The sequence below is a fragment of the Microchirus variegatus genome (assembly GCF_963457635.1).
Source record: "Microchirus variegatus genome assembly, chromosome: 13".
NCBI lineage: Eukaryota > Metazoa > Chordata > Actinopteri > Pleuronectiformes > Soleidae > Microchirus > Microchirus variegatus.
This window is the reverse complement of record NC_139814.1, coordinates 6,739,886-7,316,601: the sequence shown is the minus strand read 5'-3', so window position 1 is coordinate 7,316,601 and position 576,716 is coordinate 6,739,886. Positions and strand designations below refer to the sequence as shown.

The 576,716-nt window shown below is 38.9% G+C and overlaps 27 protein-coding genes, 1 long non-coding RNA gene and 27 gene segments (V, D, J or C); 28 read left to right on the top strand and 27 right to left on the bottom strand.

The window, feature by feature from the left end:
- Positions 1-19,525: 19,525 nt before the first annotated feature.
- LOC310936289 (TBC1 domain family member 20) lies at positions 19,526-43,802 on the bottom strand. Of its 3 annotated transcripts, XM_083900325.1 has the most exons (12): positions 43,605-43,802; positions 42,589-42,643; positions 41,191-41,321; positions 41,025-41,105; positions 40,133-40,319; positions 39,875-39,976; positions 37,428-37,569; positions 36,133-36,317; positions 34,632-34,741; positions 33,152-33,327; positions 32,998-33,030; positions 19,526-19,647 (listed from the first exon to the last, which is right to left on the bottom strand). In XM_083900325.1, the coding sequence occupies exons 1-10, from the start codon at positions 43,672-43,674 to the stop codon at positions 33,161-33,163; spliced, it is 1,230 nt and encodes a 409-aa protein (XP_083756451.1). In that variant the 5' UTR covers positions 43,675-43,802; the 3' UTR covers positions 19,526-19,647; positions 32,998-33,030; positions 33,152-33,160. The 3 variants fall into 3 exon arrangements, with proteins under 3 accessions (XP_083756451.1, XP_083756450.1, XP_083756449.1); XM_083900324.1 differs by lacking the exon at positions 19,526-19,647 and having other exon boundaries at positions 30,500-33,030; XM_083900323.1 differs by lacking the exon at positions 19,526-19,647 and having other exon boundaries at positions 30,500-33,327.
- Positions 43,803-45,190: 1,388 nt separating this feature from the next.
- On the top strand, positions 45,191-57,938 carry dgat1a (diacylglycerol O-acyltransferase 1a). Its single transcript, XM_083900302.1, has 17 exons — positions 45,191-45,572; positions 47,238-47,325; positions 50,670-50,710; positions 51,475-51,560; positions 51,875-51,927; positions 52,303-52,408; positions 53,068-53,196; positions 53,442-53,516; positions 53,605-53,708; positions 54,033-54,071; positions 54,163-54,204; positions 54,303-54,347; positions 54,601-54,713; positions 54,957-55,022; positions 55,424-55,511; positions 55,718-55,780; positions 55,927-57,938. Exons 1-17 carry the CDS (start codon positions 45,283-45,285, stop codon positions 56,071-56,073), a joined length of 1,575 nt encoding a protein of 524 aa, XP_083756428.1. The 5' UTR covers positions 45,191-45,282; the 3' UTR covers positions 56,074-57,938.
- Positions 57,939-58,084: 146 nt separating this feature from the next.
- Positions 58,085-60,658, bottom strand: cfap20 (cilia and flagella associated protein 20). Its single transcript, XM_083900227.1, has 6 exons — positions 60,529-60,658; positions 59,314-59,393; positions 59,115-59,226; positions 58,759-58,947; positions 58,353-58,466; positions 58,085-58,231 (listed from the first exon to the last, which is right to left on the bottom strand). Exons 1-6 carry the CDS (start codon positions 60,610-60,612, stop codon positions 58,226-58,228), a joined length of 585 nt encoding a protein of 194 aa, XP_083756353.1. The 5' UTR covers positions 60,613-60,658; the 3' UTR covers positions 58,085-58,225.
- Positions 60,659-66,884: 6,226 nt separating this feature from the next.
- Positions 66,885-69,953, top strand: LOC310936162 (G-protein coupled receptor 20-like; the record flags this gene model as incomplete). Its single annotated transcript, XM_083900177.1, has 4 exons — positions 66,885-67,061; positions 68,304-68,560; positions 68,670-68,802; positions 69,366-69,953. 4 exons carry the CDS (start codon positions 66,885-66,887, stop codon positions 69,951-69,953), a joined length of 1,155 nt encoding a protein of 384 aa, XP_083756303.1.
- Positions 69,954-78,332: 8,379 nt separating this feature from the next.
- LOC310935414 (solute carrier family 45 member 4-like) lies at positions 78,333-114,599 on the bottom strand. Its single transcript, XM_083899308.1, has 14 exons — positions 113,788-114,599; positions 89,731-89,919; positions 85,936-86,115; positions 85,543-85,733; positions 85,257-85,443; positions 83,910-84,365; positions 82,670-82,941; positions 81,916-82,077; positions 81,338-81,437; positions 81,147-81,227; positions 80,914-81,044; positions 80,374-80,442; positions 80,130-80,284; positions 78,333-78,915 (listed from the first exon to the last, which is right to left on the bottom strand). Exons 1-14 carry the CDS (start codon positions 114,116-114,118, stop codon positions 78,735-78,737), a joined length of 2,685 nt encoding a protein of 894 aa, XP_083755434.1. The 5' UTR covers positions 114,119-114,599; the 3' UTR covers positions 78,333-78,734.
- A 290-nt stretch (positions 114,600-114,889) lies between these two features.
- Positions 114,890-131,647, bottom strand: LOC310935993. Its single transcript, XR_014592994.1, has 3 exons — positions 131,540-131,647; positions 130,023-130,105; positions 114,890-115,029 (listed from the first exon to the last, which is right to left on the bottom strand). It is a non-coding gene; the product is annotated as an uncharacterized lncRNA (long non-coding RNA).
- A 2,899-nt stretch (positions 131,648-134,546) lies between these two features.
- On the bottom strand, positions 134,547-167,134 carry dennd3a (DENN/MADD domain containing 3a). Its single transcript, XM_083900210.1, has 30 exons — positions 167,003-167,134; positions 161,945-162,037; positions 161,130-161,285; positions 160,839-160,974; positions 159,457-159,572; positions 159,220-159,350; positions 159,010-159,121; positions 158,745-158,864; positions 158,201-158,299; positions 157,973-158,092; positions 157,388-157,503; positions 156,787-156,942; positions 156,608-156,704; positions 156,414-156,517; positions 155,051-155,256; positions 154,802-154,961; positions 154,545-154,701; positions 153,374-153,596; positions 149,651-149,730; positions 148,879-149,058; positions 148,539-148,709; positions 146,307-146,436; positions 145,997-146,104; positions 143,170-143,267; positions 139,375-139,529; positions 138,643-138,709; positions 137,904-137,976; positions 137,697-137,815; positions 137,442-137,579; positions 134,547-135,847 (listed from the first exon to the last, which is right to left on the bottom strand). Exons 2-30 carry the CDS (start codon positions 162,023-162,025, stop codon positions 135,653-135,655), a joined length of 3,804 nt encoding a protein of 1,267 aa, XP_083756336.1. The 5' UTR covers positions 162,026-162,037; positions 167,003-167,134; the 3' UTR covers positions 134,547-135,652.
- Positions 167,135-168,515: 1,381 nt separating this feature from the next.
- On the top strand, positions 168,516-170,587 carry mterf1 (mitochondrial transcription termination factor 1; the record flags this gene model as incomplete). Its single annotated transcript, XM_083899284.1, has 2 exons — positions 168,516-168,565; positions 169,397-170,587. The coding sequence occupies exon 2, from the start codon at positions 169,439-169,441 to the stop codon at positions 170,585-170,587; it is 1,149 nt and encodes a 382-aa protein (XP_083755410.1). The 5' UTR covers positions 168,516-168,565; positions 169,397-169,438.
- A 1,267-nt stretch (positions 170,588-171,854) lies between these two features.
- Positions 171,855-178,646, top strand: dus3l (dihydrouridine synthase 3-like). The gene is made up of 16 exons (XM_083900217.1): positions 171,855-171,889; positions 172,827-172,927; positions 173,037-173,307; positions 173,401-173,752; positions 173,848-173,915; positions 174,040-174,135; positions 174,623-174,664; positions 174,819-174,971; positions 175,344-175,460; positions 175,934-175,999; positions 176,152-176,262; positions 176,402-176,498; positions 177,291-177,366; positions 177,753-177,941; positions 178,227-178,355; positions 178,436-178,646. Exons 2-16 carry the CDS (start codon positions 172,851-172,853, stop codon positions 178,506-178,508), a joined length of 1,917 nt encoding a protein of 638 aa, XP_083756343.1. The 5' UTR covers positions 171,855-171,889; positions 172,827-172,850; the 3' UTR covers positions 178,509-178,646.
- Positions 178,647-184,575: 5,929 nt separating this feature from the next.
- Positions 184,576-192,359, top strand: cndp2 (carnosine dipeptidase 2). Of its 2 annotated transcripts, none has more exons than XM_083899359.1 (12): positions 184,576-184,676; positions 185,883-185,963; positions 186,068-186,211; positions 186,366-186,528; positions 188,137-188,225; positions 188,757-188,957; positions 189,100-189,184; positions 189,320-189,480; positions 189,733-189,897; positions 190,157-190,298; positions 191,833-191,980; positions 192,188-192,359. In XM_083899359.1, the coding sequence occupies exons 2-12, from the start codon at positions 185,904-185,906 to the stop codon at positions 192,252-192,254; spliced, it is 1,425 nt and encodes a 474-aa protein (XP_083755485.1). In that variant the 5' UTR covers positions 184,576-184,676; positions 185,883-185,903; the 3' UTR covers positions 192,255-192,359. The 2 variants fall into 2 exon arrangements, with proteins under 2 accessions (XP_083755485.1, XP_083755484.1); XM_083899358.1 differs by having other exon boundaries at positions 189,100-189,188; positions 189,324-189,480.
- A 2,593-nt stretch (positions 192,360-194,952) lies between these two features.
- ptpn2b (protein tyrosine phosphatase non-receptor type 2b) lies at positions 194,953-206,517 on the top strand. Its single transcript, XM_083899424.1, has 10 exons — positions 194,953-195,118; positions 195,905-195,995; positions 196,120-196,220; positions 197,925-198,023; positions 199,441-199,578; positions 200,231-200,440; positions 200,524-200,685; positions 201,656-201,864; positions 202,527-202,622; positions 205,866-206,517. Exons 1-10 carry the CDS (start codon positions 195,062-195,064, stop codon positions 205,885-205,887), a joined length of 1,185 nt encoding a protein of 394 aa, XP_083755550.1. The 5' UTR covers positions 194,953-195,061; the 3' UTR covers positions 205,888-206,517.
- A 2,357-nt stretch (positions 206,518-208,874) lies between these two features.
- psmg2 (proteasome (prosome, macropain) assembly chaperone 2) lies at positions 208,875-212,139 on the bottom strand. The gene is made up of 7 exons (XM_083899370.1): positions 211,966-212,139; positions 211,251-211,422; positions 210,603-210,661; positions 210,250-210,368; positions 209,980-210,159; positions 209,452-209,572; positions 208,875-209,267 (listed from the first exon to the last, which is right to left on the bottom strand). Exons 1-7 carry the CDS (start codon positions 212,020-212,022, stop codon positions 209,187-209,189), a joined length of 789 nt encoding a protein of 262 aa, XP_083755496.1. The 5' UTR covers positions 212,023-212,139; the 3' UTR covers positions 208,875-209,186.
- A 467-nt stretch (positions 212,140-212,606) lies between these two features.
- On the bottom strand, positions 212,607-217,420 carry LOC310936286 (putative 2-ketogluconate reductase). Of its 2 annotated transcripts, none has more exons than XM_083900320.1 (6): positions 217,125-217,420; positions 216,375-216,753; positions 215,073-215,244; positions 214,742-214,920; positions 214,550-214,646; positions 212,607-213,030 (listed from the first exon to the last, which is right to left on the bottom strand). In XM_083900320.1, the coding sequence occupies exons 2-6, from the start codon at positions 216,748-216,750 to the stop codon at positions 212,877-212,879; spliced, it is 978 nt and encodes a 325-aa protein (XP_083756446.1). In that variant the 5' UTR covers positions 216,751-216,753; positions 217,125-217,420; the 3' UTR covers positions 212,607-212,876. The 2 variants fall into 2 exon arrangements, with proteins under 2 accessions (XP_083756446.1, XP_083756445.1); XM_083900319.1 differs by having other exon boundaries at positions 217,220-217,420.
- Positions 217,421-224,882: 7,462 nt separating this feature from the next.
- LOC310936160 (immunoglobulin kappa variable 4-1-like) lies at positions 224,883-225,368 on the bottom strand. The segment is given in 2 exons: positions 225,317-225,368; positions 224,883-225,214 (listed from the first exon to the last, which is right to left on the bottom strand).
- Positions 225,369-226,207: 839 nt separating this feature from the next.
- Positions 226,208-227,962, bottom strand: LOC310936159 (Ig kappa chain V region GOM-like). The segment is given in 2 exons: positions 227,851-227,962; positions 226,208-226,515 (listed from the first exon to the last, which is right to left on the bottom strand).
- A 30-nt stretch (positions 227,963-227,992) lies between these two features.
- On the top strand, positions 227,993-229,967 carry LOC310936158 (Ig lambda-2 chain C region-like). The segment is given in 3 exons: positions 227,993-228,173; positions 228,585-228,662; positions 229,548-229,967.
- A 1,259-nt stretch (positions 229,968-231,226) lies between these two features.
- LOC310936157 (immunoglobulin kappa variable 4-1-like) lies at positions 231,227-231,595 on the bottom strand. The segment is given in 1 exon: positions 231,227-231,595.
- A 30-nt stretch (positions 231,596-231,625) lies between these two features.
- LOC310936156 (Ig lambda-2 chain C region-like) lies at positions 231,626-233,599 on the top strand. The segment is given in 3 exons: positions 231,626-231,806; positions 232,218-232,295; positions 233,180-233,599.
- Positions 233,600-234,851: 1,252 nt separating this feature from the next.
- LOC310936155 (Ig kappa chain V region K-25-like) lies at positions 234,852-235,217 on the bottom strand. The segment is given in 1 exon: positions 234,852-235,217.
- Positions 235,218-235,247: 30 nt separating this feature from the next.
- On the top strand, positions 235,248-237,085 carry LOC310936154 (Ig lambda-2 chain C region-like). The segment is given in 3 exons: positions 235,248-235,428; positions 235,840-235,917; positions 236,708-237,085.
- A 4,540-nt stretch (positions 237,086-241,625) lies between these two features.
- On the bottom strand, positions 241,626-241,994 carry LOC310936153 (immunoglobulin kappa variable 4-1-like). The segment is given in 1 exon: positions 241,626-241,994.
- Positions 241,995-242,024: 30 nt separating this feature from the next.
- Positions 242,025-243,927, top strand: LOC310936152 (Ig lambda-2 chain C region-like). The segment is given in 3 exons: positions 242,025-242,205; positions 242,617-242,694; positions 243,508-243,927.
- Positions 243,928-245,179: 1,252 nt separating this feature from the next.
- LOC310936151 (immunoglobulin kappa variable 4-1-like) lies at positions 245,180-245,548 on the bottom strand. The segment is given in 1 exon: positions 245,180-245,548.
- A 30-nt stretch (positions 245,549-245,578) lies between these two features.
- Positions 245,579-247,488, top strand: LOC310936150 (Ig lambda-2 chain C region-like). The segment is given in 3 exons: positions 245,579-245,759; positions 246,170-246,247; positions 247,069-247,488.
- Positions 247,489-257,100: 9,612 nt separating this feature from the next.
- LOC310936149 (Ig kappa chain V region K-25-like) lies at positions 257,101-257,577 on the bottom strand. The segment is given in 2 exons: positions 257,526-257,577; positions 257,101-257,423 (listed from the first exon to the last, which is right to left on the bottom strand).
- A 1,413-nt stretch (positions 257,578-258,990) lies between these two features.
- Positions 258,991-259,505, bottom strand: LOC310936148 (Ig kappa chain V region GOM-like). The segment is given in 2 exons: positions 259,451-259,505; positions 258,991-259,298 (listed from the first exon to the last, which is right to left on the bottom strand).
- A 1,562-nt stretch (positions 259,506-261,067) lies between these two features.
- Positions 261,068-263,011, top strand: LOC310936147 (Ig lambda-2 chain C region-like). The segment is given in 3 exons: positions 261,068-261,248; positions 261,660-261,737; positions 262,547-263,011.
- A 2,175-nt stretch (positions 263,012-265,186) lies between these two features.
- LOC310936146 (Ig kappa chain V region GOM-like) lies at positions 265,187-265,701 on the bottom strand. The segment is given in 2 exons: positions 265,647-265,701; positions 265,187-265,494 (listed from the first exon to the last, which is right to left on the bottom strand).
- A 1,566-nt stretch (positions 265,702-267,267) lies between these two features.
- On the top strand, positions 267,268-269,177 carry LOC310936145 (Ig lambda-2 chain C region-like). The segment is given in 3 exons: positions 267,268-267,448; positions 267,861-267,938; positions 268,807-269,177.
- Positions 269,178-270,489: 1,312 nt separating this feature from the next.
- Positions 270,490-270,849, bottom strand: LOC310936144 (Ig kappa chain V region 2717-like). The segment is given in 1 exon: positions 270,490-270,849.
- Positions 270,850-270,879: 30 nt separating this feature from the next.
- On the top strand, positions 270,880-272,781 carry LOC310936143 (Ig lambda-2 chain C region-like). The segment is given in 3 exons: positions 270,880-271,060; positions 271,472-271,549; positions 272,359-272,781.
- An 11,085-nt stretch (positions 272,782-283,866) lies between these two features.
- Positions 283,867-285,688, top strand: LOC310936142 (Ig lambda-2 chain C region-like). The segment is given in 3 exons: positions 283,867-284,047; positions 284,445-284,522; positions 285,269-285,688.
- A 1,171-nt stretch (positions 285,689-286,859) lies between these two features.
- LOC310936141 (Ig kappa chain V region K16-167-like) lies at positions 286,860-287,219 on the bottom strand. The segment is given in 1 exon: positions 286,860-287,219.
- Positions 287,220-287,249: 30 nt separating this feature from the next.
- LOC310936140 (Ig lambda-2 chain C region-like) lies at positions 287,250-289,147 on the top strand. The segment is given in 3 exons: positions 287,250-287,430; positions 287,841-287,918; positions 288,728-289,147.
- A 5,239-nt stretch (positions 289,148-294,386) lies between these two features.
- On the bottom strand, positions 294,387-294,755 carry LOC310936139 (Ig kappa chain V region K-25-like). The segment is given in 1 exon: positions 294,387-294,755.
- Positions 294,756-301,639: 6,884 nt separating this feature from the next.
- On the bottom strand, positions 301,640-301,999 carry LOC310936138 (Ig kappa chain V region K-25-like). The segment is given in 1 exon: positions 301,640-301,999.
- A 30-nt stretch (positions 302,000-302,029) lies between these two features.
- Positions 302,030-303,910, top strand: LOC310936137 (Ig lambda-2 chain C region-like). The segment is given in 3 exons: positions 302,030-302,210; positions 302,623-302,700; positions 303,491-303,910.
- Positions 303,911-306,322: 2,412 nt separating this feature from the next.
- Positions 306,323-306,837, bottom strand: LOC310936135 (Ig kappa chain V region GOM-like). The segment is given in 2 exons: positions 306,783-306,837; positions 306,323-306,630 (listed from the first exon to the last, which is right to left on the bottom strand).
- A 1,566-nt stretch (positions 306,838-308,403) lies between these two features.
- LOC310936134 (Ig lambda-2 chain C region-like) lies at positions 308,404-310,377 on the top strand. The segment is given in 3 exons: positions 308,404-308,584; positions 308,996-309,073; positions 309,958-310,377.
- Positions 310,378-311,625: 1,248 nt separating this feature from the next.
- LOC310936133 (Ig kappa chain V region K16-167-like) lies at positions 311,626-312,111 on the bottom strand. The segment is given in 2 exons: positions 312,060-312,111; positions 311,626-311,957 (listed from the first exon to the last, which is right to left on the bottom strand).
- A 7,586-nt stretch (positions 312,112-319,697) lies between these two features.
- Positions 319,698-337,448, top strand: LOC310935767 (neurocalcin-delta B). Of its 5 annotated transcripts, none has more exons than XM_083899715.1 (4): positions 319,698-319,893; positions 332,410-332,848; positions 334,083-334,188; positions 334,835-337,448. In XM_083899715.1, the coding sequence occupies exons 2-4, from the start codon at positions 332,471-332,473 to the stop codon at positions 334,927-334,929; spliced, it is 579 nt and encodes a 192-aa protein (XP_083755841.1). In that variant the 5' UTR covers positions 319,698-319,893; positions 332,410-332,470; the 3' UTR covers positions 334,930-337,448. The 5 variants fall into 5 exon arrangements, with proteins under 5 accessions (XP_083755841.1, XP_083755837.1, XP_083755839.1 ...); XM_083899711.1 differs by having other exon boundaries at positions 332,407-332,848; XM_083899713.1 differs by lacking the exon at positions 319,698-319,893 and adding an exon at positions 326,824-326,896 and having other exon boundaries at positions 332,407-332,848.
- A 1,770-nt stretch (positions 337,449-339,218) lies between these two features.
- grhl2b (grainyhead-like transcription factor 2b) lies at positions 339,219-363,310 on the bottom strand (the record flags this gene model as incomplete). The annotated part of the gene is made up of 16 exons (XM_083899848.1): positions 339,219-339,333; positions 341,224-341,288; positions 341,385-341,470; positions 341,631-341,725; positions 341,888-341,925; positions 343,126-343,265; positions 343,773-343,830; positions 344,878-345,036; positions 349,887-349,981; positions 355,014-355,125; positions 356,196-356,349; positions 356,474-356,532; positions 357,877-358,243; positions 359,504-359,571; positions 360,437-360,626; positions 363,291-363,310. The coding sequence occupies 16 exons, from the start codon at positions 363,308-363,310 to the stop codon at positions 339,219-339,221; spliced, it is 1,821 nt and encodes a 606-aa protein (XP_083755974.1).
- Positions 363,311-374,671: 11,361 nt separating this feature from the next.
- Positions 374,672-377,719, top strand: znf706 (zinc finger protein 706). Its single transcript, XM_083899325.1, has 3 exons — positions 374,672-374,767; positions 376,487-376,632; positions 376,788-377,719. Exons 2-3 carry the CDS (start codon positions 376,498-376,500, stop codon positions 376,881-376,883), a joined length of 231 nt encoding a protein of 76 aa, XP_083755451.1. The 5' UTR covers positions 374,672-374,767; positions 376,487-376,497; the 3' UTR covers positions 376,884-377,719.
- A 1,715-nt stretch (positions 377,720-379,434) lies between these two features.
- LOC310935461 (14-3-3 protein beta/alpha-B-like) lies at positions 379,435-386,260 on the top strand. Its single transcript, XM_083899363.1, has 6 exons — positions 379,435-379,471; positions 381,149-381,444; positions 382,372-382,492; positions 383,277-383,440; positions 383,909-384,013; positions 384,935-386,260. The coding sequence occupies exons 2-6, from the start codon at positions 381,154-381,156 to the stop codon at positions 384,992-384,994; spliced, it is 741 nt and encodes a 246-aa protein (XP_083755489.1). The 5' UTR covers positions 379,435-379,471; positions 381,149-381,153; the 3' UTR covers positions 384,995-386,260.
- A 4,247-nt stretch (positions 386,261-390,507) lies between these two features.
- On the top strand, positions 390,508-399,268 carry LOC310935487 (polyadenylate-binding protein 1-like). Of its 2 annotated transcripts, none has more exons than XM_083899399.1 (14): positions 390,508-391,124; positions 393,197-393,390; positions 394,600-394,715; positions 394,938-395,077; positions 395,184-395,278; positions 395,367-395,504; positions 395,835-395,930; positions 396,416-396,782; positions 396,890-396,997; positions 397,089-397,228; positions 397,310-397,394; positions 397,626-397,756; positions 398,576-398,675; positions 398,877-399,268. In XM_083899399.1, exons 1-13 carry the CDS (start codon positions 390,932-390,934, stop codon positions 398,666-398,668), a joined length of 1,896 nt encoding a protein of 631 aa, XP_083755525.1. In that variant the 5' UTR covers positions 390,508-390,931; the 3' UTR covers positions 398,669-398,675; positions 398,877-399,268. The 2 variants fall into 2 exon arrangements, with proteins under 2 accessions (XP_083755525.1, XP_083755524.1); XM_083899398.1 differs by having other exon boundaries at positions 397,086-397,228.
- Positions 399,269-400,391: 1,123 nt separating this feature from the next.
- On the bottom strand, positions 400,392-408,139 carry LOC310936132 (uncharacterized protein; the record flags this gene model as incomplete). The annotated part of the gene is made up of 4 exons (XM_083900171.1): positions 400,392-400,593; positions 400,775-400,895; positions 407,554-407,710; positions 408,125-408,139. 4 exons carry the CDS (start codon positions 408,137-408,139, stop codon positions 400,392-400,394), a joined length of 495 nt encoding a protein of 164 aa, XP_083756297.1.
- A 972-nt stretch (positions 408,140-409,111) lies between these two features.
- Positions 409,112-422,768, top strand: lix1l (limb and CNS expressed 1 like; the record flags this gene model as incomplete). The annotated part of the gene is made up of 6 exons (XM_083899660.1): positions 409,112-409,451; positions 412,623-412,786; positions 414,813-414,953; positions 418,507-418,602; positions 418,953-419,030; positions 421,625-422,768. 6 exons carry the CDS (start codon positions 409,112-409,114, stop codon positions 421,874-421,876), a joined length of 1,071 nt encoding a protein of 356 aa, XP_083755786.1. The 3' UTR covers positions 421,877-422,768.
- A 2,349-nt stretch (positions 422,769-425,117) lies between these two features.
- Positions 425,118-431,556, top strand: sf3b4 (splicing factor 3b, subunit 4; the record flags this gene model as incomplete). The annotated part of the gene is made up of 6 exons (XM_083899792.1): positions 425,118-425,156; positions 426,371-426,499; positions 426,587-427,138; positions 427,717-427,881; positions 428,414-428,572; positions 431,384-431,556. The coding sequence occupies exons 1-6, from the start codon at positions 425,123-425,125 to the stop codon at positions 431,554-431,556; spliced, it is 1,212 nt and encodes a 403-aa protein (XP_083755918.1). The 5' UTR covers positions 425,118-425,122.
- Positions 431,557-439,885: 8,329 nt separating this feature from the next.
- Positions 439,886-450,986, top strand: LOC310935829 (synaptic vesicle glycoprotein 2A-like; the record flags this gene model as incomplete). Its single annotated transcript, XM_083899789.1, has 12 exons — positions 439,886-440,495; positions 441,033-441,213; positions 441,858-442,009; positions 442,242-442,375; positions 442,463-442,552; positions 443,456-443,563; positions 444,206-444,294; positions 444,385-444,549; positions 444,627-444,760; positions 449,653-449,859; positions 449,978-450,137; positions 450,803-450,986. 12 exons carry the CDS (start codon positions 439,886-439,888, stop codon positions 450,984-450,986), a joined length of 2,214 nt encoding a protein of 737 aa, XP_083755915.1.
- Positions 450,987-457,066: 6,080 nt separating this feature from the next.
- Positions 457,067-458,651, bottom strand: LOC310935835 (cathepsin S-like; the record flags this gene model as incomplete). Its single annotated transcript, XM_083899796.1, has 7 exons — positions 457,067-457,166; positions 457,247-457,349; positions 457,436-457,601; positions 457,693-457,917; positions 458,002-458,151; positions 458,234-458,356; positions 458,532-458,651. The coding sequence occupies 7 exons, from the start codon at positions 458,649-458,651 to the stop codon at positions 457,067-457,069; spliced, it is 987 nt and encodes a 328-aa protein (XP_083755922.1).
- Positions 458,652-461,458: 2,807 nt separating this feature from the next.
- ctss1 (cathepsin S, ortholog 1) lies at positions 461,459-498,600 on the bottom strand (the record flags this gene model as incomplete). The annotated part of the gene is made up of 7 exons (XM_083899795.1): positions 461,459-461,558; positions 461,667-461,772; positions 462,546-462,711; positions 463,167-463,391; positions 463,472-463,624; positions 498,275-498,397; positions 498,481-498,600. The coding sequence occupies 7 exons, from the start codon at positions 498,598-498,600 to the stop codon at positions 461,459-461,461; spliced, it is 993 nt and encodes a 330-aa protein (XP_083755921.1).
- A 7,653-nt stretch (positions 498,601-506,253) lies between these two features.
- On the top strand, positions 506,254-508,083 carry LOC310935830 (leucine-rich repeat and immunoglobulin-like domain-containing nogo receptor-interacting protein 1; the record flags this gene model as incomplete). The annotated part of the gene is made up of 1 exon (XM_083899790.1): positions 506,254-508,083. The coding sequence occupies one exon, from the start codon at positions 506,254-506,256 to the stop codon at positions 508,081-508,083; it is 1,830 nt and encodes a 609-aa protein (XP_083755916.1).
- A 1,347-nt stretch (positions 508,084-509,430) lies between these two features.
- Positions 509,431-514,512, top strand: vps72a (vacuolar protein sorting 72 homolog a; the record flags this gene model as incomplete). Of its 2 annotated transcripts, XM_083899794.1 has the most annotated exons (6): positions 509,431-509,654; positions 512,596-512,748; positions 513,125-513,245; positions 513,327-513,503; positions 513,603-513,747; positions 514,128-514,512. In XM_083899794.1, the coding sequence occupies exons 1-6, from the start codon at positions 509,538-509,540 to the stop codon at positions 514,510-514,512; spliced, it is 1,098 nt and encodes a 365-aa protein (XP_083755920.1). In that variant the 5' UTR covers positions 509,431-509,537. The 2 variants fall into 2 exon arrangements, with proteins under 2 accessions (XP_083755920.1, XP_083755919.1); XM_083899793.1 differs by having other exon boundaries at positions 513,125-513,503.
- A 13,504-nt stretch (positions 514,513-528,016) lies between these two features.
- Positions 528,017-565,799, top strand: syngap1a (synaptic Ras GTPase activating protein 1a; the record flags this gene model as incomplete). The annotated part of the gene is made up of 19 exons (XM_083899788.1): positions 528,017-528,116; positions 537,996-538,084; positions 538,387-538,508; positions 544,237-544,390; positions 544,573-544,671; positions 544,778-545,038; positions 545,125-545,460; positions 545,575-545,719; positions 546,197-546,341; positions 546,617-546,853; positions 550,136-550,337; positions 551,395-551,585; positions 553,082-553,286; positions 553,817-554,395; positions 556,713-557,336; positions 557,475-557,636; positions 560,733-560,944; positions 563,590-563,662; positions 565,761-565,799. 19 exons carry the CDS (start codon positions 528,017-528,019, stop codon positions 565,797-565,799), a joined length of 3,975 nt encoding a protein of 1,324 aa, XP_083755914.1.
- A 7,340-nt stretch (positions 565,800-573,139) lies between these two features.
- Positions 573,140-574,339, bottom strand: LOC310935831 (relaxin-3 receptor 1-like; the record flags this gene model as incomplete). Its single annotated transcript, XM_083899791.1, has 1 exon — positions 573,140-574,339. One exon carries the CDS (start codon positions 574,337-574,339, stop codon positions 573,140-573,142), a length of 1,200 nt encoding a protein of 399 aa, XP_083755917.1.
- Positions 574,340-576,716: the final 2,377 nt, after the last annotated feature.

Below are 576,716 nucleotides of genomic sequence, written 5' to 3'. Positions count from 1 at the left end.
GTACCTCTAAAAAGCTAATTTATAATATCCTTCGTCTCATGGTTCCTCACTCTTGAACTAAAGGACCAACTTAACCATTAGTGCTCATGCAGCACAGATCTACACAACTCGTGTATATTATATGAACATCCTGGGAGTGTGTGTTTATAGGTCACATATTCAGGCTTTTTTTTAAAAAAGTGTGTGTTTTTTTGTTGTTGAGTCAAAGTTATGATTCATTTCATATCACACAGTAGTGATATAAAGTAGCAGTAATTGTGCAGAAGTCACAAATTACACCGTGTTTCTTTTGTTGTGTTCATAAAAACGGGCCAAGTGAACTTCGAACTGTGACGTATTTCCAAATTTGACAAATTCAATCCGATTTTTAACATTTCGAGTACTTTTTTATTTTTAAAATTATATAAGACACTATGTTGCACATTCGTATACCCTATGTATGTTTAAACATAGTAATGGAAAAAATCAGCCTGTGTTCTAAGGATTTTATTAATTGGCTTTTATTCTGCATGTTATGACGACTATGGATTGTATAATAAACTCAAATCCATACATTTCATTACTGACATATTTTTTTTTTATGATTCATTTTACTAAAACTGCACTAAAAACTGAGTTAACTGAGGGTTTCTGACATCCATGGAGATTGTTGATAGTGAACAAACAAAGCAAGTCATATAATAGTCTCCACCAACTCCTCTGGGAATTATCTGACGCTTTAGCGGTGATATGCTCTGCTGTGTTTATCCACTTTGTCTGTTATTTGGTGCCGGGCAGGTAGTGTTGACAGCATTTTTACAGTTCTTTCACACAAACTGCTGCCTGCTGTGGCATTTTGAGCCTCCATTTCCTACTCAACAGAAGGAAGATGACAGGGAATAAAGCGTGAAACAGGTGACTGTGAGATTAATACGAGCCACAGACGGTGCCAGATATGTGCTATATCTAAGAACTTAACATGACCGTGATGTGTCATCAGAGATTGAGGAAACATTTTGAAATGAAATATTGGCTTCACTGATAACAATGGTGCAGCAGTAATATTCAAAAATAAAACTTTCATTAATGTTACCCACCAACAACCAGCCATACTGTACAATCCTGAAGATAAAAAGCCACAGTACCCCTCTTACAAACATGTCAACCAGAGGCCCTGGAAAAAAAGGAAGGTCTGCATTAGAGACGTGTTAAAATATAGACGGCTGAAAGTGGAAGCTGATGATGGACTGTGAAATATGTGCTTGTGTGGATTTTTTTCTACCAGACAGGGAAGCAACACAGGGAACTTCAGACAACGTTAACTAACATTCTCTCTCCTCCTCTCGCGCTCATACAATTTATCAGAGGATATTTAACTTATAATCTTGTCTAATCTGGTGATAATTCTTCACAGCTACTTTCAGTGGTTGTCTAAAGCAGAGTTTCCAAATGCAGGGATCTTCAGGAGTTCAAATGAATGGGTTGTTATCAGGCTTTTCCAGAGTTCGATGACGAGCTGATCATTTAAAGCAGGTGTGTTTGAGCAGGGAAACATCTAAAACATGAGGACCAGGATTGGAAAAACTCTGGTCTGCAGTATATGCCGTATACCCGCTACAAAATTGCAAGGATCTCCCTATAACTGCTTAAAAATGCACCATGATACGCGCCAGCACAGTTCTTTGACAGAAGTAACACTCAGGCAATTTGTTCTCGCGTCTGTGTGTCTGTGTGTCTGTCTGTCTGTGACAGGCATATCTCGCTGACCGTTAGTCAGATCGCTCTAAGACTTTGGATATGGGTTGAGCATGGCCTGATGGTGTGCATCCTCGATTGTCACATTTTTTTGGAGCAATTTAAATTTTTGTTGATTTATCATGCTGCACTTTCGCTGATTGATCACGCTACATCAGGCAGGCAGCGACTCCTCAGCAGCAGCAAAAAAAGAAAGAAAGACACACAGTTGTAAGTGGCGCTACTGGCGCAGATAATGATATATATAGATGGATATATCATAACATTAACAGTAAATGACTGCTGTTACTGAACAGTTACTTTGTCTAACTAACGGGGACACAGACTTGAACAGCAGCTAACATTAGCGTCAGAATGCTAGCTGACGCTAATGCTAACTAGTAGAAGCAGTGCATCAAGGGTGCTGATGAGGAATTTCCTGCTGTGGGTTTAGTACTTCTATACTTTATGTTTTGTTTATCCATCCATCCATCCATTATCTACCGCTTTTTCCTCCACCAGAGGGTCACGGGGGGTGCTCAGCAGACATTGGGCGATAGGCGGGGTACGCCCTGGACAGTTCGCCAGTCCATCGCAGGGCCACATATAGAGACAAACAACCATTCACTCACACACTCACACCTACGGTCAATTTAGAGTGACCAATTCACCTAATCCCCATATCGCATGTTTTTGGACTCTGGGAGGAAGCTGGAGAACCCGGAGAAAACCCACGCACACACGGGGAGAACATGCAAACTCCTTGAAGAAAGGCCCTTGTTCCGAAGTTGTTCCAAACGGGGCTCGAAACCAGGAACCCGGGTCTTCTTGCTGCAAAGGCAAGAGTGCTAACCACTACACCAACCGTGGGCCCTGTTTTGTTTATAATGTGAGTTATTTACAGTGCAATGTATAATTTTCTTTTTAAGTTTTTTAAGAGTTATTTACAGTATTTTATTTGTTCTATATATTTATATTGTCTTATAATGTGGGTTCTTTACAACGTAATGTTTATTTTTTACTAAGTTTGTATAGGTTTTTTTTAAAGTTATTTACAGTATTTTATTGTTCTATCTCTCCGTTCCTACAACAATATAAAGAGAAAATGTAAATTTTTCTGGCATATTTATGAATGGTAATTAATTGTGATTAATCCACAGCTACCCTGTGATTAATCTGATTAAAAATGTTAATCTTTTGACAGCCCTAATAAATAAATAAATAATTCACGGACCGAGAAATGTTGGCAGTGAACGATCAGAACAGGTGAATTGGCGCTAATTGAGGTCCCTGAGTGGGTGATTTTTATGACCTTTGACATGACCATGTTGACTGATACGTTGTGTGTTTACATATTTAATTTGTAAAGGTTTACTTTAATTAAAGATCATATACCCTTTTTCTCCAAGTTACACTAGTTCCCTGGTGTCCTAATGAACATGTCTGTGACATGCTTTGGTCAAAATCCCATAAGGATAAAGCACCACAGCAGTTCAATCACCCTGCCAAAACAGCCCTGTTCAGAACGCTCTGTTTAGTCGTATCTTTAGGTCCACTTTAAAGGTCCACCTTAAAAAAAAAAGTAAAACGAAACTTAAGGGACAGGAAATGACATCAGCCACAGAGGCTACTGGGAGCTAACAGCAGTTAGCATTTGGAAAAGTGATCATTTACAGGCTCAAGCAGGCACATTGCTGTTATATAAATCCTCTGAGGCTGAAAGTGTGTGTAGAACTCTGTGCTGCACTGTGGAGCCAAGAATAGAACTTTTCACGGACTTTGCGGACTTCTGGTTTTCGGATACCGTTGCCCTCTCCAGAACTCTTGCGTGTTTTAGGCTACAGACAAAGCGGAGCTCCATGAGTGAGTCATCTTTTTTCACACTTTGGCGACTGGTAGGGCCTCCAGAGTCCCAAATATAAGTATTAAAATTATTAAAAAGTTGATTTTGCATAATATGGGACCTTTAAAAATGAATATATTTGTGTCCCCTTGTCCTTTGTGCACGACCCGATCTAAATTACTAAGAAACATTAAACTTTTTTTTTATTCTTTAAAATACATTGAGTACATTTTTAGACCAGTACTTTTATTTTTGAAAATAGTAGTACTTTTACTTGAGTAGAATATTTCAGTACTCTTTCCACCTCTGATAAATACAGCGTTTTATTTCTGTATTTTCAGAAAATAACATTGTTTAGCTTTATCATCATCTGACCCAAGTCTATACTTGTCTTGTCCTTGTTTTCCTGACCTCAATAAAGTGATGTTGAGCTCCTGCAAAACAAACAAAACTTTCTACACGTCTGCCTTTAATTGTTCCCGACTTTGTTTCGGGACGTCCTGACTGTTAGAAGACATGTTTGATATTTTCATCAGAGACCTCCTAATGCGAGTGGGTGAACAAGGTGAGCTATCACACCGATTATCTTCAACAGGGGAAATTAGGTGGGACAATCTGAAAAGAAATAATTTCTCTGGAGCAACTTGGACTTGTTGGCGAACTTAAGAAAAGAGGTACTGACCTGTGGTGATGAGTTTTATCTCCTCTGAGAAATCATTCTCTGACCACACAATCAATATATATATTAAAATTAAAGTGACAAAGTCGGACCACGGCTGCCAGCAGATTGTCTCCCTGTATCCTTTAATCCAACGCTCACTCTGTCATCCTCTCCGGCTCCTCCTGTGTCCAACGGCTCTTCTCACGCTGGAGTGAGGTGGGATCACAGGTAAATTACTGATTACAATCTCCACAACAGTTTGTCTCTCCCTCACACAAACATAAACACAAACACACAAACGTACACACACACACAGGCGCTTTTTTTTCTCCCCTCAATGATCTCAGAGCGATCTGAGATCATTGCTTCATTAGTGAAGCTCTAGTTATTCAGATTGATTTAATTATCAAATCATCTATGCCGTGTGTGTGTGTGTGTGTGTGTGTGTGTGTGTGTGTGTGTGTGTGTGTGTGTGTGTGTGTGTGTGTGTGTGTGTGTGTGTGTGTGTGTGTGTGTGTGTGTGTGTTATATAGAGTTTGAGAGATTATGCAGTGATCTTGGCTGACATTGATCAGCCTAGTCTAATTGGGAGCATCTAGCCGTGTAATTGATTCTGCTACACTTCACAACTGGATGAGTTTAGCAACATCAACAACACTGATTCACACTGATGAACAGATCCACGCTGAACCAAACCGAACTGAACCAAGCTAAACTGAGCAACTGAAATAAACAAAGCTACAATCAGATAATGGGTCCGTTTGTGTTTGTTTTATCTCTGAGACCATACCATGATATGGGGAAAATGTACGTACAGTGCTGTGCAAAGTAGCTTTATATAATTATAAAGTTATATTTTTTTGTGAGAGAGGTCTTGCTGAGGCTAAACTGTGATTTAATGCCTGGAAAATGTTGTGATGATTGGCATTTCGAATGGAATTATGTGAAGGAAAGATTACATACACAGGCAGAATTAGTCATTATTTTGGGCCATTTTTCAGAGAATATTAATTAAAAAAAATATATAGAATGAAGCCATTTATTATCAAATAAATATGCTTTCTCTTCTTCAATCATAATGACAACAGAAACTGCGCAAATGATGGGACTGAAAGTTAGTCATATATACTGTATTAGCAAGCGGTCAATGAGTTGAGCGCATACATCATTACATGGATGTATAATATGAAGTGGAAAGAGCACTGCCCTCTCTGACTTAAAGACAATGTTTACATGATGGCCACACTCGGTACTACAACAAAAAATCACATGGGGCCCAAAAAGCAATTTTACCATTGACCACAATAGTAAAAGAGACGCCTGTAAAAGTGTCCACAGGACACCTCGAGACATGGAAACAGGCTTTTAAAGCCCTCTGTGAAAGCTTTCAAAACTTCTTCACTGAAAAAACTGTTGTTGGAAGTGCCCAGGACCAGGCTTAGTTCCAGGGGGGACCGAGCCTTTGCAGTAGCAGCCCCCAGACTCTAGAACTGCCTCCCCCTACACATCCGAGAAGCCCAGTCCCTAAATAAAGTCCCAGTTAAAAACCCACCTTTTTTCACTAGCCTACAATTAGTGTCCCCTAGTTACCTTTTAAATGTTCTACATTATTTAATTCAGTGACTGTATTTTAACCCTTTTCTTTTTTGTGTGTGGGTACTTGCACTTAAGCACTTTTTGTGAAGCACTTTGGTTGCGGCTCAGCTGTTTGTAAATGTGCTATATAAATAAATTTGACTTGACTTGACATGAACACGCAAATTATAGTTTGGGAGTTATAAAACTACTACTACTACTTGCATTTATTTACAAATCCATGGTTCAAGTTAACATGACGTCGAAATCCACTAGCGCACGTCATTAACGTACTCCCATCATTGCCTTTCGACGACGGCTCGTTCACATTAGCCGAGAGGCATTATGGGAGTAACACTAGTATACATGATCTATGGGCCCCATAACCTGGAAATAAACGCATAAGTCAAAAACTTTTTTGGGTTGAGCAGCTTCATAGGAATGAACGAAGCCAAAGGGGCGGTGCTCTATCCAGTTCATATAATACATCCATGGTACGTTGTAGTAAAGCATGTGACCTTGAGTGTCTTGAAAGGCACCTTCAAATATAATGCATTATTATTATTATTATGTCTTGAAAAAAGCCAATAGACCTTTTTGACAGCAGCAGTCAAAAAGTGACCTTCCTTAGGGTCCCTCTCCATTTGGGTGTGTTTAAAGGTCATGCTATTGTTTAAGTGTAAGATGAGGTCACACCATATACTGACTCTTGTTTCAGTTTTTAATATTTCAACCATACACTATATGGACAAAAGTATTTGGCCACTCCGGTGCTTTAATCAGGCTTTGGGCTCTAGGCCCCTTACCTCGAATGAAGGACAATCTTAACACTTCAGCATACAGAGACATTTTGGACAATACTATGCTTCCAACTTTGTGGCAACAGTTTGAGGAAAACCCTTTTCTATTCCAACATGACTGTGCCCCAGTGCACAAAGCAAGGACTTGCACTATAAAGACATGGTTTGACAAGTTTGGTGTGGAACAACTTCACTGACCTAACCTTAATCCCATCCAACACCTTTGGGATGAACTGGAACAGAGATTGTGAGCCAGGTATTCTTGTCCAACATCAGTGCCTGACCTAATGCTCTACAGAATGAATGAAATTATTCTACCATGCATTGACATCCATATATATATACAGTATCTATGTACTATAATTGTCCTAAATGCAGCAGATTTCAAATTGGCCAATTGATAATGCCCTTATTGCTGTTCTGTGTTGTTACACATAACTGCAGGAGTAGCAGGAGACATCTTCTCCAAGCTGCTGTACTAAAAAGGAGATGATAGTATACGTTCTGCATGAATTCTCACAGTGAAAATTTCTGTACTGGACTTAAATTATGGGTGAAAAAACAATAACGCTGATTGCTGGCCAGAGGCCATGTGTGAGCAAAGTATTCTTTAAATCTGCGGTTATGAAAAAAAAATCAATGTACACCCCAGAGATAAACACTGGAGGTAAAAAAAAAAAAAAAACATCCTTCATGTACAGTTATTTCTGTTCATTGGAGGTTATTTAGGATTTCTGTTTTCCTGATTGTTAGTAAATCCCAGTGCACTGGTCCTTCTCTTGACTCTCAGGTTTCTCAGTTCCTGCTGCTGATAAACATATGTACTGAAGAGCTGCATACGGATCTGAAATGTACAAACGATTTCCCCGAATTAGTTGTTGCTCAAATAGGCGTAAATATCTGAGTAGTTGGAGATGATAATCAACCATGTATAACCACACAATTGTCGCTCCGGTGAGCATTTAGAACAGCGATGCATTGTATTATATAGGTCTTACTCGTCGTCAAGTTTACCTCTTTCAAATTAAAATAAAACATACGGATCAAATCCAGATGATTCCTCGATGTTACAGAAGTGATAAGACCAACAGAGGAGCTTCAATTTAAAGAGCATAACGATGCCAAACTATGAAAAAATAAATCATGTTGATTGCTTTCCAGAATCCACTCCACCCCCTGTGGTTATAAAAATAATCTACTCTGAGGGGGCAAACACTGAATATTCTCGAAACAGCATGTATCATGTTTTATAGCGGTCCATTCAGGATAAGTAAGCATTTAAATACTGCACATCTTATAATCACAAGCAACAGTTTGCAGGTTTCATGAAGAGTTAGAATGAACTATGTGTTCACACATCAATCATCATGAGTCTGTAGAGGAAAGCAATTCTCTTTTGTCTCTGTAACGTTTCAAAACTGTTGTTGTTGACAACAAATATCCTGCGAAAGGCAAAACAATGACGCACGGTGATTACTGGGAATTCGATAACGGTTAGCTCAGTATGTCTCAAAGTGCCAGCAGTTGGCCAAAAAAAAGTTGGAAATGCATCATGGGATTGGGCACGGAGAAAACGAAAACTGCCTTTTCAAGAATCTACCATCTTTATGCACCTGGTCAGTTTGAATGAAAAATTACCTGGGCAGCAGCTAAGCACACTGGCAGATCAGCACAAAGCCAGGAAAATGGTGTTTATGCCAGTGCCAAATTTAGTGTGAATGTGTGTGTGTGTGTGTGTGTGTGTGTGTGTGTGTGTGTGTGTGTGTGTGTGTGTGTGTGTGTGTGTGTGTGTGTGTGTGTGTGTGTGTGTGTGTGTGTGTGTGTGTGTGTGTGTGTGTGTGTGTAGTAGTAGGCTGTGAGGATAAATTTGGATTCAAACCTATTGTTGTGAGGACTTTTTAACCTTGTGAGGACATAATGGCTGGTCCTCACACATTTAAAGGGCATTTTCAAGGTTCAAAACTTGGTTTTAGGGTTAGAATTAAGTTTAGGTTTAGGCTAAGTTGAGGGTTTAGGTTAAGAGTAAGGGTGCAGCGTTCACTTGTAACGGTAAAGTTTAGAGTAAGGGGCTAGGGAATGCAGTAAATCTATGAGTGTCCTCACTAGGAGTGGTGCACAAGCATGTGTGTGTGTGTGTGTGTGTCTGTGGCAGGAAGTAGGCAGTGCTGCAGAGGCAGAAGAGCATGACTAATCCTTAGGACACACACACAAAGATTAAAACACAAACACACACACACACACACACACACACAGAGAGAGACACAACACACCTGCATCCATCTGGCCGGTCCCCTCTGATAGCAGAGGTGTGAAACAGAGAAAATCAGTCGACTGAGGGAAAGAGAGAGGAACATAGGGATCGTAGGGGAGAGAGAGGTGGAAGCGGGAGGAAAAAGAGGGGAACATTAAAGAAAGAGAGGAGGATTAATGGACAGGAGGAGAGAGAAAATGTGAAAGAGGGGGGAGAGAAAGAGTGGGAGACTGATATTAAACACCAGGGAGCTAACTGTGCAAATTCACCTGCCCACTCTGCCTTTTTCATTGTCTATCTCTCTTCCATTTCCCCCCAATTTTCCCCTCATCTGCTTTTCAGTCCTTTTCCCTTCCTTCCTTTCTTTCTCATTTGTTTCTTCTCTCGCCTCCTACTCCCCTAATTAGCTCCAAATCCTCTTACATCTCTCGCTCTGTTCGTCTTCCTCCTCCTCTTTCTCACCGCCTCTCCCAACTCTCGCCCCAAAAAAAAAATCAGGTTGACCTTAATGAACAGATGAAGAGAGGAGGGGCGTGACTGCGTCGAGGGAGCCCGGGAAAGGCTGGAATCAGCGTTTTCTGGATCTGCGTTTGTTTACTCAGGACTCCCCCATGTGAAGCTGTCAGTATTTTTTTTTTTTTTTTGTTTGTTTTTACTTTTGGGCTCCAGGATCATTTGGACGTTGCTAATCTTTCTCTACTTTGTAGGACAAGAGCGAGAGCGTTGTCGTTATTATTTACAGTATTTCCTCGGTGTTCGACAGTGAACAGTGAACAGGAAGTAGGCCGGAAAAAAAGCCGGTGTGGAGATGACACAGAAGATTACAGAAAACACTCGAATCCCGGGTACACCTTCAGAGCTGTAAATTAAACAGAACCAGCCTCGTGTGCGAAGGAGATAAAAACACATTACTACAGCAAAACACCTCAGGGTGAAGTCACCTTTACAGAAAACCTCACACACCTGTGCACCAAGCAGAAAGTGCACATTTAACATTTTAATTTTTAACATTTCCAAGCCACAGCATTTAAGTCCTCCTTCTTCCAAAGCCTTAATCCGGCATTAAATGATTCCATTTGTCATTTTGATGCAGCAGAAGCTTAAGCACAAAACAGCACTGACTCATTATCAGCTCGCATTCACGTTGATACGGCGACGTCATTAGCGAGCAGATGTGTGTCGACACATCTGGCACACATTCATATGAAGGTGTAATCTGACCACCTGATGAATGCACACTTGATATATATGATACTCTTTTGTTCTGGCCTTTGTTTTGTTATAGAGTTATATTAGTTATAAAGTTATATTTGCCTTTTGAGGGAGTCCTTCCTGCAAAACTGGTGATCTTTGGCATTTTGATCAGAAAAAACATGTATATAGGTTCCATCCTGTCATGACATGTTATGACATGTTATGCTTTTACTTTTACTAATTTTGTCCAATGTCACCCAACCTATGGTGACACAGTGGCCTGAGTGCCTGATTGTAAATGTAGCTTGGACCCAGGAAAGTATGGAGAGGAAATTAATCTTACAGCATATTAGAGATGGTAATAAACAGCTCATAGTTGGTGGTTTATTTTGTTCCCTATAGATATGTGATTTTCTGCTTTCTGTGGACACACACACACACACACACACACACACACACACACACACATACACAACATGCCGACACCTTCAGAACAACTACAAAGATTTTAATGGTTAGGATATTTTCCCTCCACATTGCCACTGTATAATCAGTAAACATCAGGTATTTGTTCCTGGGAGTCAAAGAACAAAGATTTCTCGCTGGAGGAAGAGACTGTTACCAACATCCTCCAATTACAGCGAGAAGTCTGTTGCAGAACCAGCAGAAATAACACCTTCACCAACGTCATTTCGCCTAAAACAGAGAAGAATGCAGCGCACTGACAGCTTGTGCTTTTGTGGATTTGTCATCTCTGCATGATGTGAGAGGGGGGGGAAAAAACACAGTGTTTTTGTAAAGTAATTTGGGCAAACAGGGATAGCATCACTGTCCCATCATTCTTATTTTTCTTAGTCAAAAAGACAGCATCTCTTGGCTGATTGGAGCCGTTTCAAGTCTTAAGTGACCGAAGTACACAGATTGACAGAGATTTGACTTCCAAAACAGGAGGATAAAATGCAAAATAAACCCTTCATAAACTACTGATACACTAATACCACAAGTATAAGGCAACTGAATTGGGGTTATTCTAGGATAAACAAATCTCTTTTCTGAAAAATGATTTGTTTAGGTGAAACTTTATTATAAAACTTTATAATGCAGGCAATCATTTACTTTATTAATTGGGTATCAATAACATAATGGCTCTTGTACTTAAAGGTGCAGATGAAGAAAACTATGGGGGAACAACTGTATTTTTTAGAGGAAGAGAGAAACAACAGGACTATTTTTGTAATTATCGGGTATCTGGGTGTTACCTTGAGTGTTGTAACTGTGCAATTAAAGCAACTGATCCACACATCATATTAATTACACCATTAACGTCTAACTGTGTGAAATATAAAATACAAATTGTGGTTTCCACCCTCAGGCATTATTATGGCGTGTGGGAGAAAATGATGTTTTAAAAGATGCCGTATATTATTTATTTTGTGTTTGGCAGCTGCACACGGTGTTATTTATATTCTGTTATGTCTCCTACACTTCATTGTATGATTTTTACAATGATGTAATATTAAATAATACTATATAATATGGACATGGATCATAGTAGTGAGTCTTAAATGTTTAATAAAGTTCCTGGTGTTATTATAGATTTATTTTCGTTAGAACAGGGTTGTTAACACCTTTAGTCTTCTTTCTCTTTTCCTATAAATTCCTATAAATACTCCCCTTTTCTTCATAGTCTTCTATTTACACTTCAACTATAAGCAGCAGGCATCCAATCAATTCCAATAAATTGTAAACTGTATCAAAAAGGTGTTACCAGAGACTGTTGAATAGCTTGCCTGTTGCACAAAGATTCTGATAGTGTCCTCCAGTGTCTTCATCTACAGTGTTGTCAGATTTGTTCACGACAGGCGGGAAAAAATACATCGGGCAGGTGAATAAAATTTGGGCTGCTTTTGTCCACATTTGGCGAGTTTCTGTAGTCCTCATACAGGTTGTTTGTGATTATTAAATGTATTAGGTCTACACAACCTAATAAAGTGCACCTTTTTACGTGCAGCTGGCATTATTACTAATCTGGGACTGGCACTAGGATGCCAGAGGATCATTTTGCAATTTGTGTAGCCTTTATTTACTCTTGTTGCAATTTGCAAAAACATATTTATCTATCATTTATGTGTGTTTAGTTGATGCAGCTCTGGATGTGTTTTTTTTTTCTATTGCATGTGTTATTATTTTACGGGTTTACATGGGTAAGTCTGGCAACTTTGTGGTTTGGGCTGTTTTTATTGGTCAAAAAAAGAAGAAGAAAATAGTAAATTCTGATACACTCCACAATCGGATCATTCAATTTTGTGTAAACAATGGGATTGTAAATTCTAACTAGAGTGACTCTTTGTGTGATGAAGACATTTTGCACATGTAGACGTAGATAATAAGGCAGTTAAAATAACTCATAAAATATTTGAGGTTACTATTCGAGAGAAATCCCCATAGCTCAAAGAATGTAGCTTTTTGTTAGCCTGGGCAAAACAGAATGAGTGACACCAGGCTCCAGCTCACACAACATTAGAAAAAAACTAAAACTGGACATTTAAAGGTGCCATATGTAAGAATGTGGCCAAAAACGGTTACTACACTCAAATTCAAAATACCGAGGTCTTTTAGGTTTCGTTTTCTCCGCCATTGTAGCTCAGACGTAACTGGCAACCCGCTCAGCAGATGAGACTCTACTGACTGCAATGATTGGTAGACGGCAGTAGGTGGCGCCACATGCCAAAACATGATTTCAAAACATAAACATGATTTGCAGTCTGCAAAAGATTTTTTTTTAATGCAAATATTTTGACTGTACTGTTGTTGGTGAGTTCAGTTTGTTATATGAACATTATTCCTGAGTCTCTGTGACATATTAGGAGGATTTTATGGCCAGTTGCTTTAGATTTATTACATAATGCACCTTTAAAATACACGTAAACATGTTCTTTCTTATAGTCGGACGAACACACCCAGTTAACTACAGTACTACTGCATGTACAGTATACTGTACCTTCAGTAGGACAAGATAGGGATTCAAGCTGGCTCTACACATGTGCAACAGTTCCCACCCCCGAGCTTTAACCCAGATTCCCCACTAGTGCATATATATATATATATATATATATATATATATATATATATATAGTGCGACAAGGGCAGAAGTCCAACGGAACAGCATAGTCCAGCTGAGACTGTAACTAGACTTGACTGTGCATTGTAATGTACTGACAGTTTGTCCAGCGATCGACTCTGACCTTCTGTCCCGAGTGATTTCTGCAGCAGTGAAACAATGTCACATTAATTCCATCTGTGCGTCTGACTGACAACAGCGATTATTCACACACCAGAACTCACTCATCAGGGATGACAAAAAAGGGTGATTTTCACAAACACCACCTTTCCTTCTTCTTATGTTCAATAGCACGTTTATATATTTTTGTCCTCTTTCTTTGTCTTTGATTTTTTTTTACCCTCTCCTCCGAGTCATTCTGCCAGGTGACTGTGCCTCCTCCTTCTGTACGTCCTCCATCCTGAGTCAGTCTGCAGTGACCTCCCTGAAACCTGGCCAGTGAGATAAGCTCGCACCTTTCTCTCGTGTCCATCTCCCCTGCTCTCCCCTTTCACTCCTTCGTTCTCACCTTCCCATCAACCTTCGAGATTTCTTTGCTTCTCAGCATTTTCTGATTCATTTTTCAGTCTTTCTGCCAATCCCTGCCTTTCTTCTGTTATCTTGTCTCTTTGCAAGCCTCTCTAACCAAGTTAAGATATCGGATCTACAAAGGCAAATACACCACCAGGAGTTGTTTTCGTGTGTAGCAGGTGTGTATGTGTGTTTGTGAAACAGGGGGGCTTTGTGCTGACTGGTAAAGGTAAAAGATTCATGACCTTAACAAAGCTTGTGAAGCTTGTCGGGGCTCCACACGCACATACAAGCACTACATTTTGAGTGTGCAGATTTTGCCCCTGGAGTGTGACGAATGGAGGGAGTGGATTTAAGAAAATTTAAGAAGGTGAAAAATGTAATACTTGTGAGGTGGAGAAAAAAGAAGGAGACCAACCAGGGTAAACAAAAATGAGGAGGAAATAGAGGCAGCTTGTGAAGCAGAAAGGTCTTTCATCCATTTAATACACGAGGGATTTCTTGGCTGTGATGACACATCGGGAGAAATAAGTGGAGGAGAAGAGGGACGGAGGAGGCACAACAGCAGAAAAGCCTGACTCACCTTTTTAGTCACAGCTGTGTGGCATGACTTCAGCTGGTCAACGCCAGGTAAACTTCCCAACAAATCAACTGAGACTGTTCAAGGTCAAAGTTTTAACTTTCAACAAACGACAGAGAGCATCATGAGGAGAGTTTCCTTTTTCTCCCTACCAGCACATATGCACAATTATCTTTAAATTAAGTTTCTGAAATGTGCTCATAAGAACACAGGAGAGTATAAAGGCCACATTAAACTTCTCCGACTGCGTCATGCGTTATCCGACTGCGTAACCACGGAGACCCCTCGAGCCTTCGTGCTTTTGGCTACAGTGAGCAATGGCGTCCGAGAGAGAAAGACTGTTGTTGTTGAAACAGTGGCCGTTTCTCACTTTTCTGTGTCACGGAACGCAAAATTGGCCATTAAGAGTCTAAACATGTGCTGTGTGTGTCAAGATATGACGTATTTATAGTTTGGCAGCGACGTTGTCGGCGGTGATCAGCTCTGCCTCTGTAGACGCTCGGTGCGCACTGTCAGCCGGCACAGAGCAGAGTTATCTCGGCCTGTCCTGAGGACCAATCGCAGCCTTTGTCGTCTCCGTTGTCCCTTGACGGAGTGACGGGCACTTAAAAAATATTTTGTGCAGTCGGAGAAGACGCGGAGGTTCTCTGACCGGCTCTGCGTAACCTATGCACAGCACTTTACACAGGAGTATAAATTGGGCTTAACACTGTTGCCTCACAACAAGAAGGTCGCCAGTTTGAACCTCTTTGGTTTGAATGAGGGTGTGTGTGTGTGTGTGTGGAGCTTGCTTGTTCTCCCTGTTTGTGTGTGTGTGGGTGTGTGGGTTTTCTCCTGGTACACCAGTTTCCTCCCACAGTCCAAAAACAGGCAGAGGTTAATTGGACACTTTAAATTGATTATAGGTGAGAATGTGAGACTGACTGGTTGTTAGTATCTGTGTGTTGACCCTGCGATGGACTGGTGACCTTTACATTTTCATCCCACGACCCTCATGTGGAGGACAAAGCGGGAGACAATGAGCGAGTGAGTGCTTGTATTATAATAACAAAGGGAAAAAAGGCAACATTACATTGTAATGTCCATGGTTTTCTGTACTGAGAAATGTGGTCATAATCTTATTCTGTCCCTGGTCACTTATCAGTGAAAACAAAAATGAAGTTTGTCTTCTGGCTAATGCATTTAAGAGTTCGAAAGTCTAGACATGCAAGCAATAGCGGGCTGCACTTAACAAAATGCAATTGTTAGCCTATATCCCACTCCTTCCTGTCCACCCTTTCATCAAAGCTTGCCAACTTCTAGTTGTAGTCTGTGCCTCAGCAGTCGTGTGCTGTAAGAGCCCAGAGTGCACACAGGTACAAAGCCTGTAAGAGGTCAGTTACTGACAGACAGCCACACACACAGTCCACACAGTCCAAATGAAAGGACCGATCATGTTTATTACACTATTGCAATGACTACTGACACAGCTATGTGTTCTTAGACAATTTCACTAAACTGCACAGTATGTCTCGCAAGTCACTGAACTAAAACAATAACACAAGACCTGGTTTGAAGACTCTGAGGAATCACTGTAAGATCATGAGAGTTGTTGTGATTCAAATACACACAGTTAAATGAAAAAAACAAAAGACAACACAAAGCAGAGACGGGTAAAGCAGACGCCATTAACCCTTCTGTTATCATCCGTACCGTCGTCATGCATACTTTTCATTACCGATAAAGAGGTAGAAGACCAGAAAGCAGAGAAATCGAGCTTTGTGTACTTCTCATTAAAGTAGCCCTCAGTACTTCCACGGAACAACAATATTCACCAGCGAGTCACACGTTGATGTCATGTCAGCTTCTCAGCACCGTACTTCCTAAAAGGTTGAATAACTGCCAGATATGGAACGTGAACGTTATCTTGGAAAAAATTTAGATGGATTTAGGGAAATGTTTAGGCTGCTGTAGGTTCTCTGCACAACAAAATATAAAACACTGGTCTGGTTATTTTTAGATATCTTAATGTAGAAATGTTACATATAGTATCTTTACTGATGTTGATGTTACTGTACTGATTAGGCTATGACGAGGATTAGAAATAGGAAAAAAAAAATGTGCCAGAAACACATTACAGACCCTTGTTTTTAGTATCGTTCAGTATAACTGTTTGGGGAAAGGGAAAAAAGGAATTCCATAAGGAATTTCAGCTTCAGCAAAATCATCACACTGAACGTTTGATTGTACAGAAAAGAGGAAAACGCCGGGGGAATTTAATATAAAAAAAAAAAAAAGAAAAGAAAGAAGAACAAATCTACAGAAACTGATTCAGCGGTTGCTTCCACACAGTTTCCCTCGTTTTGAGTGTAGTAAAGATGGAAGTAATTGCATAAAGAATGGAATGAGACACACAATTAGCTGAGCATGAGTATCTCTGTTTAATCACATTATTCCTTGTTGTTCTAAAATGAGTCTGGCATCTGTCTTTCGTTGCTTCTTTCATTGATACAGAATTTCAACTTCTGTGTGTTTCCTGTCATGGTAATAGATGTGAAACAAAGGGTTTGATGTGCTTACAAACGGCCACCTCACTTCCATTATTTCGTTTGGAGCCAGTTCACAGCTACACCTCACAGGTCCATGTTCAGCGTCATGTCTCAGATCTTTACGTGAAAACAGGTAGACGATACGTGTCTCGTATCTGAATAAACGCCTCTGTATGTGCAAGGAGTGGTCTCTTGTGCACCTGTATGCATGTAAAGTGTGACTGCACGTTTTCATGCATGTGTGTATTTGTGTATTTGAGATGCACGTCCAGCCCTCGTCTAGTGTGTCCTGACCCAGCGATGGCAGAGGAGAAGCTCAGTGTTAACATGAGAAAGAGAGAGAGAGAGAAAACCATTATTGTATCTGAATACATTCAAGTCCTCCTCTGTCTGTGCTCCTACAGAATCAATAGTCATTACACTCAGAGTGAATTGATCTCTCAGCTCTGTTTGATGATTCCTGGGACTAAACTAACACCAAGTGAATCCCGGCTCCTTTGTACAGGATGATAGTATCGGGAGAATGAATGCTGGATGCGAGGTGGCCGACGGGGGAAGTCGAAGAGCAGCGGAGTTCACGTGAAAGAGAATCTGATTCCCTTCATGCCGCAGCGTCAGTTTACTGGTTGTGTTTACCTGGTAAATGTTGGCTAAATGAATGTGTGGTGTGTTGCTGTTACGTGCTCTGTGGATGTGACGGAGGAGACACAGATGAAAGGGAACGAGACGGAGAGGAGGTGTGAGTGAGTGAGTGAGTGGGTATAAGCGAATATAGTATAATTGAGAAAAGACATCAAAAGAAATCCTACTTGAAAGTGATAAGACCTGGAAACCTCGCTTTTATGTCTAATCACTCATATCCTCTAATGTCGCTGTCTGTTAGCTTTGTTTAACTTGAATAAATAAACCTGTGTTGCCATGTTCAATCCAACACACGGAACTAAGCATGTGGTAATGAAACATCACTTCACAGCCTATGTTCTCCAATTAAACAAGCATATTTACTGAAATATGCTTTTAGACCTTACTCATCAATCATACTCATAAGATGAATGATATGTTGGAGCTGGACCATGGGTATGATTAGCTTTGCTTTGCATTTAGCCAGGAAGTGGGATTACCTGATACTTTACACATTTAAAAAATAAATACAAAAATTAATAAAGAAAAAGAAGTACACCTTCTAACTTTGATCTTATGAGAATAATGTCATAATTATTATTCGAGCAAAATCTCAGATGATCAGCTGCAACATGCGTCAAGATGAGGAACGCAGAGCATTGTGTGAAGTTACATTTTGTTTGGGCTTCACAAATAAGGAATGCTTAGGACACATCGGCAACACATTATCATTAGCATCAGGACTTTTCAGGAAAGATTTTGAGTCCGTTTCGACTCGAACTGCGTCATCAACGCAATGGATGAGCCGCTCGAACCAGACATGTCTGACAGGTGCTGCACATGGATGTATTATATGAACTGGATAGAGCACAGCCGCCTCTGCCTTGAAGACAATTTTTACATGGTGGCCACTGTGGGTACTGCAACAGAAAACCCCATAAAATCCCAAAAGCCCAAAAAGCAATTTTCCCATTGACCGCAATAGTAAAAGAGACTCCTGTAAAAGTGTCCACAGGACACCTCGAGACATGGACACGGACTTTTATAGATCTTTATATGGTAGCGACACTACTGCGCATGCTCTATGGGCCCCATAACCCGGAAATAAACGTGGAAGTCAATAAACTTTTTTGGCATATGCGCTGGGTGAACAGCTTCATAGGAATGAACAGAAGCGAAGGGGCGGTGCTCTATCCAGTTCATATACTACATCCATGGTGCTGTAGCATCGTTCTCTTCTTCTTTCGTAGGAATGCATCCTATTCCCTGCGTCCAGACTTGTACCGCCACCTGATGGTGAAGTGGGATACTACAGGACCCTGACAGGCGAGTTTACCAGGATCTGCGCACACCGAAGTGCGACTGCTGGTTACGTCAGCATTCTGTTGCTATTTAATAATACATGTAATAATAATAATTTATTCAATCAAATAATGATGAAATAATAGGACATATATGAAATAATAAGAAATAATAATAATAATAGGACTTTTAATGTTATGACTTTATTCTCATAATATTACAACTTTATTCTAGAAAGATTAACAACTGTTTTCTCCTCAGTTTGGCCCAAATGCGCCGTCGTACTAATCGACTGTACTGTATCTCAGTTGTTTCATCCATACACAACATGAAACCTGTGCAAGAAAGCGTTATGGTTTAAGGGTGCAAAGTGCATGTGCCAAAACTATTTTCTACACGTGATAAAAAACCCTTTCCTCTTCTTCTCTCACAGTATGTTCACCTCCTGAAGTATCTATCTCACATCTCTCGATCTACAGCATGTCTCTCCCAGCGAATCCATGTCTCCTTGTGGTTAAAGTGTTTCCAGTACTAGAATCAACACCAACAGAGCACTATTTGTTGGTCACATGCTGCTCATTGTCTGAACACATGTTGCATCAGATTGATGAATGAAGCAAGAAAATATTTTACTGGTGATTAATTATAGAATTTTTTGTGTGTGCGTTTATGTTGACAACATAAAAGCGAGAGGACATGAAGGAGAAGAGAAATCTAATTAAAGTAAATCGTCATAGATAGAACCCGCTCTTTCTATAGAAGGAGAAAGGACTAAGGAAATTAGCTCTCTCTCACTCACAGTGTGAGTCCATGAGTTTCTGCCTCCCGACACAATGCTATTTTTCCACTTTGCATTTTTCGTAAAAATCCGCAAACAGAAACACTTAAATTTATGGTGGACAGCCACTTAAGCTCGGTGGTCAATTCCAACTCAGAGAGGATGAGGATCTGCAGAGGAATGAGATTGAAACAGGATTTTTAAGTAATGTTATACCAGCAAAGTTGTGACAGCGTAATCAGGCATCGACATGCACATGCTCAGACACATTTATTTATAACATAATCTGTGGTCATGGATGTGGGCTTATGGCTTTGGATCACACACACTTAAAATCCTATTAGTACAATAATCAGAGTGATGTGTTTGCGGGTGAAGAAATAATTTGCATTTTTTGCTCCTGGTGACCGGCCTGCTGCTGGTAAAGAAACCAATCCTTGATAGATCCTTATCCCTTCCTCTTCCTCTCTCTCGAGGCACTTTAATGTCCTTTTATCCTCCACCATCTCCTGTCTGTTTCACTGACAGGGCTGACACCAAAAACTGGGGCTTTAAATTGCTCCTTGCAGCATTATTTCTGTTCTGCCAGCCCTGCTGGTGGAGACAGGAAGAAAGGACCAAACACGGCACATCCTAGTGTCATGCACTTGCTGTACACAGTTAGTGTAGCATAACTACTGAACCAAGAGGTTAGATCATTCTCCCTTTTGCAGTCATGCTGAATGTAGTTTGTAAATGTAACTGGAAGCACCCAAAGGCTTTTTGGGGCCATTTATAAATGACTACAATCCTTGGCTTGATATCCATGGGTGGTGAATAACTATGCAATCCCGGTCTTAACATTATGTCTTGTTAATGTGTCTCTAGATAGATTATTTTTTTGCCCATGGTCATCCATTTGATTTCTAATGGAGTGTGGGCCTAATTTAAATATTTTATTAACTGATTCCAACCATGTCTGCAATCGCACTTGTAATGCAATGCAGTGTCAGATATTTGTGTGTTTATTGGAGCCTATAAGTGGAGAAACAGTCAATACATATTTTAAAAACCTAAAGTACAGTGATTCCAGATACCATCTACAACACCGATTGAAGACTTTGTTAGCAGATCTTAAATCCAGAAACAGCTGACATCTCTGTCACCAAGCAACCAACATCTCTTTTGAGAAAACCCACCTAAATTTTATGGAAAGGCTAGTGGCCAACAAACACAAATCAACACCAAACCAGTACACAACACTCTAAAATGTTACATAACACTCCGCGAACTATAAAGAGTGGGAAGTGCCATGGAGAACCTGCCAAAGGAGAACGTCAAGTAACGTCAAGTGTGAATAGTTGGGTCATTGTATCAGTACGTCGCCACACGAAAGTGTGGATAACTACGTTGTTGTCAGTGTGTTGCCCTTTTTATTGTACTAAAACAGTCATGGCATATGTTCCATACAAAAGACCAGAAAAGGAGCAGTTGCAATAAAAACCACAGAAACAATCTTAAAAAGGCAATCAGAGATGGCAGACTTCAGTCAAGCAACAAGCCTCTGGCGGCCTCTGTTGGTCATAGTGGCAAGTGCAGAAGCACAAACAAACAGACAGACACACAGAGCCACCAAAAACAATACTTCACTCCCACAGAAGTAACAAAATACAGAATATTGTGTGTGTGTGTATATATATACACATATATTCAGGTATATTTACATATATAAAAAATAAATTAAAATTGATCGTGCTATTGCATTGCATTACTCGATTCCAGCAATAAAGTTGTGGACAAAATACAGACACTGGGTCGTCTTGTATTGTGTCTTCAGCGAATGGTACGATACGATTTAAGATTATTAGTTTGTGTTATTACTAAACTGTTAGGAGTTTATTAAAATGCAATACCAAATGCATACAAACTGGTGTGTTACAAACATGTAGGATTTGTTATAAGCTATAAGATGAATATATCTGCTGAGCTCATTCAAACTACTGTTGGCTATTTAAATTTACAGCAATGTACGTGAGAAACGAAAGACACACTGGCGATGTACGTAGACGCTCCTTTCAGGTAGTCGCTGTAAGTCTTTCGTCTGCTTTCCTATTTAATTCAATTCAAAAATACACACATTCTGGCGGCGAAGGAGGGTTAGATTGATAATCCTTGAATTGGCACGTTCCACTCTTCATATAAAACGTTGACAATCTGTTAGCGTTGTCACCCTATGATATCTCACTTAAGCATAATTATCGCTCATTTCATCACACTTGATTATGGGAGCTGATTTGTTCAACTTTGCATCTTTAATCAGTCATAACTCGCGTCAGATAATGAAGTGAATAGAACGGTGTTGTTTTGAAGAATAGAGAATGGGATTTCATTCAATCAGAAGCCATTGCTTCTTACCTCACACCAATCAGCTTAATATAAACTACACACTAAAACTCGCTGCTCCTTCACAAGGTCATATGAATATTATACAAGTCTAAGATACACATTCATCTGTGGGCTTATATTTTAGGAATTTTCCCATCTGTGTTTTTAGAACCTGAATCATGTAAACCTCTTAAACAAAGCATGATTATTAAAGATGGAAGCTGTAAAGGTTAAACTGGAGGACAAGCTTTTCACTGGTCCTGAAAATGTGCAGAAGTTTCTGTGATGAACTGAACAAACAAACAAAAAAAAAAGAATATTCAACAAGCAAGTCCATCGTGGATGCAGTTAAACTGCTACTGCACTGCTTTGCTCTGTTACACACACGCAGACACACACACTTCTTCACTATGACAGTTGCATTAGAATGAATGAGAATCTCCAAACCAATCACTTTATGGCTTCATGGCTCATCCGTCAGCGCGACCATTAGACTGCCAACTTCTTGACATTTACAAACAAATTCATATTTCTCACTCATACCCACTCTTGTATGCACACACACGCCAATACACAGAGGAAAAGATCCACACTCAGTCACCCTGTTGGTCCTTACTGTGGTGGAAGCACACCAACACCCACACGAACACACCAACACACACACACACACACTGAATGCTTGTTGACATTTTGCCAGCTCTACACATTTTTCTGGCAGGCATTTTCAAATGAAGGACATGAGATAGAGCCCTGTGACTTAAGACAGATTGATCCATTCCCACCATAAAACTTGTTTCACAGCCTCAGAGGATGTGCTTCTCTGCCGCATGCACACTCTTGACACAGACAGATCCAATTCAAGTGGAAAATTTACTCGCCGTCTCTTGTTAGTCTCTACTCTACAGAGTTAGTGTGTATAAATTAGATTATGTGAGGTTGGTGTAATGGATGCAGGCTGAGCAGGCCTGAAACGCTCAGAGCTCGTCTGAAAGATTAACAAGACATCACGTTTCAGTTATGACACATTTTAAATTGGTCCGTGGAGAAAGGGGGAGGAAACTTTTATCCAAATGTCAAACTGTGAAAACCAACTGCGAAGATCGGCTGCTGTGAAACATCATGAAACCACTCTGGAAATAACTTTTGCACAACAGTCATTTGAAACCCGAGGACACAGAAATACCCCTTACAGGAACGTACAGTGTTTCACTGACACCAGTGAAGGTCACATGTAAATGTTAATGTCGTTGAATTCAAGTCTCTTTGTGGGCAACTCCTGCACAATGGTACAATCATTTCAGCCCAAAGGTGAGGATACACTCTTTCCCGACAAGGTTAGACACCCGGGCAGCCATGACAGTGGAGAAGACAAGTTGTACAGATGGATTTATTGCATTTCCAACCAATAAACCATTCTATTCATTTGATATGTACATATCTGACAATAAACTCAACCTTGACATAATCCTTTTATTATTGAAACCATGGTGACTAGGGGCCAGCAATGTCAAAAAAGTACTTTTTTTCAACCTAAATAATAACAAATGCAGACCTCCGCCATGGCAGCTCAGCCCCCCACAAAATAGTGATAAAAATAGTGATAGCATCTATGGATTTACTCACTTGTTCCTGGTCTCATCGTGGACATTTCCTGAAAATTTCATCCAAATGTGTCTGCGACTTTTCGAGTTTTATGTTGTATGTTGTATACTGTATAGCTCCTTGGCAGGGGTCAATAATAACCGCTGCACTGAACCGTTCTTCAGACTGAAGGTCTTGTTGACGTGCTCCATTCAGTATTTCCTGAATGAGCGATCAATTCAACAGAATGCTGACCAGCCTTGAGACTGACGACAGACGGTGACATTAACTTGTTTTCTTACTCCTGCTCTCCACTGTCTGCTTGCTAACCTTTGTCAAGAACTGAGACAAAACTAATAAATCTTACCACAAACAACATTTGAAGCAACTCTGTGTGTAAAAGCATGAGTGTGTTTTTCTAATTTGTGCACCCAACACAACACATTGTTGGTTTTTGTTATTATATAAGAGAGGCTCTTTCACCAAATTCAGACACACGCCTAGATGAGAACGTAACAGAGAGCGATAAGACTTGTCGGGGCGCTTCCCGATTCCTCTGGTGTCCATAGAAACAGAGGTGAGGTCAGCAGAGGTTGGGCACAGTGGGGGGAAAAGGGGACCGGGAGGACAAGAGGTCATGTGTGAAAGGCGAAGGAGGTCATTCCCAAGTGTCCCTCGCAGGGACGTCACCAAACGCACACACTGGGTAATGAGTATCAGGTATTAATATGAAGCTGTACAGACCAGGCCTGGGTTAAGCTAATGAGGCCCAAGGGTTATTAGTGATTCAGAGTAATATGACAATGTCTTTGCAGTGTTAGGGTGTGAAAAGTTTCACTTCACAAAAATAACACTCACTAGATGCTTCTCCTGCTTATAATTCGTCTTAGTTTAGGCAACAAATGATTTAACCTTTATTTATACAGATTGTTTCACTGACATGCAGGGTCTCATTTTCATTTATTTTTAATTGAACTGCTTTATTTAAACTAAATATTCCTCGTGTTAAATTGATTTTCCATTAGGCACTTTTTGCTAAAATTGTGCTCATTCTCGCCAAGTGTGGCTCTGGGGATGATGGTGGGGATTGGCTTCCACTTTGGTCCAGACTAAAATATCTCCCCATCCATGGGATGGATTAACAAGAAATCATCACAAAATTCAAACCCACTGAGCTGCTAGTCCTGTTATTTCTTAACTCATTACAGTATTTTGATGTGTTGTTTACTTGTCTATCTTGTTTGTTAGTTTGATTTAGTAACAGTGCATGTGTTCTCTTTTAACAGTGTACTCGCCAATTAATGGCTGAAATCTTGATGTAATGGCAACACTTACAGGTGATATACAGTATGTTAAATATGTACAATAGTGGCCTTTAGCTTTTAAAACGGTTACTGCAATTCAAAATAATTAAGGGACATTAATATGTCCCTTAATTAATTATTATTACTTACACACAACTGTTCCAAAAACACTGAACCTATTTAGTTCATTTTTGCATTTCAGCTACGGTTGAGGCCACACGTTTGGTGTAGTGGTTAGCACTCTTGCTTTTTCAGTAAGAAGACCCATATTTGTGACTAGGTCAGAACAAGGACCTTTCTGCATGGAGTTTGCATGTTCTCCCTGTGTGTGCGTGGGTTTTCTCCGGGGTTTCCAGTTTCCTCCCACAGTCCCACAGCAATATGTGGGGATTAGGCAATTTGGACACTCTGAATTGACAGTATGAATGCTATGTTTGTCTCCATGTGGCACTGTGATAGACTGACGACCTATGCAGGGTGTACCCCGTCATTTGGCCTATGTCTGCCAGCGCCCCCCCCCCCCCCCCCTCGTGACCCTCATGTGGCCACAGATGGAAATGTATATGCTTTACCACAATAATGTAAACGAGATGACGAGGCGACAATAAGGGATTGTAAATACATTATATATAGTAAATATCAATTGAAAGTGAATGAGTGAGAGTGAGTGAGAGAGAGTTAGCCAAGTTTCCAGTTTTGTTTCCCTCTCTGGAAGAAAAGTCACCCAAAATTCCAGCCATCTATATTTTAACGCATCTCCATTGCAAACCCAAATAATTATTACTCCTCTGATCGAGACATTTTTCAGAGGGATGGTGAGGATTTTTAGGTATAATTCACTAATTGTGCATTACTGTGTAGGTGGTGGTAGGTGGCGCAACAGACAAAAAAACACCAAACTAAATTAGAAACACAGTTTGAGGTCTGCAAATTAACATCTACTTGTGAATATAGTGGCTGCACCATTGTCAGTGAAGCCAGTATTTCATTTCAATGTGTTCGCTTAATCTCTGATGACACATCATAGTCATTTTATGACTTAATATATTTCTTACATATAGCACCTTTATGATTATACCCTCAGAGGAACAGTTAACATGTGCAATAAAGACTGATGACATTTCAGATGTGTTCACTTTGTGATTCCACTTTCAAGGCATTGCTCTGGATTATCTTTTTTAACATTACTTTTTAACTTTTAGTTATTCATGAAGCTTTTTAAGGCTAAATGACATGTAATGTAAATAAAACATCAGACTTCTCCACAACAAACAGTTAAGTTTCTAATAGTTCACGCCATTGTAAAAGTGTCCCTGTTATCAGTGACATTCATGACAGGCTACCAATTCAGTGTCTGTGATTTTCGAAGTAATGCATGGCCTCATGCTTTTACTTACTGTTGGACTGATATTTGGAAACCATACACAGTATCAAGAGATAAAAGTTTGCTTCAGTGACAACTCTGCCGTTCTCAGGTATACTTTGGTGAGAGCGGTGTTATCGTAAATGCTTCAGATAAAGACCAAAACTATAAAAAGATTATGAGACCAAAACTGGTGAACTCTCACACAGAATCTGGGCAGTCTGCTGAATGTTCTCACACACACACACACACACAGATTAACTGTTAATGGTTGGAGTTGTAAAGTGAACCCGCAAGAATATGTGTTTTGCCTGTAAAAAAAAGCGACTTTGGGACTTTGATCCATGACAGAGTGATGGGCTGCGAGTGGGAGCTAAGGACCAAGGAAGTGTGTGCGTGCGCAGGGGAAATCCAGACTCAAAAGCCTTTGATTGACGCAGCTTCACAGTAAATTAAAAGTGCTATGGTCAAAATAACAACCCGAGCACTGACACTCTTTGATTTGTCGGCCAGTCTGAGAAAAGGAGACAAACAACTTTCTTGTGCACAAAGTTGTGTTTTTTAAGCTGCTATAATCAATAATTGATCAAATGACCTCTTGTAATGAGAAAGGCTTTGTTAGTAGTGACACGACTACAGGGGATTTATGTGCCAGCTCCAGTCTCCCTGCTCAATGTTTGCTTTAAGGGCCAAAAACCTAAGTATTTTGAGCTGCTTCCACAGTTCTTATCAGTAGTTTTCTGTGGAAAGTCTCAGATATCAGCAACCCTCCCAGCACCAAGCAGCACTCATGCACAGTTAGTGTCTAGTTAGGGAGCGTAGTGGAACACTTAGCAGCTCAGAGATAGTGATTGGTGTTTTTCTCTGGAGTTGGTAGAGCCCAAAAACAGAGCTAAAAGGTGGGATGAATATTAGACTTTCATTCACCAAGTGATACAATAATGATGCTCCATATCTGCTAGGTGTGTTAATAGGAAAAATACAAAAATCAGAGTTGATGCAACAGGGTGGGCAAAGCAGTCAGAGACCACAACAACTACCATTTTTTGATAAGCCCCATTTACCAGTTGTGTAAGAATCTACCATGGCTGGAAAAGAACTAATGAGGACCTAAGCCGATGGTAACAGCAGCTAGTCTGTCATTAATCACAACAATTCCTCCTACATGGTATGAGACTCACAGCTGCTGTAAACAGTCCCACTTTATCCAAACTAAATTACAGCTTAATTACAGACAGCATCGGAGGTTAAAGAACATAAAAAAACACATAAAGTGTTTATTTTCTTGATCAGGAAAACTTCATTAAAATATGTCAGGACTTCATCTGCCAGCTCCTCTGTTTTAAATATGCACCAGAGCATTTCTGATCATCGGTCTCCAGCTTTGGTAAACTGTGATCATGCCAAATTTCACTGATTTTGTAAAAAATTACCATGCCACTGATAAGTAAAAGGCTTGGCACAGTTCCAGGTTTACACTCCAGAGGGACAAGATCAACATTAATCAGTCTGTAAAACACAAACAAGACAAACAACATGGAGCTCATTTTGTCTTAGTCCAATACATGAATGCATTTTCGTTAAAAGCCAGCCTGTTATGGCTCAACAGGGTTTCACTGTAGTTTTTGAGTACAAGCATGTGTGTGTGTGTGTTGTGTCACCGGGGGTAAAGAGAGACATCAGACAGTCCCCTGGAGCAGCTGTTGTCCCCAGCATGCCCAATGTTTCTCTCCCTCTCTCGCTCACACACTCACACACACAGTGTTTGATTCAGCTCCCATTCATACATACGCTACCAACTTGTTTCCCCAACCTCCTCTCTGTTCCTTTATGCGTTATATTTGTGTGTTGAAAGCTAAAGTACACACACACACACACACACACAGTGAGATTGTTTCCAGGCTCATGCAACCTCCACTGAAAAAGCAAATTGTTGGAATAAGGGCCATCACACATCCAGACAGCTTCAAGTGTAAATCCACACCACCCCTCTCCACATCTGCTCTCCACTCTGATCCGACCCCACTCTCACTTCCACTCGAGCTCATTAGAAAGCCTCGAGGGACTGTTTTTAAATACACATTCTCAAAGACCTCAGCTACCTTGAACACATCCACCAGATGGTTTCCTATGGTTGTTCATCTGGCCTCCATCCCTTGTTCATCTTTAACCACTGCCTTTCTGCTTCGCCTCATGTCTCTGCTCTGATTTTTATCTCTCTAGTTGTGTCCCTGGGGGTCAGATGGACAGATGTACTGCCTTTGCCTTCATACACACACACACACACACACACACACACACAAACACCTACACCCATGGGGTAGTCATAGGTCACTTCTGGGGACATGACATGGCCTTGCATTAATTTCCCTTAGCCTGACCCTAACCATAAGCGATATTTGCCCATCTCTAACCCTTGAACTTACCCTGACCTTAACTGCTGACAAACTAAGCTCAGTTCTTATCATCCACTGGACAGCTGTCCCCAATTAACTGGTTATTCTGAGATTTTTTTCTCCCCCACAGGTAGCTTACGACAAACATACACACAATCTGACCTCATTTCTCAGAGAAGGCCAGTTACACAGAGTCTATGTAAAGACAACAGATGTACAGCACACACACACACACACACACTCAAGGTTGCAGCTATTCTTGCTAGGACACTCACTGACCTCCATTCATTTGGACAGCCTATAACCATAACTACTTAATGCCTAAATCTAGTAACCACAATTTAAAAACCAGTTCCTCAAAAAGGAGGTTCTCCCTCATAGGCCAGGTTTTGGTCTACATGACGACAACTGGTCCTGACAAGATCATAATAATAATAATAACAATTCATTTAATTTAAGGGTGCCTTTCAAAACACTCCAGGTCAACGTACAGTAACAGTACATGATTAAAAGAGCAGAAAAATACAAGAAAAATAAATAAAATACAGGCAGCAAAAATACAACATTCAAAGCTAAAATTTTAGCTTAGCTTCAGAGCGGCTGAAAGACCCGGACCCCATGCATGGTAGCCAGTGGGCCTGAGTGTATCGCGAGTTGGAGGACAGCTGGTGATCTGAGAGAACGAGAGGGAGAGTGAGGGTGAAAGGTCAGAAACGTAGGAGGGGGAATGATTGTGGAGAGTTTTGAAGGTGAGAAGAAGGATCTTGTATTGTATTCGGTGTGTGACAGGGGGCCAGTGAATTTGTTGGAGGACGGGTGTGATGTGCTCTATACAAGGGGTTCTACTGATGATGCGGGCTGCTGAGTTTTCGACCAGTTGGAGCCTTCGGATGGATTTAAGAGGTAATAAGTACACATACACACATGCACATAAAGGTGGGGCAGGACATCGTTACTTCATCCCCGTCTGTAAAAAAAAAAAAATGTGCAGACAACTGTTGGATTCCTCAGACTGTTCTATGAACTGAATTTTAAGACTTGTTAACCAGAGTACAAAGAAAGTGTCTAACTGTGTAACCATCATGAAAAACGTATTTAAAAACCCACAGAGATCAAATGTACATGTGTAGCTACAGGCTTGAATTTGCACTTTTAAAGTAACTGTAAAAGCTTTTGGAGCGACCAGGACGTCAAGTTTAAGGTCAACATCAGGATTTTGTATGTCTACATCTTTTTGCAATTAGTCATCTAAAGAAATTCAGTTTGTTTTATTTAATAGAATCACTGGTAGTTGGAGTGCAACAAAGCCTCAAAATTGTCACGGCACTAGTATAAAAAAATGTATTGTCTAATTTGTGTTTATTACTTCTATAATAAAGTGTAAATGTGAAGTTTTAAAGATTTTCCCGAACCTGAATTTGTAAGAATATTTTTGAGCATGCTCTGACAGCTGAAGCAAACTTTATATTCTGCACTTCACCCAAACCAAGAAACACTCTTCAGTCATTTTTCACCTTGCCAGACTGTGGCCAGTGCAGGTGTTGGTGTAGGTGTTTCAGAGTGAAAAAGTGTGTGTGAACGCGCCAAGAGCCAGTGGCTGGAATTAAATCCTCATTAGGATCTGGCAGCATCACCAATACACTGTGTGTGTGGGTGAGAGAGAGAGAGAGAGAGAGAGAGAGAGAAGATGGAACAGATACAACTACACAGCAGCATCTACACTTTTGTTTGAAGATCACAAACCCTGGTTTGTGTGATTCTTCCCTGCACTTTCGTGAACCAAGCAATCAATCAGTCTTCTATTGATTGTAACAAAGCGTCATCAATGTACAATTACATACTTTCAATTTTAAAGCTCAGTGAGTGGTGACAGAATTTACTTCACTTCAGAATGAGCTGTTTGTGTAATAGAGCAGAATGGAACAAATCAAGGCCAACCATGCACAGTGACAATAATGTTCCCTTAGCAAAGTCATTTGTTTATTAATTTTTATTTATAAAATTAACTGGCACTGGAAGGAACAGTTCAGAGTGGAAAATACGCCCCACTGAGCAAAACAAAAATCATTTCTGTAACTTCTAATCTGAATTTTAAAAATCCGACCAGGTACAAACATGCAAAATAAAAGCAACTAGGTTACTTTTAAACTTATAAGCCCTCAGATTTGTGAGGATTATACAATTAAACATGCATACCGTCCAATTATTATGTACCCATTCAATAAATAGCCCACTAACCTGCTGCTCTTAAAATAAATAATTTGTTGTTTGCTAAAGAGGCACAAAGAGCATCAAAATGTGAAATAAATAAAAACAGATGATGCCCAGAAAGCACAGGGGAGTGAGACCTGATTTTTTGTTGACCTATTAACTAGTTTCTTCTCTACCTTAAACACACACACACACGCACACACACAGTAATTCATCAACACATGATACCAATCATTAAAAATAATTTAAATGAAGTGTGAATTCCTCACATCTTCACCAGCCTTTTGATTTACACACCAGTCAACTACCTGAGGCACAGTCCATTGATTTATGATTACTGGTTGACTAATAAAACGCCTCGACTATGAGCAATCAAATTAACATAAATAAATATTATTGCATGTGGTCTTAGCTGTTTGACTGACTGATGGGCTTGTTAGCATCTGAGCTCGCCAATCCTCCACAGATGTTTCTAAAAACATGAACACATTAAATTCACACACTAACTTGAGACCCCTAAATGAATTTCCTTCAGGTAAATGTTCTTCTTTTGATCACCTGCTCTTCAGTATACTCTAGTACAAGTGATTAGCACAGTCTGTACACACAGCAGATTATTTACAGATGCTCTGCAGCGGCTAAAATCAACAGGGCACTCTGTGCATCCAGCTGTGCAAAAATCACACATTTATATCTGACAACACAGGAAGTGGAGGAAGGAGCGTTGCGATTCCAGTGAAGTTGCGCTAACAAATGCAGCAGCTTCCCTGCATGCAAGTAAAAGCTGTTAAATATTTCAAAACACAAGCCTGCAACCACAACATGCACTGCTGTTCGGAAAAAAATCCTGCACCTCTGTACATACTGTGCGTAGCTCAGGTGGAACCGGCCTCCATTATAAATATAGCATTGTCGATGAAACTCTGTGATTACATCTGTTCCAACAATAAATACAGCGTGAGTGGACTCTTTTGAAGAGGTGTACATGGCTAACTTCACTCAATAATAAAAACATACCAATAACAATAAGATAATCACGCTGTCCTCAAATTGTACCAGTTATTATTTTCCAGCACAGTTGTGAAATTTTGAAGAGAAATACGAAGCTGAAGAACTGATTCCATGTACTGTGGCTCTGTTGACGGCTGTTCAGGGTGGATGTTGGCACAAACCTGCTAAATATTTTAAGAATGTAAAAGTACTGGTGTCTTCCCCTTATTTTTTTCAGTAGTGGTGGGCCAGACATCAAGAGAACCACTACAGAAAATGTCATTAAGAAAATATGGATTTGGAATCCTTCAGCAAAATGCATCTGCAAAAAGCCCTTTGCTTGTATTTAGGGCTGCAGGCTAACAGTGACTGATGTTCTCGTTTTGGGGCAGCAACAGCTTTTTTGTGACTCAAACATTGCTGGAAATGTAATTTAGTGACAGCTACAGTTAGGCAATGAATAAAAAACTCACAGGGAACACATCCCTCGCTCTATCACGCCATCATTTGTCTCTCTCTCGCCTACTACTACCTAGTCTTTGTCCATAAGCATGCTAAAATACTTTCAACACAAGTGCAGAGAAACATGCATGCACACGCAGATGAGCTATCAGCAAAAATACTCCGCTAACAGGGAAATGCAGAGCGACACATGCAACGTTAGCATGTGAGCAACAGCCTATATGAGCAAGACCTGTGTCACACATGCATGGACAATGAGTTGTTTATGAGACAACTGACAAAAGTATAAAAAGTCCTCATCCCACAACCAACAGTCGGTCTCTCTCAGGTTGTTCCTCATGTCCATGGCCATTTTGTGTCAACAACAAAGAGGGAAAAAAAACATTTGTCGATGTTGTTTTTGATTTATTTTGTTTATTTTATTGCTGCTCTAAGTCTTTGGAGTTTTGGAGATTATGCTTCCATTTTTTCATAATTTTAATTTATTTGTACTTTTGTTTTAAGGGTCTTTGTAGTCACCTTACATCTAGTTGTTATTTGGCATCTTTGATATTTTAGATATATATAGTATGAGATAATGATATTTTTTCTCAAAACTTATTGACGAATAGCTTGAGTGACCTTACATAAGAAATGCTAGTGGAAAGGCCCTGGGGCTTTCTTACCACTTGAGCGCTTGTGTCCAAAAGCGTGTCCTTCATCCATGTTGACATGTGGTATTAGGCAACATAAAAACCATACACTCGCTCGCACACACACATGCACACGCAACCTAAAGGCTGACTAGTGGTTAGCATATGTTCATTGTGGTTGAGTGGCAACAACCTGTTCAACATCATGATAACCAACCTCCCCTCATGCTGGTTTTCCTGACCATCCTCTCTGCATGAGACAAACGTAAAGTGTTCACTGTCTGTGCTTTAGTATATTTGTATGTAAATTACTGATCCGTAATGAAAACAGGTGTCATCACGTTATTCGGTTTCTAACAGTCTATGCTTACACTGCCATGTCAGAAAAGCTGTAGTAACATATCAGGTCCCCAGTCCATGGCAGTTTGAGCCACAGCGAACACAGCCGCCCCGAGTGTAGCAGAGAGCCCCCACACTGCCATCTTCACCATCCTGTTCCCCTTCCCCCACAGCTGGCCTCGGCCCCCGGGTAAAGCTGCTTCCAGGCCTGAGTGTTGAGAGGAGGGTTCAGACAGTGAAGGGCAGAGACAAGACGGGAACAAGACGTTTCAGAATGCTCAAAGCTGAACTAAAGGGGGATTAAGCCACTTTTTGTTATCAGGGTTGGAAACAAAAAGGGGGTCAAAGAATGTCAAAACACTTGGAGTAGAGACGACGAGGAAGGGGCAAAATACCACAGTACATTACAACAACCAATCCTGCACCATGGCATGAACATAGTCTAATAACAGCATTGCTCTCAGTTTAATTAAGTTTCAGGATACAGGCCAGTTACACTTACTCGAGGTTAACGTGCAGTGTTGCAATATATTCCAACACACATACCAGTTTTTGTTGAAACTGTTGTAGAGGTGCTGATTAACATGTGTAGTGTGTGACTGTTTCTCTTATCCATCACTGTAACTTAAGATAAATCAACACCTCTCTGAAACAGTTTAAGCAAAAACTGAATATTTAAGTCTTCATGGATAAAGATCAATCGCTTAGCAGTTTAATTAGACTACATTAGTTTGAGCTAAGTGGAGCAAATACAATTTGGATAGACTTGAGCTTTGAGCCCTAAAGCAGGGCTGCTCTTTAATTAGGTGAAATGATGTTGTACTGAACTCATGATCAAATATTTGTCCTTAGCAATATTTGAAAGCTTTTGTTTTCTGCACAACAATACGACATGCACATAAATCAACACAAGCACTTGAATCCATCATATAAATGTGCTACTTTTAGCTCCTTGTGAGTATATGCTACTTAAATACTGATAAAATAAAAGGTAAATATAAGAGTTTAAGAATTTGTAAACAACTCTTCCCTCGTTAAAAACTAAGTTATATGGAGTTAATCTGTTTAGCATTTCGTCTCAGGTGCTGCGAATTGAATCTTCATGAAACTGCAGAGAATAATGTGCTTTTTCAGTTTTAAAATTACACTATTTTTCCTGAAGGGAATTCTACGATGTGTTTTTGATTGCTTGCACATCACAGACTATGTCAGACGCCGCTGATCAGATTTTCCACAAAAATTATCTTTGTTTTCTTTTCAAATAAATTTGAACTTGATTAGTCAGATGGATTGGTGGGTGGGGGGTGCTTCATATTTTGTGTATTTGTTACTGATTGGCCCAAAAGTAAGGCCTCATTTGTGGAGGATGACAAATGAATAGGTACCAGTTTTTGAGGACTAAATCTATCAAATTATTTTGGTTGGGTAGGAATGTTAATATGAATATTTTATTCAATCTGCATGTACCTCGATTTTCAAAGTGACTAATACGAGCAACGTTACAATATTTACCATGTCTAGAAGTGGTGGAGCCCTGTTCCTTGGTGAGGCGTTGGAGAACAGAGTCTGGCCTCTGGTGGAGAGTGGAGAGCTGAAACGCATGGAAGGTGCTGATGGACAGACTACAAAAAGGAAAAAAAAGAGGAAGAGTGCAGTCAGGTCTTTGGTGAAGCATTAACAGAGAGAATTAATTGAAGAGACGGATCGATGGTAAACTGACGGATCAAAACAGTTGAGGCAGAAAGTTGGAGACGACTTGATAAAACTGCTGAATCAGTGGCTTTTATGGATAGGAAGCTATGGATTATTGGACATCACTATATGTCAGTGTCAGTGATGTCACTTCCTGCCCTGAACGATGACTGTAAGTGATACTGAAGGACACTGACAGGGAGGAAAAGACAATTATAGACTATGTCTAGAGCGAGAGAGAGGAGGAGATATTAGAGACACAACTCCACTCTCTCTCTAAGTAATAAAGAATATGGGAACACACACGCACAGTATGGCATTCTTGTGTCAGCAGCAGTACTACTTTGGTGGATGTGTTTTTACAGCACCCCCTCTTGGTTACTGAGGAAATTTCATCACATAACCTGCAACCAGTGTACTGTTTAAGGTTTTTCATCAACTTATATTATTTCATTAAAAGATAACAAGTCTGTTCACTGATTCTTCACCGTTCCCACTTTCCCAAATGTCAATACTTTCTCATATTCTCTGCTACTTTAATCATGAATTCAAAATCAGACAAAACAAGTAAAATGAAGACATCACATCCCAGCATTTTCATACTCATCGATTAGTCACCTGGCAGAATAATAGTCATGCTGACAGCCCCAGAGGCAAATATTGATATCAGGTCATACAGGTGGAAACTACACTGTAATCAATGTGACTCCAGCAATAACAAGTAAAATGTATATACCAAAATATTTTTCCCCCTCAGTTTAGGGAGGAAATCAACCTGACATTCCAGGATCTTTGTTACACACACTCTCTATCTCTCTCTCCTTCCTGGAGAGTAAAGTACAGAGTAAAGAGGAGTATCTAGAGCATTTAAAAGCTTATTACTTGTGGCTGTTTTCAAAGGCAAACCCTTTATAAAACAGCAGTGGCTCCGCAAAGGCGATGACATCATTAAATGCTCCATTAATTTCAATAAAAAACAGTGCTGGAAGCATTTTGGCCAATTTAAGTACAATTCACAAGAAATATATTATAATAATAATAATAATAATAATAATAATGCATTATATTTAAGGCGCCTTTCAAGACACTCAAGGTCGCGGTACAACAACATATAACCTAATTAGATATTTTAATACAGAAATACTATATAATACATCTTTAAGAGCTGAACAACGGGTTGCATTCAGCTAAAAATTATAAATTAATTTGTTTTACTGTAATTTCACGGTTTTTGAAGTGTCATCACATGATGTCGACTGTGTTGATTTAGCTGTATCACCATTATTATTAGACCTTTTCATTACAGTGACTGTCTCCTCACCTCTTGCGAGACTGCAGTGCTGCCCGCTTGGCCAATAATGAAGGGGGATACTGGTTGAAAAGTTGCAGGGACTGAGCGATCAGAATGTCATAGGGGAGATCCTGAGGGATGCGTGAAAGGAGGTGATGGACCATGGCCATGTCACACTCGGTCTGCTTCACCTCTTTCTCTCTGTGCAACACGATCTGAGAAGGAGAGGAAGGGGTTAAAGGGCTTTGAACTTTAAGTACATAAATGTGGTTAAATATGAATTAGCTTCGACATACTGTACATTAGCCAATAAAATATTATGAAACGGAATTTTATAGACCATACAAGTAAATGTGATTTTGCTTATGTTTTCTCAATATTCATTACGATGATGTTCAGAATGTAGAAAACAAGTTTGTGTTTGCATATTGTGTAAATATGTGTTGTGGTGGCTTTTGTATTTGGTACCCTCTATTTACAGCTGATTCTAATACATTTTATGAGTAAACTGTAAAATATTAGGGCTCAATTACATTTATGTCATGCCAATACATTTTTTTAAATGTCAAATTAATCATTTCATTATATATACACATCTGTACTATCAGCCTCTACTGTTTTCAGTTGTATTTGTGAGGCAAAGCAACTGCACCGCAGTGAAATAGGCAGATGAAGAGTTAACCCTCCCCACCATCACCCCCACCCTCCCATGCTGTGCGCTGTACTCAGCCTTGGAGGAAACATGAACTACATTCTGCTTTGTTGTTTCACACACTTCAAACAGAGTTCTGCCTCTGACCAGCCTCTACACACACATATATAATTATATGCAATAATAAAACTGCATATAAAAAAAACCTTCATTAAAAAGGCCTTGTCACAAACAAATTAACACCTACCAAAACAAATTGATACATACACAGAATAAATCCCTTCCACAAGCTACTCCAGAGTGAAACTACTGAAAAGATCAAAAATATTTCCCTTTGTAATTCATTTCTCTACCTCCATCTCTATCAAACATTAGTCATGTCTCTTTGTCATTGTTTCATGGTGCAGTCTTTATCCTCTTCCTTCATCCCTCCTTCTAGCTCTCCCTCTCTCCCTCCTTTTCTCTTTGCCCTTCCTTTACTTTCCTTCATCTGTTCATTAGGAGGCATCTAATTAACTAGTCCAGTGACTTCACAGTGCTCAGTCTCACTGTGTGAACGTGTTAGAGTGTGTGCGTGCTTCGGCGCACATTCATGGTTGAGCATCCTGAATTTGTGACAAAACAAAGTCACTGCCTCTCGCCATTAATCCTGTTAGTGTTGATGTCGTCTTACCGTGGCAGCAAGGTAGATGGGCATCAGTGGGTGTGAAGCCAGGAAGAAGTCATAGAGTCTGAGGGTGTGTTTGAACTCTGATAGGACATGACCGTACCATGTGATGAGCCAGGACAGGGCGAAGATGGTTCCCACCTCCGATCTACAAGAATAGACAAAGTACACTTAGTCCTCTAACACAGTCTGACGCATTTTCAACATTCTGATACTTCCTACATGATTTCACATTCACCCCTGTTCCTTTTATATATTGTCTTAATGCCTTAGCAACATACATACAAATCCTTTTTGATTACGAAAAACATTTCTGGCATATTAGACTGGATGGTATACCTTCCAGGCAGTCAGTATTATTACATTTTCATGAAAATTAAATTACAAAAGCTATAAACTTTGATATGCAGCCTGTAACACCTCAGAGGAAGAATTTCCAAAGTAAAATGAGTAAAACCTCTAGTTTACTGGAAGCCAGGTGAACGTTCTCAAAATTAGTGATGCACTTTGCAGTGACGACAAAGCGGTGATCAATGATGTTCTCTCAGTTGTCTTCCATCTTCAATCTTCCTACGTCACCTCATGAATGTGTTTGAGAAGAGGGAGCATTTATTGACCAGTTAACAGCCTCAAGAGCAGAGAGAACCTCCTGTTTGTGGAGGCCTGGCTCCTGGATGGATAAAGTGTTGTGGGAAACTGGAAATGGTTCTTGTAGATTTACTGTCAGAGTCCTGAGACCAGGGTAGGAAATTAGCCTCCCCCAGGCTTCTGTAAATTGTCCCTGAAATATTCTGAATTGGCTCTTGAAATTTGAACATGGGCTTTTCATGCCCCTGTAAAATACACATTTTTTTTTCACTCCTACACTAGACGCTTGTTAACCTCAAGTTCATTTGTGTTTGAGACCCCTCATGTAAGAACTATTGCCATCTAATGGTGAGACTGCAGAATGCAACAAACAGGCATTTGCCTTAGCTCACCCCTTGCTCCGATTGCACGTCAGGGAGCTATGGTGGCCCTCACATACCAGAAATTATTTCACAATATACAGTATGATTATAAACTATATCTATGGGTTGCCTATTCAATTTTTGTCAGTAAACCATCAGAAATATTACATACACGTATATATACGTTTAGGAGTCAACCACAGGGCAGTTGCTTATCAGGACAGTTTAGAAAGGACATTGATTGACATACATCACAGTGCATCTTTGAACCGACAAACTGGAGTTACAATCTCTTTCCATATACAACCACCTGTTATTGTCATCATGTTGCCACGTTTTCACATTAGAACCACATTCATTAAAACTCCTGGGTCAGCTCCATAGACTGATGAGATACAGTTATAAAGTTAGACAAAAGGTACAAAGTAAACCTCTCTCTCCCCCCCTGGCACCCACACATGAAAGAGTTTAACATAATTAATGACAATGGTACAAGAAGGTTGTTTCATTATTCTACCAACTTCTCAGTACCAGACCTTGGATACTGTTTATAACCCTCCTTTCAGGGATGCTTACATAAAAAGGTACTTATTTTAGACACAGTCTTGAGTCTCTAGAGAGAGTCTCAAGTAAATTGGAGAGTTGATAAATATTAGATAGGAGCATTCAGGGATGAATAGGGGGAGGGAGTGACAAGACGAGAGATTTGTGGGAGTAATGGACAGGGGGAGGGGTACAGAGAAAGACCATGTGTAATGGGAGGGAGAGAGAGAGATAAAAAACAAAGGGGAGAGAAGAAAGAGGCAGAAATAAGGGGAAGAAGAACAGTGCACTATAGAGCCTTCCAAACTTTGAAGGAAGGAGCCGTTTATAAAACCATTTTCTGCAGGTGTGATGTTTTTTTTTGCGTATTTTGTGCTTGCGTGAGCTTGCATGCAGCTCGATGGATAGTTTGCAAATATGGAGATTGCCAGCACAGCAACATCAGTGAACAGACAGCAAAAGTACTGTAGAAGCAGAAATGTATACCACACACACACAGTGAAGTACACATTGTTTTAGCAACCCTGAAGACAATAATTCATTGACTTGCAACACTTATCTACGCTACACCTTAAAATGCTATTTTTATTTTGTTTCAATCACAAATATTTTTAAATGATAGTGAAAGATGACACAAAGATGGACACACACTGAAAGGACATTGAAGGTCCGTAAAAAACAACTGTTGTTTTGAGTGGACCTCGTCAATGAGACTGATATGAGTGCATTTTCAATGTGAAATATACACCCTTAAAATGCAGCCAATTGTCTTACTGTAAACATTCTGGTGAAAATCAACACTTTGATGCCCTCTAGTGGTTGTGACCTACATTACATTTCCTTCATTCGGTCCTTCAAGTTTTCAAACTCAATTAGTTGCCTCATAAAACAATCTCTGTCAATATCTCTGTCTATCCTGAGCAAAAACAACTACAATTGTATTTGCCTGACTTGACTTGCCTGATCATGAAGTCATGCAATTCTGGATCAACTTGTTCCAGTATCGGCATCAGGTAGTTTAAAATGTGTTTGGTGCTGTCCATGGTAGGATCCATGAAATCCCTGTAGCCAAAATGACAGACAGATGATATATTAGTCTATTACTGCTTAATAATTATTTTCCAATAATAGATTTATAACATAAGATTGATTAAGCTGAAAAGTGCAATAACATAACACAATTCTACAGCAGTGGATTTAAAAGGAAGATTACACAACCTGAGGTGATATTTGGAGAGTGTGTCCAACATGGCAATGGCCATTCGTTCTCCAGCCACCAGCAGCAGAGTGACGGCCACATCATGGTAGCCCTGATAATAATGGAGCTGAGGGTTGCGTTTTAAAACTTGCAGCATGATGTCAATTAGTTGGTCCTGAAGAACAGTTCTCTCTAAGGCTGGCATACCTGAGAGAGCGCAGAGGATCAGATCATTTAACCTCTCACAGTATTGGTGAACACAGAAAGAGGTCAGAGACCAATGAAAGCCTGGCCACTCACTGGTCACGAGATCCTTTAAAACACATTATGCAACTCTTTAGTTACAGTTTTTCCTAATAATTTCTATTTATTCCACATCCCTACTCCTTCACTGACTATGCATGCCGTGTTTTTTTTTTAATCTTACTTTGAAGTAAATACAGAAAACATATACTGTATTATTGTGGCTGCAACAGACCCAATACCATTAAAATATACCATTAAAAATGTGTTGTTTATAGAACATGTGCATACATATCCATCATCAATATATTAGTCATATTCACATTAGTTGAAGAGCTCAATAAACAGAAAGAGAATAAGACAAGTTAAGATCTAATGTGATGAATTCTTTCCAGACTTGTCATTTGTGGCTAAATACATTTTTGTTCATTGCTTTTTCTGGACAGACAGGTTTTTAAATAAACTCCAAAGCTAATGGGGAATAAATCAACTGTGTCAGATAAATAGCACACTTTCTAGCAGTGAAGGCTGGCTTGAGACAAAAAAGTCGTCCCAACTGCAGCTGCTACTTTATTATTTTTTGGCAGATATCTGCGTTATGCTGTAATGATTTATACAATGCAGTGTACATAACATTGCTATATTTAGAAATAAAAAACACCCACATACCTTTGGGGAACCTCTTCATCGACCTCCTGACATCCAGGACTACCTGGTTATAGTCCTTGTGGTCCTCCCTAACATTTCGACCTTAAACAGAAGAAAATGTGCTATAACAGCTTGTTACTTGTAATAGCATGCATGTAACAAATAAATATTAATATCAAGCACTGACCAGGTTTGTATGGGAGATCATAGACATTGATGTTCAGTAGTTTGGGCCACACTTTTCTTCTAAGTTCATCAGTGAGAAGTCCTCCTTTGCTGGCTGCTGTTCTCCTCAGGGTCTCAATGTCTACTGGATCACTGCACATCGAAAATGCATTCAGAATTGTAATGCCACTATCAAATTTATTACACTGTAAATAAGAAAAACAGATAATAGTTCTAAATAATTTCACAAAAAACAAATGTCATCGTTGATGAATTTTCTACAGCAATAAAGTGTTACTTCTTGATTCACCTTCTAATGCAATAATATTTAAATCTTACGCTCACGGGCCATCACATTCAGTTTTTGTGTTCCTCTAAATGTTCCTGACACTGTGGCATTTGTCCTGAACTGATTTTGTCCGGGAGTCTAAGATGAGTTGACAAAGAACCATTGTTGTGTTTTTGTGTAAAGTGCGTGCGAATGCACTTCTTCATAATCTCTACTGAGCCTTTTCTCATACATGGTCTCACGTGCCTCCTGCTCATGATTCTCAATACACTATTCCTCAAGGCCCATGTGAGCAATCAGCATCTATGAAATTAATTTAGCAATGAGCAATGCAGGTCACTGTGTGTGTGTGTGTGTGTGTGTGTGTGTGTGTGTGTGTGTGTGTGTGTGTGTGTGTGTGTGTGTGTGTGTGTGTGTGTGTGTGTGTGTGTGTGTGTGTGTGTGTGTGTGTGTGTGTGTGCTTGTATGTTATGTTACCTTTTCCTGGCATAAACACTGACCTTGTCAGGACCATAAGTCCTCATGGAGACCAAAAACTGATCCTAATGAGGCATTAACCTCGTTTCTGATGAACTGTTATGTTCCTCAGAAGGTTAGAAATAATGTTTTGTTTAGGCTGTCCAAATGAATGGAAGTCAGTGCAGGGTCCCGACAAGCAAGCAAACATGTGTGTGTATGTGTGCGTGTGTGCATGTGTGCGTGCGTGTGTGCGTGCGTGTGTGCGTGTGTGCGGGTAAATGCGTGCTGTGGAACAGAGTGTTGAATGAGCAAAAAGATAAGCAATCAGCAGCAAGAACACTGAATCACCTGGATAGGGCTTAACATCCAGTCTCTTATGTTGACTAAACATTTAGCTTAAAAGGAAACTATTACACATGTTGTATTACAGCACAATAACACCATACTGTTAGTGTTATGTATCAGTGCTTCAGTGCAACTAAATCACTCTTCATCAGTGTCAGAAGACACCAATTATCCTTATAAATAGCTCAATAGTTTGTCCCTAAATGAGAAAATAACAATTTGCTTTTGAACAGCTCAAATTGATTTTTCTGACAAGATGCCTTAAGGGGCTGAGTAAAGAAAAAGTGTGTTCAACAAGCAAACTGTATGTGATGATATAATTATAACCTGATCAAAGCCTGATGGATCTCAGCCAACTTCTGCTTCCTCCCATAGACTTGTTCTGTAAAGAAAGGACAGAGTTGAGAGCGTGACCAAAATGAAAAACAGAACAAGAGACAGGGAAGGATAAGAGACGAGAAAAACACAGCAAGAACCTGAATTAAAAACTGGCATACACATTTATTTGAAAGTAAACAAAAGTATTGTTATTTTTAGTCAGAAAGCTGTGAAAAATGTCAAAATAAGTATGACAAATTATTTTGGTGTGCCAATAGAAATATCCCAAATAATTCATTAATTTAGACTTATATAATATAAGCAAGGAATATGGAATAATTTAATGCGAGAAGATTAAACTAGCTAATGTTCTACCATTTTGACTAATCAACCATCAAAACCTGATGTTCAGTACCTTCATGTTGACTGGACAATCAAATATTCAACAAATGATATGATATTCCAATGCATAGCATACACAGCTGCAATAAACAGTGAAATGAATACCACTAAAAACATTGTGAACCATGAACAGATTCGGGTTAATAAAATGTGATTGTGTGTGTTTCAATCAGTTTATATTTGAACGATTCAACAAAAATCATGCGTTTAAGGATCTGACAGCATGGTTATCGTCTCTCCTCTGCCTGGCTGTCAGCTGAAGCTTTTCTAACTGTCCGTGTTGGCTGCCACGCAAGCACCAGTGCAGAGGATATGTGGCTAAAGTTTATTGTCACAACACTATTGAAAATTAAAAAGCTACAGGCAGATACGAGTTACATGTTAGAAAACGTCTGGTGATTAGCCAGTTAACGTCAGCAGGTTCAACTAACAGTATTAAGTTTACTCAGATTTCGTCACATCGTCACATAGTTTAGCTTCTTATGCGGACGTTTCAATCGGCATAAAGGCCAATACGAGCAGCTTTTTGACGACATAAACTGTTTTTACGTGACCAGCCTGTAATTATATTAAACGTACCTTTATTAAACCCTACGTAGCTACTCCCTTTGCGGTTGACTCACCTCTGGTGGAAGCTCCATTCTCATTCACCCCAAAACCGGCGTTTTGTTTCTTCCTCTTAAGCCTTTTCATCACCTTCAACAACCGCGTTCCGACGGACCAACTTTGTGTTGTGTCATACGCAAGTTAACAACTTAAAAAATGTGAAAATGCACAGGTTAAAAACACCGAAGACATTAGCAACAGCAAACAGCTGCCAGTTGGAGCAGGCACTCTACCACGACACCACTCTGGTGCGCTGCAATTGGTCAGAAAAACCACGTGACACAGCGCACGAATGTGATTGGCTTTTTTCCAGACTCGCTTTGCAAACTTGATTGTAGTTTTTGTAGTTCTGTGGGCAAAGTTGGTTTCTGTTGATTTTGTAAAACAAACTAATATTAAAATATCAAATGTGTCTTAGTGACATACAATTAAATTATGATTCATCGTTTTTGAAATACTATGTCTGGTTGACAGTGCCTGAATGAAATTAAAGCTATAACAACAAACCCAGTGGTGTGCAACACAGCAATATATAAGGTTGCATTGAATTGTACTGTTTTGTGTTGCTTCTGCAAAATGGTCTCAAATTTAAAACCCACATCCCTGACCCCCATAAAACTACTTTAATATTTCAATTTAGTAAAACATTATTTCCAAGAACACAACATAACCAACACTGAACTGTGTAGGACATGGAGGCAGAATATATATCACTAAACAGTAAACACACTATATATACCAAAATATTTCACATAGAACAGGATTGAGTTTGACATGCATGATTGGAATTAAAGTCTATCTTAACTGGTTAATAGATGTTGTTATATGAATGAAGCATGAATCATGAAAAATAAATTTACATTACAATAAAATTATTGGAAAAGTACATATACACACACCCATTTGAGCATGTTAAATGAGTATGGCCTAAATATGTGCATTGACGTTTAATAACATTTAATAACATAAATTAATGTTAAGTCTAGAGAATATAATGTCATTTTTTACTTTTATTTTTTAAATAGGGACAATACAGTTAACATAGATCCAATAGTATACAAAGAATGTCACTGATGTGCTGTATGTAGTTTATAGCTATTGCTAGTTTGCAACATGAACAGTATAACATATACATTATCAAACATGTTAAATCTACACTGAAACACAGAACTGCATGCTAAAATTACACAATACATTAACATGTAAATGCATATACATAACAATTATCAAATAACTATATTATAATGAGCTCGAACTGCAAGCTAAACTACACTACACACAATAACAATTATTGAATATAAAACATAATCAGTACATTAAAATATGATAAAACTTGATAGTACACTAAAAGTTACAGTTAATGGGTACAGCTCTGTTTTTCTTTTAGCCAGCACTTAACTTTTGGTGTGAACAGTTTTATATTTGAGATTATATTTGAAAGGTTAGGGTTAGGGTTAAATTAGCTTTGAAATCCGGAACCTTGCTCGATGGAGGGATGTCAGCTGAAAACACAAACCTGGCAACCCAGCGACAATTGCACCTTGAGCTGTGGCGTTGATGAAGCGCTTCCTTCCTCCGTGTCGCCGCTGACACGACTGCACCTCACACTCCATTTATCTCCTGTTGGAAGCGTAAAGAGAGGCCGACGCCGGTTCGGTGTGAAATGGCAGGAAGGTAAAGACAGCAGCCGCAGACATGAGCGACAGAGCCGACGTGAGAGGGCCCGCGACCCGCCGGAGGAGGACGACCCTCGCAGCCGGCGGCGGCGGCGGCGGTTCGGTTGCTGTGAAGCAAGCCAACGGCAGCAAGGTGAACGGCGATGGGGGTAAACCTGCTCAGTGTCCCGCAAAAATCAAAACAGATGACGAGGTGCAAAGATACTCGAATAACAACGGGAAGATAAGCAAAGAGATGCCGGAGCAGCAGCTCATGAACAGCCCGAGGAAACAGAGGAGCGCAGTGGAAGATCTCAGCGAGAGACTCAGGTAAAGTCAATTAGTGATTATTACTGATTTTAAAAATGTCATTACATCCAATTCTCAGGAATCATCCATCTCAAACAGGGCTTTTTTGGGTCTGAACAATTTAGGTATATTATAATTGCAAGTGTTATTTAATTTCTGATTTATTCAGGGATCAACCGATATGGATATTTTATGGTTGATACTGATTTAATTTGGACTAGAATATTTTATATTGGCAACTTATGGCAGTTTCCTCCATCTAGCAAAACATAACAATTAATAATAAAAACAACACTTGATTGTTCAAGAAAAAAATCACAGTTAATCAAATAACAAAACTTTTTCAAATAAATGTATCAAGTCTCTGAGATTGGCAGGGATAGGTCTAAAAAAATGATGGAGCATTACCACAATACCATAAACGTCTTAAATCAATATAGAATTCCAGTAAGAAAAAACACGTCGTCATACAACCTGGACAAGTCACCAGTCCAGGACCAACAGACAGAGACAATTTGTTGACTATCTGACATTAAATAAAAACCGTGGGTCAAATGTCAAGGTTTCCCAAACTGAAACCTTGCAAAAGTATTTAGCATCAATGGGCCATTGCAGTCCAGATTTCAAAGTTGGTGTTTTTAATCTATAGATCAGGTCAAATACAGACTGGATCTTGGATTGAAGCTGTAAAAATCACCCCCTGATGTGTTTTTGCAAATAGAACAAAGGTTTTAACTGATCTGAAACTGCCCTTATTGATAATCTATCTCCCCAGTTTGCAATACAGTGTATTGTTTCCTGTTTGCAAAGGGATGACACACTTGTCAATAATTACAAAAAAAAAACGGATCAACCAAGTGAATAAAGTCAACATAAAGAAAATCAATTGGCTGATTTATATCAATGTATATTGAATAAACGTTTGGAGTGTGTGATCCTCACATGTTTGGAAGTTAAACTCAAATGACACGACAACTACTATGTGGTTGTTCTACATTTACTGGAGTCTTGCCAGCGAGATGAGGCGTTCAGTATGTGCGAAATGTTACATTCCTGTTTTGACAGCCTCTATAAAATAATAGTGCAACATGTTTTTGCAGTTACTGTGTCTGTAAGGTGTATATCTGCTCGTTCTTATGCCGGTCTGGTCTTGCCAATGTTTTGTCATGGAACATATCACTATTCCTCTTCCTCTTACTTTCACTTTTGCTGACTTGCTGTTGGAAGTTTTGATTCCTTTTTTTTTTTATTTCTCCCTCCTTCTTTCCACCCAACCCTTGTATCTCTTTCATCTCGTATCTACGTCACAGCAGTTGTGCAAAAGTCATTTCACAACCTACAGTAACAGCCTAATGAATGAAATGTGATTCATTCAAAGGTGAATTGTAAAAAAATTGAAGTTGGAAATAATGCAAAATTATAAAGATTTGACAAGACGTTGGTTTGGGGTCAGGAATAGCAAAATATTTAACTAAATAATTTTGTGAAGGAGTGCTGGATCCTCCACAATATGACTAATGCTGTGTAGGACTTGAATTATGCAGCCTTCAGCCTCAAGATACAATCAGTCCTACTGATTTCCTCACAGTATTGGCATATCTATTTTTAGGACAAACACACTGTTTTTCAATGGATGAGAAATAATGTAGTCGTCATTAAAACGGTTGCCTCTGTGTTTCCTTCCAGCTGTCACGTCCTCCAGGAGTCTCTGTTGAGCTCGGCCAGTGGTTACAGTAACTACAGAGGAATCCTCAACTGGTGTGTTGTCATGCTGGTGAGTGAAGCCACATGTTGACTTTATTTAGTAGCAGAAATGTTCTGAAGTGTGAGTACTAACACTGACCACCATTCACAATGTGTTAACCTTAAACAGCTAAGTATATTTTTTTCCCCCTATTTTTGATTATAAGGCAACATATTCAACATCTAAACATATGCACAATCATTGTATGCTAACCCTCATGATAATCACGAGGTTTTGTCCCATGAAGAAGCTCAATTAACCACTTTGTTTATATTTAGCAGAGAAAAATAAGTCTTAACACATCTAATCTGAATAAGCCTGACCTTTTTATACACGTACACCTGTTGTTTCATATTTACACACAAATAACACTGCAAAGCAGTAAGTTATTCACGATTAGGGCACTCTTCAATTCAGTTGGGAAAACTGACCTGCAACTTGAGATTTGTCTCTTTGTGTTGTCTGCACTGAGTTTGATAACTTCATAATTTCTCAGTTATCTCTTATCCACATGCACAATAAGTAACTTAACAACAACAAAGTAGTTTCACTATCATACAAAGTCTGTACAGTATATGTTTTAGCTCTGTTATGCCTGTTTATTTGCAAACACTGTCAGAAGACCTATATACAGTACATATAGACAGTCATGTATTATTAGTCAATGTGTAGCTAATATTAGTGGCTTATCAACATGGTGAGATGAATAAATAACAAAGATTCTTATAAGTTTATACACGTGTGTATGTACGTATATATTGAATAGACGCACAAAACAAGCAGGAGCTTCTGATAGAACAGAACAGATGTGTGAACATATACACTTATACAGCCACGACACTGTCAAGGAAGCTGTAAATAATGTGTTGTGATTGGCATGAAGAGATTAATAAATACTTAAACTGACCCACATATGAACAGGATGAACAACCAGGAAACAGAAACACATTTAAAGCACATTTTCCTTCCATCTGTAACCTGTCCGACAAAACTCACATTCATTACTCGTGAACTGTCAAGGTTGCAATTCAAGTTGCAATAGAGATTGCACATGTGTCACAGGTAATTACTATACTGTATGTGCCACAGAGCAAAGTTCATCTCAGGGCATCAACAACATGGCTGTCTTCAAAGTAACGTTATGCCCCGCCACAATGGCTGTGTCTTCAGATACCCCACATCCCCTTTAAAGATAGCCTCCAATTAGTATTTGATAGGCACTGAGAGCACAAATATCCAGTTAGCTGTGATCCATCTGAAAGTGAAATGGACCTGGACTAAAAATAGAGCACTGAATTACGTGTGCAAGTGCATGTGCACATGTTTCTTCTGTCAAGATGAACACTAGGTTTTGCACTTGTGGGGGATATAATAATGCTGTTAATGTGAAGAGAGATTTGATTTTTACACAGTATTTGTATTTTAGTACACAGTATTTGTATTTTTGTATTTTAGTTTACGTTGCTGTGATGACCACATCCTTCATTATGTGGTCACCAGGGACAGCTGGAATTCCTATTTACTTTTTTCTTTTTTTTTTGACTGTTGTGAGGAAACCTTTGGGACTAGGCTGATAAAGCACGAGGCAGTCGGAGCGCTGTGGTGTGTTTGTGTGACAAAATTTGAGCTTGGTTTTGTACGGAAATGTCAGCAAGTGCTTGTCTCTAGAGACGTTTTCTATGAACTCCTTCATCTTTATACTGTGACTGTTGGCAGATATTATAATATCTAATGCATAACACAAGAAACTAAAAAGTCTTGCTGCTTGACGTCTCGTGCACTTGAAACAGGAAATGGCATGCATTAAAAGATCAATCTAACAATGTTATGAATCGATATCATAGATGCCAATATGCCAGATAACCCAGCCCTAAGCTTGACCTGTGCATTTAGCCAAGACGAGCAGGATGTTTGCAATAATAAAAAGTGTTGATACCAGTATGTGGTATTAACAGTGACGCTTCAAGCGAGTTCATATCATTGTTTTCTGTGGTGTTCAGCCAAATCAAGCATGTGAGTAACTGAAATGACCTTAGACTGACAAGGCCAGTGCAAAGCAAAGCAAAATATGTTCGACTGCCAGCTGCATGAAACATTTTTGTAAACAGACCATAAAAAAATGTATTAAGTTTATATTCCCAAACTCAAATGAACCTGTGTAAATGGAAGTTTGATAAATAAATGTATATTACTGACCACATGACAATGGATTGTACCATTCCACTGGACAGAAATGCTTCTTAATAACCAGGCAGCTTGAGTTCAACTCTGTCTCCCCACCACCCAACCCAGTAAAGTTGAACTCTGACCTCACTGAAGAGTAGGCACAGGCACACAATTGCAGTTGAAGTCTTGCAAAATCAAAATCAGAATTCCCTGTACTGCTGTAACACTGTAACTCTTGACCGTGCCAGAGGTCACTGGGGCAACTGTGAGTGGCTCGGACAACATTTCACAGTTGGATCGAAACCACATTGCTGCAGAGACCTGGCAGAACATCAGGCTCATGATGATCACGACAGCACGACCTTATCGTGTGACATATCTCGTCGTTATCTTTGCTGTGTCTTTATCTCGTCAAAACTACCATAAAAAAAAATGTATGTGTATATATTGTATGTGTTGCTTGTCTTGCGTGTTGAGATCAGTATTAGCTCAGGTAACTAAGACAAAGCTGGACCTTGAACTTTAATAGATAATAGAATAATAAAACAGAGTGAGCAACCATTATCAAGGTGATGCCTATACTGTCCACTCAGGGTGACTAAAAATGGAAATTTGACAGACATTGCAAATTGCAGTGGGCCGTATTTGTAATTTGATTAAATTTCGATTAACTGTTCAGCCCTAATTTCCAATAAAAATAACAAATAAACTAATACGTTACCCACGGCATCAAAAATGGAAGGTTTTCGTGACCTTAGCAACATTCTGATAACAAAAATGCTTAATTTGTAACAATTAATAAATAAATAATAATAACCGGCCAATGCTGATTATATAAAAATAACAAATAATCAGTACCTCTGGTTGTATCCCTGCTGCTTACTGGCCTTTTTTGAAAGGTCAAGTGCTTTGTAACTGCTGCATAAATAAAGGGTATTATTAACTTTGAAACACAGTCAGCCTGAACAAAGGCATTTAAATCTGCAGACTAATCAGGAGCAGGTCTGTGTGCAAAGAAAAAACAAATGATAAGCCAGATTCACAGCTAAGCATTTTAGTCCATAAACAAAGTCCAGATCCAGTGAATGGCCCGTTATTAGCCGATTTTAGACAAAAGGTGTTTTTCAATCATTCCTCTCTATGTTTGATGACACTTTGGACAATACTCATCGTTTCCTGTTGTCTTTTGTTTGTCCTCTCTCTCTCAGGTGTTAAGTAATGCACGTCTCTTTTTGGAGAACATCATAAAGTGAGTGTGCAACTACACATTTTAACAGTTTACAGCCTTGCTCTCACTCACTCGTTAACACTACTACATGTGCAGATGTTATTATGAAATGTCATACGATTCATCGTGAAGTATAAACTAGAGCTGAAACGATGAAAGAATTACTAAATTAATCGCCAACTATTTTGATAAGCGATAATCAGTTTGAAGCTTTTTTCATGATTAAAACAAGATTTCTGATTGTTTCAGCTTCTTAAATGTGAATATTTTCATAGTTTCTTTGCTCCACATAACAAAGAAATCATTCAAACTGAATCATTTTGGTTTGTGGACAAAACAAGACATTCAAGAACATCATCATTTCCAGGTTTGGCAAACAATGATCAACGTTTTTTTAAAACATTTTCTGACATTTTCTGGACCAACCGATTCATCGATTAATCGAGAAAGTAATCGACAGATTAAACGTATACGAAAATAATCGTTAGTTGCAGCTCTAGTATAAACGGAGTTCCCTTCCGAGCCGATAATCCTGGAGCTTAACTTTCCCCCCCCAAGTTGTCCCGTTGCTGTAGACAGAACTGCAATAACAGCACGAGTCAACATTCTTATCAAAACTATAACCTCACTAAACCTTTACCTCACCTCACCACACCCAGCTCTAATCTCCATTGAGACAAAACAATTTCAAGGCTTATGTTGCATATTGTGATAAACATTTGTTTTATATTACGCCCGCTGGGATCAATAATGTATCATTTAAAATGTTTTCTTTTGTCATCAAGGTATGGTATTTTGGTTGACCCGATCCAAGTGGTATCCCTCTTCTTAAAGGACCCCTATAGCTGGCCAGCTGCCTGCCTCATCATTGGTGCGGAGCTTTTATTTTTATTGAAATAATATCTTTACATAAACGTATGGAGAATGTAATGTTTTTCATCCCTGACCTGAGGAATATGGATGTCTATGTTCTAATGATTATTGATTGACTTTGACTTTGCACAAAGAGCTTTGACTTCTGTTATTGTCTCTTATCTGGCAACAAAAGTGTGCTATTCACAAATTATACTCAACTTTTACTTCTACTCTGAAACTTGCTTATCAAAGCTGAGCCATAAAAGTGATTATTAAACTGTGTGTCGAATAAATGACGGTAATAATCTTTGACTCTGTTCTGTGTTTCAGTGTCTAATGTGTTCATCCTAGCAGCTTTGTACATAGAAAGACGTCTGACTGTGGTGAGTCTGAAATCGCTTGGATTACATTTTGCATACTTGACAACGCAAATTGTCATTTTTCTTGTAAGAAGATTTTAAATTTGGTATATCTATCAGTGCAGGGACCAAAGAGATTAAGTACAAATTATGTGAGAACATAGAGAGTCTATGTTTGCTTTAAACATTCATGTATCACCCATCAGAGATGTTTGTTAGAGACATGATCTTGACATCTAGAGTCTACACAGTTAAGTCAACATGACATTATCTGATGTCATTACACCTGTGCCTCTTGACACTGATAAGAACATCACTACTCATCCAGATTATAGATTATAATGACTGTATTTATGAGTTCTGTGAATAAACATTGTTTTTTTCCCCCCATCTTTTCAGGGCACCATTTCCAAAACCACAGGGCTGCTCCTTCACATTTTTAACCTTACATCCGTGTTGATCTTTCCTACAGCCACAATACTCTCTGTGAACTCCATCACTCCAGGTACAGGTTAATAAGTAAATATGCAGTTGTCCTCATTTGACATACACAGTGTATGTCAAGCAATAGGAGTGGCCACATGTTTAAATGACACTAATAGGGCTGCACAACAACAATTGAATGTGAATATGTTCTGGTTTCTTTGCTCCATTTGACAAAAGAAATCATTTAAATGTAAAGATTTGGTTTGTGGATAAAACAAGACATCTGAGAACATCATCATTGCTACATTTTATGGACCAAACAAAGGCTCAATTAATTGAGAAAGTAATTGACAGATTAATCGAGCTCTACAGAAAATATTCCGGGTCAACTGCTTCAGAAATTACAATAAAGGTCATATCTGAAGGATTATTTTGTTTTAGGTCTCCTTTTACGGGAGAGCATTAGGGCCACATGTAGGAAAACAAATAAAAAGAGATCCCATTCTGGATTCTGAGATTCAAGTCTGAATTCTGAGATTAAATTAAAGTCTGAATTCTGAGAAAAAGTCAGAATTTGGATTTTAATCTCAGAATTCATGATGTTTTTGATTTTTTTTTCTTTCTTTCGATGTGTTTTTACGTGTAATACTCCTCCGTACTCCTTTTATCTGTCATTAATTGTTCTCAGCCTGTAACCGTGTGTGTCTCTGTGTGTGTGTTTGTGTGTTTGTGTGTCAGTGGGTGGTGTTCTATCCCTAGGTGTTTATACAGTGCTGTTTCTAAAGCTGTACTCCTACCAAGATACCAACAGGTGGTGTCGAGATATCAGACAAGCCAAAGCCAAAAAGTTGACAAGATCATACTCTTGTAAGTGTGTCAACACGCACACACACACACACACAGTAAATGTTGAGTCATCTCTACCAAGAAAAAGAAGCATATTTCACACATGACTCTGCACAATAAACGGCACTACATTTTTGACGATTGGCGTCAAGCTACCACCATCTAGTGGCTACAATTTCAATTACATTTTCGGGACAACTGTATAAAAGCATGTGTAGACTGAGGCTTCCATTTACACACGGTCTGCCTTTGTGTGTGTTTTTCAGGTCCATCTGTGGCACAGTCTAATGGTTCAGAGGTTCACAGTCATGTCTCCTATCCAGGCAACCTCACCCACAGAGGTAAAAAAAAAAAAATGAACTGCACAATTAAATAAAATACTGCAGCATTTAAATGATACATTCTAATAGAGAACTTCTTTGTTTTTAGACATGTACTACTTTGTATTTGCCCCGACTCTCTGCTACCAGCTCAACTTCCCACGGTCGCCTCGGATACGTAAACGCTTCCTGATTAGAAGACTCTTTGAAATGGTGAGAAGGAACACACACACACACACACAGGTTTGCACATCTAACCTTTTAAGGACTCTCACTGACATCCTTTCACTAACCAAAGCTGTATCCTAACCATCACCATAACCAGTTAATGTCTAACCCTAACTTAAACCTAACCACAATTCAAATCTTAGCCTTAAACTTAACCAGTTCTTCAGAAATTAGGTTCTGCCTCAGGACCAGATTTTTTTTTTGGTCTCCATGAGGACTACTGGTCCTAAAAAGGCCAGAAAATGTCCTGTAGAGGTAACAAATACAAGCATGTTTTGTTTTTTCCTCATATTTCGTCCTCTTTTGCAGTTTTTCCTCATGCAGCTGCTGGTGGGATTAATACAGCAGGTATGTCAGAGACGTCTTCAACGTTTAACACTGAACAAAACACACGCTTCAGCGGTTACTAACTAAAGTTATTCAAATGTGTGTCTTTCAGTGGATGGTTCCCACAATACAGAACTCGATGAAACCATTACAGGTGCATATACACTCACACCTTATATACAGTATATGTTATATTGTTTATAAACACCAAATATTGTATTTTATTTAACGTTTAATTAATTTATTTCACAGGAAATGAACTTCTCTAGAATGGTGGAGCGCCTGTTGAAATTAGCTGTGAGTATCATGACAGAACTGCACAGGTTTAGCGGTTTAGAGCAGGTCATCTCCTAATCTGAGGGTTGGTGGTTCCTCTATTTCTTAAGTGTTCTTAGGTAAGACACAGATATCGCCACATTTACTGGGTGAATGGCTGAAAGTCATAATAACATAGTGGTCTTACCCTCCCAGACATCTTTCCCTAACTTCTCCCTCGACTCTTTCTCCTTTTCCGTCCTCTCCTTTTTTCCTTTCCTCTCCTCTCCTCTAGGTTCCCAACCATCTGATATGGTTAATATTCTTTTATTGGTTTTTTCACTCCTCCATGAACTTTGTGGCAGAGCTGCTGCAGTTTGGAGACAGAGAGTTCTATAGGGACTGGTGGTGAGTAAAGATTATACAGTAGAAGTTAAAAAATAATGACATGAAAACATTTTCCTAGCTAATATATCTTGTTGGTAGACTGCTGTTTTTTTTAGAATCAAGTCTCTCAGGTGTTATCAACTCAGATTAATAAACTGGTCATATTGGTTTGTGTGTATGTATTACTAAACTGTATGCAGCTATCATTTTGAACTATACTCCAGAGTTCCAACTCTCAGTCTATGTCATGTTTGTTCTTCTTAGGAATTCTGAGACTGTCACCTATTTCTGGGCCAACTGGAATATCCCGGTTCACAAGTGGTGTCTTAGGTGAGCCCCAACGTTCGCTATTTCTCATTCTAAATTCACACCCGGTGTGACTATGAAGGACAATCTAGCAACAGTACAATATCAAAGCCATTTAAGATAAGGGCTGTAACTAATTATTATTTTCAGTATAGTTGAGTAATAGTTTAATCCCTAAAATGTTGATTAGCTTTTACAAAATCTGGAAATAATTATGTTCTCGAATGTTGTGTGTAATGATTTCTTTGTTATCTGGAGCAATGAAACTAGAAAATCTTAACATTTACGAAGCAGGAAAATCAGAAAATTCAAGCCAAATAATCAATTACCATAATAGTTGACGATTCATTGAGTAATCTATTAATCATTGCAGGCCTATTTGAGATATAATTATTAGTATGATTGAGCGTCTTTGTGTGTTGCAGACACTTCTACAAACCAATGTTGAAGAGAGGGACCAACAAGTTTCTGGCTCAAACTGCAGTTTTTCTGTTGTCTGCCTTCTTCCATGAGGTAAATCCACAGCATTCTTCAACCTTGAAGAGTTTTGCTTACACTTGAGGTCTGGTCCTTAAGTGGCCTGTATTACACATACAGTAACATTTGTATTATAATTAATTTATTATATGTATTTTAAAAATGTGTTATTTGGAACAGTACAAAAATAAATAAAAGTATAAGTATAAGATTAACTGTGTTCTCTGTCTTCTTTTCTTCAGTACCTGGTTAGTGTTCCTCTCAAGATGTTCAGACTCTGGGCTTTTATGGGAATGATGGCTCAGGTGAGACTCACTGAACTAATCTAATTCACTCTAGTCACAGATCATTTCTCCTCCTCATCCTTCTCCAGCTGCTGTTCTCTGTCCTTCCACCCCCTCTCAACGTTTACACAAACACACTTTAAGACTCTCAACCTTAAACTCCGCAGGTTCCTCTGGCTTGGTTTGTGGGCCGTTTCCTCAATGGCAACTATGGAAACGCCGCTGTGTGGATCTCGCTCATCATTGGCCAGCCTGTCGCTGTGTTGATGTATTTCCATGACTACTATGTCATTCATTATGGCAGCACCACATAACAGTGTTGAATAAATACACACGTCATGCTCCCAGTCACACACACACACACACACAGAGAGACACACTCCAGCCTGCAGTGAGTAAATAAAGCAAAAGTAAAATAAACTTGCCAGTAAACAGCAGGACGGTCTATGTCACATATATTAAACATGAGATTCTTTCTGAAGTGACATTCCACTTGCACACACCTTTGTGGTCAAACACCAGTGTCTGCAAAGCCACATCACAAGTTCTTCATATCTGCGTCCCGCACAGGATGTTTAAACACTTTCTGTCATTGGAAATCATCCTTCACTGTTAGGTTTAGTTTAATTTTATCATAAAAAATATGTGCATCTTCCCAAAGTGACTGATAAAGGTGGTTGATGATCCAGGTTAGGTTAACCTGTCTAAGCTGCCTAAGCTTTACTTGTTGATGACAGGGACAGGTTTTTTTTACGAGTTCTGTGTTTATAACACTGTCCATTAGTATTGCAGACATTCATATGGAATTATTTGTAAGAAAATATGAAGAAAGATGAACCCCCTCTTAAAGGATAAAAGGCTGGTTTTGTGACTAGGACAAACTGAACGTGTTATTTGCCTTTGGCATAGTTGGATTTTTTGCGTCCAACGTTTTGTTTTACACTTTATATTTCATTTGTTGGAATTATGTTGTGCCATCTTGAACCTATTATTTATGTTGGGGATTTCCTTGTCGTTTGATTTGAGGCAGTAGATGATTCACTGATCTGTACCAATGAATGTGTTTTGCACTTTAAAGAGATGCATGCTGGTAAAGCAATAGATTTCTATGAATGTATTTTTCACATTGTTGGTGTGAGGAAAATATGCCATTTAGAAGAATAATCATTGTTTTGTAATTTACTGGTTGAATTTGTGTTGTATATGTTTGACTCTGTTTCAGTTTTGCTTATAAGTAAAACAACTAATTCAGTAACATTGTCAAACTGCCTTTTACTGCCCAACATTTTTCTCAATCATTTTTGTTACCTTATATTTAATTAATTAGAGCCCAACAATAATGCCATATATGGAAATATGTTTAAGTATTAACCCACTTTCTAAATACACAATGAGAGCTGAATAGACACCCCAGTCTTCCCTCACTGATCATATTTCAGGGAAAATGCTGTTGAAACATATTTTCACACTGTGTGTTAACATTTCTTGTTGGAAAAAGTGCCTGCTGCAGAAATATGCTTGAAAAAATACATATACTATTAGTTTTATGTAGAAAATCAAAGAGGCCCAATCTAACAAAAGAAAATACACCTTTTTTTTACCTGAAAACAACATGGTGGGATGGATTTTACAGTAAAACTTCCAGTGTGACAACTGTAACCTTTAGCAAAATCAACCTTTTTCAAATGCTATTTCCATTTAGACACAGTATTATCTATGTTTTGAGCTTTGACGTTTGTGGCTAAATCACATTAATGCTGTTTCAACGCACACCTGGCAGCTAAGTATCTCTAAGTCTGACCCACCTTTAAGGTGTAATTCTGTGCATGGTCTGTGAGCAGCAGTGACTACATGACATTTAAAATGTACGTCCAAAGTTTAACGTTTAATTCTGCCTTGCACTTTGATTCCCATGACATTTTTAGAAAAAAAAAATATAGTGGTAAAGATGATGACTTGACTTTAAAATGTATTGAGAAAATGTTATTAGCATAATTTCTTTGTGTGTGGCTGTTATTTGCCCCCGATGTCCACCGCTTCCTTTTTTCTGAACATTTTGTAATTTGTTCTTTGCTGTAAACAAGATTCCAAAGTGGAACAAATACTTTATGTTTTGGAAATGAAAAACTTCATCGACGTTTATTTGAGATTATTTGTGTTGTTGTATAAAGATGGTTTATATTTGATGAATGGACATGTCTGACTTTGTATTTTATAAAACAAGCACTTAGGTCTTCAGTCTACTGTCAAATAACACTCATTTGCTTTCCCAATACCTGCAAGAAATGTGCTATAAATGAATGCAAGAATGTGCTATAATTGTTCGCTCATCATAAAAAAACTTTATTGTGCTGAAAGCAACACATGACAACATTCAAAACCTGGTCCAAAATTACAATATTTACGTTTTAAATTTCACATCTATACAGAAAAGAGGTGTGGCGGAATGGTACAGCCCGAGTAGCACTACTGCTGCAAGAAACAAACAAAAACAAACACTTTTTTAAATATCTATTACCTGCATATTATACCAGGTGTATTGCATGACCAAGTCAAGGTAGAATTAATCTGTGTGTGGAGGCGTGTGTCTCACCTTGGCCTTCTGATTCTGGACGGGCAGATAGAGTTTAAACTCTGCTGGGAGCTCGTCCTCAGAATACAGTCTGTCTGAGAAATAAACGCGTCTGATTCGACAGTTGGCGTGTATCTGAGAGAAAAACGGAGAATACGTGAGATACAGAGGGACAAAATAGTCATAAACCTTTAACATAAAGAGGTTACAGTCATTGAAGTAATAATAATAATAATAATAAATTTTATTTGTAAAGCACTTTTCATAAAGTTATCTCAAAGTGCTAAGCGAAGGAGCGAGGCGGACGGCTTGCCAACACGGGCGCCATCTTGGTGAGTCGAAAATCAAGTCAGGATGCTAACAATAGCATAGAGACACTGAGTAATTCTAGTTCCTGAAGTGTTACATAAAAACAGCCTGCACTAACCTGTACCCGCAGTGTCTCAATATAATTTGTGCCGTACGCCCTCCTGGTGAAGTCGGACAGGTTGAATTGGATCTGGTTCCAGCCATCGTCCAGCCTCATGGGCATAGTGCAGATGAACGGCTTCACTCTTGTCGTGCTCTGATAATTGCTCGCCCGGAAACGTCGGCGTACATTTTTATCATCTAAGACCTGAGAGATGCAAAGATGGGGAGGGATTGTGAGTCACCATGAAACCAAATAGAACAAGAAATATAACCCCAAAGTAAAATATTAAGTCCTGAGTTTAATTTTGGTTTTTGTGTATGTACCGTGTAAGCTACTAGTTTGAACCACTAAGACACAGCTGCTTTCCTCACCTGGACTTCAAATGTGAAATACTTCTTAAGATTCTTTATGATCATGACCAGAAATGGAAGCTTTATGCCCAACGTCTTCTTAGGGTCTGCTGGACACGTAATGTAGGTGGTACTGTAGAGGTCAGAGAAGAGAGGCAGTAAGAGTGAGTGTGTTTTACATACACACTGAAGGATGAGTTAAACACACACACATACTAACCTCACATTCGTCCCTTCAACTTCCAACACCGATGAGTGAATGTCATTATCTGTGATTCTCTTAATGTGGCCATTTCTCACCTGGGGACACAGAAATAGGTTAATTACGTCATGTTTTAAAAAAGAAAAAACACCAGTTAGTCTCATTAGTAAATTAGCAATTTTACTAATTTGTCACAGGTATATTTGTATTGATGTGGAAAAAAAGACTCAAAGCATAGTTTACCAACAAACTGCTTAGTTTTTGTCATAATCCATATAACAGTTTTAATGTTGAATGTTCTGGGTATAAAGGCCCAAGGAAGAATTGATTTTGTTTTTTTAACTTAAACTTAAATTATAGAGAATTTTTCACTGATATAAAATCACAAAGTGCTTTACAATAAAATGCATACAATACATTTTAAAAGAGACATTAAAACATAGACACTAAACACAGATTCAAAGCCATAAAAACCCTTGTCTAACTGCTTTTTTAAATGAATACACACAATTTAAGCAACGTAAGAACAGAGGCAGCACTTTCCACAATTTGAGAGCCACTGCCTGAAAGGCTGACCTGAAGACCTCAGGGTATTAGTGGGCGTAGTAGTATTATTTTATTTATACTTTATATTTTATTTCAAACCGGTACATCACCTTGTTAATTTGACATTTTAAAGCACTACAATGATTTTACTGGGGCAGAATTGTGCAATGCAGAAGCAATCAATCAATTAATAAATCAACAAGTAAAGGAATAAATTAAAACGATGTAGAAATGTTAGTAACTTCATAACCTTCTGTAGCACTCTGAACACCGGATTCAAAATATAGTATATTAAATGATATAACATGAATATTGATAAATAAAACATCAATATAACACAAAATATCTTACATTTGACAAATAAAGAATAACAGAGGTGAAATCTAATAGTTAGGACAAGTTGAGGATTTCTAACTATAAAGTTACACATTTAGAGTATAGTCAATGTTTGGTGTGTCCTTGACAACCACTAACATCATTGAATCCAAATGTTACGTTCCAGCGTGTGTTCTGAACTATACCGTTCTGGATTCTAAACACACACGTGGAACATTTAATTTGGAATAATTACCGAAAATACTCCAAAACGATTTTTGAGCATTATATAGACACGCGTCACAAGTTAGCTTTAGCACGACAGTGCTAACGAAACTAGATTGCCTTTACTCTGCCTCGGAGATTACTGACCTTTTTATCCCATATCTGCAGAGGTTTGCTGCCGATGCTGTATAAAATAGACAGAAAACCACTTTGGAAAGTGTTTTTAAACATAGTCTCTCTTCAGCCCGCTGTCGTGTCGGCTGTGTTTGGCTCCTCTGTTGCTAGCTGATGTTTACAGATTCGGTTTCCTGTTCCCAACGCTACCGCTTCCGTGGGAGCGCGGGATAATTCGTTCCGCTGCCGAGCATTAAAAAACACAAACTTCCTGTTCATCACAAAGCTGAGCTTTATGCCTGTCCCTGTTAAATGTCTGACGAATACTGCCACGTTCAAACATTTCTATTTACTGAGGGGTTACAATAACGAACACGAACCGTCACCCTTGTCATTATTTTGCTGTTGCTCAGGAAATAGAACATGTCCATGTTTAAACCGACTCTCTTACACAGTGACACATCTCGGTCACTGTGGCAACAGAATGCTCAGAGCGTGTGTGTGAGCGTGTGACTTCTTGTATCAGCGTCTTTCTGAGGACCAAAAACACTTATATGCTACTTAGGTTAGGGTTAAGGTTAGGTACTTAGTTGTGATGGTTAAGGTTAGACTAATTGATAGAGAATGTATTATTATTAATTATTTGGGATATATCTAGTGTCCTCACTACGAATGCTGTGCAAATGTGTGTGTGTTTCATAGGAGCTCCTCCACAATAATTATACAGGTTGTGTAGCACTATGTGTGGATAAGAACATTTTCTTTTCCATACAAAATTGTCATTTAAATTCCCATATTACATACATAATATGAGTGTGGGAAAATATGGTGTGACTCAAGCACAAGTATATGACTGCACTTTATCAACTGGAGTACATGTGAAGTGGGACATCCTTCCTCACTGTCTCCAGCACTTTATTAAACAAACTGGGCCAGGAAAAGGTCAGATCATATTTTCAAATATTTGAACACGCTGTCTGAGAAACATACGATTAAACATTATCCAGGCGTTTTGCACCACAGCATCACGGACAGGGCAAAATAAAACAACCACTATTACAATTCATGAGAAGTGATCCTGGATTGTTTGACATATTACAGGTAATGTACACAGACACACATGTACCAGGGCATACATTAAAACACACACACACACTCAAGTTGTCACAGCACACACAACCATTATACTAAAGTATAACCTTTACTCGCTCATGATGTTTTTCTAAATTGAAGACACATTTTCAGTTGATTGGTTTTTGATTTAAAATGTGTCCCTTAATGTCATCTGACAGACACAGAACGACACACACACACTGTCGAGTGGAGCATGGCCTCCTCTCTGACTGTTTACGTTACCGTGGTTTATGAGGTGCTGCTTCTCTCCAAATAAAACCTGTGTTCAAATGAGCGTCACAGACCCTCGACATGTGGTTCTAAGCCCCTGTAAATCTCATGAAACTGGTTCACAGACTGGCAGCTCAGTGAAAACATCTAAAGAGGTTTATACTTCTTTGTCTGTGTCTTACTATTATCCCCCCCTTCACTCGCCCTTCTCCAACTGAGTCAAGCATTTACACAGAAACAAACAGAGGTGGAACAGAACATATATAAAAATGTTTCCCACAGACTAATAAAGTGTCGGACCACCCCAGAGGCAGCTTTAAATAAACGCTCTTGAAAATCCACTTAAATAATATAGTCCATTCTGACCTCTCTTTTATTTTGTCTCACAAAGACAAGACAGTCTCTCTGCATCATAGCACTAATTTATTCATAATGTGTAACATGTATTGTCTTTAGTTTGTCTGTCAGTCACATTGTCAGGTTATCACAGTCTTGTATAAAGTATCCAAAAGCATCTTACCAGAAAATGACTTTAGTAGTTCGGTGAAGTCACCTTTTAAAACTACTTGAGTAAAAGTATTATATGACATTTACTGTACTTTAGTATCAAAAGAAGGTTACTGATATAAAATGTACTTAAGTTTTCGAAGTAGATGTATTTTTAAAAGGACTTAGAATTAAGAAAGTTGTCTTTCAAATTGAAGGTTGTGGATTCAATTCCCTGCTCTGCTATATGTGTCCCCTTGAGCAAGGCACTTGAGTCCACGTTGCTCCTGATGGCTGTGGCCCGCAGTGTGTGAAAGATGTGTGATAGAAAATGTGCTGTGAATGTGAGGGTGAATGGGTGTGAATGGCAAACCTGTAGTGTAAAGCAGCTTTGAGTGGTCATCAACCTTGAGTGGTCATTGGTGACCTTGAGTGTCATGAAAGGCACCTCCAAATATAATGCATTATTATTATTATTAGTAGTATTATTATCAAGACTAGAAAACAGCTGTATATATATAAAAAAACATACCATTTACCAACTCTTCTTCTTCTGATTTTATCTGGTAAGAATAATAATAAGACACTCAAGGTCGCAGAGACACTCAAGGGTCGCCGAGCAACAAAGATAGTTAGGGGAATTGTAGTGGAGTAAAAATTGCTAGTAATACAAATACATTAAAGTATAGATATGTGAATTTTATGCAATACATATTAAGTCAATTATCATCCAATGACATAATCCACATCTTTGAGTTATTATATCAGTCTTAGACTTGTGGGGAGCCAGTAACAAACATACTTTTTCTTACTCTACTTACTTATAATTACAGGTGAACCAAATAAGAATACTGAATAATGATGAGGAAGGAATACGAAATGGAAATATGGAGGCAGCGATGCAATAATATGGAGGCCAAGTGCTGCGTAAAGTAAACCTCGAAGAAGAACAAGAGTACGGTGACAAAGAAGGAATAAGGAGGTACTGTAGTCATGCAACACTGCAGATTCCAACTGCCATTAAACACCAAAGAAGACCATTGTTTACTGAGTCATATATCTGTCTGTTGTTGGTGACATCAAAATGCCCAAAGACTGTTTCCTGATTGTCCTGTTTGTCCCATTTTTACCTTCTACTTGGCTTTTCTGTATTTGTTTGGTATTAAGCCAAAAAAACAGAAAAGACGAGAACAGACCAATTATTATTATAATGAAAATGATGATACCAGAGTTAGAACTAGAAGCGAGAGGGACATAAGAGACAGGATTAAGATAGAAGGAAGCAAAAAGAGACAAAAATATATTTTTTCTTCAATGTGAGACATGCAAATGATGGGGAGGAGGTGCCAGAGCTGTACTTTCTGCTCCAGGAGTCGTCCCTCTCAACAGCTCGTTCATTTTCCAACTCTACCTTCTGTCTTCTGCCTTTCTACTCGTCAACTGTGCGAGGACAAAGCACAAGACGGACAAACTGACAAGAAAGACTCTGATCAGCTTTACAGCCTCAATATATGAATATTATGCATATATATAACCTTTAAGAAAGTGTCTCTCAGCGGAGTGAACAAGGTCTCTCACCCTTTCATCGTCTACATCAGGTATGTTTAAGAAACATTTTAACATGTCCATATTCCTTGTTTAACATTTATTTTTACGTTTATATCATAAAAGTATGATTTTTCTACTTCTTAACATGGAAACGTTGTTTTATTGCAGCGAGAACACGAGTTTTCATAAATCTTTATAAGATTACATGAAGAGAATTTCCCCCGTTTTTGTCTGTTCTTCTTCCATCTGATTTACTGACTCAAGGTTTATCTTTAACGTAAGTTAAGACACTTCATGGTTTATTAGTGCTCAAATGTATATCCAGGCCAACGTGTGCAGACACACTTACTGTATATATGTAAATTCTTTGTAGGTCTCTTGTTTATCTTACTGGAGCTCTTTAGCCTCGCCACACGTTAAACGTTGCCCAAATAAACGGGGACAAGAATCTGTACAAAAACAAAAGCACACAAACACATAATCTTATTTATAATACTTGAATATTAAATCAAGAATAAAACAGATTTAGTTTTGTGAAAGCAAGTGTTCTCCTGTTTTTTTGGGTTTTTTTTAAATCCAGACTTAAAGCTAAGTTTTTTTCCGTCTGTCAGCAACGTTTTAACAGATCAGGAACTCATCCGCCTCTGGATTCATTTTGACTGAAACCAGTGATTGTGTCCAGTCCTGTTTGATTATAAGCTGTGATTCAGGTGAAATCCATTTGCCTTTGGGGTTTTAAGTGAGAAACCACTTTCCTGGTTCCTCTCTTGAGAATTAAAAAAGAAAGAGGTTCACGGACGTGTCAAGCTCATAAAAATGTCATTGAAATCCTTCAGATGTCCCTTTATGTTGAAACAACTTTGAGTTATAGTGGTACGAATACTGTGGTACTACTACTGGGAAGAAAATTGTTTAAAGATTATCTTGAAAACATTTTTTTCAATTTAGTCAGTCACCTTTTTATTTGTTTAAATGAACTCAGTGACAGATGTCATGTGCATGGTTCTTATATCCAAGTTGCTAAATCACAATTGGTGCAATTAATCACATATAATCATGATATTAAATAATTTACTGAAATCAATAAAACTGATTGGGAAGTACAAAAAGTTGTCCAAAAGTCATCCGCTTCAATAACTGTATTTTGTAACTCCATCTATATAACTTCTGGAGCTGGAACTCCCTTCAAAGTTTTGTTTAGACTATTGTACAGTGACATTGTTCTGAAATGTCCTCTAAATGTACAGCATGTGCTCGTTGAAGCCTTCGTCGCCTCCATTCATTCAAACAGGATGTGACACGTTCATCAGATTTATGCGACACGTCCAAGTCAAACGTGAACCTCGTGTTCAACAGCAAATATCATACGTCAAATAACAGCTCACACCGATATGGTTCGTATTAATAAAAGAACCATGTGTTTAGAGTAAGACGTGAGGTTGCATGCTTCACTTTGTTGAGAGTGTCACATCCTCTTTAGAGAGCGGATGAAGATGGATTCAGTCTTCTGTGCAGTTTGAGAGAACACTGTTTATAAAAACGACACTCCCTGGATTAAATTCTGCAGACGTCGACCATTTTTCATCCAACATGTCTTTCGTCTGTTTTCAGTATCTGATAAAACACTTGCCGTCACTTCACATTTCAGCAGTTTGAGTCTATTTACAGTACAACATGACTATGACTGACTCTGTTGTTTGTCTCCGGCAAACTTTATGGGAGTCATTAGTTTTAAGTATATTTATGACAGTCTCATTGAAGAAAAAAAAATGCTTCAGTTCAGAAAACCATCCCAACATGCCTTATATTTACATTAAACACAAACACAGGTCTGAACGAAACAGCAAATATTTTCAGCGCAGCAACAATCTGATTTTAATGTGATTACAACTTCTATAACTTCCTGTAAATTAAAGGAATTCAGCAACAAAAAAAGTTACTCTTTATGCAGATGATGTGTTAGTTCCACTCAGTAACAGCAGATTCTGGAGAACAATGTCCAGGAATCAGTGACAAAGCTGAAGTTGTGCTGGGGCCCTAAACGACCCTAAACACTTCTCAAAATCTACTAAGGCATTCATGCAGAGGAACAAATACAACGTTCTAGAATGACCATCTCAGTCCCCAGACCTGAATATTATGGAAAATGTATGGTGTGATTTAAAGTGAACTGTCCATGCTCAGAAACCATCAAACCTGACTGAACTGGAGATGTTTTGTAAAGAAAAATGAAAAAAATAAAATACCTTCTGCTACAATCCAGACTCTAATTGGAAGCTATAGGAAGCGTTTAGAGGCTGTTATTTCTGCAAAAGGAGGATGCACAAAATGTTTCTTTTTTCTTCCTAAACGTATGCACATGGCTAATTTTGTTGAAATAATTCTTGCAGACTTTCTGTAAATCATATAAACTTCATTTCACTTCTCAAATATCACTGTGTTTATCTCCCATGTGATATATTTAACTTAAATTTCTTATCCCAACAACCAGTGATTTATAAAGGAAAATCATGAACATTTACAGGGGTGCCCAAACTTTTGCATTCCACTGTATAATGCATACAGACACATAGAACATTTTGTTTTAACCACCATCTGTAAATTGCTGTCCTAAATGACTTAACCTCTCTTTACAAAACCTCATATTTTCACAACCATGTCCATCTCTCTACCTCTCTTTCTGTTTCTCTCTGGTATAATACCAGATGTTGCCACACATTCACATTAGAGAAGTCATTTTTTATCAGCAAAACTCATAGATCACAATACTGACATATCACACATAATCATGTTGTGTTTGAATCAATACTTTATGCTTGGTCTTTTTCTGTCTTCAACTACATCTGCTATATGTACACTTATATAAAACCATCTTTCCGTTTGCTCTGACATAGATGACACTCTTTTACACTAAATAATATGAACTACTCTTGTGATGAATTGTTGTTTATCTCTCTATCAATCCTTATTTTCTCACAGAACCTTCATTTTCATTTCATCCTTCACAACCAATGGAGAGTTTTCCTGACAACGTCAGCTCTGCTCCCAACACTGAGCTGCTCCTGAGACCCAACCTGATTAACTGCAGTAACTGGAGCCAGCAGTGGGGGGCGCCACATTTACACAGGGTAGCACACCTGGATGTGCAGCTGTACCAAGACTTCTATGCTGTGTGGGTCTCTCTTATGGTTAGTTAATAATCATTATTATTATTATTATTATTATTATTATTAACAACTGAATATGTTTGTCCACAGCAACTTCCACTTTGAGACGACTCCTTTAAAGGTGCCATATGTAAGAATGTAGCCCAAAACAACTGTTACTACACTCAAATTCAAAATACTGCGGCGAGCCGTATCCGTCTCCCCCTCCACCCCCTCCCCTCCAGACTCGTGGTTGCCAGAGTGGTTCGTGTAATGATTTGTAGACGGCAGTAGGTGGCACCACATGGCAAAACATAATTTCAGAACACAAACATGATTTGGGGTCTGCAAAAAAAATATTTTAATGTGAATATTTTGGCTGCACTGTTGTTGTTGGTGAGTTTACTATGTTATATGAACATTATTCCTGAGTCTCTGTGACATATTAGGAGGATTTTACGGCCAGTTGCTTTAGATTTATTACATAATGCACCTTTAAATTTTATGATCAACTATGTGCAGGAGACACTGCCATATGAACCATAGCTGAAACCATTGCCTCAGGTAGTGTTGGGCAACTTTATCAGGAAGAGTATTGCATGTTCCATGTGGCTCATGGGGCCAGGTAGCTCAGTGATAAGGGTTCCATCCCACGTGTGGTTCTTTGCTTTGTGTCTTCTCCCTCCTCTCTCTCCCCCTTTTCACACTGCTCTGTTCTGTCCAATAAACACAAGGCCTAAAATTATAAAAAAAAAAGATATATATATATATATTAAAAGTAATGACAGTACCTGTCACTGGCTTTACTTATTACTTATCAGTCAATATAGTCCATAAAGACAATCTAAGTGCTAAGTTTCTTTTGGAAGTAAATCCCCTTTTTCGAAACTTAGGCCTCTTTTAAAATTATAAAAAAAAAATGTTTTCTGCATATTCCAGTTCTGATATAACCTGTCGTGACGATCATAACCATCATAATCCTCTAAAGGACAAGAAACTAATTGCAAGTACTAATACAGTGACTCGGTATTTCTTTCTTTTACAATTGGAATATTAGGACTGTTTTGTGAATTATAATCATTACAGTAATACGTGATAAGTACCATGCTGTTGCCCAACACTGGTTTAAGAGAGAGAAAAAAGAAGATGTAAAGGGCGGTTTGGTTTCAAAGACCCTTGAGATTCCTCGGGTTCTCCGGAAACTCAAAGAAATGTGTTCAGTACAAGGAACTGAAAACTGCCCTTGAGCTAGGCACTACATCAGTCCATTCCTCTCCTCTGCAGGTGTGTAACTGCCTGATGCTGGTGGTCGGTGTTATCCTCAACTGTCTGGCTCTCTATATCTTCTGCGGGGCCTCCACTCACTCCTCAGCCTCTGTTGTTTACACCATCAACTTGGCTGTCGCTGACCTGCTGGTGGCGCTGTCACTACCCGCTCGCATCGCTCTGTATCACAGTGGAGGGAGCTGTGTGGCCTGCTCCTACGTTCACACCTTCAGCTACTTTGTCAACATGTACTGCAGCATCCTGTTTCTGACCAGGTGCGTGGCTCGCTCTGTTCATCAACGTTTAAAATTAGTAAACTACTGTTTAGCGAGTGAAGAAAAACACCTTTTATCCTTTGACTCACTCTTCCACTCTTCCTCTCAGCATCTGTATAGATCGCTACCTCACTGTTGTCCATGTGTCCAGCACTCTTCATCGATGGAGAACCCCAGGAGCAGCCAAGTGTGTCAGTGGCACTGTGTGGTTCATTGCTGTTGTAGTCACCTATTCTTTCCAGGTGAGGATTTAAATACCTACAAACACAACACAATCAGGCTTTATGCTAGACCTCCTATCTCCATTGAAGGACAATCTTAAAACTTCAGCATAGAACAATGCTATGCTTCCACCTGTGGCAACAGTTTGAGGAAGGTCCTTTTCTTGACTGTGCCCAAGTGCACAAAGCAAGGACTATACAGACATTGGTTTTAAGAGTTCTTGTGGAAAGTCTTCCAAGAAACGTGGAAGCTGTTATAGCTGCAAAAGGGGGAACAACTCTATATCAATGTATATTTATACATCAATACAAACCCTGTTGGTGTAATGGTCAAATACTTTTTCACCAGTCATGAGAGCAGGCATGTCCAAAGTCCAGCTCACGGGCCAATCATGGCCCACGTCACATTTCTTTTCACTCATTAGCTCAGCTGGTAAGGAGTGGTGCCAGATCCCTGGGTTCAAAACCCACCTGTGATACAAAGACTGATTCTGTCTATTATGTAATTATGATATCTGAAAAAGTTTGGTATAGTGTATATGAATTAAAAGCTTGATGACCTCCTTCTCTCCTCTCCTTTCCAGACCACAGCACTGGAGTTCAGCGCCTCCTGCGTGCTCCTCCCTGCCCTCTTCTACCTCACCATCCTGGAGTTCCTCCTCCCCCTGCTGGTCGTGGTCATCTTCACGCTACGTGTCGCCTGTTTTCTTTCCTCAAGCCATGGCCTGATTCCTCAGCAGAGCAGGGCGAGGAGGACGAGGGCCATCAGGCTTCTGGCCACCGTCCTCGTGGTCTTCACCATTTGTTTCACGCCTTTCCACATCCGGCAGGTGCTGGTCTACTTCCGCGTCAAAGTCGGAGGGGAGGGGCAGAGTCAGGGGGCGGGGCACGTGCTTGCCTATCACATCACAGTATCTCTGAGCAGCCTCAACAGCTGCCTGGATCCAGTGGTGTACTGCTTTGTGACAGACAGCTTCAAGAGAGTGTGGAGGACAAGGAGGGGAGGCAGAACGGAGTGGGACAGGGAGGCCGGGCACTCGAGTGGAGGAGAAGCGGAGAAGATCTCAGTGAATAAATGTCCTGGCACGGCACTGGCAATAGCCCAAAGCATAGCCACGCTCACACTCACCAACACACCTCTGTCTGCAACCAACATGGACCAGTCCGCATAGGCAGGTGGCCCCCTCAACTTGTGATGGATTAAAAAATATAACAGAAATAAACATTGCAAATTTATCTTCAAGATGAACAAAACAACGGATCCATTGCTCATCGAGAGTCCAGTGAAAGTTGTTTTAATTAATTTTTAAGACTGCAATGAGTTTTCCTTTTATTTTCTCGCCAGCGTAAACAGATTGAAGTAGAAAACAGGAAAATCAGTAGAACCACCTCTTTATCGCTCTGACCGTGTGTGAATGTTGCTTTGGAACTGGTGAGAACACACCACAAATGAACAGTTTTTCTGTGGAATCCATGAGCTCTTACTAATGGAAGATGCTGCATGATGGAATTATGATGTTGATGACGCCCCTGTGGTTTGGGGGTTGGTAAATGGACTACATTTATTGATTTTGTCTTATCAACAAGCCAAAGTGCTTTACATTACAGCCTTCTCACACAAACAACTGTCCTCTTCTTATTAATTGAGGCATAAAATACTGAAAAACACTAAAAGAATAGAGATAATGTTAAATAATTAATCAAGACAGGGCCCACTCAGTGGCACACATGGCTAGAACTTTTTCCTGACAGCAAGAAGGTTGCTGGCTTGTTCCCTGGTCTGGGTCTTTCATGCTCTTCCCGTGTGTACAGGTTCTCCAGTTTCCTCCCACAGTCAGCAGTGTAATTGGGCACTCCAAACTGGTGAACATGTAAGATTGGAGGATTGTTAGTCTGTTTATGTTGGCCCTGCAATAGACTGGTGATCTGTCCAGTGTACCCTACCTTTCACCCTATGTCAGCTGGGTTTGATGATGGATGAATAATTAAGATACAGCTGGGAAAGAGGGTGTAGATGAAAACATGGTCGTCTTGAGTGATCTACAGAACACCAGCATCGAGACACACAATCATAATCATCTATGTTATTAAGGTTGATGAATCGCTTGCCAATAGAATGTGTTTAAAAAGTTTCAAACTGAACATAATGTTTGGCTGAACAGCTTTTACAGTAAATTACAAAGGTGAACCACACATGCACTGGACATGCAGTGCATTTACTGTAATGCTGAATAATATGTCGTTTCTTTTGTCACCATAAAAACAAATGTACAAGTAGGTTAAAAACAAGCAAGGATGATGTAAATGAAACAGTAATGGAGAATGATGAGAAGAAGAGAAAAGGGCAGAGTCTTGAGTCAACACACTATAAGCTGGAAGCAAAGCTCTCTTCATGAGTATAAACACTCACAACAGTCTCTCATCTACAAAAGTTGCTCCCTTTAATGCCTTTGTTTATCATTTTACAAACACCTACGTCACCTTCTTTCGTGGAAAACAAATCCATAACTTGAACCTCAACACATTGATTTTCTGACAGTTTAGTGGACATGATGATGTGGATGTTAGCCGTAAGATTGATTTGTCTTCTTTAATTTTTCTGTCAATCTGGGAAAAGACTGAAAAACAACACAGTGTCATAAACACCCTGTATGTGTCATAAAAGTTGGTACCAAAAATGTATATTTGTTTACCATATTATTTTATAAAATTTGAAGTTAAGTTTTAACCTTACACATAAATGATTTGTTAAGTGTTTTTATTAATCCACTTGCAGGCTGTGGTTTTTGTGGTACCTAAATGTCTATCTTTATAATCCATATTGTTTGTTTGTATAGCTTGACCTTACCGATTATTTTATATTTATTTAGTTTTTTGTTTGAGTACATGTTGTTTTTTAATGTAAAAAAAATCCTATAACTCTGAAATATTGTAAGTTGTTGTTGTTGTTGTTGTTGTTGTTGTTGTTGTTGTTGTTGTTGTTGTTGTTGTTGTTGTTGTTGTTGTTGTTGTAGGGCAGTGAGAACTGTTTGTGCAGCTTTTTTAATACCAAATGTATTTTGATTACATGGTCATTTATAAACAATTATTATGTGCATGAAGCGCTAAATAAATTCACTCATTCCTAAGAGTCGATTTATTTTTCTCCACTAGAGGGCAGTGTCTCACTACAGCGGTAGGCTGAAGGCTGATGTTCTGATTTACAGAAGCTACTGTGGCAAAAATAAGAAACCACATCATCATTATCATCGTCATCAGATAACTGGGATTACAATGATTGTTGCAATTGAAATAGATGCGATTTCCACCTTACAAATGTATCTTTCAGTGTTAATAGTGATAATAAAATAATAATAATAATAATATTAATAATTAGAGCTACAGTGTGATAAATCCCTGTGTCACTCATGGCAGTCATGTGATCATGTCACTCAGTTTGGTGGTACTTCCCTTTAATCAGATGGATGAGAGGTCAATACAGTTCATTATTAGCACACACACACACACACACACATACACACACACACACGGTCACAGAAAGCAGAGGAGGAACCTGAATTCTCTGGTTTCTGTGACCACGTTTACTGACCTCAACACCTCTTCTCTCTGCCGTCTGGCCTCAAGGCATCATGGGAAACCAGTCGTCTGCTGTGAAGATGCTGAGTTTGGATGTTGTAAGCAGAGGAAAATGGTTCTGAAACTGCAGCAGCAGCAGGTTATTTCAGCAGCGGTCACACACACACACACACACACACACACACACACACAAATGCCACCTTTTCGTAAGGCACGCAAACTTAAAACAAAGTCATCTTCTATTGTATTTTTCTTTCACTTCTCACTCTGCAGGGTTCATTAAATGCTTATTATCTAAATGTTGTCTTTTTTGTACTGATGTCACTCTGTTAGTGTCATCATTTCTCAAGTTAAAACACCTCAAGGCCCTAAAATACTTATTCAACAGTGATACAGATGTTTTTAAAATAATTTAAAAAAAAAAATATGTTCATTGAATAATTTACAAAGAAAGGAACAAGAAAAGGATCTTCATAACTCATCATAACATTACTTACAGGAGTCATTCTTTATGCAATAATTGACTGAATTAAACTGACAAACTGTAGTTATTATTGTTAATATTCCTTTTTTCATGGCGCAGAGCTGTAGTTAAATCAACTAAATTGAACGTATGAAAGTTGGGAAAGGAGTTACTGACCTTCACTTTCCTTTTTAACAATGTCTTAACGTCTGAAATCCTGAAAATGATAATATACAAGTATCTTGTTTTTAATACTGCAGTACTGCAAATATAAGATATTTTACGTCATATATCTGAATAAGAAAAAAAGAGGCGCAAAGTGAGATCAACTTTGGGTTAAATACAAACTTTTGACATGAATTAGTTGATTATTATTATATCTGAACTGGAGCTGCAACAATGAGTGGACAATCAGTTAATAGTTAAGTGTTTTCCATATACAAAATTGTTTGTTTTCAGTTTCTTTCTTGTTGCTGTTTTTAACCTGTGCTGCCCAGTAACTCGGCCATGTAATATGGTTGAATGCATGCAGTGCGGATTATTTATTTTATGATAATGTGTTGTGTGCGATCGGACAAAGACATTTGAGGATGTCATAATTTAAAGGTTTACAAAAACCATAATCGCCATTTTATGGACCAAAATAATGAAAATAATGTTTTTTTGCCCTAATCTGAATAATGTTCCTGTATATACATGTAAAGGGTACAAAGTAGTCCCACAACACAACAATATATGCATGTCATATTTTCTTCAGAGCGGGTAAATAATGCAAGGAGTCACACTCTGTTAATTTCTGAGTATATTTTTTTTTTTTTAGAGGTGAGTTTCATACAGTGTTCATCCAGAGTCCTACACATGGAGGCTCACGCATATTTACAGAACACAAGCTTTATATATATGTATATATGTACAGTCTTTATATAGAAAACAAAAACCTCCTAACAAAAATAATCATCTTTTTTATAGCAGCAAAAAAGAAGAAACAAAAGAGAAGTATGTATTATGTACATTGTTTTTTTCCAAATAACAAGGCATATATTATATATATGTATACGTATATATATACACATATACACACACATATATATACTTGTTTTTCCCAATCTTTAAATATATAGGCATCCCACTCCTCCATAATTAACATAGTTTACTCGAGGCAGAGCCACAGCCACACACACACACACACACACACACTAACTGACAGCTGCTGGCTGGAAATAATAAAACTGCGTCACCACAATGGCCACATTCATTCATTCAGTGATCAGGACAGTGGAGCCAAAATGGCTGCCAATAAAAACAGGGTAAAGGCCAATCTGCTGTGTGTGGCCCTGCCTGAAGGTACAAGAAAAGATGAAAAATAAGAACAGTAATAATAATCATCATAATAAAGACATTTACTAGTTGAGTTAAAACACCAGAGCAGACAGAGTGGAAAGAAACCTCTGGTATTGCAGCCATTGATTCCAGAGTGAAAGTTGTAAACCAGGTGATTTGCAAAGAGCAGAAAAACAAACACTGAGATGTCATTTTTTGAAAAACACCCTTGCTTTTTTTTTTTTTTTTACACGTGAAAAGCTGTGAGGTGACTGCTCACACAAAACACTGTTCCATCTGTAACAGCACACGGCATCATTTCTAAGTGTGAAAAGTGTCCTTTTAGATAAGAAAACTCAAAAATAAATATCCACACTTAGTTTGTTTTCTTTCACAGCAAAGCTCTACTGGTTACCTTTTGTCTTAACCTAAAAATGTGCAAGTTCTGTGCAATGTCAGACTCCCCCTGGCATGTCGAACATGAAAACAATAAATGACTTCCCCTGAAATCATCTCACATTCATTGACTTTTTGAAAAAAAAAATATATATATGTCTTAAGTATTTAAGTCACCAGATGGAATCAAAGGTAAGAACTCAAATCTCTCCCAGGCCAAAGCGAGTGTTCCGCGCTGACGGAACATTCCAGAGACACAGATGAGAAAAAAGGCTTGGGATATTAAGAACAACCCCCTGAAAAAAAAATGAAAAGAGAGAAAAAGAATAAAGATAAAAATTGAAGGTTCTCCACTGCATTGGAACAGAAACGCTCAAGTTGCACTTCAAGTATTCACGGCTTGGGATTTTCCAAAAAAAAACAAGAAGATGAGCGCGGCCTGGAACTTTATGACCCACAAATGTGCAAAGAAAAACGTCAGAAAAGTCACATGATGCTTGTTCAGAGTGCACTGACCCGGACCAAGCGTGATGCTTCAAGAGAATAAGTTGGTCTTTTTTTGTTTGTTTGTTTGTTTTACACACTTAAGTTCCAACAAAACAAAACCAAAACAAAAAAAGACATAAACATCCAGCCATGCATTAGAAAATACATCCCTGACCTATTAGGCCAATAAAGGAAAGAGCTTGAGTGATTATACTTTGGTGTTCCACACATGCATTATCGCTGTTCTTGCATGCAAACCATCCATAAACCAAAGGAAAAACTTCACGTTTGTGCATTCAAACTGAAGTTTGTGTGTCCATTTCTTTTTTTTTTTTCAATCCAGAATATTTTATTGCCCCAGTGATCGCAGAAGCCGTGCAAAACCACGGCACCTGTGCCTCCTCTCGTCTTTTGTCCCGTCCCGTTATTTTATTAGTTGTCCCAGAATCACGGTCAAACCCATGAAGCAAAATACGTCTTCTCTTCTCTTTACTCTGCTCTGGAACTAACTGAATGTACCTGAAATTATGGAAGGAATTTAATTTGTTTGAACAAAACAACCCCCCAAAAAATAAAACAGGGTTAAATTGTGCAGCAACACCTGCCCATGAGAGGGAAAAAAGCATAAGTGGGTAAATTGTATTAAAAAAAAGAAAAACCTGTCCTGCACTAAATTCTTTAACATACGCTGAAATAAAATGCTTTTTCTATAAATAAATGAACCCTTCACCTTTGACATGTCCATTCCTTTCAATTTCCATGGTTTAGCTGATTGAACTGAAAGGAAAACTGACCCCGAATCCACAAAATCCACAGCTTTTTATCCTGAAAGATGCAGGAAAAAACAAACAAAGAAACCCTGCTCGTCCCACAGCTCACCTGATTCACAGAGGCCGATATTGAAACAAACCATCGGCTTTGTCACAACACAAACAATCAAATCTCCCATTTCACTCAAATAACCTTAAGATTTTTTTCATTATACACATCCAGCATTGTCAGGTAAGAAACATTCTGAAGATTAAGATTATTTAACCTCAGGCTCAAGACCTAATATCCATTTTCTTGACCACTTCTCCTTCTGAGAGTCACAGGAGCCAAAGACGACACTTGAATGTAAAATTACAGGATAACTTTGATGACTATGTGTTTTAAAGTCAAAGTAAAGCCACACGCTGTAGTTTTACTTCCTCATCGTTGTCAATGCTGAAGCAGCCATTTTGTTGTTTTTGAGTTAGCGGTGCAAAAACGGCTCAGTAAAAGTAAAACTGTGAAAAAAAAGTGAAGCTGTAATTGTTCTGGGTCTGCATTGACTTTGTGACAACATCAGTGTCAAATGGTCTTGGGTTTGAACATTTAAAGCAACTCTTGTCATGTCTACGATAAATTTGCAGCTAAAACCAGATACCCATTAGCTTAGCTTAGCTTAGCTTAGCATTAAGACTAGAAAGAGGGCAACCAGAGAGGCGGTATCTGTCCAAAGATAACAAAACTCTGCCGAACCAGCACCTCAGAGTATTACTGGACACAGGATTAAATGTGTTTTTTTTTTTTTTAAACATGCATAAAGACAAAACATGTGTTGGTGGGAGGACATTGTTATTGTTGGACAGAACGAGCTCATGTGACTGACGATAGCTTCATATTTACCACGCAGACACGAGTGGTAACAAGTTTCTCCACTAACCACAAAGCAAATAAAGCACATTTTTTTTAATAAAGTGTCAAACTACGTTCTCTGTGAGTAAAATACCTTTCTCCACATCTACTCCCTCTTTCTGTTAAACTGTAAGTTCACCAAACCACACGCTGCAGTCACCGGCAGCTAAACCACTACTTTCCTCAATTCTTCTTTTAAAGTTCAACCAAAGCAGGACCACGATCCTCCACCGAGGCTGAAGCAACAAGGCCCTAAAACAGTGACGATCTCTTTCTTTTTCAAACAACCAGGATCCGCTTTAAATACGATGGTGTCCATTTGAGACACTGGTCATTTCTGGTTTATTTACTGGATCCCACTGGAACAGAGGAGTGTAGAGTCAGGAAACAACGTCCTGCTGCTCACGAAAGACAAACAAAACCAACACACTTAAAGTCTCAGCTGCTTTTCTGATTAAATGCTTTTCATCAATAATGGCTCAGCTAATGTGCTATTAGTAACAAACTTTGTGTCAACCGCTTTTTAAAAAGAGAAAGCGAGAGAAGAGACCTCCACATCTCTCTTCCCCTCAGCTGTTTGGTTTGTTTTTTCTCCGCTCCTCTAACATGCAGCAAGTAGGATGGTCTGATTTTTCTAAATAAACACAAGCATCATCGTCATTACTTTCTCTGACTGCTCCAAAAAAAAAAACCATGAAAATAGTATTTGGGATGTAATGCCCTGTATGCCGCAGATATTGCATCTTTGCTCTTTTCACTCGATAAACATCAAGCTAACACTCACTAACAGAGCTCATTTAACGTCGTCCTCGTCTTTTTTTTTTGTCCTGGAATCAAAACTAAAGGAAAGACGTCAGGTCTTCTGTTTTGTGACGGAAGGCATCTGTAGAATCTCCTCCAGGAACCAGACTCTGGGCTCTTAGTTTCACAATTGCCATTTCCAAAAGTCTTGAGAGTCTTAAAGCTACTGCCGCAGATGCTGTAAAAGTCCTGCAAAGTCGAGTGTGTTCGATTTATTTTGGTGAACGCTGTGACTCCACTTGAGATGTCAAAGTCAGTGATCAGACGCACACACACTCACTCTCTCTCTCTCTCGTCCAAAAGTGTCCGTGTCACGAGGCAAAGATTCGACTAAAGCCGATCCACAGCGAGGAAGAACCATTTTTGTTAAGCGATTGCAGCTTCAAAGAGTAATGTTCATCAAAAGCGTTCATTATTCAGGCGTTCATCCGATTCAGATGTAGAGGTGTGCGTGTGTGCATGCGTGTGTGTGTGTGTGAGTGAGAGAGTTTGTATAAGTGTGAATCCCCTGAAGTTTTGTGTCCAGGCGGCTGCTCAGTAGCACCTCCTAGAGGCCCTGAGAGACAGAGAAAACCTCACCTTAAAGCAACATTATGCAACTTTTTTAAAGTTAAAATAACAGCTTTAAAATAATTGTGATGATGCGCTGACTTGGGGAGAATAGTGTTTGTCCTCATTCTCAAACCAGAGGCCCTGAAAGCCTCTTTTCACTGCGCTGAGTAACCTCATCTCCAAGTACGTAACTTAATGATGTTATGAGGTTTGTTGATTAATTAAAAAGTCGTTTTCATCTTTGATATTAAATGAGGAAACCTAAAACTATTTGCCTTGTTTCAGTTGAGTGGGCAGAACGATTAATAGTCTTTGTTTTAAGGTAAATGAAAACCGCTGAGTCGCAGAGGGAAAGTTACATAGTGTTGCTTTAAAACAATGACCTGTGAGTGACTCACTTATAGTCGATGTGAGGTTTAAGTGGAAGGAATTTTCAGAGAAAGCTGAAACAGCAGCACTAGAATGATTGCAGAATGAAACCAGAAGGATTTTTCTTTTTTCCAGGGCATGTGGGTCTGGTATGACACTGGTCCCACTGGCCTGATTGAGTCGTTTACTGCAGCAAAATCTGAATTATAGAAAGCAAGAACAGACTTAAAGAGAGCTCCATCTCTTCGTTAAGTCTGTAAACGATGATTGCGAATCGTCCTTGTGTCTTTTTCCAACAGCACTGGTGATGATAATGAATTCAGCCGGCCAATCACAGAGCAGACTCGTTTTCAGTGTGACAGGAAGTGGTCGTGGTAGTGGCTTTGCCCTCCTTGTTAAGTTTCAGAAAGCTTGGTTTCTCTATCGCCACGGCGACAGCTGCTTCACCACTGGTGGGATTTTCCGCCTTCGTCAGGGCTCGCTTCTCGGACGCTTTGGCTGAGTTCCCCTCCCTGTCAATCACAACAAGAATCACAACTGTAACAAACAGAATAGTTCCACATTTGACTTGTTTATTCACTTTCTTACTAAGGTGATAATCACCTGTGCAGGTTCATCGGCTCATTTATGCTGTCGCTCAAGTCGCATGATGTAACACAAGTGTTTCCGTATGCAAGAAACAGACGGAGGTGGATCTCAGAGGCGGAATGGACCGATCCAATTAAACAAAACCGCACTGAGATGTCAGGCCCGAGGAAACACTGCTCTGTGCTGGACACTTCGAGCACTGAGCGTCCACATTAGCCAAGCCGACAACGTCACTGATGCATAAACCGCATTTTGAAATTCTAATTGACTAATTTCTTGCCTCAAATGATCTTTAAACTGCATTCTGCAACACAGGAAAAAGTTGCATTTACAGTTTTTACTTCAATTGTGTGTGTTTTTTTTCTCTAAGATCCACCTCCTTCTTGTAGACGGACCCTTCTGTCCATATATGCAGTGTTGTAATATAACGTATCTATACTTTACTTTGTTATTTATATTGCAAGGAACTTTTACTTTCACTCCGCTACATTTCCTCTATCTATCTTTGTTTCTACCAAATAAAATCAGAAGAAGAAGAGTTGGTATTATGGTCTGTATTTATATAGAGCTTTTCTAGTCTTGATGAGCTGCTTTACACTAGAGTTTTGCCATTCACTCATTCACATGCTTCAACATGGTTAAGTGTCTTGCTCAAGGACACATATAGACTAGCAGGGCCAGGAATTGAACCCACAACCTTCTAATTGAAAGACAACTCACCCTACCACTGACCAGCCATGGCTCAATTCTTACTCTTCTCTTTTTTAATACTTTTACTTCAAAAACTTAAGTACATTTTATATCAGAAAATGTCTTTATACATATTTAAGTACAGTAAATGTATATATATATATGTATACTTTAAGACTTTTACTTAAGTACTATTATAAAAAGTGACTTCAACTTCTACTTAAGTGATTTTCTTGTGTTTTTACTCAAGTATCCCTTAAAGGCAGTGTTTCCCAACCCTGGTCCTGGGGAACACTGCCTAAAAAAACGAAAATATTTTCACTGTTGAGCATAAAAAATTTGCATGTGGGTCAATAACTGTATAATAACTGTTAACCTTGGATATTGGCCTAAAGGTCAGCATACAGTTTCCACAAAGCAAATGACTAAGACCAGGTGGTGTTCTCACCCGCTGTTGGGAGACGGGTAAATGACCAAAAAGCATGCAGTGAAGAATCCAAGAAGGGAGCCCCCAGAGGCGACAAGGGGAATAACACGGACGCTGCCAACAGCTTCCACCACTGCACCCAGAGCTGAGGCCACCAAGATCTGACTGATGTACACCTGCAAAAACACATCAGGTTAAGTCAAGTCACTTCTTAGCTAGTACACAGTTGGTAAAGCATTTTTATAGAGATGATGTGAACACACACCTGACATGATAAGATGGCACAGTCGATACCAAAGCCTCGCCGGGAGTTACCAGGACTGTGATGGATGTACTGCAGGACACAGAGAAACTTTAATAAACCACTTACTAAAGATACAGGATCTGTATATTTTTAAAACAAAGAGGTTTACAAAGTGACTTTTTTTTTTAACATATCACCACCATATTATCATATGTGTAACTTTTAGGGAGGGTTTATTGACAGAAATTGAATGAACTACACAAAAGTATGTCTGTAGGTGAGCGTTTAATCCCTTAAAAATAGAAATAGTTTGAATAATAACTGAATGGGTGAACCAGGCAGAGTGCATTTTGCTTCTGAAGGGGAAGTTTACAACACAAACGAAGAAAAACAATATCCTTTCTCATGTGTGAAGGCCACCACAGTGCTCGAGAAAAGTCCTCCATTTGTTACAATCTACAGTCTCACCATTAGGGGTCACTAATACTTACACACTGGACCTTATATCCACATATTTGCACACACTAATTAACAAAAATGTGACACTAATTCTGCCTGTACCTCTTTCATTTCGTGATACTGTCCTAGCAGAGCGTACGGGCAGTAGGATATACTCATGGAGATGATGCCCATACTACTGATCATCACCATGGCCACATACACGTTAGGGAAGATTGCCATGACAGCGGTTCCTGTAATGGGGGAAAAAACACATAAATTCCAGAATTAATTATGAGCTGCTCATATTTAATATAGACATTTTTTTTCTTCCTGTACTGTGCAGTGGTTTGTACCAATAGAGAATGCAAGTGTTCCAAGGATGTAGATGATTTTGATGCTCAGGTCAAAGTTGTCAAGGTACTTCTGAAGGAGAGCTGGGGGAAAAAGCACAAGCTGTTATTTTCACAACTTAACGGCTTTTAAATATCCAGAGAAAGAACAAAAAGTGCATAATTGCAATTAAACATGACAAGTGAGCGGTTACCTGAGCACGTAGCAGCAGTCATGGCATATATAACCAATCCCCAGCATCCCATCTGGACTCCTCTGTGATAATTAACCAGCAAAGTAGAGTTTGTAGGAGCCTGAGAGAGAGAAACAGACGTCTATATATGAAATGTGGTGGAGCCAACGTCATCCTATTTACAAAAGAACCCATTGCCAAAAAAGTCATTCGATCATTCTGGATTTCCCACGAAACTGGTGTCAGCTTCCTGAAATAAATTAAGTTTATCCAGTATACAGTACAAGGTGACTCTTTGTTGTTTTCTCCTGAATGTGTAATGTGGTAAACACTGACATGGCAGATTTTCTTTTAAAATGTGCACTGAAGTACAGAGGAAATGAATGTCCTTGTTCTGTCGTACACCTTCACATAATGTCTACTGAATATTAGACATCTTTGATTGCGAAACATGATCTCTTGAATAATCAAACCAAACTCCCAATTCATTAAAATACAGAGAGTAATGTAATCTAGTAAAATCACACACAATTTATCACACACTTTTAACAAAATGACACAGATAAGCTTTATAAGTATAAGCTTTCAAATGCTCGTACGGTGGGATCTCCGTGGTAAATGACTTGTCCCATGAAGTCGGTGAAAAACACGGCCTCGGCGATGATGGAGAACCAGGTGAACAGGTGGCAGGCGCACAGTCGTAGAAGCTCTGGAGGCATCTTCAGCATGGAGAGCCATAGCAGCCGCACAGTGGTCTCAACCTAAAGTAGTAGAAAGAGAGCAGAGGTAGTGTGACATTAGGCAAAATCTGGGCAAAAATGGGGCCTTTAAAATGGTGAAAAGATGCCTCAGAGCTAAAAACAAATCCTTGAAATCAAATTTCATAACTTTGCTGCTTTAATCGATGGCACGTTCCACTTGTAATCGGAAATTGGAATTTCCGATTTGGGAAAGTCATGGCAACCTCTCACCTCAAAGTAAAAACACTGCTCCTTTCAGTGTTTATTGCGCTTCTGTGTTATTTGTTCCACATTAACTCAGTCATAAAAACATAGCACAGTTCAATTTCTATCCACGATCATGTTGCTCCACTGTTTGTGTGCACAAAATACCATGTGCTGTAGAGAGTTGTTATTGACTGTTACTGCCAACAACGTCTAACTAATGATGGCAATGTTTTCTTACGATTTCTCCAATTCTGACTTCTGACATAAATGGAAAGCACCATAAATGAGTCTAACCTCCACTATGAGGATCAATGCCTGATTACCAGCACATCACAAGTCGCAGCAGTAGTAGTAACAGCATCAAAGTCTGTCATTTGACTTGTAAATCCCTCTGTGGGCTCCTCACCTCGCCCTCTTCGCTCTCCGTGTCTCCGCTGGAGGAGTTGGTGTTTCCACTGCGGTGTCTGTTCCTCTGCCTGCTCCTCCTCCTGTGTCTGGCCTCCACTTCGTACAGGTCGTTCATGCTGCGAGACGGCTTGATGAGCAAAGCAGCGTTGGCGCGGCGGTAGCGGTAACGATGGCTCCCCACTCGGCCGTAGTAGGAGAAGGTGCACGACGGCTGCCGGTAGAAGGTGTGTCGGTGACGCGACTGCCTTGTCGGAGCTCCAGTGCTGGCAGCTGGAATAAAAGATAAGATTATTGAAATGAGAATAGAGACAGAGACCACACACTTACTCCAAGCCACAAAGACTTTTCTGAGGCCATCTATCTATAAAGCAAGTTGTGTCTGTGACGGCCATATCTCACTTGATTTTCATGTTTTTTGGAGTAATTAAAACTTTTGCTGATTTATCATGCTACACCAGACGGGGGCGCCATCACGATTGTCTTTCATAGTACTATTAAAACAATGCATCGGCAAACACTGTGTCACAAAAATATGTGTTTGTCGTACAGACATCGTGCACAAGCTCATAACTTTAAAGTACTGATGAGTATTTTATTGTGACAAAACATAGTTTTACCGTGAGTGAGTGTTCCGTGAGGATGATGGTACCTGACACGTCTGTAAAATCATTCTGACCTGAGAAAGATTCACATCAGATGGAAAGGTTGTGTCCTAAATAAAGTTTTTAATTTACTTCTACCTCCATTGTGCGCTTCAGAAAGAGGTGAAGTGCAGATAGTTTCAGTTATCAATTGTTACTTTTCAACCCTTAATGCTCACATGGTACAGACCTGTGCGAATAATACACAACTTCTTATGTGTGTGTTTATGTTGTTTATGTGTTTATCTCCAGGCTTTAAAATATATATTTTTTTGTCTATTTGTGTGTTGTTGAGTCAAAGTTGTAATTGTCATTGTACAGTTAATTGTAGTGAGTTGTACAAAAGTCACAAAATAGACTTTTTTTTTGTTCCCAAATAACAAGACTAAAACTTTGACATATTTCCAAATTTAAGAAATTCATCACTCAGGTGTGTTTTTGATAATTGGTGAAAATTAAAAACATTTTTTTCCATCAGATTGCCTATAGGATGTGCTGAAAAAAAGGATATAAGAATCGCTATATTGCACATTCTTATAGCCTCTGAATATAAGGGTTTTACATATTTTATCAAAAAAATAGTCAGAAGATACCAACCTTTGACCATCCCAGCCCGATGGGCCTGTCCTTTACAACTCAGACTGTTGGTGTTAACTCTATCTGTTTCGGTTCCACTGGCTAACAGCTGCCCGTTCATGGCACGCTGCTCATTGAGCTGGTTGTGAAGCAGAGCCTCTTGTCCATCTTCATGCTCCATTTCTTGTAAGAAAGCGGAGAGGCGGGAAACCCTGGGTGTGACGCCGTGTGTTTGGTGGTTGCCGATCTGAGAGCGGAGCAGGTCCTGGCTTCCTGCGCTGCTGCTGCGTCTGATGTTGGTATACCGTGAGGGAGTGTGATTGGGGTGGAACAAGTTGGACGTCGTCGGTGGCGAGCCCTGATAGGGTGAAAGGCGGTCGGCAAAGATGGACGGCTCAAGGTGGCACAGGAAAAACGGATCATGGTCCAAGTGGTCGAGAGTGCAGTCTGCCATGGCGAGAACGCTGTCACTTTTACCTGAAGACAGACGAGGAGAAGACAGTTTAGAAGAGAGCTTTAGAGATACGACTGTAAGAACATACTCATACTGAGAGATGCATGAGAAGCATTTTGTAAAACTGCAAATATTGTCCGTTTTTTTTTTTTTTTTTGTGCTCCATCAGAAAATTTGGCCTAAAAATTAAAGCTGCAGTGCCTAAGCTTTGGTGATTTTTATTTGTTATTCTGAACAGAAATGATCAAGCAATACTATCAGACCTGACCTGAGAGAGTGTTTGTGTGTATATAGCAGCAGTGCAGGGGAGGGCAGGCAGGGGCAAGAAGAATTTATCCCGTGTAAATGCTGAACAACTGGGTATTGTGAGCAACAGAATTCACTTCTAAAATTATTCATGAGCACTTCTTTGTGTTTTCAGCCATACCTTCTGTAGTTAGCTGTAGACGACTGGACTTGCTTGAGTTAAGTTGAGGGTCGGAGAGGTGACCGATCAACTTAACGACTATCTAGACGGGTTTCAGCCTCAGAGGTTAAACACCTGTTTTTTCAGTTCGTCAGAGCTGAAGAAGCCTCTTGGATAAGAGGTGAAACATCTTCACCTTAAACAGGTTCAGTCGCCTACAGCTATCTACAGAAGAACACTATGACCTTCACAGATATTCAGTCATACCTGTTTGCAGTCGTGTCACTTCACAAGCACAATATTCCAGTTGCCTTTGTCTGTTTTAACATAAAACACGTGGGCAACGCGGGAATGTCACCAGGCAACTCACCGGAAACGGAAATGTGTTTATGTTTACGACATTTTTAGTGTGAAGTGGCGACTGTGATGTACAACTCTAAAGATGCCTTGAAAACACAGGACCAGACGTTCCAAACTCATGAGTGATTTTTCCTTTTCTCAGACTTACTTCTTACGAGCTCCACCTCCAGAAAGTCCATGTCCATATCATCTCGCTCAGAAAGGTCATCGTCATAGGGGTCATAGAGGTTGTAGCTGTCCATCGTTTCATCTTCTCCAATCATTTCCAACTTGGGAGCGAGAAGTCCAGTCCTGCCGTTGGCCGATATTTGCTGGTTGGCGGAATCTGGCCTCTCCTGGAGAGAGAGGAGGGTCTTTTTGTGTGACGTTAGGGAAACCAGGAGGAGTTTTTTTTTTTTTTGTGATTTACATTACATTTTGACATCATGCATTACCTGGTCCAGCCTGTCATTTTGGGGAGAGTATTGCTGCTCTTCAATGCTTAAGAGATGCAACACCACAGACACAGAGAAGAGGATGGCAGCAAAGAAGAACAGGATCTGCTCCTGAGACTTGAAGGCTGCTCCGAGGAAGGTGTGAGTCCAATCTAAACCGCCAAGAGCGTAGCCAACTGCACCGCCAAGACCTGCACATAGGGTCCAACACACAGGTTGAGACGACATGAGCCCAACACACTCCGTACTCAGATTTACTTTGAATGTGTTTGTCAAGTTTGTTTCCATCCAGCTTCTTCTATCCCACGTTTTCTTTACATTCAGTTGCTGCATGATTGTGAATGTTTTAACAGAGTAAAAAAGTGAAAGATGTAGAGTACGTGTCAGCCATACCCGCTGAAGCAGCATGGATGTTGAGCGCCATGTCTTGCTCCTCTGTGTCTGCCACGTCTAGCAAATACGCTCGTATTGGTCCCTCTGTGGCGTCTGCACAAAAGTCCAACACCACGACTCCCAGCACGGTGAGGACAATTCCAATCTGTTGATTTCCTGGCTCGTCGCCAAAAGACAGACCTGATGGAGAACGATGGAACATTATTTAATCGCCTGTAGAGCGGTGAAATAGTCTGGGTACCAGGCAATACAGAAACTGACAGCATAGAGTATAACGCTCAGATCAGACACAGACAAAGGAGATAATGTGTGAGCATTTTATGATATTTCTACATTAGCTATATATTATTATTATTTCTTCTAACAAAATTAAATGTATATGTTCAACATATACATTTACATTCTATAAACAAAGTGATGTAAAGTGATGGTCAGACCTGTACATTTGATCAATAGATTATTCTTGAGGTCAGTGCACACATTTTCCACTTTACTGCTTCGTGTACTGTGTGTGTGTGTGTGTGTGTGTGTGTGTGTGTGTGTGTGTGTGGGGGGGGGGGGGGGGGGGGGTGTGTGTGTGTGTGCGAGAGAGAGAGGTAGAAATATTAGAAAAAGTGTGACACAACATGGCTTCAGAATCCCAAATCAATTAACATAAAGGAGACATGCATGTGTGCGTGTGTGTGTGTGTGCGTGTAGGTGGGACAATGGAGTCACACTACTCACTAGCCACTAGGCAGACAGACAGGAAGTGAATTGTGATTGGCTGAGCAGGAGAAGCAAACAGGAAGCATTTCCCTGTGAACTGCCTGCTCCTGTGTTCCCATGTCAACACACACACACAGACACACACACACACACTCACTCACTCACTCACTCACTCACTCACAAACATATGCAGGTTAGTCCTCGTTTTCCCATGTCAATCCATGTTGTTCACACACATTCACATTATACACAACCATGGAAATGTGCACGTCACGTCACTGAGTCATCTTATTCCTCATATCCAGGTCATAGATTCACCCATTCCCATCTCTCCCTCGCCCTCTCTTCCATGTGTGCGTGTGTGCCCTAAAGTGACCCGAGTACTAACCTCTGGGCAGAAGAATGAGGTGGAACATAAATGAATAGAGCTGAATTCTGAATTGCTGAGAAAAAAAAAACAGTTCACACAGTCTTATTGTTATTTATAGCTTTACTTTGTTCTATTAAAAGGCATTTAAAAGGTCTGGTCTGCTATTGTGCCACAGCAGACATTTGACCCATGTGGTTCACATTTGAAAATGGAGCATGTACAGTCATTTATGCCAAATAATAATGTGGGAAAACGCTCAAAATCAGTACAATACAATAACCAATTAGGCAACAACTGACCAATATCTTCATTATATTTCCATCTCAACTTGAAGCCGGTTTAATCTAATCCCAAAGAAGGGCTGCAACTAGAAGACATTTTTTTATCAGTTAATAAATTCAAAATGTTGGTTATTTTCTCAATTGATTGTTGTTAGATAGAAAAAACAAAGAAAGAACACAAAACATTTGCATTTAAGATGCTGAACTGAGGGATTTGCTTTTATTAAAAAACATTCAAACTGATTTCATGTTGTAGCTGAATATCCCTCACCTCACTCTTCCCTTCCGAGTGTGTTGGAGAATCTAAGCAGCCTTCAGTTAGTTAGTTTAGTTTGTCCATTGAGTGCTACCACCATAATATAAAAGGTTAATTCTGTGGTAATGGAAAACACCAAATTATACAATTAAATGATGGTAAACTTAAAAACTTTTAAATATTTTATTTATACTTTATTTTAATTATCTGTCTAATTAAGAAAACATCACCTACATTCTACACACTGGACCTTTAAATAGTAAAAAACGAAAAGATTATTCAATTAATAATTGATTAATCAACTCAGCGCCAATCTTCAAGATCAATTGGGACTTTTGCAGCTGTAATATAGGTCATTTTATTGTGTGAATAAAATAAATGGATGACATTCATACAGCATCACTCACTCACTCACACACTGGAAGGATCTGGGCTTGAGTGTCCTGCTCAAGGTCACTTTAGCAGGACAACCGGAGGAAAAGTGGGATCAAACCACCAAACTTCTGATGAATGGATGAACCTACTCTACCTCCACCACAGCCACGACGACAGGTGGCAACACAGAGACCAGTGAAGAAAACACACAGTATTTGATGGTTTAACTGTAGACTTTTACTGAAATGTCACAGCGAATGTGTGCGTACGTGTGTGCGTGCATGTGTGTGTGTGTGTACAGTTAAGCTCAAACGTCTGTTTAACATCATCATCTGCAAATGTGCTGATCCGCTGGTTACACAAACCTTCCCTAATGAGCGTGTCCGCGTGTTTTACATGTGAACAGCAGCAACACACGGCTAATGACAACGACCAACCGGAACTACGCTGATAAAGTTAGCGCTAGATCAATATCCGTGTTGGCAGCTGATCAATTTACTTTGATTAAATTAGATGAAAATGACCTTGGACTGACATTTGAGTGACATAATAAGCCGAGGGCTGGACTGAGGGTAACGTCCCCACAAGGATACGACACTCAGATTGTGATGTTCTATTTGGGTTTCGTCTTTTATGTTTTTGAAGTGTAGTTAATACCAATTTTAAGAGTTTTAAAACTGTGTTAACTGCAATGTCACAATGTCATTTTAACTTCTCCTGTTGTGTTAAATCATTTCTTGTAAAACACAGTGGATTGCGCCACTCCTTGAAATGTGCAAATCAACATTATTGTAACTGTTTTTCCACTGTGGTGCTGTCAAACGAGTAAAACAAGATAATCAGCAAATACGAGCAAGAATGTAAAAACAATATTTGTGGAATCAGTCAGAACGTCATTTCTTCTTATTCATTTGATTCCCGTGTTATAAGTGTGAGAGCTGTGTTACATTGTTAACATTTAAAACTGCTGTGAATTCCAAATCAAGGTGATACAAATGTGATTAAACATTATTAACTATTGAACTTCTGTGATTAAATGACATAAAAATGTACAACTGTAGTCTTAATTTTGAGACTCCTCATCTTTATGTGCACACATAGAGGATTTACATATTTAGAGCTACTGTTTGACATTTAAATGTGTCTCTGTTAGTCTCTTTGAAAACAACTGACGTCAGTAGCACTGCTCTCAGTAGACTGCATGTAACATGTTATTCATCCCATGTGCAATAATCTGTCATTTAACATAATGTATATTCTATTTTTTGTACTTTTTTGTAGTCTTATTGTCAATATTTCCCTAAATTTTACATTCATAGACGTGAAAATGCATGTTTATTATCTATTACCTTTATCTTTACTGTATTTGCTGCTGTGGGACTAATTAAGAACTATCTTATCTTATCATTTAATGAATTTTAAGAGTGTAGTGGTAAGCGCCTTTGCAGCAAGAACAAGGGCCTTTCTGCATGGAGTTTGCATGTTCTCCCTGTGTGTGTGTGTGGATTTTCTCCAGGTTCTCTGGCTTCTTCCCACAGTCCAAAAACTCGCAATATGGGGATTAGGTAAATTGAACACTCTACATTGACCTTAGCTGGTGTGAGAGTGAGTGGTTGATTCTCTCTATATGTGAGGCCCTGTGAGGGACTGGCGATCTGTCCAGGGTGGAAGATGGATGGACGGATTTTTAAGAGTGTGGATCATTAAACCCTGTGATTATTAAACAATTAAAGACAATTGAAAGGGAACTTAATCAGGACAGAGAAACGCACACTACATTCTCGCCGACACACATACACACTCACCTATCAGTGATCCATTGAGAAACAGAGCCACTCCTAACAGCGTGCCGATACAGAGAGCCAGGATGAACGGTCTCCTCCTGCCCCATCGCAGAGTGCAGCGGTCGCTGGCCGAGCCGATCAGAGGAGTGAACATGAGGCCGAGCACTGGGCTGAGGAACCATGTCAGGCTGTAGTACTGCTCCGGAAGACCTGGAGACACACATGTCAGAAAATAACCAATAAACATTTGAGATTTGACCATGAGTTTGTATGTTGTCCACTAGGGGGTGCAAGTTACATTCATTCATTGTACATGAGATATTTAGAATGGATTAAGGTTGAATGAACTACTGTAGAAACATGAGCCTTTAAGACACAAGAAACACTTAAATGCATTAACCAGGAAAACTATTAAAGCTATTTAGTAATATTACTTTATTCTGTAACACATAAAGGAAAAATATGGTGATGGTGATGAAGAGGACACAACTATGGTTTTAAGTGCAACGTTATTAATGTATTTATTCGATAAGATACTTTATTATCCCCTTGGGTGCTGTATCACTGCTTCAAAGAGCATTTACCTGCACACACACAGGATCCTAATACATCCACGTGTTTGTTTAGATGTTAACTATCAATATAGTTGAGATGGGTTGAGATCAGTCGATATTGATCATTATGGTTAAATCTGAGTTTTTCTCCTGAAGGAAGGTTGAAGAATCCAGTCAACACTTATCTTAAAACTTATATTTGGACATCAGTTTTATGCATGCGAGTTTAAACATTCATTTAATGTATGTGTTACATCTCAAAGTGTGTATGCACAATGTATAAACTTATATATAACGTGATGGAATTTCTTTTGACACCAACATAAAAAGTATTCAGTACACCAATATAATATTTATGCACTGTACAAACATACTTTGATACAGAATCGTTTATATACTCAACAAAAATATAAACGCACAAACTTGAAATGTTGAACAAAAATAGCTCAGATTTGTTCAGATTCTTGATGCATTTGTTTATGGAATGATTTGTTTTGCTCAAACCCAGTAGTCCAAGAGTCACTTGGCCACTCCTATTGACTACAATCTCAGATTGAGTATTTCAAATCACGAGAGTCATGGAGCATGGCAGAGTGGTGGTCAATATGCGTGACCAGTACACAGACACTGCTGATGGTCTGGTCAATAAAAGGGCACACCAAAATGTGGACTTTTGTCACTTGTCAATATGCCACAGATGTCACAAATCATGAGGGAGCGTGCCATTGGCATGCTGAGTGCTGGGTTGAGCGTTACAGCTGTGGCAACACAACTAAATGACGCCGTATTCACCAGACACGTCACCTATCGAACACCTTCGGGTTGTTCTGGATGGATAGGCGTGTCTGGCAGCGGGTTCCAGTTCCAGTTTCCCAGAACGGGCCGCTAACTTCAAGTGGCTCTGCAGGAGGAATGGGACAACATGCCCCAGGCCACGATCGACAACCTGGTGATGTCCATGCTCTGCGTGAGGCTAATGGTGGACACACACGTTATTGAAGTTTGTGAACTTGGATCATCGACCCCCATTGTGTTCTTCCTGTCATTACTCCAGGACTTTTTTATGAAATTGATCCTAATGCTTGCAAATTAAAGCCACTTTATTGATAAAGTTGTACTGTTATTTTTTGGATAGTTACTCTGTTTTGTCACATAACAATAACTACAAGTTTTTCTTTGCATGTTTATACATTTTTGTTGAGTGTAACTTTGTCCTCATTTTCTTTCGATTTATCCTCCACGTGAGGGTTTTGGAGGAAGTTGGTACCAATGCTTTATCTGACATCCATTATGAGAATTATTAATTTTGACTGATGTGATACTTTTTTATCGTGAAGTTTCCAGTCTTATCGTCCAGTCAAGTGTCACTGCAGGGGTCTATAAATACACAGCAACACACTATAGGTCATTGTGTTTGTGTTTGTGTTGTCACCTCAGTTACCTACATGTCGACCTGCGTCTGTCTAAGTCTGACTTCTGTTAAAACCCCCACACAAAGAGAGAGAAAGGGGGGAAAAGCCATGGCAACCATGCAACACACCAGGATTTAGCTCAGGTCTATTGAACGTAATTGTGTGAATGTTCAGCGTGGATTATCGCACAAAGGAGCGCAACATCAACTCCCGTGTAAAGGTTAATGAAGAGAAGGAGAGTAGACACTCTGCGATCATGTTTCTCAGAGGGTTTTTGTGAGTAACAGAGACCATTACAGGGAATTTGCCTTAAGAGCATGAAAGCAAAGCCTTAATCAACATCTTCAATTGTGGGACCAAACGCTTACAAAGAGAAAAAAGCTGAACTCGGATCAGGTATAATAAAGACAGACATAGAACCAGGAACTGAGCTGCTGAAAAGGAGGAGGAAGCAAAGTGAAGTCAGCTGAGTCACACCTTATTGAATCAGAACTTTATCATTGTCTCACTGTCAAACTGTCACTTAATGCAGCTTGATGAATTAGCTGTTATTTGGCTGCCGCACAATCCAGACAGGAGGAGACGCTTAAAACGCTTCTAATGGAGTCCTTTTAAACGTTTTATTCAATCTGCAGCAGAGTTGTGGAAATGTTGAAAAATCATTTGACAAACATGGCACTGGTGATTAATGTCTTAGTGAATAAAAGATGCAAAGAAAGGGATGGAAATTAAGAAGTCAGATTAGGATTTGGCCCTGTTAACGTTTGTCTCATGTGATCATAACAGGGCAGATGTGCGGACAGGTATAAACCCACTTAAAATGCAGTGAAGAGACATTTGAGACACGGAATACAAACAAAAACCTCCAGAGTAAAAGACTTTTAGCTTGCTCAACAGCACAAAAGACAAAAAAAAAGATGTTATTTGGTTGGTAAATGCGGGAAGATCTGTCCTTGAGTTGTTGCTGATGAAGCAAAACATACGGGGGATTTTCCCTGGAAGATTGAACGTTTGTCTGGACAGTTGTTTGTCTACAAAATGCCGCTGTCATGTGAAATCCTAACTGCTGCAATCACGGTATTCCTCATGTTTTTACTGCAGTTGATGAATCACATGTTTGTCTCAGTCAACAACTTGATTTCTGGAGGATGATCCGAGCTGACTTGTGCCAAGAGAGTCTAAATGACGCTGTGAGTGTGCAGTGGAGGGTAATGCGGGGCGAGTGGAACATGTCCGGGGCAAACACACCTATAAAAACATACACAACAAAAGACATGTACCTGCCCCGAGTGCAATGTGGGTGAAGTACAGTATTTCCATTGTCATGCATGTGCGTGTGGCACAGGTGTTAGGCAAACAGATCAATGGTTTTGACAAGCACTGTTTTCAGGGAGGCAGAACAGTTCCCAGCATTAACTCAACTGGTGGTTATGCAGAGGTGTCAGCCGACTATGACGTCACTCACTGGTTTACAAACGGACAGTTTTACTGTTTGGAACCAGAAAAAAACATTTTTGGGTGGAGCTGGAGAATCACAGAGAGGATTTTATATGTTGTCAATTAGACCGTCACCACAGGCAAGATCACTAGGGCTGCAACTGTTTTGATAATAAATTAATCCTCCTATGGCCATGACGATATTCAGGCCGCCTGGATTTTTTTTTTAATTTCATGGCTGTAGAACTTCATAAAAATGTTCGATGAGTGAGTTCTTCTGCCCCTTTTTCCAAGATAACTTTCGCGCTTAATATCTGGCAATTATTAAACCGTTTAGGAATTACGGTGCCGAGAAGCACAGCAAGTCTGTGATTGGACGATCGTTCAAAACAAGTTTTCTGATTTTTCAGCTTCTTAAAAGTGAATATTTTCTGGTGTCTTTGCTCCATAGAACAAAGAAATCATTCAAATGTAATCCTTTTGTTGTGGACAAAACAAGACATTCGGTATGATCAACATTTTTCAACAGTTTCTGACATTTTACGGACCAAACAAATATTCGATTAATAAAGAAATTAATCGAGAGATTAATCGATTATGAAAATAATGGTTAGTTGCAGCCCTATAGACCATAACATCATTAATTATCTTTTTTAAAAGATAACCTGAAACTGTCTGCTCATATGTGCTGTGTTTCATCATATATTTGCCTCTAAATGGGAACAAAATTTACAAAACTGTCATCATGTTCTATTGAAAAAGACATGGAACACGCGATTGAGATCTTCAGGAATCTGTTTTTACCAAAGTTATACATTTTTCCAATGGACTTCGATTCAAACCAACAAGTGGAATCACCCCCTTTTTTTATCTGGCATGGAACAAAGAATAGTTAAAAACTGATCAATTAAACTGCACCCTTCTTATTGTGTCATTTTCAATTCAGTTTTCATCTGCTCAGCCTTAACTGAGGCGATAAACACTTCAAGACAATGTTTACTAAAATCCTGTGAGAAGCAGAGTCATTTTCTCAAAGATGAAATACAAACACTTTCCCAACCAATGGAATTGGCCCCCTGGTGGCCATTTAAGACAATACAGGTTTTAGGTACTTGCGCATGTGCCTTTTTTCACGACACGGTCTATAATTGTGCATCTAACAAGACGAGACAACGAGGACACACAAAGCTTTGTGGTTTATTTTACAACATGCCTTTGTTTCATTGACCCTCAGCTGAAGAAAAAAAGTGCTCAGCAGGGACAGATTTCTTAAGAAGCATGAGATTGAGTATAAGAGGGGTGTGTTGGGATTGTTAGTGTTGTTGTGAGAGCCAAGTATAAACCTTCATGCAAAACAAATGGATTGTAAACCCTCTCACTGTGACGTATATAGCTGCAGGCTGCAGCGAGTTCGCTTAAAAACTTCCAATTCAGATTTTGTCAACAGACTGAGAAAAGCGCAGGTGTTTTTCATAAACCAGCGTCCACACACAGGACAGCGACGCCGAGCTTTCGCGGGAGCGCCGCAGACCTGAGGAGCTGCAGGTGAGAATAAAGAATGGATCAGACTTCACAGCAGCAGCTCACACTGCACAGTCTGCTCTGCACATTGACCGATTGTGAATAAAGAGCGTCATTGTCCGGAGCATTCGCAGAGAGTGACTGAGTACGTTGATCTATCATGTGTGTGATTTATGCTGTAAACACAACACAGTGTTGGTAAAAAAAAAGCCTGTTCGTCATTGCAGAGTCAGACTAAATATGAAGCGACTCAGCAACTTCTTCAACAAGACGTCAGCAGGTCGTCTTCGTTTTGGCACAGGTTTGATGGAGAGGTTTTCTTGGATAGTGTTTGTATTTCGATTTAAACAACAAGAACAGATTGTGTTTGTGTTATTAGATTTAAAAGGTCATAGATGGTCTAATTTTAGTCTTTTTTTGAGAGCAAAATGTGACACTGTAATTGTCAACATGTGGATAAAGTGGGTTACGGTGAAATTTCTGTTTCTATCCACTCACGGCATGAATAAATACAGTACATCAAACATTTAAACAGTGTGTCTGTCACAACCAGTGATCCCAGAACAACACTCTGACTAGTGCTGTATGAGGACGTTTAACTCTTTAAATGTGAATTTTGGTGCCACCTAGGTGTGTTTTTACAGTGGTATAGAGCAGCGGTCCCCAACCACCGGGCCGTGGACCGGTACTGGTCTCTGGGTCGTTTGGTACCGGGCCGCACAGAAAGAATAAATAACTTGGATAAAATGACATTATTTCCGTTTTATTTATTATCGGGGTCTGAACAATGTTTTATTTTGAAAAATGACCGGATTCCCACCGTTACATCCGTCTATGACTCACTCTTGACGCATCCCGAGGGAGATCGGGATGCAGAGTGTTTGCAGCGAGAGCCGCTGCAGCGATTTCTCTCAGAAAAAGTCACCGCTGGCAGCACATTTCAGTGACAAGGAGTGAGTCGCAAAACTCACTTACTTGTGCGACGTATTCAGCCTACACACCCTACACAAAAATAAGCAAATGAACTAATGGCCAAGACTGCAGACCTCACTCACTCGCACTCGTTACTCTCTCTCTCTCAGCTGAGTGCTGATCAATAGTTTTGTGCAAGCAATTTAATGTCCCGACTCTTGTTCCAAATATGACAGGCTTCATTCAGCGATTGAAACAAATATATCAACATTAATGAAACGTTTACAGCTGTTTTGTGTATCTTATTTTGAAGGCACGTTTAAGCGTTACCATAGCGACCAGAGAGCGTTAGGGGGCCGGTCCGTGAAAATATTTCCTGACATTAAACCGGTCCGTGGAGCAAAAAAGGTTGGGGACTGCTGGTATAGAGCATTTGTTTAGCATTGGAACAATGGAAAAAAATCCAGGACTGATAAAATAACAACAAAAGCGGGGGGAAAATGACAGTGAATGTCATTACGGGGCGGCAAAGTTGGCGAAAATTCAGGTTTTTCACCGCAGAGAACGAAACTCTAATAACTTTGTGATGGAAGTTCCGATCCGAACCAAACTTGTGATGAGTGATGATGGGTAGTTTCTGAAGAAGACCATGAAGAAATGGTCAATTTTGCAAAATGCAATGTGTGGCTTACACTAAATAAAATGTTATTTCTTTTATATCTCAGGCCGGTTGCACTGACTCAGAGAGATACACCACAATTGGACGCAGCCTTTCAGATTTAAAAGTGAAGCCTTGGAAGTAGGACAATAAATCAGGACACATGAGTGGACACCAGTAGGTAAACTGACATAGTGCTGGACACAACAGCAGTTTGTTTCTCCCGTATATAGTGTCTATGCTCTGACTCTACACTCAATGCAGAATCGCACAGTTGTGCCACATCAACAGTGCGTCCTCTCTTTAAACATCGCAGGCCACGTTTCTTTTGACCTCGCCGTTCAGACAGCCATAAACAGGGCTTGACCCTTTGTCGCCATGGCGACCAGGTCTTGGGAACCGTGTCCCCACAGAGACTCCATCACCTTTGCTTCCTTGTTCCTAATATGGCTGTGTCAGTCACACACAGCTTCCTGTTGTGGGGTTTGTTTGACGAAGGAAAACTTTGTTTCTCTGTGTTTTTTTTTCTCTTCCCACCCTTTCAATCTTTTCTTTCTGCCACACGCACACACACACACACACACATGTAGGGCCGCGCATAAAACCCAGGCATTTGTTCATGGATGAAAAACAAGGCACAGAGTAAACACACATGCACTTTCAATTTGTACATACACAATAACCTGTCAAACCAGTGACACAGCCGTAAAGCTGGAGACAAAGAAACAGATAGAAATCTGTCTGTCTGTAGGTTTGTCAACATCAAAACAGGAAAACAGTTGGTAGTAAACAGTTCCCACACACGCACAAAACACAGAAAGAAGCAAGTAAATTAAGATACGTCTACGTTTCCACACACACACACACACACCTACAAAAAATTTAAAAAAAAAAACCCACACAAAGCTGAGTTCCCACACTTTCCTTGTACTGTCTGCAAACACACACACACACACACAGAGGGAACAATACTGAGAGAATTGAGATGCAGGAAGTATTTTAGAAAAAGAGAAAGAGAAATGAACACAACCAGAGACATGGGAGGGAGAAAACAGGGAATGAAGGAGTGTGAGAAAGCATTAGCATCAAAAAAAAAAAAAAAAAAAAAGGAGGCAGAGAGACGGTGGAGAAGGAGGAAGAAATGTGAAGGACAGATAGAGGAGAGGAGAAAGAGCTGATAAGAGAGGGGAGGAGAAAGCTGATAGGATGAAGAGGCGGACAGAAAAAGTAATATTCAGGCTGGAAGGTGGTGGAGAGTGGAGATGACTCAGTGTGGAAATAAACATACACACACATACTTATATCATATATATTGAATCTGTCCACAATCCTAAAACTAAGTGTAGCATAGTTACACAAACACACATATGCACACACACACGCACACACACTAAAAATGGATCTCCAGACAGACAGACTGTCCATTCATCACCACGACCTTGTGCGTTTCCTCCACACAGCAGCGACAATTCAAAACTTTGAGCGTCTACAGTAGCAGTCAGTCCGACCGCCTCAAACCACATGACCCAAAACGACGCCCATTTACCTGAAGAATAAATACTTAATTTAGAACGAATGACACGCATCATTTCCTTCTTCAAAGGGACGTTTTGAGATCAGCCGATATGAATACTATGAGTCCTTCCATCCGAGCTGCATATTTTCACAACAGTCCTCTCCTTGTTTCCGCACAGAACCTGAACAAGGATTACTGTATGTCTGTTTTTGCTCTTGTACAATTAGTTTTGAAATTGTTTCCCACAGCTTGACGAAGTTTGGGAGCGAGGGAGGGAGGAAAAAAAGAAAAAAGGAAATGGAAGTTGCAGAAAGCGAATCTTCTGCAAATGTTTTTGCTCCCGAAATAACACAGACTGTAGACCTATATTACTGTTGGGAACGTGATGGATCCCATTACAATAAGGTCCATCAGCTGACCTCACAAGAGAACCACTGAAAACAGTATTGCCAGCTGCATGTGCCACAGCAACAGAGTGAAATATGCAAGCATAGAAACATGGGATATACAAACTTAATCCAGATGATGTCCAATTAATAATTAATGTCTGCTGTGTGTGTGGAGCTGATGATGACATCAGCGTTTAATCTTAGTAACAAGTCAGAACCTGATGCACCAGATGAAGTAAAGCCTCTTTTACACTGGTCTGGTCCACCTGAGATCTTTAAAGCAGAGTGAAGCCGCTAACAAAGGGCAAAAAGGTGTTTTTTTTCCAGCCCAGCATCAGCATGAACTGTGACATCACAGATGCTCAAGACACAAAACGAGTCAGAGAAAGAAAATAAACTAAGCTACAACTGATAACATTATGGTTACTATGCCAAAGGCAGATAAAGACTTTTCACAGGAGGCAGATTTATTCCCAAAAGATCATTTGCTCTCTCATCATCCTCCTCTTCCTCACATATACTTCACACACTGGTATTGTAAAATTAGATAAGATGGAGCGAGAGATACCGCTCCCCTTGGTTCACGGGCACGCGATCGGTGCTTTGTCGCTAAATACACCAGATTCCTGTTAAATATTGAGTTTTTAGAAATGACCCTGCCAAATGTTGGAGATTAACACTTGTTTTCAGGATTTTAAGTTTTTTTTAACTCATCTACATTTCGGCATTGTCCAGTTTGCTTCTTGTGTCGGACTTTTGACTCGCTCCTCTGACCAATCAGTGGCCGGCACTCTGGCGACATCATGTATAGTATCGGCTAAGCTCACTTGGAACCTCACCAGGAGCAGGTACTGAAAAAATACCAGGTACTATCACTAATGGAAAAGCGGGATTTGACAACCATGGGTTTGAATGATGCAATAAAAGACACCAAGCTAAGTTTCAAAAAAGCAAGGATCAAACAGAGCAGACGAAGAATAAATTAGCATGTTCGCCCAAGTCTTGCCTTCTATCTGATGCTGATCAGAGCTGAGGCTGATAAAAAAAACTGTGTGCACTGCAGAGTCTTTTGACCTGAGAGCTACTGCAGATTAAACACATTCCCACTGGTGAAACTGGATTGAACCGTTTTTTTGACCAGTGGGAATTGGGTGTAATTTAAAAGGGACACTGTGTAGTATTTATATAACCCAAAATCCACTGTTTTATACATATTATGTGCTCCTGCATTGTTTAGTCACTGTATAATAGTTTTTGTTTCATGTTCGTAGTGTTTCAAGAAGTGAAGGAGCGACGAGGCTGAGAGCGGATCTTTTTACGCGTTTAGAATGGAGGACCACACGTATTTTACATCGATATATAAAAAAACACTTGTACATCTGAATAAATACTAGAACCTCATCTGGAGAAAGACGACGAGGACGACATTTGACCGGCTGAGGATACCGTAGCGCTCAGGGAAGGGAGGGGGTGAGCAGAGGAGCAGTTTGTTGTTGTAAATTTCAGCCTCTCCTCTAGATGTCACTATAAACTACTTACTTCACCTTTAAGGATTATCCGTTTTATATTATTCTTATTTAAATGTCTTCCTGACAAGTATTATGCTCATGTATCTTATTCCTCTTTGCCAAACAGCTCCATTGTTATCCAAAAGCGATTAAAATAACATTAATGAGTCACACCGATGCACTGAATGCATGTTAAATTTTCTAAACCACAAATATGGATGCTACTGCCTGTGCCTTGTGCTAATCACGTTTGCACTCCGTGCTTGTGTTTTTCCACTGCTTTGGTTTAAAATTAAACTCACTCCCACTTTGCATCAACTTTGCATCGATTAGCATCAGGCCAAGGGCTGTGGATACAGACAAATACTGTGTTTGTTTAGGATTTGCAAAAGAACATGTAAATCTGATTAATATATAATATATTATCATACATTTTCCCTTTACTTTTCATAGATATCACAAACCCACATTGGTCTGTCAGGTGTCAGTGTGGACACATCCTTTCAGACCTGACAAGAAAACAAATAGGATCATAATTACAGAGCAAATACAAATGTCACGAGGGAAACTCGTCACCTACAATGTACATTTACACACGACTAAACTGCAAACAGGTTGCTCTGAGATATGCAGGTAAAAGAGATGGCGACTGCTCTCACTTTCGTTTCTTTCCCTCTGCAGCAGCTGACCTCATCAACAAGGTCAGAGACTCCCACTCCCACACTCACCTCGCACATTATGTCTTTACACATTCTGTCACTCCTGTTTCTCCTTCAGCAGCTGTGGAAGTCTTCAGCTGTATTTTTATTTTCTCCCCCCCATCTCTCAACAAATATTGCACTGTTTTTTTTTTGTTTGTTTTTTTAAAATTATGCCTCAGAAAAAGGATTCAGTTGTGTCCACAACATCCTCACATTATCCTCCAGTGGGTTTGATCACACGGTGTCAAACTTCATCAGAAAATAATTGAAATCACAATAAAGTGCAATATCCAAAACTAAAAAAAATAGGAAACATTTTGTTTTGTTTTTATGAAAGTTAATAATGAATTATATCAATACATAAATATTGCAGCAGTAATGTCATTTATTTCACGATTTGAAATGTTTTAATTATCCAAAATACATCATTTCCACACTATAAAATAGTCATGTGTGACATATTTTGTATATTTTTGTACTTTTTATTACATATTTTTTCTTTCATTTTTTATTGTATAATGTATAATTATTTCCAGATGTGAGTGTTATTAATTTCTTTCTGCCTTCATGGTATTCATTATTCTTGTCCTTTATTGATTTTTTACTTCTAAAGTCTAAAAAGTAATGAATTGCCAATTAAGTTGTGGTTCTGATTCATTCTGAATCATGCCTGTTTTTTTTTTAATGAAGTGTTTTTAATTTATTTTCATCCTTCTCTAAAACTTTCCTCATGCAATGAACTAAAATCAGCCTCTCCTCCTCAGTAAACAACAAATCTCCTTCTATCTCCCAACAATTTGGCCTTTTCCTGAAGAACGAAACAAACGCCACCTTAACTCTCTCCTCCTTCCCCTTCACATCCTTCTCTCCCTCTTTCCCACATCTGTCCCGTTCCCATTCTCCCATAAACACAAAACAATCCTTTCATATCCTGCGCTGGCGTGAGAAAACCAAGAGAAAAATGATAAGCGTCCCCGAAAAAGAGCCGGAGAAATGGTGTGAAAGTGAGAGTGGGGCAGAGGTCGTGACGGGAGAAAGTGGGCAGGAAGGAGAGAGGGTGAGAACGAGCAAATGAAAGACAGACGACGAGGAAAGGAAAGGAGGAAGCAGGTGTTTTTGAATCAACAATCACATGAAATGAGTCAGGTGTATCATTCAGAGAGAAGGACAAAAAGGGGAAAAAAATTAAATTAAAATAATATATATATATATATATATAATTAAAAAATAATATAAAATATTTACTTATTATATTATTTTATTATTGATAAGCATCTGGTGTTACGCTACATCACCTGAAATGAATAATTAATATATATTTTGTAAACTATGGAATCAAGAATCATAATTTTGTAATACACTCACAGTGATCTTTTTGTGTCCGATACCGTTATCACAACCTCGAGTATCTACAGTTTACACCCATTTAAACAACAAATCTGTTTCCATCACATCCGTGCTGATGCATTTACCACCTACAGCCATTTCAGGCTATTTCAAAGACTTGCTGCTTTAACTGTGTAACAAATATTCTTCTCCCATAAAGAAGAAATAAGCAGTCTACATCATGACACCAGTTATACCCATAAGGAATGCATGATCATACGATGCCGAAAATAACCATTAGTTGCAGGTCAAATGTATTCTGAGTAAATGATATGTTCCAAAAAAAAGATTACAGTGTATATTGTTCACATTGAAAAACATCCATTAAACATTTATTTTTATCACTTTAACAGCATATCACAGATGACACAAGCGCACTTCGCATTACCGTAATAAGGCTGAGAAGTTGCACGTCAAGGCCCATGTGTGGTTATTACGGTAATTTCAGTTTAAAAAGTTATTCTGGAAAAATGGATAAAAGCACTTACTCACAGGACATTTTGGGTGAATTCCAATTCCTTGCTTAACCCTCAATCTTAACCCTCAATCTCAAAAATGCGCGCTCCCTCTAGTGCAAGTGCTGTCCCGATTCTCAGAAAAATTAAGTTGAGGGACAAGTTTAAGGGCTGTATCGCCCTCAATATTGAGATTTTCCAAGACCACCCTTGGGAGCAAGGGCTACCCAGAATGCATTGCGTATTTTCACATAACAAAGATGGCGCCAAAAGCAGCAAAATGAGTACACTACAAATTAAGTATTTTCTTTGTTAATAGAGATATAAAAATTATGAAAACCATTGTATTATCTTAGTTTAGACCCATATTATGGATTACTGACGTCATTGTTGCGTAACATTCATTTTTATTTCACGATCTTTTGTCAATAGCCGGCCGGTGCGGACAAGCGATGCCTGCTATCGTTTACTTTTCAATAAGCCGTGGTGTGTGGTAACTGTCAGCTGAATATGTCCGTGGTTGTGGTATTTGTATGAGTATCATCTTATAACTAACTGACAACCTAATAACTTAATAACTGAAATAAAATAATAAATAAATAATCGTGACATAAATGTGTTCTTCTTCTTCTTTTTTGGAGTTGACAGACTGGACGCAGCTTTCACGTTATTCTGCCCCCCACAGTCTGAAGACGTATCTGCATTTAAGGGGTGTCCCATTTCTAAGTGACAAAATAACCAGTTAAGATTAAGGGTTGAACTTGAGGGTTAAGATTGAGGGTTAAGATAGGAATTGGAATTGGCCCTTTCTGGCCTTTTTATGATTAAAATAAGCAACAACAAAAAAAACATTTTGAGGCTCAGGTGTTAAAGGGTTATTTAAACATCATCTATTTGTTCAAAACAAATAGATGATCAAAAACACCCTACAGATATTTGTGAAGCCCGTTGACTGCAGAGAGGAGAACATACAAGAAAGGTAGCAGCTTGTGCGACACGCTATAACTGTAACTTCAGCCAGTAATTATGTTCTCAAGGATAATAGAGTGAGAGAAGAAATGGGCAGAGACAGACAGTATAGGGGAGAACTGAATGACTCATAGTACAGTACAGTACTTCCCAGCAGCAAGAGGTAGTGTGAGCATCAATCACAGAAAGAACGCACACACAGCCACACAAAGGCAAAAACAAGCTGCAACGCCAAGGTCGTCATTAACAAAGTGCCTTCTCAAGTCAAATACTGAGTGATGTGCATGAGTGTGTGTGTGGGGGGGGGGGGGGGCATGTAATGATGAATGGAGGTAGAACAATAGTGCAAGAGCACTGTAAAAGAAGATATAGATTTTTTTTTTTTTGTTAAATATTGGAGAATAATGCACAAAATACAACCTGCATACACACACACACACACACACACACAGGTCCAAAGTGGTTTTGCATTCATCCATTAAGCTCATGTAACGTGTGACAGCCATTGAATGTGTGTATGTTGTGTACGATGGTAATGAAAATAAAATACAAAGCACTCCTCACTATGTAAATGGTCGCATTAAAATTGCATGAAGCCTGCATGCACACACACACACAGCTGCTCCTAGTCAGGAGAGTTATGTAACACCACTGCAGTAAACTGACCTCATACAGGCAGAGTAAGAGAAAGAGGGGCAGACAGACGGAGATACATGTGAAAAAAATCTGGCAAATGCCTCCATATATGTATTATTTGTGCACTGATTTAATGCCTCCACCATCTGCTGGTTACTTTAAAGTACAGCCATATGTGACTGACAGCAGGGAGGCGGGGCTCAGTCTATCGCTGACCTATCACGCACAGGAAGCGCACAACAGCATAACTTATTGCCCTTTCACTAATAAAGTGGGGATCAATAAAGCCGCCAATCAGTCACTAATCCTATTCAGCCTCAGGCGCAGTAGAGAGGAATTAAGAGTCAATTCAAAATGTCAGCACGAATGAGAAACGTGAAAGGTGATACACAAGTTCATTTGCCGACGACAACAACAACAACTCTCTCTTCTCAATAATTAGGATTTCCCATGAGATGAATTATCCTCAGTTATCAACTCCTTCAACTGATCACTAACGTCTTCTAATCAAGGAAAACAAGAAGGAAACACTGGCTTTTCTACTTCTATATTCAAACCAAACTAAAATGTCACACTAAGATATTCAGGTAAATACTCTGCAAAGTAGTCAAACATTTGCATTTACTGTATATTCCTATGTGTCCCTTAAATAAAGTTACTGACTGACATCAAAAGGCCTCCATCAGTCAGTCAGTCAGTCTGCAGAAAATCAAACATTATCTTACAAGTAACAGGGAAGCTTAACTTTGCGATTTTGGAAATAAAATGTCCTCATTATACCACGTCTACGTCAGCTGGGATTGGCACCAGCGATCCTCATGTGGAGGATAAAGCAGTAGAAGATGAGTGAGAGTGAGTGAGTTCTTTACTAAACTTGGCTTTCAACCCTAAAATGCTTATTGCAGGTTTACCTGGAACTGTGTTTCTGTCTGAAACAACACATGCACAATAGAAACTGCGTTTCACATCAAGCCCCATCACCTTCATCATCAGAATACGCAGTATCATATAGTAAAGTGGTGATAATAAACACAGAAAAACTGTATTACAAGGTTCCCACACCTTGGTTGAGTCATATAAAGGGAGTTTTCAAGGACTTTCCAGGACCAATTGCGTCAAAAGGACAGAATGTGCTGACACAGCTTAAGATGGGAGGGCAACTTGTAAGAGTCGTCCACTTTTATTGATTTGCAGCACGCTCTGCATCTGGACAAGTGATTGACCCTGGGATCTTGAGTCAAAGTCAGTCTTAGTAGTTTTCTCTGGTGAGACAGAGATCTTCATTCATTGATCTTTTCATTTCCCGAGCATCACGTCATCATTTGCTCTCTCTTGCGCAGCGTTACTCGCTCGTTGTTCAGCACGGAATCTCACGCCAACGGGCGGAGAGAGACAGTGGACAGTGTCCACAACACCACTGGTAGTTATGTGTAGGTCTGTGTAGGATCTCGTCTACGTACATCAAGCAATGCACTGCATGAAACAGTGAAGTTGACATTTATGTAAATGTCTAATCTTGTTTGTTACAACTTCACTTCTTTCTTGCACAAAATCCAAGCACTTTCAATGACCCATGTCTATTTAGGGTGATTTTCAAAAAAACATTCAAAGGCCTTGACATTTTTTTTTTTTCAAATTCACAAACTTTCAAGGATTTCAAGGGCCTGTGGGAACCCTGTTATTAGTACTTAATCATTATCGCTGAAAATGTGACTGAACAGGATAAATCTGTCAGTGTTCATCCATCTGTCTTCTCAATTATATTCTGTCAAAGTCATCAAGTGTCAACACATCTTTTTATCTTCTCCCTTTAAAAATAGGCACACACACACACACACACACACACACACACACACACACACACACACACACAATAACCTGGCACTGGCGCTGGCTGGCTTCTATTTGTTTTCTATTCACTATAGACTGACTATAGGAAAATGAAACACATTTAGAAATTAAAAATAAATAAAGCAAAGTGGAAAACTATACAAAAAACATTGTATTGTGATGAAAGTACAACAGAAAGTTTCTCAATCTAAAGATCTTAAAATATCACTACATCTATTTCTTTTAAGTATACTCATTTCACTACCAACTTTGTATTTATTTGTCACTGCTGCTCGAATTTGCTTCCCCTGATATTTCCATGTTCCTCATAATCACCTGAGATCACTGGTGGTGGTTTGTTTTTGATGACTTCAGCTCCCTGGGGGGTGGGGTGGGGGTGGGGGGAGGTAGGGAGCAATGTGCTGACAAACCAATGCACACGCACACACATTCACTTGCGCATGCCTCACATATCTTAGCATCCACATACCTTGCTTATTGCCTGTTGCGTTGAAACAACACATACACACAACCGTAACGTATCGACACACAAAGCGCGGCTTTGTCTCACAGACTTAGGCATTTCGCTGACTCTGAATATTACAAGCACCAACAAAAACACCTGAATGTAACCTAACTGCATGCAGAATGGCCCCACTCATAACCACATTTTGGTAAGTGGAAGAGCGATAAATGAAAACATGTTACTGCAGAGATTATATCAACCGTTATAAATAGAAAGGCTTTAAATAAGTGACTTGACTGGTATCACTGCCTCGCTCTCTGCACTGACATACCGCATGGTGAAGAACCGTGTCTCACATTTCACATGTAAATTGTTTTTTTACATGTGTTTAATCAGCATTAACTCCTGGGACAAATAACTCTGCAATGTACACAGGTTTTAGTGGCTTTGGCTGCAATCTGCATCAGTGGGAACATAAGACTAACCTGGGTGAACACACTCATTTCTTCTCTGTTTAGATTTTAAACAGTTTACTTAAAAAGAGACTGAGGTAAAAGATGCCAAAACATTCATTCATTCATCTTCTACCTCTTTATCCTACACAGGAGGGTCACGGGGGGCGCTGATGCCAATCCCAGTTGACATGGGGAAAAAGGCGGGGTACACCCTGGACAGGTCGCCAGTCCATCACATGACCACATAGAGACAAACAACCATTCACTCTCACACTCACACCTTGGTCTATATAGTTTCCAATTTGCTTAATCCCCACATCTGCATGATTTGGGGACGATCACTGAGACCATAGAGCTGCTGCCTTTCTCTTTTTCTTCCGCCAAATCATTTCGCTTCCAGTGCATCACAATTCATGCAAAGATGATTCAGGGGTGAGATATAACAGCACATGGCAGACCAAACAAGCAAAAAACAGTTATATCCACTTATTCCATTGTGAAAGAGGCTGTGTTTCCATCATGGTATGGTTCAGTTTGGTACAGTATGGTATGGTTTGGAATGGTGAAGCCCTGGGTCAGGCTTGCGTTTAGACTGAGAACAGTGCCTTTACTTGGTAGACAGGGTGTGCACTGTGCCCAATGGCCGTGCCAGTGAGATGGGTAGTGTGATATCGCACTGAGTGACAACATCGACCGCTATGCAATACATACTACAATGTTTGGGAAGAGGAGGAAAAAACGCGAAATTCTGTTGCCCAATCAGCTGACTGGAGCCGTCTAGCTCCATTTCACTCTGGTATCTCCAAGGGCAGGGTGCCAAAGTATGGAATCGTAAGGGATAGTACTAATCCTACTGGAAACGCAAAATAAATAAATAAAAATAAATGTACCATGATATACCAAATTGAAATGCTCCATTCAGTGGAAACATGTCATAAAATGATAACTGAGGTTAAAGAGAAGGCCTCAGTCTAGCAATAAAAAAAACAATTCCCACTGTCCCATTCTCACTTGTCACCTTGTCTCTACATGGGGGAATTCCAATATATTTTAAATGTGCCTTTATATAAAGACTGTTACTTCCACCTCTTCAAATAACACATTTCATCTGTCCTCTGTCCTTCTACCTCTATCCTGCCCCATGAATGACTGGGTCAGATTATGGTGATTAGCCTCTGTGTGACACTCATTTATACAACCCTGTATTACACTCGCTGCAAGGTCATCTGCTCGATTAGACCATCCACCATGATGGGATCACCCAGTAGATTAGGTTACCTGGCACGCTGATGCAGACTACACAAGATCAACTGGATTTTTGCACAGTCAATAGCACAAATTCTTCATTATGTAGTGTAAACAAAAAGAATACCAAGTAGCTGTCATTTGAAAACAACAAGCTCACAAAAGCAAAAACTGACTGGGATATGTGAAGATGTTTTAAAGCTACGAAGCTCATATTAGCTGTTACATTCTCAAGCATAAGTCAAAATACTATTTCGCTCTAAGAGTGAGTGATTTATCAAAGGAGATCGAAAGAACTAAAGGTAGTAATACGAAAATCCGAGGCTTTCAGCCATCGAACCTGAGTAAATAGGGGGCAGTTGCTGTTGGATTGCAGTAATCTCCTTTAGTTAAGCCAAGGAGGCCTCCACAGTTGAAGGGCTGCCAGGTCTGGACTGTACCACCTTGGTGGCTTAGCTGCTGCTTCTGTAAGTGAGTGAAGTATAAATACTGTATGTTCGCTCCTGAAACTCTACTGCATTAATGAGGTTAAAAGTGAAACGACAGCAGAGAAAGACCATCTTCACCTTCTCCAGCATTTTTGGAGAAAATCACACTTTTCGTACTGTTAGTGATTGCAATTTTAGTGGCCAATGAAAAGTATCTCAATGGTGATGCATTTCAAATGCTATTCAAACTGTATATTGTAATATCTATCTATAAAGCAAGTTGAGACTGTGTGTCTGTCTGTCTGTCTGTGATAGGCATATCTCGCTGACCGTTAGTCCTAAGACTTATGATATGGGTTGAGCATGGCCCGATGGTGTGCATCCTTGATTTTCACATTTTTTGGAGGAATTTAAATTTTTCGCTGATTTATCACGCTGCACCAGGCAGGCAGCGGCTCATCAGCAGCAGCTGCGCTGTCTGTAGCAGGGAGGTGAGAGTGAAGAGGCTGTCCTTTCACCAACACGCGAGCACATATATAAATATTAGGGTTAGCATGCTACTACTTTGCGGCTTACTTGGCGAACCTCTTTCCAAAGGTAAGCTAGCAAGGCTATGATTAGCATTAGCATAGGGCTAACATAATACAAACACTGTGCAACCTCATTAGGCACAACACAATTTTTTTTTATTTTCAATTAGCATCAAAAATGCTTATGCTAACCCTAACCCTAACCTCTTCTCCAGCTCCCACTATAGGAATACATACTACCTACCGGCACAGCACTAGTGATAATGAATGACTGATTCATCTAAAAAAAAAATATGATGTTTTTGGTTCCAAAAGTTAGTTTTGTGACATCATTATCCTATCACAGGCTATAATTTTACTCTATGTACAGACGCTTTAGGTCAGGCCAATAGTCCCATCGGATAAAGAGATGCCTCTAAAATGCAATTTTCAATTATGCACAACATATTTTCAATCATCATTGTCGAGCATTGTTTTGGCTTTTTCATGATGATATCATATGCCATCATAGGTTTGGTTGAACACAAACCAGAGATTGTCTCTCTCAGCTGAATATTTGCAGAAATATTTCCAAAAAAAAAGTGTTTTGCAAATAACAAAACACTTTCGGTCAACACCATTGACCACTGAAGACCCAGATGTTGACCTACCTTCCCAAGTAATAATCGCACGTTTGGTGAAACCCCATTAATAGAATGTTGTGTAATTTTGTTCACACAAATACAGTTTTTATGGTTTGTTGACCTTTTTTTTTTCTTTCCGATTGCACTTAGATCACGACGATGACACTTGAACATCTTTTTTCAGTCACAGTCTCAGTTCCGAGAAAGCTCATTATGTAATGTACTATGTTCCAGACAAAGAACCACACACCACGCCATCTGCACTCAAAACCCTCCCTCCTTGTTCCACTCTCTCTTTTCAGAGGCTCTCCTCTCCCTCCCACTCTTCCACTTCTTTTCTCTCCTCTTTTCCTCCCCATCACCTCTCTTAATCCCTTTTCCTACCACTAACTCCATCTCTCTCACTTTCATCTTACTCAGGTGCATTAGCTGCATTAAGTTGTTAGGTGACGTGAAGGCAAATATAAAAGGACAGGTAAAATCACTGTAAATCTCTACATAATGCATTTGAGCTGTCATCGTGATGTCTTAATGTGAGAACAGAAAACTTAATACTGCAATCATCTTCTTAATTACACCATTATCTTACAAAGATAATGGATAACATTTTGATTAAATACATGACATCACATTTACCATTAGCTGAGCAGCAGACAAGAGTCTCTTACAACAAATGAGTCAGAGGTTTCATTTGAGCACTCGACTTTTTTTGTGGCTCTCAGTCCCAACTATACTGTTAGAGGTGATTTTAAAATAGGCTTGTGGTAATTGGATCTGTTGCCGGGACACATCTGTGGCATAGGTTAGAAAATTAAAGGTACAGTAAGGCTCATGAATGCTGAAAGACAGATATGGAAAAGTGTTTGATCCATATCGGTGCATGTCATCCAAAAGATAATGGGCCTAATCCCATTTCATCCCCTCTATTTGGTCCAGTGTTTTTGTGACCGGATTCTTACTGATGAAGAGTTGTGAAGTCCTTCAACTTTTATTGTGGCACGCTTCAAATGGAGTGTTATGGAATATTTCCAGGTATATAAGAATCCAATGAAACTTGCAATATTACTACACTACACTAACCACAACATAACATGTTCATGCAGAAAGTCTATGGCACATGCAAGTGATATAAAAGCTGATGATGGCACATTTTGTTTTGAGGGTTTTTAGACAATCATATGATGATTCATTGGCAAATGGGGTCGGGGCCATGGACGAAACAGTACCCCAGGAAATCTTATTTTTTTTAAAGACAATGTAATCAATAGTTTTAGAGAAACTACCATAGTACACAAGATTTAAAAAACCTTGAAACTTTCAGCTGAGAAACTTCACTGATCTCTTTCTTAAAAAGGTACGACAACTTGTCCCCATGTTTGTTGACAGATGGAGAGACAAACCCTTGACCTTCCCATTCAAAGACAACTCCCTCTACTGTGCCACCATCGCCCTATCATCATCATCTATCAACTATCATCAGTCTAATTATTGTAATGAGAGTCCCTCCATTCAGAGAAAACACCAGCATCCTTGTGTGAGTGACTGCTGCAGACACAGAAATTAGCTCCACGCAGACGTCCTGCCTTGTATGGTAGACGTTGCTTCAAAGCTGGGTCAATGCCGATTCCTTGACCAGAACAGTCTGCTGAACACACACACACACACACACACTCACACAGAAACACACACTCCTCTTACTTTGACCCCAGTGTTGTGGGGGTTTACACACACACAATGGTTTCACTGAGGCTGAGCCAGCACAGCCAGCTTATCAGCTATCCAGCAAATTCAAGTAGCTGGAGTGGGTTTCTGGCATGCATTGCCACATTGAAGGTTGATACAAGACCTACCTTTGTGGCAAAGCAGGTCACAGTGAGGTTAAAGTAGGACAAATGCAGACAAGTTGGATTTACGTTTAAAAAGGAAAACATTGTTGACTTTTCTCACCCAGTGATTTGTTTCTGCATTGCTTCCTCCTCGTTTGTTCTTTCAACAGATTTTCAGATGTGTTACAATGGTGCTGAAAACACTTTTACAATGGTGTTTTTGGACCACGCAAGAGTCCTTTGTTGCCCGTACTACAGTTGGTCACTGAGACATTTTGGCAACAACGCTTCTGCCGTTCCAAATCTGGTTATCATAATGCATCCATGGTGCTGATCGGAACACACAGTCATTATAGGTCAAACAATCATAAATGTAGTCCATCTCATACTGAGCGACTGTAGCAGCCTCAGCTCTCTCACTGCATTATTTGGATATTATAAACCTACTGTACATTTTGCTTATTTATCCTTTCTGTTTCAGGTCACACAACAGATAATATTTTTACCTCAAGTTTTACCTCATGTCCTGTGCCAAAGTGTATAGAGACAAAGTTAAGGACTAACTGGAGTACAGTTCCTTACATAGTTAAGTCAAGCTACGCCATTTATCCAATTCTTTACAATGATAGAGCATAAAATTGGTCGTTAGTCGAAAAATCTACTGGCCAAAATTTCACCATAATTTTGGTAATGTCTTATTGTTCTGGGTACCAGCTTCTTCTATTATTTCTGAGTATTAGCTAGGGGTGGGAACTGTAGTACATGCAAAACACCTACACAAACTTGAATCTAACACTGATCTGACTGAAGATACATGCAGTAGTACCTTGATTCCCAATAAGATTATCTGAACTTTATTATCTACGTTAGTAAAACTTTTCAGTCCATTTCAGTCTGACTAAAATGCTCACATGAATTTTAAAAGTCCTGTTTTACCACAACATTTTGTAAATGTCAATGTACAGAATGAAAGATTCAGGTGCTGGGGAGCCAGATATTTGTTGGTCAGGAGCAAGAAGGAGAGCTTTAATTTGATGAAGATTGTTCAGGTGTCCTGAAACTAATTTTGATGAAGGATAAAATGTTTTGTTATTCTCAGCCTTTAGTCTGGTCCCACAGTGAACTTGGTGCACTGTGATTTTTCAACAAAGCCTAACAACAAAAGCTGCAATCTGAACAGATCTACTGAATCTTATCTGATCTGAGGTACAGTGATCCTGATTGTGGTCTAGGCACTGCAGAGTGCAAGCTACTGCATCATTCATTTGGATGAAAAGCAATCCTCTACACCCACGATCAGGATAAAGGGTCAGAATGAAAGTCAATTAGCCTGACCCAAAAAAAGAGACTGACATGACTGACGGGATTAACTCTCCATAGGACAAATCGCATCTAGACACCAAATTCACCTCTGTCTAGTTTTTTATTTCAGCTGACTCAGTCTGTAGCAGTTATATGACCCAGCATTTCCAAAATTATACTAAGGGCTCAGAGATGTTAAGTGAAATAGGTTAGGGCAGTTAAAGCAGGTGTAAAATTGAAATAAAAATAGCACAGGATGCTTTTAGGAGGGAATATCATTTTGTAACTGGTGTAGCGTTTGCGCTATTTAGATTCTTAATGAGGCTTAAATCTTTTCAGTATCCAACACTTGGCAGATCTTAGACATATCCTTTGGAAGTACAGCTCAGAACGCCTGGTTCTCTGCAGAGGGAGAGTGACGGTGACCACAGAGCGACCTGCCACTCAGTTATGTAAGCGAGGAGATCACTTGACATCTCAGAGGGGGGAGGAGAGATTTGGAGAGGAAAGACAGCCAGTGGGGATTCCACGGATTGTGACTTTAAATTATAAATCAGGTAACCCCTCTTTCTTTAGCCTTGCCATTTCTCACTCTCCCTCCTTCCCCTTCCTCTCTTTTCACTCTTCAAACCCTCTGTGCATTGGGGCTGCAGTGTACTCTAGACAAAATTGGACTTGGCATATTCTCAAAGGCAACGCTGGGTGCAAATGACATTACACTCTGTGTGCAACCGGAGGTGTGCGTGTGTGTGCGTGTGTGTGCATGTGTGTGCGCGTGTGTCTTGTTAATCCCTTGGCAGATCCAGTGGAACTCCATCAAAACAAGTTGAACAGGAGGTGGTGTCTTTGTGCCCAGTGTGTCTTTTTAAATGTCAGAACAACATTGGTACAAACACAACTCCCTGTTTCCCACAAACCATTTTATGTTCACGGCTTCTTTTTAAACCTTCTGACTTTGACTTTGACTTTGAAGTCGATCAGTACGGCCAGTTCTTGAGCTTAAAGCGTGTCGTCTGACCTCAGCAAGGAAGGGATTTGGTGCTGTTCTGTTTTCAAACATAAATAACTGTATACCGTGTATACATTATTTTAAAATACATCCTATCTTTGACTTTAAAGTTGTAATGGACATTCTGAACTTGAACAGCTTTAAACTGATACAAAATATTTCTCCATTTAATCAGTAAAAAGTAAATGTTTTTACCGGGTTGGTTGTGTCATGCTCTTCTTCGCTAAAATTAATTTCACAAATCGACAGATGGCGTTTCCACATTTGTCATGGAACGTGTGATGCAGATTTGTGCGGGTGACGCACTCACCTATCTGCAGCAGCACAGGTGTCACCAGCGCCGTCTCCATGGCGTAGCAGAACTCACGGCCAAACATCACAGCCCCGTGCATCACCCATCGCTTCAGAGTAATGCCTTCCATCGATCCTTCGCTCGCCGACTCCTCCCCGCCACGACCACCGCCTCCTCCCGATCCATCCGCCTTGCCGCCCCCACCTCCTCCTCCTCCTCCTCCTCCTCCTCCTCCTTTCTCCTCATCCGTTCCTGATGCCGTGGAGTTTTTGTTGTGAATTCCATCCACTAGAGATCCGACCTGCATAGCGTCAGCCTCTGTGTTCTGGGGAGGCATGGTGGAGGGCATGCACGCAACAAGAAAACAAGCGCACCACAAGAAAACAGGCGCACCCTTTCTTACACAAATCTGACAATAATTACTGCAAGTTACTTGAACTGACTTTAAAACTAGTGGTGACGTCCAAAAGGTCACTAAATTACAATCTTCAGGAACTATCAGTGTTTGTAACTTTCTTATATAACTTGCTTAAGAGGTGGTGGAGTGCAGGAACTGTAACAGAGCTTTTCCAAAAACACAAATTTAAAACTGAAACAGATTTCTGTTCAAATTAAAAAGGCAGTGGACAGTGAACAAATACAAAATGTATATATATATATTATCTGATCCTCAAGCCTGAATCTCTATTTTCCAGATCAGCATACATAAGGAAACCAAAAGAGTTTATCAGCGACCATTTGTTCACTAAACAAATTGTCCAAAAAAACTTCAAATTCAAAACTATTCTTTTTTTTTTTTTCTTTTTTTAAATCCTCTTCTTGTCGTGTAGTTTTCCTCACAGTGGAAAGGACAAACTCAAATTTTCTTTAGAAATTCTCCAAAATGAAGGAAGCAGTTGACTTTTCACAGGTAGAGCGTGCGGTACATTCCAAGATAGTGTGCATTTGCTTATTGGAGTGTGCGTGTGTGTCATGTGTGTGTGTGTGTGCATGTGTGTGTGGGGGTGTGTGTATGTGTGTGTGTGTGTGCGTTTATGGCTTTTTTGTCTTTTTTGTCATTGAGGTTTCTCCCTCTTTCCTTACTGTCTATTAGAGGCAGTAAAAATCCATATAGAAGACCATTCAGTGAGTTCCAGAGTCATTTTGTGTATGGAGGGCTGGACAACAGAGCGGGCAGGGGTGCGGGGAGCGCGGGGAGGAGAGCAGGCAGCGGCGGTGGGCGGAGCTCCTCTGAAAATCCCCATCGATTGGCTGATTAATCTGCCAACGCCGACGTCCCGGGAGGAGAGGAGAGTTGGAAGGAGAAAAAAGAAGAATAGTTGTGAGTCACAGGAATTTAACTTTAAAAACACATGCTGATCCATTTTAGCAGTACTTCAGGTAAAGCGTATGTCAATATGGTGGTGTATTAACAGTTGTTTTAAATTGTGAACACCTCAATTACTGAACTGAAGCTTCAAAATAGTATCTCGCAACTGATACTCGCATTTGCAGTACTTCAACAAAAAAAAAAAATCAAAGCATGCAATGTGAAACATTCTCACATTCAGCGACAAACAGAGGGCTTGTGTGTGATGAGAGGAAATGAGAGACATGATGACTGAAAAGAGAGAAAAAAAGAGGAGTCCTGTGTGTAAGCACTGAAGGCCTTTGGCCACTTTCGGAAAGGAAAGAGAGTGAGAGAAAAACAGACTGCGTGGATGTTTGATACGATTTCCCACAGAGTTAAAATGTCAAAGTGTGTGATTTTGAGCGGAGCCACTCGCTGGATTATAAGCCGTGGAGTGGCCACATTTCGTCACACACGAATGCTTGGCACGTTAAAGACACACACTTTAGAACAGAATTGTTACCCCTCATCAAGCCTCTAAGGAAGAAAGTGAGGAGGAAAACAAAATGAGAGAGGAGGGGAGGAGGGAGAGAGGTGAGAAAGAAGGGAAGGATGTAAGGGTTGAACCTGTGGAAGGGGCTGAGAATGAGAACGATTCCTCTTTCATTTCTCCTCCACATGTTCTTATGTTTCTGTGTTAACATGCAAGATAAGCACATGAAGGGCCCCCTGCACCTGTCTGTACCTGACACACACACACACACACACACACACTGCAGAAGATTACATAACAGCAGCCTGTTTTCTTTGCAGAGACGCAACCAACTCCTCATCCTCTAAATTGTGAAAGTCAGAGAACAACCACAGATGGGTGTGTCACAACATACACTACAGCAACAACAACAACAACATGTTTGGATCTGTTTGTTTGGCAATCATGGGGACGTCCAAGCAGGGTGGAGATGCTGAAAGCATGGTCTTAGTTACAGTGATGCATTTTCATATCGTTCACATGTTCCCATTTTCATTTTAATGGTTAACAAACAATATTATGGAGGATAGTATGCCAAATCACAAAAATAATGAAATGTTTACTATAAATCGTATAAATCCCACGACTGGGCTTCCCTCAGGAAATACTCAGGAGGTGGTGCTATTAAACGAATGCAGTATTTAAAACCCAACAAACTGAACTTAAACTTGGTATGTATGAATATATTTGTTTTTGAACATCCTGAAAAAGACACCTTTTATCACACTGTTTTTAATTTGCTTTAATAACATTTTTAATGTATTCTTAATGCCATTTGATGGAAATTGCTCTGTAAAATAACAATTTCTGTCAAACATAAGCATGTTCATCCGTCTCTGGAGCTATTTAACAAAGAAGCTTTTCACCTTGACTCGTTAAATATTTGGATTCTGCTGTGTCGTGTGAAACCTTTCCATGTTCAAAGATGTAGTCTTTATGTTAGGTGAGGCAGGGCGGTGCTAAAGTAACTTTGCATGACAGTATGTACACCTACCTAAGGCTTTTGTTTCTTGCATTAAAGAGTCCCTCCACTTTGAAAACAAACAGACTTAAGAAACAGCACATGATGGCTGCACCTTGCCTCACCCAAATCTTTAAAATCTTGCAAATGTAATCAAATGTCCTGGTGCATGAACCTTACTGAGCTATAGTCAAGGAAGTTAGTTTCCCATCTCCACTTTCCCATCTAACAGTATTTAATATTTGTATTTAATATTCAATATGACATTCTTTATGGATCGACCTGTTGATTATTTTACTTTTTTTTTTATTGTCTGGTCAATTCTTTTCCCTTCAACTCAAAAACAATGTCTCACATGTTTCCAGAACTGCAGGTTACTGTAAGAGAGAACCAAAGAAACCAGGAAATATTTAAGAAGCTGAAATCAGATGAACTTGCCATTGGTTGGCGATTAATTTAGATCATTTTAATTCAACATTAAGTATTTTGAGCTTTAGAAGTCATTGACCCCTCTACATGGCTCATTTGTGTGACAATTAAAAGACAAAAGACAATAAATCAATAAAACAGAGATGGAAAAACTCTTTGTCTTATTGAAAACAGCTAAAAAAAAAAAAAGCTAAATACATTTGAAACCCTTTGTAACCATAAAGATTTATTGATTCTCCACTGAAATTAGTTTGAGGCTGTTAAGCATCGATTTTAGTAGTTTGTGTTCTGGTGGAACAGTTTGTGAGTCACGCAAATGGATCTGGGATAAGTGTTGTTGCTAATAATGTACAGCGATTATAAATATGTCGGTTTTTCAGGGGGGGAAAAACAGGTCAACATGAACAAACAATGTTTTTTCTTAAAAAAGAAAAGAAAGAGAGGGTGCTGCCACCCGTCTGCAGCCCTTATTCTCTCAGCCGAGTGTACTGTCTGTCCTACATAACACACACACACATAGTGTTGAATGCTATCTGATGTTTGCTCTGTGCATATGCAGCACCAGTCAGCTGTGCCATTGTTTCTGTGTGTTCGTGCAAGTGTGTGCATCTGTAACGCGAGCTCCGTTTGCTTGTACAGAGTTACACCTCGGCTGTTTCTGGGTGACAACATAAACAAGACGCACACACTCTCACACGAGAGAGGACAGACGGAGAGGACGGAGAGGACGGAGCTGAAGCGGAGAAGATAGTGGAGTGGACAAAAATAATGGAATTAGAATGCAGGAAGGTTAAGAGGAGTGTGAAACACTATGATGTTTTTTCTTTATTCTTTTTCGTTTTTTCTTTTTTTTCTGTATTATTTCTTTAAATACATAATAAGTAAAATTTCTGCATTACAATATCTAAGAATGACAAGACTAATGTTACTTATCAATCATGTCCAACACTCTTTAAAGCTCACATAGAGTGGTCCTGTTGCACATATATGTTAGTTATGGAGGTCTACTTACATACATTAACTTGTTTTTATGGTCAAAAACCTCCTAGTTGCTGTAAACGAACCGATAGAAATCCTCTTTTCTGACGCCGTTTCCCAGCAGCGAGATTTGAGACTCAACTCTCTCACCCAGAAGACAGAGTCTTGTGATTGGCCAGTATATTCAGCACACCCGCTCTCAGAAGCACAGCTCCCCCCTCTGGAAGGGTGGATGCACTGCTACTTATTATCAAAACATTGTTTTAACAACATCACGACTCCCCGCCGCAGTCCCTTCTATGACTTTGACCCGGAGTCAGACCCAGAGTCAGAAGACACTGTCGTTCGTGAAACACCTCCACAACGGACGTTATTCTTCTTCTGCGGTTCAATGTACGCAACCGGATGTTCCCGGACTAGTGCCTGGACCAGGAGGCTCTGCTGCTCCGGAGAACCGGTGTTTATGTAACCGGACCGGGTTTTTTCAGAGATCTCGCTGAGCCCGAGATTACAATAAAACACAGCATTCTCAAAAGTGGCTGAACTGTTTGTTTTGAACCTTCAGGGCTTCAAAAACAAGGTAATGACGCAGATACACACTAAAAAACAGAAACATCAGACTGAGGAAAGAAACAACAATTCCCATGATCCCACGCTGCTTACCTACCTATCATCAAACTATTTCTTTTGTTACTGCCTGACGGCGGAAATGATACACTTTGCTTTTAGAAATTCACAAAAAAAATGTCTTGCAAAAGACAAAATCTTGCAACATTGCAGACAAATGGAAAAACAGTTCCTGTATTCACTACAAGTTAATGAGTTTTTCCTCAGGCCATACACTCACAATGAGTTTCAAGAACAAGTTTTGGCATAACTTGACCAACAAACACAGAGAGGGAAAGACTAACAAACAGCACTGAAAACTTGGACCTCTTAGACAGAGAAACACAGAAGATGAGAGAAGATTGAGGAGATGCTTATAAAAGTTCAAGGTAAGAAATCACAAGTCGGTCGTCTCCTGAGCTTTGCAAAACACCACACACTCGCAAACACACTTCCTGCTAACGCACATCACCCAGGTCTATTTTAGTGAGCGTTTATTCTTGTGCCACAGACCAGATTATCAGTAACACCACCTCAGTCTCTCTCACTCCATGTTCTTTCACATGTTCACGCAGGTGGGGACACAGACGGTCTAGCTCCTGCTGCGAGTCTGATCGCGTACACAACATGCCATCAATGTGCAAATAAGCAGGCAGAGACACACAACTTGTCCTGGATGCGCTTATGCGACCCAGAGAGAGGCGACATGACTCATCTCTGCAGAGCAAAGTATAGATAATCAGGAGGGTGGTTTTAGTTCACCGCCATCTTGTCAGTTCTTCAAAGCCAAGACATCTCAGCTTGGCCTCAGGCGGTCGAGCCAAAAGATTGATGAGCCTGCGGCAACCACAAGGCATAAAGTAAAGTCTGCTGTCACATATCTGTCAATCAAAGGGAATGCCTCCTCCAAATGGAAACCAAAGATAAAGCAGATATATTCACTTCAGGAGCAGAAAATCAGATGTTACAACCTCCTGCTGGGAGCAATTAGTTTTTTTTCCCTTCTGGGCACTCTTCTATCAACAGTCAAGGCCACTTTTCAGACACTTTATATACATATACATACATACATACATTTGTGGAGATCAGCTGCATTTATAATGAGCAGTACAATGCAGTACAGCTCACCATGGTGCACTGTGGAACAGTAAACCTTGATCTGGCTTTGCATTTCCACCACTAGGGGTGTGTGTGCAATAATTGCATGACTCAGTGTAGCAAACCAATAAATTCACCAAAAAAAGAACTTGACACCGTGACCGCTGCTGCGTGCTGCGTGTGCTTGTTAAAAACAGAAACACAAACAGCCTCGAATCCTCTCTCTAATATATCATTTTGTGGTGTTTGGTTGGTGTTTGGTCCCATTCCCTTCCCGTTATTGCCTGGAAGTGACTATTCACTGCGGACCAATCAACTTACTTCAGTGCGTCTAGTTTCAACCTTTAGGTTACGCAAGACATGGGGTGAACGGCGGGTACCTACGGTAAATTTAGAGTGTCCAACTAACCTCTACGTGTTTTACGAACATGTGGGTAGAACCATACAAACTCCACCCAGGAAGACCCACACTGGGATGCGAACCGGCAAACTTCTACGTGCTCCACCGTGTGGCCATAACTGTTATTGTCAAACTTGGTGGAAATGCGGCATTTCTGAATTTTCTTTGCATGATATCCGTTATGGAAAATATATCCCATAACCAAAGACTCCATCACTTTTAGACAAATGTATACAGAGCGAGAGAGTGTGCAAGACTTTTTCTTTTTTTTTCAGCACTGCTAACGTGACACTCAACATAGCAATGACCCATATAGCAGAGGATATGAATTACAAGGCTGAAGACCTTAGGATCAAGTTCACATTCTGATGGGATCTATACCTTTGTGACCTATATGTTTATGTTGTGTCTGTGGATAAGAAAGACAGAAGTTAAAACCGTTTTCAGGATCTGATTGGGCGCTCTATTTGGTTTAGTTTAGGCAGATATGAACTTGACCACCTCTTTCCTTCAGGTAGAGCAGATACTAATTAACGCTAGGAGCAGAAATGAAGGAGAATCTAATGTGATCTGACTTAATTGAAGGCCACTGGAAGAGAGAGGAGGATCATTTCAGTTCAGTCTGATCCAAATGTAACATGATTTACACATGATTCGAGTATTTATGTTCAAAGTGTGTAACACTGTGACTAATTCTGTCTTTACAATGTCTGGTATTGTGTGTATATACAGTATACATTGTATGTGAGCTTATACAGCATTATGTTCAATGAATGCTGTACTTGTAATGCTTTTGCATGCGGTTGCTACTGCTGTAACCACTTCTTTTCTTCTTAATCATTAAAAAATGATGCGCTAAATGTCACCGACAGATGGACAGAGTTTTTTATGTCTTTCTGGGACGTGATCTGTCTTAGACGGAGATGCCGACTACAGTGTCTTACAGTCTTTTCTCACTTTTTAAACACAAACAATCACACACAGGCTTGCCTGATATTCCCACACAGTGGATAAAATTCCCATGGAAAACAAGTATTCCCAGCTGCTTGGAAGCATACGACAGACATAAGAATCAGAGAGAGAGGGAGGGGTGTGTGTGTGTGTGGGGGGGGGGGGGGGGGTTAAAGGGACTGGACATGTGCATTATGGTGCATTTCTGCTGCAGTGCAGAGAGTCCAGGGGAGCACATGTGTATCAACGTGCACCAGTGTCAATGACAAATCCCTTACGCATAACGCCAGGCTTTATCACTATCTGGGCCGGGTATGAATATGACATAATATACCTCCTATTCACATCTGTGCACTCTCTCAGATACATAATGTACATACTCTACTACATTATTGATCAACAACTCACTCTGATGTGTTTCATTACGCTGAAAATGCCCCAAACTGTATGTTTTTTTGTAGGACATAATATTTGGATTCCAACAGAAAGTCAACATTATAAATAAATAAAATAGTTCCAACCGGTCAAACAACACAGTAAGTATGTTGTCCACATAACACTGTTTCCCTTCACTCACTGGCCACTTTATTAGATACACAGGACACATATTTGTCTGCATACACTGGTTGTCATGGGTGGTTATTTGACTTACTGCTGCCTTTCATTTCAAACCAGTCTGGTCATGTGACATTAACAAGGCGTTTTCCTCCAGGGGACTGTCGCTCACTGGATATTTTCCAGTAAATTGTGTAGGAAAATCCTAGTAGCTGAACAGTTTCTGCAATAATATCTGGTAACAACAACCCTGTCACGTTTAGAGTCACTTACATCACCTTTGTGGATGCTCAGTTTGAATTTCACCTTAACCATGTCTTCACGCCTACATTCAGAGTTGTTTCCATATAATCTTTACTTTCATTTATAAATAAATAAAAATTCCTCAATTACAAATATTAAGACTTTGCCAGCCAGTACCATCATTTATTACAATAATAAGTATCAGGTACCATTAGCAGTTGACTAGTATACAGTTATTAAACTTTAATATTTATCCTTCTTCTACTTACAATAACAGAATCTTCCTTCATTAAATCCAATAACAAATAAGGGACACTCCCTTGTGCCTATACTTGAATGAACAACAGTTATAAATTGCAGGATTTTATATGTGATACATGTTTGTATTTTATATATGTGTTTTATAAGTCTTTTCGTAATTTCAAGAGAGTTTCTAGAATATTGCACAAAACAGAGCATTTTATGCAACAATATGGTTTCAAATCAATGATCAGTCAAAACATGTCAGTCTATCTATTTGAAAACAGGGTCAATCAATTAAACTAATTCAAAAAAGCACTTATCTGATCAAAACAATTTCCAGGAATTCTGCAGTTTCTCTGTGTTTTGAAGGAGTTTCAGTTCACGAAAGTATGTGCAGTCCCTGCGGCTAACAACAGTTAGCATTTGGAAAAGTAGAACTCTGTGCTGCACTGTGGAGCCAAGAATAGAACTTTTCACGGACTTCGTGAACTTCCGGTTTTCGGATACCTTTGCCCTCGCCAGCTCACTCATGTGTTTTACGGTCAAAGCGCAGCGCCGTGAGACAACAAATTCAGGAATTTAGCACATTGTGATGTCCCAGTGAGCGCGGAAGTCAACATCGTGTGTTTTATCTCCTGTACTTAGACTGAGGAGAACCACAAAAACGTGAGTGAGTCATCTTTTTTCGCCACTTTGCCGACTGATAGGACCTCCAGATTCCCAAATATAAGGATATAATGATTAAAAAGTTGTCATAATATGATCATAATCATAATATGTCTCCTTCAAGACCAGGTTGTTGTCAGTTAATGGAGCAGTGGCTTTCCGTTGCCTCAAGATACCTGTGTGCCAACAATGCACCTGACCACACCTCATTTTAAGACCAACACACCCACAGATGCACTGATGGGTGCAGGTGCCAGAGCTTTATCAAAACCCTGCAAAGTGTACAATTCAAAAGACACTGTTATTGTTTTGTTATTTTAATAAGGGCAGCCGATCTCGCCCTGTCTAGACAGTCTATGTCAATGAAGCGTATATAGAATAATTTTTCTGTACAGCAATGACTCAGGCGAATGTTGTTGTTTTTTTTTTTTCATAAATGATGTTAACTGTGTTAACGTCTGCAGGTCCGACTGTCTACAGCCAGATACTGTGAGGTTTTGACAAGCTGCTGACAGCAGCCTTGGCCTACTTCTACACTGGAGTCACGTTGCTGGACGTGTGCATCTCTGTCCACACACACACACACACACACACAGAACTGAAACTTGCCACCTCAGAGCCCATATGTGCCCCCCTCTGACTACAGTACCCCCCTACCCAACATCACATTACTGCACTCCCCACTTGCATCCTGTCTTTCTGACCTCATGGGGCCCAACATCGGGGCTGTGTATGTTTTGTGTGTGTGTGTGTGTGTGTGTGTGTGTGTTTGAGTATGTGTGGGTAACCAACCCCGACACTGAGGCCTTAAACCAAAAGGGAGCTGCACGGCAAACCAGAAGATGCAGCAACCACAAAAAGGAAGAGCGTGTGAAGACAGTTGTGTTATGGATCTATATTATGCCTCTCACCATCTGTCTACTTGGATGGAATATTCCACCGCACAGCCAACACACACATGCACCAGTCTCCACATACAAACACACATGATAAAAGTCCGAAATACACAACAAAGAAATCTGCCCTACAACACTGTGCAAATGCATGTTATAATTGAATATAACTCGTCCTGTTGCTGCACAACCTGATTTTTTTTCCATTTCCTGTTGGACAGCTAATAAATAAAAAACAGCCATAACATTTTACAAACTCATTTAAGTCAGGTTTTCTTCCTTCTCTCATCTCTTCACATCATCATCGTCATTTCTCACAGAAACCAGGGTGAGAGTGAAGACTGGAGTAAATTTATTTTGGCTTGTTTCGTAATCACATGCGTCAAAATCTCTCATCAAACCAGAAACTTTGAAATAACATGTGCTGCTATCACTGTTGTTGTTGTGTCTGAAGTGCAATGTTCTATAATGACTGATCCGTGTGCAATGTAAAGAAGAACTGCACTAGCTACATTCATGCGCTTCATTCATTCATTCACAATTTTCCTAATATGATTTCCACGTCCACAAACAAACAGCGTGTACTGTGTTGTGAACCTGAAGCAGGGTGAGACACCTCGTGACCTCAGTGAAACAAAACATGACAGGATGAGCAACAAATGCCTGGAGCTGGAACTGACAGAAACGCCTCCAGTGACGCGAAGCTACAACCTCAGAGTCTGCAATCAAAACACACACTCACAGGCACATGGAGCAGAAAAACAAAACAATTACAAATTACAAATCAATGACTGGGACGCACAAGCACGCAGAGCTGATCCATCTATTCGGCGGAATGTTTTTATGTCCATGAGTGGGCACATTTTTTATATATATATATATTTGTTACTCGACAATAAAAAAAAAAAAAACCTGTAGCTCTGGCTGGGCCTGACCAAACATGAGCTCCATAAAAACAGAACAAGACAAACACAGAGACAGAACGTGAAAGGCAGACAAACATCGTGAGTGTGAGCAAATGAGACACTAACACTAATCTGTTTATATAAGATTTTTGTGTGATACGGCACATGTCGCACAATTGAGTGAGTAATGTCAAAGGTCGACCTGCTGCTGCTGCTGCTGCTGTGATGAGCTGGCTTTTATTTTGAAAAATGCCTCGCTAAGTTAAATCCTCTTTATTCTATAGCTGCTGGAAAACCAGCTCAAAACTGAACGTGTGTGTATGTGTGTATGTGTGCGCGTGTGTGTGTCCATTACTTTGAGTGCAGCGTTTCTAACAGTGTTAATGACGTTACTGGCTCACAGCCAGAAATTCTCTCTGCATGTACCTCACTGTTGGCATGAACACTGATCTTGCCAGGACCAGTAGTCCACGTGGAGACCAAAACCTGGCAGAAGAAGAACCGGTTTAGTTTAGTGCTTGGATCTTAATTGCGGTTAGGTTAAGGTTAGGGTTAAGCATTAACTGGTTATGGTTAATGTTAGGGGTAAGGCTTTATTTAGGCTGTAAAAAGAGTGTGTGCGGCTCATTTCAGCCCCTGTGACAATTAAATGTTCCCGTTTAAGATTTTAAAGAATAAAGAAATTAGTCAGTAAAAATGACCCAGCAACTACTTTGATGAACAGTGAATCGTCAAGTCATTCTTAGGCCTCATTTACGGTTTCTCAAATGTGAAAATTAGATGGTTTTGTTGTGAAATTAAAAAGGGCAGATTTGGAAAATAAAAGTCTACTGCAAAACACTGAGAGAGATTCAGGTGTGTCCGAGCATACTGTGCATGCTGTGTGTATTTGTGAGAACCAGTTTGACGACCAGACTGTATGTAAGGAGGATATTTTGATTAGGTCGTACCCTCTGACACTGTTTGTTGGTTCAGAAGTCAGATCAGGCTGATTATGCTTTGAGTCGATTAATGTCCTCACAAAAATAGAAATACAAATCAGATCCTCACAAGTAAAGAGCAACCTTTTAGGGACAAAACATACAGGTGACAGGGTTTGGGTATGAATTTGGTTTACTTTAAAGTTAAGGTGAAAACACAGGCGGGGGAAGGGCAAGCAGGGACCTCGAGTCCCTTAAAATGTATCAACTGGTGAAAGTGCCTCCATCAAATAGACAAATAGACATGGAAATTGTCAGTGTTTGAAGTGTTAAGGTAAAGGCTTTTGCGGACCAGGGTTGTTTTTACAATTCTTCGGTCTTATGAACTTCAAATTCTGTCCATTCTGATCTCTTAAAACATTAAGTGCAGTAATGGGTACAATTTATATCTATTTCTCAATGAGGTAAGTTTGGTTTATGCACCAAATGTTTGTTGAAGGTTTAATTTGTGTGTTGTTGTTGATGATGATGAAACATAAGATGGAATTGAAGAGAGAAACAGGTGTGACCTGCGTGTGTTGTCACACATAACACACACACACACACCTAAACAAAGTGATTGTCTGTCATTACTGGCATCAACTCATCCGCTCTCTGCAAGATTATTGTCAGGGCAGGGCATTTTCTCTTCAGTGTGAGTCAGTAACGATCGGAACAGCGATTGGTTCGAAAGCCAAAAAGATGCCGTAGACTAGAAGCGAAGTTGGATCTGATTTAAAACTGTGGCATGCAATGACTTTGAAACAAACTTTGGCAAAGTAAATGAGGTGCTGAGCTGTGTCTGATCAAAGTTTGGCCCAAAGTGCATTTGCTTCATCAGGACACAGCTCACTCATGGGGACATTAAAATTAACCACAAGCGCATTTTAGAGTTATTAGCTCAAGCTTGTCATGCTGTCCAAGTCCGAGCCGAAGAGAAAAATTAAACCTTCCCCAAACATTTGGTGCATAAATCAAACTGCACAGGGAAAGATTTCAGCAGCTGTGCAGAAACATCATTGAGAAATATCTATAAATTTACTGCACTAAATGTTTTAAGAGATCAAGAATGAACAAAACAGACTGGAAAATTCACCACTGAGCAAGATTATAGGCTTTAATATTGTTCTGAAGAAGTGTTTACATTGTGTTTTGTGGATCTGACTCATGCTGGCTTTGCACTTTGGACCAGCCAGAACATTCTTCACATTTTCTTTGAGCAGATTTTAGCACAGGATTTAACACCAGCAACTCCTTCTTAAAAACACCAGGTGAAAAATCAGCTGTTCTCTTCTAGCAGCTACAGGTAGAGGAAGGTAAAAGCCTGATTTAGCCGTAGTTGATTTCTATTTATAGAACTGTGACCACAGGTGACCTCTGAGAGTAAAAAATAGCAGCAAAACACAGGGAAACTGAAAGGATTATAACAACAACAACAACCTCTCTTGTTTTAGTATTCACACATTTTGAAATGACCTGCTTTGTGTCACAGGACAATCCTGAGTTTACCCAGCTGTTTTTAAACAGCACAGACTCCTTCATACGGAGGTTCAACAGTTATTAATTTCCCATGTGGTGCACGATAATAGCACCAATTAATCACCCATGGGTTTGTTGATCTTAAGGTGCGGTCAGGTGCATTTTGAGGTGTGCTGTGTCAAAAACAATCACACTAATCTTCTCAATCACTTTGCACAACCATTTAAAACCAGTAAAAGAGGATTTGGGCACGCCCTAAATGGACTTGCAATATTTGTGTTGGCTCAAACTCTCAGATTGTCAGGGAATTTTTTGGGGGAAATTTGGTATTTTCTGAACAATTTCAAGGGCTTCTCAGCCATTTCATTTGAATTCACACTTCATGATAACTCTGTCTGATGAAGAAGCTCATCTGACAGGACTGAAAGCTCCATAGCAGCTAATAAAGGTCACATAGAGTGGTCCTGTTGCACATTATGTTAGTTATGGAGGTCTACTTACATACATTGACTTGTTTTTATGGTCAAAAACCTCCTAGTTGCTGTAAACTAGCCGAAATCCTCTTTTCTGACGGTGTTTCCCAGCCGCGAGATTTGAGACTCAACTCTCTCACCCAGAAGACAGAGTCTTGTGATTGGCCAGTACCCGGAAGTGACAAATTCAGCACACCCGCTCTCAGAAGCGCAGCTCCCCCCTCTGGAACAGTGGATGCACTGCTACTCATTATCAAAACATTGTTTTAACAATGTTTAAAAATAGCTTCTTCATGACTCCCAGCCACAGTCCCTTTTATGACTTCAGTCTGAACCGCTTATCATTGAAAATATTGCAAAACTCTGTGCAAAAATGTAATTGCTTTAACTGTGGCTGTTGAGTTTAACCACCTGGCAAACAATTCATATTCAAGAGGAGTAAACATGAAAACTATAAAAAGACAGATGAGGACCGATCTCAAGCAAACAAAAGGGGAAAGTTTCCATTCTTAGAAAATGTATTGTGTGTGTGTCATTCCCTCTTGTTGTCGAGTGCATTTGTATGTGTCTGTTTGTGCCCTCTAACTGAAAGACAGGGCTAAATACAGTCCAGCCATCTGATATTGACTTTGATAACAGTCCTCCACCCCTAGAAAACAACCAGCCATGCATGCAGTGTTAGTGATAGTCTCCACACACAACGTTGAAACACAGACACTGGCCTGCAGATACATGTCAGCATAAATCTATTAGACTGCACTTTTCCACTATGTGAAGAAGAAACTCAACACAACCACCAGCCAAATGCGAAAAGCCGTGCCACACTTTTACACCAATCACATTTCAATAATTCAATAATTATAATAAAAGAAAAGTCTCTCAGTATTTGATTTCTTTCTGAGAGTAAGATAAGATTGACAACACTTGCAGGTCTTTACATTTAATATGAAGCAGCAACTGGCAAGTGTTTAGCATAGCTTAGCACACACAGGCTAGCATGTTTATTAGCTTAGCTTATGTGTAGTTTCATGTAGGTTAGACTAACAAACTCGTGTTTATGACATGTAAAGTTATGAACACAACATGCTTTGCATTCAGATGATTGAGAACCATTGAGAAAAAAAATGTTGCTTGGCAACAGAGATTATTTCTGGGTAACGTTAACATGATGCAAGGAATTGGGGGGACAACAGTCTGGAAAATGTTAGACTTTATCTTTATCAAACTTTATCTAAGTAAAATTAGATTAGCTTAGCATGATAGCATTGACTGAGAGAAAAATGCCCTGTGGTAGGCTTGACGGCTGCAAAAAATGTCACAATGACAGAAAACGTCCACAAATTGTGTCATAATACGATTCAGGTGGACTTATTTCACAAACACGGCTATCACAATCCCATTTCAAGGCACCGTTTGTGCAATTATTAGCATGAAAGCATGTTTGTCCGACTCCAGAAAGAGAAATGTATTCCTCAAATTGACAGAATTTACGTTTTTTTCTCGTTTTCACTTTACTTTGATGGACTGGGTTTACTTCAGTAGACAGTAAGAAAACATCAACAACAGAGGATTTATACTGAGCATCTAAACCTCTTGTCTTGCAGGAGGACAACTTGTTATTTTGAGGAACCTACAATGTTTTTTCTGCGCTAAGACTTTTCAGGCTTTGTGGTCTGATATGGAAACTGTTAACTACACAGATCTGGATTCACAGAGAGGAGTGTTGGCTTACATTGCAGTATACAACAGCAGTACGATCAATCTGGAACTTTAAATTGGCCTTGGGTGGGTGACTGAATATGTGTGTTTTCCCAGTATTTGGCCACTGTCCAACCTTTAAAACACCTTCTTTGATATCGCTGACAAAATTGTTTCATTTCAGTCAGTTCAAAACCTCCACACTCATCCCTTATGCATGTTTATGTATGGGGTGTTTGCCAAGTTGACACAATATATGTGCAAATGTATGTCTACGTGCATGACTGTGTGTGTGTGTGTGCGTGCATGTGACCGACTGCATGTGATTCTTGTGTGTGGGTAATAACGCACTGCTGACTCAGCAGCGGTGGATAGTCAGCTAACATTTCATCAAGAGGAAGTCAGTTTCTTTCACTTCAGCTGAGCCAGCCGCTCTCCCGTGAGCTGTGAGCAATGAATTGTATCACCGTCTGTAAAAGACACACGCTGTGATGCAAGACAGAACATTTTTGAGGAAGACGAGCTTGCGCTTGTGCATGAGTGTGACTGCTGATGCCGTCACGGCAAAGACCATGATCAGTTGACGCTGAAGCCACATACTGCACATCAATTTACTGTTGTTTTTCCAGTAAAGGTGGTGGTTTACAGCACTTTAGCGTGTGAACATCTGCTGTTCATTCGCATCTCTGTGGAATATTTGTTATGTTTTTTCTGCAGATTTACTAGACCACGCAGCATAATAACACACACATGAAAGACTTTAAAATGCAGGGATGAGCATGAGTAACACAAAACAAGTGCAACCCTGTTGGTGTGTGCATGTACGTGTGTGTGTGTGCATATTTTAGACTCACCAAAAGGCCTTAAAAGCGTCATAAATGTCACTGAGACGTTGTTTTTTTGGGTCCAGGCTGCAATTTCAGCCCCAAAGTTGTACCTAAACACACAGACACACAGGGTCCAGCAAATTAGGGCAGTGCACACAGACACTCATGCAGTAAATCTTTTCATACATGTACAATCAATACAGCACATGCGCTCTAATGCGCTTGTGATGCACTAAACACGAGAATACATCAGCAGACGCCAAGCTACCGGAGCACACTTAAAGCTACAGTGCGTAACCTTTGGTGTTTGTTGTTGTTATTGTTGTTGTAACAGAAATGATACAGCATTATCTGAAAACAGGTTCTGTCAATGTCAACACCGGCAGCATATGAGCAGGTTGGAGACAAGACGTCTTCAGCCGATCAAACTGCTCAGCGGCCGGGTTGCCTCGGTCTGTCTTGACATTAAACAAATCAATTACGGTGTATGGGGTGTGAATGTCACCGGGCGACGTGAGATCTAAACGCTGCTATTCTGAAAAATGTCTTATTCAGCATTGTGTGAACTCATCTGTCAATGGCGTGAATCTAATGGACAATAACATTAATAGGTTTTCAACATTTTAACATAATATCATGGTCTTGACAACAACAAATGTATGAGTGTTTTCTGACAGCAAACAGGTGGATAAACTGTTCCCAGAGTCAAAACACTGTCTTAATTGCCTGTTATTTATGTGTTTAATTGCTTTAATTGTCTAAAATGCCAAAGATAAGTATTATAAGAGACTTCTTGAAACTAGACTATTATGATAAGATGATTATAACTGACCTATTTATTTGTTTATGTTCAAGTCAAACTGAAAACAATGACATTCAAAGCCCCTAAATAAAGCACATTCTATTGCAAACATAGTTAAAAAGTTAAAACAGACAGTGACACTGCCCATGTATTCTTCGTTTCTCACAATTATTGTCAAACCCTGCTGACAAGAAAAACAACCCTGCACCTGTTTTTGTTTGTTTCACATGTATTGTTTAAATTGTCTCCACATTCACAGGTGAGTTATTTACTGCATAAAAACACACACATTTTAATAAAAAAAGCATCAAGCAAATGAGCATAAATGATTATTCTATAGCACTGACGTCCTCAACTGCGACCCCGTTCTGTTTATATCTAAGCTTTTGACAGCTTGTCACAGGTTACGACACCTTTCAGAACAGCTAATTATAAACACTGTATGATCAGAGCAGCCTAATTATAACCGTGCCTTGTCCCGGGCTGCCTGCAGCAGCAGCCTCTGTCTTCTTTTTGTTTTTGTTTTTGTCACGGGCCTACTCAAACTAGTGTAAACGCTTCCTCCTCCTCCTCCTCCTCCTCCTCCCCCTCATCTCTCTGCAGAAGCAGCAACCTGAGATGCTGCTGCTGCTGCTGCTGCTGCCGCTGCTGCTCTGTTATAATTCCGCAACAACAGCGGCCACAAAATGTTCCGTATCCCCGCCCAGTGCGGACCGGTGTATCAGCCGCACACGGAGCTCACCTCACCGGGTCGTGACAGTCGCCGTCTCCGTGTGTTTTTTCCGCTGAGTCGCTGGGCTCCGCGGCAGCTTCAGCTGCATCGGTTCTCCGCTGCTTCTGCGACTGAAGCCAGGGCTTTAAATATGCCTTTAAAGGAATATGTGTCGGAAGAGGAGACGGAGCGCTGCCTTCCGCCGACGACACGGCTCATTTGCATAACGGGGCGGGGTCGTGGCGGTGGTATACAAAACAAGCGGAGAGGCTTCTTTTTTTTTCTTTTTTCTTTTTTTTTTTTAAAGGGGACGTTCACTCATGTACAATTTTGTGATCAGGGGCGTTTTAAGGGAGTTTGGGGGACACGGGTAAAATGGCCCTGGGGGCCCAACGTCAAATTAAAGGTACATTTTCACTGCAGGAACTACATCCACTGGCCACTTTAGTATGTATGTAGTGCTTATTATTGCAATTAGTGCTTATTATTGCAATTAGTGCTTATTATTGCAATTAGTGCTAATTATTGCAATTAGTGCTTATTATTGCAATTAGTTATTAATCAGTTGCTCTACGACTATCACGTCAGTCAGTATTTTCAGAGGTGGAAAGTAATGAACTACATTTACTTATGTAATTTGACTATGTTTTTTTGTGTACCATAACTGAGTAAAAGGATGATGGCCTGAATTATCATTCTTATTCTTATTCTTATTCTTATTCTTATTCTTATTATAAATCATAATATTAATAATATTAATAATTCATGCCCCGGCAGCTTTGACAGGTGAAAGATGAGGACAGGTGAATAAACTGATATGCTCTTTCACTACTCACAGAGACTTTCATCTTGGGAGAGATAGCCACAGTGTCATAATTCCCATCTTGAAGTGAAAGTGGTTGTCAAAGAAACACTGCTAAGCTGCAATACCTGCAAAATACAACTTCATGGCAAGCTAAAATAACACTTTTATGTTGGGCACCAAGTCACATAATTTCCTCTGTTGAGCAATTTGCACACTTTTAGCCTACAATTTCCCCAGATACTATTTAGTGAAGATGTACACACATCCCAAAACATTTTCATCACTATCATCATTTCTGTCATTCCAGTGTCTTTCTGACTGCGTGCATGTGTAGCCTACGTGTGTACTTCCTGCCTGTCCGCGCAAAGAAATTGGATAGGTTTGCTTGTTATACTGCGTCAAGATCATGACCGACTTCAGATCTCAAAGTTGAGGGCGCTCTGAAACAGACCACTCGTTGATTTGTTGTGGAAAACTTATTGAGGTTGCAGGTTGTTGACAAACTCTCAAATGCATGCCAAACAAGAGTGGCTTCTCTGTGCCCCCCCTTATGCTTTGGTGGTTTATTATCCATTTCCACAGATGGACACTCGCTTCTCTCCAACTCCGGTCAAACTCAAATGGCAAAATTTGATAAGCTTGGTCGAGGGGAAGGGGCGGGCCGGGGAGTGAGGGGAGGGATGATTTCATTGGACTAGCTAAAAAAGAGCCGCGTCTCGTGTCTCAAATACAGTTGTGGGCATTAATGAAGGTCCCTGAGTGAGTGATACAGTTAAAGCATTTGTGACCTTTGACCCATGTTGACTGATATTTTACCTCGTCAGTGACCAGTACTTTTACTTGCAAAATGTTATCAAAATAGTGGTACTTTTACTTGAGGAGAATATTTCAATACTCTTTTGACCTCTGATTATTTTATACACAGCTATTCTTTTTAGGACACTGCATTGACTTCCATTCATTTATACAGCCTACACAAAGTATTATCCCTAACCATAACCAGGTAATGCCTAACCCTAACCTGACCACAATTAAATATGGGTCCTAAACCTAACCAGTTCTTTTGAAATGAGGTTCTTCCCCATTAGGACCAGGTTTAGACTACTGGTCCTGGCTCCAGATTAGGTCCTAAAGAGGTAACAAATACAACTGTTCAACTGCTCATTAACCAGCGATTGTTAGTCGATAGCTGACAATCAACCACTGCTGAGTCATCAGGGCATTATTACACACACATATACACAGTTTTGCAAATACTGTATATCCTTGTTCTGACTCTGCTCAACTTACATTAATTTGTGCAGCCTCATTTATTTAATTTAAACATTTAATCAGCCAATCACATGGCATTTAGGCACATGGACATGGTCGACCTGCTGAAGTTCACACTGAGCATCAAAATTTGGGAGAAAAAAGGTGATTGAATTGATTTTAAACATGGCATGGTGTATGATACCAGAAACAGACAGAGGGACATTTTTATTATTTGTAAAAATTAAGTATAAATGAAGTGTATGTGCATTTCTACTGTCAATGTGTGAAAATCATTCTCAAAAAAATGTCCTGCTAACCCAAACCCAATGAATACAATATGTTCCAAGACAAAACCATGTCAGGGAAAAGGAGAGGTCAAAAATATTGAGGAAAATACCTCAATTGTTGGTTTTGTTTTGTTTTTCAGAGCAACTGTATATGACACTATAAGCAGCAGCATAAACAAAACAATTTTTTTCACCCCTTAAATCTATCACTCCTTTCCAGAAATGAAAAATGTGTGTATTAGAGGAAACTAATGAAGACAGAATACATCATCCACTGCTTTATTTAAATTATTTTCTTTATGAATATAACTGCAGTTGTCTGTCTTCTACTAACACCAACTAACTAATTTATCAAATGATGCCCCCTTTTGGTGAACTCAAAGAAGTGCACAACAATCTTTATAGTCAGACAGTATTAATACTGTGATTCAAAAGATGGATTTTGTAAATGAATTTAAAACACTCCTGTGAGATGAATCAGTTTGAATCACCTCATTAGAAAGTCATTTGAAACATAACCTGGCAGAAAAAAAAGACAAACCCAAGATTTACTTTAAATAATGTATTGAATTTGTTCACTGTTGGTTTAAACTGGTTCTTAAAAGACATTAAAACAATATATATTGTTCATGTTTACAAAATGCATAGAGAAAAAACAACAAAAATGGAACAAAAATTGAGTGATTGCACATAAATCAGTTTAGTTTACAAAAGAAATACACACTCATGTTCCCCAGACACTGTAAAGATGTGAGTATTGTTTTACATCCCACTGGCAATGGTGTGATCTAAGGTAAATAATACATATTTACACATTCTTCCTAACTCTATAATGTTGTAACATGTGCAGAATCTTTTAAAACCAGTCTTTGATAATATACAAAACACTAACACTGTAATTACAGATTATAAATAGATACAAAACATTATGTCGGGGCATTTTATGGCTTGTGTGATATTTACATTCACTATTACTGACTTGGACTTTCCCTGTTCAGAATGTTCAGATCATCACATCCTGTCAGTTTAATGGCAATAATAATAATTAAAAAAAACCTTCCTTTGCACAAGCAACTGGTTCAAAACACTATAAAGAAATACTAAATGGAGAACAAAAAATGGAAACATCGTTGAAAGGTAATGTCAGGTTAGTCTGTGTTTTCAACTGCTGAAAAATTCCAGATGCTGCAGGACTTTGTGGCGTTTTCTCTGAAACACGCTTCATGTCAGCGATACACCACGAGTCCAGCTCCAAACACAGTGTTTCCCATCACACTCCCTCTGTATGTTTTCAATTAAAAGGCTAACTTCCATCAAAATAAGCTCTTGAGGGGGGAACCTCCCTCTGCGACTGTAGACTCTCCACTGACGCAAGTTTTATTTTCTAGGTATTTTGAGCTGAAGAATTCACCTCGGATACACAGTGGGAGGCGAGGCTCAGTCACACAGTGTTCCCACAGCACACTGGTGTGATCATAACAAGGTGCACAGTAACATGATGTATGCTATAACCGTGATATAAATAAGAAACGTGTACAAAAGCCTTCAGTAAAGTGAGTAACTTTTCTTTTTCAGTCTTCATTCATCCTTCATAGTCCTCAAAAACAACATGTTGGTACTAAATGCACATGACTGACATGTGATTCCTTCATATCTCTGTGACGCAGCTGCAGTTCAAGGTTGTGAATTTGATTTTCTCCACCTTTCTCAGTGTTTCCCACACACGTTAAACCCACATGACGACGAGGAAAAGTTTCACGAGGGTTAGTTTCTGTCCTCCTCCTGTCAAAATGGTGCCTACTCCACCTTCCAGATGGCGATTTTTCCGTCATGTTTGCCAGCTCCGCTGAGGACATAGCGATCCTCCGCGGAGCAAAGCGCCGTCACCTTGTCGCCGTGGCCGTGAAGCTCCTTCATCACTTGGTGGCGCTCTGTGTCCAGGATGTAAATCTTTCCTTTGGTAGAGCTGCGGCCAACACCGCCAACCCACACCTGGAGAGCAACGTTCAAAAAGTCAATACCAGTATTTCAATGCATCATAGGTGATATGTGTGTTTAAAGCTGTAGTGTGTAAAACAGGGGTGTCAGACTTTTCCATTATACAAGGTTGTCTTTGCACTCCTCTCTTAAATATTAAGATTTTAGAACTATCTACTCTACTTTTTGCTTTTCCATTAGTGATAGTACCTGGTACCTGGTGCTTTTTTTAGTACCTGCTCTGGTTAGTTTCCAAGCGAGCTGAGCCAATACGAATATGTGATGTCAACAGACTGCTGGCCACTGATTGGTCAGAGAGTGTCGTCACTGTAAGAGTCATGAATCGAAGCGAACAATGCCGAACTGTAGATCAGTTAATACGACTCAAAACTCCTGAAAACAGCATGCTTTAATCTTAGGGCTGTCAAAGTTAACGCGTTAATCGATGCGATTAATACAGCCGAGATTAATGCAATAAAATAATTTAACACAGTTATTAACGCAAGTTTGTTTACTTCAGGTGTGACCTCCGACATGAAAGCCGGGAATGATCCGCGTGAAACAGTCGCTTGCCTGCAGTCAGTCAGAGAGGAGAGGCTGAGATAGAGATAGTCACTGAAGATGGAGAGAGGCGAGGGATTGTTGGCCCGGAGGTTTTTCGTTGTGATGTTAACACATGTTCTTGTTGCATACAGGATGGCAGTCATCCATGTTGGCCTCTATTTTAAGATGACCTGGTTGGCACTTAGCACTCTTGCCTTTGCAGCAAGAAGACCCGGGTTCCTGGGTTTCGAGCCCCGGTTGGAACAACTTCGGAACAGAGGCCTTTTTGCAAGGAGTTTGCATACGTGTGCGTGGGTTTTCTCCGGGTTCTCCGGCTTCCTCCCACAGTCCAAAAACATAGGGATTAGGTGAATTGGTCACTCTGACACAGGTGTGAGTGTGTGAGTGAATGGTTGTTTTTCTCTATATGTGGCCCTGCGATGGACTGGCAAGCTGTCCAGGGTGTACCCCGCCTATCGCACAATGTCAGCTGAGATGGGTACTGCACCCCCCGCGACCCTCTGGTGGAGGATGAAGCGGTAGATAATGGATGGATGGATGGTTGGCACTTGATATGCCTGAGTCTCTTTGAAATTACATTGTTCTACGTGTAGTTCTGTGTTTTAAAAGAAAGATAGAATTAAACAACAATGTCTGATTACTCATTAATTTAGTCATTAGAGGAAAAGCAAAGCTTGCTTGTGTTTGCGATTAATTTATATGAATGCATTTCAAAATGTGATATTAATTAGTTCATGTTTTCTACAGCCCTAGTTAATCTCCAACATTTAGCAAAGGAAATGTCTAAAATCTCAACATTGTGTCACAAAGTGACAATTAAAATTACATTTTTATAAAACAGTGCATTTGTTTGTAAATGTTGCTGTTTATAAAAAGGAAAAAAAGGACCATTGGCCCCTGGAAATCATCCCATCATCAAATCTGGCCCTGGACTTCCCTGGTATAATATAAAGAGAAGGGTTGGCAGTGTTTTGGTCCCAGAAGTTTCACACTGGAGCTTTAAATGTACGTTCTGTGTCTGTGTGCACGAGTACTGTGTAATAACCTGATTTTTCACTTTAATCATGCAGTAACATCCAGTGCAGTCCTGCAGCGCCACACGGTGGAACGGTTTGGTGTGGTCTTTCATGTGCCAAATACACACTTCTCCTGAGTCTACGCACACACTCCACATCTCCTCCCTCTGAAACACACACACACACACACACACACACACACAAACACACAAAAATACAGTAAGTCACGTGAATAACTGAATCATTGAGTAAAAACACAGTGACAGAGAAGTAGAAACAATCACCTCAGGTAACAGCAGTATGGAGCTGAATGTAGCTGTGGATCCTTTCTGCTGCTCTGGCAGATTGAGACGATGTTTCAGAGAACCGTTCCTCCAAACCTCCATGACACTGTCCCTGGAACCTGGACACACACGTTATTATTATTTAGTTATTGCTACTCAACTCATGGCTTTCCACACGAGTCGTTCATGTGAATGTGTGAAACTCACTGCACCACAGCGTGCTGCTCCAGCTGTGGACAGACAGCAGACGATCACAGGACAGACGGAAGTGCCTCTTCACCTGAGTGGTTTAAAGGAGAAATGACAACGTTTATGCAAAACTCATCTAAGAATGTCAGTAGTCAGTGAGGGTTTATCTCAGATTCAAGATTCTTTTATTGTCATGTATTCTGTAACAATGCAATACTTTTAGCAGTAATTCATTTCTCTGTGCTCAGTGTTGTGCTCAACTTTAGAGAGTAGTATAAGAGGTAGAAATGTAGAGAAAACAGTTATATAGAGAAGGTATGTACAAAAGAGTATGAAGTAGGTTCCAAAAATACAAAACAAAAATAATAAATATAAACATAGGATTGTAAATTATAAATCAAGTCAAAGTATCGTTATTAAGATATACAAATATACTCTCATTTTATTTATATTTAGATATAAAGATACACTCCCATGTTATGTCCTGTGTTTTATTTCATGTCCTTTATGGTTAAAAAATGGTAAAAGAATAGATTTGAATATTTAACGTTGATTCGAACTAAAGTAAATCACTACAAACTATAAAACAATACTATACAATACTATTTTAATTGATTAAATTACTATTATTACTATTACTCTTATTACAATTGCTCGCATTATTGTAGGAGACTATTCCTATTGTTTTATAGCATTTTCTTAGCTGAAAATAATGAGCACAGTTTTCAGTTTGACCAACTGCGGGTTCAAAACTGACCTGAAGTGTCGACACGTCCCACACCATCACAGTTCCCTCGACGCTGCAGGAGTACGCCACCTTCTGGCTAAAGAGCAAAGTACACTGGTAAGATTTTATGAATACTTCAGAAACAAATAGACTGTGATATAATTTTTAAGAATTCCCCAAGTAGAACACTGGATGTGATCTCCCTCTAATTAATAATGGGGGAATAGGTTCCTTTTTCAGGGGTTCCACAGACCATGACCTGGCAGGGACTCAAACCAGAAACCCACAAGTCCCAAGCCATAATTCCCTTTGCACTTGGCTATGGGTGGGCCCAAACTGCCAAACTACTAGAAACCATATGCAAACTACCAGATACATAAACTACCAAATCAACACATGTAAACTGCCATACATATTTTTAATGTTTTAATATTTTTGTTTATATACCTGACTGTCTGTATCTATGTAGTCTGTTTCCAGGATAACTACCCATTTCCATTGTTTCTACACAGCAGCAGTGTCAGTTCAACCAAAAGTAAGGTCTTTTTAGACTGTATATGGTTTAATAGATGATGGTGACATACAGTTTGTAACATGTTTCCTCTCTCTATTATTCAGGTTGCTTCTTCTTACACTGAACATGTAAGCAGATGTGCATGTGTGTGTGTGTGTGTGTGTGTGTGTGTGTGTGTGTGTGTGTGTGTGTGTGTGTGTGTGTGTGTGTGTGTGTGTGTGTGTGTGTGTGTGTGTGTGTTTTGTTACCTGTATTTGTCTGTGTCGAGCGCCAGTCCCGTGACCTCTGCCCTGTGCTCGGTCAGCTGTCTGTTACACACCATGGCCACCATGCTGATGATGTAGATAACCGAGTCCTCGGAGCCCATCCACACCTGATCCTTGTCAACTCCCAGCATGCAGTTCTGAAACAGAAAAGACACGTGACTTATCAGGAGACGCGTGGATGCAGAGAAGAGAAAAGTGTCAACAGATGTGGGAAAACTCCTGGTAATACCACATATTAGTGATATGCATGAAATTAACATTTTTCAAGGACATTTTTAAGACCAATCCCCTCAAATTCAAGGACAGATTGTGCTGACAGAGCTTAAGGTGGGAGGGCAACTTGTAAGAGCGGCTTCTCCCATGGCATCCACTTTTACTGATTTGCAGCACGCTCTGCATCTGGACAAGGGATTGTCCTTGGGATCTTGGTCAAAGTCAGTCTTAGTAATTTTCTTTGGTGACAGTGGGCAGTGTCCACAACACAACACCTCAAGTAATTACAACTCCATGTTTGCTCTTCTTAGGCCTAGTCTATGTACACCAAGCAATGCAGGATGCATGAAACAGTAGGCGGCGTCGTAACAAACAAGGGCATCGGGGGATGGGAGACATTTACTTTAATGACCCATGTCTCGCTCCAACGGGTCCTGGAAAAAGGATTTTCCAGGACCCGTGGGAGCCCTGATCACAGTACTTTCAGTTTAATTTAACATTTGTGACAGTCATTTCAGACAGAGTAAGGGATTGGCTGCTGTAAAAGCACTTATCACTTTCTATTTCAACAGGAATTCATAGAACTTCTGCTTAAATGTCAATAGAAAAGTTGAATTTATTCATTTGGAGGAAATCCATTTTTGCAATACCAGACTTCTCCACAAGGAGGCAGCATTGTACCGCATTGTATAAACAGTGGCACTGAGCTACAAAACCCTGTTACATCTGGGGTAACGAAATGCTCATAAACAATCTGGTGTATAAACAAATATGAATGTGTAGAAAAATGTTTTGCTTGTGCACAAAATGTATTTAGATGTTCAGCATCAAATGTTACTTTTCTGACGTGGTAGTGACGACTGTGCAAATATTATGGTTGACTCCAGGGAAAGCACACGCTCTATCTTTCTCACACGCAGATAAGTTAACGTACAGTACTTCATGTGACTGTGACCTGCATGCTTGTAGTGCAGGTCAGTGATTAGCACAGTCCTGAGAAGTTAACACTCAGCCTTAACCTCATTTACAACCTCCTCCTCAAAGACTTTCAAGGCAACTTTAACTCGTGAATGTTTTCTTGGCATAAAAGGTAGAGGGGAGTGAAAAGTATTCAAAACACAGATAACACTGCCACTGTTGGACATCAAGCAACAGGAGCAAAAATGTAAACAACTTCAACATAAAGGCAGAACAACAGTGTCCACCATTCTGTGTTAGTTTCCACAGGAGGTTGACCATCCAGATGCAACATTGCTGTCTTTCACAGATTCTTTGAAGGAGCTCAAACATTTAATGTTTCCCTGTATTAGGGTATAGTTCCCCATTTTAGAATCTTAATGCATGGAGGTAAAAAAAGGAAGAAGAAGCTATACCAAATGGGAATCCCCCTAGTAAACCTCTTCATAGACGCTATCCGCTGTCAAAACTCCAGTCTAGCAGAGCAAGACACAGAGGTACAGGGCTGAAAAACACTGAAAACTGAAATATTCCACTCCAAATTTTCCCCTCCAGCTTTCTTTTTGGTGTCCATTAACTCCTAAAAGTACAGTGTGTAAACTTCAGCAACATTTATTGGGGAAGTTGAATATTCCTCACCTCACACTTCCTTTCCAAATGTGTTGGAAAACCTACAGTGTGTAGGCTTCAGTTAGCATCAAAACTCAAAAGATGTTAAGTTTGTCCATAGTGGCCTCCATAGAGACAGACAGGCTCTGGGTTTCATGAAAATCAACAATTCATAAAATCCATTACAATTATTTTATCCTCAATTTCTAACAAATGACAATAGTTTTACCCAAAGTGTACACCTTTACATAAATACATCACCCTGCACTGTGTCACTGTGTTCACTGGATCACTACCAATTTTGCTGTTGTGATTTAGAGCAGTTTCATTGCCTGTCTTGGAACTTCCTCTGTGGAGTTTGCACGTTCTCCCTGTGACTGCATGGGTTTCCCCCGGGCTCTGTATGAATGTTAGACACATTTGGTCACAGTGGCTCTGATCATCTTTTTGTCATTTTGTTTTGCAATTCCAGCAAAAAAGATCCTTTCCTTTAATATAGATACTTTATAAATTGGATGAGTATGACCTTCACACAGTACAAACTCTTGATAAATATATATATACATACATACACACACATATATATATATACATACATATACACACACATATATATATATATATACATACATATACACATATATATATATATACATACATATACACATATATATATATATATATATATATATATATATATACATACATATACACATATATATATATATACATACATATACACATATATATATATATACACATACAATCATATATATACATAGATACACATACATACATATACACATACACATACACATACACATACACATACATACATACATACATATATATATATATATACATATACACATACATACATACATACATACATAACCCATAATGTAAACGCACATGTTTGAAAAATGAATTTGTACCATATCTTCCACCAAACTTCTTAACAAGGCGCCATGGGGACTGTGCAGTGAATCTGTGTTTTATCACGGCGTGAGCACCATCAACTATACGCATATTTTTCCCTATGGGGACAATAAAGTACGACACATTGTAGACTTGGTGTAGTGGTGTAGTGAGTGCTGTTGCCCATGCAGCTTAAAGACCGGGGTTCACAACCTAGTCAGAACAAAGGTCTTTCTGCATGTTGAGTGTGCATGTTATCCCTGTGTGTGTGTGTGTGTGTGTGTGTGTGTGTGTGTGTGTGTGTGTGTGTGTGGGGTTTCTCCCTGGATTTTTCTAGTTTCTTCCCACATAAAAAACATGCAGATGTTAAAACGACACTAAATCAGGGATGTCTAAAACTTGTGCCAGATTTGATAATGTGAAGAGCTTCTGGGGGCCAATGGTCTTTTAATGGTTTTTTAAAACTTACATACAAATGCATTGTTTTATAATTTTATTTTATTTTATTCATTTAATTTTCATTGTCACAGTTATCAGTTGTAACCAAATCTAAGCCACGCAGTAGTGAACCAATGAAAAGATTCTGCCTTTTTTTCACATCTGGAGTCATATATGATAATAACATAACAGGAGGTGAATGCATCTGTCTGTCACGGCTGGGTTTGCGAATCCAGGACTCTGATTTCAAAGCACGACTCCTTACCAGCTGAGCTAATGAGGACGACCTGCGACTGAGGCCGATTTTCTGTCCCACACCGAGGGCCGGTTTTGGATTTGCCTGCTCTAAATTGACCGTAGGTGTGAATGTGAGAGTGAATGGTTGTTTGTCTCTATGTGTGTGTCCAGGGTATACCGCGCCTTTCACCCTATGTCAGCTGGGATTGGCACCAGCGACCCCGTGACCCTCATGTGGAGAATAAAAGCAGTAGATGACGAATGAACATTGCGTGACTGACTTCATGCAGCAACGGACACATGACTTGTAACTTGTGAACAACACCACATCTGCCAACATCTGGTTATTTGTGTTTAATTTCCACCTTTTGCAAATGTATTTCGTGTGTGTGTGTGTTTTCTTACCAGCCTTGCATTCCCAACATGACAGGTGTGTGTGAGGGACCAGCTGGAAGCGTCGAATACCATCACCTTCCCTCCGCTCACAGACACCCACAACTGACCTGTGAGAAACACAAGGAAAGAGATCACTGCCAGCTTAAAACCTCGGTCATTTATTAACAAACACTGTTTATGAGACGTTCATAAAGTTTATATAGGCGATACAGACTTTTATTTTGTAATGTGCATGACAGCAAGCGGGAACATACTCCTATACAAGGAGTTTTCCCTATGCTACGATTCAACAGTTTGAATGAAAACACCCTGTGTTCTAAAGTGACTCCACCCAGGCTTCACCTAACGGTCAGATTTCCTCCAGCACACATGTCGCTATTTTCAAGCACCACTGATGGAAACAAAAGAAAGTAACATCCTGTTCTTTTATGTGAGAAACACAGCGGGTCGGTGTGATGTATAATAAAACCGAAAGACCTTGGGTGAGTGTGTTTGTTGTAGAAAGTGAGAAAACTACAGAGAAGGGCAGGGAATGGAGAGAAAAGAGGGAGTGTGGTGGCCATGTGCCAGGAAATCAATTCAGTGACCTATATTCAAACTAAAGAGAGCCGGAGAGGGGCAGGGCAGGAGGATCTGAAAGGACAGATTTGTTCTTTCCAAAAAAAAAAAAAAGGGGACGGTCACTGCTGTGGAAGAACTGAGCAGCGTCTGTGTGCATGTGTGGACGACAGAGAACGAGGGAGCATGAGTGAGTTGGTTAGTGCTGGGCGTCAGTTTGACACCAGCCAGGCACTTCAGTGGCTCCGGATCTGTCCGTCTGTCGCCTGAAGCACACAGCTGTGTCGTCTGTCTGAAGATGGTTCTTATCAATCATCTCGCCAAATAATGCACCAGCCTGTCTGTCCATCATCAAAGCATGAGTGTAGACATCAAATTATGTGACTGCAATGCTGATAAACAATCAGAACTGAGCTTAACTAGCTTTTGGAATGATCATAAACTTTATTTACAGAGCACTTTTCTTAACACTGTAACTGTAAGTGCTGAACGATCAAATCAAACCAATTTTAAAACATCAGGGGGCTATATGATTTGGTCAGTTTTGTATTTTTTTATTTAATTTCCATGTGTGTATTTGACATGGACACGTCACATGCCTGTAACTTCAGATTTTTGCATCCATTCATCGTTTACCCCTTTATCGTGCATATGATGGCTGCAGGGCTGACATTGGGCAAAATGTGGGGTACAACCCTGGACACGTCACCAGTGAATCAAAGGGACAGCCCATATAGACAAACAACTGTTCCTTCTCAGGCTCTCACACTGATGAGTGTTTAATTAACCTCTGCCTGTTTTTGGACTGCGGGAGGAAACCAGAGAACCTGGAGGAAACCCACACACACACACGGGGGAGCAAACATGCAAACCACGTCTTTTTCAAGGAAACAGCACTAACCACCATTTGTCCTGTAGGTATAATGTCTTCAAATCATGAGCTTTGTACTCTGCTGTGACTGGTCTATTTTCTTTTTTAGTTATTTATTGATTCTTCTCTTATTATTTGTCCTGCTTATTTCTATCCACTGAGTTTTTAGTCATTATTGAGATTAATGATGACATTGCGTGGGCCACACGGTTGGTGTAGTGGTTAGCACTCAGCAAGAAGACCAGGGTTCGAGCCCAGGTTGGAACAAGGGTGTTTCTGCATGGAGTTTGCATGTTCTCCCCCGTGTGTGGGGGTGTTTTTTCTCCAGGTTCTCCAGCTTCCTCCGACAGTCCAAAAACACGCAATATGGTGATTACCGGTAGGTAAATTGGTCACTCTAAATTGACCTTAGGTGTTAGAGTGAATGGTTGTTTGTCTCTATATGTGGCCCTGCGATGGACTGGCAAACAGTTTGGACAGGGTTTCTTTTTTTGTTTGATTTAAAAAATAAGTAGAGCTCTGTGTTTTACAGCTTAACAAACAACATACATAACAAAAAATCTAATCCAAATCTATTAGACATTTTCAAACAATTGCTGTAAGGTAAAAACAATTACTGAAAGTATTTAAAGTTCACTAATTCACGTTATCAAAACCACTCACAGATGACACACTACATTTACTCTGTACTCTGTTCTACTGTTAGTTTCTCTAGTTTTGAAAACACTTGCAGGTTATTCATTAACAACTTAATCAAGAAAGTGAACGATTCAGATATTCAGGGAGGTTTTGCAGCTCCACTATTATTTTTTATCTTCCAGATTAATTATGTTGGTTTAAACTCAACACTTTATCAAGATTTAGAAGATCAAGCAAAAACATGTTCACATGTTAAGTGTATGTTACTGTTTTGTCAAGAGAGAGATACTGACACTTTTCACTCATTTAGACTATCTCTATTATTACAAAGCTCTGATTCGAAAGGTTATGCGTTTAGCAAACTTACATATTTCTACATTTACCATTTCACTTCCTTTTTTAGTTGTCCAATAAAGGAGAGCAGCAGAGGAAGTGTTGAGAAACTTGACATGCAGCCTTATGTGAGTTCAAACCACAGTCTGAACTCCAGATAGCGAAAAAGAAAAAAAAAAAAGTTTTGCTACACCAGAAAACAGCCAATCAAATCACAGACGTTCACACGGACCAAACAGAGAAGAACCAGGGATTAGTGAGGGCTGACACTTAGTTATGAGTGAATGACATGCAAACACAGAGAGCCACTAAAAATTCAAAGGACTATTTTTAAAGGTCCCGAGGCCAAGCAGAATTCGTCCTACTTTGCCCGAGGGTCAATTCAAGTCTGTTATAGCACATACTCATGTGGAATGTGTGTGTGTGTGTGTGTACCTGGTGTGTATAAGAGCACATCCACAGGCTGAGGGGCAGCCAGCTCCAGCGAAGGGTTAATCTTGTGCTTTAGGGTTTCTGCCGTCGTCTTGGGAACCATCATCGGGACTGCAGGAACACAAAAGATAAGTCCGTGACCTTTACCAGGTGGTAAATGCACAAACGTGACACTGGAGCCCCACAGAGCAATAAAACACACACACATCCACACATAACCTCCAAGTGAATGAGTCTTTAGGGACATAAAGTTTCCAAATTAGTGCACACAAGAAAAACAACATTATCTATAATGAGCGGCATGATCCTTTACCTTCCATCTTAATGCGGTCGAAGTGAGCCAGCTTCGAGGCAGCGTAGATGGCTTTACTGTTCTGAAGGCTGCCCACGACTGCGTCCATTAACAAGGCATTGGTCAGAGCCTGCTGCATGTACTGGGGGTCCTGGAGGGAAATGGATTTATTTGCAGTCACAACAAACATAATTAAAATGCATAATTGGACAAAAAGGTCAAATCGAAGCCAAGTGGGGATTAAAATGTGCAAACCCTAAGCCCAGCAAATAACGTTAAATGTCAATTATGGAACATTATGCTGGTTATTTTCATTATTAATTAATCAACTAAATGTTCGATGATCAAAATATCAGCATATAGTGAAAAACATATATTGACTTTTCTAGAAGAAGCAACTCATTCACGTGTTGTGATGTAGAAGAATAAAAGTATCTCATTTGCTGACTATTTATTTGGCATAAAATATTTACTGATTAATATGATTTATAAAATGAACATACTATATATATATACTATATATACTATATATATATATATATATATATATATATATATATATATATATATATATATATATATATATATATATACATATACATATATACATATATATATAATTGAGAAATGGAAGACGAACATAAAAAGAATTGGGTGAAACAAGAGGGACAATGAGAGGGGGGGAAAAGAAGAGACGTGAGACACAGATTATTACATGATTTACATCATCTGGTTTCACAAAGGAAACCTTCCGTCTTTGTTCGGACTGTGTATTTATGGTAATGTCTGCCTCATGGAATGTCAACCACACCCACAAAGGTCACTGTGGTTCACTGACACACACACGCGCACACACAGTAACTGATACCCAGATAAAGCCATAGTGTGTGTAAGAGAGATAAAAAAGTCAACTCACCAGTTTACTTTCTTATGCATTCATCCGTTTTTAAATGCAACAAACATCTTGCCTGTCTGTTACTCGCATAACTGTCAGAACAGGTCACATGACAGGATTCATACTTGGTGGGTGACTTATGGCGCTTTTCCATTGTACATTTCTAGCACTACTGGACTCCCCTCAACTCAGTTTGGTATCAGTCACGTTTGTTTTCCATGACTTCATAGTACCTCCTCGATGTGGGTAGTCGTCATAGCACGGCTGCACGGAACTGCTGTGACCACTTTTTTATACGCGACACAAAAACACAAACTAGTGATGAGCAGAGCAGTTGCTTTCGGTGTAACTGAATCATTAGAATTAGTTCATTATAAAGATTAGTTCAGTACTTCCTGCGTGACCTGAGCACAGACTCCATCTGACACAGTCACTGAACTGAAATACGACCGAATGGGTTGTGATTCGGCTCACGATCGCTGGCTTCCAGCAGTGCTGTCGCTAAATACAACAGACTCCTCTGTTAAATATTGAGATTTTATACATTTCCTTTGCTAAATGTTGGCGATTAACGCATGTTTTCAGGATTTTTAAAGGGGACATATTATACCCTATTTCTCCATGTTAACCTAGTTCCCTGGTGTCCTAATGAACATGTCTGTGACATGCTTTGGATGAACGATGAAGCACCACAGCAGTTCAATCACCCTGCCAAGACAGCCCTGTTCAGAACCCTCGGTTTAGTAGTATCTCTTTAGTAAAATGAAACTTTACAGGAAGGGACAGGAAATGACATCAGCCACAGAGGCTACTGGGAGCTAACAGCAGTTAGCATTTGAAAAAGTGTTTTTGCAGGCTCTAGCAGGCACATTGCCGTCACATATAACGTGTATCTACTGGACAGATAAATCCTCTGAGTCTGGAAGTTTGTGTAGAACTCTGTGCTGCACTGTGGAGCCAAGAATAGAACTTTTTGCGAATTTGGCGGACTTCTGCAAAGTGCAGCTCCGCGAGACAACAATTCCAGGAATTTAGCCCATTCTGACGTCCAAATGAGCAAAGAAGTCAACAATGCGTGTTTTATCTCCTGTACTTAGACTGAGGAGGACCACAAAAACATGACAACCCGACTGATAGGGCCTCCAGAGTCCCAAATATAAGGATTTAAATGATTAAAAAGTTGATTTTGCATAATATGTGCCCTTTAAATCTTTTTAACTGATCTTGAGCCGAGTAGTGCCAGAATTGTATAATGGAAAAGCGCCATTCTAAGGGCTATCGATTCTAGTTTCCCCACCTTCTCCCTCACACAGTCAAACCCTTATACTCTCACTCACACCCATCAAATACAGCTGTACCTTGTGTTGGTCAGCCATGTTGCGACCGGCCCACATCTCTTTGACCATCAGGTTCCAGAGGTCGGTCTCTGTTTTCAGATTGGCCTCAAACGCCTCCTTCCTGCCCCGAACACGTAGCTTCAGGCTCGGTATCCGCAGGAGCAGGAACGGAGCTGAGGACACCTTCACCTCCTGAAGGGAGACAGATAAAGACGGAGATGCTGATCACCATTACACAATCAATATACTCATCTGATTCTGGCTGTGCGTTGTCCTGATAAAAGCTGTTTTATTTCACTCGATTTAATCATTTTGGTAAATATCAACAGCAAAAGATCAGTGTCCGACTCAGTTATCTCACCTCTAAATCGCGGTACTGTGCCACCTCCACGTATCCCGGTCGTCCATCGGTCAGCAGGAAGAGCCGCCGCTGGGTCATGGCGATCTTCCCGACACCGCGGCTCGTTTTGACCGACGTGGAAAGCTTAAAGACACATTCGCTGGGTTCAATGTGCTCCAACACGGACGCGGGCAAGCTCACCTAATAAACCAAATGACATTAATATGAGCATAAAGAAAAAAAATTCCCACTTATTCATCCTGTGATAAGACTGTACATTCATGCTGGCTGGGATTTCTGGACTGAAAATCTCCATCATCCCTGTGTTTTGGCTAAATTCAATGCTTTCTGCTGCCAAATTGGAACAGATTTGGTGAATCTGAGAAGGTGTGGAACACGTTTGAGGCTTCTTGATGTCGCTGCTACACTGTGCTTGTCAAGATCTTGTACTAACCTACTCCACTGTACTTATCGAAAATCAGAATACTGAGTATGCTTTGTGTAGTATTTGCATTACACTGCTAAAAACAATGTTATTTGCCTAAAAATCACCAGAAATTACAATAACAAGAGTCCACTGTTTGTTAAAAAACATTTTTTTTTTTTTTTAAATGGTTGAAGCAATAAAACCTTATTGTTATAATTCAAGTTTGCTTTCAAATAATGAACTTAATCGTGACGACACCAGTGTTTTCATTTCCACACAATATGACCCATATTTGATAGAAAGTAAATGGTAAGTTTGAGTGACTACGCTGTGATTACACTGTAAAAACATACAGTACATACAGACCTCCTGTGCTTCAGCCTCAGTTTCCTTCCAAATGGTGTAAAATACTCGGAACAAATCTGGACCGACCTGCTTCTGATGACCTGCATCAAACACAAGCAAATTTAGAATAAATACATTACATTAGGGCTGCACCTAAAAATTATTTTTGACAAATGATTCTTCTGTGACAGGTTATTACTTTGTAGATGAATCAATTAAATGTACATTGGTCAGTGATGAAATTGATTACGTTCTCATTACGTCTTGTTTTGTCCACAAACCAATTTTAGGAAGCAAAGAAACTGGAAAATATTCACATTGAAGAAGCTGAAAATTCAGGGAGTTAAAGTAATCAGTTAATCATTGTAGCACTATGTTACATTACAAATTAGTATAAAATATAGACATGACTGAGCTGCACCAAAACACCAAAAGAAGCAGAAGAAGAGGGAAGATGAACGAGATATAAATTGCACCGATTAATAAAATGAGTATGAAGGTTAAGGAGACGGAAAAGGAGGCAGTCATGCAACATTACTGATGCCAACCACATAAAACGCCAAAGAAGAACAATATCAAAAATGCCCTGCGCACACTCTCACACACATACACTCAAACATATTAGTTCTGACGTAACCAACGTCACCTCATTCCAAGCAGTGAACAGTGTCGGTGTGTCTGCAGTGAGAGAGGCTGGGGGTTGACATATTTACTGTATGTGTACAACAATGACTGCATACAGTACAGTATGAGTGTGTACTGCTGTGCCGCGCACACACACACACACACACACACACACACACACACACACACACACCCCTACACAACATCCCATACTCACACACACACACCATCTTTCAATGGCCACGCTGAGAAACGACGAGTTCAAAATTCACATAGAAACAAAGTCACGGGGCAAGTTAGAGCATTGTATTAAAACTAACCTAATTAAATACATGATTTTTTTAAAGGTCACAGTGACCTTCAACAATCAAAGTCTAATTCAGTGGTTCCATCTGTAACAGTATTGAGCTCTCAAAGTAACATCACTATCACTAATAATGTTAGTCCTGTTTTCCCAGGAGGCAGATTTATGCCCAACATCATCATCCTCCTCCTCCTCTTCCTCACATACACACACGGGTATAGTGAAATTAGATTAAGATGGAGCGAGAGATAAGATGTCTCTAATCATTATTATTTAATTAAATATTATTATTTTCTACGCACTCTGGTCATTCCCTCAGCTCCACTCGAATCACATACCCTGGCATATACAGTAGAACAGTGTTTCCGATTTACCACCAGAGGAAGCTCGCGTAGCACTGGTGATACACGTACCACAGTTTGAGAACCATGGGTCCAACTGAATGCTTGCATCAAATTTGAAGATGTTCCCTCAATGCTTCCTTGAAATATCAAGATAATAACTTAAAGGACTTCATGTTGACCCACAGCTACTTCTGTTACTACTGTATATACAAGCATTGTACAAGCCTTCTTGCTCTATTGCGCCACCTGTTTCCTTAACCATTTAACACAGAGTGTATCGCATTACAGTAATTACACGACGGTTCGGAAACATTGCGACGGTTTCTGAAAGATGAGAAGTTGTATGTCAAAAGCCAACATATGGGTATTTTGGTCATTTCACTTGTTGCAGGAAGCCAGCGAATCAGCGTCTTGGCCACCAGAGAGGGAAAAAGAGGGAAGAATGGCTGTGCATAGTTTCAGTTTTTTGGCCTGTTTTAGGACATAATAATTTAAAAATATTGATTTTTATTTCTTTTATTTCTTTTAAATATGTTTTATACTATTCAAATTTCAAATTTAACACGCACAACTACAGTGGTTTTTCTTCATTTTAAATTGTTAATACACTATTTCAGCATGCAATGAATTGTAAATAACTGCCAGATATTGAATGTTATTCTGAAAAAATGGGCAATTTACTGACCCTTTTATGATTAAAATAAGCAACAAAAAAAGTCCAGACGGACATTTTGAAGCTCAAGTGTTAAAGGTGCCATATGTAAGAGTGTGGCCAAAAACAGTTACTACATTCAAATTCTAAATACCAAGGTCTTTTTGGATTTCGTTTTCTGACGTATCTGGCAACCCGTGGTTGCTCGGCAGCAGAGACTCTACTGACTGCAATGATTGGTAGACGGCGGTAGGTGGCGCCACATGCCAAAACATGATTTCAAAACATAAACATGATTTTCAGTCTGCAAAATATCTTTTTTAATGCAGATATTTTGTCTGTACTGTTGTTGTTGGTGAGTTCAGTTTGTTATATGAACATTATTCATGAGTCTCTGTGACATATTAGGAGGATTTTATGGCCAGTTGCTTTAGATTTATTACATAATGCACCTTTAACATTCGGATCACCAACACTGCCACAAAAATAATTGGTCTACAAACTCCAAACCAACAAGAACAAAACAGCAAGGCCATCACACATGCAATATCACAGGACGCTACGCACACACACACACAATTAATCATTTCCAGCTCCTATCATCACAAAGGAGATTCAAAGGTATAAAATGCAATAAAGCCCTCTTCAGCAGAAGCCTAACACCTTCAGCCATCTACACTTTAAGCAAAACAAAGCCATATATCTAATGTATATGATATGTTTTTTCTTTTGTGTCTGACCTTTTCATGATCTGCATGTTTTTTGTGAAACATGCAAATGTACAGAAACTGTGAAAACGAAGTTCCCCAAGGGGACAATAAATAAATAAGCTTACTAACTCATCATGTTCACAAGAACGGAACAGATACAGACAACCTTTTATTAATATTAATGCCAGGAAAGGACACATAAAAAAGTATTTTTTTATATTATCTAGGTAGGTTTACATCAGAAAATGTTAATTATTTACAGTCATGTGCATCAGAATCTACCAACCATGTCATCACCAACATCCTGGTTCAACAGGAAATAATGAAGACCATAAATTTCACAAGACCTCAATAAACTGCTTCATTATAGCTTCAGAAGTACAGTGATGGAGAAATATATTTTCCCCTCTGCCTCACTCTTGACCTCACTGTACAATATTCCAAAAAAGAGAGAGAAATAACACCAGTGGAGGAAAGAAAAGCTTAGTCAAGATACCAAACAGGACATAATGTGGAGGACATGATAAGCTCTCACTCCAACGTTAAATTCTTGCTTTTCCAGCTAAAAACTTCCACTTCTGGAAACATTTTTTAAGCTTCTCACAGTTTCCTTCCTCTCCTAAGTTCTTATCTTGAACACAAATAGGTCACATCACACATGTATCAAATATATTTTCTTTGACTCCTATGCTCACAGTCAGTTGGCAGGAATGTTGTCAGGTCACGCTCAGGCCTCACAGCTCGGCTCAGACCGAGGCGAGACGTGTTTGAATTCATATAAATAAAAAATACTGAAAGCAAAGACAGAAAGGGGTGGCAAAAGAAAAGGTATTTTCAGGAAACTCAAAATGACTAATCATCAGCTAATTGCTTTTAAATGATCAGCGGAGCCCTGTTTGCACTTACAACAGGACAAACTCTCCTTCTTCGAGAGCCAGTGACGTTAATGATTAACCTCAGGGATAAATATTTGCCCGGAAAAAAGAGAGAAGAAGGAAAAAAAAGAAGGGTACAGCTGCCTGGTACAGCATTTAAATGAACAGGGTAGTAAGTACAGCACACACAAAGATAAATATACATGTATATGTAGTATGATAGTGAAGTACTGACCAACAGTTAGAGCATCGAAGAGTCTGTGTATCGTCCCTTGGTCTTTTACAATCCCAGACTCCTGGACACATTTCACAAACTCCTCCAGCTGCATGTATGTTTTCGGCAGCTTGAATCGCTTCACGGCATCTTCCTCGTGGCCGTTTCCGTGGCGCGCTCGCTCCCGCTCCTGGTCCCGCTTTACTCGGCTGATGAGACGCTTGAGCTCCGGACGTCTGTCTGCCTGTAGAGAGATTTGTAACAAGTGTTATTTCTGCAGCCGTAAGCACTGAGTATTTGGACTTGTTTTGTCTAATAAACGCTCCACGAATCATTTATTATCAAAACTGCAGATGTGACAACATCACTATGGCGGAGACGCTCAGAGACTGTGAACTGTGACATTGATAACCATTATATAAACAATTATTCATTCAATTTATCTGTTGATTATTTTCTCAATTAATCAAGTATTTGTTTGGCCCCCCAAAAAATTAAAATATTATAAACGTATAGTTTGCCAGACCTCAAAATCATGATGTCCTTAAATGTCTTATTTTGTCCATAATGTAAAATGTATTCATTTTACTGGAGCAAAGAAACCAGAAAATATTCACTTTTAAGAAGCTAAAAATTAATTTAGCAATTGATTAATAATTGATTGATCATTGCAGCCCTAACCCAATTTCATTAGACCAGTTACTGTTGATGGAGTGAATTGTTTGGCAGATGATATTAACTCTACATGCAGAGTTTTAGCCGAAAAGAAGAGAAAACTAAACTTCAACGTTTTGTGGCTGCTGATGTTAACCCTTTAAGGTACTACTCAAGCTGAACTCACCAAAACTAAATTAATGTGACTTGTTCTGAATGTTATGAATTATGCAAACCAGGTTTATTATGAACAGACATCTCAACCGTTTGGTAGAGGCCTGTATGTATAATACAGTAGGGTCTAATTAAAAAAAAATATATGTATATATATATATATATATATATATATATATATATATATATATATATATATATATATTGTTTGTTGTTATTGTTATCATAAGTAAATAAAATAATAAAAAATGCAAAGAAATCATTTTTCCTTTGCTTTTTTCTTGGTGCGTACCTTAAAGGGTTAATTTAATGAAGTGAATCCTGGAAAGATTGACAGATATGACTTCATTCAGTCTGGACCAACCTGTAAGCGTTCACTTTCTGGCATAGAGTCAACCAGTGACTTAACCATCTGAGAGGGAAAGATATCCGAGTCTGTTTTATAAAGACTCTGGAAATCCTCCAATGCATCCAGACGCTTGTTGGACACAGTGTTCACCAAACCACGCAGGTAGTGATACCTGAAAAGAAAAGACAGAGGGATTTGATTGGATGTCTAACAAATTAAAAGACTCTTTTTATTATTATATAGCAGCAACATTTTTGCTCTGGATCAAGTACCTTGCCAGGAGAGCAGACTCCTCAGGTGGTGTAGCACTAATAGCCTTCCCCAGTGAAGCCACCATGTCAGAATAGTAGTTCTGTACATAATGATAAGCCAGAGGAGGGGGGAACTCTGGGAGACGGAAAACCTTCACTGCCTTCTGGAGGAACTTCAACCCTGGAATAAAAGAAATTCAATTAAAACATGAATTAACAAACCCATGAATTAACTCTCCATCTACCCCCTACTCCTCCACTGGTACTGACCAATATCAGGAGTCATCTTTCTGAGGGAGGCTGGCCGACTGCAGCTGACGGCGGTCACGGTGTCATTAGCAGACTGCTCCAGGTTAGGCAGACTGGCTCCCAGCCTCTTACTCAGTCTGTCACTGGGGTTGGTGTAGCTGTTGTAGCCACTTCTGGACAGTTCAGACATGGGAGGACGACGTGGAGACTCGGTCAGTGCTCGATTCCTGCAGAGAAACAAGAATATTGAGGGACAGATGAAGAGGTTGAATTATTGTGGTAGTCGATGTTTACACTGGAACCTATACGTAATATAGTTGTAAAAGTCCAGTGTGCCACACCTAAAGTAGATTAGGGAACACATATTCACCATTAACTAGGTGAAGTAGCATACTAGCCCTTTATTAATAAATATAAAGCACATATTAACACCTTATTTAGGAAAAATCTTAATTCATGTCATAAAAGAGGTAGCATAACGTTATGGAATAGGGTGTTAATATGTGCTTAATTATTACTAATAAAGGGCTAGTATGCTACTTATATAATAGTAAGCACCTAGTTAATGGTGAATATGAGTTCCCTAATCTAAAATGTTACCTACTCCAAAGCAAAAAAAAATCTGAAATGTTATTTTAAAGTGATAAATAAACCTGCCTAAATGTTAAAGAATTTACCTTTAATCAATTGGACGTATGCTGTGTAAAGCAAGATGACTTATCGTTGTTGTTTTTACATGTTCTCAGTTGTGAGGTCAACAGTTGTACACCTGTTTCAGCTCCTGTCCGTTTGTTTACTTTTCAATGGAACTAGACAAATAACTAAATCTAAATAAATAAAACTAAGATAAATCATTTTGGGCACTTTCTTTCAGTGTCTTTGCAATTTTCGGGGGATTAAATTTAAAGGTACTATATGTGAGAACTGACCGGAACGCCTCCTCATGGAGGTGTCCAGGAGGCATCCTAACCAGATGCTTGAACTACACTCTAAGAAATAAGGGTTCCAAAAGGGTTCTTCTATAAAGGCTGAGGTTCTACCTGGAACCATTCGCTTATGAAAACCCCTTTTTCAAGCCTTCTTGGTAACACTAATGGTTCCAGTAAGAACCATTTTGATGCAGAGAACCCTTTAAAACCCCCTTCCTGAATAAAGGGTTCTAACCCTTTAATAATTTGTCATGGATACAAATTAAGAGTTCCATTCTGACGAAAATAAGAAACGCATGCTAGAAAAAAAGCAATGGTTGCAAACATCAATTATTGTGACTTAATCAGTCTAAAATATTTAAGAAATGCTTATCTAGAGTTGGCAGAAACAGAGTTGACACGTTTTGTCTCGGGAGTGTTACCTCAGTCCCTGAGTTATGTCACCAGCCTCATACCTGGGTACATTGTTACGCGTTTTCTGCTCCATGCGACTGAAGGTGTCCTGTTTCCTGTTCAGCCTGTCTCGCAGGAATGAGTGGAAGATATGAGTGTCTAATACCTGCAGCGACGAACCAAGAAAATGTGCAGTACACATAGTTAGCATCTGTTTGTGTGTGAACATGACTGTGCGCGTGCTGTGCGTGTTTACCTTCTTGTAAAAGCACTGGTCTGCTGGATCCCTGGTCCTCAGAAACTCCTCACTGTTAAAAACTCTGTGCTCATGGTTCAAAAAGTCCTGAACGCCTCTTATGGAGATAACAGACAGTGTGATTTAGAAAAAAAAGGAACAATAAACTCATGAACATGGCGATTGCGGCAGAGCCCGACCTGAAAATGTTGACCACCAGCTCCAGGGCGATGTTTTGTATCTGTGTGTTCAGTCGTCTCTGCCAGTCCCGGCGTTGACACCGCAGGGTGTTGGCATCAGTGCCCGCTCCGAGGTGACACAGTTCCAGGTCATAATGAAGCTGAAGAGCCTCGGCTCTGAACACACACACACACACACACAACAGTTACATGAACGGTATGTAAAAAGATGTAACCTGAGAAAAGCAGCTGAAAATGCACAAGATCTCAACTAATATGAGATTAATCTCAGGTGTAGTGAATTTCCCGGTGCTTTTTCAATTCTGCCGTCCTCTGTGTCTTTGGTGATTCCTGACTTTTTCATCATCCTATTGCAAAACATCTATCCACCGTCTCCACTTTTTATGAAAACAGCCAGTGAAGAAACCTGGTATACATGTTGTACGTTATATATGTCCATAGATAACACAACACACAGCTCTATAGGAAGCCTAACCATGAGCTCAGACCATAATAAACAGATATGCAGAAATACTGTACATACAAAAAGAGCAAAGTTTTGCAACAAGAAAGAAAGTATAATAAAGGATTTTTACATTGTACCGCAGTGTTAATGTGTTACCTTGACATAAAGCACTCAGCTGCAGCCACAGGAATATACGGTAGGTCAATGGATTCAGACCAGGATGACTGAATGCTGCCGTCATCAACATTCACCAGGATAAGATCTTCTGTCTCCTACAGTAAAACAAACACACACACACACAGCCACGGTTGTTGTAGGTACAATGGGCACAATTCATTTCTACACAATCTACACTGAGTCCAGCTCTGTTAAGATGAACAGGCTGCTACTGTTGAATGTACCGTTTGTGTAAAAGACTCAGAATAAAGATGAATGCAGCGGAGAATAAAGCGGTTATTGTTAAATACCTCATATGCAATACATTATATTGGACATTTGATTACACTTTCCATTTTGTTTGCAAATTAAAAGGGCAGAGTTACAAAAAAGTTATCTTATTTGAGCGTTGTCCAAAGTTGTCAATATACTGTATCCAGATCCGGTTCCTAATGACCACAAAAAACTAATGATGTTTTCTTTGTGCAGCTCCCAAGCACACAAATAAAATAATCCAAAAAAATGAACTCCTTGGTGAAGGTAATAAAAGAAGACTTGAGACTTTAGTGATATTTGAATACCCACGGCAGCAACTTCTTCAAAGTGACTGATGTGGCAGCCCATCAGGAAGGCAGTGGGAGCCATGAGGAAGTCCAACATTCCTCTGGCTAAGACGGGGACGTACGGGTGCTGCCAGGACAGAGGCTGAAAGGAATGTCAGAGCATTAATTCAGTCGTACAACGTTGAAGTTCATTCTACAGCCATTGTAACTCAGTAGGTGAAGGGTGTGACGCTGTTAGTTTCACGCTGACCTGCAGGTACAACAGAACACACTCTGCAACCAGAGTGAGTCGAGCCCAGTCAGACGAGAAGAAGACCAGTCTCTGTTCTTGGAGAAGGCAGGAGAGCACCTGGAGAGGAGACAGCACCAGAAGAGACACTAAACAACACGACATCCACACCAAACTGGACATATGAAACTGTTTCACCCATTTTGTTCACTTGGTCAAATAACGAATAAACATTTGGATTAAATTTGACCAGTTCCTTTAATTTTTTTTCACATCTTTTACTCATAAAACTTGGTATAATTGACAGAAACACAGTGAAGATCAGTCCAGGACTTTTAACCTTGGTAAATTTGATTTCTCTGAGTGGCATCTGCTTTATATTTCATTAATTTAATTGAAATCTCTATTAATGACAAAAAATGTCAAATCTTGCACTTCTAAAATCAAAATGACTGCAATTTCCATTAGAGCCAGTGTTCATTCCTCCACTCATGTTTTGTGCCATTCTAGATTGTATTCTTTCTACCATAATACATTACTGAGTGTACCAGGCTGTCTATTTTACCTGGAGGAGTGCTGTGTGTGTGAAACAGAGGAAAGGCAGATGCAGGTCGATGTCGATCACCGGACTGTCCCGATCGTCTCTGGACGGAAGAACCACGTGCAGAGGACGAAGACTGAAGGACTAACGCACACACACAAACACACAAACGTAAATCACAGTCGGGTTCTAGCAAAAGTCAAAGACAAAGGCAGGAAAAGGTACGTTTGGCTGGAAGGAGGAAAAGGAAGCAATGAAAGAGAAAGAAAGACTTGAGTTTCTTTCTGACCACATGTAGCTGTCCAGGAGGTGGTAAAGGGACCAGTGAGAGTTTGGCGGAAAACTCCTTGATAGTTTCCTCAAAGTCTGTTTGTCTTGCAGGCCGTAACTGGACCAGGAGACTAAGAGAGAGAGAGAGGCGTGAGACAAACATGCAGATACATTTCTGCGTATTACTTAACCAAGGTCAGGTTATTAATCCTTGAACAGAGATAATTACCATGACAAACAGTCTCTTAGAGCATTGTAATAGGGGAACTTGGAGATGACGCAGACAGCAAAGGGTGCATAGAGACGTGCTTTTGATGAATTCCATCTGTGGCCGTTATGGACAACACCTTCATGACAGGACTGACAAAAACAAACTGTCGTCATTCGCTGGACTCAACATGTTGTTCCTCAAAGTTTTAGACATGGTGTGTGTGTGTATGTGTGTGTGTGTGTGTGTGTGTTGTACCTGCACAGCTCTGTAATACTGCACGACAACTCCATGGGTTCGGTTCCCAAACAAGTCGGTAAAAACCAGGAAGTGATAACTGTCTTCCCTCTGCTCCGTGGCTAACTGAAGACCACCTATGAAAATCAAGCAGAGGATACTGTATGTGACTGAAAGAGCAGAGCCATACACATTCATGTGATGTTGGAGTTACTGTAAATACCAGTTTTTACACATAAATACCCTGAACTACAAACATTTCAAGCTGAAATTAAGGACTAGTCATTTTGCAGAAGCTCTGTGTCATTCCACTTTGTTCTATGAAAGAGTTAGAGGAGTGAGACAAAAGTGTCTGCCTCTGGAAATGGCACCTCTGCTTAAGTAGATAATAATAGGTTAGTCCTCCTAGACGCACAAGAAATACACTCACTGGCCACTTTGTTAGGTACACCTGTTCAACTGCTTGTTAACGCAAATATCTGATCCGCCAATCATGTAGCGGCAACTCAGACATGCTTCAAGACGACCTGCTGAAGCTCAAACTGAGCATCGGAATGAGGGAGAAAGATGTTTTAAGTGACTTAAACAGAAATAACTGATTTACTGAGATGTGCAATCATCTCTAGGGTTTACAGAGAATGATCCAATTAAAGAGAAAACATCCAGTGAACAGCAGTTTCTCTGGGTAAAAATGCCTCATGCCTCAGCCAAGATTTGCAGACCATCTCTGAACTAGGGCTTGTCCATATGGGAAAAACATGTCAAGATATACTTTTTTACATCATTTGATATTGATATATCGCAATATAAATTAATTCATTATGTCTGTAAGGCTGAGCAATATGACTTATAAACAATATCTGGATATTTTTAGGCTATATACCCCAACATACTAAGTATATGGGGATATAATGCTGCTCGCAGGTACTGTATTACATGCTTGAAATGTAAGTTATTACAATTAATTTCACATAATAACTGCTTTATTTCTTTGGCTTTCTTTTTTTAAATCAATAATAAACATGGTCAAATTCTGCAATGACACAAATAATAAGCTATAATTAGCCTAAAGAAGTGTTATTGGGTGACCTTTAAAAAATATAATGTTTTTATCTATGTACACTATGTTCATTATTTCATGCATTCATAGTTTCATTAATATACTCAATATAATAAATATCATGATTACCAATGTCTTTAAAACCAGGAAAAATCATCACAAATATCCTCACAAATACCACGATATGAGAAGCAGATGGGCTGCAGCAACAGAAGACAACACCAGGGACCACCTATGTTACTTAATTAGGTGTCCTATGTACCTAATAAAGTGGCCAGTAGGTTTGATAAGTCCATCCATGTTATTTAAATATAAAATGTCACATAATAAAAAGACATTATACCAGGGAAACATAGCTGGGGCAGAGCAATGAGGTCCAGGTCCTTTGGAACACTGATGTCCTCTGTCGCTGACGACACTTCTGTGCGACTGGCTGCGTCTCCATTTAATAAAGGCTCTGGAGCGCGATCTCGCCTCTTCTGCAGAAAGCAAAACAAAGAAAAACAGAATTTATTTTAATCCTGGGATCAGACTCACGCACATTATTACTGCTGACATTTATCCTGAACACTGGACGAAAATAATTGGACAAAACTTCACCTTTCCAAATACAAACAACAGAAAGTGAGGATACCTTCTTAATGAAGCTCTTCCTCCTCTGGACACGGCTGAAAGCCGGACCAATCGCCTGGCTGGAGTTGGTCTCTTTGGTAACAAAGGGGGGTGCATGGACGTGCAGCACCTCCGCTTCTAGCACGTTGTGTTCGTTTATCTTCGTCTGCTGATGAAGCTGCGAGACGGTTTGGAAATTTAACAAGATTTTATTGGAACATGGTTGTGACAGTATACGTTTATGCCTCCAAAGAGATATTCCAACACATACACACTACCGTTCAAAAGTTTGGGCTCACCTTTAGAATTTTTTTGTGTTTTCCATTAAAACGCACACTTTTATTCATCAAAAGAGTTGCAGAATGAATAGTAAATACAGTTAAGACATTGACAAGATAGAAAATAATGATTTTTATACTAATCCTTTTGCGTTCCTCAAAGAATCAGCAAAACAGCTGTGCTAACATAATTGCACAAGGGTTTTCTCATCATCCAATAGCCTTGTAACGCGATTAGCAAACACAATGTACCATTAGAACACTGGAGAGATGGTTGCTGGAAATGGGCCTCTATACACCTATGTACATACTCCATTAAAAACCAGATGTTTGCAGCTAGATTAGCCGTTTACCACATTAACAATGTATAGAGTGTATTTCTGGTTCATTTAATGTTATATTCATTGAATAAAAGTGCTTTTCCTTCAAAAATAAGGACGTTTCTAAGTGACCCCAAACTTTTGCACGGTAGTGTATAATGTCTGAATTAGCAAAGGTGCCACATTATGGAGAAGTCAGGATTAGTGAAAACGGCTAACATCATGATGGGAATTCATACCACATGAAGGTCTCGAAGTTTATCAATGGGGGCCCCAATCACAACACATGCCTCCAGCAGTCCAGACGGGAGGTCAGCCATCACAGATGTGCACTGTGAGAGAAAAAACAAAACACACTTTTTGTATTTGGATCAAATTTAATGAGTTAATCATTGATTAAACCCTTTATTCCTCTATTACAGCAGCAATCGGCGCGATGGCCCTACTGTATCCACTCAGAACTGAGAGCTTTGTCGAGCATAAAAAATCTGATGTGATCTGACTGAGTTTTAGGGCCATTTGATGAATTCTGCAGGAATTCTAGCCAAAAAAAATAAATTCTGCTACCACTAGCCAACGGATACCAGCGATCTTCTGCCGAGACAGACTCTACTGACCTCACCTTCTTTTGATCTGTATGTGGGTTACCACGGCAACCATAGTAGTGGCCACAAGGAACATCATGCAGCAAGTTTCCGTCCCACCCAAAATCCCTTTTTTAGGGCCAATCAATCCATGATGATTAGCTGCAAAGCCAGTTATTGCGCTGCCTACTGGCAACAGGATGTACGTCTTAATAACAAACACTGTTTGATCAAATGTAGTCTACATTTGCTATACTCTGACATAACGAATGGTTGGTGCCCTCTCTATAAGGACACACAATAGCCACTGTGGTTGCTCAACACCCCGACATTCAGCCCTGGTTTTAGTTTCTAAACACAGCAAGACATTTGGTCTTGCTTGGTCTTGACACCAGGTTCTCCGGTTTCCTCCCACAGTCCAGAAAACATACAGAGGTTAATCGGACACTCTCTGTCCAGGGTGTAACCCGCCTTTCACCCTATGTCAGCAGCTGGTTCTGGCTGCAGCGCCCTCACTGACCCTCATGTTGAGGATAAAGCAGTAGACAGTGAACGTCTCTGCTGGTGTTTGACCAGCGGAGGAAATAGTGCAACGCAGCTGTTTTCAGGCAGAGTTGAACCAGTGAGAGTGTGGTCGACTGAGGAATCTCGAACAAAATGTCCTGTTTCTCTGAATTTCTAATTAGAGGGCCATTTAAATTGGTATATAATCAAATATAATGTGATCATTCATCACCCTTGTTATAGTTACAGAGCACCACTTGTGAAGTAATACAACGCGGATGACGTCAAAGGCGAGAGGCCACAATGGAGTTTACATTTAGTTTAAATTTAAACTATGAATCACAAGAGATTCGCTGAGTTAAGTTTATCAAATGACTAAACTAGGACTTGAGCAACACTGTAGTTTTTATTTATGCACTCATTTTAACCACCATTTCCCCCCCAATGAGGGTCAATAAAATGTTAAACTATAACATTAACAAGATAAAAATGAAGCAAAACCTCAGTTCTTTCTTACTGTCAGGAATTACACACACCAAGACTTCTCCTTTCCAGCAAACTCCTCCAGATGCGTGTCTACACACACACACAATCTCACAATCATGAGGGCACACACATACACAAAGCAGATGTGAGGTTTGGTTACCGGTGCAGTAAACATGTTTGTCAGCAGCATCGACTGCACTAAACAGTACAGCAGCACTGTTAGTGGTTTTTACATTTCATAAAAATGACTCACACTGGATTTGTTTACTATTTTCAGTATTGACAGTGGAGTTCTGTGTTCCATCAATGAAACCAAATGTTGGCTGTTTGTCAGGTCTGTTCTTGTTAGACCTCTGACCAAAAATCCATTAGCAAATATTGTGATTTTCGATCTGTCTCAGTGGCCTCACCTTATTCATCCAAGCTGTTGCAGCCTCAGACTCGAGGCAAAATATGTGGCTCAAAAACAGAGACAACAGAGCATTTTAGGTGATTTCAGTGTGAGAAAACCAGAGCAGGTCTGGGATATAACAATTCTGTGATAATCAATACATAGCAAGACAATCATATAGTGATACATCATGATATCTCGTCAATTATCCCACTGTAAACATCTTCTTCAGTCAGGTAACTTCATCCCAAGTTTCACTCATTCACTTGAGCAGCGCCACCGTGAGGAGTCATGAAGTAGGAACTGTTTACTATAGCGCACCTTAATTTGTCAATTAAAATAACATCGATATTTGCCCTGGGGTATTGATTATTGTATTGCACGAGGAAGGACATTGTTATATCTACAAATTTCTCTTTGTTCTTCTTTTACAGGTATCGTTGTTTTGTGTGTACAGTACTTTGGTCAAGTGAGGTTGTTTTTAAATGTGCTATATAAATAAAAAGAATGAATAGTACTATAAAAATGCATTAAAACGAAAAAAAAAACGTCTACTTTTGACTGTCAGTGTTAATAAAAAGGGCCATAATATCATGGGCTGTCTTCACACTGCAGGTAAATCAAATGTCTTTCTCTTTTCAAGCAGACTGTGTGCAAAACCCGATATTTGAACTCCAGTTCTATGTTTATATTGTGTCTATTTTCTGTCCAGGTAGATTTAGTCACATTAAACATGTAGTGCAGTGCACATACCCATGTGTGAGTATCATCACGTCCACACAGAGCACTGCTTTAAGTCTTTATTCATCTACATACTTGCACAGTGAATCCGTCTATCCGGGTGAACACATCCATGAATAAACATCTGACTTGCATTAGTTGCAGCTACAGGACAAACCCAAGGAACATGTTTTGGTTTGTCATCTCTTGTTTTTTTTCCTCTCATACATTCCTTCTCTTTTCTCTCTTTTCCTCTCTCATCACACCACACTGACTAATATATGAACTTTTACCTCCTCTTTCATTAGTTCCCTCCTTGTGTCCCTTTCATAGCCATTTTCACTCCTTTTCTTCACCTTCAACACACTTCTTTCTCTCCCTCTCTCAGTCTTCAGGCCATTCCGGGCCTCTGACTAACTACCCTGCTGTGTCACAGAAACACACACATGCACACTTAGGTCATCTACTCCCTGAAAACCCCTAATTTTGTAAAAACCTGTGCGCTATTTATGTGCATCAAGCAGTTTTACAGCTATTTTAGACAATACAGACCAAACCGACTCTTGTGCACAGACACGTACACACATATTTGATCAAATCAAGATGTGATGAAACATGAATGTTGATAGTTAGATAGAAAGAAAGAGTAAAATGAGTTCTACATTCCATATCATTTAAAAAACAGCAGTGGCAGGGCTGGGGGAGGGCAACACTAGCCCTTCCATCATTATACCTAATAAAAATAATAATAATAATGAAGCTGGGACTTGAGCAGCAGGAGCAGCAGCTTTGAGGAGGTAACCCCATGCTGAGACATCCACAGGCCACATGTGCAGGACCTTAAACAAACACGTTTGGCCTCATATCTCGGAGAGGAAGCGACTTTGATGTAAGTTCACGCAGCAATAACTGGCACATGGCTGAAGTGACGAGGGAGGAAGGATGCTTCCAAAATAGATGTGGTTAGAAGATGAGCAGAGCGATCGATCATGATAAAAAAAAAAAAGTTAATTAAACGGAGTCCATCTCCCTGTGGAGGATAAAAGTAATAGACAATGAATGAATGACTTCATCAATATACTGTTTATTTCCCATTAACACACTTTGAGATATCAGTGTGAATATATATCATATTTGTCCATTTTCTCTTCATAAAAAAGTTTAAAACCACACTTCCAATTTAAATTTAAGAGCAAAAACCACTCATAAATTGCAAATAAATGCTGTTCAGTGACCAAAACACGACATTTCCAACTCTAATATGCCTTATTTTGTATGATGCTGCTCTACATTAGTGGTTGTCTTTTCATTATAAACAGGGGCATCCTCTTTTGAAACAACAACAACAAACGAAATCACAGACACTGACACGTTTTAACTGAGCAGTTCATAGAGGAAGCAGGTAACCTCTTAAACGAGTGAAATGCCCCTTTAATAGACACCAGACTGTCATTTACAAGGTTCAATCTTTCAGGACCCAAAGCAGCTGATAAAATAAGGGCATGCGTGCACAGAGATAGAGCTAGTTTCATTAACACAATTCAGATTTTCTTGCCTCAGTTTGAAAAACCGTGAACTAAAACTACATTTTATAAAAACTCAGCCACAAACTGCACATAATCTAATACATTTTTTTTTCTTTTTCTTTTTTTTTTTAATCATTCTGTGTTGGTTTGGTCCAGAAAAGCAATAAAACAAGACAAGTCCCTGTGATTCATCAGTGTACAGCCCAAATACACCCCGCTGACTCATCATTATTTCAACTAGCAACTTTAAATTCCAATGGATAACAACGATGCAACTGTATCTAACGATTATTTTCATAATCGATCAATCTGTCCATTATTATTGTCAATTCATCCAGTGTTTGGTCAACAAAATGTTGGTCAGTGTTTCCCAAATGATGATGTTCTCATGCATCTTATTTTATATAAGAAGCTAAACAATCAGAGAGGTTGTTTTAATTATTTAAAATAAAAAATAATAAAAACACTCAAACTGGAAAGTAATCAAGCCCTGTTATCGATTGGATTGACTATGGGTCAAAACCTTTTTACAATGACCAAACTTTTGGGAACCAAAGTCCTGTGGTTGGTTCAAACTAATACAAGAATTGCAGTGAATCCTATTCATGAAGGTTATGATGTTCATTTTAAGATCTGGCAAAGAGTGGACACAAACTGCCAACTTGCCTAAATTGTTTTGATATTATGTTATGTATTCAACAGAAATACAAACTACAACAATACACCAGCACCAGTGGTTCTCACATTCCAGATTTTCTTGGCAGAGAAACAAGAGTGGAGCATTAAGACCATGATGCAGGTCGAATTATGATTTTACTACAAGGTTTGTGTGAGTCACGTTTCCCCGCAGTGTGCAGCTGTTTCACTGACACTGCAGATGTGAGCAGGCTGTCTGTCACCAACACAGATCACACTGATCAATGTCAAATCGCTTCTATTGACAACGAGCATCAACACAATACATCCATGATCAACACACGGACACGGGATTTTCACACGCGCGCGAGACTGAAACTCGCAGGGACCAGTCGAACAAGATTCTTCTTTTTAGCCACAGCGAAGTAAAAAAAAAAAAACAACACTTACCTGAAATTACTGTATCATCTCCACAGGTGAACAGCGACATCCAACGTTACTGTCGTTAAACCGTGAAACTTCGTCTAGACTCTTCTGTAACAAAGTCCTCGCCTTTGCTCCCACTGACTTCTCAGAGTGCACTGATTCAAATGTTACACACACACATACACACACACACTGCTGCGGTCTGACAAACTGCTCTAACTGTCACACTGCTCACACTTCCTGTTTTTGCAAATTTCAAAATAAAACTGTTTCCTTTTGTAGCGCCAGAGGCTGCATCAAGAGTTCCAAAGACGCCATCTAGTGGAGGCTTTGTGTCGCTCAGTGCTAACTTCATTTCCTTCAGTTTTGACTGATAATGTGATGTGTTTTACTTATTAAAGACATTTTGTTTTATTTATTTATTTATTTATTTATTTATTTATTTATTTATTTATTTATTTATTTATTTATTTATTTATTTATTTATTTTGTTTTACTCTGTAGTTATACTCAGTAAAGTAACAAAGTACACTTACTTAGTTAATGTACTTAAGTACAAAATTCACATATCTATACTTTACTTTGTTATTTCCAGCACTTTTACTGTTACTTCACTACATTTGGGTTACTATCTTTGCTGCTTGTTATCACCAAATAAAATCAGAAGAATTGGATTTTTGAGTTGGTATAATGATCTGTATTTATATAGCTCTTTTCTAGTCTTGATGACCTTTCATACCCATTCATACACAAATAGACCAGCAGAACCAGGAATTTAACCCAAAACCTTCCAAATGAAACACAGCTCAACCTACCACTGAGCCACCATGTCTCAACCCTAACTTCTCACTTTTTCAATTCTTTTACTTTTACTTCTAAAACTACAGTACATTTTATATCAGAAAATTGTTTTTGATACTTCAGTTCAGTAAATGTCATATACCTTAAAACCTTTACTTAAGTAATATTATAAAAATACCAAAGTCATTTGCTGGTGACCGACTGACAGACTGGCTATAATCTTTCAGACTTTGTTACACAAAGCAACCACATTCAGTTCCATAATCACTAATAGTATTTGCATATACAGTAAATATTTCATTACAAAATTGAAGAAAAAAATGTAATCAACAACAGCTAACATGCAGAACCACTGTAAATCACATTCTAACAGTTTTTTATTATTAGAAATAATAATAATAATAATAATAATAATAATAATATTAATAAAAACATATTGATTATTATTAATTGTTAGAATTCCCAGAATATACTTATTTTGTTTCTGAAAGGATCGCATTTTTGAGGCACTAAACGGTAAGAACGGTTGACAATTGCATTATTCGTTAATTTATTAAAAACAATACTATATACAGTAGACATAATCGTTTTTTTTAATAAATATTCAAAAAGACATGCCTTTGCTTCGATCTGCCGTACCTCCAAAACACTAGATGGCGATAATTACTGAAAGTGTTCACATTGGGCTTGTCCGACAAACAACGAGGTTTCGCTTTTCCTTCCGGTGTGTGTGTGTGTGCCGTTCAGAGCTGTGAATATGGAAACTGTGAAATGTTGATAATAATGGTATGTTTTTTTGCTTCATTTCTTTTACAGGACTGAGGGTTTAGTTATAGAATCTATGATTAATTATTCGTGGTGTAATAGAAACGGCTGTTCCTGTCCCGTCCTGTAGGATTTTATGTTCAGTTAGTTTGAGTTTCTCAATATTTGCAGGTGATGTGTTTACTGTGCTTTTAAAGTCTCCAGTGAGATTTCATATTAATGTCGGTGATATTGTTTCACAAATTGTGTCCACAAGTGCATGAATATGAACTCTCAAACCAACTGCGGCCACGTGAATGTTTCATTGGTGGCAAACTTTCAAATTTTACTTTACTTCACGTTGTTTTAAACGCAATTATATTAATATGACAGCTGAATTCATAGTCCCTTTACATAATAAAGAGTTCACTTTTGTTAAGCTCTTTAGACGCATTTATTTTGATATATTGAAATATACGAGCAGTACAAAACATAACCTATCATCGACAGACTCACAGCTGTACATTCAAACAAGTCTGTTAAAACAAAAAACATTTTCATATACATGGATTTTTTTTTTTAATCCATAACAATGAGAAATCACTTTCTGCTCATCATTTATTTCCTGTATTAGACGTTTTATTTAGTGATGTATTTTTATTTTAAATAATTTGTTCAGGTTAATTATCTGTGTACTACCCATGCAACATGGTCATAAATGATATCATAAAGATTTGAGCTTGTTCTTCATTTTATTTATTTTTTAAAGTAAGCATTGATTTGTTGGTGGGTAAAGGTTAGTTTTCTGATAAAAAAAATCATATCAAAGTGTTATGATTACATGAGTTAATTTGTCTACTTCTTTTTTTTAAGCTCAACAGACACTAGAGACAGTGTCGCCCTCCTCATTATAAAATGGCAGCAGTACCTGGAGTGAGGGCGTTCCTCAGCCTCCACAGGTCAGTGAGCTTTGGGCTCATTCAAGTCCAGCTGAGATCAACTTGCCATCCTGTGAAGCCTTGTAGCACTCTTACAGAAAGTGATATCCCGAAGCCACCGGTGAATCCAGAGAATGAATCTCTGCTGGATAATCTGAATCTCATGGGAGTGGACGTGAAAAAGGCTCACCAGCGTCAGCCCGGCGTGTTCCGTAAATCCTTCACTAATGAGCAAGGCGTTGCTCATTTCCTGCAAGGCAAAGGTGCCTGCCGCAATGTAATCGCCAGTATCATATCCCGTTATCCCCGTGCCATCACCCGCTCGATTGATCACTTGGAAAAGCGGTGGCAGCTGTGGAGAAACATTTTTACGACAGATGCAGAAATTGTGTCCATCATGGATCGTTCACCCGAGTCTTTCTTCCGTACCAGTGATAATGAGAACCTGGAGAAAAATATTGCTTTTTTGATCTCACTGGGAATGAGCACCAAAGACCTTCACCGTCTGCTGACCACAGCCCCACGCACGTTCTCCAACAGTGTGGAACTCAACAAGCAGATGGTGGAGTTTCTTGGAGAGATCTGTGCAGAGCTTGGTGGGAAGAATCCAGAGCAGTTTGCCAAAGCGGTCATATCCAGAAACCTTTACATTCTCATCCGAAGCATAAAGAGAGTCAGGACAAATATTGATATGCTGAGATCATCTCTTAAACTGAGAGATTCAGATCTGCTGGCTCTTCTGCAAGGTTCTGGAGCAGAGATTCTGGACCTGTCAAATGAGTATGTGAAGAAGAATTTTAACAGCCTTAACCAGAAGATGACCTTACTCGGCTGTCGGAAAGCTGACATCAAAAAACTAATCATGAGCTATCCAATGGTTCTGTATATTGGGACAAGCACACTGAACTCTAAACTGGACTGTCTCGTGAATGGAGGAATAACAATGGATCAGATAGTGGAGAAGCCCAAAGTGTTGGACTACAGCATACAGAACATCACAGGAAAACTACAGGAGCTGCAGAAAGTTGGATACAACTTCCAGAAGAATGGCATCAACATCCTGGACTCTAGCCGAAAGCGATTTGACGCAAAAATACAAAAACTTTCTGCCCCACCAGAGGAATAAATGTAGTTGCTTGTAATATGAGACGATATAAAAGCTTGTCTTTACTTTGATTTGACTTGACTAAGTAATGGGTCACTAAAATATTATTTTTGGTTATTCTGGTGTCTCTATCTCATTTCATAGGGCTGCAACACACATAATTATCTGTTCTTTTTTTCATCTATTTCAGCCTCTCTAGGGGTCGCCACAGTGGATCGGTGATCCACACATTTCATTTGGCAGAATTCTTTTTAGATGCCCTTCCTGACATGCATATGCCTGAATAGTAACATGGATTAGTTTTCAGTGGCCAAAAAGTGATTTGCGCTCCTACCTTGTGGCTGAGGGAATATTTTTGCTTCAAAATCACTTGGTTTCATTGGGGGGTGTCATATTTAACACATCATAGCTTACTCACTAGAAGGACAAGGACTAGTGCACATAGTATCCAAAAAAAACCTGAAAGGATATTTTAGCTCAAAATCACTTATATAGCCCTCTTAGTAAAATAGTATAGTAAAATGCAGTATTTTTTATTGCAAAATAATAGTAAATGGTATTAAAAGAATAAATATAGTAAATGGTAAAATAAACAAAATACTCACATGACAGACCATTCAAATTTGACACGTCTGAATTGTACAGATTTGTATTCATACAATTAATATATTTATTTATATATACATATACTGTATATTTTTTTACTTTTTGGTTATCCAGTACCCCTCCGGTAGATGGCGCCCAAGGTGACTGCCTATGCCCTGTGCCAAGAGTCGGCGCTGTGAAAATACAGTATTCCAGTTGCTGAAAAAAAAAGTGACCTGTGCGCCTAACTTGTGGCCGAGGGGATATATTTGTGTCAAAATCACTTGGTTGCATTGGAATGTGACATAAATTTAAACACTACAGCCCTCTCAACCCTTTTACCTGTTGAAGTATCTGCAAAGAGATAGTGCAGTTAGTAAAATGCAGTATTTCAGTTGCCAAAAAGTGATTTGGGCATTTGCATAGGCATGGGAAAAAAATGTATATATTTTAAAATAAAATACCAAAAACCCAACAAATAAATGTATCAAAATAAACTACAAAATACAGAAGCCACACCATGTAGCAAAATAAACGACTGTATTTTAGTATTTTCAAAATGATAAAAAAAAACCTCAATAGATTAAAGGAACTCTTCATCAGGAATAGTTGTTAGTTGGTTTGAGAACATGCACTGTATGCCGCGGAACCAAAGTGTGCTGAGAGTCCTCCACGGGGACCACTTGTTATTGCTGCACAACAGTTCACTGTCACGCAGCTCAACTACCTAAACTCGGGGTGAGATATTTTTGGTTAAATGTATGTTTTATTAATCCATTATTGTTATTTTTGACTAGATTTTAAACCACAGAAAAGAATAACGTCAGCCTCTGAGGTGTTGCACGTGTCAACAGTGCTCTGTTAGCCGTTAGCTTGCTAGCATGGTCGGAATGAAGAGCTTTTATTGCAGCAGCAACATGTCACTATTTAAACGTGACAGCGGAAGGAGTAACACAACAGCAACTCAGCTAATTTATGTGGAAGTTAAATTACGTTTTATAAATATTACTGACTGCATTGTAGTGCTGGATACGTGTTTATTATTATTTTATTTCTGGGTTAGCCGTTTTGTTTGTCTCAAGGTTCTATAGATTACAGACAGACAGACAGACAGACAGATACTAGCTCTTGACAATTATAAAAGTATAAGTATAAAAACAGACAAGTATAAATCAAACATGTAATAATAAAATAATAAAAACAATGATTGCACCAGTATTACAACCAGCTCATAGTTTGGGTATAGGGGACAGAGCAACAGTCACTGTTAAAAAGCCTGATGGCTGTGGGGACAAAGGATTTCCTGAACCTTTCTGTCCTACAGTGCAGTGAGATGAGCCTCTCACTGTGGCTGCTTCTTTGTCCAGTCAGGATGTTGTGGAGGGGGTGTATGTTATTGTCCATGATGGCATTCAGCTTCCTCCTCATCTGCTACTCCACCACTTTTCCGAGAGCCCCCTGCCTAGCACAGAATTGGGCTTTTTCACCAGTTCGTCTGGGTGTCTAAAATGTTTCTTTGCAATCCAGCTCACCCAGCTAACAACAGCATAGAACAGTGCACCTGCCGCAGCTGACTGATAGAACATCTGCAGCATGCCGCTGCCGACATTGGAGTTTGATTGATGAATACTGTTGCTTTGCTGTATTTTGATCAAAAATGATCACCCACACACAGAGAGAGGCTCAGGGTGAAGGTGTGATGGAAAAAGCAGCAGATGGCTCAACCAGGAAGGCAGCAGACGTGGTTATAAAGGGTGAAGCTGCTCTGAAATCTGAGTAAGTGAAACAAACATGAAACCACAAGCATGAAAGTCAAGGAGGCAGCACTTGACAAACTATGTGAAGCGTCAGAATGATTTGATTTTCTGTGCTCCTCTTGTTGCAGATTCATAACCACAAAGGAAAAATTTCACAAGTTTGTCGACGCCGAATGGCAGCGCTCAAATGAAAAAAAGGCCAGTGATGAAGACACATCTGTGGACAAGAATGAGAACTGCACAGCAGAACCTGAAGCTAAAAAATTTAAAGCTGATCCTGAGGAAAAGACTCCGGTGGAGAAGCCAGATGGAAAACGATACAGAGGACAAAATAAGTCAAGGCCACACATAAAGCCTACCACTTATGAGGAAAAACGACTGTGCCTTTCAATCATTCAGGTATGAAGCTTTAATTTACCTTTCACAAAGCCACCATACACTAATGTTCTCTGGCTATGGCTGCTAATGTCATGACTTCTCACATCCATTTAGGACAACAGGGAATGCCCCTTTGGCGACAAATGCTGCTTTTACCATGATGTTGCTGAGTACATGGCCTCAAAGCCGGTAGATATTGGGGAAAGCTGCTACCTCTATGACACGTTTGGAAAGTGTGCTTACGGTCTCATGTGTCGCTATGCCAAGGCGCACACTACACCAGACTTCAAAACCATGGAGAACAAAGATCTAGTTCAGGCTCATGAAGGCAGGAACCCAGTGAAGAACAGCCTGAGTAAAGACCTTCAGATTCGTTTGAGGAAGCATTCAGTGACCTTCAAAAAGTCGGCAGAGTACCTGAAAACGCTTTCAAACAGCAAGGACAAAAACGAACAGCAAAAGAACGGTAAGGCGACTCGTTTGGTTTTAGATTTTTTTTTTATGGATTTACATGAGCATATACATTATATAATTTACACAATCAACACAAAAAACCCACAGGTGAAGCTTGTTCTGCTGAATTATCAACCAATCTAAAAGAAGTGGAGCACAATGAAGCAGAAACACAGGTACATCCTTCTACCCAGAACTCCACCTCTTCTAAACAGCCCATCAGGCAGCTGAGGGAGGCAGATCATTGTGGAGAGTGGCATACATGTTTTACAATTGCCTTTACATTTTCTTTGTGTCAAGCTGCCGTCTGTCCCAGATAAAGAGCCCCCAGTGAAGACTGTTGGCCCCCTGACTGATACAGATGTCATCAAGTTGCGCCCGTGTGAGAAGAAACAGGTACACCTCAGTCATTTATCTCTCCTCCAAAATTATATTTTCATTCACTGTAAATTACAAAAGGAATATGATCCAAGGGCGTAGGTTTACACATGGACCGTAGAGAAAGCCAGATTTGCCTGACCAATATTAGAGACAGGTCAATGTGTACGTGTACGTGAATGCTGTGGGAGGAGAGTGAGTGAGCAGATTGTACGAGCATCAATGAACACAACACATCACAGCCGAGCAGAAATATTGCTGGGAGTCACAGAAGAGACGAGAGAGAGAGAAAGAGCAGAGGTGACGTGCTGTGTCAGTGTCCCCCACCAGTCTTGTTACCATACCTATGCCCTTGGAACAATCTAATCATCTACTTGATGAACAAATGTGCCTACACCGGATTAAAAGCAACATTTTAATGATAAATATTAAAGAAAAACAAAGTATGTTTATTAGTAGTGTGGGTTCATGGATAAGGAGTGGTTTTTGTGCTTCTATATTGTAGGTGGACTTCCAAGACAAGCTCTACCTTGCTCCTCTAACAACTGTAAGTACTACCAGACTGAAATTAATGTTGAATCCTGTGATACTAACTAAAATCCAACAGGTTACATAGACTGATGAGTGAAGAAGTAGTATTACATGAATGCCTGTAATTGTGCTTTTGGATTGACTACTGGCATTCTTTGTGCTTTCCTCAGTGTGGAAATCTGCCTTTCCGTCGCGTGTGCAAGCGCCTTGGTGTCGACATCACCTGTGGAGAAATGGCAATGTGCACAAACCTGCTGCAAGGGCAGCAGTCGGAGTGGGCCCTCCTCAAGAGGCATGAAAGTGAAGATCTTTTTGGCGTCCAGGTGAGTTCAACGTAGAAAATGGTGAAATGCTCATGATAGCTGTCAAAACAATGTTACAATGTAGCAAACAGACGTGTGTACGGTTTGCTTGCACATATGCATAGTTCTAAATGAACCAAAATAGACCGCGAAGACCATTGGCACCGGAACCGGACTAACCCCCAAATTCCACCAGCTGGTCACCACTGCGGAACGGAAATCGGGGTGCCAATGGTCTTCGCGGTCTATTTTGGTTAGTTTTGCGCTCCGCATATGTGAAAGCAAACCGTACACACGTCTGTTTGCTACATTGTAACATTTTTCCTACTGGTGTCGACCAAAGCAATTGAACTATAGGTGTGAAAGCGCCCTAAGTCCAGAATGTGTTTCCAGGTGGAGGGCTGCTTCCCTGACACCATGACAAGGGTCGCAGAGCTCATCAACAACAACACTGATGTTGACTTTGTGGACATTAACTCTGGATGCCCCATAGATCTCGTCTACAAGAAGGTAAAACCTTTATCAAGTCTTTTATACATGGAAAAAGTGGACTACACAAAACAATCACATAAATGTAAATCAAAGGGATCAAAAGAACAAAATAAAAAGCAATAAATAAATCCAGATGTTTTTCTATGTATATTTTCTGACATAATGGTAGTAATAATGAAAATAATGTTTGAAGTGAAAATAAATTTGTAGCTCCTGCTTATGTGGAGATGATAAAAGAACACAGTAATGCAACTTTACAGATGCCATCTGCCATAAAACACAAAAAAGAAGAAGACTTGAGGAATAAGCTCTCTTCAAATGTTAACGCACTGTCACTTTTCATGGGTAATTGCAGGATGCCGGTCCATGTGAGCAAACATGTTGCCATGATGCAGTTTCATGTTTTATTGGATAAAAAGCACAGACCGGAAATGTTACACAGAATGATGATACTCTTTGACAGATGGACTTTGTTTGCTCTATCTCATCAGGGCGGAGGCTGTGGCTTGATGACACGCACCAGAAAGTTTGAACAGATCATCAAGGGAATGAATTATGTGAGTTTTTTTCACTGTTGTGTGTTGTGAGTCTTTACCATACAACAAGTATTATACAAAACAAACATGTGCATAACAAATATGACTTTTGCTTGTCTCACAAGCACAGTTGTTCTCCAATAATTATACATTTAAGGTTTTTCTTCCTGAAGGTCCTCGATGTTCCATTAACAGTCAAAATCCGAACTGGTGTTCAGGAGAAGAACAACATCGCACACAAACTTATCCCAGAGATGAAAAACTGGGGTGTCTCTATGATCACAGTAAGTAGCTGAAGCTTTAATGTTATTAAAAGTATCTTTAAAATATGCCTTTCAAGTTCTCCAAACATGTTATATCTGCAAATGGATGGTGTTTGGTGTGAAATTGTGCTAATACGTAGCTGATGCTGTTTTCTTACAGTTACATGGCCGATCCAGAGAGCAGCGCTACACTAAGTTAGCTGACTGGGACTACATCAAGACCTGCTCTGAGCTGGCCAGTCCTATCCCTCTGTTTGGTATGTGGATTTGTTAACATGGCTGCTCATTTACGTACAGAGCTCTGATGAGAGCCAAATGTTAATACTTGAAAATCAACTGGAGAAAAAAACAGATACTTTTTTTTTGGTTGTTATATTCTCTATTTATTAAGGTGCAGTGTTCTAAAAGAAAAATACAACAACAAAGTACTGTTGTTAATATGCTAATTTCTAATCCTGGTCACCCCCAATGAAAATGTGAGCATCTTCAGATCCACCTCCTGTCTGTTAGATACACATGCCATAATTACAGAGATACAGAGTTGGAAAAAGTGTCACAATTTTGTTAGTAGCATAGCTGCCATTGAAAATAATAATCAGAACAATAATCATGAGGTCACAAGGCTGGCACAGGAAGGTTTTGGGACGTGGGACAGAAGCAGCACAGAGCCCAAACACACTGATGGTCTGCCACCACAGCCTTCCACAGCAGAACGTTTACTATAAGTTATATTCCCATAAAGTTACAAGTCTTCCCATCAATTTAGAAATGTTATATTTTGTAGTTGCGTTTTAGATGTCAATCTCTCTAATTTCCAGCTGTGTCTGATAATACATTATATTCAAACAGTATCACTTATATACAGTTTGAATGCTTCATCGAACAGTATTATAATGTTACTATTATCTTGTTTAATACCGTCTATATCTGCTAAAAGAACAGTTTGTGTATTGATTATTTCTTTCTTTTTGTAATTCCTAAACTCTTACAAAGTGAAAATAATTGCCAGTGAAGAGGTGAACTCCTGTGACATGATTTTGCTTTTCCAGGAAATGGAGACATTCTGTCGTATGAAGATGCCGTGAGAGCGAGAGAGACTGGAGTTTCTGGCATTATGATTGCAAGGTACATTATAACGGCACAATTTTCAAACTAAATGTAATGTAAATTACTCATTTTTTACTATGAACAATTACTTTCCATCTAGCTGCCATTTTAATTTATTATTAATAACTTTTTACGTTTTGTTTCTGTAGTTTTGTGAAAGTCTTACTGTAGTTGCCGTTTGTAATGCATTATCTTCTTCAGTATTTACCTGTAGGTAATTGGGCTTGCTTGAGTTGCCTACATCAATACTTGGATTATTTACAGACATATACCATGAGCAGTTTCTTGACCTTGAACAGGAGAGAGGATCTACATTGTCAATTGGAGGACTTACTCCTTATTACAGACCCAAATCATGGAACATTCAATCAGTTTTGCATGTTTGGCTTGTTTTGACTCTTCAGGGGAGCTCTCATCAAGCCCTGGATCTTCACTGAGATAAAGGAGAGCAGACACTGGGACATCTCGTCCACTGAGCGGCTGGACATCCTCAGGGATTTCACCAATTTCGGTCTGGAGCACTGGGGCTCGGACACTCGAGGGGTGGAGAAGACCCGCGCCTTCATGCTGGAGTGGCTCTCCTTCATGTGCAGGTGGGCACCATCATGTACCTCACCTATACAGATTTAGCTCCATATGAACAATGTAAAGTGACTCAGTGTATCTTAATTGGGAATCAAATGAATGCAAAGAAATGTATTTTATGAACTTGAATTGAGATTTAATTGATTATTTCTCATTAAATTAACTGCAATAAGCCTGAGGTGGTGGACAGTTGAATGAATCCGACTACAGTCTTAACAGAATTAAACAGTCTGACAGAGTGATTCTGTGACAAAAAATTATTTTCTTTTTCCTCATCCGTTGCCCACTTCCAGGTATATTCCAGTGGGCTTGTTGGAGCGAGTGCCTCAGAAAATCAACGAGCGTCCTCCGTACTACCTGGGCAGAAACTACCTGGAGTCGCTGATGGCCAGCCAACATGTTGGGGACTGGGTGAGGATTAGGTGAGTCGAAAACCTGTGCAAAGCTCATGAAGGTTAAAGAGTTGAATTACTAAATTGTTCTCACCTTTTCCCTTCTCCAGTGAAATGCTGCTCGGACCGGTACCCAAGAATTTCAACTTTTTGCCCAAACATAAAGCCAATGCCTACAAGTGATGGGTCTTTTTCTCCCACCACTAAAAAACATCCAGTTTTGTGTGTGTTTTTTTGTTTAGTTTTAATGTGTTTTGTTTTAAATGATAAAGACATTTTTTTCTTGACCTGTGTATGGTTGTACACATAAATGCAATGAAGTATTTGGTCACACTAAGATATTTACATTTTATACACGATATTACTTTATAACAGAGAGGTTGTGATTGATTGATTGTCTGTCATTATGGAATAACTGCATAACTGACACAAAACCAAGTCAAGTTACAATAAGGTATTTCTGTATTTTATTTTAATTTCCAGATTCTTCATCATGCAACATGAATAAAACATTTCTGATTGTGAGCTATGTGTCGTTCCATTTAAACACCTTTATTTTGAAATTATGCGAAATATTGCCACAAATTACCTCTAAATTGTTGAGTCAAGTTGGACAATTTTGTTGTGATGTGAAATTGAGTCACTAATAATAATTCAATTCTGAGAAACTTCTACTTTATAATGTTCTATTTTGAGGTAATGATTTAAAGATATGTTTATTATGAAAGTTATAGTTTGCAGTGGTGATGAACTTCATCATGTGCTTTAACCACCTCATTAAAGAAGAAAAAATCTGTTAATCTGTTAATCTGCAAGAATATGGTAACATGGTGAGGCAGTGATGATTAACAGTGCCAGGAAGAACGTAATTGGTTTGAATCCAGTGTAGACCAAACTGCAAAAAGGTTTTAATCTCAATCTGATAAAAAACAAAGGTTAAAAATAAAATATAACTTGGCCATAATAGAAAGCTTTGTGAAGGTAAAATATCTGAATGTTTTTCGATCGGGTTGGTCAGAGGTCAGGTTGATACTTGTTTTCTACAGATTTATAGGTATATATGTAAACAGAACCAAAAAAAACAGCAACAACATGTTATTGACAATGTGTCAAACTATTTTGGTTTTATTATGAGCAGGACTAAATTTAATTTTAAAAGGATCTCATTTTTGGTGGGAAATGCAGCAGTTCAAGACATTTTTGCCACTTATGGTGCTGAGAGATGTGAGAGTGTTACTGCACACAAAATCAGTGTTGCTGGTAATCAGTGACATAATATTGTCAGATAAACTACATCCTATTATCATGAATAATCAAAAATTAGATTGTGTTTAATGTTGAAAATTCACTTATTATGTTGACATTGGTTTGAATGCTAAAAAAAAAAAAAGTAGTTTCATGTTGCTTGAAAATCAATACAAGACAATGAAAATATATGTACAATATTTAATTGCACTTTATAGAGAGTGTACATTTTTACACTAATGGTGATAAACTATATTTTATTTTAAGTGGTTTGCAGTGAGGTGTTATACCACCATTTTAGCCCTTCCTTCCACAGACATTTGGCGATTCTAATTTTAAACACCTGGCAGCTTTAATTGGCTCTGCACGTGCCAAACACAGGTGCAACTAATTGAGTCCACACTGCTACTTGTAGCGAGGCCTGAGGCGACTTGTTTATCCGCTGTCCAGCAGCTACGACAGACCTTTCACTCGGATCCATGGCTGGGCTCAGACTGGAGCTTCTGCCGCTGTTGGTGGTTGTGGTGTTGACTGGGCCTCTGCCTCCGCTCACGGCTTCAGCTGGCGGCTGGGAGTGGATCGACAGCACTCAGCTTTCCACTCTGCTGGAGTCAGGGGAGTTGGCCTCTCCCGGTGTTTCGTCGTCTTCGTCGTGGACAGGTGAACTGCGAGCTCTTAAACACTCACCTGCCGTTTTTTACTCTGTGTGTTTAGACCCAGGCTTATTTCAACCGTGGTAGAAATGGCAGCTCAATGACAGAAATGGCAAATTCGTCCGGTTTGAAAGGAAAACCTCTTGAAGGTCACTTTAGAAATGCTTTCTAATTATTAATTGTATTATATAATAAATATGAATTAACTAATTAATTATCCTTTTAGGTTAATTCAAAAATGATATCTCCATGTCCAAAACTGTATTTCAATCTAATTGGTATACACGGTTAATCAATCTTCACCTGAACTTAATCAAAATGATTCTCTAATGTCCCATTATTTGAAGAATAATGGCATTGGGACCTTATCAGTTATGGTTCCAGTCTTTTAAAACTTGTATTAATTATATCTTCTGTTTGTTTCATGTATTTTTACACTAAAATGGCAACAAGCAACTAATGGTTCCCCTCCAATATCTGTTATGTATTGCATCCTCACATATTGGTGAATTTGTCATAATTAATGGATAAAATATTAAGTGGGTAGGGAATTTTGACTGGCTTGCCAATGTACGTTTGTAGTGATTTATTTTTACTTCAACAAGTCATCCATCTTTGTCATGACTGCACCAAGTTGAGCGAACGGGTCAAAATACTCTGAATCTAAAACTATTTCTATATTGGTAAGATGTTGTCTCGTCCAGTCTATAATAATTTGTTTCGTCACAATTTCCCCTCCAGATGATGACGGAGGTGAGGAAGAGGAAGAAGAGTCAAATCCTGAAGATGAACTTCCAGAACTCGAGGAGGAAGAAGGTCCTGCCACCAGCAGTTTGGACAGTGAAGACTCTGATTCCACATACTGGTCCAACATTGTAGATGGTGGATTCCAGGCAAGTTTTGTGGACTCGGAGGACATGACCGACGATGGTTTCGATGCCACTGAGACCGACTCTGACGGCACAGAGTTTGACTCCAGTCCATTCCCTCGCTCCATTGATCAACCCAAAGTCAAGGAAAAGTGCGCCAAGCCAACGCCGGAACCATCACCTGCTCAGAGTGAGTGCAAACTGGGTGTTGTCCAGATTAAAACATTGCTGTTGGGCATTTGGCTTTTTCCATATTGATCACCGTCACATTTGTGGGTTTCAGATTGTGTTGTACCTGCGGGAGAGCAAGTGACTTGTGGCTATTCAGGAATAACCCCTGCAGACTGTGAGAAGATGGGATGCTGTGTGTGTCCAGTTTCATCTGCTTGCTACTATCCAATGGATGGTAGGGTTTCTCTTGTGGTGCTTTATCGTTTATAATATCCTGAAATTGTTTAATGCTTTCGCTGTCTCTTATTTTAGAGTGCACTGGGGATCAACACTTTATTTTTGCCATTCGCTACGACTCTGCTAACATCCCTGTGGACCCCACCAAGCTCGTTATTCCTGGATATCCAAACTGTAAACCAGTCCTTGTTAATGATAAGGTCGCCATCTTTAAGTTCAAAGTTACTGAATGTGGAGTTCGTGCTTATGTAAGTGATACTTTAAAAAATAATAATAATAATTTTGACTTGTTGAATTGTACTGTCTCATAGCTTGACCATTGCTACATGGCACAAAGCATTCTGGGTGGACTGTGGCTTGTAGACGTATATCTATACAAATATATTGCATTGACTGTTTGCCTGTTGCAGCAATGCATCAGCACTGTCATTTTTGTATGGGCAATTCCACCCCATATGTGGAAACCTATCTTTTCTAAATGAAAGTCAGGTTGACCTGTATCTACTTTAGAATTGACGGTATGCAATATTCTGTGGTTGCAATGCAGCTGGCGCAGCATCTATACATGCAAGCTTAACCTATGTGAACTAATGCCCACAAATTATTTCTCTGCAGGAAATTGGTGAGACAAAGATCTACCTGGCTGAAGTACAGACTATTGTCTTTGCTCTCAACCTCAAGTATGGTATAATTACTAGAAGCGATCCGCTCAGGTTAGTGGCTTGTGCAGTGCACTTAAGTGCTGGTACAATTCTAGTAGTTCTGACACTGATCGTCTGTAGTGCAAGTCTTAATCCCATGGTCTTCACAGATTCTTGGTTGAATGCCGCTACGGCAAAGATGGCTCTGCTCAGCAGGGACTGGCCAGTGCAGGCATCATGGTCAAAATCCCGTCTTCCACCTTGCCATCGTCTTTAACCAAGGGTGGTTTATATGTTGTTCTGCTAAGGATTGCCAAAGGTCAGGTGTTTTCTAAAACGACTGCAATAATTGTCAATCCAGAGTGAGATTGTACAAAAACGGCTCTCAACTGGTTACTTTAAATGAACTTTTTTTCTTTGTCCCAACAGATAAGACTTACACGAGTTTCTTGCCCACTTACCATCAACCATTAAGATTGCTCCTTGGCAAACCAGTCTATCTTGAGCTGTACCTGTATTCTCCCGTACCATATGCAACAGTACTTGTCAACTACTGCCTCGCTTACCCTCGCTCTGCAAAGAATGCTTTGTTGCTTGTTTATGAAGGGTAAGTATGAGTTTTGGAACCCACAGCATTTGCATTGAAATATCCTGACCCCTCTACTCCATGTTTTCTCCTGTAGCTGTGCCAATCCTTTGGACAAAAGTGTGTCCATCCTTAAAGTCAGTGACCTTCCACAAAATCGCAACAAGAGGCGCTTCTTAGTCACTGCCTTCATGTTCATGACTCAAGTGACAAACAAGTACCTTGATGAAGAAGTGAGTAAATGCACTAATCCAACAAACTTGCCTATGACCAAATGAGAATTGTAATCTTGTTCTCCTTTCCCAGAAATGTGGTTTTAATGCAAATGTATTTTGCTTGCAGATTTATTTCATGTGCTCTACAGAGGTTTGTTTGTCAAATGAGAGGCAATGTGAAGAGCGCTGCTTTGATGGAAAGGTGAGTCTCTGAACTTGGAAAGTGTGACAACAGCTTTATCTGAAAGTCTAATTCTTTCTTTTTTCACTTCCAGATCAACAAATAAGGATGTGCTGGGAGACTTTATGAATTGAAAATAAACATTTTATAATACAGAAATGGTGTGCTCTTGTGACTGTGAAACACTGAGGGGGTTTACATAAAACAAGTGAATGAGCTGAAATAGTCATTGGTGCTATAATGGTATCACTCCTGCTTTTTATTATTAAACTGATCAATTGTGTGAATATCTTGAGTCAATTTGCCTTCCACACTTTCAAGGTGCGTTTCTCACTATTGTTAAATTAAGTTTTTTAATGGTTTCATCGTAATTTTTGCAGAGAACTTGCATACAATTTTAAGTAATTGTGCAGGAACTACCCGGTGGCTTAAATATTACCTGATGCAGTTCATGATTACTGTAACACTGGAAGGAGGGACAGGATGCCTCTTTAAACCTCCATGTAAGGAAACTATCAAAACTGAATGCTTTCTGACATGTAGGCCGGCCCTAATGTCAGAAATTATGAAAGTAAAGTGACGCAGAAACGCAAACCTAGTTTCCAACATCACTTTCAAAAATCAAGTGTCATCAATGGCATTGAAATTCATCCCATGTATCGCTCTAGAGCAGGTGTCTCACCCCAGTGCCAGTCACGTGAAACATGACTTGTCACAATGATGCAGTTCACAGAATTAAACGCAACACAAAATTAAAGTGTCAGGCCACATGAAACTGAGTGGAGGGCTGTGCGTTTGAGTCCTGCTTTAGAAAATAGGGGTGAGACTGCAATAATGGCTAACATTTTTTTTTTTCACATGCAAAAAATTAAGTTGTCAAACGACTCTGGTTTACCTTTTCATACTCTTTGGTGTTTTGGGGCGAAATAATGGTAAAGATAGAGAATCTTCAGAAACGCTAAGAAATAACTAGATGAACACCTTTCTCTGTCCCACAATGGTTCCTACACACATTCCTACAGTAGTCTGACGAGCTTCATTGATGGTTTTCGTATTCTGCTAAAGGCACCAAGATGTTTGTGTGGTTTCTGACATGTTTACCAAATTTCAAAGAGAAACGAATGCTTATATTATTGTGCACCTTTTTTGGATTTCATGCACTTTGGGATTGCACCTGAGACAACAAAAGCGTTTATTTTTTATTGAAAATAGTTACAAGTAATACTTGGAACTTTTGTGCGCACTTTGAGGTGTACAAAGGACAGGTATGACCTTATTGCCAGTTCTTTTATTATATTTTTAATATAATTAAAACGTATTGGGAGAGGGGACTAAAAACTAAACTAAACTTATATTAGAAAATAATGAATGAATATAAAAAAGAAGGCTGTTTACTCCGACTCCAGATGACAACGCATTCACAGATCACCCACAATCCCTTGCGCCCGGGGTATTTAAACCAATGACTTGGCAGCAGCTTGTTTTGAACACATTCACTTTTGACAGAAGTCGGTGTTCGTAACACAGCAGCCGACTTTTACAGCTTCGAGGAGGTAAGTCGCATGTAATCACTCGCTGATTAGGAATGAATACAAAGTAAGTCCTTTCCATCTTCGTACAGGTTTTTCTTTGTATCTCTTTATACGTGTCACAGGGGTTAGCAGGGAAGGCTAGTAGGCTAGCTGTGTGTGTCACAGGAGTTACATAAAGCAGAGACAAACCAATGTATTATTGAAGCAGACAACACACACTATCTTATGTTTGCGCCTCCACTTTGTTCGAAGCCATATGTTTACATGCTCCATGTTTACATGCTCCAGGCTTACGTGGACACTTGGGTGTTGACAGTTAAACGTATTTAGTTTGATGCACAGCCCAATTATACATTCAGTATCTTCGACTTATAATTTATCTGAAAGTTTATTTTGTGTGTTTTTCCATTTCTAAATGAATGAGTATGGTCTTGGTCCACGTAAATTGAATGTTTTGTATGTATTAGTTTGTGTGTATGTGAATCACTTTTCATGTGAAGTTAATGAATAGAATAGAACAGAATAGAATGCCTGCAATATAGATAATTTTTGATTTAAATTCATGAATATCATTGTCTCAAGATAATACCCCAAACCTCTCTGTATTAACTATATCAACGAATATCTTCTTAAAGATGCAGTGTGTCGTTTTTTAAATAAAAATTCCATCCAAATCATGCTGATGAAGTCTGTCAGCTCCACATAACGTTCTGGTGTTCTGCACTTTGATAGAATAGATGCTTCTTACCCCTACTTGCTGAACACACACATTATCTCCAAGTTAGGTTTGATAGAATTGCCAGACAAAGCTTTATTTTAGATAAAAGAGGAGACATGCACATAAATGATAGTTATGTGTATGCATTTTTGTATTTATTAGGGCTGCAGCCAAAGATTGATTTCATAATCGTTTCATAATGGTGATAAATATGGATCAATTTTTCCAAACCTCAAAATGACAATGTCCTAAAATGTCATGTTTTTAACCTCAAACCAAAGACATATAGTTTTTCTGGTGTCTTTGTCATATGGAGCAAAGAAATCATCAAATATTTAGCTCCACTTCCTGCTGTGAAGTGCATGTCTGTCCCTCACCAATAGCACCATGTGCACGTTAGCGGAAATGAAAGCAGCAGTCGGAAGGAGGGCGGGTTCTCTGTCTCAGTCTATAAAATAGTACAGGCTTTGAGGTGGGTGCTCACACCATTCTGCCTGTTGTAACCTCAGCTCATCCTGTGGCTGGCAAAAATGGCTCACCTCGAAGCACTTTTCAAGTATGTGGACGACAACCAGGATCTGTATGTACAGGTGAGCTCCAGCTCTTACAGTTCTCTCTACTTATCATGTCAAACACCAGTCATGATTTACGTAGACAATATTAAAATGGCTGTGAACTTCTTCGTATTTCCTAGCGCCTTGCTGAATGGGTTGAAGTCCAGAGTGTGTCTGCTTGGCCAGGGAAACGTGGAGAGATCAAGAAGATGATGGAAATGGCAGCCAAGGACATTGAGAGACTGGGGGGCACAGTGGAGATGGTGGACATTGGCAAACAGAAAGTAAGTGTGCTGTTCCTGTTTGAACTACTGTCTGACTAATGTCTGAATAATAATAATAACAATAATTATATGTGTCTAAATGTACTTAAATACATCTGAAATCTTCACGGCTGTTTTATTATGATACATTTGAATTAACATTTTGTTAATGCAGCTTCCCTCTGGTGAGGAAATCCCTCTGCCTCCTATTGTCCTGGGGCATTTGGGGTCAGACCCTGGTAAGAAGACTGTGTGCATCTATGGCCACCTCGATGTCCAGCCAGCCAGTATTGATGACGGTTGGGATACAGAGCCTTTCACTCTGGTGGAGAAAGATGGTAAGAGTATAACTTTATCAGCTATGTTGAACACCGATCTGCCCTGGAGCTGTTTTTGCACGGTCTGTAAAGATAGTAAAATGAGTCGATTTTTCTCGATGAAGGAGTATTGAATTCTGTTTTGGAGTGTAAGAAGAGATGCAAAGTGACACACCTGGAGTTTTCCATTCACAATCTTTCGTCTTGACTATATTTGATTTGATTTCCATGCTTCCATGTTTGGTTTTGCAAACTTGCAGAAATGAAAGATCAGTATGTCCGACTGATGTGCATGTTTATATGACGCATTAACTGTAATCTTCTCTGTAATGTTCTTGTCTCCATCACTGTTATTTAGTTTAGTTTAAATGTTCCCTAAGCTTTCATCAGCTTTGTACTCATACAAAGTAGTGAGTAATTTCAAAGTCCAGCTTAGGAGAGACACATTCTTGGTCGTGTCTTATCTGTGGAGTCACAGGTCAAGTTAAACCAATGCTGTTGTTTTTAAGAAGAGTCAGTAATAGGCACAAAAGTGAAACATTAAACCAAGTGTCTTTACCACTCAATAAAAGGTGTGTTCACTGTTTTTGTTTAAATTGCTTCTACTTCAAAAACATTTTACAGCAAAAATAATAGTATTGTTTTGTTTTGCATAACAGCATTCTTGCATTGGCTCCTGTCCCTTATTATACTCTGCACAACAATTCAGATGCTGCGCTGTAACTTTTAACTCGGAGGGTGTGTTAGTCATGTCTTGCACAACACAGAATGTCCCGACTCAACAGTGAGTGAACTCCTATGAACTCCATAACTACAGAACTATCCACCCAAACTGCCTTTTCCACTGATGTTGTTAATAGAAAAAGCTGCTAAGATTATTGTCCTTCTCTCCTGTTTTGTTATAAAGCCACATACTCTGTATTGATAGTTTATTCTCGAAACACATATTTTTCTCTCTGAATGTTGGATTTATTTCCATACTTATACCAGTACCTAAAAATTGTCTGGTGCATTTTGTGGTGACAATCAGCTGACAAAAGTCCCAAATCCTCTTCCTGCTGTCTCCATCCTGTCTGTTCAGTTCTATTCTTGCTTATGTCAGGTATAATTCTGTTTCTTTCTATTTGTTCACACACTAATAAGATAAGTGCTGACACACCATAGCTCTGCCTTCCACTCTTATCATGAATACATGGCCTATAGCTTTGGATGTGTTACTAGCGACTTACTCCCTCAGAGCCACAACATGTATTTATAATAATAACAAGAATGAAGAAATGAATGGAGAAATTAAACCAAAACGGGTGGAAAAATGATACCAAGATTAAACCACGTGAGCATAGGAAATACATGAGATCAAATACATTTTTTTGAGTAAGTATAAAAAAAAAGTCTGTGTCAGTACCATTTTAAAATGTTTTTTACAAAAGATTTTACAAATGGAATTAAAAAGAAGCTACAGACTGTCGAAGTGCAATTTTGCTGCAGAAATTGATGACGATCTTACATGTCACTGGAAAAATAGAATGCGCTTACATGGCCAGACATTTTAGTTAGTTAGGACGGAAAGAAACATTGCATCAATCATGACTTTAAACTAAAAAATGTTGTTTGTTTTTTTCTTTGCAGGTAAGCTCTATGGAAGAGGGTCTACTGATGACAAGGGTCCAGTGTTGGCCTGGTTTAACTGCATTGAGGCCTACCAGAAGATCCAGCAGGTAAAGCATTTTGGCTTTTCCCAGTGATATGAAGGACGTGCAGAAAAATGCATCGCCTCAGTGTTTGGAGGACAGAGTTGATCACTTGTTGTCAGCAGCAAAGTGATCAAAGGTCTGTGGATGAAATTGCTGATGGTGTTGCATATCTTATACAGCCATCACTTAATGATTAAACCAAGTTACGTCACCCTTTACTTTTCCCACTGTGATCTGTACCTGAAACAGCCATGGATGAGAATATTTACATTTACATCTAAACTGTAAACATTTACAGTTTATGCTTAACTGTGACTTTACTGGAGGTTTCCAGGTAACAAGGCCATTTTCTATTGTATCATTGAGAATGAAGTGCTGTCCCCATATTAGAAGATGTGATGGTCTTTGTGAGAATTTAAGCTTTTTTTATTCTTATATTATATATATTTTTATTTTTTATTATCAGTTGAACTTTGAATCCAGTCTTGCAAATAATGCCTGATGAGATGGTTTATCCCTCTCTCTCCCTGCCCCCTTTCTCTCTTAATATTCTAGGAGCTTCCCATCAACATCAAATTTTGCTTTGAGGGAATGGAGGAATCTGGATCTGAGGGCCTGGATGAACTGGTGATGTCTCGTAAAGACACCTTCCTGAAAGACGTGGACTATGTCTGCATCTCTGACAACTACTGGCTGGGCAAGACCAAACCCTGCATCACGTATGGTCTGAGAGGAATCTGCTACTTCTTTGCTGAGGTCCATATGAGCAATCTAAAAAAAACAAAGCAGCTTCTTTTGTCATGCAGTGTTTCAGCATGACATTAGTGTACTGCAGCATTTTGTGAAAACTGCATTTTGATGCAGCACATCAAGATAAGAGTTGCTCTTAACTTTTAAGGTGGCGTGCTGTGAAAAGGACCTGCACTCTGGTGTGTTTGGTGGCTCCGTTCATGAGGCTATGACCGACCTCATCGCACTCATGGGCAAGTGACGACTCTTTATCAAATCTTTGACTTTGCTAAATCCATTTAAGTGCAAGTTTACAATCAGGGTTTTCTTACACAAATGTGTTTCCATGCCTTAGTTTTAATTTCCTGTTTGTCACTTTTTTTTAACAGGTAGCCTGGTAGATGTGAAGGGAAACATTTTGATTCCTGGCATTAACGACAGTGTGGCTCCTCTGACGGATGAGGAGAAAAAGCTGTATGAGAAAATTGATTTTGACTTGGATGAGTACTCCAAAGATGTTGGAGTTGGACAGCTTCTGCATGACACCAAGGCAAGGAAATGATGATCAGTTTAAGTACAAAAAAATATTCTTACATTTAGCATTAATGTTTTATGTTATTTATGACATTGCACTTCTGTCCATCCTGGGAGAGAGAACCCTCACTGGTGAATCTTTCTGTGATTCAGCACATTTTAACCCTGTTTTGAAACACTTTGGTAGTTTCTTCTGAAACTTGTCGAGATTTGAGGACCGATAAGTTGATTTGAAAAATTTGAAAATTGATTATTTTCATTTCTGTAGGAGAAAATTCTAATGCACCGCTGGAGGTACCCATCTCTTTCTCTCCATGGTATTGAGGGAGCTTTCTCTGAAGCAGGAGCCAAGACGGTCATTCCCCGAAAGGTCATTGGAAAGTTTTCCATCCGTCTTGTCCCCGATATGGACCCCATAGTGGTGGAAAAGCAGGTAGACACTGAGAGACGCTTTGTGTCTCAAACAAACTCTGATTTATTTGATCTGGTTGTTTTTATGTGACTACAAAATGGTGTGTGAAATATTCAAGTCTCAGCCAGTAAAATTTACGTGAAGTTCACATAAATTTCAACGTCTGGTTATATTTCACACTGACTGTTTTAGAACTTGATTTTGTCTGTTGGTTCGTCATGATTTACAGCCATTGGTAATATATGCAACATTAGTCCTCAGGGATATTCTTATTTTAAAGGTTATCGGCTATCTGGAGAAGACGTTTGCTGATCGGAAATCCCCCAACAAACTGAAGGTGTACATGGGTCATGGCGCAAAGGCCTGGGTCTCAGACTTCAACCACCCACACTACATGGCTGGTCGAAAGGCCATGAAGACAGGTAAAAAGGAACAACAGAAATGTAGTATATCAATCACTTGATTTATAGTACCCCCCAGCTTTGTTGTTTTTATGTCTGTCAAATTCTGTGATCATTGGCATTTGGACTGGAATGATGCGACAGAAGGTTGGTCTTTATATATTAGCAAGCTGTCAATGAGTTTAACTCGTACAACATGTGTATGACGTCACTGTCAGCACTTTCAAAGGTAGAAATGCGAAATGAGACAGACCAGTGTATGGTAGCACCAGTGAATAAATGGGACATAAGAATGTGTATTGTAGCTACATTTGGCAATGATTGTTAATGGTAGATTTAGGTTTCCCTCGGGTCTTAATGAGTTGTAGCATTTCTGAATTGCACAGAGTCAAGCTAGTTAACAGCTATACTGCCAACTTCTCACATGCTGCTGCAGTCACAAGTCTCACTTTTGCTCCCACACATTCGCTCCTGCTGTCATCTGCTGGTGATGCACACCAGCTCAGCTGCACTACTTATGCTGATAGCACACAAAATATGCTGGTAACTTGCTTCACTTCTTACACAGAGGTGATTAATCAGCATGAAATACTGCTGCCTCCTTAAAATGTGACTTTTTAACCAGCCGAATGCTCCTGTTTCCCCTTTTACAAAAGGGCTCTCCTATTGATTAAATCTACTATATCTTGAGAATATATTTGTTGTTGGACTGTTGGACAACCTTTTGGGATTAGGTGAAGAAATATGTAAAGCTCACTCTCCCTCATGAAATTCCTTAGAGAAAATCTGCATTTTAGCTCATGAGAACACAGTGCAGTGCTGTGCATCTGCTTTTGCCTCAAGTCGTAAGTTTGCATCACTTAGATAAATCTGCACCGAATATTTAAAAAGTCACAAAACAACATAACACATCTTAAACAACTTAATAATACAGTGGAAGCAACTTCTGTGATGTTGAATTACAGATTTTCTCAATGGACTTTGGTGCAGGGAATGAGTGGTGTACAAAGCAGTACAAACGTCAGTCATAAAAAGCTTTCTAATGCAACTGATATACTCTTAAGATGTCATAAGCTTAAAGCAGGTGTACAGTTTTTAGTTATTGCCTGTCCTTTGCTGGTTCTGACCAGCAGATGCACAATACAGTTTCAACTCTGAGGTGGGGTATAATAATGTGCACAAGATATCTCATCTCAGCACAGTGCAAGCTGAGTCGCAATCAGCTGAACGAGTGCTCTTGTCTATGGCATTCATCAGAGATCCCAGGTTTGATCCTCCGTGTGCTGAACAAGTATCTGCACTGCATGGCCACTTCCACAAAAATTACAGAAACAATATAGTAGATGCCACAGCTGAACAACAGGAGGGCAGTAATGTGAAAAGAATGCAAATAGGCAGCATCAGCTCTTTTATGGGACATGTTGCTGTTCTGAGGTCAAATGTCAGGAAATAAATTGCCTTGACACTTTGTTGTTTAATTGCTTCACATGAAAACTGTAAAAACTTTTCAACAGTCCAGTGATAGATTTTTTATGTTTTTACCTGTTTGTTCAAGTGTTTGGTGTGGAGCCTGACCTGACTCGTGAGGGTGGAAGTATCCCAGTCACCCTGACCTTCCAGGAGGCTACAGGCCGTAACGTCATGCTGCTTCCTGTTGGATCATCTGATGACGGCGCTCACTCCCAGAATGAGAAACTCAACAGGTACAATTACAGTGCACAGATGAATTTACTTTGCCACCAAATCAGATTTGCCAATCATGATAGAGATAATGTGTTTTTAATTTTAATAATTGTTGAACTACCAGCGTAGATTCTTGTTGAGGTGCTCCGCACAACTCGAGATGAAAAAACAATCTCAATTTGATTGGATTACAAATCAAACAGGCTCATTGTTTGTTTTTCTTTCAGATCCAACTACATTCAAGGAATCAAAGTGCTGAGTGCTTATTTCCATGAGGTTTCCCAGCTGGAATGAATGCAATGTCTTGAAACAATGTCCATCCACACCATCTTAGACCATGCAAAATAAATACAGTATTTTATCCGCACTGCCTTCTTGCAATAAAGTGTTTTTCTTTGTCATGTTGTCCTGTTTCATTAACGCCATAACAGTGGGAGGAATTGAGTTGGCTGTCAATTTTTCTACAGTTTATATACCTCAAGTGATCTTTACACACAGTCAATATCACTCATCCAAGTGTGGCACATGCATTAAAACATCTATCTTTTAAGTACAAAAATTATCATTGATCTGAAAGTATTTAAATGTTTATTTCCTCTGGGTCATGTACTAAATTCAAATTACAATAAAGTTTATATTTTTCCAAGTGTATACAGTATTTGCAGTACAGTGTTTAACCCAGTGCTCACGATTGTATTGTTAGTGAGTACATTTTATTTGTGCACCATATACCAGGGTGTCTGCAGAGCCCACATGGGCTTACAGTACACTATAAAAACATTCCTGACAACAGGATGGAGCAGCAAACACACATCCAAACATAAAGCACTCCCATGTTTTTATGGGCATTTCACACAAAGGGAGCTGTATCTAAGATTTAAATGTGACCAGGGTGTGAAGTTTTCATTCATCAGACCTAGAAAAGAAGTTGAGACCTGTGTTATTTTTCATCTTCTTTTGGCTTCTCCCTTTTTGGGTTCGGTGGCGCCTCAGTGGGTCGTCTGCCTCCATCTTTCTCTTACTCAAGACCCTGGCTCGAGCAAAGTAGATGATTCAAACAATAAAACAAAAGATAAATTTCTGTTGCAATGTATAGTTTTGTTAATAGCAGTGTTTTCTGAAGCTCTTTTCCTTTTCTTTTTCATGTTCAGATCAAACACTTCCTAATTACAACTGGAGAGGGTTAGGGTTCTCACATCACTATTAACATTTGTACAACAGTTAGTGCATTTCTCAAAACAATTAGAGCAAACTAGTGGATAACCTGCAAAAGCATGTCACTTGCTCAAAATGGTTAGTCCATTCCTCCAAGTATGCATGCAGAGGCGCAGCTTGTGAACAGGCAAGGCAGGCAACTGCTTGGGGCCCCGAACTGATAGGGGGCCCCCCCACACTCGGAGCCTGAGGGCTGTTTTCACTGAAATGTGCAGTGACCGGCTGCATCCCAGTCCCCCTTAAAAAACAATGGCCGATTTGCAATGACATCTCAGTAGGAAATCTCCCTAAAGGGGCCCCCCCTCACGTTAACCTGTGTGAAGTTATCGTTCTGCAAGTTGGAAAATGAAGAGGATTATTTGCAGTGTACTGGGTTTTTTTACCAGTTATTTACAGTATTTTATTGTTGTATATAATATATATTTAATTTTGTTTAATTTATATTGTTTTATAATGTGGGTTCTTTACAGTGTAATGTATTTTTTAAATACGTTTATATAGTTTTTAAAAAAAAGCTATTTACAGTATTTTATTGTTCTTTACATTTATATTTTCACATACTTTTTAATTACAAGGTGTTTCCATGTTATTTCATTCATTTCTAAAAAAAAAAAAAATTGAATTCATACATTTTTCTTTGTCAGATTATTTATAACATAATGGTGATGAACACTTTGGAAGGGCCCCCGGGGGATTTTTGCTTAGGGCCCCTACAGACTCTAGAATAGCCTCTGTATGCATGTCAATGAAACTGCCAGTGTCATCAAAATGAGAAGTCTTGACACCATCGTTTATGAACAAGATAGTCAAATGGCTTTTTCATGTTTTCATTATGACTGCTCGGTTCATATATGTTTGCCAAGTGAGGGTTCATGGGATTCATCCCTGAGTGACTGTGAACAAGTGTCTTGTCATTGGTTACAACTAATACTTCACACACCTCCTCGTGAGTGAAAGCTGAAGTTCACCTGAGAGCAATTGTTCAATTTAGGAGACATTTCCAGGAAAAAATGATAAAGAAAGGTCTAAAATTTGCTTGACAGAATTTGATAAGTAGTTCAACAGTTTTGTATGTAATGACTCAAGCAACGAAATGAAGACTATTAGTTTTATTGGGAACGACTGTTCAGTATCCATAAGTATAGTTCATTTTGACTGACATGACAGAAGCAAATGATAATGTTATAAAACAGCAGACAATTGTATTAAAGCAACTGATGCATATATGTCCAAAAGTATTTGCAGTTTGTTCAGAGGAAGGAGAACATGCTACTATAATGTGCACAAATGACTAAATGTTGTGGAGGTTGAACCAATAGTTATGAGAAATTTCATTCTGATCTGAGAAAAGCACCAAAGCGAATGAGAAAAACTGTAAAAGGAAAAAAAAGCAGAAGTCAAGCAGCCTGATTTCTTCAGAATTCTGAGAATACTGACCGTTTTCTGTGGCTGTATTTATTTATTTTAATTTAATAATGTGCATTTAATAATAAATCTAAATCTTTGGTGTCATTATCTGTGTTAATCCCTAGTTAGGATTGAGTGCAGTGATTGTGAAAGTGAAAGTAGTGACTTGGTTTTTGTCTCTTGTGGATTCGTCTATCTCGGCTGTTGATTGGAAATCTTTGCAGCGTTTGCTTTGACAGCCGCTTACTCGGGATCTGTTGGCGCATGCGCACACGTCACCCGCTGCTCAGGCAAATAGTGCACCAGACCAGAGCAACGAAGCGAACAAACACTTTAGCAGAGGTCGCTAGCGCACGGAAGCGGTGTCAACTCTCAGACCAAAAAAAGCTTCTCTAGTTTGAATAAAGTAATGAGGTAGGACGTCGGACAGCTAACCACATTCACCTTGTTCGAAACAGACTGGCGTCGCCACAGTGAAAATGGACCAGGAGTTTGAAGACATAGACTCGGAGGGCCGGTGGCAGAAAATGTACTTAGTAAGTGTGTTAGCATAGTTAGCATGAAGCTAACACCGAGTATCATTTATGTTGAAGCGCGCATTTAATTTAGCAAGCTAACAGCTAGGATAGCTTATACTATAGCATTTTAGTCACCGTTCGTGCTATTTATACTCTGTTTCATGGCTCTTGTGAATGTTTCCAAGTTTGTTAGTGGACACTGCAACACTTAGTTTTTATTGTCAACGTAAGTGTTAGTGTAAGCCCCGTCTAATATAAAGCATGAGGTGAAATGGCTTAATTAAGTTAATTGTGCACGTTTATTCTCCACAGCAGGATGTCAACGTGGAAAGTTGTGTGTTCAGAGCTGAGACAGCTGCGTTTACACTTACACTCTTTAGATAGCGTCATAGAGGTGATGGAACTGTTTTTCCTGCCTGCTCAGTGTCATCAATCCCTGAGGGAAATTTGATTGCAGACAGGCAAATGACACGTCTTACATACTACTGTAGCATTATAAATAAATAAAATAATAAATACAATGTATACATATGTGAAATCACAAATAATTTTACACAAACCAGGTAAATGTTGAGTGGAGGTAGACATATTTTTGCCATTTGTTTATAATCAGCATTGGCAGATTATTAATTCATAATAAATTATTCCTTATTAATGCAAGTTCACACATAAATGGCTCAAAATGTAAAAAAAAAAAAAGGATTACACAAATATCAAGACACCTGCTGTAGGGCCCTACCACAGACTACTGGTGAAATGTATTTTGTGTGTGTGACAGGAAATTTACTGCATTCAATCTTCCAGGAAATCAGGAGTCAGTCCCAGGAGTGCTCCTACAAGGTGGCAAAGTATCCAGAGAATCGTAACCGAAACAGATACAGAGATGTCAGTCCATGTGAGTAAACATTTTACGGAAGTTCAACGTGTTTGCACATGTGACATTTCTGCACGCCTCTGACTGTGTTTGTCACTTAGTTACGGATCCATGCATAATTTTAAAATCCTCTTGCTGCCTGCAGTTGACCACAGTCGGGTAAAGTTGAAGAACACAGAAAATGACTACATCAACGCAAGTCTGGTAGTGATGGAGGAAGCCCAGAGAAGTTACATATTGACTCAGGCAAGTCCAATGCTTTTTTATTCAACTAATATTCATCATACATACACCTCTATAGAGTGGTTACTGTGCAATCAGTTGTTTATCAAAAATACATCACCTTTGTGACAAAAAAGCAAAGCTGTAAAATTAGTACTAAACAAACTACTATAACCTAAAATATTAATTGTACATATTAACTGTAAAATAACACATTAACCCTGCACCTTGAGTTATCCTAATGTAAAGTTGGTTGGTTTGTCAGATGTTAGTTAGATAAATTATGCCTCAACAATGTATTTGTTGAGCATGATCCATGTGAAGGACTGACTTTGCTGTTGAGATCAATCACTACGTGATGATTTTAGTCTCGTTATTGCCTCTGCCAAGGAGTTTAGTTTTTGTTGCTCTCTGTCTATCATTTAGCAGATTTACTTAAATACTACTGACCCTATTTTTATTTTATTTATATATTTTTTACTGTGGTAATGTGTGTGGTTTTGGCAAGTTGTATGAACATGCATGGTTGTGTAGCTGAATGTGTGGTGTTTTATGCTATGCTATATACTTGAAGCAATCACTACTAGTACCTTAGCACTTTTTTTTCAGCCTTGAAGTATGTCATATGACTTGTTTTCCCACTCTTGCCTACAGACAGTCTGTTGTTTACAGAGATGCATAACAAACCAAACAGTAGCCTTATTCAGCATGCTTTTGAGAGAGAGTTTGAACCTGCATTTTTTTTCAGTAGACACAAAGCTGATGTCTTTAGGAGACTCGCTGTCTCAGAATCATCCTTATTTGACTAGACTATTTGACTAAATGATGATACTGGCTTGTAGAATCAGAAATGCCTCGCAGGTGTCTTCCTTTATTTTAAAAATAACTACTAGCAAAAAATAGTATTGGCATTATTTAGAACCACTATTCAGAACAGCAGTTGAACTTAAAATGTTTCTTTGTTTAACCAAATAGAAGTCTTAGATGATGGTGAAATGATTCAGTCTTTACTTTTTAGATGGCTATTCTTTATTTAGTCTGTGATCTATAATTTGCCACAAAGTTTTCTGAGCTCGAGCTGAGATCGATCAATATGGGATTTTCTATGGCCAATGTCAATCTTTAGACATTAGACCAGCTGATGGCAGATGGATGATGATGATTATTTTGGCTCATATTTTTTGGTGATTTTCTTTTTTTCCTCCATCAGATAAAATAAAACCATTGAATGATGAGCATGTTTTTTTTTTTACGAAAGTAACCATTGAGAGCAACACTGATTGTTTCTCCAAACTACATTTTCTATCTGCACAGCAGTGCCATTACATGCATTATTTTCAATATAAAGTAAACATCAAATACATGATAAAAACAGGTCACCAGAAAAACAAAGACTTCAGCCATTCTGAAATTCAGTAATCATAGATTTCCTCAGAACCAATTTTCTTCTGCATTTGTTTCATAGTAATGTGCATCAGCAATACATGATGTTTCCCATAATCTTTGTACTGATTAACTTTATTAGTCAAGTTAAGACTTGGAAACAATACTTTAGTATTTTCTGTCCATGCCTCTGTTTTTCTGGCAGACATTTGAAATGCAAAGTGCCATTTTGTTCTACTTAACCACATCGTAACCTTTGGCATTGACGCGTAGTTCGTCAGTTCATACTGCCTTCATGTGACTTACCAAAGTATGTTTGTTTTTGTTTTGTTTTCCTGTTCACAGGGCCCCCTCAGAAACACTTGTGGTCACTTCTGGCTCATGATATGGGAGCAGAAGACCAAGGCGATCATCATGCTCAACAGGGTCATAGAGAAAGGTTCAGTAAGTACACATTGTAAACATCTAATTGTGTGGTTTGACATTTGTGTGGCATGTATACACACCCACACCAGACTGCAGAGATGCAAATGTATAGACGTATAGACTAAATCATCCACACACCTCTTTCACAAAGTTTGCACTATGCTCAGTGTGAAATAAGTTATGCATCTTATTATTTAAATGTTCCATTGTGAATCGTTCCTGTAATGCTGGCTGGATAGTAAGGATTGTATGAAGAATAGAGATGGTCACTTGGTACTTTTAAATGTATGGATGTAATGGTTGAAGTTGAATCCTCTGATGTGTTGCTCAAACACACACTAAAGCACCAGCTCTGTCTAGATGTGGTGTCAACATCCATCTTGGGTAATCTGATCATAAGTGGACAGACAGGAAGTCCTTCAGTTCACACCTGCTATTAGAGTGTGTGTACACCTGTGTCTCTAGTGACAACAGGAGATCGGATTTCACTTCTCCTGCTCTTATGTTCTCAGCCATTTCCTCTGTTGTTGTCATGTGTATTTGTGTGTGTGAGAGGAAAAGAAACAGACAGACAGACAAAGTATATCTAAGAAGGATTGGGTGAATTACTGTTTTGCTGTTGTCAGCAGCTGAAATCTCTTTCTCAGTAAAGCAGCTGGAGTGGATCTTCCTCCGTAATAAGATTTGCTGTCTGTTTTCTTGGAAATAAAAGATGAACAACATTTACTGCACAGATATTAACCTCACAAGGATCGTTTATGTAGGTCAGCTCTCCAATCCTCCAGAAGGAATGTTCATAATAGACTTAACCTTAATCAACTTATCCACCGTCATTGTCTGTTTACTAAGAAAAACTTGTTGCTGGAATAACTCAAGTATTTGTCACAGTTTTTAAGGGAATCGAGGAATAGTACAGAGCTGCAATGATGAATCTATTAATGATTGCTAGGTTTTGGTAATTGATTAATCGGAGTGTTTTTTCAATAATAAAAAGAAACCGAGTTTTCAGCTTCTTAAATGTGAATATTTTCTGGTTTCTTTACTCCATATAACAAAGAAATCATTAGTTAGTTGCAGTTTTAGCTGTAGCGAATAATAATCAATTAATAGTTTTTTATATTATATATAATTAAAACAAACCACATTTACTGGATGTATTTGCTTTATAAAACAAAGAAATCATTAAAACAAATGTTTTACGAAGACATTTAAGAACACTGTCATTTGTAAACCAAGTTTGTTAATTTGTTTTGTTTACTTTTAATATCAATGGTAGTAGTGATAATGGCAAATTAATTTATCTCAGCTCTTTAACATGTAGGCATTCTTTCAGTGCATCTGTACCTTTCAGACAACCTGGCCTCTCAGCCAACATCTGCTTCTCATCAGGTGAATTTCTTTCATCTGATGCTATTTTCTTCTTCCTCCATCACAGGAAAAGTGTGCCCAGTACTGGCCTACATCTGAGGAGAAAGAGATGACCTTTCGAGACACACGCTTCTTGGTTACGCTATTGTCAGAAGACACCAAGTCTTACTACACCACCCGAGTGTTGGAGCTGCAGAATGTCAATGTAGGCCAGAGGATTATTTGGTATAAGGGGAATTTCCAGTAAAAAGTTGGCAAAGGAGAACTGAAATGTTTTCTGGTGTCACGCCAAGATGCTTTATATTTAACTGTGTTCATTTTTTTAGGCTTCTTATAGCTGAAAAAAAATGTATTACCAAGGCTTTTATTTATCTAGAATTTAACATTGATTTATTTTAAAGTATATAATTACTTAAATTTCACCAGGATGGTGAAAATCAGATGCATGTCATCTGTCATGTTACTGATTACTCTAGTTTTTGAAATCAGATTTAAATCCATACTTGACCACACTGATTTTTTTTCATTATCCTTGTTTGCTTTTATATATATTTTTTTTTTCATTTTTTTTTTCAAAATAACTCAAAAGTTGTACTTTTTATGAAAAATACAGAAAGGAAAATATTTAAGTTTGAAAATGAAATGTATAATTAGCACAAGAACAACAAGAATCAAGTTGTAGCTGAGGTTTTCAGAGTTCAGAGTGGTGTATTGCATGAATTAAAATTGAAGCTGAATGTAAGTGTTCAGTTTAACTGTTGAAAGTTTCATTAAGCTCAACCAGTACAGACACAAAGCTGGCCCCAAAGACTCATCTCAAATGTAAATTTAAATACTTTTTGTGCCTACTTTCACAGACAGGGGAGAAGAGGGAGATCTGCCACTTTCATTACACCACATGGCCTGATTTTGGTGTCCCAGAATCCCCAGCCTCCTTCCTAAACTTCCTTTATAAGGTGAGGGAGTCAAAAGCTTTGGGTGTTGACCATGGGCCGGCGGTGGTTCACTGTAGTGCTGGAATTGGACGCTCTGGGACGTTTTCATTAGTTGACACATGTTTACTCCTGGTAAGACTTGTCACATTGTTACACGTACAGTAATTTGATTTATTTATTTTAGTGGAGCTTAACTTCACTGCTGTTCTCTGTAGATGGACAAGAGGAAAGGCCCGTCATCCGTGGACATTAAAAGCATCCTGCTGGACATGAGGAAGTACCGTATGGGTCTGATTCAAACCCCTGACCAGCTACGCTTCTCCTACATGGCTGTTCTTGAAGGAGCCAAGTATATAATGGGAGACCCGTCCATACAGGTAATGGAACTACACACAACATAACCAAATATCTCCACATAGTTTTTTCTGTTTAACACCTGAAGACACTATAGATGTAAAGAGCCTGTGTTTGAACATCATAGAGCAGCTGATGCGCAGTTTGTGGCTAGAGTATTTTTTTAAATGCCCAATTACAGTAGAAGGCCAATGTGACAGATGGCATCACACAGTCTCCTCTAAACCTGTTTGCTTGAAAACTTGAACGCAATGGTAATTAACTGTGGCATGGCATTTAAAACGCTTGGTCATTCATTGTATTCATTATCACAGTAGGTAAACACCACAGGCTTTTTGTACACATTTCTACCAGTGACTAGATCATGCACGACTTCATTATCCATGTGATGAAGTGGCTGTCTGTATTGTATACACAAACAACTGAACAGATGTCAGTGGTTTGAAGGATTGGAAGGAAAATGTTTTCATAAGCGTTTTGTCCATAGCCTCATGTTCACAACATGTCAGTTATTTTTCAACTCCCTTTTATCTAGAATTTGTTTTTTACTCAGCTCTGATTGAAAATGTTTATATTTTAATGGGTTGCAACCTTTTAAAATTCCCTTATCTCTGTGATGTTGTATCCCTTTTCTCCCAGAATATCTTTTTTTTGGCTTTGTAACATTTGTCAAGAATATGAGAAGTCAACAAGTCAACAAGTCAAATTCCAGTATTATGTGCGACTGTCCTGAATACTTGACAGAGCAGCAATGTTTTTCGGTGGGACTGGCATTGTCTTGCATGGTAAAGTTAATAATAATAATGATTGTTGGTGGCTACATTTTCATCACACAGAAAGTTGGTTATATTATTTAACAAAATGCTCTTTACACATTTAGAAAACTGTTTTTTCCCCAAAGCAAATATTCAATCAATCCCTCTGATGTTCTTTTGTATTTATTACATCATTAAAAACTGTCTCCCCTGTTCACCATCCTTATCCCTCCTGTAGAACCGGTGGAAGGAGTTGTCCAAGGAGGACCAGGAGCCATCGTCGGCGTCTCGCCCCTCGACTCAGCCTCAGGTTAGGTGTCCAGGGGAGCGATGCAACGGCAGCCAACGGGCTGGTCAGTTGGAGGAAGGGGTCGACTACAGGCAGGACGGCAAAGCACCGGCACAGTCTCCCTGCAAGGAACAGGAGCTGGACAGCAGCACATCACAGTCAGTACATCACAATCAATGTTGAAGTGCTTTAATCATTTATATGTAGCTTTAAACACACCTGTATACACCCTGATGATATCAAAAGAGCTGTTTTGTAATATTCTTCTGGATTTTAGAGGTTCCTATGCCTCATCTTATACTCAGGGGAGTAAAATAATTTGCATCCAATCAAGTGCTGTATGGTTCTTTTGATGCCACACCCCAACATGACTCAGATATGTCAGTTCCATTGTGGAGATGAGCCCGTGTATCAGCTCAAACATATATTCTAGAAATGTCCTCCTCCTCTTCCTCAGAAACATCGTCCTCTGCTTCCTCTTCGGTTAAAACTGCAGATGTAGGCAACAGTGTCCTCCACAACAGAGCCTAGGCTGTCTTGCATGTTTAGCTACGCTTTGTCATAGCTGTAGCACACATTCAGAGCTATTGTCTAATCTAAACATCAATCAATATGACGACAAGACCCTCCCTAGCAGCTCATTTTGACTTGAAATATGTAAATAAGAGCCATGTCTTGAGGACTTTAACAATTTTAATGAGATGAAATTTGAAACCTTTAATTCTGTGAGATTCATGTTTCAAGCTTAATTTAGCTGTAGCAGAGTGAAACATACTGTGTCGTGCTGTTGCTTGACCCAATTTCCTTGTGTTTCTTGCAGCAAGCGACGCAGAGAAGACAGTATCTCTAAATCAGGGACAGCCAAAACATCCCAAAGCAAGCCCAGGACAAGTGACTCGGACAAGAAGAGAAAAAGGTGATTATATCTTTTGGCTTAAACAACCACCTCTTCATGTTTTTCATATACCAAGCATCAGGTTACTATTGCATTCCAGGATGATAGGTCATTCACCAGTACACTACTTCTTTTGTATTCAGTGCACACTGTAATTAATACTGACAAATCGTCTACAGCTCTCCCATTGTACAAAAAAGAAACAAAGAAGGAAGGAATTAATAGAAAAAATATCGGCCAGTTGTCAGCTTCATTTTTTTAACCACACAGTAGGAACCCAGGCTTTCCCAGAGCATGACTCAACATCCTTAGCAGAAGTAAGGCTTCACTTTTTCTTTCAATTTCTTCTATTCGACGCTCTCACTTGGTTTGAAGCCACTAGTTTAGAAATTTAACATTTATTTCATTTTCTCATAAAGGCGGACCTGCAGGGAAGCACTTATTTCTGATGATGAGTGTGCACCCCCCCCCCCCCACACACACAAAAAAAGAAAGAAAAAAACAGCTCACAAAGTCATTTCTGAGAAGTCTTCCCTTTGTTGTGTGACATGTCAGTGTTGTTCCAGTAATACGGACGGAGCTACATCCTTTCTGACGAGGTCTTACTCTGCTGTTGTGGTTTTCCTCGGACAGTTTGGGCTGCATTTGCTGCACATGACAAGAGCTGGCCTGTCCAGTGGGGGGCAGTATATCTTTAACCCCTTCTGAGACAGCAACAACTGCCACCGTGAAGAGCACATTTAGAGGAGGAGGTTTATCCACAGCTTTTAAAAAGAACACCTACTCTTGTACGTTGAGGTGTGTGTGTGTGCGCCTGTGTGTATTCAGTGTCTGTTGTGTTTTTCTCTTGGGGTTTTGCTCGTCTCTCTTCGTGATTCACTTGGCTCCTGCGGTTTGGAGGTGTGTTCACTTTGGCTGCACTCTAGCATGGTGTGTGTGTGGTGTGTGTATGTGTGTATTCTTGTGGTTAATGGTTGTTGAAGCTATGAAATGTCAGGTTGACTTGGAACAATGCAAGATGCAAATTGATCCTGTGCATCATACAGTATATTCAGATTTGGAGGCAGCTCTCAAACCGTCAGTTTAGTCCCGTCAAATGTTAAAGGAATAATTAAGTTTTTTTTTTTGTATGAGGTGCAAACGCATACATGGCACCGACTTCGCTGTTCATGCCCCATGGTACAGCTGGTACCAGGAGCCCTGAGACACAAACACTCACCCTCACTAGCAACATGGCTGCCAGTAGGGACCTGGGAGCAGAGGCGATTCTAGAGTCTGTAGGGGCCCTAAGCAAAAATATCCAGGGGGCCCTTCCAACCAGCGTTCATCACCATTATGTTATAAATAATCTGACACCAACGAAAAATGTATGAGTTCAAAATATTTTTTTCCCGAAATGAATGAAATAACCTTGTTATTAAAAAGTATGTGAAAATATAAATGTAAAGAACAATAAAATACTGTAAATAGCTTTTAAAAAACTATATAAACTTAGTAAAAAAAATACATTGCACTGTAAAGAACCCACATTATGAAACAATATAAATATAGAACAATATGTAAATAACTGAAAAAAACATAAACTGAGTAAAAAATATATGCATTACACTGTAAATAATCCTCTTCATTGTCCAACTTGCAGAACGATAACTTCACACAGGTTAACGTGAGGTGGGGCCCCTTTAGGGAGGTTTCCTACTGAGATGTCATTGCAAATCAGCATTGTTTTTTAAGGGGGACGGGGAGGCGGCTGGTCACTGCACATTTCAGTAAAAACAGCCCTCAGGCTCCGAGTGTCGGGCTCCCCCTATCAGCTCGGGGCCCCAAGCAGTTGCCTGCTTTGCCTGTTCACAAGCTGCGCCTCTGCCTGGGAGGGAGGTAAAACTCTTTTCTTACCACAGACCAAAGTCCATAGAGAAAATCACCAGTTTTACATCAGGGTCCTTAAGAAAAGTTGATCCACTGCTGTGTTTGGCTTTGGTTCTTTTAAATCATTTATTTGGGTTAAACTAAGGTACACAAACTAATCAAGGAGGATATTCTCCTGTTTTCCTGTCAGGTAAAAAAGACAGATTTATTCTATGGACTTTGGTGCAAGAGTGAACAGTTTACACATTTTGGTTTCCAGTTGGAAAAGGCTGTCCAATGGCAAGCTGCAAAACATTGCTGGAGATCATAGATTTAAGTGCGTGTAGATTTTTGTCAAGTGTCTAAAATCTGCTTTTCCATGTGTTCCTTTTGTCAGCCATGTTTTCAGTGAGGGCCTGCATTCATAGCTCAGTACAGTACGTCAGGATTTCATACAACTACACCTTAAAATTACTTTTATGACTTAGTCCAAGGTACAATGACATTAAACTCTTACTATTACGTTGGGAACTCAGGTGGTCAGGAACAAGAATCTCAAAACTCACCGGTTTTAAAGCTGTGGCTCATTCAAACATATAAAACAAACTTCTAAAGGTTTGTTGCATGTTTCTGTGTTTTTTTCTGGTTCCTCTAACCTTCAGAGATGTGTTGTCGTGAGGTTTATACATTTCTTCAGAAATGTGTCGCATGGCAGTGTTGAAGTTTGAATTGAAGTCTGAGTGATTTCTGGGTTTTTTATTAGGAGATTTATAGTCAGGTGTAGCGGTCAAACGGTCAAAACCTTCTCTTGTTACATTTTTCACCAGGCTACATATTTAAGGTTGCAGCAAAGGGTTTTTTTCTCGTGATAAGCTGATTCAAACACGGATGCCACAGTGCTTATCTCATGCTCCCACAGTTACTGTTTGCCAGACTAAAAGACCTTAAACCAGAGATGGTGAAGTGATGAAAAACGGCAAAGGAACAAGATGATACTTGACATTTTTGCCTAAATTATAGATATATATTTTTTTACCATATCATCCTTAGACGAGTCTTAGCTCAGCTTACTGATAACCACATCTAACCTTCTGCTCTAACTAAATGGAACTCTTGTTGAAACGGTTACATTTACCGCTGAAAACATCTGACATGTTGTGACATGTTGCTTTTCAAACACCATGGCTGCTTTCGCTGCATTGATAATCAACCCCATGTTGATTTGATCAAAGTGATTAAGGACATCTTGTCACCACTAGCTGTGGAGATTTCCACTCATTTAAAGTTGTATCTTGTAAACCTGACCAAACCGATGTTGGCACAAGTTCCTTTGATCAATCTTGAGCTTCACTGACACTTGTTGAGAAAAACATGTGTAGTTCAACCTCTTTTTTAATATTCTGTGTCTCGTGACAGGATGAAAACCAGCGACTGCTAACCACCTCCACGCAACTACAGCTTTTGGCGACAAAGCTACCATCGGCAGGGATTTCCAGCTCTCTCCTCTGAGCTCTGTCCTCCACAAGTCCAAACCACCTCCATCTCACCCCTCTTTTATTTTCTATCACTTATTTTATTACACCCCCCCATGTCTCAACCCAATTAGTTAGCCACAGTTCGCCTCTTATTACATGTCACTCCTGCTTCCTCCTTAGTATCTTAGCATATCACAGCTGTTCCCTATCACCTCTTCCTCTTTCAACTGTTTACAGAAGATACTTTGACATTCTTTGAAGCCCCCCCACCTCGGCCTGAACCTCATCCACCACCTGTGCTGCTGCTGGAGTCAGAGGACAATGTTTTTTGCTTTCATAATAATATTATTATTATTTTCACTTTCTATTAAAAGCGTCTTTGTATTGATGAAGTTAGGACAGAAAATAGGGGGTGGCTCTCCACTGCCAGTTTGTAATGGTGTTCATATTTGTATTTTTAGAAAAGCTTTTTCAGAGACAAAACAAAATTGAAAAAAATGAGTTATATTTTTTTATAAGAGATTACTTGAAGTTTTTCACAGTGATGTGGGGAGTTGGTTCAGTGAGAAGTTCTGCTGCCTCCCACATGAGAAATTCAGTGGCATGTAATGTTTTCATGATGTACATAGTGTTCTTTTTAAAATGTGTGTAAAAAGACATATTTTGTTGCTTGTAAAAAAAAAAAAGAAGTGATGTTACAGATTTGAATACAGTAGAAAGCTGATTTGATGACTTGTTCTTTTTTTAAATGAATTTGTCTTAAGCTCTCTCTCTTGAGTGTATCTACAAATAAAACTGGTATTATCTAGTTTACTTAACAACCTGCATTTTACTCTTATTTTAACACAAACACAACTTAAATTGTCTTAAGAGGAAACTCGGAATTTTGTCAAGTAAACTCAATTAATTGGAGATTTGGGAAAGTACAATTTCTGGTCTGTAGTTACATGAGAGAACTGATTCCGCTGAGTCAGGATTGGAGTTATTTTGTGAAGATGAAAAGTTGCCAAGCTGTCAGTTATGTTGTCTTTTGACTTGGCTGTAGGCATCTAGACTTGCTTGTAGGACGTTTCCTATTCATCTCTTCAGTTCAGACTTAACTGGTGGAAAAAACACCAGGTATTTAGCATCTGGTGGCTGGACACCTGTCATCCCCTGACCCAGTTTCAGGTTGTTGGTTTCACCTGAGTCGAGGTGTCAATGAGGATCGTTCGGATCACCTGAGAGACAGAGCCTGAGTGTTGGAGTTCACCTTTATTGTGAAGTGTTGAGCTCAGGACGTGGAGGTGGCTGATAGTTGGTGCTTTATTCCTCAGGGAGGTGGACAGCTGAGTCCTGTCCAGTTGAGCTGGCTCTTCTCTGCTGTGCCAGGTGTTAATGCTGTGGTTGTTTGGTTTCACCTGTGCTAAGTTCAGGACAATCCTCATTACAGTGCACGTTTATTCCTTGGAGTTTTGGCCGTAGCGTTGCAGGGTTTGAAGTGGACAGGTATGTGTTTGTTCCGGAGAGTCCAGCAATACACTGAATAACAAACGTTGTTTTCTTCCTTGGTTTTGATGAAGGCCCAGTTTGGGTAGCCACGTTTCACATGCTTCCCTGATGTGTTTCTGTTCCCTCTGCTTTCCGGCCGTTGTTGTTGTTGTGGGTATGTTAGTGGTGCAAAGTACTGATGACACCGAGTTAGGTTTCTTGTATGCTTTAATGTCGAGGTTTTCATCTTCTCCTGTGAAAGAGGACAAGGCTCTGCTTTCTACCTCTTCCATGTAGAGAGGTTAGCCACAATGGGAGACACTGGTGACCCCAGTCACACCCATGTTTCTGCCTGGAGAAACATTCATTGTGTTGAAAGTAGGTAGGTGGTCAGGTCAGAGGTCAAGCAGGGGGCAAATCTGATCAGCACTGAGGCTGGTTCTGTTTGAGAGAATGGTGTCCGTCGAAAATATACAAAAATATTTTGCTGGCTGTAATTTTAACGTTTTGCTGGGGTAAGTGTTCGGCTTACATTCTGCGAGTGATGATAGTGGACAGTTATAATTACATTGAAATAGGTTTGATGTTACTTTCAGTTCCCAAAGGTGTCCCAAAGAGAATCCACACAACCAAGATTAAATCAAGTTATATAGGGCAAAAACAAATGTATTTATATTGCACATAAGGTCATGCAGTGTGTGCGTTACATTAATACATTAATTACACATTTAAACCATAAAACAGGAAGTGACATCACTTCAATGTGCTGCAGACGCATTTAAAAATGTTTTTTTCTTTTTTGTTCAAACCTACTCAAAAACAAGTTAATTCTAATAAATATCAAATGATTCCTCTGTATAGGCTTAAAAAAGCCTTTACTTTAAAGCAGGGTTTCTCACTCCTGGTCCCGGGGAGCCACTGTCCTGCACCAACACACCTGATTCAAATAAATGGGTCGTTATCAGGCTTCAGCAGAGCTTAATGACGAGCTGACCATTTGAATCAGGTGTGTTTGAGAAGGGAAGCAGGACAGTGGCTCCCCAGGACCAGGAATGAGAAACCCTGCTTTAAAGTATTATTAGTGTTTTGAATATTATTATTTTTTTGGAATAAAAACAGCTGTGAGTGACTCCTCCTTTTTCAGAGCCAAACTTTTCATTTTATGGTTTCCCTTTTAACGCCGTCGGGACATTCCTTTCCTACGAGCAGCCAACACAGAAAACACCCCAAAAGGGAAAAAAACCACAGACTCTGTGAAACGGCTCGATCTACGAGGTCAAAGCATGAATCAGACGGTTGTCTTCTTGTCAACACCAACGTAAAATGTTGGTAAAATGTAACGTGCTGCAGAGAGAAATCAAATTACAGAGAGGTGGGACTGCCGGGAATGAAACATGGCGCCTGGCCAGCCACTTTCAGTTAAGCAGGAGGAGGTTCAGTGAGAGTAATACAAACAAAGTCTTTATTTTTAGATACATTCAAACTGGTTTCTTGTATAAAAAAAAAACTTTATTGGCAATAACATTCAAGTGCTGGAGTACAAGGAAACGGTTTTTAGTCAATGATGTAATATTTGTACACATTTATTATCCAAACAAAGGAAACTCTGAGAGCTTAATGAGGTCCCTGATCCAGAGCAGGTAAACTCTAAATAAGTAATTGTTTTATCGCAGAAAGCCGACAGCCTTTCAGACATAAAACTAGATGTGAACTTATTGATTTACTAATGTCTGAAAAACACTAAGTTTGTTGTTGCAAAATGAGAAAAACTAAATGTGTGTGTGTGTGTGTATCAGAAGATTGCAGGAGGGATGCCACTGCCAAAGAGAAGACTCCAGGATGTCGGGATCTTCCATTTGTTTGCCTCTTGGCTCTGAAACATGAAAGACATAAACTCATGATTACATATTTGTAATCTCAAAATCACAGACTGGAGACGATAAATATTTTTTCTAAGCTGTTTCCGTTTTACAAAACCTTCCAGTCTCTCCATGTTAATTTACATTCTGTAGGAGCAACAACACAACTGCAGTATTGGGCATCTTTTTGTCACTTACAGGATTGTCCAGCAGGTGGAGCCAGTCATTCAGGTGGTTGACGAGGGTGAAGGCGTCTGGGATGTTGTCGCCCTCTGAGCAGAAGAGCAGCAGAACAGCCAGCGGAAGATCCTCAGAGCAACTAAACACACAAATGTAAAATATCAACCCACAGTCAAACATTCAACCCTCTTTAAACCTGTTGTTCATTTTCAGTAATTTAATAAATGTTTTTATTTGAAAGTGTCTTTTATTGTAAAACATGACAAAAGTAAATGGTACATAAATAAATTGGTGTCAGCTTTTATGTTTTAAACTTTCCACACTGTATATATTATGCACTTTAAGTGAACTATATGCACATAATGTGGCCATTCATACGTGCAACTGCCACTTTACATACGTTTTGGATCTGTATTTTTTACTTGAACATGGATACATATACATGGATAGACATAAAATGAAAAGTTTTGTACAAACAGACGAGATCAAACTTTTCTCCATGTTTTTTCATGTTTTTCAGGGTCATTTACCAGTGTTTTTCTCTACCTGTCTGTATAGAGTCCTTTGGTGATTCCTCCTCCGGGGATGCAGAGACGTGGCTCTGCGTTGGTGTCAGTCATTCCCGGGAATGCCGGCACTCGCTCCATTTCCCTCCAGCCCAATGTCTTCAGAGCGTCCTCACTCACCTTCAGTAGGGACGGAGTGACCAGGTACCTCAACGGCATGCTATGACGCACAAGGACACATTAGACTTGAGCTCTGATTGGTGGAGGGAAAGAAATGCGGAGATAATAATATGAAATACAATATTGTTACCCTTTCAGCTGTTGGTCATCCCTCTGGTAGGCGTGGCTGCTGGACAGAATTACAGTCCTGGAGAACCCGCTGGACTTGATCCAAGACACGATCAGTTGACGAAACTTTTTGAATTTTGTCTGCAGTTTAAATGAATGTTATTAATATACAATAATGACGGTTCCAGTCTGGTTTCATTGAAACACAAAATACAACATCCTGGACAAAACAGATGTAGTATATGTTCTCTTTAATCACATATCAGCTAAATAAAATTCAACCAAAAAACAACAATCGATGACAAAAAAATCGAAAAACAAAAAAATATTTAATTCAAAATGTTCATCAAATCAACAAACACTGACTGCTTTTACCTGAATTATTGGTGCTCTGATCTGAAGAACTGCCAACTTCAGCTCTGGTGCGGTATAAACTGTGGAAGAGAGAGGGTTGACAGACTGATGATTAGATTGTGGGAATATTTCGTCATTTTCTTTTCACTGCTAATGATCTGTGTTATCACTCAGTTTTCCCTTTTAAGTTGCTGCAAAAAACTACTGAGTAAACGTGAGTCATCACACACAAATTAAACCAAAGCAACTGACAAGAAGCAGAACCTGTTTATCAGACGTAAGAATACATTTAACTATTTACTACATTTACAGCTCCAGCGTGGAACTCCTATCACCCCCCGGTGGATTTCGGATTAATTACCAAAACAATGTTGTCTTGATGCCCCTACGGTCTATGCTATGACCTAGTTTCTCCTTCCTGCCCCCTGACTGTATCCAGGAAACGTAATTGGAGCTGCAGAGTGAAGGAAATGGCAATAGCTGTGACTGGAACATGCAGGCAGGTAGTCAGTCAGTCATCTGTCCAGGGAGCACTTAATCGATGTTGTCCGAGCATGCATTTACAGTATCGGACAATCACGAGTAGCCAAAATTGTGATTGTGACTTAAACACGGCTGTTTGTTTCACTCCTCAGTAGCAGTCAAATAATCCGTAGCCACAGACGTTACCTTCTGCAGGAGTGTGCAGTTCCTCAGCATCGTCCCTGCAGGTGGTGTAGGGGTTATTTCCAGCCATCGGGATGAGACAGTCAGTGTGGATGTAGCCAACTCGCTTCATGTTGAGAGTGGACACAATGAGGTCCACTGCCAACTGACCCACATTACCGACAGCCACAGCTGGCTGAAAGATCAATAAAACAGTTAAAGCAAATGTGACAGGATGTGTTCTGGAGTTGCAACAATTATTATTATTATAACAATTATTAAAGATTAAAGAGGCTGAAAAATCAGAAAGCGTGTTTTAATAATTGAAGACACACTCAAACCAACGAATCAATTATCAAAATAGCTGAAGATTTATTTAGTAACAGATTGATCAATTGTTTTCTTCGCTCTTAATTTCAATGAACTGTATAATTGTGTAGGTTGTGGAACATTGGTCACTATAAGTGAAATCTGCAGTAACATTTACAGCAGCAGAGGAACAAACAAGAAAGCACGCATTATAAATACCAGGAAACATAAAATAAAACATAAGTCGAAAACAAAATGCTGCAGAGATCTTACTAAACACATAAATAAATAGAAGAAAAAGTCACAAACACGTCTCTTAAAACATACAATGAGGTAATACAAACAATAATATATTCACTGGAAAGGTGAGAATATTATATCCTTAGATAAATAAATGACTTAAAATTTGAAAACGAAAGCTAAAACTCACCATGACGAGGGTGAAATCTTTGAAAGAGGACGGCGAGTTTTCTGAAGGGATAAACATGACGCTGTTCTCAGAGTCAAGCTGAGCCTGAAACTAAACTGAGTAAAGGGTTTTTTAAAGAAATTTAGATTTAAATAAAACTATATTCTGAAGAGGTTTTATTTTGCAGTTATGTTTTCATGCCTGTGGCTGTTGAGGACCTCTCACTTACCGTCGATTGTTGATGATCGTTCAGATTATTAGTAGCTTCTTGAGATGCCTGAATATAATATATACTTTGTTTCGAAAACAAAAAACGACATTGTAAATGAATTAAAAGAACAAACAGACAAAACACCCAGTGACAATTAGTTTCTGTTTTATCGTTCTGTATGTTTTTTGTTTTGCATTACAAACAGTGATTTAGACATTTTTTTGTAGTCAGGCATGTTAAGGGCTACACTCGGCCTCGCAAAGATGTACTACGCAGTAGAGATGTGCTACTCAACAAAACTCTTGATTAACACGTTTCTTATATCTTGTACTTTACTAAAAAAGAGTGATGCTATTATTTATACCATCCATTAATTCAAAACTCACCTATTGAAACTATTTTAAAAACAGCATTGAGATTTGAATTGAACGAAAATGTAAGATGAGGGATATTGGCTCATTAATAAGGCAGTCATTTGAGAAGATTTACAATTTTGTGGATTAAACCAAATACAAAAGGTATTATAGCAAACATTGTGCTGTTAAAGTAACAGTTATATAATCAAAGTGACATGAGGCTACCTTTATTTGAGCATTATCAACCAACAGAGCAACATACAGACAAAAAGGTAAAACTTATTCCTATGGATATTAACGCATTATAATATGCTCTCTGTTGAGACGTTTCAGCTCTTGTACGATCCGAAAACAATGTAATGTCATTATGGCTTGATTTCATCTGGAATAGGTTGACCTTTCAGCACAGCCACAGCATTTTCCATCATCCTCTTCACCATCCTCCTGCTTGTTGTGTAGGTGTTGGTGCCGACGTGGGGGGTGATCACCACATTAGAAAGACCAAGGAGAGGATGATCCCTGCAGAAGATCAAGAAGAGAAGTTAACAGAAGTCAGAAAATGTTTTTTTCTTTGTTTATCTGTGTTTTTTTTTTTAAATATCAGTGTCCGTATTTTAATATTAGTATGGTCAACAAAAATTTGATTTAATGTTTTTGTGGGATTGACACCAGCAACCCCCCGGCTCATGGAGGAGGATAAAGCGGTAGATGAGTGAGTGAGCTGTGAGACAATATGAAACCACAACTATTACACATCGTCATCTTAAAACACAGGTCTAGACCAGGGGTCACCAACGTGGTGCCCGCGGGCACCTGGTAGCCCGCGGGCAGCCAATACAGTGCCCGCGGGCTCACTTCACTTCACCTCACTTGCATGTATCCATATGATGGCTCAGTAAAATATCTTTGATATTGTTTATAAAAACTGATAATCGTTAGGAGTAAGCACTGGAATGAATGTGTATGCAGTTGAATGCATAATATTAATCATTTAAATGGTAAACAAAAAAAAAATGTTAATGTGGTAGCCCTCCATATTATTTTTTACCCTTAAGGTAGCTCTCATCTCAAAAAGGTTGGTGACCCCTGGTCTAGACATTTTCTCGACTGTCACATGATGACCAAGAAAAAGAGAGATGTTCAAAAACAGGAGAATGGTAGTGGTTTCCACTGCGCTCAATGTAAATGATTCAGAGCTTTTCAAGCTGTGTACTCTCATGGTCTAACTCAGACATAAATATGACAACCCGGAGCTGACAGGAGAATTTCTGGAAGACGTCCACAGAGACTTGTGCGTCATTTGTCTTCAAACATGCAGAGCCTCTGGGCAATTTCAAGAAAACGTCTGGACATCAGTGCATGTTTAAAAGAAGTGCTGTAGTGAGTCAAAACCGATTCCTGTTTCTGACTGTGAGCCAATGCAGACTGTATTATTTCTATACAAATACTGCCCTGTAACTTAGGCCTGGCCACTTTATGAGGTACACAGGACAGCTACTAACGTGTCAGGAGCAGCACCCAGAGTGATCTTCACCTGATTTAGCTCATCAGGTTCAAAGTGTTGCGCTTTCAGTGATCGTCCTCTACATACTTTGGTTGTGACGAGTGGTCATTTGAGCTACTGTTGTGAATTATTGTTCCTCTGGTCACTCTCCTCTGACCTCTGGCATCAATGAGGCATGTATTGCCCAGAGAACAGCAAGAGAATATTTATGAATATTAATATTTTCTCTTTTTTGGACCATTTTGGTCAATTCTAGAGATGGTTGTGAATGAAAATCCCAGCAGATCATCATCATTATCTCAGTCACCAACAACCATGCCACATTAGAAGTCACTTAAATCACCTTTCTTCCCCATTGGAACACATGGATGTTCAGTTTGAACATCAGCAGGTGTACCTAATAAATTGGCTGTTGAGTGTATAATGTGTGTAAAGACAATGAGTTTCACCACAAATGGTATAATGTTTGTACTGTTCATGTAAATGTCCTGTGATTGTGGTTGAAGAGTGTGTGTTCTCTCTGTCAGGTGAGACCTTGGTAAAGGCTCAGGGTGAGTCACGTCTAACCCCGCCCCTCGAATCGTCCCACACCGCAGAGCTTTGACCAAGGCATCCTGGTCCACCACCAGACCTGAGACGCACAACAAAGAGAACAAAATGAGACAAAAAAAAGACAACTGCTTCAGTATAGTATCTAATGCTTTAGTCTCTTTCCACACTCCTCACCTCTGCTGACGTTGACCAGCGTTGCTGTGGGTCTCATGAGGGACAGCTCTCTGTGGCCAATCAGACCCGTGGTTTCAGGGGTGAGGTTTACGACCAGGACCACAAAGTCAGACTCTTTTAGCAGGTCATCCATGTTCTGACAGTAACTCGCTCCCATTGCCTGCTCATCCTCTGCACTCCTGAACAGCAGAAGGCGAAGAAGACGGTGATTGTTCAAATTATCTTTGGTTCTCCAGGAATTTCTTTTGGGCCATTTCAAATCTTTCTGCCTACTGATAATAAACATTTCACATTATTAATGATCTGCTTTTCTTGTATTTTAAACCTTTACCTCCTGTTCCTGTTGTGATACAGGATCTTCATGTCAAATCCCCTGCTTCTTTGTGCAATTTTGTATCCAATGCGTCCCATTCCAATGATCCCCAGAGTGGCCCCTGTGACTTCATCTCCCATAAAGCATTGCGGTATATAAGTGGTCTTGGGGTCAACAGCTATTTGGTGACCTATGAAGAGAAGGACCCAAACAAATTGTTTGTGGAATTGAGCTACTAAACTTTCAGCCGAGTGTATGGTTGTACAGATATCACATTTTTGTCATTTTAAAGGTCCAGTGTGTCACATTTATGAGGATTTCCTGGCAGAAATTCAATATAATAAGTAGGAATCTTTTGTGGTATCTGGTATCAAACTTGCTCTGTATCAACTTGTTTTGTCATTTTATATAAAATGTTGTTCCCTATGGAGTTACTCACAATATAACTTTTAAAGCGGACCTAGACCGGAAGTTCCAATTAACGTTGTTTTTTAGTGTGCATCTGCGTCATTACCTTGTTTAAGAAGCCCTGAAGGTTCAAAACAAACAGTTCAGCCACTGCTGAGAACGCTGTGTTTTATTGTAATCTCGGGCTCAGTGAGATCTCTGAAAAATCCCGGTCCGGTTACGTAAACACCGGTTCTCCTGAACGGCAGCTCCTCCTGCTCCGGGCACTAGTCCGGGCACATCCGGTTGCGTACATTGAACCGCAGAAGATGAATAACGTCCGTTGTGGAGGTGTTTCACGAGCGACAGTGTCTTCTGACTCTGGGTCTGACTCCGGGTCAAAGTCATAAAAGGGACTGAGGCGGGGAGTCGTGAAGAAGCTATTTTTAAACATTGTTAAAACAATGTTTTGATAATGAGGAGCAGTGCATCCACCGTTCCAGAGGGGGGAGCTGTGCTTCTGAGAGCGGGTGTGGGGAACATGTCACTTCCGGGTACTGGCCAATCACAAGACACTCTGTCTTCTGGGTGAGAGAGTTTTCTGAAATATCGCGGCTGGGCAACAGCGTCAGAAAAGAGGATTTCTATCGGCTCGTTTACAGCAACTAGGGGGTTTTTGACCATAAAAACAAGTTAATGTATGCAAGTAGACCTCCATAACTAACATATAATTATGTGCAACAGGACCACTCTATGTGAGCTTTAAGAAAAAAATAGATTTAATAAAATTGGTATTGAAAAAGGTATAGTTCAATGTCCAGATATTGATACTGCTTAGTAGATACTCAGGCCAATTCCCTACACTACACACAACGCGTGTAAAATTTGATTTTGGAATCGTACTGTAACTACTTCAGACTATTTCAGGCTCACCCTCAACAACCCTCCGCGCTGAGGCCAGAAGCAGAGCCATGGCTATATCTGCTGTGGCCTCGTTCACCACACCGGGCGTGTAGGTCACCTTCACCCCGAGGCTTGAGAGGTACGGCACATCCAGGTGGTTGATGCCCACTCCTCCGTTGGCGACCACCTTCAGCGACGGAAGTGAAGTGAGCAGTGACGGCTCAACTGCGGGACAGCCGTTCCACACCAACAAAGCCTGGACTTTGTGGCTGTACAACGGAGGGTTGATCAGGAAGTCTCTGAGGCAGACGATCTGGAAGTGTGGTTTTATTATATCAATGAGTTCTTCAGTGTATCCCTGCTCGCCCACTTCTGAGATCAGAGCCCATGGTCTTTCCTCTTCCATCCCCTGCAACAAGAAAACTCATTAAACACATGGAGTCACAGACGATCAGGAGTTACAGACAGCTTTACAGGCTAAAGAAAAAAGAAAGAGGGAGATGAAGAGCAGAAAAATCACTCCCTAATTATAATAAACTTTAATTTTCTTCATATTTCCAGGGTGAAATAGCTTCAAACAGAATCAAGTGATAGTTTTTCATGACTTAGAATTTTAGATACATTTTTTACAGTAGGGTGTTGCAGATATTAGCATTGAACTTTGAGCTGAATTAACCATTAGTTTGAATCTTATCATTAATAGTCTGCGGGGATAAGAATCCATTAAAAGTTGTTTGATTTGTCACCATTACAGGAGGTAAAAAAAATAAAATGAATTACCTTTAAAAGAAAAATATTCAACTGACATTAAATATCATATTCATTGAGAAACTAGAAATGTGTTGAAATGTAAGCATCCGTTCCGTTATGTTTACTTCTGTATGTTGTTGTTTTGATTTGTTCGTCCTTCTTGTTCCTCTTCATTCAAGCATTCACCGTAATACACTGATATTTCCTCACTGTTAAAACACTCACTTAAAAACCCAAACCCCCAAAACACTCTTTAAACAGCTTCTTCAAACAGTTGCATGCGATATTATGGTCGGACTTCCCTGCCCTGTCCGCAAACACGGCTGTCCCTGCTCTTCACCCAGGAAGGACTGCTTGTGGGAGAATTTCAAAATAAAAGTTTTCCGCCTGAAAAATTATTATTTTTGTATTTTATTATTTATTGCATATTTTGATTTTATCTATATTCTAAATAATTGTATACCATACTAATTTTAAAACAAAGTCTGTAGCACAAGTAAGCAGGTTTTGTGATGATCAGAGTGGGCTTTCAAAACTCAAATGACCTTGGAGTCACTGAGCATCTAGTCGGGCCTCATATCAGCTTAAAAGCACATCATGATATTCCATCATGCAGTTTTGTATAATGTACCTAAAATGGATATTTGATCCATAAGTATTTGACCAGTATATGATATATCCTGTACTTAAAGGAATACTTCACTGATTAGCATGTGGCTTTGTATTCTAGAATAGCATTATTATATATTAGAAATTTTGCTTCCCTCTCTCATTTCTCCCGATTTCTAAAAAAAAGTATTTTTGCTCACCGAGGTGACGCACAACGTCAAGATTAGAACTACAACACTAGTTCTGCAATTTTTGGACTCACCCACAGGGGGACGAGACTTCCCAGAATGGACGAGACTTCATTCCCAGAATGTAAACACAGTGTCCGCCGTCTTTGCTAAAAGCTACCACCGGCTCTCGCTCTCTTTAATTTGGCCTTGTAAACTGAGAAGACAATCACAGAATGTGGTTTTCAAACTGAGGGAACTGCGAGAGAAAGGACCGGCTTTTTGGCTTTGCCCGCGGCCGGAACCGGGTACCTGGAGAACTTTTTGTGGGCACTTGAATGTGCCGCCGCACGCTCTGGCTGCCGCAGCGGAGCGGAGCTGCACACACTTCGGCCTGGCACTGGCCGGACCTGGAGCAGATCGCTCCAACTCGGCCGGGCGGGCAACGGGGGTAGCGGGCGCCGGTCTGGTGGATGAAGGAAACGGAATAAACGGCCGCCTCAATATAAAGTGAGTATTTTGTTTTATATTTATTTTTACCACCGTATTTATCCATGTTCATATGAAACGCCAGCTGAGCTAACGTTAGCATATTTACAGTTCATTTACATCTATGCTAATGTAAGAACAGATACTTCGATTCGCTAACGCTATAATCGTTGTTTTACGGACAGTCATATCACCTTATATATATATATATATATATATACTTTAGGGACTTTAGGCACAGGAATATATATATATATATATATTCCTGTGCCTAAAGTCCACCTCTTCTTCTTCCAGCCTCCAGTCTGATCATTACCTCTAATCTTCCAGTCAGTTAGTCCAGCCTTTCCTCCGATGACCTCATCCACCAGTGCACTAAACTCAGGGAGCTTTTTTTTTCTTTCTTTCAAATGTTTCCATTCAAGTTCATTTTAACTGTGAACTCAGACTCTCTGCCCCTGGGTCCTTACTTTGGACTTTACATGCCTATATTGCTTATGAAAAATTATCTAAATAAACTTTCTCTTTGCTGTTTTTGTTCATTTTACGTTAAACTTTTAAACAATGTTTTAGGTAAAATAAGAGTTTGGACCAGCAGGCTCCTGACAGGTCAACCATGGCACCTGTAGAACATTATACAGCCACAACATTACATTATATAAATATTAAAGAGTAAATAGTTGTCACAAGTCATTCTAATTCAGCACGTCTATGCACACAGATTAACCTGACATTGTGTAAATATGATAAATACGATGATATTGGCACAATAATACAGCAGCTGAGCTATGATACAAAGATGTAAAGTATTTGTTTAAACACTGAGTTATAAAATACCTTTGTATGTTTCAGGTGACAAGCAGATCTTTGCAGCGTTGTTGAAAACCTGAACGCTGGTCCTGAAACACACAGTTTCCTCACACATCGGGCATAGAAGAGACTTCTCATGCTGTCTGAAAAAGAATTATTGTTTACAAAAGAATCAAATACAGGATAGAAATGATTCCAAAGTGAATCGACACCGTGAATCTCATCCAATGCGTATGACGTCTAAATGAATGATTCATGTGCGACACATATTACATCTCATTAAGCTATGAAATTATTCAGGCAGAGAGAGAGAGAGAGTGAGTCATTCTCACCTTTTCAACTCTGCTACTGACTCGAGAAGAAAGAGAGGCTGCAGAGGGAGGACGGAGAGGAAGACACTTATCAAATGTCACCTCCCATTTGATGTTGTGGATGTTTAGACAGATTTAATTTGAGATGGTCGGCAGTCTGCACCCTGTGGCATGGACTGAGGGCATGTATTCATTAAACACACAGTGAAGGAGGCAGGTAGAAGCTCCAGCGTGGTGATTGGAGCAGTAAACTGCAGCTCAAGGGTCAACAAACGGCACTGTTCATAAAGAGACAGTGCAGCAAAGTGGTCAGGTTTAGTTCACTATACTTTTACCTTTCCCTGTCATATCTCATACTTATATTGAGTGGAGCTCTGGAGTTCAGTGTACATTCAGAATGATAAAATATGAGCCATATGTTTATTTTACCACTCATGGTTTAAACAGGACGCACTTACTATTGAATAAATTAAACATCTTACATACTTTTTTAACAATATAGGCTTTAAAACAAATGTAAACACCTGCAAATATATACATTTATGTACTGACATCTTTTCATTTGCCTTTTATCTAGACATTGGCTGGTTGAGATGGAGCCATTTCTATTGCATTTTAATACTCCAGACATTTTTAATTAATGTTTTCATGTACATTTTTAGCTTAATGGCTTCCAGGTCATGTGACCTAATGACTGACAATCAGGGCAGTGGCTGGTTAAGGCACATTTTATTCCATTTTAATACATTTTAATGGGGAAAAAAATGCATTTATCTCCTATTAGACCATATTGACACATCGATTTTTATTGCCTTTCGATTACCCACGTTTTATTTTGAAAATCAGAAGTTTGTCCACACTGTAGTATCCTCACGCTAACTTTCTCAACCGATAAAGAACAACGTCATTTTAACCCGTTATTTTGTTTCCTTGCATATTTGATTATTTGATATTGAAAAAATTCATTACACACACAGAAAAACATATAAACAAAATAATGTACCCCTTTTTTTTTTATTCTTTAGTTTGCCGGGCTGAAATAAATGATTGCATGAACGGACGGTTGTGGCATCTGTCAGTCGTATTTTTCGGGAATTTGCAGTGACTCTAATCGTCCACTGGATGGCGACAAATACCCATCACTGATTTTACACACACATAATAATGCCTTTGGTTCCGAGTACAAATATATTGATGGCCCAGAAAGAAACATGCAACATGCCCAAAGTAATAATAATAATAGTAATAATAATAATAATGATAATAATAATAATAATAATAATAATAATAACATCAAATCAGTCAGTGCTTCATTTTCTGTTGAAAAGTGAGAAAACAATGTCACGTTTTTTGTAATAGCTATTTCTTGTTTTATTTTGTACTCATTGCTGTCTTCCATTTCAGGTCACTTCACTTCCTGTCCTCTTCACCTGTGCTGATTATCTGTCCTGTCCTAATTAGCCACACTTGTCTTGTCCTTCCCTTGTGTATTTAAGCTGCGTGTTTCAGTGAGCGTTGTTTTGCATGTGTATGACCAAGTTTAAGTGTTATTCGCTTATTGAACTGCTGTTTCATGTACTGACCTCTGTTAGTATTAAACCAACTTCTGACGTGAACCTTTCTTTTGTGCAGTCGTGCGCTTGAGTCTGTTAAAACAGATTCACTTGAGCTGTCGACCATTGTACAGTGATCAGTGAGCAGAGTGGAAAAAGATGGTAAAAGATACCAGAAAATGTTTGTGAAGATTTAAATATTTAGTCTGTATTAAATAGAGCTAAAAATTGGACCTTGGTTTCACATTTTGCCAGCTTTAGATTTCCTTTAGCATAGCCAACAATGATTTAAACTTCAATAGATATTGTACTTGTTTAGCAAAAATGCAAAATAAAAGCTCTTGACACGAGAAACAAACACAAGACTCTCACAAGAACGGGTTAACATCACATAGTTCACCCTGAGAAATGATTATTCTGGGCCATAATAATGAATATGACGGAAAACCAGAGAACTGGCATCTCGTGAAAAAAAAAGGTAAATGTATAAGCAAAACCTACCAGGGCCGGCCCAAGCATTTGTGGGGCCTTAAGCTGAATTTGTTTGTCCCCCCTCCCACCACCTCAGATTAGCCAGTGTTTGAGTATTATTGATGCATATAACACTTTAAATTTCATTAATTATACTAATTTAAAATTTAACCTTAGTGACCTAGTATTAATTTATACTTATGTATTGTGTATTATGTAATACACTTGTGTATTTAGCGACAGCACTGACACAAGCCGGTGATTATGAGCCGAATCACAACCGTCTCAGTCGTATTTCAGTTCGGTGAATGTGTCAGACTCCGTCTGTGCTACGGTCAAGCAGGAAGTATTGAACTAATAATGAACTGATTCTAATGATTCAGTTACACCAATAAACAACTGATTTGCCCGTCACTAGTATGTGTGTTTGTGTCACATAGAAAACCATGTCACAACAGTTTCGTACAACCGTGCTACGATGACCCAGCCCACATTCAGGACATACTATAGTAAAAACGACGTGTCTGATAGTGCTAGAACTGTATAATTGAAAAAAGTGCGAAGAAAAGGGTGGTGATACTGAACTTGAATTACACCAGTAAAGTAAACCAGTAAACCATATACCATATCTAGTACTATACCATAACGCTCCAGTGTATAGCTTCTCTGCACTGGCTCCCCATACAGTTTATTATTAAATGTTAAATCCTTGTCCTCACATACAAAGCACTTAATGATCAGGCCCCTTCATGCCTGAAAGAACTAGTTTTACCTTATCATCCTAAGTGTTTACTTACAAAATACAGGCTTACTTATGGTTCCTAGAGTCTGTACGAGCAGAATGAGAAGCAGTTACCAGGCTCCTCTCCTCTGGAACCAGCTCCCAGTGACAGTTCGGGAGGCGTACACTCTCTCTGTATTTAATCTGCCTAAAAACCCTTGTACCTTTAGCTCTAATGTATATATTTTCTCCTCACTGTCCAGTCCCCTGTACTGGTGACTTCAGGATGGTCTTCTTTCTCTTGGAGTCGTTGATACATCTTGGCCTGTGACAGTTTAGATAATGTAGAAATGTGACTGCTTTGGCTCTTCTAAAGTTCTTCTTCTTCTTCTTCTCCCTTTTTGTGCTCATTTTCTCATAGACCTCTCTTGGTTGTTCAGTAGAACATCTATATGGTTTTCTCTAAACATAAACATTTCACTGACAGTATAACAAAATAAGAAGGGATAAAATGACCACAAATGATCAAAGGCGATTTCCTAAACAATCTTCAACAAAAGAATCAAAAGTCTAAACATAATTTTTGAATATAGCTAAAAAATAAAACAAAAATATCCACAGTAATGGAGATAACATAAAGGCAAATTTTACATCTAAATCATTAATATTTTCCAAATTTACTTTTCAAATATGTTGAAGGGCTGTGTCCAATTTATATATCTATTATTTGGTTTGGGTCATTGGTTTGAGTGATTAGTCACATGAAATGTGAGGTATGTATTTAAAATATTAGAATTAAAAGTCTGGTGAAGAAATATGTGACCCGCCACGAACCAAGCGGGAACAAGTCGGCAAAGTGCAAAACGAGAAAAAACAGGAAAATGTTTTTTTTTTTCCAAAATTAGGGATTTCCGTTTTTTTTCAAAATTACACAAGTTGAAGTTTTGAAGAAGCCACTACATGCTTCAAATCACAGTATTGTGAGTCTTAAATCCATAAACTTTGTGTTTGAATTAAGGTTGTTTTATCACTGTGAATCGCTCCTAGTTTGGGTGTGGGGATCTCACATTCCAGAGCTTTTGTTGCTTTTTCAGCCAATCAGCTGACATCACGGAGAATACACATGGCCAATTAATATGCACGCAGAGAGAGGGGAGGGGGAGAGAGAATCTGGAACTTTCCAGCGCTTATGTGTGTGAGTGTGTGTGCAGTGCGAAATTAAAGTGTGATTATCATCAAAGCAGTCATTATCAAAGCTTTGTTTGACAAAGGAAGGCAAAGAAATCGGAGAATAAGTCAGCTGTGGCTGAGCTTCTTCACAAGGACGGAGAAAGTACAGAGACATCTGTTGTGTGTGGACTGTTAGCATTTCAAGCTAGCGATCTTTATGCTAACGTGTTAGCAGACTTCATCGTCACAAAAACAACAAACAGATGGATTATTCAGCGGCTGAAAGAGAGCAGGACACACACGGTAGTTGTCTGAGATGATGACGTAACGCCAGCGCCGCTCTATCTCCTTTCGAATTGGACATTTGGAGGCGAACAGACGTAAAACTGCGACGAAAAGGAAGCACGCACGGACCTCTTATCTGATCGGAGGCACTGAAGTCTGCCGGAATACCTTTCAGTTTCTTATGGTCTGAGTTTTCATTAATGTTGTTAATCTATGTTATGTTAGTGTTCATTCAAAGTCACATACAGACGCACATAGGGACGCTGTCTTAATAATCCACTGTGCGTTTCATAACGCCGTTTGGCTACATTGTTATTAGCTATGCTTGCTAGCTCGCTAGCTCGGCACTGTATTATTACAATGTGAATGATGCGAAACTTGTGTTCGGTCAGATGATCGTATTATAAGCTACGATCATCTGATGATATGTACGGGAGCATATGACCTCTGCTGTGCAAGAATAACGTGTGGATAACACACTTCTGGTGCGTTTCAGAACGTTATGTTGCCATAACGGTTATTAGCTATACTGGAGATTGGCTAGTTCACTATTGGCATGTTAAAAATAATACGCACTTCGAAACTTTTCGGTCAGATGAGCGTAGGTTCAGTTTGATGATTCAAATGCTTTGAGACGAAACTCCCGTGTTCGAAACCTAACATTGCATTGAATGATGTGTGAATGCCACACCTTTGCATGGATGAATCACACATGTGATTAACAGACATATGCACATAAAGGTGTGGCATTCACACATAATTCAAGCAATACTACTGATCAATCTATACTGATTCATGTGCAAGCAAAAATATTTAGTCTTCTCTAAAATAATATAAGAAAATAACATTTTCATAAGAATATTTCCCTGAACTGTGAACAGATTTAAAAGAGGAAGAATTGGATTATTGTGTATTACAGGACGTCATCAGCATATAGGCTGATTTGTGAATGAAAATATCTGAGCTGCTGATGGAGTTAAACTGAGTTTCAATAAACATGTCAAGGGTATTAGGCAAAGGACTCAAATATATGCATGTACTTGTATTTGTAATAACGTGTATTCTTTTTTCTGCTTCAGTGAAGTGAGTGTAATAAAGTGTATTAAATCACTGGTGTGTGTCCTCAGTGAACTGTATCAGTCTCTGCAGTCACTTCAGTTTCTGTTCTCTTTCACTGAAGGAGGTTTTTGTATGAGGCTTTTTCACTGTGTGAACACATCTTTACTGTTGATCTCGTGATAACTCTGACAGTAGTAAACTGCAGCATCTTCAGCCTGGACTCCACTGATGGTCAGAGTGAAGGAAGAATGTGATCCACTGCCTGTAAAACGACCTGGAATCCCTGATTCTCGAGTGGAAGCATAGTAAATAAGGAGTTTAGGAGTTTCTCCATCTCTCTGTTGGTACCAGGATAGAAGGTGGTAGCTGCCACTAACATAAACATTCTGACTGGTTGTACATGTGATGGTGGCAGATCCTCCCACAGCAGATGTCACTGCTCCAGACTGAGTCACTGTGACCTGTCCTCTGGACTCTGAGGACACAGAGACAGAGACATAAAGCAGAGTCATGGTTTTGTCGGCTTCATTTCAGAGGGACAGATGTTGACAGAGGAGTTTGACTCTCTGGACTTTACCTGTGAAGCAGCAGCAGAGGAGAGTCCAGATGAGGACGGAGGTCAAAGTCATGATTTCTGTGTCTTGTGTTGTCATGAAGGACAGCTGTCAGTCCTCCAGTCTTCAACTGTCAGGACTATAAAGTGTCCCAGAGCACTGGAGCATGGTGCTGCTGATGCAAAGTCACTCTCTATGGAAATGCTCTGACTGACTCCAACTGGTTTTACTCTATTCTCTACATTTCTGTGTCGTCTAAAAATAAAAAATAAAACAATATTTACTTGCTTAAAATAATATTATCTGTACCTTTTTTGGATGTTTTACATGTATCATAGGACGTCATCAGCATAGGATGATTCATTAATGATGTGAACTAAAGAATCTCTGAGCTGCTGATGGATTTTTTTAAAAAATATAAATATATTTACAAACTTGAAGAATATTAAAAAGAACAACTTGACCATGTCTGCTGGACATTTGAATTTATATTAACGTACAAAATAGTATAATAAACTTTATTAAATCACTGATGTAATAAGAAAATAATAAACCAGTGTAGTTTCTATATAAATAAAGTTCATATAATTGAGTAAATGTTTAGTGAAGTAGTTCAACACTGTTAATGTTTGTTGGAAATAAAATCATTGGACAAATTCCTCTAATATTGTCTTCTTCACTCACATGTCAACTCAAAGACTTGACCTCAAACTCGGCACGTAAACATTCTCTGTAGAAACATGTGGTCAAACATAGAAGTGATTTTATGATTAAAGGTGTTATTGTCATGTTTAAATGTTCAGTGTAACTGTGAGAAAGATGTTCATCGTCTGCTGTGATATTTTAGTGTGTGTGCAGCTGTTGAGTCACATCAGTTCCTCTGCAGCTGAGGGAGGTTTTTGTACCACGTTTTATCACTGTGTGAACGGGTAGCTGTTATGCTGCTGACAGTAATAAACTCCTCCATCTTCAGTCTGAACATCTCTGATGGTCAGAGTGAAGTCAGTCTGATGATAAGTTGCACTGAAGCGATCTGGAACTCCAGACTGACGAGCAGTTGTATCATAAATCAGGAGTTTAGGAGGTTGTGCAGGTTTCTGCAGGTACCAGTTAACATCATCACCTATAAGTTGACTGGATTTACATTTGATAGAGACAGTCTGTCCTGGAGAAGGAGACAGAGATCCAGGAGACTGAGTCATGGTGATGTCTCCTGATGAACCTGAAAACATATCAAACAGGAGAAACGTTACTGAGACAAATCAAAGCTGGAGGACGAAGATCAACGTCCAAACAGAAGATGATTGTTTCTTTAACGTGGAAAAGAGACAGAAGATCAGGTTTCTCCATCAGGTTTTCACCAGAGAGTCTCACCCTGAACAAGGAGCTCCAGAGTGAGCAGCAGTAGAGTCACACACATCATCATCATTGTGCTGCTGGTGAGTCAGTGTCTCTGAAAGACCTGGACACTCACTGATCAACACTGGACTCTTAACGGCCAAGAACAAAGAGGGAGGACACATATGCAAACACACAGAGTCAGTCAAGTGCAGCTGTCCTCAACATGTCCTGCTGTGTCCATCACCACTGACACATGTGACTGTGGACATTCTCTGCAACATGAGCAGGAATAAATGTTAGAAACTATAGAGTAGAAAACATTTGATGACCAGAAAACAACTGAAAGTCTGGAGTAAATTCTTTATCTTTTATCAGAGCTAAGAATGTGCAATGACTGATGAGAAAAACATCTAATTATCAAAGTGAGAGTTCATAAATTCAGATGTTTTCAATTAAAATCAATTAATAAAGTTAAAACGGCTGCTCTGATTGAAAAACTACAAACCTATCAATTTATTTTCTCTCTTTTCGTCAAATATAATAGGGAACAAAATCCATACTTTCTAGATTAGCTCTAAATTATGAGTTGTTTTTTATGTATAATATGTATATATAAAACAAGGGTGATTGGGTTAAAACAAAGAAAATATTAAAAACATTTGTATGTATCATAGAACATCATCAGCATAGAGGCTGATATATTAATAATGTGAGTTAAAGAAGCTGCTGATGGTTTTTCTATTGAATAAAAAATGTTTTGAAAACATGAGAAGCATTAAAACAAAATTACTTAACCATGTCAATTGGACATTTTAAATTACTGTATTAATGTACAAAACAGTTGAAATTTTTTTTATTAAATCACTGGTGTGTGTCCTCAGTGAACTGTATCAGTCTCTGCAGTCACTTCAGTTTCTGTTCTCTTTCACTGAAGGAGGTTTTTGTACGAGGCTTTTTCACTGTGTGAACACATCTTTGCTGTTGATGTAGTGAAAACTCTGACAGTAGTAAACTGCAGCATCTTCAGCCTGGACTCCACTGATGGTCAGAGTGAAGGAAGAATGTGATCCACTGCCTGTAAAACGACCTGGAATCCCTGATTCTCGAGTGGAAGCATAGGAAATAAGGAGTTTAGGAGTTTCTCCATCTCTCTGTTGGTACCAGTGTAGGCAGTGACCGTAGCTACTATGATAATAAACATTCTGACTGGTTGTACATGTGATGGTGGCAGATCCTCCCACAGCAGATGTCACTGCTCCAGACTGAGTCACTGTGACCTGTCCTCTGGACTCTGAGGACACAGAGACAGAGACATAAAGCAGAGTCATGGTTTTGTCGGCTTCATTTCAGAGGGACAGATGTTGACAGAGGAGTTTGACTCTCTGGACTTTACCTGTGAAGCAGCAGCAGAGGAGAGTCCAGATGAGGACGGAGGTCAAAGTCATGATTTCTGTGTCTTGTGTTGTCATGAAGGACAGCTGTCAGTCCTCCAGTCTTCAACTGTCAGGACTATAAAGTGTCCCAGAGCACTGGAGCATGGTGCTGCTGATGCAAAGTCACTCTCTATGGAAATGCTCTGACTGACTCCAGCAGGGACTTTCATCAATTTCATCATCCTGTCGATCAATTTATCAATCACTTTATCAGAGGATTGATCAGGATGTGATGACACTTTTGGGTTTTATTTTTATCTGAGATTTTATTTTCTCATATTTTTTAAGATAAGATGGTCCTTTATTAGTCCTGCAGTGAGGACATGTACAATGTCATCTTTTAATATCAGCTTCTTAAATTGAATATATCACTTTTAAAAAATGACCTTATTAAGTAAAACCTGTGATTGTTCTTCATCTTCAGATTTTAAAATCAGCTGATAAATCTTTACAAACAGACTCATTCTGGTGAGTTTGTTTGTTTCACAGTCACAGACACGTGTGTCTCTACACTCAGAGGTTTTTGTACGACGCCTCAGAGACTTTGAATCACTGTGGTACACGTTTGGTGGAGGAACCAGACTGGAAGTTGGAAGTAAGTTTTTCTCTAATATGATCATAACAATATTTGTGTAATTATCCAATTTTGCCAAGATTGTTGTAGGTCAAATCTCACTTTATTTTCTTTTTAAAATATTGATTTTTTTATTTTGTCTCCTTCATTCTGGAGCTGAACTCTGAGCAATTTTACTCGACACAGTCCTGTCAAGATTATGTTTGTATCATAAAACTTCAATTCAGTTTTAAATTTGTTTTGTCTTGAAGTTATTTAAAAAGTTTTATCAATACTGTCTGAATTCTAAACGAACAAGATTTGATATGTTTTTACAATATTTTATATTTTTGTTCATGTTTTCCATGAACTCTAAAGTATATTTAATATTTTTGATGAGAAATATTTTGCAATCTTACTTTACATATTCATGTTAGGCTGGAGTTTAAAACTGGAAATTTCACTTATAATTTGTTTAATTCCATCAACACTTTATTTGTTTAACATGACTTGAGATTCAGAAGCAACTTAACACAGTGAAGATAAAGATGAGATTTGAACATGTTGAAAATCTGTAATCTATTGTGTTACATGTTGTTTGAAGTCATTTCTTTATTGACTTGTATTTAAAACTCAAGAGTTTCAGTCTCCAGATGTTTGATGATTTGGATTAGAAATGTTACAAATGTTGTAAAAGTCAGTTTCCAGTGTAGTTTTTCTACATTTCTTCAGGTCAAAGTGTTTGATGATTGTCTCTGTGCTGATGTGCATGAGAGGCTTCTTAAAGCGAAGTGAAACCATGTGACTGGTGGAGCAGAAAAACCATGTGGCACAAAATCAGCTCTCACACAGAAACATGTCCGAGTGTGTGGCGTTCAACCGACAGCTGTGTCCTCTCTGTGCTCTAAACTGACTGTTGTCTCCTAGGTGACGTCCGTCCCACCCTGACGGTGCTGCCGCCCTCCAGTGAGGAGCTGCAGCAGGGGAAGGCCACGCTCATGTGTCTGGCCAACAAGGGCTTCCCCTCAGACTGGACTCTGTCCTGGAAGTTGGACGGCAGCAGCAGCAGCAGCAGCAGCTGGGAGCAGAGCATGAGTCGTGGGCTGCTGGAGAAGGACGGTCTCTACAGCTGGAGCAGCATCCTGAGGCTTTCTGCTGACCAGTGGAGGAAGGTGGGCTCTGTGACCTGTGAGGCCACCCAGGGCTCCCAGATTCTCTCAGAGACACTGAGGACAGACCAGTGTTCCTAGTCCTGACCTGACTCACTGACTCTCTGCTACTGCTTTTACTCTGCATTTCTGTCTCTTTTCACAATTTAAAGTTTGAAAACTTCTCGCTCATGATGATCCTGACTCTTTACACTTTTTCACATAATAAACTTGTTTGTTTTCATTAAAAAAACATGTTTCCATGGACTTGTTATTATGAAGTGACATTTTAATGACACCAGGGTGAAATAGGATGAACAAACATGATCAGTGAATGTCATTTTAAACAACTTTATAGAAATAAATCATCAACAATTAACAAATGACTTTTTAAAATGTCAGGAGAAAAGACATTTGATATCATCAACACAAATGAAGATGAAAAAAGTCAATCATAAGTCTTGGATTGGACTGATTAAATCACATAACATGAAAAGTGTTTTTAATGTTTGTGTACATTCATAAAATAACACATGCATACACATTAAATTAACATTTTATCCACTTGTCAAATTAATAATAATCAAAATTATTAGATGATGTTTTACTTTATTTTGCTATTATTCTTTTTAAAAAAGTGTTAAAACTGTGGAAGGTTTATTTGGGCACATTTTATTCCTTCCTGTTCTTTGATGTAAATGCCTTTTATACATATTATTTTGGCAAATATACACATTTGTTTTTCTAGAAAAAACTATTGAAATGCACTCAAATCCAATACATCTACACTACATTTAGGCCTAAGATTGGAGAGATTGAGTCACATGACATGAAAGTAATTTTTAAAAAACTATATAAAATATAGAAAGTCTTAATAGTGAATAAAAAAATACTGTTTGCGAAGTATAATTATGATTATTTGTAGTAAATATAAAAGTTGTAAATGAAATTGTATGTGAGCTGAGTTTAATGTGACATGAAGAATATTAGACAAAAATGTAACTTGAACATGTCTAATGGACATTTGTTATTATGTGTTGATTCCAACATATATATAAATGTTTTTTATGCACATTTACAACAATACTACTAAATAAATAAATAAATGAATAAACAAGAGTGATCATATAAAACTTGGATGTTTTCCATGTATCATAGAACATCATCAGCATAGAGGCTGATTTATTAATGATGTGAGTTAAATAATCTCTGAGCTGCTGATGGATTTTCTTTGTGAATCAAACTGAGTTTGAATGAAAATGTAAATACTATGAAACAAATAACTTATTATTAACTAATAATAATGTATAATCACTAATAAACAAGTGAGCTTCACTGAAACAGTGTAATAAAGTGTATTAAATCACTGGTGTGTGTCCTCAGTGAACTGTATCAGTCTCTGCAGTCACTTCAGTTTCTGTTCTCTTTCACTGAAGGAGGTTTTTGTACGAGGCTTTTTCACTGTGTGAACACAGCTTTACTGTTGATGGAGTGATAACTCTGACAGTAGTAAACTGCAGCATCTTCAGCCTGGACTCCACTGATGGTCAGAGTGAAGGAAGAATGTGATCCACTGCCTGTAAAACGACCTGGAATCCCTGATGCTCGATTGGAAGCCCAATAAATAAGGAGTTTAGGAGTTTCTCCATCTCTCTGTTGGTACCAGTATAGGAAGTGGCCGTTGCTATTATAATAAACATTCTGACTGGTTGTACATGTGATGGTGGCAGATCCTCCCACAGCAGATGTCACTGCTCCAGACTGAGTCACTGTGACCTGTCCTCTGGACTCTGAGGACACAGAGACAGAGACATAAAGCAGAGTCATGGTTTTGTCGGCTTCATTTCAGAGGGACAGATGTTGACAGAGGAGTTTGACTCTCTGGACTTTACCTGTGAAGCAGCAGCAGAGGAGAGTCCAGATGAGGACGGAGGTCAAAGTCATGATTTCTGTGTCTTGTGTTGTCATGAAGGACAGCTGTCAGTCCTCCAGTCTTCAACTGTCAGGACTATAAAGTGTCCCAGAGCACTGGAGCATGGTGCTGCTGATGCAAAGTCACTCTCTATGGAAATGCTCTGACTGACTCCAGCAGGGACTTTCATCAATTTCATCATCCTGTCGATCAATTTATCAATCACTTTATCAGAGGATTGATCAGGATGTGATGACACTTTTGGGTTTTATTTTTATCTGAGATTTTATTTTCTTATATTTTTTAAGATAAGATGGTCCTTTATTAGTCCTGCAGTGAGGACATTTACAATGTCATCTTTTAATATCAGCTTCTTAAATTGAATATATCACTTTTAAAAAATGACTTAATTAAGTAAAACCTGTGATTGTTCTTCATCTTCAGATTTTAAAATCAGCTGATAGATCTTAACAAACAGACTCATTCTGGTGAGTTTGTTTGTTTCACAGTCACAGACACGTGTGTCTCTACACTCAGAGGTTTTTGTACGACGCCTCAGAGACTTTGAATCACTGTGGTACACGTTTGGTGGAGGAACCAGACTGGAATTTGGAAGTAAGTTTTTCTCTAATACGATCATAACAATATTTGTGTAATTATCCAATTTTAAATGGTTTGCTGTAGGTCAAATCTCACTTTAATGTAATTTTATATTTTTTAAATATTGATGTTTTTATTTCATTCTGGAGCTGAACTCTGAGCAATTTTACTCGACACAGTCCTGTCAAGATTATGTTTGTATCTTAAAACTTCAATTCAGTTTTAGTTCAGTTTTGTTTAGCAGTGATTTAAAAAGTTTTATCAATACTGTCTGAATTCTAAACGAACAAGATTTGATATGTTTTTACAATATTTTATGTTTTTGTTCATGTTTTCCATGAACTCTAAAGTATATTTAATATTTTTGATGAGAAATATTTTGCAATCTTACTTTACATATTCAAGTTAGGCTGGAGTTTAAAACTGGAAATTTCACTTAAAATTTTTTTAATTCCATCAACACTTTATTTGTTTAACATGACTTGAGATTCAGAAGCAACTTAACACAGTGAAGATAAAGATGAGATTTGAACATGTTGAAAATCTGTAATATATTGTGTTACATGTTGTTTGAAGTCATTTCTTTATTGACTTGTATTTAAAACTCAAGAGTTTCAGTCTCCAGATGTTTGATGATTTGGATTAGAAATGTTACAAATGTTGTCAAAGTCAGTTTCCAGTGTAGTTTTTCTACATTTCTTCAGGTCAAAGTGTTTGATGATTGTCTCTGTGCTGATGTGCATGAGAGGCTTCTTAAAGCGAAGTGAAACCATGTGACTGGTGGAGCAGAAAAACCATGTGGCACAAAATCAGCTCTCACACAGAAACATGTCCGAGTGTGTGGCGTTCAACCGACAGCTGTGTCCTCTCTGTGCTCTAAACTGACTGTTGTCTCCTAGGTGACGTCCGTCCCACCCTGACGGTGCTGCCGCCCTCCAGTGAGGAGCTGCAGCAGGGGAAGGCCACGCTCATGTGTCTGGCCAACAAGGGCTTCCCCTCAGACTGGACTCTGTCCTGGAAGTTGGACGGCAGCAGCAGCAGCAGCAGCAGCTGGGAGCAGAGCATGAGTCGTGGGCTGCTGGAGAAGGACGGTCTCTACAGCTGGAGCAGCATCCTGAGGCTTTCTGCTGACCAGTGGAGGAAGGTGGGCTCTGTGACCTGTGAGGCCACCCAGGGCTCCCAGATTCTCTCAGAGACACTGAGGACAGACCAGTGTTCCTAGTCCTGACCTGACTCACTGACTCTCTGCTACTGCTTTTACTCTGCATTTCTGTCTCTTTTCACAATTTAAAGTTTGAAAACTTCTCGCTCATGATGATCCTGACTCTTTACACTTTTTCACATAATAAACTTGTTCGTTTTCATTAAAAAAACATGTTTCCATGGACTTGTTATTATGAAGTGACATTTTAATGACACCAGGGTGAAATAGGATGAACAAACATGATCAGTGAATGTCATTTAAACAACTTTATAGAAATAAATCATCAACAATTTACAAAGTACTCTTTAAAATGCCAGGAAAAAATAAATGTTATATCACCAACACAAATGAAGATGAAAAAAGTCAATCATAAGTCTTGGATTGGACTGATTAAATCACATAACATAGATAGCTATTGATTTATGTTCATGTTTGTATAGATTAATAAAATAACGTGACTACACATTCAATATATATTTTATCAACTTGTCAAATAATAGATAAAATTATCCCAATTTTACAAATCATTTTTCAATTATTAGAGAATCAAATCACTTTTCAGTTTGTTGAAATCTTTATTTCAAAGTTTGGAAAAGAAAAAAGTCTTTGAGTTTATTTGTTATTTAGAAGAAAAATACAATTTGCTTCAACATGATCTCCTTTTATATCTATGATGTTTTGATTTATTTTACTATTATTCTTTTTAAAAATTTAAATTGTGGAAGGTTTAATTGGGCTCATTTTATTCCTTCCTATTCTTTTATAAATGTAAATGCCTTTCATGAGTATTATTTGTTTTTCCAAGAAAAACTCTAAAAATGCACTCAAATCCAATTCATTTATTATACATGTTGGTGTTAGATTGGAGTGATTTGTTCCAATCTGTTTGCAAAGTATAATTATTATAAGTTGTATTTAGTGAAAAAGTCTTTGAGCTGAGTTTCATGTGACAAAAATGTAACTTGAACGTATTTGCTGAATCCATAATATATGAAATTGTTTGTTGCACTTTAACAACAACACCAATAAATAAATAAATAAGCAAGAATGATCATAGAAAAGTTGGATGTTTTCCATGTATCATAGGACGTGATCAGCATTAGAGGCTGATTTATTCATGATGTGAGTTAAAGAAGCTGCTGATGGTTTTTCTATTGAATAAAAATGTTTTTCAACAAATGAGAAGCATTAAAACAACATACTTAACCATGTTTACTGGACAATTTAAATTATTGTATTAATGTACAAAATAGTGTAATAAAGTGTATTAAATCACTGGTGTGTGTCCTCAGTGAACTGTATCAGTCTCTGCAGTCACTTCAGTTTCTGTTCTCTTTCACTGAAGGAGGTTTTTGTACGAGGCTTTTTCACTGTGTGAACACATAGATGCTGTTGATGACATGAAAACTCTGACAGTAGTAAACTGCAGCATCTTCAGCCTGGACTCCACTGATGGTCAGAGTGAAGGAAGAATGTGATCCACTGCCTGTAAAACGACCTGGAATCCCTGATGCTCGATTGGAAGCATGGTAAATAAGGAGTTTAGGAGTTTCTCCATCTCTCTGTTGGTACCAGTGTAGGTAGTGGCCGTAGCTACCATGATAATAAACATTCTGACTGGTTGTACATGTGATGGTGGCAGATCCTCCCACAGCAGATGTCACTGCTCCAGACTGAGTCACTGTGACCTGTCCTCTGGACTCTGAGGACACAGAGACATAAAGCAGAGTCATGGTTTTGTCGGCTTCATTTCAGAGGGACAGATGTTGACAGAGGAGTTTGACTCTCTGGACTTTACCTGTGAAGCAGCAGCAGAGGAGAGTCCAGATGAGGACGGAGGTCAAAGTCATGATTTCTGTGTCTTGTGTTGTCATGAAGGACAGCTGTCAGTCCTCCAGTCTTCAACTGTCAGGACTATAAAGTGTCCCAGAGCACTGGAGCATGGTGCTGCTGATGCAAAGTCACTCTCTATGGAAATGCTCTGACTGACTCCAGCAGGGACTTTCATCAATTTCATCATCCTGTCGATCAATTTATCAATCACTTTATCAGAGGATTGATCAGGATGTGATGACACTTTTCAACTTTATTTTTATCTGAGATTTTATTTTCTCATATTTTTTAAGATAAGATGGTCCTTTATTAGTCCTGCAGTGAGGACATTTACAATGTCATCTTTTAATATCAGCTTCTTAAATGTAATATATCACTTTAAAAAAATGACCTAATTAAGTAAAACCTGTGATTGTTCTTCATCTTCAGATTTTAAAATCAGCTGATAAATCTTTACAAACAGACTCATTCTGGTGAGTTTGTTTGTTTCACAGTCACAGACACGTGTGTCTCTACACTCAGAGGTTTTTGTACGACACCTCAGAGACTTTGAATCACTGTGGTGGACGTTTGGTGGAGGAACCAGACTGGAAGTTGGAAGTAAGTTTTTCTCTAATACGATCATAACAATATTTGTGTAATTATCCAATTTTAAAAAGATTGTTGTAGGTCAAATCTCACTTTATTTTCTTTTTAAAATATTGATTTTTTTATTTTGTCTCCTTCATTCTGGAGCTGAACTCTGAGCAATTTTACTCGACACAGTCCTGTCAAGATTATGTTTGTATCATAAAACTTCAATTCAGTTTTAAATTTGTTTTGTTTTGAAGTTATTTAAAAAGTTTTATCAATACTGTCTGAATTCTACACAAAGATTTGATATGTTTTTACAATATTGAATATTTTTGTTCACGTTTTCCATGAACACTAAAGTATATTTACACTTTACATACATTAATTTATTTAACATGACTTGAGATTCAGAAGCAACTTAACACAGTGAAGATAAAGATGAGATTTGAACATGTTGAAAATCTGTAATCTATTGTGTTACATGTTGTTTGAAGTCATTTCTTTATTGACTTGTATTTAAAACTCAAGAGTTTCCGTCTCCAGATGTTTGATGATTTGGATTAGAAATGTTACAAATGTTGTAAAAGTCAGTTTCCAGTGTAGTTTTTCTACATTTCTTCAGGTCAAAGTGTTTGATGATTGTTTCTGTGCTGATGTGCATGAGAGGCTTCTTAAAGCGAAGTGAAACCATGTGACTGGTGGAGCAGAAAAACCATGTGGCACAAAATCAGCTCTCACACAGAAACATGTCCGAGTGTGTGGCGTTCAACCGACAGCTGTGTCCTCTCTGTGCTCTAAACTGACTGTTGTCTCCTAGGTGACGTCCGTCCCACCCTGACGGTGCTGCCGCCCTCCAGTGAGGAGCTGCAGCAGGGGAAGGCCACGCTCATGTGTCTGGCCAACAAGGGCTTCCCCTCAGACTGGACTCTGTCCTGGAAGTTGGACGGCAGCAGCAGCAGCAGCAGCAGCTGGGAGCAGAGCATGAGTCGTGGGCTGCTGGAGAAGGACGGTCTCTACAGCTGGAGCAGCATCCTGAGGCTTTCTGCTGACCAGTGGAGGAAGGTGGGCTCTGTGACCTGTGAGGCCACCCAGGGCTCCCAGATTCTCTCAGAGACACTGAGGACAGACCAGTGTTCCTAGTCCTGACCTGACTCACTGACTCTCTGCTACTGCTTTTACTCTGCATTTCTGTCTCTTTTCACAATTTAAAGTTTGAAAACTTCTTGCTCATGATGATCCTGACTCTTTCAACTTTTTCACATAATAAACTTGTTTGTTTTCATTAAAAAAACATGTTTCTATGGACTTGTTATTATGAAGTGACATTTTAATGACACCAGGGTGAAATAGGATGAACAAACATGATCAGTGAATGTCATTTTAAACAACTTTAGAGAAATAAATCATCAACAATTTACAAATGACTTTTTAAAATGTCAGGAAAAAATAAATGTTATATCACCAACACAAATTAAGATGAAAAAAGTAAATCATAAATCTTGGATTGGACTGATTAAATCACATAACATAGATAGCTATTGATTTATGTTCATGTTTGTATAGATTAATAAAATAACGTGACTACACATTCAATATATATTTTATCAACTTGTCAAATAATAGATAAAATTATCCCAATTTTACAAATCATTTTTCAATTATTAGAGAATCAAATCACTTTTCAGTTTGTTGAAATCTTTATTTCAAAGTTTGGAAAAGAAAAAAGTCTTTGAGTTTATTTGTTATTTAGAAGAAAAATACAATTTGCTTCAACATGATCTCCTTTTATATCTATGATGTTTTGATTTATTTTACTATTATTCTTTTTAAAAATTAAAATTGTGGAAGGTTTAATTGGGCTCATTTTATTACTTCCTATTCTTTTATAAAAGTAAATTCCTTTCATGAGTATTATTCTGGCAAATATACACATTTGTTTTTCCAAGAAAAACTCTAAAAAATGCACTCAAATCCAATTAATTTATTTTACATGTTGGTGTTAGATTGGAGTGATTTGTTCCAATCTGTTTGCAAAGTATAATTATTATAAGTTGTATTTTAAATAGGGCTGTGAAAAGATTAACATTTTTAATCAGATTAATCACAGGGTAGCTGTGGATTAATCACGATTAATCACGATTAATTACCATTCGTAAATATGCCAGAACAATTCTAATTTTCTCTTTATATTGTTGTAGGAACGGATAGATAAATAAAGTATGTGAAAATATAAATGTAAAGAACAATAAAATACTGTAAATAACTTGTAAAAACCTATACAAACAGTAAAATATAAACATTACATTGTAAAGAACCCACATTATAAGACAATATAAATAAATAGAAAAAATAAAATGCTGTAAATAACTTTGAAAAAACTTTTTAAAAAAACTACACATTGCACTGTTGCGGCTTTCCAATCCCTTGAAGTCGCTTGAGAGGTAGAGAATAGGTCCTGTGTATTTGTATGACGCGCTGCTGCCGACACATAGAAGCACACTGAGTCCAGGTACGTTTTCACAGGTATTTAATGAAGGAAAAGATGTCACGATCTCACCTGCACCTTCCTCTCAATTTTATTGTTAGTGTTTTTGTTTTGCTGCTGCTGCTCTTTTCCTCCCTCACTCTGACTCAGCAGGGGGCGTGGCTGACCCACTTCCTCCAAGACGCCGGTGATTGACTACACCTGCGCGGCTCCGCCTCACCTGCTCCAGATGAGTAATCAGCGGGGCTTAAAGACGGAGCCGTTCCTCTTCACCGGCGTCAGATCGTTTTCTCACGTACATGGGTAAAGACATGCTTCTCGTTTGCTCGCTGAACTTACCTTCTCCAGATACTTACCTGCCTGTCCTCGCTCCAGGTTGCCACGTCTCCTGCCGTTCCACGAACTCACTGGTTGTTCCTGTTTCCCTACGCTCCTGGGATCTTCATTTCCAAACCCGTGAGTTTGTTCCACGCTGGAACTCTGCCACCCTGCCGAGCCACCCTCGCAGTAGCTGCAAGGACATTCTTTCCACCTGTCTCTCTAACTATCCCCTACCGCTTCCCCTCGTTTTGGAAGTCGCTTTTTGTTTGTATTTTATAATAAATATCTTTTGTTTTGAAATATGCTCCCGTCTCCGTCTGCTTCCGGGTCCAGGCTAAACGAATCCTGACAAAAGAGCTACAGCGGTCTTCCAATTACACTCGCATATTAGATAGAAAACGTGTACCCTGTTGGCATGTGTATTTAGACAATCATATTTGAAACGACGGTCAACTAAAATTACGGCTACCTCTCTCCTCTCCTGCTGCAGGTGAATCAGCCCTTCTAACTTACTTCCCGTGACCATGTGACCCAAACCCCACATATAGGGTTGCCACCTTTCAGAAATGAAAATAAGGGACACCCCACCGCGGCTCCTCTGGGCCATGACCACCACGGAGCCGACTAATGTAGGACATGTAGGCGCGTGTGTTGTAAGGGTGTCAGGGGTTTTTCTATTAAAATTTCACTATGGAGAGTACATGGCGAGGGAGCGGAGGCGGGTTGGTGTGGAGCATTTGAAAATTTGAGGTAAAAATGGGGCATTCTGAGGCTTTTGAAGGACCATTATGATGACTCATGGAGTAAGGCCAAGTAACTCAAAAAATTACAGAACTCTGTATTACAGAAAACATCTACTTTGGGAAGCAGCCGGGGGAACACATGAACATGAAATGTCTTTATTGGCAAGAGCAATGTAACTAGGGATGCACCGAAAATCAGGAAACAGTTGGCCGAAACGGAAAAACCGAAATAAGTTATTGTGCTAATTCTGTACCTTTTTTTTTTTTTCTAATTTTGTTATGGCAGGGACTGTGTGTGCTTATCTCACTAAAGTCAAGGCATTGCAATTATAGTATATTATATTATAGAGTGTCCCCCCTCATTTGGTGCAGACGGGCCTTTTTTTCTGCGCACCGCACCTGCACTGTGGCTTCTCTCTCTCTCTCTGCTGCGTTGTGCGTTGCTGCTTCGCTTTGAGCTTTTCCTCCAAGCGATCTTTCCGTATCAGCACAGCCTGGACTATTTCTCTACATGCAGTTTTGTCTTTACATCCAATAATAATCTTTATGACGAGGATCAGTACAGTCGCGATGACGTGCAGGGGATCCGAGTAGATCTTAGTGTTAACAATTCTTAACGGCGCACTTTTAATTGTTTTCACTCCGTGGTCTCAATCTTTTTGTAGAAGAGCTTTAGTTTAGTTGTAATTAAGGGAATAACAGATTAATCAGATGAGCTGATGTCTTTAGTTAACTGTGAGCAGCACCGATGTGTGGCGTCTGTTGCTAGGCAACCGTGACAGCAGCACGCGCACAGAGGACCCGAGCCGGGGCGGCCGAGATCCTGCATAGATCCCGCCACGACAAGTTTGCTGGCCTTAGTATTCCCTGTGTTTTATTTTCATCTTTATCTTTAGTGTTGTTGTGTGTGTGTGTGTGTGACAGACATGTGGATTGGATATTTAAGGAAATACGGAACAAACCGCGTCCCGTATTGAACCAATACGGGACGCAACATTTAATTGCCAAATAAAGGACGATTCTGTATTTTACGGGACGGGTGGCAACCCTACCCACATATCACTGTGGCAACCAGACCAAACAAATCGAAACCCGAATAATCCTCAGCAAAGAAATGTGGCTCCTACATTGCACTGTAAATAACTCACATTATAAACAAAATATAAAGTATAGAAGTTATATAGTTTTCTTGGGGTTACTAAACCCACAGCAGGAGAAGCACTGCTTCTACTAGTTAGCGTTAGTGTCAGCTAGCATACTGACGCTAATGTTAGCCTCTGTCTGTGTCCCCGTTAGTTAGACAGTGACTGTTAATGTTATGATTATATCATTATCTGTGCCAGCAGCGCCACTTACAACTGTGTCTTTATTTCTTTTTTCTTCCTCTTCTAACTTCCTGATTGATAACTCCTCTTCATTTTCCTTCAGCTTCACACAGGTTAACGTGAGGTGACGTGGGGCCCCTTTAGGGAGGTTTCCTACTGAGGTGTCAATGCAAATCAACCCTTGTTGTTTAAGGGGGACGGGGATGCAGCTGCTCACTGATGCATTAAGGTCCGAGCCCCTATCGGCTCGGGGCCCCAAGCAGTTGCCTGTCCATAAACTGGACGTCAACTCGTAGAGCGATGAAAGTGCGTTAATGCGTTAAAAAAAATGTACGCGTTAATTCCACAAATTAATCATCCTGCGTTAACGCGTTAATTTTGACAGCCCTAATTTTAAATGAAAAAGTCTTTGAGCTGAGTTTCATGTGACGTGAAGAATATTAGACAAAAATGTAACTTGAACATGTTTGCTGAATCCATAATATATGAAAGTGTTTGTTGCACTTTAACAACAACACCAATAAATAAATAAATAAGCAAGAATGATCACAGAAAAGTTGGATGTTTTCCATATATCATAGGACGTGATCAGCATAGAGGCTGATTTATTCATGATGTGAGTTAAAGAAGCTGCTGATGGTTTTTCTATTGAATAAAAATGTTTTTCAACAAATGAGAAGCATTAAAACAAAATACTTAACCATGTTTACTGGACAATTTAAATTATTGTATTAATGTACAAAATAGTGTAATAAAGTGTATTAAATCACTGGTGTGTGTCCTCAGTGAACTGTATCAGTCTCTGCAGTCACTTCAGTTTCTGTTCTCTTTCACTGAAGGAGGTTTTTGTACGAGGCTTTTTCACTGTGTGAACACATAGATGCTGTTGATGTAGTGAACACTCTGACAGTAGTAAACTGCAGCATCTTCAGCCTGGACTCCACTGATGGTCAGAGTGAAGGAAGAATGTGATCCACTGCCTGTAAAACGACCTGGAATCCCTGATGCTCGAGTGGAAGCCCAATATATAAGGAGTTTAGGAGTTTCTCCATCTCTCTGTTGGTACCAGTGTAGGTAGTGGCCGTTGCTATTATAAAGAACATTCTGACTGGTTGTACATGTGATGGTGGCAGATCCTCCCACAGCAGATGTCACTGCTCCAGACTGAGTCACTGTGACCTGTCCTCTGGACTCTGAGGACACAGAGACAGAGACATAAAGCAGAGTCATGGTTTTGTCGGCTTCATTTCAGAGGGACAGATGTTGACAGAGGAGTTTGACTCTCTGGACTTTACCTGTGAAGCAGCAGCAGAGGAGAGTCCAGATGAGGACGGAGGTCAAAGTCATGATTTCTGTGTCTTGTGTTGTCATGAAGGACAGCTGTCAGTCCTCCAGTCTTCAACTGTCAGGACTATAAAGTGTCCCAGAGCACTGGAGCATGGTGCTGCTGATGCAAAGTCACTCTCTATGGAAATGCTCTGACTGACTCCAGCAGGGACTTTCATCAATTTCATCATCCTGTCGATCAATTTATCAATCACTTTATCAGAGGATTGATCAGGATGTGATGACACTTTTAGATTTTAATTTTATCTGAGATTTTATTTTCTCATATTTTTTTTAGATAAGATGGTCCTTTATTAGTCCTGCAGTGAGGACATTTACAATGTCATCTTTTAATATCAGCTTCTTAAATTGAATATATCACTTTTAAAAATGACTTAATTTAGTAAAACCTGTGATTATTCTTCATCATCAGATTTTAAAATCAGCTGATAAATCTTTACAAACAGACTCATTCTGGTGAGTTTGTTTGTTTCACAGTCACAGACACGTGTGTCTCTACACTCAGAGGTTTTTGTACGACGCCTCAGAGACTTTGAATCACTGTGGTACACGTTTGGTGGAGGAACCAGACTGGAAGTTGGAAGTAAGTTTTTCTCTAATACGATCATAACAATATTTGTGTAATTATCCAATTTTAAATGGTTTGCTGTAGGTCAAATCTCACTTTATTTTCTTTTTTAAATATTGATGTTTTTATTTTGTCTCCTTCATTCTGGAGCTGAACTCTGAGCAATTTTACTCGACACAGTCCTGTCAAGATTATGTTTGTATCATAAAAGTTCAATTCAGTTTTGAATTTGCTTAGTTTTGAGGTGATTTAAAACGTTTTGTCTTTACTGTCTGAATTCTACATGAAGATTAGATTTTTTTTCACGTTTTCCATGAAGAGTAAAGTATATTTAATATTTTTGAATGTTTTGATGAGAAGTATTTGCAAATTTGCTTTACATATTCATCTTAGACTGGAGTTTAACATGACTTGAGATTCAGAAGCAACTTAACACAGTGAAGATAAAGATGAGATTTGAACATGTTGAAAATCTGTAATCTATTGTGTTACATGTTGTTTGAAGTCATTTCTTTATTCACTTGTATTTAAAACTAAAGAGTTTCAGTCTCCAGATGTTTGATGATTTGGATTAGAAATGTTACAAATGTTGTAAAAGTCAGTTTCCAGTGTAGTTTTTCTACATTTCTTCAGGTCAAAGTGTTTGATGATTGTCTCTGTGCTGATGTGCATGAGAGGCTTCTTAAAGCGAAGTGAAACCATGTGACTGGTGGAGCAGAAAAACCATGTGGCACAAAATCAGCTCTCACACAGAAACATGTCCGAGTGTGTGGCGTTCAACCGACAGCTGTGTCCTCTCTGTGCTCTAAACTGACTGTTGTCTCCTAGGTGACGTCCGTCCCACCCTGACGGTGCTGCCGCCCTCCAGTGAGGAGCTGCAGCAGGGGAAGGCCACGCTCATGTGTCTGGCCAACAAGGGCTTCCCCTCAGACTGGACTCTGTCCTGGAAGTTGGACGGCAGCAGCAGCAGCAGCAGCAGCTGGGAGCAGAGCATGAGTCGTGGGCTGCTGGAGAAGGACGGTCTCTACAGCTGGAGCAGCATCCTGAGGCTTTCTGCTGACCAGTGGAGGAAGGTGGGCTCTGTGACCTGTGAGGCCACCCAGGGCTCCCAGATTCTCTCAGAGACACTGAGGACAGACCAGTGTTCCTAGTCCTGACCTGACTCACTGACTCTCTGCTACTGCTTTTACTCTGCATTTCTGTCTCTTTTCACAATTTAAAGTTTGAAAACTTCTCGCTCATGATGATCCTGACTCTTTACACTTTTTCACTTAATAAAGTTGTTTGTTTTCATTAAAACATGTTTCCATGGACTTGTTATTATGAAGTGACATTTTAATGACACCAGGGTGAAATAGGATGAACAAACATGATCAGTGAATGTCATTTTAAACAACTTTATAGAAATAAATCATCAACAATTAACAAATGATTTTTTAAAATGTCAGGAGAAAAGACATTTGATATCATCAACACAAATGAAGATGAAAAAAGTCAATCATAAGTCTTGGATTGGACTGATTAAATCACATAACATGAAAAGTGTTTTTAATGTTTGTGTACATTCATAAAATAACACATGCATACACATTAAATTAACATTTTATCCACTTGTCAAATTAATAATAATCAAAATTATTAGATGATGTTTTACTTTATTTTGCTATTATTCTTTTTAAAAAAGTTTTAAAACTGTGGAAGGTTTATTTGGGCACATTTTATTCCTTCCTGTTCTTTGATGTAAATGCCTTTTATACATATTATTTTGGCAAATAGACACATTTGTTTTTCTAGAAAAACTATTGAAATGCACTCAAATCCAATACATCTACACTACATTTTGGCCTAAGATTGGAGAGATTGAGTCACATGACATGAAAGTAATTTTTAAATATCTATATAAAATATAGAAAGTCGTAATAGTGAATAAAAAAATACTTGTTGTGAAGTATAATTATGATTATTTGTAGTAAATATAAAAGTTGTAAATGAAAATGTATGTGAGCTGAGTTTAATGTGACATGAAGAATATTAGACAAAAATGTAACTTGAACATGTCTAATGGACATTTGTAATTTGTTGATTCCAACATTTATATAAATTTTTTTTATGCACATTTACAACAATACTACTAAATAAATAAATAAATAAATAAACAAGAGTGATCATATAAAACTTGGATGTTTTCCATGTATCATAGAACATCATCAGCATAGAGGCTGATTTATTAATGATGTGAGTTAAATAATCTCTGAGCTGCTGATGGATTTTCTTTGTGAATCAAACTGAGTTTGAATGAAAATGTAAAGACTATGAGACAAATAACTTATTCTTAACTAATAATAATGTATAATCACTTATAAACAAGTGAGCTTCACTGAAATAGTGTAATAAAGTGTATTAAATCACTGGTGTGTGTCCTCAGTGAACTGTATCAGTCTCTGCAGTCACTTCAGTTTCTGTTCTCTTTCACTGAAGGAGGTTTTTGTACGAGGCTTTTTCACTGTGTGAACACATCTTTACTGTTGATGTAGTGATAACTCTGACAGTAGTAAACTGCAGCATCTTCAGCCTGGACTCCACTGATGGTCAGAGTGAAGGAAGAATGTGATCCACTGCCTGTAAAACGACCTGGAATCCCTGATGCTCGAGTGGAAGCCCAATATATAAGGAGTTTAGGAGTTTCTCCATCTCTCTGTTGGTACCAGTGTAGGTAGTGGCCGTTGCTATTATAAAGAACATTCTGACTGGTTGTACATGTGATGGTGGCAGATCCTCCCACAGCAGATGTCACTGCTCCAGACTGAGTCACTGTGACCTGTCCTCTGGACTCTGAGGACACAGAGACAGAGACATAAAGCAGAGTCATGGTTTTGTCGGCTTCATTTCAGAGGGACAGATGTTGACAGAGGAGTTTGACTCTCTGGACTTTACCTGTGAAGCAGCAGCAGAGGAGAGTCCAGATGAGGACGGAGGTCAAAGTCATGATTTCTGTGTCTTGTGTTGTCATGAAGGACAGCTGTCAGTCCTCCAGTCTTCAACTGTCAGGACTATAAAGTGTCCCAGAGCACTGGAGCATGGTGCTGCTGATGCAAAGTCACTCTCTATGGAAATGCTCTGACTGACTCCAGCAGGGACTTTCATCAATTTCATCATCCTGTCGATCAATTTATCAATCACTTTATCAGAGGATTGATCAGGATGTGATGACACTTTTTGATTTTGATTTTTATCTGAGATTTTTTTTCTCATATTTTTTAAGATAAGATGGTCCTTTATTAGTTCTGCAGTGAGAACATTTACAATGTCATCTTTTAATATCAGCTTCTTAAATGGAATATATCACTTTTAAAAAATGACTTAATTAAGTAAAATCTGTGATTGTTCTTCATCAATAGATTTTAAAATCAGCTGATAAATCTTTACAAACAGACTCATTCTGTGAGTTTGTTTGTTTCACAGTCACAGACACGTGTGTCTCTACACTCAGAGGTTTTTGTACGACGCCTCAGAGACTTTGAATCACTGTGGCTCACGTTTGGTGGAGGAACCAGACTGGAAGTTGGAAGTAAGTTTTTCTCTAATATGATCATGACAATATTTGTGTAATTATCCAATTTTAAATGGTTTGCTGTAGGTCAAATCTCACTTTAATGTAATTTTTTATTTTTTAAATATTGATGTTTTGATTTTGTCTCCTTCATTCTGGAGCTGAACTCTGAGCAATTATAGTTGTTTTGTTTTGAAGTGATTTAAAAAGTTTGATCAATACTGTCTGAATTCTACACGAAGAAGATTTGATAGGTCTTTACAATATTTAATTTTTTGTTCATGTTTCCCATGAACACTAAAGTATATTTTAATATTTTTGATGAGAAATATTTGCAATTTTACTTTACATATTCAAGTCAGGCTGGAAATTTCACTTATAATTATTTTTTATTCCCTCGAAAATGATTTGTTTAACATGACTTGAGATTTAGAAGCAACTTAACACAGTGAAGATAAAGATGAGATTTGAACATGTTGAAAATCTGTAATCTATTGTGTTACATGTTGTTTGAAGTCATTTCTTTATTCACTTGTATTTAAAACTCAAGAGTTTCAGTCTCCAGATGTTTGATGATTTGGATTAGAAATGTTACAAATGTTGTCAAAGTCAGTTTCCAGTGTAGTTTTTCTACATTTCTTCAGGTCAAAGTGTTTGATGATTGTCTCTGTGCTGATGTGCATGAGAGGCTTCTTAAAGCGAAGTGAAACCATGTGACTGGTGGAGCAGAAAAACCATGTGGCACAAAATCAGCTCTCACACAGAAACATGTCCGAGTGTGTGGCGTTCAACCGACAGCTGTGTCCTCTCTGTGCTCTAAACTGACTGTTGTCTCCTAGGTGACGTCCGTCCCACCCTGACGGTGCTGCCGCCCTCCAGTGAGGAGCTGCAGCAGGGGAAGGCCACGCTCATGTGTCTGGCCAACAAGGGCTTCCCCTCAGACTGGACTCTGTCCTGGAAGTTGGACGGCAGCAGCAGCAGCAGCAGCAGCTGGGAGCAGAGCATGAGTCGTGGGCTGCTGGAGAAGGACGGTCTCTACAGCTGGAGCAGCATCCTGAGGCTTTCTGCTGACCAGTGGAGGAAGGTGGGCTCTGTGACCTGTGAGGCCACCCAGGGCTCCCAGATTCTCTCAGAGACACTGAGGACAGACCAGTGTTCCTAGTCCTGACCTGACTCACTGACTCTCTGCTACTGCTTTTACTCTGCATTTCTGTCTCTTTTCACAATTTAAAGTTTGAAAACTTCTCGCTCATGATGATCCTGACTCTTTCAACTTTTCACTTAATAAAGTTGTTTGTTTTCATTAAAAAAACATGTTTCTATGGACTTGTTATTATGAAGTGACATTTTAATGACACCAGGGTGAAATAGGATGAACAAACATGATCAGTGAATGTCATTTTAAACAACTTTATAGAAATAAATCATCAACAATTTACAAATGACTTTTTAAAATGTCAGGAGAAAAGACATTTGATATCATCAACACAAATGAAGATGAAAAAAGTAAATCATAACTATTGGTTCAGACTGATTAAATCACATAACATGATAGCTATTGAAAAAAAAGTTTATTTATGTTTGCATACATTAATAAAATAATGTGCATACACATTAAATATATGTTGCATCAACTTGTCAAATATAGATACAAAATATCCATATTTTCAAAATCACATCTGAATTATTGGAGAATCAAATCACTTTGAACATTTTCAGTTTGGAGAAATGTTGATTTCGAATTTTGGAAAAGAGAGTGTCCATTTCCACTTGCCGACCAGCAAGTTTCTGAATATATCTGAATATATACTTCAGAGGGTTTTTTTGGTCCTTTTAACTGGGTTAAAGGATCGTACAGCACAGAGACGTCTGTGGGTGTGAATAAGGAGGTAAAAGTGTACACTGCCTAGCTCAGGAAAATGGGAAACAGATCAAGTTCTTAGCCTGAGGGGCCGATAGTAGAGTTGATGAGGAAGAAATGGGGACAGAGAAGCGTTAATCCATTGCGCTGCTGGAGCACGAAATATGGGTTCCCAGAGAAAGGTTCATTGAATTTAACAAAAATTAAAGTACTACAGAAGGAGTTGAAAGAAAAACGGGAAGATCTCCTAAAAAAGAGATGGTTAAGAGGTAATAAAGTGTTGAAAATAAGTGACCAGCTAGAGGAATTGGCAAAGTGGAAATTTGAAGCTGCACTTAGAGAGCAGACAGAGGAGGAGAAAAGAGGAAAATGGATGGAGAAAAAATTAGAGGAAAAATTGACTGAGAGAATGGAGTCTGTGATTAAGAAAATGCCTGATATGTTACATGAAAACACGCACTCGCAGCCTGTCTCTTCTGCACTTTATCCACAGCTCACACTGCTGGCCCATCACCCCCATCACGACGCCTGTCCACCCCGACAACCACAAGTGGCTCTACCGATGGAGCATTTGATTCAACCACCACCACCACAACCACAGGGCGAGCACGTGATTCCTCATTTCGTGATTCCCCGACATCCACCAGCGTCTGAAGCGGCACTGGGCGGCGCACATGGAGGATCCTTTCCTTTCTCGCCACAATCACAACAACAACAACAACCCATTCCCCCTCAAATTGCCAAAAAAGAGGAACCATCGGTCACGAGAGGAGGCTGTACCTACAAAACCATGTTAATGCCTCAGCAAAGCCAGCCTGCGGCACATATGTCCCACGAAGGGGGGGCAGCAGCACCTCAGTTCCCGATGGTAGAAGTGGCAGGACAGGACGACAGATATCCTGTGCTGGTTTATCGACCATGGGGGCAGAAAGAAATTGCAGCAGCAGCTGAGCACCTGCCTAATCCAGCTGAAGGAGGAGGTGCTGCCTTCAACACTGAGTTCTTGGCTTTCTGTGCTGAGTTCAGGCCTGCAATGCCTGAAATCAGACGCATGTTGGAGGCACGGCTAAGCACTCCGTTGTTTCACAAAGTGTTGCCACATTTAGTGGGCAGAGAAAGATGTGGGCACAGTGTCTGGGACAATAACGCCAACGAACCATATGTCAATAAAATAACGGAAATCGGCAAGATTGTTATGGACGCATGTCCGCATGTGATTGACATGAAGAAATTGATGACATGTGTACAAGGAAAGAACGAAGATGTTGAGACGTATCTTACTCGTCTCATACAGGCATTCAAGATTTACAGTAATATGACCTGTCCCGTCAATTATTATCATGTGTGCAATTCAGAATAGCACGCCCGAAAGAACTGTTGCTTCACGCGAAACACGCAGAGGAGCTGGCCGAGGAGAAAAAGGCAAAGATGCTGGAACAGAAGGGAGAAAAGAAAGAAGAAAAGAGAGACAAAAAGATGCATGAGATGTTCACATCTTTGTTTCAAGCTGAACCACCCAACCATCAGAACAGACAAGGGGGGTATCAGAACCACCAAAAAAGACCTTACAGCAATTATAAAAGAGACAGAGAAAATCAGCGTCAGTCATTTCAACCTGACATTGGCCGCGACATCTGTTTTGTCTGTGGAGGAAAAGGCCATTGGGCCAAAGACTGTGGTAACCGGAGACGCAGAGGAGCGACAGAGGATCAAAGGAGAGGTGACCACCGTCACAGCCGGGGCTCGTTTCCTGCATTGCCACAATCACAATGACTAGAGGGAGTGGACAGCGGAGAGGGAGGCCCAGTGGATGATGAGGCTGCAGACACACCGGAGACAGGTCATGCACCCACACACACACTTGCACGCTCATGCAGTGAAGAAAAGCTTGCTACAGATACTGATGATGATACACATACACTGATGACACACGTAGCTGCTAAACCTCTGACTGATCCTGACATAGGTGTTTATGCTCTGTACGCTAAAAGTAACGCACAAAAATTTCCTGCGTGCACTCTGAATGTCGATGGTAAAGATATTGAGTTTTTGGTTGATTCTGGTGCAACACACTCGTGTTTGAAGATAACTGACTTTGAAAATGACACCCCTAGACTAAGCGGCAAACACACTTTTATTCAGTCAGCGAGTGGGACATGTGTGAAAGAAGATTTCACCATTCCACTTGAATGCATCAGTGACAAAAATTCGTGTTTTCATCCATTTTTGTTGTCAGCTCATTGCCCTGTAAATTTATTGGCCAGAGATTTGATGTGCGATTTGGGCATCTCACTCCTCTCAATGCCGGCTGGTGTTGAAGTCCACTCTACCTTAGAATTAAGTAACAACTTAAGTCTAAACGCTGTTAGTCTACAAGCTTGTGAACCATGGTTCGAGTATGAATGGAAACTCACAGACGAATCTGCATGCAAAGCTGTGATTAAAGATGCATGTGCATGTGTTTCACCCACACAAACAGTGTTTGTAAATCCTCAGGATTTACGTTGCATTGTTTGTGTCACAGAGACTAATGACATAAACCTTGAAGAGAGTGTAAATCAGGGGTCACCAACGTGGTGCCCGCGGGCACCTGGTAGCCCGCAGGCAGCCAATACGGTGCCCGCGGGCTCACTTCACTTCACCTCACTTGCATGTATCCGTATGATCGCTCAGTAAAATATCTTTGATATTGTTTATAAAAACTGGTTATCGTTAGGAGTAAGCACTGGAATGAATGTGTATGCAGTTGAATGCATAATATTAATCATTTAAATGGTAAACAAAAAAAAAATGTTAATGTGGTAGCCCTCCATATTATTCTTTACCCTTAAGGTAGCTCTCTGTCTCAAAAAGGCTGGTGACCCCTGGTGTAAATGAACACACTGCTGATGTCATTGGAACACACACATTGTGCTGGGACTCTCATAACAGCTTCCTGCTTGTTGATCCTACGTCATCACAAATGGCGTTGTTTTGTGACCCCGATGTAACACCACACATTTCACTCTCTCGACATGAGAACAGTGATTGGAAAGATGTGGATATCAAAGCTTCCACATGTAAACATGCATGTGACTGGCAGCCTGTGAATGAACATGGTGTACAGTATTCTGCGTCATGTGACGTTTTCAGAGCTGCATACACATTACGACTGAGGCAAAACGCAGACTGAATCTCGTTCCAAGAGAAATGACGTCAACTTCTCGTTCATTTCTCTCAATGGAAGAGGCCAGTGCAATTCCTGAATTGGCAAAAGTCCCACAATCACTGTGTGCAAAACACAAATATGATGTTGGCTTAATCAAAAATTGTGACCGTGTCACTATCATTCCTAAATCACACTACAGACCATGCCAACAGCAATAGCCTCTAAAACAAGAGGCTATTGAAGGAATAAAACCAGTGTTTGAATCTTTACTGGAGGCAGGAATAATAATTCCATGTGACAACTCTCCTGTACGGACACCCATTTTTCCTGTAAAAAACATCAGAGATGAAGGACAACCCACAGAATGGCGTTTTGTGCAGGATTTGCAGGCCGTAAATGCTGCAGTGCAACCACGGGCTCCATATGTCCCAAATCCTTTCACAATTTTGTCACAGATTCCTCAGAATTCATCAGTGTTTTCTGTTGTTGATCTTTCAAACGCATTCTTCAGTGTCCCTGTTCACAAAGACAGTCAATTTTGGTTTGCCTTTAACTTTGAGGGTCAAAGTTACACTTTTACACGGTTGTGTCAGGGTTATTGTGAGAGTCCAAACATCTATAACAGCAGTCTGAAGAGAAGTCTTGATTCACTCACTCTCAATCCTGGCTCTGCTTTACTGCAGTATGTTGATGATTTGCTTATCTGCAGCCCCACACACAAACAGTGTCTGACAGATACCATCGCTCTGCTACAGCACTTAGCAGCAGAAGGCCACAAAGCAAGCCTGTCTAAACTTCAGTTCTGTCAACCGGAAGTTTCATTCTTAGGTCATGTGATCAATGCCCAAGGAAAAACATTGTCTAAAAAACGCATTGAGGCAATTCAGAAAATTCCAAAACCACAAACAAAGAAACAAATGATGTCATTTTTAGGGATGAGCTCATATTGCAGAACTTTTATTCCTAATTATGCTGTTTTGGACAAACCACTGCGTGACCTCACAACAGTCACCAAAATGCATGCGCATGCCAGATTGACATGGAACCCTGAAGCTGAGGAGGCATTTCTTAAAATGAAATTAGCTCTCCAAACTTCTCCCACTTTGGGATTGCCTGATCCTATCAAGCCATTCACGCAAACTGTGGATGTGAAGGATAGCTGTATGACTTCTGTCCCTTTACAAGCTCATGGAGGAAAACTAAGACCTGTAGCATATTTCTCATCGAAACTTGGTCCTGTTGCTGCTGCACTTCCCAGATGTCTCAAAGCAGTAGCTGCAGCGGAGAAAGCTGTACTGGCTTCAAGGGACATTGTGGGTTATTCTGATTTAACACTTCTTGTTCCCCATGCTGTGTCTCTCCTGCTTTTGGAGCAGAAAACCTCACATCTCTCCACAGCTCGCTGGCTCAGATATTCAACTGTGTTGCTTGATCTGCCTAACATTACAGTCAAAAGATGTACTGTGCTTAATCCTGCGACACAGGTGTGCACTCCTCGACCAGATTTAAAGGACGTGCCTTTGACTAACCCTGACATGACTCTTTTTGTAGATGGTTCAGCATCACGTGATGATGTTGGACAGAACAGAGTTGGATTCTCTGTCTGTTCACAGTCCGAAGTGTTGAGATCTGCAGCTTTGCCTTCTCATCTGTCTGCTCAAGCAGCAGAATTGATTGCTTTAACTGAAGCATGTAAAATAGCTGAGGGAAGTACTGTCACTATTTACACTGATTCACGTTATGCTTTTGGTGTTGTACATGACTTTGGTGCTCTTTGGAAAGAAAGACATTTTTTAACCTCCTCAGGGTCACCTATTCGTAACCATGTGCTTGTTTCCGACCTACTGGCAGCCATTTTGTTGCCCTTGCTCATTGCTGTCTTGGGAATGTGGCTGCAGACGCCACTCCAGCTGAAAAGACTTTGTGGGAATCTAACAATGCTTCCTTTCACAGCGACGGAGGGTGGAAGGGGCCCCGTAATAAGCCTTGTCTCCCAAAACATTTCTTCCCATATTTTGCAAAATTGACACATGGGTTGCATCATGTGTCAAAGGGAGGGATGATATCAATGCTAAATGAACATTGGTTTTCAAAAGGTTTTTTTTCCAGGCAAAGTCCCAACACAACAACAGGTCGCACACCCACCACCAGATCAACTCCACTGCACAAAACAATCGAACCTGGAAACAAAGACGATGGCAAGGACCATTTCAGGTACTACTCACTACTCACACAGCAGTGAAAATAGCTGAAAGAGCTACCTGGATCCACGCCACGCAGTGCAAGAAGATTGATCCACGCCCTTTCAGTGCCAACACCACACCGCACTGCGACGCCCCTCTCACCGAAACCCCAAAAGACAAGGGTACTGTCAGCGCCGTTGAATAACACAGAGTGAGTGTACGCCGAACGCTGCTCACACTGACATAAGTACGAGAGAATACACAACACTGACGAGTTACACCTACACACACACGGTGTAACCAACGTTGCTTCATCGATGGAACCACAACAGCATCCCTGGCAGCGCAGACAGTCGCCATGGCGTCGCTTCAAGCAATTTTGCGGCATGATAGAGATTTTGGGTTGTGTAGCAATTCTGTTTTTGATGTGTGTACTTCCTATAATGTGGATGGAAAACCATCATGTTGTTGAAAATTCAAATTCTGTTGACGTTGATGTTGATGCACCTGACCATGTGACGACTTCTGACACTCACCCCCGACGTGTTAATCGCACCAAAAGAGATTATACCCTTCTAGGTTCTCCTACTGAGCAGCGTAAACGCGACAGTACACAGAAATTGGAGAGAGAACCTGATCATCATCATGATGAGTATCATCATTATCGCACACCTGTCGAATCGATCAAAGGACCAATTATTGAACAACCGACTGACCTTCTATTTAGCTCACTTTCATCTGACGGACTGACAGATGAGTTTTTACCTTATGATCCACCTCATGTTGAAGCTAGAGTGGCCTTAGCTCAATGTCATGATAACACTGCATGTGCCCTATCTCTCCTGCAAGCTAAGACTTAGACATAACAAATTGCTGGATCTGTCAACATGTGGGTACAAGAATGCACATGACCCCCGCTCACACATAGCATGTATGAGTCAAGTCTGCTAAATGTTCCATATTCTGGAGAGTGTTCTATCCCTACAACCATGGCGTCACTACTCTATATAGGACATGTTATGATCGACGTAACTGATCACAAGTTGCCAGCCTTTTTTTCCACGCACCCTAATTGGACATGCACTGACCCTAAATAAACTACTTCATTCTTGTCATTGTCTGTTCCCCGCAAACGGGGCGCCACATGCCTCTGCTCAAAAGTGGGCTCAGTTTCTCTTGGTTGGAGTGCATGTAACACTTCTGTTTTGATAAGCACTACTGATAATATTGGTATTGTTTGTGCCCTGGAAAACAGCTCTTCTGTCTTTCCCTGTCCTTTCTCTCCACCATTTGGTTCATTTGGAGCGATGATGTGGATTTGTGGCAGGAAAGCGTATCATACTCTGCCCAACTCTTGGACAGGATGTTGTTATCCTGCTATGGTTACTTCTGGAGTCACTATACACCCACATCCACACCCAGCGGAAGAGAAACCTACCAATGGTCTCCAGAAACGCTTTCTCACTTCTGTATGGTATGGTGGTTACAAAACAACTGACCCTTGGTCAACCCCTGGGGAAGCTGCAGGTTTATCTTTCATAGCTCCTTTCGGTGTAGCAGTTGCCCTGACGAAGATTAATGGTGTAGCACATCAAGTAGTGGCGTTGGCTAACGAAACTGAAGATGCAGTTACTATGCTTAATGAGGAACAGTCACACATTCGTGAAGCTGTCGTCCAACACAGGCTTGTGTTGGATATTCTCACAGCAGATAGAGGTGGGGTTTGTAAGATGTTAGACTCGCAGTGTTGTTTCTACATCCCTGACAACTATCATAATCTGACGTCTGTTGTTACCCACATGCGCGACTTCGTTAAACCTCCTCCGCCTGTCACCAACTCATTCCTGGCCTGGGTTACCTCATGGGGTAATTCATGGTTGACAGGACTTGCTAGCCTCGTTTTTCCTATCTTAATTCCTCTATGCGTCATCTTTTGTTGCCTTCTCCCATGCCTAAAGTCTCTAGTAAGTAATTGGATAACCCATTCCTTTTACATGAATGCCTCCGACAGACCCACTGTACCCGCCAATAACATCGTCAATAACGTCACCATTGAAATTCCATCACCTCCAGCCAGTCCTCTGAACCGCGGACGACTGTATGACGTTGACTATGACTGGAACGACTATGACTATGAAAATGACAGTAATTACTAATTCTTGACCTCCTTTCAGTTAATAAGTCTGAAATGGTACCACACCGGACGGTGTGGTAATGTGTTTTTTTTTTTTAATAATCTGCTTTAATCCTGATCAACTAATTTTTGCTTTTACTTTAGGTTGAGAGGTTCATATAATGGAATACATAGATACTTTTTATATACACATGTATAATTTGCAACTATATTAAGGATGTGTACCTTCATAGATTCTCCCTGCCTGTTTTAATCATGTATGGTATGGATGTTTATGGAGTTTGAGTTGATGATGATTTTTATTATTGTGTTTATTTGATTTGTTTGTGTAATCATGGTAAGTTTATAATTGTAGTGTTTTCTTGTTAGGTTGATTATAAAATGTTATTTTCCATTAGCTTAGTGATAAATATATAATCAAAAGGGAGGAATTGTCCTGGAAAAATAACATTTTCTCTTTAGCACACACACACACGCACATTCATCATACATTCCTTCACACAGGTACCCCACTTACATATGCACACTTCCCTTACACTTAAACTTAATACACATAATACCATAATGAATCCTCTTGACACCTTTTACTACACCTAGACAGCTTTCACACAGAACAGACCAACCTGGGGTCCAAGGTCAAAGCAGCTGCTCGCACGCAGCCTAGAGTCACAACAATATATCTGCAGAATTCTCTTATCTTCCTCAGAGTCATCTTAGACCTGCCTCAGAGCAGTTGTCTTCTGTTGTCTCTCTCTCTGCACAAAGAATAAACCGATGCTTCAGCCAGTTGCTTTTCCATCCAACTTTATTTCCACATCAGACATCTCAGACCAACAATTGCCACAACAGAGAGTGTTTGAGTTTATTTGTTATTTAGAATAAGGATTAACATTTTATATCGATGATGTTTTCATTTATTAAACTATTATTCTTTTTAAAAACTACATTTTGGGCTTAGATTGGAGCGATTGGGTCACATGGCATGAAAGCAATTTTGAAATATCTATAGAAAATATAGGAACTAGTGCTAGTGAATACAAATAACTGTTTGCAACATATAATTATTATAAGTTCTATTGTAGCTGAAATAGTCTTTGAGCTGAGTTTCATGTGACGTGAAGAATATTAGACAAAAATGTAACTTGAACATATTTGTTGATTCCAAAATATATGAAAATGTTTGTTGCACTTTAACAACAACACCAATAAAGAAATAAATAAATACATAAACATGAGTGGTTATAGAAAATGTGGATGTTTTACATGTATCATAGGACGTCATCAGCATAGAGGCTGATTTATTAATGTGCGTTAAAGAAGCTGCTAATGGTTTTTCTGTTGAATAAAAATGTTTTTCAACAAATAAAGGAGAATTTGAACAAAATACTTAACCATTTTACATTTTAAATTATTGTATAATGTACATAATAATGGAATAAAGTGTATTAAATCACTGGTGTGTGTCCTCAGTGAACTGTATCAGTCTCTGCAGTCACTTCAGTTTCTGTTCTCTTTCACTGAAGGAGGTTTTTGTACGAGGCTTTTTCACTGTGTGAACACATAGATGCTGTTGATGTAGTGATAACTCTGACAGTAGTAAACTGCAGCATCTTCAGCCTGGACTCCACTGATGGTCAGAGTGAAGGAAGAATGTGATCCACTGCCTGTAAAACGACCTGGAATCCCTGATTCTCGAGTGGAAGCATAGTAAATAAGGAGTTTAGGAGTTTCTCCATCTCTCTGTTGGTACCAGTTTAGGTAGTTGTTGCTATAAACATTCTGACTGGTTGTACATGTGATGGTGGCAGATCCTCCCACAGCAGATGTCACTGCTCCAGACTGAGTCACTGTGACCTGTCCTCTGGACTCTGAGGACACAGAGACAGAGACATAAAGCAGAGTCATGGTTTTGTCGGCTTCATTTCAGAGGGACAGATGTTGACAGAGGAGTTTGACTCTCTGGACTTTACCTGTGAAGCAGCAGCAGAGGAGAGTCCAGATGAGGACGGAGGTCAAAGTCATGATTTCTGTGTCTTGTGTTGTCATGAAGGACAGCTGTCAGTCCTCCAGTCTTCAACTGTCAGGACTATAAAGTGTCCCAGAGCACTGGAGCATGGTGCTGCTGATGCAAAGTCACTCTCTATGGAAATGCTCTGACTGACTCCAACTGGTTTTTCTCTATTCTCTACATTTCTGTGTCGTCTAAAAATAAAAAATCAATCACTATTTTCTTGCTTAATAATTTTGATTAATTTGAACCTTTTTGAGAATAAACATGTCTTTGAGTCAGTTTTTCTTTTCACAAATTTTCTGATTTAAACTGACCTTTATCAGTGATAGAATAATATTAGATCAGCCAAAATATTAAGATAAGACCATGTTAAACAACCTTTAGTGACATTTTCAATATTTTACTTATACCACTCTTTTCAAATACTACTAAATAACATTATCATATCATCAGCATTAATGGAAATGACATGGAAGCAAGTCATACATTTTCATTTTGTATACTTTACTATGATAGCAAATAATATTTAAATGGAAAGTGAGGTAATTTCATTCATAAAGCACTTTCCATCCACAAGGTAGATTTAATGTTCTGTGATTTTAATATGCATACACTTTTAACAGCAACACACATGTCAACTTGAAAGAAAGCAATACAAAGTTCAAATAAAGAGTACAATCCATGTTTTGAAATCATCAAGAGAACAAACATTTAGTTGTTATGACATTTTCTCAACTTGGTTTAATGTGGATTCCAAAATATATTAAAATGTCTGTTGCACATTTAAAACAAGAGGAACCTCCCCCAAAAAAGTGAAGAGAATAAAACATAAAAGAACATTTGGATGTTTTACAAGTATCATAGGACGTCATCAGCACAGAGGCTGATTTAGTAATCATGTGAATTAAAGAATTTCTGAGCTGCTGGTGGATTTTCATTTGAATTAAAAGTATTTATGTATGTATATGTAACAAACTTGAAGAATATTAAAAGGAATAACTTGACCCTGTCTAGTGGACATTTAAAATTATATTAACATACAAAATAGTTGAATAAACCTTTTTAAATCACTAGTGTGTGTAATAAGAAAATATTAAATCCATGTACCAGTGTAGTTTCTATATAAATAAAGTTCATATAATTGAGTAAATGTTTAGTGAAGTAGTTCAACACTGTTGATGTTTGTTGGAAATAAAATCATTGGACAAATTCCTCTAATATTCTCTTCTTCACTCACATGTCAACTCAAAGACTTGACCTCAAACTCAGAACTTTTATGATTAAAGGTGTTATTGTCATGTTTAAATGTTCAGTGTAACTGTGAGAAAGATGTTCATCGTCTGCTGTGATATTTTAGTGTGTGTGCAGCTGTTGAGTCACATCAGTTCCTCTGCAGCTGAGGGAGGTTTTTGTACCACGTTTTATCACTGTGTGAACGGGTAGCTGTTATGCTGCTGACAGTAATAAACTCCTCCATCTTCAGTCTGAACATCTCTGATGGTCAGAGTGAAGTCAGTCTGATGATAAGTTGCACTGAAGCGATCTGGAACTCCAGACTGACGAAGAGTTGTATCAGCAATCAGGAGTTTAGGAGGTTGTGCAGGTTTCTGCAGGTACCAGTTAACATCATCACCTATAAGTTGACTGGATTTACATTTGATAGAGACAGTCTGTCCTGGAGAAGGAGACAGAGATCCAGGAAACTGAGTCATGGTGATGTCTCCTGATGAACCTGAAAACATATCAAACAGGAGAAACGTTACTGAGACAAATCAAAGCTGGAGGACGAAGATCAACGTCCAAACAGAAGATGATTGTTTCTTTAACGTGGAAAAGAGACAGAAGATCAGGTTTCTCCATCAGGTTTTCACCAGAGAGTCTCACCCTGAACAAGGAGCTCCAGAGTGAGCAGCAGTAGAGTCACACACATCATCATCATTGTGCTGCTGGTGAGTCAGTGTCTCTGAAAGACCTGGACACTCACTGATCAACACTGGACTCTTAACGGCCAAGAACAAAGAGGGAGGACACATATGCAAACACACAGAGTCAGTCAAGTGCAGCTGTCCTCAACATGTCCTGCTGTGTCCATCACCACTGACACATGTGACTGTGGACATTCTCTGCAACATGAGCAGGAATAAATGTTAGAAACTATAGAGTAGAAAACATTTGATTACCAGAAAACAACTGAAAGTCTGGAGTAAATTCTGTCATGGAAGAATGTTCATGTTAAATACACAATACAATTATTTGAAGCATCTCATCAGTGATGTTATTTTTTTTCTCTTTGATCAGAGATAAGAATGTGGAATGACTGATGTGAAAAACCTCAAATTAACAAATTGTTAGATCATAAATTCAGATGTTTTCTATTAAAACAAAATGAATAAAGTTAAAACAGCTGCTCTGATTGAGAAACAAGTGAAATCATTTATTTTCTCTGTTTACGTCAAATATATTAGGGAATAATCCAAACTTTCCAAATGATCTCTAAATTAAGAGTAAAAATCTTTTTAGGTTTAATGTTGATTCCAAAATAAATGAAAATGTTTCTTGCACATTTAAAACAAGAGGACAACCCCCCACCCAACAAAAATAAATAAAGTGATCAGATTAAGAATAAATGTTTTCATGTGACGTGAAGAATATTAGACAAAAATGTAACTTGAACATATTTGTTGATTCCAAAATATATGAAAATGTTCTTGTACATTAACAACAACACCAATAAATAAATAAATAATAAATAAATAAATAAACAAGAGTGATCATAGAAAATGTGGATGTTTTACATCCAACTACTACCAAATACTATATGATACATAGTATCATAGGACGTCATCAGCATAGAGGCTGATTTATTAATTATGTGAGTTAAAGAAACTGCTGATGGTTTTTCTGTTGAATAAAAATGTTTTTCAACAAAAAAAGGAGAATTAGAACAAAATACTTAACCATTTTACATTTTAAATTATTGTATAATGTACATAATAATGGAATAAAGTGTATTAAATCACTGGTGTGTGTCCTCAGTGAACTGTATCAGTCTCTGCAGTCACTTCAGTTTCTGTTCTCTTTCACTGAAGGAGGTTTTTGTACGAGGCTTTTTCACTGTGTGAACACATAGATGCTGTTGATGTAGTGAAGACTCTGACAGTAGTAAACTGCAGCATCTTCAGCCTGGACTCCACTGATGGTCAGAGTGAAGGAAGAATGTGATCCACTGCCTGTAAAACGACCTGGAATCCCTGATGCTCGAGTGGAAGCTTGGTAAATAAGGAGTTTAGGAGTTTCTCCATCTCTCTGTTGGTACCAGGATAGGTAGTTGTTGTTATAAACATTCTGACTGGTTGTACATGTGATGGTGGCAGATCCTCCCACAGCAGATGTCACTGCTCCAGACTGAGTCACTGTGACCTGTCCTCTGGACTCTGAGGACACAGAGACAGAGACATAAAGCAGAGTCATGGTTTTGTCGGCTTCATTTCAGAGGGACAGATGTTGACAGAGGAGTTTGACTCTCTGGACTTTACCTGTGAAGCAGCAGCAGAGGAGAGTCCAGATGAGGACGGAGGTCAAAGTCATGATTTCTGTGTCTTGTGTTGTCATGAAGGACAGCTGTCAGTCCTCCAGTCTTCAACTGTCAGGACTATAAAGTGTCCCAGAGCACTGGAGCATGGTGCTGCTGATGCAAAGTCACTCTCTATGGAAATGCTCTGACTGACTCCAGCAGGGACTTTCATCAATTTCATCATCCTGTCGATCAATTTATCAATCACTTTATCAGAGGATTGATCAGGATGTGATGACACTTTTGGGTTTTATTTTTATCTGAGATTTTATTTTCTCATATTTTTTAAGATAAGATGGTCCTTTATTAGTCCTGCAGTGAGGACATTTACAATGTCATCTTTTAATATCAGCTTCTTAAATTGAATATATCACTTTTAAAAAATGACTTAATTTAGTAAAACCTGTGATTGTTCTTCATCTTCAGATTTTAAAATCAGCTGATAAATCTTTACAAACAGACTCATTCTGGTGAGTTTGTTTGTTTCACAGTCACAGACACGTGTGTCTCTACACTCAGAGGTTTTTGTACGACGCCTCAGAGACTTTGAATCACTGTGGTACACGTTTGGTGGAGGAACCAGACTGGAAGTTGGAAGTAAGTTTTTCTCTATGACGATCACAACAATATTTGTGTGATTATCCAATTTTAAATGGTTTGCTGTAGGTCAAATCTCACTTTAATGTAATTTTTTATTTTTTAAATATTGATTTTTTTGATTTTGTCTCCTTCATTCTGGAGCTGAACTCTGAGCAATTATAGTTCTTTTGTTTTGAAGTGATTTGAAAAGTTTGATCAATACTGTCTGAATTCTACACGAAGAAGATTTGATAGGTCTTTACAATATTTAATTTTTTGTTCATGTTTCCCATGAACACTAAAGTATATTTTAATATTTTTCATGAGAAATTTTTGCAATTTAATTTTACATATTCAAGTCAGGCTGGATTTTAAAACTGGAAATTTCACTTATAATTCTTTTTTATTCCCTCGAAAATGATTTGTTTAACATGACTTGAGATTCAGAAGCAACTTAACACAGTGAAGATAAAGATGAGATTTGAACATGTTGAAAATCAGTAATCTATTGTGTTACATGTTGTTTGAAGTCATTTCTTTATTCACTTGTATTTAAAACTCAAGAGTTTCAGTCTCCAGATGTTTGATGATTTGGATTAGAAATGTTACAAATGTTGTAAAAGTTTCTTCAGGTCAAAGTGTTTGATGATTGTCTCTGTGCTGATGTGCATGAGAGGCTTCTTAAAGCGAAGTGAAACCATGTGACTGGTGGAGCAGAAAAACCATGTGGCACAAAATCAGCTCTCACACAGAAACATGTCCGAGTGTGTGGCGTTCAACCGACAGCTGTGTCCTCTCTGTGCTCTAAACTGACTGTTGTCTCCTAGGTGACGTCCGTCCCACCCTGACGGTGCTGCCGCCCTCCAGTGAGGAGCTGCAGCAGGGGAAGGCCACGCTCATGTGTCTGGCCAACAAGGGCTTCCCCTCAGACTGGACTCTGTCCTGGAAGTTGGACGGCAGCAGCAGCAGCAGCAGCAGCTGGGAGCAGAGCATGAGTCGTGGGCTGCTGGAGAAGGACGGTCTCTACAGCTGGAGCAGCATCCTGAGGCTTTCTGCTGACCAGTGGAGGAAGGTGGGCTCTGTGACCTGTGAGGCCACCCAGGGCTCCCAGATTCTCTCAGAGACACTGAGGACAGACCAGTGTTCCTAGTCCTGACCTGACTCACTGACTCTCTGCTACTGCTTTTACTCTGCATTTCTGTCTCTTTTCACAATTTAAAGTTTGAAAACTTCTCGCTCATGATGATCCTGACTCTTTAAACTTTTTCACATAATAAAGTTGTTTGTTTTCATTAAAACATGTTTCTATGGACTTGTTATTATGAAGTGACCTTTTAATGACACCAGGGTGAAATAGGATGAACAAACATGATCATTTGAACAACTTTATAGAAATAAACCATCAACAATTTACAAATTACATTTTAAAATGTCAGGAAGAAAGACATTTGATATAATTCACAAAAATTAAGATGAAAACAAAATCACAAGTCTTTGATTGAACTGACTAAATCATATAACATGAAAGCTATTGATAACTTAGTGTTTTTTTTAATGTTTGTATACATTAATAAAATACTTGAATACACATTGAATATATATTTTATAACCTTGTCAAATATAGATAAAATTATTGCAATTTTCCAAATCATATCTAAATTATTAGAGAATCAAATCAATTTGAAAATAGTTTTTCAATTTGGTGAAATGTTGATTTCAAAGTTTGGAAAAGTGAGTGTTTGAGTTTAAATGTTATTTAGAAGAACTATTTAAATTACCGTCAACATTATCTCCTTTTAGATCGATGATGTTTTAATTTATTTTACTATTATTCTTATTCTTTTTAAAAAAGTGTTAAAACTATGGAAGGTTTCTTTTATTCCTTCCTGTTTTTTGGGCTAACATTGGAGTGATTGGGTCACATGGCATGAAAGCAAATTTGGAATATCTATATAAAATATAGGAACTAGTACTTGTGAATAAAACAACTGTTTGCAATGTATAATTATAAGTATAATTATATAAGTTGCATTGTAAATGAAATTGTCTGAGCTGAGTTTCATGTGATGTGAAGAATATTACACAAAAAAGTAACTTGAACATGTCTCATGGACATACTATCTGTTGTGGCCTCTATGGAAATGCTCTGACTGACTCCGACTGGTTTTACTCTATTCTCTACATTTCTGTGTCGTCTAAAAATAAAAAAATCAATCAGTATTTTCTTGCTTAATAATTTTGATTAATTTGAACCTTTTTGAGAATAAACATGTCTTTGAGTCAATTTTCCCCCACAAATGTTCTGATTTAAACTGACTTTTATCAGTGATAGAATAATATTAGATCAGCCAAAATATTAAGATAAGACCATGTTAAACAACCTTTAGTGACATTTTCAATATTTTATTTATACCACTCTTTTCAAATACTACTAAATAACATTATCATATCATCAGCATTAATGGAAATGACATGGAAGCAAGTCATACATTTTCATTTTGTATACTTTACTATGAAAGCAAATAATATTTAAATGGAAAGTAATGTAATTTCATTCATAAAGCACTTTCCATCCACAAGGTAGATTTAATGTTCTGTGATTTTAATATGCATACACTTTTAACAGCAACACACATGTCAACTTGAAAGAAAGCAATACAAAGTTCAAATAAAGAGTACAATCCATGTTTTGAAATCATCAAGAGAACAAAAATGTAGTTGTTATGACATTTTCTCAACTTGGTTTAATGTGGATTCCAAAATATATTAAAATGTCTGTTGCACATTTAAAACAAGAGGAACCTCCCCCCAAAAAAGTGAAGAGAATAAAACATAAAAGAACATTTGGATGTTTTACAAGTATCATAGGACGTCATCAGCACAGAGGCTGATTTAGTAATCATGTGAATTAAAGAATTTCTGAGCTGCTGGTGGATTTTCATTTGAATTAAAAGTATTTATGTATGTATATGTAACAAACTTGAAGAATATTAAAAGGAATAACTTGACCCTGTCTTGTGGACATTTAAAATTATATTAACATACAAAATAGTTGAATAAACCTTTTTAAATCACTAGTGTGTGTAATAAGAAAATATTAAATCCATGTACCAGTGTAGTTTCTAAATAAAGTTCATATAATTGAGTAAATGTTTAGTGAAGTAGTTCAACACTGTTGATGTTTGTTGGAAATAAAATCATTGGACAAATTCCTCTAATATTGTCTTCTTCACTCACATGTCAACTCAAAGACTTGACCTCAAACTCAGCACGTAAACATTCTCTGTAGAAACATGTGGTCAAACATAGAAGTGATTTTATGATTAAAGGTGTTATTGTCATGTTTAAATGTTCAGTGTAACTGTGAGAAAGATGTTCATCGTCTGCTGTGATATTTTAGTGTGTGTGCAGCTGTTGAGTCACATCAGTTCCTCTGCAGCTGAGGGAGGTTTTTGTACCACGTTTTATCACTGTGTGAACGGGTAGCTGTTCTGCTGCTGACAGTAATAAACTCCTCCATCTTCAGTCTGAACATCTCTGATGGTCAGAGTGAAGTCAGTCTGATGATAAGTTGCACTGAAGCGATCTGGAACTCCAGACTGACGATTTGTTGTATCTTCAATCAGGAGTTTAGGAGGTTGTGCAGGTTTCTGCAGGTACCAGTTAACATCATCACCTATAAGTTGACTGGATTTACATTTGATAGAGACAGTCTGTCCTGGAGAAGGAGACAGAGATCCAGGAGACTGAGTCATGGTGATGTCTCCTGATGAACCTGAAAACATATCAAACAGGAGAAACGTTACTGAGACAAATCAAAGCTGGAGGACGAAGATCAACGTCCAAACAGAAGATGATTGTTTCTTTAACGTGGAAAAGAGACAGAAGATCAGGTTTCTCCATCAGGTTTTCACCAGAGAGTCTCACCCTGAACAAGGAGCTCCAGAGTGAGCAGCAGTAGAGTCACACACATCATCATCATTGTGCTGCTGGTGAGTCAGTGTCTCTGAAAGACCTGGACACTCACTGATCAACACTGGACTCTTAACGGCCAAGAACAAAGAGGGAGGACACATATGCAAACACACAGAGTCAGTCAAGTGCAGCTGTCCTCAACATGTCCTGCTGTGTCCATCACCACTGACACATGTGACTGTGGACATTCTCTGCAACATGAGCAGGAATAAATGTTAGAAACTATAGAGTAGAAAACATTTGATTACCAGAAAACAACTGAAAGTCTGGAGTAAATTCTGTCATGGAAGAATGTTCATGTTAAATACACAATACAATTATTTGAAGCATCTCATCAGTGATGTTATTTTTTTTCTCTTTGATCAGAGATAAGAATGTGGAATGACTGATGTGAAAAACCTCAAATTAACAAAGTGTTAGATCATAAATTCAGATGTTTTCTATTTAAACAAAAATAATAAAGTTAAAACAGCTGCTCTGATTGAGAAACAAGTGAAAACATTTATTTTCTCTGTTTACGTCAAATATAATATGGAATAATCCAAACTTTCCAAATGATCTCTAAATTAAGAGTAAAAATCTTTTTAGCTTTAATGTTGATTCCAAAATAAATGAAAATGTTTCTTGCACATTTAAAACAAGAGGACAACCCCCCACCCAACAAAAATAAATAAATAAATAAAGTGATCAGATTAAGAATAAATGTTTTCATGTGACGTGAAGAATATTAGACAAAAATGTAACTTGAACATATTTGTTGATTCCAAAATATATGAAAATGTTCTTGTACATTAACAACAACACCAATAAATAAATAATAAATAAATAAATAAACAAGAGTGATCATAGAAAATGTGGATGTTTTACATCCAACTACTACCAAATACTATATGATACATAGTATCATAGGACGTCATCAGCATAGAGGCTGATTTATTAATTATGTGAGGTAAAGAAACTGCTGATGGTTTTTCTGTTGAATAAAAATGTTTTTCAACAAAAAAAGGAGAATTAGAACAAAATACTTAACCATTTTACATTTTAAATTATTGTATAATGTACATAATAATGGAATAAAGTGTATTAAATCACTGGTGTGTGTCCTCAGTGAACTGTGTCAGTCTCTGCAGTCACTTCAGTTTCTGTTCTCTTTCACTGAAGGAGGTTTTTGTACGAGGCTTTTTCACTGTGTGAACACATAGATGCTGTTGATGTAGTGAAGACTCTGACAGTAGTAAACTGCAGCATCTTCAGCCTGGACTCCACTGATGGTCAGAGTGAAGGAAGAATGTGATCCACTGCCTGTAAAACGACCTGGAATCCCTGATGCTCGAGTGGAAGCAAGGTAAATAAGGAGTTTAGGAGTTTCTCCATCTCTCTGTTGGTACCAGTGTAGGTAGTTGTTGCCATTAACATTCTGACTGGTTGTACATGTGATGGTGGCAGATCCTCCCACAGCAGATGTCACTGCTCCAGACTGAGTCACTGTGACCTGTCCTCTGGACTCTGAGGACACAGAGACAGAGACATAAAGCAGAGTCATGGTTTTGTCGGCTTCATTTCAGAGGGACAGATGTTGACAGAGGAGTTTGACTCTCTGGACTTTACCTGTGAAGCAGCAGCAGAGGAGAGTCCAGATGAGGACGGAGGTCAAAGTCATGATTTCTGTGTCTTGTGTTGTCATGAAGGACAGCTGTCAGTCCTCCAGTCTTCAACTGTCAGGACTATAAAGTGTCCCAGAGCACTGGAGCATGGTGCTGCTGATGCAAAGTCACTCTCTATGGAAATGCTCTGACTGACTCCAGCAGGGACTTTCATCAATTTCATCATCCTGTCGATCAATTTATCAATCACTTTATCAGAGGATTGATCAGGATGTGATGACACTTTTGGGTTTTATTTTTATGTGAGATTTTATTTTCTCATATTTTTTTTAGATAAGATGGTCCTTTATTAGTCCTGCAGTGAGGACATTTACAATGTCATCTTTTAATATCAGCTTCTTAAATTGAATATATCACTTTTAAAAAATGACTTAATTTAGTAAAACCTGTGATTGTTCTTCATCTTCAGATTTTAAAATCAGCTGATAAATCTTTACAAACAGACTCATTCTGGTGAGTTTGTTTGTTTCACAGTCACAGACACGCGTGTCTCTACACTCAGAGGTTTTTGTACGACGCCTCAAAGACTTTGAATCACTGTGGTGGACGTTTGGTGGAGGAACCAGACTGGAAGTTGGAAGTAAGTTTTTCTCTAATACGATCATAACAATATTTGTGTAATTATCCAATTTTAAATGGTTTGCTGTAGGTCAAATCTCACAATTTTTTAAATATTGATGTTTTTATTTCATTCTGGAGCTGAACTCTGAGCAATTTTACTCGACACAGTCCTGTCAAGATTATGTTTGTATCTTAAAACTTCAATTCAGTTTTAATTCAGTTTTGTTTAGCAGTGATTTAAAAAGTTTTATCAATACTGTCTGAATTCTAAATGAACAAGATTTGATATGTTTTTACAATATTTTATATTTTTGTTCATGTTTTCCATGAACTCTAAAGTATATTTAATGTTTTTCATGAGAAATATTTGCAATTTTACTTAACATATTCATGTTAGGCTGGATTTTAAAACTGGAAATTTCACTTATAATTTTTTTAATTCCATCAAAACTTTATTTGTTTAACATGACTTGAGATTCAGAAGCAACTTAACACAGTGAAGATAAAGATGAGATTTGAACATGTTGAAAATCTGTAATCTATTGTGTTACATGTTGTTTGAAGTCATTTCTTTATTGACTTGTATTTAAAACACAAGAGTTTTAGTCTCCATATGTTTGATGATTTGGATTAGAAATGTTACAAATGTTGTAAAAGTCAGTTTCCAGTGTAGTTTTTCTACATTTCTTCAGGTCAAAGTGTTTGATGATTGTCTCTGTGCTGATGTGCATGAGAGGCTTCTTAAAGCGAAGTGAAACCATGTGACTGGTGGAGCAGAAAAACCATGTGGCACAAAATCAGCTCTCACACAGAAACATGTCCGAGTGTGTGGCGTTCAACCGACAGCTGTGTCCTCTCTGTGCTCTAAACTGACTGTTGTCTCCTAGGTGACGTCCGTCCCACCCTGACGGTGCTGCCGCCCTCCAGTGAGGAGCTGCAGCAGGGGAAGGCCACGCTCATGTGTCTGGCCAACAAGGGCTTCCCCTCAGACTGGACTCTGTCCTGGAAGTTGGACGGCAGCAGCAGCAGCAGCAGCAGCAGCTGGGAGCAGAGCATGAGTCGTGGGCTGCTGGAGAAGGACGGTCTCTACAGCTGGAGCAGCATCCTGAGGCTTTCTGCTGACCAGTGGAGGAAGGTGGGCTCTGTGACCTGTGAGGCCACCCAGGGCTCCCAGATTCTCTCAGAGACACTGAGGACAGACCAGTGTTCCTAGTCCTGACCTGACTCACTGACTCTCTGCTACTGCTTTTACTCTGCATTTCTGTCTCTTTTCACAATTTAAAGGTTGAAAACTTCTCGCTCATGATGATCCTGACTCTTTCAACTTTTCACTTAATAAAGTTTGTTTTCATTAAAAAATGTTTCCATGGACTTGTTATTATGAAGTGACATTTTAATGACACCAGGGTGAAATAGGATGAACAAACATGATCAGTGAATGTCATTTTAAACAACTTTATAGAAATAAATCATCAACAATTTACAAATGACTTTTTAAAATGTCAGGAGAAAAGACATTTGATATCATCCACACAAATGAAGATGAAAAAAGTCAATCATAAGTCTTGGATTGGACTGATTAAATCACATAACATGAAAAGTGTTTTTAATGTTTGTGTACATTCATAAAATAACACATGCATACACATTAAATTAACATTTTATCCACTTGTCAAATTAATAATAATCAAAATTATTAGATAACGTTTTACTTTATTTTTCTATTATTCTTTTTAAAAAAGTGTTAAAACTGTGGAAGGTTTATTTGGGCTCATTTTATTCCTTCCTGTTCTTTGATGTAAATGCCTTTTATACATATTATTTTGGCAAATAGACACATTTGTTTTTCTAGAAAAAACTATTGAAATACACTCAAATCCAATACATCTACACTACATTTTGGCCTAAGACTGGAGAGATTGAGTCACATGACATGAAAGTATTTTTTAAATATCTATATAAAATATTGAAAGTCGTACTAGTGAATTAAAAATAACTGTTTGCGATGTATAATTATGATTATTTGTAGTAAATATAAAAGTTGTAAATGAAAATGTATGTGAGCTGAGTTTAATGTGACATGAAGAATATTAGACAAAAATGTAACTTGAACATGTCTAATGGACATTTGTTATTATGTGTTGATTCCAACATATAAATATTTTTTATGCACATTTACAACGATACTACTAAATACATAAATAAATAAATAAATAAATAAATAAACAAGAGTGATCATATAAAACTTGGATGTTTTCCATGTATCATAGAACATCATCAGCATAGAGGCTGATTTATTAATGATGTGAGTTAAATAATCTTTGAGCTGCTGATGGATTTTATTTGTGAATCAAACGTAGTTTGAATGAAAATGTAAAGACTATGAGAAAAATAACTTATTCTTAACTAATAATAATGTATAATCACTTATAAACAAGTGAGCTTCACTGAAATAGTGTAATAAAATGTATTAAATCACTGGTGTGTGTCCTCAGTGAACTGTATCAGTCTCTGCAGTCACTTCAGTTTCTGTTCTCTTTCACTGAAGGAGGTTTTTGTACGAGGCTTTTTCACTGTGTGAACACATCTTTACTGTTGATCTCATGATAACTCTGACAGTAGTAAACTGCAGCATCTTCAGCCTGGACTCCACTGATGGTCAGAGTGAAGGAAGAATGTGATCCACTGCCTGTAAAACGACCTGGAATCCCTGATTGTCGATTGGAAGCCCAATAAATAAGGAGTTTAGGAGTTTCTCCATCTCTCTGTTGGTACCAGTGTAGGTGGTCGTCGTTATAAACATTCTGACTGGTTGTACATGTGATGGTGGCAGATCCTCCCACAGCAGATGTCACTGCTCCAGACTGAGTCACTGTGACCTGTCCTCTGGACTCTGAGGACACAGAGACAGAGACATAAAGCAGAGTCATGGTTTTGTCGGCTTCATTTCAGAGGGACAGATGTTGACAGAGGAGTTTGACTCTCTGGACTTTACCTGTGAAGCAGCAGCAGAGGAGAGTCCAGATGAGGACGGAGGTCAAAGTCATGATTTCTGTGTCTTGTGTTGTCATGAAGGACAGCTGTCAGTCCTCCAGTCTTCAACTGTCAGGACTATAAAGTGTCCCAGAGCACTGGAGCATGGTGCTGCTGATGCAAAGTCACTCTCTATGGAAATGCTCTGACTGACTCCAGCAGGGACTTTCATCAATTTCATCATCCTGTCGATCAATTTATCAATCACTTTATCAGAGGATTGATCAGGATGTGATGACACTTTTGGGTTTTATTTTTGTCTGAGATTTTATTCTCTCATATTTTTTAAGATAAGATGGTCCTTTATTAGTCCTGCAGTGAGGACATTTACAATGTCATCTTTTAATATCAGCTTCTTAAATTGAATATATCACTTTTAAAAAATGACTTAATTTAGTAAAACCTGTGATTGTTCTTCATCTTCAGATTTTAAAATCAGCTGATAAATCTTTACAAACAGACTCATTCTGGTGAGTTTGTTTGTTTCACAATCACAGACACGTGTGTCTCTACACTCAGAGGTTTTTGTACGACGCCTCAGAGACTTTGAATCACTGTGGCTCACGTTTGGTGGAGGAACCAGACTGGAAGTTAACGGTAAGTACTTTTCACTCTTTTAAGAACAAAATATCTGTGTTTATTCTATTTTATTTTATAACTAGAAACAATCGTGATGTTTCTGTGAATATTTGATGTCATTTAACATATACAGTGATGATTGAGTTGAACCCAATGTCTCCATATAATTCTCCTTTGAGTAAATGGTCCAGACTTTTTTAGATAGAAACAGATTGTGAATGAATGTTTTCTCTGTGCAGAAACTATTTCTACAGTTTTTAAGTGTCGATCACAGGATTTCTGTTTTTATATTGGACCACTTTCAAACACGGAACCTTTTCACAGACTTTACTAAACGTCTTAAAACATTAGTTGTATTGAAATGTGTACATGCAAAAACACTGTTCAAGAACTCCTCAACCACGTAAACCTGGTATGTACAACTGTGATACAAGTAAAGTCACTAAATGTATTTATTGTGACCGTTAAACTCTGCAGAAAGTAATACAATAAAGTGATTAGATAGAGTGATATTGTTGTGTGTAAAGTAATTCATGTATTTAACAACTGTTCATTCCTGGTAATAATTGTAGTATTATTATACATATTTATTGAAGTGAACAGCCTCCACGTCAGTTATTCTGGTTTTTGTTCAACATCTTTTTTTTCAGATTGTATGTGAGCATTTTTAACGTTTCATGTTTAGCACTGAAACCTGTCTGTTGTCACGGTTCAGCAGCGATGCCTGTCTGTTGCCACGGTTACAGAGCTCTGACAGGGAAGTGAAACAGTGAGGAGCAGTTTGATCCAAACTCTCAGTTTCTCTATGTCTGCTTGTCTCTCTGCAGTGGGTCGTGTTGAACCCACCCTGACGGTGCTGCCGCCCTCCAGTGAGGAGCTGCAGCAGGGGAAGGCCACGCTCATGTGTCTGGCCAACAAGGGCTTCCCCTCAGACTGGACTCTGTCCTGGAAGTTGGACGGCAGCAGCAGCAGCAGCAGCAGCTGGGAGCAGAGCATGAGTCGTGGGCTGCTGGAGAAGGACGGTCTCTACAGCTGGAGCAGCATCCTGAGGCTTTCTGCTGACCAGTGGAGGAAGGTGGGCTCTGTGACCTGTGAGGCCACCCAGGGCTCCCAGATTCTCTCAGAGACACTGAGGACAGACCAGTGTTCCTAGTCCTGACCTGACTCACTGACTCTCTGCTACTGCTTTTACTCTGCATTTCTGTCTCTTTTCACAATTTAAAGTTTGAAAACTTCTCGCTCATGATGATCCTGACTCTTTCAACTTTTTCACATAATAAACTTGTTTGTTTTCATTAAAAAAACATGTTTCCATGGACTTGTTATTATGAAGTGACATTTTAATGTCACACCAGGGTGAAATAGGATGAACAAACATGATCAGTGAATGTCATTTTAAACAACTTTAGAGAAATAAATCATCAACAATTAAGATAAGATAAGATAAGATAAGAAGTCCTTTATTCGTCCCGCAGTGGGGAAATTTACAGTGTTACAGCAGCAAGACAGTAAGGATAAGGATAATAAATAATAAACATGCATTACCAAAAAGAAATAGAATCTATAAAGTACAATATATAAAGATATTAACACTGACTATAAAAATAGGTTTAAAAATATAATGTACATTACAACCGGTCTGCAGAATATACACAGTATGCACATGGTATTTATAGTGTAAGGAAACAAGGCTGAGCTATTAAATAAGGATATTAAATAAGGATAAGGATATTGCACTGATGAGAAAACTACAGTATAAAAAAATTGACAGTATGAAAAATGACAATATATTGCACTTAAAAAAAATTTACACTATGAAAAAATATATGCAGTATATTACACCAATGAGAATTAACAGTATATTGCACATAGAGAGTGGAGTGTGTGTGTGTGTGTGTGTGTGTGTGTGTGGGGTCTACTTAGAGCAGTACTTGTTGTACAGTCTAACAGCTGCAGGGAGGAACGACCTGCGATAACGCTCCTTCAGACATTTTGGATGTTTTAGTCTGTGACTGAAGGAGCTGCCCAGTGCTGCGATGGTGTTCTGCAGGGGGTGGGAGAGGTTGTCCATCAGAGATGATAGCTTGGTAGCCATTCTCCTCTCTCCCACCACCTCCACTGGTTCCAGGGGACATCCAAGGACAGAGCTGGCTTTCTTAATCAGCCTGTCCAGCCTCTTCCTGTCTGCGGCTGTGATGCCACTGCCCCAGCAGACCACTGCGTAAAAAATGGCTGATGCCACTACTGAGTCGTAGAAGGTCTTCAGGAGTTCTCCCTGCACTCCAAAAGACCTTAGTTTCCTCAACAGGTAGAGTCTGCTCTGACCCTTCCTGTAGAGCGCAGCAGCATGATCAGACCAGTCCAGTTTATTGTTAAGGTGAACACCCAGGTATTTGTAAGATGTCACCATCTCTATGTCCTTTTCCTGGATGCACACCGGCGATGGAGGAGAGTGTCGTCTTCTGCGGAAATCCACCACCAGCTCCTTAGTTTTCCCCGCGTTGAGCTGGAGGCGGTTCCGCAGGGACCAGTCCACAAAATCCTGAACAAGTTCTCTGTACTCTCTGTCATCATCGTCTGTGATGAGGCCGACAATGGCAGAGTCGTCAGAGAACTTCTGCAGGTGACAGGAGGGGGAGTTGTAGGAGAAGTCTGCAGTGTACAGGGTGAAGAGGAACGGAGCCAGAACTGTTCCCTGTGGGGCCCCTGTACTGCAGACAGCCATGTCCGACACACAATCCCGAGTCCTCACATACTGGGGTCGATCAAATTAACAAATGATTTTTTAAAATGTCAGGATAAAAGACATTTGATATCATCCACACAAATGAAGATGAAAAAAGTCAATCATAAGTCTTGGATTGGACTGATTATATCACATAACATGAAAAGTGTTTTTAATGTTTGTGTACATTCATAAAATAACACATGCATACACATTAAATTAACATTTTATCCACTTGTCAAATTAATAATAATCAAAATTATTAGATGATGTTTTACTTTATTTTACTATTATTCTTTTTAAAAAAGTGTTAAAACTGTGGAAGGTTTATTTGGGCTCATTTTATTCCTTCCTGTTCTTTGATGTAAATGCCTTTTATAAATATTATTTTGGCAAATAGACACATTTGTTTTTCTAGAAAAAACTATTGAAATGCACTCAAATCCAATAAATTTACACTACATTTTGGCCTAAGATTGGAGAGATTGAGTCACATGACATGAAAGTAATTTGTAAATATCTATATAAAATATAGAAAGTCTTAATAGTGAATAAAAAAATACTGTTTGCGAAGTATAATTATGATTATTTGTAGTAAATATAAAAGTTGTAAATGAAAATGTATGTGAGCTGAGTTTAATGTGACATGAAGAATATTAGACAAAAATGTAACTTGAACATGTCTAATGGACATTTGTTATTATGTGTTGATTCCAACATATATATAAATGTTTTTTATGCACATTAACAACAATACTACTAAATAAATAAACAAGAGTGATCATATAAAACTTGGATGTTTTCCATGTATCATAGAACATCATCAGCATAGAGGCTGATTTATTAATGATGTGAGTTAAATAATCTCTGAACTGCTGATGGATTTTCTTTGTGAATCAAACTGAGTTTGAATGAAAATGTAAAGACTATGAAACAAATAACTTATTATTAACTAATAATAATGTATAATCACTTATAAACAAGTGAGCTTCATTGAAACAGTGTAATAAAGTGTATTAAATCACTGGTGTGTGTCCTCAGTGAACTGTATCAGTCTCTGCAGTCACTTCAGTTTCTGTTCACTCTGACTGAAGGAGGTTTTTGTACGAGGCTTTTTCACTGTGTGAACACACGTTTACTGTTGATGTTGTGATAACTCTGACAGTAGTAAACTGCAGCATCTTCAGCCTGGACTCCACTGATGGTCAGAGTGAAGGAAGAATGTGATCCACTGCCTGTAAAACGACCTGGAATCCCTGATTCTCGAGTGGAAGCAAGGTAAATAAGGAGTTTAGGAGTTTCTCCATCTCTCTGTTGGTACCAGTGTAGGCAGTGACCGTAGCTACTATGATAATAAACATTCTGACTGGTTGTACATGTGATGGTGGCAGATCCTCCCACAGCAGATGTCACTGCTCCAGACTGAGTCACTGTGACCTGTCCTCTGGACTCTGAGGACACAGAGACAGAGACATAAAGCAGAGTCATGGTTTTGTCGGCTTCATTTCAGAGGGACAGATGTTGACAGAGGAGTTTGACTCTCTGGACTTTACCTGTGAAGCAGCAGCAGAGGAGAGTCCAGATGAGGACGGAGGTCAAAGTCATGATTTCTGTGTCTTGTGTTGTCATGAAGGACAGCTGTCAGTCCTCCAGTCTTCAACTGTCAGGACTATAAAGTGTCCCAGAGCACTGGAGCATGGTGCTGCTGATGCAAAGTCACTCTCTATGGAAATGCTCTGACTGACTCCAACTGGTTTTTCTCTATTCTCTACATTTCTGTGTCGTCTAAAAATAAAAAATCAATCACTATTTTCTTGCTTAATAATTTTGATTAATTTGACCCTTTTTGAGAATAAACATGTCTTTGAGTCAGTTTTTCTTTTCACAAATTTTCTGATTTAAACTGACTTTTATCAGTGATAGAATAATATTAGATCAGCCAAAATATTAAGATAAGACCATGTTAAACAACCTTTAGTGACATTTTCAATATTTTACTTATACCATTCTTTTCAAATACTACTAAAGAACATTATCATATCATCAGCATTAATGGAAATGACATGGAAGCAAGTCATACATTTTCATTTTGTATACTTTACTATGAAAGCAAATAATATTTAAATGGAAAGTGAGGTAATTTCATTCATAAAGCACTTTCCATCCACAAGGTAGATTTAATGTTCTGTGATTTTAATATGCATACACTTTTAACAGCAACACACATGTCAACTTGAAAGAAAGCAATACAAAGTTCAAATAAAGAGTACAATCCATGTTTTGAAATCTTTAAGAGAACAAAAATTTAGTTGTTATGACATTTTCTCAACTTGGTTTAATGTGGATTCCAAAATATATTTAAATGTCTGTTGCACATTTAAAACAAGAGGAACCTCCCCCCAAAAAAGTGAAGAGAATAAAACATAAAAGAACATTTGGATGTTTTACAAGTATCATAGGACGTCATCAGCACAGAGGCTGATTTAGTAATCATGTGAATTAAAGAATTTCTGAGCTGCTGGTGGATTTTCATTTGAATTAAAAGTATTTATGTATGTATATGTAACAAACTTGAAGAATATTAAAAGGAATAACTTGACCCTGTCTAGTGGACATTTAAAATTATATTAACATACAAAATAGTTGAATAAACCTTTTTAAATCACTAGTGTGTGTAATAAGAAAATATTAAATCCATGTACCAGTGTAGTTTCTATATAAATAGAGTTCATATAATTGAGTAAATGTTTAGTGAAGTAGTTCAACACTGTTGATGTTTGTTGGAAATAAAATCATTGGACAAATTCCTCTAATATTCTCTTCTTCACTCACATGTCAACTCAAAGACTTGACCTCAAACTCAGCACGTAAACATTCTCTGTAGAAACATGTGGTCAAACATAGAAGTGATTTTATGATTAAAGGTGTTATTGTCATGTTTAAATGTTCAGTGTAACTGTGAGAAAGATGTTCATCGTCTGCTGTGATATTTTAGTGTGTGTGCAGCTGTTGAGTCACATCAGTTCCTCTGCAGCTGAGGGAGGTTTTTGTACCACGTTTTATCACTGTGTGAACGGGTAGCTGTTCTGCTGCTGACAGTAATAAACTCCTCCATCTTCAGTCTGAACATCTCTGATGGTCAGAGTGAAGTCAGTCTGATGATAAGTTGCACTGAAGCGATCTGGAACTCCAGACTGACGAGCAGTTGTATCATAAATCAGGAGTTTAGGAGGTTGTGCAGGTTTCTGCAGGTACCAGTTAACATCATCACCTATAAGTTGACTGGATTTACATTTGATAGAGACAGTCTGTCCTGGAGAAGGAGACAGAGATCCAGGAGACTGAGTCATGGTGATGTCTCCTGATGAACCTGAAAACATATCAAACAGGAGAAACGTTACTGAGACAAATCAAAGCTGGAGGACGAAGATCAACGTCCAAACAGAAGATGATTGTTTCTTTAACGTGGAAAAGAGACAGAAGATCAGGTTTCTCCATCAGGTTTTCACCAGAGAGTCTCACCCTGAACAAGGAGCTCCAGAGTGAGCAGCAGTAGAGTCACACACATCATCATCATTGTGCTGCTGGTGAGTCAGTGTCTCTGAAAGACCTGGACACTCACTGATCAACACTGGACTCTTAACGGCCAAGAACAAAGAGGGAGGACACATATGCAAACACACAGAGTCAGTCAAGTGCAGCTGTCCTCAACATGTCCTGCTGTGTCCATCACCACTGACACATGTGACTGTGGACATTCTCTGCAACATGAGCAGGAATAAATGTTAGAAACTATAGAGTAGAAAACATTTGATTACCAGAAAACAACTGAAAGTCTGGAGTCAATTCTGTCATGGAAGAATGTTCATGTTAAATACACAATACAATTATTTGAAGCATCTCATCAGTGATGTTATTTTTTTTCTCTTTGATCAGAGATAAGAATGTGGAATGACTGATGTGAAAAACCTCAAATTAACAAATTGTTAGATCATAAATTAGGATGTTTTATATTAAAACAAAATGAATAAGTTAAAACAGCTGCTCTGATTGAGAAACAAGTGAAAACATTTATTTTCTCTGTTTACGTCAAATATAATATGGAATAATCCAAACTTTTCAAATGGTCTCTAAATTAAGAGTAAAAATCTTTTTAGGTTTAATGTTGATTCCAAAATAAATGAAAATGTTTCTTGCACATTTAAAACAAGAGGACAACCCCCCACCCAACAAAAATAAATAAATAAATAAACAAGAGTGATCAGATTAATAATAAAAGAAAATTCAAAATGTGGATGTTTTCCATGTATCATAGAACATCATCAGCATAGAGGCTGATTTATTAATGATGTGAGTTAAATAATCTCTGAGCTGCTGATGGATTTTCTTTGTGAATCAAACTGAGTTTGAATGAAAATGTAAAAACTATGAGACAAATAACTTATTATTAACCAATAAAAATGTATAATCACTTATAAACAAGTGAGCTTCACTGAAACAGTGTAATAAAGTGTATTAAATCACTGGTGTGTGTCCTCAGTGAACTGTATCAGTCTCTGCAGTCACTTCAGTTTCTGTTCTCTTTCACTGAAGGAGGTTTTTGTACGAGGCTTTTTCACTGTGTGAACACATGTTTGCTGTTGATGTAGTGAAAACTCTGACAGTAGTAAACTGCAGCATCTTCAGCCTGGACTCCACTGATGGTCAGAGTGAAGGAAGAATGTGATCCACTGCCTGTAAAACGACCTGGAATCCCTGATTGTCGAGTGGAAGCAACGTAAATAAGGAGTTTAGGAGTTTCTCCATCTCTCTGTTGGTACCAGGATAGGTAGTGGCTGCTGCCACTAACATAAACATTCTGACTGGTTGTACATGTGATGGTGGCAGATCCTCCCACAGCAGATGTCACTGCTCCAGACTGAGTCACTGTGAACTGTCCTCTGGACTCTGAGGACACAGAGACAGAGACATAAAGCAGAGTCATGGTTTTGTCGGCTTCATTTCAGAGGGACAGATGTTGACAGAGGAGTTTGACTCTCTGGACTTTACCTGTGAAGCAGCAGCAGAGGAGAGTCCAGATGAGGACGGAGGTCAAAGTCATGATTTCTGTGTCTTGTGTTGTCATGAAGGACAGCTGTCAGTCCTCCAGTCTTCAACTGTCAGGACTATAAAGTGTCCCAGAGCACTGGAGCATGGTGCTGCTGATGCAAAGTCACTCTCTATGGAAATGCTCTGACTGACTCCAACTGGTTTTTCTCTATTCTCTACATTTCTTTCATCTAAAAATAAAAAATCAATCACTATTTTCTTGCTTAATAATTTTGATTAATTTGACCCTTTTTGAGAATAAACATGTCTTTGAGTCAGTTTTTCTTTTCACACATTTTCTGATTTAAACTGACTTTTATCAGTGATAGAATAATATAAGATCAGCCAAAATATTAAGATAAGACCATGTTAAACAACCTTTAGTGACATTTTCAATATTTGACTTTTCTTTTCAAATACTACTAAAGAACATTATCATATCATCAGCATTAATGGAAATGACATGGAAGCAAGTCATACATTTTCATTTTGTATACTTTACTATGAAAGCAAATAATATTTAAATGGAAAGTAATGTAATTTCATTCATAAAGCACTTTCCATCCACAAGGTAGATTTAATGTTCTGTGATTTTAATATGCTTACACTTCTAACAGCAACACACATGTCAACTTGAAAGAAAGCAATACAAAGTTCAAATAAAGAGTACAATCCATGTTTTGAAATCATCAAGAGAACAAAAATTGAGTTGTTATGACATTTTCTCAACTTGGTTTAATGTGGATTCCAAAATATATTAAAATGTCTGTTGCACATTTAAAACAAGAGGAACCTCCCCCCAAAAAAGTGAAGAGAATAAAACATAAAAGAACATTTGGATGTTTTACAAGTATCATAGGACGTCATCAGCACAGAGGCTGATTTAGTAATCATGTGAATTAAAGAATTTCTGAGCTGCTGGTGGATTTTTATTTGAATTAAAAGTATTTATGTATGTGTGGCACTGTGTGTGTTTTAAGACAGATAATTATTTGCCCCCCCCCTTTAAATTTTGAACTGAGTGAAGCTAAAGCCTGAAAACATGAGTAAACTACTGTCTTGATTGTCTATAATATAAGGTATCCTGATTAATGTGTTTTTAATGAGTGAGATAAGTCCTGCTTAACTCAGCTTCGTCAGCAGAGGGCGCTCTAAGCGTTGCACTTGACTGCGTATCAGTAGCTGACGCTATAGTAGAAGTAGAAGCCAGTACGTGATGAACGAGTTACGTGTACATGCTACAGCTCCTGACCTGAACTGTTTTCATATTTTCTACAGGTAAGCTGTTTGTAATCAGCACCTGGGTAATAGACATCAGTCATTTATTTCATCAGAGCTTTAGTTAACAACTGTGACATTAAGCAATATTGAATTTGGCCATGTTATGAGTGTGTATGTGTGCCGCCTCTGATGTTTTAGAAGGCAGAAGTAGATAGTAATGACTCTGGTCGCTAATCACAAGCTACTACATTTATGTGTGAGCTGTAATGAGTGAAAGACATGTTGAGCGATATATGTGATTAAGACACTAGTGAGAATAAGCAATGTGAAACTGGATGAACCAAGTGAATGTGATAGGAAACAGTATTAACCGTGTTTATTGTTTAACAGGCTAGGCTAATGCTAATCGCCGGTAAATGCTAACGCCACATTCTGAGTGTATGTCGCCCCAGTCATGTTGGTTAAAGGACCATTCCACAAAGTTATGATAAATAGCCAGTGTTTAAAACGTTAATTGGAATCTGAAATTAACACAGTAACTGACTGTGGGTTAAAAGCTAGTTCTGTTAAATGGGTAAGTTCATAGATTATTCAGCCTGGAGTAATGTGGAATTAGTAATTTGTTATTGTCATGTGTTTCATTCATGTAATTTGAATTTATGCATTACTTACCTGTGTGTATATGTTAAAAGTGTAATTTGACATTGAAAAAGCTAAGGTCACTTGCTAAGTACTTCCTTGTTGTAGTAAGCAAACATATGTGAGTATTTAACAGTGGTATTAACTCAAAGCAGTGGTGAGAGCAATAGTGAGTAAAGTACAGTACGAAGAGTTGCCTTCTGTGTAGTTTATTCGTGTACTGTTATCAACAATAATTGTTTAAGAGGTATAAGAAAATATGAGTAGCTGACGCTATAGTAGAAGTAGAAGCCAGTACGTGATGAACGAGTTACGTGTACATGCTACAGCTCCTGACCTGAACTGTTTTCATATTTTCTACAGGAAATAAATGTGCTATACCAAGAGTGAGCCTCCTCTCATTCTTAAAGGTGTAACATATGTATATGTAACAAACTTGAAGAATATTAAAAGGAATAACTTGACCCTGTCTAGTGGACATTTAAAATTATATTAACATACAAAATAGTTAAATAAACCTTTTTAAATCACTAGTGTGTGTAATAAGAAAATATCAAATCCATGTACCAGTGTAGTTTCTAAATAAAGTTCATATAATTGAGTAAATGTTTAGTGAAGTAGTTCAACACTGTTGATGTTTGTTGGAAATAAAATCATTGGACAAATTCCTCTAATATTCTCTTCTTCACTCACATGTCAACTCAAAGACTTGACCTCAAACTCAGCACTTTTATGATTAAAGGTGTTATTGTCATGTTTAAATGTTCAGTGTAACTGTGAGAAAGATGTTCATCGTCTGCTGTGATATTTTAGTGTGTGTGCAGCTGTTGAGTCACATCAGTTCCTCTGCAGCTGAGGGAGGTTTTTGTACCACGTTTTATCACTGTGTGAACGGGAAGCTGTTATGCTGCTGACAGTAATAAACTCCTCCATCTTCAGTCTGAACATCTCTGATGGTCAGAGTGAAGTCAGTCTGATGATAAGTTGCACTGAAGCGATCTGGAACTCCAGACTGACGATTTGTTGTATCTTCAATCAGGAGTTTAGGAGGTTGTGCAGGTTTCTGCAGGTACCAGTTAACATCATCACCTATAAGTTGACTGGATTTACATTTGATAGAGACAGTCTGTCCTGGAGAAGGAGACAGAGATCCAGGAGACTGAGTCATGGTGATGTCTCCTGATGAACCTGAAAACATATCAAACAGGAGAAACGTTACTGAGACAAATCAAAGCTGGAGGACGAAGATCGACGTCCAAACAGAAGATGATTGTTTCTTTAACGTGGAAAAGAGACAGAAGATCAGGTTTCTCCATCAGGTTTTCACCAGAGAGTCTCACCCTGAACAAGGAGCTCCAGAGTGAGCAGCAGTAGAGTCACACACATCATCATCATTGTGCTGCTGGTGAGTCAGTGTCTCTGAAAGACCTGGACACTCACTGATCAACACTGGACTCTTAACGGCCAAGAACAAAGAGGGAGGACACATATGCAAACACACAGAGTCAGTCAAGTGCAGCTGTCCTCAACATGTCCTGCTGTGTCCATCACCACTGACACATGTGACTGTGGACATTCTCTGCAACATGAGCAGGAATAAATGTTAGAAACTATAGAGTAGAAAACATTTGATTACCAGAAAACAACTGAAAGTCTGGAGTAAATTCTTTATCTTTTATCAGAGCTAAGAATGTGCAATGACTGATGAGAAAAACATCTAATTATCAAAGTGAGAGTTCATAAATTCAGATGTTTTCAATTAAAATCAATTAATAAAGTTAAAACGGCTGCTCTGATTGAAAAACTACAAACCTATCAATTTATTTTCTCTCTTTTCGTCAAATATAATAGGGAACAAAATCCATACTTTCCAGATTAGCTCTAAATTATGAGTTGTTTTTTATGTATAATATGTATATATAAAACAAGGGTGATTGGGTTAAAACAAAGAAAATATTAAAAACATTTGTATGTATCATAGAACATCATCAGCATAGAGGCTGATATATTAATAATGTGAGTTAAAGAAGCTGCTGATGGTTTTTCTATTGAATAAAAAATGTTTTGAAAACATGAGAAGCATTAAAACAAAATTACTTAACCATGTCAATTGGACATTTTAAATTACTGTATTAATGTACAAAACAGTTGAAAAAAACTTTATTAAATCACTGGTGTGTGTCCTCAGTGAACTGTATCAGTCTCTGCAGTCACTTCAGTTTCTGTTCTCTTTCACTGAAGGAGGTTTTTGTACGAGGCTTTTTCACTGTGTGAACACATAGATGCTGTTGATGTAGTGAACACTCTGACAGTGGTAAACTGCAGCATCTTCAGCCTGGACTCCACTGATGGTCAGAGTGAAGGAAGAATGTGATCCACTGCCTGTAAAACGACCTGGAATCCCTGATTCTCGAGTGGAAGCATAGTAAATAAGGAGTTTAGGAGTTTCTCCATCTCTCTGTTGGTACCAGGATAGGAAGTGGCTGCTGCCACTAACATAAACATTTTGACTGGTTGTACATGTGATGGTGGCAGATCCTCCCACAGCAGATGTCACTGCTCCAGACTGAGTCACTGTGACCTGTCCTCTGGACTCTGAGGACACAGAGACAGAGACATAAAGCAGAGTCATGGTTTTGTCGGCTTCATTTCAGAGGGACAGATGTTGACAGAGGAGTTTGACTCTCTGGACTTTACCTGTGAAGCAGCAGCAGAGGAGAGTCCAGATGAGGACGGAGGTCAAAGTCATGATTTCTGTGTCTTGTGTTGTCATGAAGGACAGCTGTCAGTCCTCCAGTCTTCAACTGTCAGGACTATAAAGTGTCCCAGAGCACTGGAGCATGGTGCTGCTGATGCAAAGTCACTCTCTATGGAAATGCTCTGACTGACTCCAGCAGGGACTTTCATCAATTTCATCATCCTGTCGATCAATTTATCAATCACTTTATCAGAGGATTGATCAGGATGTGATGACACTTTTTGATTTTATTTTTATCTGAGATTTTATTTTCTCATATTTTTTAAGATAAGATGGTCCTTTATTAGTCCTGCAGTGAGGACATTTACAATGTCATCTTTTAATATCAGCTTCTTAAATGTAATATATCACTTTTAAAAAAATTACTTCATTTAGTAAAACCTGTGACTGTTGTAAAATCAGCTGATAAATCTTTACAAACAGACTCATTCTGGTGAGTTTGTTTGTTTCACAGTCACAGACACGTGTGTCTCTACACTCAGAGGTTTTTGTACGACGCCTCAGAGACTTTGAATCACTGTGGTGGACGTTTGGTGGAGGAACCAGACTGGAAGTTGGAAGTAAGTTTTTCTCTAATACGATCATAACAATATTTGTGTAATTATCCAATTTTAAATGGTTTGTTGTAGGTCAAATCTCACTTTATTATCTTTTTAAAATATTGATTTTTTTATTTTGTCTCCTTCATTCTGGAGCTGAACTCTGAGCAATTTTACTCGACACAGTCCTGTCAAGATTATGTTTGTATCATAAAACTTCAATTTAGTTTTAACTTTGTGACACGAACAAGATTTGATATGCTTTTACAATATTTAATATTTTTGTTCACGTTTTCCATGAACACTAAAGTATTACATACATTTATTTGTTATGTGTTTGTTATCATGATTTGAGATTCAGAAGCAACTTAACACAGTGAAGATAAAGATGAGATTTGAACATGTTGAAAATCTGTAATCTATTGTGTTACATGTTGTTTGAAGTCATTTCTTTATTCACTTGTATTTAAAACTAAAGAGTTTCAGTCTCCAGATGTTTGATGATTTGGATTAGAAATGTTACAAATGTTGTCAAAGTCAGTTTCCAGTGTAGTTTTTCTACATTTCTTCAGGTCAAAGTGTTTGATGATTGTCTCTGTGCTGATGTGCATGAGAGGCTTCTTAAAGCGAAGTGAAACCATGTGACTGGTGGAGCAGAAAAACCATGTGGCACAAAATCAGCTCTCACACAGAAACATGTCCGAGTGTGTGGCGTTCAACCGACAGCTGTGTCCTCTCTGTGCTCTAAACTGACTGTTGTCTCCTAGGTGACGTCCGTCCCACCCTGACGGTGCTGCCGCCCTCCAGTGAGGAGCTGCAGCAGGGGAAGGCCACGCTCATGTGTCTGGCCAACAAGGGCTTCCCCTCAGACTGGACTCTGTCCTGGAAGTTGGACGGCAGCAGCAGCAGCAGCAGCAGCTGGGAGCAGAGCATGAGTCGTGGGCTGCTGGAGAAGGACGGTCTCTACAGCTGGAGCAGCATCCTGAGGCTTTCTGCTGACCAGTGGAGGAAGGTGGGCTCTGTGACCTGTGAGGCCACCCAGGGCTCCCAGATTCTCTCAGAGACACTGAGGACAGACCAGTGTTCCTAGTCCTGACCTGACTCACTGACTCTCTGCTACTGCTTTTACTCTGCATTTCTGTCTCTTTTCACAATTTAAAGTTTGAAAACTTCTCGCTCATGATGATCCTGACTCTTTACACTTTTTCACATAATAAACTTGTTCGTTTTCATTAAAAAAACATGTTTCCATGGACTTGTTATTATGAAGTGACATTTTAATGACACCAGGGTGAAATAGGATGAACAAACATGATCAGTGAATGTCATTTAAACAACTTTATAGATATAAATCATCAACAATTTACAAATGACTTTTTAAAATGTCAGGAGAAAAGAAATGTTATATCATCCACACAAATGAAGATGAAAAAAGTAAATCAAAACTATTGGATTAGACTGATTAAATCACATAACATGATAGCTATTGAAAAAAAAAAAAAAGTTTATTTGTTTGCACACATTAATAAAATAATGTGCATACACATTAAATATATGTTGTATCAACTTGTCAAATATAGATAAAAAAAATCCCTATTTTCAAATCACATCTGAATTATTGGAGAATCAAATCACTTTGAACATTTTCAGAAATGTTGATTTCTAATTTTGGAAAAGAGAGTGTTTGAGTTTATTTGTTATTTAGAATAAAGATTACAATTTTATATCGATGATGTTTTCATTTATTAAACTATTATTCTTTTAAAAAAGTGTTAAAGTGTTTTGGGCTTAGATTGGAGCGATTGGGTCACATGGCATGAAAGCAATTTGAAATATCTATAGAAAATAAAGAAACTAGTGCTAGTGAATACAAATAACTGTTTGCAACATATAATTATGAGTATAATTATCATAAGTTCTATTGTAACTGAAATAGTCTTTGAGCTCAGTTTCATGTGACGTAAAGAATATTATAAAATATCTTAAATGTTTGTTGCACATTAACAACAACACAAACAAATAAATAAATAAATACATAAACATGAGTGGTTATAGAAAATGTGGATGTTTTCCATGTATCATAGGACGTCATCAGCATAGAGGCTGATTTATTAATGATGTGAGTTAAAGAAGCTGCTGATGGTTTTTCTGTTGAATTAAAATGTTTTTCAACAAATAAAGGAGAATTAGAACAAAATACTTAACCATTTTACATTTTAAATTATTGTATAATGTACATAATAATGGAATAAAGTGTATTAAATCACTGGTGTGTGTCCTCAGTGAACTGTATCAGTCTCTGCAGTCACTTCAGTTTCTGTTCTCTTTCACTGAAGGAGGTTTTTGTACGAGGCTTTTTCACTGTGTGAACACATAGATGCTGTTGATGGAGTGAAGACTCTGACAGTAGTAAACTGCAGCATCTTCAGCCTGGACTCCACTGATGGTCAGAGTGAAGGAAGAATGTGATCCACTGCCTGTAAAACGACCTGGAATCCCTGATGCTCGAGTGGAAGCTTGGTAAATAAGGAGTTTAGGAGTTTCTCCATCTCTCTGTTGGTACCAGTGTAGGTAGTTGTTGTTATAAACATTCTGACTGGTTGTACATGTGATGGTGGCAGATCCTCCCACAGCAGATGTCACTGCTCCAGACTGAGTCACTGTGACCTGTCCTCTGGACTCTGAGGACACAGAGACAGAGACATAAAGCAGAGTCATGGTTTTGTCGGCTTCATTTCAGAGGGACAGATGTTGACAGAGGAGTTTGACTCTCTGGACTTTACCTGTGAAGCAGCAGCAGAGGAGAGTCCAGATGAGGACGGAGGTCAAAGTCATGATTTCTGTGTCTTGTGTTGTCATGAAGGACAGCTGTCAGTCCTCCAGTCTTCAACTGTCAGGACTATAAAGTGTCCCAGAGCACTGGAGCATGGTGCTGCTGATGCAAAGTCACTCTCTATGGAAATGCTCTGACTGACTCCAGCAGGGACTTTCATCAATTTCATCATCCTGTCGATCAATTTATCAATCACTTTATCAGAGGATTGATCAGGATGTGATGACACTTTTCAACTTTATTTTTATCTGAGATTTTATTTTCTCATATTTTTTAAGATAAGATGGTCCTTTATTAGTCCTGCAGTGAGGACATTTACAATGTCATCTTTTAATATCAGCTTCTTAAATTGAATATATCACTTTTAAAAATGACTTCATTTAGTAAAACCTGTGATTGTTCTTCATCATCAGATTTTAAAATCAGCTGATAAATCTTTACAAACAGACTCATTCTGGTGAGTTTGTTTGTTTCACAGTCACAGACACGTGTGTCTCTACACTCAGAGGTTTTTGTACGACGCCTCAGAGACTTTGAATCACTGTGGCTCACGTTTGGTGGAGGAACCAGACTGGAAGTTGGAAGTAAGTTTTTCTCTAATACGATCATAACAATATTTGTGTAATTATCCAATTTTAAATGGTTTGCTGTAGGTCAAATCTCACTTTATTTTCTTTTTTAAATATTGATGTTTTTATTTTGTCTCCTTCATTCTGGAGCTGAACTCTGAGCAATTTTACTCGACACAGTCCTGTCAAGATTATGTTTGTATCATAAAACTTCAATTCAGTTTTGAATTTGCTTAGTTTTGAGGTGATTTAAAAAGTTTTGTCTTTACTGTCTGAACTCTACATGAAGATTAGATTTTTTTTCACGTTTTCCATGAAGAGTAAAGTATATTTAATATTTTTGAATGATTTGATGAGAAGTATTTTCAAATTTGCTTTACATATTCATCTTAGACTGGAGTTTAACATGACTTGAGATTCAGAAGCAACTTAACACAGTGAAGATAAAGATGAGATTTGAACATGTTGAAAATCTGTAATCTATTGTGTTACATGTTGTTTGAAGTCATTTCTTTATTCACTTGTATTTAAAACTAAAGAGTTTCAGTCTCCAGATGTTTGATGATTTGGATTAGAAATGTTACAAATGTTGTAAAAGTTTCCAGTGTAGTTTTTCTACATTTCTTCAGGTCAAAGTGTTTGATGATTGTCTCTGTGCTGATGTGCATGAGAGGCTTCTTAAAGCGAAGTGAAACCATGTGACTGGTGGAGCAGAAAAACCATGTGGCACAAAATCAGCTCTCACACAGAAACATGTCCGAGTGTGTGGCGTTCAACCGACAGCTGTGTCCTCTCTGTGCTCTAAACTGACTGTTGTCTCCTAGGTGACGTCCGTCCCACCCTGACGGTGCTGCCGCCCTCCAGTGAGGAGCTGCAGCAGGGGAAGGCCACGCTCATGTGTCTGGCCAACAAGGGCTTCCCCTCAGACTGGACTCTGTCCTGGAAGTTGGACGGCAGCAGCAGCAGCAGCAGCAGCTGGGAGCAGAGCATGAGTCGTGGGCTGCTGGAGAAGGACGGTCTCTACAGCTGGAGCAGCATCCTGAGGCTTTCTGCTGACCAGTGGAGGAAGGTGGGCTCTGTGACCTGTGAGGCCACCCAGGGCTCCCAGATTCTCTCAGAGACACTGAGGACAGACCAGTGTTCCTAGTCCTGACCTGACTCACTGACTCTCTGCTACTGCTTTTACTCTGCATTTCTGTCTCTTTTCACAATTTAAAGTTTGAAAACTTCTCGCTCATGATGATCCTGACTCTTTACACTTTTTCACTTAATAAAGTTTGTTTTCATTAAAAGGTTTCCATGGACTTGTTATTATGAAGTGACATTTTAATGACACCAGGGTGAAATAGGATGAACAAACATGATCAGTGAATGTCATTTTAAACAACTTTAGAGAAATAAATAATCAACAATTTACAAATGACTTTTTAAAATGTCAGGAAAAAATAAATGTTATATCATCAACACAAATTAAGATGAAAAAAGTAAATCATAAGTCTTGGGTTGGACTGATTAAATCACATAACATAGATAGCTATTGATTTATGTTCATGTTTGTATAGATTAATAAAATAACGTGACTACACATTCAATATATATTTCATCAACTTGTCAAATAATAGATAAAATTATCCCAATTTTACAAATCATTTTTCAATTATTAGAGAATCAAATCACTTTTCAGTTTGTTGAAATCTTTATTTCAAAGTTTGGAAAAGAAAAAAGTCTTTGAGTTTATTTGTTATTTAGAGGAAAAATACAATTTGCTTCAACATGATGTCCTTTTATATCTATGATGTTTTGATTTATTTTACTATTATTCTTTTTAAAAATTAAAATTGTGGAAGGTTTAATTGGGCTCATTTTATTCCTTCCTATTCTTTTATAAATGTAAATTCCTTTCATGAGTATTATTTTGGCAAATATACACATTTGTTTTTCCAAGAAAAACTCTAAAAAATGCACTGAAATCCAATTAATTTATTTTACATGTTGGTGTTAGATTGGAGTGATTTGTTCCAATCTGTTTGCAAAGTATAATTATTATAAGTTGTATTTTAAATAGGGCTGTGAAAAGATTAAAATTTTTAATCAGATTAATCACAGGGTAGCTGTGGATTAATCACGATTAATTACCATTCGTAAATATGCCAGAACAATTCTAATTTTCTCTTTATATTGTTGTAGGAACGGAGAGATAAATAAAGTATGTGAAAATATAAATGTAAAGAACAATAAAATACTGTAAATAACTTGTAAAAACCTATACAAACAGTAAAATATAAACATTACATTGTAAAGAACCCACATTATAAGACAATATAAATAAATAGAAAAAATAAAATGCTGTAAATAACTTTGAAAAAACTTTTTAAAAAAACTACACATTGCACTGTTGCGGCTTTCCAATCCCTTGAAGTCGCTTGAGAGGTAGAGAATAGGTCCTGTGTATTTGTATGACGCGCTGCTGCCGACACATAGAAGCACACTGAGTCCAGGTACGTTTTCACAGGTATTTAATGAAGGAAAAGATGTCACGATCTCACCTGCACCTTCCTCTCAATTTTATTGTTAGTGTTTTTGTTTTGCTGCTGCTGCTCTTTTCCTCCCACACTCTGACTCAGCAGGGGGCGTGGCTGACCCACTTCCTCCAAGACGCCGGTGATTGACTACACCTGCGCGGCTCCGCCTCACCTGCTCCAGATGAGTAATCAGCGGGGCTTAAAGACGGAGCCGTTCCTCTTCACCGGCGTCAGATCGCTTTCTCACGTACATGGGTAAAGACATGCTTCTCGTTTGCTCGCTGAACTTACCTTCTCCAGATACTTACCTGCCTGTCCTCGCTCCAGGTTGCCACGTCTCCTGCCGTTCCACGAACTCACTGGTTGTTCCTGTTTCCCTACGCTCCTGGGATCTTCATTTCCAAACCCGTGAGTTTGTTCCACGCTGGAACTCTGCCACCCTGCCGAGCCACCCTCGCAGTAGCTGCAAGGACATTCTTTCCACCTGTCTCGCTAACTATCCCCTACCGCTTCCCCTCGTTTTGGAAGTCGCTTTTTGTTTGTATTTTATAATAAATATCTTTTGTTTTGAAATATGCTCCCGTCTCCGTCTGCTTCCGGGTCCAGGCTAAACGAATCCTGACAAAAGAGCTACAGCGGTCTTCCAATTACACTCGCATATTAGATAGAAAACGTGTACCCTGTTGGCATGTGTATTTAGACAATCATATTTGAAAGATAAGATAAGATAAGAAGTCCTTTATTCGTCCCGCAGTGGGGAAATTTACAGTGTTACAGCAGCAAGACAGTAAGGATAAGGATAATAAATAATAAACATGCATTACCAAAAAGAAATAGAATCTATAAAGTACAATATATAAAGATATTAACACTGACTATAAAAATAGGTTTAAAAATAGAATGTACATTACAACCGGTCTGCAGAATATACACAGTATGCACATGGTATTTATAGTGTACGGAAACAAGGCTGAGCTATTAAATAAGGATAATAAATAAGGATAAGGATATTGCACTGATGAGAACACTACAGTATAAAAAAATTTGACAGTATGAAAAATGACAATATATTGCACTTCAAAAAAAGTTTACATTATGAAAAAATATATACAGTATATTACACCAATGAGAATTAACAGTATATTGCACATGGAGAGAGGAGTGTGTGTGTGTGTGTGTGTGTGTGTGGGGTCTACTTAGAGCAGTACTTGTTGTACAGTCTAACAGCTGCAGGGAGGAACGACCTGCGATAACGCTCCTTCAGACATTTTGGATGTTTTAGTCTGTGACTGAAGGAGCTGCCCAGTGCTGCGATGGTGTTCTGCAGGGGGTGGGAGAGGTTGTCCATCAGAGATGATAGCTTGGTAGCCATTCTCCTCTCTCCCACCACCTCCACTGGTTCCAGGGGACATCCAAGGACAGAGCTGGCTTTCTTAACGACGGTCAACTAAAATTACGGCTACCTCTCTCCTCTCCTGCTGCAGGTGAATCAGCCCTTCTAACTTACTTCCCGTGACCATGTGACCCAAACCCCACATATAGGGTTGCCACCTTTCAGAAATGAAAATAAGGGACACCCCACCGCGGCTCCTCTGGGCCATGACCACCACGGAGCCGACTAATGTAGGACATGTAGGCGCGTGTGTTGTAAGGGTGTCAGGGGTTTTTCTATTAAAATTTCAGGTAACGCTTTCTTTTACAGTCCCCTAATTACCTGGTATTTAGCTGGTAAATTCATGGTAACACTTAAGTGTTGCTAGGTAATTACCAAGGGTAATAAGATCAGTAAATACAGTGAAACCGTTGCCAAAATACTGGGTAATGCACGGTAATGTACTTGGTAAGTAAAGTAAAACTGTACTGTAAAAGAAAGCCAAGCTTGTTTCCATGTAATTACACACATTTTTAGGGTAAGGTTTGTTAGATTACCCCTTGGGTAAATAGCTAGTAATTAGGGGACTGTAGGTACCTGCTTATTACCAGTTTATAACCCAATAATACACTTACATTTACCACAGTTTTGCCATAGTTTAGCTGTACATACCTTCTTATTAACAGCAGTAATAACACGCTATAATTAACTATATAGTTACCAGGTAAATGCCCAGTATTTTGGCAACAGTTCAACTGTATTTACTTTCTTATTACCATTGGTAATTACCTAGTAACACTTTGGTGTTACCATGAATTTACCAGGTAAATACCTGGTAATTAGGGGACTGTAAAAGAAAGCGTTACCAAATTTCACTATGGAGAGTACATGGCGAGGGAGCGGAGGCGGGTTGGTGTGGAGCATTTGAAAATTTGAGGTAAAAATGGGGCATTCTGAGGCTTTTTGAAGGACCATTATGATGACTCATGGAGTAAGGCCAAGTAACTCAAAAAATTACAGAACTCTGTATTACAGAAAACATCTACTTTGGGAAGCAGCCGGGGGAACACATGAACATGAAATGTCTTTATTGGCAAGAGCAATGTAACTAGGGATGCACCGAAAATCAGGAAACAGTTGGCCGAAACGGAAAAACCGAAATAAGTTATTGTGCTAATTCTGTACCGTTGTTTTTTTTTTTTTTTTTCTAATTTTGTTATGGCAGGGACTGTGTGTGCTTACCTCACTAAAGTCAAGGCATTGCAATTATAGTATATTATATTATAGAGTGCGCCCCCTCATCTGGTGCAGACGGGCCTTTTTTTCTGCGCACCGCACCTGCACTGTGGCTTCTCTCTCTCTCTCTGCTGCGTTGTGCGTTGCTGCTTCGCTTTGAGCTTTTCCTCCAAGCGATCTTTCCGTATCAGCACAGCCTGGACTATTTCTCTACACGCAGTTTTGTCTTAACTTCCAATAATAATCTTTATGACGAGGATCGAGTACAGTCACGATGACGTGCAGGGGATCCGAGTAGATCTTAGTGTTAACAACTCTTAACGGCGCACTTTTAATTGTTTTCACTCCGTGGTCTCAATCTTTTTGTAGAAGAGCTTTAGTTTAGTTGTAATTAAGGGAATAACAGATTAATCAGATGAGCTGATGTCTTTAGTTAACTGTGAGCAGCACCGATGTGCTGTGTCCATCACCACTGACACATGTGACTGTGGACATTCTCTGCAACATGAGCAGGAATAAATGTTAGAAACTATAGAGTAGAAAACATTTGATCACCAGAAAACAACTGAAAGTCTGGAGTAAATTCTGTCATGGAAGAATGTTCATGTTAAATACACAATACAATTATTTGAAGCATCTCATCAGTAATGTTATTTTTTTTCTCTTTGATCAGAGATAAGAATGTGGAATGACTGATGTGAAAAACCTCAAATCAACAAAGTGTTAGATCATAAATTCAGATGTTTTCTATTTAAACAAAAATAATAAAGTTAAAACAGCTGCTCTGATTGAGAAACAAGTGAAAACATTTATTTTCTCTGTTTACGTCAAATATAATAGGGAATAATCCAAACTTTCCAAATGATCTCTAAATTAAGAGTAAAAATCTTTTTAGCTTTAATGTTGATTCCAAAATAAATGAAAATGTTTCTTGCACATTTAAAACAAGAGGAAAACCCCCCACCCAACAAAAATAAATAAATAAATAAACAAGAGTGATCAGATTAATAATAAAAGAAAATTCAAAATGTGGATGTTTTCCATGTATCATAGAACATCATCAGCATAAAGACTGATTTATTAATGATGCGAGTTAAATAATCTCTGAGCTGCTGATGGATTTTCTTTGTGAATCAAACTGAGTTTGAATGAAAATGTAAAGATAATGAGGCAAATAACTTATTATTAACCAATAATAATGTATAATCACTTATAAACAAGTGAGCTTCACTGAAACAGTGTAATAAAGTGTATTAAATCACTGGTGTGTGTCCTCAGTGAACTGTATCAGTCTCTGCAGTCATTTCAGTTTCTGTTCTCTTTCACTGAAGGAGGTTTTTGTACGAGGCTTTTTCACTGTGTGAACACATCTTTGCTGTTGATGTAGTGATAACTCTGACAGTAGTAAACTGCAGCATCTTCAGCCTGGACTCCACTGATGGTCAGAGTGAAGGAAGAATGTGATCCACTGCCTGTAAAACGACCTGGAATCCCTGATGCTCGAGTGGAAGCATAGTAAATAAGGAGTTTAGGAGTTTCTCCATCTCTCTGTTGGTACCAGTGTAGGTAGTGGCTGCTGCCACTAACATAAACATTCTGACTGGTTGTACATGTGATGGTGGCAGATCCTCCCACAGCAGATGTCACTGCTCCAGACTGAGTCACTGTGACCTGTCCTCTGGACTCTGAGGACACAGAGACAGAGACATAAAGCAGAGTCATGGTTTTGTCGGCTTCATTTCAGAGGGACAGATGTTGACAGAGGAGTTTGACTCTCTGGACTTTACCTGTGAAGCAGCAGCAGAGGAGAGTCCAGATGAGGACGGAGGTCAAAGTCATGATTTCTGTGTCTTGTGTTGTCATGAAGGACAGCTGTCAGTCCTCCAGTCTTCAACTGTCAGGACTATAAAGTGTCCCAGAGCACTGGAGCATGGTGCTGCTGATGCAAAGTCACTCTCTATGGAAATGCTCTGACTGACTCCAGCAGGGACTTTCATCGATTTCATCATCCTGTCGATCAATTTATCAATCACTTTATCAGAGGATTGATCAGGATGTGATGACACTTTTAGATTTTAATTTTATCTGAGATTTTATTTTCTCATATTTTTTAAGATAAGATGGTCCTTTATTAGTCCTGCAGTGAGAACATTTACAATGTCATCTTTTAATATCAGCTTCTTAAATTGAATATATCACTTTTAAAAAATGACTTAATTTAGTAAAATCTGTGATTGTTCTTCATCTTCAGATTTTAAAATCAGCTGATAAATCTTTACAAACAGACTCATTCTGGTGAGTTTGTTTGTTTCACAGTCACAGACACGTGTGTCTCTACGCTCAGAGGTTTTTGTACGACGCCTCAGAGACTTTGAATCACTGTGGTGGACGTTTGGTGGAGGAACCAGACTGGAAGTTGGAAGTAAGTTTTTCTCTAATACGATCATAACAATATTTGTGTAATTATCCAATTTTAAATGGTTTGCTGTAGGTCAAATCTCACTTTAATGTAATTTTATATTTTTTAAATATTGATGTTTTTATTTCATTCTGTAGCTGAACTTTGAGCAATTTTACTCGACACAGTCCTGTCAAGATTATGTTTGTATCTTAAAACTTCAATTCAGTTTTAATTCAGTTTTGTTTAGCAGTGATTTAAAAAGTTTTATCAATACTGTCTGAATTCTAAACGAACAAGATTTGATATGTTTTTACAATATTTTATATTTTTGTTCATGTTTTCCATGAACTCTAAAGTATATTTAATATTTTTGATGAGAAATATTTTGCAATCTTACTTTACATATTCATGTTAGGCTGGAGTTTAAAACTGGAAATTTCACTTATAATTTTTTTAATTCCATCAACACTTTATTTGTTTAACATGACTTGAGATTCAGAAGCAACTTAACACAGTGAAGATAAAGATGAGATTTGAACATGTTGAAAATCTGTAATATATTGTGTTACATGTTGTTTGAAGTCATTTCTGTATTTACTTGTATTTAAAACTCAAGAGTTTCAGTCTCCAGATGTTTGATGATTTGGATTAGAAATGTTACAAATGTTGTCAAAGTCAGTTTCCAGTGTAGTTTTTCTACATTTCTTCAGGTCAAAGTGTTTGATGATTGTCTCTGTGCTGATGTGCATGAGAGGCTTCTTAAAGCGAAGTGAAACCATGTGACTGGTGGAGCAGAAAAACCATGTGGCACAAAATCAGCTCTCACACAGAAACATGTCCGAGTGTGTGGCGTTCAACCGACAGCTGTGTCCTCTCTGTGCTCTAAACTGACTGTTGTCTCCTAGGTGACGTCCGTCCCACCCTGACGGTGCTGCCGCCCTCCAGTGAGGAGCTGCAGCAGGGGAAGGCCACGCTCATGTGTCTGGCCAACAAGGGCTTCCCCTCAGACTGGACTCTGTCCTGGAAGTTGGACGGCAGCAGCAGCAGCAGCAGCAGCTGGGAGCAGAGCATGAGTCGTGGGCTGCTGGAGAAGGACGGTCTCTACAGCTGGAGCAGCATCCTGAGGCTTTCTGCTGACCAGTGGAGGAAGGTGGGCTCTGTGACCTGTGAGGCCACCCAGGGCTCCCAGATTCTCTCAGAGACACTGAGGACAGACCAGTGTTCCTAGTCCTGACCTGACTCACTGACTCTCTGCTACTGCTTTTACTCTGCATTTCTGTCTCTTTTCACAATTTAAAGTTTGAAAACTTCTCGCTCATGATGATCCTGACTCTTTACACTTTTTCACATAATAAACTTGATTGTTTTCATTAAAAAAACATGTTTCTATGGACTTGTTATTATGAAGTGACATTTTAATGACACCAGGGTGAAATAGGATGAACAAACATGATCAGTGAATGACATTTTAAACAACTTTATAGAAATAAATCATCAACAATTTACAAAGTACTCTTTAAAATGCCAGGAAAAAATAAATGTTATATCACCAACACAAATTAAGATGAAAAAAGTAAATCATAAATCTTGGATTGGACTGATTAAATCACATAACATAGATAGCTATTGATTTATGTTCATGTTTGTATAGATTAATAAAATAACGTGACTACACATTCAATATATATTTTATCAACTTGTCAAATAATAGATAAAATTTTCCCAATTTTACAAATAATTTTTCAATTATTAGAGAATCAAATCACTTTTCAGTTTGTTGAAATCTTTATTTCAAAGTTTGGAAAAGAAAAAAGTCTTTGAGTTTATTTGTTATTTAGAAGAAAAATACAATTTGCTTCAACATGATCTCCTTTTATATCTATGATGTTTTGATTTATTTTACTATTATTCTTTTTAAAAATTAAAATTGTGGAAGGTTTAATTGGGCTCATTTTATTCCTTCCTATTCTTTTATAAATGTAAATGCCTTTCATGAGTATTATTTGTTTTTCCAAGAAAAACTCTAAAAATGCACTCAAATCCAATTAATTTATTATACATGTTGGTGTTAGATTGGAGTGATTTGTTCCAAACTGTTTGCAAAGTATAATTATTATAAGTTGTATTTAGTGAAAAAGTCTTTGAGCTGAGTTTCATGTGACAAAAATGTAACTTGAACATATTTGCTGAATCCATAATATATGAAAGTGTTTGTTGCACTTTAACAACAACACCAATAAATAAATAAATAAATAAGCAAGAATGATCATAGAAAAGTTGGATGTTTTCCATGTATCATAGGTCGTCATCAGCATAGAGGCTGATTTATTCATGATGTGAGTTAAAGAAGCTGCTGATGGTTTTTCTATTGAATAAAAATGTTTTTCAACAAATGAGAAGCATTAAAACAACATACTTAACCATGTTTACTGGACAATTTAAATTATTGTATTAATGTACAAAATAGTGTAATAAAGTGTATTAAATCAGTGGTGTGTGTCCTCAGTGAACTGTATCAGTCTATGCAGTCACTTCAGTTTCTGTTCTCTTTCACTGAAGGAGGTTTTTGTACGAGGCTTTTTCACTGTGTGAACACATAGATGCTGTTGATGACATGAAAACTCTGACAGTAGTAAACTGCAGCATCTTCAGCCTGGACTCCACTGATGGTCAGAGTGAAGGAAGAATGTGATCCACTGCCTGTAAAACGACCTGGAATCCCTGATGCTCGAGTGGAAGCATAGTAAACAAGGGGTTTAGGAGTTTCTCCATCTCTCTGTTGGTACCAGTGTAGGTAGTGACCGTAGCTACTATGATAATAAACATTCTGACTGGTTGTACATGTGATGGTGGCAGATCCTCCCACAGCAGATGTCACTGCTCCAGACTGAGTCACTGTGAACTGTCCTCTGGACTCTGAGGACACAGAGACAGAGACATAAAGCAGAGTCATGGTTTTGTCGGCTTCATTTCAGAGGGACAGATGTTGACAGAGGAGTTTGACTCTCTGGACTTTACCTGTGAAGCAGCAGCAGAGGAGAGTCCAGATGAGGACGGAGGTCAAAGTCATGATTTCTGTGTCTTGTGTTGTCATGAAGGACAGCTGTCAGTCCTCCAGTCTTCAACTGTCAGGACTATAAAGTGTCCCAGAGCACTGGAGCATGGTGCTGCTGATGCAAAGTCACTCTCTATGGAAATGCTCTGACTGACTCCAGCAGGGACTTTCATCAATTTCATCATCCTGTCGATCAATTTATCAATCACTTTATCAGAGGATTGATCAGGATGTGATGACACTTTTGGGTTTTATTTTTATCTGAGATTTTATTTTCTCATATTTTTTAAGATAAGATGGTCCTTTATTAGTCCTGCAGTGAGGACATTTACAATGTCATCTTTTAATATCAGCTTCTTAAATTGAATATATCACTTTTAAAAAATGACTTAATTAAGTAAAATCTGTGACTGTTCTTCATCTTCAGATTTTAAAATCAGCTGATAAATCTTTACAAACAGACTCATTCTGGTGAGTTTGTTTGTTTCACAGTCACAGACACGTGTGTCTCTACGCTCAGAGGTTTTTGTACGACGCCTCAGAGACTTTGAATCACTGTGGTGGACGTTTGGTGGAGGAACCAGACTGGAAGTTGGAAGTAAGTTTTTCTCTAATACGATCATAACAATATTTGTGTAATTATCCAATTTTAAATGGTTTGCTGTAGGTCAAATCTCACTTAAATGTAATTTTATATTTTTTAAATATTGATGTTTTTATTTCATTCTGGAGCTGAACTCTGAGCAATTTTACTCGACACAGTCCTGTCAAGATTATGTTTGTATCTTAAAACTTCAATTCAGTTTTAATTCAGTTTTGTTTAGCAGTGATTTAAAAAGTTTTATCAATACTGTCTGAATTCTAAACGAACAAGATTTGATGTTTTTACAATATTTTATATTTTTGTTCATGTTTTCCATGAACTCTAAAGTATATTTGATATTTTTGATGAGAAATATTTTGCAATCTTACTTTACATATTCATGTTAGGCTGGAGTTTAAAACTGGAAATTTCACTTATAATTTTTTTCATTCCATCAACACTTTATTTGTTTAACATGACTTGAGATTCAGAAGCAACTTAACACAGTGAAGATAAAGATGAGATTTGAACATGTTGAAAAATCTGTAATCTATTGTGTTACATGCTGTTTGAAGTCATTTCTTTATTGACTTGTATTTAAAACTAAAGAGTTTCAGTCTCCAGATGTTTGATGATTTGGATTAGAAATGTTACAAATGTTGTAAAAGTCAGTTTCCAGTGTAGTTTTTCTACATTTCTTCAGGTCAAAGTGTTTGATGATTGTCTCTGTGCTGATGTGCATGAGAGGCTTCTTAAAGCGAAGTGAAACCATGTGACTGGTGGAGCAGAAAAACCATGTGGCACAAAATCAGCTCTCACACAGAAACATGTCCGAGTGTGTGGCGTTCAACCGACAGCTGTGTCCTCTCTGTGCTCTAAACTGACTGTTGTCTCCTAGGTGACGTCCGTCCCACCCTGACGGTGCTGCCGCCCTCCAGTGAGGAGCTGCAGCAGGGGAAGGCCACGCTCATGTGTCTGGCCAACAAGGGCTTCCCCTCAGACTGGACTCTGTCCTGGAAGTTGGACGGCAGCAGCAGCAGCAGCAGCAGCAGCAGCTGGGAGCAGAGCATGAGTCGTGGGCTGCTGGAGAAGGACGGTCTCTACAGCTGGAGCAGCATCCTGAGGCTTTCTGCTGACCAGTGGAGGAAGGTGGGCTCTGTGACCTGTGAGGCCACCCAGGGCTCCCAGATTCTCTCAGAGACACTGAGGACAGACCAGTGTTCCTAGTCCTGACCTGACTCACTGACTCTCTGCTACTGCTTTTACTCTGCATTTCTGTCTCTTTTCACAATTTAAAGTTTGAAAACTTCTTGCTCATGATGATCCTGACTCTTTAAACTTTTTCACTTAATAAAGTTTGTTTTCATTAAAAAATGTTTCCATGGACTTGTTATTATGAAGTGACATTTTAATGACATCAGGGTGAAATAGGATGAACAAACATGATCAGTGAATGTCTGAACTTTATAGAAATAAATCATCTACAATATACAAATGACTTTTTTAAATGCCAGGAAAAAAAAGAAATGTTATATCATCAACACAAATGAAGATGAAAAAAGTCAATCATAAGTCTTGGATTGGACTGATTAAATCACATAACATGAAAAGTGTTTTTAATGTTTGTGTACATTCATAAAATAACACATGCATACACATTAAATTAACATTTTATCCACTTGTCAAATTAATAAAAATCCAAATTATTAGATGATGTTTTACTTTATTTTACTATTATTCTTTTTAAAAAAGTGTTAAAACTGTGGAAGGTTTATTTGGGCTCATTTTATTCCTTCCTGTTCTTTGATGTAAATGCCTTTTATACATATTATTTTGGCAAATATACACATTTGTTTTTCTAGAAAAAACTATTGAAATGCACTCAAATCCAATAAATCTACACTACATTTAGGCCTAAGATTGGAGAGATTGAGTCACATGACATGAAAGTAATTTTTAAAAAACTATATAAAATATAGAAAGTCTTAATAGTGAATAAAAAAAATTCTGTTTGCGAAGTATAATTATGATTATTTGTAATAAATATAAAAGTTGTTAATGAAAATGTATGTGAGCTGAGTTTAATGTGACATGAAGAATATTAGACAAAAATGTAACTTGAACATGTCTAATGGACATTTGTTATTATGTGTTGATTTCAACATATATATAAATGTTTTTTATGCACATTTACGACAATACTACTAAATAAATAAATAAATAAACGAGTGATCATATAAAACTTGGATGTTTTCCATGTATCATAGAACATCATCAGCATAGAGGCTGATTTATTAATGATGTGAGTTAAATAATCTCTGAGCTGCTGATGGATTTTCTTTGTGAATCAAACTGAGTTTGAATGAAAATGTAAAGACTATGAGACAAATAACTTATTCTTAACTAATAATAATGTATAATCACTTATAAACAAGTGAGCTTCACTGAAACAGTGTAATAAAGTGTATTAAATCACTGGTGTGTGTCCTCAGTGAACTGTATCAGTCTCTGCAGTCACTTCAGTTTCTGTTCTCTTTCACTGAAGGAGGTTTTTGTACGAGGCTTTTTCACTGTGTGAACACAGCTTTACTGTTGATCTCGTGATAACTCTGACAGTAGTAAACTGCAGCATCTTCAGCCTGGACTCCACTGATGGTCAGAGTGAAGGAAGAATGTGATCCACTGCCTGTAAAACGACCTGGAATCCCTGATGCTCGAGTGGAAGCATAGGAAATAAGGAGTTTAGGAGTTTCTCCATCTCTCTGTTGGTACCAGTTTAGGTAGATGTTGTTATAAACATTCTGACTGGTTGCACATGTGATGGTGGCAGATCCTCCCACAGCAGATGTCACTGCTCCAGACTGAGTCACTGTGACCTGTCCTCTGGACTCTGAGGACACAGAGACAGAGACATAAAGCAGAGTCATGGTTTTGTCGGCTTCATTTCAGAGGGACAGATGTTGACAGAGGAGTTTGACTCTCTGGACTTTACCTGTGAAGCAGCAGCAGAGGAGAGTCCAGATGAGGACGGAGGTCAAAGTCATGATTTCTGTGTCTTGTGTTGTCATGAAGGACAGCTGTCAGTCCTCCAGTCTTCAACTGTCAGGACTATAAAGTGTCCCAGAGCACTGGAGCATGGTGCTGCTGATGCAAAGTCACTCTCTATGGAAATGCTCTGACTGACTCCAGCAGGGACTTTCATCAATTTCATCATCCTGTCGATCAATTTATCAATCACTTTATCAGAGGATTGATCAGGATGTGATGACACTTTTTGATTTTAATTTTATCTGAGATTTTATTTTCTCATATTTTTTTTAGATAAGATGGTCCTTTATTAGTCCTGCAGTGAGGACATTTACAATGTCATCTTTTAATATCAGCTTCTTAAATGTAATATATCACTTTAAAAAAATGACCTAATTAAGTAAAACCTGTGATTGTTCTTCATCTTCAGATTTTAAAATCAGCTGATAAATCTTTACAAACAGACTCATTCTGGTGAGTTTGTTTGTTTCACAGTCACAGACACGTGTGTCTCTACACTCAGAGGTTTTTGTACGACGCCTCAGAGACTTTGAATCACTGTGGTGGACGTTTGGTGGAGGAACCAGACTGGAAGTTGGAAGTACGTTTTTCTCTAATACGATCATAACAATATTTGTGTAATTATCCAATTTTAAAAAGATTGTTGTAGGTCAAATCTCACTTTATTTTCTTTTTAAAATATTGATTTTTTTATTTTGTCTCCTTCATTCTGGAGCTGAACTCTGAGCAATTTTACTCGACACAGTCCTGTCAAGATTATGTTTGTATCATAAAACTTCAATTCAGTTTTAAATTTGTTTTGTTTTGAAGTTATTTAAAAAGTTTTATCAATACTGTCTGAATTCTACACAAAGATTTGATATGTTTTTACAATATTGAATATTTTTGTTCACGTTTTCCATGAACACTAAAGTATATTTACACTTTACATACATTAATTTATTTAACATGACTTGAGATTCAGAAGCAACTTAACACAGTGAAGATAAAGATGAGATTTGAACATGTTGAAAATCTGTAATATATTGTGTTACATGTTGTTTGAAGTCATTTCTGTATTTACTTGTATTTAAAACTCAAGAGTTTCAGTCTCCAGATGTTTGATGATTTGGATTAGAAATGTTACAAATGTTGTCAAAGTCAGTTTCCAGTGTAGTTTTTCTACATTTCTTCAGGTCAAAGTGTTTGATGATTGTCTCTGTGCTGATGTGCATGAGAGGCTTCTTAAAGCGAAGTGAAACCATGTGACTGGTGGAGCAGAAAAACCATGTGGCACAAAATCAGCTCTCACACAGAAACATGTCCGAGTGTGTGGCGTTCAACCGACAGCTGTGTCCTCTCTGTGCTCTAAACTGACTGTTGTCTCCTAGGTGACGTCCGTCCCACCCTGACGGTGCTGCCGCCCTCCAGTGAGGAGCTGCAGCAGGGGAAGGCCACGCTCATGTGTCTGGCCAACAAGGGCTTCCCCTCAGACTGGACTCTGTCCTGGAAGTTGGACGGCAGCAGCAGCAGCAGCAGCAGCTGGGAGCAGAGCATGAGTCGTGGGCTGCTGGAGAAGGACGGTCTCTACAGCTGGAGCAGCATCCTGAGGCTTTCTGCTGACCAGTGGAGGAAGGTGGGCTCTGTGACCTGTGAGGCCACCCAGGGCTCCCAGATTCTCTCAGAGACACTGAGGACAGACCAGTGTTCCTAGTCCTGACCTGACTCACTGACTCTCTGCTACTGCTTTTACTCTGCATTTCTGTCTCTTTTCACAATTTAAAGTTTGAAAACTTCTCGCTCATGATGATCCTGACTCTTTCAACTTTTCACTTAATAAAGTTGTTTGTGTTTCATTAAAAAAACATGTTTCTATGGACTTGTTATTATGAAGTGACATTTTAATGACACCAGGGTGAAATAGGATGAACAAACATGATCATTTGAACAACTTTATAGAAATAAACCATCAACAATTTACAAATTACTTTTTAAAATGTCAGGAAGAAAGACATTTTATATAATTCACTAATAATACAATATATAAATAATAATAATATAATTTATTTTACTATTATTCTTATTCTTTTTAAAAAAGTGTTAAAACTATGGAAGGTTCCTTTTATTCCTTCCTGTTTTTTGGGCTAACATTGGCGTGATTGGGTCACATGGCATGAAAGCAAATTTGGAATATCTATATAAAATATAGGAACTAGTACTTGTGAATAAAAAAACTGTTTGCAATGTATAATTATAAGTATAATTATATAAGTTGCATTGTAAATGAAATTGTCTGAGCTGAGTTTCATGTGATGTGAAGAATATTACACAAAAAAGTAACTTGAACATGTCTCATGGACATACTATCTGTTGTGGCCTCTATGGAAATGCTCTGACTGACTCCGACTGGTTTTACTCTATTCTCTACATTTCTGTGTTGTCTAAAAATAAAAAAATCAATCAGTATTTTCTTGCTTAATAATTTTGATTAATTTGAACCTTTTTGAGAATAAACATGTCTTTGAGTCAATTTTCCCCCACAAATGTTCTGATTTAAACTGACTTTTATCAGTGATAGAATAATATTAGATCAGCCAAAATATTAAGATAAGACCATGTTAAACGACCTTTAGTGACATTTTCAATATTTTATTTATACCACTCTTTTCAAATACTACTAAAGAACATTATCATATCATCAGCATTAATGGAAATGACATGGAAGCAAGTCATACATTTTCATTTTGTATACTTTACTATGAAAGCAAATAATATTTAAATGGAAAGTGAGGTAATTTCATTCATAAAGCACTTTCCATCCACAAGGTAGATTTAATGTTCTGTGATTTTAATATGCATACACTTTTAACAACAACACACATGTCAACTTGAAAGAAAGCAATACAAAGTTCAAATAAAGAGTACAATCCATGTTTTGAAATCATCAAGAGAACAAAAATGTAGTTGTTATGACATTTTCTCAACTTGATTTAATGTGGATTCCAAAATATATTAAAATGTCTGTTGCACATTTAAAACAAGAAGAACATCCCCCCAAAAAAGTGAAGAGAATAAAACATAAAAGAACATTTGGATGTTTTACAAGTATCATAGGACGTCATCAGCACAGAGGCTGATTTAGTAATCATGTGAATTAAAGAATTTCTGAGCTGCTGGTGGATTTTCACTTGAATTAAAAGTATTTATGTATGTATATGTAATGTCGTTTTTGTCAGGCTTCCTTCTTGTTCAGAACACCAGGTGATGAGATGATGACGTAGAATGAGACTCCGTGACACAAGACATTTACCAAACAAAGAGATCTTTATTCTGTAACAAGTCAAGTGTCAATTCCAAGCTCTGCAGTTGCTCGGGAGTGCCTCAGCCAAAATCCTAAGAAGCACTAACTTCTTCTGAGCAAAGCCACACTTAATAAAGGTTACCTGCTCCTCCTACATCTTCCTATGCCCTTGGTTAGCCATTCGACCTCCAGTCTCCTCTAGGGAGCACATCAAAGGACAAATGCCAGGACCAATGCCTAACCTACACCTCCACTTTATGGTCAACCGATGATTCATCTGAGCAGTACCTGCTCAGACAAAATCTACAGACATCTGTCGTAAAACTTAATTGTAGGGTATTGTAAACCCCAGTTCACAGACCATGTGAACCCACAGAATTATAGTAACATATTTGCTGTGTTAAAGTGTCTAATACACTTCAGTAACAAACTTGAAGAATATTAAAAGGAATAACTTGACCCTGTCTAGTGGACAATTAAAATTATAATAACATACAAAATAGTTGAATAAACCTTTTTAAATCACTAGTGTGTGTAATAAGAAAATATCAAATCCATGTACCAGTGTAGTTTCTAAATAAATAAAGTTCATATAATTGAGTAAATGTTTAGTGAAGTAGTTCAACACTGTTGATGTTTGTTGGAAATAAAATCAGTGGACAAATTCCTCTAATATTCTCTTCTTCACTCACATGTCAACTCAAAGACTTGACCTCAAACTCAGCACGTAAACATTCTCTGTAGAAACATGTGGTCAAACATAGAAGTGATTTTATGATTAAAGGTGTTATTGTCATGTTTAAATGTTCAGTGTAACTGTGAGAAAGATGTTCATCGTCTGCTGTGATATTTTAGTGTGTGTGCAGCTGTTGAGTCACATCAGTTCCTCTGCAGCTGAGGGAGGTTTTTGTACCACGTTTTATCACTGTGTGAACGGGTAGCTGTTATGCTGCTGACAGTAATAAACTCCTCCATCTTCAGTCTGAACATCTCTGATGGTCAGAGTGAAGTCAGTCTGATGATAAGTTGCACTGAAGCGATCTGGAACTCCAGACTGACGACGAGTTGTATCTTCAATCAGGAGTTTAGGAGGTTGTGCAGGTTTCTGCAGGTACCAGTTAACATCATCACCTATAAGTTGACTGGATTTACATTTGATAGAGACAGTCTGTCCTGGAGAAGGAGACAGAGATCCAGGAGACTGAGTCATGGTGATGTCTCCTGATGAACCTGAAAACATATCAAACAGGAGAAACGTTACTGAGACAAATCAAAGCTGGAGGACGAAGATCAACGTCCAAACAGAAGATGATTGTTTCTTTAACGTGGAAAAGAGACAGAAGATCAGGTTTCTCCATCAGGTTTTCACCAGAGAGTCTCACCCTGAACAAGGAGCTCCAGAGTGAGCAGCAGTAGAGTCACACACATCATCATCATTGTGCTGCTGGTGAGTCAGTGTCTCTGAAAGACCTGGACACTCACTGATCAACACTGGACTCTTAACGGCCAAGAACAAAGAGGGAGGACACATATGCAAACACACAGAGTCAGTCAAGTGCAGCTGTCCTCAACATGTCCTGCTGTGTCCATCACCACTGACACATGTGACTGTGGACATTCTCTGCAACATGAGCAGGAATAAATGTTAGAAACTATAGAGTAGAAAACATTTGATTACCAGAAAACAACTGAAAGTCTGGAGTAAATTCTGTCATGGAAGAATGTTCATGTTAAATACACAATACAATTATTTGAAGCATCTCATCAGTGATGTTATTTTTTTTCTCTTTGATCAGAGATAAGAATGTGGAATGACTGATGTGAAAAACCTCAAATCAACAAAGTGTTAGATCATAAATTCAGATGTTTTCTATTTAAACAAAAATAATAAAGTTAAAACAGCTGCTCTGATTGAGAAACAAGTGAAATCATTTATTTTCTCTGTTTACGTCAAATATATTAGGGAATAATCCAAACTTTCCAAATGATCTCTAAATTAAGAGTAAAAATCTTTTTAGGTTTAATGTTGATTCCAAAATAAATGAAAATGTTTCTTGCACATTTAAAACAAGAGGAAAACCCCCCACCCAACAAAAATAAATAAATAAATAAAGTGATCAGATTAAGAATAAATGTTTTCATGTGACGTGAAGAATATTAGACAAAAATGTAACTTGAACATATTTGTTGATTCCAAAATATATGAAAATGTTCTTGTACATTAACAACAACACCAATAAATAAATAATAAATAAATAAATAAACAAGAGTGATCATAGAAAATGTGGATGTTTTACATCCAACTACTACCAAATACTATATGATACATAGTATCATAGGACGTCATCAGCATAGAGGCTGATTTATTAATTATGTGAGTTAAAGAAACTGCTGATGGTTTTTCTGTTGAATAAAAATGTTTTTCAACAAAAAAAGGAGAATTAGAACAAAATACTTAACCATTTTACATTTTAAATTATTGTATAATGTACATAATAATGGAATAAAGTGTATTAAATCACTGGTGTGTGTCCTCAGTGAACTGTATCAGTCTCTGCAGTCACTTCAGTTTCTGTTCTCTTTCACTGAAGGAGGTTTTTGTACGAGGCTTTTTCACTGTGTGAACACATAGATGCTGTTGATGTAGTGAAGACTCTGACAGTAGTAAACTGCAGCATCTTCAGCCTGGACTCCACTGATGGTCAGAGTGAAGGAAGAATGTGATCCACTGCCTGTAAAACGACCTGGAATCCCTGATTGTCGAGTGGAAGCATAGTAAATAAGGAGTTTAGGAGTTTCTCCATCTCTCTGTTGGTACCAGGATAGGTAGTTGTTGCCATGAACATTCTGACTGGTTGTACATGTGATGGTGGCAGATCCTCCCACAGCAGATGTCACTGCTCCAGACTGAGTCACTGTGACCTGTCCTCTGGACTCTGAGGACACAGAGACAGAGACATAAAGCAGAGTCATGGTTTTGTCGGCTTCATTTCAGAGGGACAGATGTTGACAGAGGAGTTTGACTCTCTGGACTTTACCTGTGAAGCAGCAGCAGAGGAGAGTCCAGATGAGGACGGAGGTCAAAGTCATGATTTCTGTGTCTTGTGTTGTCATGAAGGACAGCTGTCAGTCCTCCAGTCTTCAACTGTCAGGACTATAAAGTGTCCCAGAGCACTGGAGCATGGTGCTGCTGATGCAAAGTCACTCTCTATGGAAATGCTCTGACTGACTCCAGCAGGGACTTTCATCAATTTCATCATCCTGTCGATCAATTTATCAATCACTTTATCAGAGGATTGATCAGGATGTGATGACACTTTTAGATTTTAATTTTATCTGAGATTTTATTTTCTCATATTTTTTAAGATAAGATGGTCCTTTATTAGTCCTGCAGTGAGGACATTTACAATGTCATCTTTTAATATCAGCTTCTTAAATTGAATATATCACTTTTAAAAAATGACTTAATTTAGTAAAACCTGTGATTGTTCTTCATCTTCAGATTTTAAAATCAGCTGATAAATCTTTACAAACAGACTCATTCTGGTGAGTTTGTTTGTTTCACAGTCACAGACACGTGTGTCTCTACACTCAGAGGTTTTTGTACGACGCCTCAGAGACTTTGAATCACTGTGGCTCACGTTTGGTGGAGGAACCAGACTGGAAGCTGGAAGTAAGTTTTTCTCTAATACGATCATAACAATATTTGTGTAATTATCCAATTTTAAATGGTTTGCTGTAGGTCAAATCTCACTTTAATGTAATTTTATATTTTTTAAATATTGATGTTTTTATTTCATTCTGGAGCTGAACTCTGAGCAATTTTACTCGACACAGTCCTGTCAAGATTATGTTTGTATCTTAAAACTTCAATTCAGTTTTAATTCAGTTTTGTTTAGCAGTGATTTAAAAAGTTTTATCAATACTGTCTGAATTCTAAACGAACAAGATTTGATATGTTTTTACAATATTTTATATTTTTGTTCATGTTTTCCATGAACTCTAAAGTATATTTAATATTTTTGATGAGAAATATTTTGCAATCTTACTTTACATATTCATGTTAGGCTGGAGTTTAAAACTGGAAATTTCACTTATAATTTTTTTAATTCCATCAACACTTTATTTGTTTAACATGACTTGAGATTCAGAAGCAACTTAACACAGTGAAGATAAAGATGAGATTTGAACATGTTGAAAATCTGTAATCTATTGTGTTACATGTTGTTTGAAGTCATTTCTTTATTCACTTGTATTTAAAACTCAAGAGTTTCCGTCTCCAGATGTTTGATGATTTGGATTAGAAATGTTACAAATGTTGTCAAAGTCAGTTTCCAGTCTAGTTTTTCTACATTTCTTCAGGTCAAAGTGTTTGATGATTGTCTCTGTGCTGATGTGCATGAGAGGCTTCTTAAAGCGAAGTGAAACCATGTGACTGGTGGAGCAGAAAAACCATGTGGCACAAAATCAGCTCTCACACAGAAACATGTCCGAGTGTGTGGCGTTCAACCGACAGCTGTGTCCTCTCTGTGCTCTAAACTGACTGTTGTCTCCTAGGTGACGTCCGTCCCACCCTGACGGTGCTGCCGCCCTCCAGTGAGGAGCTGCAGCAGGGGAAGGCCACGCTCATGTGTCTGGCCAACAAGGGCTTCCCCTCAGACTGGACTCTGTCCTGGAAGTTGGACGGCAGCAGCAGCAGCAGCAGCAGCTGGGAGCAGAGCATGAGTCGTGGGCTGCTGGAGAAGGACGGTCTCTACAGCTGGAGCAGCATCCTGAGGCTTTCTGCTGACCAGTGGAGGAAGGTGGGCTCTGTGACCTGTGAGGCCACCCAGGGCTCCCAGATTCTCTCAGAGACACTGAGGACAGACCAGTGTTCCTAGTCCTGACCTGACTCACTGACTCTCTGCTACTGCTTTTACTCTGCATTTCTGTCTCTTTTCACAATTTAAAGTTTGAAAACTTCTCGCTCATGATGATCCTGACTCTTTACACTTTTTCACATAATAAACTTGTTTGTGTTTCATTTAAAAAAACATGTTTCTATGCACTTGTTATTATGAAGTGACATTTTAATGACACCAGGGTGAAATAGGATGAACAAACATGATCAGTGAATGTCATTTTAAACAACTTTATAGAAATAAATCATCAACAATTTACAAATGACTTTTTATGTCAGGAGAAAAGACATTTGATATCATCAACACAAATGAAGATGAAAAAAGTCAATCATAAGTCTTGGATTGGACTGATTAAATCACATAACATGAAAAGTGTTTTTAATGTTTGTGTACATTCATAAAATAACACATGCATACACATTAAATTAACATTTTATCCACTCGTCAAATTAATAAAAATCCAAATTATTAGATGATGTTTTACTTTATTTTTCTATTATTCTTTTTAAAAAAGTGTTAAAACTGTGGAAGGTTTATTTGGGCACATTTTATTCCTTCCTGTTCTTTGATGTAAATGCCTTTTATACATATTATTTTGGCAAATATACACATTTGTTTTTCTAGAAAAAACTATTGAAATGCACTCAAATCCAATACATCTACACTACATTTAGGCCTAAGATTGGAGAGATTGAGTCACATGACATGAAAGTAATTTTTAAAAAACTATATAAAATATAGAAAGTCTTAATAGTGAATAAAAAAATACTGTTTGCGAAGTATAATTATGATTATTTGTAATAAATATAAAAGTTGTTAATGAAAATGTATGTGAGCTGAGTTTAATGTGACATGAAGAATATTAGACAAAAATGTAACTTGAACATGTCTAATGGACATTTGTTATTATGTGTTGATTTCAACATATATATAAATGTTTTTTATGCACATTTACGACAATACTACAAAATAAATAAATAAATAAACAAGAGTGATCATATAAAACGTGGATGTTTTCCATGTATCATAGAACATCATCAGCATAGAGGCTGATTTATTAATGATGTGAGTTAAATAATCTCTGAGCTGCTGATGGATTTTCTTTGTGAATCAAACTGAGTGAAAATGTAAAGACTATGAGACAAATAACTTATTCTTAACTAATAATAATGTATAATCACTTATAAACAAGTGAGCTTCACTGAAATAGTGGAATAAAGTGTATTAAATCACTGGTGTGTGTCCTCAGTGAACTGTATCAGTCTCTGCAGTCACTTCAGTTTCTGTTCTCTTTCACTGAAGGAGGTTTTTGTACGAGGCTTTTTCACTGTGTGAACACATCTTTACTGTTGATGGAGTGAAAACTCTGACAGTAGTAAACTGCAGCATCTTCAGCCTGGACTCCACTGATGGTCAGAGTGAAAGAAGAATGTGATCCACTGCCTGTAAAACGACCTGGAATCCCTGATGCTCGAGTGGAAGCACGGTAAATAAGGAGTTTAGGAGTTTCTCCATCTCTCTGTTGGTACCAGTGTAGGCAGTGGCTGCTGCCACTAACATAAACATTCTGACTGGTTGTACATGTGATGGTGGCAGATCCTCCCACAGCAGATGTCACTGCTCCAGACTGAGTCACTGTGACCTGTCCTCTGGACTCTGAGGACACAGAGACAGAGACATAAAGCAGAGTCATGGTTTTGTCGGCTTCATTTCAGAGGGACAGATGTTGACAGAGGAGTTTGACTCTCTGGACTTTACCTGTGAAGCAGCAGCAGAGGAGAGTCCAGATGAGGACGGAGGTCAAAGTCATGATTTCTGTGTCTTGTGTTGTCATGAAGGACAGCTGTCAGTCCTCCAGTCTTCAACTGTCAGGACTATAAAGTGTCCCAGAGCACTGGAGCATGGTGCTGCTGATGCAAAGTCACTCTCTATGGAAATGCTGTGACTGACTCCAGCAGGGACTTTCATTTTTTCTAAACATTCTATTTTCTCATATTTTAAATGTCATCTTCTCAAAGTCAGAGTTTCCTTTAAATGTCATATATTAATGTTAAAAATGACTTAATTTACTTCATTTTCATGACTCCAACTCATGACACATTTTTTTTGTTCTTATAATTTTCATTTGTGTTATTGTGTTATTATTAATTAATAACATTTATTAATAATGGGAAATAAATACATAAATGATGTATTAAACATATAATGAATTTAATTAAAATATAATTTGAAAAAAATATGATGCACAAGCACTGGAAATACCATCATTAAATAAATAAAAAATTGTGAAATAATTCTACATATATACATTTAATTCATGTTTTAATCAATGACACATTTACTTAATAAATAATTTTTATTTCCCATTTTCTTTAATCAGTGACAGATTGAATTAATTTCTGAATGACGTGTTTATTTATTTAATTGTGGCACTTCTGGCCCTCCATAGGTTTCTGTGATTGTGACTGTTATAAAGCATGATTTTGTTTGTTTATAGCAAAATGATATGTCTTTTTTAATGCGATAGGAACAGTGAAATTTTTTTTGAGTGTGTGCCTACAGTACATTCATATGAATCTACCTCAGTTACAAGGTGCTGGAAATGCAACAATAACCTTAAAATGCTTGAAACATGAGAATATGTTTGTGTTCGGGGACACGTTTGTTTGTGAGGAGGACATGTTTGGTATAGGACATCGTCGATGGATATGTGGTCATATCTTGGGACTTAGTCTGACCCGAAGTGTTTAAATAATGGGAAATGCAATAACATTCATGTGCTAATGAAGATGAAATGTGAAACTTCTCAACTGTTGATGCATGACAATCAGCACAGATGCAGGTGAAGAAACCGAGACATGGACAGGAAATAACCTTCACATTTAAATAACTGGTAGTTTCACTTACTCTTGTTCCTGGAATCTCTCATAAATACCAGGACTGGTTAAAAAAAAAAAAAAAAAAAAAAAAAGTCCCAGTTTATCAACATCTTTATTATCATTATTACTATTGTTTAATAATATATTACATTAGATTTTCACATCAATCCAAGCAGATGCATTTAAATCTGAATTTCTAATGTTGTTCAGCAAAGATTCATATCGACACGCAGAGGAGCACCCCTCATCTCCTTTGTGTCATGCTTCTCCAACCCATCTTCTTGTTCTTGGTCTTCTATGGGGTTAAACAGCAGCTTCCATCCATGATATTGCTTTACTGCCATCTTCTGGAGTTTGAAAACTCCTACAATAACGTGACTCCTCCTCTCATCCCCTCATTTCCTCCGTCTTGTGCTTGTCCTTCCCATCTACTTGTTCTTGTTCTTGTTCTATGGGGTTTAACAGCAGCTTGCATTCATGATGTTGCGTTACTGCCATCTTCTGGAGTTAGAAAACTCCTACAACACCTGGATTGCTATTGTTTCCTGTCTGTTGTGTGACTGCCATCTTTTCGAAGTAGGACATGAGTATCAAAGTGAACAATGCCGAACTGTGGATCAGTCAAAAAGACTTAAAAATCCTGAAAACATGCGTTAATCTCCAACATTGACAAAACATTGAGGAGGAACTATAGTAATGGAAACAACGTGAATGATACCAAACCCAGTAGGTTTAGAACTCTATAATGAAAAAGTAAACCAGTTTAATGACTTTGGTTTTTAAAACTTAGAACACATGTGAGAATGAATGTGCACTAAATGAGCAACCGACAACTACGTAATAAAAACAAATAACTTAAGCTCAACATTATTTAGATAGTTAAATATATCAAAAGATATCTAGATTTCTTTAATATGCTCTCCATATACTGCCAGCAGCCACTTTGCTTTGGGCCGACTCTGACGATTCAATGGAACATTAATTTCACAGAAAGCAGGAATCAAAAGGAAAAACTGCACTCAAAATGGTTCGAAAATCTTACACCTGACAATGGTCATGTTATTAAACATTTTGTACACTGAGCTGCTGAGAGCTGATGTGTATCAGCTCTGTTAGTTCTACGGATGATGGACCAGGTAAAATAGATGAAGTAGAGAACAACACTCAGCAGGTTGCCTTTCAGCAAAGTGCTGACTCACGTGGAATTACATCTCTGCTTCGTGACACAGCAATGTGCTTTCCCCTAATCAATGCATCAAAACAAAAATGTGACTAGAGCAATGAGGGGGCAATTAAATACTGCACCCCTTCATCACTGTTTTCACTCAAACTACCTACTATTTTCATATCTTTCCCACTGATACATCATGACTCAGTTCTGTTGTCTGTTGCACATCACAGTCACGTGGTTGCAGACAGGTAAGTCCATCAGTGAACTGCAGCTCTGACTCTAATAGACTGCTCACGTGAGTGTGCAGACTCATCCTGACTCGGCTTATTGACAACACAGAGCTCACAGAAAGATGAGGTGTAGCTGCTTCTCACTCTAATAAAAAAAAAAAAAAAACAAGACACCGATGCGCTTTGCTGTGCTGTCTCATCTTCTTTGTTTGGAGTAAACTGCAGTGAAAACATGCAGCTGAATACAAGTGATGTGCAGAGGATTTAGAAATAATACAGGACTGCAATGTTGCGCAGCAACATGAAAGGTTCATTACTCTGAACCATTAGAAGTTGTGGTAAAACTACTCAGCATTACTCAGCAGTACTCTGTGTTATTATATCACCTGCAAATACTTTTATGTTGTGTTAATTCAATCAATTTGGTTGTTAAATTTGTATGAATGCAATGTATAATTAACTAGTAACCAATGGGGTAAGTAAAGTAAAAAAGGATAATAGTCTTCTCCAAAATGTTGTAGTAGAAATATCAGTGTATGCAGTGTGCTAAATACCCATTAATAATCGGATCCCATCTCCCATGTGTTGCGCAATATTGTGTGACCACCCCAGGTGCCACCCTGCAGTATTGGCTATATTCCCTGTCAGATGTGGGCTTGTGTGGGCGTTTTCAACAGCGCCATTTGGAAAGCAATGAATTAATACATTGAAAATACACAATTAGAAATAAAATAATTGACATTTTGTGTGGTTAAAAAGGATAAGAAAGCAGGCAAAGTGTATCAAGTATGTAGATCATGTAAGTTAAACTGAAATTACAAAAATCTTTAGGAAAAAGACTTTCCAATTACACTGTAACATGTTTAGAGCCCCCTCAAATTTTGCATTTGAGGCTTTCAGGGGGTCTTGAGTGTTAATCAGGGGGGTCTAACCCCCCCAGACCCCCCTTTATTTCGCACAGTGAGTGTATGACACCATGGGGGGAAGAGCAGTTCAGTAAAAGTACAGATATTACTGTACTTTCTAAACCCAAAGGTTTCATCCAAACTAAATAAATACATATTTTAAACATCGTTTTACTGACATTTACAGAATGTTAAAATAAGAGGAACAAGGAATGCACACAGTCATGAAAGGGCCTAAAGGAATAATAATAATACTGTTATACTTGTTGAAGTTTCGTGGTCAATGTATGCCAAAGATATAGGTCTGTTTCTGCCCCTGGCATTCGTGCTTGTGTTCTTTTTTATTACAATTGTTTTTTTTTGCTAACACCTTTATGTCACCTGTTAGATCTTATACCATAACTCAGTTGTATAAACTCTGAAAACACAGTCTGGACAAGATAGAAAGTGTGATATAACAACCCAAGACCTCAGTGACTCAGGCTTCCAGGTTTGTTTTCGTATTTTCCTCATACAGTATGTTGTTCCCTGGCAGGTTCAGAGGATGTTCCCCTTCAGCAGGTGCTGAAACACCAAACAACACAACAGAGGCCACATGTACAGGACAGTTGACACCTGTGTCTCTAATGGTTCTGAAGCAGCTCAGCACGCAACTGTCAGCATGTTCTGGTTGAGAATAAATTCACCTGCTGGGTAATCCAGTCAACCTGAGCATTAGCCGGTGACTCATGACGCACACGGCCCAGTGCAGTTAAGCCACAGGTCGACTCAGTGGAGCTGGACTCTGATTGTTGGAAGATCAGCTGCCTGCATTGTGTCATCACACAGGAAAGACCCCAACTTCTATCACCGCTCACACACCACACAGGCTCTGTCGCCTAAAATGAGATAAGATGTACCTTATTGATCTCCTGCAGACGGATTCAAAGTGAACCAGCAGAACGAAGGGCAGAAGCAAAAAGAGATAAAGCAGAATATAGAAGAATAGACACAACATGCAGACAAAAATGTAGAAAAAATAAGACAAATATAGAATAGAATTAATGTATACAGTAAAAAACAACATTGTAACTCATGTTCAACTGCTTTGTATTTATACTTTCATTAAGGCATTCAGTTGAAGACACAGTGTGTGATAATTTGTGACTTCTGTTCGTAAATAGTGTAGAGTGTGACACCTCATTTTCTCATTACCCTGTGTCAGGGAACTTTGTTTGGGTAGTACAAACTGGACCTTTAAGAGAATCCGCTGAAGTTTGACCAGTGCATGGTCTGCTGAACTACTGGGAATTTCACACACAATCATCTCCAGGGTTTCGCAGAAAACGGTTTGAAGGGGAGGTTAAATATCCAGTGAGTGACAGTATTCTCTCAAAGATTAAAGCCTGAGTGATGACGCACGGCACCTTGAAGAAGATGAGTTGCAGCAGCGGAGGCCACTTAATACCTAATAAAGTGGCCAATGAGTGCATAACAACATACAAAAGTGACCATGGTGCATGTTTTTGAATGTAGTGTGTGCAAAACACAGTCCTTCGATAAATGGTTTCATTTGTGTTTGCAGAGAATATGCATGCTTACACATTGTGGATATCAGACTTCACATTCAGAATCTGTTGACCACACTCTTCAGCAGGTTCAGAGCAGCACAAGGTTAGGTCTGTCTGGTTAGGTAACAGATTATCAGTGAGAGGATGGTGATGGCCCTTGACTGCGAGGCTCTGTGGCGTCTCCTTCCAGCACTGGCTACTTAGCTTTGCCTCTAATGCCGCTGTTACCTAATGGCAGAGCTCGTGTAGAGCCATGGGCCAGCTGATTTAGAGGATGGCTCTGCAGTTCAAAGCCTCTTGGCATTAGAGCTGGCCTCAGTGGTGTGTGTGTGTGTGTGTGTGTGTGTGTGTGTGTGTGTGTGTGTGTGTGTGTGTGTGTGTGTGTGTGTGTGTGTGTGTGTGTGTGTGTGTGTGTGTGTGTGTGTGTGTGTGTGTGTGTGTGCGTGTGTGTGTGTGTGTGTGTGTGTGTCTGTGCAAAGTTGGTGATTGCTCTTCAGCGGACAGCCAGTCACATCAATGTTATGCAAAGCTATTAGTCAGGGGTTGCAGAGGTGGCTCCACACAGTACTTAGGGACTATCCCTCAGGGTCAAACTCAGTGATGAGCTATCACGTCTGTAAAGAGTGAATAACAACGTTTGTCTGCTGGTTAAAGGGCAACAACAGTGAAATACTCACCCTGACACTGCACTGGTGCAGATGCTATGGCCTTTTCTCACTATTTCTCATTGTTTCCTTACATTTACACCTATTAAATATTGAAATAAGTCACTGACTTCAATTTCAGTCACATGCTGCACAATATAATTTGTAGTGTTGTGTTGGAAAAATGTTTAATCAAAGTAATTGATGTGCATTTAATTCATGTTTTCAATTATTCTGTTTTCAACATATGCTTTAAACATGGAATACAATGATTTCATGGTGCGGGTTTCTTGTTGTAACCTTAGATTTGCACCAAACCAGGCCCCATTATTTTCTCACTTTTTGTAAATGTGTTGTTTTATATGTTTTTCACTTAGGTTGTGATCACAGGTTTACTGATGTACTATTGTGTTGGGAAATATATATATATTGTTTTAGATTTTCCTCAGAGTGACACATTTGCAACAAGGAATTCATTTCATTCACATTTCAGTGTTTTTACATTTCAACATTATGAGCCATTTATTTGGACAAGTTACAGAGAGAAGTGCAGTATGAAATTTAATCTCACAGAAGGTAAGATGGTGTATGCACGTGTCATTAATGCTTATCAAACATTTAAATCATATCTTTGATGTTTGCTTTTTGAATGTAATGAATGATTGGGCATTGTCTCCACCGGTGTGACAGGGAGTTTGCTGACTCAACAGCAGGAGAGACCTCTCTCTCCGTGTACTTGATTAGGCCATTAAGAAAAAGCTCCCAGAAGCACTGGCTGAATTAGCTCTGTGGCTTTGACTGCCACTAATCATCTTAGGCAAAGCATGGCTCTCAGTGTGCCTGTATGGGAACACCTGTACCCTGCCACAGCAAAGACATGCCGATTGTTATCATCATAATCTATCTCATCATCATTATGCAATACTGAGAATTAAATACGCTTATTATTTTGTCAGTGCAGCAAAAACATTTTAACTGGGGGTTGTGCAAAGCAAGTGCAGTTTTAAAGAAGAGCTCAAAAGACAGGTTTTACCAGTCTTTATTATTAAATCAATGCAAATAATTAGATTGCTAATACACTTCATTAGCATGGTGGTCATGATGATCTATCTCATTTTGTATCAAAATACTTTAAGATCATACATATATATATATATATGTATACTGTAAAATAATAATATACAATAGAATTTCTTTGAAACAACACGATGACATCGTAAAAATACAATACGAGAGGATCTGCTGCAGACTGGACATCGTCCCGGTGCTTGGTGTCCACTTTAATTTGCCTGGACTTGTGAAAGTCACACACAGCAACACATTGACTAAGTCACAAGCTTGCAGGGCCACACTTCAGTTACCGTTTTTTTATTTTTTTTATTTAGTGATTGTAGTTATTGATTTCTTTGAGACTTTGAATGTATGTTCCCAATCCGTCCGTGCTATGCTTTGTGTACAACTTGACAGGGTCACTTCGTCATGTCATGATTATTGGCTTCTCAATGATCATTGTATTGGATGGTAATAGGAATGATACATTTAAATATGACTACCTGATTGTTGTTGTTGTTGTTGTTGTTGTTGTACAGCTATAGACTTAATTATGCAATTGTACTGTGTTGAATGTTTGCTGCTTCATTGTGGGCTTCATCTGTTACCGAACACTAAGAAAGTAAATCAAGACTTCCTTGAATCAGAGTATTTTTTTTATTATTTTGAAAATACAAGAATACAGTATTTTATTTTGATATATGGTGTGGCTGCTGTATTTTGCTCTTTATTTTTGATACATTTATTATTTGGGTGTTTGTTATTTTATTTTAAAATACAATATATATCTATTTATATAGAGCGATATATATAGATATATATGTTATGTATTTTTGCCTGATTCCAGCACATAGAACGCGAACACATTCATGGAATAAAATGTTTACTGACAACGCGGCTTCTCATTGGCCCGCCGCTCTACCACGTGACGAGCAGCCTTGACGTCACCGCCTGTGAGAGGCTGGTGGTGGAGCAGAGTGGAGCGAAGCTGCTTGGGAACAAACCTGCTGGAGTTTGAAGTGAGAGCAACCGGCGAACTCTTGCTCCTGTGCGGCTCCTGCTTACCTGCTCAACCCGCTCCCTTCAAACTGTCCACCCGTCTGCCCCAGTGACGCGAGCCCATGGACTACTAAGGACACTTTTAACAACAACTTCACAGCGAGGTAAGTTGTCGCGACGGTGCCTGTTCTCTGCTCCCTGTTCTCTGCTCCCTCCCTCGTAGTTTGTCCGCTTCCTGTTAGTTTTTTTTAGGTTTTTTTTTGTCTCGCAGGTGAGTTTAGTTCACAGGTTGAAGCTGCTGACATGTAATATGTCCGGGTTAAACTACGGGAAAACCTGTGTTTAACCAACATTCTCCTCCGTGACTCTGCCGTATGGCGACTCTAAGTAGATGATGCTAGTAGCGGATAAAGCTTTACCCACGTTTGTTATCCCGTTCTTCTGGTTGAACCTCCAGAGCAGCTGTGTTCGGTAAAAGCCGTTTTAACCCTACATAGCTAGACTGGTTCATGTAGAGATACATGTAATAAAATTCGTACTAGCCAAAATGAAAGTTTTTACTATTCACATTAATGTTATTCTTCTCAGGACAAATAACATGACACTTTTCCATTCATGTGTTAACACCGGCGGTATTAATTCATTTGTACTTTCGTCACAGTGTGAATTGTGAATATCTCCCTAAAATTCCAGTTTGTCATATTTACTATTTAATCCTGTCTACTCACCGTTCCAGTTCAAGATAACTACAATTCCCCTGGAATTATAACTGGTCACACATATCCTTATTTTCACATTCTCAAACTACCAAATCCAGATAAACCAAACTAGTTTGGAGAATTTAAAAATAACTCAAACTGTCCTTAATTCCACGTTCAGATGTGTACGTTTTTATCCAGATTGGTCAAACCACTTCAACATAAATTCAATTGCCCTGGAATTATAACTGGTCAAAATGAAAGTGTAGATATTTCTACACTACAATATGACTATCCATAAAGTGGTAGTGTTGTATATTCATAGTGTAGTGACAGATTTTGTTTCCCTTTGTCATTAGCCGCAACTGAAGTGAAGGTATTTGAAATGACAAAGCTCATGGAATAAGAAAATCTCACTCTAAATTATGATTATCCATAATTCCATTGTGAGGTATGAACCGTTTAATCAAGACCGGTCAACATTTTAGATAAACATATCCTAAATTCCCCCTGAAATTACAACTAGTCAGAATTAAGTTGTAGATATACATGGATACATGTGTTATGATTTATCATTTGTAATCATGGATGTCTGACAGATAAAATTAATTGTGAATATCTGTAATATGTATCTAGACTAGCTATTAAATGTTATAACATTGTGTTTACTTGATGACAGGAAACAAAAAGGCAGTCTTGAGGCCGAGTATTTCAGTGAATTTGAGCAGGAGAGCAGAGATGTGTAGACTTATTGAACTGATGATTATATACTACAATAACAAGTGTTTTCCTGTGAACATATGTCTCGTCGACTGTACACAGATGTGTGAAGTTACAGTGCATAAAGAGTGTACAAACATAAAGGGTTTAAGAGGGAATTAATGTGCAATTAATGTGTTTGTTCATTTGTTATTGTGTAGTGTATGCACTGTTTACATGCTGCAGACACTGTTTATTCCAAGGCAAGTTTCCCACTGAGACAATGGATGCTGTCTTATCTAAAGTTTTATTGAGGGGAAGTCATTTATCAAGCCAGACTGCATTCTTATTCTCAGGTGTCATCTTCCAAACTGAATTGTTTTTGTGGCTGAAACTATGAATCAACAATATTAATCTTGCCTTACACATATTACAGTTTGATTTGCAATATAATTCTTCTAAGTCAACCTTCAGTTTATCATACACGGTGTAATTATAATGTGATGCTTCCTTAACACATTACGCAATCACAAATGCTAACCACTGCACTCTAATGCAAGGATGAGAATGTAGATATAGGAATTATATTGCATTTTTAATTAGCATAGAAATAGAATCATTAAATTGAAGACTTGGGCTAAGTTGTCTCTTTGTAAAAATAATATGTGAATTTAAGATGGATTGTGATTTACATGAACTTTACATGAAATGCTTATTTAGTGCGACATTTGGTATTGTTTTGCTCTAATGACTAAATTGTCATTTATTAAGGAAAATCATCAGTTTTTCTAAGCCTATGTTGCTTTGACCATGCTGGTTTTGGGTTTCCACCAGGCAAGCAGCTTAAGTAGAGCTGAGGATTAAAGAGACTGAAGATGAGATCGCTGCTTTTCAAAGTTGCCTGCACGAAATAGGACTTGTCCCTGTGCATATGTACTCCTTTTGGCTGGTGGCTTGTGGTAATTGAAGGCCGTTGTGGTTTGATGTGGGAAGTAAACAAGTGTAGAAGAGGTGATGAGAGAGGGTGATGGTGTTGAAAAGGCACAAGTGGACACAGATGGAGAAAATAAATAAATGTAAATAGTGGTGAGGTTCACAGGCCCCTGACGGAAATCTCGTATCAAAGCTGTTCAGTCACAGAGGAAACAGAAGTAGTAATGACACACAGATGCTGTAAAAACATGGTGTTTTATTGTCTGTGAATCTCTGTGGCATTCAAATATGTTTTTAGCAACTTTCTAAATAAAACACACCATGTTGGTCAGCCAATAGAACACAGAAAGGAAAGACCTGTGTAGGTGCGGACACAAGGGTGGAGTCAGGATAATAGCCGCCTTGGTGTCAAAACCCTCCCTGCAAACATTTCAAGATGCTAAACGCTTACAAATGTTTGCTAAATTTGAACAGATGATCTATTTTTGATGATGTGGGTGTCTTGTGGTTTTAGTCTGGGCCACACTGGCTATACTGGCTGCATCCTCTGTAGTTAGGCTTGTCTGGGTTGCAGTCAACGCTCTTCTGCATTGAGTTAGACTTCTCTTCATTCTCACTGGTCAAAAAACATCTTTTAACCTGGCTTGAAATGGTTTTTTCATCAGTGGCAATGTGTTTAATCAGCATTTACTCCCAGTTCAAATGACACATGCAAGTTTTTATCTGATTTGGCTCCGATCAGCATCATTGGGTGAACAAGCTAATTAAAGCTGTGCAATTAATTGATTAATTACTTAACTTCCACCTCCATAACTCCTCTTGGGCTTCCTTAGTTTATATTGATACAGCACTGCATCTTCCTGATTTTCCCTCAGAGAGACTTAACATGATGGCAGCAGCAAACAGTGAAGAGTTTGTTCCCACAAAAGGCTCGGTCTTGTCATTAGCATGGGACTGGTTTGGTTTTGCAGAGTCAGACAGTGTCTAAACTTTGTTTAAATGCAATTGCAGCGAAAGGGAGCAGACAGTGCTTTGTGCTTGGTTGCAGTTTAAGCCCAAGGTTCATGTTTAAAATGTTATTGTTGAAACAAATGCAGACATCTGTATGAATTTTGTAAAATTTAAAATTGTATATCAAGTGTGTCACATCTTTATTTTTAGGTCATAATTCCCAGTCCTAACACTTAACAGAACAGGGGCTGACCAACCACTGGTGTTTATCATCTCGTTTTAGCAACATTTTAGTGTGAATGAGGCTTAAGAGGAAGCAGCCAGGGGACATGCTTCTTATGTATTTATTAAATATTGATTTGTTTACAAATGAGAGCAAAACTGACCACCAGATTCAACTGAAGGAGGAAGGGGGAGATTCAGATTGAGGCGGAAATACAAACAGTTTCTCTCCAGTCACACTTTCGGACATTTCGGACTGAAAACCACATTTCAGTGGTAGATGAGTGAGAGTTGTTCAGTCACAGGACAGATTGACATTTCCATCACTGCTGCATGTGCCTGGCTGTTTCAGGGAAATACACATTTCCAGAGTAAAGCAAACAGAATTCTCTTTGTGTAATCTTTGACAATGTGCTGCATGTGTGTGTCCAGAGTAGACCCGAGTGTGTTGTGCAGCTCTGCCTGCCGTCGTGCAGTTGATGACACGTTTCTTTGACAGTTTTTATCTTGTTCTCATTCACTGCCTCATAATGGCCTCTCTGTCATGAGCTTGTGGTTTTCTGCAGTGCTTTGATGCATGCAGCACTCTTGGCTGACAATGTCAGCTCATGTGTGCTGCATTATGATTAACTCGCTGCCTCAGGTCTGTCAAAGAAATGATAGATGGGATTTTTAGTCGTCACTTTTACCAAAAATCATGCTTGGACAAATTTCGAATGACCCGTAATTCGCTCAAACTAAATTTGAATCCCCTGCTACATATCTCCTGATTTGATTCCAATTCACAATGTACAATAACATTATTTGATATCAGTTAATCAAACTAAAACCTTTAAAACACGTTTGAATTCAAAATAGACGGTCTATAAGTGCATCAGACAGAAGTAAGTAGCAAGCCATCCAGCAGAGGGCACTGTGAATGATCTGTGGACTCAGCTCACAGTCATGTGAGACTTGACCATGCAAATTTTGCAACAAATGGTTATTTTAGATATTTTAGCCATCTGGCTCTTTTCTTAATTAATCGCCCAATTGTCAGCTGTTATATGAATTATGACACAAACCCTCAAGAATGAGATGCTTTTTCTATGTTACAGTCAGATCAGCAACAGTTGTTGAGCAGCAGTTGGTTTGGTAAGAGCGTGTGAACAAACTTGTGTTGGTAACTGTTGGTTAAGAATAGAATGGTTTGTTTACACTTTTAGCTGCAGTATGCGAGGCAGCAGAGTACTGGAAACTAGCAGAGATATACTTGTATTTGGCATTTAGCTGATGAGCTACATTTGATTACTGTTGTGGATCCTGCCATGTCAAAGGTAGCAAATCTGATGTCATGACCTCTGCCTGAATTTAAACATTTTATTGAAACTGTCACAAGTTTGCATTACTGTTGGTCTGAATTGTGCTTTAAGTATTCAAAGGCTAGTATTTTTCAATAATTATCCAAATGATCCTGCTACTGATCTCCTGATTTAATTTTGATTCATAATGTCTGTTTACATTATTTGATATCAATTAATTAAAAAATAATGTCTGCATTAGACATTGACCACAAATTTGTTACATAAATGCTCTTTTTATTAATATGACTGCACACTGCAACTTTACAGTGCATGCACAGCCTAGAAGTGCATCAGATAGAAGAGTAATCCAGCAGAGGACACTGTGAATGCAGCTTGGATGATATTTTGTGACTGAACACTGAATTTAAAGTGTCTTCTGATGTTCATCTTTTCATTCAATTGAAAGTAGATGTCATTTAATTTTTGAAATTGGCTAAATGACATCTTTTTCTTTTATGATGAATGTTTTCTTTTACTTAAATAATTGAAAATTATTATAACCTTCTTTTACCCACTGCCAAGTGATGGTGTTTGAAAGCAACAGAGTAAAGCCTGCAGCTGACGATGTTCATTTTCTCAGAGCAAGAGTTGTCCAGCAGCTTTGACCTTACACTGAATAAAACAGAAGATAGAGTTTCAGCCAGATATTCAAGGAGCCGCATAAGCACGCTACACTGAACAGCGCTGATAATGATACTTGTAATGTGAGCTCTGCTGCTCCCACAGCTATGCTGCTCAGCCGCAGCGTTTGACGGTGGTCGTCACGTGTTGGCTGATCAGACATGTGATCACAAATGGGCTGTAGCTGCAAGACGAACAGAAGGGGGGAACAGAAGTAATGTTGTGTGACTGGATAATGATGAGAGCTGCAGGTCATTAGTTTTTTAGAAATCGTAAAACATCTGAGCCAAAATGGCACAGATGAGAAACGAAGTATTGTCAGTCACTTTGTCGACCAGATTTGATGTGACTCATTGTGCGTCACACTGTGATATTTACCACTTCTTTGCCTGCCTTGTCCCTCTGTTACCTTGTCTTTACAGGCATGTTTTGTTGCGAAGTTACTCGAACAGTTTAACTTGGTTGATACAGAAATGTAACTCCTCTGAAGGGACTGTGTGAGGTGAAAACAAAGCAGATACCTTTAGCCACATATTGCATTTGCGGCTGGAACAAATGTTGTGATTTGTGTTGTTTTTGTGATTAATTATGCTGCTCGGAAATTTACTTCTAAATTAAGTGCCAACTATTTTGATAATAAACATAAAAAATCAAATTTTAATAATTTAAATGTTGTACTTTTCTACCCTGTGACAGTAAACTGAATATCTTTTGTGGAGAAAACAAGATATTTTAGGACGTCATCATTTTGAACCTGATTAAAGACATTAAATACATTTATAGCAGTGTTGCAGAACTCCCAGCTGCTTGAATGCAGCCTGGTGTTCCCCTCTCGTTTTGAAATATGAGCTGCCCCATCCCTGCGATCCCTCTGACATTCACAAGACCTGTGTCACAAAACCTAAAATAGATGTTTTCAAAGTATACCTTTCATTAGTAACAGTGTGGTTTATAGCAAAGTCATATGCAGTCTCAACTTGTTAATTATTGTTGAGAGGTTTTAATTACTGCAAACATTCACCAAGAGTCTTGTTGCCACCTGATGTGTTTACACCTACTGGCCACTTAAATAGGTACACATGACACCTAATGAAGTGGTCAGAGCAGCACCCTGTTTGGTCTTCTGTAGGTATAGCCGGTCTGTCTTGAGGTTTACTAACTTGTGGTTATTTGGGTTACTATTGCCTTTTTGTATAATTTCCTATTTTGTCCTTTGGCATCAGTGAGAGGCTATATGTTATTAACCTGCCAATTGACATGAATTCAGATGCTCAATATAACTCTATAATAAATATAAATAACTCTCATATAAATAAAAACAGGTTGTGGTTAATTACATTTATGTAATAGTGAAACGAGAGGTGTTCCTTAAAGATGACCCAAGAACAACATATAAATAAATTAAATAATGTACAAAAAAGGAATGTTGTAACTTGGACTGTAGTAATAATGTATACAGAGCACAGAGAGATGCAAACATTCTCGGTACAGAGAAGGAAGTTACTGATTTATTTCTTAGATAGTAAAGAGAAGAAGGAGGGTGATGATGACATACATTGACATCCTCAACATCATGCCTGTGTGGTGTTGCTTCAAATCAAAACCACGTTTTATTTTGACTTGAGCTGCAGTCTCTTGGTGGTTGCAGTTGTCATTTTTAATATCGCAGCTTAAAAGAAACATCATTATTTTACCTGCAGGTAAAATATCATATTGCAAATGCGTGTTAGTGTGAGGATGAGTGACCCCAGCTCTGCAGACTGTTGACAGATGGATTATATTGCATTATGAATGTTTCATTCATAACATCACTGTCTTTGATAGAGGCTCGTTTTCAGCCAGTGCGGCTCTCTGTGGACCTCAGGCTAGCTCTCTGTTACTCTCTGCTCTGGGATTACTGTGGGATTCCAGGGTTAAGATTTACCTGCAGGATATAAATGGAGACTCCTGTCTGTTACATAAGCCGGCAACAAGATGTACTGGGATGAACGGCGTGTGAAGGGCTTTTGATTCACGAGCAAGCATGGACAGACTGTTGCACTGCAGACTTTTGTTAGTGTAGATGTATACCGACTGCAACGGGACCATGTCTGCTGCTCTTCTTCCATTTTCCATAGTTGTAAGTTGAAAATTCAAGAGGACAAGACATCTTCTTATCAGGTTTTTCTTTGATTATACCAAATTATTAATCCAGAACGAGTCAGATTCAGGCTAACAAGAGGAGCTCTTCCTCAGGCTGGTTAAAGCTTCTATATTTTCAAATAAAACTAGTGAGCATTTATGAATTCCTGTTTCTGAGTTGCCGATAGTTTTGCAGATTGAATAAATTTGGGTTTGGGGCCATTGGTTGTACTAAAACAAGACATTCTACCAGTGAAAACCATGACATTTAAGTAAATGTTATAGGAAATAAATAACTAAGAGTTGGTTGTGTCACCTGCATCAGACTCCAGTGTGTCAATCATACTGGTGTCTAATCATAGGTGCTTTTGCATTACCTATTTCCCTCTAAATGGAGACATAATTTACTGAAGAAGACAAAACATTAAAAAGGCAAATTTTCCCATTCAAAACAGTATATTTTCACTTGTTGGTTTCTGGAAGACTCTGGAAGCCCATGTGTATTTTCTTAATGCAGTTTGTGCTCTAAATACTTGCAATTGTGCATCTGTCTTTGACTGCGTACAACAATTTGACTAAAATAGAAAGATTTTTCATGAAATGCTGTCAGTTTTTGCATGAGGATTTGCCTCCAGGAGCTTTTCTCTTGGTGGCTTTAGGGTTTAAGCCTGTCGCACAGCCTAACAGGTTGAATACATGATGATTATGTGTGTACTGTCATTAGTGTCATTAGAAGCTGAAAGTGACCGTGTGTTCTTGTTAATACCCGGCCATCAGGCTGAGGTCACCGCCATTATATCAAGCCTGCTGTGTTCTCAGGCGCACTCAGGAGGTTTAACCAGTGTTCACTTGCTTGTCCTGACCTCATGAGATGGTCGTGGCAGAAACTTGACCACGTGAGCTGTGCACTTGTCAAAGCCGTGATTATGTAACAATGTCATGGCAGGTCTGCCCGCAGCAGCAGGTAAGAGTCTTAGTGGTTAATTGTGGACTGTGATCTCAGGAGAGACAGAAATAGCCAGGTTCTTAGGGTGACTGTTGAGAAGGGATGTTCAGTCGAGGTCTGTCTATGATTCTTTTAAAACATACACTGACTTTTACCCTGAATTGTTTGTGGTGTTTGATATCGTTAGGGCCGAACTGATTGTTAAAATCGCAATTTGAAACGATGCTAATAGCAATTAGCAAATCATCATAGCAAAGCATGTGATTGAATCATTACATTTCTGATTGTTGTGTTCTGTGCCAGTTAAAGAAAATGCAGTATACATATCAGGATCATGAAGTTATCATCCTTGCATTAGAGTATTGAAGTAAATATGTAGATGTTGTGTCATAAGGAAATGTTACATGTGGTTTTAATCACAGCAAATATTGGAATTATTTAAAAAGTTACATTGCAATTCAAATTGCAATCAAAATATTTGTTAAAAAAAACTCACAATTAGATATTTTTTCCAAGTTGTTCAGCCATTGACATCAGAGCACTGAATAATAAAACTGCTATAAATAGGATAATTTAGTTGTAAACATTGGTCTTGTTGTGATTACCTTATTCTTAATCCATTTAAGTAAAAGGTAATAAATGTAATATTTAATGATTGCATAAGAAACTCATTCCCCAGATTTTAAAATTTGCAAATGTTTATGAATGTTTTGCATTATTTTCTTGAACAAAACTAAGAATCTCGCTCAGCTTTTCTACTGATTTTGATTAATATTGATCGATTGAAACTGAACTTTTTTTAAGATTTTATGAATGATTTATTTATCTGTTATTTAGCCAGGAAGGTCCCTTTGAGATACAAGATATCTTCTTCCAGGGAGTCCCGTTTAAAATCCACTATCAGTAATAGCTGACCAGTGTTGACCTTTGGTTTGTTTTCTTTGGTTTGACGTGACAGTAAACGTGACTTTAATCAGTGTATGTCAGATCACTGAAACATTTAGAACAATTCATTAATCTTTTTTGGGTTAATTCCATCAGTGTAGCATTTTAAGACATTATCTGTCACAGGACAACATGTTGATGATAAACATTACACTGTTTTCTTTGCAGTTACTTGTTAAAGCCTACTTTATATGCTAAATATGACTATGGCAATGATTGGTTATTTATCAACAGAAATGCCAAACAGTCCTGGTTGATAGTGTTTTAAATATTAAACTCTTGCCTAAATACAGCCTGTAAATCGCGCTGCGTTACACATTCTGTGTGTGATTTAGAGCTGCAGCTAAAAGCAATTAAACAAGATGACACTGTGTTCACAGCAAGTATTTTTACACTCCACTGTGACACCAGTGCAATATGTAAAGTGACGTTCTCTTTCTGACGAGTTGTGACAAAGAGGTATATGTACGGTCAGTTGTCATGACAACATAGCCTCAACAATCATGGAAGTGCTCCGCGATCCATTAAGCACTTCAACGTCTGATTGCAGAGTATGTGACAGACAAAGAATGAATTTAGGAATTAAATGAATGGCGGTGGCCAGGATGACGTCGGCTGGTTGATTAGATTTGTGTGTGAATGCTCACACAGTGGTAAAATGATGATGATGATGGTGGTGTTTCATAGATCCCCCGCTGCATTTATGAAGGCAAGACATGCAAAAGCTTATGGTGAATAAAGCCTGGTGTAGTGGAGAAGAGATGTTGAGTGCAGCCAGTGTTTTAATGTGTTCATGCAGCAACTTTAGGGCACAGAACAAAAGCAGACCATAAAACAAGGATTTTTCAATGCTATGTGACTCAAGTGGGCTATTTTTTATTGGTAACTTTTAACAGGTTTGGTTTTTCCTGATGTAAAATCTGAAAGGACTCGTATTATACCATATTTCTCCAAGGTCCCTGGAGTCCCAATGAACATGCCTGTGATATTCTTTGGTCAAAATTAGTGCTGTCAAACGATTAAAATATTTAATCGCGATGAATCGCGTTAATGTCATAGTTAACTCGCGATTAATCACAATTTATCGCACATTTTTGTCTATTCTTAATGTCCCTTGATTTCTTTTTGTGCCATTATTTTTCCTCATTTTAATACTCTTATCAACAGAGAAAAGTGGATTGGCTTGCTTTGTGTAAATGTTATTTGCATATTTTGGCATATACTGTAGTGTAGGGTGGAACAATTAATGGAAATTTATCTAAATTGCAATACAGCTTACTGCAATGTCAATATAATATAATATTTGTTCAAGCCAAAATCTAATTTTAGGCTAAACCGGGTGTGTGTAACTTGTGTGTGTGAGGAGCTGAGGACCCTAACCCAGCTGAAATGTAGGCCTCTGTTAGCTTAAGGAAGTGAATATTTTACAGTTCATGGACGTTGTTATTGTTGGTTGTTTATGCGTGTATGAGTGTATGCGACGTAAATACAGAAGAGGATGGAGTCTGCAAATGGCAGTTGGAAAAAAAAGTAATGAAAATGCATGTATAATGGTCTTGTTTCTATCACCATTTCCTCATTGAGTGCCTGTAAATGTTTTCCTGAACTTGTCAGTGTAGCAGCACTTATTATAAATGTTTCATTAATTTTTTATTGCCAGAAAAAGCACATTTAAAGTGAAGCACCCACTTACCAGGGAAGTGCAGTGCTTATGATGCCTTTTTTCTCAGTAAGCCTTGATCAAACAGATCAGCTGAATGACTGGATGAATGGGATGGATTGCTGTTTTAGCAAGTGTTTTGTTTAAAGGAGGAAAAAAAAGTGTGTTCCTGTATGTTCTTTTTTAACTCTTCAAATATTGGCAGGAAATTCAGATCTTTACGTCCCTTCCTGCCTGGAAGGTGCTTCTGTAATTTGCTTTGGCCTAACCTGACATTGCTGATTTTATCTGTCGTTATCCACGGGTAAGCTTGGAACAGTTTGCCTGTTCTCTTCGGGCTGGAGAGCTCGGCAGCAGCTAGCAGCGTGACAAGAGAAAGTGTTAAGCACATTAGCTGCAGGGTGAGACGATGAACTGTGTCCTCTGTTGAGGATAAAACTCCCCGTTGTCCCTCTTGTTTTTTAGAGGTTTGTGAATTTTCTGGAACACACCATGTCTGATCATCCCGACTTTTGTTATGAAACATTACATTTTTTACATTGAAGCTGAAACTGCCTCCACTGTTAAAATGAAGGATGTGGATCATGTGTGTCGAGGCGTGCCGTGTTCCTGCAGCTGCAGCAGAGATGCACGCACAGCTGAACATGGCATGTGCTGGTGTTATCTGCAGTATGTTTTGCGAGTGTAGGTGTGGTTGTTCCTTTGTGGTAGCACCCTGAGAACATTTGATGGTCTCGTGCTGCATTTGCATGGTGACGTTTTTCGACCTGCTTTTTATTCATCTTGCATACTGTGATTGTTTTTCTGATAACTGTGATTTGCATTTTTTTCTATTTAAAACAATAAATAAACATAATTAAACAATATAATAGAGAAAATGGTGGACAAAACAACAACAAGATATATATTCAGGCTAGTTAGGTTTTACCCCAAACTTTTTATATGTGGAGCCACTTTTTAAAGATAACACAGTGTTGTGACCTAATAGGAAATGTGTGCATGAACATTTCTGACTATTTACTGCCATTTCTGTAACACTCAATATTTTTTTTGAATAGGTAAACTAGCTATTTCCAAGAGATATGTTTATGATAAACCACTGTATTCATATGTAAATATGAAGTTAGACAGAAAAAATATAAATCCCTCACAACCCAGTCTCTGTGAATGACTAATTCCCTTAAGTCTTGAGGATGCACCAATTTAGCAACAGCACCAAATGAACAAATAGCTTTTACTGTGCAGGTCTTTGTTTTGTTTCACAAATACATCTTTTTTATTATGTTAATCCTACAGAAATCCTTAAGAACCCATAATTTCTGTCAACAAAATAGCTCAATGGTGGCATCTTATGGACAGTAAAAACATCATAAGAAAAGTTGTTTTTGTGAACAACAGTACCTGTTACTAATTTAATTACATGGACATGTGTCTGGACTTTTAATTGTCATTGTTACAGCTTTGTGCTTCCTCCCTCTAAAAGATCTCTTAACAACCTTTTTCATTCTCTCCTCTTTTCTTTTATTTGTCCGCCACAGCAGTCGAAAGCACCGCCGCACCTTCGCCCTTACATCAGCCACAGCCTCAACAGAAGCAGCGACCATGGGCAAACAGAACAGCAAGCTCCGTCCTGACGTCATGCAGGACCTGGTGGAGAACACGGACTTCACCGAGCCCGAGATCACCGAGTGGTACAAGGGCTTCTTGAGGGACTGCCCCAGTGGTGCACTGTCCATGGAAGAGTTCAAGAAAATCTATGCCAACTTTTTCCCTTACGGAGACGCCTCCAAGTTCGCAGAACACGTCTTCCGCACGTTTGACGCCAACGGAGACGGGACTATAGACTTCAGGGAGTTCATTATTGCTCTGAGCGTGACCTCACGTGGTCGACTGGACCAGAAGCTGAAGTGGGCGTTCAGCATGTATGACCTGGATGGCAACGGATACATAAGCAGAGCAGAGATGCTGGAGATTGTAACGGTGGGTGTGCTGTGTTGCCCTCTCTTCTTTTCAGTCTTTCTGGTGTTCTGGTTTCATGTAGCCCTTGGGTTCTCAGTGGTCATTGCACGCCATCAGTATAACGCCATTCGGTTCCCTGGTCTTTTGCTCAACCATCCACACCAGCTGCTGTGACATATATCCATATGCCTCTATCTCTCCAAACCATTTGACTGCCCACAGCAGGAAAACCAGCTGCTGTGTAATTATAGACAGCAGCAGCAGCAGTGAAGACCTCTCATATCCAGCAATGTCCACAAATAAGACACAGCTCTGTATTTCTTTAGGGAAGGGGCCCTGTCTAATCCTCACTCTGAGTCAGAAAATAACATGCATCATCTCCTCAGCACCTCTAGTGTCTCACACATTTCCCTTAAATTGTTAAATATTACCATCAAATGAAAAAAAAAAACAAGTATATGCCCTCTCAAAAACATGCTGCTTCTACCATATAAGTATTGACCACCAGATTAAAATGATTAGAAATGTAAATAGTGATTCATTTTATAGTTAAACGCTGTTTAGTGAAGTGCTTTTTTTTGATTTTCGTTCATGCTACAGATTAAATGATTGATCCAGCTTTAAAGAAATCAATACAATAATTAACTATGTGAATATATGTTATCGTTTAAGTTTTTTTTTCCCTGTCAGTGAAATTATGAGCTGCTAGATTGACTACTTAAGATGTCCCCGTTTGCTAATCGGTCCTTTGTCATCTTCAATCAACAATGCAGTAACTACTGTAACTAACTAGTTAATGAGTGTTGATGGAGTGTCTGGTTCATGTTTACTGTGTTGACTCTTGAGTGTGAAAAGTGTCATCAGGCTCTGTGCTCGCAGTGTTTGTCACATAGATCACAGGAGTGAGAGGAGTGATTGTGTATCAGTGACAGGACTGGAAATGAGAAACAAGTTTGCTTCACTGAGTTTGTTGTCACTGCCAGACGTGCGTTTGAAATAATTCTTCACAGCAGCAACAATGTTTGTAAATGAAGACATGTCTACTCCACTGACGTACACCCGTAATATGAACAGCAAATATTTGAAGTACTGCGCTAGAGTTTCACATTTCCTCATCGATACTGTGCAGTGTCGTCAGGCAGAAGAGACAAACATGAGAGTGATAATCAATCTCACTTCCTCCTCACTTGATATAAAGATTGTGTATAAATAAAATTTTTTCTCATTACTCTGCCTCTGTTCCTGTTGATTTCAGGCCATTTACAAGATGGTTTCCTCTGTGATGAAGATGCCCGAGGACGAGGCCACACCTGAGAAGCGCACAGATAAGATTTTCAGGCAGATGGACACAAATCGAGACGGTAAGACTTTCCTTGATGATTTTACAAGTGAAAGAATTAGTGACACGTAATATTTATTATGTAAAAAACAAATGAAGGACCCTCCATTCACCTGTCACTATGGTGGCCTTTGCATACCAAAAAGGATTATATTCTTACTTTGCATAAGAAGCTTCATAACGTGAATACACTTTTACCTGGTTTGTCCATTCAGGCTACTGTAGAAACATCATGGTGGCACAAGATGACGTCCTTCATAAAACAAGGCCCTTGCCTAAAATACATATTAAATGCTTTTTCTAAGGCTACGCTAAGCTGTTCTGCCCTTTCTTAAATCAGTGCTTATAGCAGTGAAGACAAAGAAAAATTGAATGAAGTGGGACATCACCTGCATAACATATCTCCTGTCATTTTTAAATGTAAACAAATGTCTGTCGCATTCAAACATTGTCAAACGAGTTCACACAATGCTGGCTAAGTTTATCAGCTTCACGGCTTCTACTGCGGAAAAAGCCCAGATGTTCAGAAGTTTGATGGGATAAATGTTTCTTACTCATGCTGGGATAAATGCTGTGTGCTGCTGCTGCTGTATGAACACAACTGAAACTCACTTTAAACTATGTTCGATCATGTTAATCATGTTCCTCTCTCTCTTCCTCCCTCTCAGGTAAACTGTCACTGGAGGAGTTTGTTGAAGGAGCAAAGAGTGACCCCTCCATTGTGCGACTGCTTCAGTGTGACCCCAGCAGTGCTGGGCAGTAAGAAACTGGACTTCTCTCTTTTACACTTTAATTTCACAAAGTTCAAAATCTCTCCCAGTCGACCCACCTGAGATTATTGACCCATGAGCCATAGAGGCACATGCACAGACACAAAAACACACATACAAATGCACAAAATGCAGCAGTACAACTACCATGCACTTGTAACGCACACATTGTACATGCGCCGCTATGCCAGGTCAAAAGCAGCAGAAAAACGTGGGTCACCTATGGTACAAACATAACTCAAGGGACTGAAATCCCACCACGGACTTGTTAGACGCTGAATCAGGGCTGTGTTGTCTCTGTTGGAGAAGACAAACAGCGAGGATAATCCCACAGATTCACGAGGAACGCTGAGCCGAATCCAACTTTTTTATTCTTGTCATTTCTTTTTATTTGTTGTTTTTGGAAGCATTCTTCCTGATTTTAAATGCTTTTTTTTCTCTCCCCTCTCTGTATCCTCTCTTGAGTTGTTGTGTAACAACTGGACAGAAAGTATTAAGATCTAACTCCATGTTAACACTGAATGAAATGAAGAACATGAGATGCGTTTGCAGCTCACATTATGACTAAGACCTGGAAAAGTGTAGGTTTTAATCAAAAGAATTTAGAAGGGATGACTTCTTTTTAAATGTATATTTTTGGAGAAATGTTACTTCAAACCAAAACTCGCGCAAATTTCTAAATGAAGGGGAAAATTCTGACCACAGATGATGTCATCTGTTCTTTGAAAGTGACTTTTTATGCCAAGTTTTATGTCCACAGACGACATTTTCACACACACTTCACTGATCAAAACTTGACATTTGCATAAAAACACGAGCTGTGATTCTGTCTTTTTTCTCCCCTCAAAATATGGTTAAACAAGTATATAAACGAAATCAAAGAAGTTAGATGTTCTAAGAATACATAGTATGTATTTATATATTCTTCTACTGTGTGGTTACACTGTGGCTGTTCGCCGCGGTGGAAGAGATTCACGTATAAAAGAAACGACGTATAAATTATTGGAATATGACGATTAACATTTTCTTTGACTTGACGAATATGATATGAAAAAAGTTGTACAGTATATTCACTCATATTTATGCTAGAAATGTTTGATTTGTTTTTTTAATGAGAGGACCACACATTGTGCTATGCATTCAACTATGAACATCTTCTCTCTCACTGTGGACTTACCATTTCCCAGGAAACTGCTAAAGATTTGCTGTCATTCTATTTTTCATATCCTAGCGAAGTAACTCTGTCTCACCAGATTTTAACTCACAGATTATATAACCATAACTGTTTTCAACTCTTCAGGTTTGCAATGTCTCATTTTCACATTTATATTGCAATTTTTTTTAATATAGAATATTCTTTAAAGTCAGCATGCTCAAATCCAACAAACCAAACTTACATTTTGAATAATTTGTGGTAAAAAAAAAAAACTATCAAATATATGATCTAGGATATGAAGGATAATCCACTTTACGTATCCTTTGTCTATCTGGATGTTTAATCTGTAGAATTTTAGGATTTGGAATTGTTTTTTCAAATTTTACCACATTGGATATTTAATATTTTTAAACCCAGAGATCTGAAAACACTAGAAAATAAAAGTGAAAGTGAGATATTAAAAATTCAATTCAGAGAGGGTGACACGGTGCTGCAGCGGCTGGCATTGTCGCCTCACAGCGAGGTCACCGGTTCAACCGAGAACCTTTTCTGAGTTTGCATGTTTTTCATTAGCCCAGAATGAGCCTTTTACATGAGGAGCCGCATCAAGTCTGTGGAGTTTTTACAGTATCCCACAATGGACTTAACTAAACATGTCTTGAGTTTTGATGCCAAGTGAAGGCTACATAGTTTCTCTACAACATGAAAAGTCCACCAATAAATGTGGCAAAATTTCACAAACTACCTTTCTCAATTGGCTTTTACACTTTATGTCATATCTAATCAAGTCATTTGGATCGGTAACGGCTCATCCCGCAGTGTGTAAACTGTCTAATGATGATTAAAGAGCAGTGGAAATCCCGTTTTTGTGCACACATCATCTTCTAAATGTGTACTTTCACAACTCGAGGACAAATCGTGTGCTACTGTGGTGATGATGAGTTATTAAATGACACAACTGTCAGAACTAAGAAGCTTTGGTGTTAGTGGGAAGAAAACGTCCACATCCACCAAACGCCTGTTCTCAGATGTACTGATCAGATTTGTACAGTCACATATTCACAGGTGGATAATAAACACATACATAAAGATACTGTGTGGTTTCTGCACATTTCATGTAGGTGATGAGGGACTTCAGTCCCACCTTTCACTTCCCTAGCATCTTGTGGTCAAGTGCCAAATACAGATGAATCAATGAAAGGAGAAAAAGAAAGCGCAGTATTATTATCCCTTCACACTGTAAAGTTGTTACTACCTGCTGAACAAAAACAAGAACGGTATCAGTTTTGTAGATTTTGTATTGTTACATTGCATCATGTGTTCTGTGTAGGACGTCCATTTTGTTATTCAAATAAAGGCAAAGTGGGAAAATGGCTGATTGTCTTTTAATGTATAAGCGCAACGTTTCATCTCGTAGATATGAGTCAACTTTTACCACATTTGTCTTATAACACCAGACACAGGTATAGAGCATAGTCCACAGATCATTAAATCTACATTTAGTTTTGGGAGAGGAAAAAGTGTCAGACTAGAACCTTTTAGACATCATTTTACAAATACGCCTTAGACCAGGGTCAAAGTTGTGATACCTGAGGGCCAATTTAGGAACCCAACATTGGACTGAGGACCGCCAAAGGAAAAAAAACAGAAAGAAATCCCATTTGTAATAATTTTTATGACTAGATTGCAGTTCTACAGTTTAGCTTTAAGTAATATAAGCGTTAATATAATGTAATTTAAGCATTAATATAATAACGCTTTATAATTTACTGGGTAATTACCCTGTCTGTCTGCAGCTCTGAACAACCCAGTGTTCTCGCCCTCATCTGTTTCTATGGTAACTGCTGTTTGTGGAGACATTACACCTGCTTTACATTAAAGCTCCCATAGAACGGAAGAACCAATTAACGCTGTTTTGTTGTGTTGTGCATCTGCGCCATTGCCTCGTTTATGAAGCCCTGAAGGTTCCAATCACACAGTTCAGCCACTGCTGAGTGAGAACGCTGGGTTTTGTTGTAATCTCGGGCTCAGCGAGATCTCTTCAGTCTGAAACAGAGCGGCTGACGAGAGCTTCAGCGAGGAGAGATTTCTATCGGCTCATTTACAGCAACTAGGCGGGTTTTGACCATAAAAACAAGTTAATACATGTACGTAGACCTCCATAACTCACATATATGTGCGATAGGACCGCTCTATGGGAGCTTTAATAAGTTCACATATTCTAAAACATGCAATCTATGCCTCACTTTACCAAAAACATCTTTATTCCTTTTTTTTTTTTTTTTTAAACTCATGGACGTACACAAGTGCCATTGATCAACCTTCAGAATTTACCAACTCGGTTCATTTTTTATTGACTCGTTACAACGTCATTTAATTAAAGCCCTACAAATAAAAACTTTGGCTATTTGTTAGCATGTAAATAATACAACATGGCTGTGAATTAGAGATAAACCTCTTACTGCGAGGGAAGTCACTGAAATGCGAAGGGTTTGAAATTCCTGTGGAAAGGGATTGAAATTGAAATGCAACATATTTCACCAAATGCATTAATAATAAATAATAATAACACATTTAACAAAAGCAAAAGTGTGGCATGCAAAGAATCTGCGAATGACTCGGGACCTTAACTAACTCAAGCCGTGACTACACACACACACACAGCACATCAGGCACTGTTCTACCTCAATGTGGCTACTCCTGATGTGTTATTTGGCAAATAAACACAAAAACACACACACACACTGTACAGAACGAAAATAAACATACAAATTCTTTTATACAATAAAAAATATTCCGAAGAAGTGGACATCTATTATTTCACCTTATAACACAGAGGAGGAGGAGAACGGGGAAGTAAATATCACCAGTTCGTATAAATTCTACGGAATAATGTCCTCTTTTTTTGTTGTTGATTATTTATATCATTGTCCTGCACAGAAAATACGACTTGCTTCATAGTGTAACAGTGTTGAGTTGGAGAGAGGGAGCAGGTGGGTCACTGTTGCCAGTGTCAGTCAGCTTATCAGACAGTCAATAGCAGCCTCGGGAGTAGATTTCAGCCGACCAGTCACAGTCTCAGCGTCTCTTTGGGCTCTTTCGTCCTGCAGCCGCGCCGACGAGCCGTCAGATCTCCGTCAGCGTGACCTTGTAGGCGTCCGTGTGGCTCTCGATGTTGAGGATGAAGGTGTCTTCGTTGGAGTAGTGCTCGATGATGTTGTCGTCCATGTTCACGAGGATCCTGACGCAAAAGGAAAACACAGATGAAGCCTCGCGTTGAGTTGCCGCCAGGACACGGTAGCGCCACTCTCTCACCGGCTAAGGTCGTGTTTTACACTGCAGCCCACGTCCAACTGTTCACAGTATACACTGCAAATGTTCAGAGAATGTTGACATAGTCTAGTCTAGTCGTCCACATGGGTTTCTGTAGTTACAGAAAACCAAACAGTCTAAACATAATAAAACAAACTGGACGATAGAAATCTGTGCTTGTTTCTGTCTCAAAAAGGTTATGTGGAGCTGCGGCACAAACGTTCTTCTGATTGCAATGAAGTGACTAGGGGTCATTGCACGATACGATGCACGATACATGCGCCTTGATACCGCTAATATCGCGATACAGCGATTTTGCATGACAATCCTATAGCGATACAAACATCCATGAAAAGTTACAAGTGCAGGATTTCTCTATTTATTCACAACGCGGAGAACAAAGTGCATAAAGTCTGTGTATCAAACATGGATGGAGCATCCCTTAAGGTAGCTTTCTCCACCATTATCCCGCTATTAACTCTCTCTTCTTCAGCCTGGTCATTTCCGCCCACAAGTTTCCCTGAAACTGACAGGGACTGTTTACTTTGGAATTTGTTGATGATCTGGTGTATCGATCATCGTACTGCACAAGGAAGGGCGATGATATATCACCAATTTGATATGTTGGCCCACGCCTAGAAACCACAGAAATGGAGGAGACTGAGTTTTCGTGCTGCCATCACCACTGGAATGACAGTGGAGTGGGGGTGGGGGGGGGGGGTGATTCAGGCAGACCCACGGTGCCTGGCGCAATGTAGCACTCGAATTTACAAATGCATAGAGAAGACATTCCATTCCATTCAATTAACTTCTGTCTCTCCAGATCTACGTCTTTGTTGTGCGAGGCGCGCTGTGAGCGACACAGAAGACACTTGTAAATCACGACGTGGTGTCGACTGTGTATCTGTAAAAAAATCCAATCACAATCACCGGATCTCGTGTGTTTTTTTGTTTTTTTTTAGCTGTTCAGAGTGACATATAACATCGAGCTATAGATACACTCTGTATGTGCTTAAAAAGTCTAAACAAGGCCTTCACGACTCTCTTCCCTCCACACAATGCTGCTGGCAAAGCACCAGCATCTTGCCAGGGCTGAATAACGACATTCACATGTGTAGTAAAATGACTGTCATGTATTTAATTACATGTCATGTCAAATTTTATAACCTTTTTTACATCTGAACTCTACAGATTTGAACTAAGGACACATAAAATCATCTTTGTGGGTGATTTCAACATCCTTGTCCATGTTAAAGGTGCCATATGTAAGAATGTGGCCAAAAAAAACGGTTACTACATTCAAATTCAAAATGCGGAGGTCTTTTAGGTTTTCGTTTTTTGACGTAACTGGCAACCCGTGGTTGCTCGGCAGCTGAGACTCTACTGGCTGCAATGATTGGTAGACGGCGGTAGGTGGCGCCACATGCCAAAACGACGATGATTTCAAAACATAAACATGATTTGCAGTCTGCAAAAGATTTTTTTTAATGCAAATATTTTGTCTGTACTGTTGTTGTTGGTGAGTTCAGTTTGTTATGTGAACATTATTCCTGAGTCTCTGTGACACATTAGGAGGATTTGACGGCCAGTTGCTTTAGATTTATTACATAATGCACCTAATCTGTTTTTCTTTCTAAAAGCAGCTACTCTGCTTTGTCCAGGTGAGATGAGTTCAGGTGAGAGGGAGGAGTCCGTGGATCCTCCAGAGATTCTCCTGCTCATTTGTTTGGCAGGAGAATCTCCTGAGCCACTTTGCATTCACACCAACGCACGATCGTCCTCGCGATCTCTGAAGAATCAGCTGATTTAAGTCACTCACCCTTTTTTACTTTTCTTGTAGACTTTGGTTATTCTCTCCGTGGGCACGGCGTACTTCTCTGATATCTGCGAGCGACGAGTGAAAACATTTTTTTGTAAGTTCTTCTGAAAACAAACAAACGCTCTCACGCGTAAAAAAAGAGAAAAAAAACGTTGACTCACAGCATCGATCAGGCCTCTGAGTGTGGGAGACTTCAGCATCAGAGCGTCAAATACCTCGTCTGACTCCTTTCTTACGTACAACAGCACTGCGGAGAAAACGGCCATCTATATTAGTTTTCTTAATGTATTATGTGTACATCTGTGTGTGGGGCATATAGAGAATATTACAGTGTCATATGGTCTTTCGTATGTTTTCATTATTTTATATTCTAAAGTGTATGAAGGAAGGAGACGGCCATCTTGTACCTCTCTTGTGCGTCTCCTCTTTGATCTGTTTGTGAGGTGACGGACACAGGTCTTCATCCGACGGCCTGAACATCCTCTTCACCAGCACGCCAGCTCTAAAAAAAAAACCAAACACGTCGACATCACACGCATTCTCTTTGCATGTGTGGTAAAGAGCGCGGTATCTGTACCTGCTGCTCATTTGCATACTTGTGTGTGAGACCCTGCTGTAAATGGAAATGCTTTTCCTGTTCCTGCCGATGCACACACACACTCACCCTTCTCTCTCTATTTCCTCTGTGTTGAAGGTAAACACCTGGAAATAAACATAAGAGAACAGAAATAAATTAAAAAAATGATGTTGTAGATCAGGAGGTGTGGGAAAAACAGCAGATAAGGAGCCATATGAGCTGTTATAACAGTATTCCATCATAATATCACAATAAAGATATTTATAATGCTATTTCACAGACTTTTCAAAGTAAAAGTGCTTGGTGTGTGCTGTACTTCACAATAAAAAACACAATTATGAATCCAAAATAAGTAAATAATAATATTGCTGACAGCTGTAACAGCTTATACACTCTTAGAAATATAAAGTGCTAAGTGGATCCAGGTAAAACCCTTTCTTCAGGAAAGGGTTTTTCAGAAGCAAATGGTTCCAGGTAGAATCTCAGCCCTTGTAGAAGAACACTTGTGGAACCCTTATTTCTAAGAGTGTAGTAGTTTAAAGTTTATTATTATTATTATTATTATAATGTGTGGAAAAACAATGCTGGCAAATACAGTGCTGAACACATTTATTAGACCACCTGTCATAAAAACTAGAAAATAATCAAACAATATATATATATATATATATATATATATGTATATATACATATAATAATTCTATAATTATTTGCCAAATAGCAAACTGAATTCACCTTTTCATATCAAAATTTGAGTCACTAAAACCAATTGTTCAGTTTGGGAATGCAAGCAAATCACTATAATTTACATATTTATTAAGAAATAATAACATGCTTGAATATTTTCTCAGTTTCTTTGTAGAAAAAAAAAATCTGAACATTTATGGATAACGTTTTTGGCTGCATTCTTACATATGGCGCCTTTAAAGATCTAATCTAAGTTAAAGAGCTTCTACATACTGATGAATAAACACTTACAGAAACATAACAAATGATTTTTGATCATGCTGTTAATTTAGAGCAGCTGAGGCTTTGGATGGTGGTCAAATACATTTGTTAAACACTGTATATGTAATATTATATTCTGTCTATATCCTATATAGAGTCACCATCGGCTGTGCCACTATAACATGTTTTTAAATGCTGGGCTGCATGTAATCGATGAGGAGTTTGACACGACTAAACTACATCATGTCATTAAGTATGTGTGTGTGTGTGTGTGTGTGTGTGTGTGTGTGTGTGTGTGTGTGTGTGTGTGTGTGTGTGTGTGTGTGTGTGTGTGTGTGTGTGTGTGTGTGTGTGTGTGTGTGGAGGAGGTGACGCACCTGTCCGGCCCTCTGCAGGTTACCGAAGTGAACATCAGGAATGAAGAGGACGGGCTGAGCCTCCAGGTCCGTCAAGGTCTTGAAATGAGTGGAGTCGGCCTTTTTGGGAACAGTTATCACACCAACACCTCCGTCCTTCCCTGGAGACCAGAGAAGAAGACGTACAGACATATTTTTTTAAACAACAAATAGAGGTTAAACAAACTTTTTAGAGAGGAATGATATAAACTCGCTAGTCAATTTATTAGGGACACCTGTTCAACACAAATATCTAGTCAGCTAAATACACGGCAGCAACTCTACGCATCAGAATGGAGAAGGAAGGTGATTTGAGTGCATTATTCGATTAATAGATTACTAAATTCATTTTGATTATTTTTAATAATTAAAACAGCTTCTTAAATTTGAATATTTCCTGGTTTCTTTGTTCCATTTGACAATTTTTATATTATTTTTTTCAAATGTCCAGGTTTTGGAAACACTGATGAACATTTTTCATCATTTTCCGGACATTTAAAGGACCAAAGTCCAAATGTCATTAACCAAAGCATGTAATCAGGTGTACCCGATAAAATGGTTGGTGTATTCATATCTAACATAAAAAAGAAAGTTTTTAATATGACACAACATTTTTCTGCAGCTCAGACCTTTTGACTTCTTGCGGAACAGTTTTCTCTCCTCGTCCCTGATTTTCCTCTCGGCTCCCTGCAGCAAGAAACAACAACAACACAATATGTGAATAAAAAAAAAGATAAATAGATCATATAGAACTTGAATGATTGTTTACAGGTGTCACTGTGCAGAAGAGACCACTAGAGGGCGCACTGGTGTCAATGTTGAACACATTTACTGTTGTTTATGTCAGACTTTTGTAATCCATTCCAGTATCATATGGATTGTGATGATAGTTAGTTTTAATGCATATACATGTTAATACTTTAGCATTAAAACACATTTTTACCTTTTAAAGATTCAGTAAATCACAGAAACATTCAAACTCTTCACCTGTTTTGATGATAAGTTGAGAGTTTTGTTTCTCTACATACACAGATGTTTACGGAATCAATAATTGTAGCATTTTACACAGTGTTAACACAAAACTAAAACCATTTGTAATTTATGTTTATTTGTTTACACTGAATGATTTACAGCTGCAAACAAGTTTACAAACTAAACATGAAACTGAGCAGATAATCTGGCATTCACACAAATCATTTAAAAACTTCTGTTTATCAAATAGTTTTCCTCAAAGAAACACCTTGGTCTGTATAGTTGATAATTGTTTAATTTTTTATTCATTTCATACTATTATGTGATAAATGTATATGTGTTATTAAACTGAAGTTATTGTGGTTTGGTTTAGTTAGTTCAATAAAACACAAACAAGCGATTTTTAATTCATGGTTTTTGGTTTTGATGTGCAGTTACAGTTTTCTAGACATTTTATAGTATATATAGAGTATAATCTTCAAATTGATTGAAATAAATAGTCTACATATTGTTAAAAAAAACAAAGAGGAAACATGAGTCACAGCTAATATAGAATAATAGAAAATAAATCTATGAAATTTGTCACGGACACTTAATCTGCAACTGGATATGTAATAAGTTATTAGATTTATTAGATTACATCTTTTTGAATGTGAGGTGTGTCGTGTGTTAATGTACTGAATAATTTGGACCTCAATCATCAAATAAATAATTTTGTGTTACACCATCCTACAGGTGACGCAGCGGACGTGTTTTTCTCACCTTGTCACAGAAGACCTTGATCTGTGAATACGCTCTGTGCAGCGGTTTGTTGCTGCGGTTGTTGTAGCTGTACGTGTCGATCTGGATCATCAGAGGAAGACCCTTCACGCCTTTCTGCGACGAGAAGTCCGTGCTCAGACAGTTGACTGTGATGAAAATCTGCACATCAACACACAGAAGCAGAGAGGACGAGGGTTAAACCTTTCTCACAAAATAACTCGCACAAAACAATCTGTGAGAGAAAAAATACAATCACAAACATGTTCTTACAAAAACATAATATTCTTTAGTGAACATTTAAAGTGAAAAACATGGATAATATTTAATAGTCTTATTGTTTCGACCTGAAGCAAACCAGGAAATAGCCATATATTGAAGCACCAGCAGGGGGCGTCTCATCAGCTTCTACTCGACAGTCTTGTATAAAGTACCTTAAAGTGATACTTGAGTAAAAGTACAAATATGTTACTAGAAAATGACTTTGGTCGAAGTTGGTCACTTTTTAAGTAAAGGTCTTTAAGTACATTACATTTACTGTACTTGTCTTTCAAGTGAAAGGTTGTCGGTTCAATTCCTGGCCCTGCAAGTCTATATGTGTCCTTGAGCAAGACACTTAACCCCATGTTGCAGTATATGAAAGATCAAGACTAGAAAAGCTCTATATAACTACAGACCATAATACCAACTCTTCTTCTTCTGATTTTATTTGGTAGTAACGAAGATAAATAAATTACAAAGTACAGATACATGATTTTTTTCGTGCAGTACTTTGTTACAACATTGTTTATAACATCAGTAAACACTTTCCTGAGGAGGTTATGGTCTCAATCACTAGTTTCACCTCTTCTTTAATAGAACACAGTGTTAATTTTGTCAATGATATTCACATTTAGAGGAAAATAGAGAATAAATCACAACACACGTGAGTGGACACCAGTGTGACTGACAGCTGTGACCGCATTAACAAATCACCCACATGAAATATTAACGATTTTCCCAACTGCAAATTCACCACAGACGACTTAGTGTGAGTGTTTTAAATCATGGGTTGGGATAATATGGAACGAGTCAAAACGTGTCACATTTGTTGAGTCGACAAAACATCAACCTCTATCCTCCAGACAAGCCTGGACTATCTCTCTTTATTAGGGCCAAACACTTTCTGTAATATTGTGATAAAATATCATCAGTTTTGCTTCGAAGTGATTTTTAGGCACAGAAAACAAAACGGAAACAACTCACAAATCTGAGCCAAAATAATATATATCAATATAGGTGCTATATGCTATAGTGACATTAAAATAAATGTATGTAACTGAGCCCTGCTCTTTGTTCTGAGGCTGCGCCTTTAATGAAAATCAAGTTACGTTCGCGTCTATTCGAGTGGCACAATGGGATCAGCGTGAGCTCTGAGCGACCTGGTCGTCGCACCTGTTCCCGCTCTGCAACAGGTACATTCAAGCTTCATCGTCACACGCATTTAAAACAAAAAGAGGGGGATGAACAGAAGAGAGAAGGAAAGAAACGGAGAGAACGAGTCAATATTGGCCCAGAGAGAAGTGCGTTTGGACGTCCTCCAGCAATGTCTTTGTCCCTGGGCTGCTATTAGAATGAAAGACACACACACACACACACACACACACACACACACACACACACACACACACACAGAGTCACTCGCATTCACACAGAAATGAGGGCAAAACAAACAACAGAGGGTGGGGACAGGGATCGGTGTGTGTCGGCCCCTCGGGGGCCTATGGAGTTCAAACAGCGACAAGGCTCCATTTAAGGAGCGGCCACAAAGGAGTGGGCGACATAAAGACAAAGCAGACAAACAGGGCAAAAGTACACAACGCTGCTGCCCACAAGTTAAGACAGTCAGCAACAGGAGATTTGTGTCAAATTCGCCATTAAACTCATTCAGACTGGTCAAACAAACCCGTTTATCCCGGGTTAAAACAGCAGTGGGAATGTGTTTAATCGGAATTCACTCTGAATTGCCTCTGATTTATGGCTGCAACGAATGATTATTGTCATTCATTCATATTCAGTTGAGGATTTTCCATGATTAATTGAGTATACTGATTGGTGTTTAACTAACGTGGATATGATGATAATTTCTTTGTTAAATGGAGCAAAGAAACCCGGAAAAATGTTAATATTTAAGAAGCCTACAACTGTGTGTAATTACTGAAAAACACTCAAAAGTGATTAATTGATTATACAAAATAGTCGTTGCAGGCCTTCTCTGATCACTGGGAATTAAAGACTTCACAGGGCATTCGCTGTGCAGCTGTTAATATAGTCATGAGCATCAATGTATAGGATCAACGAAGCAATATATTTATGGACAGATCACAGTGAAAGATGTGAAATAGTGAGAGCTAAAACACTGTAACTCCAACCCATTCTGTTTTTGGGATGTTTGACACGACAGAAGCCCTGGTCTTTGCCCCCTGATGGTAAAGTCCGATCCCTCCGGCCGGAAATCAGAAATCCTGGTGTTCAGAAATGTACATAAAGCTCACACAGAGTGGTCCTGTTGCACATATATGTTAGTTATAGAGGTCAAATTACATACATTAACTTGCTTTTATGCGCATACCTCTGCGTCGTGGTGACGGATACGCACTGCAATTTCCCGCCCGAACAGTAGGGGTCGCTATGCAAGGTTGTTGTGCTTTTGGCTACAGTGAGCGATGGCGTCCGAGAGAGAAAGAGTGTTGTTGTTGTTGTTGTTGTTGCACTTGAATGACATTGAAACAGTGGCCGTTTCTCACCTGAAATAAATATTTTTCTGTCACGGAACGCAGTTTTAACATCATTTGAGGCGAGAAATTTGCCATTTAGAGTCTAAACATGTGCTGTGTGTGTATTAAGATATGACGCATTTACAGTTTGGCAGCGACGTTGTCGGCGGTGATCGGCTCCGCCTCTGTGGACGCTCGGTGCACACTGTGAGCCGGCACAGAGCAGCGTTAGCTCGGCCTGTCCTGAGGACCAATCGCAGCCTTTGCCGTCTCCGTTGTCCCTTGACGGAGTGACAGACACTTAAAAAACATTTCGTGCAGCCGGAGACGACGCAGAGGCTCTGCGTCAACGGAGAGGGCTCTGCGTAACCTACGTAGAGCACTTTACGCAGGAGTATAAATGGGGCTTTAGTCTCAGGTCAGCAGATCAGAGGCTACGAAAAACAAAGTATAAAACTAGAAGAGACTGTTCTTTTCAAGTAGTAGCACCTAGATTTTAGAATGATTTACTTCACTTGTGCCCACTTTTTTTTAAAAAAGCAGCTGAAGACCTGGCAGGCTTTTAGTCGAACAAGGGTTTTAAATGATTGTCTGTTAAAGGTGAAGTAAGTAGTTTATAGTGCCATCTAGATGAGAGGCTGAAATTTACAACAAAGACCTGCTGCTCTGCTCACCCCCTCCCTTCCCTGAGCGCTACGGTATCCTCAGCTGGTCAAATGTCGTCCTCGTCGTCTTTCTCCGTGTCAGCAGAAGAGGTTCGTGAGGCGAGGGAGAGGGCGAGCTACCGCGGCCGTAGCAGACGAAGCGGAGAGAGAGGAGGCGGGACTTCAGCTACTAGTAAAGAGACGCTTGTTTTGTTCTCTCGCATTTGTCCTTACAGGCTCCGGTAGAAACATGGCGTCTCGCTGCTAACAGTGGCTCTGCAACCGCGGCCCGCGACCGTGTTATTTTACATGACTTTTTGAAACACTACGAAAATGAAACAAAAACTATTATACAGCGACTAGACAATGCAGGAGCACATAATATGTATACAAAAGTGGATTTTGGGTTATATAAACCCATAAATACTACACAGTGTCCCTTTAATGTGTATTGTGATTATATACTTTGGTTGTTCTTCTTCTTTTATTGTGGCGTTTCATTGTCGAGAATCCAGAGGTCTTTTATTTTGAAAGGGAGTTTCCGCCCGTTCGCTGCACGGCAGTTATGACATCACGCTTTACTACGGACAGTTGAGCGCATACCGCTTCCACGCTGGAGAGTTACGTGCCATTAAACGCTGTTTACTACTACGTCGTGCCTTCGGAAAGCATCGTCTGTAAGTTCCATGCCTGTGTAATGTGTGTAATGAAGACATACGTGGGTGTGTGATTATGATAATAGTGTTGTACAATGTTAGCTTGCGCTCTCTGTTAGCTAACCGGCAGTTAGCTTACCGGAAGTTAGCCCGTATCGCCGGTGCTCATTAGTCGGCTCGTTTAAGGAGGAATGTGTTTATTTTTATATACTGCTTTCCTTCTGATCTGATATACTGACATGTGTTGTGTTTGCACTGTGTACAGTTGGAGGTTGAGTTTATGGTAATATGTAATTCTCAGTATTTACATATGCTTATCTGTTTGTTTACATGCTGTCATGTGGGTCAGCTTGTGTGTGTGTGTGAAGTGATGACATGCAGCATTATGTGACTTAACAATTTATTCACAAGTTTTATATGTGAATGTTTATTTGAACAATTCTATTTTGTGTTATTTCATACAGTTTTAAAAAAAGGAAAAGAAAGGAAGAGAAAAGACAAGAAAGTGTAAAGTGGATTATCTTTGAACATCACTAAAGATCCTGAAACACTGGACTCTGTCGTTCTTTGGATTGTTAGCTATCTGTCAGCTTGTCTACGTCACAACACGGACTCGTGAGACAGAATATTTATTATATTTGTATTGCATGCAACTCAAAACAAAACACCACAAGGAAGAAAAGAACATGAATGGTGTTAATTATCCTTTTAATTATCCTGCTTATTTGAGTGTAAGACAGTCTAAAGAGAGCATGTAATAAGTGCAATGTAATGTGCAGCGTCTGTAGCTTACATCACAGTCAAAAGTCGGCTCATTTGTAGTGCGTTTGTTTGCCAACAACTGAATCAGCACAAAAAAAACCCAGTCCCACTGCTTTTTCCCCAACATCCACAACACGCCTCCAGTGTCAACCACTTTCTGGGAAAATGACGAGCGTCATATTTGAGTTATGTACCTTTGCCTCTTCGTTGACGTCCCAGGTGAAGGAGATGGCGTTGTAGGCGATTTCCTCGATGTTCCCGATGGTGTTGAAGCTCTCCTTGTAATCAGCTGTGAGGACAAAAGGGGACAATGTTTGTGATTAATGTTTGCACAAAAAGATTCATTCAACATTTTCTAAAAATCTGCAAAAGCAAAAACACTGTCATAAGACACGGATTGGTCATTAAATGACACAAGCAGGTAGCTATTGTTTGTTTGGATAAGCAATCGAATGGCACGCTTCAATTTCATAAGATAAAACCTTATCTGCTTGAGCAAACACACTCTCGGGCTTCAAAGGCAGCAGCAGTAAAGACAGGAGGTTATTTGGCTGAGCAGGTTGTTAGAGAGACACTCAGACACACAGAGAGCGAGAGAGAGAGAGACCTGGCTGGGTTTTTGTTGACCTGAGCGAAACCAGCGGAGCCTTTAAAAATGAGTAGTTCACTGGAATGCTGTGGAAACATGTGGACTTTTTTTCTGAATGAAAAGAATTCCAGGGACTGTGATGCAAGAAAATGAATTTATCCACCAAAAAATATGTATAGTAAAGTCAAAGTAAAGGTGAATTAACACATATATTTCATTTAAGATAAGGATTTCATACGTATATTGTGGGGGGAAAACAATGAATGCAGTTGTCATCAGGACATATGTGATTTGTTTTAGTTTATAAGACTGTCTCAATTATTAAAGGGCAGTTTCACCCATTATTTCCTCTCTTTTCAGATCTTTTACTCATAAACGGGCTTTTATTTTCTTTGAAGGAAGTGAATTTGACATGGACTTTTTGTCTTCTTCTTTTTTCAATTCCAACTTCCTCTGTTGTTGTGGGAATGAGACACATGTGACAACAAGATTTTCCCTCATCTTTCATTTTGTTTGTCTCCTTCCTCTCTAGAGGTCACAACAGTGGATGATCCACGTAGTTGATTTGGCAGAGATTTGAACACAGGTAACACACCTCCTGACACAATCCTTCCATCTATCTGGGTTTGGGAGCAGCACAAGCAGAACACTGGATGTGGCCGGGGGTTAAATTTAGAACACAGGTTCTAAACTTAATATCAAGTTATAATATATTTTGAAATTCTATGAAATATCAATGTAAATAGTCAATTGAGTTTGAGACCCCTAATTTAATTTACAGTGTCATAATACCAATGGGGATTGGGTACCTTGCTCAGGGGAGCCCCAGTCCTTAACCTGGCAGGGACTTGAACTGGCAACCTTTCAGTTACAGGCCACTGAATACAAATAAGAGAGTATAAAGTTCTTTTTAAGCCATTTTAAAAAATAAGATCCACAGCAATTGCATATTTTAATCCTTGGTTATAGTTTCCTACTCTATAGTCTCCCTATAGTAGGGGAACATGCTCTTTTATTTATTTATTTATTTATTTATTTATTTATTTTTATTAATGTATGTATGTCTTAAGTTCATGTGTCCACCCACAACTGATAATAATAGAAACACATTTTCACACTGAGCTCGAGTGAAGTGATTCATGAAATCAGCTCCTGATCTGAACTGAACATCCGTAAGACAGAGATAAGAGAGGATAGAAGATTACACTGCTACTAAACACCACCGACAGTCGCCCAGCGTGCCTGTGTCCACCTGTGACATCAGAGCATCGTCATCCACCAACACCATGACCTCCGCCATCATCCCAACTGCCGTCACACGGACACTTCCTGGTTTGTCAGCAGGTGCACGGAGCAGAAGGACAGGCAGCAACATAATGCTAAATAACCCCCATTCAAATCAGATCCATTCAGGAGTCCCCTCCCCCCTAAACCCCCCGTATGATAAACCCTCCACCGCTATTCAAATCAGCTCTCTGGTTCAGGTTACAGCTACAGGCAGGGTGGAGGGTCTGTCATCTGACCCCAAACCCCCGACATGAATTAACCCAAACCCTCTGTTCACAAGTTTCCTCGGACATTTTCTTTCCCTCAAAATCTCAAGCATCACAGTCGACTTCAGTTTAAATATCCCTCTATCAAAACAGACTGGAAATTCACTGCTTATCCAACAATAATTCCTGTTCATGGAACATCTTCAGCACAAACCATGTCCCTTTAAATGATTCTAAACCTAGAACAGAGAACAGAGCAACCTGCAACTATTTTAATTAAAGTCCCTGTAAAGTAATAAAGAATATCTCTTCTGACTTTGTCACCCCACAGGAAAATGCTTTAAAGTATTTGCTTTAACTGATTGATTGAACACAATTTGCGTCTTCTACACAAAGATTGAGAACATGGAGTGAAAACAATGAAAAGTGCGCTCTGCTTTTAAGAGTCTGTCACCACGTTTTACTCACATCATCGCGACTGTACTCGATCCTCATCATAAAGATGTAATGTTATGTGAGGTGTTTTTGATGGGGTTAGGGTTAGGTTTAACTGATGTCTAAAACACTTTCATGTTAATTTCATGTCATAACTAATGTTGTCAGGTGGTGCAACCAATTTAAACCAATAAATGATAAGTTAAAGTAACCAAATGGTTTATAAATGTAATGTGTGTAGTTATAATACTGAATATATGAATTTGTGTGATTATTTTCCTGTCTTTAAATGTAAAATTGGATGCTAAGGATGCTTAAAACCTGACCTACAGAGAGCAAAAATCTTAAATTGTAGAATTATATTGAAAAAACAAATTTAAAAAAAACCACAATGATAAAAATAATAATGTTTATCTAATGTAGACACCGTAGCTTAAGGGATAGTTGCCAAATAATTAATTTTAAAATAAATATTAGGAATGTATATATATTATTTATAAATATTTGGTTGTGCCACCTGACATTTTTTTGTTGTGAAGTTAAAAAATACTGTTAAAAAATGAGTTAAAACAGTTAGAATAGTTATTCAATAGATGAGACATGTTCAAACTATGCATTACATCCATATTGAAAATACTTTTTAAAAATACCATTTTAGAAGCTTTATTTGTCATTGACCCTTATACATTAATTTGACATCATACATGTGTTTTTTAATTGTGAGCTATATAGCGTATGTCGTTCCATGTTGTTCCACTTCTAGTCCTGATAATCTAGTCCTGACCAGACTAGATGCTCATTGACCACTGGGTCATTTGAGTTTGAGATGTATTATTGTATATTGGTAAACACGCCAATATGACTAATGATTAAAACAGTAGCCTGAATAAGCTGCTCCCTCCTTATCCTCTACAGCTATAACTACTTATGTTTATTTATTTTACACAGTGAAGAAAATTAATATCTCCATCTGCTGTGACATGAGTATTCAAAAATGTGTTCATTTCCGTACAGAAGATACTACATGACGTCTAATACTTATCAGCATTGTGTCTTGAAAACTGCCTATACGTGTACTGTATAATAATACAAATGTATTATTATTATTAGCAATATTATTACTATTATTAAACGAACACATAAATGCTCCCCAAAATGAATGTGAAAACCGACTGCGGTGACAACACGCTATGTGCATGTAGCATTTTAAGAACTGGGTTATATTTTCAAATAAAACTGATCCTATCATATTTTGATAGTTGTTTATAGCTCAGTGCAATGATATAGAATGTTGCTATGATTGCAATATTTAAAGTGAAGTTTGAAGTCTTATGTGGGACTGGATTACATGTCAAACTGGTTCCTGTTAGAATGTTCAACATCCTTGTTTGCGTTTAATTTGCTGTTTGGCTCAATTATTAAGTTTCATGTGTCCTATTTATAACTTTTTGGCTTTGTAGCTTCATGCTAAGCTAAGCGAACAGCCTTCATGAGACACATTAATGCGATTTAAAAAAGAAATCTCAAATTACTCCTTTAGTAAATAGCAATAAAATAAAGTTTAGGAACAAGGATGTGCAAAATACTTCCACATGCATACAGCAGTTTTAAAAGAAACAGAAGATTTAACATAAGTACAATTTAAAAAGCAAAAGACTAACATCAGATATGATGCTGGTAAAGACACGGTGCTTTTCCTATCATCTATTTACTAGGTCAACACAATCATCTTAATCATTTTTAGTATGAAATAATGCAGTTCCTTTGGGCTGTGAGTTAAATATATTTTTATATGTGTCACTAAAAGTAAATCATAGTCCAAGAAAAGCTCATAGAAAATCAATATAAATACTAATGCCGTTGTTTTTATATCACCATTATACTGTATGATCAGTTATTTACATCGTAATGTTTAAGACACAATGTGGTCTATTTCCGCTTTAGAGTAATCTTTTGATGACCTCGTTGACAACATGTAAAGATGTGTGTGAACTCTCTGGTTCACTTAATATAGATATGAAATCCAGATCTAAACTGGGCAAGAATCCATTTCGACAGACCAGGATGAGCCAAGGAAACACAGGGGCCAGCATTCCTCTCCCTGTCCCAACAAGCTGTGTGCAAGTCTATGTGCATATGTGTGTGTGTTTGTGTGTCTCTGCCTGTAAACAGGCCCGAGCTTGTCAAACGCAAACTGCCGACCAGCTTCTCACACACGCACACACACACACACACACTGATTCATTCCACAAGCTGTAGAAAAGATTGGTTCACATTCAAATCCATCAACCGAAAAAACACAGCGACATAAAGGTCAAATGTGTTGTGATATGATTATGAAGCAGCAGCAGATCCACACACACACACACACACACACACACGCACATGCACATGCACACACCCACACCTTGTTGGAGTGCAGTGTTTTCCACAAATAAGTGTTTTACTCAGTGATTCAAGCATTGTAGAGGAGATTACAGGATTTACGCTGTGTGTTGCAGCAACATCTTGACTTTTAAAGATTAAGGTGTGTGTGTGTGTGTGTGTGTGTGTGAGGACGATGGTGGGTGACTGAGCAGCCCGAGGCAGACAGCTGGGTGGGGGCTTGTTTGCACTCACTTTGGTCATGCCTTGTTTAATAGCTGAGGACATTCCGGCATTCGCACCAGCATCAATCTGTCACCAGCTTCTTATTGCGTGTGTTTTCATTCATTCATTTCAACTGTTACTGTCTTAACTGTTGTATGTAAACATGTAAACACGGACACTCTGGAGGGAGGAGGGAGGCGGCGGAGAGGTCTTACCTATGTCCAGGACTCTCTGTTTGGCTGTGTGCTGCCGCGAGTGCCAGTACTTCCAGTATTTAAGCTGCTCATCCCGGTTCTTGTCCTCACTGAACACCACCATTATCACACTCTGAAAACAGCAGATAGAACACATTCAAATCCTGTCTATTGTGTCCATTTTCCACTATTTGTAATGTGTCGTTTTCAGACATGAACTCTGGAAACTGGGTTCGGTCATTCACCTGAGTTAAATGTTCACATATGATGAATGTGACAGCACATCACCTAGATCAGGAGGTGACGCCTGACACGAGCATTCAGGAGGATACACATTTGCTATGTGGTGTGTTTTTTTGTTTTTTTTTGCAGGCTGAAGATTTGATAGGGATCTGGCAGGAGAAGTTACAAAAAATGTTCTAGGTGACCTTTAAGAACATTTGCATTCTTGCATTCAGCCCCTTCAGCCAGCTTTGGTGCTTTAGTGCATGTCTGGAAGCAGTTATCCATCCATGTTACCTGTAGAAACTAAGCTTATGGAAGTCTTATTCTTAAGCAGAAAGCTGGAGAAAGTTAAATTGGTCCTGAATTATCATCAAAAACGAACTTTCATACTCATGTTGTCATCAAATCTATGGTTTTACTCATAGATTCCATATAAAAAGTGGACATAATCTTCTTGGTTGCTGGCTGAAGCTCACCAGGAAGTAAGGATATACTGAATAGCCACCAGGAGGCAACGCGCTGGTTGTAACATGAGCTCAGTTTGAAGTCTATGAGTACATGAACCAACTTATCACTTGATCAGTCAACATTTTAGTGAATAGTTAATGATCTCAATCACTAGTTTTGAGTCTCCTTCAAGAAAACATGACATCAATTTTTTAAATTATGCTCCCGTTTAGAGGAAAATAGGTGGTAAAATAAGGAGTGGACAGACAAAAATGTGATTGACAGGTGGTATTGTCAAGTAGCAGCCTGGACAGGTGACTTTTGAGGCTTCAAAAATTAAAATTCTGAATTTCATGGATCTCTTGGTTTTACTGGATAAACGCACACTCTAGTCTACGGGTTTGGTTAAATTACATTGCAAAATGATGTGTTGTGTTGTAAATCGTCCTCAGCACTTGAGTGAGTGACTCATGGAAAAGTAGAGAAATAATAAAAACTGGTGGTGTGTTGAGACAGAAACGGCCGACTCACCCGCACTTTGCTGATAGGGTGACGGAGGCGGTTGTTGGTGCTGAGCTCGTTGAGCGTCACGGCGTAGAACTGGCCTTTGTTCAGGTACGTCATCGGTCCCTCGCCCTGTTTCTGACGAAGTGAACGAGTGGCGTCCAGCGTGTAACGGAAGTCACTGCGTACACACACACACACACACACACACACACACAGACAGGGGTGACGTTAAATTGGCGTTTAAACGTTTACATGCCGATTCATTTGATTTGCGCCGAGTCATTGTGCTGTCAGTGACTTACACTCTCTCCTGATGAAATAAGAAGTCATCTGCAGCGAGAGAGGCAGGAGTGTGGTACTTCTGTAGAGAATGCAAAACAGCAGGTTACACAACACACCGTGAATGAGAACAAAAACACGCTGTATGTTCAGCATTTAGATTCCCATAAATTAAGGGTCAGAATAACAGTGTTGGAGTTGTTGAAGTGACAAGCTCAACAAGGGACCTTTGGACTCAGTGAATCATATTTAAACGTACCATGACGGCTCCACCCAGCATTTCTCCTCTATGAGTTCCTTTTTACTCTGACTACATTATATACTGTATATTCAGATGTGCTTTGAATACAAGAATGATAAAACTAGAGACAGCAGTTTGACAGTGAACACCTCTACCAAGGTCGCTCAGTTTTTCTTATTCAGATCACCAGCAAAATATAATCATTTATTCCTTGGATCATAACATAAATCCCCCAGAATGTAATTAAAATACGTTCTTTAGAACAATCAAATTTAGCAAAATGACTGGTTTTTCCTACGGCACTCTGACCAATCAGTGGACGGCAGTCTGACGTCACGCATAGTATCAGCTCAGCTCGCTTGGAACCTTGCCAGAGCAGGTACTACAAAAAGTAGCAGGTACTTTCACTAATGGAGAAGAAAATAACTGCATTGTGCCGTGATGAGTGGAGTCGCGCTAGTGGAGAAACGCCATTGATTGGAATGAAGGAAACAGCAACAGGGAGCTTTTGATTGCTGTTGGTGGAGCAGACACTTACAATATCGGACAATCACATTCACGAGAAGCCAAACTCATGATTGTGATTCAAATCTGATTGTAAAATCCTACTGTTTATTTTCTTTCGGACATAGTGCTGCTGCTGCGTGAAGCTGTCTCGCTTTATTTGCACGGTGTGCTTCTTCCACCTCACCTGCTTCTCCCTCAGTCACGATGCATCACTGAGTGCAGCGCAGGAATGTCGGCAAATACTATTATACTGATAATCAGAGAGAGACTTGTGTGCAGCTGATAAGCTTTATCAACATCACTTGATCTAATTCAAACGAGAATTAAAACCACCATTTTTGAGTGTATTATTCATTTAGATCATTGGTTCTCAAAGTGCGGCCCGGGGGCAAATGGTGGCCTGCAGAAACATTTCTGGCGGCCCGCAATGAATTACAGTTGATAGTTTTAATCCAGTAGGTACTTAGCTTGTTAAATGTTTATTGGACATTACTGGATACAGACCAATAAGTGTAAACTGTACAATCTGGTCATTAAAATTATTACAAATGGGATTTCAATCTGTTTTTTTCCTTTGGCGGCCCTCAGTCCAACATTGGGTTCTTAAATTGGCCCCCAGGTATCATAACTTTGAGAACCCCTGGTTTAGATGAATAACAGAGTGTCTTCCTCTCTCACCCCGTCTCTCTCCTCTTCATACGGACTGTCAGGTGGACTCTGCTGGTCTTCTTTGACGTAGGAGCTGTGACTGACCGTGGTCACCTCATACGGACTCTGTTCGTAGATCACTCTGGACTGCTCTTCTCCCTCCGCCCTGTAGTGAACGGCGGGAGCCGTCGTGAAGACGGACGTGTACACCTCGGCCTTCACCACGGCCCCCGACACCGCGCCCGTCCCCGTCGAGCCGCTGAACTGCTCCCGCTTGGCCTCCTGGTGCTCGGTGTTCAGAGACAGGTTGACGGGGACAGATTTGAGGACCTGTACTCGATTGTCCACCGTCTCCACCACCTCACCTTGGCCGGTGGGGTTGCTCTGCAATGTCGTCCTGGAGAAAAAGGAACCGATCAAAACCTTTTTGAAATCAACTTTCAACCTTTGCTAAACGACTGCACTGAAGCTACCATTGGTTCTTGGGCTGTAAAAGTTACTGAAAGAGATGACTCACTGTGTGACAAACTGTGGAGATCAGTTTAATATGTGCACCAGGAAGTTTCCCTACGCTCATGAAAACATATCTCGCACTAGACAGAAAATGTCCTGTGCTCAAAAGAAAGTTTCTCATGCTCATGCATGAAAGGAGCACAAGAAAAAGAAACTCTGTTGTTTTTTTGATCTGTTAGGAGACTCCATAAAATACAGTTATTAGGAGACAAATTTAAAAAAAACATTACTAGCATAAGGAAAATAATATTTGACAACCATCAAGCCAAGCCCGAATTAGTCAGAAATTACCACAGCAAATACTATTTATTATTTTTTTATAAAGTTTTCAGAGGGAAAATTTGAAAAGGTTGAATTGGTTTAAGTCTTTTCATGGGATTTGTTAAATTCCATTGGAATGGTATTTCTGAAACTTTAAGTCAAGTTTAACCTCATCTAAAATAACCAGGAGAAAATGCATCAATTAGTCCTGTTTTAATAATGTTAAAAAAATACAGTGTTGTGATTTTGTTTAAAGAAGCATCGCAGCTCATACTATTTACATTTTATTCAAATCTTCATGAGGAAAATGAGAAATACTTTGTGTCTTTTTGTTTTATTTGTTAACAATAAACAGTATATAAAATATCCTCCGCCTGCTTCAATATGGTGTCGCTTTCCAGTGAAATCACGTCTGAAATTCTACACCAATGTTAAAGAAAATGGACAACTGTTTCAGCAGAACAAGGAAATGAAGTCGTGTTTCACACACTGCAGATCAGTTTCGTGTTTTTTCCTCCACCAGCAGCAGAGAGAGAGAGAGAGAGACAGATTAATATCATGACATATTTGTCCATATCTGGAGAGATTTTCAGCTGCATCAGTCCTGTGCTTCTTTTGTTACGTATCAGTGATTCAGGAAAAACAGGAATCACTCGCCTGTGAATATTACCCACATACTCTCTAGCACTGTTGTCCTCAGCACACACTTCTGTGTTGTGTAAACTGTTTTGTTATCAGGAAAAGCTCAACATCATTCATGTTAAATTGTATTTAATCCTTTTTTTTTTTTTTTTTGCCACAAGTGAAACCTTGTCAGCTTGTGCAGTTTAGTAGGATTCAGCTGCTCGGTGGTTCTCTGTGTGCATGTGTGACCTTCACTGACCTCTTCTCCTGTTCCTCTGTAATTTCAACAACTTTGGGAACTGGCAGGAGCCTCTTTTCTTTCGGCACCTGAAAGGTGAAAAGGGGCAACATCAGCGGGCGTCATGCAAAACTGGACTCTGTCTCCAGGTTTAAACTTAAACTTGAGATTATTAAGACTATTCTCATCATCGATTAATCTGTCGAGTACTTTCTCGATGAATTGAGTACTTTTAGAAAAAAGAAAATCTGTGTTTCTCAGACCCCGAAATAATGACGTTCTCAAATATTTTTGCTTTGTTTTGCTTAGTAACTCACTTAACTATTATCAAAATAGTTGGTGATTCATTTAATAATGGATTAATAACCAATTCATCCAATAATCGCTGTAGCCCTAAATAGATGTTCTACTAATCTCATGTCCCTCCATGTTCCTGTAGACCACTGAAGACCTTTTTCTATAGCTAAAAAAACCCTAAAAACTAAAGCCTTAAAGCGAGTCGAACAATAAACACAAATTGAAAGCATGTCAGTCTGGGCAGAGCCTTTCAGAGATGGAAAGATTTGCCTCAGGCTATGTATGAAATAAGTGCATCTGTCCACGCTCATTTGGTGGGAGGAGCTTAAGACAAAGAGCCCCTCCGTCCCAAAATGTAAGGATTTGAATAGCGGTGGCACTGGATCAGTACTGGTCTACATGTGCTTATTTTGCTGGGCAACACATATAACCCCAAATATCTCCTCACTCCTCATTTTTCGAGTGATCCTGCCAAATGCAGCTTCAAATGAGCGATTCTGAAATGCTCTGCTGCATAATTATAAGTAGTTTAGCAAAAGTGACCTCTTCACATTGTAATCCACTAAATAATATTATATTATCACACGTCCTCGCTCACAGAGGCGTCTCCAGCTCTAAGTGAGTCGCAGTGACCAGAGGCGATCGGCGGATGTGAACCTTGTAGTAGTCGTAGAGGAGGCCCAGAGCGTTGGCGCTGTCCTCGTCCCCGTTGATGCTCATCATGGCCTTGGTGGCTGCAGTCAGTGGGTTCTCCAGGTACGACCTCCATGCCTCGTCCTCGCTGGTGTACGCCCGACGCACGGCGGGGAAGGAGCTCTCGTTGGGGACAACCACCACCAGACGTTTACTGCCACACAAAGATTATCGTTATTATTATTATTAGCTTGTCTTCAGGCTTTAATCCATATCCTTTCTCTCATGCTTCTTTTTTTTTTTTTAATGTTTTTATAGGGGTTTCTTTTGTATATGTTCATGAACTGTGTCCTATATTATGTTTCTATTAACATTGATTTATGTTCAGCATTGGTCCACCTACATTACAACTGTAAAGATTTCAACGTTTTTAGGCCTCTCAGCTGTGGCTGTCCCTGTTTAACTTAACCAACAAAGAAATAAAGCTAAATGTCACTGCCTGAATCTTTGCTTCAGCTTTTTTTTCACCTCCTGGTGATTTTAACATAACATTCTTACGTCAGAATGTTAAAAATCTACTCATGTGTCAACATTTCTTTATTAATTATCCAAAAATCTTCAGCACAAACAGCTGCAGCGTTCACGCCTGAATGGGTTGTTGTTGGCCCACTTAAGTCGAGATCACAGACCAGCTAAACACACAGTGTTGTCACAACTCTGAGTGTGTCAACCCAGGACTTAGAGGAGGTTGTAGAACAAATGACATCAGCATCGCGTCACACCTTTATGGAAACAGTCATAAAAGACGTCGGCGATTACGTCGCAGCCACAAACAAGTTTTCATTTTCCCTTTTGCTTGTGATCGCGCTCTGAAAAGAAACAAAACCGCATTAACTTTGCAAAAAGTTAGCAGGAAGTAGACATAATAGAGTTTCCCCAGACAAATAAAACACCGCCCCAGTCTCTGATGTCATCGTGATGTAAACCTCCTGAGCGAAAGATGTCAGGATAGAAAAGAGGAAGCACAGGCAAACAGCAGGGAGGCTCTGTCCCACCACGTCTGCGTCTATTTTTAATCTGATGTGCTGTGGTTGAGGACTGTCTTCACTCAGACTTAAGTTGCACACATGCAGATACTCTTGAAGAAGAGGATCAGAATGAAAAGAAAACAATTTTTTTTAAAAATAAAATACAAACACGGCATCGTCATTGACCTTGAAGGTCAGCGAATCAAACTTGTTCTCACATGGTCTGATCGACCACGCGGCACAGCAGGTGCGGCGTATAACAAGGACAGTGAAGTGATATGCGTGTGTTTAAAGAGCCACAGGCAATGGAAGACATTCAAGTGATTGTGTTTGTATATGAAAAAAAAAAAACAACACCGACCGAACTCTGGTGGATGTGTCACTGTGTGCAGACACCTGCTGTTTCACAGCACTATCACTGAGAAATTAGCTTTTATTTATTCATTATTTGACTAATGTATATATATATATATATATATATATATATATATATATATATATGTATGATACAGGTAATGGGGGGATAAAAATATGTATATATATATATATATATATACGTATTATATGCGTTAGGAATCACTGCCTTGCACCAATCTACATGTATCTGCCATTATTAAAATAAAATATCTTAAAAACTACCTTACTACTTTTCGGTCAGTCTCTCTCTGTGAAAACACACACTGCTATTTCTGATATTTAATACAATTAAAAATGAGTTGAACTGATAATTCACAACCGACTAACCCATTCCATCATAAAAATAAGAGGACAATAGAAAAAGAAAATTGTTTATGGACATGACTGATTGTCTACAGGACCGCAACAACGATCATTCGATTAACCGATTACTGAATTAATCGTCAACTCGTTTGAAAATGCATTCACCGCTTTGAGGGTTGTTGTTTTTTAACAATTACAACAATCTTTCTGATTTTCCAGCTTCTTAAATGTGATTATTTTTGCACCATATAACAAAGAAATCATTGAAGATTATTCATTATTTCATTTTGAGAACATCATCATTTCCAGGTTTGGGAAACACAGATCAAACTTTTTAAAAAATTTCTGAACCAAACAAGAACTCAATGAATCGAGAAAATAATCCTTACTTGCAGCTCTAATTGTCTCAGTTGCTGTAACTATCTATAATATATAAAAGGAACTTAATATAGATTATATTCTAATCCAGAATCATATTATAGCATAGAATAGAAATTAAATGTCGTTTTGGACATTTAAGAAAGCAATGATAGTCTCTGTTGCTGTAACTATGTTACTATGATGTAATGTTCAATAGCATATAAAGCCTATAGAAACACTAGAGTGTTTCAAACCAGCAGTTTTCACACAGCACAAGCAGAAAATCAAACCCTGAAGGCCTAAAATATGAAAAAAGGTGCAGTGCAATGCAAAGATCGGGCCTCGGACTCTTTTACTTTGCACAGAGTGGATGAATCATAATAAATGCAGTCCATGCACCTTGCATGTTTTCACAGTCCCATCAGTCAAAAATGGCGAATTCAGCTCTAACGACGGCGCCAAGTCATCTCTGTATGTGTGTGTGTGTTGCTGCAGGCCTGCAGGAATGATCCAGTCTGAGACATGAATGTAAAGAATCCTGCAGCATCACACACACACACACACGCACACACAAAAACACCCCAAACTCTCTCTTTTATACAAAACAAACGGATTGACATGTCCAAGGCAGACGCTGTGTCGATTAAATAATTAAAACAAAAGAGTTGTTAGAATAAGAAGAAGCAGGAGGGGAGAGAAAAAAAAGGGTAGTTTCCTCCTGTGAAGTTGAAATGATCAAAGATCCTCTCTCCGCTGCCTCGATCACTTACTTGTCTGTCTCCTGTGACATATTCTGCTTCCTCTCCGAGCCTTTCCTTGTGAAACTGGACTTTCAGGTCGGAGCAGGTAACAGAGTGGATGAGTTGCCAGAAGTTGGTCTACAGGTAAGTCGACTTTTCTCGCCCCGCTGCTTCTCCCTCTCTCTCTCTCTCTCTACCTCTCTCTCTCTACCACACCTGGCAGGTAAAGTCTCTCACTCACTCCTCTCCTCCTTTATGGTCAATTAAAAAAAAAGAAATAATAATAATAATAAGTTTAAAAAACACACAGTAGTATTCACACAAACATGCTGCCGTTAATTATATGTGCCTTGGCTCGCTTTAATGGCAGCGCGTCAACTTTGCGCGGAAATTCTTTCACTGGGAAAAAAGAAGAATAATGTCGAAGGCGAGCGCAGGCTGACGAGAGGGGGGGACGCTGATTGGCTGCCGCCGCGCGAGCGCGAGCTCTGATTGGTCCGCCGAGTCCCAGAGAGGCGGGACAGGGTTTATACGTGAGGCCCTCCTCACCTGCGAGAGAACAAGGCACAAGACAGCAGTGACTCAGTCAGAAAACAGGAAAACACACCGCAGGAGCAGCAGCAGCGCAGGGCCGCTCCTACACTGTATATGGACCCTCTTATGATGCAATAATATGGTATCAGTGTCATTTTTCATCAGCAGTCTCTGATGCTGCGTATAAATGATATTGTATTACTATAAACGCGTTATCACTGACTCAGAACTGTCTTATAACCAGAGGTGGAAAAAGTACTAAAATATTGTACTCAAGTTAAAGTACCAATACTTTGATGAAATGTTACTCAAGTAGAAGTAAAAGTAGTCATCTGAAAATGTGCTCAACTAGAAGTAAAAAGTAGTTCATTTGAAATGTACTTTAAAGGGACACTGCGTAGTATTTATGGGTTTATATAACCCAAAATCCACTTTTTTTATACAGCGCTCAGGGAAGGGAGGGGGTGAGCAGAGGAGCAGTTCTTTGTTGTAAATTCCAGCCTCTCCTCTAGATGGCACTATAAACTACTTACTTCACCTTTAAGTAAAAGTTACTTAGTTACTTTGCGTGGGGTGTGAGGGTAGTAGAAATATGACAAGGGCTCAGAAATCCAAAACTATTTTTGAGGTCACTCGTCCGGCGCGACACAGGATATTACGTCACTTTTGGCGCTCGCCCTCTATGTTCACGCACCAGTGCTGGTGATAATCACATCATCATTGGTCTGGTTCTGCTGTATATTTTCCCACCTGTAGGTCTACATTGTGCTGAATTTTTATCTTTACTCAGTAATGGATAGGATTTATAAAGTAACTAAGTACAATACTTGAGTCAATACGTACTCATGTAAAATACAAAATCCTGATTTTAAATTGTACTTAAAAAATACAAAATACACAAAAAAAAGTATTCAATACAGTAACTTGAGTACACTCTGCTTATAACTCCCTCTTGTCCTTTCTCGCTCCTCTCCTTTCCTCTGTCCTCCATTTGTCCTTTCACCCCAACCTGTCGAGGCAGATGGCCACACATCCTTGAGTCTGGTTCTGTTAGAGGGAGGTTTTTTCTCTCTCCACTGATGTCTAGTGTTTGCTCATGGTGTGAATTGTTGAGTTTCTCCACTCTCTATTATATCTATATTATAAAGGTTGTTACCTTACTATATACACAGTGCCTTGGTGCTATACAAATAAGATTGAATTGAGACCACACACATAACCCTTAAGAGTTCCTGGGGACATTTCCAGCCACTCCGTTTTTATTTTTTATTTTTTTAATCATTGTCAAGCCATTTGGGCCATTATCAATATAGCTCAAATTTTCCAGAAGATATCAATTTTTGGTAAACTTTCTTAAATTAGACTAAAATGGCTAAGCTACGCAAGAACTTACTTTTTTGTTCCTAGCGGCAGAAAACACAAGCACTGTACCTTTCTCAGTGTTTACAGGTACATTTTTGTCACTAGGGGTGCAGAAATGTTTCTTTAGAGGTACAAACAAGCAGGTACACATTTTAAAGGTACAGTGCTTGTACCCTGATAGGGTACAACAGGAGCGACAAAGCATTTGTACCTTTTTAGGTACAGTGTTGTACTTTGATAACTTAGTGTGTAGGAACAATTTAGTAAGTTTATTAGGGTTTTTTTTAATCTGACCCTGCAAAAAAAAAATAACAATTCATCAAAATCGAAACAGTGGAGTTGTGTACACATAATGGCATTGACTGACTAATTTAAAGTGGATAACATATTAATATATCATGTTGTTTTACAGCAGTTTTTGGGAAAGGGGCATTTTCTGACGCTAGGAACAAATTAATATGTTTTTTTAAGGAACTCTTAAGGGTTAAATATACTATATGTAACATTTCTGAATCAACATATCTAAAAACACCAACACTAATGTTCCCTGTCTTTCACCTCATGTCTGCTGGGATTCACTGCAGCTTATTTATATTGTTTAACACTGATACATAGCTGAAATGCTCATCCGGAATAGACTGTGTGTCAAAATGGACGCAGTCTTCTGGTCATGGAGGACATCCTAATAACAGAACACAAAATAAACTGTTCTGTGTGCTTGATGTTTAAACAGATGTTGTAACTGTTAAAGATAATCTGAATATATATAGTCGTAAAAAATATGAAACATAAGTCCAGTTTTTAGTTATTTTAGTATAAATATTTACATAAATAGATGTTGTAACACCATAAACATATTCTGGTATCTTTTATTTACTGCGGATTGTCATAATTTAGTGTTTAATGATTTGGTGATACAGACAGACACACACACCTCATATGGATAAGGGGAATATTGGCACTTCACACACTGATGCTTATTTCAGGCTTTTCTTCTCTTGTAGAGGAAACAGCAACAAGACCCCGTACTGCAACCTGGTCGAAAAAGACTCTTTCTGCGTGGAGTTTCCCCTGTTTGTGTGAGTTTTCTCCAAGTTCTCTGGGTTTTCCTCCAAAAACAAAAAACAGATTTGGTGATTAGGCAAATTTGACACTCTAAATTGACCGTAGGTGTGAGTGTGTGAGTGGATGATTGTTTGTCTTTATGTGGCCCTGTGATGGACTAGAGGATAAAGCGGTAGAACATGGATGGATGTTGAGCAAAAGAGACAATAAAGCTCGGCACATAAGAGTAGATATATATGTACTGTAACTTATCCAGGTATTGTGTGGCAGCTGATATTGTCCAGTAGATGCCTATAGTTGCAGGTGATGTCTGTGAATTTCTAGTTTCAAACACTGACATACTGTTAAAATGCCAAGGGTTTGACAACAAGAGTGGACTACAAACTATTCTGTTCATCCAGGCTAAACTTCTGCAAACACAAATATGGAGTCGGGGCCTTCACAATTCTCAATTTTTGAGGTGCTAAGACAACGGGATAATGTGGACGACAGGCGTGTTCATAGCTAAATGTATGTGTCTTTGAATGACAATGGAGTAGTATGGACGTTTTTTCCCATCTGTAGTGTTACAGTAAGAGCAGGACTTTAGCTACAAAATGTTCTCTTGTAAGACACCTCAATTGCTTTTAAGCAGACGCTCGGCTCTGAATGCATGTAACAAACCATGAATTACACTATTCTAAAAAAAAAAAAATCCAAAAACTTGGACGATGAATGCTTTTGGTGGATGGACAGATGGTACAATGATGAGATGAGATGACCTCAGTCACACACACATACAGTGATTTAGCCTCCCCCCCTTTGTGTGTGTGTGTGTGTGTGTGTGTGTGTGTGTGTGTGTGTGTGTGTGTGTGTGTGTGTGTGTGTGTGTGTGTGTGTGTCAGGTAATCACAGAGGGGACAGAAGACAGGGAGGAGTCCTGTCATTAGCTGACTATGTGCCATTGTCCCCTTAATGAAGCTATTGTGCGGGTATCTCTTACAATTGTAAGGGCACACTGTGTGTGTGTGTGTGCGTGTGTGTGTGTGTGTGTGTGTGTGTGTGTGTGTGTGTGTGTGTGTGTGTGTGTGTGTGTGTGTGTGTGTGTGTGTGTGTCCTGAGGTTGGAAACTTTAGATAATACTTATTTCTTTATTTCACTGGAAGTCGCATCAGAATTAAATTTCAATTTACAACAAGAACAAGAACAAGAAACACCAGGAAACAATAGGTGCAAATAGGATAGAGGAAGAACAAAGCAATACTTATATTTATATTAAAGCAAGTGCAGCTTGAAATAACCTCTACTTTATTCTAGATTTAAAATAATTAATTGCAATAAGGATTACAAATTTGAGTTTGGACAGAAGATCGATCAGGGATTATAGTAGGAAACGCTTAAATGTGATTATTAGTCAGTTATTATAATACGATGCATGGTTATAATCTGAATTAAAGGACCTCTCTCTTTCACTTTAGCTGCTTTTACATATAGATAAATACACTCAATGCAGAAAAACAGTCATTTCTGCTCCGTTGGAGTTTGTTTTTATCAGATGCCGTTTCCAAACAGGTTTGATGTCTTCTGAATGTATTTTGCATAACAAAAGTCTGCCCCTTTGCTTAAAACTGCCTTCAGGCAGCCAAATATGGAAATATGAAAATGATGTTTCAGATTCAGTTTAACCGTCACCGTCGTGTGTTTGTGTGGCGAGCAAGTGTGCGTGTGTGTGTTTGCGCACCGCGTGGATGATACCATCCTCCCTTGTCTAATTTGTTTTACAGAACACCTGGGCCTCCTCTCTCTGTCTCCGTCTGTGTGAGTGTGCTTAAATGGATCGGCTAGATAAATACAGGTGAGGTCCTTTTCTTCTCACAACACACAGATAAAGAGTAACGAAAACAGAGACAGCGGACGGGACAATATAGAAGTTTTATCTAAGAAGGACAAGGAAAAAGTGTAAAGAGACTGATAAAACAATATGTATATAGACACGTATCATCGTTTTTCCCCCTTGGATGTGGCTGTGATTTAAAAGATTCAATGTTCCTTAACAATGTTACCATAAGGATGAAAAAACCAACAACAATTCTGAGATTAAAGGGGGAAAAAATCTGATTAAAGTCAGAATTCTAAGGGAAAAAATCAGATAAATCAGATTAAAGTCATAAAAAGTCAGATTAATGTCAGAATTCTCTGGGGAAAAAAGTCAGATTGAAGTCAGAATTCCGAGAAAAAAAGTCACATAAAATCAGAATTCTCTGACAAAAATCAGATTAAATTGAGGATTATCAAAAAAAAAAGTCAAATTCTGAGATTAAACTCAGATTAAAGTCAGAATTCTGAGGGGAAAAAGTGATTAAAATCAGAATTCTAAGGAAAAAATCAGATTAAAGGCAGAAAACAATCAGATTAAATTTAGGATTCTTGGGAAAAAGTCAGATTAAAGTCAGAATTCTGAGAAGAAAGTCAGATTAAAGTTGGAATTCTAAGGGAAAAAGTGTAAATCAGAATTCTATGGATAAAAATAGATTAAAGTCAGACAAAAGTCAGATTAAAGTGAGGATTCTCAGAAAAAAAAAAGTCAAATTCTGAGATTAAACTCAGATTAAAGTCAGAATTCCCAGAAAAAAATCAGATTAAGGTCAGAATTCTCAGGAAAAAAAAGTCAGAATTCTGACTTTTGATTTATTGGCCCTAATACTCTTCTGTTGGATGCAGTGCGAGCACAAAAAGAGACACCAACAACATTTACCAGATGTTTGGGGCTTTACAATATGTGCCAAGAAGCCCGTTGTGTCATAATGATGACACAATTTGCATTAACTCCACTCAAACATAATGAGAAGTGTGTGGTGTTTTTTAAGCTTAATCAAAAATCATGGTTGCGTCCATGATTTTTCTCTTATCTCTTTGACTTTTTTGTGTGTGTGTGTGGTATAGCTTTTTTCCTTTAAGGATTACTGACCGCTGGAATGTCTGCCATGTGATGCTCTGACAGCTGAGACAGAGCGAGGGCTACTGTACATGCTGCCACAAGCACACTGCAAAGTCAAGGGCCAAGAGCCACAGAATACCTTCCTCTACGTGCGTGCATGTGTGTGTGTGTGTGTGTGTGTGTGTGTGTGTGTGTGTGTGTGTGTGTGTGTGTGTGTGTGTGTGTGTGTGTGTGTGTGTGTGTGTGTGTGTGTGTGTGTGTGTGTGTGTGTGTGTGTGTGTGTGTGTGTCAAAGAGAAAGAGTCCCACTCAGTGCAAGGGGTGAAAGGTGTATTCTACATACCTGGAGTTTTTTCACGGGGAGAAGCAGCTTGTCTGGACTTGGCCAGGATTGGGTGTCTGAGTCCTTCTCTTTGAGCAGTTTCCTTTAATTTGTCATCCAGCTGCATGCATTCACATTAAATGATGCAGCACATGAACATCTTATAGTGGTTGTTTCCATACTGGAGCTCTAGATGTACCCGATATAAGAGAACAATATATCTCTGGCATCTGAACGTGGCTTTTTGTTTGACATTTTGACAGAAGTGTAGGACGAAAAATAAATGTCAGTTTGTCATGTGGCAAATACCACATACGTGTTCCCGCCACACTCTTAAAGAAGTGTATCTTCTTCTTCTTCCAGCTTCTCCCATTAGAGGTCACCACAGCAGATCATGTCATGCCTCCATCTTGTCCTCTCCCTTGAGTCCTCTTCTGTTCCACCAACTGTCCTCATGTCGTCCTTCACAACATCCTCTTTTCCTCCATCTTCAACAGCTTTTCCCTCACTGTATAAAACTGTGACATACATCTGTACAATAATCTGTACATTATCCTTCCTCTTTCATATTATATTGTATATTGCACTATTTGTAATATTATACTTTTATCTTTTTTATTGCTCATGCTATTCACATTTTGTATACCTCTGACACGTAATACAGCTGTAACAAGTGATTGAGCTTTGGATAAAAGCGTTTGCTAAATCACATGCAATGTGATTCCCTAAAGTATTGGATCTAATATAATCTAATCTAATCTTACGTGGTTTATGGTACGAGCCACTGACGTGACACAATATCTCTTCACCCTAACCCTGCAATCTAAATATTTACATATTTACATATGGTTATGTATAAATATTTATGTGACTATTGCAACCACAGTTGTTGTTTTAAATCTGACATGTAAACCAATGGCATTGATAAGTAAAGTCACTGCTGGCCCACATATGAAAAACCTGATGTTGTTAGAGACCAGTGATCTGACCCCAGACCTGTGTTTTTCTAGCATAAACACTGACCTTGTCAGGACCAGTTGTCCTCATGAAGACTGGTTAAGGTCAGGGTTAGGCATTAACTGGTTATGGTTGTTAGTGGTATTGTTTTGTCTGTGTTATCCATATGAATGGAAGTCAAAGCAGTGTCCTAACAGGAATAGCTGTGCAAACTTCTGTGTGTGTGTGTGTGTGTGTGTGTGTGTGTGTGTGTGTGTGTGTGTGTGTGTGTGTGTGTGTGTGTGTGTGTGTGTGTGTGTGTGTGTGTGTGTGTGTGTGTTTAAGTAAGAAATTAACCCCTCTCTGCCTGCAGGCATACTGTAGTTTCCCCCCTTTTGATGTGATTTCCTAGAGCTCCACAAGGTCAGTTTTAATGAAAAAATTAATTAACACATTGTGCATTGCATAACCGAAAAAGAGAGAGAAAAAAAAAAATTCTCCCGTTCCCTCAGAGGAAAGGTCAGGTCAGCCGGCAACACCAGACCAATTAACATTTTTTTTCAAAAAGGCTGAACAAACATGAGCGCACTGATTTTAGTCTGGTGTCCAGGTCAGAGGTCAAGTGCTGGGGTTTGTGTGATAGTGGTGGTTTAATTTGAAAGGATTATTTAATTTAAAAAAAAAAACACACACCCACAGCCATTGCATCCTGCATCACCTCTCTCTGTGTGTGCTTGTGTGTGAATAAAATCACGTGGCGTTTAAAGGCAGCAGGGAAAGTTACCGCCAGCATGTGGCTGTGTTGTGACTGCGTTGTGTCTTGTGGACAGCCCAACTGGTCTGGCAACATAGTGGCATGTCATAGTGTTGTAGCAGCAGTGAACTGTGGCAAAACCTGTTGGTTTGGACGGTGTGAGGGAGAAAAAAAGGGAAAGTGTGAGGTGGTGTAGTGCTGAGGGAGAGAGTGAGAGTGAGGAAGTAGCTGATGGGGAAGATGAAATCCATCTTCCTCTTCCCTCAACAGCTTCCAGAGAACGGAGGAGGACACACTAACCTCCGACAACTGTTTCTGCCTCACTGTGTGAACATTTGATGCCAGACATAGGGGAATAACTGTCCTCACCTGCAAACATACACACTTTATTTTGCAGTAGATAATAATTCAACACTAATTCCACGTAGGACCAAATACACTGTGGATTAGTGTTCATTTGAACTCTTTTGTGTTAATGTAACACTAAAACGGTTAATTTTAAAACTATTTTAAACTATGTTTACCACTTTTTGTGTTACTTTTAAAACTAAAATAATCAAATTTGTAGTGATAAAATAGAACGTGTAGTGTGACAGGTAAATAAAAAAGCAGCCTGGCTGAGCTGAAAGTGAACCTGAAAGCCCCTGTGGTGGGAGGAAAAGAGCAAAATAGAGGCCAAAAAAAAAGAAAAAGAAATCTCAGGCTGACTGTGGCAAACCCCTGCTTATTCATATGCACAATGGACAACCAGATAATATTCTCCTCTCCTATTGAATAGCTGACACCTGGAAGATTTGTTTTCACACAGGCCCTAAGGCTGGACAACCCCACCCAAACTTAAGCTAGCAAGTCCCTGCACAACAACCTCTAGGGTGGGGGAACTTGAGCAATGCATAGCTTTTGTCTCACCAAACCCCCCCACCCCCCCCATTTTTTTTTCTTTTACTTTTCCCCTCTTCTGAAAGCATAATCACATCCTTCTCTCTCGAGATATTTCCCCCCTCTGACAAAAGACAGAAGGGATTGTCTGTCTTTTCATATGATGAGAAAATAGAGGTGTGTGTGTGTGTGTGTGTGTGTGTGTGTGTGTGTGTGTGTGTGTGTGTGTGTGTGTGTGTGTGTGTGTGTGTGTTGGGGGGGCACAATGGCAGACTTTTCTCACAATGATAAGATTTCCTTTAAGAAAGTCAAGACACCTGCATGTAATGAGGGAAACGCTCTACATTACAACACACAGTAACCATATGATAATAGTTTGGTAATTATTGTGTAATAGGCAAATAATAGTATGGTAACACCATGTTTTTCTGTTTGTAATAATGTTTATGTATTTATTCATGTACTTTTTTGTTTGTGCATACAATTATACCTCTTACACGTTTGTGCACACTTTAATTTTGTGAACTGATTGTTGTTGTTGATGTTTTTCATGACTGCTTTATGAACCCTCAAATTGCAGGGGGAGAAATGTTTTTTTTTTTTTTTTTATTAACTTAACATCATATGGTAATTATTTGATTCACAAACATGTTTAATGAGAAGTTACTACACTGGTGGAAAATTACAGAAATTCCATGCTATTACCAGGGAATTGCATTGGAAATAACATAGTATTATCTCCTTATTACCACAGAATCACTACTGTTAGAGATGTTCCTCTACTGTAGGGTGCAACAATATGTCCAAAAACATCACCACCACAACAACAAAAAGTCTCAGTCAATATTGATAATCACAACAAGCATCAGTTGATTAAAAATGTTGTATTGCTCTTAAGTGACATGATGTCAATTCTGGTTTTCACCCCTTCATGAGTCTCTGCAGAAAATAACAAAACAATTCACAAATCTGAAGCAAAAATATTCAGTTCATTTACACTTTGCAAATAAAGAAATTTTTCTAATGAAGGCGTCTCACAATTAAATGACGCTGTTTATTTCTGACAGCAGGTCTATTTGTGCACGACTTTGCAGTATTGAACGTGCAGCACATTTACATATTAGCTGAATTTAGTCAAATACTGAGCAGAGGAGAACAGCGCCACTGTTCCCACCCTTCCCACAGACACAGATAGAAGAGATAAGTGTCTGATGTTGTCCCAGGAATCACATCACAGTCTGCACCACAGGCCACAGCCTACTGCTTCTGCAGTGTTTGAGTAGATGTGATAAATTTAAAAAAAAACTGTTAATGTTTAATGGTGAAAACGGGTGTTTCTAAGGCAGAGGCTCATGAGCAAGTCTTTAGATTGTGGTCATTGTTCATTTTAATTGTTATCAGTATCAGGTTATTATTCGTTTTGAGCTTGTCCTTGTATATATTATGTGACACTTTGAAGTTTGACAGTGGACTTAGTGGTGATTTAATCTATAGACAGTGTGTATACAGTCATGTATACAGTAGAGTAGTCTTCCTTCATACCTGCCCCCTAGTGTTACTAGGGCACAACAGCACAGCAGTGCACAGGAATGCACAGTTAGCTACAATAATTTGGGCAGATGCGAGGATTGTGTTCACTTACACAAATAAGTTTGTGTATCACAGAGCAGCAGTGAGAGAGAGAAAAGTGAGAACATGAAATAATATCAGTTGCTCTTTCATTAAAAGGAAATGTATATATTTTTGCACACAATCTCTTTCTCAAATGATCTATTAAATCAAAGGACATATGATATGTTTTGTGGTAAATGGTGAATGAAACAGTGGACAAAGCAGACTAGTGTACTTGTGTTCATTATAATACATATAATCTATAGTCATCTCATAATGTGTAGTGATTCATCAGAGGATTGTTTCACAACGGCAGAATAAACAAAACCAGGATTACAGAAAAAGCCATTCACCTCATTGGATTAGTGCATCCTAGCTTTATCGGTTTCAGATTGCAGGCCAGGTGCAGCTGGGTCAAATCATTTTTGAGTAATTCATGTACATGTGTGTTCATGACTTTCTATATCAGAACATAAGGTATATTTCTTGATGATCACTGAGTTACTGTCATTTTACAGATTGACATAGAGCAACTCCCTCTTTTCACTTGTTACAGTGGGCCTTGTTTTATTTATTTATCTATTTATTTACATTTTAATAATTTAATAGGTGGTAACTAAATTGCGCAGTATTACAATTCCTATTCCAATTATTACTGAGAAGAAACTGAGGCTTAACATGCAGTAATGCTGTTTGTGTGTATGTATATAGATGTATTAACCAACCACTGCCGGTTGGGGGCAGCCTTGTCAGCATCTTATATCTGCAGCCCGGCAGTTAATTCGGTACATTCACTGACCCCTCCTATAATCGTAAAAATATTCATTATTACAATGAGAGATACAATCGTTTTTTCACCAGTTAATTCGCCAACATGTGGGTTGATACAGTACGACTTGAATGAATCTTTTATTTTTCGTTGATGTGATTAATCCAAGAAACAATGTCTTATTTTGCTTAAACGCGTAAAACCGCACGTTTTTAAATGGAGTTGGAATCTTACGAGTGTCCGTGGATGCATCATTAGCAATAGATTGTGTGTGAACTAAGCAGCTGTCACGCTTCTGTATGTGTGTGTGGGGGGACTCCTGGTGAACGCTAAGCTAACGACGTGTACTCTTTCGAGAGGTAAGAGTGTGTTGCTTCTTTAAAACGAATACACGAAAAATACGAGTTTAAGATGAACACTGTTGGTTTTCGAAGGGAGATAAATGTTTATCAGGCTACTTAGCCGGTTAGCTAAGGAGCCAGCCAGGGGGTTAGCATGTGAGCTAACCATGTTTCAGTTGATAATCAGATACATATATACATGCCGGATTAAGTGTGACCTCAGTGACAATGAGCCAACTGTGTTGTGCTAACATGTTTGTCAATGGAACGCTACATGGAATCTAAGTAGTAGGTGGAAATAAGTATTTTAACCTGGTTTGTATACAGTTATTGCTAAATGCTAATAAGTCTGTTTTCCCTCCTCCTCTATTTATCTCTATTTCTCGAGCAACGCGTCTATTTTGTAAACTAGCTACCCAACCCACGTGGCTGATAATATAGTACATGTTAACAGCTCTAGTTAACATTAAACCCACTCCTGATTATTTATATCTGTAGTTAACAAGCAAGGCTGACTTATCATCATGGTAAAAAATGGGTAACTCTGGATACCAGCAGTGGCCCTTAATGCCCCAGATGCAACCACCAGAGTGGTAAATACAGTGAGTAACGTATGTTATGGAATATACTGTATTATTAACACATTGAAATGATGAGGGTCATAATGTAGATGTTGCACTGTTGTTTGATGTTTGACTTCTGCTTTAAGCTTCAAGAGTCCCAGAGCTCAACTTAATACAGTCATGATTAAAAAACATAAATACTCCCACCTTAACCTCCACCCATCTGACCCTTTATTGAGATATTATGTAAAAGGAAGTAGTGTAGTAGTGTAGAAGTAGTTTTGAACAGGAGGGCGATTAAAACAGAGCTTCTTAATGTGAATATTTTCCAGTTTATTTGATCCATGTTACAGTAATTTTGATTTGTAGAGGAAAACAAGACATTTTATAACATCACCATTTCGTAGTTTATTAGACACTGACCAATTTCTTTCAACATGATCTGACATTGACCAAACAACTGATCAATTAATCGAGGAAATAATCAACATATTAATCAGTCTTAAAATATAATTGTCGGTTTGTTTTTTAACTGAAACCTAAACTCAATCTATAGTAATCTATGTTGTATCTAAAAGCAGACCATGTGTCAGTTTTTAGGTGGTCTCGTTCAAAATGATAATCCAGATAACCCATTAAAATTTCTTATAGGAATATGCACATGTCCAACCACTAAACATGTCTAATGCCTTGGTTCCTTCGTCCTCTGTGTTTTTCATACGTTGCGTAATCCCCACTCTCATGAAGGTGAGGTTTATAAACCTGCTTGCAGTTTTTCCACCCTCAACACCTGTTTCGAAGTTGAAGTCAAACTGGAGCTTTATCTTGTTTGCTCTGCCTGACCTTCGCTGTTTGCATTTGTTGCTTTTAAGAGACTCCCTTCCATTAAAATGAAAAATGCATTGTAGCTATTTAAAGGCCTCACTTTGGTCCAGTAAAAGAGTGATTCAACAACATACTGTAACCACAGACCCTTCATTATTTGTTGTAGTCCATTATTACCAATACTTTACTTTTAAATGTCACTGTTCTGTGAAAACATATATACAACCCGATAAATGGGCTTTTACCAACTGATATATATATCAACAATCACTAAAAGTTAGAAACATCCACAACACTGATGTTTATCAGTAAACATACAGTCTTTGTTCTTTGTCGTTATCCTTTTAAGACTTTGCAAGCATGGCACGAGGGCATCAGAAGCTTCAGTCTCAGCAGAAAAATGCCAAGAAACAGGCAGAAATGAAAAAGGCCAAGGGTCACGATCAGAAGACGGCAGCGAAGGCGGCATTAGTGTTTACCTGCGCTGTGTGCAGGGTGGGTATGAAGCCTCAGATCTTTACAGTCCACAGCATGGATTTACTGCCAATACCACTAGATTTCCTCATTTTCAACTCTTAGAATTCGTATTTTATCCTCGTGTAAATTGCCAAAATGATAGCTTTTTATTGTATGTATTCTTCATTCTGCAGTCCCAGATGCCTGATCCAAAAACCTTCAAGCAACACTTTGAGAGCAAGCACCCAAAATCTCCTCTGCCGCCTGAGTTGGAGGGAGTGGAGGCATAGACGATCACCCTGGATACCTAACTGAATTTGTTTATCGGCCCTGCACCAATTCTGCACTTGTCTCAGTCTGACAGCAATGGATGATTTCATGTAACTAAGTGAAGCAGTTTCCATCATGTGGGTTTTTACAGGCCGGGTTGCCTTTGATGCAGTCCGTCCTCCCTTCCAGTCCTGTTTTTTGCTTGTGTTTAATTACACATGGTATGAAACCCAAAATACTGGTTTTGATCAGGGTCACTGACAGTTTTTTATCATTCAAGTGATGAATTAAAATGTCTGCTTTCAGTCTCAGCCTCTGGAAAACAAAACAAACATAATAACAATAATAATAATAAAAAAATACTCACTGCCCTTGCTGTGTTGCACGCACAGGTTTTTTTTCTTGCTGCTAGCTCATGTAACTCCTAAAATAAAGATTTAATTGAGTGTCTGATTAAATCATTATAGCCAGCATGCCACATAAAGTAATTAATGAAGAGCAAAGCACAGATTTGAATCTGATGGAGTGAAGATATAATGACTTTAATGTCAGTTTTAGATAGTTGCTAATCTGTTTTTATTATTTGGCCTAATCCAGTTTAATTTGGCTTTGGATGCTGATTATTAAAATGAAGTGGAGGCAGTGAGATGTTTTTCTAACACCAGTCCACCCACAGCGCCGTTTGCCTATTGTACTGCAGTGTTTAATCAAGTCCATCACAATTTTATGTCGGGTCATAAAAATGTGAAATGTTAATTTCTAAGCTGCTACATAAACTGCAAGCTAAAGAAATTTTACTGGAGCTTGTCAACAGCATTTGTACACTTGGAAAATGAATATGTGCTCTGATGTATTATAGCATTTTATTAAAATTTACTTTGTTGTATAAATGCTTGTTTTCTTGGAAGTGTTTTTCACAGTTTCCTATGATGTTAGGATTGATTGGATATCAATTATGAAGAGTCAAGCTGCACATGGACCTTGTGTCTTTCAGGTGATGTAATTCTGTTGGTATGTGTGACTAAAACACACTATTATATATATATATTCAAATCTTCCATCTAAATTCACAGTTTCTCAGCTGCTGTGCCCACATAGCTCACTAAATGTTTTCCATCATCTATAAAAACCTTGCACTCACCATTTCCTTACAGGCTCTGACTTGTATCTGCATGTCTCATGTTGAGAATCTCAGCTGAATGATTCACCCACCTTCCTTGAATTTGCAAATGGAAAAAAACATAATATTAATTCATAAAGATACAGAAATCTTCTAAACAGTTTTTTAATGTTTAAGGTTTTTATAGTGACAAGAAAAGGAAGGAGGACTATACATGCTTAGGTTGTCTCAGAAGTAAAATCTTTAATTAGATGTCATTGTAAGTTATTAATTAGGTGAAATAATTAAATTCCCACTGGCTTCAGTTAATCTATGTCCAGGAATATAGTAATTTGCTCTTATTGTACTGTGACAATTAAAATCAAACACTGGACTCAACCAAAAGATAATAGTTTTCACTGGACTACAGTATATTGAGCATGTGACTCTGCCTAACAAGCCAGTGGCTTTGCACACAAAAAGAAAGGACACTGCTGTTTAACCAACAAATTCAACCTAGACATTTTACACTTACTTGGTTTATTTAAAGCTACAATGTGTAATTTTGTTGTGGTTATTGTTGTTGCTGTTATTACTCTGCCTGAGTCAATTTGATCTTCATCAACAGAAACAATTAGACATTACTTGTCCTCAATTTAAAAATGGGCTCTGTCAAGCAAAACTATCAGTCCTGACTGAGGGAGTGTTTGTGTGTATACACAGTAGAATTGCTGTTTACTTGGTGGCACATGTACCTCAGTTTGAGAACCATGGCAAAATATTTAATGTCTTGACTTGTGAAACACACAACAATGACATTTACCAACTACCTCTGCCATGAGTCATAATGGGCGTTGAAGGGCAAAAGCTTAAGGGATATGTACTGCAGGCCATGTAAGCTGTTATTTTTCTTAAGAAAAGTGACTCCCACTTACTTGTCTGAAACATTAAAAAGAAAATTAAACATAATAATAGTTGTACTGAGCCTATAAAAGGAGACACAACAACAACAAAGAGAAAAGTAATTCCCAGAAAGATAAAATCAATTGAAAACTATTGAGGAAAAACTGACGAAAAAGATGATTTTAACTAAAACTGTCAGATTTAGGTAGATGTAGGTAGATAGCCAATTTAGACATTTAATTTTAGAGCTCGGGTGACCAAGCCTTTCAAGCTAGTCTGTGGTTAAATCAAATAATTTTATTGTATGGAAAAAAAGTGATTAATATGGCCCTTTCAGTCCAAAACCTGACACACGTTTTGTTATCTTGTCCAACGCTCATTACAAAGCATTCAGAAAGAAATGTTTAAAACTTCCCCACGCTTATTTACTTACGTGTTTAATTTGCTGGACTTCTGGTTGCCATAACAACAAGTCGTGACGTCATCGGTTCCGGGTGCGACTGTGCCGCTGTGTCTTTAATTTGAAGGAAACCCCGTCGATGAGTCGGAGAGATCGTCAGCTGAGTGCTCGGGAAGTCGGAACAGCGTCGTGAGGAAACTCTTCAGGTCAGTTCACGCTTTATCTGCTGCGCACAGTCGAGTTAATGTTTGACCCAGAGTGTTTATTTCACCGTGAATCACTCATATAGAGCGAGTGTTGTGGTAGAGAGTCAGTAAAGGTCGCTGCACAGTCATTGTTCGCCGCTGACAGAATGGGACGCGTCCATGCACTTGAAAGCATCTCGAGTTTTATTATGCTTTTCGTGCCCAGTAGACAGTTTTATGCTATGCTATTAAGCAAATTAGTTTATGTGAAACAAGCGAGCTGGGAGGGGAAAAAAATGACAAATAATGCTCGGAAAGTGTCAGTGATTTTGTTTCCGGGAAGCAAAAAAAAGGGCGTTTACTGTGGACTGAAGTGTGCGAGGCTCTTTTCTTTTCACTTCAAACAGTGTTCGTGATGTCCTGTCTGCCGTTCACCGGCGCTAAAGTCAGAATATTTGTCGTTATAGTTTGAAGATGATAGTTCGGTAAGATGAGGACTGAATTTCTATGTGTGTGTGTGTGAGAGAGTGACACGAAACTGGGTGACCGACATTCCTCAGAAGGGCGCAGGTGTCTGCTAATTCTATAGTGTGGCCACGCACACACACACACACACATTCACTGCTGTAAAAAAATATATTGTTGCTGGAAAGCATTGATATGCAAATATGTTTATATAAGACAGGTCCAATGTGTAACATTTAGGAGGTTTTACTGGCAAAAATGTAAATATACTATATGGAAGTATGTATGTATAACTACATAATCATTCATTCATTCATCTTCTACCACTTTATCCTCCACATGAGGGTTGCGGGGGTTGCTGGTGCCAATCACAGTTGGCGAAAGACTGGGTACACCCTGGACAGGTTGCCAGTCCATCACAGGGACAAAAAACACACACATACAGTCAATTTAGACTCTAAATAGGGTTTTCAAGCAAACTCCATGCAGAAAGGCCCTTGTTCTGATCAGTTCTGGAACCCTGGGTCTTCTGCTCTAAAGGCAGCAGTGCTAACTACTCTATAGCCACTTTAAAATAAATATTGTTTGTTTTTTGTAGCATTAGAATAAGACTTATTGACAAGGGATATAAGCAAACTACACAAACAATGAATAACATTCTTTCTGACGTTCTCACCACTAAATGTCACAAACAACACACAGGACCTTTTTAAATATAATGCTTATCTGAGCAATAATTTGATTGACGGAAACAGCAAAGCAAAAACAGGAAATAAGTATCCAATGAGGTTTTTCTATCAGGTAGTCCTTCTCTGTCTCAAATGGAAGATGGAAGTAAATTATTTAGGTGTGGTTTGAAGTTGTCGTCTTTTCTTGAAAGTGTGATGACATTATACCAGAGTTAGATCAATTAATTGGTAAGTGAGTTCATAAGATTGATTATTGCCATTTCTAATAATTGGCATTAGTACACTATTTAAACAGCCAGTTATTACTTATTAATGTTTATAACTATGAGACTGATCATAAGTGTCATTTAATGAGTTTTGTCATTTACAAAAGAACCGGACAAATTTGACCAAAACAAACTGCATAATACAGTTGATCAGCAATTGGCTGCAGTGATCTCTACAGATCAGCATTGGCCATAGAAAAAAAACATTATCTACCTCTATCCTCTAGCCATTGTTTTTTTCTCTCCTAACACTCTCCTCTCTTCTTCCCTCTACACAGGAGCCATGGCAGACAGGTCCGATAATGTACAGCTGGCCAAAATGGCCGAACAGGCTGAGCGATATGATGACATGGTTGCAGAAATGAAGCAGGTCGCAATGAGTGCGATGGACAGTCCGCTCAGCTATGATGAGCGCAACCTACTCTCAGTTGCTTACAAGAATGTGGTGGGGGCAAAGAGGTCCTCCTGGAGGATGCTTTACAATCACGAGCAGAACGTCAGCAACCAACCGTTGGTAACGGAGTACAAAGAGGAAATTGAGAAGGAGCTGAAAGAAGTCTGCGATGATGTTGTGGTAAGAACCAAAGGCAATTATTGGTGTGGGTAAATAATTGGAAGGAAGTCGGGTGAGGAGAGGGGGTGGGTAGATCAACACAAAGAGGTGTAACATGGTAAAAAGCCAGGTGTTGTCAAGGAAATGGATGCGAGTCCACCAGAATGTGAAGAATCTGACCTAAAATTATTTGTCTGGGAGATGCAAAATGCAACACGAGTTAATCGAATTAATAAAATGTAAAATATTTCTCTGAAGATAACCTAATAGAAAACTTCTAGGCCCGAGCCAGCTGTATGTATCTCACGTAGTATACCCAGCCCAGTAAGGAATTCTACCACTTGAAACCACTCAAATACATCTTTTTCACACCTCAGTAATTTTATTAATTAATCAATTACTAGTTTTGCAGGTTTTTTTTTTTTTTTTTACACCAAATTTAATTGCACATTTTCTAAGAACGTTGTTGACCTTTCTCTGTAAAGCAATTGACCAAACAGCAAATTGCAAAACAGTTTATTCATTATTCTATATAATCAAGAGCTGTTTTTTTCAATGCGACATCCTGCTTAAGAGTAAAAGGTCTTTATGGATGACTTAATAGTCGAAACAGTAAATAAAATCAGGCAAATTGCAACCCACCAATAGACTTAAATGAGTTCACATTTTTACCATGATGTTCTCTTTTACATATAACTACAACTGCTCTTACTTTTAAAAAGTCACACAAGGACAGACAAGCAAGCAGCCCCGCTGCCCTGCCAACTTTTTTCATTTCAGCTTTCTTCACAGTTTTTAAATCTGTCCTCATTTGGTGAATGATGAACAGAAGGTTAAAACAGTTGTGGCAGTGATAAGGTCAGAGCGATTACAGAGATGATGACAATTCAAGGTCACTTGGTATTTCTATAATGGTGATGTCCCCTCAAGAGCTGCCTTCACTTGCAGAAACTGCTTGATGACTATCTGATCCCGTCCTGTGAGGCAGACAATGAAAGCAAAGTCTTCTTCCTGAAGATGAAGGGAGACTACTACCGTTACCTGGCTGAAGTAAACCAGAGTGATGACGGTAAGTGCAAATACCTCCACTTTATCACTCTTTTGAACATTTTAAGTTGGATAAACGGCAGTGGTGGGGATGGTTATACTCAAAAAGATGTAGCTGCGTTTAAGATGCTAAAATGGTAACAGTCTGTTATACATATTTTGGAAGCTGACTGCTGATCAGTAGCGGTCTTCCTTAAGGTTAGCAGACCAGGCTGCCTCTGGTCACCAAGTCACTGATACCCTCCCCATCTTTGACCTAGAACTGTCAGCTAAAATACAGTTGAGAGCCGCTCCTGGGTTACCATAGCAACAAGGGCAACACTGGGGTTGCTTGTTGCTGGGAAGCATTTTTTGAGCAATTTCTGTTGTAACTGTGGCAACCTGGACTGTCTGTTTTTTTTTGGGGGGGGGTTTTTTTCTTCTTCTTTTTTTAAATCTCTGTAATTACAGATTGTCTTAAGTCATTGTTTTTAAAGCACTCATCTGCACAGAAAACATTTGTATTATTGCAGCTCAATGGAAAATACTCTGTAATACCTTTTTAGGGTTGGTCAGTCACCTTTGTGTTTTCAGTCTTGGATCCATAATTGTCACACAGTGGCTGCAGTTGAGGAAGATTATTTCCATTTTATCCTAATAGTTTTATTCACTTTTTAATGATATATTGGCCCATGTCCATTGTTTGGACAAACAGTTTCAGTCAGTAGAGCTAAAATGGTTCATGGTTGGACAAAACTGTCAATTTGAGGAGAAATTGACAAATAAATCTGTCTCATTTGAAATGTCTGGTGTCTTCCCGTTTGTAGAAAACAAAGAGAATTCCAAGGGGGCCTACAACATGGCATTGGATTTGAGCAAAACAACAATGGAACCAGCAAATCCAATTCGCCTTGGCCTTGCTCTTAACTTCTCCGTCTTCTACTACGAGATTGTCCGTTCACGTGAGGAAGCCTGCAAACTGGCCCGGGAGGTAAGAACTAGTGTTTTATTTCTCACTGCCTCGTCTCCATTTGAAAAGAAAATTCTAAAGAAAATTTGTATAAGGACTGTCATTTGTAGCTAGTGTGCATGTAAAGTCATGGAAGATCTGCTCTGAGATGATGGGTGCTTACCCACAGGGGGAGCTGAACACACACATTAGAGCATGGATATCTGTCTCTGGTTAGGTTCAGGCACATCAATTGAGTAAAGAATAGTATAGTAATTTCAAATTGTGGTGAAAACGGATAGTAAATGGGATAAAGCATGTAGATTTTTTCTCCAATCCTGGTTGTTATTAAATTATCAGAATAACTCGGTTGGTATTATAATTTTTTTAAATAATGTAATTATTATAAGTGCAGGGAAAGCGCATACAAATCAGTTTGTGAGTGATTTTCTTTTTCTTTTTTTTCTTTTTTTGTTTGGGAACGCTAATGTGTATTTTCGTCTCCTCCAGGCCTATGATGATGCTAAAGCACAGATGAATAATGCTGAAAATGACAACAAAGACGGCTACAAAGACAGCAAATTGATCATGCAGCTCCTAAGAGACAATCTGACGGTAAGTGTGCCAAATCCATTACCCTGAATGTACATTATTACCAGTGTTGTCTAATTTTTCAGTTGCAAATGTGCTGCTCCTCATCTCCTGTGTCTTGAATCAAGTGTATTTAGGATTATTTTAGAGTGTGGGGCTACATCCATGCTTCTCTGTTGTCATAAATTCTGTATGTTTCTGCTGGTGGAAAGAAGAAGACGGACAGTTTAGTTGACCCGGGCAAAATCTGAGCCCTTTGGAAAAAGAGGACGCAGTTGCTCGAATTCACTCCCTGATTTGTTTCTTTCAGGCACAACTCGACTGCTAACTGTTTACAGCTAGCAGTCGAATTAAATTTAATTAAAGTTAATTAAAAAAAACTTTAATTAACCTTTACTTTCAGTTTCAGTTTAGAATTGCCTGATGATTTTTTGTTGTTGCAACATTGTTGTTGCTTGTTGGATGCAATTTTTGAAACTAATCAAACCGCAGAGAGAATCCTTTCAGATTTATTAGGTGTCTAGTCTGGACACATTGATACGGAGCTGAAACACAATTCTGCAAGTGGAACTCCTTTTTATCAGAAAACTTGTTTTTGAAGATGTGTTTCCGTTTCTGAAACCATTGTAATCCAGAATGTGTCGTTACGGAGTTTGTTGCACTATACTACGAAGTTTAACAGAAATGGCAAGTTGGTGGGCCACCTTGATTATCTTTCCACTATTCATGATTTCCCCTGACTATAGCCTATAACGCACACACAGTGGTCTTGTGGTTCAGTCTTGAAAGCCTGCTTATTTTCTGGGTTGAGCTATGAACTGACATTTTTGTCATTCCAAGCGCTTTGTGTGTGTGTGTGGTTACGTGAACTGAGCAGGAACCCAATGCAATTTGGAAAAGGGCAGTATGAACATGCACTAATCCCATAAACCTGTTTTGTTGCAGCTGTGGGTGTCGGAGAATACAGAAGAGGGAGAAGACGTGGAGCAGACAACTGAGAATTGAACTTCAGAGACGAACAAAAACACAATTCTTTACCTCTCACCAGCCTAAATTGTGTGTGTGTGTAGTTGTGTGTGCACTTGCATGCACATATATGTATGTTTACACTCCACTCACAATGTGAGTGTGTGTGTGTGTGTGTGTGTGTGTGTGTGTGTGTGTGTTGTATGTGCGCATCCACTGAAACAATAATGGAATAGATGTGTTTTTTTGTTTTCTAAGGAAGGGGTTATTACACACTGTGTGAACCAGTGGATGTTTGTTGTTCCTTGTCGCCCTCCTTTAGATCCAAATCAGCCTCATTCTCCTTTAACCTTACTTACTGTAGCAAACTGCTGCTGTCGTACGAAAGCGCAATCAAGAAAAGACAAATATAGTTTTGATAATTTATGCTTTTACTTGAAACATTTTCAATGTTTGTAATACTTGGGTCAACAACTTTGTGTACCACATGTAAAAGTGATCATTGCAGTCCCCGTGAATGAATTCTCATCTGATTTCTCGCCTTGATGATACGGATGCAGGACTTGTCTGGGTAAAGGTCTGTTACAACATTGCTTGTATTATTCCCACACTGTTGGTGTAGCAGGTAGTGATTTTTATCTTTTTACAGATGGTACATGTCATGGCTCTGTGGGTTCTCTGTCCATTCAGGCACTGGATTTTTTTTTCCTTTTCTTTTCTTTTGAATGAATGGCCACTTGTGAAAACTAGTTCAATGTTTGTTTGTTTTTGGAGAGGATTACATTCCATTTTCTTAATACATGATGAGATCTAAACGGATTAGGTTAAAATAAACATGTTTAAAATGGCTCAGTACTGTAACTTTTGATATTTTATCTGTTCAACAGTACACTTTGATATGGCTTTCTTTTTTTTCTTCTTCTCTTTACTCGATACAGGTGTTTTTATAGTTTCTTTTTGTGTATTTTATTCCTTTACCTTTTGGTTTGACTCCTGGAATATATACATTTCTCTGTAGTCTGGTGTTGGGTTTAGCAGTGCTTTGATACTGGCAGTTTTTGCCTCGGTTTTAGCTTGAACCAGGGGGTTTACAATAACACTTTTCTAACCAAAAGCTACATTGTGCAAAGGCAAATTAATTCTGATTATAAATTGACCGTAACATGTAAAATTGTCACAGTGTGTGCCATTTTCCTCTACTTACAGTATCTTGGTTTTAAAAGAAGCAGTGTCTGGTTGAGAATTTGCAAGTTGCACTCTGGGTGTGTTATTTGGCTTTCATGCAAGTGGAATTAATTAAAACATTTAAATCAAGTGTGTTTTCTTTCACTACAGTCAGCTCGTGGGACTGGTTTGCTGTTAGTCACTGTGTGAACTGGGAGATGTTTTATGAAGATCCTTGGTGACCAGACAATGCACCCTTGTTGCTGCAAACGAATGAGAACTGTTAGTGAAGTGGCTGCTTGTAAATCTCAGCATTCACACAACTACGAGTGGCCTCCGGGCTGCAATCTGTGTCTCTGAAGTGGCGTTTGAAACACAATTTTCAATATTAAACACAAATCAATGAGCTCCTACACAAAGCACTGTTACTCATGTGACCTCTTGCACTGAATCAAAGGTAATGCCCTCTTCTAAGACTACAATCACATTACCAGGTTAAAGTGACTCATCCAACGTTGTGTTGTATCTAAAGTTGGTTACTTAAAAATATGATAGACAGTGGAAACCAGAAGTTTACATACACTGTATAAAAATACACATAACCTTTATTTGTCACACTGTCTATCATTAAATCACATTAAACGTTAACTGTTTTAGGTCAATTAGGATTACTAAAATCTGGTTCTGGTTTCCACTGTATATAGTGTGCCATATGCACAACTCCTTATATGGACATCTTGGGGAGGTGTGTTCATACGTCACATATTCAGGCTTTTTTTTTTGTCTTATGTGTTGCTGAGTCAAAGTTATGATTCATTTTGTATTGCATTTTTAGTAGCGATATATAATGAAGCAATAATTGTGCAAACGTCACAAAAATCTACTTTTTTCTTTTTGTTCATAAAACGAGCCAAGTGAACTCTGAGCTGTGATGTATTTCCAAATTTCACAAATTCAATCCAATTTTAAACATTTTAAGTACTTTTTGGTCAGGTTGCTTATATAGTTGGTGAAAATGTTTTTTTTTTTTTCATCAGAATGCCTACTCTATATTGCACATTCTTATAGCCTCTGTTTATACTGTACGTTTTAACATAGAAATGAAAAAAAGCAGCTGAAATGCTCTATGTTCTTAGGGTTAAAATGGATGAAAAAAAAAACATGCACATTGTATTGTATGCCCTAATACTGATATTTTTCACGTTATTTTATTTATCTACAAAAATACAAATCATTTGTTCAAACTCAGACATGGCAAACTAGGCTTGTTTTTGTTCATCCAGGATCAAAATTCCTGATGTGGTCATCCATGCACCGGTTTACACGTCATCTGCATTCATGCGTTCATACTGTATGTGTGCGTTCACATGAAAGTCAGATGTAAGACATAATGTATGAATATTTACTGGCAAATCTGACGGAATCTGAATCAAACAATATGATTGGTAATGTGAACATAGCCCAGTTCCTCTTTCCACAGTCATGGAGCTCACAAAAACACTGCTGACATTCACATAGTGTATGAACAGTCATTCTGTGACATCATGTCAAAGATCGAGTCTCAGGTTCATCACAGACAGAAACATCTGTGAGAGATAAGGATTTGATCAAAAGGCTGAAACAGTGGAGTAAATCAGAGGCTGTGTCTGCCATTCTCTTTCAACTCACACTGTGATTGCTGCTGATAAATGAAAGCAACATACCACATGACTGAAATGGGTCAAATTAAAGGGATAGTTTCTTTTTTTTTTAAGTGTGGTTGTATGCTTCGTGTCAACTTACAATGGCCCATGGCTTCCTCTGCCTGTAGCGAGATTATAGACAGATTACAATACTAAATATGATTGTTAGTTATTGTCATAAACAGTGGGCAATGTTTTAGTAATAATACAAACAATAATAATATATTAAGTTATATATATATCAGACTTTTAAATGTATTAAAATTACATACAGTATGTATGAGCTACTTCATATTTTATTTCATATTACTTCATACATGTTTTTTCTTTATTGTCAACTGCATCGACCCATATCTTAACAAACTTTGAAATTCTGTGAAATACAGTATCATCATGAATATTATTGATTTTAAGCTAAGAGAGTTCTTGAGGCCGACTCTACAACATGCACTTGTTTTTCCTAACGTGCTTGGTAATTTAATCTGGATTTAATCGATTTCTGTTTGTGTTTTAACTGTGTAAATGTGTAACTGTTCAGTGTTTCGTATTTGCTGCTGCCTATCTTGGCCAGGACTTCCTTGAAAAAGAGGTTATTTATCTCGATGGGATTTCCCTGGTTATGTCTTAATACAAAAATAATAATTTCCCATATTAAGTCACTTTTGTCACATAACCACGATCAGACTGGACACTTCTTGGCCCCCATGTCATTTGAGTTTCATCAGTGTTCACACTGACTTCACCCAGTGTCTAATCTAGCACATTGCCATCATTGGACAGAGGAGAAAACAGAATTTATATCAAAGGCTCACATAACAATGTTTATGATAGCTGTTTCTATAAAGATATATGCATTTTCAGGCTGGAAACTAACGTTTGTAAACCTCTCACTCCCTTTGGTAAAGTCCATAGAGAAAATCAAGAGTTGTTAATCTACTGCTGCCTCCGTTATCATGGTCAAATGTTGGGCTTTACCCAAGTGACACAATATTACCAAACAAAGCAGCAGTAGAACAGCAGGCCCTGTGTCCTACGAGCTAGAAAATGGAGAACGGGAGGTTTACAAAAGTCAGTTTCTAGTGTCTAATAGCACAGAAATGCTCCCTGACAGTGTCCTCCCTCCGATAAACAGCACATTGGCCCATTAGCTTCATCTGTTCAGCCCTGTGTTCAGAGCCATGTTATCCTCGAATCTGCTACGTCCTTTGAGTAACATTCTTAACAGCTTAAATATTGAACCCCTTGTGTCGAAGGTTGAATTGGAGATGATTATTCACGATTTTATATCCTCGCGTCTAGACTATTGTAATAGTCTTTTTACATTTTTGTTGAAATAGGAAGGCTCTCCCCTTTTCCCCTCACTGCCTAGACACTGTTGACACTTTTAAAAAGTATATATAATATTATTTTTAACCAGATATTTAGTAAGACTAGGGTCCTTCTTTTTTTAGTGTGTTTTTCCAGTTTTTTTTGTTTAAACAAACCTATGATTTTACCCTGTCAGTATTTTATGTATTTTACTTGTATCTCCCTGTGAAGCACTTTGTGGTTCCATAAATGTGAAAGGTGCTATATAAATAAAAATGGATTCACTTACTTAAATGCAAGCAAACATATTGGGTTAGCCTTTAGTTCAGGGGTCTCAAACTCAAATGACCGGGGGGCCAATGTGTATCTAATGTGGTCAAGAGGGGGCTGGCCTAAGTGGGAAAAAAGTGGGAAAAAAAACCACTGTTCACAATATTGCATCATGATATCACACGTATACTTAATAATACTATTTATGAAGCAAAATTAATGTAATAATAATAAAAAAATATATATTACATATATAGTAATTCAAATTTGTGCCAGGAGCCGTTTTGGCCACTGCCATTCGCTAAGAAGCGTATTAATATATGTAATTGAATGTTGTATATGATACATTTAATAATAGGATAATTATGACCAAATGTCTTATTACTGTTATAAAAAGTCATTGCTAGCAAACATATATTATATTATATTATATTATATCACCTCGCTGGCAGCTGTGCCTCAGCTACACACTGTGTTTAAAAGACGGTGAGGTTTGTGGGCCATGTTTTCGTTATAACATGATATTAAGTGGGGGGCCGCATGGTATCGATTGGGGGGCCACATGTTGTAGGTGATGGCAGTGCTGCTGACAATGACAGCTATCACTTTAAAGCGTCTCCATGTGTCCTCTGTAAAACTGTGACTTTAATCTGGGACAGTTTTCTGTTTAACAAGTTGAGCTTGTCATGTGTGTAAGAAAGTGTGTTTTTGTTACTCCTACCTTGTCAGGACCAGCAGTCCTCATGGGGACCAAAGCCTAGCTGTAAAGGCTGAACTTAATTTCTGAAGAGCCGATAAAGGTTACAGTTAACATGTGAATTGTGGTTATGGACAGGAATTAATTGGTTATGGTTGATGTTAGGGATACGGCTTTAGTTAGGTTGTTGAAAATGAATTAAAGTCAATGCAGTGTCCTGACAAGAATAGCTGCGCAATCATGTGTGTGTGTTTGTCCAGTTTCGGCCTGCGTCTCTTGCGTGATTGCATCATCATGCGTACAGCCTGTGGTTAACGCCCCTTTGTTGACGTTTTTTCCAGTGTACTTGAAGGTGATTGGTCCGTGTAGATAACGTGCCCTCTCGTATATATACCTCGACTTCCCCGTCCTGTCCCACCCCTCAACCCCGGCAGTTAGTGCTATGTGAGTGCGTGTGTGCTCCTGAGCTTGCTCGGCACACGTTCTATAAAAAAAATAAAAAAACAAAAAAAAATTTAAAACATACAAAAAAAAAGCCAAAAAATCATTTATTGTAACAAGTCGGAGAAGCTGGAGTGTGGACAACCGCGGAGTGGACGGTAACGTAGAAGAAAAAGCAGCCTAACGTTAACACGAGTGTTCCAGTCGACGTGGTTTAGAGGAGACCGGTTTAGAGTCACGTTAGCTTTTTTCGTCGAGTCAGAGTCGAGTGAGTTTTCATACCGTTACAAGTCGACATACTGTCATTTTTCGTACGTTCGTTTGCTAACGTTTACCACCGTACCGTCCTGACGTGACGCTCCGACAACTTTTTTTTTTTTAGTTCAAATTTAACGTTGTCCACAGCCGACCAACATGAACCCCAGTGCCCCCAGTTATCCCATGGCCTCCCTGTACGTCGGGGATCTACATTCAGATGTGACCGAGGCCATGCTGTACGAGAAATTCAGCCCCGCCGGTGCTATCCTGTCCATCCGGGTTTGCAGGGACATGATCACCCGGCGTTCTCTCGGATATGCCTATGTCAACTTCCAACAGCCAGCGGACGGTATGTAATCTGTATCTGTGAACATATATGAGGTCTCAATTTGTACAAAAATACACGTTTTCTATAAATGACAGCCGCTGAAAAGTGGGGAGCCAGCATCTCTGCTCCACACGTGACTGCGGCCGACATGTTGTCTGTCGGGTCTCCTCTGTTAAACCTCCCAGCAGTGGCGTAACCGAAAAATACCAGGGCCCGGCCCTGCCCAGTCCACCCCACCCCTGTAATGTAGCAGTGGTCTGTCACAATTCAGTTTGCTCTCTGTTAGGACAACACCCAATCTGTTTCAACCTTAAATGCTGAACAACTGATCCATTAATCCCTTAATAAACAGTCTGAAAAAAACAAATTTAATTTTAATTTAATGACATAAGGAATGCAGATTATAACACACATTATGGTGGCCTTTACATACCAAGCATTATTTCTTCTGACTTCTGTTTTAAAATGAGAAGGTAGTTCTTTATTTTGTCCTGCTGTGGGGAAAATTTATTTGTAGAAATATTGTTATGCACCTTTGATTTTTATGTATACTACGCCCACAGCTGTTCAATCTAAAGTGCTGCCTTGGGCCAACAATTAATTGCTTAATCAACCATTAATTATTCAGATGGTTGATTTATTTATTTTTTTATTTCAATATATTTTTGTAAATAAGGTATTGTTGGAGTAAATATCAACATAATAATTGGCAATGAAAATATTGGTCAGGATGGAGACCTAGCATTTTCATCAGTTGAAAGTAATACGTTTGCGTCTTCAAAGGAACATTTGAATATGTTAGCTCTGCCCAAAGCCAAACTACCCCCCATCCCCCCAAGCAAAAGTTGTCTGTTTGCCATTGATAAGAAAGTACAGAGCACAGTGTTTGTCCTCTGGTTTTTATATGTTGGGCTGTCATGATATTTCTGTTGAATCAAGCAATCAATCAATTTTAAGGTTTTACATTTAAATGGCACAATATTAAGGGAAGTTTATGCCAAAACAAAACAAGAGCAAACTATTTTTGAACAGTTTAGTGTTCCTCTTCATGTCATGGACTTGGTAGAATAGGCAGAATTTTTGTAATTTTCTCACACAATGTTAATGGACTAAAATGTATTCTCCCTGTTGCTGTCTTGGACCCTTTTTGTCCTCTCAGTATTCTTATTTCACAAGATCATATCTCATCAATTAAGAAATATTTGCTCCAATATTACAAACTAACTAACAGAACAGGATGAGTCAGCGGGAGGATAGTGTGTGGTTACCCTGGTCATAAGGTAGCATAAATAAACTGTAGTACAGCATTTTGATAAAGTTGTTTAGTCAATAACTGTAATTAAACTTTCCTTTGGTTATGTTATGTTATCTATGGTACTGTAGATTGCAGCTGAATTGGTGTTCCAATGATAACAAGATTCGGAGTTGAAACTGCTTTTTCAGCGAGGGATGGCACAATACTACTTTTTTGTGTCCTATAACAATATCACAAACTTGATTATCTACCAATATCAGTCTGATACAGTCATTTTAGATCTTTTTAAAGACAACACATTTATGCTGGCCATTTCAAGATATTTCAAAGACATAATTCTCCAACTGTTTTACAAATGTTCTTCTTCCATAAAGGAGAAATAAACAGTCCACAACATGATTCAACTAAAATGTTGTTGCTGATTTTTATTTACATTTTTGTCATTTACATAGTGAAGCTTGCGATATGTAGGATATTTCGATTGTATTGTATATTGGAGCCAATGATTTTGAAGAGTATCGGACCGACACCTAGTATCGCATCGGGGATTGGGTACTTTCTGGAGTTGAAAGTGCATGCCTCGGGAAATGTGTTAATTTGTCCTGGAGGTAAAGAAAGGAAATTTACACCTTTTAACAGATGTAAATATATGTAATGGCCATGACACCATGAGTCGAGGCTATGCTAATTTGGGATATGCTTGTTTTTCAATGTTATTCTCTTTCCCAGCAGCTTCAATCCAGGAGAAACACAACCCCACCTAACTAAATACTATTATAGCGAATGTATGAATATTTACATAAATAACCATCTCCCTGTTTTTGTATCCCCTCCACAGCTGAGCGTGCCTTGGACACAATGAACTTTGATGTTATTAAGGGACGGCCTGTGCGCATCATGTGGTCGCAGCGTGATCCATCACTGAGAAAGAGTGGCGTGGGAAACATCTTCATCAAGAATCTGGACAAGTCCATCGACAACAAAGCTCTATATGACACTTTCTCTGCTTTTGGCAACATCCTGTCATGCAAGGTAGAAAAGCCCCTGGGCTATGTCAGCTTTGCTGTTTCTAACCTAAAACTGGGGGGGATGGTTAACAGTCACTGCAGTGGTGTAACATTTTTGAGTGCAAGCACAATTTGCATGTGTTTGCGTTTGGAAGGGTCCCAAGTGTTTCATTCAGACTGTAGAATGGGGAAAGACCCTCTACTCATAAAGGCCACATTATACTTCTCCGACTGCGTATGCGTTATCCGTCTGCGTCACCACGGAGACGCCTCGAGCATTTATACTTCTGCGTCGTGGTGACGGACACTCGCTGCAATTTCCCGCCCGATCAGTAGGGGTCGCTGCGCAAGGTTGTTGTGCTTCTGGCTACAGTGAGCAATGGCGTCCGAGAAAGAAAGAGAGAGAAAGACTGTTGTTGTTGAAAAAGTGGCCGTTTCTCACTTTTCTGTGTCACGGAACGCAGTTTTAAGATAATTTGAGGCGAGAAATTGGCCATTTAGAGTCTAAACATGTGCTGTGTGTGTTAAGATATGACGTATTTATAGTTCGGCAGCGGCGTTATCGGCGGGGATCAGCTCCGCCTCTGTCAGGACGCCCGGAGCGCACTGAGAGCCGGCACAGAGCAGCTTGGCTCGGCCTGTCCTGAGGACCAATCGCAGCTCTTGCCGTCTCCGTTGTCCCTTGACGGAGTGACGGACACTTAAAAAATATTCCGTGCACCCGGAGACGACGCAGAGGCTCTTCGACAGGTTCTGCGTCGACGCAGAGGACTCTGCGTAGCTACGCAGAGCACTTTACGCAGGAGTATAAATTGGGCTTAACAGTGATACCTTCACCTAATGAATACTAAACAAATTTGTTAGATAAAATCAGTTTATTCTCTCAGTTTGATTCTGTATATGCTGTTTCCATAGATATTCCATGGGAATTGTGCTGGTCAGCAAACTGTGTTTTTGTATTTCAATGGGTTTTATAAATTATCTCAAACCTTTAGATTGAGATAATTTATAGTTCACATACCTTACGCTTAGTGTCCCAGAGTGATCCTGCAAAGACGTATTCTCAAGATACAATTGGTAGATGATGGTTTTTGTTTTTTTCGCACAGCACAGTCCCATAGCAAAAAAAAAGAATCTGAGATGCTTCATTTTGTAAAATTACCCTTTTTACGTTGAATATTCTGTTATTGCTTGTGTGTGGGGCTTAAAACAACATGTGTCTTCCTTCTCTAAGGTGGTTTGCGATGAGAGTGGCTCTAAAGGCTATGGCTTTGTGCATTTTGAGACCCAGGAGGCGGCCGAAAGAGCCATTGAGAAAATGAACGGCATGCTGCTCAATGACCGCAAAGTGTAAGTGAATGGTTTGTCTAGTTTTGACATTTGTTTTGTGCAAAGAAATGTGTGAAATGAAACAAAATACTTTTTCTGAGTGTTTATCTTAGCTATTATTTATATTAGCTGAATAATGTAAAGAGACATCTTACAGTACTAACTAAACAACACGGTTCAATAATTTGTATTCTTTCTTTATCTTTATTTCTCAAATTGTATTTCTAAATTTACACTTCACAGATTTGTGGGCCGCTTCAAATCTCGCAAAGAACGCGAGGCTGAGCTTGGTGCCCGAGCCAAGGAGTTCACAAACGTCTACATCAAAAACTTTGGAGACGACATGGATGAAGAGAAGCTGAGAGAGCTCTTTAGCAAATATGGTCAGTTGGATGTATTTCATTCTGCTATATTTTTTCAAACATTCGCATTTTTGCATCCTCCTTGGCATTTTTGCACAGTCACTAAGGTTGTTACTCTGTTGCTAAGGTCATGCCATGAGTATCCGCATCATGACAGATGATGGTGGAAAGTCTCGAGGCTTCGGGTTCGTCAGCTTTGAGAGTCACGAGGACGCCCAGAAAGTAAGATGGGCTTTCGAGTTTTCTGACCCACTGAGAATTTCAACCATTTCCTGCCCCAAAGCTGACTCTGTTGTCTTGGTTGTTGCAGGCTGTGGATGAGATGAATGGGAAGGAGATGAACGGCAAGCTGATCTATGTCGGACGTGCGCAGAAGAAAATTGAGCGACAGACGGAGCTCAAGCGCAAATTTGAGCAAATGAAACAAGATCGCATGACTCGCTACAATGTACGTTTCTTTCTCTGTTGATAAGTTGGCCAAACCAAAACCAGAGTGATAGACCATGATACAAAAAAAAAAAACTAGATGAAAAAAACGCAGCTTTGTCAAATTCAGTGCTCTCTGTTTAGTAGGTTGCACTGGCCAAAATGGCTGCAACAGTGACTGTAGTTCATGGGCCTCACGTTTCTTCACCATAGACTGTGGGGATGAATATGTATTACAGACAACAACATTAATTTAAATATACAATGACTGTTTCTGCACATCTCAAATGTAAAAAAAAAAAGAAGAAAGAAAACACACATTTTAACTACTTTTGCTTGTCTTCCTTTTCAGGGCGTCAACTTGTACGTGAAGAATCTTGATGATGGAATTGATGATGAACGTCTGCGAAAGGAGTTTGCAGCATTTGGCACCATAACTAGTACCAAGGTAACCCCTCAGCTGTTCACTTATTGAATTATAATTTAGATAATACTATTCAGCCTACGTCCATTCTATTTTGTTTTCCTTTAACCTCATTTATACACATGATTGGCAATAATGATATACAGCATGTAAACGGGAAGCTTTTTGTTATCAGCCAGTAGTTGAGTTGTGGCCAGTTAGAACAAGTCAGGAGGATGGTGAGTCATAATTTTTAAAAGTCTGTGTTTCTGCCTGTCCAAGTGCAGCCTCAAGGTTTTCATACAAAAAAACAAGCCAGCATCATATTCATGCTTTTCTGTTTTTGGGGCTAAAACATGGGCGGAAACTAGAGCAGAATCCATGTGTTTTTGATTTGAAAATTGAGTAATGTACTGTAGATGTGGCCTCAGTTACAGCCCTGAGACCATGCAGATGTATAGCCAGTAGTTATTGCTAATAACAGCCATAATACTTCATCTAGAATTGATTTTATTGGACGTTCCCCTCAGGTGATGATGGAAGGTGGACGCAGCAAAGGCTTTGGCTTTGTCTGCTTCTCGTCTCCCGAGGAGGCCACTAAAGCTGTGACTGAAATGAATGGACGCATCGTAGCCACCAAGCCACTGTATGTTGCCCTGGCCCAGCGGAAAGAAGAGCGTCAAGCCCACCTGACCAACCAGTACATGCAGCGCATGGCCAGCATGCGTGCGGTCACAAACCCAGTCATCAGTCCCTACCAGCCCGCTCTGCCCTCTGGATACTTCATGGCAGCCATACCTCAGACCCAGAATCGCGCGACTTACTACCCAGCTGCTGGCCAGATGGCCCAGCTGCGCCCAAGCCCACGCTGGACCACCCCAGGTGCCCGTCACCAACGTGAGTGTCCCGTTGTCATTGTGTATATTTACTGTCATTTTAAAAGCAGCAGAACAGAAGCCGTTTGTACTTGTACATGATATTTATATATTTTTGTGGGTTCATAGAGTTCCAGAACATCCCAGGAGTCATGCGTCCCTCAGCACCACGGCCTCAGACCCTCAACGCGATGCGACCTGCCTCTGTGCCTCGCATGATGGCCACTCAGCGTGTTGGTCAGTCACCTGACTAGTAGCCTGTTTTATTACACTGTTTCTCTTTTTCTTGCATTTTTTGTGTTGATCGGTTTGTCTCTTTGTCCAGCAGCTCAGACAATGGGCCCCCGAGCCACCTCGCCTGCCGCAATGGCCAACCAAGTGCGTGGAGTCCCTCAGTACAAGTACGCTGCAGGAGTCCGCAATCCCCAGCAACACATGGCTGCTCAGTCACCAGTCGCGATGCAGCAGGTAGGACTGCATGGCAATTCACCTACTCTGCTTTCTGTGTTTAAAAGTCTCAATCTGACTGGTAATTCTTCGTCTCCTCAGCCTGCAGTCCACGTTCAAGGACAGGAACCTCTGACTGCTTCCATGCTGGCTGCTGCTCCACCACAGGAACAGAAGCAGATGCTGGGTAAGATCCAGCAACAGGAGCAGATACTGCGTCAGCCTTACATAGCATGATTTTCACTTAGATTGTGCTTCTTTATCCTTAGTCGCTCCAAACACTTAACACCTAGAATGCTGTTTTAAAACGGCATCGCTTCAATAATTTGGGACAAATGACACAGAATTTATCACACCAAGACAAAATATTAGGGTGAATTCCATCCTGTCTAAAGTTCTCACTGTGTCACTCCTCTAGGTGAGCGTCTTTTCCCAATGATCCAGAACATGCATCCCAGTCTGGCAGGAAAGATCACAGGCATGCTGCTGGAGATTGACAACTCGGAGCTGCTCCACATGCTGGAATCTCCAGAGTCTCTGCGCTCAAAGGTCAGTAGTTGAGTTTGTTAATATTGAGAGGTCAACAGATGTACAGGTCAATTCATTTTTTTCACAATGCAGTCCTATGACAGATCTACCTATGTGAACAAGCAGTTGAATTGGTGTATTATGATTTTTCTTTTTTTTAAGTTTTAAAATTGTTACATCATATTGATTAACCATTAATGTTATCAAATTATGGCTATGGTAATACCAGGAGCACTTCTGGTGGATCCAGTGAACTTTTGGATTGCTCTAAACTGTGGTGCTGATGGGGGTGGGCGATATGGGCAAAAAAAACAATATATACATGTTTTGGGGATTTTGGCAATTGTGATGATTAGTTAATATCCTTTTCAAAATATGGTTCCAGATTATATGGAAATCATGTTTCAGGAAAACAAACATGTTAAAGACTCATAACTGAACTACAAGTGTAAAAAACTGAGTCGAACTCAGGGTAAACATTCAGATGCTCTGCTGTGAGGTTAATTGTGCAGCAAACAAGCCACAGGAAATAATAAAACAATTTCAAACACTTTGCTGCGGGGGCTGCTGTCTCCCATGTTTTCTCCTTATTAGCATAACCACTCATGGCTAACCTGTGGTCATGTGATCATGTAGGACCACTCGTTGTCACATTACACTGAATCCTTCTCAGAGCTGCAGCAAGAAGGGCTGCTGCTGTTCATGCATTCGGGGAATGCGTTTTTAAGTTTCAGTGGGCGTTTCATCAGTTTTTGTGAAGTCATTTAAATACTCAATAACGTCAATCAGGATATTGTGACCTCGAGTTGTGACTCACATTATCTGACTTGATGTTTGTAGGTGGATGAGGCAGTGGCTGTGCTTCAGGCCCACCAGGCCAAGGAGAACGCCCAGAAGAGTGTGACAAATGCAACTGTTGTCCCAAGTGTCTGAACCCAAGGTAAGACTAGTTTTCTACTGCTGCTTTTTGGGATCTTTTTGGGGATCTGAACAGTTTCTGTTCTCTGTCATCTGGGCCATTGTATTCTTCAAGGGAGTCCATATCAGCCAAACTTTTTGTTGAGTCTATTTTAAAGTGATACTGTTCTGATTATAAAGCATATTTGGTATTAATTTATTTTACATCTTTGTGTTTTCACAGGAATGTGCATCCTTGAGATTAACGTCGTCAATGGGGGAAAAAAACAATAAAAAAAAAAATAGAATTTAACAGTGAAAATTTAAAAAAAGAAGACAAAACAAAGTAAAAGAAGTCAAATAATATTTTAAAAGTCAATGGCAACAAGTCTCCAGCCAGGCTTAGGGTAGATGTTGACACCAGGCCTTGTTTGTGGAGTTAAACAGAAAAAGAAAAAAAAAAAAAAGAGAAAAAGTTAAAATAAAAAAATGATTGAGGGCTTTTAGTGGTGACCTGAGTTTGAAAGCATTCCTTTCTGCCATTTTATTCCCTTTTAAATGTTTGAATGTTCCCGGCTGCTAAAGCCTCTTATTGTGAAATTTCCTTTGACCTTTGCTTGCTTAAATAAAAATGGTTTAAAAAAAACAACACAGTGTCCATGTCTGGCTTTAACCCTATGGTTTATGGTCGCCGTAGTGTGCCGGCCGCATAACATAAATGATGTCGTATCCTGTGCGGGGCACCTCTGAATTTTTGTAACTTTGTCGGCTGCGTCGCACGCCAACTCTTCATTTTCAACATGGACGCCTTTGAGGGAAGACTGGCCGAGCAGGTCCGCTTTGTACAAGCGTTTGTATGACTCTTCTGTCTGAGAGTCCCCTACCGTAGAGGCGAATACTGCAACTAACGGCACTGTGCATGCTTGTAGGTTGCCCGCCGTCTACAGGGCCCTACACCACAGTGGCATAAACAAGGCTTTAGTGCTCACACGGCCGCAAGTGCACCCATGGTAAATTGATGTGGGAATAATACACAACTCCTTATATGGACATCCTGGGGGTGTGCGTTTATAGGTCACATTTTTTTTCCATTTCATGTGTTGTTGAGTCAAAGTTACGATTCATTTTCTGTCACATTTTTATGATGTGATATAAAGTAGCAATAATTGTGCAGAAGTCACAAAATATAGACCGTGAGCCAAGTTAACTTTAAACTGACGTATTTCCAAATTTCACAAATTCAATTCAGTTTTAAACATTTTCTGTACTTTTTGCACTATCAGTTTTCTTTTCATCAGATTGCCTATAGGTTGTGCTGGAAAAAAAGGATATGAGACACTCTATATTGCACGTTCTTCTAGCCTCTGTATTGTACTTTTAAACATAGTAACTCTGAGTTGTAAGGGGTTAAGAAATGACTGATTTATTGCTGTAGTATGAGCCACTTTTGATTTCCTGCTGCCATTTGGGTTGTAACGGGAGTTAGCAACAATCCCATATGTTCTTAAACACTTGTCAAAACAAGGAGGATTGATAATGAAACCCTTTTCATACGAACAGACTGGCAAAATGAAAATGTTGTGTTTCAAATCCTTTATTTGTGCATTGATGCAGAGAAAAATAAATATCGATGTTAATGAAAAAGCACAGAAACACATTTCAGGCTGTTGCTGTCAGTGCCATCCCTTTGACTCCGTCCATGACGGAGAAGGTGGTGGTGGTGGCGGCACACTGACTGCATCCTTTGGATCAATGCTGTTTAGTTGGCAAGGGCGCGGGCCTGGCCCATCAGGTTCTGCAGGTACTCCTCCATCTGTTTCTGGAACTTGTCGATAAGGGGCTGGAACTGGGTCTGAGCGTTGGCGGCCAAGGGTTTCACCTGCTCCTCCATCTGAGCCATGGCAGCTTTTACCTGTTCCTGGACCTGAGCGGCCAGGGGCTCCATCTGGGTCTTGAAGTTCCTGTTGAGGAACGGCAATTTGATTTTATTTATCATCCATCTATACATTTACTACCTCCACAGGAGGGTCGCAGAATAGAAGAGAATAGAGAGACACAATATTCATGCAATGTTTAGTGCATAGATTAAGCAGTAGCGTGCACAAGAGACAAAAGTATTTTTTTAGGGTTCCCTGTACTCACTGAGCCTGGTTTGCCAGGTCCTGGTTGGCGATCACGCCAGAGATCTGCTCGCTCATTTTGTTCTTGAACTCCTCCACCATTCGGACGATGTCGATGTTGGCATCATCTTGAGCGAAGCTTGCTGCGAGGTTTTCCAGAGACGAAGATAAAAGAAACGTGACGTCAGGTCAAGTTGAGGAAACGACTTCAAAATGAAATACGAAATATACACACGTTTTCATTTGGAGGGAATAAGTATAGTAACTGTGAGAGTCCAAACCTTGTGCCACAGCAAGAAGGACAACGGCTGCAATGAGGGAGAATTTCATGGCTGATCAGTGGAGGAGACCTAGAGAAAACAAATGTTATTTAGTTGTTGTTTAGTTTAGTTTGCTTTCGTGTCCTAGTTTAGTTTAGTGTCCAATCGCAGAACCGGTTTACCTAGTTGTTGTTTTCTGTAGTAGTGGGTTAAAAGATCAACTGTTGCTTAATCAGATGACTCACTATCTTGTTCTAGGAATCCTAGTTGTTGTTTTGTTTTTTTATCTTTCCTCTAAGTGTTTGTCCAAACCCACGCACCACCGTGTGTACACGTCATCTACTTTATCACACAAACCAGGGAGCGATGTCCCTGAAAAAGCAGAGTGACTCTGAGATTGTGTGTTTGTGTTTTTTTTTTAAACTACTTTTGAGTATTCAAGACGATTTAACTTTTATTTCTTTTGAATGAGTACATTTGTTAAGGTTTTTGTATGACATTTTAAATGGAGGAATACAAACAGGAGCACGACTGGTGTGGAAAAGATGATTTCTTTCTCTTTTTCTCTTCATAATTTAAACGTATTTCGTCATTAACTCACATTTGAGAAAAAAGAATGATTTGAAATGAGATTGAATGGAAGTTTTTTAAGCAGTAATCCATTGCATGTCATCCATATGCTGCTAATGTCACATATGACAGGTCTACCATCGTAAAGGAATATTTCTAAATGTCAGTTTTTTTGTCCTATTTTCTTGTCTTTCCGCTCCCCACTATTTTACGCATTTGAGCATCCTTTGCTTCTAAAGGATGTTTTCTATGGAACATAAAATATATTTGACAGTAAAATTGTTATTCAAATACTAAAATTTGAGAAAAAGTGCCTGATTTTTGGCTGCCACCTGTTGTTTTTTTCAGTTATTTCTCTTAAAAATGAACACGAATTAAATACCAACATGACAGTTCACAGGTTATATTTGACTTTGAAAATTCAGTTTTAGAAATATTAGTAGTTTAACTAGTGCCGTTTAAACCCACGAGTAAAAAAAAAAAAAAGCACCAGAAGTGGACTCACCTGTACCGCAGGAGAATCTGGACCGGATGGTGTCTTCCACTGAGACTCTGTCGCTTCTTATAGTCTGGCACGGTGATGCAGCGCTGCCGTAGTGTGAATACGATTGGACGAGATAAAGAGGCGGAAGATTATTGGATGTTTGTGCCAGTAAAGCAGTGAGGGAGTCGCAGTCGCTGACCCTTGCTGCTCACTCTGCCACCTGAGCAAACTGAACCAAAGTCCAACAGCCCCTCTGCTGACTGTCCAACAAACCAGGATGAGTGTGTGTCTTATCATGTTGATTAAATAAAAAACACTTAATCACCAGAAACAATGTCACTGTTGCGACAGAGAGGCCAAATATGTTGGATGTCGCAAGGACAGAGAAGATAAATGACAGCGTCGCCTGTCTGTTTTTGTTGTTTTGTTGTGTTAAGTTTGCTCAGTCGTCTTTATTGTGATTAGTTTGGAACAATTGATGTACTTTACACTTTTCTTTCACAATTTGGCTTTGTTACGACACACAGAAAATTGTAATTGTTTTACTTTTGTAAAAAAAAATTTAAAAAAAGGTAAGACAACTAGAGCATCAAACTGTGTTCATAAAAAATGAAGCTATAAAAATTGTCACTTTTTTTTGTTTTTTTTAAACCAACATTAGTCATTTCTATACTTTTAACCCTTAAATTGGCACATTTTTGTCATGATACGCCTTCATTTTATGGTCTAAAAAACGCAATAAATAAATTATATTCAATATACTTCATTATATTTTTGCCTGGTATATGTGAAAGATTAGCAGAAACATCATATTTCATAAAATATGAAAGAGCACCAAGGCTATAACATTTTAAAAAGTTCTTTTTTTTTTTTTTTTTTAAACTAACATCCTCATCATACTTATCAAACATGAATTTAAATTTTTAACACTTAAATTGGCAAGTTTTGTCACAATGCATCAAAAAGAGTGATTTTGTGGACATTTTTGGTGCACTTTGTGTGAGTATTTTATGAAATATGACTAAAAATAAAAATACATGGAAAAAAAAAATGCACAACCTGGCATAAATGTTTAACAATATGCATGAAAAGGGGGTAAAATATTCTAGAAAATAGTGTGTTTAATGTTTTTTCTTAGTTTTAGTTCTATTTTCATTCCTTTGATCAATTATGAGTTGGTTATGTCACTTTCAGTATCTAAAAATGGGCTTTGTTTTGTGAGTATCTGTGATCACTTCATTGAGAGAGTGATAACATAAAATCATATTATAACCTACTGTGTAAAACTTATTTTGTATAAAATTACTACTTTAGTTAATGTCATAAAAACAACACATTCATATTAATTCAATACAGTGATCATGAACTACTGTAAACCATGTGGATGCAAACCTTCTACCTTTGATTTATATGGTGCAGCGTGTCATTGCAACTTGTTTATCTTTATGGTCGTCATAAAGTCATTATTCTCAACTTGACTCCTCTCTTAGGTCACTAATGGACAACTAAATATAGAAAGAAAAACACATACAAACAGCATTCATTGTTTGAAAATAGTAAGAATAATCTTATGTTTCTCCACCCAGTTAGAAAACCACTGATGTTTTGACTGTGAAGCTTTTATTAAAACCAGATAGGATGTTTTTTTTTAACCAGAGACTATTCTGTGTGCCTAGACACAATTCACTGTTGTCTGGACTCATGTGGTGGAAAACAGTCAAAGTCCTCCCTCTAACTACTAAACTAAACTAAACTACTCAATTCTACTATCAAGGCATGTGTTGAAGCAGTAATCAGCGCAAACTGCCCAACATTAAAAAAAACAAAAAACAAAGCAAACATAGATACATTAAGAAAAAGGGGCAGCATGAAAACCTGATAGGAGCCAAAAGTAACTTCTGCTTCATTTCAAAGATTTGAAACAGCAACTTCCTTGACCTTCTCAGAGTAAGACTCCTCCACAAACCAATTTATCACAGTGAAGATTTATGGGGCTGAGGCTCAGAGTTGGTTTAGTCACTGCAGACTCATTATCAACACTGTTTTTTCTACAACTGTGAAACAGAACGAATAAAAAAAAGAAAATAATAATCAGAATCCACATATGGCATCTAAAGACAAATGCTTTGTCTTCACTATTACCTCTGACATGTTTTATGTCCTGCAGCTACCATGTCTTATCATTTGATTGCTATTCTTATCAGGTTTGTGTTGACATAGGGAAATATTTTCAATTACATTCAAAGGTCCAGTGTGTGAGATTAGGTGACATCTAATGGTGACACTCCAGACTGTAACAGCTGAAGGACAAAATATATCCACCACATATCTAACTACAAAATATTTTTTGTATTTTCAAGTCATAATTATGAGATACTAAGTCATAATTATGGATACTAAGTCATGATTATGAGATATTAAGTCATAATTAAGAGATACTAAGTCATGATTATGAGATATTAAGTCATATTTATGGATACTAAGTCCTAATTGTGAGATACTAAGTCTTAATTATGAGATATTAAGTCCTAATTGTGATATACTAAGTCATAATTATGAGATACTAAGTCATAATTATGAGATATTAAGTCATAATTATGAGATACTAAGTCATAATTATGAGATACTAAGTCCTAATTGTGAGATACTAAGTCTTAATTATGAGATACTAAGTCATAATTATTAGATATTAAGTCATAATTATGAGATACTAAGTCATAATTGCGTATTATCTTATCTGTCTACATCATTACTAAAAAGGTACTATTATTATTAGTAACACTTGCGTTTTTTATACCATGGAGTTTTGTCAAAGTCAGATATTTTACAGGTTTGTTCATAATATTGAATGAGACATTTTTATAATGGCTGCTAGAATCAGCAATGAAATATGAAAATATAAAGTATATGGTTAATAGCCCTGTGCATGTTGAAGTTTGGTCCATGTGGATTTTCACTTGTTGTCTGGGAAACTTCGGGACCTAATACATATTTGTGAGACACATTTATAATAAATGTGCGTCTGATTCACTATGATTCACTCGTCTGAGATTTTGAAATGTTGCAGATTCAGAATGTTTTATGTTCAGAATAAGGAGGTGCCCTCCTGTTCCGGCTTTGGGATGAAATGAACCCTGAGTGTCTGCACTTATCCTGATGTGACTTATGTTGACATCATCTCTTATCTTTTCCCCCAGGTTACAAAGTCAAGCTCTGTTATTGCACTTTAAAGGTACAGTAGGCGGGATTTTCCTTTTGTTATTGATGAATTATTTCCTACATATAATTTCCATAAGTTTTCAGCACTGGGTCTACGTTGTGTGTGTGTGTGTGTGTGTGTGTGTGTGTGTGTGTGTGAGAGAGTGCTCAGATATCAGCTGTTCCATATTTCACCTGCTCTGTTTACATAATTTCTTCACCTACAGCACACGTGTCAATCTCAAGGCAGATGTGGCCCGCGAGTGATAGGTCTTACAAATCTGTGTTAAAATAGGTCTATGCTGCTTTAAGGCGTGCGTTGACCATACCACATTTCCCACAATGCATGGCGATTGCAATTTGTTTTATTTTATTATAAATTAATGTTGGGCACGTTAACGACATTACCGGCGTCGATGTTATCGCATAACTTGTTTCCATGAAGACTGACTGGAAAAAGATGCGTGTGACGTCATGTTTACATGCCGGAGTCCGGGCAGTTTACCCGTTAGCTATGTTAGCTGTGTTAGCTATGTTAGCTGCGTTAGCTATGTTAGCTCCTTTAGCGCCGTTAGCGCGCCTACAGTCAAACTGCAACGGTCTGTTTATAAAATGAAAAGTAACCAGCGTATATGTGCACTGCGTATGCCTCTCTTTTTAAAGTTTAGCGTTACTTTAGAGACTCATTTTAAAAATCGAGAGTCACATAAACATCTGCGTCTTTTTCAGGTCAGTCGTCATGGAAATGCGCCATGCGTCACGTTGACGCCGTTAACCGCCGCTAACGTGCCCAACACTATTTTAAACACATTGTAAGGACAGCGCATAGCCAAGCGGAAAAGGAACTCGGCTTGTAACTGAGCGGTTGCCGGTGTGAGTCCCCGCATGGTCAAGGGCTGGGATACCCCTCCCTGACCAACCCCCATTGGTCATTGTTAATTGGACATTAACAATGACCAATGGGGGCCACATCCACACGAAACGCTGCAGTACATATGCCAGGCCTGTAAGTGGCACTGTAACGAAAATAAAAGTTATCATAAAGCAAAGTGTAGACAATTTTGTCATTATATTTTGTGACTTTTCAGATGAGCCAACAAACCTAGCAAGGTGAAACTTTCTGGCGTCATCCTAACCACTTACTGAGGAGGAAATGGTTAAGTTCTGCTGCATGAGTGAGCTTCATCTCACTGTATTTACTAACCCAGGCCACAAGGGGGCCACGTTTACTGAACTCCTAGTGCCTGTTCCAAGCCTTGGTTAAAGGTAGGGTTGGAGAGCCCCTTCCTTCAGACTTCCCTCTTAAGTCGCAGATTCTGTATTTTCCTGGAGATGCCAACATTTTTGGATACTTCAAAATGACGACGTGATGCAGAAAAAAAACAACATTCACAAAGACATAAGGTGAACCTACTGGTCCAGTACAAACAGGGTCACCATGATGTCACTTTGCAGTCCTTTCTGTCGCCACTGGAGCAATATGCTAAAATCATACCTTTAATGGAAGGGATACGTCAGGAAGGGTAAACATCTCTGCCAAATCAAATATTTGGATAATCTGCTGTGGCAACCGCTAGAGAGGGAGAAGCCTACATTGTGAGTGACAGGCCTAAACTTACAACACGGAAGGAAAATCAGTTCATGGTCCAAATGCCAAAGGAAGGAAACGGACATAAAGCAGTGAAGCTGTTGTTATTAACTAATACAGCATCATGAGATGAGAGCAGATGAGAGCAGATGAGAGCAGATGAGAGCATGCCCTCCAGTGATCCAAACGCTCCATTACACTTATGATCTATGACTCTGTTTATTACTCATGTCTGTGTATGTGCGCTCTCATAAACAATGACAATAGGACACTTCTTTACACTTTTTTTTTTTACTGGTTATTGTAAGATTATCAGTCTCACACTTCACTGTACAACATTGTTTTTATTGGAACCAGATGTACGATGACCAAACCACTGTTTTACTGCAGATGCAGCTTTAGGTTTAATGAAATGCTCCCTTGTTCCTCCTCTGAACTTCCTTGGCCTCGGTCCAGACCACAGAAAGAATGAGAAATTACACAAGGCCCAGAAAGTCATAAAACCTTCTTAGGAAGCACGAGAGGAGGTCCCATTTCCTCTTCCAAGTATTTGTTTTGTACAAAGTCGGTGGTCTTAAGAGTCAGTATCTTCTCACTGTCATAGAGTGAGCGCGCTTGTTTCAGAGCAGTCACATCTTTTCCGTCCCGTGTCTCGTGAAGTAAAAACTGGCTTATTCTGCCTCAGAGTTGTAATCACATGCCTGAGGCTGCAGAGCTGGAGCTGTGAGCCCACACTGTAGTTGTTCTCTGCTGGTGCCACAGGAGAACACAGGAGGGAGAACACAGGAGGGAGAACACAGGAGGCTCACATTTCTTGGCTTGATAGTTCTCTGACTCCCCCACTGTTGCCTTCAAGTCCTGCACAGAACGCAGGAAATATGAAATAGTATGTGTGAAAAGATCAATACAACTAACAAAGTGGTAAATATGTAACTTTCTACAGCAGATGTGATGTGTTGGTATTAAGAGCTTTAAAAAAAATACATTCATTCTGTTTTCTTTCTGTTTCCAGTTGACAAAGTAATCAATAAAACTGAATCAAACGAGACATTTGAGAACATCATCATTTTGAGGTTTGACAAACACTGATCAACATTTTTCAACATTTTCTGACATTTAATGGACCAAGAGATTTATAAATAATAAACAAATGTCCAATCATTAATCCTAATTATCTGTATTAGTTTACACCTTGATGGTTATGGTGTATGATGATGGTGATGGTGGTGGATTCACTGCTCACGTGTGATGTGGCGATTGCATGTTTTTTACCGTTACACAGGGCATTTTTGTTGTTGTTGAATGAAAAAGCAGACAAAAGGACTGAACATGACTGTAATGATGTCAGTGTTGGAAACAACACACACACACACACACACACCCACACACACACACACACACACACACACACACACACACACACACACACACACACACACACACACACACACACACACACACACACACACACACACACACATTCTTGATTCAAAAATTAAATCGATACAATGCATAGTGTGTAGAGGCAAATTATGGCATCAAAACAATACAGTTTGTATAGATAATGTGATAATGTGATCACACAAAGGCAAATTTAAGACATTTATTCATTCAAATCAAATAACTTACTGTACAAAAAATAACTTGCATAAATAAAAGCTTAGGCTAGCTGCCTTTTTCTCCCAGAAGTTACAAAAATAAACTGTACACAAATAACACAAACTGGTGTTGTTTTTTTTCAAAATAGAAACTTAAAAAAAAAAAAAAAAAGTTTTGAAGTTTATGAATCGATTCAGAATCGTTGATGATTAGAATCGCGATTCATATGTGAATCGACCCCCCCCCCCTACTTATTAGTGAGGACCCTACCCCAGAGGTCTCAAACTCACATGCGTCCTCCCACTCGCTTGCTTTATGCCTTGTTTATGAACTATTCTCTCCTGTTTCCTTGTTTGTCTCTTCTAAAGCGAGAAGCTGTAGAAAACGAGCGGTCCCTGAAGGCACCACGTGAGTGACAGTGCTGCAGTCTAATCCACGCGCAGTCACAGTGAGGATGAGGATGATGATACTAACTGTAGCACCAGTGAAATGTGTCGAGGCAACATCAGCTTTAAGTTCGTCTTGTGGCAGTGATTGACAAAAAGCCAGTGAACACACGGTTCATCCAGCTCCACGAACTGAGTCTCAGCCTCAAACCGTCTCCTTGATCGGTTCCCATTTTCCTTCAGACCGGGACTTCGCAGACGTTACGTCGGGACAATGGAATCTAACCTGATCCCGGACAGTGTCCGCCCTCAGCGGCTGCAGCCAGGTATTGGATTCGGCTCAGGACCGACCGGTACGCTGCGCTCCTCTCTCCGGCCCGGGGTCACGGTGCCCATCGCGCCGCTGCTGCCCTCTCCGGCCTCGCTGTCCGCTTGCTCGGGGCCTCCACCGCCGCCGCCTCCGCTGCAGTTCCACAGCCTGTACGGCGGTATCGGAGCCGGGCTGGGGCCGGGGGGTGTCGGCCACTGTAACCCGGGGAACCCGGCGGTGCTGAAGGAGGCTGTGGAGGCTGTGGTTCGCAGCTTCGCCAAACACACTCAAGGTTACGGCCGAGGTAACGTCCAGTGGTGATAATGTTCCGTTAAAAGTGCAAATAATACCGAGAGTTTAAAGAGAATAATGGGATAAATGTTTCAGTGTTTACTTGAGGAGGAGGAGGTTAGAGCAGAGACACTTAGACATGGACTAACAACAACACATATCAACTCATACTCACTGTAACATGTACTATAACATTATTATTATCTGATAAAACACCACTATAATGTTCATATTATTATTTTATATTGTTTAATTTTGACAGCGATCACACGATCAAATGTTATGGTGTTAGTGAAGTATTTAAGTGTCCTTTTAGCACTGAAAGTGTTCAATAGAACACTAGAAAATACATGTATTGTTAAAATAACACTATTTCAAAACAATACTATTCCTTAGTGTAATTAAAGGTGCATTATGTAATAAAATTAAAACAACTGGCCATAAAATCCTCCTAATATGTCACAGAGACTCAGGAATAATGTTCATATAACAAACTGATCAACAACAACAGTACAGACAAAATACTTGCATTAAAAAAAATCTTTTGCAGACTGCAAATCATGTTTATGTTTTGAAATCATTGCAGTCAGAAGAGTCTCAGCTGCCGAGCAACCACGGGTTGCCAGTCATGTCAGAAAACGAAACCTAAAAGACCTCGGTATTTTGAATTTGAATGTAGTCACCGTTTTTGGCCACATTTTTACATATGGCACCTTTAACTAATTTAGTATTAACATACTCTCTTTCAATGCTACTTTAACAGTTACAGTTTTAAATCACAACATGGTTATCGTTCACTCACATTAAAGGATTAACTCATTCCTCAGCTCTGGAAGATTCAGCCACAAACAATAAACTGTTATTTCTGTAAAACAACCAAATCAAACTCATGTAGTTTTACATTAACACTGTTAATGGTGTTATTACGCTGAACCTCACAACTAAAGGAAGATATGAGTGTGAAGCTGTTTGTTAAATCAGGTAATAAACTCTTTTTTCAATCAAATAATTAAAGCATCATATTTGATCTGAGCAGAATATTTGCAAGTGACACATGTTGATGGAATTCTTAAATAATAACAATAATAAAATAAAGTGTAATAAAATATACACAATGCACAAAGTAACAACAACCTTCACATTTAATAAATGTGATTGAATGTGATGATAATGAAAACCTAATGTTCATAGTTTACTCATCACTTCCCTCATCACGCTGCGTTTATTTACTGACACAGAACACATTTGGCAGCAGACTTAAAGAAACATTAGCCCCAAACGTTGCATTAATGTTGGCACTTGGCAGGTGTTCACGTCTTGTGCTAATAGGATTTATCTCCAAAAGATTGTCCCTCTGTGCTCTGACTAACAGCCTTCTTTTCTCCCTCCATCCCATTTAGGCTACTTAACACTGTCATCATTGGCAGCAGCTTTGAGAGTGGGATATATATTTTTTTATTTTAATCTTGCTCCAGTTTTGTGAAAGACATTTGGGAGAGAAACAGGTCGTTAGGCAAATTAGCATCTATCATATATTTTGGGTTTTGGAATACACGCTTCCACATTATGATATAATTTAGATTGTGATATAATCACAATTATCCAATTACCAGCGATTTCACAGGCGCTCCTTCTTTACCAAAACAAACAAACACAATAATAAAAGCAGCTATTTCTGTGTTCGGGAAAGACGCTTCAGTGAGACAGCCTACTTTGACATTAGTCTAACTTTTGAGAGGTATTTGCATTGTTTACGTCTAAAAATTATGAAAACATCGTGAAATCAGTCGTGCCAAGTTTTCTTCACCGCACAAGTCTGAGACCCTATCAAGACAATTGTCAGTGCATGTAATACATCACCCTCTGCTATCTGTCAGCATTTCCTGACTCTTTGTCCTTCAGCTGTAAGGAAATGCTTAAAACGTGACAAAAATAGACCTAAACTCTGTTATCTTATCACAGTCCTGGAATATTAATGCCCAGAAAAATAACTTGTCAGGATCAGAATTCGGTTTCTGTTTTAAGAAAAATGCATCTCGTAGCTCGTTATACATGTGGCGCCACTGACAATAAGATTAAAAAAAAAAAAAAAATTAAAAGTAAAACATCATATTAATGTCGAAACAATAACAACTCATACGGTCATAAATTTAAAGCTGTAGTGTGTAACTTGTAAACATAAACACATGTCTGTTACATTCAAACCATTGTCAAAGGAGTTCACACAATGCTAATGAAGCCTATTAGCGCCACATGTGTTTGTCAGGGTAGCAGTGTTAAGATATTGTGCTGCACACAGGAAGTGACGGTTTTCTGTTAAGACAACATTGTGGTAGTAAAGCGAGGCGGCTGCAGACGGGGTGGATGTACATGACTGAATACACAAGGACATATCAGAAGTGAAGTTTGACAGGATCACCACCCACCCCTGCACTGCTGGTGTATACGCACAAACGCTCCCTCAGTCTGGTCTGATAGTTTTGCTTGACAGAGTGTGTTTTCTGATGAAGGAAGCAGGAAACAAATAATGTTACATCGTTTTCTGTTCATGAAGACAAACGGAGGCAGAAAAATAACGACAACAACAAAAATCGGCAAGAGTTACGCACTGTAGCTTTAAAATATAAAGTTCAGTTCAACACAGTTAGAGCAATAACGGAGGGAGACACAGATTGTCTGTGACTGTATCGAACAGGGAAGGTTCAGCAGAAACGAGCAGAAGAGCCCTGGGTGAAGCTTGGTTGCACTCACGTGTCCCTGCAGACCCCAAACCCAAATCATTATTTATGACTCAGCTGCAAATCAAAGCTGCTTCTCTTTGTTGTTGTTTCCTCTTTTGAAGACGAGACTGTAACTTGTGCCTGTGAGCACATAAAGTGTCGTGTCGTGGGCGTGTTTCCTTAAGCGAGCAGCTCTTCTGACTGAGGTGATGCAGTATTTCCTTTTGGCAGCCACATAAATATTTTCAGGAAAATCCCCTGGCATCCTTTAAATGACCTCCCCCACCCCCCCACCATCCTTGTGTTTCCGAGAGGATGTTGCAGAGCACAGACGGGGTCTAACAGCACTCTAAATGTTCACAAAAGTCCATTTAGCTTTCATCACACTAATATCTCCTTTGTGTAAACAGGCTTAATGAGAACTTATTGCAATGTGACAACGTATTTACATCTCCTCTCTCCAGTAAACGTGGTGGAAGCTCTGCAGGAGTTTTGGCAGATGAAGCTGACCAGAGGGGCCGACCTGCGTAACGGAGCGTTAGTTGTTTATGAAATGGTTCCGTCCAACAGCCCGCCGTACGTTTGCTATGTTAGTCTTCCAGGAGGCAGCTGCTTCGGAAGTTTCCAGGTACGTTATCGGCACAGTTTCTGTTGAAACTCTTATGGCGCTTTTTCCTTTGTACAGTTCAAGCACTACACGACTCTACTCTACTCGGTTTGGTATCAGGCATGTCCTTTTGGATTACTATAGTACCTAGTATAAGTGGGCAGGGTCGTCATATGGAATTAGGTTTGTGTCAATATTGTCAAACAACACTTTTTAAGAAGCAAATAATATAAAAGAAAACATACCTGTTCTTTGCACTCCCTGATTTGTTCTTTGCACTGTGTTTTTTTTGTTTGTGGGCGGGTCTTAGGAAGCTGCCTGCTGATTGGCTACTGAGTTTTGGAGCGACAGCTCAATGGACTGAAAGTTGTAACAGGCTTGGAGTTGCTGTCCGTCTGAAACTTATAATTAAAATATATAATAAAGTACTGAAAGTAATAAAGTATCTAACGTTTTTCAGATTATAAACGTTAGGTGCTTACAATTATTTTGTCGGCTGTCGACGGGGAAAACTTGGGTAACGAGTTCCAGACGGACATCGGCTCCAAGCCTGTGACTACTTCCAGTCCATTGAGCTGTCGCTCCTAAACTCAGTCGCAGGCAGCTTCCTAAGGCCCGCCCATGGTCAGAATCGTAAACAAAAAACCACGGCACAAAGAAATTGACACAAATCTAATGCCATAGGTCGTCATAGCACATCTTTGCGAAACGAGTGACAAGCAAAGCAGTTGTTTTCAGTGTGAATGAATCGTTAGAATCAGCTAATTAAAAAGAGTAGTCCAGTACTTCCTGCATGACTGGAGCACAGACTCCGTCTGACACAGTCACTGAACTGAAATACAACTGAACAGGTTGTGGGATTCGACTCACGATCGCCGGCTTTCAGCAGTGCTGTCGCTAAATACACCAGACTCCTCTGTTATATTGAAGTTTTAGACATTTCCTTTGCTAAATGTTGGAGATTAACACATGTTTTCAGGTTTTTTTAAGTCTTTCTAACTGATCTACAGTTCGGCATTCTTCGGTTTGATTCTTGTGTTGGAAGACACTCTGACCAATCAGTGTCCGGGCAGTCTGTCAACATCACATTTTAGGCTGGCTTTACACGGCAACGCTCCCAGGTGAAACCGACAAAATATTTTATCAGATGTGCCTTTCGTTTAGACGGCGACGGCATTTTTGGGGCTTAAAAACGCAAAAAAATGAACCCACCTTCCAGAGTGGAAATCTTAAAAACGCTCCACCGTCGCGTTGAAAAACGCAAAAGTGTGCTCTGAGTTGCTCACGCTGGCTATCCTCCCATACGCGTTGACGTCAGATCCATGTGCAGTACAACAAACATGTCGGATTATATCCATCAGTCGGACATTCAAGTTGCCTTAGCTGCTCTGATACCTATCCAGGAGTCATTTCAGCAATTAAGCCGAGTTAATGTTTTGGTTTTCGACTGTGGGCTACTTCGCGCTACTAGAGAGAAGTAGAAGGATGTTTCAGCGCATGCGCGCGCTCCTGGTGTTGTTGTATGGTAATGCTTCACAGTGCCACCTAGCCACCTGGCATGCATACTACATCACATTTCACACACTTTTGCATCACCGTGTGCATGCAGATTTCCACCCAAAGACGCTCGTCTCAACGCGAAGTGGGAACGCAACGCCACTTTTGCAGTTTGTGTTCAGATCGTTGTCGTGTAAAGCCAGCTTTAGTATCGACCCAGCTCGCTTGGAACCTCGCCAGAGCTGCTACTAAAAAAAGCACCATGTACCAGGTACTATCACTGATGGAAAAGCAAAACAAACCTAGTAAAGCCGAGTCGTGCTAGAACTCTATGATGGAAAATCGCCATTAATACTGTATGATTGACTGAAACAAGCTTACAAAATATCAATAATGCTACAGCTGTATCATGCCAAATACCAAACACCAGACCAGCAAACAGTAAATAAAGACATGCACTGTTTCTAACTCCACATAAACTCCGGCTTCATCATGTAAAACTTGTGTATCTGCTGGTATCTGATGCATGTTGTCCCCCGTGCTTTGACAGTTCTGTCCCACCAAAGCAGAGGCGAGGCGCAGCGCTGCCAAGATCGCCCTCATGAACTCTGTTTTCAATGAACACCCCTCTCGCCGCATCACGGACGACTTCATCGAGAAGAGCGTGAGCGAGGCGCTGGCCTCCTTCAACGTGAGTTTATTTAAATACTTGAAATTGTCTCTGAGGTTTCGAGGGTATATTCACACAACACGTGTGACTGGAGCTGTGTCATAAATGTGTTGTGGATAAAGTAACACAGGTCCTTACAAAAGCACACTGATATTTGAAGCTCACTGGTTGCTTTGCAAACATTAACATGTGCCGTTATATTATGTTGAATAGAAGTGACTTGTATTTGGACTTGGCTCCTGTTTGGTTCCATTGAAAACAGATGTAGTGAATTTTCCAATGAAGAACAGTTAGAAAAGTAATGAAAGCTAAATATTCAGGATATGGCACAGAGTCATTGGCACGCTGCCACGCAGGAAAAGTTTCCAAATTCATTAATTAACAGAGTTAATATTAATACCAGTGACCTCTGTCAACCATATAAGGTTAACAATTATTATTATTTATTTATTTTAAATCCTACATCTGTATTGAGATCCCCACCAAAATCTAATTACTTCTTCCATAATCTACACCACATGGAAATGTCATATCACCCAAACTTGTTTTTTACTTTTGCTGTTCACAAACAAAAAGCACAACTTTCTTGGCAAAATTAAAAATAATCATATTTAACCTTTTTCTTTAATAAAAAAAAGGTGTTAGAGTACAATGACTAGTAAATTCATTCTGTGATCTAAAATTGTAACTAGATTATTTTTTACTACAACAATGTACAGTGAGATTATTCCAGGGGAAATGCACAAGGAATTCCTGGAATGTCTTTGATCTAAACAAAGTTACTCACTGCAAACGCTGCATTTTTTTTTGCTCCTAAATCATTTTGGTGTCTCTTTCTCCTCATATATCAGAAGAATACTGTGAATCTAGTAAGAGCTAAAACAATTATTCGTCAACTTTTTTGTAGATCGATTAATCGGATTTCAATTTTTTAGCTTCTTAAATGTGAATATTTCAGGTTTCTTTGCTCCACAAAACACATAAGTCCTTTAATCATTTTGGTTTGGACAAAACAAGACATTTGAGAACATCACCTTTTCAAGGTTTGAAAAACACTGATCAACATTTTCTGACATTTGATGGATCAAACGATTACTCGATTATGAAAGTAATTCCCTGGTATCCCTGGAATATCTTTAAAGGAGCCATATGTAAGAATGTGGCCAAAAACGGTTACTACACTCACATTCAAAATACTGCGGCGCGTCGTATCCGCCCCCCCCCCCCCCCCTCCCCTCCAGACTCGAGGTTGCCAGAGCAGTTGGCGTATCCTCCGTCAGCAACGAGCGAGGAGCGACTATGACGAGTGTTTTATCATAAATTCTGTTCTCTCAGTAAAGATGGAGATGTATTATAATTTATGGTAACATTGGCTGTTGACTAGGGATGGATCGGCAGGTGAGACTCTACTGACTGCAATGGTTGGTAGACGGCTGTAGGTGGCGCCACATGCCAAAGCATGATTTCAAAACACTATTTGCTGTCCGCAAAAGTTTTTTTAATGCAAATATTTTGGCTGTACTGTTGTTGTTGGTGAGTTCAGTATGACATATGAATATCATTCCTGAGCCTCTGTGGCATATTAGGAGGACTTTATGGCCAGTTGCTTTAGATTTATTGCACCTTTAAAGGGACACTGCGTAGTATTTATGGGTTTATATAACCCAAAATCCGCTTTTTCATACATATTATGTGCTCCTGCATTGTCTGGTCGCAGTATAATAGTTTTTGTTTCATTTTCGTAGTGTTTCAAAAAGTCATGTAAAATAACATGGCCACGGGCCGCTGTTGCATAGCCACTGTTAGCAGCGAGATGCCATGTTTCTACGGGAGCCTGTAAGGACAAGCCACAGAGAACAAATCAAGCGTCTCTTTACTTGTAGTGGAAGTCCGGCCTCCACTCTCTCCGCTTCGTCTGCTACGGCCGCGATAGCTCGCCCTCTCCCTTTCAGCCTCTCCTCTAGATGTCACTATAAACTACTTACTTCACCTTTAATCTTAAAGGTTGTCTCTGAGGGTGACAAAACGGAGAATCTGTGATCTAACCAAACTTACTCAGTGCCAACGTTGAGAGTGCGGTGTGCATTTTTGGCTCATAAAACATTTTATTGTGCATATCAGTACCTGTAGATCCATAGAATAGTCTGAATCTAGGGCTGTTATCTGACATTTATTCATAAAAAATCCTTAGATTTTTCAATTTCACTTAATAGGTCTTAATTTGTCCAAAATAAATATTAATTTGTCACTGTCTGTACGTAAACGCAGCGGTAGAGTAATACTTGTCTTTGCCAGTGGGTGGCAGTAGGGAGCGTACTTGTAGTCTAGAAGGCTGATAGTTTAGTTTGTGTGTGTCCTCCATTGTCAACAAAAAACAACATAACATCACTCTTTTCTTCTTCTGATGTGCAAAAAGCTGTGCTTGAACTTTGTTATGACTTCAAAGTGTCTGAGGCACTTCTAGGATGGGAATTCAGAATTTGAAGAGGTCTTTAAAGTTAGAGAGATGTTCCAGGTCAGAGACATCTGAATTGTGTACGTTTTGGAGCATTAGTTCTTTGAAAATGTCTTCTATGACCAAGCAAATTGGTATGGAAACAAATATATCTCGGAATGATATTGAATCCCATTTTTTCCCAATCAGAAATCAAATGGAGTTGAGATCTTGTGAGTTGGAATCAAATCAATTCAGGAAATCAGCAGCGACACTGAGCCATATATGACCTATGATATCAACCATGACCATGTTATCAGTGTGCAGGAAAGGACAGACATTAGGATTTTGACATGTTTTGGCAGTAAAAGCACACGTGTCACAGACGACATTAAACAATGGCTCGCTTCAATTCCTGTTTGTCTGCAGAGTGTCACAGTGAGCTATGGTGAACCCCTGAAACAAAGTGTGCTAAATAGAACTCAGCCATTATTCTTTTGTTAATGGACCAGACAAAAAAAAAAAAAAAAAACTTTTCTTAAAACCCACCTCTTTTTTTCTGGCTTTTTACACAGTGTTTTTACAGAAACACGTTGCTTTGATGTTGCACATGTTATTGCTCTTTACACTTGCTCCTTGTTTTATTGTCTTTTTTTTTGTTTATTACATGTTTTATTACCTTCTATTTATTTTAACGTGACTGCAGCACTTTTGACACACCATGTTTTTAGCAAATAAATTAGGATTGGATTGGATTTGGTAGCCGTGTGTGTGTGGGTTGAATGCTTTAAAGTGCCTGAAGGTGTGAAGGTGAGAGTGAATGGAGGTTCATCTCTGTGCGTTGGCTTTGTGATGGACTGCCTTTTACCATATGTTGGCCATGTGACCCTCATATGGAGGATATAGCGCAGACAATGGATGGATGTACATGTAATTTTCTTACTGTGACCTGTCACACTGTCTGAAAATGGCCTTTAATTTGAATTTAGTGTCCTCATACTCAAGGAAAACAAAACAATAAGAGAACATAATTAATCTAGTGGCGAAAAGACTAAGTGCATGAATCATGATGTACTATAAGAGTAAATTTGAGTTGATTAAAGAAACACAGTCACTAACTGCATATTTTCACACTGACAGGGAAACAGAGAAGAGGCGGACAATCCCAACACAGGAATCGGAGCCTTTCGCTTCATGCTTGAGTCCAACAAAGGGAAATCGATGCTGGAGTTTCAGGTGCATAAAATCAGGAATGTCTGTATCGTGTTAAGTGGCGCTTTGTGCTTCACACGACTGCAGTGAAGAAATAACAGCTGCAAGTTCTCAGCCCCAGATGCTGTACTAATATGTTTCACATGTGGTGAGCTTCGATGTGTTCAAATGAAACAAGATAATTAAAAATGATTTGAGATATTTTTGAATATTATGTAAGCAGCTCATGTTTGATACACTCTGTAACTTTGTGCATTCACTAACTGGACAGTGAACAACTGAAATCGGCACGCATGATTTAAATAAGTGAGTTAGTAAACGAGGAGAGTTTGGTTGTCATACGTCTGCTGACATGTCTGGCTCTGTGCGTTCAGGAGCTGATGACCGTGTTTCAGCTGCTGCACTGGAACGGAAGCCTCAAAGCCATGAGAGAACGACAGTGTTCCCGACAGGTACCGTTTGTGACTCCAGCCCATTTCACAGCTGGGTGCAATTATCCGACTACAGTAGTGGTTTTTCAGTGAGCTAATTATATGACAGCTCTTAACTGTTCACAGACAGATCCCACTTTTTTTTTTTTTTGCCCCTGTCACGATGAGAGCAAAGAAGAGCAGTGGGAAACCTGAAAACAAGGAGACCAGAAATACATTCTAACAAAGCTATCACATGGATTACAGTTAGTTAAGCTGTATTTACTCGTGAATCCTCACAGGAATCGAGATCTGCTCTGTACTCAAGACCAACAAATTACAAACAGTAAATAACTTTGCAGCTCATTGTTTCACAAAGGCTGTAGTAAATTATCTTCTGGGTTTGGGCACAGAGAAACCCAGAGTTTCAGGTTACATTTTCTTCACGCAGCACTGGACTGTGTTAAAGGGATAGTAAGGAAGTTGTATGACACAGACCCCAGGAATAGTGTTGATGCAACGTTGTTAAATCATTTAATGAGGCTCCAGTTCGGGGATCTCTCCCCGGTTTGGAGCCGAGAAAGTTCTGGGAGAGTTTGGGTCACATAACTAATGGGTTTTAAACCACAAACATGCATGCATATGTCACGTTAACAAGTTTGAACAATAAAACCACTGTTCCCACAGTTAGGCACTATTTTCTGGCCAGTGCAGCCGTGTAAGTCACAAGTCGTGGTGTTTCAGCTGTTTTTGTCACAGAGAGTGAGGGAAATTAAACAAACGAACATGTCCAACTAAGAAACTGATGATGAACCGTGGAGAGGAAATCCATCGGGTTATCTTTATGAGTACACAGACGAGGAACTTCACCAGAGAGAAAGAGAGATCTCGAAGGAAACTTAAGGGACAGGAAAAGACATCAGCCACAGAGGCTACTGGGAGCTAACAGCAGTTAGCATTTGGAAAAGTGGTCATTTGCAGGCTCTAGCAGGGACATTGCCATCATATATATATATAACATGTATCCACTGGACAGATAAATCCCCTGAGGCTGAAATTTTGTGAAGGACTCTGTGCTGCACTGTGGAGCCAAGAATAGAACTTTTCGCCGTTGCCCTCGCCAACACTCTCGCGTGATTTACGGACAAAGCGGAGCTCCGTGAGACAACAATTCCAGGAATTTAGCATCTTGTGACGTCCCAAGGAGCGTGGAAGTCAACATCGCATGTTTTGTAGGGCCTCCAGAGTCCCAAATATAAGGAATTTAAATTATTAAAAAGTTGATTTTGCATAATATGGGCTCTTTAACAACGTTGCATCCACTCTACTCTGTGTCAATCGACTGTATGTTCAAAAGTCCGAACGATCCCTTTAAGTGACAGTAACTATGTTCATCATAGGTATTGATATTGTGTACTGTAAATGGTGAATGACCCCAAAAAATGTTCAATCTTGTGAATCTGGCACAAAGGCTGAATCCCAATTCCACCCCTTAGCCCTCCCCCTTCCCACTACCCCTTGTTTTTGCGAGTTCATGTGAGGGGTAGGGCTGTCTCATTTCTCATAAGGGTTAAGGGGTAGGGCCAAGCCGAAGGGCTACGTACCCCTCGAAACGAAGCTTCCACAGGGCCACACTTGAAACGGAGGGCTTTGAGGAATTTCGCAGCTTCCGCCGCGTCACCTGTCAGCGAAGTTTAAAAGCTGGCCGTTAAAGACTCGCACAAATGTATTTTCAGTATTTTAATCACAACAGTCATGTGTAATGATTGTATTGCGGTCTTCTTCAATTGTCAACGGTGTTATATATGTATATATATATATACATATATAACACGTATCCACTGGACAGATAAATCCCCTGAGGCTGAAATTTTGTGTAGGACTCTGTGCTGTACTGTGGAGCCAAGAATAGAACTTTTCGCCGTTGCCCTCGCCAACACTCTCGCGTGATTTACGGACAAAGCGGAGCTCCGTGAGACAACAATTCCAGGAATTTTAGCATCTTGTGACGTCCCAAGGAGCGTGGAAGTCAACATCGCATGTTTTGTCTCCTAAACTTAGGTACTGGTAGGGCCTCCAGAGTCCCAAATATAAGGATTTAAATTATTAAAAAGTTGATTTTGCATAATATGGGCTCTTTAACAACGTTGCATCCACTCTACTCCGTGTCAATCGACTGTATGTTCAAAAGTCCGAACGATCCCTTTATGTGACAGTGATTTTCCAAAGTAACTATGTTCATCATAGGTATTGATATTTTGTACTGTAAATGGTGAAAGACCCCAAAAAATGTTCAATCTTGTGAATCTGGCACAAAGACTCGAGCTACGACCCATCCTTACCTGTGAGGACTAAGCCTTTGGTGGCTGCTCTTCATCTTGATACGGTCAGCTAGTTGCCAGGTGACCTGTTATTTGTAGAAACGTCCATTAAATCTTCCAAGGTCCAAGTGATTAGAGAAATCACAGATTTGAAGGTAAATTGCACTTTTAGAAAGTGCACAAACTTTTCTGGAAAATTAGTTTTGTAAATGTGTTAAAGCATCACAGACACATTGTCAAATTCCTTACCCGTCATGTCAGCAATAAAAACAGAAACCAACTAAATCCTGAATTAAACTCCGCTCCATTTTGCAGGAGGTGCTGGCTCACTATTCCCACCGGGCTCTGGATGACGACATGCGCACTCAGATGGCGGCCGACTGGGTGAACCGAGAGCAGAGCATAGCGAGCACCATTGCGCAGGAGCTGGCCTCCACGGAGCGGGAACTGGAGGATGCCAGGCTGGCGGGCAGAGAACTGCGCTTTTACAAAGAGAAGAAGGACATCCTGATGTTAGCGGTGGGTCAACTCAGCCAGGTCAACGCTGCCACTCTGCCTTCACACTAAAACCGTTCTGCGCGTGCAATCGTCCATCCACGCAGGATTCTCGGTAACAGTATTGAACTTTTCACAGAGATAAAGAAGAGGCATCTGAGTTTTTTTATTTTTGTATCTTGTGTTTTTTTTCTTCTTATGTCGACCAGGTAATCAGCCCTTGATTTTACAGTTTCTACATCTGTCCATAAAAGAAAAAACCCTCTGTTTCGCGTTTATATCGATTACCTCTGTGTGCCTAGTGATTGCGGGAAAACAGCACTTTTATACAATAACTGTAAATGTGCTCGGTCACTCCTGTTTTTGCCCACTGTTTCACAACTAAACCTGCCTTTCATCAGCGAATGTACAGGTCATGAGGTAAAATGACCAAACACGTATGAGGTCAAGATCATTCTTAAGTCAGACCTGTGCATTTATTTCATTATTTTGAAATAGGTGAAGTAATAAACGTGTAAAAACTTGCTCAAGAGCGTGCGAACCAGAACACAATCCTCGTGTCTACTAACAAGCTGATTTATTTCTAAAACATAAATAGCAAAAAACAACAACAATGTAAGGGATCAAATATCATAAATAATGACAGCACATTACACACAAAGTGAAGTTTAATGAAATCATCCGATCAGTTGTAATGAAAATGTCATTTTGCTCTGACAGCAGCTCAGGTTTCTGAAAAATCAGACGGCGAAAAACGTTACTTTCTTTCTTTGTAAAGGCTTTTATCAAATATATTAGTGTTATTTGTATGCTTGACGGCCACGACACTATCTGAATGTATATTCTCAGTGTGCTCTCAACTAAAGGACCTGTACAACGACGATGTTTTAGATTCTGGAACTGCTCTCGTTAGAACGTGTTTGTCGTGTGCTTCATCTGGAGCTGAGGAAATAAATCTGGTGAGGGTCTCAGCTGAAACTATAAATAGCCAGCAGTGGTGAAGGCCAAAAAGAGAAAGAAAAAAAGCTGTGGGATCTTCAGTGAAAATGAAGTTTCGCTTGATTCACAGTGCGTGAGTCATGTGTGACTCATTGTCGTCGATACAAAACAGCACTTGTGGTTTTTGTTTATTAACATATTGGAAGAAGGGTTTGGTTCTCAGTGGCGCTGGTGAACGTCCATGAGCTCAAACCGTGAGTGTAACTCACACTTTCTCGTCACCTGTCGCATGTTTTCTTTATAGAAGGACCTGATCTCTTTGAAAACGCAGATATCCTTTTATTTGCCTGTATGATATATTATATCTCCAATGTGTTTTATGACATAATTAAAATGAAGGGCGTTTGAAAGAGAAGCTTTTCTTTTAAAGACCCCGTTCAAAAGGGAGCCAGAGTTTAATTGATCGTGTGTGCAAACACGGCCAGCTGCTTATGCAAGTCACACAGCGGGAGAGGGCTTGTGCTGCTGCTGCGCCCCAGTGTTGATCGACAACAGCCGAAACTGATTAGACAACATTTTTACGGACGTGGAGACTGCGAATAAAAAACAAAAGATACAGGAATGTAGAATGATTAAAGCCAGACCAGTTTTAAAATTCTGTTGCTGTAAGTGTTCTCTGCAATGGTTGTGCCTTTATGGAATTGGTAACATGCGTTTGTTGGGCTTTTTAAATTTCCTTTAATGGGGTCTTAAAAAAACACTTCTTTTTCGGTTTGACATGTAAATGGGATAATCCAGCATATAGATTACATACAGTATTAACTGTTGCAATACCTTTAATATGTGATGATGAAGGGTTTATTACTACCTTTGGTATACTTTTATAACCGTTATATATTGTTGAGTTGGTACTCCGCTTCATGTTTAAATGGTGACAGGTGAAGTGATGGAACACACACCCAACCTCACAGCTCTGCAGCTTGAATACTGTCGCGTTAATCTCACTTTTTCAGATGGAAGAATCCAGGAAACAGTTTTTGAGCGATTGCTTTTGTCCCGTGAACCGATTCCAAGTCCAGCCTGAGGACAAACTGTGTTGTCTGTGCCACACTTAATTCATGAGGAGTATTCAGATGAGTGACATGAATGAGGCTGGAGATCTTGAATTGTGCATTTTTGTGTGTTTTTCCCTCTCATTTAGATGCTTATTTTGTGTTTTTGTGTTTGTTTTTACCATAAGCCATCAGTGTCAGAGCTCAGTTCTTATAAATGCCTTTGGACCTTTCTTTTGTGATCTTTATCAATGAAGGCTTTTTATAAAAAAAAAAGAAAAGAAAAAAAAAGAACTGTATATTTTTGCTATCCATTTTATAAAAATAAAAGTGGGATTTTCAAGTTTTGGTTTTCATGCATGTTGTGTTGATTACGTTTTGTTTTTCTATGTTTCTTATTCGATACAGTATTGTTTGAAGTGTTTTTGAAGACCTTTATTCTATGTATTTTCTATAAGCATTTTGTATTTCATGTTTATACCTTTAGTAGATTTATATGATGTAATAAATTGACTGATAAAATGTTTTTTATGTGTGTCATGTCACTTGTGCTGCTTTTTGATCCTCAACGACAATGATAAAGTAAATAAATGCAGACAAGGCAAAATCTAAATAACAAAAACGAGATCTTGATTTAATCAATACTTAATCTCTCATTTTCAGTGTTAACAAAAGCTATTCACAGCAAACAACCTGGCACTTATATTCTCCTTCTTATCCATAACAGCAACTTCAAACATAAAGTCTAAGTCACGTAAATGAACTCTCACCAACACAAAGAACAAGGAGTCGTGCAGCAGATGGTGAAGCTCCCACTGCCTGATCTCAGCTTCATGTGTGGGATTCAGGTGGGATTACACGAGACAGCCTACATTTCAGTGGAACTGGTACATTTCTGATATGTACAGTCTGAAAAGAGGATTATTGAAGCTTCAACAGGTGGTCACCTTAAATCTGGATTTGTTTATTTTAAAGCTTACTGCTATTAGCTTGGATTTAAAGGATAAACAATTCCTAGGATTATACCGAAATGTTTATTTAATGTTCTATCAAAGCAACTGACAAAAAATATTTTATTTTGTTTTATTTTATTTTATTTTATTTTATTTTATTTTATTTTATTTTATTTTATTTTATTTTATTTTATTTTATTTTATTTTATTTTATTTTATTTTATTTTATTTTATTTTATTTTATTTTTTTATTATTTTTTTATTTATTATTTTTTTATTTTTTTTATTTTTTTTACCATTTCCGCCTCCGGTACGCAGCGCAGGAAGAGGCGGGGCTTCAGTCCACAACGCTTGCCTTCCGTTGTTCATTCAACATGGCAGCGGGACCAATTTCAGAAAGAAACCAAGGTTAGTGCGTCATTTATAGACACTTTTTCATTGCTTCGTTGTAATTATTCATACAATAACACGTAGGATACACTTCAAACTCCTCGCCCTGTTATGTTGAGTGTTGTAGGACGACTAGTTACTCAACAGTTTATGGTAAACCGCGGCTCGATCACATGGAAGTCGGTGTTAGCCTAGCTTGCTAACGTTAACAAACATCTCATCTTACTTTAATTAATCAGAACCACTCAGAAGAAGTCAGATGATTGATTTATTAAGTGCAACTGTTCATGTCGTTAGCACATTAAAATAAAAACTTAGGCCATGGGGGTAATCTGTTTGCTTTGCAAGTTATCTTAACAAAGCTAACAGCTACTTCTTGCACAATATTAATTCAAATAAATTATAACACGTGTAACACTTTGTGTATAATATGAGTTAGATGTTATCTTTTTTATCATGGTTCGTTTCACCAGCAAGTGTTTGAAAATGAAGGTTGTTGCTTTCAGTATTCAGGTTGTTTTCAAGTGATGAATGTAAAATTGGAAAACTTTTAGAAAATCTGTGAGAATCAGCAACTGAATGTCGGGTTTGTTGATTGGTTATTCTGTTATAATTCAAGCATTCATAAAAATCCAAAGTAATGATTTTGCAGTTTTTAATTGGTCAATGATTAAACTGAAAGTAATCCAGTAGTTGTTTAGTGCGTAAAATGTCAGAAAATGTTAATCTGTGTTTACCAAACCTAGAAATAATGATGTTCTCAAATGTTTTGTGTTGGCCGAAAACCAAAATAGTTCATATTTATAGTTTTAATTATATCTGTTATATGGAGCAAATAAACCAGAAAATATTCAGGTTGAAGCTGAGAAATGTTCTCGGTTTTGCAAAAAAACAACCTCAAACTGATTAACCGATTATCAAAATAATTAGTAAAGTTCTAAGGCTGTTACAAAATTTACAGTTGATACAGATTTTTTTTAATTGGATTAATTCAATCTGGAATGCAAGGGAACTATGAAACCTGAATCAAATCACATTTAGTCAGATTTTCACAAATGCCAGTTAGCGAGGCATGCAACACTGATTTCAAAACTGTGCCTGAGGTTTCCTCTTTTGTCGAATTTGGCTTGATGGAGTGATTGTTTGGAGAGTGATTATGTACCTCCATTTTCTATTAATCCATGTTTAAAAGCTGCATGTCACAACAAGTGTATTTATTCTTTTTTTTTCAGACGCCACTGTTTATGTTGGCGGCTTGGATGAGAAAGTATCAGAGCCGCTACTATGGGAGCTTTTCCTGCAGGCTGGTCCTGTGGTCAACACACACATGCCCAAAGACAGGGTCACAGGACAACATCAAGGTGAGTAGATAAGCCAACCCGACATTTCTTAAAGATTCTCAAGCATAGCTGACAATCATGGAGCTGACGTTTTTCCTTCCTCACCAGGATATGGTTTTGTGGAGTTCCTCAGTGAAGAGGATGCCGACTATGCCATCAAAATCATGAATATGATAAAGCTGTATGGCAAACCAATTCGAGTCAATAAAGCCTCAGCCCACAACAAGAACTTGGATGTGGGTGCCAACATCTTCATTGGTAACCTGGATCCAGAGATTGATGAGAAACTGCTCTACGACACATTCAGTGCTTTTGGCGTAATCCTCCAGACGCCAAAGATCATGCGAGATCCAGACACAGGCAATTCCAAGGGTTATGCTTTCATCAATTTCGCCAGCTTTGACGCGTCAGATGCTGCCATTGAGGCCATGAATGGTCAGTACCTCTGCAACAGGCCCATCACTGTGTCTTACGCCTTCAAGAAGGATTCTAAAGGGGAGCGACACGGCTCGGCTGCAGAGCGACTCCTCGCTGCACAAAACCCTCTTTCCCAGGCAGACAGGCCTCACCAGCTGTTTGCAGATGCTCCACCAACATTGACGGCATCAACACCAGTCCTGACCTCAATGGGAGCTGGGATGCCCATGCCTGGAATGGGAGGTAATGAAAGCCTGTGTTTCAACAGGGTAGAAGAGAGAGTCAATGGTGTTTTATGTACAATTTCACTTGCATCGATTTTGACCACATTATCATTTTGGTGGGGGGAAAAAAGTTGCTACCTCATGATGTCAGTTCACATGCACATTGAGCAGATTATGTAGTGAAATATAATGGTGTGATAGTTGTATTTGAATGTCATAATCCATCATCCATACATCTGTTGGCTGTGTGTCTTTGAAAGTCATATTCCTCCTGTTGTATGTAGTTTGCTCTTAAATGTAAAAGTTTTTGCTGATTTTTCAACATGTCACGTATTTAGTTACAAATACTGTGATTTGCTTATTTGTTTTTTTCTCTAAATTTTTTTTTTTTATGGCTGTAATCAATGGTGGCGTTATATTTTTATTGAATAATGGTTACACATTGTGTAGTTGAAGGTGGTCTTCTGATTGTATTTTCTTCGTAATAGGTGATAATGAGATAAACTTATCAGATGACGAGTTGACTTTGTTGTGCGTTGGTGGAAAATGAAATTCATGCATTAACTAAGACTGTAATTGCAACTTATTTCTCTGCAGGTATGCCACCTCCTTCTGGTTTCCCTCCTGTTCCTCCCCCGGGGTCAATGCCTCCAAACATGCCCCCATCTATGTCCATGCCCCCAAATGCTGGGGGACCCGGCCCACAGGGTGGTGGTGGACCTCCACCTGGACCACCACCCTTCCCTGGCAGCATGCATCCAGGTAATCACCTCTTGATGCTAAAATGTATATGCAAAGTCAACTTGTGTAAAATAGTGTTGACCGTAAGTGACTGCTGTTATTCCTCCGTATTATTAAACTGTAGATACATTTTCATGGCTCCTGGTCTTGACGTCACCAGTAAGAATCTGAATTTGAAGCCCCCAGATTTGGCCAGCACCATGTTGACAATTTGCAAACATGGAATCAGTGAGATAACATGTAGTAAGGTTCCTATTGGGTGATACTAGCTGTCAATCACACTGGTATCCACTTTTTTTCGTGGAAATTTAAAATCATTTATAAATTTGACAAAACAATATGATTGGTACCACTAACTCCTTGGGAAATTGTTTGCCGACGTTTTACATCAAGTGAGAAGTTGACAAATTCTCTCATACACTCCCATGCAAATTAGTTGTTTTTACAACCATCAGTCACCCACTGTTGGCTGTTAAATAAATTTTTTCTTCCCCGCTGGCAGACGTGGATGACTAAGTCTGTGCTCATACACTTCATTACCTTTGTGACACAGGTATGCCTCAGATGCCCATGCCTCCTCCTGCTCCTCCTGGCATGGTTCCTCCTCCTCCTGCTCCTCCGGGATCAAATCAGCCACGGGCACCACTGCCCCCCGGCATGCCTCCACCCCCACCTATGGGCATGCCACCCAGAGCACCATATGGACACATGGGTGAGTACTGCAGCACCTTGTTATTAATTAAAAGCCTCTCTATCCATCTCCAGCTTAAGGAAGAAATGCTTATACTTTTGAGTGTCAATAATTGTTCTTCTTCATGGCTGTATTATACAGCAGAATAGATTTAATGATTTGTTGTATTGACACATACCGACATTGCCATGACTACCAATAGCCTCTGACACTCATTACTTCTGCTTATAATATTGTATAGAGTGAGTATTGCTATTGGCTGTGGAGTGAGCAAATAACCAGAGGCAGTTTTCTCCCTATTAGTTTAGTTCAGGGGTGTCCAAACTTTTTGCAAAGAGGGCCAGATTTGGTAAGGTGAAAATGTGTGGGCCGACCATTCAGCCTGACATTCTTTGAACCAATAACATTAAATGCAAATTATCTATTTTATGACATTTTTATTGCAAATGACACCCTTCATTTTTTTTTCATTTTCAAGTTTTTATCAAAATCACTCTGCCTTTTGTATTTGAAGACCACATAAAATGAAGAGAAAGTCTGTCTGGAAAGAAACACTTTAGCGAATATTAAACAAATATAAGTTCATTTGAAACATTAGATATTATTCACTATTAAATGCTCGCTGTAAAGTTCAATTCTAAACGGTGGTTTTGATCACGAAAAATCATTTAATTAAGATTTTAGAATTTATTCAACTCAGAGGACTAAACACATCATGTCTGCACTAATGTGAAGGGTGACACTGAGATCTTGACTGCAGTATGTAGTCCAGTTCTGCCTCAAAAACAGTGGTTTTATTGCGCGAGACGTCACACAGGTGAGAGTCACTTAGGGTGCTTTCACATCTATAGTTCGATTGCTTTGGTCCGCACCGGTCAGAAAAATGTTACAATGTAGCAAACGGACGTGGGTACGGTTTGCTCTATCATATGCAGAGTTCTAAACGAACCAAAATAGACCGCAAAGACCATCGGCACTGGAACCAGACTAACCCCCGATTCCCACCGGGCGCATCACCGCCGCGGAACTTAATCGCCGCGATCACAGGAAGCTGATCGCTGGTTCGCTGAATATGGCTGGCTCGCAAGGCAGTGCTTACTGCAGCGCTGCACTACTGTAACGTTCCCCGTGGGGATTGGCGCTGAGTAGAGGACAGTGCAAAACTGCCGGTGAAAATTTGAACATGTGCCGCAATTGGCCCCCAGGCCGGACTATGGACATGTCTGGTTTATTCCATACCACAGACTGTATACAATCACTATTATACTATCACTAATGGAAAAGCAAAATAAACCTGAGTAGAGTCGGGCCAAGTCGTGCTAGAACTGTATAATGGAAAAGTGCCATTAGTCTGAAGAACTACTGCATGTTCGTCTTTGCCTTCTTCTCAGTGCCTTCTGTTTCTTCTACAGCTTACATGGTCACTCCCACTAATGACTCAATGTTTCTGATGTAAAGACCAAGTATTTTTGGTTTCTGCTGAGAACCTCCTTTTTAGATTCCGGACTGATTTATTTTCTGCGTAATTATGCTGACTGGTTAAAAATTTTTCAAAAAGTTTTATGTTTGATAACTTAAAGACAGCTAGTATCGTTCAACAGTCGTGCATTTGTGAGTTTTCCATCTCATGGCTTTTAGCAAATGAAAGACCATTTCCATTTTTTATATAAAGAATATAATGTCTGTTATATTAGGCCGTAGCTCCTGTTCTGGCTCTTGTTTACCACAAGGAAACAATACAATAAATTCACAGTACCACATTGGGAGGCAACAGTATTCGGTATTTTACCAAACCGTTCAATACACCCTGTTCAGTTCAATGCATCGCGGCAACCAACCAACCTATTTCAGGCCATCAAAAAGCTTTTTCAAAACTTTGTTCCGCCGTGCATGCTGTGCGATTAGATCCGCTCAGGAGCAGAGACGTGAGAGCAGTGCAGCACTCGGTGCCATTCTCTGCTCATGCCGCCTCCAGAGCCAATCAGTCCTCTGCATGCAAATGCTGAGCGCTGCCTGAACAGTGCAGAAACAATGGCAGGTGAACTTGACTCTGAAAAAAGAAAGTTTGAAGAGGCACCGTCTTCGTTTAAGTCCACTGTGTGGGATCCTTTTTGGTTCATTGTAGATTACAATGAGAATGGAAAAAGAACCACGGTGTGCTAGGGCTGGGCGATGGATCAATATAAAAAATATATTGATATTGCTTTGATTTCAAAAAAAGTACTCCTGTTGTTCTACAGTTTACATTTTATTTGAACAGCTGAGGATTTATTCATGAACCAGGTCAAAAAAACTGTTTATTATTTATTCACTTGATTTCACTGAAATGGCTGGTTTCAATACAACTACTTGTGACGTGTCACATTTGAATTTCACAACTCTCAATTTGCGGAAAAAATATTGGGATATATATCGCATATCAATATTCAGTCAACATATATCGGAATATGACTTTTGGTCCATATCACCCAGCTTTACAGTGTGCAAGCATCGGTTATGCACCACAGTGAAGTTAGTTTTAAGTTGGAGATTCGACAGACATTTGCTCCGGTTAAACGGCTTCTTTGCTCCTACGAAACTTTATATTTCATTTGTGTGTTTGCAGTTTAATTTGATCTGATTGATTGATCAGTAGTAGTTTTATATTAAGATATCAAAGCCATACAGTTACCGTGGCCTAAAAACTGAGATATATATATACTGAACTGTGGGAAAACTGTACCGTTGCATCCCTAGTACCGCATAACAATATGATATGCAAACGAAGGAAAATGAGCACATCATACAATTAAGAAAAGAGCAGAAAAGAAAAGCTGTCTTTGTTTCTTCCAGGTCCGCCTGTTCCTCCAGGTATGAGAGGCCCACCTCCTCCCATGCCTCCACCTGGCTATGGAGCCGGCCCCCCTCGTCCACCTCCTTTTGGTCTTCAGAGAGGACCTCCAATGCCACCAAGGCCCCCTGGTGCTCCACCACGCATTCCTTTGCGAGCACCAATGCCACCGTAATCCATCTCAGACCGCAGAAAACGGCTTCACATCTTCCTTTTTTTTTTTTTTTTAAAACCCCCCATCCTTAGATTTGCTCATATTTGATATCGTGAGAATAATTTAACCACCTCTTTGTATTTTTTTGGTCACTGTACAGATAAAAGACTTGATTAATAAAGTTTTTAGTACAATCTGAGGATGTAATTCTTCTAGCGCTTAAAGAGGCACCTGACACCTCATGTCCCCAGCTGTTCTGGGTTTATTTTTGTTTGGTCTCCTTTCTGTGAAGAGTAATGCTCTTCTCTTTATTGTTTTTTTTAGATACGGAACCATGCGACTCCTTTGTGCTGGAAATTGATTTCAAATTCATTTTTCCATGAAAAGCTCACCCTTTTTGCTACGGTAATATATAAAAATACGCCTATAAGGGGACATTGTAATCATGATGAAGTTTATCTATCAGCATTGTGCTGTGCAATCAGTTTTAATATCATCATGAAAGTTTCTAGTCGAATAACACCAAATATAATCCTCTCTTTCTGTAGAGCTACAGAAAAATGTCTTCATATATGGTGATACATTCCCCAATAGCTCCTGATATATATATATATATATTTTTTAAAGCTAATTTTTCGGCTAATGAAAAGTAAAATAACTGGTACAATCAGGTAATTGTATCAGTTCTAAACAATTTAAGTATTATTTTATCGTCAGTCATTCATCTTTAAGTGTAGTTTACTGTCTCTCACTTCCTGTTTAACTGAAAACATTTGTACAATGCACTCCACTCTTTCTCAAACACTGCCCTCAGTGCAGGTTATCAGGACAAAGCCCAGAATCCAGAGCAGTTTGTTTCATCCCATTATTTATGACTAGGTTCCCCCGAGACTCCCACACTCACACCCAAATCTAATAAACCCTACAGAATATTGTTTTGCAGTACACAAGCAATACGCTCGTAAATGCGGTAACAATGTCGGAGAGCTGAACTAAGCGGCTGCTTCTAGTGTGTGTAGTCTAGATATTTTCAGATATCTTTAGATCTCTAAATAGTGATTTGGTTTTGTTTTGGAGTAGAAGATTTGCTCATTTAATGCACATCTGCCATGGTCCTTAACCAGTCATTAACTAGGTAACTTGTTCAATTCAGGTTCAGTATCACCACTCTTTCTGCATGTTCTCTCCGTAGTATGGGGATTAGGTAAACTGGACACTGAATTGACCGTGGGAGTGGATGGTTGTTTGTCTGTGGTCCTGTGACAGACTGGTGTGCCCCGCCTTTCGCCCCCTGTCTGCTGAGATTGTCACACTCGCGTGGAGGATTGAGTGGTAAAAGATGGATTGATCGGTATCAATAATAGTCCGACACTGGCTGCTCTGAGACTGTGGGAGGGCGCCCCCCCCCCCCCCCCCCCAACCCAAATCAAATTCAGTTTAGGGCCCCATAAAGGCTTTGGCCGGCAATGCTGTAATGTTGTCACGGGAATGTGATATTTTAATTCTACAATTCCTCATCAATAATAGCTTGTTAATGAATAGAGAGTGTGTGTGTGTTTGTGTGGGAGTTGAATCTCAAATCTCTGATATTTTAATTATCAAAGCTGATTCACAAACATTGTCTTGTGAAGATATGACTATGATGATGGAAGCCTATAATTTTCATTTCCAATCTCTTACTTTGGAAATATCATGTATTATTGTACTATTGTGTCCCCAGTAACACACGTTTACTTTTGTTACTGCCAAGCTTGATATTACATCAGAAATTAGATGGTATTACTATAATTATAACCCCCACCATTAAAATGATTAACGTGCTCCCACCACGTTACCATGTTACCACTACACTGAACGTGCCGTGTTGCCATAGTAATAACCACACTTTACAGGAACAATAGCGACATTTATGAATGTCCTTTTATTTCTCACCACATTCCTCTCAGCTGTATTTTTTTAATCTCTACGTCACTCAGTGCGCGTGTCAAGAAAGTCTCACGTTTCTTTGTGGCAAGATGAAAATGCAGTGAAGAGGGGGGACCCGAGTGGTTGTCGTGGCAACCGCAGTCAAGTGCGCCTGCACGTGCGTGCGCGCAGTTTGATATGTCACATACGTTCAGACGATTAATCATCGTTCTGTAACAAAAAAAAAAAAAAAAAATGTGGGCAATAAGGTGTTTTTATTTATTTTTATTTTTATCGCGCATGCGCAGTTTGGTTGTGCTTTTAAACATTTCACACACACAAACCTGATAATTATCTTAACGTGTTGGGGGGGTGGACGCGTGCAGGTAAAAGGAGCTCGTGTGCAGATGTGCGCAAAAAAACACCAGGCTCTCAGATGTGAAGGCGTTAATGTGCTGTGCGCTCGTGTGAGCGTTTGCGTGGGGGAGGGGACCCCTGCCTGCGCATCACTATTGACTGTGTGTGTGTGTGCGTGTGTGACAGAGAGTGTGTGTGTGAGTGGATGGCGTGGGCTTCTCCTCTCCTCTCTCCAAACCGCACAGCAGCATCATCATCATCACCACTCGCTCCAGAGCAACAGCCTCGTGCGCATCATCATCTCCATCCTCCTCCTCATCCTCATCATCTCCACCATCTCCAGCCTGAAGAGGGACCACACACACACGCGCGCGCACACGCAGGAGTAAAAGGTGAGATTATTACTAATTCGCCATTAGTGGATTATTATTATTATTACTGTGTGTGTGTGTGTGTTTTGGATGAATAAAGCGTGATGATGAGGAAGAAGGCATGATGGGCGTGTTCTCCTCGCGCAGCAATTAAGATCGATCCTGTGAATCGAGTCTTTATAATCTAATCCAGGACGTGACGAGCTGCTGCCTGTACGTGATTTCTGAGAATCATCACAGGTGACAGGAAGCAGACAACTGGCTCTTTATGAGCTGATTTATATCATAATCCGATTATATTCTGTTCCCTGCTGCGTGTGTAAACTGACATGTAAGCGACGAGGCCTTTTTTCCCCCCCTCTCACTGGACTGATCCGATCATATTTAATCAGACTCTGCTGTCCTTCCACTTAATTGCTACTCGTGAAAAATAACAGTCGTGTAAGAGCTGAGCACAGATGTTACAGCCTGTCGTTAAAACTGAATGTGGCTGTTGTAATCTGATGTGTTTTTTGTTTTTTTTTGGAGGGGGTGGGGAGTTGTTTGGCTGTGGCTCATATAGTGAGATCTTCAGGTGTCTGTGTTTATCCATCACGACTCTTGACTGATTAAAAAAAAAAAGCGGCTGTAAAAGCTTTATCAGTGCATGTGATGATGTGATGACTGTCTGCTCTGCTTGGCCTCATAAGGAAGTGGTAAACTGATGCTGATTGATTTTTTTTTTTTTTTTGAATGAGGGTGGAAAGACATGGAGGGTTTTTTTTTTAAAGAGAGGAGGAGAGAGGGAGGGGAGAAGAGACCAGGGAGAAATCATTTCCATCCTCCTCATCCTCAGGAACTTCCTCCCCCTCTCGTCTCCTCTCTCCTCTCTCCTCTCTCCACTGACAGACATGGCCGTGTTTTGCAGGCTGCAGTGGGGCTGAAGAGATGCTGTCAACTCCACAGCAGGATGGGCACGGATGTAATGAGGAAGTAGGAGAAGAATCAGAAGAGGCTTATTTATCTCGAGGGAGATTCTTGTGCCAATTAGACAGAATAAAAGGTGCAGAAACGACAGTGACGTCTGTAAAATAAGAGAATCCGTATCCAGTTTAGGGTTAGCTTTAAAGGATTGTTGAGACTTTGGTGCAGAACGAACGCAGACGCAAGAGGTTGAGTAAAATAGACATGCCGAGGTAGTGATTAAAAGTGATTTCATGAAAATAATGCACACATTTGTAAGGCTGTTGTCTATTTATCGTTCTGGGATTGAAAGAAGCAGCAGGATCTCTAACATTCCTGTTAGATTTACAGATTAGTGAAAAAGTCAACGGCGTAGCATTATAGTGGACTTTAATACAACAGCAAACAGTGCTGTTGTTTGCTGGGAAATCGCTCATGTGTTTGTATTTTGTTCATTTCAACGTAGATTCTCATTCGTCCACGTCATAGTTCTTTAAAGTCACTGAACTTTAGTCCAGTTGATGCCCATTCTCTGAACTGTGGAGACATCTTTTCAAAGGGATTAATGTCCCTGAAGAGCATTATTGATTCACTGTGGTTGACATTTAAAGTTATTCCCACGTGCGGAGAACTGATTATTAATCTGCTCCTCCTTTGTTGTCCTCGGTGAGCAAACACTGACACAGGTAATGTCAGTCAAACTGGCTATGTCCCCCCCTGAAATGTCACGTTCTGATGTCAGAAATGTGAATAACAAAGATAGTAATGGCTGGATTCCATTTCGATTGCCTCAGTTTCACGGCCTTATTAGTCTCCATGCTGCAGTGTCTTACTGAAACTATAATCCGTTGTTAATATTATTAGTTACACTTGGGCTTTTGCCACCATTTTGCCATCAGGCAAAGTGAAACACGAGTGCAGGTGTGTGTGTGTGTGTGTGTGTGTGTGTGTGAGAGAGAGCGCGCTTCTAAATCAAACAGCTCTGTTGTTGTCTTGTTTGCTCAAGGCCCCATATGCTCATATTATTTTAGGCTCATGAGCTTGTGTTTTGCCACTGATACGTGCTGATCACAGGCGTGCAAGCGTGCGCTTCCATCTGTGACGTCATCCGGTCAGAATGGCACGGCTCAGCCTGCTTGACCAGACTGGCCTGGTGTAAATATCTCTGTCACGCCGACAGTGAAGGAGCTGCAGCCATATTTTTAGACGATAAAGGCCAAGTTAAAATGAATGCAAACAAATGAGTCAAGTTTTTTGCATTTGGCAGGATTCATATACTTTGCACCAGTGGAGACTCGAAACTGTTAATCTGATCTATTTCTGGGACTCCACGGCACAGTGTGTTGGGGTTTTTTCTCTGGGTTCCACCAGCTCCCCGTGACCCTCGTGTGGAGGGTAAACATAGATTTTTTAAAGTTTATTTTAATGCATTTATTTGCGTCAGGAACAGTGTACAGAATACAGTCGTTTCACTAAATGAATAGATGCTTTGTACCAGATTTAGCTCCCAGCTAATTTCCATCTGTTCTCCCCAGGCAGGAGAACAAACACAATTAAATTCAACACACACACACACGCGCGCGCACACATCGACTGACATAATTGTGCTATTATGAGGTGATTTGACAGGTGACAAATTCATTAGTCAAGAAAAGATTTGTAGAAATAATATAAAAAAAACAAGTCGGGGAATAAAAATAATGATTTGTTGTAGTCTGAATTGTGTCCTAGTGTATATATTTTACATCAGTGTTTTTGCTGCTATTTTGTGATTAACACACATTTCTGTCATTTAACAGTTTCATCACTGAACTGAAAGGTTTGCCTGAGACAATGTTTTATTAAAGGTCACATAGAGTGGTCCCGTTGCACATAAATGTTAGTTATGGAGGTCTACTTACATACATTAACTTGTTTTTATGGTCAAAAACCTCCTAGTTGCTGTAAACGAGCCGATTGAAATCCTCTTTTCTGACGATGTTCGTCAGCCGCGATGTTTCAGAGTGAACTCTGACCCCCAGAAGACAGAGGCCGTTTCTCAATATCCATACTTGTGTGTACTTGTGCGTACTTGCGTATCCCCGTACTTGTGAAAACGTCATCAGCCTCAGTCCAAGTTCTGTTCCATTTCTCAAGAACGCGAGCAGCGAGTACGGTTCTCATACCCGGAAGTGTTCTCGCTCCGCCCATTTAACCAGGTATGCATCGGGTGGTGACTTGAGCGTACTTGGGAAAGCCATATATCCCAGAATGCATTTCGGCCGAACATAGCAGGATAACATACAAATATAATCCTGAAATAAATATTTTTCCGTGTCCCGGAACGCAGTTTTGAAATCATTTGAGGCGAGAAATTAGTCATTTAGTAACTTTGAATTTTAGATTTATACTAAAGTCGCACTGTCATTGTATATGTATTTACATATAATGGACATTATTTTATAGTGTATAAAATATTTAAAATGTGAAAATAACAACAATATACTGTATGCATTTATTAAACGTATTTTATATGTTCATTCATCAACACTGTAGGTGGCGGTAATGAGGCTTAAGTGCTTCGCGCCAACCGCGTTATAACCCAGGTTATTATATGTCTCACTTTTAGGAGCAGATTGTGTATGTGTAGGACTAAATCTCTCACAGAGAAGACACTTAACGTCTATACTCAGCAGGCCTATTTCTTTTTTAATTAATTTATTTGAGGAAAGGGACAATGCATATTAATACACATTAAAATGTAAATATGAATAATTTCCGCCGTAGTCGTCCGGTTGCAGGTTGAGGTTATAAGGGATAAAAATGAAAGCACATCCAGGGGAAACAAAAATGTAGATACGTGTGAGCTCACAATGGAGGAAATAACGAAAGAAATACATATAAATACTGTACATACTCACATACACACACATACATACTTTTATACATAGACAATACATAACTGTACATACTCACATACACACACATACATACTTTTATACATAGACAATACATAACTGTACATACTCACATACACACATACATACTTTTATACATAGACAGTACATACTGTACATACTCACATACACACATACATACTTTTATACATAGACAATACATATTGTACATACTCACATACACACACACATACTTTTATACATAGACAATACATACTGTAGATACTCACATACACACAATTTGGGGATTTTAACAAGTGTTGTATTTTAATAGCACATGTTGGTTTTAGTTCCAATACTGTTTTGCCTAAATATGTGTACCTAATGAAGGGATTTGAATAAATTCTAGCGTCTGAAGTGTTGGAAAGTGGCTAATAGATAGAGGAAGAAAACACTGGCTCTGTTGTTGTATTAAATGCTGCATATCAACTTGAACAGAAATCAGTCAGGCCTTGTTTTGAAGACGTGGGTCACAGTGAGCACTCCGGCGACGCCTGTTGTTTCACTGCACCACAAATGTAACGTGACACGCTGCAATATTTCACAGTGACCTGAGGCTCACAGTGTATTAATGTGGAGACATATGGTTGTATATCACCACTCAACTGTACCTGTCACTGTCTTATGAACGTCCTGATGCGACGCTGCTGTAGACACACGAATCCGTTTTCTACTTCTCAATTTCAAGGCTCATTTATTTCCGTACACACGGCGCCGCCGCTAAATCAGCAATCAATCGTTCACTTTTTCAACGCATGGGATGTTTATGGCTTTATTTGATTAATCCAGGAAGTGGAGATGATGTGTTTTCTTCAATACTGATGATGCAGTAAATATACAACACAATTAACGAGAGCTGACACTTCGGTGCTGGACAAGTCAACAACAGAGTTGAGTCATGGTGATGGCTTTTCAGCGTTTCCGCCAACCCGAAAAACATCCATTACAAACCGCTCTCGCTGTTTAAGCCTTGATGCTGTGACCCTGTAGTTAGTGCTCGGGCCTCCCCACTCTTATCTACACAAGAGCTGAATGTTTCTTTGGTAAAGTTTCTGCTTTTCTTTTATGCACACATTTGTAATTGTTGTGTGTCTCTGTGGAGGCATTTTCTGTCTCTTTATAGTAATTTTACATCTGTTGCTGTTTCCGTGCAGCTGCTTTGCCTCTGAATGGATGTTTGGTAGTCATTTTATGTCTCTGTGCGCAGTTTCTACATTCTCCCTGTGAGTGCGTGGGTTTTCTCAGGTTACTCCGGCTTCCTCCTCCCGCCTGTCTAAACACACGCAGATTGAGTTTAGGTTAATTGGAGGTTCTAAATTTCCCATAGGTGTGACTGTGCGTGGTCTAACCTGCCTCCTGCCCAGTGTCAGCTGGGATTGGCTCCAGCTCCCCCTGCAGCCCTCCAACGATAAGCAGTAGTCGGTAATGAATGGATGAATGAATGAATGAATGGATGGAAGAAAGTTGCCATTTTATCACTGTGGTAGATCTGCACCAATTCATCGTCTTTTTTGAATGGATCTCTTTGTAGCTATTGTGCATCTTTGTGGCCCTTTAACATCTTTCGTGATAGCGGTCACTTGAAAAGGTGTTTTGCCGCCGCACCACAGTGGACACTTTCACGAGAACCTCAGCAGGCCTGAGTTATTACAATGACAATGTTTTCATTTTCTCTCCAGACATAAGAAGAGCCTGTTGCCTGTGGCGTCAGGTGTGCTGAAAGTCAACTCTTCAGGTCCGTGAGGTGTATCCTGAACAAACTGAAGCACCGGAACATTCACGTGGCCTCTTCACACAACCTCTGACCCCCTTTTGCATCTTCTGAACCTCTATAAAAAAATGGAGGACGGTTACCAAAACCGGACTGCCTTCATTAAAGGTGCCAAAGACATTGCCAAAGAAGTCAAGCGTCAAGCTTCAAAGAAGGTTGGGCGCTCAGTGGATCGGGCGAGCGACGAGTACAGCAGACGCTCCTACAGTCGCTTTGAAGAGGATGATGACGATGAATACCCAACGCAGGGAAGCCAGGATGGAGGTTACTACCGCGAAGACAGCCAGGCGGCCAATGAAGATGAGGGCGGCCACAGCGACTCCACAGAGGGTCACGACGAGGATGATGAGATCTATGAGGGCGAGTACCAAGGAATCCCCAGGGCTGAATCAGGCAAAGGAAGCCTGGCCGGAGGCCCAGGCGCCATCGATGCTGGAGCTCAGCAGTTCAGAGATATCGGGGCGTCTGAGGCCGAGAGGAGGAAGGACCAAGAGGAGCTGGCTCAACAATATGAGACCATTTTGCAAGAATGTGGTCACGGCAAATTCCAGTGGTGCCTGTACTTTGTGCTGGGGTTGGCTCTCATGGCCGACGGCGTTGAGATCTTTGTGGTCGGCTTCGTCCTGCCCAGTGCTGAGAAGGACATGTGCCTGTCTGAACCCAACAAAAGCATGCTAGGTAAGACCATAGATGTTTGTAGAAAAAGCTGCATTTCCACGATAAATTTAGTACCAGCAACCTTCTTCACTTTAATGAAAAGGTTCCTGCAGACCATAAAGATTAAGCTTTCATAGCCTATCATAAAATTGAAGTTGTGAACTTGTTATGAACAAATGTTATCCGCTTTTCTCGGTGGCCTCCTATGAACTCCGAGCCCAGGCCGTTGCCTGCTTTGCTTACCAGGTCATACTTTCTTAGTTCCATGTCCGTGAAGAACAGCTTCACATTTCTGTATGCGGGTACATACTGTATCTGCTGTTCCATCCATATTAAATGAGGGTCCACATTAATGTCTCACATAACATTCCTGTAGCGGCGATTTATCACCAGACATTCGTGGACTACTTATGCAGACTACCTCTAAAGTATGACCTGGACCTAAGCCTGACCTTTAAAGGTCATAATCAAACAGCAGCAGTGAGACAGAAATACAGAAGTCAGGAAAGACTCATGTGTAAAATCATTTAATAAAACGGTTTCTCTCCCTTTTCTCAGGTCTGATTGTGTATTTTGGGATGATGGTCGGGGCTTTCCTCTGGGGGGCACTGGCTGACCGGATAGGTCGTCGGCAGTCTCTTCTCATCTCGCTCTCCATCAACAGCGTTTTCTCCTTCTTCTCCTCCTTCGTCCAGGGATACAGCACTTTCCTCTTCTGCAGACTCCTCTCAGGCGTTGGGTAATGGCAAAAAATCAACTATTTTCTATTCAGATCTGGGCCCTTTAACTCTGACCTGGTTTATCATTTTCTTGTTCACAGTGAGTGCTAATAATGAATATATATATTGTGACATAATGTGAATGCAAATGCAAACATGGTAGACCAGGTATCATCTGTAAACATACATACATTGTGGTAGGCTGTGATAAATACAAATGAATCAGTTGGGTATTCTATGTATCAGAAATAGTTATAAATCAGATTGAGACATTTTAGGTTTAAAAATATCAGGATAATGAATGTTAAAATAGATGCAAATGTTTTTGGTATCTGTTCATTCTTTGAATCTCAGTGTTTTTAGCACCAGAGTCTTCTCTGGTTTAGTGAGTTGGCAAATTGAGAAGCTGAGGTCATTTCCCTTTACACCCAAATCACTAACTTGGTCATTAAACTTCTTTTCGGTAAGTGTGGCACCATGGTGATGGCGTTACATAAGTGTGGACACCTTAAAGCTTTGGGAACCAAATAAAAATAAAAACACCACCTGTGTCTAAACTCAACACTTCAGTTGATCCAGCTTTAACTTGGATTTGAAGTCATTAAGCTCATTATTCTGGGATGTTGTCCACTTCTGGCTCAGCTGCTTTTCTGATCTTTTGCAGAATCGGTGGATCAATTCCCATCGTGTTTTCCTACTATTCCGAATTTCTGTCCCAAGAGAAGCGTGGTGAGCACCTGAGCTGGCTCTGCATGTTCTGGATGATGGGGGGAATATACGCATCTGCTATGGCCTGGGCTATTATCCCACATTATGGTGAGTACAGTAATATATACTTGGTATTAAATCGTTATATGTGTTTTATTTTGACCGATATTTCACAGGCAGATTGTAATTTTCCAAACTATTCCTTAATATTTAGATCAGATGAAGTGATTGATAGAAAATGCAGGTTCAAGCTCATTTGCTGCCTTAACCTATTAACTTTATGTATTTAATGTATTCTTTGATGTGATTTCTCTGTGTCGGCTTGCTTGTATCTCCTCAGGTTGGAGTTTCCAGATGGGCTCTGCATATCAGTTCCATAGCTGGCGTGTGTTCGTGTTAGTGTGCGCCTTTCCCTCTGTGGCAGCCATCGCTGCCCTCAATGCCGTGCCAGAGAGCCCGCGCTTCTACTTGGAGGTAAGAGTCAGTTCATGTCAGGCAGTAATCACTGATTTTAACTCCTAGTGAATCCCCTCGGAGTAAAATCATATTTATTCCTATCAGAATGGCAAACACGACGAAGGCTGGATGATTCTGAAGCAAGTCCACGACACTAACATGCGGGCGAAGGGATACCCAGAGAAGGTGTTTTCTGTGAGTATCAAACCACAACAGTCACTGTGTGCGTAAAAAGTGAAAAAGGGCCAATTCCAATTCCTATCTTAACCCTCAATCTTAACCCTCAAGCTCAACCCTTAATCTTAACTGGCCCTCAAAACCAAGTGTTGAGGGTTATTTTGTCACTTAGAAATGGGACACCCCTTAAATGCCGATACATCTTCAGACTGTAGGGGGCAGAATAACTCTAAAGCTGCGTCCAGTCTGTCAACTCCAAAAAAAGAAGAAGAAGAACACATTTACGTCACGATTATTTATTACAATCTGTTTGTCAGTCAAGTTATTAGGTTGTCAGTTAGTTATAAGATGATACTCATACAAATACCACAACCACGGACATATTCAGCTGACAGTTACCACACACCACGACTTATTGAAAAGTAAACCATAGCAAACGATCGATCGTCCGCACCGGCCGGCTATTGACAAAAGATCGTAAAATAAAAATAAATGTTACGCAACAATGACGTCAGTAATCCATAATATGGGCCTAAACTAAGATAATACAATGGTTTTCATACTTTTTATATCTCTATTAACAAAGAAAATACTTAATTTGTAGCGTACTTGTTTCGCTGCTTTCGGCGCCATCTTTGTTATGTGAAAACACGCAATGCATTCTGGGTAGCCCTTGCTCCCAAGGGTGGTCTCGGAAAATCTCAATATTGAGGGCGATACAGCCCTTTAAAACTTTCCCCTCAACTTCATTTTTCTGAGAATCGGGACAGCACTTGCACTAGAGGGAGCGTGCATTTTTGAGATTGAGGGTTAAGATTGAGGGTTAAGCAAGGAATTGGAATTCACCCATGGTTTTAATGGCTTCATTTGTCCGTGCATAACATCTAACTGAATTAACACCTCTGATGCACCTCTGTCAAGGTCACAACGATTAAGACGGTGAAACAGGTGGACGAGTTGGTGGACACTGGCACCGACACCCCAGTTTGGAAACGCTACAGACTGAAGATTATGAGCCTCTCCCAACAGGTGAGTGCAAATGAGACAAGAAATGAAAGCTCAGATTGAACGGTTTGGAGATAAAATAAGAGTTGTTAAGGCCGAGACGGTTTGGTCATGTGCAGAGGAGGGAAAGTGATTATATTGGACAAAGTGTTGAAGGAGCTGCCAGGTAGGAGGAAAAGAGGAAAGCCACAGAGAAGGTTCATGGATGTTGTAAAGGAGAACATGAGGACACTTGGTGTAAACAGAAGAGGACACACGGGAGAAGACAAGATGGAGGCAGTGGGGATCTGCTGTGGAAGAGAGAGTTAAGAACTCTGTGGCCTCCTGTGGGCCTTGTTGGACTAAATATGAGTTTTATGGCTTTGGAGATTCTTCTGTAACAAAAATGTAACCAAACACCCGCAGCATCTTTTATATTCCCCTGTAGAATACTGCTAAATCACTGCTACGTGCAGTTTAATCTCATGTTTATGTTGTGTTGTACGTTTTTTGCAGCACCATTGCACCAGCGTGGTGATGCCTGTTTCCAAATAGCTTTCAGCCTACGTTCTGTTGCGCACACACGCCTACATCATGCATCTTCTCAATCTGCTACTGCACCTCCTCGCTTAATGGCCACGGAGAAAAGCCGAGAAAAACCCGTGTTTTCCTGTCCATGTGTTTCAGATCAGGAACAACATTGCCGCCTGCTTCAGTCCTGAATATAAACGGACAACCTTCATGCTCATGGCTGTTTGGTTTACCATGTCTTTCAGGTAAACTAAAGACTCATAAAAACCTTTGTTTAAAGACTCAAGTTAAATCTCCATCCTGACCTGATCTGTCTACTACTGTCTACTTTGCAGCTACTACGGTCTGACGGTGTGGTTCCCAGATATGATCAAATACATCCAGAAGCAGGAGTATGACTCAAAGACAAAGACCTTCACCAAAGAGCGCGTGGAGCACGTCACGTTTAACTTCACCCTGGAAAACCAAGTGCATCGTCAAGGACACTACTTCAATGACAAGTAGGCGACCACAACACAGAGGGTTTTTCATATAGTTGATATAAAACTCAAACTGAAACGTTTATCCTGTTCACCAGATTCCTCAACCTGAAGATGAAATCCATGGTGTTTGAAGACTCAGTGTTTGAGGAGTGCTACTTTGAGGACATCACCTCCACTCACACCTTCTTCAGAAACTGCACCTTCGTCGCGAGTTTGTTCTATAACACAGGTAAATAAATATCAGTGGATTGATTTTTCATAGACATATTGTTTTCTCTCTCGCAATTTCAACACAGTTATTCCATTTAAACCTGCATTCATGTGACCACCGTGAATCAGCGTTTCAAGCTATATGCATGGCACTAATATGAGGCGCCGATTGTAGTTGCGCATGCTAAAATAAACAGTTTTTGCCACATTTAGCAAAAAACATGTATAAAAAACATGTGAATTTTTTAATGTTAGTTTTTACCAGATTTACAGCAAAATGTGTGAATTTTGTGATATTCTCATGTGAAAATATCATTTCAATGTTTTGTCTGAATAAAAAATCTAAATCTAAATGTTAAATGTTAAATATAAATGCTAAATGCTAAATTTTAAATGTTAAATATAAATTTGAATGTGAATTTGCATATTATCTAAACATTTAGTTTCAAACGAAACATTTAAATTTAACATTTATATTTAGCATTTAGATTTAACATTTATATTTAAATTTATATTTAGCAATTCGATTTAACATTTATATTTATATTTATGTTTAACATTTATATTTAACATTTAACATTTAATATTTAACATTTAATATTTAATATTTAACATTTAACATTTATTTAACATTAAGATTTAGATTTTTTATTCAGACAAAACATTGAAATTGTATTTTCACAAGAGAAGTAAATATCACAAAATTCACAAATATTGCTGTAAATCTGGTCAAAACTAACATTAAAAAAATTCACATGTTTTTTATACATGTTTTTTTCTGCTAAATGTGGCAAAAAGTTGCTGTTTATTTTAGCACGCACAAAATTTAGAATAGGCGCCTCATACACCAATGTGTCATTATTCATTTAGTAGTGAAACAGCATTATCACTCACCTGGAGTCACTCAGCAGATGTTAAGTCCCATATTTGCTCTCAGTATGACTCAGTTTTTTTGTCTCCACCAACCCTGAGAAAACATTTGCACATCATCAAATCACAAACTTTGTGTAATACCGAGACACAAAAGGTAAAATGAAAAACACTCTGCAGAGAGCCGTGAAAATGAAGCTCAACACTGAAGCTGTAAAAGTAAGACAGTGAGTGAAGAGGCACTGAAGTGCTCCATGGACCTGAGGGGGTGATAGTCGTGCTGTTACAGACATTCCGGTGACATAATTCACTGAAGGTTCTTTTGCACATTGCGAGGTTGTTGGACGCTCCTGATTTTATCTTTTTTTGGCAGCGCCACTCGCGCCTGTGAGGAGCTGTGGTTTCACCATGGCAACAGCAGCACCGTGTGTGTTGTTAAAAAGCAGATGATATCATGACGCCATGTTGCCTGTTGTGTGCCGAGCAGAGTGTGAAAGAAAAACGACAAACGCTACTGACTGCGTCAGTGACTCCTGTGGGGAAAACAATTCCTGGCTATGATTGATATGGAACCAAAAGGGAAAACATGGAACTCTGCGTGTTTTGTTGTTTTAGCTGCAGTTTTAATTTCAGTAATGATCACTGTCACCCCCAGAAAAACACAAATCACTTCAGTTTTAATGTGAATTTTACAAAGCAAATGTTTTCAAAAGGTCACAGTGCTTCAGCAGCTCTGCCTCCATGGCAACACTTTTTGATGCCAGTGTCCTCCGGTAACACTGCAGCAGAGCAGTTACCATAGCGACGTAAACAAATTCAGCCCAAGCTTTGTCAAGGCAGTTTCATTGGATTAGATGTGAAGGAAGAAAAATGAGTCAAAATATGAGTTATCGCATGGTGTCGAGAATGAGATAATGAAATCCAAAACACTTTCTGAACAAATCTGTTCAGGGAATGTTCAGATTTGATTTATTCTGGGTCTTTTTGTTTTACTGACACTTAGTTGTTGATTTAACAATGCGCCTCAATGATGAAATAGCAAAGACCTGAAGCTCCATATTGCATTTTGCAACCGGGAGTTCACTGGTTGCCATATTTGTCTATTTCCTTCTGAAAGGGAACATTCATTAATTCATTAATTCATTAATTCATCTTCTACCACTTTATCATCCACATGATGGTCACAGGGGGCACAACCCCAGCTGACGTGGGGCGAAAGGCGAAGTCACACCCTGGACAGATCATCAGTCCATCACAGGGACACATAGAGATAAACAACCGTCCACTCTCACAGACTCACGCACACACTCACACCTACGGTCAATTTAGATTTTGAACAAATCTGCATGTTTTTGGACTGTGGGAGAAAACCCACACACACACACACCCTGAGAGCGTTGAATCTCCATGCAGAAAGACCCTTGTTTTGTGACCCTAGCGATTGAGACCTTTAACCCCTCAAGAAAATGGTTTCCAATGTTATAAATCAGGTTAGAAATAGGGACATTTTCCCATAAACTTCCACTCAAACTGAGTACTTTTTTTTTTACAACCAGTGGAGTCGCCCCCTAGTGGCTATTCAATATATTCTCATTTGCTGCTTTGCTTCAGGAGGGACTAAAACAGGGGTGTCCAAACCTTTTTTTTTGGGGGGGGGTCTGCGCTCTCCAAGTGCTTTTCCAGTTGATAATGTGCAGATTTCTGGACCAATGGTCCTTTTTTCTCCTTTTTTAACAGTAACATTTAAATACAAATGCCCTGTTCTATGAAAAATAAAAATAAAAATTGCCTTTCTTTCCACATCTGGAGTCAAATAACATAACATGAGATGAGTGCATACAGCTGTCTGTCACAGGTGGTTTTCGAAAAGCAGGGACTCTGGTTTTAAAGCACAATTTTATTATGAAACATTATAAAACTGAAGTTACGGGCCGCACAGCATCTCACCGAGGGCTGTGATTGGCCAGTGTGCACAAAATGTACCAATAAGATAGAAGAATTGACTGAAGAAGTTTTTTTTTGCTTTGAACTGTGGTTTTGTGGTTGTGATTTTCTTTCCCACGAGCCTTTGAATCAACATGTCGGAGTCATGACTGGGAAAGACATCTGAGAAGCTGTGCTCTGCTGCCGCTATCGTTCCTCTTCTAAAGCCCTGACAGATTTCTTCTGAATCTTAACATCTCCTCTCCAGTAATTACAGCTGCAGTAACTCCTCATCAAAGATACGTTATTTTTTTACGTTTGCATGATTTGTTAAAGTTTAGGATCACTCAGCACTTTTATGCCTGACTCTGGTTCTTAAAAGTGGTTTTGGTAAGTGGAAGCACTTTTTATTGGTGTCTTCAGTAAATCTGCTGCTGCAGTCGTCAGTTAAAGTCGACAGTAAAGTATAAACAGAGATTAACAGGCCGTGTAAGAGTGAGGAAAAGCTGTCTGACCTCTCCTGACCTCCTCTGTCATCCTCTTTACTTAGTGTATATTTAAAGAAGTCTGGGAGAACAAAAGTGATTGTATTTGATTCTGTTTTTTTTTTTTTAATGTTTAGTCTCAGCCTTAAAGGAATGTTGATTAAAAACAGATGCTAACAGAGGACTGGTCGTGTGGTTGGCGGTGCAGATGTCCTGGCTGCGTTTGCTGGGAGATGATTTCATCCCATCTTTTCCCTGTTTTAGGAAAACTAATCATTCATGTGAGACTGTAGGTTTGGCCTCAGACGTGAGGAGGAATTCAGTGAAGTCAGATGTTCTCAGTTCCCAAAATATAAAGAAATGCTTGTTGCTCTTCCTGTAGTGATGATAGCATGTACAAAAAGTAAGTGCATATCGACTGCTTTGACTGTCATTACAGTGACAACCGTTCTTAGAAGAAGAAAAACTAGATTATTATCCATTAACACAGAGACACTTGCAGTGTTAAAGTAACAGTAAGGCAGTCAGTTTAATATCTAATATAAGAGGACAGACGCTGTTAATGTTAAGGCTAAAATGTATTACTACTTCAGTGTGGATTTAACTCTTTTAGTGTTAAAATACAAGTAAAATAGTTAAAGTAAACACAATTTCAATTTAAGGAGTTAAACCAAATAAACCTTGGAATATTATTAGATTTAAACTCTGCAAAATGTCCAGTGTAGGGAAAGTTAAAGGTGCCATATGTAAGAATGTGGCCAAAAACGGTTACTACATTCAAATTCAAAATACCAAGGTCTTTTAGGTTTCGTTTTCTGACGTAACTGGCAACCCGTGGTTGCTCGGCAGCTGAGACTCTACTGACTGCAATGATTGGTAGACGGCAGTAGGTGGCGCCACATGCCAAAACATGATTTCAAAACATAAACATGATTTGCAGTCTGCAAAATATTTTTTTTAATGCAAATATTTTGGCTGTACTGTTGTTGTTGGTGAGTTCAGTTTGTGGAGCTTGAAGTTCTGCATGTTTTCAGACAAATAATCAGAACCTCCAACTGTTCTGATTTCCGTTTCTTAAATGACTTTAACCTGAATATCATTCAGGGCAGAGCTGCTTCAATGTGTGGACAAAACATTTTCACATATTAAAGAAATCTAAATGTCTATGGAAATATCTAAATAATCGTTGTTTGTTGTTATTCTGGAAATTAAGATTGCTAATTTAGTGCACATTTGCACACTTACTCACTGTCAACATGCTTGGACGCAAAAGTGCAAATTAATATTAGGGCACTTACATTAACACTTACTGCCCTCTAAGGTTAAAGAAACATAAGAGTGACTCATTAAATTTTTATCAATAAACTGATTTGGCTACGGTTCCATTTGGAGGTTATATAAACAGTGGTTCATCTTTTTTCTGACCTGACACGCTGTGGACCGAACAACACATTGATTAATTGAGAAAATAATCAAGTGAGACGAGGAAAACAATCATTAGTTGCAGAGCTGTCTGTGTGGATTCCTCTCAGGCTGCACACAGACAGAGCTGTATTCCAAGTAAGACATATTATGGGCAAAATAACTTTTATTTGATCTTTTATTAACATTTTATCTTTTCTCCTTTGCTCAGACTTGTTCAAATACAGGTTTGTCGACTGTAAACTGGTCAACAGCACGTTCATCCACAACAAGGAGGGCTGCATGCTGGACTTCAGCGACGACTTCAACAATGCCTACATGATATACTTCGTCAACTTCCTCGGCACTTTGGCAGTGTTGCCTGGCAACATCGTCTCTGCTCTGTTAATGGACAAAATTGGCCGTTTAAGGATGTTGGGTGAGTCAGTGTCATCGCCGCAGATTGTTCACTTGCAGTCAGAGAGAGGCGATTTGAACATAATGCGATTGTTGTTGTTGTTGTTGTTGTTGTTGCTGTCGTCATCCTCTCCAAACAGCGGGATCCAGCATCATATCCTGTGTCAGCTGTTTCTTCCTGATGTTCGGCAACAGTGAGTCGGGAATGATCGCCCTCCTGTGTCTGTTTGGCGGCATCAGCATCGCTTCGTGGAACGCGCTGGATGTGATAACAGTGGAGCTCTACCCGTCTGATAAGAGGTAACACGAGAGCAGCTTTTCCTAAAACAAATATAATCTCAGACAATGTTTACCATATTTTCCTCTTTTGACCTCTGCAATCTCACCCAGATTTAGTTTTTTTGCGCAGGTGTAGATTCCACAGGTGACGCTTATGAGGATATAGAATAAGGTTTACTTGGTGGCAGCACCTCCAGAGTGATTCCCATAATTCATCTCACTTGAAGTACATTTGGCAAAATGAAGTATTGTAAACTAGACCTTTGGCACCATGTAGAAATAGGTAGATTAGTTCATATTATGATTTGCTTTAGACTGATCTTGTTCCATCCATCCATCCATCCGTCTACCGCTTTATCCTCCACATGGGGGTCACAGGGGCACTGTGTCAATCACAGCTCACATAGGGTGAAAGGCGGAGTCACACCTTGGACAGATTGCCAGTCCATACAGGGACACATAGAGACAAATAACCAGTCAACCAGGTTAATTATAGAAAAAAACTCTTGCATCTTTACAAGGAAACCATAATTACTGGAAACACGTGTCATGTTATTGTCTTGTCATGTTTCACCTCATAAATCCTAGTGTATTTTCTTCATACAAATGGGGTTAATGAAACACACACACACAGAGAGAGAGCATCTTAATTGTGTTTAACCCTCTCTTCTTCTTATCTTTTAAAGGACCACAGCGTTCGGCTTCCTGAACGCTCTCTGTAAGGTGGCGGCCGTCCTGGGTATCAGCATCTTCCAGTCATTTGTCGGCATCACCAAGGCCGTACCCATCATATTTGCCGCTGGCGCGCTCGCTGCAGGTAGTTTCCTTGCAACCAAGTTGCCTGAAACACGAGGCCAAGTGTTGCAGTAAAAGAGATGGCCAGCAGTGGGCAGCAGAGTACAGCTGGGAGTGTGTTTGACAAACCAGAGAGATTCAGCGCTGCCCATCGCACACACGAAGAGAATAGACTGCCATCCCATTGTAAGCCCAGAATCCTTTGAAATATGGATTGAGTCTTTCAAAGTCCAAACAGACCCACAGAGATTAACAGAAGAGCACACAGATGTAGAAATAAACACGGGTGTCATGACAACACAGCGCCATCTGAAAACACCTTAATTCAGCCGTGCTGTCAGGTTTGATCTGATCTATCGACAGGGTGAAGTGGAAATGTGCTGTTAGGATAAAAATGCCCATAGATCTACAATGAAAAAGACAGAGTGGTCAAATGAAACAGAAAAAAAAAGCCATTTCTTAATGAGCGTGTGACAAAATTTCATCCACGTTTGTGATTGCTTTTCTCTGTCATCTGTCCTCAGTCACCGGCTTTCTGTGCTGCTTTTTAATTACACTCAGATGCTCATAGATGTGTTTGTAGATTTCCCTTTTAAAAAAATACCCTTAAATATGAACTTACAGGTCGATTACATTTCTCTAAAAGCACCAACGACCCTTTACCACCTGTTGAGCACTGCAGATTTCTACTACATTACATAAAAAGAAGACACAACCAGAAACAGAGAGTTTCATTTGTCCTGGCTCAGTTTCTTCCTCTTCTTAAAAAGCTCAAAACATATAGTTACATTTCACAGGATTCTCAGTTGTAAATGGGACTCGTTGCTCTGTGTTCAGTGTTTTCCCTTCCTGTCGTTGAACCCTTCAGCTGTCGCAGTTTTCTGACGTACATCTGTCTGCGTCACAGGGACAGCTGTGGGACGGATTTGTGCTGTACTTAACGTGAGAGCAGATACACAAGTGTGATATTTGCTAAGTTATTTGCACGAGTGTGTTTTATGTAAGTGTGTGTGTGTGTGTGTGTGTGTGTAAAAGTACATGTGTGGGAAAGTGTCATTCATCCAACATTTCATGCAAATCAGACTAATTAGATTTTGTTTAATCAAATCGAATGATTTTAATGCAGTAGCTCAGGTGTACTATGAATACTTGAGTACATCTACAGCTAATATAATTTTAGCACCATTTTGTACCACATTAGTGAACCGGCAGGTTACATTTTGCGGATTGATTATTAGCCTTATAATGAAAGAAGTGTTAAAGTTCATGTTTGGCTGTGGTTACAGTCAAAAACAATGAAGTCAAAGTCATGTCATGAGATCTTTCCAAAGCGACTTTGTGTTAAGATTTAAGCTTTGTTGACATAGGTTGGTTGTTTTGTCTTTTTTTAACTTTGACAAAAACAACACAGTTTACTCTCTTAAATGTCCCCAGTGCCCCCCAGAGGTCATGATATGACTTTATTGGCTTTGTAAGCACAAACAGGACCAAAAGAAGACAAAGTCTGATTAAATCAGGTACAGAGGCACAAAGAGAGAGAGAAAAAAACAGACTATGAAAAGAAATTAATTTTTAAGGGCTTAAATGAGTTTGGTCACTGCCTCCACATCGTATATCACACAAAGTGAAATCATTAACTGTGCTTCTGCCTATTTACTGTTAAAAACTTTGAGCTAAATTAGACAGAATCACTCTAAAGGGAAGATAAACGAGTTACTTACCTCACTATTTCACTATCATTTCTCCAAAGGTATACATTAATATGTGTGCTGACAATCAGTGAGTGAGTACATGTGTGCAATGTGTTGACTATGTGTGTGTGTGTGTGTGTGTGTGTGTGTGTGTGTGTGTGTGTGTGTGTGTGTGTGGGAGAGAGAGAGACTTTTTTGTTATTGGAATTGTTGGACATTAGACATTTTAGAAAGTTAACTTTTTATTTATTAGCTTAGCTTATTATTAGCTTAGCTTATCATAAGACATTTTATTTTGTACTTTTTGATATCTGTGCACATTAAAGAGAGACGTTGATAGGTATTGTTACAGAGAAGTGCAGAGAAATGCTGTTTTACCCAGTTTTTACACAAAGCTAACTGACGGCTAACTTCAGCTTCAGATCCAATAAAGCAGAGGTCTCAAACTCGGGGCCAGGCATGTTCACGTGGGCCCCATAATATAGTAGCCTTTCCAACACTTAAGGACACTTTTACAGACAGACACAGAAAACAGGACGACACAGTAAAACAGATAATGGAGTGAAACTATAGAGTAGGCTATTTTGAAGAGGTGGGTGTTGAGTCTGGGTTTGAAGAGGGGAAGAGATTCAGGGTTGCTGAGGTGGGCGGAGGGCACTGTGAGGATGAGGATCTGAGGGAGCGTGGTGGGAAGGTGGTGATGTGGAGGAGGTCGGAGAGATACAGTGGGGGGCAAGGTTGTGGATGGCCTTCAAATAGCATACAGGAGGAGTTTGAATTGAATTCTGAAATCAACCGGGAGCCGGTAGGATGAGGGTGATGTAGTGGAATGAGGGGGTTCTGGTGATGATGCAGGGAAGCTGAATTCTGGACCAGTTGAAGTTTACAGAGGGATTTTTGAGTGGGACCAGACAGGAGAGAGTTACAGTAATCAATGCGGGAGGTGAATTATATTTAGTTATATTAGGGCTGACAATATGGGTCCCAAGCGTGGTGCTCGTTGGTTTCCATGGGGGTCCCACCCCCATGTGGGGGCCATGTTACTGAAACCATATGGGACCTGCATATTTGAAAATATTCAAGCCCATGTTAGTACCCAGGTCGCCTGAAAAGGGTACGACGTGGGCATGGGCTTGATGTGGGCAAACACAGGTGGGGCCACCATGGAAACCACAAGCAAACCCACTTGAGACCCAAATTGTCAGCCCCGAATATAACCGTTAGGATGCCCACAGGAACATGCTGTCTGGGATGCGACCCTCCAGTCCACATCATGTGGTCCACCACTTAAGTCTGTGAAACATCTCTCATTGCGATATCATGATGGAATTCTGTGCTATAATCACCCAACTTCCTACTGAATACTTACTTTTTCCACTTCTGGCCAGACTCAATACTCAGTGGCCCCGAGGTCATTTGAGTTTGAGAGCCCTCATGCGGTATCAATTTTTTTCAGTTTCCCAAAATGTCTTATCTATTCCTTTAATGTCGTCACTCTGAGGATCAAATCTCTCTTTTTGCTGAGTCTTGTGAGCGTGCTGTGACTGTGAAACGACTTGTTGTTCCATCGTGTTCATGCGCGCGAGGCTGTTTGGATGTCGTTGCCGTGCGGACGCGTGCATGCGTGTATAAGCTGACTGTAAAATCGTCTGTCACATATTTTTCTACTTTTTTCTGTTGCGGTATTTTCATCCCTGTGATGAATACAGCTCAGATGGGGACCACGGAAATATATTTAGACAAGAGGAAGACAAGAAAAAAAATATCCTAATGCAATATATGCAGTGCAGACTTTATTGTGTTGTTCTTCATTATGGACTCTGGTGCTCTTTTGCTGGAACAATTCAGTCTTTCAAACAAATCCCATGAAAGATAACTAACCCTGGAGATAACATGCGGCCCGTTCTTCCGGTTAGAAACACACGATAAAAGGATCACATCTTAAATTAAGACGACTCCACCCTCCAACCCTTCTGTATTCAACCGATTGTGACGCATGTTTGTATCGTATTGTCTGACTTTTTTGGACGTCCTGTATGCCAGCTGTTTTTGTCCAAAGCAAGAACTTGTGTTTTCATTGTTGTATGATGACATAGATTTGTTGCTTGCAGTGATTGTTCTTAATCAAAGTGGGGTTTAAAAATTGGTAAAACTTGAGTATGTGTTCTGAAAGTACGTTAGTGGTGACTGTGACTCCTTGTTTACCTTGGACCCAGGTAACTTTTTAAATATATTCATATATAAATATAAACTGTATATGCCTGAATTTCTGAGGAGGATGCTTTTACTTGTGCACTCGCAGAGGTACAAGATATAGCTGTGGAAAGAGAAAGGGGATAATGCACTGAGTGGAGGGAGCTAAAAATGAGCATCAATTAATCAGCCGATTTGAAGGAAACGCGTTTGTCCCTGTGAGTCCATAAAAAGGGGGAAAGCCAAAGCAATTAAGCGGAGGCTTTCTCTGAGGAAACGGGAATATTAAACTGAAAAGGACCAACTCACCAAAAGAGCATCCTATGTCAAATTGAAGCTCCTGTCCAAAAAATGTTAACTATGTAATGTTAATATGTGTAAAAGTTTATATTCCTACATACAGATATCAGATATATATAAACTATCAAAGGGTTATTGGTTTGAGTTGCATCTCTAACGATAATGGCAGTTGTGATATATACAGCTAATTCAGCCTGAAGACTAAAGTGGTGTTCTGATAAAGGGGATGGAGGAGTTTTCAATGGCATGGTTTGCGATCTTTTCAACTCTTAAGAGCACACAGATCACTCCTGAATGAATCGTGAAAACAAAAACAAAAAGGACCGACCCATGCCAGAAAACAACTCCTTCATCTGCTGAGGACAATGTCGTCTGGACCGATGAAGGGGTTTCTGTTATGTTTTTTCAAATTTTCTTTACTTTGACTCTGACCTGTTTATTAAATGATACAAGTTCTACTCTAAATGTGAGTTAAATTCAAAAATCAGTGTACTGTGTGTAGGAACTGTAGATGTTTGTATGTGTAAGTATGGAATTTGTGGAACAAAAGATCAAGGAAAACAATTCCTAAAAATATGACACAAAAAATCTATGGCGTGTTGTCTTTGTGTTTTTGTAAATGAAGACTGAAACTCTTGGTGAATTCAGTATTTATTACTTCTGGATATTGAGAATATTTTAGTGATGCTGAAAAGGTGCTGTACATTCATTTATGTGAGAGTTGTTCGGTTTGCTGGGGTTTGCACATCAGTGCCATTTGCCCAGAGACAATGATAAATCGTAATTGAAATAAAACTTGGAAGAAAAGAAGTCATTGTTTGCATTACAGGGCATGACATCAATTCAACTGTAATTCACATTTGTCTTCTAAAATCACTATCGTCTCTACAGTACATGTGCAATGACCCACCGACTGAAATGGTCATAAACTTTTGGCTCCACTGTTGATGCAACTGCACTGATGAAGTTTCAATTTGTGGTGTTCATTAATGAAAGTGCTCCATTTGAAACAACATTCAGCAAATATCAGGCGGGCATTTTGGGAGAAGCATTTGAAGAGCCTCTTTGCACAGCAGCCATTTTGAGAAGTTTCTGCTGGAAAGGCATGCTGGTTAAGGACAATGAACCACCTTGAAATTGAAGTATCATTTAATGAACTTGACCATCACTAATTAGATGATTTGCATAATGATTCCCTGTGGTTTTCAAAATGACCCAATGTAACACTTTTGTCATGCCAACAGTACTCCTGTTATTCCCAGAGGTGACTGCTGCAGTGTTTCCCAACCTTTTCTCCCTCGATGTCCAATCCTGGACCCCAGGACCAGGATTGAGAGACCCTGTCCTACACAGCCATATCAGACACATTTGTTTAGCCACCTTTCTTCATGCCTTCAGCATGGCAGATGGATCCATTTCAACCCACTGCAGGTCAGGTTTGCCCACTGATTCAATAATTGGACACATCCTAAAGTTCTCATTTCATATCCCCACATAGAACATTTCACTCCAGTCATTACCCAACTGCTCAGTATTTTATGTTTTAGCAGGAAAAGCACAGGTTTTACCCTTTAAAAATCTCATATTTTAGAAAACGTGGTAATCTGAATTTAGTCAGGACAGTGAGCCAGTATTCACCCTGGAAAGAAGCCATTTCAAGCCTGCTTTTTAGCATAGGCTGGAAATAATCAATACATAAAGGCTGAAGCAGAAATTTGACAATTCCAAGACATTTACTTAATTTGTCATGTGAAATGTGCCATGCTAGGTTTACTTTAATTGACAGATTGAAGGGTCCAAGGTTGCGCATGAAAATGCACCATCACAAAACTGGAGATAAGATCTAAGGAACGTCAACTTGAAGATTAAAAAAAAAAAGAAAAGTTGATTAACCAAATCCAACAAAATTATTTCAATCACAAATGTTTATTCTTTACATTCATTTGAGAACTACACCAAAACATCTGTTGATCACATGATGGGGTAACAAGCATAGAGAGCGATGCCACATTGGTTGTGTCTGTTCCGAGCCATCTTGATGTAGCCTTCCTCTCCGTATTTTACACCCCAACTACAAATGAAGCATAGTTACAAGACAACAAATTAAAAAAAAAACAAGTAAAACGTTCCAAATTCACAGTTCAGACAAACCTGTTTTTAACAAGCCAGTAGTCATGTCCTCGGTCACTGCCATAACCTACAGCCAGCACACCGTGGTTCACGTCGTGGGTGCATTTGTGGTCCGTGTACACACCTGTTCATCCACACAGGAAACAAGGTAAGCAATAAGAACTCCCTTTCTTTCAAACAAATATCAAACTTGAGGTGATTAACCCTCACCGTGTCGGTAGAAGACAAATTTTGGCCTGGAAGCATCAATCGCAACAGAAATGGGGCCAATTTTAGCCAAAGCTGTTTTCAAAGCAGACTCGTCGCCCTCTGGTAGCAAGACATAGCTGGTGCAGTCAGCTGCATGATACCGTGTGCTATACCTGCATTTACCACGCTGAAATCAAGAGTCATAGGATGCAGAGTTACTGTATGTACACAGTATTGACCACAGTTAAGATGCTGTTAGTGTTGACCATTGAACCCACCTTGCCAGTATAGGGGTAGACTTTATCAGAGGCAATACCTTTGTTTTTAATGACATACTGGAAGGCATTGATCATGAAGCCACCATTGCAACCCTGGTTCCCATATTTTAAAGAGCAGTCCACCAGATTCTGAGGACTGAGGGACACCAGGACTCCTGTAGTCTTCTTCAGTTGCCCCTCCAGAGCACCAACTGCACTGAATGCCCAGCAAGAGCCACAAGAACCCTAGAAATTTAAATTAGTCTAATGAAACGTAGTTCAGATTTCTACAAAAGCCCCAGTTGTTTTGTGCTGATGTGACCACTTTACCTGCATTTTCACCTCAGTTACCAGGGATTTATCCCTCCAGTCCAGTGAAGCTGGTAGAGAAGAACTGGTATCACTGAAGTTGGACACACCCCTCTCCAGGTCAGATGGCACAACGGTGCCCGCAAGTGTTCCCATGATCTCGTCAATCGTCTAACAAAACAAACCCAACAAGTCAGAACCCAAAACAGTGAGGGGGGGGAAGGGGGGATATCCTCATAACGCGTCCACTCACCAGGTCTCCTAAGTGATTCATTGCCAATTCGTAAGTGTGTAAACCGAGCGATGCTTCCAGGTTGTGTATATTAATCATTTCCAGGTTATCTTCCCAGATCTGCCTGCGACCCAACTCTTCAATCTGGAACACAACGTTCAAAATTATTCAAGAGCTACATTGATTGTCATTGTGGCACAGGGAATCCCTAATGTTCCTCAAGACAGAAAGATGTGCAGTGTGCCGACAGAGAAAGGTGACGACATGGTTTTGAATTATTGGCTAAACGAGACAGTCTTAGTGATGAAAGACCTTTTACCTCGTGGGAGTATAATTTCTGATGCGTCTTTTTCCATAGCTCCCAGTGTTCATCCAGTTGTGAGCTGATGACGGCCGCTGCAAACCTACACAAGATGGTGAAAAGCAGGCTGCGCAGCATGTCTGGATCTGGGTGAGGAAGCAGACTGCAGTTCACTTTCAGAAACTAGTTAAACAGAATTCAGTAAATAAATGTATTAGCAGGTTAGCAATGTCCATATGCATGTTTTTGGTGTCCAAGGACATCTCAGAGAACGTAAAACCAGTGATAGAAATATTGTGTATTTTACTATGCCCAAGTAAATTTGAGTAGACTGATGCCATTGATCCCTTCAGCAAATCCTCAACTACAAATATACCAAATGTGAGGATTCAGTCCCTCCTCCACTTTCAAAAGGACTACAAAAATGGCCGCACTGCAAATGGATTTAAAATGATATAAATCATGTTTTTGTCAAGTCAAAATTCCAAATGAGCCCAAGAAAGATTAGAAGCCATTTCTAAACATTCAATTTTGCACTTAAATACACATTCAGACTTGTTTTGCAAGCATTACGGTCTTAACGTCGAGTAACAGTTCTTAACAAAGAGCACATTGTTTTACTAGGTTTTAATGAATACGGTGGTAGTTTCTGGGCGATCAGGGTTATGGTTAGGCATTAGGCTGCAGAATGCAGAGGTGGGGCATTAAAGAATTTCGTCAGGTAAAGAAATTCAAGTTGATCGTTTTATTTAGTGTTAAACAGCTAATGATTGGCTCTTTACGTCTGCCATGAGAATTGTTTTGTTAAATCCTCTTCCTTCATGCTTACAGCATTTGAAATGGGTCGATTTCATGTCTGGTTTTTCCCCTACTTGTTCAACATTTAAATATTTGGACACATCTTAAAGTTAGGACTCCATCCTCACTTCCTGCTGTAGAACATTCCTGTTCAGTCACTGACCAACTGCTCAGTATTTCCACAGCAGACTTTTTGACATTTTAGCAGGGAAAAAACACAAGGGTTACATTTTAAATGTCAGAGCAAATTTTAGGACGAATCACATCAGCCTGGCAACGGGAACCAGACAGCTCCAACTGAAAACTCAAACCTTTCTTAAGAGGGTTAGTTACACCTCATTTCCCTGCAGTGGCATGACAAAATGTCTGCCATGAAAAAGGCCCTAGTGGCAGGAAATAGTGGATACAAGTGCAGAGGTTATCAGCTAAATGTAGCGTCCATATTACCGTCCCTTGATTGTTCATGTCAGTAATGTGGACACTAAAAGATTACGTTGAAAACCAAAAAAGCTGTATTGAAAAGTTCCTCACTGTGATGATGGTCAAGTGAGAACGGACTTACCTGGAGAAGGTGACCTGAGAAACAACGTGAGCTGAATCGAGAGGCGTCTTCATTTATCAGCCTCTCACTCATCAACACCTGCAGCTCATTAACTCACTGATTTCTGGCCACTTCAGTGCAGTGGAAACCAGTGAAAACCAGTACAAACCAGTGTCTCTTGATGTGGCGACTGCCTGAATGAATCTAAGCCCAATATTCAATCTCATTTAGTTCTTTTTTTTTCCCCCTCACCAGGCCCTGAGGGAAATCTCTGGCTTTTCAGCAGTTAAATGCTGCACTTTGTTCACCAGCTGGATTCTATCTGCTGCAGTTAGTCAGCACTAATGCCTTTACTGTTATTATAGGCTGCTTTCACTCAAAGTGCTACAGCTTTAATGGCTGCTAATCTCAAGTAATATACTGCTTTTACACGTCTTCCCGTGGTTTTAGTAGATGAACTGACTCGGAATTAAAAAAAAAAGAAAAAAAAAAGGGTTGTTTTCTTCTTAGTGCTTTTAAAAGAGTCAAACATTACAAATAATCACACAACCGTTTGTGCCAACTGCAGAGGAACACTGTGAGATGTGAGGAGAATATCAAGGAAGAATAACATGAAGGAGGTTAAACACAACATAAATACAGCAGAAAACATGTTTTAATATATTTTTTAAATATTTATACACATGAAAGAGAAGCACTACAGTCCAATAAAAGGAGGTATGTCCTATTAATATATTTAGCACCAATAGAAGTATTTTCAAATATACTAATATTCATATAAACATAGAGTCAGTAAAATTAAAAACAACTGTTCTCCATTGATTTGGAGTCAGTAGGTCACATGATAAATAATATCTGCAGTGGTGGAAAGTAATGAATTACAGTACATTTACTCGCGTTACTGTAATTGAGTAGGTTTTTTGTGTACTTAATGTGAACTGTAATTTTACTTTTACTTAAAGGTGCATTATGTAATAAATCTAAAGCAACTGGCCATAAAATCCTCCTAATATATCACAGAGACTCAGGAATAATGTTCATATAACAAACTGAACTCACCAACAACAACAGTACAGACAAAATATTTGCATTAAAATATATATTTTGCAGACTGCAAATCATGTTTATGTTTTTAAATCATGTTTTGGCATGTGGCGCCACCTACCGCCGTCTACCAATCATTGCAGTCAGTGGAGTCTCGGCTACCGAGCAAACACGGGTTGCCAGTTACGTCAGAAAACGAAACCCAAAAGACCTCGGTATTTTGAATTTGAATGTAGTAACCGTTTTTGGCCACATTCTTACATATGGCACCTTTAAGTACGTTTTTTGGAAGTACTGCACTTCGCTACATTTTAAATCACATCCGTTACTGCGCAAAAAAAAAGAAGGAAATGTTGCCTGAATTATTTAAAAATAAATATATTAATAAATAAATAAATCATGCACCGGGAACTTTGGATGATGAGGACAGGTGAATAATGAGGACAGACAAAAGCAACACTTAAAAATAAGAATAAAAAAACATATAAAAATATAAATGTAGCAGAGGAACATTTTGTTGAAAGACGTCCAGGGCGTACAGTTCACAGTTCAGGTGGTGTTTTCACAGTGTTGGGTAAACTGCAAAGCTGGCGATGCCACAGAGGTTATTTTTATTCTTTGCCAGTCGTATAAAGCCTTCCTCTCCCCATGTAGTTCCCCAACTGAAACCACACACACACACACAGAACAAGAATATTTAATATGTCATATTATCACATTTCTTCTCACAGTTGAGATGAGGTTTTGAAGCGTCAAAAGGGAGCCGTCACCTGTTTTTTATGAGCCAGTATTCTTGTCCCCTGTCCGTGCCATAGCCCACAAGTAGAACGGCATGATTTATAAACCTTGGGTTGCAGCCAGAGGCGTTGTATAAACCTAAAAGATTAAAAAGCTCAGTATCATGTCAGAGTGGATGATAGGGATCATAAAATGTCTTTGTGTCTGATGTCACTGCTGATGTTTGACACAAGATGTTTCTGTTTCTTAAAATCAGATTCTCTGAATGCTAAAAATCTGAACATGTGATTAATAAATATCACCACTTTGACTCATTCACAATAGTTCAAACACACTCAGATTTTTGGCAATTTTTTTTCTCATTCCTTCCTTAGATCACAGGGTATTTCAGCTGATTTTTCCATTACGATGTTAAAACATACAGAGGGTATGGGATGTGCAATATAGAGTGTCTTATATCCCTTTTTTCAGCACAACCTAGAGACAATCTGATGATTTCACCAACTATGTAAACACACCTGAGCAAAAAGTACTCAAAATGTTCAAAATTGGATTGAATTTGTGAAATTTGGAAATACTCCACAGTTTAAAACCAATGTATTTTGTGACTTCTGCACAATTATTGCTACTTTATATCACTACAAAGTATGTGATGTAAAATTAATCATAACTTTGACTCGACTTATATTGTAAAACCTGAATATGTGACCTATAAAGACACACCCCCAGGATGTCCATATAAGGAGTTGTGTACTATATCTATGGCAATTTACCATGGGTGCCCGTACTGCATTAGCACTAAGGGTTAACTTAATTAAAATAAAAGAATGCCGTGACAAAACTGTTCATGTTATGAAAATCATTAACTCAGAAACATGTGATGCTCTTTATTTACACAGTCACAGCCTCACCTCCTCTGTAATGATGGAAGGACGGTAACATGGCGTTCACAGCCACAGCGACGGGTCCGACTGATGCCACCACAGCCTGCAGAGTGTGCTCATCTCCCTGAGGAAGGATGTGGAGCTTAGAGCAGTACCCAGCTTTTCCTTTGACGGAGTAACGACATTTCCCGTCCTACAAAGAGAAATATGATCATTCTTTATGTTAGTTCATTTCACGTCAGTGTAATTTACAGTTTTTCTCAGATTCCTTCTTGTCAATTTATGATTTTCAGGAGACAAATTTATGATAGACTGATCATAGACTGAGACATGTTTTGATTTGCAAACTTAATGCTATTTATTGCTTTTATATTGTCTGGATGTTTCCTGGAGCCCTTTTTTTTTGCTTTGTGCACCTTTCTATGAACACTGTTGCATTTTATACCAGAAATATGAATATTCAATACTCTCACACAACATTTTGTAGTTCTTCTCATTATTCATGCAATCACACTGCATATGTGGAGTGTAAAATAAAATTCACACATCACGTCAGAACACGTTTCCACCTCTCAAATATCTATCTAGACAATAAATATTACAAAAATATACAAAGTCTGTCTGTCTGTCTATAATGAGGATCACAACCTTTTGTTCATAAGGGTAAAATTTCTCTGAATCGACGCCTCTGTTGCGGATGACGTAGCTGAAGGCTTTGGAGATGAATCCTCCTCTGCAGCCACTGTTTCCATCACCGGTGCTGCAGTCCAACAGGTTCTGTGGACTAAGGGGAACCAGGACACCGGTTCTCTTCTTCATTTGTCCCTCAAGAGCTCCCATAGAGCTGAAGGCCCAACAGGACCCGCACAGACCCTGAGTAAAAACCCACAAGGTCACACTTGGTGTCACCACCTCTTTGTCTCATTTTGTCTAATCAAACTCTTTGGTCTTACTTGGTTTTGGACAGGACTGACTAGACCCTCCTTCCTCCAGTCCACACTCTGAGGCATGGGTAATCCAATCATTTCCTTAAAAGTGTAATTCCTTAAAGGAACAGACTCTTCCAGCCTCAAGCCGTTCAGCTTCTCGTTGATCTCCTCTGCTGTCTTAACAGATAAGTTTAGCATTATATGAAACATGGTTAAAAGTTAAACATCCTGGATTACACACACTGAAGCAGCTCACATTGATATTTTACACAAGCTTTCAACAACAAGCAATCAAATGATTGACCACGATTTTGTCTAATTTTTTATATAAATGATGATTTCCAACTCCAGGAGAAGGAGCACAGAGTCGACCAGAACAGGGACATTGCAGTGGTTTATAAGCAAAGCTGGAAATTGGTCCTTGAGGTAAGAGGGGGAGTACCTGAAACAGCTGATTATGTTGCCATATAGGTGCCATTCATGCCGCTATATTAGTTGTTCTGTGTACCTAATAAAGGGGCTAATGAGTGTAGATCCAACCACCAACAAATAAAGTCATAGTATAGCATGTCGTCCAAAATATGACCAAAAAGTCATACTATAGCATGTCGTCCAAAATTTGACCAAAAAGTCATACTATAGCATGTTGTCCCGAATATGACCAAAAAGTCACACTATAGAATGTCGTTCAAAATATGACCAAAAAGTCATACTATAGCATGTCGTCCAAAATTTGACATAAAAGTCATACTATAGTATGTCGTCCAAAATTTGACCAAAAAGTCATACTATAGCCTGTCGTCCAAAATATGACCAAAAGTCATACTATAGCATGTCGTCCAAAATATGACCAAAAAGTCATACTATAGCATGTCGTCCAAAATTTGTCAAAAAAGTCATACTATAGCATGTCGTCCAAAATATGACCAAAAAGTCATACTATAGCATGTCGTCCAGAATATGAACAAAAAGTCATACTATAGCATGTCGTTACAAAATTTGTCAAAAAAGTTATGCTATAGCATGTCGTCCAAAATATGACCAAAAAGTCATACTATAGCATGTCGTCCAGAATATGACCAAAAAGTCATACTATAGCATGTCGTCCAAAATTTGACCAAAAAGTCTTACTATCGCATGTCGTCCAAAATATGAGCAAAATATCATACTATAGCATGTCGTCCAAAATATGAACAAAAAGTAATAATATAGCATGTTGTCCAGAATATGACCAAAAACTCATACTATAGCATGTCGTCCAAAATTTGACCAAAAAGTCATAATATAGTGTGTCGTCCAAAATATGACCAAAGAGTCATACTATAGCATGTCGTCCAAAATTTGTCAAAAAAGTCATACTATAGCATGTCGTCCAGAATATGACCAAAAAGTAAAACTGTAGCATGTCGTCCAAAATTTGTCAAAAAAGTCAAAGTATAGTATGTCGTCCAAAATTTGTCAAAAAAGTCATAGTATAGTATGTCGTCCAAAATTTGTCAAAAAAGTCATACTATAGCATGTCGTCCAAAATATGACCAAAAAGTCATACTATAGCATGTCGTCCAAAATTTGTCAAAAAAGTCAAAGTATAGTATGTCGTCCAAAATTTGTCAAAAAAGTCATAGTATAGTATGTCGTCCAAAATATGACCAAAAAGTCATACTATAGCATGTCGTCCCGAATATAACCAAAAAGTCATACTATAGCATGTCGTTCAAAATATGACCAACAAGTCATACTATAGCATGTCGTCCAAAATTTGACATAAAAGTCATACTATAGTATGTCGTCCAAAATTTGACCAAAAAGTCATACTATAGCATGTCGTCCAAAATATGACCAAAAAGTCATACTATAGCATGTCGTCCAGAATATGACCAAAAAGTCATACTATAGCATGTCGTCCAAAATATGACCAAAAAGTCATACTATAGCATATCGTCCAAAATTTGTCAAAAAAGTCATACTATAGCATATCGTCCAAAATTTGTCAAAAAAGTCATACTATAAAATGTCGTCCAAAATATGACCAAAAAGTCATACTATAGCATGTCATCCAGAATAAAACCAAAAAGTCATACTATAGCATGTCGTCCAAAATTTGTCAAAAAAGTCATACTATAGCATGTCGTCCAAAATTTGTCAAAAAAGTCATACTATAGCATGTCGTCCAAAATTTGTCAAAAAAGTCATACTATAGCATGTCGTCCAAAATTTGTCAAAAAAGTCATACTATAGCATGTCGTCCAGAATATGACCAAAAAGTCATACTATAGCATGTCATCCAAAATATGACCAAAAAGTCATACTATAGCATGTCGTTCAAAATATGACCAAAAAGTCATACTATAGCATGTCGTCCAAAATTTGACATAAAAGTCATACTATAGTATGTCGTCCAAAATTTGACCAAAAAGTCATACTATAGCATGTCGTCCAGAATATGACCAAAAAGTCATACTATAGCATGTCATCCAAAATATGACCAAAAAGTCATACTATAGCATGTCGTCCAAAATTTGTCAAAAAAGTCATAGTATAGTATGTCGTCCAAAATTTGTCAAAAAGGTCATAGTATAGTATGTCGTCCAAAATATGACCAAAAAGTCATACTATAGCATGTCGTCCAAAATATGACCAAAAAGTCATACTATAGCATGTCGTCCCGAATATGACCAAAAAGTCATACTATAGCATGTCGTTCAAAATATGACCAAAAAGTCATACTATAGCATGTTGTTCAAAATATGACCAAAAAGTCATACTATAGCATGTCGTCCAGAATATGACCAAAAAGTCATACTATAGCATGTCATCCAAAATATGACCAAAAAGTCATACTATAGCATGTCGTCCAAAATTTGTCAAAAAAGTCATACTATAGCCTGTCGTCTAAAATATGACCAAAAGTCATAGTATAGTATGTCGTCCAAAATATGACCAAAAAGTCATACTATAGCATGTCGTCCAAAATATGACCAAAAAGTCATACTATAGCATGTCGTCCCGAATATGACCAAAAAGTCATACTATAGCATGTCGTTCAAAATATGACCAAAAAGTCATACTATAGCATGTTGTTCAAAATATGACCAAAAAGTCATACTATAGCATGTCGTCCAAAATTTGACATAAAAGTCATACTATAGTATGTCGTCCAAAATTTGACCAAAAAGTCATACTATAGCATGTCGTCCAAAATTTGTCAAAAAAGTCATACTATAGCATGTCGTCCAGAATATGACCAAAAAGTAATACTATAGCATGTCATCCAAAATATGACCAAAAAGTCATACTATAGCATGTCGTCCAAAATTTGTCAAAAAAGTCATAGTATAGTATGTCGTCCAAAATTTGTCAAAAAAGTCATAGTATAGTATGTCGTCCAAAATATGACCAAAAAGTCATACTATAGCATGTCGTCCCGAATATGACCAAAAAGTCATACTATAGCATGTCGTTCAAAATATGACCAACAAGTCATACTATAGCGTGTCGTCCAAAATTTGACATAAAAGTCATACTATAGTATGTCGTCCAGAATATGACCAAAAAGTCATACTATAGCATGTCGTCCAAAATATGACCAAAAAGTCATACTATAGCATGTCGTCCAGAATATGACCAAAAAGTCATACTATAGCATGTCGTCCAAAATTTGTCAAAAAAGTCATACTATAGCATGTCGTCCCGAATATGACCAAAAAGTCATACTATAGCATGTCGTTCAAAATATGACCAACAAGTCATACTATAGCATGTCGTCCAAAATTTGACATAAAAGTCATACTATAGTATGTCGTCCAGAATATGACCAAAAAGTCATACTATAGCATGTCGTCCAAAATATGACCAAAAAGTCATACTATAGCATGTCGTCCAGAATATGACCAAAAAGTCATACTATAGCATGTCGTCCAAAATATGACCAAAAAGTCATACTATAGCATGTCGTCCAAAATTTGTCAAAAAAGTCATACTATAGCATGTCGTCCAAAATATGACCAAAAAGTAATACTATAGCATGTCATCCAGAATATGACCAAAAAGTCATACTATAGCATGTCGTCCAAAATTTGTCAAAAAAGTCATACCATAGCATGTCGTCCAAAATTTGTCAAAAAAGTCATACTATAGCATGTCGTCCGAAATATGACCAAAAAGTCATACTAAAGCATGTCGTCCAAAATTTGACCAAAAGGTCATACTATAGCATGTCGTCCAAAATATGACCAAAAAGTCATACTATAGCATGTCGTCCAGAATATGACCAAAAAGTCATACTATAGCATGTCGTCCAAAATTTGTCAAAAAAGTCATACTATAGCATGTCGTCCAAAATATGACCAAAAAGTCATACTATAGCATGTCGTCCAAAATTTGTCAAAAAAGTCATACTATAGCATGTCGTCCAAAATATGACCAAAAAGTCATACTATAGCATGTCATCCAGAATATGACCAAAAAGTCATACTATAGCATGTCGTCCAAAATTTGTCAAAAAAGTCATACTATAGCATGTCGTCCAAAATTTGTCAAAAAAGTCATACTATAGCATGTCGTCCAAAATATGACCAAAAAGTCATACTATAGCATGTCGTCCAAAATATGACCAAAAAGTCATACTATAGCATGTCGTCAAAAATTTGACATAAAAGTCATACTATAGTATGTCGTCCAAAATTTGACCAAAAAGTCATACTATAGCATGTCGTCCAAAATTTGTCAAAAAAGTCATACTATAGCATGTCGTCCAGAATATGACCAAAAAGTAATACTATAGCATGTCATCCAAAATTTGTCAAAAAAGTCATAGTATAGTATGTCGTCCAAAATTTGTCAAAAAAGTCATAGTATAGTATGTCGTCCAAAATATGACCAAAAAGTCATACTATAGCATGTCGTCCCGAATATGACCAAAAAGTCATACTATAGCATGTCGTTCAAAATTTGACCAAAAAGTCATACTATAGCATGTCGTCCAAAATTTGTCAAAAAAGTCATACTATAGCATGTCGTCCAGAATATGACCAAAAAGTAATACTATAGCATGTCATCCAAAATTTGTCAAAAAAGTCATAGTATAGTATGTCGTCCAAAATATGACCAAAAAGTCATACTATAGCATGTCGTCCCGAATATGACCAAAAAGTCATACTATAGCATGTCGTTCAAAATATGACCAACAAGTCATACTATAGCATGTCGTCCAAAATTTGACATAAAAGTCATACTATAGTATGTCGTCCAGAATATGACCAAAAAGTCATACTATAGCATGTCGTCCAAAATTTGTCAAAAAAGTCATACCATAGCATGTCGTCCAAAATTTGTCAAAAAAGTCATACTATAGCATGTCGTCCGAAATATGACCAAAAAGTCATACTATAGCATGTCGTCCCGAATATGACCAAAAAGTCATACTATAGCATGTCGTTCAAAATATGACCAACAAGTCATACTATAGCATGTCGTCCAAAATTTGACATAAAAGTCATACTATAGCATGTCATCCAGAATATGACCAAAAAGTCATACTATAGCATGTCGTCCAAAATTTGTCAAAAAAGTCATACCATAGCATGTCGTCCAAAATTTGTCAAAAAAGTCATACTATAGCATGTCGTCCGAAATATGACCAAAAAGTCATACTAAAGCATGTCGTCCAAATTTGAGCAAAAGGTCATACTATAGCATGTCGTCCAAAATATAACCAAAAAGTCATACTATAGCATGTCGTCCAGAATATGACCAAAAAGTCATACTATAGCATGTCGTCCAAAATTTGTCAAAAAAGTCATACTATAGCATGTCGTCCAAAATATGACCAAAAAGTCATACTATAGCATGTCGTCCAAAATTTGTCAAAAAAGTCATACTATAGCATGTCGTCCAAAATATGACCAAAAAGTCATACTATAGCATGTCATCCAGAATATGACCAAAAAGTCATACTATAGCATGTCGTCCAAAATTTGTCAAAAAAGTCATACTATAGCATGTCGTCCAAAATTTGTCAAAAAAGTCATACTATAGCATGTCGTCCAAAATATGACCAAAAAGTCATACTATAGCATGTTGTCCAAAATATGACCAAAAAGTCATACTATAGCATGTCGTCCAAAATATGACCAAAAAGTCATACTATAGCATGTCGTCAAAAATTTGACATAAAAGTCATACTATAGTATGTCGTCCAAAATTTGACCAAAAAGTCATACTATAGCATGTCGTCCAAAATTTGTCAAAAAAGTCATACTATAGCATGTCGTCCAGAATATGACCAAAAAGTAATACTATAGCATGTCATCCAAAATTTGTCAAAAAAGTCATAGTATAGTATGTCGTCCAAAATTTGTCAAAAAAGTCATAGTATAGTATGTCGTCCAAAATATGACCAAAAAGTCATACTATAGCATGTCGTCCCCGAATATGACCAAAAAGTCATACTATAGCATGTCGTTCAAAATTTGACCAAAAAGTCATACTATAGCATGTCGTCCAAAATTTGTCAAAAAAGTCATACTATAGCATGTCGTCCAGAATATGACCAAAAAGTAATACTATAGCATGTCATCCAAAATTTGTCAAAAAAGTCATAGTATAGTATGTCGTCCAAAATATGACCAAAAAGTCATACTATAGCATGTCGTCCCGAATATGACCAAAAAGTCATACTATAGCATGTCGTTCAAAATATGACCAACAAGTCATACTATAGCATGTCGTCCAAAATTTGACATAAAAGTCATACTATAGTATGTCGTCCAGAATATGACCAAAAAGTCATACTATAGCATGTCGTCCAAAATATGACCAAAAAGTCATACTATAGCATGTCGTCCAGAATATGACCAAAAAGTCATACTATAGCATGTCGTCCAAAATTTGTCAAAAAAGTCATACTATAGCATGTTGTCCAAAATATGACCAAAAAGTCATACTATAGCATGTCGTCCAAAATTTGTCAAAAAAGTCATACTATAGCATGTCGTCCAAAGTATGACCAAAAAGTCATACTATAGCATGTCATCCAGAATATGACCAAAAAGTCATACTATAGCATGTCGTCCAAAATTTGTCAAAAAAGTCATACCATAGCATGTCGTCCAAAATTTGTCAAAAAAGTCATACTATAGCATGTCGTCCAAAATATGACCAAAAAGTCATACTATAGCATGTTGTCCAAAATATGACCAAAAAGTCATACTATAGCATGTCGTCCAAAATATGACCAAAAAGTCATACTATAGCATGTCGTCCAAAATTTGTCAAAAAAGTCATACTATAGCATGTCGTCAAAAATTTGTCAAAAAAGTCATACTATAGTATGTCGTCCAAAATTTGACCAAAAAGTCATACTATAGCATGTCGTCCAAAATTTGTCAAAAAAGTCATACTATAGCATGTCGTCCAGAATATGACCAAAAAGTAATACTATAGCATGTCATCCAAAATTTGTCAAAAAAGTCATAGTATAGTATGTCGTCCAAAATTTGTCAAAAAAGTCATAGTATAGTATGTCGTCCAAAATATGACCAAAAAGTCATACTATAGCATGTCGTCCCGAATATGACCAAAAAGTCATACTATAGCATGTCGTTCAAAATTTGACCAAAAAGTCATACTATAGCATGTCGTCCAAAATTTGTCAAAAAAGTCATACTATAGCATGTCGTCCAGAATATGACCAAAAAGTAATACTATAGCATGTCATCCAAAATTTGTCAAAAAAGTCACAGTATAGTATGTCGTCCAAAATATGACCAAAAAGTCATACTATAGCATGTCGTCCCGAATATGACCAAAAAGTCATACTATAGCATGTCGTTCAAAATATGACCAACAAGTCATACTATAGCATGTCGTCCAAAATTTGACATAAAAGTCATACTATAGTATGTCGTCCAGAATATGACCAAAAAGTCATACTATAGCATGTCGTCCAAAATATGACCAAAAAGTCATACTATAGCATGTCGTCCAGAATATGACCAAAAAGTCATACTATAGCATGTCGTCCAAAATTTGTCAAAAAAGTCATACTATAGCATGTTGTCCAAAATATGACCAAAAAGTCATACTATAGCATGTCGTCCAAAATTTGTCAAAAAAGTCATACTATAGCATGTCGTCCAAAGTATGACCAAAAAGTCATACTATAGCATGTCATCCAGAATATGACCAAAAAGTCATACTATAGCATGTCGTCCAAAATTTGTCAAAAAAGTCATACCATAGCATGTCGTCCAAAATTTGTCAAAAAAGTCATACTATAGCATGTCGTCCAAAATATGACCAAAAAGTCATACTATAGCATGTTGTCCAAAATATGACCAAAAAGTCATACTATAGCATGTCGTCCAAAATATGACCAAAAAGTCATACTATAGCATGTCGTCCAAAATTTGTCAAAAAAGTCATAGTATAGCATGTCGTCCAAAATTTGTCAAAAAAGTCACAGTATAGTATGTCGTCCAAAATATGACCAAAAAGTCATACTATAGCATGTCGTCCCGAATATGACCAAAAAGTCATACTATAGCATGTCGTTCAAAATATGACCAAAAAGTCATACTATAGCATGTCGTTCAAAATATGACCAAAAAGTCATACTAAAGCATGTCGTCCAAAATTTGACATAAAAGTCATACTATAGTATGTCGTCAGAAATTTGACCAAAAAGTCATACTATAGCATGTCGTCCAGAATATGACCAAAAAGTCATACTATAGCATGTCGTCCAAAATATGACCAAAAAGTCATACTATAGCATGTCGTCCAGAATATGACCAAAAAGTCATACTATAGCATGTCGTCCAAAATTTGTCAAAAAAGTCATACTATAGCATGTCGTCCAAAATATGACCAAAAAGTCATACTATAGCATGTCGTCCAAAATTTGTCAAAAAAGTCATACTATAGCATGTCGTCCAAAATATGACCAAAAAGTCATACTATAGCATGTCATCCAGAATATGACCAAAAAGTCATACTATAGCATGTCGTCCAAAATTTGTCAAAAAAGTCATACTATAGCATGTCGTCCAAAATTTGTCAAAAAAGTCATACTATAGCATGTCGTCCAAAATATGACCAAAAAGTCATACTATAGCATGTCGTCCAAAATTTGTCAAAAAAGTCATAGTATAGCATGTTGTCCAAAATTTGTCAAAAAAGTCACAGTATAGTATGTCGTCCAAAATATGACCAAAAAGTCATACTATAGCATGTCGTCCCGAATATGACCAAAAAGTCATACTATAGCATGTCGTTCAAAATATGACCAAAAAGTCATACTATAGCATGTCGTTCAAAATATGACCAAAAAGTCATACTATAGCATGTCGTCCAAAATTTGACATAAAAGTCATACTATAGTATGTCGTCAGAAATTTGACCAAAAAGTCATACTATAGCATGTCGTCCAGAATATGACCAAAAAGTCATACTATAGCATGTCGTCCAAAATATGACCAAAAAGTCATACTATAGCATGTCGTCCAGAATATGACCAAAAAGTCATACTATAGCATGTCGTCCAAAATTTGTCAAAAAAGTCATACTATAGCATGTCGTCCAAAATATGACCAAAAAGTCATACTATAGCATGTCGTCCAAAATTTGTCAAAAAAGTCATACTATAGCATGTCGTCCAAAATATGACCAAAAAGTCATACTATAGCATGTCATCCAGAATATGACCAAAAAGTCATACTATAGCATGTCGTCCAAAATTTGTCAAAAAAGTCATACTATAGCATGTCGTCCAAAATTTGTCAAAAAAGTCATACTATAGCATGTCGTCCAAAATATGACCAAAAAGTCATACTATAGCATGTTGTCCAAAATATGACCAAAAAGTCATACTATAGCATGTCGTCCAAAATATGACCAAAAAGTCATACTATAGCATGTCGTCAAAAATTTGACATAAAAGTCATACTATAGTATGTCGTCCAAAATTTGACCAAAAAGTCATATATAGCATGTCGTCCAAAATTTGTCAAAAAAGTCATACTATAGCATGTCGTCCAGAATATGACCAAAAAGTAATACTATAGCATGTCATCCAAAATTTGTCAAAAAAGTCATAGTATAGTATGTCGTCCAAAATTTGTCAAAAAAGTCATAGTATAGTATGTCGTCCAAAATATGACCAAAAAGTCATACTATAGCATGTCGTCCCGAATATGACCAAAAAGTCATACTATAGCATGTCGTTCAAAATATGACCAACAAGTCATACTATAGCATGTCGTCCAAAATTTGACATAAAAGTCATACTATAGTATGTCGTCCAGAATATGACCAAAAAGTCATACTATAGCATGTCGTCCAAAATATGACCAAAAAGTCATACTATAGCATGTCGTCCAGAATATGACCAAAAAGTCATACTATAGCATGTCGTCCAAAATTTGTCAAAAAAGTCATACTATAGCATGTTGTCCAAAATATGACCAAAAAGTCATACTATAGCATGTCGTCCAAAATTTGTCAAAAAAGTCATACTATAGCATGTCGTCCAAAATATGACCAAAAAGTCATACTATAGCATGTCATCCAGAATATGACCAAAAAGTCATACTATAGCATGTCGTCCAAAATTTGTCAAAAAAGTCATACCATAGCATGTCGTCCAAAATTTGTCAAAAAAGTCATACTATAGCATGTCGTCCAAAATATGACCAAAAAGTCATACTATAGCATGTTGTCCAAAATATGACCAAAAAGTCATACTGTAGCATGTCGTCCAAAATATGACCAAAAAGTCATACTATAGCATGTCGTCCAAAATTTGTCAAAAAAGTCATAGTATAGCATGTCGTCCAAAATTTGTCAAAAAAGTCACAGTATAGTATGTCGTCCAAAATATGACCAAAAAGTCATACTATAGCATGTCGTCCCGAATATGACCAAAAAGTCATACTATAGCATGTCGTTCAAAATATGACCAAAAAGTCATACTATAGCATGTCGTTCAAAATATGACCAAAAAGTCATACTATAGCATGTCGTCCAAAATTTGACATAAAAGTCATACTATAGTATGTCGTCAGAAATTTGACCAAAAAGTCATACTATAGCATGTCGTCCAGAATATGACCAAAAAGTCATACTATAGCATGTCGTCCAAAATATGACCAAAAAGTCATACTATAGCATGTTGTCCAAAATATGACCAAAAAGTCATACTATAGCATGTCGTCCAAAATTTGTCAAAAAAGTCATACTATAGCATGTCGTCCAAAATATGACCAAAAAGTCATACTATAGCATGTCGTCCAAAATTTGTCAAAAAAGTCATACTATAGCATGTCGTCCAAAATATGACCAAAAAGTCATACTATAGCATGTCGTCCAGAATATGACCAAAAAGTCATACTATAGCATGTCGTCCAAAATATGACCAAAAAGTCATACTATAGCATGTCGTCCAAAATTTGTCCAAAAAGTCATACTATAGCATGTCGTCCAAAATATGACCAAAAAGTCATACTAAAGCATGTCGTCCAAAATATGACCAAAAAGTCATACTATAGCATGTCGTTCCAAAATTTGTCAAAAAGTCATACTATAGCATGTCGTCCAAAATATGACCAAAAAGTCATACTATAGCATGTCGTTCCAAAATTTGTCAAAAAAGTCATACTATAGCATGTCGTCCAAAATTTGACATAAAAGTCATACTATAGTATGTCGTCCAAAATTTAACCAAAAAGTCGTACTATAGCATGTCGTCCAGTATATGACCAAAAAGTCATACTATAGCATGTCGTCCAAAATTTGACCAAAAAGTCATACTATAGCATGTCGTTCCAAAATTTGTCAAAAAAGTCATACTATAGCATGTCGTCCAAAATATGACCAAAAAGTCATACTATAGCATGTCGTTCCAAAATTTGTCAAAAAAGTCATACTATAGCATGTCGTCCAAAATTTGACATAAAAGTCATACTATAGTATGTCGTCCAAAATTTAACCAAAAAGTCATACTATAGCATGTCGTCCAGTATATGACCAAAAAGTCATACTATAGCATGTCGTCCAAAATTTGACCAAAAAGTCATACTATAGCATGTCGTCCAAAATATGACCAAAATGTCATACTATAGCATGTCGTCCAAAAAATTGACATAAAAGTCATACTATAACATGTCTTCCAAGACAAAATTTATGTCGTCCAAAATTAAACCAAAAAGTCATACTATAGCATGTCGTCCAAAATGTGACCAAAAAGTCATACTATAGCATGTCGTCCAAAATGTGACCAAAAAGTCATACTAAAGCATGTCGTCCAAAATATGACCAAAAAGTCATACTATAGCATGTCGTTCCAAAATTTGTCAAAAAGTCATACTATAGCATGTCGTCCAAAATATGACCAAAAAGTCATACTATAGCATGTCGCTCCAAAATTTGTCAAAAAAGTCATACTATAGCATGTCGTCCAAAATTTGACATAAAAGTCATACTATAGTATGTCGTCCAAAATTTGACCAAAAAGTCATACTATAGCATGTCGTCCAAAATATGACCAAAAAGTCATACTATAGCATGTCGTCCAGAATATGACCAAAAAGTCATACTATAGCATGTCGTCCAAAATATGACCAAAAAGTCATACTATAGCATGTTGTCCAAAATATGACCAAAAAGTCATACTATAGCATGTCGTCCAAAATTTGTCAAAAAAGTCATACTATAGCATGTCGTCCAAAATATGACCAAAAAGTCATACTATAGCATGTCATCCAGAATATGACCAAAAAGTCATACCATAGCATGTCGTCCAAAATTTGTCAAAAAAGTCATACTATAGCATGTCGTCCAAAATATGACCAAAAAGTCATACTATAGCATGTCGTCCAGAATATGACCAAAAAGTCATACTATAGCATGTCGTCCAAAATATGACCAAAAAGTCATACTATAGCATGTCGTCCAAAATTTGTCAAAAAAGTCATACTATAGCATGTCGTCCAAAATGTGACCAAAAAGTCATACTAAAGCATGTCGTCCAAAATATGACCAAAAAGTCATACTATAGCATGTCGTTCCAAAATTTGTCAAAAAAGTCATACTATAGCATGTCGTCCAAAATATAACCAAAAAGTCATACTATAGTATGTCGTCCAAAATTTGACCAAAAAGTCATACTATAGCATGTCGTCCAAAATTTGACCAAAAAGTCATACTATAGCATGTCGTCCAAAATATGACCAAAATGTCATACTATAGCATGTCGTCCAAAAAATTGACATTAAAGTCATACTTTAGTATGTCGTCCAAAATTTAACCAAAAAGTCATACTATAACATGTCTTCCAAAATTTGAACAAAAAGTCATACTATAGCATGTCGTCCAAAATGTGACCAAAAAGTCATACTAAAGCATGTCGTCCAAAATATGACCAAAAAGTCATACTATAGCATGTCGTTCCAAAATTTGTCAAAAAAGTCATACTATAGCATGTCGTCCAAAATATGACCAAAAAGTCATACTATAGCATGTCGTTCCAAAATTTGTCAAAAAAGTCATACTATAGCATGTCGTCCAAAATTTGACATAAAAGTCATACTATAGTATGTCGTCCAAAATTTGTCAAAAAAGTCATACTATAGCATGTCGTCCAAAATATGACCAAAAAGTCATACTATAGCATGTCATCCAGAATATGACCAAAAAGTCATACCATAGCATGTCGTCCAAAATATGACCAAAAAGTCATACTATAGCATGTCGTTCAGAATATGACCAAAAAGTCATACTATAGCATGTCGTCCAAAATATGACCAAAAAGTCATACTATAGCATGTCGTCCAGAATATGACCAAAAAGTCATACTATAGCATGTTGTCCAAAATATGACCAAAAAGTCATACTATAGCATGTCGTCCAAAATTTGTCAAAAAAGTCATACTATAGCATGTCGTCCAAAATTTGTCAAAAAAGTCATACTATAGCATGTCGTCCAAAATATGACCAAAAAGTCATACTATAGCATGTCGTCCAAAATATGACCAAAAAGTCATACTATAGCATGTCGTCAAAAATTTGACATAAAAGTCATACTATAGTATGTCGTCCAAAATTTGACCAAAAAGTCATACTATAGCATGTCGTCCAAAATTTGTCAAAAAAGTCATACTATAGCATGTCGTCCAGAATATGACCAAAAAGTAATACTATAGCATGTCATCCAAAATTTGTCAAAAAAGTCATAGTATAGTATGTCGTCCAAAATTTGTCAAAAAAGTCATAGTATAGTATGTCGTCCAAAATATGACCAAAAAGTCATACTATAGCATGTCGTCCCGAATATGACCAAAAAGTCATACTATAGCATGTCGTTCAAAATATGACCAACAAGTCATACTATAGCATGTCGTCCAAAATTTGACATAAAAGTCATACTATAGTATGTCGTCCAGAATATGACCAAAAAGTCATACTATAGCATGTCGTCCAAAATATGACCAAAAAGTCATACTATAGCATGTCGTCCAGAATATGACCAAAAAGTCATACTATAGCATGTCGTCCAAAATTTGACATAAAAGTCATACTATAGTATGTCGTCCAGAATATGACCAAAAAGTCATACTATAGCATGTCGTCCAAAATATGACCAAAAAGTCATACTATAGCATGTCGTCCAGAATATGACCAAAAAGTCATACTATAGCATGTCGTCCAAAATTTGTCAAAAAAGTCATACTATAGCATGTCGTCCAAAATATGACCAAAAAGTCATACTATAGCATGTCGTCCAGAATATGACCAAAAAGTCATACTATAGCATGTCGTCCAAAATTTGACATAAAAGTCATACTATAGTATGTCGTCCAGAATATGACCAAAAAGTCATACTATAGCATGTCGTCCAAAATATGACCAAAAAGTCATACTATAGCATGTCGTCCAGAATATGACCAAAAAGTCATACTATAGCATGTCGTCCAAAATTTGTCAAAAAAGTCATACTATAGCATGTTGTCCAAAATATGACCAAAAAGTCATACTATAGCATGTCGTCCAAAATTTGTCAAAAAAGTCATACTATAGCATGTCGTCCAAAATATGACCAAAAAGTCATACTATAGCATGTCATCCAGAATATGACCAAAAAGTCATACTATAGCATGTCGTCCAAAATTTGTCAAAAAAGTCATACCATAGCATGTCGTCCAAAATTTGTCAAAAAAGTCATACTATAGCATGTCGTCCAAAATATGACCAAAAAGTCATACTATAGCATGTTGTCCAAAATATGACCAAAAAGTCATACTATAGCATGTCGTCCAAAATATGACCAAAAAGTCATACTATAGCATGTCGTCCAAAATTTGTCAAAAAAGTCATAGTATAGCATGTCGTCCAAAATTTGTCAAAAAAGTCACAGTATAGTATGTCGTCCAAAATATGACCAAAAAGTCATACTATAGCATGTCGTCCCGAATATGACCAAAAAGTCATACTATAGCATGTCGTTCAAAATATGACCAAAAAGTCATACTATAGCATGTCGTTCAAAATATGACCAAAAAGTCATACTATAGCATGTCGTCCAAAATTTGACATAAAAGTCATACTATAGTATGTCGTCAGAAATTTGACCAAAAAGTCATACTATAGCATGTCGTCCAGAATATGACCAAAAAGTCATACTATAGCATGTCGTCCAAAATATGACCAAAAAGTCATACTATAGCACGTCGTCCAGAATATGACCAAAAAGTCATACTATAGCATGTCGTCCAAAATTTCTCAAAAAAGTCATACTATAGCATGTCGTCCAAAATATGACCAAAAAGTCATACTATAGCATGTCGTCCAAAATTTGTCAAAAAAGTCATACTATAGCATGTCGTCCAAAATATGACCAAAAAGTCATACTATAGCATGTCATCCAGAATATGACCAAAAAGTCATACTATAGCATGTCGTCCAAAATTTGTCAAAAAAGTCATACTATAGCATGTCGTCCAAAATTTGTCAAAAAAGTCATACTATAGCATGTCGTCCAAAATATGACCAAAAAGTCATACTATAGCATGTTGTCCAAAATATGACCAAAAAGTCATACTATAGCATGTCGTCCAAAATATGACCAAAAAGTCATACTATAGCATGTCGTCAAAAATTTGACATAAAAGTCATACTATAGTATGTCGTCCAAAATTTGACCAAAAAGTCATACTATAGCATGTCGTCCAAAATTTGTCAAAAAAGTCATACTATAGCATGTCGTCCAGAATATGACCAAAAAGTAATACTATAGCATGTCATCCAAAATTTGTCAAAAAAGTCATAGTATAGTATGTCGTCCAAAATTTGTCAAAAAAGTCATAGTATAGTATGTCGTCCAAAATATGACCAAAAAGTCATACTATAGCATGTCGTCCCGAATATGACCAAAAAGTCATACTATAGCATGTCGTTCAAAATATGACCAACAAGTCATACTATAGCATGTCGTCCAAAATTTGACATAAAAGTCATACTATAGTATGTCGTCCAGAATATGACCAAAAAGTCATACTATAGCATGTCGTCCAAAATATGACCAAAAAGTCATACTATAGCATGTCGTCCAGAATATGACCAAAAAGTCATACTATAGCATGTCGTCCAAAATTTGTCAAAAAAGTCATACTATAGCATGTTGTCCAAAATATGACCAAAAAGTCATACTATAGCATGTCGTCCAAAATTTGTCAAAAAAGTCATACTATAGCATGTCGTCCAAAATATGACCAAAAAGTCATACTATAGCATGTCATCCAGAATATGACCAAAAAGTCATACTATAGCATGTCGTCCAAAATTTGTCAAAAAAGTCATACCATAGCATGTCGTCCAAAATTTGTCAAAAAAGTCATACTATAGCATGTCGTCCAAAATATGACCAAAAAGTCATACTATAGCATGTTGTCCAAAATATGACCAAAAAGTCATACTATAGCATGTCGTCCAAAATATGACCAAAAAGTCATACTATAGCATGTCGTCCAAAATTTGTCAAAAAAGTCATAGTATAGCATGTCGTCCAAACTTTGTCAAAAAAGTCACAGTATAGTATGTCGTCCAAAATATGACCAAAAAGTCATACTATAGCATGTCGTCCCGAATATGACCAAAAAGTCATACTATAGCATGTCGTTCAAAATATGACCAAAAAGTCATACTATAGCATGTCGTTCAAAATATGACCAAAAAGTCATACTATAGCATGTCGTCCAAAATTTGACATAAAAGTCATACTATAGTATGTCGTCAGAAATTTGACCAAAAAGTCATACTATAGCATGTCGTCCAGAATATGACCAAAAAGTCATACTATAGCATGTCGTCCAAAATATGACCAAAAAGTCATACTATAGCATGTTGTCCAAAATATGACCAAAAAGTCATACTATAGCATGTCGTCCAAAATTTGTCAAAAAAGTCATACTATAGCATGTCGTCCAAAATATGACCAAAAAGTCATACTATAGCATGTCGTCCAAAATTTGTCAAAAAAGTCATACTATAGCATGTCGTCCAAAATATGACCAAAAAGTCATACTATAGCATGTCGTCCAGAATATGACCAAAAAGTCATACTATAGCATGTCGTCCAAAATATGACCAAAAAGTCATACTATAGCATGTCGTCCAAAATTTGTCCAAAAAGTCATACTATAGCATGTCGTCCAAAATATGACCAAAAAGTCATACTAAAGCATGTCGTCCAAAATATGACCAAAAAGTCATACTATAGCATGTCGTTCCAAAATTTGTCAAAAAGTCATACTATAGCATGTCGTCCAAAATATGACCAAAAAGTCATACTATAGCATGTCGTTCCAAAATTTGTCAAAAAAGTCATACTATAGCATGTCGTCCAAAATTTGACATAAAAGTCATACTATAGTATGTCGTCCAAAATTTAACCAAAAAGTCGTACTATAGCATGTCGTCCAGTATATGACCAAAAAGTCATACTATAGCATGTCGTCCAAAATTTGACCAAAAAGTCATACTATAGCATGTCGTTCCAAAATTTGTCAAAAAAGTCATACTATAGCATGTCGTCCAAAATATGACCAAAAAGTCATACTATAGCATGTTGTCCAAAATATGACCAAAAAGTCATACTATAGCATGTCGTCCAAAATTTGTCAAAAAAGTCATACTATAGCATGTCGTCCAAAATATGACCAAAAAGTCATACTATAGCATGTCGTCCAAAATTTGTCAAAAAAGTCATACTATAGCATGTCGTCCAAAATATGACCAAAAAGTCATACTATAGCATGTCGTCCAGAATATGACCAAAAAGTCATACTATAGCATGTCGTCCAAAATATGACCAAAAAGTCATACTATAGCATGTCGTCCAAAATTTGTCCAAAAAGTCATACTATAGCATGTCGTCCAAAATATGACCAAAAAGTCATACTAAAGCATGTCGTCCAAAATATGACCAAAAAGTCATACTATAGCATGTCGTTCCAAAATTTGTCAAAAAGTCATACTATAGCATGTCGTCCAAAATATGACCAAAAAGTCATACTATAGCATGTCGTTCCAAAATTTGTCAAAAAAGTCATACTATAGCATGTCGTCCAAAATTTGACATAAAAGTCATACTATAGTATGTCGTCCAAAATTTAACCAAAAAGTCGTACTATAGCATGTCGTCCAGTATATGACCAAAAAGTCATACTATAGCATGTCGTCCAAAATTTGACCAAAAAGTCATACTATAGCATGTCGTTCCAAAATTTGTCAAAAAAGTCATACTATAGCATGTCGTCCAAAATATGACCAAAAAGTCATACTATAGCATGTCGTTCCAAAATTTGTCAAAAAAGTCATACTATAGCATGTCGTCCAAAATTTGTTATAAAAGTCATACTATAGTATGTCGTCCAAAATTTAACCAAAAAGTCATACTATAGCATGTCGTCCAGTATATGACCAAAAAGTCATACTATAGCATGTCGTCCAAAATTTGACCAAAAAGTCATACTATAGCATGTCGTCCAAAATTTGACCAAAAAGTCATACTATAGCATGTCGTCCAAAATTTGTCAAAAAAGTCATACTATAGCATGTCGTCCAGAATATGACCAAAAAGTAATACTATAGCATGTCATCCAAAATTTGTCAAAAAAGTCATAGTATAGTATGTCGTCCAAAATTTGTCAAAAAAGTCATAGTATAGTATGTCGTCCAAAATATGACCAAAAAGTCATACTATAGCATGTCGTCCCGAATATGACCAAAAAGTCATACTATAGCATGTCGTTCAAAATATGACCAACAAGTCATACTATAGCATGTCGTCCAAAATTTGACATAAAAGTCATACTATAGTATGTCGTCCAGAATATGACCAAAAAGTCATACTATAGCATGTCGTCCAAAATATGACCAAAAAGTCATACTATAGCATGTCGTCCAGAATATGACCAAAAAGTCATACTATAGCATGTCGTCCAAAATTTGTCAAAAAAGTCATACTATAGCATGTTGTCCAAAATATGACCAAAAAGTCATACTATAGCATGTCGTCCAAAATTTGTCAAAAAAGTCATACTATAGCATGTCGTCCAAAATATGACCAAAAAGTCATACTATAGCATGTCATCCAGAATATGACCAAAAAGTCATACTATAGCATGTCGTCCAAAATTTGTCAAAAAAGTCATACCATAGCATGTCGTCCAAAATTTGTCAAAAAAGTCATACTATAGCATGTCGTCCAAAATATGACCAAAAAGTCATACTATAGCATGTTGTCCAAAATATGACCAAAAAGTCATACTATAGCATGTCGTCCAAAATATGACCAAAAAGTCATACTATAGCATGTCGTCCAAAATTTGTCAAAAAAGTCATAGTATAGCATGTCGTCCAAACTTTGTCAAAAAAGTCACAGTATAGTATGTCGTCCAAAATATGACCAAAAAGTCATACTATAGCATGTCGTCCCGAATATGACCAAAAAGTCATACTATAGCATGTCGTTCAAAATATGACCAAAAAGTCATACTATAGCATGTCGTTCAAAATATGACCAAAAAGTCATACTATAGCATGTCGTCCAAAATTTGACATAAAAGTCATACTATAGTATGTCGTCAGAAATTTGACCAAAAAGTCATACTATAGCATGTCGTCCAGAATATGACCAAAAAGTCATACTATAGCATGTCGTCCAAAATATGACCAAAAAGTCATACTATAGCATGTTGTCCAAAATATGACCAAAAAGTCATACTATAGCATGTCGTCCAAAATTTGTCAAAAAAGTCATACTATAGCATGTCGTCCAAAATATGACCAAAAAGTCATACTATAGCATGTCGTCCAAAATTTGTCAAAAAAGTCATACTATAGCATGTCGTCCAAAATATGACCAAAAAGTCATACTATAGCATGTCGTCCAGAATATGACCAAAAAGTCATACTATAGCATGTCGTCCAAAATATGACCAAAAAGTCATACTATAGCATGTCGTCCAAAATTTGTCCAAAAAGTCATACTATAGCATGTCGTCCAAAATATGACCAAAAAGTCATACTAAAGCATGTCGTCCAAAATATGACCAAAAAGTCATACTATAGCATGTCGTTCCAAAATTTGTCAAAAAGTCATACTATAGCATGTCGTCCAAAATATGACCAAAAAGTCATACTATAGCATGTCGTTCCAAAATTTGTCAAAAAAGTCATACTATAGCATGTCGTCCAAAATTTGACATAAAAGTCATACTATAGTATGTCGTCCAAAATTTAACCAAAAAGTCGTACTATAGCATGTCGTCCAGTATATGACCAAAAAGTCATACTATAGCATGTCGTCCAAAATTTGACCAAAAAGTCATACTATAGCATGTCGTTCCAAAATTTGTCAAAAAAGTCATACTATAGCATGTCGTCCAAAATATGACCAAAAAGTCATACTATAGCATGTTGTCCAAAATATGACCAAAAAGTCATACTATAGCATGTCGTCCAAAATTTGTCAAAAAAGTCATACTATAGCATGTCGTCCAAAATATGACCAAAAAGTCATACTATAGCATGTCGTCCAAAATTTGTCAAAAAAGTCATACTATAGCATGTCGTCCAAAATATGACCAAAAAGTCATACTATAGCATGTCGTCCAGAATATGACCAAAAAGTCATACTATAGCATGTCGTCCAAAATATGACCAAAAAGTCATACTATAGCATGTCGTCCAAAATTTGTCCAAAAAGTCATACTATAGCATGTCGTCCAAAATATGACCAAAAAGTCATACTAAAGCATGTCGTCCAAAATATGACCAAAAAGTCATACTATAGCATGTCGTTCCAAAATTTGTCAAAAAGTCATACTATAGCATGTCGTCCAAAATATGACCAAAAAGTCATACTATAGCATGTCGTTCCAAAATTTGTCAAAAAAGTCATACTATAGCATGTCGTCCAAAATTTGACATAAAAGTCATACTATAGTATGTCGTCCAAAATTTAACCAAAAAGTCGTACTATAGCATGTCGTCCAGTATATGACCAAAAAGTCATACTATAGCATGTCGTCCAAAATTTGACCAAAAAGTCATACTATAGCATGTCGTTCCAAAATTTGTCAAAAAAGTCATACTATAGCATGTCGTCCAAAATATGACCAAAAAGTCATACTATAGCATGTCGTTCCAAAATTTGTCAAAAAAGTCATACTATAGCATGTCGTCCAAAATTTGTTATAAAAGTCATACTATAGTATGTCGTCCAAAATTTAACCAAAAAGTCATACTATAGCATGTCGTCCAGTATATGACCAAAAAGTCATACTATAGCATGTCGTCCAAAATTTGACCAAAAAGTCATACTATAGCATGTCGTCCAAAATATGACCAAAATGTCATACTATAGCATGTCGTCCAAAAAATTGACATAAAAGTCATACTATAACATGTTTTCCGTGACAAAATTTATGTCGTCCAAAATTTAACCAAAAAGTCATACTATAGCATGTCGTCCAAAATGTGACCAAAAAGTCATACTATAGCATGTCGTCCAAAATGTGACCAAAAAGTCATACTAAAGCATGTCGTCCAAAATATGACCAAAAAGTCATACTATAGCATGTCGTTCCAAAATTTGTCAAAAAAGTCATACTATAGCATGTCGTCCAAAATATGACCAAAAAGTCATACTATAGCATGTCGCTCCAAAATTTGTCAAAAAAGTCATACTATAGCATGTCGTCCAAAATTTGACATAAAAGTCATACTATAGTATGTCGTCCAAAATTTGCCCAAAAGTCATACTATAGCATGTCGTCCAAAATATGACCAAAAAGTCATACTATAGCATGTCGTCCAGAATATGACCAAAAAGTCATACTATAGCATGTCGTCCAAAATATGACCAAAAAGTCATACTATAGCATGTTGTCCAAAATATGACCAAAAAGTCATACTATAGCATGTCGTCCAAAATTTGTCAAAAAAGTCATACTATAGCATGTCGTCCAAAATATGACCAAAAAGTCATACTATAGCATGTCATCCAGAATATGACCAAAAAGTCATACCATAGCATGTCGTCCAAAATTTGTCAAAAAAGTCATACTATAGCATGTCGTCCAAAATATGACCAAAAAGTCATACTATAGCATGTCGTCCAGAATATGACCAAAAAGTCATACTATAGCATGTCGTCCAAAATATGACCAAAAAGTCATACTATAGCATGTCGTCCAAAATTTGTCAAAAAAGTCATACTATAGCATGTCGTCCAAAATGTGACCAAAAAGTCATACTAAAGCATGTCGTCCAAAATATGACCAAAAAGTCATACTAAAGCATGTCGTTCCAAAATTTGTCAAAAAAGTCATACTATAGCATGTCGTCCAAAATATAACCAAAAAGTCATACTATAGTATGTCGTCCAAAATTTGACCAAAAAGTCATACGATAGCATGTCGTCCAAAATTTGACAAAAAGTCATACTATAGCATGTCGTCCAAAATATGACCAAAATGTCAAACTATAGCATGTCGTCCAAAAAATTGACATAAAAGTCATACTTTAGTATGTCGTCCAAAATTTAACCAAAAAGTCATACTATAACATGTCTTCCAAAATTTGAACAAAAAGTCATACTATAGCATGTCGTCCAAAATGTGACCAAAAAGTCATACTAAAGCATGTCGTCCAAAATATGACCAAAAAGTCATACTATAGCATGTCGTTCCAAAATTTGTCAAAAAAGTCATACTATAGCATGTCGTCCAAAATTTGACATAAAAGTCATACTATAGTATGTCGTTCCAAAATTTGTCAAAAAAGTCATACTATAGCATGTCGTCCAAAATTTGACATAAAAGTCATACTATAGTATGTCGTCCAAAATTTAACCAAAAAGTCATACTATAGCATGTCGTCCAGTATATGACCAAAAAGTCAAACTATAGCATGTCGTCCAGTATATGACCAAAAAGTCATACTATAGCATGTCGTCCAAAATATGACCAAAATGTCATACTATAGCATGTCGTCCAAAAAATTGACATAAAAGTCATACTATAACATGTCTTCCAAGACAAAATTTATGTCGTCCAAAATTTAACCAAAAAGTCATACTAATGCATGTCGTCCAAAATGTGACCAAAAAGTCATACTAAAGCATGTCGTCCAAAATATGACCAAAAAGTCATACTATAGCATGTCGTTCCAAAATTTGTCAAAAAAGTCATACTATAGCATGTCGTCCAAAATATGACCAAAAAGTCATACTATAGCATGTCGTTCCAAAATTTGTCAAAAAAGTCATACTATAGCATGTCGTCCAAAATTTGACATAAAAGTCATACTATAGTATGTCGTCCAAAATTTGACCAAAAAGTCATACTATAGCATGTCGTCCAAAATATGACCAAAAAGTCATACTATAGCATGTCGTCCAGAATATGACCAAAAAGTCATACTATAGCATGTCGTCCAAAATATGACCAAAAAGTCATACTATAGCATGTTGTCCAAAATATGACCAAAAAGTCATACTATAGCATGTCGTCCAAAATTTGTCAAAAAAGTCATACTATAGCATGTCGTCCAAAATATGACCAAAAAGTCATACTATAGCATGTCATCCAGAATATGACCAAAAAGTCATACCATAGCATGTCGTCCAAAATATGACCAAAAAGTCATACTATAGCATGTCGTTCAGAATATGACCAAAAAGTCATACTATAGCATGTCGTCCAAAATATGACCAAAAAGTCATACTATAGCATGTCGTCCAAAATTTGTCAAAAAAGTCATACTATAGCATGTCATCCAAAATGTGACCAAAAAGTCATACTAAAGCATGTCGTCCAAAATGTGACCAAAAAGTCATACTAAAGCATGTCGTCCAAAATATGACCAAAAAGTCATACTATAGCATGTCGTCCAAAATGTGACCAAAAAGTCATACTATAGCATGTCGTCCAAAATGTGACCAAAAAGTCATACTATGGCATGTCGTCCAAAATTTCTCAAAAAAGTCATACTATAGCATGTCGTCCAAAATATGACCAAAAAGTCATACTATAGCATGTCGTCCAAAATATGACCAAAAAGTCATACTATAGCATGTCGTCCAAAATATGACCAAAAAGTCATACTATAGCATGTCGTCCAGAATATGACCAAAAAATCATACTATAGCATGTCGTCCAAAATTTGTTAAAAAAGTCATACTATAGCATGTCGTCCAAAATATGACCAAAAAGTCATACTATAGCATGTCGTCCAAAATATGACCAAAAAGTCATACTATAGCATGTCGTCCAAAATTTGTCAAAAAAGTCATACTATAGCATGTCGTCCAAAATGTGACCAAAAAGTCATACTAAAGCATGATATACTAAAGCATGTCGTCCAAAATGTGACCAAAAAGTCATACTATAGCATGTCGTCCAAAATTTGTTAAAAAAGTCATACTATAGCATGTCATCCAAAATATGACCAAAAAGTCATACTATAGCATGTCGTCCAAAATTTGTCAAAAAAGTCATACTATAGCATGTCGTCCAAAATGTGACCAAAAAGTCATACTAAAGCATGTCGTCCAAAATATGACCAAAAAGTGATACTATAGCATGTCGTCCAAAATGTGACCAAAAAGTCATACTAAAGCATGTCGTCCACAATATGACCAAAAAGTCATACTAAAGCATGTCGTCCAAAATTTGACCAAATGGTCATAGTATAGTATGTCGTCCAAAATATGACCAAAAAGTCATACTATAGCATGTCGTCCAAAATTTGTCAAAAAAGTCATACTATAGCATGTCGTCCAAAATATGACCAAAAAGTCATACTATAGCATGTCATCCAGAATATGACCAAAAAGTCATACTATAGCATGTCGTCCAAAATTTGTCAAAAAAGTCATACTATAGCATGTCGTTCAGAATATGACCAAAAAGTCATACTATAGCATGTCGTCCAAAATATGACCAAAAAGTCATACTATAGCATGTCGTCCAAAATTTGTCAAAAAAGTCATACTATAGCATGTCATCCAAAATGTGACCAAAAAGTCATACTAAAGCATGTCGTCCAAAATGTGACCAAAAAGTCATACTAAAGCATGTCGTCCAAAATATGACCAAAAAGTCATACTATAGCATGTCGTCCAAAATGTGACCAAAAAGTCATACTATAGCATGTCGTCCAAAATGTGACCAAAAAGTCATACTATAGCATGTCGTCCAAAATTTCTCAAAAAAGTCATACTATAGCATGTCGTCCAAAATATGACCAAAAAGTCATACTATAGCATGTCGTCCAAAATATGACCAAAAAGTCATACTATAGCATGTCGTCCAAAATATGACCAAAAAGTCATACTATAGCATGTCGTCCAAAATATGACCAAAAAGTCATACTATAGCATGTCGTCCAAAATATGACCAAAAAGTCATACTATAGCATGTCGTCCAACATATGACCAAAAAGTCGTACTATAGAATGTCGTCCAAAATATGACCAAAAAGTCATACTGTAGCATGTCGTCCAGAATATGACCAAAAAGTCATACTATAGAATGTCGTCCAAAATATGACCAAAAAGTCATACTGTAGCATGTCGTCCAGAATATGACCAAAAAGTCATACTATAGCATGTCGTCCAAAATATGACCAAAAAGTCATACTATAGCATGTCGTCCAAGATATGACCAAAATGTCATACTATAGCATGTCGTCCAAAATTTGTCAAAAAAGTCATACTATAGCATGTCGTCCAAAATATGACCAAAAAGTCATACTGTAGCATGTCGTCCAGAATATGACCAAAAAGTCATACTATAGCATGTCGTCCAAAATATGACATAAAAGTCATACTATAGCATGTTGTCCAAAATTTGTCAAAAAAGTCATACTATAGCATATCATCCAAAATGTGACCAAAAAGTCATACTATAGCATGTCGTCCAAAATATGACCAAAAAGTCATACTAAAGCATGTCGTCCAAAATTTGTCAAAAAAGTCATACTATAGCATGTCGTCCAAAGTATGACCAAAAAGTCATACTATAGCATGTCGTCCAAGATTTGTCAAAAAAGTCATACTATAGCATGTCGTCCAAAATATGACCAAAAAGTCATACTATAGCATGTCGTCCAGAATATGACCAAAAAGTCATATTATAGCATGTCGTCCAAAATATGACCAAAAAGTCATACTATAGTATGTCGTCCAAAATTTCTCAAAAAAGTCATACTATAGCATGTCGTCCAAAATATGACCAAAAAGTCATACTATAGCATGTCGTCCAAAATATGACCAAAAAGTCATACTATAGCATGTCGTCCAAAATATGACCAAAAAGTCATACTATAGCATGTCGTCCAGAATATGACCAAAAAATCATACTATAGCATGTCGTCCAAAATTTGTTAAAAAACTCATACTATAGCATGTCGTCCAAAATATGACCAAAAAGTCATACTATAGCATGTCGTTCAGAATATGACCAAAAAGTCATACTATAGCATGTCGTCCAAAATATGACCAAAAAGTCATACTATAGCATGTCGTCCAAAATTTGTCAAAAAAGTCATACTATAGCATGTCGTCCAAAATGTGACCAAAAAGTCATACTAAAGCATGTCATACTAAAGCATGTCGTCCAAAATGTGACCAAAAAGTCATACTATAGCATGTCATCCAAAATATGACCAAAAAGTCATACTATAGCATGTCGTCCAAAATTTGTCAAAAAAGTCATACTATAGCATGTCGTCCAAAATGTGACCAAAAAGTCATACTAAAGCATGTCGTCCAAAATGTGACCAAAAAGTGATACTATAGCATGTCGTCCAAAATGTGACCAAAAAGTCATACTATAGCATGTCGTCCACAATATGACCAAAAAGTCATACTAAAGCATGTCGTCCAAAATTTGACCAAATGGTCATAGTATAGTATGTCGTCCAAAATATGACCAAAAAGTCATACTATAGCATGTCGTCCAAAATTTCTCAAAAAAGTCAAACTATAGCATGTCGTCCAAAATATGACCAAAAAGTCATACTATAGCATGTCATCCAGAATATGACCAAAAAGTCATACTATAGCATGTCGTCCAAAATATGACCAAAAAGTCATACTATAGCATGTCGTCCAGAATATGACCAAAAAGTCATACTATAGCATGTCGTCTTAAATATGACCAAAAAGTCATACTATAGCATGTCGTCCAAAATTTGTCAAAAGAGTCATTCTATAGCATGTCGTCCAAAATTTGTCAAAAAAGTCATACTATAGCATCTCGTCCAGAATATGACCAAAAAGTCATACTATAGCATGTCGTTCAAAATATGACCAAAAAGTCATATTATAGCATGTCGTCCGAAATATGTACAAAAAGTAATACTATAGCATGTCGTCCAAAATATGACCAAAATGTCATACTATAGCATGTCGTCCAAAATATGACCAAAAAGTCATACTATAGCATGTCGTCCAGAATATGACCAAAAAGTCATACTATAGCATGTCGTTCAAAATTTGACCAAAAAGTTATACTATAGCATGTCGTCCAAAATTTGTCAAATAAGTCATACTATAGCATGTCGTCCAAAATATGACCAAAAAGTCATACTAAAGCGTGTCGTCCAAAATATGACCAAAATGTCATACTATAGCATGTCGTCCAAAATATGAACAAAAAGTCATACTATAGCATGTCATCCAGAATATGACCCAAAAGTCATACTATAGCATGTCGTTCAAAATTTGACCAAAAAGTCATACTATAGCATGTCGTCCAAAATGTGACCAAAATGTCATACTATAGCATGTCGTCCAAAATATGACCAAAAAGTCATACTATAGCATGTTGTCCAGAATATGACCAAAAAGTCATACTATTGCATGTCGTCCAAAATATGACCAAAATATCATACTATAGCATGTCGTCCAAAATATGAACAAAAAGTAATACTTTAGCATGTCATCCAAAATATGAACAAAAAGTCATACTATAGCATGTCGTCCAAAATATGACCAAAAAGTCATACTATAGCATGTCGTCCAAAATTTGTCAAAAAACTCATACTATAGCATGTCGTCCAAAATATGACCAAACTGTCATACTATAGCATGTCGTCCAAAATATGAACAAAAAGTCATACTATAGCATGTCGTCCAGAATATGACCAAAAAGTCATACTATAGCATGTCGTCCCGAATATGACCAAAAAGTCATACTAAAGCATGTCGTCCCGAATATGACCAAAAAGTCATACTATCGTATGTCGTCCAAAATATGACCAAAAAGTCATACTATAGAATGTCGTCCAAAATATGAACAAAGTCATACTATAGCATGTCGTCCAAAATATGAACAAAAAGTCATACTATAGCATGTCGTCCAAAATATGAACAAAAAGTCATACTATAGCATCTCATCCAGAATATGACCAAAAAGTCATACTATAGCATGTCGTCCAGAATATGACACAAAAGTCATACTATAGCATGTCGTTCAAAATTTGACCAAAAAGTCATACTATAGCATGTCGTCCAAAATATGACCAAAATGTCATACTATAGCATGTCGTCCAAAATATGACCAAAATGTCATACTATAACATGTTGTCCAGAATATGACCAAAAAGTCATACTATAGCATGTCGTCCGAAATATGAACAAAAAGTAATACTATAGCATGTCGTCCAAAATATGAACAAAAAGTCATACTATAGCATGTCGTCCAAAATATGACCAAAAAGTCATACTATAGCATGTCGTCCAAAATTTGACCAAAAAGTCATACTATAGCATGTCGTCCAAAATATGACCAAAAAGTCATACTATAGCATGTTGTCCAGAATAGTATGACCAAAAAGTCATACTATAGCATGTCGTCCAAAATATGACCAAAAAGTCATAACATAGCATGTCGTCCAAATTTGTCATAAAAGTTATACTATAGCATGTCTTCCAAAATATGAACAAAAAGTAATACTATAGCATGTCGTCCAAAATATGACCAAAAAGTCATACTATAGCATGTCGTCCAAAATATGACCAAAAAGTCATACTATAGCATGTCGTCCAAAATTTGTCAAAAAACTCATACTATAGCATGTCGTCCAAAATATGACCAAACTGTCATACTATAGCATGTCGTCCAAAATATGAACAAAAAGTCATACTATAGCATGTCGTCCAGAATATGACCAAAAAGTCATACTATAGCATGTCGTCCAAAATATGACCAAAAAGTCATACGATAGCATGTTGTCCAGAATAGTATGACCAAAAAGTCATACTATAGCATGTCGTCCAAAATATGACCAAAAAGTCATAACATAGCATGTCGTCCAAATTTGTCATAAAAGTCATACTATAGCATGTCTTCCAAAATTTGACCAAAAAGTCATAGTATAGTATGTCGTCCAAAATATGACCAAAAAGTCATAATATAGTGTGTCGACCAAAATTTGACCAAAAGGTCATTATAGTATGTCGTCCTAAATATGACCAAAAAGTAATCCTATAGTATGTCGTCTAAAATTTGTCCAAAAAGTCATAATATAGTATGTCGTCCAAAATATGACCAAAAAGTCATACTATAGCATGTCGTCCAAAATATGACCAAAAAGTCATACTATAGCATGTCGTCCAGAATATGACCAAAAAGTCATACTATAGCATGTCGTCCAAAATATGAACAAAAAGTCATAGTATAGCATGTCGTCCAAAATATGAACAAAAAGTCATAGTATAGTGTGTTGTCCAAAATTTGTCATGAAAATCATACTATAGCATGTCTTCCAAAATTTGACCAAAAAGTCATAGTATAGTATGTCGTCCAAAATATGACCAAAAATTCATAATATAGTGTGTCGACCAAAATTTGACCAAAAGGTCATTATAGTATGTCGTCCTAAATATGACCAAAAAGTAACCCTATAGTATATCGTCTAAAATTTGTCCAAAAAGTCATACTATAGCATGCTGTCCAAAATATGACCAAAAAGTCATACTATAGCATGTCGTCCAAAATATGACCAAAAAGTCATACTATAGCATGTCGTCCAAAGTTTAACAAAAAGGTCATAGTATAGTATGTCGTCCAAAATATGACCAAAAAGTCATACTATAGCATGCTGTCCAAAATATGACCAAAAAGTCATACTATAGCATGTCGTCCAAAATATGACCAAAAAGTCATACTATAGCATGTCGTCCAAAGTTTAACAAAAAGGTCATAGTATAGTATGTCGTCCAAAATATGACCAAAAAGTCATACTATAGCATGTCGTCCAGAATATGACCAAAAAGTCATACTATAGCATGTCGTCCAAAATATGAACAAAAAGTCATACTATAGCATGTTGTCCAAAATTTGTCAAAAAAGTCATATTATAGCATGTCGTCCAAAATATGACCAAAAAGTCATACTATAGCATGTCGTCCAAAATTTGACCAAAAAGTCATACTATAGCATGTCGTCCAAAATTTGACCAAAAGGTCATAGTATAGTATGTCGTCCAAAATATGACCAAAAAGTCATACTATAGCATGTCGTCCAAAATTTGACCAAAAGGTCATAGTATAGTTTGTCGTCCAAAATATGACCAAAAAGTCATACTATAGCATGTCGTCCAGAATATGACCAAAAAGTCATACTATAGCATGTCGTCCAAAATTTGTCAAAAAAGTCATACTATAGCATGTCGTCCAAAATTTGACCGAAAGGTCATAGTATAGCATGTCGTCCAAAATATGACCAAAAAGTCATACTATAGCATGCTGTCCAAAATATGACCAAAAAGTCATACTATAGCATGTCGTCCAAAATTTGTCAAAAAAGTCATACTATAGCATGTCGTCCAAAATTTGAACAAAAAGTCATACTATACCATGTCGTCCAAAATATGACCAAAAAGTCATACTATAGCATGTAGTCCAGAATATGACCAAAAAGTCATACTAAAGCATGTTGTCCAAAATATGAACAAAAAGTCATACTATAGCATGTTGTCCAAAATTTGTCAAAAAAGTCATATTATAGCATGTTGTCCAAAATTTGTCAAAAAAGTCATATTATAGCATGTCGTCCAAAATATGACCAAAAAGTCATACTATAGCATGTTGTCCAAAATTTGACCAAAAAGTCATACTATAGCATGTCGTCCAAAATTTGACCAAAAGGTCATAGTATAGTATGTCGTCCAAAATATGACCAAAAAGTCATACTATAGCATGTCGTCCAAAATTTGACCAAAAGGTCATAGTATAGTATGTCGTCCAAAATATGACCAAAAAGTCATACTATAGCCTGCTGTCCAAAATATGACCAAAAAGTCATACTATAGCATGTCGTCCAAAATTTGTCAAAAAAGTCATACTATAGCATGTCGTCCAAAATTTGAACAAAAAGTCATACTATACCATGTCGTCCAAAATATGACCAAAAAGTCATACTATAGCATGTAGTCCAGAATATGACCAAAAAGTCATACTATAGCATGTTGTCCAAAATATGAACAAAAAGTCATACTATAGCATGTCGTCCAAAATTTGTCAAAAAAGTCATATTATAGCATGTCGTCCAAAATATGACCAAAAAGTCATACTATAGCATGTCGTCCAAAATTTGACATAAAAGTCATACTATAGTATGTTGTCCAAAATTTGACAAAAAGGTCATAGTGTAGTATGTCGTCAAGAAAATTAAACCAAAAAGTCATACCGTAGTATGTTGTCCAAAATTTGTCAAAAAAGTCATAATATAGCATTTCTTCCAAAATAGGACCAAAAAGTCATACTATAGCATGTCGTCCAAAATTTGTCAAAAAAGTCATACTATAGCATGTCGTCCAAAAATTGTCAAAAAAGTCATACTATAGCATGTCGTCCAAAATATGACCAAAAAGTCATACTATAGCATGTCGTCCTAAATATGACCAAAAAGTAATCCTATAGTATGTCGTCTAAAATTTGTCCAAAAAGTCATAATATAGTATGTCGTCCAAAATATGACCAAAAAGTCATACTATAGTATGTCGTCCAAAATTTGACAAAAAGGTCTTAGTATAGTATGTCGTCCAAAATATGAACAAAAAGTCATACTATAGTATGTCGTCCAAAATTTGACCAAAAGGTCATAGTATAGTATGTCGTCCAAAATATGACCAAAAAGTCATACTATAGCATGTCGTCCAAAATTTGACAAAAAGGTCTTAGTATAGTATGTCGTCCAAAATATGAACAAAAAGTCATACTATAGTATGTCGTCCAAAATATGACCAAAAAGTCATACTATAGCATGTCGTCCAAAATTTGTCAAAAAAGTCATACTATAACATGTCGTCCAAAATTTGTCAAAAAAGTCATACTATAGCATGTCGTCCAAAATATCACCAGAAAGTCATAGTATAGTATGTCGTTCAAAATTTTTACAAAAAGTCAAGAATGTCATCTATAATGTGTTCAAAAAGTCATACTACAGCATGTCGTCCAAATATGACCAAAAGGTCATAGTATGGTATGTCGTCCGAAATGTGTACAAAAACTTATACTATAGTATGTCGTCCAAAATATGACCAAAATGTCATATTATATGTCATTAATATAGTTTATTAACTAACTATGAGTATGAAACATTAATTAACTGCTTATTAACTAATGCTTACAAATTCATAATAATGATTGTTAATATATTATTAAACAGTAATGCTTAATAATGTACTAACTAACATTGATTCAGGGATCCTTATTGTAAAGTGTTACCAATAATTAAATAAAAATGTACCATTAAAAAACACAGCCATAAATAAATATATTAAATATATGTTTGTATTTATTCTTTTATGTATTCATACATTTATTTATTTCAGTATTTATGCATTTATTTATTCTTTTATTGATTAATTTAACCATTCATTCATTCCGTTCTGAATGAATTACATTCATACATATTTTAGCATGGCTGTTTGTATAACTTTGTGAATCTTCTCTTACATAGTGACTGCAGGTCAGCTGAGCCTATACTAGATTACATTAATCAGATTAAATAGGATTAGTGCTGCTCTCAGGGTTTAGGTTAGGGTTTAAATTAGCACACAGGCTGCAGTAAATGTTTGTCATGTAGTTTGTGTCCAGCAGAGGTCTCACTCTTACATCTCTGTGACTGTTCTTCTTCTTCTGTGGTACATCTGATGAACACTGAATGGCAGCACTTTTCTTCATCATCACCATTTTTATCATGGCTTTTGCTGTTAAAGCTGTATTTGAGTGATGTATAATTGAGCATATATGTAATGCTGATGATAAGCCAGGAGTCATGTAAGGAGTTATTCACTTCATTGTTATTTTTATATCTAAAGAGAGAAAAGTCCTTCTGGTTATTTTTTTAAATTTGAATATGTGACAAGCTCCAACTCTGTAACTGATCTCAGTCAAGTTAAGTTCCTACTTTGAACCTTGTTTTTTTTTTTTTTTTATCAAAGCTTTGTTTTTGTGCAAATTTATCATATGTTTGTTCTTATTTGTGATGGATTATTTGGATTTTTATTAATTTTCACCCATTTTTTCTCAAATGTTTATCTGGTTTTGTGTTGCTACTTATTGGATTTAACTGAAAGTAAATTAAAAACATCTCAAAATCTCGTCTGTTAGCTTTTACCCTGGATTTCTATCAAACATAGAGAAGGATTAGTGTTGTACAGTAACAGTACAAATACCTTGTTACTGTACTTAAGTATGACATTCACATATCTGTACGTTATTTATATTTCGAGCAATTTTTATTACTTTTACTCCACTATCTACTACATTTCGTATAACTGTCTTTGTTACTCGTCACTACCGAATAAAACCATAAGAAGAAGAGTGATATTATAAAAAGTGACTTCAACTTCTATCACAGTCATTTTCTGGTAAGATACTTGTATTTTTACTTGAGTATCCCTTTAAGGTACTTTATCTAAGACTAATTTGATTAGGAAAATGCAGTGTAGCAACATCATGGATGCCAACCACCATAATAAACACCAAATACCACCAACATCACCACCAGATTTGCACGTGATTGTACAGGGAGCGAAATGATTTGATTAAATATAGTCATTTTGATTAATGATTGGTACTTGACCACATTTTAACCTGCATATAAATAGCAGATTAGAGATTATCAAATTGAACGGAATATACCAGGTGTAGATTTGTATAATTCTTGTACGTAATTTTGGTATCGATCTATTTATATGAGTCTGAAATGTTCTGTATCTCTAAACCTAAAACACTGGAGCAGATTGTTACCATGTCAGCCAGGTGATTCAGTCCCAAAGTGAAGCTGTGTTTTCCTGCCGCGGCCTCCTGGTTGTGTCTCAGCACCATGTGCACGTTCTTCTCCCACACGGCTCTCCTGAAGATGATCTCTGTCTGAAAGACAAAACACAGACTCTGTGATTCATCTGTCGGTGCGAGTGACAACACGGAGAGAGGGGAAAAGAACGGTCCTATACCTCATTGTTGTGAACCTTACTGTGTTCCATGTTCCACTCTTCCCACAGCTTGTTTAAAACAGGTGAAGATCGGCCGAGGACCGGACAGCTCAGAAGCAACACCACGCACAGAACGTGCATCTGCAGAAGAAGAAGAAGAGACATGTAAAATATTAATACATTTTTACATTTTTTAACCCCTTAAATTGTCGTGTTTTTGTCATGCCGCAGCTTTTTTCCTTTGCAATATACTTCATACAAACTGGATTATTTTTGGTTTGGTTTGGTTGTTGCAGCCTGGTATAATGTGAAAGATTAGCATTAGTTTATATGCATAATGTTTCATAAAATACTCACATTAACACACATTAGAGCACCAACACGTGCTAATAGAAAATTTAAATTGTAAAAATTATTATCATTTTTACATTTATTAAACCAACATCAGTCCTCGTCTTACATGAACATTAATGAATTTAAAGTTTGAAGTTTGTCATGATCAAAAATAGTGATTTGAGCGGGTTTCAATGAGGATATTTTTGGTGCGTAGGTGCGTCAGTGTGAGTATTTAAGTTAATTGTTGTTTACAATGGACTAAAAATAAAGAATACATGAAAAACACTGAGAACACTTTGAAAATGAAAAGCCAAAAACATGCGTCTAGGTGTGTTCAAAAGGTTACGGATGTATTAGTATTGTTATTATTTTTTAATCATTAGACTTGTCTGTCTTATCTTATATCAATTATAGGTGACTATTTGTCATTTGTATTCATTATGTCAATGTTACAGTACAGTAAAAGAGCACAATTATCTTCGTATAGTGTTTGTTAAAGCTTTTTAACTGTGATAGTTTGCTGCTTTTCTCTGTCTTTGTGTGACAGTGTTAGAATTAACTCTATTTATTTATTTGTTTTATTCAGTTGAAGGTTATGTTATGGCATTAAGAGTAAACTCATTGTTAGGATTCATGTCTGCATCTACAGCTAATATTATCTTCTGTTTGCAGTATTATCACTCGTCACTGTGTTCGTCTGCATCTCAACAGTGAATCATAGCTGAGAGGAGGAGCCTTCAAGTTAAACCTCTTTCATTTCACACCGTAGAAGAGGAAGAATTCCAAAACATGTTATTGTAACTACACAAAAAGCTGACACACAAGCAAACAAGAATATTTTTTTTTGTTGTTCTACCTTGTTGCAGAATAATCCAGCTGGTTTATTGTATCCTGAGTAGAAAGTGCTTCCTCTCTTCAAACAGTCACCTTCACACTCAAAAGAGGAAGTGCAGTTTCCAGTCTAATCTGCTCTCTGCACTTGTCATGTGAGTCTCATTTACAACCAACGACAAAAATATCTTTTCAGTATGAGATGAGGAAGTGGCAGAAGTTGCATCATAGAGAGAAAAAAAAAATACCTTCATGGAAATGAAACTATCTGTGGACAATACAGATGACATAAAGTAACACAGGATGTGAATGTGAACCCATGAAATCCACCTATCTCTCTGTTTTCTATAAGAAAACAAATGACAGCAGTGTGTGACTGAGACTGTGACGTTATGTGAAGCCGCTGAGGAACAAAAAAAATACTTGTTATTGTTCTGTGCTGCTGGAACTCAAGGTGTGGACACTTTAAGCTGCGGTGCTTTCTTCATACTATGTTGTGTCATTATTGTGACAACAATGGTTTGCTCAAAAGTTACTGTTGGTGTGAGAGACTTTGGTGTGACATTTAACATTTTATTTTACATTAAAGTGGCTAGATAGATAGATAGATAGATAGATAGATAGATAGATAGATAGATAGATAGATAGATAGATAGATAGATAGATAGATAGATAGATAGATAGATAGATAGATAGATGATCCTGGTTCTCAGGGAACACTGCCCTGCCCTATTTTTTTATATTATTATATATATTTGAACTTGTCAAATTTCTTCCAAAAAATTTAATGTTTCAACTTTTGTCTAATAAATAAACAAAAAATAAATATATATTTTTGTTTTTAAGTGACATGAGAAAAAAATGACAAGAAAAAAAAATGTAAATATTGAGTTTCAAAGTCGAGATCTCGAGTTTCCACAAAATTACGAAAAAATAAAATCTTTTTTTGAAAAAAAAACAACAACACAAAAAACCAAACTTTTTTTTCTCATGTCACTTCGGGGGCTCTCTAATGTTTCAACTTCTGTAAAAAAAAAAAATTAAATGAATGTTTCATCTGAATCAGGTGTTTTGTGGAGCAGGGCAACATCTAAAACATGGCATGGCCGCATTCCCTGAGGACCAGGGTTGGGAAACACTTGATTAGACCAATAGTTTTACTTGTACTTCAGTAAAATCTTATCAAAATAGAGGTATTTTTACTTGATTAGAATATTTCAGTAATCTTTCAGTAATCTTTCGCCTCTGCTTTTAATGCAACTCAAATCAAGTTGAATAATGTAATTAACATAATTTAATATCAATATATATATATATATATACTGTATATATATATAAATGAGCATTGCTTCATCTGCATTTGTCTCATGAGATAAAGAAAACCCTTTAGTGGTCGGAATCCCCCAGAAAATTCACACAACAGTCATCAGAGCACAGAGCAGCTGTGACGTAACAAAACAGTAGGAGGTTATACAACGTGGAACTTTGATTTGGCCGAGGCTGTAACTGGCATTCAATCTGATCTTTCCTCTTCCTGGTTTCCGGGGGTTGGTTGGACGGAGATTTTGCTGATGAACACACAACTTCCTCGAGGCACCAGATGGTGAGTTCCTCTCTCAGCACGGGCTCCTCTTCTGTGGTGATCACGCATCTTTTCCTGTCAACACTCCACATAATCATGCAGCACACACACACACACACGGGTTTTTATTATACTTCAGATTTTATTTTATTTTATTTTTTGCAGACTCAACGGTAAATGATTTGAATAACAAAGGCAATCAGTGTTTGTGTGGAGAGCAGCTCAAACAAAGAAAGAAAAATGAATTCACAGCCATCATGTATTTATAAAGCCCACAGCCAATAACTCCTGTCTTTTAGAGGCGTGGGAGTTTTTTTTTAACCACAGGAGGGAAATAAAAACAGTTCTCCTCACAGTCAGAGCATGTTAAATGCATTACAGTAGATCTTAACACCCACATTTCTTAGTGGAACTTGACTTGGATATACTGTAATGTTAGTGTTCACCTGAAGCACTAACACTTGTTATGTCATTTTCACTGAGCGTTTCAGGGCAAACAAGGCCACTGATAATAAGAGTAATAAACTGTGACCATTAACATGTAGTTTACATGTTACTGTTTACTTTTCACATACATATTTACTGCTTCACTTTATTCCTATACAAACATTTATTCAGTTACTTCATTTCAAAAACAAAACAAATCGCCAAGTCATTCATCATATTTAATCAGTAATGTGACAGTATAATCCCTGCATCTACAACAAGCTGGTTTGGCTTTAAATATGTATATCATAACTCATTTTTTTATGATTTAGCTGAATAATTAAAATAATTTGATTTTAGTTTTCGTCCCTTCTGTGTCTTTGATCTTAGTGCGTGTAAAGTTAAAGTTATTACTGTTATTTTTCCAGTGACATTTCATCATCGTCACCGTCAGCAATTAACATTTCATCACTGCTTTGTTGTCCACTTGTTTCCGGACATTCTGCTTTGATCAGAAACGCTGGCTGTGATTAAAACTGTTGCCTGTTGATTTGCTTCAGTCGAATATGATTGAAGTGAAGAGTGGAAATTAAATTAGATTACATTCAAAGAACTTTATATATATGTAAATACAGACATATATATGTTTAAAAACCAGGGGTGTCAAGCAATTTTATCTCAAGTGTTATAGTAAGTCCCCTTTGTTTTACTTTTAATTAAGTATTTCAACAATATTATCCCTAATTTTACTATTTACTGTTTACTATTTACAACCTACAGTACAGATCACAGTGGCTCTACAAAGGCACAAATCTTTTAGTCACAGAAAAATTTAGTATATAATATTATTTCTAATCAAAATGTGAATTTTTCAGAAATTCATCCTGCGGGCTCAATCGGAGCCTCTTGTGGGCCGGTTCGGGCCCACGGGCCATATGTTTGACACACCTGAAATAAATGGTTTAAACAATGAAACCATATTTATATTGGTGCAAAATGGAATGAGATATAATAGATAATAGAGATCATATGAAAGGAGCTGTGAAAATAGTGCAATGACCAGTCGAACTGGAACATTCAATAAATAAAGTCAAACTGTGCAAACAGTATTGTCAAAGGTGCAGAATTGCGATATGAAGTATGATATTATATATGATATTAAAACCTGTCCGAGACCTTTTTCATAAGTTGTTGTCTGTGACAGAATGAAAAAGAGACACATTTGTCATTTACAAAAAAAAACATGATGGACATTTACCAGTATGATACTTTGATTCTTTCCAACAATAGCTCTATCTTGCACAACAATGCCCTGCCCCCCACCCCACATATTCCAATACCATACACACATATATGAAATACATTAATAAAATAAATACAGTAAGGAATAAACAAAAGCATACAGTATATATATGCACATACATACATACAAGGGTCACATTATAGGTCATCTCTAGATGCCTTCACCACGTGAGATAGATTAAAACCTTTATAGCAGCAGATTCAGAATTTACAAAACAAGCGGATCATAATCACATTTTCAAATGATTTCAACAGAAAAGAGATCAAAGATATCCCTTTAATTTTAAGTGTCCTTAGATTCAATCCCATCTGGTGTTGCCCCTAAATCTCTGTGTTTGGCTGACCTGTGTCTTCCTCCTGACGTTCATCCAGCGCAGTATGCTGGATGAAGTCCAGGAGCTCGGGCATATAATCCCCCCAGCATGCATCAAACACTTGCTTCCTCCGGAGCCAGGTTGTTGTTGCCATGAGGACAGCGAAGCAACAGAGGAAACGGAGTCGCTGCTTCACGCTTCCACTGGAGTTGAGACTCTGACGACGGGAGGATGAAGATTGGTCGTTGCGGTGCGTCAGTGTGTGTCTGACAGACCTGAGCTGTAACTCTCAGATTATCCAGAGAGCAGAAAACACTACACCTGCAAATGCAGACAAAGGTGTGAAGATGGAGCCGCAACAATGACAAGACATTCACACCGAGGAGGCAGTGAGTTACACATCTTGTTTTTTTTATATGTTTTACTTTACTTATACATTGCTGCAGATCTGTAAATCTTGCACATTTTTCATAAAGACAAACACCTGAAAAATTATATCTTAGTGGGAATCTTTGCAAGATGGTCCACTTTAACTTCAAATTTTGAATATTAATCCAAATTCTGAAGTGAGATTTGAACTCTTGAATGTGCAAATGTGGTCATAAAATTGATACATTTGGTGTTTAAATCGCAGATTTCCGTCCCAAATGGACCTGAGATTGTTGTCCTCTCGTCCATGTTCACACACAAGAGTGCTGCAGTTTTCAGCACATGTGAGCACAGCTGCCAAAAGTGAGGGCGGCATCCCACCACCACCACCACCAAAAAGGATATTATATTTTTTCTCTCACTTTTGGTCATTTGTGTGACTGTCTGAAATATGAACATCACATTTCAGACAGTCACACATCTTCTCATGAGTTGGCCCATTAGTCGTTTTTTTTATAAACTTGCAGTTTGTTTTGCTGGATGTACTTCTCACATGACGATGATAATGTGACGGCAACATTTCAACAGTTAGAGTCGACTTTAATGTCAGGACAGGACACATGGACAGCTTCGCCACATGACTTCAGACTAATAAAAACCCATGGAGTTCTGCTGTTGCTGCTCTCTAGTGGTGATTTAGCAAAAGAGGGGGGCTTATTATAGAACAAATGTTTGTACTCTTACATAAAGCCTGATTTTAAGATTGCTGCCAACTATTTAGCTGCATGTTCTGTAATATGTTTGAAGAAAACAGTAAGTTCAAACAGGTTAAAAAAAACGTTTATTACATCAATAATTAATCAACTTTAAATAGAAATGTTATATGTTTTTACATCCTGCATTCTATAATGAATACTTGAAAACAAATGCACAAACATGTCATTTAAAATAAGGTTTCTTCTCCCAAAGTCAAAACATACCAGGCATGAATAATAACCCGACGTCTTTGTCAGTGTGCACATTATTCTTCAGCTAAATGAAACGTGCCTGCCCTGAAAGACGCGGAACGCACCGCGAAATGTCACATACTGTGATTTCACTGGCATCAGAGCACACAAATATGTGCCCTCTGATGTGATAATATATCCAAAAAACGAATGATGTTGACAATAATTGTGGACCAACATATAACTGAGCTTTTACTGTAAATTAGGGTGACATTTCATTCGGCACAAGTTTGCCCTTTCTCGCTCCTTTTTTTTTTTTTTTGCTTTCGAACAAGAAATGACTGCCTGTAATGACGACGTGTTCTTTCTCCTCATTTTATTTGATCTGTCAAAGAAATTAAACCGACTAGGATTGTGACCTCTTGGATGAGAGATGAGGCAGCTTAAGTCTTAAAGTCCACTGCATGTTTCAGAAACTAAAGCACACTGAGCCGCACAGAAAGTAGTTTGATTGATGTTGGTCTTTTAGAGGTCAGAGATTTAATTAATAGTGATTTAAAAGCAGTTTACAGTGCTTAAATCTAACCCGGCCTCCTTCAGTCTCACAAAGGGCAAATACTTAACTTACCCATTAGTTTGTTCATCATCATCAACCTGAGCATAGGTGTTGAATATGTAAAATTACTCTCAACTCACGACAAGTTGTAGTTTGGGAGAGACTTCAGTCGCATCACATGGTCGGTACATGGAAAGTTGCTTAAAATGAAGAAAACAGAAGTAAAAATAAAAAAAAAACTGTGAAAGGCAGTGAAGATATTAATTAAAAAGACAATTAAAACTGTAAAATCTACAGTGAGGGGAAAGAGATGAGTCTCTGACTTGGATCATCACAACACTGTAAACAACATAATTGCAGTCTGAATTTGACAGCAGCATCAACTTCCTTTGCTTTCTGTCTCATGTTTTTTGTCTTTCAGTATCTGTAAGTCTATGTAGACGGGACCCTCCATCAGCAGCCGTCTGGTTATGAAAAGCGTCTTCCTGTTAGCTGAGCGGTGAGAAGGAAATGAAACTATCATTTTCAGTTGAAAGCACAGATCAATGTCAGATGCCACAACTCAAAGAATTGTCTCAGGGTTCTTTGAAATGCAGTTTCTATGAGTTCTCTGCTGGACACTCTTGTGGCTGCAAACTGAAATTTTTTAATCATGACCTCTCACCACACCAAAGTCCATAGAGAAAATGAACACATTTTACATCATGGCTCGCAGGAGCTGTTGTTCTACAGCTGATTCCATCAGTAAGTTCAAATATTATATTTTGTGATTTCGGTGTGTGAAATCCTTTGTGTGGATTTACCAAACAAAGGATTAACCGACACAAACTTACCAAACAAGGCAGCGGTAAACACGCAGTCCCTGTGTCCCTGCAAGCTAAAAATTACAATTTTCTCTGTTGACTTTGGTGAAGAAGAGTGAGTCAGTTTCCTGCTACAAAAGGCTATGTAATAGTGGCAAAAAGTGGCAAAAATATTTTGGTTATTAGAGATACTGACTGTTTGTTGTATTTGTGTGTCCACTTTCCCTGAGGTGACTTCAGCAAATATGGTATCATCACACACTCACTCTGTTCACACCTCTCTCTCTCTCTCTCTCTTTCGCTCACACACATGCAGGGACGGCACCAGATGTTTGAAGGGATCGCCGTCCATCAGCACCTGTGCTGGGCACTTCTCTACGTGCTGGCAGCAGAGGTGGCACTCGCAGCTGGAAGACTCCAGCCGTGTCCACAGTCCTGCCGCTGTAACGCTGAGCTGCTTCAGGTCAACTGCTCTCATGGCCAACTCCGCACAACGCCGGACAATCTCTCACAGAATGCTAAGATACTAAACTTGACCCATAATAACATTAAAACCTTGGGGCGTCAACAGTTTCAGACTCTAACGCAACTTTTGCACTTGGATTTAAGTGACAACCTCCTGGCAGTAGTTGACCTGGACGCCTTTCTCGGCTTGCACAGTCTGCTAACGCTGCGTCTCGCCCGCAATCGCCTGAAGATTATTCCTGTGGGAGCATTCGCTGGTTTATCAAACCTGCAGTTCCTGGACATAAGCGGCAACGAGATTCTCGTCTTCCTCGATTTTGCTTTCCGTGACTTGGTGGCCCTGCGGTACATTAACGCAGCAGACAACGACTTAGTTTTCATCTCTCGCCAAGCCTTCGCTGGACTGACAAGTCTGCAAGAGATGCACCTCGATGCCTGCAACCTCACAGCTGTTCCGACAGAAGCGCTCACACAAATCTGTGCGCTGAGGAGCCTTCATTTTCACCGCCTGGGTCTCACCACATTGCCAAACTATTCATTCCATCATCTAGTGCACCTCAAGGAGCTCGTCATTTCTCACTGTCCCTGGCTGGAGACGCTGTCAGGAAACGGCCTCTTTGGCTTAAATCTTACATCCCTCTCCATCAGACATGGCAACCTCCATGCTGTACCCTACATTCCTCTGCATCATCTCGTATATCTTGTATTTCTTGACCTTTCCTTTAATCCAATCACGTCCATTCAGGGGAACCTGCTGGGAGACTTGCTCCGGCTCCAGGAGTTCCATCTGGTTGGTGGGTCATTGCTAGACATCGAGCTCGGAGCATTCAGGGGTTTAATGAATTTCAGATTGTTGAATGTATCCAGAAATCTTCTCACCACACTTGAGGCGGGGGTTTTTCAGTCTGTGGACACCCTAAAAGCCCTGAGACTTGATAACAACCCACTGGCGTGCGACTGCCGTTTGCTGTGGCTGGTGAGAAGACACCTGTTCCTGGACTTTGGCAGACATTCGCCGTCTTGCACTACCTCACTCCAGCTGGAGGACTGGAGTTTTCTCGACTTTTCTGGCGCTGAGCTTCAGGGTTTGCTCACTTGTCGGCAGCCTCGGATTTTAAACCGCAATCCTCAAAGGGAGATAGTTGATCAGGGTCACACAGTGGTGTTTTACTGCAATGCAGAAGGTGACCCTCTGCCACGTTTGACCTGGCTGAGCCCACGGCTTAAGCCTTTATCACCGACTGGTAGAATACGGGCTCTCTCAAACGGCTCATTGGAGGTTCGTTATGCTCAGCCTCAGGATAGTGGTACTTATCACTGTGTGGCATCTAACGCCGCAGGAAACGACAGCCTGCCCGTCAGCCTTCATGTCCGAGTCTTTCCATCATCTCATAAAACCCCCTTTCCTTTCACAGGATGGTTTGAGCTTCCGTCGGCCTCTCCAGGTGTGAATGAAAATCAGGAACTTCCCTTTGATGTCAAGACATTACTAATAGCAGCAGCTATTGGTTTTCTTTCGTTTTTCAGCTCTGTGAGCCTATGTTTTATTTTCATGTTCTTCTGGAGTAAGAGCAAAGGGCAAATAAAGCACACGGCCACGATCGCATATGTGCCACGGAGTGCCGCGTCGAATAGTAACAGAGGAACAGGCAACTACATGGAGACAAGCAGGTTTACAATGAAACTTATATGAGTCGCTAAATAACATTTTTGGTACAACTTGATATAAGAATGTTTTGATGGCTGTATATCTTGCACTAGCACCTAAAATATTACTGAAAGGATTGAATTCTAGTGGAATGTGAACTTGTGAATGTGAAGGCTGACAATATATATTCATGTAAATGTGGACATTTCTGTTGCAGTGTAAAAGACTACAAGTTGTGTTGCTTCAGATGTAATTCTCTCAAATAAAACTGTAATGCAAACTAACCAAAGGAGGATGAATAAAGTACTGTATAATATTGAGAAGTAAAATACTCTTTAATCTTTTTTTATATAAATATTTCCATGGTTACTATTTACTGTATGCATAGGAACACTTTAAGTACAGCCAATAACAAATTATAGGCAGGTCTGGTGAACTAGTCTTACAATTTAGGCTACAGCTGTTTTAATGAAATATACATAATGCATGTATATATTATCTGGAACCTTATTTTATGTTCACTTCTTTTCTTACTTAAAAATATATACTATTCCAACATTGCACATATTATACTAAGTGTACTGCACTGTACTGTACCAATAAATCACTTTTTTTATTATTATTTGAACAAGCAACATACAATAAAGTGATTGTGTTTTTTGAAATATCACTTTGTAGATGTTGATGTGCTTACTTTGTGGTTCTCAGAGTCCAAACTCAACAAACACTCACTCTCATACACACACACGCACACACACATACACACACACACAGTGGGGAGAGAGAGAGAGAGAGAGAGAGAGAGAGAGAGAGAGAGAGAGAGAGAGAGAGAGAGAGAGAGAGAGAGAGAGCAAACATATGGGAGCTTGTGTCTTTGTTATTTTTAAGAAAATTATAATAACGTAAACATAAAGACGATTTATAACATCATTTGTCAAAAATGCCACAAGCTGGTTAAGACAAGTAATGTTGTTGCCATGGCAATACATTTGCTGGCTGAGTGTCAGCTTCACTAGTTTCCATGACGACAGATGACGATAGTATAAACGGATTCATGTAAATAACACTAATAAATGTAGCCGTACATAACAGGCGAGTTTGTTTATCAAGTCACACTGAATAAATAGTAAAATGAGAGCACGCAGCCCATGTTACTAAAGAGAAAATCATTTTGAATACAATTTTCCCCCGTAGCCCGGAAGTACGTCACCTGCCCCGGAAAGTGTTGGTCCTTCTATAGAAAACAGAGGCTAGCATCGGCTATCACTAGCTTTATATATACTTAGGTAACGTTATTACTGATTAAACATATTTTTATGAATTAAACACTACTCGATTTAAATGAGACATGAAACCGAACATAAAGTAAGAAGGTGCAGCTGTTATTAACGAAGTAAAACTAGACTAGGAGTTCATAAAAGTTAGCACAACACGAGCTAACATTAGCGAGCTAACTCGTAACGCGTAATTTAGCTTTGTTTGTTTAGGAATCAAACATCATGACTTTGGTGGTCGGTCGACAGCCTAGAAAGACTGCGGGAAACCGCATGTCCAAATTACTGGATGCTGAAGAAGAGGACGAGTTCTACAAGACCACTTACGGAGGCTTTAACGATGTGAGTGATTTAACCGTTTCATATAGAATAAGCTAACGTGGTAGCTTATGGGAGCTACACCGAAAAACAATAACATTGAATCAATAAAATATGTTTCGTTGATATGTGTATATCTTATACAACTTTATTTCAACTCATACATGATTGACGCAGGTTATAGCCGTCTTAATCGAGTTTATCTAGTGTTAATATTGGTTACTTTTTCCTGTGGGGTATATGAAACATTGAAAACAAACTACCAACGCACCTGACTGATAAACTGTGTAAGTGCACAGTATACAGTTAAACTGGCGTCTTCATCAACGTATTATTATCATTAATAATAATTAATTTAATTATTAATATTAAGAGTGGAGTATACTGTTGTTATCAATTCAATTTGCCTATTCCCCAAATTTCCATGTGTTTGGACTGTCCCATAATAGTCATATATATAAAACATAACTAATACTATAATACCATAGCTCTCACACCATCCAAGTTAATAATCAAACTACTGAAATGATCTCTGTTGATTGGCCCACTTTGTGATGTTGTGACATGCCAGTCAACAAGTCGAAACTGGACTAATATGGACACATGTACAGACATACACGTAGTCGGTTGACTGTCTAGAGCTAGACTGCAGCTCTGATTGCTGGCTCCTGTTGAAACATGTTATGTCAAACTGTCATTAGTAAAAATTAGTATGACGATAATAATGTATTCTGTGGGTAACAGGGGTGGGACTAGATAAGCTTTTGCTTCTCCTGCTTTCCCTTTCGGCCATGTGCATGAATTAAACCAAGATGATGTGTGATGATGATTGACATGCCCGAAGTAAACTAATAAACAAACAATCTATATTCTGACATTGTGTGATGTCTTTGCTCCAAAGAAAGTTAATTGACTAATCAAATATTCACAGTCATAGTATAAAACAGTATATCAGCCTTCTAGCTAGTTAATTGATTATCAATTTATTATAAATGAAATATTTAAAATATGTTCTGTTCTTTGGCTCCTCTGTGGCAGTAAGCTGTATTTAGTCTTTGAATAAAAAAACAACATTTGAAGGTGTTGACAATTTGAGGTGTGGGAAACAGATCAATGGTTTCCACCATTTTGGCTTAATTTCCCATAGAAACTATGAGTGAATTTAAAGTAGGACACTGATGTGTTTTCAATATTTCACACTATGAATATTCATGAGGTAGAGAAACAAATTTAAACACCTTTAATTAGGGCACATCACATGTGTCGCTAAAAGCAGAATCAATGCACCTCTAAAACAGTGCTCGCATTTTTTTGAAGGTAGTGTGTGTGCGTTATTGATTGTTACTTTTAGCAATGTACACATAATGTGTGTATGTCCATATAGCTCAAAAAGATGTGTCACTTTGACATTCTGTGCCAGAATTTCTGCAGTTAATAAAATAATTTATTCCCAGTCTATAGTCAAGAGAAGAATACAAATTCAAGAATCCAGTAAACAATACACAACAGTGAAATGAGTGCCAGGGTTTCTTTCATTAGACCCTAAGAAGCGAAGCTACAAAAATATACTCTATGTAAGAACATTGTATTCTTAAGTGTAGGAACTGTGAAATCAGATGATGATTTTTTCCTTTCACATCCTTGCTCATTCTTCAAACAGCTGTTGGATCAATGGTCAACGCGTGTAGGCAGATTTGGCAGTTTCTTCTCTGACAGTTCTGATGTTAGACTCAGCTGAGGTGACATGAGTAGCTAGTTAAAAAAAAAAGAAAATCACAGACATATCCTAAAATGCCTCGGTCATTCCTGCTGCTCTTTTAGAAAACAGTGTGGTGTGACTGTGCCTGTTCACATACTTAAATTTAGATTTTGCGGTTTATCGCCACGGCTTGTTTTTGGCTGTTAAAAAGTATGGGGTACGACGTCATGTTTATGGAAGTGATAAAGCGTCGATGAATATGAATAACGGTGTTATAATGTTTTCCTGTAAATACACTACATGAACCTGTATTACGTTTGAGTTTTGCATGGAGTGAACAAAAACACACACTCAGCTGCTTTTCTGTAATTCTGTGTTGTACGTCTGTGAGTGAGTGTGAGAAACTGAGTGACTTTACTAGGGCTACAATGATTAATGAATGAGTCCTTTGTTTGTCACACAGCAGCAAAGACAGTAAATGTAAAGTAATAAATAAAAAAACAATATAGAAAAATGTCAACAATAAGGCTATTAAAAGTAAAACAAATAGAATGTACATTAAGTTACCAGAATATATAGTATGGGCTTGATATTCACAGTATGAACAGGATTGTACATGAGATATTGTACATGTATATTACACATGTGAAATTACAGTATATCGCATGTGGGATGAGAATCTCTTATTAATAACTAAGTTATTGTTCTGATATTCATGTAATCATTTTGAATGTTTTATTTAATAACTGAAACAAGTTCTCTGCTCTTTTTTTTTTGTTTATAAAACTGAATAATTCTGGTTTTTGGACAAAACAAGACCTTTCAACACCTTTTATCGTCCAAACGGCTAACTAATTACACCCGCTCCACAAATCTCCTATCTTGATGTTATCACTTTGTGTATACAGTCAGGTCCATAAATATAAATTATCCAGGAGGTAGGTGTACAATATTGGGACATTGACACAATTCCTCCTCAAATTAAAGTGGAAAGTGTGCAGTTTAAGCACATCTTGTTCGTTTCATTTCAAATCCATTGTAGTTGTGTATAGAGCCAAAGAGAAAAGAATTGTGTCGATGTCCCAATATTTATGGACCTGACTGTATGTACATTAAGCTACAATAGTCTACCTGCCTGACTGACTTCACTTTTTGAATAATACATGTACAAAATCTCTAAATATCCTGAGGCTTAACTCATTAGCAGATGTGTTCCATTAATCCGGTGTCATAAACTGAATAGTTGTCATTGTTGTCTCCTTTTAGGAATCGGGAGATGATGAGTATCATGGAGACCATTCAGACACAGAGGACGAAGTCGACAGCGACTTCGACATTGACGAGGGAGACGAGCCAGACAGCGACCAGGAGGACGATGCGCCTCGGCGGAAAAGTCGAGTCGTCACTAAAGCTTATAAAGTAAGGCCTTGTCAGCAGCTGTCAGACTCTGACTCAACTCTCCATTTGGTTTAAAAGAGAGATTTCAAATGAAAGGGAAAATAAAATGCCTTTTTCCGCTAAGATCAAATTTACTTGAATTTAGCTGCCAGCTTATTTTTTTCTCTGTAAATATGTACTTTTCTGGCCTTGTGTATTTTTTACTGTTGTTAATAGATGAGCTGGCTATGAAATGCTTCTCTCCTAAAAGTGTTCAAGGGAGTAAAAGGATAATTGATTTCACTTTGCTACTACACTTTGGAAATTTTATAAAATTGTAGAAACTGGTTTTGCTGTTGAGAATGTTCTTCCTTCATTGTTACACAAATATGACTTTTGTATTTTTGTTTTCATCAAGGAGCCTATAAAAGTGGCAAAACCTAAACCCAAAAAACCCTCAGAGGAACAGAAGAAGACCGAGAAAACAAAAGTGGAGCTGAAAAGAAGAATTCCACAAGAATTCCAAGACTTTAACGAGAGTAAGATCTCTTCAAACTTTCAGTTTCCAGCAACAGCCCCCTTAAACACAGTTCTTCATCTATGGTTTTATTGTTCTTCAGCTCGCAAGTCTGTGCGACAGTCCACCAGTGAACATACACGCAAGACCAACCTGCGCCTACAAGAGCGTCAGGACGCCCCGCGGAGAAGGAGAGGTGCTCATCGTGACCGGCCCCTGACACAGGAGGAACTGCTGGCTGAGGCCAAGATAACCGCTGAGCTCAACATTCGATCACTAGGTTAGAGCTTGTTAGTCAAATCAATCAAACCAATGTATGTTGTTACTGGGGTATTTAAAAATAATAATAACAATAATTATTATTATTTTCTGTGTGCAGAGAACTATGAACGCCTGGAGGCAGACAAGAAGAAGCAAGTCCACAAGAAGCGGCGTTTTGAGGGACCGACGATCCGTTACCATTCGGTCCTGATGCCCCTCGTCTCCCACTCCGTCCTGAAAGAAGAAAATGTCGATGTTGAAGGGTACGTGGGCTCAACTTTACCCGTAGACTCGTTCTTATCATAATATTCTTTATTTACTGAGCAGCACTTCAATCAATATAATGCACTGAGTTCTTAACAGTGCAAAAACCAAGTCCCAGTCAGAATATAAAAACAGATTAGAATCCATTAAAAGGGACAACATGCAACAAAACTAACAAGGGAATCATAAAACAGAGAAGAAAAATTGAAATCCAATTAAAACAGATTAGATAAAACTACTGGATAAAAGAAACCACTCAGCGAGATAAAATCAGGAAAGATTATCGGATAAAAAAACAAACACTAAATGAGCCTGCTGCTGAAAATCAAGTAGATGAATTTTGTCAAAGATGCCAATTTTGGTTTACCTTTTATTAAAGGTTGGACCAGGACGTCCCTGCACCACAGAATCCCACCACTCCATCCCAGCAGCCTGCTGGAGGCTTGTGCTCCCGTACGTACATAACGTTCAGTGACGACGAGGCTTTCGAGTCGGCGTTTCCTCTCAGCGCACAGTCCAGTCCTCAGCTCCCCGTCCAGGAGGTCTGTCCCGTCACCCACAAGGCCGCGCTGTACCGAGACCCCGTCACCGACATCCCCTACGCCAACGCCCGAGCCTTCCGCATCATCCGAGAAGCGTATCGCAAATACGTGGCCGCTCACGGATTCCCCAACACGTCAGGAGGGATGACGGGACTAGACTCCTCTGCAACTAAGGGCACTCGGCAAAAAATGGTCATGAAGCAGAGTGCGATTGCAACATAGGTTTGTTTTGTAAAGACTTGAGTACATGTTTTTCTTTCTTTCTTTTTAAGTTTTTCAATTCAAGCACAGCAACTTGGTTGTGTGACTGGAGGGAAAACTAAAGGAACTCTTATCTCCATTCGCACATTGTCCCCGGCACCAGGAGTTCCAGACGTTTTTGGGATTGTTGATTGCTACAGTAGCTGAAGTCATGAAAGTATTTTCAGTGTAGTGCTGTTAATTCCATTTCCAAACAGTTTGTTTTGTACATCAATCCCTGGACAAATCCAGACTGAGTGGATGAAAACCCCCAGACTTAAATGTGGGATTAAAAATCACTTTCCATCTGCACATTGGCAGCTTTGATTTTTAATGATTTGCCTTTGTTTTTGTTTCTTTTTACACTTAGGATGCACTGTGTTTACAAATGTACAAACATCTCCACTCAAATAAAAAATATTTCAAACATTTTGATAAGTGAAGGTTTATATCCAGTTTTTTTTTTTAAATATATTATAATCTCTGGAATCGCCAATTCCCAGGCACCAGGTGTAATAAGACTAATAAGAATAATTCCAGTCACAGCACAGCATATATCTCTACAAGCCAGACCATAATGATTTACAAGCACTAGATACAGTGGAGCTGGTGGTGACGCTGGTATGAAGGTGAGAAGGTTTTTTTTTTCTACTCAAGGTTAATGGCAAAATTGTCTGGTGCATCACAGCAACTAACACTGTTGTGTTGATCCCTACAGGACCTACACACACACATTTATATACAGTATACTATATATATATATATATATATATATATATATTCTGTGAGGGAACAATCACAAAGAAACAGTCCACCACTGAGTGTGTGACTAGAGTGGAACCTTTGACCCACGCATTCTGTGAACAAAAATCACTCTCCTGCACAGCGTCCTGCAGCCTGTGGCCATTTCAGCCTCTCTATATATATATAAATCCCAACTGGGAGAGAGAAATAATGTAAATACGGAGTCAAACAGCTTTCAGTGCTTAAAAAAGAATATGTTAATGATTAGAAAAATAAGCTAATGACTTTGAGTGATTGGGCTCACAGCTGATGAGGATGACAGCGTCACCTTGAATTCTTCTCGGGCGTCCTCCCTGCTGTGCTTGCCGTCATGTCAGTTAAGCCTCCAGCAGATGGTTGAGATTGTTTTTTTTTTGTTTTTTTTTACCTTCACAGGAAGGCTCCCCAAATTCTGATTTGACATTTCTGCCAAAAGATTGTGTTGCACTCAAGCAGATTGTCTCCCGCTGTGCCTGTAATGTGCTGATGATGTTCTGCAGAGCAGCTCTCCAAAGAGATAATTGTGTCATTATTACGTTCTAAATCTTAAGTCTCGCTCTTCTGGAGCACTTTTTGTTTTCGCATAGCATAGCGCAAGCCAATTACTGTACACGCTTCAAATGTCTGACATACCCAGAGATGAGCTGATGTCAGGAATGGTTTATGTTCAATATGAGTCAAAATCACTGAATCAAATATGATCCAGAAACACCAAATATCACATCAATACTTCACTGGGCACAGACTCTAAAGAGATTCGTACGCTGATGGTTTCCTGATGTCTGCCACGCTGAGGTGATCATGTCAGCTTTAAACGAAAGAAAACATTTTGTTTCCTTTTTAGAATTTTAAAGAGGTAATAGACAACTTTTTTGGCCCTTGTCGTTCCTGTTTGGTCACGGTGGTAAAGACACTGGTACTTTTCCTCAATAAGCACAGACCACAGACTAATGCAGTTCCTTTTTGCCATAAATCATCATGAAAACAAGGCTTATAGGGAATCAAATGGCGGAATCAAATTTTCTTTTGCTTTTCCATCAGTGATAGTACCTGATATCTGGTGCTTTTTTTTTAGTACCTGGTCAGGTTCCAAGCGAGCTGAGCCAATGATAAAATGTCAACAGACTAATTGGTCAGAGAGTGGCGTCACTGGAAGAGTCACGAGCGCGACGTCCGACTCCGGAGTCAAAGCCAACAATGCTGAATTGTAGATCAGTTAAAAGACTTGAAAATCCTGAAAACACTGCCGAAAGCCGGCGATCGTGAGCCGAATCACGACCTGTTCGGTCATGTTCAGTCTGTGCTCCGGTCATGCAGGAAGTACTGAACTAATCTTTTTAAATAACTGATGATAATGATTCAGTTACACTGAACACAACTGGTTTGCTCGACACTAGTTTGTGCGTTTGTGTCGCGTATAAAACAACGTCACTGCAGTTTCGTGAAGGCATGCTATGACGACGTGTCTGATATCAAACCAAGTAGAGATGAGCCGATCCGCGCCACATAGTGGGAAAGTGCCAACAGTAAACATGGATGGGGTTGTTTTTTTCTGTCAGTGTCATACTGACAGAACACCACAATGACACGTTTAAAGCTGCAGTACGTAACTTTTATACTTTATACGTAACTTTTTTTAAACCATTGCCACGTGAGTTCAGACACCTGGTGACGTTCCTGCACCGCACACAGGAAGTGATTTGTTCAACAGCAGGCAGAGAGTGACTGAAAACACAAAGAAGCGTCCATGACAAGTTTTACAAGTTAATTCTACTGCAAGTCGACACAGTATGCAAATAAGTGTTTCTTTTCAAAAAGGCCAAACACAAGCAGAAACACAACAAAGTTACACACTGCAGCTTTAAAGCGGACCTAGACCGGAAGTTCCAATTAACGCTGTTTTTTAGTGTGTATCTGCGTCATTATCTTGTTTAAGAAGCCCTGAAGGTTCTAAACAAACATTTCAGCCACTGCTGAGAACGCTGTGTTGTATTGTAATCTCGGGCTCAGCAAGATCTCTGAAAAAACCCGGTCCGGTTACCAGTGTTTACTGGTTCTCCGGAACAGCAGATCCTCCTGCTCCGGGTACATCCAGTTGCGTACATTGAACCGCAGAAGAAGAATAACGTCCGTTGTGGAGGTGTTTCACGAGCGACAGTGTCTTCTGACTCTGGGTCTGACTCCGGGTCAAAATCATAAAAGGGACTGAGGCGGGGAGTCGTGAAGAAGCTATTTTTAAACATTGTTAAAACAATGTTTTGATAATGAGTAGCAGTGTATCCACCGTTCCAGAGGGGGGAGCTGCGCTTCTGAGAGCGGGTGTGGGGAACATGTCACTTCCGGGTACTGGCCAATCACAAGACAGTTGGGAAGGCTCTCCGCTGGCTGACCAATCACAAGACACTCTGTCTTCTGGGTGAGAGAGTTGAGTCTGAAATATCGCGGCTGGGGAACAGCGTCAGAAAAGAGGATTTCTATCGGCTCGTTTACAGCAACTAGGAGGTTTTTGACCATAAAAACAAGTTAATGTATGTAAGTAGACCTCCATAACTAACATATATGTGCAACAGGACCACTCTATGTGGGCTTTAAAACATTTCAGCCCTAAAACAGAGCCAGGATTAACTGCGTCCTAAAGCCACAATACGAGTCAGAAACGTCTTCACTGCTGACTCAGTCATGTGATCTCCGTCATGGCGCAAACGCTGCTGGTGATGTGAGGAGCAGAGGCGGACGTCCTGACAACTCCTGACCCTGATTACACTGTATGACCAGCTTTATATACAGCGGAGGCTGACAGACAGACCACGCTTGGTATTAATCATGACCGTCTGCTCGGTGAATTAACACAGAATGACGGCATTAAAAACCCTCAGTTAGTTATTTTAACAGCTACTGAGGCTGTTTTAACACACACAGATTTAACGACACTAAACTGAGTCCAGAGTTGGACGAAAGGCCGTTGGAAAAGATGGCTAAGAAAAAAAAAAAAAGAAGCCGTGGGTGTGCAGCAAAGACTCATCGTCTCGATTTCACTGGACTTTTATCACGAAACACAATTAACAACAGATAACGTCTTCATCACCTGACCGTTTTTAAAGCCGTGCCGCGCAGAACCGTGTGTAAAAAGATGTTATAGTGTCACTTTACAGGAACACCGGAGGCAGGAGGTGCCACATCAGGAGAAACCATTCACTTCGTTTTTATCAACCTCAATATTAGTTGGTTGGAGACATTTGCTGCCCACACACTGTGCTGTTTGCTTTGGAGAGGAGGACGAAGAAGAAGAAGAAGCAAGAACAGAAAAAGAAATTAAATTAAAAATAACAAGTTACCCCCTGAAGCGATGATGATAAATTCAGTGCGGGGCTAAGACTCTGGTGTCTCTGGTGGATAGACGGATGAAAGACATATTCAATAATGGTGTTTAAGAAGCATTAAACTGTGGCGCTTCTTAAACACTCCACATATCATCCTCAACATCGCAACACACACACACACACACACACACTGAGAGAGAGAGAGCTTTGTCTCCCACATAGTGCACAGTGCATATGGTACCAATTGAACAGTTTTCAGAATAGGAAGAGAGGGAACTGCATTATCACTCGTTCTAGTGTGGTAGTTGCCATGGAGACGAGTGTAGGTGGTGTACTGTGCTGTACTCGGTGCTGTACTCCTTCCCTTGTCCTCTCCCCTCTTCTGTTGCCCACCCCCCCTCTCTCCCTCTCTCCCTCTCTCTCTCTCTCCTGCTATCTGCAACATCCGTGTAACTTTCATTCTTTCACATTTTACTCCTTAACGCTTGAGCCTGATTTGTGTTGCAGTGTTGTGGCGGCGTCGGGGCTGTTGTGTTCACAACTAACGCAAAAAACCCGATCGATTCCATTGAAATTCCACTCGAAGTTTAAGTGGATTGGCAGGTTAAATGAAATATTTAAGAGCAGAGTTCATTAAATCTTAATGACTTCTCCTTCATAAACAGTGTCCTTATTTAATATTCTGGAGGTGACCTTGTGTGTTAAATATCTTCTTAATCCTGGTGGATTTGTCTCAATCCAGTGAATGTGTGTGTGTTCTTTGCTGTACATCCAGTATATAAGTTCATATACTGTATATTCTCTCATTCTCTTCTTTAAACAGACCAGCAATTTTTTTAAATCAGTTTCCATGGAGACGTGTGTGTGTGTGTGCGTGCGTGTGTGTGTGTGTGTGTGTGTGTGTGTGAGATTGAGTGAGGGTTGAGAGTTAAAGAGTGGAGATGTGTCATTTCCAGTTCATGTATTCTCGTTGCCCAGTGTCTCGGGTCAGAGTTTTACAACAAACTCTTCGGCTTCGTACACACGCGTTATCATTCAAATCCCTCACGGTTAAACCGCTTCACAGACGTTAACATAGACGACCAGTTCACAAACACACTGTGAAAAAACAAATCGCTTGCACCTTTAAAGGTTTAATCCCATTTCGGGGAAAAGGTTATCGTTGCTCAGTCGTGGTTTTATATCCACAGTTTAGCATCAGGCTCATGTTTGTGAGGAATGAACCATGAGTCACACACACTGGATATTTATGTACAACTTATATGCCCACAAAAAGCGACTCTTCAGGATTGAGCAATTAGCAGGATGTATATTTACGAAGTGTGTTTTCAAAGCCAATATTAAAATAAAACCCCTCTGAAACAGGACATTAGGTGTTGCCTACACACGTCTCTCCACCTTTTGTTGATGGACTATTTTTATAAAACTGATTGCAGACTATTTCAAATCCAAATGAGTCACGCACAGACTATTGTTTTTCAGCACAAAACTATCACCGAAGGACAGGGTCACAGTTATTCTCCAGGCTGACATAAATATGACTAGTGTGTGTGTGTGGGCGCTGACCTCAGTGTTTATCCTCTGTACCTGAAATGAGGTCGTCCTTTTTGAGCAGGTCTCCAGTGAGTCACCGATAAAAATCAAGTTGTTTTGAGAACAAAATTCCCTCTGATTATCCGTCCTCAAAATCAGCTGCATTTCTTCACTGAAAAGGGCTGAAATGACTCAAATGAAAGTGCTTCACTTGAAGGAAATGCAGCAGAATCGGGCAATTCTGAAAGGTCATTGAGATATATGTACTTTGGCGATTCAAGACACAGATAAAGCAAGTAAATGATGATGGACTGGACGTCACAAGTCACTCAAGATCTGGCAGAGATCGGGCATGTGTGGAAATGTCATGAAGTTTCCATTAAGTCAAACCACACTGTGGTTTTGTTTTAAAATCATATCATTTGGCTTCCATTGCAGTTGTATAACTGCAACTAACTGGAGAGAGAAGTGCTTATATTAGCATTTTCATGTGCAGATTATCTTCAAATTCAGTTCAAATGTGCAACACATTTAAACAGACTTCAGACTTCTGTGAACTCCTACAGCTATTTGGTAAACTCTTCACTCTGGACGTATCATTGCTGTCTTTTGTGGGGAGTTTGGGGAAATATAGCTGACTAACAATTACCACATATACACTTGCTATGGTAAGCAGTTCTCACATGATCGGGAGACAACATATTCACCACCGATATCTGCAACGTCATTCTTACTAGTCAAATCTCCACTCTCAGGTTCATGCAATCATACTAGTTAGAATGATGTCACTTTTGCCACTGATGTTAAATGGTAAATGGCACTTTTCTAGTCTTGACGATCACTCAAAGCTGAAAATTACACTGCAGTTTTTCACCTATTCACACTCATTCACACACACTTTCATACCCTTGTGCAGCACTCATCGTTCATACCCATTCACACAATAACGTTTTTATAAGTGTTATCTACAACCTCATTATGACAGTCATAATTCAAGTTCAATAGATATATTGAAGAATGTGGCCAAAAACGGTTACTACATTCAAATTCAAAATACCGAGGTCTTTTAGGTTTTCGTTTTCTGACGTAACTGGCAACCCGTGGTTGCTCGGCAGCCGATCTCAGCTCCTTCATTCACTGGAACGTGTGGATGTGGCAAGGGTTTACAATCAAAGTCTCAAAAAGCAAGGTCAAAAAAGTCAAATCCTTAACTTCCCAAAAACAAAGTTAAATTGAAGTTTTATCACAAACTCTTTCCTACACCATGAACCTGGGTGTTCAGGCCCCAGGGGATCTTGTTAACAGGAAACTGTGGTTGTCAGCTGACTAAGAGCAAGCTGTTTTTTTAAGAAAAAGAAAAAAACCTTCTCCCTCTCTGTCCTATTAAAATGTGGTCAACATGAAGAGTTATCATTACCTCCTATTTGTTTGTCTGTGCTCTTGTGTAGAACCCAAAAAGCAAGATTTCAATAAAGATTATGTTGAGATCCTAAAAAACAAATGATTTGATTTTGTTGGTGATGTAGATCTGGATCTGGACTGTTTCTAAACAGTTGTAAGCCGAGCAGAAAGGTGACTTTTCAGCATTCTATTAATAACTCTGCTAAAAAAAAATGTCAGTATTGCTTTGAAAAAAGTCATATAACAGTACCTCATATACTGTAGGTCTATGTTAATGTGCAGCTTGGTTGAGTAATTACTACACAATAACTACACATTACCATAGACCTTGTGTGTTTATTTATACAGCACTTTACAACAGCTGCCAGGAACCCAACGTGCTTCACATAAAAAGAAAAACACACAACGAAATAGCCTGAATAATAAACACAATAAAAACAATAAAATAAGAATCAACAAATACAATTAAGAACAGAAGGGTCACCGTGCTTCTGGTACGTTTTTGAAACCGAGTAAACGGCTAAAAAGGAGAGAAATATCATTCTCATGTCCAGCGTTTATCCAGGATATAGTTACAATAAAATAACCTCCGCAATGATTGCTATGTTTGTTGATCCCTGCAACTTTGCGCTCCGCACTGCCCTCTAGAGGAAATATTGCATAAACGGCCATACCGACATGCACGGAGGTACGTATGGGTAGTGATGAAGATAATGTTTGTGATGGACGGAAATGGAGTATAAACGGACCTTTACGTTCCACCGCTGTAAAATCCACCCGCGTTTCTGTCTGTTCACCTCTTCAATGGTCGTCACGTTTGTTGAACTTGGCACTCAGCACTGCCCTCTAGAGGAAGTATTGCATAACTAACATGTCACTGCAAGAGACACGGCGGTATGTAGGGAATTAGATAGACGAATGTAAAACCGATGAATAAGGAGTATAAATGGACCTTAAAGGTGCATTGTGTATTAAATCTAAAGCAACTGGCCATAAAATCCTCCTAATATGTCACAGAGACTCAGGAATAATATAACATACTGAGCTCGGCAAAATATTCACATTAAAAAAAAATCTTTTGCACACTGCAAATCGTGTTTATGTTTTGAAATCATGTTTTTGCATGTGGCGCCACCTACCGCCGTCTACCAATCATTGCAGTCAGTAGAGTCTCAGCTGCCGAGCAACCACGGGTTGTCAGTTAAGTCGGAAAACGAAACCTAAAAGACCTATTTAGGTATTTTGAATTTGAGGGAAGTTACTGTTTTTGGCCACATTCTTACATATGGCGCCTTTAATACTACACAACTACTTTAATTTAATTTCATGTTCTGGAGCATTTTTGCTAAAAAAGTGATGACACGGTGACCCTGTTTTACTTTATGTCTTTGTGATCTTTCGAGGGTTGTCAAGTATCCCAAAAAACGTTAGCGTCTCTAAAAAGTACCGTGTGAAATCCGTGTGAAACCAAGGCAACGCTCTTCGTGAACAAATTGAATAATGTAGCCTGCTCAAACTATTTCTCCAGGATCTCCAACCCTACCTTTAATATCAAACAGTGGACCTTTAAATGTGATAGTTGATCACTTAACTGAAAAAGGCATCACTTCCGCACTTTATCGGGTGTTAAGGAGACGGAGCAGCGCGGAGTGGACTCTCCTCCTTTCCTTTCCTCTCCTCTGTTTCCTAAGGAGGCGTTGGTTTTCTCCTGTCCCCGTCTATCTCACGCACTATCTCCGCCCTCATGGGAGAGACTACTACGTTAACCCAGCGCCCCTCTTTTTCCACGCACTGCTGTTAAATCAAAATTAGGCGTGACGGACTGTGACGGACCGCGGCGCGTGCACTACGGACACCGGCGTCAGTTTGGCACCGGATTCTCGCGCTCGTGATGGATCTGTGGATTTAAGGGAACGTCGTTATGGAACGCGGGGTGAAGCAGAGATTACATCAGCAAGCAGCACGTCAGAGAAAAAACAAACAAACAAAAATGTATGTATGTGTGTGAGTGACATGTTGTTGAGCTGCAGCTGCACATCCTCGAGACATCGCGTGTAAAAAAAAAAAAAAAAAGAGAACCTGTGGGATCTTATTTAGACGCCTTTGGTGCGCGTATGTGCAGCAGGGCTGCGTGCCACTCGGAGTTGGCATGAGCCACAGGCTTCATCTCTTCCATAATTATCCCGGTTTTAATATCAGTGTGATGGATGCTTGTTTTACATGTAAGTGATGACTGATGAACTAATTGGCTCAGTGGACCGTTAGACCAAAAAGCGCCAGCAGGAGTTTAAAATATTCCCAGATAACAAAGCAAAGGCAGCGGCTGTTTGAAGTCACATGTGCCCAGAAAAAACAATTAAGATGACAAGAGCCGTCCTCACAGGAGAGTATCTTCATTATTGCCGTGGAAGCCGCATTAGGATCACATCTGAGTTCCTGGATTTCACTAGAGTTGGAGGACAAGAAGCAGAGGAAGGAGAGAGGGAGGAGAAGCTGAGGAGAGCTGCTGCTGCTGCTGATGCTGCTGCTGCTGAGCTGCACAACAGAGCCGCTGCTCATGGACCAGCTTTGGCTTCAGTGATGGACTGAGCTGCAGGTGGGAAACACAAAAGGGATCCAGCTTCAACCGAATCTCTCACACTTTTGACTAAAAGGCTTGCACGGACACACGGCAGCGTAAAGGTGGGAATTCTGGCCCCGAATGATTGGAGGCTTTCTCAAAGAGGACAACACTGCCGGCCTTTATCTGGAAACCGTCTCTCAGGTCTGCACAAAACTGACTCTACCTTTGTCCCCAAGAGAGAAGAAGAAAGTTCAACTGGAAACTCAGCTTTAAAAAAAAAAGCTCCTGGAAAGCCGCAGGATTCGGTTTGCGGCCACAGATGTGACTAAGCTGTGTAGATTTCATCACCAGGAGGTCCCATTTTGTTGGGTAAGTGTCCTCTCGCACCCAAACTTACAGTATTTCTATATTTGCCCCATGGCACAGACAGACACACGGTGTCTGTAAATGCTCACTAACGGCCGGTTCTTCATAATTACAGGCTGAATATGAGGCCACAGCTAATGCAACATCTTAAAATGCAGCCGTGGAAGTCACTAATGCTGCTCAGGTGTCCGGTACACCTGCAGGACAAGTGATCCGTCACAGATGTCTTCATGTGTTTTTGGATTTTGATAGATTCTGGTTTGGAATACAGGGTTGTCACTGGCGTCACAATGTGGTCACTAATCTGGATGCGTGGCCATCTTGGAGGCACTGGGACGTAAACGTGTGTGAATGGACCGCACACTGAATTTTTTGAAGATGCGTCAAACCCTAATAGTAGGAGGTAAAGATTCGCTCAAGGTGAATCCTTCGTCCTGGAATGACTAACCTTTTTTCACTAAGATACATGCACTGTACACCATACAGAGACAGTCTTGTACTGGGTTATACTGGGTGAAATGAAGTCAGTCAAGTAACGCCAATTCAGACAAGGATGCTAGTAACAGCGGCCTAATATCAATATGAGTGCATACTAAATAAATAAAAATAACTCTGTGATTACAACATAATTTCACCTACCCGACAAGAAATGCGTGAATGAACAACACTACCAAGACTCTTTCCTCAGAAATCCTGGTTCAGCTGCGATTTTTTATTCTTCTCCCTGACTGGGAAGGACTTGTGTTAATCTGTAAAACTCCAAATGCTTTTCTCCATCCAAACGATTAGCGCAGCCAAAAACACACCTATAATTTACCATTTTGAACGACTATAATCAGGAACTGGAGGTGGGTCAAAATATTGATTTTGGTGTTCGTCGTCCTTCCTCGTGTAATTATCAAGGTCTCCGACAGTTTTACTTACCGGGCGTTGCTACTTCGTGTCTCCTCGTGGAGGCGCTGCTCAAATGAATGAGGAAAACTTGGGCGGAAGTTACATGGTTGAAGAAGAGAGACTTTACAGCAGAATAATGGCGGAGAAAGCTACGTTAAGAGATGCTCCATCCACGTCCAATACATAGACTTTATGCACGTTGTTCTCTAGGTCGTGAATAAATAGAGAAATCCTATCCAGACAGATATTGTGATATGTCGCTATATGATTGTCTTGTAATACACCGATTATCACAGAATCAGGAACTGAGACTTCTGTTATGATGTTTATATTCAGTGCCTCCAAAATGGCCGACTTCCGGACTGATGACGCAACGTACAAACCCCTCAATAGCTTTTTATAAACAATGCTGTGAAAATGTGTTTGTAGTAAGGGTTATTTGGCACAAAACCATTCAAATTCATCCACTGTTCGTTTTCAGCATATGATTCTGATTAAGCACCTTGTTCTGGAGGCCTTAAGTATCACATTAGGAATTTTTATTGTACATATGCACATATTTTTATTACTGAATTAATTGTTAAATCAAGTTGAAATGCGTTTTGCATGAAATACCAGTCCTAACCTGATGGTGCACGAGGTAAAAAAAAATCAAATTGCATGCACATCATCTGGAGATTCATGTAGTTTATTAATATACGATGAATTCTAGATTGAACACCTGCACAGATCAGGTGGAAAGCTCTTGGTTCATTTACATTTAGCTACTCTACAACGAACCAGACATTTTTGGCTATTTTTGCTCTGATTTCCCCGATACCTGCAGTTTGCTAATTAGCCGTCCCTGGGTGTTGTGCATTGAACACCTGCACCGACTACAGGGGGGAATTTCAGGGAGCTCACATCATCTGCACCGTGAGAGGTGATGCTTAAATTTCACTTAAGTTAGAACAAAGTGGAATATCAAATGTCAAATAAGGATTTCAGGATTTATGTCACCTCTCAAATCAGATCAATCTGCCGTTATGGTTTGCAAAAATAGAGTTGCCTAATATCAGTTGCCAAACATTGTTTCACCAGATTTGCACTGAGATAACAGGAGATAAGATGGTGCCATTTTCTTCACCACTCCATTTCAAACAGGCAACAAATGTGGCTGATATTTGGACACGTAACATCATAATGACAATGAGAGGCGTCCTCTATCTTCATGAGTTCCCCATCTTAACGGAAAAAAAACAGATATATAATGCCACTGCAGAAAGGCGCTTCAGTTAATGAAATGTCTGAGGCTGCACATTTGATAGAACAAGATAAGTCCGGCAGCTCGCTCACTCTGAGTCATTGTCCCTCACAGGATTTCCTTGTCCTCCTCCGTATGAGATGAACTATCTCTTCACAGAATTATTTAGTTCGTTTCGTAATGTATTAATCTGTCATGTGAACTGGCGAGGAACTCGTCTCTCTGCCAATCTGCCTCGATTGTCAGACGCGAGCTGGACGACTGGCAGAGAGATGATTCTCCTCCACCAAGTTTCTCGCCATCAAGATTCTGCTGCTCCTCAGCCATCTTCAGTGAAAAAATACACAGAGGCACGGGCACGCAGGCTTTCTCCTGCTGCCAAGGACACAAAGTCTTTGTCAGTCTGATTGAATGTTCCCTTAAAAAACCGACAAGAAAACGCAGCGACGCCTGCCATTGAGCTCCTGACCTGCAATCTTCAAATGTTTCTTTAGCCTCGTGCCATGCAGCGATTACCCATCCAATTTTTTGGAGATTAACTCAACAGAATCAACACAAAGTTCTTTTCTCCTTCCTGTAATTCTCCATCTTGCGCCTCTGTTCCACTTAATACAATCTAACAATGATCTACTTCCTGGAACTGCCCAGCAGAATCACTCTTTACTGAGTCAGTAAGCAAGTCATCGCAACTCTTAACTCATAAGATTGACAATGGAAAATTATTGTTGAAAACACAAAAATTGTGGCAGAGCAGGAAATGGAATATTTGAATATGGGTCGTATGTTACCTGTTATACATTCCTAGTGTTAATATAGCACCTATAGATTTAAAAACATTAGAATCCTACTTTCTAAAGATGTTTTAAGGTGAAGTGTCTGCTGAAGCTGCCATATTTTTACATAGTTTCCAGACTATCGACTGTTTTCCAAATGTCCTTGTTTGACTGACACTTCTAATGTGCACCGGTTGTTTTATTGCTGTTTTTTTTTTTTTCTTTTTTTACCAAATGTGTCTCCCGAAAGTGAACGAGCAATGGAAGACATGAATATTAATCTGCTGGTGTGTCTGTAGGAATGCTCATCAATTAATCATTGTAACAGCATGTGGCTAAGAAGCATTGTGACATTTGCCCTTCGAGTCAATAAAAGGCAGCTGTGACAATTTAGCTGTAGCTTAATAATTTACCGGCCCACAGTTTTGTCAGCTGTGCGGTGAGAAACGGTGGCGCACACCACACACTACGGTTGGAAAGTAACAGTTGACGTTTTGCTTGTTATTTTTCAAACACAGTCGCATTGTTAACTCTCTTCTTTTCCCTGTATATGTCAGTCTATATAATATTTAAGTGAAAAAAAAACAACTTGTCTGTGCCACATAGCTGCATGGACACATCCTCAAAGACGTGGCTGCCGCATCAGAGTCAGTTTGGGTTGGTTGGTCAAGCGGAGGTTTGCTGTGGCGGACCTGGAGTTTTAACCCCAAGTGAGTCCGTTAAGATCAGACACTGCTGTCCACTCTCCTCCTCTGTCAGCTGTGCCGACTGTGGTTCTCCAGTCTGTCGTGGTCCAACTTGATATTTCTCTGTTGTGTGTTTTGTATATGTTTCCCGTTGATCGGCTGTTTTCTCCCCGAGATGCATTGACGCCGCTGTTTCCACCGGTTAATGAAATGAAATGTTTGACGTTCTGTATAATGTACTTTTGCTCTGCTGTTGGTTTTCCAGTCCTTTCAAAGCTTTTTTTCACATATTGAAGACTCACTCACTCACTCCTCCACCCAAGCATCACTCACTCCGAGCCGTGCTTTGTCACCCTCCCAGCCTTTTATTTTGACATCCTCTTGGTTTGATAGCGGTTCTTCTCAGGCTTGGATACGTTCTGAGCTTCCTCCTCTTTGTGCCTTTTTTTTTTTTTTTTTTTTTTTTTTTTTTTACTTCACCAGATAAAAGCAGCCATCGCAGCTTCCTGCAGGGCCTTGACGAGGAAACATTTGAGTTAGTTTGTGCAGCGTGTTAAAGCAGATGTTTCATTTTGAATAAACAAACAGCACTGTCGGAGACGTCTTGGTTGAAAATCCCCTCAATGTGAACTATGATGATGACGATTAAAATAAGTCCCTCAGCGCAGTTTTAAATTTTTTTTTTTTTTTAGCTCTTTCATTTTGGAGTTCTCGTTTACAAGCACCAGCAATAATGCCTATAAATACATTAGTAAAAATGAAGGTAGTTTCATGGAGAGCAGTGCACAAACTACAAACATGTTCCTATGGTAACTAGGCCACATTCCCCTTGGCTGGCTCACACACAGGCAGAGGGAGAGGCAGGAGAGAGAGAAAGAGAGCGACAGGGATGTTGGTAACACCATGATGGATAACAACTTCACACTGTTTATAGAGGGGACTGCTCTCAGGTCTTTCTCCACTTTATAAAGCATTAACGTTTTTTAAAAAACCCCTTCTCTCTTGACCCAGAGAGGAAAGTGCACTTTCTCTCTGTTCCTCCAAAAATATCTGGTCTGTGTTGAAGGCTATGGCAGGTTCTTTCCCGTGGCTCCCTCATGCCCACACTGCCCCTGATTCTTCAACCCCTCCGCCCACTTCTGCTTTAAAATCCTGCAGCTCTATCTCTTCTGCTCGTCTTACTCGATTACATTGCTGTTTCTAAACATAGCACCAGAGTGGCTCTGAACACAGTCGGAAGCGTCACGAGTACCTGATCTTGCTCAACTTTACCTGGCACATGAGTATGTGTATTAGGGGTGGGGAAAATAAATTCTTAACTTGATATATATTGAATATATAGAGAATCATCACATTTCTACTAGTTTGATGAACAGAATCAGCTAAAAGCAGCACTTGCCAATTTACCCCATAAATTACTGGAGGTTGTGTTCATCAGCGTTATCTGCAATTCAGGGTTTTGAAAAGACATTTCTCAGTTTCATTTTAAGACATGCTGTCCTGCTTTGAAGTCTATATTTACTTTGGCCCAGCATTTGATTTTATTTTCTCACAGCACTAGCTCAGAGAGTATTCAAGGTAAAAAAAAACAACAACAACACCCCACACTGAGCAGGAATTTTAACCCTAACTCAACAGCTTCTGAGTCATTGTGATGGTTAAATGTCTCGTCACGGGGAGATTGGGAGCTGTCTGCACTCCCTCTACTGTCTGTTAACGGGAAAACCAGCCTTGCAAGATCAGGGCCCGCCGACCCGGAGTCCTCAGAATTAGGAGGTCTTGTGAAGTCTCGCAAATTGCTTTCACGACACTGCACACAGCCAGGTTCCAAGCTCTAAGATCGAGGCAGTGATAGTGTTATTTTAGACGTTCATCGTGACAGAGCCATTGCCGGAGGAAGCGAGGAAGAGGAAACGACTGTCTGACCGAGCGAGGGGGGGGGGGGGGCCACACACGAGATAACCTCGGACCGTCTTTTTGTCGAACGACGAGAATTGAAAAACACAGAAGCCGGCTCCGATGAAAACAAAGGCGCAGTTGTGAGGTTTTACTACAGTCGAGGATAAAGTGGTAGACAATAATGGATGGATGTTTACAGCGGTGTCGTAAAAATGTGCACTCCTAGACTGCAGGGGGAGCTCCGTAGAGAAGAAGGGGGAAAAGTGAGCAGGATTGCAAAGGTCTACTTTAATTAACATTTCTGTTACCATCCTGTCGTCACTGATAGGATTTGGCATGTTTACTTCTTATTAATGTAACTCATAGACCGTTGAGTGGACTGGCTGACCAGGCTGTGACCCCACCTTTTGCGTGGAGGATGAAGTGGTAGAAGATGGATAGATGGATACCGGAAAGCAGAGAAATATAGCCCTCAGGGGTACACGGAACAACAAGATTAGGGTTAGGGTACCCTTCTCCAGTACGTAATTCCTAAACAGTTGAATAACTGCCAGATATGGAAAGGGAAAGTTATCTTGGAGAAAGAAGCACTCACTCATTGAACATATTTTGACAATTCTACAGCCTTAAATTCAGAATAAATCCAGGCTGCCTGATTATCATGATGGTCATAAGAGGATTAAAAAAGTGTTCTGTATGCACCACTGCTCCATTTTGGTTTAAGGAGAACAACAAAACAAAATTGCTGTCATCGATACAATCAAAACAGCATACGCACAATCAAATTGCGACAAAAGCATATTGTCCCAGCCGTGGTATGTATAGAAGACAATATACATAATTGAGCAAGTATAAATATTGTATATTAACTGCTCCATGTTTGCCATTAAAAAGCAGTTAAAGGTAGTAAACGAAAGCCCCAATGTTTATTTACCTTGCATTTAAAATCAGTGGGTAAGAGTGAAGTATGGACTCTCTCCACGTCAGCCGTGAATGTGTCTGTGCGCTCGTTCTGTGAATCACTGCTCACACTTAAACCGTGTCAAACCTCTGGGGCGATGCCGCCCGCGTGTCAAAGAGCCATGAGGTTGATGCAGCAGATACCTGTCACTCATGTCGACTGATTGTTTTGACAGCTCACTGTTAATGAATAGCCTCAACTCTCTACACGGAACGTGCACTGCCTGTTTACAGGCAGCTGTTGTCTTGTACGTAGAGAGTGTATGACAGCACGTAAAAAAGCTCTGTATACAGTACATGCAGATGGTATTGATTTTCTGTGTGTGTGCTGAGCAGTTGGGATATCCTCGTCTGAAACTTATGTTTGTTTCCACCTAATGCCACAAAACATCTGCTCACCAAACTAAACGTGGCTGTAAAACTGTTCACGTCGAAGCCTGCTTTACACATTCAAAACTGTTATAGAGTTTTAAGTCGTTCTTTGAGCATCGCAGACATAATTGTCTTCTGCTCTTTTGTGAAAAGGTGTTTAAAAACCAAAACTACTTAATAATAATAAATACAGTAGAGATTCAGATTTCAGCAGCTCTGCATTATTTTAGAAGATGTATGCCCATCAGTGCACAATAAAATGTTTTTCAGTATATTTGGACCTAAACAAACCTGACCTGATTAGATCCCATATTAATAACTAAAGGCCACATTATACTTCTCCTGCTGCGTAATGCATTATCCGACTGCGTAACCACGTAGACACCTCGAGCCTTCATACTTCTGCGTCGTGGTGACGGATATGCACTGCAATTTCCCGCCTGATCAGTAGAGGTCGCTGCGCAAGGTTATTGTGCTTCTGGCTACAGTGAGCGATCGCGTCCCAGAGAGAGAAAGACTGTTGTTGTTGAAACAGTGGCCGTTTCTCACTTTTCTGTGTCACGGAACGCAGTTTTAAGATAATAATAAGGAGTATAAATTCGGCTTAAGAATGAAAACAGTGTTTTGTTAACGTCTGCAGAACCTGTGCCGTAAAATATGAAATATCCAAAAATGAAGTAAACATGAATTTGGTTCACAATTGACCCAGATGTTTGGACTATCTGCAATAGGGTGACTATGCTCACAGCAGCATTACATTGGGATTCAGTTGGGTCACCTTGACATGTTGAGCTGTTGATAAAATAGCAAATTCCCAGCCAAACAATGACCAGTCGGTTGTTGACATGAACGTTGTTTACATGGTGGAATTATGGCAATTACAGAGACTTCCATATGACATGAGTGGTGACATTCGCCCCAACCCCTGAGACTCTGAGTCAGATGCTCCAAACCAGACAGAACAGGGGTTGTTTTTGTATCCGTGTGTGTGTGTGTGTGTGTGTGTTCAGTTACTGTCCAAGACAAACTGGACTGTTAAAATACTTATGACACGAACATATGACGATGAAATGGAATGAATGTGTCAGCTATCAAAGAGTGACGCGGTCGTAAAATACACGAGACAATGTTTTACGACTCAATTTCCTTTGAGATGCAAAGTGACATCAGCATAAAAGAAGATGATGGATTTTTTATGTGAGCACACTCAAGTAGAGGAGTACAGTGTCGAGTAAAAAAACAAGGATACTTCAACCTGTCATGCTACACATATTTTAAAATTTCAAAAGAATTCTCAGTGAGTTTAAAAAAAGTAATAAAAACCAAACTTAACCCCACTAGTCACCAACCACAATCTGAAAATGAATAAGAAGGATTTGTATTATAATGCTGAAATGATCACCCCATCACCTCGACTATTTCTTAAAGCCCTGCAGTATTCTCTGTGGGAATACTGGCTGTGCTATTTCTTTAGTCGTAGCTGTGTCTTCTGTGTGGCACACACTAGCTTGAGAGGACACAGTCGAACTCTAAAATAACTTTGCAGACAAGTGAAACTGTGTGGGGCTGTTAACTGTTTTGTAATATATGTGTGAATATTCCCTCACACTGAATCTTGAGCCGTTCTTTTTTTTTTTTTTTTTTTTTTTAAGAAGAAGCCACCAACCAGGCAGTATTTAGGACGGAATTGCTGTCGATTGAGCCTCTGATATAACCTTTGTCTTATTGATTTTCCCTCAACTAACAAAGTACTGAGCCAATTCCAGTGTTTTCCACATATTTGAATTAGTATAGTAGAAATATGATCATGTCAGGTTGGGTCCATTTTGGTTCACATTTTAGTATTTCAACAGCAAACATGGATCGTCATTTGATTTGATGGCCAAAGGACGTGCTACTGGCATTAATGGTCCCCTGACTTTTAGTATTTGTTTAATCTAAGGATAATAAAGTATAGTTAGATAGATACTGATATCAAAACTTTCACTGTTGAAACCAGTTTGGGACCTGTCACTGATCACATGGCTGCCAGCTGGGACAGAGAGGAAGACTGATTATAGCCACTTAACAAATGGCTCATTAAAAAAAAATCATAACAAATCTATACCTGCTTTAGTATGCGATATGTTAATTAAACAACCTTTTTTTGACTGAAAACTAATTTGTTAACCGATTTCTCCATCAAGAAAATCAGTGATTTTACGTTAGAGCGCATAGGAGTCGTCGCTCCGCTGCTGCCTCCATCAGTAAGTCCACATGTATCGTGTGACTTTGGTGCTTGACTTCAGTGTTTGAAATCCTTTCGGCTCATTAACCTAAGAAACACACATTTACCCAACAAGACAGCAGTAGTCCAGCAGCTCCTGTGTCTTCAGTGAGCTAAAAATGCTGCTTTTCTATGTGGACTTTGGTGTAGGAGGGTGAGCGGTTTTACAAAATTCAGTTACCAGACAGAAAAGGCTGTCTAGCGCTAATATTAAGTGCTGGTCATATGGTTAAGGTTACGCAAAATTGAGCAATTGTGGCTAAAACAGCATTCCCTCTGTCCCTCCCGGCAGCCATGCTATCAGTGGAAGCGAGTGTCTAGGTCCCAGGCTGGTTTACAGAAATGATGGTAAAGTCAGTTTTGATAATGTGTTCATTAATACCTCATTTAACCACAATGTAAAAAAAAAAGAAGAAGAAGCTGAAAACACTTTTTAGCTTTCAAATGTGCTGTGGTTGTAGTGGTAATTAGCAAATGTTAGAATGCTAACATGCTAAAACCAGATTATGATGACGCTAAACAAACATCAACATGTTAGCATACATGTTAGCATGCTAGGCATTAGCATTTAGCCTATTCCAGAGATTAATATCACAACCCGACAGTCTTGTATAAACTACCAATAAAGGGATACTTTAGGTATTGATCTAGAAAATGACTTTGGTAGAAGTCACTTTTTTATAATATTACTAAAGTAAAAGTCTTAAAGTATATGCCATTTACTGTAAGTATCAAAAGTAATTTTATGATATAAAATGTACTTCATTTTTAGAAGTAAAAGTATTTAAAAAGTGAGGAGTTAGAATTGAGTGACAGTAGCTCAGTGCTAGAGTGAGTTCTCTTTCAACTGGATGGTTGTTGGTTCAATTGTGTCCTTAGGCAAGGCACTTATGTGTGTATGTATGTGAGATTAAATTGTAGTGTAAAGTAGCTTTGAGTGGTCATCAAGACTAGAAAATCGCTATATAAATACAGAACATTTACCAACTCTTCTTCTGATTTTATCTGGTTGTAACAAAGATAAGATAGTGAGGGGGGATGTATTGAAGTAAAATTAGTTTAGGAATGGAGTAAAAGTAAAAGATAAAATAACAATAATAAGTCAAGTACACGGTGAACCTCATGTGGAGGATAAAGTGGTAGAAATATGGATGGATTTTCACTGTTAATCAAAAGAAATGTGCTAGTACCAATTAGCATATTCCTTTGATTCAGCTCTATTGTGCAATGATTTTTACTGACTGTGCCATGGGAAAGTTGGATTATTTATTTATTTTGACATATTTTGGAATATAAATAGTGGATTTTAATCACTTGATTATATGGTTTGTATTTGGATTGGTCTCTCAATATCATGATTAATCTAAGATTGCTGGGATTCTTACACTGCAATAAGGCTCATGGAAATGTTTATTTTATTCACTTTATTAACAAGACGGTTCCCAAATACGTATTAACAGAGAGATATACTGTAAATGTTGAGTATGTTTCTCTAACACCCACTCAGTCTTCCTGTTTCTGTCTTTCTCTCCCTCTGTATCTCAGTTAGCTAGAGGCTGTTGCCACCCACACACTCTGTCCTGACAGCAATTTACATTCAGAATAGCCCGTGTGAACACATCTTTGTGTTAAAACATATACGTTTACTTACAGCACCGCATGGTGCGGGCACCTTATTAAGTGGCAGTGATGTTAAAACTGGAAATATACTTAATCTGCCCGTCAGAATCCTTAGATCGATTCACTGTAAGTCGTCCTCTGAGAAGTGAGACAGATGATGCTGAAATGAAGATGTCCCCCTGGACATGCGATACGTCAGATCAGTTCACGTATGTGTGTCGCGTTTGCAGCAACGCGGCCTTGTGCGGCATTTCTAGTTTTTTTCACCGTCTTTATTGTGCAGTTGTGTGCCAATATCTTCTACAGTTCAAGTAGAAGCCCTTGGAGTTGTTTCCATGGATACCAAACAATTAGCTAGGATTCAGAATAGAACCTGGAGAGTAGCCTATTTACAGGCTTAGGGAGCTGGGAAATCATAGGATGACAGAGTGTCTTGGTTCTCTGTAGCAAATGGGGAAACGCTCCTTTGGGTAATGGGCAATTTCTAAAAAAAAAAAAAAAAAAGAAAAGAAAAAAATTACCCTGACAGATGAATCACAGATAAAAATAGAAAGGCGGACTGAAGAACAACAAGAAACCTGATCACATGTTTTGCTTTAGGAGATCAACCTATAGATGATTCACTGACATGTTATCCCACACTTAAAAGGATCAAATGTATGATTTTAATTACACAACCACAGCCACTTAAAGATTAATAAATAAATAAACCCCTCGCAATTTATAATAAAGTGCAGCTCCGTAGTGCTGCCATTACAAACCCCTGATATGTGCTGTGCTGTGGTTCATTATTGTGTTGTCCATTTAGAAAGACACCATGTTGATATCTGATTTTACTGAGAGGGGAATTATGCCCCCAATTCTGCCCCCAATTTTTAATTGGTAGTGAATGATGTGCCTGAACATTTTCTGTTAACCACAGTTGCATGCCTTAGGGACAGTTGATCTAGTGTGTTCCCTCGTTTTCCAACATGATAATTTAAGTTAAGAGTTATTTTATATGCAGTGTCGATCTATATATCGACTATTTCCGTGTGCCTGTTTTCCATGAATCAGAGTGAGTTTATCACTTCCAAATACACACACTGTAACAGACACATTAAAAAACTTGTAAGGTGCTAAGGTTTTTTGGACAGACAACATATAATTAGGTCATAAAAAAAAACTAATAAGATAATAGAAATAATTTTGAAAGACTAGTTTATTACAGAGGCCATCTATAGCGTCCTCCTTCTTCGTCCCACCGTGTGAACTTTGATTGGGTTCTCTGTCATGAGGTAGTGGCCATCACTGGGGAAAGTACCAGACTTACTTGGATCAAACTAAGTGGACACATGGGTGGAGATTTAAGTCTGAAGTCGGGTGGGGAAGTAGGGTAAACAGGAAGGAAATGGGGAAAGGAAGCACCACTTGGAATTGATAAGCTTTCACATTTGGTAATTGGAGACACATGGGACCTATTTGCCTCCATTCTGCTGTTTATAAAACACCTCTTGCACTTCTGTTTTTCTTTATTCGGCAAGATAAGGATTTTGGATTATTCACAGTCGTGCTTCAGCACTGGCCCCATCTTCCTTAGTCAGCACCCAGTCATATTGAAGAGGGAAGAAGGAAGCATCAGATCTAATTCCCTCCAGATAGCTGCATGCACTTTTATAGATCCATCACCATGTTCCAGAGTTTGCAGAGGCCTAAAAGTCAGGCGAAAGACTAGGGTTGAAGATGACTCATAAGAGTGTTTCCTTCTAGGTATAAGTTCTGTATTGTCTTGACAGGATTTACGTCATTATTTGTTGGCTTTAAATAAGAAAAGTTTTCCAACAGCCAAGGCATAAATAGCTGCTTTCGTAGACAATATCCACATGCCGTCACACTGTCGTCTTTGTTCCTGAGCTTCACTTTTCTGTGTTGTTGATGTGCTGGTAGCTGTGATTAGTGTGTGTGTGTGTTGTGTTGTGACTTCTGACACTGTTGTTCTCTGTATGCATGACTGAAACAGCTGCACAGTAATGAATTATACCATTTTACATATTTTTGCCTCTCTAATTATTTTTTTCTGTTGTTGCAAATTTGTTGTGTGAAACTTGTCCCTGGCCAAAGATGACTTTGAACAGGAAATTGGTCATGCCATTGCAAACTGGCCAAACTTCATACATGCTATAGACACTTATTTGAAAAACAAAATGCAACCTCACCTATAAGTGGCAGCAAAAATACAATGAAATGTGGTGTTGAGGAACAAAATTTTGAAGTGACTCACTGAATTTTGCATGTATGGCGTAGTTTGCCTTACTTAAACAAACGATTACGTGCATATTTTCCCAGAATGTATCTTCTGTGTCAGTCTAATATGGAATGATACACAGTAGTACAGTCACAGTTGACTATAATGACTATAATGTCACATCCCTGTCACGTTTGATTGCTGATTGATTGCAGACACAAATGAGAGGTTCAAATTGTCGTTATGAACATGAAGACCGATATGTAATGCACGGAAGTCATAATTTAACTTTTTCTTGTTACAAATTGTGATTAATATCATTAATATTCCAACTAATTGTCTGTGACGTGGATATTTTGTTTACACAATTAATAATATGTCAAAGTTTGTGTAGAGTTCGCACAGGTGTTATATTATACTGTATGTATCTTAAGGAGAATCTGGAACCGGATGTAGGTACAAATTAAAAAAAAATCACTTACTGTTAGAATAACCTTTTGTCTATGTATTTCATGATAATAACCACGTTTTCTCTTCTTTTTATGACACTTTCTCCCCAAAGACCAATCTCGCAGGGCAAGTTTTGCCTCTGTAAGACAGTCAAGCATGGAGACCCCTCCAAATGCCACCCCACAGCCCTTCAGACAGCCGGTGAGTACAGCAGAGATATATTCCTTTTCTTTTTTTTTGAGGGTGGGGGTTCATACTCTGATATTGTAAAGTAGTCATTCTCGCAGGGAGAGCAAAGCCAATTTATTAAATGCCTCATTTAGGATTTACACTTTCATCAATAAAGAAATGTTAAAATGTTGTTGCATATATTATTTGAGCTTGGCCCAGTTAATGATGGATATTCTTTGAATTATGCAATACAGTATTTTATAACGGTAAGAGCAGGGATTTTACTCTGCTCTTATCATCTGTAATAGAATGGAATCTTTTGTCGTTTTCAGAGTTTTCTCAATCGAAGGTTAAAGGGTTCCATCAAGAGGGCCAAAAGTCAGCCCAAACTGGACCGGACCAGCAGCTTCAGACAAATGATTTTGCCCCGATTCCGCAGTGCTGACCAAGAGAGGTAAGAAAACTATACTGTATAAAGACATCATACCATTTCATATGATAGAACCCTTCCTCTGGCTGCATATTGTAAGTGAGACTCATGGGGGGTTTGGACGCTGTCCCAGTGTGTTCTGGGCAAAAGCCGAGCCAAAGGGTTGCCAGTGAATTGCGTGCATAATAAATATAATCCTACTTACATATTATTAACAACATTGCAGTTTGTGGCTTTGCCGATATATATTTATCAAATCAAAAACCTCCATAACGGCCTTTTCGTGTGCAACAAAGAAAAATCAGCAAATGCCCATTGTTGTAAACGCCTGTAATTCATAAAGAACTCTCAGTGCCTGCTGCCACACAACAATACAGCAACAATACCCTTCATCAAACACACGCAAATCCAGGGAGAATACTGTACAGTGGGCTCTAGTATCTCCATGCGGAAAAAGATAGATGGCGGAAGTGTTTTTTATAGATGCCCACAAAGCTGAAAGTTCATGCATGATCGTGTGGCAAATACAATAACCATTGGATACTGCTCTTAACCTGTGAGTCAGGCAAACAGCATGACAATATTACAATTTTTCCACGTGTGTTGTAATTTAAACCCATGCTGTCAGTTGGTGTTTTTGAATTCAGGTCATTCCCATGAGGCCAACTCTTCGAATAGCTCTGTGTGGCATTATCGCTGCTGTGCTTTTCACTGGAATATGTATTGTTAGCTGCCAGATTTGTCTATGAAATGTAGCATTGCAGGGATGTCATGCTGCATTCCAAACAAGCTTCCAGCAACCTGCATCACTTACATGTTAATAGTGAAAGAGAGGAGCTATTGTGGCGTAGAGGGAAGGTATTTACAATTGAGAAAATGTGGATTGATAATGTAATGAACATTTTTTTTTTGGCTTTAATTTACAAGAGCAGGTCACAGCACTGTTGCCTTTTGTGTGTTTGTGGCCTGGTCCGACCCCGTGTTCTCTGGTTTTCCTCCGGCAGTCCTAAAACATGCAGCTGTTACCTGGACATTTTAAAATGATGTGAATGTGAGAGTGAAAGCAGTAGACAATGAATGAATTTACACGAGCTGAATATAATGATGCTATAATGCTGGTAAAGTGGTTGTTAAAGGTCCAGTGTGTAAGAATTAGGGACATCTAATGGTGAGATATTTTCCAAAGTGCATCAAATACGGTTAGTCTTAAGAGCCTTACGAGGATGTTGTTCTTCAAATCAAAGCAAATTTTATTTATACGGCACCAAATCACAACATGCATTATCTCATGGCACTTTAAATATTAAAGTACAATATAGAAAGAGGAGAAGAGAAACTCAACGGCTCACACACAATGAGCAAGCGTCAGTGGAGACAAAGGGAAGACATCTCTGACAGAACCAGACTCAAATCTGCCTCGGCCAGCTGGGATGAAAGAAAAAAAGACAGAAAAGAGCGTACTATAACATTAATATAATATTATATAACATTGGTATAGTATTATATAGGGGTGTCACGATCGCTGTTGTAAATTGAATATTGATCGAAACAATGTCACAAAAGGTGGAATTGAGGATTTAACCAACCCCCAGTGTGATGTCCTGCAGACATGTTAGGGGGGGAAAACTCAGTGTTATTGTTGTAGCCATTGTAGCATAACTACATGTTACCTCCTCTCGCTAACCTGAAGCTGCTGCCAACTAATAGTAATCATGGCAATTGAGCGATCAAACTCAAACCCCCCCTCCAGCTTCTCTTAAATCACCTGTGGGGATATATTTTGCATTCCCCGTGAGTTTTGTCTGCAACAAAGATGTTCTGTCAAGAAAACCACAGTGTGTAAAGTAAACTATGTTATGAGCATGTGCATGTGCTATGTCCACATGCATCATAAGGACGTAGACGCAACTACAAAAGCAACTCCGTTAACACGAGCAACTCTTCTGTCCTCAACTCGCGCTAAAGCGATAACTAGCACTTTAGGCATGCTTGTAGCATTAGTCATGCGACCTTATTCGATGGTGGGAAACCCTGGATTTAAAGATGTAATTAACATACTGGAACCACGCTATGAAATGCCAAGCAGGTCACATCTTACTACAAATGTGTTCCCTTCCATGTATGATAATGTTACTGGAGGCCAGAGCAGATTTAGTGACTTTAACAACAGATTGCTGGACCTTCAGAGCAACACAGAGCTACATGTCTCTCTATGACTTCTCCTCTTTTTACAGGTAGTTTCCAATTGACTTGTTATTGTTAAATTCATGTTGTTAATAAAGTATTTAAATTTGACAATAAGGCCTTAGTGTTGTACATCGCAAACAAATGATGGACATTATATCAGTCATGCCACCATGTAGATCAGGGGTGTCAAACTCATTTTCACTGAGGGCCACATCAGCCTAATGGTTGCACTCAAAGGACCAGATGTAACCGTAAGACAGAATTGGAATTGGCCATAAATGTAAACGCACCGTCAGAAAAAGACTTTGAAGCACTTTGAGTGATTTCTTCAGCCACAATAAAGCTAGCTTTCACCGCCGCATCGTTTTTGGTTGTGGCTTTTGTGAACACATTCTGCTGCAATCGCAAGTTTGCCTTTTAATTCTCTGACAATTTGTTGTTTTTCTTGAAGGCTAACTTTGGCATACTTGGCTCATAACACAAAAGTCATACCGGTTTTTCTCCTTGAAGCACAAACATGTATTCGCCTTCCCATCTTTCTTGAAACTGTTTTCCATCTGCATCAATCTTTCTCTTCCTGGATATTTTGGGATCATTTGTGGATATTTCAATCTCAATTTCATTCGTCGCATGATGCATATACAATGTTACACTGCAATCTAGTGGCGGGATGCCGTGACTTCACGGGTTACACAATCGCCATGCATTGCTGGAAATTCAGTTTATGGTCAACGCCTTAAAGCAGCATAGAAGTCGCGGGCCACATAAAATGATATGGTGGCCCACATTTGGCCCCCAGGCCTTGAGTTTGACACGTGATATAGACGATCAAAATGTGAATTTAAAAAAAATATCCAATGATCCTTGACCACAAAAAGGAAAGTCTAAAAATGGCAGATCCATCTGCGCTAAAAGAGAGAGAAAAAGATGTGAGTCATGACCTTGTTTTTAAAAATCGAATCAAGGATTTGGAGAATCTTGATACCCAATGCCACAATGCCAATACAACTGGATCTGGATCCTGCAGCCCTGCAGAGCCAAAAACCCTACATCATTTAATGATCTAAATGTTACGCTCAAACATGTAAATTATATTTTACATTTCTGTAATTTCCGTTCATGTCAAGATGAAATAGCTCGCAGCTTTAGAAGCTCTCACAAGCTTTTCTTCTCGTTTTGTTTTCTGACGTGAGGTCACATCTCAAAGGAATCTTGCCTGCATTGTGATCAAAATTATATGCTGTCTCCACACAAACCAGTCGTGACGCACACATGGGAAATGTAAAGTTGTAGAAAGGGGGAGGCAGCAAGTAAAAATGTAATGCTGACCACGCACTTTTCCCCCTCCCTGATGTATTCCCGACATTTTTAGGGCAGGTGGGGATGCCCGCGAACCATTTATGTGGAGTTTAGCTGTTCACGCAGTATGCGAGCCAACACAGAAGCCCAAGCAAAAATAAAACAAGTGATGTGTGATCCTGAGGGGTTAAAGGCAGCACTGAAGAAGAGCTTGGTGTTGTTTGGGGCTAATGTCGGTAAAACCTTCCCCTTTGACCACAGACGTCCACCGGTTCCCACCGCTGCTTTCACAGCCTGCCTCGAGTTCTACCCACACACAAGTAATTCACTCAGTAGTGTTAAGATGACTTAGCTAAATACCCTCAGTATCCAACCTCACACACTCTAGCTTTTAAACACAGCTGCTGTACTGCTGCTGCCAAGTCGGTTTACCCAAGCATTTCACACACTGCACTCTCTGCGACAGCACTGTACCTCTGACAGACTTTAAAATGTGGCCCTAAATTATTGCTCACCATTTACAGTCCAACAGGTGCCTCTCCCCTTTATTCACCAATCTGTGCCCTGTTCTTCTTACCTCCCACTTATATTCTCCTTTGTATTTAAAGCAAATTTAAATAATGACGTCGTTGCTCCATCTTTTCAGTGCAGATGAACTCCACTTTTTCATTTACTCAGTTCTTAAAATGAGTTTCAGAGAATATGAAATGAAACAATTATCTTAGCATCCTTCATCCATCCTAATACACTGTATGGCACATTATCCCCTATTAAAAGTTTATCTTTATCTTCATGTCAATTGAAAAAATATTAATTATGGTTATTGAGCATACTGTAATTGAATTATTTGGCTTTGGAACAAGACCTATTAGTTTTTATACCAGTTTAAATGTTTTTAATGTAAGCTATGCAGCTACACTGACATATAAAACACTAACTGTGGTATAAAACACTAACTGTATGCTACAACTTGAATGTTGAAAGATGCTACACACACACACACACACACACACACACACACACACACACACACACACACACACACACACTGGATGACTCTGGTTTATAAGGCTCTTCTTGGCTTGGTTCCTGCTTATTAATGCACTTTTCTTCAGAGAACAAAAAACCATTATGCCTCACGTTCCAATGACATTTTGTACCTGTCTGCTCCCCGTGTTCAGACTAAAATGGGGGGGGGGGGGGATTTCAGTTTCTCTGCCCCCTCTGCTTGTAATACCCTCCGAACTGAACTAAAATGATCAGCATTTATTTCATTGGGAGCTTTCCGCTCTATCTTAAAAGATCAACAACGGGAATCCATGGAACAGTGCCTGTGTACTTAAATTGTTATAACCCCTGCACATTATTTGGCGATTTACTTGCACTTTCGTATTTCAATGTTTGTTCTGGCACTGTTATCTTCCCCGTTTGTATTTACCCCTCGTGAAAGAGGTCTTGATCTCAATGAGTCTGGTAATCTGGTTAAATAAACAACATAAACAAAAATGTATTGGCAGCATCATTTCCAGTGACTTAACTTTGGGATAATGGGGTGGGGGGGGGGGTCCTGAGGCACAAATGGGTTGCCAAACATGGCATTTTCATCTCACTGAAGCTCATAAAACGTATCTCTTTAAATCAAGTGGATCTGCTAAAGATCTGTACTTTCTGCATATGTTTCTGTACATGAGTTTCTATTTGCTGTACCTCAACCTAAAATGCTGCACCTAAACCCAAAAGGGCAGGCACCCCCTCACTGAATAAGATGATGACACACACACACACACACACACCAAAGTTCAATGGTGGATTTAATTTAGTCTGCCTCAGGAGAAAATAAATGTTTTCTTGTTACATTTTTTTTTTTCATTTGGCTTAGTGACCTCACTTCGCCTGAGAGACTGTCTTGACTCACATTGATGCTTCCACTTCCACCAACACTTTTCTATGCCTTGATAGAGCTGGCCTGCACTAAAGGTTACCCAAAGATCAGGTCGGTTCCTCTGCGCCACAGTTTCCCCGCAGACTGTAACTGCCGCAGTCTAACCCAATCTACATAGTTGCAGGCTATATCAATTCTACAAAATCTGGTCGTCTTTACGTTCCCATAAACTCATCATAAAAGGATCTGGTCTCAGGAACCATACTGACATTGCAGAAGGGACTCAAGAGAATGGGCTGCAGTGACTTATTTTGGATTATATAAAGAAGCAGTAAAAACAAATCTGACTTTGAATTGTAAATAAATCTCTTCTTCTCTCACAAGGACTCGCTTGATGCAAAGCTTCAAAGAATCCCACTCCCACGAATCCCTACTCTCGCCCAGCAGTGCTGCGGAAGCTTTGGACCTGGTTTTGGATGAAGATGCCATAATCAAACCTGTCCACTCTAGTATTTTAGGACAAGAGTACTGCTTTGAGGTATGTGAAGTTGTTTTTAAAGGTGGGAAATTGTGCTTTTCTTTTCAGGATTTCAGGATTTCAGGATTTGTAAAATCATTCGAGAATTAATGAAAATGAAAGCAATTGTTATTGACCGATATGGCATCAAGGCATCATTTCACTGTAAATACACATTTACTGCAAGTCTGTTTTGACTGAAGGTGACGACCAATTCAGGGACAAAATGTTTTGCCTGCCGCTCAGCTTCAGAAAGAGACAAGTGGATTGAGAATCTTCAACGAGCTGTTAAACCCAACAAGGTAGATACAATAGATGTTTCTGTCCCCGCCCGTTGACCCTCTCTTGTACTATAAGGTGTAACATGAAGGACAGATGTGGATAAGGACTGTTATAATCCAGTAATAGAACTCCTCATTTCATTTCCAGGACAACAGCAGAAGGGTGGACAATGTACTCAAGTTGTGGATCATTGAAGCTCGAGACCTCCCAGCTAAGAAACGCTACTATTGTGAGCTGTGTCTGGATGACATGTTGTATGCACGCACCACCAGCAAACCCCGGACCGACACCGTCTTCTGGGGCGAGCATTTTGAATTTAACAATTTACCAACCATTCGTAGCCTTCGCTTGCACCTCTACAAGGAAACGGACAAAAAGAGACGCAAGGTGAAGACAGGTGAAGACTGAAACTGAAGGATCAAAGGAAACAGAAGTAAACTAATGAAAGTATGCTGTTTTGTTTTGTAATCTAGGAAAAAAGCACATACATAGGCCTGGTCAGCATACCCATCTCCAGCATCACGGGTCGGCAGTTTGTGGAGCAGTGGTACCCAGTGATACAGTCCAGTGTCTTGGCCAAAGGTGGTGGTGTTGGAAGTGCCAAAGTCATCAATGCCTCGCTGCGTATTAAGTCTCGCTACCAGACAATGAACATCCTGCCAATGGAGCTGTACAAGGAGTTTGCCGAGTACATAACCAACAACTACCGAACACTGTGTGCTGTTCTGGAGCCGCTGTTGAGTGTGAAAAGCAAAGAGGAGGTGGCGTTTGCTTTGGTGCACATCCTTCAAAGCACAGGGAAGACAAAGGTAAACAATTTAAGTGCACGCAAACTGCCGTTTAAGTTTCTTTATGCGTATACCGATACCTTTGGAGACAACGTTTCTTTATTTTGGTGAATTGCAAACGTAATCTGTTCTCAGGAGTTCCTATCTGACATGGCGATGTGCGAAGTGGATCGTTTCATGGATCGTGAGCACTTGATCTTCCGGGAGAACACGCTCGCGACTAAGGCCGTGGAGGAGTATCTCAAACTGATCGGTCACAGATACCTCAAGGATGCGATAGGTGAAACTACGCCACACTGTGTTTCATAGCTCCTGCTGATTAAATCAAATACTTTAAAGTGTGTTGAAATTTTGAAACTAAAACACTAAAACTGTGCTTAATCACATCTTATTTCTCTTTTTGTTTGAGGATAAACTCATATATAAAATTAAATGACAACAATTAGAAGATGTTAATTGGTATTATTCTGATTATAGGTCAAATTTGCAGATGTTCTGATTGTAAACTATTCTTAACACACTTTTGCAACTTATTGAATGCCTCAATGCATTTGAATACATATAGGAATGCATCCTAAATGTGGAGCTATGCTTTTAAAGCCGGTCGATACAGACTGATACAGAAGTGTTCCATGTATGCATTTGCTATGCATATTAATTGTTTTTAAATAAGAGATACAGCTATTGAGCAATTTTGCTCAGACCCAGCTGAATGCATTTTTGGAAACATAACAAGAGTCTGATTTAAAACTTCCAGGTGACTTCATTCGAGCCTTGTACGAGTCTGAGGAGAACTGTGAGGTCGACCCAATGCGCATCCCGCCTTCAGTCCTCGCCGACCACCAAGCCAACCTTCGCATGTGCTGCGAGCTGTTACTCTGCAAAATCATCAACTCACTCTGGTCAGTTTTCACCATGAAACAAATCCCTTTCAATCCTGAAATTTGACATTTGTATTTAGTTTTTTTCTGTTTAAGAGTCTTTCTATTTGCAAACTAAACTAACTAAACATAGTGGGGTTTTTTTCCCCAGTAATATAATCAGTAAACTCATCAGTAAAAAGTGTTTTATGAGTATGTTCTTCCTCCTCGGCAGGGTACAGTCGTTTTCCATATACATAAATGTACCTCCTGCTTCTCCGTGACAGTGCTTAATAAAGTTATGTATCTCATCTCAGCATATTTCCCCGGGAGCTGAAGGAAGTTTTCGCCTCATGGAGAGCCAGATGTGCTGAGCGCGGAAGAGAGGATCTGGCCGACAGCCTCATCAGCTCCTCCCTGTTCCTCCGCTTCATGTGCCCGGCCATCATGTCCCCCTCCCTGTTCAACCTGATGCAGGAGTATCCCGCTGAACGCACGTCCCGCACACTCACACTCATAGCCAAGGTGATGCAGAACCTGGCCAGCTTCAGCAAGTGAGTCTCTGTCATTGCTCGTCCTCTACACCAGCAGCAAGATATACAACAATATTTCTGATTCGGTTTATTTTTAGAACGGGGAGACATTGATGCTTGTGTGTGTGTGTGTGTGTGTGTGTGTCACAGAAGCTTGCAGTTTTGACTGTGCGGCTGGAAGTCATTACTCACCCACAATAATCTCAGAGCCTTTTCAGCTGCTCACCTTCATTCTGAACCCTTTATTTGCCATTTTCTGAATATTAATGACCTAAATATGAACCAGAAAAAGACGTCAAATGTTTAATTGTAAATAATAGACTCCACATTTCAGGAAATGAGATAATCAGATATGCTTTTTGTGGCCGTAAATATTGATTTCCTCTGGTTTGTGTTGTTTTAATTTACATATCTATGGCCTCTGGAGTCTTTCAAGCAATTTGACATCACTTTGCAACGGCCAATATTTTCCACTATTATCTTCCATTTACAGACTAAGCAGGCAGGCAAGTGAATGTTTTTCTAATTAACCGACAATAAGGAAATAGTTGTTAGTTGCAGCCTGAGTCCACTAACAAGCTTCTGTCAGGGCTTTCATTTCCGTGTGCCAGGAGTGAGTGAACAGCTGCAGACCCTGCAGAGGCCATTTGAATCTGACATCAAAGACTCTCCTCAAACAGGTCAGCTAATTGGCAATGTGACAATATGTTCATCAGAAATTCACCCTCAAGTTGCACAGATTCACCAACTCTTGATACAAAGATTTGACTGACAAAGCTCTAAAAACACTACATTCAACAAATTGTTAATGTAACATTCTCTCAGTAGTTTATTTTAGTTCCTGTTTTTTTCACTTTTTTTCTGGAAACGAGTCGGTGAGTGTGAATGAGAGCCATGGAGCCATAAAGACGCAGCGAGAGGAACAGCAAGTTGGTTAATTAGCACAGTTTCATCATGAGCAACATCTTTCATAATATTGCTTTCACATTACACAGAGGCATTACTCACGCTCTTCATATGCTAATATTAATTTTTAATCTAAATTTCTGCACATGGTAAAGCTGCTGTCTGCTGTTAGCCTAGCGGTTAGCTTTGGAGCAATGGCCTCTTTTTCCCTTAACGTGTAAAGTCAAAAACAACAGTGAACGTGAATAGCAGTAATGTCTTACTGTTGCTGTTGTTACAGTAAACATACATGATAATATGATGTGTTTTACAGGTTCTAGAATAAGCTAGCTGCCTGCTAGCTGCCTGCTAGTTGCAACTGAGGGCCTGATTTACTAAAGCTTTGCACGTGCAAAAACGGATTTGCACACGCAGATTTGCGTTAATGCTGATCTACTAACAGCAATGCATATTCTGATCTCTTGCCTCAATGCATATGCAATGTGGGGCGTTTACACGCAATTTTGCTTGTGATGGGAGGAGAAAATATAAATATGTTATTTTAGCACGCGCAAAGTGATTTGTCAAACCTGAAACTGATTGCGGTGCTTATTTTAGCGTCTATTTTTAGCACGTTTGAAAGGCAGGTCTTAACTGGCACATCGGTGCGCGCACATGGCTGCGGTTACACACATATCCTCTGAGAAATCCATAAACAAAAATACTTTTTGTAAATCAGGAAATTAGTTTTCAGGAAAATTTGTTTTCAGGATATTAGTCCATAGTTTTCTTTGTTTGATACATCAGGTAATGATGGAGCTGTCCAAAATACCGACGCAGGATTGAAATAATAATAATATAAAAAGGTCCTATGGACCCGGGGAACAAGGATGTCATATCCCTCGATCCCAGTTACCTGCTCATCGCAGAACGTCAGCTGTACTGTACTACTCTGTTCAGTGGCTTTCAAATGTCCTTGTTGACAACCCTTGAATAGCGCAAAATCCTCATTTAAAGGGACACTGTGTAGTATTTATGGGTTTATATGACCCAAAATCCACTTTTGTATTCATATTATGTGCTCCTGCATTGTCTAGTCGCAGGATAATATTCTTGATTTCATTTTCGTAGTGTTTCAAAAAGTCATGTAAAATAACATGGTCGCAGGCCGCTACTGCATTGCCACGACGCCATGTTTCTACCGGAGCCTGTAAGGACAAACGCGAGAGAACAAATCAGGCGTCTCTTTACTTGTAGCGGAAGTCCCGCCTCCACTCTCTCCGCTTCGTCTGCTACGGTGCTCAGGGAAGGGAGGGGTGAGCAGAGGAGCAGTTCTTTGTTGTAAATTTCAGCCTCTCATCTAGATGGCACTATAAACTACTTACTTCACCTTTAAATAGGACGGTCTTAACCACTTCTGAGCCTGTAGTCAACTGCGGTCGCAATGTTAGTAGTTCACCCGCAAAACGTAATCCAGTAGCATGTGCAGACTTAATGCTCGCGCACGCAATTTATCATTCTCTATTTGGAATCTTAGTAAATCAGGCCCTAAGTTTTTTTGCAAACTTTTTGTTCCCGTTTGTGTTTGGAGATACTTTCTAACTCCCAAGTGGGCTGTGGCGGTACTACATTGCTATACAATATGTACAACATATTTGACTAAATACTGAATAAAACAAATCAAAGCTGTTTAAATTATGTGTTGTTTTGGTGTCACCATGTTCGTAAAATCAGCACCAGGTTGACAACACTATGATGAGTCTGTCTTTTTTTTTTTTGCATCACACTCGATGTGAAATTCACCTGCAAATTATTCACAGTTTCGTGCCCTTTATTCTTCTGTGGTGTGCAAAGGCCTTCGAAAGACCTCAAATATTGCACTTCATTATTTTGAGGATATGCATGGCATGATTCAACGTTCAAGTGATATTCTCTGCCCGTTGAAGGCATCTTCGTGTTGACGTTGTGACATTTTATGTATTTCTAAGTATCCAGTGTCAGCCAATCAGCATAGCCTATAGGGCTAACATTTTTAGTATTTGTACTGAATTTAAAAGTGTAAATTGTTATTTATGTCTCATGATAATTACGCACTTTGAGAGTGAACACTTTGTTGTGAAACCTTAAACCTTTCAAATATTTTTACATACCACATGTATGTGTTGAAAGATATTCAGTAACAAAGTGAAGTGGACTGATTATTAATCTGCACTGATTTGTTGTTGTTCACATGGAAACAATAACTTATATGGGAATTAAAGGGGGAGTTTTTCTCAGATTTGAGACCAATTTCACTGACTCTAGATCAGTAGCTATTCGACACATTTCAACTTAACTGTTTCACTGAGGAGCAGCAGCTTTAACTTATTAGATATTTTACCCATTTATTTACTCTTTTCACTCTTTCCTATCACACAGATTCGGACCCAAGGAGGAATACATGTATTTCATGAATGAATTCCTAGAGATGGAGTGGGGTTCCATGCAGCAGTTTCTTTATGAGATTTCCAACATGGACACGGGAGGAAATGCGGGAGGGTTTGAGGGCTACATCGACCTCGGCAGAGAGTTGTCCATGCTCCACAGCTTACTGTGGGAAGTTATGGGCCAGCTCAGCAAGGTAGGTGGAACAACGTGATAAATCTCCAGCACATTTAAATTAAACATTTATTATGATTTCTCTCACACTTTGAAGTGGAAAAATGAGAGGAAAATGAGGCTTCTGCAGCTTTTCCATCCAAAAGATACTGAGTATTATTGAAACTCTGGAGAAAAAAAAGAGGTTAAATTAGTTGTGCTGAATATTGAACCTCAGCGTGTGCACTGTTAATTTAATGAAATATAATGAAAGTTATAAATACTTTTGGAGTCAGCCCTAAATTGCCTCATAAATGACCAAATGTGTAATATGATATGCTTTTCATTGCTTTTTTTTTTTCTCTCTCGTGTTGCTGAATGACTTTTGAATTTTAAGAGTGGTGAAGTGAGTCATGTAGCTGAGGTTTCCGACTGCTGGGACATGGGTCGGTACTCGAACACCTGCCTCCAGGCTGTGAGAATACAATATGATTCTGCAAAATACATTGAATATTGATTTTTTTTTTTTTTTTTTAATGCACCGATCTACTCTGACTACTGCGTGTCTGTGCTCACTGATCAGACGCCATTCTTTCTTCCCCCCCTTAAAAAGCTTAAAATAAGTGCATATCTGAATGATCGCATTAAATCATCCATGCACTCCCTGATCACAGAAGTGGGAAAATGTACTCAATCAAATTAATTATAAGTTATTCAAGAAACCATGAATTCAGCTCTTCCTTCACATTAAAATGCATTTCTACTGAAGCACATTGGGGAAGTGGTGAACTAAGTGGTTTTTCTATAGAACTGGCCCATGATTGACAACTGAAACTTATGGCATTTAATGAAAAATAAAAGGATCTAATGTAGATTGGTGATGTTTGATTGCTAAGGCAAGTAGCGGTTAATGAAAAAATGGCAGGTTATGTAACTGTATGTTTGCACCTGAACTTGGCACAGTTGCATGTTTCCTCACCACTAAAGCAAAGATGTTAAATGCTAATTTCATCATTAGTTAGAGCTTTAATCTCTTTAAATAATCCCATTTAAATAGAAATAGTCGGGTTTGGGTTGAAAAAAATGCCTCTGTGTTTTAGGATGCTATTCTCAAACTGGGACCTTTACCACGGTTGCTGAATGACATCAGTGTCGCCCTGAGGAATCCGCAGCTTCACATGCCCACAAATCACCAGCCAGAGCGACCGAAGGACCGACTCTTCTCACGACCATCTTTCAATCGTCTCATGTCCTCTGACTTCCAAAGCCTTATGATGCGAGACTTAAACAGGTAACTGCTCACAGTTTCTTCTGTTGTACACTCGTTTGTTGTCTTCAGATTATGGTTAAAGGTCCAGTGTGGCATAAATAGCGACTCCTATGTTTCCTCATCATGTCAGGGAACTACGGTGGCCTTCACATTCCAAAACTCTCTCCTAACACTCATTAGTCATTTCCTTCTTCTTCTTTGTTGGTTTATTCCCTGTGTTCATGTGGGCAGAGCAGTTTTTTTCTTCTTTTGCATTGGAAGCCTCAGCTTTAAAACATGAAACACACACTTTGTCTCTTTTGGCTGCTGTAGAAAAAGGGTGGTGCAAGTTGGTAGACTAAAGAACATAAAAAGGCTTATTCAAAGGCTCCAAAAATCAAACAAAGTATTATTTTAAAGCGATTATGTACTTATACAAACATACTTATGGGAAGTATATTCAATTTCTGCTAATTAACCCTCCTAAATGTTCCACCCTGGACCTTTAACTGCTCCCCTGGACACCAAAATGCTTTCATGCTGATAGTAAAATGTGACTTTTTCAGGATAGTGTGAATAACCATGATTTCCACTGTGCATCTCTTGCACATTCATGTAGGAATAACAGTTTCATAAGGGTTTAATTAAACAGTGAGACCTAAAATAAAAAAGAAGCAATCATGCACAATAAGTGAGATTCAATAGCTCCAAACAGAAAAACTGCTGTATATCAAAGAGCCGATAATGAATCAATCCATAACTGCAAACGCCCTCTGTTCACTCTCTCACCTAAACCACTTTGTTTTATTGTGTTTTAATTCACACCAGCACTCTGCTGCTGTCAAGAGACGGTTCTTCTCATTACAGCCTAACTGCTTATACGTGAACTCGTCGAGGAAGAATAAGAACGAAGGTAAAATCGGAGGGCTCGCCCAAGCTATTTTGTGTTTACTATTTTGAGTCCCTCCTACCAAGCAGTTTGTGGACGCACAAAAATCTGCAGGCGTAAACATGTTTTTGACAACTCAAACAGCATGTGTGCCTTTCCTCGTAGCTCTATCCTTGGGGGGATGGAGACGCGTTCTCTTTGCTGGTGTTCCGCACATGGTTGAACAATCATTATATAATAAAACATGTTGTTTTTGCACACCAGTAAATCTTATGACAGGTGCATATGGTCATTAAACTATTTTTAATGTTTAGAGGTCATGCATTTGCTAGCATTTGTTTGTCAGTGCAAGCGGTATAATAAAGAGAGGAATTATTTGATTTTTCTGGATTAGAGTATTGTGTTCTTTCTCTAGTTTTCTATAATCATATGTTATTTATCAGTTAAGACAGTGGTTCACAACCTGGGAGTTGGAACCCATTTGAAAATGTTTACCATATTGTGATACAGAAAACTGTGGGGTTTTTTTCTACCATCTAACCATCGTGACATTTACAAATGATTGCAAAAGTTCACTTCTCAAATACCAATACCAATGATGTGTATTTGCCACCACATCATGGTTCTTTCTGTTGTTGTGTTCCTGCAGTTCAATAGACATCTCTCGCCTGCCGTCACCTACGACTGGAGTATCAGCGGTAGAATCCCTCTCATCGAATCTGAACATGAGGCGCCACGCAGAACGAGACCTCCGCTCGTCAAGGGAAGTTTTCTATGTGACCCGTCCGCCACTAGCTCGATCCAGTCCGGCGTACTGCACAAGCAGCTCGGACATTACTGAACCTGATCCAAAGGTAGGGTCAGTCTTGACTTGTGACACTCTTGTGACAAAGTTATGAAAGTGAGACCTAAAGAGGCAAATGTGTAATTATTCTGTCCATATATTACATTCCACGTGGCCCAGTTGGACCCAGTACAGTGGGTGTTCTCCTTAAAAGCATCTTTGTGTGGAGCTTCTCAGCATCGTGTGCTGAACGCAACGACACAAATATGAGTTATGTGGGCGCTAACGCTAAAAACATTATCACAATAAAAGAAAAGGTTCAAATCAGTCAATAATTACCATGATGAGTGAAAGTTGAAGAATTATTTCATAAAATCTGAGGCAAAACATAACTCGCAATTATGTGTGTTTTCATAGTGCTTTAACATTATATTGATGTATTAAACGCTTTTTATTGACTTATTGCACAGCCCTAGTTTATAGCTCTAAGATGTAAACAGACATTAAGAGGCAACAAGGGAAATTCAATTAAATTGAGGAGATAAGAGGTCATGAAAAGGTCATAAAAACATTAACTTCCGTGTTCCTTGTGCGTCTCAGGTCCACAGTGTGAACAAAAGCGTCTCTATGATGGATCTTCAGGACTCGCGTATGAACAGCATATCCAATCTGAACTCAGTGGGCGACATGCTCACCTCCTCTCAAGCCTCCATCGCCGGCCTCGGCCACAGCTTCGGGAACCTCGGCGGTCCTCATCGTATGGGAGGACATATGCCGACGGGCCCAGCGGGCTCAGGTTTGAGGCTGAGCCAGATGGGCCACATCGGGGGGCCTACAGAATCCATCTCCCAACAGCAACAGCAGGCAGCAGCGGCCATGCATTTCCCTCTGTCTTTCCAGAACCCGCTATTCCATCTGGCTGCCCAGAACTCCCCAGCTCAGTCTCAGGCTCCCCCTCCTCCTCTCCTCCTCGCCCCGGAGCCTGAGAATGGCCACCATGATTATTCGCCCGCCTTTGGCAACAGCGCTTTCTCCCGCAGTGAGGACTTGTCCGCCCTGCGGTCACAGAACAGTCTGGTGCAGCCCAGCATTGTCCACTCACACAGCTACAGCGACGATTTCACCCGGCAGAATCAGAGCAACGACTACGCCTGGCACCAGCTGTCACTGCAGGTGCAGGTAGGAAGCGTTTACTCATCCGCTCATGCACACAAAAACTTTTTCATCAGCCTTATATTCTCACTAAGGACGAGAGTGATCATGATAATTGTGATTAATGTTAAGGATTTGTGAAATACTTCTGGTCTCTATCTCTCCTTTCCATTCTTCCTTTCATCCACCTCTCCTTCACTAACATCCTTTCTTTCCTCTCTCCTACCCCAACCGGTTGAGGCAGACGTTTGTACACAGAGATTTCTTCCTGTTAAAAGGGAGGTTTTTTTTCTCTTCACTGTTTTTTGCAGTGCACCGTGTAAAGTGCCTTGAGATAATGTATGTTATGAATCAGATGTTATCAAATAAGATTGAATTGAATAGGGCTTCACAATATGTTGAAGATGTACCATCATTACAACATCAACATGTGCAAAAAAGCCCGTATTGCAAAGACTGCTTGAACTGTGATTCGTTTATGGTTTACATGGTTCAGTTCGTTGTACATTACTGTAGTACCTCCTCAAAGTGGGCGGAGTCATCACTGGACAGGCTGCATGAAACTGCCGTGACTTCGCTTAACAGGCGACACACACAAGTGAAAGCAGTTGATTTCCGTGCACTGAATCATTAGAATCAGTTGATTAAAAAGATTAGTTCAGTACTTGTTCACTTTCATTCTTGTGTGAACAATGCCAAATTGACCAATCAGTGGCCAGTATTCTGACCATATCACGCATAGTATTGGCTCAGCTTGCTTGGAACCTCGCAGGACAAGGTACTAAAACAAAGTACCAGTTACCAGGTACTATCGCTAATAGAGGAGCAAAAAAATAAAAATGTGTTGGGACCATGTAGTGGAAAAGCGGCAATAGATAGATCTTCATGCTAGTTTTGTTTATCCAAAAACTTCCCATAAATAATGCCATGAAAACAATGCTTCTTTTTGAAGGTCTGTATAGGCTTCTCATACTGTCACTGTCATTGTACTTTTTTGCAATCCGATTGTTGTTTTCCCCCTAATTGTGCAGCCACAATTCGGAACTACAACATAATTTCTGACATTGACAACTTTTTAAAACAAAAACTGCCCAAGAGAAGTAATCACCTTCTCATTTATTATTAGCGAGATTTTAACATTGATTGAGCAAACGGAAATGTCTGCATCTATTGCTGCTCTCAGATCAGCTCTTGCATCATTACACCCAGCTTGTGTTTCCTTTTTCACAGTTTTCCCTTAGTCTGCAGTGCAAAGCACAGATCCAAGCAAAATGTCACACAGTGTGCACAGAGAAGGATCTTCCATTGTGTGGAAGATGATAATCAAACAATAATGTGAGGGCACTTTTGAGAGACACTTGTTATGCTGCACACAGGAGCCAGATTACTCCCTCACCTCCACCGTGTAGGGTGCTCGACATCTATCACAGTGTGCATCCTTGTATTAACATGCTCTGTTGAACAGAGCAGCCATGTGTCGTAACAGGAAATATGCCGGGTATTTTTATTTAAGTGTATAAATTTGGTTTTATGGAGTTTTGGGAGGATTCTTGTATTTTTGTTGAAACTGAACTCTAAACTTGCCCTTAACTTTGTGGCCAGCTTTGTGGGCCACTCTACGATCGCACTGATAAGTGTACTACAGTGTTTCTGTGTTAAATTATAGTCTTTAATGATACTGTCATGCAGTCTCAAGCTATTCCTGTCCTGCTGCGTGGGCTTTAATGGAACAAGCATCACAAGAGCCTCCTGTTTTAATAATACAGATGGTGTTATCAGGACTGTGCTTTATGCATTAATCATACATGCATGGACCGTACATATTAAGACAGTTACACTTTTTTTTGGTCTCCACATTTTGTGCTTGGAAACATTAAAATCTAAAATAACAACACAGTTGTGCTGTAGTTGTGATCAAGTCAGCTTTACTGCAATAAAAGTAGTCCATGGGTTTTTTAGGGACAGTGGGAATCTTCTCACCATCTTCTTTAAATAGATTTTACTCCACTAAAATCTTATCTTATCTTTCTTACCTTTACCCTTTCTTTCTTTTTTTTATTATGTAGCATTTTAGTTTTCTAGTTGGAAAAAAAATGTGGTTTAAAAAGATGTCATTACTCTTGTTTGTCAAACCCATTAGGACTTACAGCTACAGGATGAGAACTGCTGTTTGCCTTTGTGTCTTACTGTAATTTGACCACTAGAGGGCACCAAAGTGTGATGTTTTCAAATTCTCTCATGATGGTTTTGTGTAAATTAAGAAAGTAATTAATCCAGTGAATGAAATCAAACTATTCTCGCATTTCTGAATGATTTTGTCTGCCACCGTGTTCTTGCCTCTCAGGAGTCTCTGCAGCAGCAGCACATGATGGGCATCGCATCACAAACGGCCACAGGGACGGGCACCCCCGCCTCTTTGGCCACGCCTCCCACCACAGTTCATCCTGTCCGCCACTCATCCATGGCCCCGCCACAGCACTTAAAGTCCCAGCGGTCCATTAACACTCCAGCTACTGCCACACCGCCGAAGGCTCGCCCACAGAGCAGGAACCTCCTCCTCAACTCTTCTGACACAAATTTCAGTGGCGGTCAGCCAAAACCCCGCCAAACTCAGCAGCTGCCACAACAACAGCAGCACCAGCAGCACCAGCAGCAGCAGCAGCAGCAACACCAGCAGCAGCAGCAGCAACAACAACAACAACAACAACTACAACAACAACTACAACAACAACTACAACAACAACAACAACAACAGTCACAGCAGCAACAACAGGAGACACAGTCGTCGCTGACAGACAGTCCAGCTCCTGGACTTCCGTACCAGACGAGCTCTGCCAAAGAGAACCAGGCCCCATCGGCAGCTGCGGAAGAGTCGACAGACACCCCGACAAAAAGCAACAAGAAGTCTCAGCAGACACAACTGCAGCCTCCGCAGCAGCATCTGCTCAAGCCAGGTGTCAATAAGCAGGTGAGTCTGACTTCAAACATTCTATTTAAAGAGATGCTTCAAAACTTCAGTCTGTTCAAACAGCATGAGAGGAAAAAAAACGTAGTGTCATTTTAGGGCCAATTAATTGACTGGCCTACATTTTTGTTGTTTTTCCAGGGTTCTCAGTCAAATCTGAACACCCCGGCCCTCAATGAGCGGGCAGTCGCCTGGATGTCCAACATGCCACATCTCTCTGCTGACATCGAGAGCCTGCGGCCGGACCGTGAGGGTCAGCTGAAAGAGTACTCCAAGAGCATGGATGAGTCACGATTAGAGAGGGTCAGTACTCTCACTCGCCTCCCATGACAAATCTCAACAACTTTGTGTTTCTGCACATAAAACCACTATTCAAAGAAACAACAAAGCAGATTCATACGAAAAAGGATCTTTAAGCATACATTCTCTCGAAGGCTCTTGAGAAAGTGTTATCTTATCACTAAAAATACTTTTTTTTGTCAGTATCATGATACATAGACTTCAAAGATTTGCAAATTAGCAGGAACCTGAACAAAAGATTTTTGATGTTGGTTTGTTTAGTTTTGTGCTTTTACCGCACCAAAGATCTTTCATTCTTATTTGGTAAATCAAAAATAAAATTGGATGACTCAGAACTTGCTCCTGACTAAGCCTCGATTCTAAAAACAGCTATAGAACATTACATTGTACAAACACCGTATCACAAAACACCCTGTATGCCTCACATATTTATTGTCTGTATTTCCGCTGTCACTAATTAGTAGTTTCATTACAAACCAGCTCAACACAAAACAGGAAAACATGAAGTGTAAACACTGCTCAGATTAGACAAAATGTCCCACAATGGCAGGTGAAGCGTGAAAATCCCATCATAAGCAGGCACAGATTTAAAGGTCCAGTGTGCAATATTGAGAAGGGTTTATTGGCAGGAATTCAAGGTATGTTTGTGTGAGTGAGTCTTATTCTTAGAATAAGCCTTATATATATGCACTTAAGACAAGGGCTGCCATCTTGTGCTGCAAGTATTCCACAGTCGCTGGAGCTGACAGAGCAGCCAGGAGGTGCGTTTCGCATTTTAACGTGGAAGCTTATTATGCAAATGCAAAAGAATGGCTCTACCCTCAGAAATACAACATATAAAGCAGGAGGAGGAAAGGAGGAAATGGCAGCGAGAGAGTAGAAAAGTGATGATTTTTCATGATGAATAACACCCACACCTTTGTCTGTATTAGAAGCAGAGGTCTGCTGTTTGTGGAGCTTATTACAAAGATGTGGCTGCAAACATTTGGCCATACCATCAGTTCCACTGCAGCTTTCCCTACACATGCTGCTTCACCCTTCTGTTACCATCCTGTCATGGCCGGCAGGATTTGGCATGCGTACTTCTGATTACCATAACGCCGAGACCAGGGGTGTCCGAACCAGGGGGCAAGATTTGAGAATGTCAAGATTCCCGGGGGCCAATGGTCCCTTCAAACCCTTTTTTTTCAGGAAAAGTTACTTACAAATGCTGTAAGAAAATGTTTTCTAATCATTTTATTTTCATTGCCAGAATTATCATTTTTAAATAGCAATGTTACCAATTCTAAGCCACGCACATTCTGTCTTTCTTTCACTGTTGTCAAATATCATAATAACATCTGTCTGTCATGGCTGGGTTGCGAACATGGGATTCTGGTTTCAAGGCACAACTTTGCTGTTGGGGACAATTTTCTGTCCCAGTCCGTCCCCGGCCATTAAAGAGGACATATTATGCAAAATCAACTTTTTAATCATTTAAATCCTTATATTTGGGACTCTGGAGGTCCTATCAGTCAGCAAAGTGTGAAAAAAGATGTCTCACTCATGTGTTTGTGGTCCTCCTCAGTCTAAGTACAGGAGATAAAACACACAATGTTGACGTCCACACTCATTTGGACGTCACAATGCGTTAAATTCCTGGAATTGTTGTGTCACGGAGCTACGCTTTGTCCGTAAAACCTGTGAGAGTCCGCAAAAAGTTCTATTCTTGGCTCCACAGTGCAGCACAGAGTCCTACACAAACTTCCAGCCTCAGAGGATTTATCTGTCCAGTGATACATGTTATATATGACAGCAATGTTGCTAGATCCTGCAAATGATCGCTTTTCCAAATGCTAACTGCTGTTAGCTCCCAGTAGCCTCTGTGGCTGACATTTCCTGAAGTTTCATTTTACTTTTTTTTTTCTTCTTAACCCTAGAACACCATTGCCGGGTGGTTTCCACCCGAGCATATAAATTTATGTGATTTTCATGAAAACCAAGTTTTCATCTTCATTATTTTTTTATTTTTTTTTACATTTTTTATTTCCAAATTCCTAATTTTCCAGTAATTTTGGAGCATTTTTATATGGTCCCCTCATGGTGCTTTTCTTTCATTTTGTTAGACATGACACAGTTATAAATAAAAGAACACTACTCAAATGTGTCATGTATTGTCATGTTTTGATATATTTTGATGACAAGTACTTTTTATTGGGTGTATTTTTTATCTCGGGGAAAAATCACCCGGCGTTAGTGATGGTGGTTTGAATTTGAGCGATAGTGTTCTAGGGTTAAAGAGATACTACTAAACAGAGCGTTCTGAACAGGGCTGTTATAGCAGGGTGATTGAACTGCTGTGGTGCTTCATCCTTATGGTATTTTGACCAAAGCATGTCACAGACATGTTCATGACTTGGAGATATTGTGAAATATAGAAAATTCAAAAACTACCCGAAAGCAAAGAAATAAAGCTTTGGCCCACTGTGTGAAATACAGAGAGTCTATTAACATTTGACACCCCTGAAAGCCTCAAAGGCAAAATTATAGGGGGGTCTAAACATGTTACAGTGCAATTGGAAAACATTATGATCTTCATACATCATACACTTTGCATGGTTTCATATCCTTTATAACCAGACAAAAATTGTATTTTAATGTTTTAATGAATTGCTTTCCAAATGGCGCTTTGAAAAGGCCCACACATGCCCACATCTAACAGGGAAGATAGCCAATACTGCAGGGTGGCACCTGGGGTGGTGAAACAGTATTGCACAACAAATGGGAGATGCCCCCCCCTCCCCTCGATTATTAATGGTTATTTCGCACACTGTTTGCGCCACTATATACTAGTCATTACGGTAACCCTCATGATGTCCGCGCAATGCGAATGATGTCCAATCACAGACAAGAATGACCAGTGTGTCAGCTTCTCAGTGCTGTAATTCCTAAATGGTTGAATAACTACCAGATATGGAAAGTGAGTTATCTTTGAAAAAGAGTCAGAAAGAAGCACTCACTCATTGAACTTTTTTTTTTTTTGACAATTCTACAGGCATACAATTTAGATAAATCCAGACGGATTCATCTGAGCTCACTTTTCCATCTTTCACCTTTCAGGTGAGAGAATACGAAGAGGAGATCTTCTCTCTGAAGGAGCGTCTGAAGATGTCTCACCGCAAGCTTGAAGAGTACGAGCAGAGACTTGTGTCCCAGGAGCAGACGACGAGCAAGATCCTGCAGCAGTATCAGTGCCGCCTGGACGACAGCGAGCGCCGCCTCAAACAGCAGCAAGTGGAGAAGGACTCGCAAATCAAAGGCATCATCAACAGGTGACGGGGGGGTTCAGGCTGAACCACAACCAGGAAGAATTACTTATAAAATGCATCCCATTTATATACAGCTGCATTAACTAGTTTACACGACTGCTGCTACTCGTGTGACCAGGTCAGGCAGTGACAGTGAACTTAATTCTGATGTTGTCATCGAGTGCAGGAGGTTATCGACTTCAGTTGTAACTGCAAATGTTTTGAGTGCCTCAAGAAATCCAAGCATATTTAATTTCAGCACAGCTGCAGGGAAGTGGTGCAGCATAAATGTTTAAATTGATGCCCGGCTTTAATAATTTAAAATAAAAGTTTTTACATTTGCTATAACAGAGCTCAGACAAAAAGGATAGGGTTTTTTTTTTTTTTTTAAACAGAAATACATTCGTGTGATGTTAAAGGAATAGTTTTTACAGTTTGGGGCGATACGCTTATTTGCTTTCTTGCTGAGAGCTAACTGAAACATGTTTTATAAAGCACTTATATTTGTTCTGAGGGCAGCGAGGTTAGCATAGCATGAAGAAATAACAGTATCCACATTGTAAAACCATAAAATCATGACACTTTTTTATTTTTGCATTAGTTGAAATAAAGTATAGTGTGTTAATCACTTCCTAGTTTTAGCTCCATGCTCAGTCAGGTTTTCTCGTTAAAAAAAAAACAAAAAACACTATATATATATATAATATATATACATATACATATATATGTATATGTACATATATAGATGTTTACATTTTCATTTTGTATTACCCATGTTCATACATTTGTGGGCATCATAACAACAACAACTACTACTAACAGTTATAATAATCTATATGACTGTACGCCTATGTGGCCTGACCTATGTGATCAGAGGTAGCGCAAGGTAAAGATAAATCAGGATTCAAGAGCTTTGGCTTTTTATAAACAAAAATACAAAAGAAATCCAACGTATTCTTCATCTAATATTAATGCAATGCTATTATTATCTGTATCACTTGGAAAGTCACAGATGATTTGGATCCACTTGACTGAAAATTTTGTAATGGCATGGAATTGTACGGAGCTCCAGAAATGACATGGGGAAAAAAAAAAATCAGAGCACACTGCACAAAATACTAATTTGTTCCCACGAAATAGGTATAATGTCATCTTCTACCTCTGTGCCAATCTCAGCTGACAGGGCGAGAGGCGGGGCCACATAAGGATGAACAACCAGTCAATATCAAATTGTCCAATTTACCCAATCCCCATATTGCATGTTTTTGGACTGGGGGAGGAAACCGGAGAACCAGGAGAAAACCCAGGCACACACAGGGAGAAATAGGTATAATGCGCGCACAAAATTAATAACATTAATAACATTCTCATGAATTTCCCAGGAGAGCGAAGAGCGCTGAAGCTTCGGGATGGACAGAGATAGTGTGATTGAGTTTTATTTTAGGTTGGGAATGAGTTTCATGGCATTCAATGAATCATTATTGGCAAGAGGCATTTAAGCAGAATGTAAAAGGAATACTTGACAGATTTGCATTTAGCTTTGTATTACTCGAATAGGGTTAGTGTTTTTGAAAAATTGTGCTTCCCAACCTCAGTTTCCCTGAGTCAAGAAATATCTTCATTCTTTTTGTTGTCATATGCCCACCTGTGATACTAGTTCATTTGGTTCGAGGCTTGAAATGGCAAAGCTAATTCCGCACTTTTTAGACCCACCCATAGGGGGACGGGACCTCATTCCCAGAATGTAAACAGTGTCCGCCATCTTTGCTAACAGTTACGCTAACAGGACCAAGTGTGACTGGTGGGCACGTAACAAAAAAAGAATAAAGATTAGTTCTCAACTCAGGGGTTGGGAAGCACGATTTTTCAAAACATCTAACCCTACTGTAGTAGTGTCGCCTAAACTAAATGTTATTAATATTATGTGTATTCACATTTTACCTATTTCTAGGCCACAAATATATGTTTTTCCCGTGTCATGTCTGGGGCTCCGCACAAATGCGTTAATTAGTTGCCTTTTCATTTTTTAAGGTTTTCTAAAAAACTTGTTTCAGACATGATCTTCTCACCCAGCTCTCAGAAAATCAGCAAATAATCGTATTATTTCCCTAAATGTAAACAACTCCTTTAAATGTAGTTTATTTAAATGTCACGCTAATACTGAACAGCATACTGTTTGCTGTGAAATGTAGTCAATTTATCAAAATTATGATGAAGACTGAGGAATAACTGGATGGAACTTTACGTGAAAATGAAATGTTCATTGAGCATCTACTCCTCAGTCTAATGAATAGTGCTCATTACATTTTTAAAGGTTTAAAAGTGCAGTATTGCAGAACTTACATCTCCTCTCAGATGGCACAAAACCCTTAATTAACTTATATTTAAATACTTTTTTTCCCCCTCTAAATGGCAGATGGGTGCACACTTTACTTTCCTGCACACACTCACAAGTTTTTACAAGCTGGCAGCTCAGTTTGAACAGTCTGAACCTTTGTGAAGGCAGCGTAGATTCAGTGTCAGGATGCTCTGACGATAGCTGAGTGAATCCAGATACAGATCCAGACCTTAATATCATCATATGGCCACATAAACCTACAGAAGACCACCGGCTTCATTATTTTATTTTTCTCAACCGGTTTGTTTGTCTCTATTTTCCCTGTTGTCAGACTCATGGCTGTGGAAGATGAGCTGAGAGGGGGTGCCATTCCTGATATTAAGCCTCGAATCCTCACAGACCAGGTTTGTGCCTGTGTCTACATTTTTTTTACCATCTCTATTCGCCAAACCAGTCTTGTCCTAAAAGCGTTTGCATCATTCTTACATCATATCCAGAGCATTATCCAGAGTCAGTGCAGAGGAAAGGTTTGCAGCTTTCATGCAGCTCCACTTCCATCTTCTCAAAAGCACATTTATGTCACATCAGACATCAGTCTCACTATTTTACCTCATACATCTGAAAAAAAAAAAAAAAAAAAAAGATGCTGATGTGAGAATTCAAGGGCTGGATGGGGCTTTATGTGCAGAGCTTATTCTGTGATGTTTCTGTGGAGGAATAATAATAAATGTTCAGCACTCAGCACCAAGTGAGAGTATTTAAGTTAAAGAATACTTTTAATACCAAAGTGTACATTCATCATGACAAAGACCTCGACTGTGAGTCACCAGCAACATCACAGTAATTCTGCAGCGCTCAGCTTTATAAATGCACAGTGTGGGCTGGAGTGTGACGCAGGTGTGTGTGCGTGTGTGTGTCATGTTTACGCTGAAATGACTCAAAAGAAACTTTGCCATCCTTGTAATTCTCTGTCACGTTCTTGGCAGCCCTTGACATTAAGGGCACATAGACAAAAATTGCTTTTTTGAAGAATGGGGATTTTCCATCGGGTCTGCCAAGAAAGTGTGTGTTTGTTTAACACCAGGACATCTGAGTGTGTGGATCAAACACGGCAAACTAACAAAAATGAGTGGACGTGCTGAATATTGGCAAAACAAGATTAGTTTGCAAATCATTCTCTCTGGTTTAAAGTCCCAACCATGAGAGACACTCTCACAGGAAGTTGGATACGTTTTTTTCCTTTAGGGCCAAAGATTTCTTTTCATTTGTGCGTTAAGAGTTAACCAAAAGAGAAATCAGAAATGTATACCCTTCAAAACAGTCAATAGCTTAGCTCAAAGACTGGAAATTGTGGCTGGGGCTTATTGACATTGGATTTTGGAAGGTGGAACCACCAGGTTGACCACGTTCCAGTTGAGACGTCTCTAGTTATTGTTAGCAATACCAGTGAGTCGATAACAACTCTCCACATAGTTGTTGCAGACAAAAACATCGTAGTGATGTCCATGGATACAAATTGAACAGCACAATATGGTCTTTGCACACCGATACGTTCAACAAATTCAAAATAGTTCAAGACCCGGGTTTCTTCTGCCTTTCTGCATGGGTTTTGCATGTTCTCCCCGTGTGTGCCTGGGTTTTCTCCAGGTTTCTCCGGCTAACTCCCACAGTCCAAAAACATGCAGATTTGGGGATTAGGTAAATTGGACACTCGAAATTGACCATAGGTGAGAGTGAACGGTGTGACCCCGCCTATCGCCCTGAGCGACCCTCAAAGCGGTAGAAAATGGACGGATGGACGGATTATGACGCACCCTCCAATGCACGTCAAACGCGATATGAAGAAACTATGAGGACGAGGGGGAAACAAACACAATGAAGCGATCCCAGCACCGTGTTAAGTGTTTGGACTGTACGTCGCCTGTAAATAGTTTCCTTTTGTTGGCCTGTTTATGGACATTGAGACAAAAACTCAAACAAATGTTCAATTTTCAAATGAATGCCAGGGAACTAGGTTAACTTAGAAATAGAAATAGGGTATAATATGACTCCTTTAACTGCAGCTATTGACGCCATCATGGAATCCTATGTTTGTGTTTATGAGGTTGCTGCGACTTTCTGAGCAGGAAATCTGGTTTTAGCTGTGAAATTCCAACTTCCGATCTACAACTGGAACGCTCAATTATGTGCAGGCCTATTATTAGCCATGAGCAGTGACTTCCTGCTGGTTGCCTGATAATAAACTCTCAGCCTAGAAAAAAAAAAATCACAGTCCACCCGCCCCACACTCCCACTCCCCTTTAAAATTCAATTTCAGAGCGAGCCAGGCTAACTGTGTTTCCATCCTGTTTCCAGCGTTTGTGCTAAGCTAATTGCATCCTGGCTTTTTCTCCCACAGACACATGAGTGGCATCGTACCTCCTCTTTAGCTCCCAGCTAAAAAAAAAATCAACTGTAACCCTTTTCCTTTTTCTTCGTCTTCTTCTTCTTCTCTCCCTTCAGTCTATCAACCAGGGATATGGGGGACACCCAGGATCCTGACTGCGATTTCCAAAGTGACCAGAGTTCGTGATGGTCATGTGACTCAGCAACAACAACAACGAAAAAACAAACAAAACAAAACCCCCACAAAGACAAGGCTCTGCAGTGGCTCCAGCAGGACAACTGGAGGCTTCATCTCACTACATCCTTAAAAAAAACAAAAAAAAAAACAACAAAAAAAACTTTTGCACATAATTCAAACTTTGCCTGTACCAGAACATGACAATCAGTTTAGCGTGCAGACCGATGTGTGAGGTGAATGTTCCGCACAAGTTTGACTGAAATATAAGCCAATGCCACAATTACGGCAATATTGACCCCAGTGATTTCTTTTTTTTTATTGATTTGATCAAATGGGGTCCGAATACACACGCGTGAGCATAAATCTTTGATTTTTCCCTGCTTCACGCAGCAGGCAGCACACTCGCCTCTAACTGTAGTGGCTGCACACAGAATGTAGACCAGGCTTTTACAAGCACAATATCCCTTCATGGTGTGACAAGGCAACGTGTTTTTAAACGACCACACGTCTACGATCCTCAGATGCAAAGACCGACTGTATATGATGCGATTAGATTGAGATGAAATCGGTCACGTTATTCTCACTGCAAACACATTTATTTCCCTGTCGCCGAGGCGCCGAGGTGCTCGTCATGACTCTCAAACGTCTTTGCATTCTTTACACAACAGCCATCCTACCTGAATAGATGCCAAAACGACTCCTACAATCAACGTGTAACTGCTTTAAATACAATCTCGTAGGCCACAGTATCAAACCAGGTCCACAAAATTCTGCAATTCTTTCACTTTGTAGACAAAATGTTACCGAAAAGCTACTATTTTTTTATACATGCAATGAAATAAATAATCTGAGATGAAATTGTTCGCCTTTTAATAATAATAATGATAATGACGCTGAAAATGCAAAACGCTTCATAAACAATACAAACGAGGAGAATAATGTGACAACATTCATAGTTTTTTTTTCTATTTTAAATGATTGAAAAGCATTTTGGAGCTCAAGTGATGTGTATTTGGATATCCACCAATCCACAGGGTTTTTACTAATTATTTATTAATGATCTTGATTCATGTATCAATAATCACAGAAAGGTGTCACTGACAGACAGAAAGTTGCTTTAAGACCAGTCCGAACTAACAAAGCCTCAAAAAACAGAAAATTCAACCTGAAAAAGTGATCAAATCCGAATCCTTTGCCTCTTAAACTCTCCACATTTGGCTTTTCTGTTCTTCACATTGCTTTGATTTTTTTTAACAGCACTGGCTTATAAAAGCGATCTATAGTTGCATTTTAACATTTACGGATATAAACACGGCTCGCAACTGGAAAAAACACGTTCTGAACGAAATGATGAATTACTCATCTGTTGTGTTTGTTTCTCGGTGTGCAACAGCTCTGCATGTGCTTCTTTTCAAACGCCAGGACGAGATCAGTTCGCCGTCACATATTCTTATTGTACAAAAAATCATTTGACGTGGCGTTCTTGTCGGAAAGGCATCTTCTTTTTCTTTTCTTTTTTTTTTCAAATCCAACTTGCTGACTCTTCCGTTTCTTTTCTCAGAAGAGAGCGGCACATTCAGCCTTTTGCATTATACAACATGACCGGAATCAAACGAACAAAAACGAGAAGAGACGGTGAAAACAGCGGAGCAGTAAAGAGTTTCCTCACAGGGACATGTAGTATATGTGCATATAGGACTTGACTGCCTTACAGTCTGTGCCACAAGGCCCTGAAATAACAATGCCGACACAAACTTGTAAACTTTGTATAAAAAAACGTCCCCTTTTTTTGTAGTCAGGTGATGAATTAATAAGCAGTGTGTTGGTTAACTCTGTATGTTCGTCATGACCATTTATATAATGAAATTCCATGGTTGATATCATTTATCTTAACCTCCTGCCTTTAAGACGACGTTTTCTTTCACGATAAATATAAATGATACAAGATTAATTCTATGTTTATGTTACCAGAAATGTATAAAATAGCTCACTGTATATCTATTCTTCTATGTAAAGTGTATTCAAATCAAGGGTAGGCCTTTTGGGCATGTTTGAACGTGTGCTGAACACCGATTCTTATATATTCTATCTCTTAATGCTGCAATCCAGAGACTACAGTGCCATGATGTGACTGCGTTCATGGAGTGAGAGTTTGAATCATTTTCCCACACTTCTGTTGTCGATGAAATTACACCGAGACGAATTCTTTAAACATCTCGCCTGTGTTGTGAAGCCAAAACAGCAATGGTGCTTTTAAACAATACTGGATTGCAGTTTTAAGTTTGAAATCTTCTTTTGAAATACAGTACGTCCTTTTATTTATTTTTCGGCCTGCATTGCAATACAGTATTTTGAGATGTTACAAAGCACTTCTTTGTTTTCTTTTTATGAGAAACTGCAATCCATAAAGTGAGAAACATTGGGTTTTTTTTAAGACTTTAAAAAAAATTATATCTATGTTAAATATGTTATACTCATATATAATTGAAAGTTCTCTGTATTAGCTGCAGTGGTACAGTGTGCTACCTCTGAAACCGTGCCCTCATCTTCTCCTTATTCTTTACCCCCCACAACCTGAGAGGATACTTTATTTTGCTTGGCTTTAAAAAGCATATGTAAAAATAAAAAAAAATAACAGTTGTTCATAAGCAGATGCACAGTTGGGGTTTCATTTTTGCCTGCTTTGTTCCTTTCATCACATGGCCATTTCTGAAATTTGTCCTGTTTACGATCGCATTTAAGTGCCGTTACCATTGACGTCAGACGTTTGAATCACAGGACGAGATCGACCGCGTTCCAGCTGCCTGTGAGACTCTCCGGTGTTTGACGGAACACAAAGTCTTATGTAATATAATTCATGCCAAATGCACAATGTTTTGACACAATCTTTGGCAAGTGAGCATCAAAGCGAACAACACAGTTTTAAAAAAAAGAAAAAGTATATGGAATGGAGGATTTGTGCCGGAAGGAAACACTGCTTTTATTTTGGCGATTCCCTCGTAAACATATCTTTACACGTTATATTTTTATCATTTGCATTAAAAACAAAGCAAACCAAGGCTTTTTTTTTTATTTTCCTGGTTGATATGACAAAAATGTGATCAATAATCCACTCGGTAAGAAATATTAAAGTAACTATAGAGGAAAATGCATTATGTTTACAGAACCGTGACAGTTTAGAGGATGTATGAACATTTATTTAACCCGAAGGGAAGACGAAGAACTGCAGCTAAAGCAGGAAATATTTAAATGAAATGTGAGAGCTTGTATATTTTGAAAAAAAAAAATGAAAAAAAAAACTGACATTGACATATTTACGTTTATAAAATGGATGTATAGCATTTTGGAATTAAAGTATTTTTCTTGGCAGCTATTATTCTGCACAATTGATCTACTGTGTCACAAATATATGGACGATGGCGGTTCTGACTTGAATCTGGCATACTGGATGTAAAACCATTATTTACTTGACATTTCTTTTGAAATAAGCCATGCCCCCATGGATAAGCCATACCCTCCCGTCCCCTGGTGTTGTACGGTGGATGTTTAATGTTGGTTGTTTTATTTACAATAGTAGTTATTGTAGGTATGATTGCGCTTGTAATGATTATTATTATTAGTGTACTTGATCGATATGATTTGTTTTGTTTTGAACAAAGGGAATGTATTCATTTTTCAGGTGATTTTTTCCGAGTGATTTCAATAAATTAATTAACCCCTCATTGGAGATTCTTTATTTCAAGTAGCCACATGAACTATTTTAGGTGAATTGGTTGAAACAGGAAGTCGGCCATTTTGCTGATTTTCACCATACGTAAATGAGCCTACGTAAAAGAACGTGCCAATTTGTACGAGACACATCAAAGGCGAAAAAAATTTGTGGATTCTATAGGTCGTGGCCGCGGCAACCATTGCCGTGTTGGCTAATTCCTGCGATTCACCACGAAACAGGAAGTGCCCTATAACTTCGACATACATTGACCCATCACCTCCAAAGCTTATACGTGACACAAGAGCCCGACCCCGAATACGTCAAACACAAACTTGACGCAACAGGAAGTCGGCCGTTTTAAATGTAGCTGCCATTATGCCACAAAACAGGAAGTGCCCTATAACGTCGCCGCACATTGACCAGTTACCTTAAAACATACAGGACACAACTTGTTTCAAGTAGCCACATGAGCTATATATTAAAAAAGTCAACCGTAACCATCAACTCAACAGGAAGTTGGCCATTTTCAATTTTGGCGTCCATTTTGCCAATTTGCACCCTATGTAAATGAGCGAACTCATCCGAGCGTGTTTGTCATACGGACATAAAAAATAAAAACATGCCAATTTGTAGTAGATACATCAAAGGCAAAAAGTCACACAAAGGTTTTGCGGATTCTAAAGGCCACGACAACCATTGGCGTTTTGGCAAATTTTGACCACTCACCACGAAACAGGAAGTGCCCTATAACTTTGGCATACATTGACCAATTGCCTCCAAACTTTATACGTGACACAAGAGACCGCCCCCAAACGCGGCCAAGGACAGAAACTTGACCCAACAGGAAGTCGGCCGTTTTTAAATTTAGCTGCCATTTCGCCACAAAACAGGACGTGCCCTATAACTTCACCATACATTGAACGGTCACCTCAAAACATCATACGGGACACGACAGACCGACCCTGAATACGTCTACGTTATCATTACTATTCCATGGCTTATATGTTATGTATATAACCTGTGTACATTTAATTTAAAGAAAAAATGGAAATGTAGCTGCAGGAGAGAAAATTTCATTATAGGTTATCGTCTTGGGAAATTGTAGATGTAGCGTTCCATTAAGCTCAGCTTAATTTAGCGCTACAGTTTTTGATTTAATCTCTGTTTTCTTAAGGAAAAAAAAAGGCTTTGATAAAGCCATTTAACACCAGCTGTGCTCAGCTCACAGCAGAGCGTTTAAGAGCTGAAGGACCAGATATTTCTCTGAGGAGCTGCTGAACATTATGAACGGAGCCATATTAGTGGGAATGAAGTTGGGTGAGGTTCCATTTCGCTTTGCAAAGTCTTATTTGGTGCTTTCTTGTGACTCTAAATGCCTGCCAGTAAGTAGGTTTGCAGTTTTAATATAAACTATGCAGTCGGGGACGTGCAGTAACAGCCTTCTGAGTAAAACTAAAGAGGGCACACTTCAGCTGGTCAGTGCAGACTTTAATCAGTGTACTTAAAGGCATTAACATATGTACTTAAGTGAAATGTGCCATGTAATATCAAATTTACCGAGAGCTGAAGTGGTGGGAGAACACTTTTCTGTGCCCCCCGGCAGGTGCACTTCAGGCACACCCCTCCCGTAGCCTCATTCCAGCAACCCAGCTCAGGGTAGGCCTGTCCTGAGACACATCTGTGTATGCTCTCACAGCAGCTGTAATATCAAATATTAATATCTGCAGTGATAGGTAAGCTCTGTGCTGTATGTCGACAGCAAGTTCTGTTCATTTTAACACCTTCTTCTATCACCTCCGTGATCGCATCTCCTTCTCCTGTACTGAATTCAGAGAATCGAGTCAGAATCCACCGTCACTGCTCTACTTCTGTCAACTGTCAGTGTCAATCACAGACCACCATCCTCTTACGTCACAGCCTTTTTTTTCGTGTCATGTCAACACTCCTTAAAGGGACACTGTGCAGTATTTATGGGTTTATATAACTAGTCGCTGTATAATAGTTTTCATTTTCGTAGTGTTTCAAAAAGTCATGTAAAATAACATAGTCGCGGGCCGCGGTTGCATTGCCACCATTGCAGCGAGACGCCATGTTTCTACCGGAGCCTGTAAGGACGAACGCGAGAGAACAAATCAAGCGTCTCTTTACTTGTAGCGGAAGTCCCGCCTCCTCTCTCTCCGCTCCGTCTGCTACGGCCGCAGTAGCTCGCCCTCTCCCTCGCCTCACGAACCTAATCTGCTGACACGGAGAAAGATGACGAGGACGACATTTGACCGGCTGAGGATACCGTAGCGCTCAGGGAAGGGAGGGGGTGAGCAGAGGAGCAGTTCTTTGTTGTAAATTTCAGCCTCTCCTCTAGATGGCACTATAAGCTACTTACTTCACCTTTAAGTCATTATCACGCATGCTTGTAATATGTAATTTCTGCCTATGTTTAACTGTAACAGTACCAGTACCAACCAGAATCTTTTCAAGGATTCAAGGTTTTTTTTACACAGTAAACACACGGTAACACACAGTGAAATGTTCATTTAGATTTTCTTAAATTTAACTTAAATATGGTAACAATATAGAATATAAACAGAAGGTGTGAATAAAGTGACAGGAAAAATGACAGTGATGCTAAAGTGCAGTATGTTCTGGTTGAGGAGCCTTGTGAAAGTGTGGGAGCAGCAGAAAAATTAAACATCACTACCATCTTGTGGTGTAAAGTAAGAACAGACTCTTGATTACAAAGTGTCATTGTTGGTGGTAAAACAGAGATGTTATCAGCTATAGGCTGACAACAGTGCAGTGTGTATCACTTTCTGATCTTTGGAGTATGCAATTTACATTTAAATTCACATAGTGGTGTCGGTGTCGCTCGGTTGCCAGGTTTGTACGCAAAAGCAGACACCCGATGTTTTTCCGCGTTTCAAAGACAAGTTGTAACGTTAACCCCTCAATATTTGAGAATATTTGAGTAAATAGGTCAAGTCATTAAATGTGTTAAGTCTAAGTAAGTCTCAAGTCCTCAAATTTGTCCCCGACATCTGCTAGCCCTACTAAAACCCTTTAAAGTTGTGAGGAACCGCCAAAATGTCCTCACATTCCCGAAATGTCCATGTTCCCTACTTTCTTGGTTCTCACAAAGCTACACACACAAGAACTCTCACACACAAACAAATGAAGAAACTGTAGATTTTAAAACAAATTTATTCATTCATTTCTATAATCAAACTAATTACAAAAATGTTTTCATGCCAGACAAACACATTTCAGACGTTCAGTGCAGGCAACATTACTTGTTTCAAACTGCGGTAGAAATATGTACTGTATATATGAGATGTACACAATAATGACGTTTCTATTTTGACACCACTCACGATACTATGGAGGAGGAGGAGGAGGAGGAGGAAAGCAGCGGGTCGGCCTCGTGCAGAGATGAGATTTGTGGTGAACGCATTCTTAATCGTGCCACAATCTGCAGAAGCTGTTCATCACAAGACTCCACAGCAGCTCAGGTGCAGCTGAGCTAATACATCACAGGCCTTGTTTTAAAGCACACAATGAAAACTCTCAAACTAAATCATAATTAAACATCAGTGACGTACGGGTGTTGTGGTTTTACAGAGTGGACAGTGCAGTCGGTAGTGCTGACAGTGCTGCATATCTCTTGGTGTCAGATTGGGTTGACCGGCTGTGCATGTTGTTGAGAGGAATAGCCAGTTGCCCAGATTGTGCCGACCCCTGTTTGGCGTCGATGCAGTAGGGCATCTTGGGCATAATAGCCAGACTCAACTTGACGAGCACATTATGGAGAGCCACGCGGTATTCTTTCCTGACCAGGCAGTAGATGACGGGGTTGAAGCAGCTGCTGGTGAAAGCCAAGCAGTTGGCCAGTGGGAAGAAGTAAGTTTGAGCCGAGTAGAACGAGGTGCTGATATCAACGATGTCGAGCTGGATGAGGACGCCCCACAGTGTGAGGACATTGTAGGGGAACCAGCAGGCGCAGAATGAAAGCACCACCACCGCCACAGACTTTGAAATATCGGCCTTTCGGCGGCCTTTGCCTTTCAGTTTGTGGCGGCAGAGGAAGCGCAGCAGAAGCAGGTATGAGAGGATAATGATGGTGTAGGGCAGCAGAAATCCCAGCACCATGCGCAGGAGCTGGTTTATTCCAAGCCAGGCTGTGCCGTCTGGGAAACGAAGCAGGCACGCCGTGTCATTGCCGCTGCCCACGAGGCGCAGGTCTGCAAACACAGCCCGGGGAGCCGCCGCTATAAGAGCAGCAACCCATATAAAAGCTGTGGCCACAGGTGAAGTGCATGCCCTGCTGCACAGGGACGCGCCAGGTTTGAGAGCGGTCGCCACATAGCAGTACCGCATCAAGCTCATAGCAGTGAGGAAAAAGCAGCTTGCAAACACATTGAGTCCAGTGAGTAAGGACACTGCCTTGCACGTGGTCAAACTAAAAGGCCAGCTGTAGTCCAGCGCAATGTCCACGGCCCAAAACGGCAAGGCCATGGAGAAGAGCAGGTGGGCCAGAGCTAAGTTGAACACAAAGAAATTGATGGTGCCCGTGGTGATGGTGCGAGTGGAATAGAGCAGGAACATCACTAACAAGTTCCCCAACACTCCTGCTATAGCCACAACAAAGTACACCACAGAGATGAGAACTCGCAGCCACGGAGAGCCGTCATCAAGAACCTCCAGCCCACTGTCCACGCTTGTGTTGTGGACAATCAGTTGGGAGTAGTTACACAAAGGGCAACCACTCAATATGTCATTGAAGATCTCAAGTCTCTTGAAGTCATTGTTTGACATCTTGGCAACCAAACTGCTGAGGTCGTACACGTCCTGTTCCAGATGTCTCTCCTCTCTCTTCTTCTCCTTGTGCCAATAACTAATGAAAAACGTTAAATTCTGGGCGTCTGTCGATTAGCTGACAGTCATCTGCCCCTGAAAGGAAAGAGGAAATTATTATTACATAATAGCCGCCACAGTTTATGGGCAAATAAGTGGATTAGTCTTGTCAGATAAACAAATTATGCTTAAGTGTTACCCACAGAGTAAGATAATCTAATGTGCATGTCGAAGAAACAGATTTCTCTGTGGATATAAATACACACGTGTTGATTCGGCTCATTTCATCATCATCTACTCTCATTTCTAATAATCGGTACAGATATCAAGAGTTTGAAAAGTAGACTTCGATGTAGAATAAAACAGATTTGGAGTTTACATCAAGAGCATTTGGAAGTGTGTTATGTGATATTTAAGAAAAAGCAGCTGATGCACAGAACACATTGCTGTAAAAGAACCTTTTATAATTATATTTATTTCATTTCTAAACAAGACCAAAGTTTTTTTTACACGTTTTAAGTCAAATAAAAGACACACTCTGCCATTTACACGTATAACTTTGTTATATTCAAGAAAGGCAACAACAAAATATTTTGATGTATGAGTTCAGAAAAAGGTTAATTGAAAAAAGCGGTTGAAATAATTGGTTTCTATATTTCGTAATGAAAAAACACAAATCAGTTGAATACCAAAGACAACTGTTGCAAGAAAACTAAAATCCAAGCTGCCGTAATTTAAAACATATTCTCAATATTCAATATAAAACTCTATGTTCTGAATGTGTGGAATTCATCAAACATTTAAATGCGCGTTCTCAGTTATATGTAGAAAAGAAACACTTACCTAGAAGTTCAATAAAGGAGGGGAATCCTCAGTATGTAAACAGTTGTCCTTGTAACCACCTCTGCTGCGTAACAGAATTATCCCGACAGCGGACAAAAACAACGACGACGTAGATGTCACCCACCCTGTTTTCATGCTCCTCCCCATCATCATGTCTGCACACTCACATTGGACATCACGGAAACCCTCAAAAACATTTAAACAGTTAGAGCTAGACCTGCACACGTCTTATTTTATGGCATTTCTTATTTTGAAACTGTTAAAAGAACACCGACCTTTGACCTTCCCTTCTTGCTCCTCTGTAACTGTAACCTGCTGTTTCGCAGTTAAATTGTTTTATTCTGGTTTTATTGGTTGATTTGAGCACCTTGTACCTGTGAGAACGTGCCGTCAGCTTGTTAACACTGCAGTCGCCTGTCAGTGAGGATTGATTTCCAATGTCTTACTTGTTTTCAGAGGTTTAGTGCTTCAGCACCTTTACACATTTCTAAATTCTTGTTTGCAAATGTGTCAAACTGTCTGGTAAAGTGGGAACACACACTTTTTTACAAATTATAAACAACAGGTCACTTTTTAGAATCTTTCTTTCAAGTAAGTTCATGGATTCAAAATGTGTGTTTTTATACCAATTCAATGTACTTATACTCAACAGAAATATAAACGCACAAACTTGAAATGGTGAACAAAAATAGAATGTCATGACATTTGCTCAGATTCTTGATGCATTCGTTTATGGAATGATTTGTTTTTCTCAAACGCAGTAGTGACTTGGCCACTCCTATTGACGACAATCTCAGATTGAGTATTTCAACTCAGGAGAGTCATGGAGCATGGCAGAGTGGTGGTCAATATGTGTGACCAGTACACAGACACTCCTTATGGTCTGGTCAATAAAAGGGCACACCAAAATGTGGACTTTTGTCACTTGTTAATATGCCACAGATGTCACAAATCGTGAAGGAGCGTGCCATTGGCATGCTGAGTGCTGGGTTGAGCGTTTCAGCTGTGGCAACACAACTGAACGTGCATCATTCCATGATCAAAAACCTGCTGATGTCCATGCTCTGCGTGAGGCTAATGGTGGACACACACGTTACTGAAGTTTGTGAACTTGGATCATCGACCCCCATTGTGTTCTTCCTGCCATTACTCCAGGACTTTTGTTTTGAAATTGATCCTAATGCTCGCAAATTAAAGTCACTTTATTGATAAAGTTGTACTGTTATTTTTTGGATAGTTACTCTGTTTTTGTCACATAACAATAACAACTATTTTTGTTGAGTGTATATATTTTGGTGATTTTTTTTTCTTCAAGATTAGTTGGTCCTTACATATGAAAACTCTTCTCAATTCTTGCATGCATTATTTGCGTGAAAACAATAGTCATGAATAGACAAACTAGTCTACTGTCATTGAATGTCGACATGACTGATTTCAAGATTCAGTCACAGGAGGTAAAGGTAATAGTGAACACATCATATGTTAATGCAGGAAA

Coding starts and splice junctions, on each gene's coding strand:
- LOC310936289 (XM_083900325.1), bottom strand. CDS start 43,674: ATGAAAAGGCTTAAGAGGAAGAAACAAAACGCCGGTTTTGGGGTGAAT. Junction 41,106..41,190: donor TGATCTCCCATACAAACCTG/GTCAGTGCTTGA, acceptor CTTCTGTTTAAG/GTCGAAATGTTAGGGAGGAC. Junction 36,318..37,427: donor CCATCTACCTTGCTGCCACG/GTAAGACGACAT, acceptor TCTCCTTCTCAG/ATCGTGTTGCACAGAGAGAA.
- dgat1a (XM_083900302.1), top strand. CDS start 45,283: ATGAGCGACAGAGCCGACGTGAGAGGGCCCGCGACCCGCCGGAGGAGG. Junction 54,072..54,162: donor TGGTGGGATTAATACAGCAG/GTATGTCAGAGA, acceptor TGTGTCTTTCAG/TGGATGGTTCCCACAATACA. Junction 55,023..55,423: donor GTTCACAAGTGGTGTCTTAG/GTGAGCCCCAAC, acceptor TGTGTGTTGCAG/ACACTTCTACAAACCAATGT.
- cfap20 (XM_083900227.1), bottom strand. CDS start 60,612: ATGTTTAAAAACACTTTCCAAAGTGGTTTTCTGTCTATTTTATACAGC. Junction 59,394..60,528: donor TGCAGATATGGGATAAAAAG/GTCAGTAATCTC, acceptor CTGTGTCCCCAG/GTGAGAAATGGCCACATTAA. Junction 58,467..58,758: donor TTGAGACACTGCGGGTACAG/GTTAGTGCAGGC, acceptor TTTTTCTCTCAG/ATACACGCCAACTGTCGAAT.
- LOC310935414 (XM_083899308.1), bottom strand. CDS start 114,118: ATGCCCTCCACCATGCCTCCCCAGAACACAGAGGCTGACGCTATGCAG. Junction 86,116..89,730: donor TCTCAATGGATCACTGATAG/GTGAGTGTGTAT, acceptor GTTCTCCATCAG/GTCTGTCTTTTGGCGACGAG. Junction 81,438..81,915: donor TTTACCACGGAGATCCCACC/GTACGAGCATTT, acceptor TCTCTCTCTCAG/GCTCCTACAAACTCTACTTT.
- dennd3a (XM_083900210.1), bottom strand. CDS start 162,025: ATGGCTGACCTCCCGTCTGGACTGCTGGAGGCATGTGTTGTGATTGGG. Junction 159,351..159,456: donor AGTATTACAGAGCTGTGCAG/GTACAACACACA, acceptor TGTTTTTGTCAG/TCCTGTCATGAAGGTGTTGT. Junction 137,816..137,903: donor GAGCAGCACGCTGTGGTGCA/GTGAGTTTCACA, acceptor GTGTGTGTCCAG/GTTCCAGGGACAGTGTCATG.
- dus3l (XM_083900217.1), top strand. CDS start 172,851: ATGGAAAAAGCAGCAGATGGCTCAACCAGGAAGGCAGCAGACGTGGTT. Junction 173,308..173,400: donor TGTGCCTTTCAATCATTCAG/GTATGAAGCTTT, acceptor ACATCCATTTAG/GACAACAGGGAATGCCCCTT. Junction 173,916..174,039: donor ACAATGAAGCAGAAACACAG/GTACATCCTTCT, acceptor CTTTGTGTCAAG/CTGCCGTCTGTCCCAGATAA.
- cndp2 (XM_083899359.1), top strand. CDS start 185,904: ATGGCTCACCTCGAAGCACTTTTCAAGTATGTGGACGACAACCAGGAT. Junction 189,481..189,732: donor AGCTTCTGCATGACACCAAG/GCAAGGAAATGA, acceptor TCATTTCTGTAG/GAGAAAATTCTAATGCACCG. Junction 191,981..192,187: donor CAGAATGAGAAACTCAACAG/GTACAATTACAG, acceptor TTTTTCTTTCAG/ATCCAACTACATTCAAGGAA.
- ptpn2b (XM_083899424.1), top strand. CDS start 195,062: ATGGACCAGGAGTTTGAAGACATAGACTCGGAGGGCCGGTGGCAGAAA. Junction 195,119..195,904: donor GGTGGCAGAAAATGTACTTA/GTAAGTGTGTTA, acceptor TCAATCTTCCAG/GAAATCAGGAGTCAGTCCCA. Junction 200,686..201,655: donor TGGGAGACCCGTCCATACAG/GTAATGGAACTA, acceptor TCCCTCCTGTAG/AACCGGTGGAAGGAGTTGTC.
- psmg2 (XM_083899370.1), bottom strand. CDS start 212,022: ATGTTTATCCCTTCAGAAAACTCGCCGTCCTCTTTCAAAGATTTCACC. Junction 210,369..210,602: donor TCAGAGCACCAATAATTCAG/GTAAAAGCAGTC, acceptor TTTAAACTGCAG/ACAAAATTCAAAAAGTTTCG. Junction 209,268..209,451: donor TCCACCTGCTGGACAATCCT/GTAAGTGACAAA, acceptor TTCATGTTTCAG/AGCCAAGAGGCAAACAAATG.
- LOC310936286 (XM_083900320.1), bottom strand. CDS start 216,750: ATGGAAGAGGAAAGACCATGGGCTCTGATCTCAGAAGTGGGCGAGCAG. Junction 214,647..214,741: donor GCTGGTCAACGTCAGCAGAG/GTGAGGAGTGTG, acceptor TGTGCGTCTCAG/GTCTGGTGGTGGACCAGGAT. Junction 213,031..214,549: donor CACCCTGAGCCTTTACCAAG/GTCTCACCTGAC, acceptor GATCTTCTGCAG/GGATCATCCTCTCCTTGGTC.
- LOC310935767 (XM_083899715.1), top strand. CDS start 332,471: ATGGGCAAACAGAACAGCAAGCTCCGTCCTGACGTCATGCAGGACCTG. Junction 332,849..334,082: donor AGATGCTGGAGATTGTAACG/GTGGGTGTGCTG, acceptor TGTTGATTTCAG/GCCATTTACAAGATGGTTTC. Junction 334,189..334,834: donor GATGGACACAAATCGAGACG/GTAAGACTTTCC, acceptor CCTCCCTCTCAG/GTAAACTGTCACTGGAGGAG.
- znf706 (XM_083899325.1), top strand. CDS start 376,498: ATGGCACGAGGGCATCAGAAGCTTCAGTCTCAGCAGAAAAATGCCAAG. Junction 376,633..376,787: donor TTACCTGCGCTGTGTGCAGG/GTGGGTATGAAG, acceptor TTCATTCTGCAG/TCCCAGATGCCTGATCCAAA.
- LOC310935461 (XM_083899363.1), top strand. CDS start 381,154: ATGGCAGACAGGTCCGATAATGTACAGCTGGCCAAAATGGCCGAACAG. Junction 382,493..383,276: donor AGTAAACCAGAGTGATGACG/GTAAGTGCAAAT, acceptor TCCCGTTTGTAG/AAAACAAAGAGAATTCCAAG. Junction 383,441..383,908: donor CCTGCAAACTGGCCCGGGAG/GTAAGAACTAGT, acceptor CGTCTCCTCCAG/GCCTATGATGATGCTAAAGC.
- LOC310935487 (XM_083899398.1), top strand. CDS start 390,932: ATGAACCCCAGTGCCCCCAGTTATCCCATGGCCTCCCTGTACGTCGGG. Junction 391,125..393,196: donor CTTCCAACAGCCAGCGGACG/GTATGTAATCTG, acceptor TCCCCTCCACAG/CTGAGCGTGCCTTGGACACA. Junction 395,931..396,415: donor GCACCATAACTAGTACCAAG/GTAACCCCTCAG, acceptor CGTTCCCCTCAG/GTGATGATGGAAGGTGGACG.